General features: G+C 41.6%; 1 protein-coding gene across 1 annotated transcript; it reads left to right on the forward strand.

The window, feature by feature from the left end:
* The first annotated feature begins 47,041 nt into the window (after window positions 1-47,041).
* Window positions 47,042-352,823, forward strand: GALR1 (galanin receptor 1). The gene is made up of 3 exons (XM_063451639.1): window positions 47,042-48,114; window positions 247,569-247,634; window positions 350,778-352,823. Exons 1-3 carry the CDS (start codon window positions 47,440-47,442, stop codon window positions 351,093-351,095), a joined length of 1,059 nt encoding a protein of 352 aa, XP_063307709.1. The 5' UTR covers window positions 47,042-47,439; the 3' UTR covers window positions 351,096-352,823.
* Window positions 352,824-576,716: the final 223,893 nt, after the last annotated feature.

Raw genomic sequence — 576,716 nt, forward strand, 5'->3', positions numbered from 1 at the left:
GGGGTGCAATGGGCCACTTGACTGGATTTGCCCCCCAGGCCTAAGGCTGCCAGCCCTCCCCTGAATATGGCGGCAGCCGCGTGTCCTCCTGGTACCAGCCAAGCATGGCAGGATATTGAGTCTAAGCTGGACAGACTTTTTAATCAATTTTGGAAGCAAATAACAAGCAGGAAGCCCCAACAAGCTCCACCACAGCCCCAACAAGCTCCACCACAGCTAAGCGAAGCAGTCCCCATTAAAATCCACCAACGCAAAAGGCGTCAACGACGGGACCGGAGGCACAAACAGAAATGCAGAGCCTGCCCCACGTCAAGCACTCACCCCCACCTTAAGCCACCACAATCCCGCACCGGACGTGAAGCACCACCGGGACAGATCCGACCACCCGACAACACAAGCTTCCACCACCTCAAGCTGCGAACCCGTCACTCAGCCAGAGACTTGCCTTTGTTGTTCCAGGTATCAGGGACTCCCAGGGTCTGCACCTGGTGCCCAGAAGGGATTGGATGAGCACAAGCAGTAAACAGCAGCCTGCCAAGCATGTCCCACTATAGCCGATCCTCCACACCATGCCTTTGATCACATGAACTGCTCTCTGCACTTTAACTAATCGTAAAGTAGCAAGCGTTTAAACATGTAATTATTTCACCTCCTAAAGAGTTTATTGTCGTAGTTCCTTACATGCCTTTACCTTAACCGTTCATGTATTATGTTATTCACTAGTCTCATCTCATGGGGCGACTCACACTTGATTTATAACTAGTGGTGGAGCTGCTGATATAAATACACAGTTGATAACCTGCAAGCTACACCCTAAACATGACAGCCATCTTTCACAACAATGTACTGCTATATACTCATACCCTGAGTGCAACTAGCCATGATATACGCACGTTCAGCCTAGCATGCTCAAATATAACACACTTCTGTCTAAATAAAAAAATAAAAATAAAAAAATAAAAAATAATGCAGCTTCTAAATTGTATGCTGTCTAGGAGGTGGGAGGGTCTGGGAGGGATGGTCTGCTGCTGATTGGCTGGAATGTGTCTGCTGACTGTGAGGTACAGGGTCAAAGTTTACTCAATGATGACGAATAGGGGGCGGACCGAACATTGCATATGTTCGCCATCCGTGGCGAACGCGAACAAGCTATGTTAGCCGGGAACTATTCACCAGCGAACTGTTCGGGACATCACTAAACTTAACCTCTGCACCATTTCATTATCAACTTCCGCTTTCAAACTAAAATCCAAATCTTTCAGATTTTTCCACAAAATATCTCTAGCATTCCCCAGATTAGCAATCTGTCTTTAAAATTTGACCAAATTAGTAATATTTAAATCTAATTCTTAGACATGTGAGACATCGTTTTATGGGTTCTGTCTAACAGATCAGTTTGATTCTTAAGCATTTCTTTCATTAGATTAACATCTTCATTTCTTTGACATGACTAAATCCTTCCAACAACTGGCTAGAGTCTTTGTTTCAACTACTGTTGCATCCAATGCACTATCAAAAGAGAGCCATGGGGGGCGATTTTCCTTCTTTTAACACTTTTGAGGAGTTTTACAGTTTAGCTAGGGGCTAAGAAAATTACTAGACCATGCAACACATACATTTTTCAATAGTTTTTAACACATTTATTTTCTGTTTCGATGTATTACAAACATAACAATTACTGGTCTTTTTAACCCCTTAAGGACCGGCCTGTTTTTGCGATGTTTGTACGTTAAGGACCAGAGCAGTTTTAACACTTTTGTGGTGTTTGTGTTTAGCTGTAATTTTCCGCTCTCTCATTTACGGTTCCCATACAAGTTATATATTGTTTTTTTCACGACGAGAAGGGCTTTCTTTACATACAATTATTTGTATTATGTCATATATTGTATTAAAAAAAAATTAAAAAATATGGTGAAAAATTAAAAAAAAACATGTTTTTGGACTTTTACTTGAAAAATCTTTTACTTATTTACAAAAGCTAATGAAAAAAACTGCTAAATAGATTAAAAATGTTGTCCCGAGTTTAAAAACACCCAGTGTTTACATGCTTTATTGCTTTTTTTTGCAAGTTATAGGCCTATAAATACAGTTAGGAAATTGCTGTTTCAATATATATATATTTTAAATGTATCAATAGTGACATTGTAACACCGTTATCTGTCATAAATGCCCGAAACACACCTAACATGTACATATTTTTTTAAAGTAGACAACCCAGGGTATTCAAAATGGGGTATGTCCAGTCTTTTTTAGTAGCCACCTAGTCACAAACACTGGCCAAAGTTAGCATTTATATTTGTTTGTGTGTTAAAAATGCAAAAAACGCTAACTTTGGCCAGTGTTTGTGACTAGGTGGCTACTAAAAAAGGCTGAACATACCCCATTTGCAATACCTTGGGTTGTCTTCTTTTGAAAATGGTATGCCATCATGGGGCTAATTCTCATTCCTTGGCTACCATACGCTCTCAAAGGCAACCTAACCAATCTGACAAATTTCAATTAAAAAAAAAAGTTAAATCAAGCCTTATATTTGACCCTGTAACTTTCTATGACACCCTAAATCCTGTACATGGGGGTACTGTTTTACTCGGGAGACTTCGCTGAACACAAATATTAGTGTTTCACAACAGTAAAACATATCACAGCGATGAGATTGTCAGTGAAAGTGAAGTTTTTTGCATTTTTCACACACAAACAGCTCTTTCACTGAGGATATTATTGCTGTGATATATTTTACTGTTCTGATACACTAATATTTGTGTTCAGCGAAGTCTCCTGAGTATAACAGTACCCCACATGTAGACATTTTATAGTGTTTGTGAAAGTTACAGGGTCAAATATAAGGCTTGATTTTACTTTTTTTTTTTTTTATTGAACTTTGTCAGATTGGTTAGGTTGCCTTTGAGAGCGTATGGTAGCCAAGGAATGAGAATTAGCCCCAGGATGTCATACCATTTGCAAAAGAAGACAACCCAAGATATTGCAAATGGGGTATGTTCAGCCTTTTTTAGTAGCCACCTAGTCACAAACACTGGCCAAAGTTAGCATTTATATTTGTTTGTGTGTTAAAAATGCAAAAAACGCTAACTTTGGCCAGTGTTTGTTTCCAGAAAGTTTCCAGAAAGCCCTTTGCCAGTAATGCAACTTTTTAACTTTCCTTTTTAAACACATTGCTTTGCTTAATATCACTTAATCTGTCTAACCATTTCAATACACAATTACCTCAAGTATTTTAAGGATTAACCCTTTTACAGACAGATCTCTGTCACATTTGGCAGCAGTATTTTACTGCCAATCCATAATTAACTAACAGTTAATACAATTTGTTTAACAAAAACAATATACATATGAGCAACTTCTACAGACGTGTACAAAAGACACATACCCTTGAAGTATTTGGCTTTTCACAGATATGCGCATTATCAGATAGAAGAATACTTTTTGGAGTATGTAGTTATTTCTTGAGAAATCCTCCGCAAATGCAAATATTCGATCTGCAAGTCATCATAATTAATGGATAAAAAGGACTCTGCTACTCTTCTCTATTTATTATCTTCAAATTCTTCCTCCAGTACTGGGTATAACAACAACATTCAAACGATTTTCCTCCTCCATAGTAACTCTGGAATGTTTAAACAAAGGATCCTTGGAATGCCATAATGCAGCTTCAGTCCCATATGTTTCTCCTGTTTCAAGATGGGTACTAAAACTTTTTTTTCAGGGAACAATTTGAACTTTTCTTCAGTGATCTTTTTGTAATTTTCTTGTCTTTTTGTAGCAGAATCTTCAGATATTCAGTCAGTAATAATTCAGACTTAAATCCTGCCCATGCTTTCTCCACCATTAAATGTAGGAAATTAGCTTTTCTTGAGATGTTTGTTTGTCACACACCAGTGTTCTAATAATCGAATCAGAGTGTCTTGCAGCAAAAAAATTATATTTATTCAAACATACACACTTTCCGAGAATAACATAAAAGTCTTGGTACACATCTGTGTAGACCAATACGGAGCAATGTTCAAGATGGTATCCATTTTTGATGTTAAAGTGTTGGTAAAAAAAAATCTTAGCTACAATCGTTTTTATAGGTTTAAAATTCAGTTATATAGGGACGTATACATAAGTTGCCTTACTTTAAAATAAGTGGCTATCATAGAAAAAGGATAGTAGCCTAGTACAATTTGAAATCTATGATTAAAGCCATACATTACATTTAGAAGTTACACAAAAGAAGTTCTATATATATGGTTAAATAAAAGAATTCCTTTACAAATGTGAGCCTTGCCAACAGCACGTGTCGTAAATGGGGGATTCATATCAAAACCATTTCATATCTCCAACGGCTCTAGACAAGGATGCCCACTCTCCCCGATACTCTACATCCTAGCGTTAGAACCTCTCACCCAACTAATACGCAATAATCCAAACATACATGGGATTAAGACCAGAGGCCAAGAATATAAACTATCTCTATTTGCCGATGATATTCTATTAACTCTTGAGCAGCCCAAGATATCCTACTATAAACTGAACGTCACAGAAACCCTAGCCCAAGGAATCAATATCCCCAGCTCAGACTTGACGACCCTAAAAGCAAATTTCAATTATGACTGGAGACAGGACCACGTCAAATTCTTAGGAGTCAACTTAACACCAACAACACACACACTCTTCAAAGCAAACTGCACTAAACTGATCACTGAAATCAAAACTCTCCTACAAATTGGAAGGGAAAATACATTTTGTGGACGGGCCGAATAGCCTCAGTTAAAATGGTGATCCTTACGAAAATCCAGTACCTGCTTTGCACGCTCCCACTCACTCTCCCAAAAAAGTACCTGCTAGAATTGCAAAACATATTGAACGATTATGTATGGGACCACAAGAAACCGAGAGTGGCAAGAACCACGATGTACAGGCCGTTCGCCCAAGGCGGAATGTGTCTGCCCGAGGTGGTGGGATACTATAGAGTGGCTCAAATTGCACCACTGTTTGCAATATCACACAGCCATAACCCGGTGGCGTGGGCCAAAATAGAGAAAAACAATGCAAGGGGACTCTCTCTGCCACTTCTGGCATGGCTGCCAAAAACTCACAGACCAAAAAACTCTGAATTACTGCCAACCACCGTGCTAACCCTCTTTATATGGGATAGCTATCTAAAGAAAATGGGTGTGACAGCACTATTGTCCCTAGCACTCCCAATAGAAGAACTATCACAATTCATTCCAGACTTCAACCACAAGCTCTGGCAAATACATGGTGTGACAACTATGTCACAACTACTACAGGGCAACAAACTCAAGAATCTCTCAGACCTCAGAACAGAATTCAAGTTACCCTCCATGGCAACCTTTTCCTACCTGCAAATACAATCTTGGACAAACCTCCAACCAGTACAACAAATAGCACAGACACTGGATCCATATTGGACTAAAATAACGAAAATATGTACGGAGATCAAGCTGGCAACGATACTCAAATCCACGATATATGCTTCTGAACATATACAATCTCGAATGTACCCACCTTCCTTCAAGTAAGCATGGGAACGGGATATAGGAAACCCACTCACAGACGACCAATGGCAAAATATATACCGAGCCCACAAACGACTGACACTCTGCACAAACCACCTAGATCTTTCACGCAAGCTACTTTACAGATGGTATCTAGTCCCCACAAGACTCAAGCACAGTTTCCCCGACACATCTGACACATGCGGGAGATGCCAAACCAACAGAGGATCCCTAATACACATATGGTGGCAATGCCCACTGCTTAAACACTTCTGGTCACAGGTCTCAAACCTAGCGACCCGATGCACGGGTCTGCAACTACCTCTAATACCTGAAACATTTCTACTACTCCTGATCCCACAGGAGCCACACACACACCTCCAGTACATGGTATACCACATTCTCATTGCGGCTCTCACCGTCATAAGCAGGCAGTGGAAGCAAACAACCACCCCAATGATCAGCCAATGCATAGAGGTGATCGAGGACACCAAAATATATGAAACTTTAGCACGAAAGACACGGCAGAGGAGCTCCCACTGGTCCACAGCATGGGACCTGTGGGACAAACACACACCCCACTGAAATGACACACAATGTCACCACAGGCTGGACTGGGAACCTCCACGACAGGAGGAAAAATACACCCAAACACATATTCCGAAATACGTAACCACTACGAAACCCAAACTGCACCCACCCCCTCCCTCCCCTACTCCCCCCCTACTCCCCCCCACAACCCTGCACCACCACTGATGACACAGGCAGCACGCAAGGCCCTGGACCCAGCCCTACAATGCCTTAATTACCAATACCCAAGGTCATGACGAGCAAACGTTACAACCAAATGGTAGCAGAATGGCACCCACGAGATATGTTCTAAGGCCACTGTTTAACCCAAGACCAAATGTGACATGTGTAAAGCTATAGCCCTTAACCACATTATTGTACCTGTAACACCAACATGTGAACATCTTTATTATGAACACTTATCCCTCTTACCTTCTGTACCCCACTTACGCTTGAAAAATAAAAATTGTCAAATAAAAAAAAAAAAGGAAATGTTAGCCTTGGTAAAACACAGGGAGTCTCGCTTGCAAAGCTAGGTCAAAGGTTACTATCAACAGGCCTTCATCGATCATTCTTAATATGAACCATATGTGGTGACCAGGAATAGGGTCTGATATTATATTAATATGATGTGATGTGAGATAGTATATCTCAGAAACCTCAATAAGTATAGCATTTGCAGTATGATCCAAGGAAGTGGACCAGTCCAGCTTAGAAGAGCACTGAATCCTAGGCCACCAAACCAAGGACAAACCCACACAGTTCTGGATAATGAAGGCTCTGTAAAATTAATGCCAGTTGTCTCACTGTTGCAGTACTATCCTCTGTACTTTGGGATTAGGACCATGTAGAGATTGCTGGTCAGGAGTCTGTGTCGACTTAGTGTGCATGACACAAGGCTGAGATGCTCCTTCAGTAAATGGGCCTGCTCCCTTTTCTGGGTGGGCATGCCCAGGGACTTCAGCCCTAAAATCAACTTTACTAAAGCCATTTTGTTTTGAAGGTAGAAAGCCCCTAAAAGCAGCATTCAAATGATATAATCCCATTAAACATTGCTGGCAATAAGAAACAACATAAAACCTTGGGTTGTGGGCGGAAAGTGTAAAAGTTAATGGAAAGGCGTGGACTTTCTTTATAAGACTTTCTACTTAATACTTCTTTTCTTCAGCCCAATAAAGGCAACATAAAAATGATATCCTAATATTAGTATTAAAATATCATTTAAAAGCCCGAAAACAGAAATAAACATGCTGCCAAAAAAATTACCCATGTGAGCACTGCCTTACACAGACTGAGCTGTCAATGCAGAAAAAAATATTGACAAAAGTTCTCACACTGTGAAGTGATCTTATGCAAAAGGTGAGACTTGCCTGTCAAGTACTCTGTTTGGTTGGCTTGCAAGTCAATCAGAGCACTCTACTGACAAGGTTTTTCCCACCTTGAAAGCTTTAATAGTGGTTTTGTTTAGTTATACATTTTTATTTGGCCTTTTTTTGTTTTAAACCACCCATCTAAAACCCTTAGGAGAGTAGACAATGGCATGTTAATCGCCTTCTTGAATTTAAATAGCGCTCTCTTGTAGCCTATGGATGAGCGCTATGAGGATGTGTGTGAGATGTCCCCCACCAATTATTATATTAATAGCCCACCACTTACAGGTGTGAGCTTGAGGGAACTTTAGCAACTAAGGGACTTTCTGGGCAGCAGCTGGCTACTCACTATCCTTAGTGGACACTCCCCTACATCCTTTATACTGACATGGAGTTTATATTGACTCCAAAGACTTATGGGGGTTATATTGACCCCTATAGTCATTGTATTATTTTTATGTTTATTTATGTTTTATTGCTGGCTACAACATGCGGGCCATCTACCACAGAACTTGCACTGATGTTTTTTTTTTTTTCCACTATTTACTCACTGGATGATTAATCAATTGTGGCATGCTGTTCTTTGACAAAAACATTTGTGTCTGCAAGAGCAGAATTAAACATCAAGTAACCAAAGACCTAGGAAGTATGAATTTGCTTCGCACTATTCACAACCCATATGTGGAGAATGTAGAAGGCGCAAATGGTAAGCTGCCAAGGGCTCTGCAAGATCTTAATCCATCTCTGGTTATTGCCAGATTATTATTTAATATTTTTGTGCTGTAGTTTTAGTAGTGTATTAAGGGTCTGATGGATTATCCTGAAACCCATATCCACAATGATGTGGCTAAAGTCATCTTTCCAGATCATTTTTAGACCTGATTAAACATACATATATTTTGTTTCTAACATCACTGAAAAATCACATTTTGCCAGCATGAACAATATCCAATGTGGCCATAATAAATATTTCCAAACTAAAATAAATATACAACCCATAAATTCTATTGGGTTTAAAGCATCACTCTCATAGCTTTACATAAACATTTTACCCAGTCACATCTGTTAAATTATCCCACCGTCAATCACTGATATTTATAGGATACTCTGACTGTACAATCAAGTTATAGGTAATTTTTAATGTTGTTTATAATGAAACAATTTCCTTAGAAGTGACAAATGAGAAGGTGGAGCCTGGAGTTGTGGAAGGGGTTGCAACCGGCCTATTTAAACCACTACTTACCTCCATACCTTGCTGACAGCGCTTGGTCACTTCCGGTTCCGGTCCAGACGGCGGGAATCACTAAACCAAACTCCAGTCCAGCTGGGTTAATCATCCGCCGTGCCAGCAGGATCTCCAAACAGTAAACAGGCCGCACAGACCGGGGTAGCAGGTAGCTATCGTTCGCTGCGGGCACGCAGAGTTTCCACGGCATCACAGCTTCAGGAGCCGTGGGTAACACTTCCGGGTTCAACATACCGGTAATCGTGAGTACGAGCATACGAACGAACTAAACACACAAACAAACGGCAAACACAACACGAAATAGGGGGGGGAATACCAATTACAAGGTTCATACATCCAGACGAATGAACAACTAGGCGACCGAGAATTATGCACGAAACATATAACCGAATGACGTGGACGGCGGGAGCACATATAGACAGTTTAAGTCACGAATGCCATATTTCCGTACTAATCCACACGGATCTAACAAGTCTAACTCACGAACACGGCATTAAAACACACGAATCGCAGTACGGTTAAACCATTCATAAGAAATAATAATGCAATACTGCCACCTACGGACACATTAAACATATAACACGCCATGTATGGAACTGTCATATTTAGAGTGTTAATTATCTGTAACATGTATTAGGGGAATATATAATATATATATAGATCGGGTAACTGCACTGGTACATATTAAAAGATTACGTCACAGGTTATAATTAGGTGTGCGGATACATTCATTGCAGTCTGGTTACAACTGTAGGTAATAAAATAGATATAATCATGGATAGTCTCGTGGGGGAAACGGCAGTAAAAGGGGGGCAGTTAAAGGGTATCTTAATATCAGCATACGGCATACGGGTAAAAGTAGGTATACAGGTAAAAGAAATATTGTATTTTCATATCCTTGCAGGTGGTTTTGTTCTCAATTACAACACACGAGCATCCCAGCACAAGGGATTGCCTGTAAATGCGTACGTTTATTATGGATAACTTAGGTGGCACTTATACTCAAAGCTGCTCTGAGGAGAAACAGCATATTATCATCATAAATAGTCCAAACTGGTAAATGGCATATTGTTACATCTTACCCTCATAGGTTACAGATTCTTCAAGACCAACGTTGGTTATAACAAGTCGACAGAGACATAGACCGCACCTTACATCTTGTCCATAATAGGATTAATAAATAGGATCAAACGCCGAGTTGCGTTACAGGTAATAAACATATATATACATATATATTTGGTAAGGGGAAGGGGTAAGCATATTTCGGGTACTTTACTTTGACTATTTTCATCTTAGGCCAAGCAAACTAGGCATATACAAGTACAACCGTAGCCTAAAGACCGACGCATCAGGTACGTATTAGCCTAAGAATCATACCTACTACACGATATAGGCACTAATACGATAGTTGGGCATAATAAAAAACTGCACCAATTACTACAATAAAACTTCAAATGTGTCACGCAATACTGAGGTATTCACCTTCGATCCAACTCATTGATAGATTCCACGGTACTCAACCCAAAGTACAGAGAGGGCCTCACCAGTCACGCCCAGATTACTTTTTACGTTAAACGAGGCCCACCTTCCTGCCACAACGCTTCGGTGGCACAGACATACGCCAAACGCATAGGTACAGCCCCTATCTTTCCAACGGCAAATAGCAGTACCACACCCACCTTGTTAGCTACTACTACTTACTAATAAGTCACAGGAAACACTTGTGTCATTTATAGGATGTCTCACGCCTCCGACATAGGAGAAGACGTCTCCCCTCCCAGCACGCCAGTTAGGCCAACCACCCCTATGATGGCCCAATCAACAACCGGAGACCTAGATAGCCCTTGTTCATTGAGGTCATGGACAATTCCAAAAAATAGCTGCGGAACTCAGCAGCCACCGTCTTGCGAAATCTGTTCATCCAATTCCCACGCCACCAATTTGTGCCCAAACGAACCAAGTCTTCCAACTACCAGCTACGCAGCTACAGGCACCAGTAGTACTGACCAGTACTGACCATATCCGGCCACGGCCAGGAAAGCTGAACTTTATAGAATTATGATGACAACACCAGAGGCCCCTCAACCAGGATCCAGCTCACAAGACAATGTGAACGAAAGCTTAGCTGGGCTACAAGTCACCATGACATCGATACTGGCGTCCATTAGCAACATCAGCAAGAGAATGGACAGACTGGAAGCACCCGAACCAATTATCGTGGCACCTGACAGCAATATCACACCAGATATGGAACACATAGCAGCACAGGGTAATGGGGCAGGGGCACAATTGGCACAAAATCCCACCACTCACATCATCACTCCAGCACATTTGGTACCTCCTATCATTAGGAAAGATATTTTAGAGGGAAATGATGTCAACCTTATTTCCCTTCTCATAGCGTCTCAAGATGTGGTAGAGAATAAGACCTATAACTATGGGGATCTGTCAGTGGTGATGAAAGCTAGAGACCCCAGACTAAGTAAAAAATTAACCATACCGGAGTTTGTCCTAGCTTTTGGCATATATAGAGACGTAATATGCATCAGTTTTCATCATCGTAGAGAAGAACTGGATTTGTATTTGCACAAATTGGTGGATCTGGGACACAAGTACGGTGGCCATACCTTTTATGAGTACCACAAGTCTTTTTTGGCTAAAGCAGCAGCAGCTTTGATACAACTCAACATAAGAACAGATTGGAGGCATTTAGATACCGAACTTTTCTGCCGTCATTTTGCCAGGCTCATACCACCATCTTGCGTAATCTGTTCATCCAATTCCCACGCCACCAATTTGTGCCCAAACGAACCAAGTCTTCCAACTACCAGCTACGCAGCTACGGGCACCAGTAGTACTGACCAAAAGACATTTAAGGACAAACTAGGTAGGCCAATAGTTTTCCTAGGGAAAGCGCAGATATGTAATAATTTTAATGCAGGCGGTTGCAGCGTCAGCGCTTGCAGATTGTTACATGTCTGCACCATCTGCCACAGAGCCCATGCCAAAACGATGTGTCCTAACCGATTGTTCCCTAAGAAATGACTAACGGAAGTTAATGTAGATACACTGGCCTTTTACCTTAGTTCGCACCCATCCAGGGACCTAGTAAAATTTTTGATCACGGGTTTCACAGAGGGGTTTCACACTGGGTTGGTAGCACTGCCATCAGGCACTATTGAATGCAGGAACCTACAATCTGCCACTACTGATCCAGAAACAGTAGACGGACTGTTTGATGCCGAAGTAGGGACTGTTTTTTTATGTTAGGGCCATTCACAAGGCCACCATTCACTTGTTGGAGAACCAGCCCAATAGGGGTGGCACGTGGCAAATACAACAATAAAGCACGATTAATTATCGATTTGTCAGCCCCTCATTCCAGCACCACACCTAGCCTAAACTCACTTATACCATCGGCCGAGTTTTCATTACAATATGCCACAGTCGATAATGCCATACAGGCCATACTGGAAGCAGGAAGGGCAGCTTGGCTGGGGAAAACTGATATTTCTAAAAGTAGCCCCAAATTGTTTGATATTTTTGCCGAAACACTGTGTTGGCTACTGTTAAATATCTGCTGTTGTCCGGTAGTTATACACTATCTGAACGACTTCCTAACAGTAGAGAAACCAGACGCAATACCACACAGCATCAACAAGACGGTTGCCTTATTCAAGACATTAGGGGTACCCATGGCCGAGAACAAGACAGTGGGCCCCACTACCAAACTAACCTTCCTAGGTATCGATTTAGATTCACCAGCCATGCAAGCTAGCCTGCCAGCAGACAAGGTTCAGAGAATCCGGGGAAGAGGTTGGGGCATTCCTCAATAACGGTATGACGTCAAGAAAGAACCTTCAGTCACTCCTGGGTTCTCTGAACTTCGCTATGAGAGTAATACCACAGGGACGAGCTTTCATATCACGTCTACTCAGGTTGTTACCCGACTTACCCAACGATGACAGCAGGGTTACTCTGGACAGTCAGGCTTGGGCAGATCTGACCATGTGGTACCATTTCCTGTCAGACTGGAATGGCAGAAACATGTTCATACCACCGTTAACATTAGACTCCCCTGTGTTATGGACGGATGCTGCAGGTCAAGCAGGGTCCGCAGCCATCTTCAGAAACAGATGGTTGAGGGACGCTTGGCCTAGCGAAGCATTGAGTTTACCCGCATTCACAAAAACTTCGGCACTATTCGAAATCTACCCCATAGTGGCAGCAGCTAAAGTCTGGGGCCACTTATGGGGAGGAAAAGCTGTCAAGTGCTACACCGACAATATGGCAGCTTGCGAGATTCTGAACAAAGGCAGGTCTTCTTCATTAATCATCATGAGCCTGGTCAGGAGACTCACATGGTTGGCAGCCACACAACATTTCTTCCTGACTTGCATACACGTGCCAGGTCACCATAATACAGCAGCTGACGCATTATCCCATTCAAAATTGCAGGTTTTCAGACAGCTACACCCAACAGCAGTGGATTGGCCAAGCAAGGCACCGCAATTCAGAGACCTCATCCTGGACTAAAAACACTCATGAAGCATGGGAAAACAAGCCTCACTATCACCAAACACCAGACGCACGTACAACCGTGCCTTCATGTTATTGCACAAATTCGTTTCAGAATACTGCATCACAAATCATTATAGTTTAGGTACCATGGTGGCATTCACCTCTTTTTGCCATCTCAACTTGAAACTAGCACACAACACCATAAAACTCTATTTAACCGGCATACAGCATTACGTAAGTAACACATATCCCGGTATAAAAAACTTCCTGTCAGCACACCCCATAAAAAACATGCTAAAAGGCATCCAACGCCTAGAAAACCCTAAACCTACTACACGACTACCAATTGACGCCGAAAAATTCAGGGCCTTATCTGACATGTTAGATACCAAACCCTTTGATAAGCAAACCAATAACACACTCAAAACAGCCATATATCTGGCCTTTTATGGTTTTATGCGTCCCAACGAACTCACATTAAAGAGCACCAATAATAAGGGAAATATGATATGTGTGTCACACTTAAACAAATCAGGTGATCACTACACTTTATCGCTAAAACAGTCAAAAAACAATCAAATGGGACCGCCCCTCGACATTCAGTTCTACCCAACCGGCAATCAGTGGTGCCCCGTACACTTATTCGATATATACATGGCAGGTATGGCTGATCAACCCAAACTAGCCCCTCTCCTCACAATACACAGTCAACCCCTGACTACATCGAAGTTCATCAAATACGTGAGATTACTGTTACTGAATCGGGTACGATCCCGCAGCCTATACAGGCCACTCCTTTCGTATCGGAGCAGCGACATCAGCCTCCAGCCAAAACACACCAGTTCATATTATTAAAAGGCTAGGACGGTGGAAATCTTCGGCATACCATCGTTACATACCTCAACCAGAGAAAGAGTTGAGACTAGCTTTTAAACAGTTGGCAAAATAAGGAAACAATTGATAATAATGCATATGTATAAGTATACGTATTAAAGTGTGGTACTGATAAATTCTCTTTTTGCCCTCTTTATTTACAGGCCAACCCGTACGTCGGTTTCGGCACACCACAACCGACTTAGTATATGAGACTAAGGATTATAGGTATAGGTTCGTAATACGGCCTTCTTCCCTGACCACAAATGAGAAGGCGGAGCCTGGAGTTGTGGGAGGGGTTGCAACCGGTATATTTAAAGCACTACTTACCTCCATACCTTGCTGACAGCGCTTGGTCACTTCCGGTTGCCCCACCCACCACTCCACAAAGGAAATCTATTAAAGGTTGGCCTCTTTATTTACAGGCCAACCCGTACGTTGGTTTCGGCACACCACAACCGACTTAGTATATGAGACTAAGGATTATAGGTATAGGTTCGTAATACGGCCTTCTTCCCTGACCACAATTGAACTTTAAGTTTAAAGAGAGCTCTACTGAAAATAGTGCAGGGGATTAATGTGCCATCAACATTTATGTTTTGCCCTTTTAATTTAAAGATATTTGAAAGCACTTTTTTCTAGTTCTTAACCACTTTAACGACAACTCCAAACTGGATTTTTATTTTAATTAAAATACACTATTTAGTCGATAGTAGATTTTTCATGCATGCATTCATTGGAGGTAGAAAAAGAGCTTGTAAATGCTATGGGGAGCAAAAAGAAAGAGGCAGCAAACCTCCTTGGATGTTTGATTGACAGCCAGGATGGTGTTCAACAGTTTATTATAAAAGTGCTGGTTTTTAATAAAAATTAGTACTTATATAAACTGGGGTAAAAATAGGATAATACTCACCCATAAGGCATTTCAGCAAGATTTTATTAATGATCCAATGATATCACACACATGGAGATTTAAGAGGAAATAGAATGCTAGTACTTTGGTGAAAAGCAGGTACAAAGGTAAAAACTATGTGTCACATAAAGTAGATAAACAGAAAGACTCCTCTTAAATCTTCAAGAACAAAATATAAACACAATATCTACAAAAGAAGAACCAGCAGACATACGGCAATATTGTCTCTGTTGGGACTAGATTGATATATTGTTCCTGCTTGTTGTTTTCCGTCTCTTCCCAATTGTGCTGGACATATGAGAAAATAAACAAACTAATGCAGAACTATATGGCAATATATTTTAATCAAAGCAATGCACTTACAATATTAAAAAAATAGCAGGAATATCACATCTCAGGATGTAAACATAGGATCCTGTTGTCAAGCTGCTGTACAAGACCCAGGAGCCAAATGCAATTTCACCTGAATGCAACACAATAAAACCATACATTAAACAAACATCAACATAATATGAAATATTATAAACACGCCCTATGTGTTTCATCTGTTTCTACAGAATTCCTCGAGGGCATTTCCAACTTTCGTGGTTGTCGATCGCATGATAATCCTTGTTACTTTTAGTTTTAAAGACTTTTTGGTGCCCTCTTGGACAGTCGTTAGCCAATCGGCGGTGCGCAAACACATGCATGTTCAATAGTCATTTGCTTGCGTCTCAAACCTCATTTTGATATGCTTGTATCTGTGTTCCAATATGGAGTCTTGTCATATCCAGTCCACCTTGCATTCCACAGGCCCGGATATGTGTTTCACACTCGATATTACCCGATCAAGTACAAGCAGTTCATAGAATATAAAACAAATAGGAATACCATATATGAGAGAAACATATTAAAAAATAAAAAATATTAAAGGTACAAAAGAAGTCAAGAAACAGACTGTCTAAAAGAGGAGAAAATAGAAAGTGATTTATAAGGATAAAAAAATATAAAATCTTAAAAATATTTCAGTGATATGTAGAAAATGGGAAAAATGTAAATTGATTAAATGCCCCTTATATAAAATCTGAAAACTGTTAAGATTATTTTATTAATCCATTAAAAATCTTAAGGAACTCATGTGAAAAAAAAACCTGTGTGGAAAAAGAAAGAAGAGTAGAAGAGAATAGACCTCTTATTAATCTTGTAAAAATCAAAATTGACATGTAGTCCATCTGGTTGCATCATCTGCAACCTATGTATCCAAAATGCCTCTCCTTATTAATTTAGTAGATAAATTGCCTCCTCTGTCATCTACCATTGCATATTCAATCACAGCAAATGTAAGACTCTCAATTTTAAATTCAGGTCATCAATTACAATGTACTGATGCATAATGTGAGGCAATGTTTTTCTTGATATTAATGTGATCAAAGAATCTCTCCTTGGCGTTTCTACTTGTCCTCTTAACCTATTGAAGTCCACATCCACATATAAGTATATAAACCACATTATTGGAAGAACAGGTTACAAAACTTTTTTTTTTTTAGTTTTCTTCAGTATATGTTTTTTTTTGGTACTCCTGATAGCCATTTAGGATGATGGCCACTGTTTAACCCGATAAAACTGTTAATATCTATAGGTTTTAAAAATGTTTTTTTTTATTTCTTTATTTATTTATATTCAGCCCACTGAAGTGAGAAGCTGCATACTTGATACACATTGACATAAGAAAGCAAATCATAGAGAATAACAGACATTGATGCTTAGTATATAGTGCTGTCTTGCCTTTTCGGTGTCGAGGGATAGGAGCAAGGCTGGTGTGGTGCGATGGTTAACCACCCATATCAAGTCTAGTGTCTGTCTGGTATTGTTGCTTGCCTTGCGGGAGGGGATTAAGCCCACCTTGTCTGGATGGATGAGAGTGGTAATGTAGGGGAGGAGGCAGTTAGTGAGGATTTTGATGAATATTTTCATGTCTACATTCAGTAGTGAGATGGGTCAGTAGTGGCCTGAGTCTGTGTGGGGCTTATCAGGTTTGGGTAGGAGGCAGATGTTTGCTGCTAACATTTTGTCCAGTACCGGGTCGCCCTTTAGAAAGGTGTTGTAGAGGTGTCTTAGATGGGGCGTGAGAGTATCTTGAAATGTTTTGTAATAGAGTATCCATCTGGACCTGGGCTTTTGTTTGGTTTCATGGTGCCTATTGCTCCTGTCACTTCGTCATCAGTGATTTTGGCGGATAGGTGTGCTGATGCCTCGTCTGAGAGTGAAGGTAAGTGTATCTTATCTAGAAAGGAGCGTATTCTATTTTGTAGGTCAGTGCCTAGTTGTCGGTGTTGGGGGGAGTGATCTTGGAGGTCGGCAAAGTACCTTTGGCAAACCTCTGCGATTTTTTTTGTGATGTCAGTGGGTGGTCCCGCGGGTGTATGGATGCTGGTAAATTGTTTGGATTGGGTGTGTTTGCGCAGTCTATGGGCCAAGAGTTTGTCTGCTTTATTGGATTTCTCATAGAACATTTATTTTGTCATTGTAAGGCTTTCGTTGCTTTCACAGCCATAGCCCATTTAAAAGACTGTTGTTGAGTTTGGAGCTGTATAGTGGGGTCCTGTGTGGGGGTCTGTTTGTGTTAGGATTCTAGTTGTCGAATTGTTGCTAGCAGGGTCTCTGTTTGAATCGCTTCTTTTGTTGCGCGGTGGCTATGCTTATTAGGGATCCTCTAATCCCTGCCTTGTGGGCTGCCCATAGGACGGTGTATGATTAGACCGAGTTTTGGTTGGTTGTGAAAAAGTTTGTAAGGCCTGTTTTGATGCGTTGTATTATTTATGGGTCGTGGAGTAAGATGGGGTTTAATCTCCAAGACCAAGGTTGTGATATTTGCGGCAGTTGGAACATTAGGGAATTGTCCCTGTGGTCCGACCACGTGATTTTGCCTATTGTGGATGTGGTGGTGTGGGGAAGGGGATAAGGGGGGGATTGGGAAATGAGGAAGTAATCTATGCGGGAATAAGTGTGGTGCGGGTGTGAGTAAAATGTGTAGTCCCGTGTTGTTGGGTGGTGTAGTCTCCAGACGTCCAGTAGTTCCATCTGAGAAAGGAAGTCTGCCACTAGTTTATCTGTTCTGGAGGGTTGGGATGGCAGCTGGGTTGGGGGTGATGTCCCTGCCTATCTTTTGGTGGGGGAACAGCATGGCGTTAAAGTCTCCACCTATGATTCTTTGGTGTGCTGGGTATAGGCATAGGTGTGCCTGTAGTGTGAGCCAGAATTGCAGGTCTGGGTGAGTGGGAGCATAAAGAAATGTGAATGCAAATTTGGTGGGGCCAATAGTCCTTGCTGTCGTTAGATATCGTCCTTGAGGGTCTTTATGTAGCTTGTGGACCTGAAAAGGACATGTTTTCCTTAGCAGTATCGCTACCCAGTTGTGATTGCCAGTATTGGAGTTAGCTAAGTGGCATGCCTTAAAGTGCCGGCTCAGGAAAGGGAATGGGCGTGAGTCCGAGTAGTGCGTCTCCTGCAGGAATATGTGCGGTTGGCCCAGCGCATTAGTTTCGCGGGGTGGTTAAGCCCCTTGCAATTGATCGAAATACAGGTTAGGCTAGCAGGCATCGTGGTGGGTGTGGGTGGATGGTGTGTTTGGGGAGAGGTAGGGATACCAAACCTGAAAGCAGTGACAGCATGTCTCTAGCACAAGAGAGGGATCCAACAATTCCTCAGGTTTCCGGGTTCTTAGGCCCTGTGTGGGATAGATTGAAGAAATCATGGTATATCAGAACAGTTAACAAAGGGAAAAAACTGCCTGTGCAAGGCTTAGTGGGAGTAGGAATACGAGTATGTCCTGTAGAGGGTTGGTCATAGACTGGTTGTCCTAGTTGTTGTAAGACTAGGTGAAGGTTGGTCCTAGGGTGCTTCCCGCCCCAGGTGTGTGGGTGGTGGTACGTGACCGGTGCACGGCCATGAGTGGGGTGGTGAGGTCTCTCTCTAGTGGTAGTTGCCCTTTGAATTCTGTGGTGTCGAGGGATCCCCTTTTGTCCCCTGTAGGGGGTCGTGACTGTTGTTATGTCAAGGGGTTTTGGACCCTTGCAGGGGTGGGGGTGCGGGGTCGTGCGTTAATTGGAGCGGTGATAGGGATGGCCCTCGGGTGGCATGGGGGCTGCAGTGGAGGCAGTGGACAGTACATATTGATATACCTGTACATTCATAGATACATGCACATGTAATACCATTATATGTTAACTGACTTAGTATAGATGCCACTCTACCTCCCCTCCCTCTCTGTTTTGTTTTAAAAAAAATAAAATATTGATAATGAAAGGGAAAATATAAGATCCTGGTCTGGTGGAAAGATAACCTCATTAATTTGGTGCGTTTCAAAAAGGCATCCCATTCTTCTTGCATTTTCCCCTCCCATCTGTGTCCCCCCCCCCTTCGATGTGATATACGCTCCCCCCCTCAATCCCGGTGACTATGTAGTGAAGCTCGGAGGGCTGCTTGGTGGTATCCAGTTCCTATCAGGGAGTGCCCCCCCAAAGAATAACAATACCATAACTGCAACCCCATGGTGATCTTATAGTATTAAACAGGTTTATAACATGCAATAACTGGGAAAAAGGATATGCGTGAGAGTTCATCGCAATAGTAACTTGAGGTGAGTGGTTGTCCTGCGGAGTAGTGGGCCAGAGAGTTTGTCCCTGAGAGCACATGGAAGTGCCCGGAGTGTGGTGAAGTGCTGTCCAAGTGTTTATTGAACTTTTGCTTTGGTTCCTGGTGTTGCTTGCAGCTGCCTTTTCTTGGAGTGGTTCCGAGGAGGTAAAGCCTTCTCCCACAGGAAAGACAGTGCTGGTCTGGGTCCTGCTGTGACATGTGGAGCTGCGGTGGGAATTTCAGGCAGTAGCAGGCCCAGTGTTGCCGTGAAGGTCGGCATCTTGGTGGTGTCCTGCAGGACGTGAATGGTGTTGGCCTTGCAGACCAGGAGCTTAAATGGGTGTCCCCATCTGTACGCCAGTCCGGATTGGGACAGAAAAATGGTGAGTGGCTAAAGGTTCCAGTGCTTGGCCAGGGTGATAGGTGACAAGTCTTGGAAGAATGTCAGTGAGGCAGTGTCAAATTTTGGCGGGCTTTTCCACATTGCTGCCATGATGGCCTCCTTGATGGAGTAATAGTGCAGGCGTTTCTTGGTACCATTTGGTTGGGGTTGGGAGGTTTCAAGGCTCTATGGGCCCTGTCTACAGTTTCTGAGGTGCTGTATCAGGGAGGAGGGTGAGAAACACTTCTTGCAGTGTAGAGAGGAGCATGTCTCCAGTGACCATCTCTGGCAGGCCTCTAATCCTAATATTATTGCCCCTGGACCGGTACTTGAGGTCTTCCATCCCATTTTCTAGCAAGTCAATGCGGGATTTCAGTGCTGTCAGGGATGGTCTTCATGTGTGGTAACTGTGTCTAGAAGTTAGTCTGCTCACTGCTTCACCATGCCTGTGCACTCTCCCAGGTTGGCAATTTCCTTTTTCAGGCCTTGGAGCTGTTTTTTGAGCTCTGCCGCCATGTGTTGCTTAATGTCTACGACTGCCTCGTGGAGTAGGTGCTGGAGATTGCGCTTTGTCAATGGTGCTGAGGCTGGGGCTGAGGCTTCACTGCATTCAGAGTCAGAGGCCGAATCCTCGGTCCTCTGTGCTGAAGATGGCACCGGGTCACAAGGAGAGCGGAACAGCGAGGCTACCGACGGTGGTAGGTCTTGTTTCTTGCGATTCCCCCCCATGGCGGGGTGTTGTTGTCTTGGTCAATGTGGGTTTGTGTGGGCTAAGGGGGGGTCCGTGCTCGGTTCGTCAGGCTTTGAGTAGCTTTTGTTGTACCTGGGTTGCGGGAGCTAGTGCCTTATGTGGCCATCTTGGTTCCCAGTCACACCTGTGGCTTTTTAAATTGCAATTAGTGTATGTGTATAAATAGTAAATTAGTCTGTTAGCTCTCACTTGGATGCACTGGGCAGGCTAGATACTGAGCCATGGGTAGCAGAAAAGAACTATCAAAAGACCTGAGTAACAAAGTAATGAAACTTTATAAAGATGGAAAATTATATAAAAAGATATCCAAGGCCTTGAAAATGCCAGTCAGTACTGTTCAATCGCTTATTAAGAAGGGGAAACTTAGGGGATCTCTTGATACCAAGACAAGATCAGGTAGACCAAGAAAGATTTGAGCCACAACTTATAGAACAATTGTTTGGGATACAAGGAAAAACCAGACAGAGACAGAACTAGATGCAAAAACACCTTTATTAATAAATAACAAAGAAATAACCAAAAGCAAAGTCCAGGAGGTAAGCAGCGGTCAGTCACCAGAGCGGGTAGTCAGACGAGCCAGAATCAGGAGCACGGAGAGCAGCGGAGTCAGGAACAAGGCCAGAGTCAGGAACCAGGAACAAACAGGAAACACAGGAACAAGGAGACTTCTGGGGAACAGGAAACCACACAAAGGCAAGGAGGTTCTGGGATTTGCTGCTTAAATAGGCTGAACTGATTAGCAGCAGGGTTGATTACTACTCTCAGGTGAGTAACCGTGGCAACATACTGAAGGAGCTGATAGTAATTACAGCTGAAAACTCAGTCACTAAAAAAGGAAGGGTTGCTGTTTAAAACAGCAAAGAAAACCCTGACACAAAGCCACAAGAAAGTCTTGTTACACTATGCCCAACAACACCTTGGACATGCCTCACAGCTTCTGGCACAATGTAATTTAAAATGATGAGACCAAAATAGAGCTTTATTGTCACAACCATAGCGCTATATTTGGAGAGGGGTCAACAAGGCCTATAGGGAAAAGAATACCATCCTATGAATCATGATGGTTCCTCACTGATGGTTTTTTTTTTTGGGGGGGGGGGGGAATGAGCTCTAAAAGCATGGGGAATCTTTAGAATATTGATGGCAAGATGAATGCAGCATTTTATCCGAAAATGCTAGCAGACAAATTACATTCTTCTGCATGAAGGCTGCGCATCGGATGATCTTGGACTTTCCAGCATGACAATGAACCTAAGCACAAGGCTAAGTTGACCCTCCAGTGGTTACAGCAGAAAAAGGTGAATCACAGTCTCCTGACCTTAATATCATTGAGGCACTCTGGGAAGATCTCGAACGTGTGGTTCATGCAGACGACCAAAGACTTTGCGTGACCTGGAGGCATTTTGCCAAGACAAATGGGAAGCTTTACCACCTGTAAGAATTAGATGCCTCATAGACAACTATAACAAAAGACTGCATGCTAAAGGGGGCAATACACAGTCTTAAGAACTAAGGGTATGCAGACTTTTGAACAGGGGTCATTTCATTTTTCTCTTTGTTGCCATGTTTTGTTTTATGATTATGCCATTCTGTTATAACCTACAGTTGAATATGAATCCCATAAGAAATGAAAGAAATGTGTTTTGCCTGCTCACTCATGGTTTCTTTAAAAATGGTACATATCTTACCAATTCTACAAGGGTATGCAAACTTTTGAGCACAACTCTATGTTATTATCAATTAAACTAATAGTTTTTGTGTCACTTAATAAAACTGTTAGCATCCAAACTGTTGTTGGGGTCATAAGGACGTTTTTTGTAGCCTGTATCATCATTTAACAACCTATAAGTTTCTTCCAAATAATACGTGGTTGACATTACAACTGTTGGTTAAATTAGTACATTTACTCTTATTGCCTATTCCTTTTATTTAGCCTATTCAAATCTCTAATGACCATCTTGTTAAATGCTTCCAATTGGTTTAATTTCAATGCCGGAATAAAAATAAGACACACACTGACACACAGACACACACTGATACACATGCAGATACACACACATACAGATACACAGATACACACATTGATACCCATGCAAATGTGCACACACACAAACACATACACAGATACACAGACACACAGATACACATATAGACACACATACAGACAAACAGATATACACATGCATACACACAAACAAACAGATATATAGACACACAGATACACACACAGAAACTGACACACATGCAGATACAAACACACATACATTTACAAAGACACAGATACACACACTGAAACACATGCACATGCACACTGACACACAGAATGACAGATATAAACACTGACACACACACAGAAACAGATAGATACACAGATACACAGAGATACACATACAGACACACAAATAGATATATAGACACACAGATACATAAACAGACACACATGCAGATACAAACACTAACACACATACGTGTACATAGACACACAGATACATGCACTGATGTCTATCCACTAACACACATGCAGATACACAGACATGCATGATGACACACAAATACACAGAACAACACACATACAAACACTGACAAATATACACACACACACACACACACACACACACAGAAACACACATACACCAATAGATACACAGACACACACACACACACACACAGATAGATACATAGATATATACAGACACACAGACAGACACACATGCAGATATACACACAGATATATATATACAGATACACACAGACATACATGCAAAATTTGTAAAAAAAAAAAGTTTAGCTTCCCTCGGGTTCAGAGGCTGTCTGAAGATGTTGGGAGTCAGAGCCTCTACCAGTCCATGCCCCCTCTTTTCCCCTCCCGTGTGGTGCTTTGTGTCACTTCCTCCCACTGCTAACAGGATTACAGTGGCCCAGATGTGCTATTAAGGGGCCACAGCGCTGATTGGCCCTTGAAGACACATTGCCATCAGGTGGCCCTTACTGAAAGGGCCCCCTTGCCGTGCCAGCTCTGGTACAGACACTGATTTATACATAATTAAGTGATTTGACTAATTATATGCTGGGGGATCTATCAGCCAATCTGAGTTATATGAATACTGTGTCATGGCGATCACATGAATCAAATGAGAGGGACTGGCAGCAGGGGAACTGCCTTGGTTGTCAGGCAGTCCCCCTAATATTATCTAGCAAGGAGGGTAAGTATGCTGAATGCAGGGAGGACACAGTCATTACATTCTTTTTGTAGGCTGGCATAGCATGCCCTAGCATCAGGAAAGGGTTATTATATATTGTAAGAGTCAGATCATAAACACAATTTTAAGACAAGCTTCCTTCCTAGGCAGGGATAATGGGAAAATAGATATGAGCACACATGAATGGAATACGGTTTAAATTCAAAATGACAAATCAAATCTCAGCTTCTTCTATCATCAAAGTTAAGTATGGTTATTTGAATCTGACATTCATACTGTATCACTCTAGCTGATTGTTAATGGATCACACAACATAGAACAGAAATTAAAACTATTCAAAAATCACAGAAGTATCCTGAAAATATTGTTTTGTATTCTCTGAAATAACTCATGAATACACATGAGTTGTTTTGTAGTTTTGTATGACCTTATTACAAAGGCAATTGTTAATGTTAAATTGATTGTGAAATAAAATATAAATACAAGTTTGAGTACAATTTCACTGGCTAATAGCTGCCAGTATATTACTCTTATAAACATAACAATCTTCCAGCTCAATCTCCAGCATTTGTAAGGATAAATTGATATTCCAATACACGTAAAAGTAAACCTGCATTAATACATCTATAATGTTAAGGACAACATAATTCTACGAAAAATATGTTATTGCTAGCATTCTTGGTAATTATAAGGGCTGGAGGTTTAATTTTATGGTCTCGTCAACTATCTCACTGAAGAGTAAGCTGATTCTCAGGACCTCAAAATTTGAAGGTGGATATTTCATATTTTGATATTTCCTAATTGTGGCTTCTTTTGCTAGTATGTAATGTAATGCATGAATCTCAAATTAAAGGGGAACCCTGAGGTTAAAGGATCACTATAGGGTCAGGAACACAAACATGTATTCCTGACCCTATAATGTTAAAACCACCATCTAGCCCCCCTGGACCCCTCATGCCTCCCTAAATATCACAAAATCTTACTTGTATTCAAGCCTGAAGCTGTAGCTCTGCATGCTGTTTGCCTCAGAATAGCAAGCTGTCTGCTGACATCATCAGAAGTGGTGGCCTTGTCCAATCACAGTGCTTCACCATAGGATTGACTAAGATTGACAAGGAGGCAGATCAGGGGCAGAGCCAGCACAATGCAAACACAGCCCTGGTCAATCAGCATCTCCTCATAGAAATGAATTGAATCAATGAATCTCTATGAGGAAAGTTCAGTGTCTGCATGCAGAGGGAGGAGATTGAATGTTTTAATGCATTTTAGGCAGCAATGACCCAGAAGGATCTCTAACAGCCATCTGAGGAGTGGTCAATGAATTTATCACTAGGCTGTAATGTAAACACTGCATTTTCTCTAAAAAAAAAAATCAGTGTTAACAGCAAGAGGCCTGAAGGTAATGATTCTACTCACCAGAACAAATTCAACAAGCTGTAGTTGTTCTGGTGACTATAGTGTCCCTTTAAATGCAAATCATTGTAGTGGTTGTAGACTTTTGGTGTCTTCTATCTATTTCAATAGGCTTAAAGTAATGGAGAGAGGGAGGAATATTGGATGAATGATATGGAAAAGGGAGAAGGTGCTCATAGGTTTTGACGAATAAGACACCAGAGAAACCCACCCACGAGAAACAAAAACCTAGTTAAGTTAGGCTATGTAGGGGTGGCAAGGCCTCAGCAAAGAGAGACCACCCCATTGCAGGTATTCTAGAGAATCCTACTTCTCTCTATATGATCAAAAGATCAGGAGACTATTATGATATATTTAGTTATTTACTAAAGTGAGAATTCAAGGTGAATTCAAAGTAAATTTAAAATTTAAGGCCGATATAACTGAACTGGAAATCTCTAAGTAAGTTATGCTTTTTGTTCAGCTATTATGGACCGAAATTCATAATTCACTTTGCTTTCATACTTTCGTGAATAACCCTGTGCAAAAGAGATAAACTAAAAGAATATATATTACATGGGCACATTTTGTATCCTCATACTATCATTCTTTCTTTCCACGTTATAACCTAGCATAGTTCTAAATATTCATAGAATTAAAAAATTTCTTATCCCCTCATTTCATCCTCCCCACTATATCATGATGCATTTCACTGCAAATAAAATATGATTGTCACCACCTATACATTTTATAAAACTACTGTGATACAGTTATCTATTACATATTTAACCTAATATTGATATTTAATTATTTAAAATTTGCAGGACTAAAACATTCTAAAGTTCTAGAATTAATTTTGTTCATCTATTTTGATGGCTATGTAGTCTTTTACTATACATCATTTTTCGGATTTCAATTATTTACATGATATATTACCTACATATATCCTAAATATACATCAATATAAATTATACCCATGCAACGCCTTTCCATGGGTAAAAGCTGTATTTCGAAAAATTATTGACAGATGTACAAAGATTCATATAAAAACAAGTTAAATTAGATTATGCATCTATTTTGCAAAAACAGATATTCATATTTTATATATTTGAACAGATAGTCTTCACTGGTGCCCTAGGCAAATGTTGATTTTATTGTCATTCAAACCTTGGATTTCTGGAACTTGGAACAGGCAGCAAACAATCAAAAATAATTTATATACACAGTACATTGAAATTGGGATTGCCCACAATAAAAAATAATACGATTTTATTATGCAAATAAGTGCATAAAGTATACTTTCTCTCTAACGCTTAATAAATGAAATATAATTTTTTTCCATCAATAAGCAAGGGGAGTTAGATTTGGACAAATATTAAATTAGCACACACTGACAAATAAAAACAGAATTTTTACTTTCCAAAATATTAAATTTTTGCTAAGATAAGTGGAAAACTAGCTGTACATCTTTCCCATTTACTTCCTGTAGATGGTGTTATAAAAATCGTAAGCCTTACATAAATGAATATCTCTCGACTGAATTTTAATATCAAATCTGCAAGCATGGCACAGACTGTAAACTACATTTAACCTTGCAAATCACAGCTTCCCATTCTCACATAATTTGTAAATATGACTCTCTGCATGCTGGGAAGCGAAAATCTTTCTTCATTCTCTGTATATACAGCCGTAGCTTTTAATGTTTCTGTTATAATCCACTAAAACTATTTTTTAATTTCACTGTCTGTCTTTCACATATCACCACATTTCTGACTTACAGAACCAACCATGTTGTGGTAGGAATGGATTACCAATAATATTGGATGGGAAACTTAATCATTGCAAGATATGTATTACCAGGTATTAGAATATGCCATTCAGGACCAGAATTCAGTTTTCTACCTACAAATGGTTCATTTAAACACAGAGGTGCCAAGTGCACATCTGTCAGACTTAATCAGTTTATGTAGTGTTATATAAGCAGTGAACGCTTCTTTAAAGCAATTCCCAGCTGAACATAGCCATTACGAATGGAGGTTCTCAAATTACCTTTTTTTCTTTAAAAATCTGCATATTGATCAGCAAGGACCTAATCAAATAATGTTTCAAATACTCATTCCTCCAGTCTCAATCTAAAGCCACCATATAAAATTCCTCTCTTGAAGGCAAAGTGAAAAATAACAAATATGTGAACAAAAAACATTTTCTACTTCTTGTTAAGGAGCAGTAGGTCAATACTTAGTAAAATAAATGTTCCCCAGTGAATGAAAAGATTGATTGCCTCACATGCAGTGTTTATTCTGTTTGTTAAGCCGAACGATTCAAGGAGCCTGAGAATAAAAGGGTTAAAGTTGAGTTACAGAGCAATATAACTATGAATATAAACTGAAATAAGTGAAAATCAACAGAGTAGGTTAGAGGTGGGAAATACATTAGTAGTCCTAGAGGCATAAATAACTTCATCCTATCTTGCAAGGTCACAAAATACTTCGCCGATATTCTACTTTTAAGCATATTTCTGAGTTTCTGTAGTAACACAATCAGCAGGGATTCGGCTTTTGAAAATATACTTTACAAATTATTTGCACATTTTGAGTAATTATTTTGTACTCATATTTCTTGGAATTGTTATAAATTAGTGTTCTGAAGGTGATATTTGTTAGTATTATATAACTGGCTATTTGATATACCGTATTTTTCGCTCCATAAGACGCACCTCACCATAAGACGCACCTAGTTTTTAGAGGAAGAAAACCAGAATAAAAAATATTCTGAACAAACTGTCCCATAGTGTTTCTTACTATGGGACAGTTTGTACAGAATATTTTTTTTCTCCCCTGTCCCATAGTGTGTCCCCCTCCCATAGTCTTCTCCTCTCTCCCATAGTCTTCACTCACCCCCTCCCCATAGTCTTCACCCACCCCCTCCCCATAGACTTCATCCACCCCCTCCCCATAGTCTTCATCCACCCCCTCCCCATAGACTTCATCTCCCCCCCTCCCCATAGACTTCATCTCCCCCCCATAGACTTCATCTCCCCCCCCATATACTTCATCTCCCCCCCTCCCCATAGACTTCATCTCCCCCCCTCCCCATAGACTTCATCTCCCCCCTCCCCTTAGACTTCATCTCCCCCCCTCCCCATAGACTTCATCTCCCCCCCTCCCCATAGACTTCATCTCCCCCCCTCCCCATAGACTTCATCCCCCCATAGACTTCATCCCCCCATAGACTTCATCCCCCCATAGACTTCCTCCCCCCATAGACTTCCTCCCCCCATAGACTTCCTCCCCCCCATAGACTTCCTCCCCCATAGACTTCCTCCCCCCCATAGACTTCCTCCCCCCCTCCCCATTGACTTCCTCCCCCCCTCCCCATAGACTTCCTCCCCCCCTCCCCATAGACTTCATCCCCCTCCCCATATTCTTCTCTCCCATACTGTCCCCCTCCCCTTGTCCCATAATTATTTACCTGTCTTGCAGCGTTGGCCGGCAGCACAGGGCGCACCGCAGTAGTGGAACTTGAATTTCATGTTCCGGTTTCCGGCGGGACTGAAAGGAAGTGCGCACTCAGCTTGTGCACACTTCCTTTCAGTCCCGCCAGAAACCGGAACATGAAATTCAAGTTCCACTACCGCGGTGCGCCCTGTGCTGCCGGCCAACGCTGCAAGACAGGTAAGTAAAGCTTCATATTCGCTCCATAAGACGCACAGACATTTCCCCTCACTTTTGAGGGGAAAAAAAGTGCGTCTTATGGAGTGAAAAATACGGTAGTTATATATAGAGTTGCTGTTTGATAGCACCCTCTGAACTTTATTCATTTTATTGTATTTATGCCTGTGCTCTAGTGGTCTAAGCTGTTCAAGGACAAAAATCAATGCATTACCCTTGAAATATAGCAGCCCACACTTAAGGGCTAGGGTTAGGAGAGTTATGATGAGGCAAAATAGTATTAAGAGATTAGGGCTGGGAAAATTAAGTTTAGGGTTAGAGTGTTATTGTAAGGAAGGTTAGGAGCTCTTCCTCATGTAGTGTGGTTGTTGGTGTCATGCTATAACTATGCCATTTCTCTTTTTATCTTCTTCCAGTTTTGATTGACAAGTTATATGTGAGGCAGGGAGATGATGTAACATTGTATCTCAATATTTCACTTGCAACTATATGTCAATGCAGAAATAAAGAAAGATACTTGGCTGAGATGGCATCGCAATGATGCCCAGTCAAACTATACATCTATTTATCATAGTCACTTGGTTGGCACTGGAGAAAGTAGTAAGCATTAATAGGCTGGTTGGGAAGAACTGCTGATTTTTCCTCCACTACCTGTGATCATCATGGCCCATTGAGATTTGCCAAGATTCCCTGATGGCACACTGAGAAACACAAAGCAAATGTTATCGTATGGTCAGTGACATTTTAGCCGCGAGGCAAACAAGGCATTTGCCTTGGGCGGCATTTTCCAAGGGGCGGCAAAAACCACCGCCCCCAAATGCCCAGGGTAAATGTCTTGTTAGCCTTGCGGCTAACTGACATGATGGGCTGGCGGGCAGCGCTGGCGGGCGGCTGGCGAGGGAGCACTTCCTCTGAGCGGTCTGCTCAGCTCCCTCGCGCGCCGCAGAGTGCGGCTGGGAGCCGGAATATGATGTCATATTCCGGCTCCCAGTCTCACTCTGCGGCGCGCGAGGGAGCTGACCAGAGTGCTCAGGGGAAGTGCTCCCTCGCCAGCCGCCCGCCCGCCAGTGCCGCCCGCCAGTCATGTCATGTGTCCTTAAGGGGTTAAAGTACTTTTTTAATTGGACCTAACTTTGCTGCTATCGAATTGTTTGGAGCTATATCCCTGGTGGGGATCATACCACCCAAGCGCTTTGGATTGAGCAAACCGGAACTTGCTCATTAGCATGTGAGTAGGCTTAAATTATTTATTTCTGCATACACTTCTTTTTTACGGTGTACACTATTGTAGTTCTGTTTGTTTATCTCCATACATACACAGAGGGAAGAATTTGCATTTACACCTGTATCCTTGAATGGGAATCATACAGGGGTGGGCTGGGACAGGGGGCAGGGATGCAATTGCCTCCCAGGCCGCCCTAAATCATGCTGAAAACGGCTGCTGTCTGTTGGGGAACTGTAAGCTGTGCCGGCCGCTCAGTGCACTGAGCGTCCAACACAGCTCACAGATCCCCAGTGCCAAAGGGGGCCTTGGCTGTAATAAAGCCGACAGAGGCAATATGAGCAGAGCCTCTGTCGAGGGAGAGTACTCAGCCGCACGGACTTCCATGCATGCTGCCTGATATACTGATCAGAGCAGCTCCGTGCAGCTCGTTCCCGGGGGAATTGACGTCATGAGTCAAAGGGCGGCACGAGCCGTGCGGAGCTGCCATGATGAGCAGTACAGGCACCACACTGATTTCATGAGGCTCTACATCAGGCAGGAGAAGTCCTCATTATCAATGTCTAGGATAGGGATGGAGGGAGGGCAATTCGGAGAATACCTCTCCAAAGGAGTGGGTTTAGAGGGGATTAGTTCACTATCTATGGTGCAGGGATTGGGGCAGTATATATGGGGCAGGGATTGGGGCACTATATATGGGGCAGGGATTGGGGCATTATATATGGGGGAGGGATTGGGGCAGTATATATGGAGCAGGGATTGGGGCAGTATATATGGGGGAGGTATTGGGGCAGTATATATGGGGCAGGGATTGGGGCAGTATATATGGGGGAGGGATTGGGGCACTATATATGGGTGATGGATTGGGGCAGTATATACGGAAGAGGGGGATTGGGGCAGTATATATGGGGGAGGGATTGGGGCAGTATATATTAGGAGGGGGATTGGGGCATTATATATGGGGGTTGGGGCAGTATATATGAAGAGGGGGATTGGGGCACTATATATGAGGAGGGGGATTGGGGCACTATATATGGGGGGATTGGGGCACTATATATATGGGGGAGTTGGGGCACTATCTATGGGGAGGGATTGGGGCACTATATATGGGGGACGGATTGGGGCACTATATATGAGGAGGGGGATTGGGGCACTATATATGAAGAGGGGATTGGGGCACTCTCTATGAGGAGGGGAATTGGAGCACTCTCTATGGGGGAATGGGACTTGGGTACTATTTATGGGGAGGTGGACTGGGGGTGGAATGTATACTATTTATGGTGGGTGAGACTGGAGTGAGGAGGAAAATGGAGTACTAGGAGGAGAATGTCGTACTGTCTATGGGGGAGAGGAGGTCAGTAGGTTACTTCTATTGGGGGGCATTGGGTACTACCTGTGGGGAAAGAGGAGGAACATAGGCTATTAACTATGGGGGAAGGGAATGGGCTGCTAACTACAGAGGTCAGCGATTAGGCTTCTACCTATTGGAAATGGGGGAGAGGGGACAGACTACAAACTATGGGGCAGTAATGGGCTACTAGCTATTTTGGAGATGGCAATGGGCTACAGACAATGAGGGATACAAATTCACTTCATTCATGCAGACAGTGCCCACCATACACAAAAACACCTTGATTCACTACATACTTATGCAGCTTTACGCTCCTGACATGCCCCTGCATTCACACACACTCTCCACACACACACACACACACACGTCCCTACATTCAAACACATTGACCTGCTCCATATATATGCACCTGTATCCACACAAACTACATACAAATATGGCCCTACATTTACACACACACACATAAAACTATCAATACAAATATTCCCCTGCATACACACAATTTTAAGTTGTGTACATACCTGAATAAATAAAATGAAAAAAAAAATACTGTGCACAAGCATTTGAGATGGATCATAATGTTTTACACCTGGCTGGCAACTCAACCCCTTCTAATCTGCATTCACACACCAACATTCCCCTGCACTCCACTATCCTGCTCCAGTTACTATAGGGCTGTCAGGGTACCTGAGGTCTCTACCTCTAAGGGAGGTAGAGACTTGGTGGTTTATCCGTCCAGGCGAGCTGTTTCCTCCGTTCCTCGCGGTTCATCCAGCCACTTAAACACCGGCCGCGAGGAATCCACGTCCTTTTCTAGCAGGACGCTCAATACGTGACGTCATGACGCTATCACGAGCGACCTGCCACTCAAGTGTCCGATATCCAATCGGCACTTGTCAGAGGCGTGCTTACCATCCGGAGCCAGGGTATTTAAGCTTACTTCTCTCTTCAGCTCATTGCCCTGTCGTGGTTCTAGCTTGTCTAGTCACTCAGTGCTCTGGTATTCTAGTTTGCTCTATTTGGTTTTGACTCGGCTTGTTGTACTTCCCTGCTTCTCTGTTCTCCCTTGACCCGGCTTGTCTCTCGCTCATCTGTCTTCTCGTTCCCTCGACCTCGGCTTGTCTCTGACTATTCTCTATTACTCTCGGTACGTTAGTCCGGCCATTCTAAGGCCCGGTATACGTACCTTTCCACTCTTTGTACTCTGCGTGTTGGATCCCTGTCCCGATCCTGACATTACGACAGGGCCAATGGATCCTGCAGGTACAAACAGTCAGCTTGGTTCTTCTGATCCCAGGTTTGACGCCATGGAACATAGGATGGACCAGATGGCATTAGCACTACAGGCACTTTTGTCTCGTGCTAGTAACCCACCTGAGGAGACACGTACTCCTTCTATTTCTCCTGCAGTCTCAGGTCTAGAGGTAGCCACTGTAGGTGCTTCTTCCCGTATTACCCCACCAGTACGCTATGGCGGGTCACCGGAGAAGTGCCGTGGTTTTCTGAACCAGATTAGCATCCATTTCGAATTACAACCCCGCTCTTATCCTACAGATAGAGCGAAGGTTGGATTTGTTATTACTTTACTCATTGAGAAAGCTCTGAGATGGGCCAATCCTTTATGGGAGAATGATAATCCACTAGTCTATAATTATAATGCCTTTGTAGCTGCGTTTAGAAGAACTTTTGACCCCCCTGGTAGAAAGGTCAATGCAGCTAGATTACTGTTGCGCCTTAGACAGGACAATCGAACACTTGTGGACTATGCACTAGAGTTCAGGTCCTTGGCGGCAGAAGTTAAGTGGAACGAACAGGCTTATATAGATGTGTTTCTGAATGGGTTATCAGATGTAATTCTTGACGAGGTCGCTACTAGAGAACTCCCTGAGAATTTGGAGGATTTAATTTCTTTTATATCTCGTATTGATGAACGCATAAGAGAGAGGCAGAACACTCGAGATAGGAACCGTAGACCCTCCTTTAAACTAGCGCCTAACTTTCAAAATTCTGAGTTCGAGGACTTACGTATTTCTGAACCTATGCAGATAGGCAGTACTCATCTCACAGAGAGAGAGAGACAGTACAGAAGAAGGGAGGGTTTATGTATGTATTGTGGAGTCAGAGGACATTTACGCCTAAATTGTCCTAATCGTTCGGGAAACGCTCGCACCTAAGTTTCTCTAGAGGACAGGCCTTGGGTGTTTCTACTTTGTCCTCTATTCACAACTACAAAGAGTTCAGGCTTCTGTTACCCGTTTCTTTGAGGTGGGAGAAGGGAGTAGTAAAGACTATGGCACTAATCGATTCTGGAGCTGCTGAGAGCTTTATAGATCAGGGTTTTGTTGCCAAGCATGCTATCCCATCCCAGTTAAAAGAGACACCACTGGCTGTTGAGGCCATCGATGGTAGACCGTTACTTGAGCCTGTTATTTTCCATGAGACCATACCGATTAACTTAACTGTTGGCATCCTACATAAAGAGGATATATCCTTAATGCTCATTTCTTCTCCGTCTATTCCCATAGTCCTGGGGTACTCCTGGTTGAGGAGACACAACCCTATTATTAATTGGGAGTCTGGGGAGATAGTTTCGTGGGGAAAGAATTGTCAAGAAAAATGCTTGCGGAAGGTCTTACCTCTCGGATTAACTAACACATCGACTACCTCTGACAATCCTACAGAGACACAAATTCCGCCTCAGTATCTAGATTTAAAGGCAGTATTTGACAAAAAGAAAGCCGATACCTTACCCCCACACAGGTCCTTTGATTGCAAAATTAACCTACTCCCTGGTACCATGCCTCCCAGAGGTCATGTATACCCATTATCTACTAAAGAGAACTCAGTTCTAGAGGAGTATATTCACGAGAATTTAGACAAGGGATTCATCAGGAGGTCCTCCTCCCCTGCCGGGGCTGGATTTTTTTTTTGTTAAAAAGAAAGATGGTTCTTTGAGACCTTGTATTGATTATCGAGGCTTGAATAAGATAACCATTAAAAATGCCTACCCGATTCCCTTGATCACCGAACTCTTCGATCGTTTGAAGGGCTCTACAATTTTCACCAAGTTAGACCTCAGAGGGGCATATAACTTGGTGAGAATCCAGCAGGGACATGAGTGGATGACGGCATTCAATACTCGATATGGTCACTATGAATATACTGTTATGCCTTTTGGGTTATGCAATGCGCCAGCTGTATTCCAGGATCTGATAAATGAGGTTCTTAGGGAATTTCAGCAAGATTGCGTCATTGTATACCTAGATGATATACTCATTCATTCTAGTGAGATTGAGACTCATCACAAGCAAGTCAGGAGGGTTTTGCACAAGCTTCTCCAGCATGGCTTGTACTGCAAGTTGGAGAAATGTAGCTTTGATCAAACCCAGGTAACCTTTCTCGGCTATGTGATCTCTGGGGAGGGATTTAAGATGGATCCGGATAAGCTCCAATCCATTCTAGAGTGGCCTTTACCCAAAGGTCTTAAAGCCGTACAGAGATTTATTGGTTTTTCTAATTATTATAGGCGCTTTATTAAGGGCTATTCTTCCATTATCGCACCTATCACTAATATGACCAAACAGGGGGCTGATACTAAGAATTGGACTACTGAAGCTCTTCTTGCGTTCAAAACCCTCAAGGAGCTTTTCGCTTCCGCTCCAATTTTAGTTCACCCCGACACTTCTCTGCCTTTTCTACTTGAGGTAGACGCATCAGAGACTGGTTTAGGTGCTGTTCTATCTCAAAGGTTGGGGGTTGATAAACCATTACATCCATGTGGATTTTTCTCTAAAAAATTGACCGGTACTGAAAGCAGATATGACATTGGTGACAGAGAATTACTAGCGGTTATCAAGGCTTTGAAAGAGTGGAGACATTTATTGGAAGGTACATTACATCCTGTTACCATTCTAACTGACCACAAAAATTTGTCTTATATCGGAGAGGCTAAGCGGTTGTCCTCCAGGCAGGCTCGTTGGTCGTTGTTTCTTACCCATTTCAATTACGTTCTGACTTACAGACCTGGGTCAAAGAATTCTAAAGCCGATGCGCTATCTCGCCAATATGAGCCCTCTGCTTCAGTTGAACCACTTATGTCCTCCATTGTACCCAAATGCAATATTATTGCTAATACCAGTCTCAAAATTCATTCTCCGCTACTTGACCAGATCTTGAAGTCACAACATCTAGCTCCCGGAAACACTCCTGAGGGAAGAAACTTTGTTCCTCCTGAACTTCAACTGGAGCTCTTACAATGTTTTCACGAAAGTAAAATAGCTGGTCATCCTGGTATTCGCAAGACATACTCTTTGATATCCAAGGATTTCTGGTGGTCTTCACTGCGAAAAGATATTGAGGAGTTCGTCGCAGCTTGTGAAACTTGTGCCAAGACTAAACTACCTCATGCATCTCCATGTGGCCTGTTACACCCCTTGGACATTCCTGAGAAACCTTGGTCCTGTTTGTCCATAGACTTTATCGTTGATTTGCCTGCTTCCAAGAGACAGACTGTTATTCTCACGGTGGTGGATAGATTTACTAAGATGGCCCATTTCGTGCCATTACCTAAACTTCCGACTTCTCCTGAATTGGCGGAGATTTTTGCAAGAGAGGTTTTTCGCCTACATGGGATTCCTTCGGAGATTGTCTCTGATAGAGGCTCTCAATTTGTCTCACGTTTCTGGAGATCCTTTTGTTCTCAAATGGGCATCAAATTGAACTTCTCCTCGGCCTATCACCCTCAGTCTAAAGGAGCTGCTGAACGTACCAATCAAAAGATCGAACAGTATCTGCGTTGCTTTGTTTCCGAACACCAGGACGATTGGGTCGGTCTGATTCCTTGGGCGGAGTTCGCACACAATAACCTTGTTTGCGATTCAACTCGCTCTAGCCCTTTCTTCATGAACTATGGCTTTCATCCTTCGATTTTTCCTTCGGTTTCCTCTTCTCAGGGGATACCGTCGGTTGATGATCATGTCGCCAACCTGAAGAAATTATGGGATCAGACTCGGCAAATTCTGTTACATAGTTCCTCGTTGTTCAAGAAACACGCTGACAAGCATAGAAGAGCGGCTCCTGTTTTTGTTCCTGGGGATAGGGTATGGTTAAGTACTAAGAACATTCGACTAAAAGTTCCATCTATGAAATTTGCTCCTCGCTACATAGGTCCTTACAGGGTTCTCACTCGTATCAATCCGGTTGCGTATCGCCTTGCTCTGCCACCTGCCTTACGCATTCCTAACTCTTTTCATGTCTCCTTGTTGAAACCTCTTATTTGCAACAAATTCTCCTCTAAGGTCTCCTCGCCTCGTCCTGTTCAGGTGGAGGGTCAGGAGGAGTACGAGGTCAGCTCCATCGTTGATTCCAGAATTTCAAGGGGAAAATTGCAATATCTGGTCAACTGGAGGGGATATGGTCCTGAGGAGAGGAGTTGGGTACCTCAGGAGGACGTTCATGCCTCTCGCCTTCGCAGAGCATTTCACCTCCGCTTCCCATCTCGCCCCGGTTCCTTCCGCCCGGTGGGCGTATCTGAGAGGGGGGGTACTGTCAGGGTACCTGAGGTCTCTACCTCTAAGGGAGGTAGAGACTTGGTGGTTTATCCGTCCAGGCGAGCTGTTTCCTCCGTTCCTCGCGGTTCATCCAGCCACTTAAACACCGGCCGCGAGGAATCCACGTCCTTTTCTAGCAGGACGCTCAATACGTGACGTCATGACGCTATCACGAGCGACCTGCCACTCAAGTGTCCGATATCCAATCGGCACTTGTCAGAGGCGTGCTTACCATCCGGAGCCAGGGTATTTAAGCTTACTTCTCTCTTCAGCTCATTGCCCTGTCGTGGTTCTAGCTTGTCTAGTCACTCAGTGCTCTGGTATTCTAGTTTGCTCTATTTGGTTTTGACTCGGCTTGTTGTACTTCCCTGCTTCTCTGTTCTCCCTTGACCCGGCTTGTCTCTCGCTCATCTGTCTTCTCGTTCCCTCGACCTCGGCTTGTCTCTGACTATTCTCTATTACTCTCGGTACGTTAGTCCGGCCATTCTAAGGCCCGGTATACGTACCTTTCCACTCTTTGTACTCTGCGTGTTGGATCCCTGTCCCGATCCTGACAAGGGCAGGTACAATGACTTATGGGGCTGGCATAGATTTTTTTTTCAGGGCTGCAGTGTATCCCCAGTCCGGCCCTGGCTGTCTCTGCCTGCTTGCCTGCCACGGAGGCAGAGGCAGGATCTCTTGGCTGTCGCTTGGCTGTGGAGTCAGAGGGAGGGGGTATGGAACGGCCGCTCACTGACAGGGAGTGAGAGCTGATGCATTCCAGGAGTAGTAGTCCCTGCTAGGGGCTCACTCACGCTCCTGGGGGGTGGGAGAACCCATCTTTAGCTCAGCAGGAAACTACAACTCCCAGTCTACCAGTCCTTGCACAGACAATCTTCTTGGAGGTTGGAGGCAGAGGATAGGCACTAGGCAGCACCAGCGGAGTGAGGGAGAGACTTGGTGTGACTGGCTGCATTATAAAACCAGGAAAAGGTGGACATGGATGGTGAGCTGATTCGATGGTGCAATGGGCCACTTGACTGGATTTTCCCCCCAGGCCTAAGGCTGCCAGCCCTCCCCTGGGATCATACCACTTCAAGCGCTATCAGATGAGCCAGGTTTTATGGCTCCATTACACGTGAGTGCCCTTTTTATAGTTTGTACCTACCCTTGCTTCATAGCTCTGCATACTTCACCATATACGATTTTTATTTGTTTTTGTTTTAATGAGGATACCCCCTACCACACCTACAACTTGAAGAATTGCCTCTGCACTTGATCCATAGGCGGGGATTATTCCGCCCAGGCGCATACACTGGAGCTTTATTGAAGCTCCAGGAAAGTGTGAGTGCACATCTTTTATTTTATTTATCACCACTACAGTTTTAAATACTACACTATTATTCCTTCTCTGATTCTCTTCACATATACTTAGTCAAGGATTACTGAAGTGCTGCATCTACCCCCTTGTTTTTATCCAATTTTCTGATCGGAAAAGAGAGACTCCGTATTGGTGTTCCAGCTGCTTTTGGACTATTATCACTTTGCTTCTGCACTGAATTAACTTTTGTGTGATTGTGTACATTATACTTACTGTCTGTCTGTGTTTGTGCATATGTAGGTGGCTGTAAATAACTCTGAGTGTGTCAAGAGGTGTGCTAAGGTGTAGGGTTTGGGAGGAGCAAGAGGTGGATTTTTTTTTTTTTTTTTTAATGAAGGAGGTGTCCAAATAATTGTACGGTTCAACCCCAAAGTGTTTATTCTCCCTAGTAATGCCCTTGAATGTATTGATTTTTTTTTTAGCTCTAATCTGTCTACAATAGTAAAACATTGCAGCCACACTTTGCCTTTTTACCACTCAAGGGTTTATTCATTAAACAGTGACGTCTGGTGAATTTTTAAAAATATATTTAAATAAATAATAGTCTTTCCTAACTTGTCTAAGCAATAGATTTTAATTTTCATCATTTAGGAATTTTAATTTAAATATTATAAAGTGGTTGTTTATCCATAAAACTGTTTTAGAGAATATGTCATTATTAGGTTAAACAACCACAGTGCTATTATAAAGAAGAACATTCTACTACTTAAACTAAAAAAAAGAAAAAAGTATCATTAATCATTTAAAAGCTAACAATGGAGGTATATGTTCTAAACTTTATTGATACAATATTAATATTCAATTAAGGTTATAATTATTATTATTACAACATATTAATTACACTGTACAGCGAGCTCTAACAATCTCTGGGCAGAGTTCTCTTTTGGAAAGATTATAGTTCACTTGGGTGTATACAGTATACATTGTATATTAATATGTATTTACATTCTTGATAATACGGAGCTTTTGAATCCTTAATAAAAAATTGTGTTTTGTTTTGACATAGAACATATTTGTGGCTGGCTTCTTACCTGTAAAGTAAATATACTGAATAAATATGGAGTATGTTTTTTGTTTTGTCAGATAGTTACATAATAGAAAAAGCAGTGCATTTATAAAGTATTCAAATCCTTTATTTTTTTTTCTTCACTTTATTATGTTGCAGCTTTATGCTATAACTGTTTAAATTATTTCATTTTCACATCACTCCACATTACCCCAAAATTACAAAGCAATTGCAAATATATTACACAGAAAAAAAAAAAAGAAATATCACATTGACATAAGCAGTTAGAAAAAGGCTTGAGTCCTACAGGAATGCCTGGGAATGGTGTTCCTGTACTTTTTCTCCAGCAAGAACATTGTTCCTGTTGAGGAAAAAGTGGCAGCACCAGCTCAGACAGGGCCCTCTGTACCTTAATAGGATGGTGGGTAGATCACAATCAAATCTCTTTCACACCAGCCCAGAAAACTTTAATGTTGTGGCGGGTGGAGGGTGGTAGCCGTATTGCAATTGCAGCACTACCTGGCAAGTAGATGGCAGTTCCTCTGTGAGACTGAACTGATTTCATTTTACTTTCTCCTGGGTCACAGACAGCAGCATGGATGAGAGACAGAGAGGAGGAGGCTCAGCTCTGCACACAAAATGGAAAAAGTAAGTCATCTAGGCCGCTGTTGGTGATTGAAGATGGGTCACTATTTGTAAAGGTCAGTGTGTGGGGGTATTGGTCAGTATGTGTGTTTGTATGGGTCTGTCTATACTTATTTTTACGAGACAGACTGTGCATTAGTGTGTGTTTGTATGGATCAGTCTGTGTTTGTATGAATGGTCCAGTGTGTGTGTGTGTATATATTTCAGTAGGTGTGAGTATGTAATTGTGCATAAGTGAGTGTATGTGTTAAGGGGTGCAGGCATTCTTAAAACATTCCTTTAAGTTATATATAAAGTTAACTGGTGTGATTTCCTGAAAACATGGCCCTGTATTCAACGTGTGGGGGGAAAGTATGAGAAAAGGGACAGTAATGGTAGTATAATATGTACAAAAGGACAGATTTTGAGGTAAATTTCTGTAGTGAAGAACACCAAGGAATTAAGTATGGAAGGAAGGACACCACTGGAGGAAGTTCATTAGAAGGGAATAATGGATTACATGATGATATGAGAGTTTTATTGCTGTGTAACTCTGTTATGTTCATATCCACTAAACATTAAACTAAGGGACCACTATAGGTTCAGTAATAAAAAAAACATGTATTCCTGACTCTATAGTGTTAAAAGCACTATTTGGGTGAACGCTATCCCCTTTCTCCTCTAAGATAGGATAAAAATGCACCTTTATTAAAGCGACACGCTGGTCTGCCATTACCAGTTTCCCTCCCCCCCCCCCCCCCCCGATCTGCCTCCTTGGCTGAGATGGGAAAGAATTGGGCTGGATGAGATTGTCAATTCTGATAATCTCAGTCAAGGAGGCAGGATGGAGGCTGGGGGCGCAGCCAAATTCTGCACCAGTCAATCAGCATCTATCATAGAGAAGCTGTTGGGTCTTTGACAGGTAGGGCCCAGAAGGCAACCCGGGCCCCACGTGGAGCGGTGAAACTGCCGCAGGTGCATCTGCACCGGGGCCCATCAGGTGGCCCAAGCATTTAGGGCCACCCAATGAGCCCTATATCTTCAGGTGCCCGGTCAGCGCTGTAATAGCGCAACCATGCCCCTTTGAAAAAAAAAATGCGGCTGCACCGCAAATGCTGCTGGGAGGAAGTGATGGACAGTCACTTCCTCCTAGCTTACTGCGCGCGGGGGGAGAGACAGACGAGCAGAGGAGAGGAGAGCAGAGGGATCCGCTCCCATCATCCCCAGCCACCCTCCTGCAACTTAAAGGTAAGGAATAGGAGGGTGGCTGAAAAATGAGGTGTATGTCTGTATGTGTGTGTATATATATATATATATATATATATATACATATATATATATATATATATATATATATATGTCAGTATGTATTTATGTATGTCTGTGTTTATGTCAGTATGTGTGTATCTATCTATGCCTGTCAGTATGTATGCATATATCTATCAGTATGTGTGTGTATATCAGTATGTATGTCTGTATGTATATCAGTATGTATGTGTATGTATGCCATTATGTATGTATGCCAGTTTATATGTATGTCTGTATGTGTGTGTGTGTGTGTGTGTGTATCTGTATCTCCTTATGCGTGTGTGTGTGTCTGTTTCAGTATGTGTGTATCTTTTTGTGTGTGTGTCTGTGTCCTTTTGTGTCTGTGTGTGTGTTTTCCTTTGGACGGGATTTGGAGGTAGGGCTTGGAGGTGGGCACCCGGGGCCCAGACCTTGAGCTGTGTTAGGGGCCCCAAAATTTCTGATGGCGGCCCTGGGAAGAGGTGTCCACCTCTCACATACTACTGGTTAAACAGTGATTAGCCCTGTGCCTAGAGTATGTGGAGTTTACACATGGGTTCAGCTGGAGCTTCCAGCGGGTTGCGGCGCAGTGTGGGGAGCCACGGCACCGTGTCCACGTGCCACAGGGATACCGGCCGCCTGTCCTTGCGGTCGAACACGTCAGAGTCTTCAGCGTTTAGTGAGAGGGAACTGCTGCAGCTGTGGATGGAGACGCGGCGAGGAACCCACAGGTAAGCGTGGTCATGACAGATGCATTGAATCAATGCATCTTTATGAAATGGCTTACCTGAGGTGGGAGTCCGGTAGGCAGAGATTTATGCTCACCCTTGCAGATAAACACAATCCAAGGTGATAAGGTTAGAAACCACCAGGACTGTGAATCTGTGCACGGGGGCTGTGCATGAAAGGTGTTTCTAATACGCTGTACAGACAAGGGCAAATCCAGAAGAGTAGTGAAACATGGTTCCAAAAAGTCAGGGAAGGCAGCAAAGAGGCAATAACGGATAATCCAAAATGAAAGGGTCACAAGCCAAGTCAGTCTTAGTAAACAGGATACAAGAAATAGGATACAACGAACTGACACTGCCCTCAGGAGTAATGATCAATCTGCCTCAGGTGGAGCCACTGGTAAGGTCCAGCCCCCTGGTGCTGGAAACAAGGAAAGGTTCAACTTTAAGCTGAAACATGAGCTGAAGTGTGGTTCAGAGGCAAGACAGCATGTTCAGGACACACGAGGGCCACAGTTCAAATTCCCTGTTGGGCACTTCTGGGGCAACTGCATCTGGATATCACGGTGAGAACCATGACACTTTATAAGGAACTTTCAGCATCTTTATGCAGATTGTAGAGAAAATGAACATCAGTGGCGTGAGTGACTTACAGTAATGTAAACACTGTATTTTTTCTGAAAGACAGTGTTTAGATGAAAATGCTTGCAGAGACTGATTCTACTCACCAGAACAACTACATGAAGCTGAAGTTGATCTCGTGACTATAGTGTCCATTTATCGAGCAATGAAAATTCCCACTAAATATTAGCAAATGACAGAAAGAAATGCAAAATTAGGGCTAAAATATTGAAGCTGTGCCTACAGGCAAATTGGAAAATGTAACAGGAACATATTAGACTGGTCTCCAGCTTGGGATCCAGACCTATTCAACTGCATTGTGTGTCCTTTCTCTACTGGCACCAGAGACCACCATGATCCTTCAGGGTAAATATTTGTCCAAACACGCAGTTATCACCTATTCTAGCTGCACTCAAAATCAATTCCTCTGAGAGCTCCTGACATCATCTTTACAAAGACACTTTTGGCTCACAGGCCCACGTGATTGAGCTTTCATCATGCACCCAAATAAAAACAACACTCCTGTTGGGTGGGCAGAATACCCAACATACTTTAATCACCACAACAGCTAGTCTTTACACATCATTCAACGTATGGCGAGACATACGAATGACCAATGCAAATATGTGCAAATTGCATAGCTTGAACATTCTCACAACAATGGTAATGGAGAAGGACTTCAATGGCAGTGACATTTTCAGAAGACATTCCTGTTATAAATAATTTCTCTAAATCAGTTGTGTTTGATTTCATTTCAATTTGCTACAATTAAGAGTACATTTGACATTAATTTGCATAATATAATATATACATCTATATTGGATTCTGGATCTGCTCCACGTCTGAATACTTATGTTAATGTGATATGTTGATATTTCAGTGTTTTCTTTTAAATAAATTTACCATATTTTCAAAATTCAAAAAAAAAAGTTTTTGGTTCATAATTGAGTGTACAAAAAAAATGTAAATAGTTGTATTATAAGGCTGCAACAGCAAAAATGTGACAAAAATTAAGAGGTTTGAATAATTTCTGAATGAACTTTACATAGCATTTCTATAATAACTTGTTTTCCATCACTGGATCAATGATTTTGATATGTTGAATATGTGGTGAAAATATACAGACAGAGACAGCTAGTTCGTGTTGTGCTGTCCAAGCACAGGCTGCATCAGGAGACACCAGGAAACAAATTCTGGATGGCCAGACAGGACCCTGATATTGAGACTGCTTCACCGAAATCAGGACTGTTGGTAAGCTGGTGCTATGATGTTTATACACTAAACAGTTTATTGTAGAGAACTGAGAACATTTTTGGTTTACTATGATGCTGCACACAGCTGTTTGTAAGGGGTGTTGCAAGAAAGCCCAGGCACAAGGCCGGTGCAAGGAATTCTGCCACCCTGGGAAAAGATCTATTTTTCAGCACTAAACTCCAAAAGGAAACATTCCACAGATGTCCTTTTACATTTAGTAGATATACCCCAATAGAAAATATGATTTTTTCTGCATGTCCTCCAATCAGAGGCGTCTCATGTGGGGTCGCAGTTGTGCACATGCACATTCAATCACAGCTTTACTATGTTTCCCATTGCACTCTGGTACAGCACGTCTGCCTCTTTTGTTAGCGCTGTGGTGCTAAAGAAAGTGAAAGATAACCTTTACATAGTTACATAGTTACATAGCTGAAAAGAGACTTGCACCCATCAAGTTCAGCCTTCCTCACATATGTTTTTGCTATTGATCCAAAAGAAGGCAAAAAACCCAGGCTGAAGTGCTTCCAATTTTGCAACAAACTAGGAAAAATTCCTTCTTGACCCCAAAATAGCAGTCAGATGTTTCCTTGGATCAAGCAGCTATTACCCCACTAATTAGAAATGATATGTTATGTTTTTGCAAGTATTTATCCATATATAACCTTACTAGCTGTGTGACAGAGAGGGAGGTATTTTTTACCCCGATTATAAACGGTCTGATTTCTATTGAAATCACCGCTTTTATAAACTGAAAATGACAAACTCCAGACATATAAAGCACTTCAGCAAGCTGAAATACTGGATGTGTGTGGAGTTTTCTTCTCTAGTAGCAAACTGTCTTATGCATACACACACCCACAAAGAACTGCCTTATACATATAAACACACACTGCATAATAAATACATACATACATACATACATACATACACACAGGTGCACTGCCAATTACATACACACATAGAAAGTGCCTTATACATACATGCACACAAGCTGCCTAATACACACACAGAAACCTCCCAATACATACATAAACCAAAACATAAAAACTGTCTCATACTCGCAAACTCTTTCTAATACATATACAAACTGCCTTATACTCACATACACTGCCTAATACATACACACACAAACTGCTTTATATACACATACTCACAAACTGCATAATTAGTACATTAAAATATGATTATTACAAACATGTAATGCATACAACAACAGACTCATACTGTCTCATACTCACACTGCCTAACACATACACTCGCACACTGCCTAATACATACACACACAGACACACAAACTGCTTTATAGATACATACAGGTGTACAGATTTTTCTTTTTCAATCTACTTATCCAAGGGACTAAAATGGATCCATACACAAAAACAACGACTCATACATTAACACATTGACCTGTACAGAAGCATACACACTGCACACTGGCACTCACTAACACTGACCCATACACACACTGCATATTAACACTGACCCATACACAAACACACTGCACATTAACAATATACACTGACACATACACAAACACACTGGCACACACTGACCCATACACAAAAAACTACATATTCTCTGACACCCACACACGGTACAGATTACCTGCAGCAGCCTGTCCCATGCTCACTCTGCCCTTTATAGTGTGTTGGCTACCAGGTATGGCGTCACACCAAATCTTGGTGGCCATGAGTTTAGAGCAGTGGTTCCCAACCCAATCCTCAAGTACCCCCTAACAGTCCAGGATTTAGGGATTACCTAGTTGTGTTTAGGGATTTTTAGAAAAGAAAAAAAAAACACTTTAGAAACAACAGGGTAATCCCTAAATGCTGGACTGGTAGGGGGAACTTGAGGAATAGGTTGGGAACCACTGGTCTAGAGCACTGTGAGTAGCAGTTGGATCCTGACGCTCTTCACACACCCCAGTGAGCTGCAACAAGGCCCAGTTACAGCATCCTGTTATGCCTGTCAGAGTTAAACTCCCTGCTTGGCACAAACTTCCCCGATGCAGCTCTAAAAGAAGAAAAAAAAAAGTATGACTATCTCTGTATCACAAAAAACGCTGTATACTATTTTGTAGCTCATTTTTTTGTTTTTATATATATATTTAAGAAACATTTAGACAGCATTCACAATCTAACGCAATCTGCTGTGCACGTCTTCAAGACTGCCAATAGTATATTATTTTGAAACTTGCCTAATTCCACTGTTTAGTAACTAAATCCACTTCATGTCAATTTTTGTAAATAAATCTTGTGCGTTATACCTTAATACATTATTTACCTACACACATAATGCCTGTTTAATGGATTAACTCTTTTCATGCCATCGCACAATTTTGTTGTTTTGTTTAGTTGGTAAATCCTTATCCTGTCGCCATAGAAATAAAATCACTGTTTAGTGGATAACCCTTTTTTGTGTCAACATATAGTCATTGTGCAATATTTATGTAATTAACCATTCTCATGTAGCCATCCTGACGTACTTTAGCATTAAGTGAATAAACCCTTTCAACGACGTGAGAGAATCAGACTGGAATTGGAGGAGGAAAACAAGGAATATTTGCTGAAAACTATTTCCTCACTAATTTGCCAAAGTTAGGGAGGAATGGGGGGCATTGATTAACTGGGATGCAAGATATCAGAAATGACCAAGAATTTAAATATTTATCTGTTTATTCCATATAGCTTTTTAATAGAATGTCAATCTGTTCATTGTATCTGTCAAATGATCAGAAACCAGTGTAGCAGAATATTATTATTATTGGTATTTATATAAGTGGACGAGGACCCTTCTCAAAGGAGCTTAAAACTATCTGTCTTTATCCATGTACCTATACTGACTGAGCTTACTACAGGTGGCTACAGGTGTATTTTGACACAAATAAGGACGAGTTAGATCTAATGCAGTGTTTAAACTGGAGGAGAGAGGTGGGGAGTGAGAGACTGAGCACATACTGAACAGGCTGAGCAACAATACAGAGCTTCTGCAGCCCTGACAGCCAGAGTAGAGAGGTGGGGAGGGAGAGGCAGAGCACATAGACGAGCAGGCAGAGCAATCAGGATACAGCTGCTTCAGCACCGACATGATCCAGAGTAGAGAGGTGGGGAGTTCGTCTGCAGAGCACATAGATGATCCGCAAGCACAGAGTGGCAGCAGCAGCGCCCCCTCCACCTCCTTCTGTTCCAGCTCTCACTCACTGACACAACTAACTTCTTGTCTGTGCGCTGAGCTTTAGCTTCCTCTCTCCACCTGTTGGACCTGCAGCACACAGGACGCTTTCTGTACCTCCTTTGGCTATACACCAGGCACCGGTACAATAAGTCGTTACATTGTAGCAAGTTGCTCATTTAAAAAAAAAAAAAAAAAAAATACCTTCTGAAGTTCTCTGAAGCTCAAGCACCAGACCTTGAGGATGGATCAGGCTCTGGAGTTCAGTAACCACAGTGAGCTGTCACTGGAGCTGAATGGCTCCTCGGGGAACACCACTCTAGTTAAACCCCTCCTGGGCATTGGGGTAGATAATATCATTGTCCTGGTCATTTTCGGCATCATATTCGCCCTAGGGGTCTTGGGCAACTCATTGGTCATCACTGTGCTGGCTAGGAACAAGCCGGGGAAGTCCCGCAGCACCACCAACATCTTCATCCTCAACCTCAGCATCGCTGACCTGGCTTACCTGCTCTTCTGCATCCCCTTCCAGTCCACAGTCTATGTCTTGCCAACCTGGGTGCTGGGGGCATTCATCTGCAAGTTCATTCACTACTTCTTTACTCTGTCCATGCTGGTCAGCATCTTCACCCTCTCTGCCATGTCTGTAGACCGGTATGTGGCCATAGTGCATTCCAGGAGGTCCTCCTCCATCCGTGTCTCCAGGAATGCCCTCCTAGGAGTTATCCTCATATGGATCCTCTCCATAGCCATGGCCTCTCCTGTTGCCTACAATCAACGTATCATCCATAGGAGCAACAACCAGACCTTCTGCTGGGAGTACTGGCCAAACCTCAGACAGAAGAGGATATACGTAGTATGTACCTTTGTCTTTGGCTATCTAATCCCTTTGCTGCTCATCTCTTTCTGCTATGCTAAGGTAATAATATTAATAATAGTATATATTACAGTCATTCATATACCTGTGTATTGATTCTTTTAAAAATATTGTGTGTAAATACCAATTTAAAATTCCCACTGGTTTTCTTCATGGTTGAGAACTGAGTTAAATAGCAGCCTCCGAAATCTTGGCACCAAAATTGTATGTTCTTTGAACTAATATAAGGATGAATAAGTTTAGGAACTGTGAGTATGGCATGATTAACTTTACAAAAACACTTACATGTCGTTTGAGTGCAACCAGTCGCTAAAAAGACTGAATTATTTTTTTAATATAATTTCTTGTTTGTTTGTTTGTTTGTTTTGGGGGGTTTTTTTGTTATCAGAGTACAGTACATACATTGTAATATAGATACATGGTCAAAACTATCAAATAAATGTATATTCATTTCTACATTACATATTGTGCTTTAAGCCTTGGATCAAAGCTATATGTCACATTGAAAAAAAGGGAAGGGCAAACAAAAGAAATATGATAACACCATTAAACAATAATAAGCAAATCTGTTAATCTAAAATTGAGATTTTGAAGTATTGTTAAGTTAAAATGAGAGACAAATATTTTAATGCTTCCTAAGGTTCTAATAAGAAAGCTAATATAGGGGCCAGTCAAATTGGTTCACCTAATCTCTATGTTAGCACTGGTGGATGAGAATATGAGCTTATAAAGCAAATTACAAGTGTTAATGCCTCTATTATGCATTTCCTAGATTCCTTAAAACTAACCCCTAAATCAGAGAACACATGGCATCGCTTGGTTGCTATGTAGGTACAGTAGCAGAATGTCCAATGTACAGAACACAGTAAGATAGCCCAGCTACAGGGCATCACTTCTTGGATACATTCCCTTTATGTCTCCAGTGGACACCTTTATCTATTATATCTTCCAATTAACTTCATGGCAAACAAGTGCTGTAGACACAGCACAGTGAATCAATACTAAGCAAAAAATAAATACAAATAGAATACTGAGGCAGATTTCTAGTAGAACAGCTTACAACTTGCAGAAGGTGTAATAACTATTGCAAATATTTTTGCCAAATGCTAGAATCTTAAAATAATCATACCAAACAAAGGATCATTGCATTGTATGTTGCAGTTCTTAAGCTCTACTAAATTGCAGGATAGGCATATTTCACTGGTTTCCATGGTGAATGGTCCACTTTTAAAACTGTACAAAAATACAAAACAACAGACGTTTTCATGAAAAATGATATCAGAAAATTATATCTATTAGTATGATAAGTATTAATATGATCATGATCATAGCAGTCTATTCATGGAGCTCCAACACCACTCATAGCGGTGTATAGTTTGAAGACAGTGTATATACATTAGTGAGAGGCTGAAATGCACTAAAAGCAAATGTGATGCTCTTTGCCTTCAACAGAATACATCATTGGTTACTTCAATATACTTACCTACAAATAATTCCCAGTAAAACTGTGCGACAATGGAAAATGCATCTTACTGGGTGTCATTTATATAAAACTCTTATAGTCTTACAGTGACAAATGTCAAGTGGTCACTAATCCAATGACGTACTGAGAATGAAGCTATTCTCTTTTACGCTCATGAAGTAATGCTTTCAGCACGTCTTATTAGTTTTCTAAATTAAGCTTTATAGAGTTATTTCTACGCAATAAAGAGTATTATCAGATCTGGCTTTTTTTATATTAAATAAGGTGTCTGCATGCTAAACAGTGAATAACTTGGGAATCGACTTGCAAAATTAAAGTTAAAACTGTAGTGATTCAGGGTTATTCATTCAACTTAGAAAATAGACTAACCCAAACAAAGAAAGTTTGCATGGAACTGCAACCACTTTAACCCCTGTTGGCATGTAGATCCAAAAAAATCCATTCCTGTTATCAAGCACACAAGATATTAGGTGGTCCATGTAATTTGCAACTGCCACACTTTTGCATTATCTTGGTGGGCTATATTTGTTATGCATTTTTTCAATAAAGAATAGATTATATTTTAACTTTTATGCTACAAGAACCTTATTTCGTTATACTACTCATCTGTGAGTTGGCTTTATCCTCTTTGCTTTATTCACTAAACTACAAATTACCATGAATTGAGATCCAAATTACAAAAATTAGACTAAAATAGCCAAGCTGTGATTATAACTGAGTTGGAGAATTCTTTTAAATCTGTTATTTTAGCCTTAATTGTGCCATTCAAATTTAATTTGCTACTGTTCAAAGTTTAATGAATAACCCTGTATATAAAAAAATAAAAATAAATGCTGCAATAGAGATTTTGTTCTAGTTTGGCAATTTTAGTTTAAATATTTATCAGTATGGTTGTAAGCTCACCCAACTCACTGTTAAGTGACTAGATTAATATGGTCAGAATCAATCATTAGATTCGTCTTTCCATTTAATGTCAAATTAATATGCGCAGCATTAAATTTTATTTGTAAAAAAACAACTACATACTATTGAGAAATAAGAACATATAGATAAGAACATTAAGGAATGACCATTATAACGCTCATGACCAGAGTGTTAAATAGTCTAAGCACAAATATTGCTGTAATTTTTGAAGCTTTGACTAAGATACTTAATTATCAGACTTTGGTTAACAGTGTACTAAGGGGTAAACATTCAATATTTTACAAATTCTTATCATGTCACACAGAAAACATGCAAAAATGATATAATTTTGCTCAAAAAGAAAATTGTGTTTCTATGAGATGAGCAATTACATAGTAAACACAATAATATATATTGTTTGTCTTCCAGAATATTATACTGGTTATTCGAATGTAAGTACGATGTAACCTCAGCTTTCTCATTTGCAAATGAACCTTTGTAATGTGTTTAAAATCATAATTTTACTGGATTATTTCTATGTTGTAATATCAGCTGTAAATATCCTTTATTAATTAAAGTATGTTTTCATCGTAACTAACTGTTTTATACTATAGTTTTTATAGTATATAGCTTCATTATTATTACTTAGCTAAAATGCTCAATTGGATTGGTCAAGATACACTGTTTTGCTAGTATTATGTTGATGGCTTCAATGAACTAGTGCTACTTTATCAATTTTACTTTTTCAGTCAATGAATGACAGTGAATCAATTAGTGAATCAGACATTTAGACTCATTATTAGTGATATACCTGGCATTATTGATCATAGCAGTAAATCAACAGTAGACTAAAATTATATCTACAGAGAAAAGTGGATTGAAAACAACAACTGTGTATGTAACACAGCAACCCAAAAAATGTTTTTGCCTCCAAAGTGTGATACATGACAGAAGAGTGACCCATATTATTCATAATGTCTGACAATTGGGAATTCAACATTTACAGGGACACTATAGGAACTTAGAGCACTTCAGCTTATTGAAGTGGTCTGGGTACAGTGTCCCTGTCCCTCTTAGTCCTTTTTGAGAAACTGCAATGATTACATTGCAGGACTAAGACTGCCTCTAGTGGCTGTCAATTAGACAGCCACTACAGGCACTTCCTGATGGTTAAGCGACTTTTGGTCGCCTAACTGATGATGGACGTCCTCACACTCGGCATTAGTAAAATCTCCATAGTAAAGTACTGAAGCAATGCTTTCCAATGAGGAGGGCTTAATGCGCTTGTGGCAACTTTGTATTGCTTACAATATAGAATCCTTTTAATGTAAAGTGGGACCTTTACTTTTGTGGAAATTATATAATTGAATAAACACTGAAAATCTTATATAAATTGTGCTAACCTACTTTTTGTCATGTGCAGGTACAGTCAGTGCATAGATTGCAAAAGGGGAGGGGTAAAAAGAAACATTGTTACATTTCTCCCCTTTTTGCATGATTTCTCTAAGCTGACTGCTAGATGTAAAAAAAAAAAAAAGTACTACAATGATTGACGAGGAGCTGAGATGAAGATGACCAGTTGCAGAATAAAGAAGTGTGGATTACTAAACTTAGTAAATCCCTCCCCAATTATATATTTGTTAAACTAGGTGATAAGTAAATATTATATTAAAAGCATAGGAAGTGACAACTCCCCTTTGAACGCTATTCTCTATATAAGATCCACTAATTTCCTAAGCAGCTTCATGCAAATTATATTTATATTTTCTGGTTATCAACATTCTGATTATCTCAATGTGGATCAAACATGGGCCACCAAACATATGCCTGTACAATAGGTAACAGATTGTTTTTCTAATGGTCACTGGTCAGTACCCTAGCAGGATATCACAATGAATAACCAAATGCTTGCCTGACTGCTACAAAATATATGTGCGTATGTGATTTTACTCTAATTAAATAAGGAAAGATGTAGTATTATGAGCCAGGCTCTGGAATCTGGGGATTTTTAATTATTTTTTCTTTCTCATTGAATAGAACAGAACTGACTCTTACAGAGATATTAAATTAAACTTATTGAGAGTTGAAACATTAAGTCTTTCTACACTTGTTGAATTGTTCAGTAAATCATCTTTGGAGAGATGTAAAGTACTCTTATTGCTTACTGAGTTCAATTATGCAATTTCACCTACATAGCGTGCAAACTATTTATTTTAGTTTCTGTTCAGCAATATGTTCTATTTATTGACCTAATAGTACAATACATTTTTTCTCAATTTCTCTGCAGTTACTAAATTCATTTATATAAATGAATTCTATTTAAAAACTTCCAGAATCTTTATTTTATTTCATAATATACATAAAAATATATAAATGATAGATGTAATCAAGCTGCATGCAGTTTGTTCGCAGAAGCCAGATATTTTCCTATTGTATCTGAGCCTCTTATCCCATCACCCTCAAATCAGAAATGAAGACATATATTAAAAAAAAAATGTTTTAAGGGGCACTATGGGCAACCAGACAACTTCATCTCATTGAAGTGGTCTGAGTGCAGTGAGCCTGTCCCCTTAAACCTGGAATGTAAAACATTGTAGATTCAGAGAAACTGCAAAGTTTACATTGCTAGATTAAGACTGCCTCTAGTGGCTGTCTTCCAGATAGCCTCTTGAGGTGCTAACTGCTGTTTGCTGAGTTTAACTCTGAGAAACGACGCTGGTCATTCTCATGCATTGCATGAGGACATCCGGCATTTTGCATGCGCATTAGGGTCCTGTTGCGATGATGTCTGAGGAGGCAGGGAAGGAGCCAATGACGATGGAGACTCAGCGATGGAATCAGATACTTTTTAAAGGGTTTTAAACCCTTTCATTGCAATGGGGAGGCGGGTGGGCAGAGTTACACTATAGCGTTAGGACTACAGCTTTGTATTCCTAACACTATAGTGTTCATTTCATAATAGAAACATTACTATATAACTTCAACATTTTGTATTTAATATTTCTTAGAACGCATTAGTTAAATAATAATAATTAACTCTAATGAAATAGAAAAAGGAAAGTGCACACATTATCATTTTATCTCTGCTATTCATGTAAGAAAATGGATTTTATTGTATACTGAAATAACCCTTGGGCAAAATTTAATACCAGTGATTAAATAACTGTGATTTAGGAATAAATGTGCTTTTTGTAAATGTTGTATACACATGATCAGTAAAATATTCAAGTTTTGGCATGATGTACCCAAGACCATGCCATCTGACTTAAAGAGAAAGCTGTTGTTTCATCTGGCAGTTATTTTTATATGTTGAATTTTATATAGAAAATGACACAAGTTATAGAAAAGTAAAGCGTGTTTATCAGAACCATATTACAATGGAACGAAAAAATGGTTTGTCACCTGGTGACAATAGTTTCAATATTTAACTGTACAGAGCACAACCATTTTTATCTTGATTATGCATGGTCAATAATTGTTATATACACACCGGTTATAGATACAACAAAACAAAAGATAAAGTGATCAGCGCAAAGTAATAAGATATGTGTGTATAAAATCTATTTCACCCACACTAGTAATATATCTGAGTTAAGTGGTGGAGAATACAAAATAAATAGATATACCCTAGATTAGTGAAGTCCCGAACTGTTCGCTGGCGAATAGTTCCTGGCGAACATCGCTTGTTCGCGTTCGCCACAGATGGCGAACACATGCGCTGTTCGGTCCTCCCCCTATTCGCCATCATTGAGTAAACTTTGACCCTGGCCTTTACCTCACAGTCAGCAGACACATTCCAGCCATTCAGCAGCAGACCCTCCCTCCCAGACCCTCCCACCTCCTGGACAGCATCCATTTTACATTCATTGTGAAGCTGCATTCTTAGTGAGAGTAGGGACAGTGTAGCTGCTGCTGATTTGATAGGGAAATTGATAGCTAGGCTAGTGTATTCAGTGTCCACTACAGTCCTGAAGGACTCATCTGATCTCTGCTGTAAGGACAGCACCCCAAAAAGCCCTTTTTAGGGCTAGAACATAAGTCTGCTTTTTTTTTCTGTTTAATGTAATTGCAGTTGCCTGCCTGCCAGCCTGACTGTAATAGATTGATTAGCAGTTAGTTGTCTGCCAGCGTGTGTGTCAGGCTCACAGCGTATACTGTTGCCCACTTGCCCAGTGCCACCACTCACTCACTGGTGTCCCAATAGCTTGCATTTAACAAAAAACAAAACTTTTTTGACTGTAATATAATAGCAATCAGTTTCCTTCACTAGTGTGCGTTTCAGGGCCTGCCCAGTGCCACCACTCACTCTGCAGAGGAGTTGGTGACACCGCCACGAATTGCAGGCAGGCCTGCTGCCACCTCCTCTACTCCTCCTACTCCATCCTCTTCCATAACCTCCTCGGCTGAGTCCTATTCTGCTGCTTCTTGCTCCACATCAACGGCACCCCCCAGCTCCCCAGGTACTGTTCCACATCCTGGATACGGCATACGGGAGTGCAGTGAGCCTGTCCCCTTAAACCTGGAATGTAAAACATTGTAGATTCAGAGAAACTGCAAAGTTTACATTGCTAGATTAAGACTGCCTCTAGTGGCTGTCTTCCAGATAGCCTCTTGAGGTGCTAACTGCTGTTTGCTGAGTTTAACTCTGAGAAACGACGCTGGTCATTCTCATGCATTGCATGAGGACATCCGGCATTTTGCATGCGCATTAGGGTCCTGTTGCGATGATGTCTGAGGAGGCAGGGAAGGAGCCAATGACGATGGAGACTCAGCGATGGAATCAGATACTTTTTAAAGGGTTTTAAACCCTTTCATTGCAATGGGGAGGCGGGTGGGCAGAGTTACACTATAGCGTTAGGACTACAGCTTTGTATTCCTAACACTATAGTGTTCATTTCATAATAGAAACATTACTATATAACTTCAACATTTTGTATTTAATATTTCTTAGAACGCATTAGTTAAATAATAATAATTAACTCTAATGAAATAGAAAAAGGAAAGTGCACACATTATCATTTTATCTCTGCTATTCATGTAAGAAAATGGATTTTATTGTATACTGAAATAACCCTTGGGCAAAATTTAATACCAGTGATTAAATAACTGTGATTTAGGAATAAATGTGCTTTTTGTAAATGTTGTATACACATGATCAGTAAAATATTCAAGTTTTGGCATGATGTACCCAAGACCATGCCATCTGACTTAAAGAGAAAGCTGTTGTTTCATCTGGCAGTTATTTTTATATGTTGAATTTTATATAGAAAATGACACAAGTTATAGAAAAGTAAAGCGTGTTTATCAGAACCATATTACAATGGAACGAAAAAATGGTTTGTCACCTGGTGACAATAGTTTCAATATTTAACTGTACAGAGCACAACCATTTTTATCTTGATTATGCATGGTCAATAATTGTTATATACACACCGGTTATAGATACAACAAAACAAAAGATAAAGTGATCAGCGCAAAGTAATAAGATATGTGTGTATAAAATCTATTTCACCCACACTAGTAATATATCTGAGTTAAGTGGTGGAGAATACAAAATAAATAGATATACCCTAGATTAGTGAAGTCCCGAACTGTTCGCTGGCGAATAGTTCCTGGCGAACATCGCTTGTTCGCGTTCGCCACAGATGGCGAACACATGCGCTGTTCGGTCCTCCCCCTATTCGCCATCATTGAGTAAACTTTGACCCTGGCCTTTACCTCACAGTCAGCAGACACATTCCAGCCATTCAGCAGCAGACCCTCCCTCCCAGACCCTCCCACCTCCTGGACAGCATCCATTTTACATTCATTGTGAAGCTGCATTCTTAGTGAGAGTAGGGACAGTGTAGCTGCTGCTGATTTGATAGGGAAATTGATAGCTAGGCTAGTGTATTCAGTGTCCACTACAGTCCTGAAGGACTCATCTGATCTCTGCTGTAAGGACAGCACCCCAAAAAGCCCTTTTTAGGGCTAGAACATAAGTCTGCTTTTTTTTTCTGTTTAATGTAATTGCAGTTGCCTGCCTGCCAGCCTGACTGTAATAGATTGATTAGCAGTTAGTTGTCTGCCAGCGTGTGTGTCAGGCTCACAGCGTATACTGTTGCCCACTTGCCCAGTGCCACCACTCACTCACTGGTGTCCCAATAGCTTGCATTTAACAAAAAACAAAACTTTTTTGACTGTAATATAATAGCAATCAGTTTCCTTCACTAGTGTGCGTTTCAGGGCCTGCCCAGTGCCACCACTCACTCTGCAGAGGAGTTGGTGACACCGCCACGAATTGCAGGCAGGCCTGCTGCCACCTCCTCTACTCCTCCTACTCCATCCTCTTCCATAACCTCCTCGGCTGAGTCCTATTCTGCTGCTTCTTGCTCCACATCAACGGCACCCCCCAGCTCCCCAGGTACTGTTCCACATCCTGGATACGGCAGTGTCATGCCGTCTTGGGATTGACTTGCCTGAAAGCAGAGAGTCACACCGAACAAGCACTCCTGTCTGCCCTGAATGCACAGGTGGACTCTGCACCAACTGGAGATCGGCAAAGTGGTTTGTGACAACGGAAGAAATTTGTTGGCGGCATTGCATTTGGGCAAGTTGACACATGTGCCGTGCATGGCACATGTGTGTAATCTGATCGTACAACGCTTTATGCATAAGTACCCAGGCTTACAGGACATCCTTAAGCAGGCCAGGAAGGTGTGTGGCCATTTCAGGCATTCCTACACGGCCATGGCGCACTTTTCCAATATCCAGCGGCAAAACAACATGCCAGTGAGGCGCTTGATTTGCGACAGCCCGACACGTTGGAATTCAACACTCCTAATGTTCGACCGCAAGCTCCAACAAGAAAAAGCCGTTGGAGCTGGGAATTTTTTTGCCACGTTACTGGACGTTCATGCACAATGCCTGTAGGCTCATGCATCAGGTTGAGGAGGTGACAAACCTAGTCAGTCGCACCGAAGGCCCCATCAGCGACATCATACCATTTGTTTTCTTCCTGGAGCGTGCCCTGCGAAGAGTGCTTGATCAGGCCATGAAGAGGAAGAGTTGTGGTCACCATCACCACCAGAAACAGCCTTAACAGCATCGCTTGCTGGACCTGTGGCAACGCTGGAAGAGGATGTGAGGAAGAGGAGTCAGAGGAGGAATGTGGCTTTGACGAGGAGGAGGAAGACCAACCACAACAGGCATCCCAGGGTGCTCGTTGTCACCTATCTGGTACCTGTGGTGTTGTACGTGGCTGGGGGGAAGAACATACCTTCAGAGAGATCACTGAGGACGAGAAACAGGACATAAGTAGCTCGGCATCCAACCTTGTGCAAATGGGGTCTTTCATGCTGTCGTGCCTGTTGAGGGACCCTCGTATAAAAAGGCTGAAGGAGAACGACCTGTACTGGGTGTCCACGCTACTAGACCCCTGGTATAAGCAGAAAGTGCCGGAAATGTTTCCGAATTACGGCAAGTCGGAAAGGATGCAGCAGTTCAAAAATCAATTCAAAAGTATCCTTTACACAGCGTATAAGGGTGATGTCACAGCACAACGGGAATCTAACAGGGGAAGAGGTGAAAGTAATCCTCCTCCTCCCACGACCACGCTGGCAAGGACAGGACGCTTTACAGACGTGTTGTTGTTGGAGGACATGCAGAGCTTTTTAAGTCCTACGCATCACACAGCTCTTCGGGGTCCACCCTCAGAGAACAACCCGACCAACAGGTAGCAGACTACCTCACCTTAACTGAAGATATCGACACTCTGAGGAGCGATGAACCCCTTGACTACTGGGTGTGCAGGCTTGACCTGTGGCCTGAGCTATCCCAATTTGCGATAGAACTTCTGGCCTGCCCTGCTTCAAGTGTTCTGTCAGAAAGGACCTTCAGTGCAGCAGGAGGTATTGTCACTGAGAAGAGAAGTAGCCTAGGTCAAAAAAGTCTAAATTACCTCACCTTTATTAAGATGAATGAGGGATGGATCCCGAAGGGACTGACAGTGGGCGATACATTCGACTAAAAAAGGCCTTATGATGGGGACTACTTAACACACCACTCCTATCTGGTGGCACATTAGATTGCATGCGCAGTGCCCCAAATTTGAAGTAGGAGGACCGACCAAGCATGTTTTTCCATCTCCCGCTTCCTAAAATCGATGCCTTATATACACGTCCCCTGATAGGGGACGTAACAGGGATTAAACTGATAAGAATAGTACTACTTAACACACCACTCCTATCTGGTGGCACATTAGATTGCACGCGCAGTGCCCCAAATTTTAAGTAGGAGGACCGACCAAGCATCTTTTTCCATCTCCCGCTTCCTAAAATCGATGCCTTATATACACGTCCCCTGATAGGGGACGTAACAGGGATTAAACTGATAAGAATAGTACTACTTAACACACCACTCCTATCTAGTGGCACATTAGATTGCACGTGCAGTGCCCCAAATTTGAAGTAGGAGGACCAACCAAGCATGTTTTTCCATCTCCCGCTTCCTAAAATCGATGCCTTATATACACGTCCCCTGATAGGGGACGTAACAGGGATTAAACTGATAAGAATAGTACTACTTAACACACCACTCCTATCTAGTGGCACATTAGATTGCACGCGCAGTGCCCCAAATTTGAAGTAGGAGGACCAACCAAGCATGTTTTTCCATTTCCCGCTTCCTAAAATCGATACCTTATATACACGTCCCCTGATAGGGGATGTAACAGGGATTAAACTGATAGGAATAGTACTACTTAACACACCTTATAATAATGCAGAGAGAGACAACGCAGAGAGAGGAGTCTGAAGAAGAGGAGTCAGAGGAGGAAGGTGGCTTTGAGGAGGTGGAAGACCAAACACAGCAGGCATCCCAGGGGGTTTGTTGTCACCTTTCAGGGACCCTTGGTGTTGTACGTGGCTGAGTGGAGGAAGAGACCTTCAATGACATCAGTGAGGACAAGAAACGGGACATGGCTAGCTTGGTATCCAACCTTGTGCAAATGGGGAGTTTGCGGTTGTGCAAATGGACTGTTTGCAGTTGTTTGCGGTGCGTTAAACGGGGAGTTTGGTCTGTCACTGTGAAGCAGGCATACCCCTTACACTACCTGATCGATACAACATCATACCTGATGTTTTAAAGCAGGTTATTCCAAACAATTTAGGAATGTTAAGTGATTTATGCCCTTTATGGATTAAAACCAGACTCTGCATCAACTATGTAATTTTCCATGGGAGTTTTGCCATGGATCCCCCTCCGGCATGCCACAGTCCAGGTGTTAGTCCCCTTGAAACAACTTTTCCATCACTATTGTGGCCAGAAAGAGTCCCTGTGGGTTTTAAAATTCGCCTGCCCATTGAAGTCTATGGAGGTTCGCCCGGTTCGCCCGTTCGCGAACATTTGCGGAAGTTTGCATTCGCCGTTCGCGAACCGAAAATTTTATGTTCGCGACATCACTACCTTAGATGGATTCTTGTAATGATGTTCTTATACACAAAAGGAAGAAGAAAAGAGAAAAACTCATAGGGCAACACAATGATTCATATAATTGATATCCAATGAGTATCCTCATGAATTTACACTCACATTTTATTGAGCCTGTTGGGATAACTGGAAAGAGTATCAGCTTAGGAGTGTAATGGATGAATTTCAATCCAGATAGGGTTGATCTTGTTTCTCAGAGGGAAATGATATAGAGAAAATCAACTCCAGTTATAATAATATCAATAACATTTATTCAAGATATAATAAAAGTTTACCATCTTTGAATTCACGTGGCATTTTTCATATTGTATTTAAATATCAGAAACTTTATGGTTCATTTGTAATAGTAAGCATGCGTATTATACGATGGACCTCTTACCATGCAGTCAGTTCACAAATTAGCACATCCAAAAGGATCCATTGAGAAATGTCCTCCTGCATGGCTGCCACAATGACTAGGTGAATGAGGGTTAAGGAGATATATGGAGGGACTGGGGGGTTAATGAGACGCATGGAGGGGCTGGGAGTTAAATAGACACATAGGAGTTAAGGAAGGACTGGAACGGTTAAGAATACACATGGAAGGGCTGGGGGTTAATAAGACACATGGGGGTTAAGGAGGGTCTTGGGGTTAATGAGACACACGGAGGGGCTGGAGGATTAAAGAGACATATGAAGGGTGTAGGGGTTTAAGGAGTGTCTCCAGGGGTTAATAAGACACAATGAGACACATTTGGGCTTAAGGGGGGCTTGGAAGGTAAGGAGACATATGGAGGGGCTTGAAAGGTTATTGAGACACATGTTGGTGTTGGGGCATTATGGAGACACATGGAGGGGTTGGGGGTTTAAGAAGACCACATCTGGTGGTTAAGGAGACATGTGGGGGGGGCTGATGGGTTAAGGAGACACATTAAGGGCCTAGTGGGGGTTGAGGGGACACATAGAGGGGCCTGGCGAGGTAAATGAGACACATGGAGGTGCACAGAGAGGGATGGGTATGGAGAGAGGTACACAGAAGGCTGGGGAGAGAGGAACACAAAGGGCTGTGGGGATTAACACACAGAGGGTTGGGGGGTAAGAGGTGCGCAGAAGGGCTGGTGGACAAAGAGACACATAGAGGACTGGGGGTAAAAGAGAGACACAAAAATGGGCTAGGGGGAAATATATCAACAAAGGTGTTGCAGGTAAGAGAAAGAGGGGCTGGGAAGAAAAAGAGACACACAAAGGGGCTTGGGGAATAGACACACAGAAGGGCTGATGGGAGGAAGAGACCCACTAATGTGCTAGGGGGAGACGAGGCTGAGGAAGGGGAAAAAGAGACAAACAAAGGAGTTGGGGGAGAAAGAGTCACATAAAGGGTCTGGGAGAAGAAAGAAACACACAAAGTTGGAAAAGTTAGTTTTTTGAGGGGAGGGGATGCAAGCAGCTGGTCTTGCCTTGGGGTAAAGTAGTCTTGCATCAGCCCTGTCCACCTGCAATATGGACATTAAACAAACACTGGCCCTGATAGGGAAATACTAATCACCTTGATCAGTTCCAATGACATTTGTAATCTGTAGTCTATATCCCTTAAAATATTACCAGGTTAGGCCATAAGGGTTGTGTGATGAAGTGTCCATAGGGACTGAAATGCATTTGCATACCTTGTGGGGTCCTTTTCTTTTTACTCCCTGTGTTTTAGCTGAGCTGTATTTTTATTGAATATTGAATAAAGATTACAAGGTCTTTTGGAATCAATCCAGGTGCTTAGACTTTGACTTTCGAGATCAGCATTTGTTACATTTCATTTTGAATGATTATTAGAAATGTCTTTTAATGGATCCACAACATTTTATCAGTTTCTGGCAAACACTGCAATAACGAAGAGAGAATTACAGGAAGCTGTAAAACATGAGATTAATCAATGGTTTAGCTAAATCAGGCAATACATGGTGATATAAATTGTTACGAAAATCTTAAAAACCTAATGTTAAATGTCTTTAGACTAGTGACATCAATTATAATATGATACTGCACAATAACACTTAACTATAGCAATAGAACATATTTGTTATAAACTAACACATTTGTTAGTGTTCCCTATTTAGTTTTTCATAACATTTTATTTTGCCAGTCATTATTGGACTACACTGCAGTATGGCAAACACCTTAGAAGCAAATTAAAGAATATTTAAATACAATCCCATACTCTCTAATATACAGATGTTTAATTTCTTATAACTTGTTTTTATTTGTTTACATGTTATTCAAATAATGTATTAATCCACTTCTCTTGTTCCTTAGCCCTTTAATGCTAGTGCACTAACTAGTCTTAAAAGCCATTACAGTGGCATAGAACACCATACTGATCTGCAGTACCCCACGGCCGGTATACAACTCAGCAGCAAATCCGACCCTCGCATACCATGTGATCATGATGACTTTTCGATCACATGGCTGAATTGACAGAGCCATCTTTAGGGTTGCTGCCCCAAGCCCAGTTTCCCTGGATGTTTAAAGCAGCTGCCCCTAAGGCCCGCTGCCCGCAAAAATGTATTTTAGGATGGCAAATCCTAAAAGAAATGGTTGTAGGCAGCAGGCCCACACAGTAAGGGGGCCCATTGGATGGTCACTTAGTGCCACTCGGTGGGAATTTGTCAGAAGGGGCATGGTCGGGCACTTTGGCCCTATATCAGTGCGACCGGGCTTCCATCTTATCGGTGGCAGTGGGAGGAAGTGACAGCCGATCACTTCCTTCCAGAGAGACTGGAGCCATGCGGGAGGGGTGGGGAGAGGGCAGTGAGCAGGAGGCCAAGTCTGGAACGTCAGAGCCTAACTCCCAACTGCCTCAATCGGTACACTGAACCCCAAGGAAGACACCCTCTTGTACCCAGAAGGTAGAAAACTGGATGGTGGCTGTAAAAGTTGCATGTGTGTCTGCGTGTTATTGTGTCTGTCAGTGTGCGTGTATGTGTCAGTATGTCAGTCAGTGTATGTGTCTGTGTGTGTGCGTGACTGTATGTCCGTCAGTATATGTGTCTGTGTATCTGTATGTGTATGTGTGTCAATGTGTATATATGTGTTTTCATTGTGTGTATCTGTATTTTGTCATTGTGTGTATCTGTATGTTGTCAGTGTGTGTATCTGTATGTTGTCAATTTGTGTATCTGTGTGTGTATGTGTCAGTGTGTATATCTGTATACAGGAGGATTCTGGATACAGGAGGATCTGTTTCCTGTACCTGGCCAGATTGACAGGAAGTGCTCACTGAGAGAGCACTTCCTGTCAGTCTGGCCAGGTACATGAAACTGAAGCTCCCGTATCACAGTCCTCGCAGCTCGGCCACGCTACACAGGGAGGTAGGAGACACACCGGGGAGGGGGACCAAGGGAGGGAAAAGAGGGGCACTAAGGGACACTAGGGGGGGAAGAGAGGAACATTAAGGGAGTTAACTAAGGTACAGTGGAGGGAAGGGAAAAGGAACACTGGGGTAGGGGGCTACCACTAAAAGAGAAGGAAGAGGAACATTGTAGGCAATGGGGGGCACTAAGAGACGGGTAAGGGGGGCACTAAGGGACATGGAGGGCAGAGTGGCACACAGGGGGGCCTGAATGGGGAGAAAGACACACAGATGGACATGAGGAGGTGGAAAGACACACAGATAGGGATGGGGATGTAAGAGATACATAGAAGGGCCTGGAAGTGGAAAAACAAAAAGGCTGGGATGAAAAAGACATAGAGGGTCTATAGAAGAAGAAAAAGAGACACAGAGATGTTAAGGGGAGACAAATGGGCTGGGGGGAAAAGAGAAACACACAAAGGAGCTGGGAAGAGTAAAAGACACACAGGGTCTGGGAGAGAAGGAGACACACAATGGGGAAAAATAAGGTATAGGGGATAAAGAAGTAACACATTTAAAAGAGGGTGTAAGAAACAAAAGGGGGTTAAGAGGCACACATGTGAAAATGCTTTATTGAGGGGGTGCGCCAAAATCATCTTCGTCTGTGAACCCAAAAATCCTTGCACCGGCCTTGGTGTCAGGGCCTGTTTTGTCTGTATCTGTGTCAGTCTGTGTATCTGCATCTGCATGTGTTTCAGTGTGTGTGTGTGTATCGGTGTATGTGTGTGTGTGTGTGTGTGTATCACAGTGTGTGTGGCAGTGTATGTGTATATTTCCATACACCCCTGCATTCAAACTTCAACACTACATACAAAACACACCTCTGGGTTAAACACCAAAACGATATATAAATACACCCCTGCATTCAAAAACCAAACACTACACATAAATGCATGCATACATTCAAATGCCAACACAACATACAAACACACCCCTACATTCACACAAGCATGTGCCATACATGCTTACATTCAAACACACAAACACTGCTCAGTGCTATATGCAAGCATGGGTAAAGTGGAGAGCCCCAGCTTTCAAAGTATTGGTGAAGTTTCACGACAGATGGGGATCGACCTTTTGGCCACCCTTGCAATAGGAAGGCCAAAATAAATTATTACACCAGGGCTCTCTCTACTTTAGTTCATTCACTGCGTTGGGGTAGAGGTTATGATTGCATGCCAAGGAGTGGGGGTGTAAAGGATCCTGCTATCCGTGCAGCACTGATCCCTGTAGCGATTCCCGAAATCCAAGCTGAATAGAGTGAAGTAGTGATTAAAGCTCCCAATCCCCCAAACATGAGTCGAGACTTCATGAAGGGGTAAAACGATCTGTTTATTGATGGCCAAACTCAGCCCTTTTATGATGGCCTTCCAGCAAGGGAACTCCCACAGGGGACCTTGTGGAAAACTGTGACAAAATATACAGCACCAATCAGTGTACAGTACAATTATTAAACACACCCACAGTAACAGTGTAACCCCTCCTCTCTATCCTGGAGATAATTAACTTAAGTGGTTGCAAAGAACCTAATTATCTCCAGGAAGAGATAAACATGTGCTTTTTATATTTTACAAAACTGTATTAAAATCTATAACTTAGATTTAACCGAACATATTCCCCCTATTCCACATACCCCCAGATAGCTTGGATCTGAGCGCATATTATAGGCGAATAGCGCTCAGATCCCACGAACACAGTTCTCAATAACGTCGAGTAAAGTTTAAGTTCACCAGTTGTCCGTGCAAATGTACCCGAAAAGAGTTCCATAATTTCCTCTACCTGGGGTCGGTCTGCTTCGTCTGTTATGCAAATCCCGAAAGCATATGGTTCGTGCCTAACTAAACGAATGTCATGGATGGTGGTGAGCTTCAGCGGTGTTCGTCGAAATAAGTGTCCGAAAATAGTTCCAGAGCGTCGACGACAAACTACCGCTGAGTATTTGGCGATTTAAAATGGCCGCAGCCACGTGTTCGGCAAACGAACGCCGGCCACCCAGGCATTTGACAATTAAGCTGCGGTTAACCGCAGCTTCTGGGTGGCTAACAAGCAGCACACTCCGCAGACCGGGTGGTCGGCCCTTCGGCAGTTTGTTCGTCGGTACGAAGAGCCTTAGTCCAGCTGTAATGGAAGTTAAACTGCACAAACCCACATAGGAATGTAACAGGGGAAATGTACAATCCAAGCAAGTAAGGCGAACGATGTGATCCAGAGACAGAGGGCTCTGTCCCAAGTGCCTTAAGACCCCATAACTTAACAGGCCAGCATCCCTGGGTAAGAGGCTAGCAATCCGGCTCCTCCAAGGGACAGGGGGGCAGGGCAGTTTGTCACATGCAAACCCAGTGACAAAAGCCATTTTGTCACACCAGGGCTCTCTCTACTTTAGTTAATTCACTGCGTTGGGGTAGAGGTTATGATTGCATGCCAAGGAGTGGGGGAAGCAGGGGTCCAGGAGGCCCAAGGAAATATTTGCCAAATTAAAGACGGCTCTGCGCAATAGCAGTCCAAAGCACTGCTTGCAGGGGTACTGCACGGGTTGTTAAATAATAAATATTTTGATTCTACGTGTATACTTGTAAATCAAGTCAGCTTAGGTTTATAAAGGCCTGAGATAAACAAGATGTAATATGTTGGGTGAGGGACATATTAACAGTGCAGGTTAGAAGATGGTGGTTAGAAAGAGGGAAAGGTGTGTTAGAGAAGTTAGAGACAGGGCAAAGGTTGTAAAAAAAAAAAAAATCAAGGTCAATGGCATTGTTGGTTATGTGTGTAGATTTCTCAATTAATCTGTCCAATAATTACTGTTAAATATATTAATCAATAAATGTGAAATACATTGTATATGTGAAAATGTATATGTACATACCATTTAGATATAATATATTTTAGAAAATGCCATCCTGCAAAATGTATTAATATATAGGGTAAACCCCAATAAAACCTGTACATGTGGGTGGTCTACATGTGAGACATTAATGAACACAAATATGTTATTTTATTGCAGTTAAGGTATATATATATATATTTAAATTTGACATGTATAATAATGTAATCTTTTTACATAATTAAGTGATTTATTAACTACAGCTTTAGAAACCTGCAACCCAGGCAGAAACGCCAGATAATTTAATTTACATGCCTTATATTTAACCCTGGACACGAGAGATACTGTTGTACTCGTGAGACATCACTGAACATTGATACAAGTGTGTTTTAGAGCAGTAAAATGAAAAATGCAGCAACAAAAAAAAATATGAACACTTACTTTTGTGACTAAGTGGCTACTAAAAAAGACTGGACGTACCCCATTTTGAATACCCTGGGTTGTCTACTTTTGCAAATGGTATGTCATGATGGGGTTCATTTTCATTCATGGGCTGCCATACGGTCTCAAATGCAACATAGACACAACAAACCAAACTGGCAAATTTTTATGTGTGTAAACTAAACAGGGGAAGGCCCTATCTTTCCAAAACCCCATAAAACCTATGCATGTGGGGTGGTGTACATGTGAGACATCACTGAACACAAATATGTCATTTTATTGCAGTTAAAGCATGTAAGCAGTATTATGACATTCACAGTTAAAATGCCATGCAAAACTAATAAAAACAACAACATTTCTGATTTTTTTTCACACCTTTTTAGATTTTTTTATTCATATTAAATTATGTTTCCTATATAAATATTTGATGTGAAATGCAAGCCCTGTTTCTCAGGAACAAAACAACATATAATACATATGGGTGCACTTAATATGAAATAGATACATTTTGGTTGAACAGACATAGCTCAAATAGTACAAGTGCCTCCGTTCTTATGGGGTCAGCCAACCATTTAAAAAAATAAATTATTTTATGTTTATTAAACATGATTTTGTTGAAATAAAATATACTAATCATATGCTGATGTATTAAGTTGATATATTAGAGAGTGTTTTATTTGTAGTTTTAAATGAGAAGTCAGTCTGCTTTACTTGCTTGTTACAAGTGAACTGTAGGGAATATATTGCACAAAATAAGGCTATATGTATTGTCTCTTTAAAATAATAATATTATGCTATATCAGTTTCATTTAAATGTTTTACTGACTGAAAATGCTTTTGAGCTCATTTGCTCTGTAAGATACAGCCTTTACTACACCTTATAAAAGCTCTGTATTCCTGCTGGCTTTTAATACGTAATTCTAATCAGCTTTACCTGTGCACACCATCTGCTCCTTTAGTACTTTCTTACTCATTATAGATTAATAAGTCACCACTTGGCTGTCTGCCACACCTGTGTCTATAAGCCTCCCTTCATTTGTCAGCTGCCCTTACCCCAATCCCATCGCAGGCATGTACTTCTGGCAACCTCATTTCCACATCCATATTTCTTGTCTTCTATTACTTCTCTTCTATTACTATGTTTCTATGAGGGTAGTGGATGCATGGAATAGCCTTCCAGCTGAAGTGGTAGAGGTTAACACAGTAAAGGAGTTTAAGCATGCGTGGGATAGGCATAAGGCTATCCTAACTACAGGGAGTGCAGAATTATTAGGCAAATGAGTATTTTGACCACATCATCCTCTTTATGCATGTTGTCTTACTCCAAGCTGTATAGGCTCGAAAGCCTACTACCAATTAAGCATATTAGGTGATGTGCATCTCTGTAATGAGAAGGGGTGTGGTCTAATGACATCAACACCCTATATCAGGTGTGCATAATTATTAGGCAACTTCCTTTCCTTTGGCAAAATGGGTCAAAAGAAGGACTTGACAGGCTCAGAAAAGTCAAAAATAGTGAGATAACTTGCAGAGGGATGCAGCACTCTTAAAATTGCAAAGCTTCTGAAGCGTGATCATCGAACAATCAAGCGTTTCATTCAAAATAGTCAACAGGGTCGCAAGAAGCGTGTGGAGAAACCAAGGCGCAAAATAACTGCCCATGAACTGAGAAAAGTCAAGCGTGCAGCTGCCAAGATGCCACTTGCCACCAGTTTGGCCATATTTCAGAGCTGCAACATCACTGGAGTGCCCAAAAGCACAAGGTGTGCAATACTCAGAGACATGGCCAAGGTAAGAAAGGCTGAAAGACGACCACCACTGAACAAGACACACAAGCTGAAACGTCAAGACTGGGCCAAGAAATATCTCAAGACTGATTTTTCTAAGGTTTTATGGACTGATGAAATGAGAGTGAGTCTTGATGGGCCAGATGGATGGGCCCGTGGCTGGATTGGTAAAGGGCAGAGAGCTCCAGTCCGACTCAGACGCCAGCAAGGTGGAGGTGGAGTACTGGTTTGGGCTGGTATCATCAAAGATGAGCTTGTGGGGCCTTTTCGGGTTGAGGATGGAGTCAAGCTCAACTCCCAGTCCTACTGCCAGTTTCTGGAAGACACCTTCTTCAAGCAGTGGTACAGGAAGAAGTCTGCATCCTTCAAGAAAAACACGATTTTCATGCAGGACAATGCTCCATCACACGCGTCCAAGTACTCCACAGCGTGGCTGGCAAGAAAGGGTATAAAAGAAGAAAATCTAATGACATGGCCTCCTTGTTCACCTGATCTGAACCCCATTGAGAACCTGTGGTCCATCATCAAATGTAAGATTTACAAGGAGGGAAAACAGTACACCTCTCTGAACAGTGTCTGGGAGGCTGTGGTTGGTGCTGCCCGCAATGTTGATGGTGAACAGATCAAAACACTGACAGAATCCATGGATGGCAGGCTTTTGAGTGTCCTTGCAAAGAAAGGTGGCTATATTGGTCACTGATTTGTTTTTGTTATGTTTTTGAATGTCAGAAATGTATATTTGTGAATGTTGAGATGTTATATTGGTTTCACTGGTAAAAATAAATAATTGAAATGGGTATATATTTGTTTTTTGTTAAGTTGCCTAATAATTATGCACAGTAATAGTCACCTGCACACACAGATATCCCCCTAAAATAGCTATAACTAAAAACAAACTAAAAACTACTTCCAAAAATATTCAGCTTTGATATTAATGAGTTTTTTTGGGTTCATTGAGAACATGGTTGTTGTTCAATAATAAAATTAATCCTCAAAAATACAACTTGCCTAATAATTCTGCACTCCCTGTATAAGACAAGGCCATAGACTAATGAAAGTATTTAGAAAATTGGGCAGACTAGATGGGCCGAATGGTTCTTATTTGCCGTCACATTCTATGTTTCTATGTTTCTATGTTTGTCCTTACTTTATGCTTGTCTGCATTTTTCTGTCTGTCCCTCATTTGCACTCTTTTGCAGTCAGAAGTTATAGTTGTCTAGATTTGCACTTCCATTCCTGAAAGTGAGCATGAGTCACCCATGGTTATCTACTGGAGAATGTTTGTTTGTTTGTTCAGATCTTCATCTATCTGCTCCCTTGTATAGTGAAAGTCCTTTGTGAAGGAGAACTTTGAGAACATTTCATTTGACTGAACAATTTTTTCCTGAAAATAGAAACATTTTTGCGATATCAAAATTTCAGCCATATGTCGGTTTATATCAAGCGGTTGCTTTGAGTAATTAAAACATAAAAATTAATAAAACACTAATATCTTCGTGACCCATCCACTACCTGTTAATATCTTGGGCTGAAGATTGAAACATCTGGGGCTTGAGTCCCCAAAGGTCCCCCTCCCCAGCAACACCTTTGAGTCTATTTATCACACAACCATATTGTATAAACTCTAAACATAGCCAAAAAAATTTATTTAAAAATTGCAAACTTGCAACCCAACATTATATAAAAATAAACCTATATGCAAAGCAGGCAGGACAATTTGGTCCTCCATGTAGTCTAATGTTTCCAAGCAGCTACTGATCTGTTTGGGAGCTGTTCTAGCAGAAGGAAATGGCAATGCAAAACGTGGGAATAATGGTAATGAAATAGAATCCCCAATGGGAGCAGCCTGAGGCTATAGCAGGATTCTCTTCTCACCATTGTGATTCATTAGTCAACTATGAGTGTAACTAATGTGTCACGTACTTTATGTACAAAAAGGTCAGATCCTGAGATTTAGTAAGTAATTATCAAAAGCACAATATTTACAATGCATCAGAGAGATAATAAATGTAAACAAAGCAGTGCAAACTAATTAGTAGAAATGGTTATTTTTACATCTGCTCATGTTTACTGAAAATACCTGCATAAGGTATTGAGTGAAGTCGGCTTGATTGACATTTGAGGATAAATAAATTGCTTTTCATTTGCAAGTACTCCTCTTTCTCTGGCTTGAATGAATTACTGCAGGTAGTGAAAAATAGTAATTTCCATATTTCATAATTAAGTGTAGATAATCTTTTACAAAATTACATTTGACGTTTACAGAAGATGCCAAGTGAGGCAAAAGCTTCACTTCTCTTATAATAAATGTAAACTGATCTCCAACTTATCAATTTTTGACAGGCAATGCAGAATACTATTCAAATGTTAATCTCTTTAATGTACTTTTTCATGAATTATGTCAAAGTTTATTAAAGGAACACTTTAGTGTTAGGAATACAAGGCTGTATTCCTAACACTATTGTGTCCCTCTGCCTCCACGACCCCTCCCACACACATCAATCAATGGGTTAAAAACCCTTTAATCACTTACTGCTGGCTCCATCTCCACCTCCTCTGACATTAGTGCGGGGGGAACCTAATGTGCATGTGTGGCGAGCTCCGCTTGCGCATTAGACCATTGACCATTAGACCATTGAATTATTGCTTTCCTATTGCAATTTGCAAAGGATGTCCTCTTGTAAAGCGTGAGCAAACCCAGCATCATTTCATGGACTTCAATGATGTGAAATTGTAGGAAGTGCCTCTAGTGACTGTCTGGTAGACAGCCTCTAGAAGCAGTGTTAACCCTGCAATGGAAACATTGCAGTTTCTCTAAAACTGCAATGTTTTAGCGGCAGAGTTAAATGGACAGGGACATCAATAAGATTAAGTGGTTTGCATGCCAACAGATCAAGCAAAGGTGACCAATAAAAGGGACAAAAGGAGCAATAAAAGAATTAGGGTGAGGATACTTGTATACACATTGACTTTAGCTAATAAGGGAGACAAATCTGCAGTAATCCTGTGTGTTACCCCTTGCTCTGTTTGTGTTGGAGTGGGAGATTGCCTTGGTCATTGGTTCTAGTTTAAGACTAGGTTTAGCTTTCATTTTCTAAGGATATAGAAATATAAAAGCCTAATCTAAGGCTTTGCAAGTGAATCTGTATTTGGATATTGTAGTATATGAAGATAGGCATAAGGAGTATTTGGATTAATTAAACAGTAATCAATTATACAAATTGCATATAACTGGCTAATATTGTATGGAACACCAATCCACAGTAGGTGAGTAATGCTCTTATATTGGGTATGTAATACATGAGCCCTTTCTTTTATATCAGGTATATGCTCACTCCATAGAATCTCTCGGGGTGGATCCATCTCATATATTCGTCCAGTGGTGGAAACTATATATCACTTTGGTTTTCTCATCAATTGTAGATTTTAGGTTTTAGGCAACTTTCTGCTGTACCTGGCTAGCTACTGCTAGCAACTTTTAGTTGAAGATAGAAGATTGGCAGGCATTTTGTCATTGATCCTAGTGTGAGACTCGATTTGTAATATACATTTAGTGGATGTTTGGAGGAAAGAGAGTTAAAGCAAAGATTATAGCCTTGTCTCTAACAGCCCTGCTCTAAACAGAAAGGGCGGAAGGTAGGTGCAAGGTAGTACGGTCAGGTGGTGGTGCCGGCTCCACCTAGGGCTTGTACCCAATTTAATTTATTAGACTGAAGAACAAAAATTGTCTCCAACTAGGGAGATCTAAGAATGCTGGCAGTGGTAAAGAATAAACACAATAGGAATGATACACAAGTAAATCTATAACTTGCTTATAGTAGGTATCTATATGAGGGAACAGTTGGAACCAAAGTTCCAATATATTTGCAAGTGCCCTTTAATCACCAAACTATTTACATACAACATAGATTAAAAATGTGAAACTAAAGGGAACACAGTAACACCCCCTATGATGGCTAAGGAAAGAGTTGGCAGTGTTGTATCTGCCTTCAGATAGCCCTCAGTGGGTTAAAGTAAGCAAAATTTCCTCAGAACCTAGGGGGATAGAGAGGGGAAGGGAACTGAAGATTGCTACGTTTGGATGTTGTTACAAATTAATCCTTGTAATGGAGAGAAAACAGCCTTTTCATCTGTACTCAGATAAGCCACAACGGGCAAATTAAACAGCTGGCCGTTTATCTCCTGTATAGTTAGAGAAAACATCCATAGTTCGGTACAATCTTATCCCTTAGTAACACCCAGAGGTATTTCAACTCTATTGTGGATCATATCAGCATTCACTGAAGTCCTATCTACGATCTCCAATGCTAGTCCCTAGTCTCCTGTAACACCTTTGTGGGTGTTCTAAACTAAGACTCACTCTAAGAGATATGATAATCTCCTCTGTTCCCCATTAACATAACCAACTAAAACAAACAAAAAAAGGAAATGGGTCTAAGTGCCCATTTCATGCAGCATAGTGTCCCAAGTGAAAAATTAAGTGAAACAAATCAAAAACCCGATGCGCGTTTTGGTGTATTAAAACACCTTCGTCAGGGGATAAAATTTGCCTTCTAAAAAAACGGGACTTTTAAACATGTAATAGCCAATCAAATGTGTGGTCTCCCAATCTTCATCCATGACGAGTGGGATAACCCTACGTCACTAGTGACGTGCCAACCTAAGTAACAAAAGGGGCGAGGACATCAGCCGAGTTTACACACTGACATCATCTCATTGATAGATCCAAATTATTGTACTGCCCCATGTCGGGCTCGTGCTCCCTTCACACAGTGCCGAAACACACGTCTGGTCTTTGATTTGTTTCACTTAATTTTTCACATGGTGAAATTGATATTTAGACCCGACATATCTCTGAATGCCCGAAAAGCTTGTACGATATTTGGGAGTGACACTTCTGGGTTCGTAACAAAGAACGTCTGCATAGGCGGTGACCTTGTGATGTGTATTCCCTGTTACTACACCTGTTATGTCTGGGTTTTGTCTGATGGTCGTCAAAAAGGGTTAGAGGGGAAGGATAAAGAGCAGCAGGGACAACGGGCATCCCTTCCGGGTACATTGGGAAATGGTGAATTCCATCCTCGGGCCCCATTGACCACCACATGTGTGGTGGGTTGAGTGTAGAGGGCTCCGATTCACTCTCTCATGTGAGGTCCAAGCCCCAGGTGGGCCAATGTTCGAAACATATATTCCCAGCAAACCCTGTTGAAGGCCTTCTCCGCGTCCATGGATAGCAGGAGAAGGCCCCTGTTTCCCCCCATCCTCCCGTACATTAATGTGAGAGCACGGATGGTATTGTCTCTAGCTTTGCACCACATCACGAATAGTCAGGATGTTGGGATGTACCATGGAGGGTATTTGAGATTGTAGTCTTATGGCTAGAATTTTAGCCAGACGTTTGAGATCACAATTAATGAGAAATATAGGCCTATAGTTCCCACAGTGCTCCCGATCCTTGCCCTCTTTCGGTAGTGTGGTGATATGAGCTGTCAATGACTGCCTGGCAAAACTATGGCCCTCTATGATGGAGTAATACATGGCCAGTAGCGGGCGATAGAGGATGTCCGTATAGCATTGTAGTATCGGAGGGGCAGGTCATCTAAGCCTGGGATTTTGGCGGGTTTCATGTTTTTTATTGCTAATGCCAGTTCCTCCAGGGCGATTGGTTTGTCCAACTGCTCTGCCGTTTCCCTATCAAAAGATGGCAGTCTATGTGCTGCCAGGTACTTGTAAATCGAATCTTGGAGATTTCGTTTTTTCTCTGCTGTATCTGGTTGGGGTAAAGAATAGAGGTCAGAATAGTCGGATCTTAGTTGGGTGTCTGTTTTATCCCTAATGTGGTCAATATTTGTGGCCTGTCTCCATTTAGCCAGCATTTGGGCTTATACTTACCACTTTTGTTCCCATGCAAGGAGAAGAATGCCCTGTGTCTCAGTGCATCCGTCCGGGTCGTAGGGGCAGGAGAGGGGAAAAACAAAGAGAGCGAGGGAGAGGAAGAAGATCAGTGGGTTGTAGAGAGAGGGCTAGAGTGTGTATAAAGCCCAGGAGAGTTGTCACCTCTGAGGGCGATGTGTAGGTATGAGGGTCGGGTAGCCGTAAATCCCGTCTCCACCAGTGGTTTAGGAGTCACGCGCACCAAGGTAAGGACACTCAGTCCTGTGGGGCAGTCGAAGGAGTCCAAGAGTCTCTGAGTGGACAGGGTTCAGGGAACCAGGGTTCGCTCCCAAATAGATTGTCACGTAACCAATATAGTCCCACGAAACTCTGTGCAGTCAAAACATCGAAACTCATGACGTCAGTATTTTAGCTTAGTATGTAACTCCGTCCGTGAAAAACATGACCTTTAGGCCCAAAAGAGTGCAAGTTAAGTAACCATTAACTGTAGTTGTAACAAATAATAACTAAAACTAAACTAAAAAAATGATTTCCAGCCCTGCCCGCCCGCCCGCCCGGAATTAGCATAGTGTGAGAATGATCCTCTGCCCCATCCATATCGAGTGTGTGGGAGGTCGCCATGTGTCCCTGCCGTCCCATAATGTGCTGTCCCATGTCACCTCCCGAGCATGTCCCCCAAGGCTAATGATAACCATGGGGAGGCGTATATTTACGTCAGAGCCTGTGTCCTTCGGGAGCAGAGACCCCCTTTGCGGACCACGGGAGAGAGACTATGCTATATGAGGGAGAGTAGGGGGGGGGGGGGGGGCTTTCTAAGATTTTCAAACGTATAATGGAATAGAATAAAATAAAATAACATACGTGGAATAAAATAGGATATGTGGGAGGGGACCACTGTCTCCCATTATCTCCTGTCCTTCCCATCCCTTCCCTCCCCTCCCCTATCCTCGCCCCTACCCCTCCCCCCATCCCCACAAGAGTAATTCCCCCAAGCCCATCCCCCTCCCTTCCACTCTGAACTGTCCCCATGTCTGATTGTCAAGGCGATTTCATGTCTCAAATGTCCCGTCACCAAGTGTGCATGCATATCTGTAAACATTGAACATAACATTTTGTGATTGTGTGCCAAGGCTACCCCCCACCTCGAAACCCCACATATTGTATACCTTCATAAACCCCTTTTTAAACTCTACTGCTCCATATGAGTAAAGTCATGAGCATATCATAAGTGAATGTGAGATTCTGCTGATGGTCCCGTATAGGTGGATACTTGCTGTTCAGGTGAGTCATTATTATTCTGCACGCGTCATTATGTGCAGAGCATCTGCTCCCAGAAGTCCGGCTTATGGGTAATATATGCAGTTCGGTAGGTGCCTGTATGGTTGGGTCATCTCCTCCAGAGTCAGCGAAAGTCCCAGTGTCCCCAGACCAGTGGCATTTGCAGTGGGTGGATCCCGAGTGCTGGTGTTCCTTCGTATAGGCATGTAGGGGAGGGCAGAGTCCCATTCCCATTGCTAGTGATGGGTAGGCTGGTCGGTAGTGTGAGTCCTTGAGCTGTTAGGTAGGTTCCCCAGCGGGCCGGAGAGCCTGCATGCGAGATTTCTGCAACCGTGGAGGCTGGGGGCCTGATGTTTGTGGTCCAGGATTGAAGGTATAAAAGGCAAGGGGTTCGGCCACAGTCATGGTTTCTGTGACAGTTGCAGTTCCATAGTAAGTGTCACTAAGTCCTCCTCACCTTTGACCATGAAGAGGCCTTTAGCTGTGAGGACCTGCATGCCGCTAGGGAAGTACCAGCAGTACCTGATTTTGTTGGCCTGGAGCTGCCTGGTGAGAGGCCGTATGGCCCTGCAGTATGCCTGCGTGGCTGGGGATAGATCCGGGTACAGTTGAATTTCCTTCCCTTCCAATAGAACTCTTTCGGTATCTCTCGCTATGCATAGTATGTCTTCTTTTAGTTGAAAGGTTTCCAGACAGCATATAACATCTCGCGGGGGTCCCTCTGGCAGCCCCTTGGGCTTCAAGGCCCTGTGTGCGTGGACAAATCCCATTGGAGTCTGAGTATGCCTGACCAGCAATTTGTTAAAAAGTTCCAGTAAGGTGATCTGAATCAGGGTTACCCAGTCCAGATCTTCCAGTATGCCCCTTATCCGAATGTTCTGCCTCCGTCCTCTATTCAAGGTCTTCCAAGTGTAACGCCATTTGCTGCAGTACATTTGTATGAAGGCACTGTACGTCCGTGTTAGCAGTCTGCGCCACAAACATGTGGTCGCAGTCCGCCTCTAGTTGGGACACCTTTTGGTGCAGGCCGTGGATGTCTTCCCTCATTACATGTTGGAGGGCAGAGTCCCATTCCCATTGCTAGTGATGGGTAGGCTGGTTGGTAGTTTGAGTCCTTGAGCTGTTAGGTAGGTTCCCCAGCGGGCCGGAGAGCCTGCATGCGAGATTTCTGCAACCGCGGAGGCTTGGGGCCTGCTGTTTGTGGTCCAGGATTGAAGGTATAAAAGGCAAGGGGGTTCGGCCACAGTCATGGTTTCGGTGACAGTTGCAGTTCCATAGTAAGTGTCACTAAGTCCTCCTCACCTTTGACCATGAAGAGGCCTTTAGCTGTGAGGACCTGCATGCCGCTAGGGAAGCACAGGCAGTACCTGATTTTGTTGGCCTGGAGCTGCCTGGTACGTCCGTATTAGCAGTTTGCGCCACCAACATGTGGTCGCAGTCCGCCTCTAGTTGGGACACCTTTTGGTGTAGGCCGTGGATGTCTTCCCTCAACGCATGTAGCTCTGCGGTTATGGAGATGCGCAGATCGGAATTCGCCTCTTTGAGGTCTGCCTTGGTAGGCAGGTCCCTCAGTAGGGTCACCCAGTCCGGCTGGGACATCTGGGATGTTGTGGCTGGCGAGTCTTCCAGAGCCCTATCCCCTTTCTGTGATGATGGGTGCGAGAGGCTTGAGGCTGTGGAGCCAGCGTTATAAGGTATTGCCACAACGATGAGGCCGGGGTCCCCTTAGGGGTGTCGGTGGTCTTTTGGGCATGCGTTACCCTGTGGTTTTTCCCCATGCTTGTGGTTAATGAGTGGTTTTGATGAGGTTAAGTGTGAAGCCAGCGGGGAACACATGGATTATTCTGCCATCTTCTCAGACCTTCAAGCCACACCCCTTTTTCTTGTTATTTAATGGCTTCTTGCATGCTCTTGCTGTAAAATGTTGTACAAAAGAGGAAATTGAGAATGGAAAATTAGAAGTGATGCAATGGAACAAAACGTTTGTGGTCTGGCTGGCTAGAGAAGAACGTAAAAGGACATAAAACTGTATTCCTGACACTACAGCGTCCCTCTGCCTCCCCCTCTCTCACCCCCAGTAAATAAAAGGTTAAAAACCCTTTTTACACTTTTGCCGATAACCCTCAAATCTGGGTCGGGTTCTTACTCCACCAATGACAGCCGGGGAAACCTAATGCGCATGCACAGTGAGCATCAAATGTGCATTAGGCCTTCCCCATTGACTCTATGCTTTACTATGGGAATTTTAACAAGTAAAATGTTTTATAGTAAAATACAACATTGGAGTAAGGCATGACATGCGAATACAATGCACATTTTTTATATAAAATAACGTAAAGACTATTTTGAAACTTAGGTAGTTGTAAGGTGAGGGGGGGATAATAGTGGCGTAAGTGTGTGCACATTTTTAACTGTGAACACACTCAGTAATATCAGGCTGAGCCTAGATGCGGAGTTACTGCGATGCAGTTTAACCTGTGCTTAGATTGGGGCTGCGCTGCAGTAGATTACTGCCGTACATCGACTGCTTAAACATTCTTGTCTGCATGAGAGGCAATGCAGGAGATTCAACTAAAAGAAACAACAGACCTGAAGATTGGTAATTAAAATAAGTAAATCAGTAAATAAACAAACTATTTAACATGCCAGCTGTACAAGGATTATGAGCTGTAAGTGCCGCGGGGTCCATGCACAGCTTCCTGTTAATGCATATAGGATAATTGCGTACAAAGAATAAGTAAACTATGCCTGGAGCCTTAAGGTTACAGATTACAGGTATCATGAGGTTGGTCATTAAAGCTTACTAATAAACAGTAGATACACGCTTGGGGTTACAATTTCATATAAGAAACAAGCGTAATTCATAATTCATAATTCCACTATGAAGTATGAAATTAAACATACTAAGCTAGCTGGCATTTGGTTTAGAGAGAGTTATGTATGTAACAAAGTGTGAAGTCTGCCCACTTAAGATTTATAGTTTTTCTAGCAGCAGCTTACTAGTGTGAGGCCATACGGCCCTGTAATTGTCCCCATCCCAGGTTCGTGTTGTGTGGAGTGTAGAGCCGCTTTGTCTGGTTCGGGTGTGGGTTTGTGTGTGCAACCGCTGCCAAGTCATAACGGTTGGAGGTAAGTTATGTTTTGCGGCCCCTGTTGGATGATGAGTGCGTGGGAAGGCCGCCAGCGGTATTTGAGGTCATGTTGGCGGAGGAGTGTGGTAAGTGGTTGGAGGGATCGCCGCCACACCAGGGTGTCACTCGAAAGGTCGGCAAAGAAACTCAGCGCCATATTTTCAAATTGGAGGGGCGTTTTCCACGCAGAGCTGCAAGGACTGCTGTTTTGTCCTGTCTTTATGTCCCTTGTGGCTGTAGTTGGCGCCCTCGGTGGTTTGGGGATCCTGAAGAGGCAGTCGGGGTTGATGCTTTTGGCTTGTGTGGGTGGCAGTGTAGCCATGAGCAGGCGTTTAATGACCAGCGGCAACTCTGCCTCGGTTATCGCCTCAGAGTTCCCTCTAACCTTCAGGTTATTTTGCTGTCTGGCGTCTTCATGTTCCGCAAGGCGGTGCTCATGTTTCCATTGCCGCAGTTGCAGGTCGCTTATGGCCTGTCTAAGTTCCCCAATGTCTTGGGTGTTGGTTACAGATGTGCTTTCCAGAGTGCTCATGCGTGCTGTCAGCCGCTTTAGGTCGCCCCGTAGTGCTGTGATGTCCCTTTGTATATTTTTTGGAGATCCGCGAGTAGTTTTTTTAGGACCGATGTGGTCACCGGTGCGGAGTCCGGGTTGGATTTGTTCAGCTGTGGTGACAGTACTGGGGAGGGAGTCAGTAAGTACTCTTCTCCGGAATGGTCATTGGAGAAATCGGAGCAGCCTCCATGGAGTGACGCCATACTGGGCCCGCTTGCGCCACGTGCCTGTCTCCATATGTCCCCGATTGTTAGTCCAGAGGTGGGTTTTTTTTCAGGAGTTGTTTTCTTTGTTTTACATCCCATGTTATCAAGGATGTACAGGGGGTCTGTGCGGTGAATTTGGTATGTGTCGATTGGGTATTCCTCCAGTTTTTCTCGATTGTAGCTCGGAGCTCCAGGTTAGTGCGGCCGCTTGCCTTGGCGGTCTACTATGGGAATTTTAAAGATGTCTTTTCATGAAGTCAAACTCCATGAAACTGCAGGAGATGCCTCTCGTGACTGTCTAGTAGAAATTATAGCAGACAGACACTAGAGGCAGTCTTAGCCCTGCTATGGAGACATTGCAGTTTCTTTAAAACTGTAATGTTTTGAGATGCAAAATTAAGGGGAAAGGGACATTGCTCCCAGTGAGACGAAGTGTTCTGGATACATTGGGGAAGCTGACATTGTGTACTGTGCAAATGCTGCTGCGGCTTGTATTTTTCACACAGTCCAATATTCTCCTGTCACCATGGGGCAGTGTGGCATGCCTTCTTTCTGCAAGACTCACTACATCATCTTCTTTCTCAGGCCAAGGCTGCATACCAGGAGCTTCTTCCAGCTAATCAGAAGGGACAGGAAGGAGAGGAGTGGGCAAAAGAATCCTGAGGAGAGAAGAATCAGTTTGTGCTTAGTGAGAGAGAGGAGATGAGTGTTATGGGGCTTGTAAGGTGGACAGATACACTGGGTTGAGAAATGGAAGAAAGAGAAATTGACATAGTAAATGTGTAACCTTAAAATGTGTCCTGCAAATGTCCCTCCAGCACTTCCTCCACCTGATACAAGGCACTTGGGAGGTAAGATTGTTTTGGTGTTTTATATCTCAAAGATTCTGTAATTAGGCCATCGTAATTATCAGCACCAGGCCCGGGAGATTGTTAACATAGCACTGAATACATTCATTAGCAATGTTTAGCCTAGCATTCAATCATTCAAAAGTAGTACATTGAAGAGTGAAAGTGTAATTTCTTACATTATATATCAAGTTCTAATAGTTTCTCAAGCACTCTATATTTAGTATTCATTTCGACTAACGCCTGCACAATTTTAATAGCTAGTTTAAAAAAATGCTTATTCGCTTGGATGCATCATTTGCAACTATCTCTTTTAGCTTGCTCTCACATACATGCTATGGGTTCTGACCTCTTCTGTATAGAAAATACTGCCCTCCATTTATGCATTTTCAGGTTTAAAATATCTGTCTGTACTTTATTTGTTTTGCATTTTTAAATAAATGTATACATGTTGTCATGTACAGCACTTAGGTGCTAAATGTAGCATTGTTTTTCATGTGATACTGCAAGAATTTAACATTTGTAACCCAGCCAGTGCTTTAGACTTGTGATTTTATTTATTTTATCACACACGTCACGGTGCCTCAAGGACTGGAAATATGACATCTCTGATCTATTAGGCTGGATCAAGGGTAACAGCATGCTCACTTCAAGGTTATACAGACTGGTATGTGCATTAGAGGTCTATGTTTCAGAAGACATTATGAAGGTTAATTAAAAAGTAATTTTCTTCATTCCTGTGACTAGATGGGCCGAATGGTTCTTATCTGCCATCACATTCTATGTTTCTATGTTTCTATGTTTCTATAATTACTATTGTGTTTAAATCTAGAAAAGATTTCTAGGTCTGGTTTAAAAAACTAATGATCCAAAATATTGCATTTATTTTCTTGGAAACACTAACCATATCTCTATTAATAGCATGTAATAATAAATCAATGCGTAAAACATTCATAGATACTTATTATTTGTTGTATCACACTATATTGCTGTATTTCTTCCTTCTTTTTTGTCTGTTTCCATATGTACTGGTATACACCATACATAAGGAGGATTGAGTGTACAGTTGGTATAAGTTTAGTTTCTCACTTAATAATGCTCCATTTTCATGTTTTAGTCTTAGGACTGTTTTGTTTGAGCTATTGAAACATTATGCAGGGTTTTTATTTTTTTATTGTGTGGACAGCTTCTTGTGAAAATTATTTTAAATTAATTCAAACAGTATTCTGTTTCTAGAGGGCAAGTGTTTACTAGGAGGATAATAATAACATAAACTAAATGTATGCACAGTGAGATTGTTAAACCAATTTGTCCCAAAAGTTTGTACGGGACACCTGACACTGTCCATGTGATGGTTCAGCTTGGCCGAATGTAATCCACGGAAAACTCTTCAGGGAACATTGAGACGTAAAAAAAAGTGGGGAAAGGCATCTATTAGTGTGCTGCAATGCAAAAATGGTTACAATATCAGCCATTTGTGCTATTCCAATTCTGCCAGCCTGCCATAATTACATTATTATAACTCTATAAAAAAACATTTTTGAGAGTTAACTTACAATGATGACGGATTGTTTTTCCTTTTGCAATCTTAATTTATTGAAAATGGGGAGCAGTTGCAGCAGGAGACATTTTAACCCCTTAACGCCGTTACGGCATTTTATGCCCAGTCGCTAATTTTATAAGTTTAGTAAATTTGCCCCCAGCTGTCTCAAAGCCTAGAGCTTCGGTACCTCAGATGTTGTGGACTACATCCCCCATAATGCTCTTAAACCCATAATGCTGGCAAAGCATCATGGGAGGTGTAGTCCAAAATACCTAGAGTACCGAAGGTTGCCTATGCCTGGCCTAGAGTTATATGGGGGTCTTAATGACAACCATAGGCTCTTATTTATTCATATTACTTTTTTAATGTGGCTGCTGGCTAGCAAGTGCTGGCTTGCCACCACATAACCCCTGGGCAAATAATACTTACTTAACTAGCAGGCAAATAGTACTTATTTTGTTTCCTTGCATGATGGCAGTCCTGAATTTTATTAAAACCGGTGCTTTGTGAATCCATCCAATACTTTGTATAGGATTAGGATGCAAAAACACAGATTTTAATCTGGACACCGATTTTAATCTGGACACCAAATACATTAAAGCAATTGCTGCAGATTCACTCATGGAGACCAAATTCTACTGTATGTGGCTTTAGTAAATGTGAGAATTGCAATTGCGGTCAGAATTCAGTAATTTTAACAGAATTTTGTCCATCAAAACCTGTTTTTTTAGTGAATAACCCTGTATATTCTGGACCAGACCCTCATACAACATAGCTTATGGAATTAGCAAGATAATTAACACAGGATGATTCATTGTCTGAAACAAGGCCTCGGTTTTTCTGAGTCAGACCACATAATAATATAAAATAAGGGCATACAAATTAAACATCCACAGTGTTTGGTAAGTGCAAAGAGCCCATCTCCTCAAATTGAGAGTCGCTAAAGGCACCTCATATATTGGTCCGTGCACAAATGAGAGATACATCATTTAAGATGGTTTGAAAAAATTACATCAGAAGAAAAAAATATCTGCCACATGCAGGAACCACAGATACAGATGGAAAATGAATGGCTGCTTTGCAAGACGGTTCTCTGCAGTTAACAAATGAGTGAAACCTTTGCTTACCATTTTATTATATGATTCAGTCTTCAACTGCAAGTATTGTCAGAATTTTCCAGTAATCTAAAACAAGTATACATCATACTTAAAGCAGCACTGTCATGGCCGAATCCCGTTTTTTTTTTAACCCCCCTCCAGACTCCACTACATCTAACTGACCCCCTAGTTAACCCCAAATGGCCCTAAGCCCCCCATATTACCTTGTTTTTAATCTATATTTTCTGCCCCGACCTATATTCAGTGCGCCGCCATCTTTGTGTGGGTAGGTTACAGTACCTGTGGGACACGTCATCTGCCCACACTAAATAGCGCTGTGAAATTCCCGCACACGCCCAGTTAAACACTTGGGCATGCGAACGGGAATTTCATCTATTCATTCATTCATCAGAAAGATGAATGAATAGAAATATCATACGAACAAACAAACACTGAATATCAGTGTTAGTTTGTTCGTTCAGTTTATTACAAGGTGGGAGCTACCGGCGTGCAGCTCCCTCCTTGTAAAATGTAAAGATAGAAGCGGCAGGGAGCAGTGCTCCCCGCCACTTCCTAAGCCCCCCAGGTCCCCCCTCACTCTATTGGGGTCAATATGACCCGCATAATAGCATAAGGGAGATTAAAATCTCCCAAATGCCCCTACTCGCTATACCGCGCATGTCTACTAAACAGTTAAACAAAACAAAACCCTAGTACCCCCCTTCCCCGGCCCCCACCCCTGAGCGGTGGGTGGTGGCCCTATTGTCCTCCCCCCTGGCCCCGACCCCTGAGCGGTGGGTGGGGGCCATAAATTAGAATAAGGGTGGGAGACCTATTGACCTCCCCCCGGCCCCCACCCCTGCGCGGCGGGTGGAAGTACTTTCTTTACACGTAGTTAGTTATTTTATTCCCCCCTTACTATCTTTAGGGTGAGGGGGTTAGGTAGGGGATTCGTTTTTTTGTTATTTAGGGCACCCACCTGCCCGCAGGGGTGGGGGCCGGGGGGTACTAGGTTTTTTTTGTTTGTTTTTTTAACAGTGAGCACCCACTGACTGCTCACTGTTTACTAGACATGCCCCTACTCGCGATATAGTGAGTAGAGGCAGTATTTACTAATACTAAGTAATCTTTAATTATTATTAGTAAATGTGGCTGAAAGACCAATTTAGGTCTTTCAGCCTTTTGGTACATGGCTCCCTAATACTGTGGGAATTAGGGAGTTATCTACTAAGCGGCTGAAAGATGCAGCCGCGGCAGGAATAGGATCGAAGTTTCATTCATTAGAATGCAATTCCGATCCAAATAAAGTTCCGAATTGCATCATAACACGAATGGAGAAACTGTTCTCATTCTGTTAGGACGCAATTCGGCGGTTTTGCTGGCATTCTGTCTAATATTGGAAGCTAAGAATTGTGGGAAAATTTCTCTGACCACCGGAAATGAAGCACACTTTGCTCCTCCGCTGGTCAGAGATGGCCAGGCGTAGGAAACTACCATAAGACAAATAGTCCTTACTTTGCCTTATGTTTTAAAGAAAACTAGAGCAGATAGGAAGAAATGGAGAACAGATCCTGAGAGAGGGAGAGAGGATGAATCAATTAAAGAAAGGTAAGTTCGGCATGAGAATGCCGCTTTAAGGTACATATGGCAAAGTAGATCTAGAGTTTATAGAATGAGTCATGACAAATACAATAAAAAATACATCTACATATAAATATACATATATATATATATATATATATATATATATATATGTATACATACATATACGCATATGTGTATACTGTATGTATTTCATACAAAAACATAAATATAATAACATTTCTAGAATGTTTTAGAAAAGTAACTATACAAATAACTCAAAATACCTAATTAAACGCAGACCTAAAACACTCAAGTCCAACATACCATATGCAACTTCCGTCAGAAAACGTCATAAAACCAGTTTCAAACTTCTTAATATGGGTCTTCAATAAAGTGTGTTTGAGGCAAAATGGCTTTTGATTACAATCCATGGTAATTCACGTTGCTAAACCAAACCAAGCTTTGCAAACACATTACAAGTCTATAAGTATCTTATTAGGTGTTCTGATAAAATTCAGTTACCTTTCTGCTGCTGAATACATGGTAATTGCCATTGCACAATTTTACCAAATAAAGATGGAAACGCCATTTTATTGCATGTGATGAGTGGAAAGAAAGATGTTCAGAAGACCCGTGACATTCTCCATATCCCGACTCTTGTGATGGGTGAGAAAATGTCCTCTAGTGTCCTCCCAGACCCTCCCACCTCCTAGACAGCATACAATTTAGATTAATTCTGAAGCTGCATTCTTTTTTTTTTGTATTATTATACATTATCCTCCATAGCCAGTAACCTGTGTTTATTATACATTAACCCCCATAGCCAGTAACCTGTGTTTATTATACATTATCCTCCCATAGCCCGTAACCTGTGTTTATTATACATTATCCTCCCATAGCCAGTAACCTGTGTTTATTATACATTATCCTCCCCATAGCCAGAAACCTGTGTTTATTATACATTATCCCTCCATAGCCAGTAACCTGTGTTTATTATACATTATACCCCCATAGCCAGTAACCTGTGTTTGTTATACATTATCCCCCCCATAGCCAGTAACCTGTGTTTATTATACATTATCCTCCCCATAGCCAGTAGCCTGTGTTTATTATACATTATCCCCCCCCCATAGCCAGTAACCCGTGTTTATTATACATTATCCCCCCATAGCCAGTAACCTGTGTTTATTATACATTATCCCTCCATAGCCAGTAACCTGTGTTTATTATACATTATCCCCCCATAGCCAGTAACCTGTGTTTATTATACATTATCGCTCCCATAGCCAGTAACCTGTGTTTATTATACATTACCCCTCCCATAGCCAGTAACCTGTGTTTATTATACATTATCCCCCATAGCCAGTAACCTGAGTTTATTATACATTATCCCTCCCATAGCCAATAACCTGTGTTTATTATACATTATACCCTCATAGCCAGTAACCTGTGTTTATTATACATTATCCCTCCCATAGCCAGTAACTTGTGTTTATTATACATTACCCCCGCCATAGCCAGTACCCTGTGTTTATTATACATTATCCCTCCCATAGCCAGTAACTTGTGTTTATTATACATTACCCCCGCCATAGCCAGTACCCTGTGTTTATTATACATTATCCTCCCATAGCCAGTAACCTGTGTTTATTATACATTATCCCTCCCATAGCCAGTAACCTGTGTTTATTATACATCACCTCCCCATAGCCAGTAACCTGTGTTTATTATACATTATCCCCCCATAGCCAGTAACCTGTGCTTATTATACATTATCCTCCCATAGCCAGTAACCTGTGTTTATTATACATTATCCCCCATAGTCATTTATCGTTGGACCTAGGCAGCATGATGTCTTAGGCCGGCCCAGAGAGTGAGTGAGTGAATAATATAATTTATATGTTCAGAAACATATTAGTTATATATGTAAATCGGGTTCATGCAAAGAGGGTGAAAAGGTATTAAAGAAAAACACACTTATTGCATCAAATTTACAAAGCCAAACTTTTAAAAGCTTTCCTCATTTCTTTCTCGGGATGAGGAATATATCAGTTGTAGACTGAGGATTTCCATCTGCCCAATCTTTAAATAATATGCACTGGAGTGTCAGTGTTGAAGGAGACCGAAGCTGCCCCTAATCTAAATAAAAGACCCGAGACATGGATACAACCCAATCTTAGGAGTAGTGTTCTGATGCAGAAGATGAATTTAGCCGTAGTCAGAGGGATTCAGTGAGAGTAGTGGTGAAATATGTGTGGCATGACTGAGTGTGGGTAAGTAAGAGTCAAGTATTTTAACTGGGCACTAATTCTAGGTGGGATAAAGCGGTATAGCGGATGGATGAGTAGTTTGGTTCGATTTAGAGGTTTGAAGAGAAATTATATAGTGATCATGATTTTTAGCGATATCCAATATTTTTAAGGTGGTCTCAAACAAACATAAAATGCTATATAAAATTTGTGGGAATATCGAATAGTCATGTACAGTATATCAGAGAGGTCTCAGAATATCAAACCATCGATCGGTAACCTGGATGAAGTAGGAGGTCTATCTTCTTTATTAAATACGCGGTAATATGCTTTTAATGGGATAGGACGTTAGGAAATGTGCGTGATTGGGATAAGTGGTTGTGGCTGTATTTACCTTATCCTGGGACCGACCTGGCTCCTAAGCTTGAGCCGCGCGTGGCTGGATCACTCCTGCCTCCACACAAGCCGCATGCGGCTTGATCTCCTCTTCTCACTTATCCGCGTGCACTGATCGGTCACGTGGCCCACCTGGCACTAGGAGCACGGCTCGAGTCACAAGCTCGCTCTTAAAGGGGCAGTGTGAGCCAAAAGTTGATTCAGGCTCCCATTGGCCCACGTCATTCCAGCACCCCCACACACAAACGTTTTGGGGGTGTAGGCATGACGTGGGCCAATCAAATGTTAAAGGATATTTAATCTTCCCTAGCCCTATCCACTTTGTCCTATCATGGTTTCTGTGTCAGTACCCTTTAGTGCGTTCCTTGATCTATTTTGTTTATTTTGGTATTGACCATGGCTTTGTTCTTGACTCTGAATTTATCTTTAACCCTTTCCTGTCTTGTTTTCCCGTGTGACTGATTACCATCTACCTGACTCTGGCTTGTTCTCGTTTTCGTAGTCTCTCTGTTACCATGACCTTGTCTCGTTTCTGATTACGCTTTATCTCTGTCTGACGTTTAGTCTGGCCATTCTAAGTCCAGGTAATAAGTTATATCCTAGTCTTGTCCCTTGCTATCCTAAACTTTGCGTGTTGGGGTATTACATCATGACATTATGATAGGACCATGGGCCCTGCAGGTTTAGGACAGCAAATGGCCTCCTATGAGGCTATGAGGCAAGATTTTAAGAACAGGATCACCGCATGGACCAGATTGCCCAGGCCCATCAGACACTTTTGTCCAGAAATGGCCCCTGAGACACTGGTATGCGTACCATCTCAACCCATACCTCCCATTCCAGAGGCATCTATCCTGACTAGAGATGTCCCGAATAGTTCGCTGGCGAATAGTTCCTTCGCCCCGGATGGCGAACATATGCGATGTTCGGTCTGCCCCCTATTCATCATCATTGAGTAAACTTTGACCCTGTACCTCACAGTCAGCAGACACATTCCAGCCAATCAGCAGCAGACCCTCCCACCTCCTGGACAGCATCCATTTTAGATTCATTCGGAAGCTGCATTCTTTTTTTTTATTATTATTTTTTTTTTTTTTAGACAGAAGTGTGTTATATTTGAGCATGCTAGGCTGAATGTGCGTATATCATGGCTAGTTGCACTGAGGGTATGAGTATATAGCAGTACATTGTTGTGAAAGAAGGGTGTCATGTTTAACCCCTTAAGGACACATGACATGTGTGACATGTCATGATTCCCTTTTATTCCAGAAGTTTGGTCCTTAAGGGGTTAAGGTGTAGCTTGCACGTTATCAACTGTATATTTATATCAGCAGCTCCACCACTAGTTATAAATCAAGTGTGAGTCGCCCCATAAGATGAGACTAGTGAATAACATAATACACGAACTGTTAAGGTGAAGGCATGTAAGGAACTATGACAATAAACTCTTTAGGAGGTGAAATAATGACATGTTTAAACGCTTGCTACTTTACGATTAGTTAATGTGCAGAGAGCAGTTCATGTGATCAATGGCATGGTGTGGAGGATCGGCTATAGTGGGACATGCTTGGCAGGCTGCTGTTTACTGCTTGTGCTCATCCGATCCCTTCTGGGCGCCAGGTGCAGACCCTGGGAGTCCCTGATACCTGGAACAACAAAGGCAAGTCTCTGGCTGAGTGCCGGGTTCGCGGCTTGAGGTGGTGGAAGCTTGTTTTGTCGGGTGGTCGGATCTGTCCCGGTGGTGCTTCACGTCCGGTGCAGGATTGTGGTGGCTTAAGGTGGAGGCGAGTGCTTGACGTGGGGCAGGCTCTGCATTTCTGTTTGTCTTCGACGCCTTTTGCGTTGGTGGATTTTAATGGGGACTGCTTCGCTTCTCTGTGGTGGAGCTTGTTGGGGCTGTGGTGGAGATTGTTGGGGCTTCCTGCTTGTTATTTGCTTCCAAAATTGATTTTAAAGAGTCTGTCCAGATTAGACTCAATATCCTGCCATGCTTTGCTGGTTCCAGGAGGACACGCGGCTGCCACCATATTGGGAGAGTCGCAAATGAGTATGTCAGCCACAGAGGCGGCTGTGCTCTGTGCGTCCATTAACTCCAGACAGCCTCTCAGGGGTGGACCGGGATAACCCCCCAAGGGTCCGAGGGGGGGGTAACGGAGCTCCTGCCGGGAAGTAGCTGCTCCTGGGCATCCCAGGATCGGGAGATCGGCCGCCTCTCCCGCCCGGTGAGCACCAGGCCACACTTGCCACGCGGAGGTAAGTAAGACTCTGTCAAGTTGCTGACCACTATTAAGCATGTCGGGTCGGTCAGGTAGGAGCAACATTGCTGGGTCATCCCCTTCTGGGGTGAAATTTGCTTGTTGATAGCTGCTTAAAGTGAGATATCGAGGGAGCTCACACGAAGCGCGTCTTTCCTCCATGACAGCTAGGCCCCGCCCCCCGGAAGCTGCATTCTTAGTGAGAGGAGGGACAGTGTAGCTGCTGCTGATTTAATAGGGAAATTGATAGCTAGGCTAGTGTATTCAGTGTCCACTACAGTCCTGAAGGACTCATCTGATCTCTGCTGTAAGGACAGCACCCCAAAAAGTAATTTTTAGGGCTAGAACATTTTTTTTTTCTGTGTAATCTAATTGCAGTGGCCTGCCTGCCTGCCAGCGTGTGTGTCAGGCTCACAGCGTATACTGTGCCCACTTTCCCAGTGCCACCACTCATATCTGGTGTCACAATAGCTTGCATTTAAAAAAAAACAAAAACTTTTTTGACTGTAATATAATAGCAGTCAGTTTCCTTCACAAGTGTGCGTTTCAGGGCCTGCCAGGGCACAGTGTCACACCAGTGCAACTCATATCTGGTGTAACAGTAATGTACATTTCAAAAAAAAATATGGGGGGCTTGTTGTCACCTTTCGGGGACCCTTGGTGTTGTACGTGGCTGGGTGGAGGAAGAGACCTTCAATTACATCAGTGAGGACAAGGAACGGGACATGGCTAGCTTGGTATCCAACCTTGTGCATATGGGGAGTTTGTGGTTGTGCAAATGAACTGTTTGCAGTTGTTTGTGGTGCGTTAAACGGGAAGTTTGGTCTGTCACTGTGCGGGCGTAACCCTTACACTGAAGTAAACAATTCTGTTGTACCTAATGTACCACACAGGGGAGAGGGAGACGGACTAGCACTAAGCTGCTCTGAAACTGGTTAGAATAGGGATTCACTAAAAACCTATGAAGAACGTAGGAAAAAACCTCTCTGAAAGAGTGTAAATACCAGGAGCTGGCTAAGTGACTAATGGCTAAAGCACTAATAAATAAAAGAATAAAGCTGATGCTATACCTTTAACCCCTTAAGGACACATGACATGTGTGACATATCATGATTCCCTTTTATTCCAGAAGTTTGGTCCTTAAGGGGTTTAATCTTCAATAAGCGAAATATCCCTTTAAATGTGGGATAAATGTGCAAACTGAAAAGTGCAAAAAAAATGTTACATAGAGAGTAAATATACTTGTATAAAAACTCAAAACCAAAATGAAGAATAAAAATAAAAATAAAAGTAAAAATAAAAATGAGTAATGAAGAAGAAAGATGAAAAAAATATAAATAAATATAAATAAAAAGTAAAAATGTAAATAATGGATGAATATGGAAACCAAATTCTCAGCTGGATGTCCAGAAAATATGTATGAAACTAGTATCTATATCCCAATAAAATGAGGGGTAAATGATACGTGTTCCAAATAATATACTTTGTATGATAAAAGATAAAAGTAACAAATGGTAAGCAATACAGTATGAGGAACTGTAAGCTTAGGCAATAAATACAATGTATCGCTGGTAAACTGAAGCACAAAACTGGATCACTTCATTCAAAAAATGCCAGTTTATTTCATACTTTAAAATAACTTTAAAAAGTTAAATATAATAAAAATACAGGTCACAATAGATTCAAGGATGCATTACCAGACTGATGCACTAAAAAATAACAGCAAGGACCTTCGGATTGTTGCAGATGGATGTGGATTGTGATGATCCGATTTACAGCTGCGAGCACGTCCCGAGCAGGAGCCTCACTTCAGGGGACGTGCAGAGCAGATGCCTCCGGTTGCAGTTATTACCAAACAGGTCCTGCGTATGGAGATTGAACTGCTGATGTTGCTGCTGGTGAATGCGTCTGATCAGACGCATTCACCAGCAGCAACATCAGCAGTTCAATCAGACGCATCAGACTTTTTGCGGTTGTTTGTGGTGCGTTAAACAGGGAGTTTGGTCTGTCACTGTGAAGCAGGCGTAACCCTTACACTACCTGATCGATACAACATCATACCTGATGTTTTAAAGCACGTTATTCCAAACAATTTAGGAATGTTAGGTGATTTATGCCCTTTATGGATTAAAACCAGACTCTGCATCAACTATGTAATTTTTCATGGGAGTTTTGTCATGGATCCCCCTCCGGCATGCCGCAGTCGAGGTGTTAGTGCCCTTGAAACAACTTTTCCATCAATATTGAGGCCAGAAAGAGTCCCTGTGGGTTTTAAAAACCTGCCTATTAAAGTCTATGGCGGTTCGCCCGGTTCGCCCGTTCGCGAACTTTTGCGGAAGTTCGCGTTTGCCGTTCGCGAATGGAAAATGTTATGTTCGCGACATCACTATTGTGGAGTCATGTTGACACACAAATAAACAGTTTGACCCACTTCCTTTCTGATCGAATAAATGCATAGGCTAACTTTTGTTTTCATTGCAAAAAAAATTACAAAATAAAGTAGCCCATAAAGCACAAATGTTCTTTCTATTTGCTCCAATGCTCATGCTTGTCTAGGAGACACAATATGTTTTCTAATCAGTGGTGCTTCTCCTCTCACACTGTACCAAAGCCTTTTTAGGTAAAACATTGTAGCTGCATTCTAATAGATGGGGATGAAGGAGGGAGGACTGTTAGCACACTATGTGTCGGAGAGCAACATTATAAATTTACCCCCATGTTTCCTGGGGCACACATCTCCTACAGAAGTCCAATACTAAAGGTAATAAATCAGGTGATAGGTTTATCAGGAATCTTGCAGCATATACATTCTGTATACTAGAGGACAGTGCCTTCATGGGTTGCCAATAAACAAAATGAAAGTTTGAGTATCCAGGAAAACAATGGACAAACGTATGGCCAAATTGTTCTTTGATAAATTGTTTTGCATAGAATTCAGACATTTTCGAAGTTAAAGGAACACTATAGTCATCAAAACAATTTGAGCTTAATAAAGCAGTTTTGTGCTGCCTCTGAAGTTTCACTGCTCAATTCACTGCCATTTAGGAGTTACATCACTTTTGTTTCTGTTTTTTCAGCCCTAGCCACAACTCCTCTGGCTGTATCTGACACAGCCTGCATGAAAACAAAATGGTTTCACTTTTAATCAGATGTAACTTGTACATTCTGTGTAAATTTAACTTTATTTATATACAGGAGGATTCTGCTGGGTCTAGCAAGCTTTTAACAGAGCAGGAGATAGGAATTCTAGATTGAACAGACTGTGCAAAAAAGCAAGTGTAAACATTAGATGACTCTTTACTGGAAGTGTTTAGGCAGGCTGTGTAACTCACATGCAGGAAGATGTGACTAGGGCTGCATAAACTAAGTGATTCCTAAATGGCAGAGAATTGTGCAGTGAGATTGCAGGGGCATTACATATACACCAAAACTACTTCATTAAGCTAAAGTTGTTTTGGTCACTGTAGTGTCCCTTTAATGCTTATTTACTATTATTCTATCATTCCTCAAATTGTTCAAAATCAATTTAGGGCTAACCACTGAATGTTTTTTCCTGAATTAGTTTTAGTAAATACAGAAATAGCTATATCCAATGACATTTTCAAATATGAAATGTATAAAACGTCAAGTATAAAATCAGTGCAGGGAAATGTGGGTGTCATTTTCTAAATACAGGTCAATATATCATGTTCGAATACAGAGAGGAAGAAACACAAATCATGTAACCTATTATTACCTTAGACTTAAAGCTTAAATAAAAAAAATCAACTGATAGGCATCCCTGGTGAGTGATCTGACAGCTGTTATCGTATAAAGCTAGCTGTATAATCAAATGAAGTAGGCAAGTGTACCACTGCTGAGTGTTCTGATCTCATTGGAAGCTCTGCAGGTTTAGCAATATATCATACAAAATGAAAAGAGATTAACAAATTCTCACCACATATTTCACAGTTCTGAACCTGCTGTACTCTAGTGGATATTGAAGTATGAAATCTGTTTCTTCTATCAATACATTTTAATCACATAGGTTCTCGAAATGAGAATATTAGATTTTATAAAGTGTACATTTAACAGGTGTGTAAGTTTTTGTTTATCTTTCACTGGTCAAGTGAGGATTATATATCAGAGTTTTATTCCATAAGGATTCGCCCAACGCTATAATAGAATGTCAGTTGATGGACGGATAAAATGAATCCTATCAGATAAACTCTCAAATAAGTCTTGAGTTGATTATATCTCACATTTTAAATGAGCATTACTAAAAAAATGCTACAAGCCGTATACTGTGGAGAATAGTAGACAGTATATTTTGTCTTGGAAGAATTTATTGGGTGACTACATAGTAAATCCTAGTGCTAGGAAAACTGCTTTGTTTTCCTAGCACTATAGTTTCCCTTTAAGATCCCACGTGTCATGCCAATTTGGGGGCATATATACTATATATATATATATATATATATATATATATATATATACAGTGAGCTTATAGAGATATACTGTGCAACATGTAGATAAGTAGGAATGCACAAAAATGGAATGATGGTTCTTAAAGTGCAAATAAAATAAAAAATACAACCTTTCAGTATAACAGCGTATTTAGTAGTATTTATAAGAAATAAATGAACCGCACATAGTGTGATAAAAGTGTATATATAAAGACACGCAAGGAAAATGAGGAAAACTTACAAAATGTAAGTGGATATCAGGCACATCATCCCAATTTGGAGAAAAGCTTCAGAGCAATATGGAAGGAGATCTTCTAAGGCACTTAATAATGGAAAGAGAACCAGATAATAGTGCAGATATCGCTTGGTACAAAAAAGAGCTATTACAATTGCACTTACAAAAATCCAGTTAAAAACAGCATATATCCACTAGCAAGTGGAACATAGGTATACAGCACTGTAAGTCCCAAACTGTCAGTCCGACGTGTTTCATCCGCAGGACTTCGTCAGGGATGTGATGCAAGTTTTCCTCATTTTCCTTGCGTGTCTTTATATATACGCTTTTATCACACTATGTTTGGTTCATTTATTTCTTATAGATATTGCTAAATACGCTGTTATACTGAAAGGTTGTATTTTTTATCTTATTTGCACTTTAAGTACCATCATTCCATTTTTGTGCATTCCTACTTATCTACATGTTTCACGGTTTTTGTTTGGTGTTTTAGAGGGCATACTGTTTAGTAGGTTTGCCTCTATATGTGCTCTTAGTGGCTGTTGTTCTCTTGTCTTATAGAGATATAGCCTAATATTTAATTAAGTGACAACCACAATTCTTGTGCACCCTTCAAAACAAACACAAATCCATATAACCCTCAACAATTGTGAAATAGAGCGCTCATATACATACAGTCAGTTCTATATTGTACTTGTATATGCTATTGTATGTATTGTCACTTATATTGTACATGCTATATTATGATGACCTTATATATTTTTTGTTGCTAAAAGTGATATTCCACATGAAGATATTAATTGAAGATAAATATAGCTTTTCAGTGTACACTATATGTATAGAAGAGCTCCACTTCATGATTGTTTAGGATTTAGTAACTATTTCCTTGATGGCTATTAGCGCTGCAAGTGAGCAAATTGTATTGATTTTTAAAACTCAGCCTGGATTGGAAGGATCCGGATCCAGATATTAACAGTCCAAGTCTGGATTTCAGCTGTCCAGCAGTGATTTGGACCAAACTCAGACTTCTTCGGAGCCAGTTAGTAAAATTTGGACATTGTTAAAAATTGTCAATAATGTTGTGATTTTGCATTCTGAATGATACAGTACAGTATCAAATGGTTTTGCAACATTCAGTAGAGGCTATTCAGAGTTTAGTGAATCACCCTGTTAACTCTGTGAACACACAACCAAGAACTTGGTTAAGATTTACAGTTTCCATGCCGATGGTCTAACAATGGAATTGAAGGCTAGTTTTGATATTGATGACGAGGACGAAGATAAAGACAGTTGAAATTTCTTAAGAAAACAGGCACGCACTCAAGGCAACTCGGAATGCTGTAAATAGCATAACCAGAGTAAACTAAACCATTGGAAAACACAATCAAATGTAATAAAATGGGTTACTCACAAAAGCATCTATAATATATAATATAGAAACATAATCTCTGCAGTTGACACATCAAGATGATTCATCATGCTTCCATTTCTCAAGGAAAGGTGAATCTCCTCTACTTTCTAAGCAACAATAAAAAGTCCTTTATTTTTATGTTACGCCACTGTGTGAGAATGTTGTGTGATTGTGTGTTGTTTGTATTGTGTGTAGTTTGTAAGCAAAACAGGGATTTTGTTATGATGCAAATGTATGTGATTCCAAATCTATTTTTCTTCTTCCTGGTTTTCAAATTATATACATTTCCACTATCTTGTTCCTGTATGTACTATTGTAAAGTTCTGTGGAATATGTTAGTGCTATTTACATGATGCTACTACGATTAAGAATGACAATAGTAAATTGACAAACACTTAAATTATGCATACATAGTCTTTTGGTAAAAAATTATATTTTGGGCATGGTTATTTTCTGCTAAAAGTGTTCTTAAAACATGAATGCTCTCTGCTTGCAAAAAAAAAGATGTGTTTTATATGTGTTCTATATTCTCTGCTCAGTGCATCTGGTAATGGTTAATATTTTTAATATTGAGTAATTCACTCATATAAATGCTCACGATCCTCTACATATGTATAAAGTGCTATACGTTTCCTAGAAAGGTCTTATTTACTAGATTAGGTCTGTGATTGGAGCTCATGTATGTATGCAAGAGCTAGGATTGGGTGAAATGCATATGTATTGTACAAGGCATCAACTATATATAATAACACTTGTTTGAGTAATGGAAGCTAATGTTCCGCATTTTATGCCGTTGCCTCATCACATCTTTGATCACATCCTTTGAATCATCTTTACATTGTTTGGATAGCATTTACGTATTTTAAGAACATGGCTTGGCAAAGACACGGCCAGGCCTATCTTTCATAAGCATCTGATGAATTTAACAATGGTTTAACAAAGTAATGTTGCTGAAAAGTATTTGATTCACTTTAGCATTAGAATGAAAGTGGAATGGAATTAATTGTCAGGGTATTTATATTGGCAGACATTTTGTGCTATGATAGAAATTAAAATGTATATTGTCAGTCACTCTGAACAGAGTAGACTCCATTTTGTTATTTTAACAAAAGGCACAAGATTTCTATCCTTTCTGTAAAACTAACCACTTTGCCAGAAGCTAAGGAATGCTTTGTATAAACAAACCAAGTGATACAATGAGTCTAACAGAGAAGGGAGACGGAATACTCTTCTTAATGTTAGCTTCACACAAGAAAGCCAGACACCAGTGACCAGATAAGACTTAGTAATTAATTTTACTTTCTAAATTTTACAAGATTCCCATTGTAGTGAAAGGTGAGACTAAGTTTATGAACTGTCATATTAGAAATTACAGCAGGAATTGGAGACACATAGTCTGAAGAAAATTCAAGGAAACTCTTTGAAATGACAGAAAACTTAAGTTATAGACAACTATAAAGATAAGGTAAATGACGTCAAAATAGCCACCAGGAAAAGTTAACTCTTTCCTGGATAGGAATGTTTAGTGGGACGAGACTGCCCTCTATAGACCAAATACTTAAATTGCTATCTGGAAGGTAACCACCTCCAATTTTTCTATTGGTCTATCACCTAGTGACGAACAGATAATTTTTCCCTTTAAAATTTAAGACAAAGGGAAGAGAGAGGAATGCAGAGAATGCAGAGAAAGCAAAGGGTATGCAAAGGAGGCAGTCAGGATCGCAGGCTAAGAAAGAAAAGCAGAGTCAGAGCAAGAAATCCAAACAAGTTCCTGAGACTACCTACTAATCTGATGAAAATATCTACTCAACTGGTAAATATACTGGTTTTATTTAATTAATCTAAGTTAATTAAAATGTTCTAATAGCATGATATATGACTGGATAAATCACGGTCAGATTTCGATATTTAGAAATCTTAGTTAACTAAGAAGTACATGGTTATAACCATTCTATTCTGCAGATAGCAAGGAATAATAATATGTATTAATGTGACATATCACATGTTAGCATATCGTGATATTTATCCAGGTGTATTGATTTGCTCTAAAATAAGATAAAATATCTGTTTAGGCAAATTAAGATTCTGCTTATAGAACATAGTAGACTACTCTTATTGGATGGTTCCAGGAAATGACTAATGAACTGGTTTAAATGTTATTTTATTTAAAATCACATGAGAATAGGTCTTAATTACTTAGGAGGTCTAGTCAGCATTGAAAGGGTTATTCTAACTGCTAGCTAAAGTTTTTATGGCTATTCGCTGGAAGCTTTCACTGTCGTTTCTCTGTGAAGCCCATCATAAATCTTCTTGACAATGAAGACTGTGTTAGCCATTGGGAGATGTTTCTACATTACCATATTGTATTGCATACCATGTTATACTGAATATTCATTGATTATTGTCACGCATGTTACTTATTATTTTTTAAATTGTCACAATAAATTGTATCTATTTTTATGACAAATTGTGATTTTATTTATATGGAATACATTTCACTTACACGATAACGATCTTTGGGATCTGAGAATTGAAATAGTGGGCAATTCACAACTGTTTACTATTATTATCCCATAAATATCCCCACATAATATTAATTTTGCAGAGGAAAAAGAGTGTAATGCAACTGAAAAAAAAACCATTTGCAATAATATATAAACCACATAAGCAGCAGTTATCAAGTCACCATGTATGAATCACCTATTCCCCTCCCCCACATGCAGATTTCGTAAACATACTCGGATGGAGTGTAATATGAGTCAGTGTTTTATTTATGTATGTGTTTATTTTGCTTTACATATCACTTTACATCATGATTTAACTGCAAAATCTGTAATGTGGCAATTTGGCAGCAGAATTTTTTAAAGGATTTTTAGTCAGAAATTGAGATCTGGCCACCTTCTCCAGTTCAATTATTTTTCCAGCATGGTTGTTTTGCATACAATTTTCAATCACCTTGTAAATTCGCCAAAATACCAGTTTAGTGCACAGTTCTTCTAACATTTATTTATTTTTTCTCAAATTTTATTGTGTTTAGAGATGTCGCGAACATAAAATATTCCGTTCGCAGACGACGAATGCGAATTTCCGCAAATGTTCGCGAACGGGCGAACCGGGCGAACCGCCATAGACTTCAATAGGCAGGCGAATTTTAAAACCCACAGGGACTCTTTCTGGCCACAATAGTGATGGAAAAGTTGTTTCAAGGGGACTAACACCTGGACTGCGGCATGCCGGAGGGGGATCCATGGCAAAACTCCCATGGAAAATTACATAGTTGATGCAGAGTCTGGTTTTAATCCATAAAGGGCATAAATCACCTAACATTCCTAAATTGTTTGGAATAACGTGCTTTAAAACATCAGGTATGATGTTGTATCGATCAGGTAGTGTAAGGGTTACGCTTGCTTCACAGTGACAGACCAAACTCCCCGTTTAATGCACCGCAAACAACCGCAAACAGTCCATTTGCACAACCGCAAACTCCCCATTTGCACAAGTTTGGATACCAAGCTAGCCATGTCCCGTTCCTTGTCCTCACTGATGTAATTGAAGTTCTCTTCCTCCACCTAGCAATGTACAACACCAAGGTTCCCCGAAAGGTGACAACAAGCCCCCTGGGACGCCTGCTGTGTTTGGTCTTCCACCTCCTCAAAGCCACCTTCCTCCTCTAACTCCTCTTCTTCAGACTCCTCTCTCTGCGTTGCCTCTCTCTGCGTTATTATAAGGTGTGTTAAGTAGTACTATTCCTATCAGTTTAATCCCTGTTACGTCCCCTATCAGGGGACGTGTATATGGCATCGATTTTAGGAACCGGGAGATGGAAAAAGATGCTTGGTCGGTCCTCCTACTTCAAATTTGGGGCACTGCGCGTGTAATCTAATGTGCCACCAGATAGGAGTGGTGTGTTAAGTAGTACTATTCCTATCAGTTTAATCCCTGTTACGTCCCCCTCATCAGGCCTTTTTTAGTCTAATGTATCGCCCACTGTCAGTCACTTTGGGATCCATCCCTCATTCATCTTAATAAAGGTGAGGTAATCTAGACTTTTTTGACCTAGGCGACTTCTCTTCTCAGTGACAATACCTCCTGCTGCACTGAAGGTCCTCTCTGACAGGACACTTGAAGCGGGGCAGGCCAGAAGTTCTATCGCAAATTGGGATAGCTCAGGCCACAGGTCAAGCCTGCACACCCAGTAGTCAAGGGGTTCATCGCTCCTCAGAGTGTCGATATCTGCAGTTAAGGCGATGTAGTCTGCTATCTGTCGGTCGAGTCGTTCACTGAGGGTGGACCCCGAAGGGCTGTGGCGATGCGTAGGACATAAAAAGCTCCGCATGTCCTCCATCAACAACACGTCTGTAAAGCGCCCTGTCCTTGCCGGTGGTCGCGGGAGGAGGAGGATTACTTTCACATCTTCCCCTGTTAGATTCCCATTGTGCTGTGACATCACCCTTATACGCTGTGTAAAGCATACTTTTACATTTATTTTGGAACTGCTGCATCCTTTCCGACTTGCCGTAATTCGGTAACATTTCAGGCACTTTCTGCTTATACCAGGGGTCTAGTAGCGTGGACACCCAGCACAGGTCGTTCTCCTTCAGCCTTTTTATACGAGGGTCCCTCAACAGGCACGACAGCATGAAAGACCCCATTTGCACAAGGTTGGATGCCGAGTTACTCAGTTCCCGTTCCTCGTCCTCAGTGATCTCACTGAAGGTATGTGCTTCCCCCCAGCCACGTACAACAACGCAGGTACCTGATAGGTGACAATGAGCACTGGGATGCCTGTTGTGGTTGGTCTTCCTCCTACTCCTCAAAGCCACATTCCTCCTCTGACTCCTCTTCCTCACAATCCTCTTCCAGCGTTGCCGCAGGTCCAGCAAGCGATGCTGATAAGGCTGTTTCTGGTGGTGATGGTGACCACAACTCTTCCTCTTCCTCTTCACGCTCATCTACGGCCTGATCCAGCACTCTTCGCAGGGCACGCTCCAGGAAGAAAACAAATGGTATTATGTCGCTGATGGTGCCTTCGGTGCGACTTACTAGGTTTGTCACCTCCTCAAAAGGACGCATGAGACTACAGGCATTGCGCATGAGCGTCCAGTAACGTGGCAAAAAAATTCCCAGCTCCGCAGAGGCTGTCCTAGCACCACGGTCATACAAATAGTCGTTTACGGCTTTTTCTTGATGGAGCAGGCGGTCGAACATTAGGAGTGTTGAATTCCAACTTGTCGGGCTGTCGCAAATCAAGCGCCTCACTGGCATGTTGTTTCGCTGCTGGATATCTGAAAAGTGCGCCATGGCCGTGTAGGAATGCCTGAAATGGCCACACACCTTCCTGGCCTGCTTCAGGACGTCCTGTAAGCCTGGGTACTTATGCACAAAGCGTTGTAGGATCAGATTACACACATGTGCCATGCACGGCCAGTGCCGGCCTTAGGGCTTTAGGCGCCCTGTGCGAAAAATCTTCACCGCGCCCCTTCCTGGTCATAAAAAGTTTTTAGAATAGTGCAAATTTGCAACTTTCCCATGGAAAGCACTGGATTGGCTAAAGTTGGCAAAGAGGTGGGGCCAAATGCAGTTTTGGCCAATCTGTACCTCCTCATAGAGATGCATTGACTCAATGCATCTCTATTAGAAAAGGTCAGCGTCTCCATGCAGAGCATGGAGACACTAAACGGCAGTGCTGCCTACTGTGCAGCACTGCCCCAGGAAGCACCTCCAGTGGCCACTTGGAGGTGTCCCTAGGGGGCAATGTAAATGGCAGTGTTTGCATGAAAATGCCTGAAGTAAATGATTATACTCACCAGAACAACTACATTAAAGCTGTAGTTGTTCTGCTGACTATAGTGTCCCATTAACCCCTTAAGGACACATGACATGTCTGACACGTCATGATTCCCTTTTATTCCAGAAGTTTGGTCCTTAAGGGGTTAAAGGAACTGGCCGTTTATTGTTTCTAACAATTTAGTAGATGTACCCCCAAAGGAAAATATGTGCATGCAATTCTTTGTGCATGTTTTCTTTGTGGATGTGTGAAATCTGTTTGCAATAGCTGCAGATCTAAATTGATTTACCCTGCTTTGGGGCACTTCCCAAAGCAGGGCAATGTAGGTGCTGGTGCTAGTTTGTAGGTTCTTGTTCAAAACACCTTAGACTTGCAATATGTAGTTCTTTTGTAAAAGCAGACATGTGCATTGAGCATCTGCCCATTAAAAAAAAAAAAAATACACACACACTACATTAACCTGGACATTCACTGACAGTATGCACACTCTCTGATACACATTGACCTTCACATACAAGAATATTGCACAAACTAACCCATATTAGGCTTCTCCCTCTTCCATAAACTTCACCTCTCTCCCTCTACCAAACCTCTTTTTTTTCTTTCCCACACTCCTAGAAAGGTTTATCCTTCTAACCCCACTTGTCCATTTTTCTATCTTACTCCACCTCCTGTCCCTTTGGTCTTACCATGCTGTGCCTGCTGTCTGTCCCTGCCTTCACAGCAGACTTCTCCCTGCTTCCCACACTGCTTGTTCTGTGTGAGGAGGGGGCGGGGCTAAGGTGTCACACTGAGTACAGGGAGTGGAAGTGCTGCTCGGTCAGCATTGAATGAGTGAGTGTGGGTCCCTACTGCCTGCCTGCTTACCATGAAGTAAGTACTGCTTAGTTAAATTCTGTGGGCTGGCTGGGGAGATCTGATCTCCCCAGCCAGCCCATGAAAGCTGCAGACATTGAATTGTGTCGGCTGCCAGGGCGCCCCTGTTGCCATGGTGCCCTGTGCGACCGCACAGCTCGCACACCCCTAAGGCCGGCCCTGTGCACGGCACATGTGTCAACTTGCCAAAATTCAATGCCGCCAACAAATTTCTTCTGTTGTCACAAACCACTTTGCCGATCTCCAGTTGGTGAGGAGTCAGCCACTGATCCACCTGTGAGTTCAGGGCGGACAGGAGTGCTGGTCCGGTGTGACTCTCTGCTTTCAGGCAAGTCAACCCCAAGACGGCGTGACATTGCCGTATCCGGGATGTGGAATAGTACCTGGGGAACTCGGGGGGTGCCGTTGATGTGGAGCAAGAAGCAGCAGAAGAGGACTCAGCCGAGGAGGTTATGGAAGAGGATGGAGTAGGAGGAGTAGAGGAGGTGGCAGCAGGCCTGCCTGCAAGTCGTGGCAGTGTCACCAACTCCTCTGCAGAGCCACGCATTCCATGCTTGGCAGCCGTCAGCAGGTTTACCCAATGCGCAGTCTAGGTGATATACCTGCCCTGACCATGCTTTGCAGACCAGGTATCAGTGGTCAGATGGACCCTTGCCCCAACACTGTGTGCCAGACATGCCATTACTTCCTTTTGCACAATCGAGTACAGGTTGGGGATTGCCTTTTTTGCAAAGAAATTTCAGCCGGGTACCTTCCACTGCGGTGTCCCAATAGCTACAAATTTTTGGAACGCCTCAGACTCCACCAGCTTGTATGGTAAAAGCTGGTGGGCTAATAGTTCAGACAAGCCAGCTGTCAGACGCTGGGCATGGGGGTGACTTTCTGACATTGGCTTCTTACGCTCAAACATGTCCTTGACAGACACCTGACTGTGGGCAGATGAGCGGGAACTGCTCAAGGCGAGAGACGGAGTGGCGGATGGTTGAGAGGGGGCAAGGAGGACAGCAGTGGTTGACGTTGCTGAAGATGCTGGACCAGGAGGAGGATGGCGGCTTTGAGTTTGTGTGCTGCTTGTACTCATGTGTTGATCCCATAGGCGTTTGTGATGTGCGATCATGTGCCTTCCCAAAGCAGTTGTACCTAGCTGGGTGTTGGACTTCCCACGACTCAGTTTCTTTTGGCACAGGTTGCAAATGGCATCGCTGATGTCAGAGGCAGACACACACAAAAAAAGCCACACTGCTGAGCTCTGCAATGACGGCATTCTGGCATAAGTTGATTGGCGTGCTGTCTGGCTGACCCCGGGTGCCGATGCATGCTGTCTGACTGTGCCACTAACTCCTTGCGACGACCTCCCCCTGCTTCCAACTCGTCTCCTCCTCCTCTCTGTCTCCCTATCTGAACCCTCCCCCTGTTTTTCTTCTCTTCTAGCGGGCACCCACGTGACATCCATGGATGCATCGTCATCATCAACTGCTTCACTTGTATCTGACAACTCAGCAAAGGAAGCAGCAGCGGGTACAACATCATCATCATCACACCGTACGTCCATGTGTGCCTGCCTGAGACATATCCCTGTTATCTACATCCTCTGGCAATAATGATTGCGCATCACTCATTTCTTCCAACTGATGTGTAAATAACTCCTCTGACAGATCAAGTGAAGCGGCTGTGGTGCTAGTGTTGGTGGTGGCGGCAGGCGGGTGAATGGTAACTTGAGAGGTGCCCGAAGCTAAGCTGGAGGAGGATGGTGCGTCAAGGTTCCGAGCGGAAGCTGTAGAAGATTGGGTGTCCTGTGTTAGCCAGTCAACTATGTCCTCAGAACATTTCGAGTTCAGGGTAGGTGGCCTCTGAACACTGGGCATTATTCTAGGGCCAAAGGGAATCACAGCACCACGACCACGACGGCCCCTGCGGGGTGGCCTGCCTCTGCCTGTCATTTTTTTTTGATTAGTGGTACTATGCGTGCAAGCTACTGTGACAACAGATATGAGTGGCATTGTGCACTGGCAGAAGTTGGCAGAGTAGACGCTGTAGGCCTGACACACACGCTTGCAGACAACTAACTGCTATTCAATCTATTACAGTCAAAATCTTTTTTTTTTTTTTTAAATGTACACTTCTGTTACACCAGATATGAGTTGCACTGGTGTGACACTGTGCCCTGGCAGGCCCTGAAACGCACAAGTGTGAAGGAAACTGACTGCTATTATTTCACAGTCAAAAAAGTTTTTTTTTTTAAATGTACACTACTGTTACACCAGATATGAGTTGCACTGGTGTGACACTGTGCCCTGGCAGGCCCTGAAACGCACACGTGTGAAGGAAACTGACTGCTATTATTTCACAGTCAAATTTCTAGTTTTTTTTTTTTATGTACACTACTGTTACACCAGATATGAGTTGTACTGGTGTGACACTGTGCCCTGGCAGGCCCTGAAACGCACACGTGTGAAGGAAACTGACTGCTATTATTTCACAGTCAAAAAAGTGTTGTTTTTTTAAATGTACACTACTGTTACACCAGATATGAGTTGCACTGGTGTGACACTGTGCCCTGGCAGGCCTTGAAACGCACACGTGTGAAGGAAACTGACTGCTATTATATTACAGTCAAAAAAGTTTTTGTTTTTTTTAAATGCAAGCTATTGTGACACCAGATATGAGTGGGCCTGTGAGCCTGACACACACGCCTGACGTACACTGTGAGCCTGACACACACGCTGGCAGGCAGGCAGGCAGGCAACTGCAATTAGATTACACAGAAAAAAAAGCAGACTGATGTTCTAGCCCTAAAAAGGGCTTTTTGGGGTGCTGTCCTTACAGCAGAGATCAGATGAGTCCTTCAGGACTGTAGTGGACACTGAATACACTAGCCTAGCTATCGATTTCCCTATTAAATCAGCAGCAGCTACACTGTCCCTCCTCTCACTAAGAATGCAGCTTCCGAATGAATCTAAAATGGATGCTGTCCAGGAGGTGGGAGGGTCTGGGAGGGAGGGTCTGCTTCTGATTGGCTGGAATGTGTCTGCTGACTGTGAGGTACAGGGTCAAAGTTTACTCAATGATGACGAATAGGGGGCGGACCGAACATCGCATATGTTCGCCCACCGTGGCGAACGCGAACAAGCTATGTTGTCCGGGAACTATTCGCAGGCGAACTATTCGGGACATCTCTAATTGTGGTTTTTTTTCTTCTCTTTTCACTTGACAGAGAAAAGATGGTACATAACTCATACATAAAAAAATACTTAACAGTAAGTCATTATCAGTTTTCATTCTCAATCTGAGTCATGTCAACATTGACATACATTTGTACACAAAGGTACACAAAGGTCCTGTAATATTCACAGGGCCTTTACATTTAAGACAATATCAGTCAATCAATCCATTGTCGAGCAGGGGTAATCACAGGAGTTATTATATGCACAGTTTAATCTATAATCTTTTCTGAGGTTTTCAAAGTTATAGGGCTTATTATTCTACTATAATTCTAATTTAATTAGCCACTCCTCCCATATTTTCATTGTTTTAGAGCAGTAGCCTTGAGATTTACTGATGTTTTTCTCCATTTTAATTTGGAATAGTAATTGTTTAAGAACATTTGGGCAACTGAAATTTTTTTCAGTTGCGCGCAATTGTAATCTTTACCGCCAAAAAAAAAATGTATACTCAGAAAATGTTATTATCTATCTATGACCAGTTTAGATGCAAAAGCACTATTTCTGGAGTAAAATTCTAATCTAAATTAGTATGAGTTTTTATAAAAAAGAAAGATTTTTTTTTCCAAGTATTGACTATTTTACCACAACTCCACCATATGTGAATATATGTTCTATTGACCTTATTGCATCTCCAATATATTGATGGATAATCAGGATAAATTTTTGTCAATATTATTGGTACTTAGTACCACCTATGTGATAACTTAAATTATATTTCTGCCCAGTTTATACAATGCGTTACTTTTTTAACCTTTAACCATGTTTCACACCAATCCTTCATATTTATAATATAATTAAGATCTCTTTGCAAAATTTGAAAGACTGGAAACGTTTGTAGTTTTTCCATTGAGATCAACAGGCCCACATCTGTAGAAACCACTTTAGTTATTGGATCATATTTTAGAATATTGAAGAGTTTGTCTTTTATTTTAGATTTTTTCTCTTAATAAATTGGCCTTTATATAGTTTTTTATTCTTAGATAATTGAATATTTCTGATCCTGGAAGTTGATATTTTTGTGCTATCTATGGAAATGGTTTGACCCTACCTGCCATTATTATTTGATCTATTTTTATAATGCCCCTCCGTCTCCGCTCCTTCAAATTGATGTCCATAATATAATGTTCCAATGAGGCTAGATAAATATGTTCAGGAATGTGGTTTAATATACCACATTTGGTTTTTAATCTTATCCAAAATTCCGTAAGGTGATCCAAAGTAGTATTACAGTTTCTAACAAATTAGAAAATATTTGAATTTCAAGGTAGCCAGAGTAAAAAGTTCAAGTCGATTAAATGGCAGGATTTGCTCTCAATTTGATACCATGCTTTTTCTTGTTTACTTAGTTGGGTGTTATATATATATGGTATATCATACTAGCCGAAAAATAGTTTAATAAGAGGAAATTTAACTCCTCCATTAGTAGTGTTTTGAGCTAAAACATTTTAAGTTAGCCTTGTTTTTTTCCCCTTTCATATGAAATTTGTAAAGCTCTTCTGAATTAATCTTAACCACCAATCTGAAAATTTTAAAGGAATCATTCTAAACATATATTGCTCTTGGGGGAGAATATATGAGTTTATTATGTTGATTCTTCCCAGCCAGGATGTTTCTATGTTTCTCCAATTTTTTAACATATGATTGGTGTAGAAGTGACAAAAAATAAATTTCTCTAGTTTTATTTAAGCTCTTTGTTAATTTAATACCCAAGTAGGGCATTTCTTTTTTCATCCAAGTAAAATTATATTTGGATTTGATAGATTCTTTTCATCAATTATCCAGATTTAGATCAATAATTATAGTTTTATCTATGTTAGTTTTATAATTTGAAACTTGACCATGTTCTTTAATTTCTTTCATAAGATGGTCTAATAAAGTAGTAGGATCCAATATTATCAAAAAATCATCATCATACGTATTAATTTTTTATTATTATCCTCTGCAACTATACCCTTTAATATTCTTATTGTTTCTTATACTATTAGAGGAATATCAATCAACATGATATAAAGGAGTGGAGACAGGGGGCATCCCTGTCTAGTTCCGTTACTAAGTTTTTTGAGCATAGGTTACGTCCTACTACCCTAGCTGAGGGAATTGTGTATAAAGTCATAATGGTATTGATATATCCAGCCCTGGATCCCATAATGTTGTAATGATTGAGTCATAAATTCCCAACTGATCCTGTCGAACGCTTTCTCAGGATCGATCGACAAGGTCAGCAGGGGAAGTTTTTTTCTTGTTACTGAATCAATTACATCAATTGTGCTCCTTGGATTATATGAAGAGCTTCTTCCTGGTACAAAACCAATTTTGTCTGGATGTATTATTGTATCCATTATATTTTTTAGTCTATTAGCTAAAACTGCAAAAAATATTTTAGTGTCTCTGTTTATTAATGAAATTGGCCCATAGCTTTCTACTGCCGCTGGATTTTTTCCTTGTTTAATAAGAATTGGCAGTAGATTAACTTGGAGCATTTCCGCAGGGAAAGTTCCTTGCCACACAATTTTATTAAAATTCTTAGCAAGCTGTTCTACTAATTGATCTTTAAATACTTTATAGAACAAATTACTAAGACCGTCTGGGCCTGGTCTATTAGCTTTCTCCATTTTGTTTATCTCATTTTCGATTGCTAATGTAGACATGGGATGATTCAATTAGTTTCTTTGGGACTCAGATATTCAATTTAAATTAGCTCTTGTTAAATAGCGCTCTATATTATGCTTATCATTTGACTCTTTGATATTTTATAAAGAACTATAGTACTCTCTGAAACAATATCCTATTCTTTCTGGGGTTAGAGCTATCTAGTCTTTTCATATTATTTTTGTAATTCAATTAAGTTGTTGTTTGTTTTTAATTGTTCATAAAGTATTTTATCTGCTTTGTTCCTTTGCTATAATATTTTAATTTAAGTTTTTCCATATTTATGGTCATTTTCTCAATTAATCTTTGATTTATAAGTTTTAGGATCTCCGCCAGTTCCAGGTGATTTAATTCATCTGATTTATTCATATTAGCTATTTGATTGCATTTTATATATAATTGGGCTAAACGTTTCCCTCTTTTTAAAAAAAGTTGAATATTCAGTTTTAGCAAATGCCCTCTCAATACTGATTTAAACGCGCACCAATTATTTGTAAGAGATGTTTCCTTTGGGTCGTTTTCTAGAAAGTAATATTGAATTATTTCTTTAATCAGTTCAATATTTGAACTGTTATTTAATAGATAATCATTTATATGCCATGTAGAGTTTTTCCTATTTCCTGCTATATCTTTATAGATTTCAGATGAGAAAATCATGGTCTGACCAAGTATTATTTTTTAATCTAAATTTTGCTTATATTTTCTATTAATTGCGCATTTCCTAAAAGCATGTCTACCTGGAATGAGATAGGTGTACTTTCCAAAAATGAGTATAATCTTTTTCATTGGGATGCAACACTCGCCATCTGTCAAATAAATCATTGTCATTTAATATATTTGATAGTGATCTAGCTTGTTTATATATTCGTTTATCCATTTAAAAAACTATTAAAATCCCCTGCTATAATGATACAACCAGATTTTATTTTATCTATACCAAAGATTTTATTCAAAGCTGGAATTGGTTTTATATTAGTTAAGTATAGATTGACCAACGTATACTTCATCTTGTCTACTTTACATATTAAAACAATATATCTTCCCTCTTGATCTATAATGTGATGCTCAATTTCAACTAACAATTAATTTGAAAATATTATAGCGACACCCCTCTTCTTTGTATCTCTATGAGAAGCGCAAATTATCTTAGGAAAGTTTTTACCTCCAAAATTGACTTTGTCACTTTGTCTCCAATGAGTTTCTTGTAACAATGCTACTTTTATTTGTTCTTTTATCATAAAATCATAAACCATCAACCTCTTTGTAACAGAACTCCTTGTACTCCGACTGAGTACCCTCCGTTGATGGACACTTCCTAGCTTGCGCAGAGGACCACAAGCACCGCACCGGACACCACAACCACCGCAGACTCTGCAACCGCCGTAGCTTGACTGGAGTCTCGCCGTCTTCCTTCCACCCTGGATCAGCTTCTGTCCTCCAGGACCGTGTGGGAAAAACCTCTTCCTTCCACCCTGTATGAACCTCCAGCATCCAGGACTGTGTGGGAAAGACCTCTCCTCCAAGGAGAGCGCATCAGGAACAATCTCTTAAAAGAGCTAAGTGATTCAAGCTCAGGGGAGTATGCAGAGCATAGCAATCCCCAGTGTGATTATACCAGCTCCCTTCAATAACGAGACAAGACTACGTTTTGAGGGATCAAGAAGAACTGCCCATATGGTCATTACATTAACATTGCTGTGAAAACTCAATAAAATTACAAACCGTCAAATCATAGCAGGTAACATACAGTGACTTATTATAACATAATTACATATTCATAAATCGGTGGGGAAGACCATAATTAAGACAAAATGTCTCTCCTGCATGCAGAATAAGCGATATGCAAATCTACCCAAATATGCAAATTACCAGTCTTGCTATTCAGGTAGTGCATATTACTGTTGCTACCAACAGAGGGCACTACACAAGCTCCATAGCCAAATCCATCTAGTTGGCAGCAATCCTCAACAGTACAGGAGAGCAGGCAATACATTTCACAGTACCCACACACACTATAAACAATTACATTACACACACCCTGCACCTATAATGGGTACAGGGTGACTAAAACATAAGAGAAATAAAGCAACCTACATAAATAGTCTGTCTGAAGGTAGAAGAGGGGCTTTAAAGCCAAATACATCAAAGAGTCCTAGTCACAGGGGAGGAGGCTGGCAAGTAGGTCTCTCCAGGACCAAGTGGCAAAGGGCACTTTGTCACAGTCTTATATTGTGTATTCATGCCCTGCACGTTGACTGAACACATCTTCAACATCTCCCTGCGTCCCACCCCAGTGATTTCCTCTCGGCTATGGATTGACTCTTACACACATGACTCAAAAACATTTAGCTACAAAATGACATAAAATTGGTGTGAGCTTCCAACTACATAGATGGATTCACTCCTTTGTGTTATTTTCATTAAAACACAGTTCCTGCAATCACTACTAGAACACATGGAAGGGAATATTCTCTCCCTGTCTGACACAATATCACTTTAATTATCTGCTGCGAACTGCTAAACATAGAGGGGGTTTTTAGTCCCTGCGCAGAAATATGTAAAAAAGGTCAGAAAAAGGAGATAAAAGGAAACAAAAGAAAACCCCTTATTGGGGAACATGTTTTTCATACTCTTCCCCCCCCCCACCTTTTCCCGATCCCCATATTATAATTATTTACCATTCCTCTCCCCCCAAACCTCCCCATCTAAGGAAGAGGGATAGGGGGGAAGTAGGGGATCATCAGGGGAAAAAGAGAAGCGATTGAAGAAAAAAAAGGGGGAGAAGAGAGAGACTAGAGGGAGAAGAAAGGAAAAAAAACCTACATCCCTTTGCTTTAATTCCATACATTTCTCAAAATCTTGCTTTCTTGTATACGTTCTTTATTACTATATCCCTTGTTTATACTTACTTATGACTTCTAAGTTTTATTTTATCCAGAGTGCCTAATGTTTCTCTGTCTGTATGCTTATTTTATATATGTGTCTCATCCGCTGCGGATTTTATCCACTATATCTTTGTGAGTTTATTACATAACTAATTGTGTCAAATGAATCTAGATGATCTGTTAAACTTTGTTTTTTATAAATGTGCCTTCACTTATTTATACATTCTATTTGACTTTTAGTGAAAAAAAGCCTACAACCCATTGCTGTAATTCAAAAAATGTTTCAATATCTCAATTTCTCATATATGTTCTTTATTGCTATATCCCTTGTTTAAACTTACTCATGGCTTATCTTAAGTTTTATTTTATCAAACATGCCTAATGTTTCTATATCTATATGCTTATTTTATATATGTGTCTCATCCGCTTTAGATTTTTATCCACTATATATTTGTGAGTTTATTACATAGCTTATTGTGTCAAATGAATCTAGATCATCTGTTAAATTTGTTTGTCTCTGTTAGCGTGCAGCCTTACAGGTCTGCTGTGTTTGCCATTCTCACTCTCATCTGCCAGCCCGCTCATACCAGGAGGCACTCGAAAGCTCCATCGGACAGGGTTTGTGGTCCCTTTCTCCCAGTGTGAGCACGCTCGTATACGCGCTTACGTCATTACGCTGTCCAACTGACATTTTATGTTTTATATAGCATAAATAGCTAAACCAAAGAAAAAAACCTCCACTATGCAGCAATGTCAAATATTTACTTACTACTTGTGTGTGCCCAGGCACTTTCTTTTATAAGTGGTCAATCAATTTTTTTTTTTTTACATAGTGTCCACTGTGTGACTTTCCTTGCCTTCAGTACCATCTCCAGAAAGCTCCTCAGAAGTTCTTCAGCTGATCGCTCTCAGTTTTCGAGAGCTATTAGATGTTCCTGCTTTAGGAACTTCTAGCTCTTGGTAGATAGTAGTGGAGGCAGGTAGATCCCAAGTAAGAAGTCATACCCTATCAAAAACAAATTGACTCCTTATGATGGGTGCGGTGCACCAGAGCACCCATGACACGATAACCTCTACAGCAATTTGCAGTAATCATGGTGCCTAGAAAGTTCCTGAAATAGCTCTTCCCTCACTGATATGGCTTGTCTGCAGTGTCTATATGTGTAAAAAATATACAACATAAAATGCTTAGAAATGTGTAAATAAATACAAATAATTTCTGCAGGCTGCACATGACATTAGCATTCACAATAATGAGGTGATTATGCTTGTTTTCCATGGTGGTACCCCTGACTAGTTGGTGACAGCTGTTTCCGTTAGGGATCATTATGAAATTGGTTGATTATGCTTCATAGATATGAGAGCATGTGATATGAGAACTTTTACCACTCTCTTTTCCAGACACTAGTCCTTAATAGCATTAAAATGATATTTTTTTAACTATCAATTCCATATTTCGTTGCAAGAATAGGCTTTCTGTGCAAAACGTTTAGGGTGTAGTTGAATGCCATTGATCTAAACCCTAGCACAATCAATCATGTCATAGTAATAATAATACATTTGTTTATGAAAAAGTAGAGATTGTAGCCATATTAGTCCAGTGATGTACATGTAAAACACAGATATAATTTGTATCTTGTAATACCTTTTTTATTGGACTAACAGGATTTTTTTAATGACAAGCTTTCAGGAGAACCTCCCTTTCTCAAGTCTGAAGCATTTCTGAGCAAGACGACACATAGAATTCAAAGTTGTGATACAGGGGTTAAAGCAACATGGGTGCAGATAAGAAACAGGTTTGATAGAAAATAGACAACATTCTTGCAGAGGGTCATAAATATCTTTCTGAAGATCAGAGTGAGGGGGGAGAGGGAGAAAAAAAACAAGCAGACAGTGCAGAAGATGGTACGCTTTATACATACACACACACACACAAATATATATATATATATATATATATATATATATATATATGTATATGCAAACGCATAAACACATGAACACATATATATACACATAAGCACATATACATACATGCACATGAACTGATATACTCAAATATAAATGCACAGTCACATATATAAGCATTCATGCATAAGAATATGGGAAAGCATAGGTCTACACATAGTACTTTGTATATTGATAGAATAAACATATTGGAATGCTTTTTAAAGTGTTGATACATATGACAGAACAGTAAGATAATGTGGGGGAGTCTTCATGTAAAGTGTTGTTAGTGGGACAGGAAACCTGAATCAATATTTAGTCCTCTATTCTTGCTGTTAAACAATTTGATCATTCTGGTTTTCAAAAGCTTTTCTTTATTGGGTATTTTTTTAAACCCCCTTTCAGTACTTTTATTTTTAGGTCCTTAATTCAGTGGCCAGGCTGGGTAAAGTGGTGTCCTACAGGAGTCCAGTACAATCCTTCTTTTTGGTGTTTAATGGAGTGTCTGTGCATATTCATTGTGCCATTTAATTGTTGTGTGGTTTCCCCAAAATAGCATCCTAGGTGGCATTTGGTGCATTGAATCATGTATACCACATTGCTGGATGTGCAGGAGTTTGATACTTTAATGCTGTAGGTTTTATTGTTGTGTGTGGCTGTGTTGTCTGTGCATATGTGCTGACACAGTTTGCAGCGAGGTTTTTTGCGTTGACTGGTCCCGTTTTCTTTTTTCTTCCCATCAGTGGGCAGCTTCCTGTTGATTAATTTTTGTTGGAGGTTTGGTGGTTGTCTGAAGGCCAAAATGGGTGTTTCAGAGAAAATGTTTTTTAGAGTCTCATCTTCTGTTAACATTGGTTGTAGGTCTTTGATGATTTTCTGTATTTCCTCAAGAGCTGGGTTATAGGTGACCACAAGTGGCACTCGTGTAGATATTTTCTATCTGCACTGTAGCAGGCACATGCGTGGAGTTTTTACAGCAGAGTTGATTTGTTTGGTAATAGTTTTGGGTTTGTAGCCTTTCTGTCTCATAGACAGGGAGAGTACATTTAGATGGGAATTACGGTCATTAGGATCAGGGCATATGCGATGGTACCTAGTGGCTTGACTGTAGATGATGCCCTCTTTAGTATGGGAGGGGTGGAAGCTAGAGCTGTGAAGGTAACTGCACCTGTTTGTGGGTTTTCTGTAAACCGAGGTGTGGATTGTGGCATTGTTACATGTCACAGTAGTGTCCAGAAAATGGTTTGTAGGTAAACCTCATTGTTAAAACTGAAATAGTTATGTGTGAGGATGAATAGTGCCAGTTCTGTGATAATTTGGGGCTGTATTTTTGGTTGGCGGCACAAGAGAGGAAATGGAATCAAGCATTGCCCTCTGTATGTGGAATGATGCTGTACATAGATTCCACATCCATGGTTACAAGGACGGTGTTAGCAAGGAGATTGGTAATTTGGCTGAGTTTGTTGAGGAAGTCGGTTGTGTCTTTTATGAAGCTGTTAGTGTTTGTGACTAGAGGTTTTAGGGTATTTTCTACCAGTCCTGAGATCTGTTCTGTGAGAGTTCCCATTCCTGTAATTATGGGTCTTCCAGGATTGCCTGCTTTGTGGATTTTGGGAAGCATATAGAAAGACCCCATGTAGGGACTAGTTGGTATGAGTGATTGCAGTTCTAGATGCAAATTCTCACGGAAGGATTTAATGAGCTATTGTAATGTTTATTCCTTGGTGGGGTCTTCATTTAGTTTTCTATAGTATTTGTCATCTGACAATTGCCTGTCCCCCTCTTTTATGTAGTCCTGGGTGTTCATTATCACTACTGCTCCACCCTTGTCTGCTGGTTTGATGGTGATAGTATGATTATTTTTCAAGTCATTTATAGCCGTTTGTTCCTGTACTGAGAGATTGTGAAACATTTTCTTTTGGTTTTGCTTGGTTGTCAAGGATACTGTTCTTAGATGGTAACTTTCAATGTAACTGTTCAGTTTGGTATTTCGTCCTGGTGCTGGAGAGAAAGTAGTGTTCTTTTTCCTGTTGTAATCCAGTGTGGTTTCAGTGCTCTCTTTGTCATGGAAGTATTCCTTAAGTCGCATCCTTCTAAAACATTCTTCCACCTCAGAGTAGAGCCCAATGTCATCAAGTTTTGTGCTAGGGTAAAATGATAATCCTTTGGAGAGAACTGATGCTTCTGAGTCAGATAGTTTATAATCCGAAATGTTAACAATACCAGATTTCTCTTGCCATTTCTCTTTCTCTGCCAGATGTTTGTGATAATCCTGCTGGAGTCTGATTAGTTTATAATTTTTCTTCTTAAAAAGGTCCTGTTGTTGCTTTTTGTAAAAAATAGTGTAGATCATGTTCTAGTTGTTTAGCAACATATGTATTATTCTCATGTAGATTTTGGAGTAGGTATTGTTTTTTGTTATATGCTATATTTCTTGTTGTAAAGCTAGTAGATGAGATGGTTCCTTAGTTTCTCACTAATGCGTTTACACAGGTTTTCAGCATACTGCGATTTGTGCGTAGTAGCAAGTGGATTTTTGATTTTTAGGCCTTTGGGGATCAGCTGTCTTTTCTTGCAGATGGATAGAAAGTGTATGTCGCTGTTGAGCTGTACTTCTTTTGTGGTCATCTTGTAGATTTGCTTTTTTAGCTGTATGCGGTATCTTCCATAGTGTTCAAGTAGAGATTGTAGCCATATTAGTCCAATAGAAAATGTATGTATTGATATCTCTGGATACTTTGAATGTAAATTTGTTGTAAGAAAAAAAAAAAATAATTATATAAAACTGCTTTTATAGTATTTAAGTGTTACATTTTTTGTGGATTTTATTTTATTTTCTCTAATAACTGCATTGTTTATTCTTTGTTCTATTTTATTATTTCTATTATTGATGATGCAAAAATTATCCTTGCTTTCATCTTGGAAAAAGAGACAATGGTTTAGCTCATTTCCCTTCTGTAATACATCACATGAATTTTCTTCTGGCCCTTACCCTAAGCCCAGTTATTAAATTCGGTAGTGAAGGAGAGTTATTTTTTTTATCTATGATCTTGATTAATTTTTTTGTATTTGGACATCTATTTATGTTCCATGCAGGTTTGATAACAATGTGTAATTTGCATAAATGACTGCACATTACTTTAGGATTTAAATTTTTTTGTATAGCAGACACAAATTTGGATATGTAAAGTACTGATCCACTTTGGGCTTCATATAGGGGCCATTTTATATAAATTTTATGGAACAAAGGTTTTATTAAAGGCTTACTCTAAGCACCATAACAACAGAACTTTGCAATATTGCAAATTTGATGATGTAGGAAGACTAGGTGTCGCTATAGTGGGGGTGGGGGGCAGAGGTGGCCATGACCCCCCTATATTATACTGTGCACTCCTGTGTGCCCCTATGTGCCCCAATTGAAATGTAATATTTTTGGACCTCCTGGACAGTGGTGTACTGACAGGGGGGAAGGGGGGGGAGGCATATCACCCCAGGTGCCACTTGTTAGGGGGGTTCGCATATGAAAATATATGGTAATTTAACATTATATATATGTATATATATATATATATATATATATATATATATATATATAATGCCAAACTACCAGAGTATTGCAGTATGCAATAATACCTTTTTTTATTGGATTAACATAATGTATCAAAGACAAGCTTTCGAGAGTTTCCTCTCTTCCTCAGGTCTGAAGCAATATTAATCAATCTGCTTCAGACCTGAGGAAGAGAGGAAACTCTTGAAAGCTTATCTTTGATATATTATGCTAGTCCAATAAAAAAGGCATCATTGCATACTGCAATAATCTGATATTTTGGCATCTTGTCTACTGGACTAATACGGCTAATCCAATCTACAATATATATAGATATTTATAAAAAATAGTGGAGCACTATATATTTAGTGTCAGAAACATTCCATGCCTATATATATATATATATATATATATATATATATATATATATATATATATATATATATATATATATAAACACTTAGCTCAATGTTCTCTTTTGAGCAACTTCAATCATGCGTATATCCCTTTAAACAAAGACATAAAGTGCAAATGTGTAAAAGCTTATAAAACAGCTTAAAGTGCATGAATTGCCAATTTAACACTCACAATTTCCAGAGCTATATGACCTAGCTCTGGTATGTATTGCTTGTTTGTCCGTTTTGGGCGAACACTCCCCTTGTTGGTGCAGTAGTTATGGTGGTAACTATTATTTTCCTTCCTTTTCCTCTGATTATCTCTATTTTGGGCGACCACTCCCCTCGTTAATGTGGTAGTTATGGTGGTGCTATTTGTAACATATATACTTGAAAAATATTTTTAAAAATGTGTTTTAAAAAAAAAATATTTTAAGGGGGGTGCTAAACACAGGGTCCGTCCCGAGTGCCAAGTGCTCTAGTTACGCTGCTACTCCTGGCAAACTGCTGCGATGGAGTCATTATTTAATTCACCTATTCATTTGGGCTGTTTGTGGATTCGACATTGCATGAGTAAATGCCTTCACAATGTAAAATCAGTGCTACCTCATTACGCCATATCCACTGCTGAATGCTTCCTCGCAGCCCTGAATTTGTCATTAGCCCATATAAATAGGTATAGCAAGGGAGTGCTAGCAATGCAACATTAACATGGACGGTGGTGCCTGTTCGTTCAGGGCTATTACTTCAGCTGCTGTTCAGCCAAGGACATCAGACTCAGTGTTCATAAGTACTGCAGAGCGAACAGATGAGAAGAGGAGGGACATATATACATACTCTAGTGACAACATTTTACAGGACATAAAAAGTTTAGACATTTGAAGCCCATTGTCAAAATATATAAAGTTTATACATTTGCTGCCCATTGTCAGGATATATTAAGCTTATACATTTGATGTCCATTTTCAAGATTTATAAAGTTTATACCTTTGATATCCATTGACACGATATACCAAGTTTATGCATGCACTGCTCATTTGCATGATATACAAGGTTTATATATTTACTGCTCCTTGGCATGATATAAAAGCTTTATGCATCTAAGCTTTATACATTAACTGTTAATTACTTACTGTTAGTTATCACCAAGAGTATCCATGTATTGCTCATTTGCATGATATACAAGGTTTATGCCACTATCATCTCTCACCTTGACTACTGCAATCCACTTCTCACTGGTCTTACGCATCCCCAGCTCACCCTGTTACAGAAAATAAAGCGGCGGCAAGCCTTCTGTCAATCTTTACACTGGCTTCCCCCAAGATATAGGGCTCAATTTAAAATTCTACTGATTACTTACAAATGGCTGCTCCTACCAACCTATCCTCATTGATACACAATTAGAGTTGAAACCAGAATTATTCAACTGCAATTGAAAATCAGATTTATTGCCAAAATGTACAGACTTTCGTTTGTTGTCAATGAACAAATCAAAAGTAATTGAAGTAGCTCTACACAAGAAATGCTTCAAGTGGTTTCCCCAAATGCAACTGAAAATGCAACTTGTAATCAATTCTCCAGTCTCAAAATTATTCAACACCCTGAATAGAATCCCTCACAAATATGCAAATAGGTGATGTCTCAAGAACACCTAATGCAACTAATCGAGGGTAGTGGCACCAGGTGGTTGATCTAGAACACATGAAATACCTGAACTGGAGTTTATTGAGTGTCACTTTTCACTGCATATTTGAAATAAGTCAAAAGAATGGTTCACAAAGTTTAGAGAAGAGATCACCGCCCTTCACAAACAAGGAAAAGGATACAAACAGATAGCGAAGCAACTGAATGTTCATAGAAACAGCGTTGGAAGCATAGTTTGCAAGTTCAAAGGAACAGTGGTTACACTACCTGGATGGGTTAGAAAAGGAAGCTATCAATGGCTGCAACCAGATTTCTGAGAAGGCATGTTGTGAAAAACCTTTGAGTCACTGCAATTGGCCTGCAGCAAAACTTGGTGGCAACAGGCACAGAAGTTTCAGTGAGCACAGTAAGGCGTGCACTAAACACAGAAGGTGTACACCACTACTGACCCAAATGCACAAGAAAAGTATGCTCCGATATGCTCAAAATTATATAAATAAGCCACAGAAGTTTTGGGATTATCTTCTGTGGAGTGATAAAACAAAACTAGAACTTTTTGGCCCAATGGATCAGTGGTATGTCTGGAGGAAGAAGAATGGAGCATATGCTGAAAAGTACACTGCCTACAATTAAGGATGTTGGTGGTTCAGTGATGCTCTGGAGCGGCTTTCCATACTCTGGCACTGAAAAACTGCACCATGTGGAAGGGAAGATGGATTCACTGAAGTATCATGAAATCCTATTCATTGGATCTTCCAACAAGACAATGATCCCAACATAGATAGATAGAGATTTGTATAATGATATAATGTTTTATAATTACCCCTCAAATTTATTTGAAGGACATAACAAAAAGGCAAATTTGAGTAGCACTTTGTAATTTATAATTGCCCCTCAACTTTTGTCCCTGCTCCCCCATGTCCCCCGCCGTAAATATGAATACTGGAGATGACACTGCCTGTCTATATATACATTAACTCACTCCACCCCGGAGTGAGAAATTTAGAGCATAAAACTGTGAACTGATCTAGATTTTATAGACTTGTGCACAGCAGAAAATTGTGGTTCATCCAAATCAATGGATCCAAAAAAAAATTTATTTGTCTAAATAAAATTTTGCCCATGAGATAGTTTTGGGAAAAATTACTTGGATGAACCAAAATGGCACATAAAATTAGTCTATTAATATACTGCATTACGTTAAAAAGTAAGCTTTTTCTCCATTTCCTCCCCTTCTGGATGGAACTCTGATTCATGTCTATTGCAAATTGTTTTTGTTTTGTAATTCATCCATATGGCAATTGAGATTTGCAGAATTCAGATGAATCGCCAATCACCCATAATTCGTATTAATCAAGATTGGATGCAAAAGTCTAATGTTAACTGATAGCAGCTGTGGTATGAATGATGTCAGTTTATACAGCAGCTTCACTGCATAAACTTATGTAGAGCATGTGTTCAAACACACTAAAACATGTGATCAGACCACAAAGAGAATTTCCTGATTGGTAGAGTCCCTTCCTTGTGACGTAGGCTGTAAGCTTCTGATTTTTGCTGTGCATATCCAATAACATTAGGAACATTTAAAGATAAACATTGTTTGTACTATTTTGTGGATTGAGGAAGTTGGCATCCTCAATCCGGTATAACAATAATTATACCGGATTGAGGAAGCCAACAGACAGTGAAACGCGTTTATGCATGATACAAGGACTTTACATTGGTATTTTATATTGAATTAATCTTGTTTTAAATATTATAATAAAGCATTTTTTTAACAACATTATTTGAGTTCCTGCACTTCTAAAAGAAGGTGGTGTGGTCTTTAACCACACAAAGCCCATGTACTGAGCCAGGATTTAGGCTCCACACTACCACATACTTAATTTCCTGCTTAAAGCAATATTACACTATTTTTTACCTAGTTACTCTATCCTGAGATACACCATTGAGAAAATGAATCTATTTAACCCCTTAAGGACACATGACATGTGACATGTCATGATTCCCTTTTATTCCAGAAGTTTGGTACTTAAGGGGTTAAAGAACGGACACAAGGGCGGGGCCTGACAGCCAAGATGGCCGGACACGCTCTCTGAGAGCTCTGACAACAATGGGCACAAAAACAACTATAACGACCACCATGCACAAGCTAGCGATACCATTCACCCACAAAACGACACGGGATCATGCGGGGAATAGGAAGTCACCTGTCACGCACCGACACACAGAGAGTGCAACCAGGCCGGCCACGAGGCCTAAACTGAAGCTGAGCCTGAGGCCTGGGGGAAGCGGCCGACCCCCCGGCACGGGACCCGCTAGAAAACGTACATCGGAAGCTGCCCTGCAACCCCCCCTTCCTCTGGACTGGTGGGGAATATCCCAGTCCACATCGGGGGTGAACACCCCTGCAAAGCGACTCATGCCAGCTACCAACCCAGCCAACAAACGGGAAGACAGGGGCCCAAACAAAATGGCGGCAAAACATAGTCTCATCAAACCGCCCAAGCAGACCCTGGAATTCTTCGATAGGCTGGGTGCCTTCATATGGTCAACGCTCCACATCAAAGGTCCACACTACAGCCTGGTGACACGAAGGGCGGAAGCATGGATCCGCCCATCCACCCGGCGCCTCCTGAACCGGTACCCACCCCGGGCACCCAGGGGGGCCTCTAGACGGGGCCTACTGCAGAGCGCCAGAAAGAAGGACTCGACGACTTACACTCACATGTATCAGTGGGAGAAAATAGTGTTCGCCCGACTCCAGTGCTGCTCAGCAATGCCAGACATCTCTGGTAAAAGCAGCATAACGCTGGGCCCACGAACCCGAGCCAACGGCCACAAAACTCACTGGAGCGGAACTCACCGTCTTATCATTACAAGACGCGGTCGGAGATCCCATCGAGATCGGTCAAGCAACGGAACTTGGCGCAGCCGCAGCAGCGACCGCACTGGCGTCCGGGATTCAACTGTCGGGCCTCCAGGAAAGGCATCGGATGAACCAGATGGGTGGTGCCAGAGAAGGACTATGATCTCACAAGGAGACAGCTCATGGCCCTCCCCACAAGAACTAAATTGCGGACTATCACCCCATACAGTATTACATTTATTTACCACCGTAGAAAGCCATGTAAGAACGTTCCACGGGTAATCACTGCTAAGATTGCGCTTTATTCTGGTTTTGTCTACCAAACTTTTAAGCCTAGCCTGCAAACCTAAAACTAGAACTGCCTATTTAGTATGCCATACATTTTTTTTTTACTGTGATGCCAACCAAACTGACTTAACTCTTAAAGCCCTAAAGTGTTGCTAGCACTACTATTAATTACCTACATTCATGGCATAGCTCATAGATTTGTTATTGCGCTGACCTCACTGAAATTTATGCTCAAAATATGTTTGAATCTTAATGTTTCAGTTTGGTTACAACAAAATGTTATGTAGTTCTAGATGTTAGTATTACTAGTTATGCAAAATGAGGTTCATCAACCATAATAATTTATCCCCCCCCACCTGAATTAATTTTATCAGGGCCAACCCCCCTACGCATACCGCCATAGCCAGGTGTAATACTAAATAACACGATGTACGCCTCCTCCTTGAGGAAGTAGCCACTCGAAATTTATATATACGAAAGTACTGCCCTGGATGTACCACACACATTAATTGTACTACTGTATAAACTATGCCACATCCACACAAGGGCTTACTCTATATCTTACTTAACACCAGCTTAACTAGGTATTTACTATGGATGACAGTTTACTGTAGCTAATCTGAGCATGTACTTCCAGCTACTGGTTTAATCCTCTATCACTCAAAAAAAAAACACAAAATGTGCAATGTATTACAAGCCATGCCAATGTTAACAAATGTTTATTGTTCTGATGGCACCAGCTGTTATGGCTGTGCGAATCTGTCTGTTACCTCACGCACGACCTAAATAAAGAATTTATAAAAAAAAAAGAACGGACACAAGAGAGGGGAAAGGTCACCAAAATGGACCTAAAGGCTATATACACCAAAGCTACATTGTTTAGCTCTGGACTATGTGAATGTTTCATATTAGATTTTGTGTTTTAACATATATATTAAGGTTTTACACTATTTTGCACAAATTTATTTTTAAAGGTATACGTGCTGGTACATCACAGAAGGTTGTCTATGCCAGTTAAGTTATCAATTTTTGATATATTGCACTCATTACATTGCACATTGGTTGCACTTTGGAAGCATATAGCACTCTGCAGTTTTACAATTAGTTTTCACTTTTTTTGTGTGTTTTTGGAGGTTTGAACATTCAGTGTAGTAGCTGCTATGTTTTTGAAAATATATTTTTTCAATAAAAGTTTTTAACATACACTCATTTTTATATTTTGTAATACATTTTAATGTAATATCTGTGTAACACATTTAAAAATAGGGTGCAATTGTTAAATCATTGTTATCCTTTAAAGGACCGTGGTGCCAGGAGGTCCTGGGTTATGTCTAAGCTGAAGGTTGTTAGACTATTTACATACAGTTTAACCATAAACTTGTAAATATAGTGTCATTCTACTCTGCCTAGCAACTTTTGTCAATGTCCGAGGCTTCAGTCAGGAAGCCTTAAACTGAATGCAGTGCAGAGCGGAGGGGCACTATCTTTGCAATTTTGGGGTTAAATGGTTTAACCCCTTGAGGTAAAACGGCACTCAAGATCTCCTGTTCCCATAACAACTTCATTGAGATGATGTTATAGTGCCCACAGTGTCCTTTTAAGCTTTGATTATCTATTGTGTCCATCATGATAACATTTATTTTCCTTTATGATTTAATATATTATAATATATGTTATTATTGTCGATATTTTCAAGGATAAAGGAGTCTTAATAATGTTATTGAAATAGTAAACTAATTAACTGATGGGCCATTGACAGATGCCGCTACTGAAGTGGCAAGAACAGCTGTAATTCTTTCTTCTTTGCATTGTAATATCACAAATCCATGCAAATTGATAGAGCACAATATTCTATGTGGAAATCACTGTCTTAATCTCTGTAATTGTAGCTTTTATGGATTACTGTCTGCTATGTACTGGAACAAAAAAATGCTGCCAAGCTGAAAAGATAATTGTGGAATAAGTGGAATGCCTTGATATCATAATAGAGGATCCATGTATTGTAATTCTAAAAAAGATAGTTTGCAATGTACTTACTTGTCTTGCTAAGTCTTTTTTGCTATCGTTGACTGTATAATTATCTGTTCTCATGAGGTCATGATAAAAAGTTATAAATAATGTTTACCTGCTAAAAGACTTTGCCCTCTGAGAAACACTTATATAAAGGAAAATGACCAGTTGGTGCATTAACAAAATGCAGGGGTTAATTACAATACAGTATAACGTTTTAGATTTAATAGGCTTTCCACATGATCTATCTACACACATTCCCATAGACTTTAATGGTGTCTTATGTACATAAATCATTTGAAAAGGTTTTCTAACAGAATTGAGCAATTTGGAAAGCTTACTAAATGGAGGCCCTAACTGGAGAAATTGGCACAAAAAGAAAGGAGAACTATGGCTGTAATACTCAAGTAAAGCATGTAGATACTTTCATACAAAGTACTGAGCAAAATGGACCATGGGTTTGCAAGCTAAATGAGATTATTGGGAATGAGACAAATGGTTTCCTTAAATCTGCTTGTCAAATGCTGGAAAAAGCCACAACAATGTGCCAGTGACTTCTCATGGTGGGATACTGTACTAAGATGTTAAAATGGTTATTCCAAGTACAATGACCACTTCTTTGATATGGTGCTTGGAGTATGAATGTGCAGTGTTTCAGCTACAGAGAAAATGCATTATGCTGCCAGTGGTGTAACTCTACCTCTGGCAGTGCCATTAGCCAGTCTAATGTTAATTCTCAGGATGCTGGGGACCTACCGAGTTCTCCCCTCAGTAGGTCCTCAGTAACCATTCAAAGCAGAGACTAGGTGAATTGATTGGTCGGACCTGTTTTTTTTTTTTTTTTTTACAAAACAAGACACTGCAAAGTGTAGAATGCACAAATTTCATTAACTTAGTAATTTCAAATGTTATTTTTTAACTTATTTACATTATTAGACTTATGTTTTAAAGTGCCATATGAGGGGGAGGGGTAGCACTAAAACCACAATTTCATCTCAATAAAGAGGTCTGGGTGCATTGACACTGTAGTTTTAACCTTGCAATGTAAAACATAGCATTTGTTTAAAATACAGGGCTAAATACACCTGTGTGAAACTTGGTCTTGGAAACAAATCCTGATGATAGCAGCTTTTAGTTGAAGTAGCAAGGCATTTGGCCACACGTGCCTATTTCCAATCCTATAATGTAAATTAAATCGACTTGGATGCTGACATCCACAAAGAAGCAACAGGAGGCTGCAGCAGAAAAGTCTCTGCACTGGAGACAAGGTGAGTGAACTTTATTTCACTTACATGTCACTGAGCTATGGTGGTGCTCACAGTGCAGTATGGGAAAACCATATTGTTATTTTTGTGACTATCGGTTCCCTTTAAAAATACATTAGTGCAGCACTTAATGTCTAGGTCCACCTTTCTGACAGAAAGTATTATTTTCGAAATGTTAGCCACAATTGTTTAAAAATTGTTTCACCTTGTGGTACTGCATTTTATATTGTTTTTCTTTTCTTACATTAATAAAAACTAAACCTGATTTTTCTTGTATTAAATGGTACAGTAACTCTGGATATGTCTGGATAATGCAGTCTATTGCATTCACGTTTTTGTGGACAGCATCAGCATCAGCATTTTAATTTTATTTAATTTTACAGATAAATTCAGATGAAAGACTTTCACAGAGGGAGAATTTGATTTTTGTCCAAAATACCTTAATGTTATCTTGGCACATTTAATGAAAGTAATACTGAACAAGAGAGTTCTGATTCCCTTGTTCAACACATCTACATCATTTCATCTGTGCATGGTGTTGACATCTAAGCAACTAAGCTGCATTGCTATTAACCATAGTATATCCTGGTTAGTACAATTATATTGGATTAGTTTAGTCTGAAAACTTATTTATTGGACTCTGAATTAAATAAATTAAATTTCAAAAGTTTTGCATAACACTGAATATAGAAATATGTACAGTATAAATGTTTAGAAGAAACTGGCAATTTTTCAGCTTCTCTCTTCCTCTCATCATAGAGATTCCTCTAGCACCTTGAATGTAATTGTGTAATTTTTTTATATAAAACACAGAGTGTGTATATATGAAGTTTTTTTTTAGGAAACCCTATGGATTCACTTGATCTCTTTATGTACTCAGCTTTCCTACCAGTAACACATTGTTAGTGCTCATAACAAATTAATGGTTTACATTAATTGAAAACAGCTTAGAATCTACATTTATTAGGGAGATCAGATGGTATTGCTTACATTCTTGAGGGTCCTTATACTTTTTTAAGATCGGTAATATATTAGCATATAAAAAATTTTTTGGCCCGGAACCCTTTTCCACACTCTCATTATAAGCATTTACTAGATGTTCCGATAATATATCCCTAGAAACCTTATACGATCTATTAGTCAAACCATCTGGGCCAGGGGTTTTAAAATGTTCTAATTTTTCAATGACCTGTTTAGATTCTGCTGTAGTAAGAAGAACAATCATGATGTTGTTTTGTTCCTGTGTTATTTTAGGAAATTGTATGTCCTTTAAATATTTGAATATTTGATGTCCCTCAAGTTGTTTTGGTACATTATATAGCTCTTTATAATAGGTTTGGAATTTTTTGGCTATAGTTTCTGGGTTTTTGTATATTGTCTGATCTTTTTTGATACATGTTATCCTGTTTTTCCCTATTTTCCTTTTAAGCTTATTCGTTAACCATTTCATTTTTTTGTTATCATGGTAAAAATTTATTTTCATTTTCTCTAAATTTTTATTAATTTGTTCCATTTCTATTTCGTTATATTTATCTTTAAGATCATTTCATTGTTTTATCGTTTCACTAGTTAAATGTTATTTTTTTATTTTTAGAGAACTTATAATATTCTATATATAGGTCTTCACTCGAGACTCCCTTTTCTTTTTGAATTTTACTTTTAAGTTTGATAAAATATCCTCTTACTACAGCTTTAAAAGCACACCAGATCATTGCATAAGACATTCCTTCTGTTTTATTTTCTTTGAAATACAGTTCTATTAAGTTTCTAATATATTTTTGATCTTCCATTCTGGAAAGGATATTATCATCCAGGCGCCAAGTATTAAATGTTTATATATATATATATATATATATATATATATATATATTTTTTTTTTTATATCTTAAAAATTATAGCCATGGTCCACCCATGGATTCTCCTTTATTATAATTCTCTGGATTTGTTTACTAAACTATTCTCTCCCAAAACCAGATCAATTCTAGATAACGAATGGTGTACTCTAGAAGGATATGTAAATGAATTTCTTTTTACATGGTAGACTCGCCATATATCCAACAAGTTATTTTCTTTCATAATATTTCTTAGAATGCCAGATTGTTTCGTTAATGGGGTACTTATTTTTCTATTATCTTTAGTTTTTTTTTTATATAATAACGTATCCGGGACACAATTAAAGTCCCCTGTAATAGCTAATATTCCTATTTTAACTTTTTCTACTCTATCCATTATCTTTTTTATATACTTTGTTGATGATATATTTGGCAGATAGAGGTTTACAAAAGTGTATTTTACAGAGTCTGTCTTGCAAACTAGGATTTGATATCTTCCTTTGTTATCTACCTCGGTGTATATTATCTCTTTATTAAGCCATTTTGAGAAGATAATAGCAACTGCCTATATAACTTCTTCAGACATATCATATCTCCATCTAATTTTCCCTTCCCTTTTCCAAAGAGTCTCTTGTATCATGGCTATATCTATCTGTTCCTTTCTGAGTAATTCATATAGAAGTTTCCTTTTAAATGGAGTATTCAAACCTTGTATGTTCATAGAGATGCCCTTCAGAATTATATCCTTCTCATTTACTCCTTATCCCATTCTCAGCTTTCCTCACGGGATCAACACAAAAAACGTCTACACAACACAAACGTTCCCCTTAAAAAATGGAAAACCACATATAATCTCACTTACAAAAGGAGGGGCCTCCATCCCCCTGTTAATGTATTCCTTGATGTAATTCCCCATAATGTCAAGAGTTGAGATCTTCTAAGTAATCTCCAAGCAGTAGTATTTTAAGAGGTTGACCTTAGCCAGCGACTTCCATAATAAATATTCATTTATCCCTTGTTGCCACTTTTGGCCATTAAAACATATATAAGAACTGTAGCAAAGGATATAGAGGTTTAGACATTGAATGCCAACCACAAGAGGAGCATAAAGAAAGGGCTTACCACTTAAATTAAATTATAATTTCCCTTTAAAATAAACACACCCATTTTGATAAAAAAAATATAATTTATCTAACACTATTATATATCACCCTTATAACTGTGTGCTTATTATCTTTTGTTTATAAATAACTTTCTCTCTTATCTCACCCCCTTTCAACTTCATCCACCTAAAAAGTGTTTTTTTCCCCTTTTTTTCTCTTTCCTTTCCATATCTAACATAAACTAAAAGTGCTATATATTTTGTGGTCACTCTTTTTTTTGTGTAAATTTGTGCCCTTTTCATTTCCCTTTATATATTTCCATTTTTCCTTTCTCTTTTTCTCTCTTTATTTTCCTTTCTTTATATCTGTGCTGCTCACACTCTATATTGTGTGATTCACTTACATTCACACGTCTATTCACCATATACATTATTCCCAATCTATATTTATATATGTTTACAAAAAAAGTGTTTCTTCCCCGTCCTCTTGTTACACTTATTTCTGTGACTTGCTCTACAGAATCTGTTGGCGCTATATAAATGGCAATAATAATAATAGTATGTTACTTTTAGTGTCCTGTGCAAACAAAAAAAAAGGTATTTTTTTCTCTTCCCTTTCCCATCTCTTCATGTTCCTCTAAATGGCACCCTTTTAGCATTTTAATCTTTTTATTTTATTTGTTCTTTTGTCCATTCCTCCAATTCCCTTGCCTCATCGAACATTCTCCTTTTGTCTTTCCAGAATACTGTTATCGTTCTGTTAGGCCCCCAGTGGTATTTTATATTATGTTGTTTAAGTGGCATCAGGGCTGGGGCAAATTTTTTTCTCTGCATTCTTTTAACCCCTTAAGGACACATGACATGTGTGACATGTCATGATTCCCTTTTATTCCAGAAGTTTGGTCCTTAAGGGGTTAAATGATGAGAGGTCTTGATATAATGTGATTTTTTTAAATCTTTCTTCTATTATCTTCTTAGTTCTATTTGCTTGGATGATTTGCTGTTTTGTTTGTAAAGAGTATAAGGAGACCACCATATCCTCCGGGCATGAATCTAGGATATTTTGCGGTTTTCTCACCATGTATTTTCAATCGCCATCTTGATTTTGTAGGTAGATATTTAGTGCTGCCAAAAAATCCAATAAAAATGATTTTATCTTCTCATGGGTAATGTCCTTAGGTATATTTTTTTTAGTCTGATATTTTTTATTCTTTGTCTGTCCTCAATTTGATTTAATCTGTGTTCTAAATTATTGATATCCATTTGCATTCTTTCTTGCTCCTCAATTGCTGCTTTATACTGAAATTCTATTTTTTTATATTTTTCTTCTATTTTATTAGTTTCATACCAATCTATTCTATTTGTTGTTTTAATTGACATGTACTACTACTTATTTCCTTTTTAAATGTTTCTGTTTAATTTTCCAGATTTATTTTAATAAATTCTTGTAAATTAGATGATGAGTTTCTTCTCTCCTCCATAAGAGATTCTTCAAAAAGTGAATTATCAACATATTTTGAGAAGAGAAAAAGACAGACATTTGTTTATCTTGTTTGCTATCCTTTTTAGTTATTTTCTTTGTAGTAGCCATTTTCACTACTTAGTTCACCAATCCCTCACTTGTTTTTCCTATTTCCTTTCTCTTTTCCTTTTTCCTTTTGTATTCCCTTTTTACTTCACCTTTCTAGTTCATATAAACTATTGTAATTCCAATCTTAGGCTTTTGCAGTTGTCATCATCCTTAGGGTTTTGTTTTAACTTAGGTATAGATTTTTTATTTATCACAATTTTATAATTAAATTTGCAACTGCCTTTTCCTTTAGGTTTTCCACATATATAATTAAGCAAATGTTGAACCGTTCACTTTCTCTCTGTTTATATACAGATTATTTATATACTCTGTTTATATACAGATGAAGTTTGTGAGTATTATATGTTTTCAAATTACTAATATATCTCTGTATTCTTTGTAGAATCCCATAATTTTTTTTACTCATATGGATTTTTTGATTATACTTGCTTTTGGTGTTTTCCATTCATTTTACAACACAGGATGGTTTCCAGCTTATTTTTCTGGATATATATTTTCTGTCCCTCTGCTTTAGAGACTTTTCAAGTGGAGACCTACAACCTGCGATCTCCTGTTATCCTGCAGCAAGAGTTCTTGTTATGAACTTATATCTTTCGACTCCTCAAACACCTCTGCTCGGACGCCACTACCTCGTGGCTGCTTTTCCTCTGCTGGTCCATCAACCCCCTAAACCCCGCCTCCTGGTGCGTGACCACGTCACATCATCACATCCTCCCCCTTGGCTAGGGACATATTATACTTGAAAATCACTTTCAATTCCCTGAATTCTTACTGAATAACTCTGTAAAAATCTTGGGTTGTCCTCTGACCTTTTTTTTATACTTTCCTGGCTTCACCTTGATTGACCATATTTATCAAATGACTCATGTGAGTACAGACTGTGAAGAATGGATTGTTATTGTTTAATTTATACAAATACATTTTAGCAGTATGGTAGCATATATTGCAGACTCATGATCTTGTAAAAGGCTAAAACAATATAAAGGTTTAAGTTAGGACAAAGCCATATGTAGCCTTTCAATCAAAGGGTAAATAAGACACCTTTATAATCATTCTTAAAACTTTGCTGGAGCTAACGACAGACAGTGCTAACTAAAGCATCTACTGACTACAGCTGTACAGTACATGACATCATATAGCAAGGAACAAGTCAAGAGCCACTGTAACCTTTTTGGGGAAAAGCAAATTGTATAGAATCAGTTCAAGGATAGCTGGCAATTAACGGTTATCATCTAGAGCAGGGGTTACCAACCAAATCCTCAAGTTCCCCAATACCAGTCCAGGATTTAGGGATTACCCTGGTATGTCTAAAGTGTTTTTTTTTTCTTTCTAAAAACACCTTAGACACCACTAGGTGATCCCTAAATCCTGGACTGGTAGGGGCTACTTGAGGACTGGGTTGGGAACCATTGATCTAGAATAATCAACTATTTCTAAAATAAACTTGCAACAGGATCTTGGTCTTCTAAACACTATAAGCTAGGAATAATCAGGGTGAGAAGTCTGTTGGTAAAGTATATCATACCTGAAGGGAGCAAGAGTGTCCTATGTTGAAGGACATGCAAACTGACATCCTGGGGACTCGTCCGGGAAATTAATGCGTGGGGCCAGAAAACCAGCACAGACCAGCTCCTTGTTATGGTTTATATGATCACAAACTCCAGTAAAATCAAATATGACAGAAACTATTTAGAACCGTATTGTAAACATACTGATGCTGTGCTAATCAATGTGTGACATCACCACAACCTGATCAACCCTCCACTCACCCTGTTTTCCAACTCTAGTAAAAGTTAGTGTCTCCTAGTAATCCTCCGCAGTGGGCACACTGACCGTGACACTCCAATTGGTGGTAATGTCCCTTTAAAATCCACCAGTTTATATTTATTTCACTTCATATGGTATATTTACTTTAGATCACATCAGTTTACATTTGATTCACTTTTATTTAGTATATTAACTTTACATTGCATCATTTTATATTTGATTCACTTTTATTTAGCATATTAACTTAAATTCCAGTAATAACAATAAACTTTAGCAAAGTTAGCTTGTTTTGTTTATGGGGGGAAAAAAGGAAACTTGACACTAATTAACACAATGAATTTAAAGCTTAGCATTATAATTTAGTCTTCATGAATCATTCTGAACATATGGGATCTGGTTAATCCTGTAATATTTTGTTTGTCAAATACAAGTAAAAAGACAAAAATAAGCTTTTTTTAACTGGTTTCCAGGATAAAGTGTAGAGTTATAATTAAAAAGCTGTATGAAATAATTGTGCACAAGTCTTTTTCAAAGACTGTTACCATTTCTATGAGTTCGTAGAACATGTCTCCTGCTAGTTTTCAGCTCCTCTATGGTAGAAAATAAGTTAATAAAAACAAAAAGAAAACAACATAATACATTTTTCTCTTTTGTGAAAAGCACAAACTATGAAATAAAATCTGAATTACCAAATAAATGCCATAAATATCCTAATATTTAAAGTAAAACCTTCAAAACCCATATATTTCCTTCTTTGGCTAATTAGACCATATGCAACATGTCTATACCTTGTTGATGTAATATAATAAAATAAAGGTTTAGTGCAACATCCGACAACTCTGAAACGGCTGTATAACATAAATATTAAACAATGAAAAATAAATAAAATACATAATATCCCTCTTTGAGGGTTCACAATACCCTCATATGCTCAATGCATGCACCAGCACTAAAAATTTGTAAAAATTCAAAATTATTATTGATGTCACAATATGATGGAGTCCTACTGTTTAGGGGAATAGTTCACTTATTCACTTATCACTTCTTAATATCCATGAGAGTTTGGTAGATTTAAACAGGGATCCTTTCAGGGTTGGTGGCCAGTAATCTGTTACAAAGCCCCAACATGCACTGGAGCCTGCAAAGGGTACTGTAACACTATGTGATCAGATTTGGAACCATATTACATTGCAGATCTATGACCTCATGGGCCCCTTACAAGTACAGCTTCCCCCCATGGACTACCACTCCAGGAGTAAGTTGTGCCCATTCACTTTCTCACAGCACTCAAAGCCGCACATGAGGAAGGAACAGTATAGCACAGCCCACTTAGCAGAGTTTCCAGCTGATGCCATATCTGATGCCAGATCTATGCTCGGCCACTCTATGCACAAAAATGTATGCATAGAGGAGGATGGCTTGAATTACTTAAATTTGAATATCTGTCAGTGTGACAGGGCAGTGTTTCTATGTGTCTATTACTGTGTGCATATCAGTGTGGGTGTGCTTTTATGTTTGTCTGCGCATGGCTGTCAGCATGTGGGTATGTTTTTCAGTGTGTGTGTCTGCCTGGCAGTGGTCTGGCAGTATCTGTGTTTGTATGTGTTTGACATTAAATGTGGGTGTGTGTTTTTGTATGTCTATCTGGCAGTTTGTCTATAGGTTTGTGTACCTGTGTGTATGTCTGTAATGTCTATGGGTGTGAGTGTGTTTCTATGTGTTAGGGAACATATTAGAATCAGAGTGTGGGATGGTGGGGGCCAAGCCACTCCTTTTATAACGAGCTCCAACTGTTGAATTATGGCAGCCCTGGCTGTACCCCTGTACCCCTGGCTGGATACCTCTGCCAAGGACCGCTTCCTAACTGGAACAGGGGACAAACTGCAGCACTTTTGCCCACAGTCACCATGACTTTACTGGGGTCCTGGATCCACTCCCTTCTGGAGCCGAATGGGGAACTCGCTCTATCCACCCCCAGGCACTGGACGACAGTCTTGGAAACTCTAGTCCTTACAAGGACTTTCGCCATTGAATCTTCCACACTGGAACAGTGATTAGTGATTAGCCCTTTCCCCTTCCAGTAACCAGACAAAACATAGTTCTGGGAGTACAAGCTGGAATGTTTTAATCTGGCTGGATGGCCTGCTTTTATACAATATCAGACACAGTTAAGCACGTCCCTGACACTCCCACACAAACAGGATAATTCCTCTCCTGTGCCTTCGCGATAATTGATTCAGGAACTGAACTAACTCAATTATCTCCAGGCACAGAAAAACATACAATATTACAAAATACCTTTAAACACATAAAAAACCCACAAAAGTTGCATCACCTCATAGCCCCGATCCGGGTGACCAACATATTCAAAAATCACCCAGACTGGTTCAGGAGTTCGGGATTTTCATGGAAGTCATAATTTTGACCGACCGTGCACAGGGTCCTATGCCCAAAATAATTCTTTGAAATCAGTGCCAATGGTCGGTCAAGTTCGGTAGTCTTTTATAGGCTTCCCTGCAGGGCCCATAGTCTGTGGGCAGGAGGCTGGCAAGCAGGCATCTCCAGGAGCTTGTGGCAAACTCACATGGGAAGGGGAGTTTGTCACAGTTACTATGACCCTTTTTTTTTCTTTATTATAACCTATCGGTCACTTTTGAAGTTGTCCAACCCTTATTTAATTAACCCTTTAAGGATGGAGGCAATTCTACAAATTCTGATCAAACTAAAATGTAAACAAAGCCTAGAATTTGAGCTATATGTTTAAAATGTATCTCTTAAATATAAAGTGCACCCACATGAATTATATATTATTTTGTTCAGGACTTTTATTTTGCATCAAATATTTTGATATGAAACTGTGAATGTCATAATACTTTTAGCTTTTACTTCAGTAAAACACACATATTTGTATTCAGCAATGTTTTATGGGGTTTTGGAATGTTACAGGGTCAAATGTAGAACTTTCTGCTTTTCAGTTTTTACACAATACTATTTGCCAGATCAACTTGCTGGGCCTCATTACATCTATCGCAATATGTGTTGATGCTGATGCCACATGTAATTTTTGTACATAAAAGTGCCCTCTTCTAAAAGCAGAAGTAGTAGTGGTTACATTAACCCTTTGATCTAGAAAATACAAGAAACCTTCAGCATGAATTATTTTAATCGACTGCTCCATTTCTAAATGTAACACATTGTAATATTTTTTTTAGGAAATCTAGCTTTGAAGTTCAGTTCAACTAACATTACATTATACATTTATTAAATTTTTTTAGCACCCTATATGTTCCACAGCTACTTTAACCCCTTAAGACCGGAGGGCGTACTATTACGCCCTATTCCAAGCGGCTCTAAACGTCGCAGGGCGTAATAGTACGCCCTCCGTTTTTTTTTACTTACCTGGTCGCCGGCGATCCCACACCGGTGATCGCGGTTGGGAGGACTCCCAGGGAGCCCCCCGCGGCACATCCGTCCTCCTTCAGCCCCCCGGCCATGTGAGGGTGAGGTCCTTGTGAGGACCTCACAATCACATGGCCGGGTTAGCTGCCTGGTGAATTGCCAGCAGGGGGACTAAAAGTGTAAAAAATAAATAAATATATATATATATATATATATACTTAGATCATATATATATATATATACATATATATATTATATATATATGATCTAAGTATATATATATATATATATATATATATATATATATATACACATGTACATTCACAAACATACACTGTCTAGGTGTATTTTACTATTAATATATATATATATATATACAAAAAATGGAATGGTCCATGCACTCTTGCTCAAAAGATAAATAGTATAAATGTTACTTGCCGGGTGCCACTTCCCATGGGGTTGTAGATAGAATCAAACCAGGAATAATTGGGTTGCACTCACGGTCTTAGATAAAAAGTTATAAATTTATTCCATGAATTGATGCAAAATCGACGTTTCGGTCCTCTCAGGGACCTTCCTCAGGATCAAATGACATACCCTTAAGGGGTTAAAGGAGCATTACATGGTTAATAATAGAGGGGTGAGTAGCCACTTTGTTATTAACCATCACAAAATCATTTGTTTTAACTTATTTATTACATCATGTATTTATTTATAGATTAATTCCTTAATGCAGTCCCCCTCTGACAAATCAGCAACCCTCCGCAGACAGGCAAAGGATCTGCCTGCCTGGAATCCATTGTTAATGCCTCAAAATAGTATATGTAAATATAATAGTGTCCCTTTAAGTTCCAATAAGAATATAAAAACCAGGCTATACACCAAATTCTCAACAGACTGTGTGTGTGTGTGTGTGTGTGTGTGTGTATGTATATATATATATATATATATATATATATATATATACAAAAAATGGAATGGTCCATGCACTCTTGCTCAAAAGATAAATAGTATAAATGTTACTTGCCGGGTGCCACTTCCCATGGGGTTGTAGATAGAATCAAACCAGGAATAATTGGGTTGCACTCACGGTCTTGGATAAAAAGTTATAAATTTATTCCATGAATTGATGCAAAATCGACGTTTCGGTCCTCTCAGGGACCTTCCTCAGGATATGTCATTTGATCCTGAGGAAGGTCCCTGAGAGGACCGAAACGTCGATTTTGCATCAATTCATGGAATAAATTTATAACTTTTTATCTAAGACCGTGAGTGCAACCCAATTATTCCTGGTTTGATTTTATATATATATATATATATATATATATATATATATATATATATATATATATATTAATATCAAATTAAACGTAGACTGATACTGGTTAAATATATATTTAATTATTGTTATATATATATTTATATATAATATACAAATTTTTTAAATACGTTAATAAATAACTTAAAAAATATTAAAAAATGTATGTTATTTGTGTTATTTCGTTCTAACTGTAGTGTGATATTAATATATATATATATATTTATATCAAAATACACGTAGAACGAAATAATATATATATCTATATACATAAATATATACGTATATATCACTATATATATACCTATATATAAATACAAATATTTGTAAAAAATGATATATATATATATATATATATATATACATATACGTATGAAATGGAAAACATTTTGCAAAGATATGGCCAACATATTCAGAGATAACTTCGTTTCATCGATGATGTTTTGATTATATGGACAGGAGGGCAACCAAGATTACACCAGATGGTTGAAGGCCTGAATAATCTTGTATCACCAATAAAATTCACATACCAGTTGAACGATCAACAAATTGATTTTTTGGATCTACGGATCTATGTTACCAAGAATAAACTGGGATACACTCTCTTCTCAAAACCTACTGATCGCAATACGATCTTACATGCCACTAGTTTCCACCCTCAGAGTTTGAAAAACTCATTACCTGTGGCACAGTTTGCCAGGGTAATACGCAATAACTCAGACCCAAAGAATGCGGAGACACAGTTATTGAATATGTCCGAGAAGTTCATGGAAAGAGGGTACTCTAAATACTCCATACAGACAGCACTGTCTAAAGTAAATGAGCCAAGGACGACCAGACCATTGAGTATGGGGATAGGTGATAGATTTATCTTCCCTCAGACGTTGCATACTCAATCCCAGGACATGGCATCGGTGATACGAGCCAACTGGGAAACTTTGATGAAAGATTCCTCTCTTCCTATCCAATTCAAGCAACCCCCGGTGATGAGTTATAAAAGGGGTAAAAATTTGAGAGACTTTCTGGTACATACAGATCAATTTTCTCATACACAGGAACAGATATCCAATAAAAATGTAGGATGTGTACGGTGTCTAAACTGCATGGCCTGTAACAATATGATTCCAGGGAAAGTATTCCCACACCCGAGAACCGGGAAAACATATAAAATTCGTCATAGGATTACGTGTACCACAACTCATGTGGTGTATCGGATCATATGTCCATGCGGTTTAAATTACATTGGAAAGACGTCTAATGATCTTAGAGAACGGATGAGAGGACATCGATCAGCTATTCGATTAGCAATACTGAGTGGATCAGCCACTACTCCGGTTGCCAGACACTTTCTAGAAGCAGGACATACTTTACCATCACTCCGCTTTATGGGCATTGACCACGTACCACTATCTCCTCGGGGGGGCAATCGGGACATTCAGCTCCTCAAAAGAGAAGCGTATTGGATTTATACATTGGGGACTTTATCCCCGCATGGACTCAATGAAAAAAAAACGCTATACCGTTTCATCCCGAGACGGTGAATGTTATATTTGCTTTGGTTACATTGTATACTCTGACCTGTTTTATTATATTACATGTGTCGCTATTTGATGCTGCCTGCATTCTTCGTATTATGAATTTTTGCAAATCGAAGTAAGAGGATTTTTTCTCCATATTCTACACAAGTTATGATCTCATGTACATTATTATTTTTGTCTATATAGCTTGCTACACTTACTGTGTTAACATTCTTTTTGGTGAGCTATTGGTTCTCCGATATGAGAGGTAGAGGCACTTGGGGTCCGCATGCACACATTTTACTTTTACTTTTATTTTTTATTTTTATTTTTTACTTTCGTTAGTATATATTTTTCCTTTCAGTTAGGATTCCAGCGGACTCAGGTCTCTCTACCTGCCTCTGTCTTCCTGGGCACTGGCCTTGGCTTGTAAATAGTTCTGTATATATGTATGTATTGTTTTTTTAGGCTCTATTACGTACTTATAGATACCTTCACGGTGATTTATTACTTAAGCTCATCTATTGAGCAACACTCACTTTCCAATCTCCTCCTGCAGGGGTTAATAGTATCACACTCTGTTGAGTGCACTCTTTCGGGAATATATGGAGTGGCTGGAGCTGTTGCACCGAGGCACTGAACAAGACCGGTTAAATTGAGTGCGGGGCACTTGGATCCTATATATACATATATATATATATATATATATATACACACATATATATATATATATATATATATATATATATATATATATATATTAATTCTACATATATATTTATGTAATATTTTACATAATTAGGTATCTTAATTAATTACAATTAGCGGGACCTGGCTGACAACCCATGCCGAAAGTATAGGGAATTTAATTTGCTAGCACTATATTTAACCTTATAACTTTCCAAGACACCATAAAACTTGTACATGGGGGGTACTGTTTTACTCGGGAGACATCGCTGAACACAATTATTAGTGTTTCAAAACAGTAAAATGTATTACAACGATGATATCGCCAGTAAAAGTGAAGTTTTTTTGCATTTTTCACGCACAAACAGCACTTACACGGACGATATTATTGCTGGGATACGTTTTACTGTTTTGAAACACAAATATTTGTGTTCAGCAAAGTCTCCCGAGTACAACAGTACCCCTTATGTACAGGTTTTATGGTGTTTTTAAAAGTTACAGCGTCAAATATAAGGCTTCATTTTTTCACATTAAAATTCGCCAGATTGGTTACGTTGCCTTTGAGACCCTATGGTAGCCCAAGAATGAAAATTACCCCTATGATGGGATACCATTTGCAATAGTAGACAACCCAAGGTATTGCTAATGGGGTATGTCCAGTCTTTTTTAGTAGCCACTTAGTCACAAACACTGGTCAAAATTGGCGTTTTTTGCATTTTTCACACACAAACAAATACTAACGCTAACTTTGGCCAGTGTTTGTGACCAAATGGCTACTAAAAAGACTGGACATACCCCATTTGCAATACCTTGGGTTGTCTACTATTCCAAATGGTATGCCATTATGGGTGTAAATTTAATTCCTGGGCTACTATACAGTCTCAAAGGCAACGTAACCAATCTGGCGAATTTCAATTTCAAATGTAACGTGCTATATTTGACCCTGTAACTTCCCAAAACACCATAAAACTTGTACATAGGGGGTACTGTTTTTCACGTGAGACTTTGCTGAATACAAATATGTGTATTTTATTGCAGTAAAAGCAAACAGTAGTATGACATTGACAGTTAAAATGTCATGTAGAACAAAAAAATAACAACATTTCATATTTTCTCCCATTTTTTCATATTAAATTATGTTTCATAGCTAAATATTTGATATTAAATGAAAGCCCTGTTTCCCCTGAATAAAATGATATATAATAAGGGGGTGCATTTAATATGAAAGAGGTGAATTACGGTTGGACATACATATAGCGCAAATGCCAGGTTTTGTTTACGCTTTGTTTTGTTCACATCGTGTACATTTGGCTCAGTCCTTAAGGGGTTAATTGGAGCCAGTATTATTATTGGTATGTTATTATTTATATAGCACCAACAAATTCCACAGCGCTTCTCAAGGTGGACGAACAAACATGTAGTTGTAACCAGACAAGTTGGACATACAGGAACCGAGGGGTTGAGGGCCCTGCTCAATGAGCTTACATGCTAGAGGGAGTGGAGTAAAATGACACAAAAGGAAAGGATAGTATTAGACTAATGACAGTTGCATGAGAGAGGAATCAGTCAGGAACTATTAACAGTTAAATTGATACTCTTTTATGAAGAAGTGGATTTTTTATTATTTTTTTGAAGGAGTGGAGACTGGGTGAGCATCTAACGGAGAAGGGAGGTTTTACAGGAACGGTGCAGCCCTCAAGAAGTCTTGAAGGCAAGCAGAGGTTGTAGAACAGACAGAAGATAGACGTAAGTCTTCAGCAGAGCGTAAGGGCCTAAACGGGACATTCTTATGTATTAGGGAGGATAGATAGGTGGGAGCAGCATTATGTAAAGATTTGAAAGCAAGAACCCGAATTTTAAATTAAGCCCTATATCTTACAGGAAGCCAATGTAGGGACTGACAGAAGGGTGAGGCGTGAGAGGTGCGGGCAGACAGGAAGATGAGCCTCGCTGCCGCATTCATTATGGACTGTAACGGCGCATGTTGGGAGCAAGTAAGACCACAGAGAAGCAGATTACAGTAGTCAAGGCAAGAAAGGACAGTGGAATTGACCAGCACCTTAGTCGCATCTGGCGTTAAGTAGGGTCGGATGCGCCCAATGTTTTTGAGATGGAAGCGGCTGGATTTGGAGATAGACTGAACATGAGGCGTGAAGGAGAGGTCAGAGTCAAAGAGAACACCTGGGCAGCGAGCCTCTGTGGTGGAGCTGATGTTAGTACCCTTGACTTGGAGGAAGACAAACACAGGAGTAGAAACACTTGAGGGAGGAAATGCCAGAATTTCAGTTTTGGTCAAGTTGAGTTTAAGGAAGTGGGCAGCCATCTAGTTAGAAATAGCAGAAAGGCAGTCAAAGACACTAGTCAAGAGAGATGGGGGGGAGGACAGATAGATTTGTGTGTCATCCTCATAGAAATGATATTGGAAGCCAAAGGAACTAATGAGTTTACCAAGGGAGGCAGTATAGATGGAGAACCGTTAGGGACCAAGGACTAAACCTTGGGGGACACCAACAGAGAGGAGTTGGGGAGAAGAAGCAGAGCCAGAGAAAGAAATACTGAAAGAGCTGTGGGAGAGGTAGGAGGAGCACCAGGAGAGAGCAATATCTTGTACACTGAAATTGCGGAGGATGAGAAGCTGTTGATGATCAACAGTCTCAGAAAGGTCAAGGAGAATTAGGATAGAGTAGTGACCATGAGATTTTGCAGCTTGTACATCATTGGATACTTTGGTCAGTGCCGTTTCCACAAAGTGCTTAGCGCGGAAACCAGACTGAAGTGAGTCTAGCAGAGAGTTGGACTCGAGGAAGTCTGTCAATCTGGCATACACCACTCTTTCAAGGATCTTGGATGCAAATGGCAGTAGCGAGATAGGACGGTAGTTAGACGGTAAGTTAGGGTTAAGGTTGGACTTCTTCAGAATTGAGTTACACTTGCATGTCCAGAGGAGATAGAGAGATTGAGAATTTTAGTGAGAGGTAGAGAAAGAGAAGAAGACAGAGTACAGATGAGATGTGAGGGAATTGGATCTAGGGAGAAGGTGGTGGGAGGATTGGAGCAGAGCAGAAACCTCTTTCACTGTAGAGGGCGCAAATGAACATAGAACAGCAGAGGGAGTGAGGTTAGGGGAGTATTGTAAGGGGAAGAAGAAAGATAAGAGATCTCTTCCCTGAATGTAGAGATCTTGTCAGTGAAGCGAGTTGCAAAGTCTGCGGTGGCCAAGTTAGTAGGTGGATGAGGAACAATAGGGCGAAGAAGAGATTAAAATGTGTGAAATAGTCGATTGGGTTCGCGGGAGAGTGTGGTTATAAGGATATTGAAGTAATTTACTTTTGCAGAGGAAAGAGCCAAGCTGTATGAGCACAGCATACATTTATAGTGGAGAAAGTCAGACTCACATTGACACTTTCTCCAATTTCTCCAACAACTTTCAGCAGTTCTGGAGCATTTTTGGAGATATCAAGTCAGCCTTGTTGGGTTGTTGTTGGGGGGGCGCTTGCTGCGTTTATATGTAGGAAGTGCCATGATGTCTAATTGAGAAGAGAGGGTGGAATTGTAGAAGGAGGTTGCAGAGCTAGGACAGAGTTTGGAGATTAATGGAGAAATACTTTAGGTCAAGACATTGGAGGTTTCTGTGAGATTGATGTTCAAACGGTGGTGTCAAAAGTCAGCAGATGGTGGTCAGATAGAGGAAAAGTAATATTGGAAAGATTAGAGGTGGTACAGAGATCAGCCTCTTCTCATGACATGGCAGGTAGGGGAATGTCTACTAAATACGAGAGTCATGTTGATCACCATAGGTCTTTTTATTTTATTTTTTTAATGTGGTCACTGGCTAGCAAGCACTGGCCAGCTGCTACCTGATTAATTTTAGTGCCTATAGAAGAAAATAGTAAAGTCTAAACCACAAAACAAATGAAATGGCTTATCCTTTGAATGTTCTGTTTGTTTTGTGATTCTACAATTAGCCAATTTGGTATCTTGGATGAATCAGCGATTGTCTGAAATTCTGATGAATCCCAATTTCTCTAAAACTAAATGCACACGTTTACTGATGATCAAATTTGAGATAAGAAGGTGTAACGGATCGACGGGCACCTCCATTGAAGGATGCTCCTAGCGCTTCCTGAGGACTCCAAGCACTGCAGCAGACACCACAACCACCGAACCGGAGAAGTATCCGAATGCTCTCAAGCATATGAATGCTGTAAACAGCTAAACAGGAAAAGCATACAATCAGCTTACACTCCTGGCAATCAGCATACAATCCAATTCCCCCAAAAACGAGACGACACTTCGTTTTGAGGTCAAGCAGAACTGACTGTACTGGCACATACAGCCTCTTTTATTCACAATCCACAAACATAGTACTGCCCACAGGGTTTTGAAATACAACCAATCAATCCGTACAATACACACAGACACTCCCACACAAAATCCTCCCCTCTGCCTGTGATATGATTACTGAACACAATAGGTAATATAATTATCACAGGCAGAGAAATACAGTTTTTACAAAATATGAATAACTACCAAAATATACATGTCATTCACATACATTTTCAGAATCAGCATGCTTGAAATATACACATACTCAAAAATCAGGGCAATCGGTTCAGGGGTTAAAAAGTTAAGGGAAAGTCCTATTTGACCAAATGAAGCATGGCTTTTCTGCCCAAAACCAGTTCCACAGAGTCTTCTATCCTGGAGATAATTGGGAAGTAATCCAATTATCTCCAAGGACAGAGACAAAACTCCATTAGCCACATGGTAGCAACATATAATAAAATACAATATGCCCAAATACTGTATTTAAAGAGCTAAATCTCCCAGGGGCTCTAGTCAGCAGGCAGGAGGCGGGCAAACAGGCTTCTCCAATGCCCAGTGGCGAGGTTGGTTTCGCCACAGAAGGAATTTTACTTCTTGACACCCAACTGGAAATTACCTTTTTATGATCCTTTGGATGAGCAGCAGAAACAGGTATGGGTATGACTATGGATATGGGAATAAAATCTTTTAACTTAATTAACTGTGTGAATATGTTACAAACATCTTCATTCAGATAGGGCCATTTGTTAGTGTAGATAAAAATGAATTTGTTGCCTTCTTCCATCTCACACTGTAATACCATTTACTTTCACCTAGTATGTACTTTTTCTTTTGAAATATTTCCTCATCCAGAATCAATGTGACTTCTATTTATAAATGCCATCTGTGTTTTTGGTATTATTAAAACCATCTTCCTTATCAAAACAATTCTACAATACAGTTTGTAAAATTCTTGGATCAGTTTCTGTGAATCTTTCATCAGTTACATTGTTATTTCATTACAATGTTTACTGATATCAACTTTTTGTTTGAATTTCAAATAAACATAGGTCATTGTGAAATGTTTAATTGTTTTGCATACCCAGATACAGATGGGTTACTTTTCTAGCTCAATATCATGTGGCACACATTTAGATTTAACTTGAAATCACAAAATTCCGGACTGAGTATAGTATGGATTTTCTATTCTCTACTCTCCACCTCCTTCATACATTTCCTATCTTATATATGCTATTAAAGTTTATTTGAACTGTTTTACAGATGTATTTAATAATGATAGTGGTTGTAACTACATAGAGTATAATAATAATAATAATAATAAAAAAATCATAATTTTGGTTATTACGTACACATTTGCTATGTGTTTTGCATGCCGTTGTCTGCATATGTGTGTGTGTGCATGTATCTGTATACAGGATGCATGTGCTTGTAGGAACATAATGTTTAGAGGGATGATTGAGGGGAAATGTAACATGTTCTGTAATTGTCCAGAGCTGCACTATAATCTTTTTTGCCAATAAGAACAATATCTGAGACTGCCCCTGTATCACTGAATAACAAATGATGGGATAAAATAAATACATTTTAAATCTGTTTCCCCCTATCTTTTTTATATACATACACACTATATTTTTCTCTATGTTTGTGACTTTAAATTTAATCTTGTGTTGCTGAAAATGAAATGTACTTTTCAGCAACCAAGCCGATTTGAAAAATTTGCGTACAATATGTTTTACCAGGAATGGCGTAATATTTATATATTTCAGGTTTCTCACATCTCAAAATATCTAGTATAATCTGGTAGGGAGAGGTGCAGGAATAACTAAAAATAACAGAATGGCACTTGAAGCATGTACATTAAAAACACTTTTTCTAGTTTGTCTTTATGATACATGGCAAAAGGGCATTATCATAATCTATTCTAGATAGTATTGTTTGGCGATGAAGAAAACAGCAGTGAGGAAATCTAGACATTTAACTGCTGGTCCAATTATATTTACATTTCTGATAGATGCAGATACACATTTGTTTGAAAATGCAGTTTTCAGTACGTTATACTTGAAAACAATGATGCTACATTATAACTGAGACAAATACTATTTTCTGTGTTCATTGGTACTCTGCACAGTTTGTTAAATGATTGTTACATTTTACATTCAAATCAAATCTAATAATTTTAATATCTCAATGGGTACTTTTACAATTTAATTTTGTTGTAGGTGTGTTTTCTCATAACATTTTACCAAAATGTATTCAAATGTCTACAGGGGTTAAGTTTTAAATTATAATTTTATGATGAACTAAAAATGTAATTTACAAAATGTAGGCAAAATAACTTTTTTTAGGCATGTTTTTGTCCATAATTTTGCAAAAATAATTTAAAAATTACTGATGTCTTTACTACTGGATTTGGTTAGGAAGGAGTGTTACAACCAGCATGGGTAGGATATTAATATTCAAATAAAACCACAATACACATAAATGTAAACATTTAAACAAATATTTGCAAGTATTTTGTGTTACAAGAACACAAATGAATAACATGATTAATGAATAACACAAATCCAAAACAAACATGGAAACAATGGGTAACAAGGCAATGGGCAGTGTGGAGGAGCCTACTTGCCAGCCTCCTGCCTAAGGACTATGGACCCTGCCAGATACACTGCAAAATACACTTTAAAAGGCTCTGTTCGTGTGATTTGGGATTATATTGTTCGTGAATCGAACAACCGCACACAACCTGTGTGCTTGTTAAGCCCAATTGACATCTTTTAACGAGTTCCACCGCACTATTCTAATTATTCGTCTGGGTGGTTGCAATTCATATGAACAACCATGAGGTGGCGGACATCTTGTCCGCATGAACACAGGCAGTGGTGTTTGGTCGTCGAGTTAATGGAACTGAAATCGGACACTGAAACTCCTGAAATGGACTTCCATCATCGCCTGTGTTCAGTTCAATACAACTTAGAAGGGCACTATTTGGTGGAATCCTTCCCACGAACAAAGTAAATAAGTTTGGTAGTTTGTTAATTTTTAACCCCTGGAACCCCTGAACGGATCTGGGTGATTTTTGGATATGTTGGTCACCCAGATCGGGGCTATCAGGGGATGTGAGGATTATGGGGCTTTATGTGTTTTGGAGGTACTTTTGGGGTGTCTGAAAAATGTGTGTTTTCTGTGCCTGAAGATAATGAGTTTGTACAGTTCCTGACTCAATTATCTCTCATGTACATGGGAGAGATTACCCTGTGATTCTGTTTAGGAAACCCCTTGCACAGGCTATTGTATAAAATGCTGTGTGTGGCCCTGAATAAAACAGATTACTTCCCAGCATTAAGCCTCAGCTCATGTGTGGGGGGGATTGCTATACTGCTCTTTGAATTACTATACCTGCTTGGAGGAGAGGTCTTCTCATTGGGAGCTGGATCCAGGTGTTGGACCAAGGTGGGAAGGAATGGCGAGACCCCAGCCTAGCTGCGGTGGTTAGGGGGGGGCTTCAATGCTGATGGTGCCTGGGCGGTACTTATGGTACTTGGAGATTATTGGAAACCGCGATCTGCAGAGGTACCCAATCGGCTCTGGCCTTCGGCCTTCAGGATACAAGGGAGCAGGGCCTCTGGGACTGTGGCCTTCAGGATACAGGGAGCAAGGCCTCAGAGAAGGAAAGGTTCAGGTGATACAGAAAGGGACTTTGCTCAAGGAGCAAACCAGAGTAACAAAGTAGTATCAGAGAAAATATGTCAGAACTTTAGAGGAGCTATCATGCAGATTTCATGAGGGGAAATATCAAATAAAACTGTAGTTGGCAGAAATTGAGGTTTTATAGTTACCCTTACAAGGCAGATACAGTTTCTCTAATGGCACAGTGTCACTATTATTTATTTATTTTATTATTTATTTATAAAATATTTTCCCAGGAAGGATACATTGAGTTTCTCTAGTTTTCAAGTATGTCCTGGGTTCACAAAACATTGCATCTATACAATAGGGTACAATAAAATACAAAAAAAATATTAATACACAATATATACAAAGTTTAACATAGAACAGGTAGGAAATATATAATCAACCATAACACGCGCATTCTGTTTTGAGATATGTATAGAGGTATCTCTTAAAGGATTTAAGGCCTGTGGAAGATTTGAAAGTGTGCGGGAGGTCGTTCCATATTTGAGGTGCTCTGTGGGAAAAGTGCCCTGTGGGCTGCTTTCTTTTTGTATTTCGGTAGACTAAATAAAGTGCTGGTACTGGATCGGAGGCTATAGGATGTGGGAACGAGCTCAGGTAGGGTGGGAGCTTCCCAGAAAAGCTCTAAAACACAAGGCTGGAAAGATGAAGGGTGCGCCTGGTTTCCAGTGACAGCCAGTTTCGTTCTTTTAGCATGTCACAATGGTGGGTCATGTAATTGAATTATAGCACAAAGCGGCAGAATGAATTATACAATGTATTGAGTTTATTAAGGTGGGTTTACATCCCCATAATCAATTATTTACATCGGCATTTGCTGTACAATCTTTTCCTTTACTGTAGGGCTTAGGCAGGATTTGTTTCTGTACAGGGCACCTAGTTTTGAATAAAGTTTAGAGTCAAGTTTTGCTATGTGGAGACCAAAAGATAGATTGGGGTCTAACAACATACCCAAGTATTTGAAAGAGTGGACTGCGGTCAGTGTGCTATTTGATTTTGTTTTCATGGATAGATGGGAACAACACACGTGACTAGGAGAGGGAAGGAGTCGCGGTCAGAAATGGACACATATTGCGATAGATCCGATACATATGATCAAAACCATGTTAGAGGACAATCAACAATACCTGAGGTTTTTAGTTTGTGCAGTAGAATGTTGTGGTCTATTGTGTCAAAAGCCTTTGCAAAATCAAGGAAAATGGTTCCAGTTAGGTCTCCTTGTTCAATGACCATTTGAATGTCATTGCAAGTTTTTAAGAGGGCAGTTGTAGTGGAGTGATTCGGGTGAAAACCTGATTGATCATCGGTCACATAGTTAGATTGTTGGTAATACTCACATAGTTGCATATGGACACATTGTTCTAACATTTTTGACAATACTGGGAGCAATGATATTGGGCGATAGTTAGAAACCAAAGTAGTGTCACAACTTTTATGGATAGGCACTACTCTTGCAGTCTTCCAGAGTTTTGGTATGTATCCAAACACCAAGGATTTGTTAATTAGAGTTGTGACAGGTTTAGAAATTGCCAGCACACTGAGCTTCAACAGCATTGCTGGGATTTGATCAGGTCCAGACTGTTTTTTCATTTTTAGATTATTAAGCTGTTTCTTAATGACACGAATAGGTACAGGTCTAAAATTGAACTTGTCTATATTGGGTCTTTGCAAATTTAGCAGGGCCTGATCCACAGGATGTGTGTCATTTTAATAGCTTGGCAATCAGGGTGGTGGAGCATCCGACAAAATAATTGTTAAAGGCATTTGCTACATCTAAGGGAAGCTGCAGGGTTTGGTTGTCCACTTTGACAGTGGAGGGATGGGAGTGGGTTGGGGGAATTTCTAAGTTATTTATGACTTTAGAAAAGTTTCTAGGATTTGATATGTTATTGGGGAGAAACAAGTTAGCAATTGGTCTGACTGAGATACTGACATGTGTGATCCTTTAAACAGTAGCAGAGATATTTGTTCACTGAGGACTGTATTAGAGAACACTAAGAGAAGAGCAGAATTAGAGATAGTGTTGTTCAGAAGGAACACTGTAACAGAGATAATCTTTTCTTTAAAGACTGGAGAGCTATATTTATATGTAAGGGACAAGTCAAGAATACTAATCTCAGTAAGAATGTTTGTGTTTCACAATTGGCACTCTCTTTCTGAGACGTCACCTCAAGAAACATAGAAACATAGAATGTGACGGCAGATAAGAACCATTCAGCCCATCTAGTCTGCCCAATTTTCTAAATACTTTCATTAGTCCCTGGCATTATCTTATAGTTAGGATAGCCTTATGCCTATCCCACGCATGCTTAAACTCCTTTACTGTGTTAACCTCTACCACTTCAGCTGGAAGGCTATTCCATGCATCCACTACCCTCTCAGTAAAGTAATACTTCCTGATATTATTTTTAAACCTTTGTCCTTCTAATTTTAGACTATGTCCTCTGGTTGTGGTAGTTTTTCTTCTTTTAAATATAGTCTCCTCCTTTACTGTGTTGATTCCCTTTATGTATTTAAATGTTTCTATCATATCCCCCCTGTCTCGTCTTTCCACCAAGCTATACATGTTAAGATCCTTTAACCTTTCCTGGTAAGTTTTATCCTGCAATCCATGAACCAGTTTAGTAGCCCTTCTTTGAACTCTCTCTAAGGTATCAATATCCTTCTGAAGATATGGTCTCCAGTACTGTGTACAGTACTCCAAGTGAGGTCTCACCAGTGTTCTGTACAATGGCATGAGCACTTCCCTCTTTCTACTGCTAATACCTCTCCCTATACAACCAAGCATTCTGCTAGCATTTCCTGCTGCTCTATTACATTGTCTGCCTACCTTTAAGTCCTCATAAATAATCACCCCTAAATCCCTTTCCTCAGATGTTGAGGTTAGGACTCTATCAAATATTCTGTACTCTGCCCTTGGGTTTTTACGTCCAAGATGCATTATCTTGCACTTATCCACATTAAATGTCAGTTGCCACAACTCTGACCACTTTTCTAGTTTACCTAAATCATTTGCCATTTGGCTTATCCCTCCTGGAACATCAACCCTGTTACATATCTAAGTATCATCAGCAAAAAGACACACCTTTTAATCAAGACCTTCTGCAATATTACTAATAAAAATATTAAAGAGAAAGGGTCCAAGTACAGATTCCTGGGGTACCCCACTGGTGACAAGCCCAAGCTTTGAATATACTCCATTGACTACAACCCTCTGTTCCAGAACAGACATGACCCTAGAGGTTATGTAGAGGAGGCAAAGATACCCATTTTGCATCCAGTCCAGGTGCTGCTTTTGGCAAAATAAGTAGGAATTCTCCATACTAAAGCAGAATCAGCAATGCAAACAAAAATGCATATTCAGGAACAGGTAACTTGTTTTTCTTTGGTTTTTACTATATATTGGGGCTGATGTGTACTGTAGTCATTGCAGCCGCCCAGTGATGGGAGTGAGCACAGGACTTATCTTTCTGCTTTTGTATCCATTTTTTGTATCACTCAGCCTTGTTACAATGCAGCCGCCCATCCCATGTGTTCCCTATTAAGGGTTAATAATATATAGGGGTGTATATAAAAAATACCCCTTTCTGTCACACTAGAGATTTTTGCCAGAGGCTCAAGGAAGCAAGGTGAATGTCTATATTGGGTCTTTGCAAAAAAAGTTAGGACCCAGCTAGGGGGGTCTGCCTTGACGTTGGCAGGTGGGCTCATCTTCTCATTGGAGGTAAATAAAAAACCTCCATTTGTTTAAAAATACATAGGGATTAAGGAGAGAGTGCAGGTAACTTGTTTTTCTTAGGTAAGGATTTATTGTCAGAAGGAACAGGTATAACCTAGTGACAGACAGTACCCATTATGGTTTTAGTCTCAGGTAACATCTTTGCCATGATAGGTAGGAATTCTGCATACAACAGCTGAATCAGGAATGCAAGGACAGGAAATATAATATCTTCAGGAAGAGGCGAGGTTTCATCGTCAGAAGGGACAGGTTTTATGTCAGAAATAGGTAGCATAGAGGTGTCACATATACTCAGTTTGGTCTAAGTCTCAGGTAATACTTTTGACATGATAGCAATTTCTCATGCCACAGCTGAATCAGGAATGCATGGGCAGAAAGTACAATATCTTCATTAATAACTGGATAAGTGTAGAATGTTGCACAGGTACTTTGTTAGCTGACTGCAGAATATCCATGTCAGGAACATAGAACACATTTTGGAGAGGTGAATCAGTCATAGGTAGGGTATCAACTTCAAGTAGCACCTGAGTAATCTCATGGAGTACGAACTGTGTCCTTGTTTCAAGGACAGGCACATTCTCTGATACACACAGCAGGCGCCTCAACATGTCCTTGGGCTCTGGTGTAGAAGGGAAAGTGGATTGTTGCAAAACAGGATCCATTTATACTGCTTCCAATGTGGACAATGCTACAGAAGCGAGTGTCATCTCTGAACATGGCATCATGGGTAATGCTTATGTGATAGACGATTCTCTTGGTATTGACACAAGGGATGATTCGGAGAGAGGAGTCACCTCTGCCTCTGACACTACAAATGCTGCTTGTAAAGTCTCTTCCATGGCAGGTAGCTGAGGCAAAAAGTCAGAGACCACTTCTGAAGTAATTTTCTTAGGAGAGTGCAAGTCCATGTAATTTTGGAATGAGCAGACTGAGACTTCCAAGACCCTTTCTGCTGTTTGGATCTTGGAAGAGGAGTGATTGTAGTTTTCACAAAAGCTGAAATTTTCACTCTAAGCAGCAGAGACACAAAGAAACATAGAATGTGACGGCAGATTAGAACCATTCGGGCCCATGTAGTCTGCCCAATTTTCTAAATACTTTCATTAGACCCTGATCTTCTCTTATATATATATGCCTTATGCCTATCCTATGCATGCTTAAACTCTCTCACTGTGTTAATCTCTACTACTTCAGCTGGAAGGTTATCCCATACATCAATTACAGTCTCAGTAAAGACTGATATTATTTTTAACCTTTGAGAAAATACTTTGCAAATGAGAGATGGTTGTTCTGGAATGCATTATAAACAGCATGCAGTAAACTGAAGTTCATCTGGAATTTTTGACTGTGAAGCAGGGAACAATTCTCCTTTACATTGAAAGTCAGCTGGAAAAGAATATTTTGAAGTAACCGTTTCCTTTAAGGAATTTGTCACTGGAGCCTTATTTGAAAAATTGTTCTGTGGCCTTTTAGACTATACAGCAGTCTGGATATTCAATTCTGCATAATCCTCTGAATCAGAAAGCCACCAGGTCATCATCTAACTAATTACTGAGCACCATAAATATAGATGTGATCCCTTTTGGTGTCACCAGGTTATATGCAGTCTTGCCAATCAACAAAGTATGCAGGTTGATTGTATGAGTTGCAGGTTTCTTATCTTAGTCAGGAGGATTAAAAAGCCAGTCCTCCAATTCAGATAAATATGAGTCAGAGTCCTGAGGACCTGATGTAAACTCTGCAGTGTGGGTATTCTGAAGTTTGAGGTTGTGGGAGTATTTTCCTAACAGCACTCAAGAGTAAAACTGTCAAATCTGAAACAGAACAGATGATATCAGAGGGAGACTGAGTAAACTCAGAATTTACTGCAGAACCAGTAGCCTGGGCATGGCCAGATTTGCATGTCATGTACCTGTAGGCACAAAATTCTAAGGCTTTGGTAGAAATAGTAGAAATAGCTTGTGCGATTTAATTATTCACACCACCACCTCCCTTCCCATTACCACTAGTCAATCAAGTCTAGAGTAATGTATAGTGTTGTGACAGTTTCCACAACTACTGATGCAAATCCAACCACATATTTATCAACCACAAGTTCAAGTGTTGGGGCTAATATAGTGCTCTGAAGCAAACTTTGGCATTACATTACTTTGCATCTCAAACGAGTGAATTGCAATTCACTAAAAGTTGTACTGCAAGAAAGTGAGTAAGTGGAGAGTGAAGGGTCATATCACTAGTGTTGGTATAAGCAGGGCCGGATTAACATAGGGGCTGATGGAGCTGCAGCTCCAGGCCCAGGCCCATTTTAAAAAAAAATAAAAAAAAAAAAAAAATTTTTTTTTTTTTACACACTACTCTTAGGTTTGCCACCTGACTGGTATTTTACTGGCACAGCCGGTATTTGAGGCTGCCTGGCCATGCCGGTATTGCAGTAGTACCAGCAATACAAATGCAGGTATTTTTCCTCAGAATAAAAGGAGATTACTCTGCAATACTAGCACCGGCCAGTAGGGGTCACAGTGTGTGGAGAGAGGCAGGGATAGGAAGTTACAGCATATCCCTCCCTGCCTCTCTCTACTACTCACTGATCCGTGGGGGAGCAGCAACACAGCACATAGTCCAGACAGCCGCTCTACAGCTCAGGTAAGTGAGGGATGGGGGGAAAGGCAGCAGGGACACATGGGGACACATGTGGAAACTGAGACACTAGGGGACACAGACACTAGGGGACATATGGGAACACTGAGACACTAGGGGACACTGAGACACTAGGGTACTCATGGGGACACAGACACATGGGGACACAGACACTAGGAGACCTGGAAACACAGACACTTGGGGACACTGGAAAACATGGGGACACTGAGACACTAGGGGACACTGGGGCACATGGGGATGCTGAGATACATGGGGACACTGTGAGACATAGGGACATTGGGAGACAATGAGACATTGGGACACGGAGACACTATGTCCCCATTTCTCCCAGTGTCCCATGTCCCCCATCCAGTGTCGCTAGTGTCTCAGTGTCCCCAAGTCTCCCAGTGTCCCATGTCTCTCAGTGTGCCTAGTGTCCCCATGTGTCCCAGTGTCCCTGTATGTCCCAGTGTCCCCAAGTGTCTGTCTCCCAGCCAGTGTCCCCTAGTCTCCCAGTGTCCCCTAGTCTCCCAGTGTCCGTGTTCCCATGTCTCTGTGTCCCTAGTTTCTTAGTGTCCCCAAATGTTTCAGTGTCCCCATGTCTCCCAGTGTATGTGTCCCTAGTGTCTCAGTATCCCCATTTCTCCCAATTTCCCTAAATGACTCAGTGTCCCCATGTCTTCCAGTGTCCCCATGTCTCTTTGTCCCCATGTCTCTGTGTCCCCGGATCTCTCAGTGTGCCCATGTCTCTGTGTCCCCGGGTCTCTCAGTGTCCCCATGTCTCACTGTGTCCCCAGTATTCTAGTGACATGGGGGGACACTGAGACATTGGGACACTGGGAGAAATGGGGACACTGAGACACTGGGAGACTAGGGGACTGGGCGACATGGGGACACTGACACTGTGATGCATAGGGACACTGAGACACTGGGTGACTTGCCAGACTGAGACACTGGGAGAAATCCATCTATACAGCAGAATCAAACTGTGAGTAGTTTGTTGGTGATTTTACAGACGTTTCTCTGATGTCACTCCTTGTGATTATACAAATGATTAAGGCTGGTATTTTTTTCCAAGAAAGGTGGCAACCCTAACTACTCTTCACATACTCTTGCTTAAAGGAGCACTATAGGGTCAGGAACGCAATCCTGTATTTCTGACCCTATTATGTTAAAACCACCACCCTGGCCCCTTCTTGCCTCCCTAAGTATAGTAAAATATAACTTGTATTCAAGTCTGCAGCTGCTGGCTCTGCCTCTGAACTGACTGTCTGCTGACATCATCAGAAGTGGTGGTCTGAGCAAATTACAATACTTCCCCATAGGATTGGCTAAGACTGTCAACTAGGCAGATCAGGGGCAGAGCCAGCACAAGTCCAACATAGCCCTGGCCAATCAGAATCTCCTCATAAAGATAAATTGAATCAATGCATCTCTATGAGGAAAGTTCAGTGTCTGCATGCAGAGGGTGGAGACACTGAATGGCAGTGCTGCACACTAGGCAGTACTGCCCCAGGAAGCACCTCTAGCAGCCATCTAATGAGTGGCCAGTGGAGTTATTTTCTCTGAATAGACAGTGTTGACTGCAAAAGGCCTGAATGGAATGATTCTACTTACCAGAACAAATACAATAAGCTGTAGTTGTTCTGGTGACTATAGTGTCCCTTTAAGTTTGGAAGCTTAAGAGGGATGTATGGGAACAAAACTTGTGTGGACTGGCTGACAATAAAATTAGTTTAGGTAATGCAGACGCTGGTCTCTCTAACACTGTGGCATGTCCCCTTTCTTATACACTCACTACATACACCTTTTCTCTGTCTCAGACTGTATACCAGGAACTTCTGCCTGCTAGTAAGAAAGTAAGGAGACAAGTGGACCAGCAAGTGCTAGGGGATAGTCCTTAGAAAGCATGGAGTGAGCGCATCATTAGACACATTTATGTCAAGCTCAGGGTGCTGCCAGCATAGAATGCCCTTAGTTGGACAGCCTGCAGGATTGGCGTCAGCTTGACATGCATTCATGTCAGGCGGTCCTTCAAATTCTTTGGACAGACATGCCCCCTTTTTGGACAAGTTCTCCCCTTTTGGCAGGTCTGGTCACGTGATTCGCACCAGTGGCCCACCCTTTTACCCCACCCATTGACTTCCTGCTTCACTGGACACTGCTGTTAGGGGGTATGGATTTACTTGAAAGATGAAAGCATAAATTAGAGAGAGATTAGCATAGAGTATGTGTTTTCTTATAGCTGAATCCTATGAGTTTCCCTCCAGCACCATCTCCATCAGATACATGACGCTTGGGAGGTATGACTGTTTTAGTGTTTTTGGTCGATAAGATTCCGTAATTAGGCCCATCATAATTGTCAGCACCAGGCCCACTGGGCTCTTAATCCGGCCCTGGGTATAAGCAAACATCTCTAATGACACCCCAAATGTGTGTTACTGAGGTATCAAGCAGAAAGAAAAAGTACTCAGACAGGCAGCAATTCCAGCGTGCTCTATCTGATTCTGCGCAACCAACTATCAACATCAGTACCTCCTCCACTACTACTAGGCAAAGCCGAGGTGATAACAACAAAAAAACACAAAATTCAGAGCTCATAAAATACTGGTAAAGTTCAATCAGGCCGCTCATTTATCAAATCTGTTGTCTCTTTGTCCAGTGAGAAATGAAGTGTGGCATCAAAAGAGGTGTAGCGCCAAAGTGTCCTTAAAATGTGTATGAAACAACAAAGAAGAGATAATGGAAAATAATACTGCAGTACGTTTGGATATATTGATATTAAATGAGGTAGATAAAGTATGCACTCACACTTTTTTTAAGGAGCTTAAATCTAGCTCCAATCTAAATGCCTGGGCAGAAGGATCCCCGCTTATGGATATAGCATGATGTAGTTCCAATAGACTTTCCAGGGGATCATGCTCTGCTTCTGTACATCACAGTACATGTTGGGATTCGTGGTTCCCTCAATGAACTGTAGCTCCCCAGTGCCGGCAGCACTCATGCAAGCCCAGACCATGACACTTCCACCACCATGATTGACTGTAGGCAAGACACACTTGTGCCCTGTGTGGCGAAACGCGTTTTGGCTATTTTTATATATATTTTTTACTGTATTAATAAAGGAATATTGGCTTTTTTACCTTTTATTTGCCATATACCTTTTATTTTATTTTATTCATTTATTTTTAATCTGGTTACACGTCACTTTGGAGCCGACCATCGTTTAAAGAATCCTAGGTGGGGATTGTACCACCCACGCCATCATATTGAGCAGTATATCCTGCTCATGCAAATGTGAGTACACCCTTTACTTCTCAGACTTATTTATAATTATACAGTGAGCACTATATTTGGTCTCTATCTTTTTTTCATATCGAGAAATTATCCACACCTATATCCCGACAGTGGGGGGTCAACGCCACTGAATGCCAACTACACTTGAGCGAGTACACGCTCTTGAATAGGTGAGTGTAATACCTCCCGAATACACACTTTATTTTATCTACTCAATCACAGTTTACACTATTGGAGTTTCCTCTATCCTTTCATTTACATGTCCGTCATTGAGACAAGATCCCCTCAGCTATAGAAGACCCAGCCTCTCATTGATATCACCATCAAGTCTCTACTATCCTACTGGAACCTACAAGAATTTTACCATATATTGGGACTTTTATACACATATCTATTTTTATTCTCTGTTTGCCTATTTATTAAATGTGAGTACATATATATTTTTATCTACTTATTGTTATACTTTCTGTATAGCGCGACCTATTATTGTATTTTTGCTAAGACACACTTGTCACCTGATTGCCACCATACATGCTTGACACCATCTGAACCAAATAAGTTTATCTTGGTCTCATCGGTCCACAAGACATGGTTCCAGTAATCCATGTTCTTAGTCTGCATTTCTTCAACAAACTGTTTGCGGGCTTTCTTGTGCATCATACTGCTGTATGGTCTTGTCCACCATGCTGCAGCTCAGCTTCAGGGTCTTGGCAATCTTTTTACAGCCAAGGCCATCTTTATGTAGAGTAACAATTCTTTTTTTCAGATCCTCAGAGAGTTCTTTGCCATGAGGTGCCATGTTGAACTTCCAGTGACCAGTATGAGAGAGTGTGAGAGCAATAATACCAATAAAACACACCTGCTCCCCATTCACACATGAGACTTTGTAACACTAACAAATCGCATTGCGCCCTATTTGAACATTTCCACTTAGGGGTGTACTCAATTTTGTTGCTAAGAGTTTAGACTTTAATGGCGTGGTGTGTGGAGTTATTTTGAGGGCACAGCAAATTTACACTGTTATACAGGCTGTATACTACTTTACATTGTAGCAGACGGTCATTTCTTTAGTGTTGTCACATGAAAAGATATAATAAAATATTTACAAAAATGTTAGGGGTTTACTCACTTTTGTGAGATACTGTATATTAGGTAGTCGTTTTCCACAAAATCAACTTCCAGATCAACTGGGTTTTAAGGCAGTCTCTCACCTTTGCAGTTGTATTAGTAGCCCTTTCTGGAACACCTGTTTGTTTTCTTTCTAGGCAAAGGAAGGGTAATATCCAAAGAGCCAAAAAAATCCTATTTAAGCTCCATTTGATTCTGATGGTGACAAGTTCCTATTTAGATCTTCTGAAATCAGTAGTTCACACTATCTAATACAAGATGGACTAATGAACATTAAGATTTAACTCCATATTCAGGTAACAAGAAAACAAGTGATTGTATTAATGCTGCTCTCTAAATGGTATGTATTAAATGGTGCTGGAATTTTAAAACAAGTAAAAAGTAGTCACTTCTATAAAAGCCTACAAGAAATTGAATAATTTCTACTGCTTACCTTGCACATGTTAAAATAGGAAAACTAAATTAAATAAACTATATGTAATCAATAGGAATAGGACATTCAGCAATGCTTAAAATCTCACAACACATGCCCTGCCCTAGTAGAAGATCATCAAATAATCTCCCTATTTTATCAACACTCCTTGCCTGTGAGGTGGAGGTTGATAAATATATTTTAAGCTGATAGGTTTCCAAACTCTAACTCAATGATTGCAGGACCAGGGGAAGCCAGCCTCATGCTCCATTTTGCTTTATGACCAAAGGGTCCTCATGGCAATATACTGAAGCACTCCAACCCCGTTCGATAATCTAAGGAATTCCTTTTGGTAGACAAGGGTTCCCAGAGCTGGATATCAACTCCCTTAGGCACCACTACCTAAGTAAGGGTTCTCACCTGCTTCCCTTTTAATAGTATTTTGAGAGAGTTAGGTGACAGGAAGAGATACATTTTCTCTACTCAACTTCAGAGAGGCTGAGTTAATAGCAACAATCTAAATAGTAACACTTTCATTAGTGTAGGATAGAACCCGAATAGTACTTCTAAAAAAAAAATCTTAAGATGATAAAGATACAGAATAATGAAACATGTCTTAGGGAAATATTATGCTCTCTGAGATACGGATACATGGGATATGGGATATCCTATGTCATGATATTAACCTGAACCCCTCTAGTACATCTTTACTTATGGAGATCCCTAATTTCAGGGTCTTTCCTGATTCTTGCTAGGGATTCTTTTATTTATTTATTGGGAGCTCAGCATTTGATTTTGTTCCTTTCTCCCATAGTTTTTTTATGGGAGTAACAGTAGTATAGGCCGATTAAAAGGGCTATAATAATAATGCTTTATCCAAGCATGTTAACCATTACAGCCCACTGTAGTGATTATGATGGCAGAAGTATCACCCTGGCTCCATTCGCCATTAATGGGGCAAACCGATTTGCATATTATTGCAAAAGCTCAATGCCATCAGATGACCACTCTTCAAAGTCAATGAATATCCCTCTATGCACAGACATATGCACAGAATTGACATTAGTCAGCATGGGAATCCTGTGAGGGCTCACGGTAAATGTTACACATGCAGATTTTAGGCACCATAACCACTTCAAATCACTGACCTGGTCATTGTGTTTGGAGCAAACCCTTAATCTTTGACTATTCTATTTTTATTCTATTTTTATTCTATTTTTACTGTATATATATATATATATATATATATATATATATATATATATATATACGTTCTCTTCTTATCATGGGCAATATGATGAAATATGTTTCATCTACTAAAACAATTCTTTAGCATTAAGAAAAAATGAAACATGATTTCACCAATTTAGGAAATGCACATTTCAGTTTTTTAATGAATGCAGTTGTAAAATTCCATTCCTGGAGTATCTAATTTGCTATTGAGATAGTTAAAGTTGACATGCTGTCTTATTTTGGTGAAAATTACATGCCCTGCCATGGCAATGGGTGTCTGCTTGCTGCAACAATGTGTCAAACTCAGCTACTTGATAGTGAACAAGATAATCTCTTGAAATTAATATTGGCAGATTAAGACATTCTGAAAGCGTGAAACATTGGACTGAAACATTATCTCCCTTATTATAGAGATCATGATTTATTTTTATTAGTAATAAACAAATGTGCATACTATGCATGTTGGATTAGGAATAAGGTAAACATAAAATTAACAACATTAAATATTTTTAATTTGTATATTAAAAGAAGGATTAATTTTTCCACTTTGTAATACATTTAAGTCAATCACTAATAAGGATTCATTGTATCTTCAAACAGTAGATAAATATATCAAAATAATGTAATTCAAATACTGGAAAGTTTGCTTAATAATATATATTTACTGAATGAAAAGGGAAACAAAACAAGAGACAGCCTGTGTTGTTCAGAATGAGCAAAAAGATATGGGACAGATTCAAAGATGACAATTCATTGTGCCCATGTACTAGTATGGTTTAATTGGTTTAGCTCTACAAAAGAACTTCCATCTCCCATAGCTCTTCAATTATGTTTATCCACAGATCAACTGGTCTGGAATAAGCCTTAAATCAGATGTTTTTTGCTATTATTGATAAAGAATGGTGAGGGGCATTTTGTAAGAAGAGGTGGAGACTAAAGTAGGTACATGTCAGCACCACAATAGGTGGGAAAAGGGTGTCTACTAGTGTGCTGCAATACAAACATGGCTACACTATTGTCTAGTCCAGGGCTCCTCAAACTCTAGCCCCCCCAGATGTTGCTGAACTACAGCTCCCATGATTCTCTGGCTATCTATGTAATTCAAAGAATCATGGGAGTTGTAGTTCAGCAACATCTAGGGGGCCGGAGTTTGAGGACCCCTGGTCTAGTCTAACGACACAACATCAGACATTTTTGCAATGCCAATTCTGAGTTGTCAACATGTCATTATTATAATATTAAAAAAAAATAAAAAATAAGTGAAAGAGTTGTATAACCCCTTAACGACCGCTGACGGTTCAGGACCGTCAGCGGTAAAACGTGCGTTTGGACCGCTGACGGTCCTGAACCGTCATAACGGTTTTGGGCTACTTACCTGATCGCCGTCGGTCCCACGGCGGCGATCAGTGCTCCACCCGGTCCAGGGGGGTTGCCTGTCTGCCCAGGCAGTCCCCCTTCGGCAGATCAGGACCCCACGGCCATGTGATCACTCGATCACATGACCGCAATAGGTGTCCATGTGTCTGCCTGCAGGGGGACTGTCTGTGCTGACAGGCAGTCTCCCTGCAAAATAAAGTGTAAAAAAAAAAATCTGTGTAAAAAAAAAAATCTGTGTATATATATGCTATATATACATGTATTATATCTATATATACCTATATATAATATATGTATATATATCATATATATAATGTCACACTAAGTGTATTTTTATATTTATATATACGTATATAATTATAAAAATACACTTATATTTAAATTACACACGAATATATACAATATATATAATAACTATATATATGGTATATATATATTATTATAAAATACAAATAATATGTTAATAAAAATAAATAACAAAAAATAAAAATAATTTTTAATAATTAAAAAAAAATTATATATATATATTCAGTTTTATTCTAACAGTATTTTGATATTGATATATATATATTTATATCAAAATATACTTAGAATGTAATGATATATATATCTATGTATAAATAAATAAATAAAAATAATACGAAATATACATATGTCCACATACATAATTACATAAATAATTTCATAAATATACACGTAGACGTCAAATATATAAATATGTATATATATTAAAATTCTACGTGCATATTTATGTAATATTTTTACCTAATTAAGTAATTTTAATGATTGCAATTTGAGGGACCTGCCTGCCAACCCAGGCCAAAAGTCCAGATAATTTAATTTGCTAGCACTGTGTTTAACCCTGTAACTTTCTATGACACCCTAAATCCTGTACATGGGGGTACTGTTTTACTCGGGAGACTTCGCTGAACACAAATATTAGTGTTTCAAAACAGTAAAACATATCACAGCGATGATATTGTCAGTGAAAGTGAAGTTTTTTGCATTTTTCACACACAAACAGCTCTTTCACTGAGGATATTATTGCTGTGATATATTTTACTGTTCTGATACACTAATATTTGTGTTCAGCGAAGTCTCCTGAGTATAACAGTACCCCACATGTAGAGGTTTTATAGTGTTTGTGAAAGTTACAGGGTCAAATATAAGGCTTGATTTTACTTTTTTTTTTTTATTGAAATTTGTCAGATTGGTTAGGTTGCCTTTGAGAGCGTATGGTAGCCAAGGAATGAGAATTAGCCCCATGATGGCATACCATTTGCGAAAGAAGACAACCCAAGGTATTGCAAATGGGGTATGTTCAGCTTTTTTTAGTAGCCACTTAGTCACAAACACCGGCCAAAGTTAGCGTTTTTTGCATTTTTAACACACAAACAAATATAAATGCTAACTTTGGCCAGTGTTTGTGACTAGGTGGCTACTAAAAAAAACTGGACATACCCCATTTTGAATACCCTGGGTTGTCTACTTTAAAAAATATGTACATGTTAGGTGTGTTTCGGGGATTTATGACAGATAACGGTGTAACAATGTCACTATTGATACATTTAAAATATATATATATTGAAACAGCAATTTCCTACTTGTATTTATAGGCCTATAACTTGCAAAAAAAAGCAATAAAGCATGTAAACACTGGGTGTTTTTAAACTCGGGACAAAATTTTGAATCTATTTAGCAGTTTTTTTCATTAGCTTTTGTAGATAAGTAAAAGATTTTTCAAGTAAAAGTCCAAAAACATGTTTTTTTTTTTATTTTTCACCATATTTTATTATTTTTTTTAAATACAATATATGACATAATATATATACTGGTATGTAAAGAAAGCCCTTCTTGTCGTGAAAAAAACAGTATATAACTTGTATGGGAACCGTAAATGAGAGAGCGGAAAATTACAGCTAAACACAAACACCACAAAAGTGTTAAAACTGCTCTGGTCCTTAACGTACAAACATCGCAAAAACAGGCCGGTCCTGAAGGGGTTAATGATGGTTTTTCATTTTTCAATCCTGTATCCTGCATGATGAGACATTTTAAGTTGAAAAAAGTGTATTTAAAAAAAACAAATGAACAAAAAAAGAAAATTACTCCTCACCTCTTCCACCCTGACAGATACAAAGTTTCTCCCACATAGTCAGTATGTAGTGTAAGTGACCTTCCTTTAGTTTGAAAACAAACAAACAAACAAAAAAATTAAGTGCAATTGCTGAAGCAGCATTTAATTAAAAATAATTAGATAATTAAAAAATGAACAAAAAGGCTGAAACAAATGACTGAGCTATCAACAGCCCACTCACATCTTCCTTTTCCTTTTTCAAACCGCTCTCTTTTACAAAAAAATAAATAATAATAATTGAAGTGGGTTTACCATACATGGCAGAGATTTACCATGCCTGCTACCTCCGCAGATGTAGTTGGCAGAAGCTGATTATAGAGTGCTGTTTTTTTCCCCCTACCCTGAAGGACAATGTGTGTTAAAGCTTTGTTTTTGCCATGGTGGAAGGAGTGAGTGGGAACTTGCAATGCCCACTCCTTTTTTCTTGAGAAAATGAAATCCCTCAGTGTGGAAAAAACAGTGCCTTATCAGCTTTTCAGTACCAATTTGTACTTGAAAGTGAATCTGCCACTGCGATTTTTTTTTTTTTTAAAGAAAAATCTTTTGAAAAAGAATAGCCATACCTTGACCTTCAGATATGATGGTGTGATTATTACAAAATTACCTCAAAGTATAAACATGTTTCATCTGCCACAGAATCTTGCCCAAATTAAAGTATTTGTAGCAAAGATTCATTGTGTTATAAAGTCATTGCATTGCAAGGTTTGCTTTCAGAATATAAATATATTTTAAATGGATTAAACTACTTTGAGTTAATTCACAGAGAATACAGATCTGTAGTTTGAAGATAATCTTTGAATTTCAACACAAAAAATCTTTGTACGTGTGTCAATCTTATATTTGCTTCTAGAGAAATTGGAAGCATTCAAATGTTCACATTTCAAGATATGAATTTAAATAGTTAAGGAATCTGATGGTTTTCAATTTAACTTCCAAATCACCAGTTTTTCTCAGCTTGATAAGATTTTTTTGGGGGGAGAGTGGGGTGGGGGGGGTGGGGGGGGGTTAATATGAATGTGATTTTTTTTAACTCCTTAATGGCCAAGGATCTTTTAAGATGTAGTCCATTAGTGACCAAAGCCTATTTAGCTACCGCCATCTAGAAGTGTCAATCTCCCCAGCCGTCATCAGTGATGGCTGCAAGGAATTGGCTTTATCTATGGAGGTCTTGTGGGATCCCCTAAAGACCTTAAAGGAACACTATAGTCACCCAAACAACGTTAGCTTAATGAAGCTGTTTTGGTGTATAGATCATGCCCCTGCAGTCTCACTGCTCAATTATCTGCCATTTAGGAGTTAAATCACTTTGTTTATGAACCCTAGTCACACCTCCCTGCACATGACTTGCACTGCCTTCCTAAACACTTCATGTAAAGAGTCATCTAAAGTGTATCCTTCCTTTATTGCAAGTTCTGTTTAATTTAGATTTTTCTTATCCCTGCTATGTTAATATCTTATATACAATATACCAGTATGTACACAAAACCCAGTGCAGATAATAAATGAATTGGGTAATACCACCGTATGTACAAATATAGCAGGATAGTACCTAAAACATAAAATACAACATAGTGTAAACTGTATAAAAAATATAAAATAGTAGTAAGACACTGGACTTCCACTTACATTTCCCAGAGCCATACCAGGCTCTGTATAGCAGGCTCAGGGGTGCCAATACTGGCTAACGATCCCAATTTCAATGATGTAAGGTGGACTTGGAATAGGTTAAAAAACAATTTATTGGAAATATAATGTATAAAAAAGTAAATAATAACTTTAAAGGGTGCTATGGTGGTGGAACCCAGCATAAAACACAATATGGTAACAAAGCCAGAGATCCACTCACCCCTATGGTAAGTCACCCGCAAGTCAATATTAAATAACAAACAAAGATAAAACGTATGTCAGCAGACGCGTTTCGGCGATCAGCCTTCTTCAAGTGCTGTTTTCCAAGTCCTCTCATCCTTCTTTTAAATGCTCCCTCTTCCTCACTCATCTGTATGTGATCTTTTGATTGCTGGCACGTCACTTCTGGTTTTCGTGAGTGATGTCACTTCCGTTTTCTATGCGCTGGAACGCATGTTGGAATGCAATCCCTTGAATGTAAATCTGACCATTCGTAATATAGCAGATAAGTCCGCTTATACCTCAGTCTCTCCAGAGCCAGAGTGACTGAAGTAGTCCATTCACAATAAGAAAAAGTGAAGACAATATCTAAACAATGTTAAATCCAAGCGATCTCATTTAGAAAGAGGGAAGTTAAAAAACAAAACAAAAAGTTCCTCAGCAAAATAAAAACATATGATAAAAGAGATATAAACATATTATTCAAAAGAGGAATTTCTCAATATTAAAACATAAATCCATTGTAGCTATGTCTCTCAATATAAAATTAAATATGCAAATTTAAAATAGACAAATAAAAGACTATGTCATTAAGTGCATATACCTAGGAGTCCAAAGAGATGGTATTAAGGGAGAGATAGGCAATTATTGGAGAAAATATTTTTAATAAAAACAAATATTCCCATTAAAAAACATATAATCATTATAAAAAATGAACAAATTCCAAATCAAGATTCAATCCATTAGGAGATAAAGTGTTAACATCGAAAATCCATTTACGCTCTACCTTATCCAGCTCTTTTGTATTATCGTCCCCTCTCCAATTTTTGTGTCTTTTAAAAATAACCAAATATGACAACAATGTTGAATCACCCCTGTGCTTCTCAACAAAATGTGCGGAAACATTGTGTTTTAAAGTTTAGTTTGTATGTGATTAAAGTTCAATTTACAGAGTAAGAGATACAATTGTTTAAGGTTAATTACATCTGATTGAAAGTGAAACCCTTTTTTTCATGCAGGCTCTGTCAATCAGAGTCAAGGGAGGTGTGACAAGGGCTGCATAAACAGAAACAAAGTGATTTAACTCCTAAATGGCAGTGAATTGAGCAGTGAAACCTGAGAAGCATGATCTATACACTAAAACTGCCTCATTAAGCTAAAGTTATTTAGGTGACTATAGTGTTCCTTTAAGGCTGTACTCTTGTGCATGTGCAGAGTGACAAAGCATTGCACATTGCACTGTTCCCGCACAACTGCAATGTTTTCACTTGAAGAGATAAAGCTACAGGGACATGGTACCCAGACCACTTTTCTGAGATAAAGTGGTCTAAGTGCATAAAGTCCCTTTCAAATTAGCTCACTCACTGCTGTTGCATACATTTGATAAGGAAGTATTTCTGGAATGAGGGGGCGTGGCTAAAGAGGCAAGTTTATGGTGCAGTATTTCATTTTTTGTGCAAACTAAAATAATTAGAGCCAGCACCATAATATAGTATATTAATAAGGCTAAATTCTATTAAGGTCCTCTGTTTATTTATTAATTATTTTCTAAAATATTTTATTGATTAAAATACAACAGATGGACATGAATGGTGTTGGGGTGAAATTACTGAATATTCTAATATATATTAACATACAAAAGATGAAACTGAAACCTCAGTAATAAACAAATATAACTGTATTAACTGTAAAAGAAAAAACACTTAATAACCCCCCCCCCCCCCATAAAATGACAATCAAAGTAGATAAAGTGGAGGTCTTCCTCAAAGGATTTGTAAGAGCCCTATGCTGTGAATTCAGCGAGTGAACAAAGGGACCTTTCATTTAAAAAACAAAAATACATCAAATACTACAACCTGCATCTAAGTTACTATCTATATAGAACCAATTACATTTGTCTTCCCTAGCCATTTCACTAGCACAGTGCATAGATATCAGCTATAAATATCTTATAAGCTATATGCTACCTTAAATTACAAACCTAATTAGATGACATGCTTCAAATGATGAGTTGTTTACTTGCGTTTTCAGAGATGCTCAAGAGTGTTTCACTGAATTATTGCTGTATGTAGAATATAACATCCCTATTTAACAAACTGCTATAAACAGAAAAGAACATAACACAGAAATATGATTCATGGTATCATTTAATAAAATATCACATGTCATATTTTGAGTAATTTCATTTTAATGAGAATATGTTAATTGTGCTGCACAAATGCAACCAATGCACAAAAGCATTTTTAATAATACTTTTTATAATACTTTTTAACCCCTTCAATACCAAGCACTTTAAGATTGAAAACATGTTAGCATAATATGTATTTGAAAAACGAAATTAATGGCTACCAAAAACATAACACAACACTTTTGTGTATGTATTGCTTTGCAAACAAATGTACAAATTAACGCTATCTAAATGTACACATTTTTTTTAATATTCTCTAATTTGTTCATCCCCGGGGGATGATATGACCCATTGAAACTTCCAGTACTGTTTGAAAGCAGGGGGTTTGTATACATTTTCAACATATTTACAGGCATTATATCCATTATTAAGGACGTCTGGCAGAGAAATTATTTTCTCTACAGGCTGGTAATCATAACTACTAATATATAATCCTGTTAAAAGGAGGCTTGCTATAGTGATTATATTGCCAGTCAAGCAGTTTGCTAATGATTTGACTTCTTATCTGAGGTCTAATGGGCGCTAGGAGCTACTGTTAGCTTTCCTGAGCTAAACCCTGCAGTGCAGGGCTAACTCAGTAGCTGCACCTCTGGGATTAGCTCACAGTTGAGACTTTCTGGCCGAGACTGGGCAGGGAGAGTCACCTGATGGGTGCCAGCTAAAAAGCTAAACTGATAGCAAACCTTCTGATTACTTACATAGAGGGTAGGCTCCAGGATACACCAGGATACACCTGGCACCATAATCACTGCTGTAATGGTTATGGAGCTTGAAATGTTCATTTAATAAATATGTTTTCCTCCTTGAAAAAACTTTTTGCACAAATATACTTACCAATGAGTAGTTTACTTGACTCGTCTATATTGTAAGCTAATTCAAGCAGTGTCCTCGTCATGTTAACATTTGTAATAGCTTGTCTCATTTACTGTTATTTACCTATATAAAATTGTGCTGCAAAATATGTTGGCGCTATATAAATGCCAACAAACAAAATAATAGTCTTTGTTTTTACACTGCATCTTTAATTTCATAATGTGAGCATGAGTTTTTCTTATGTCACTCTACTGGCATTTGGGCTCACATTTTATAGTGTCTGAGAATTATTTAACAGCGTGTTAAACATCCAGCTGTGAAAATATAAATAGCGCACACAAACATATTTAGTCCAAAGTGACTTGCAGCAGTTTAGACTCCTGCTTCACTCTCTCCCTTACCCAGTCATTTTTCCCAAGCCTCTCTTAACAATATTTTTTCTTCTTCATAGTATTTCTCTTTCCAGCTGTCTCCTCCAAACCTCTCTGTACCACTCTGTTTTCAGCAGTATTACACCTAGTAAAATTTCTCTTTTTACCTTTCATAAACCTGTCTCAGCATCAACCCTTTAACTAGAGGAAGGATGCAAAATATTTACTTCTAGAAAATGAATATTCTCACCTGTACTATATTTTGTTAGAGTGTGCTTAGAAAACCAATAAGCCGTTAATGAGAAGCAGTCTGACAGACAAGCAGTAATAAAGGTAGGAAGTCTATATACTTATATTGATGCTGGCACTGCAGGGATATATTGTGATTATTAGATTAGTCCACATGGTGTAATCTCTAATAATATAGGTGTGAATTAGCCACATTGCTTGTGTTATCTATAACAAATCACTATTCATCTTAAATTTCTATATGTTACTACAAGATCTCATATACAGTGCCTTGCAAAAGTATCCACCCCACTTGGCATTTATTTGTTGCCCCACAACCTGGAATTAACATGGATTGTTTGAGGATTTGCATCATTTAATTTACAGAACATGCCCACAACTTTGAAGATGTTTTTTTTTTGTTTTGTTTTTTATTATGAAGCAAACAACAACTAGGACAAATAACAGAAAAAGTCAATGTGCATAATTTTCACCCCCCCTAAAGTCAATACTTTGTAGAGCCACGTGTTATGGCAATCACAGCTCCAAGTCGCATTGGATAAGTCTCTATGAGCTTGCCACATCTTACCACTGGGATTTTTGCCCATTCCTCCTTGCAAAACTGCTCCAGCTCCTTCAAGCTGGATGATTTGTGCTTATGAACAGCAATCTTTAAGTCTGACCACAGATTTTCTATTGGATTTAGGTCTTGGCTTTGACTAGGCCATTCCAACACATTTACATGTTTCCCCTTAAGCCACTCAAATGTTGCTTTAGCAGTGTGTTTGAGGTCATTGTCCTGCTGGAAGGTAAACCTCTGTCCTAGCATCAAATCACGCACAGAGTGGTACAGGTTTTGCTCAAGAATATCCCTGTATTTAGCACCATCCATCTTTCCCTCAATTCTGACCAGTTTTCCAGTCCTGTCTACTGAAACACATCCCCACAACATGATGCTGCCACCACCATGTTTCACTGTGGGGATGGTGTTCTTTGGGTGATGTGATGTGTTGGGTTTGCGCCAGATAGCGTTTTCTTTGATGATTGAAAAGTTAAATTTTAGTCTCCTCAGACCAGAGCACCTTCTTTCATACACTTCGGAAATCTCCCACATGCCTTTTCACAAACTCAAAACATGCCATTTTGTTTTTTTCTGAAAGTAATGGCTTTCTTCTGGCCACTCTGCCATAAAGCCCAACTCTATGGAGCGTACGGCTTATTGTCGTCCTATGTACAGATACTCCAGTCTCTGCTGTGGAACTCTGCAGCTCCTCCAGGGTTACCATAGGTCTCTATGCTGCCTCTCTGATTAATGCCCTCCTTGCCCGGTCCGTGAGTTTTGGTGGGTGGCCGTCTCTTGGCCGTTGTGCCTTGTTCTTTCCATTTGGTTATGATAGATTTGATGGTGCTCCTGGAGATCATCAAAGATCATCAAAGATTTGTACTTCTCAACAACATTGTCCCTTACTTGTTTGGAGAGTTCCTTGGTTTTCATTGCAGTGTTTGGTTAGTGGTGCCTCTTGCTTAGGTGTTGCAGCCTCTGGGGCCTTAGATTGCACACAGGTGGACATAATTTCACAAATGATGTGACTTCTGAAGGTAATCGATTGCACCAGAGCTTTTTATGGGCTTCATAACAAAGAGGGTGAATACATGCCAATTTTCTGTTTTCTATTTCTAAAAAATAGTTTTATGTATATATTTTTCTCATTTCACTTCACCAACTTAGACTATTGTATTCTGAGCCATCACATAAAATTCAGATTAATAAAACATTGAACTTAAGGCTGTAATGTAACAAAATAGGTAGAAAGTAAAGAGGGTGAATACTTTTGCAAGGCACTGTAAAACATAATATTGGGTTTGGTCTAAAAGGTTTCTCAGACAGGGTATGGTTTTTTAAAGGAACTCTCCAAACACCATAACCATTACAGTGCAAGCATTTAAGAATTTAAAATACACTGCTCAAAAAAATAAAGGGAACACTTAAACAACACAATGTAACTCCAAGTCAATCACACTTCTGTGAAATCAAACTGTCCACTTAGGAAGCAACACTGAGTGACAATCAATTTCACATGCTGTTGTGCAAATGGTATAGAAAACAGGTGGAAATTATAGGGAATTAGCAAGACACCCCCAGAAAGGAGCGGTTCCGCAGGTGGTTCTGCACTTCTAAGTTCCTATGCTTCCTGGCTGATGTTTTGGTCACTTTTGAATGCTGGCGGTGCTTTCACTCTAGTGGTAGCATGAGACGCGTCTACAACCCACACAAGTGGCTCAGGTAGTGCAGCTCATCCAGGATGGATCATCAACGCGAGCTGTGGCAAGAAAGTTTGCTGTGTCTGTCAGTTTAGTGTCCAGAGCATTGAGGTGCTACCAGGAGACAGGCCAGTAGTTTAGTTTAGGAGATGTGGAGAAGGCCATAGGAGGGCAACAACCTAGCAGCAGGACCGTTACCTCCGCCTTTGTGCAATGAGGAAGAGGAGGAGCACTGCCAGAGCCCTGCAAAATGACCTCCAGCAGGCCACAAATGTGCATGTGTCTGCTCAAACGGTCTGGTATGAAGGCCCGACGTCCACAGGTGGGGGTTGTGCTTACAGCCCAACACCATGCAGGACGTTTGGCATTTGCCAGAGAACACCAAGATTGGAAAATTCGCCCTGTGCTCTTCACAGATGAAAGCAGGCTCAGACCCCTTGTGTCCTCCTAATGCAAGACAATGCTAGACCTCATGTGGCTGGAGTGTGTTCCTACAAGACGAAGGCATTGATGCTATGGACTGGCCTGCCAGTTCCCCAGACCTGAACGTCACGTTGCACCCACAGAATGTCCAGGAGTTGGCAGATGCTTTAGTCCAGGTCTGGGAGGAGATCCCTCAGGAGACCATCCGCCACCTCATCAGGAGCATGCACAGGTGTTGTAGGGAGGTCATACAGGCATGTGGAGGCCACACACACTACTGAGCCTCATTTTTACTTGTTTTAAGGACATTACATCAAAGTTGGATCAGCCTGTAGTGTGTTTTTAATTGTTCCTTTAAAATATTTTTAAAACTATTAAACCATTTGAAAAGTTTATCCCAAAAAATGAAAACATTTGAAAAGCTTACCAAAGATTGTTACATTGAGGTCTAAATTGGAATACCAAATTTAGATTAAAAAGGTGAAAAACTAAATTTCTCTTACTCAGCTATTGTCATTTATAGCTACTATTTTAAGATTAGGATTTAGTTCACCAAAATGCAGAGTGGAGTGAGTAATATTGTTATAAAGTATATTGCAAGCATTACTTACCACATATCTTTTTTTATTCATGGGTTGTATGGGACAACAGTAACGACCAATCTTCTACTCTAGTTATCCAGGAAATCACACCCTGTGCTGTAATAACTGTGGCACTGTGGTAGTTTTTGGATGCAGAGCTTTGAGATATATTAAAATAAAGTATGCCACTTTAGACAGAAGCTTGTCACTTGAAAAGCTTGGTTTGTGGCTGCTAACAGCAATTCTACTATAGTGGCTGTATCAGGAATAGCTATTATGGTGCTTAACAGCTTAAAACAGACTCAAAGTTTTAGAGTTTGCTAGAACATTGTTATTATGTTATATTATTAATACACAGCTATTAAAGAGTGCCCATCAATGTATTGATTTAGGTTATGGAATTTTTTCAGTATGATAATGTGTACAAACTGTAAACATGACAATATGGACAATAACAAGTTCAGATATTGTGCCTTATATTTAATTTAGTCTGATCATAGTCTATTAAAAACTTTGTGATGTGCCTCGTTTCTATGTGAGGCATGCTTTGAATATAAACTTTTTCAATTTGTACTTCAGCTTTGATTTGTTGCATTATGTGAAGGCAAATACTGAAATTCTTGTATGATGAGTGGAAGGGAGAGAGACACAAATATGGAATCAGAAGCCAAAACTGAGAACAGAAGTAGGACATAATGTTTTAGTATGAGAAAAAAAAAAAAAACAGATGTAACAAGGCACATCCTTCTAGTGGAGTTTCCAAAATCACATTATGTTAACTGTGTAAATACAAGCTAAAGGATGGACACAGGGTTATGTCTCCAAATAAAACATTTAGCTTGGGCTAACCTTGAGATATTTTGCCTTCTTAGAAGGCACAATTCATCACTGGAGTCCTTTAAAGGTAAATAAACCTACACCAATGAGTATTGGTAAACTACCAAATAACTCAATAGTTACATTTTACATTTACATTTTTGCGGAGTCAGTTGTCAATTCATTTTTATTTCTATATCTGTGTTTAAAACCTATCTGCCAGGATCCTCTGGAATCTTCCACACATAGCTATATTCTCCTTTAAGACCTGCCCACTGTCGCCTAAGTCTTATATTACCTATCATACTACTCAAATCATGAAATTATATTGCCTATCGGCTGTCTCCTGTAGATGATAGATTTAAAATGTCAATAAATGCACTGTGCCACAAAAACAAACATTCGTTTTAATTGAATAAATATAGAACATGAATACAAAAGACATCCATTGGTTCTTAATACAATATTATTCCCCATCGTCAAACAATGTAAAAACATAATAAAGAAGACTCTTTAAAAACCTATGCTAATTGAATGCGTTATAAGACTTAAAGAGTCGATTCGTTGCAAATAGAGATGTCGCGAACATAAAATTTTCCGTTCGCGAACGGCGAACGCGAATTTCCGCAAGTGTTCGCGAATGGGCGAACCGGGCGAACCGCCATAGACTTCAATAGGCAGGCGAATTTTAAAACCCACAGGGACTCTTTCTGGCCACAATAGTGATGGAAAAGTTGTTTCAAGGGGACTAACACCTGGACTGTGGCATGCCGGAGGGGGATCTATGGCAAACTCCCATGGAAAATTACATAGTTGATGCAGAGTCTGGTTTTAATCCATAAAGGGCATAAATCACCTAACATTCCTAAATTGTTTGGAATAACGTGCTTTCAAACACCAGGCATGATGTTGTATCGATCAGGTAGTGTAAGGGTTACGCCCGCTTCACAGTGACAGACCAAACCCGTTTTTTTTTTTTTTTTTCAATGTATATGTTTTATTGGATTTTACAAATAATAACAGATTTACAGACAGGGGGAAAATAATACAGTACAATACAATAACAAAAGATAAAATGTACAGGGTTAGGAGGTTTAAACATAGTATTACAATGCTTGAGGTAAAAGTTTAGACAGCGACAGATACAACATTACACTACATCGTGGTTTGGTGTCTACTTGGTACTCTGCTGTGTCTTACACGGACACTCTTCGGTGGACATTTACAAGGAGGCAACAACTTATTGTGTTACAAGATGCGTGAGTGTAAGCGGCTATTTGTCAAATGTTGTACACAATAACAATCAAGAACACTTTTAACCTCTTAAGGCAGGTACCCCAGGGGAGTAGAGTGAAGACAAGAGTACAGTGGAACACAAAAGGGGGGAGGATAGGGGAGTGGATGTGGTGACCAGCATGCTACCCCAAACAGTAAGATATCAGTACGATTACAATTCTTAGAAGGCCGTTTCTCTGAATGTCTCCCAATCTTGCCATTTGACTAGGAATTTGGCCAGTCCTCCCTGTTTTGCCCATTCTTTTTCGTGGTAGTATGTGGTGTCAGTTCTGCGAAGAACCTCTGTTACCGTGGGGCAGGTGGGACTTTTCCAGTGGGTTGCTATGCTGATTTTGGCAGCTAAGAGTATATTAATTACCGCATCCCTTGCAGGCAAATTTTGCAAGTCATCAATAATGTGAACCAAGTAGCTTTTGGGTGATAATGGGATCTTAATTTTGCAGAGTGAGTGGATGGCGTTTTGTATGTCACGCCAGAAAACACGTATGTCTTCACAGTTCCAGAATATATGTTCTAGGGACCCTTCCGCCTTATTACATCTCCAGCACAAAGGGGAGGAGTCAGGATATATTTTGTGAAGTCTGCTCGGGACCAGGTACCACCTCATCAGTATTTTTGCGTATGCTTCCCAAAGCGTGGCACAGTGCGATGACTTTTGAGTACACGAAATAACATATTCCCATTCATCTATAGTGGGGGCTATACCTAAAGCTTCCTCCCATTTAAGCATGTAGGGCAATTTTGCAAGCTTGTTGATGTTGTGTTGCATTGAGTAACATAGGGAGAGAAACTTGCAAGATTGACGAGACATTGTTGCATTGAAGCATTTCCTCCCTAGACTGCCAAATGCCAATGGGTTGATATGTGTGATCGAATTGGAGTGAAGTATGTTTTTCAGTCGGATATATAAAAATATATCTCTTGGTGGTAAGCTATATTTCGCCTGCAGTGTTGGAAACGGGTGTAGCCCATTCCTATCAAATAATTTGTAAACATGGGATATACCTAGTGACATCCACCTGTGAGTTGGGAGATCAGGTGAGATACTGGAGAGGGCTGATAGAGGTGCCAGATACAGTGACTCCTCCTTAGACCACAGTGATGTGCTCCACTTTTGCCAAGAGTTTAATAGGAATCGGGTTGTTGGGAGCATGGAGGGAGTGGACGGGGGGATGGAGGCCCACAAGGCATTTGGGAGGGATGTTAAGTTTCCGCAGGCGGATTCAAGATTCACCCATACCGGAGTCGTCGTACCCAACAGGAGGTTTAGGCCTTGCGCCAACAGTGTTGCTCTGTAGTAATGTGCAATGTTTGGCACACTGAGCCCGCCTTGTCGGAGTGGACGCCAAAGCGACCGAAAGGCTACTCTCGGAGGCTTTCGTTTCCAAATGTGGGCATTAATTGCTGCTTGGAACCGTTTGATAAGAGAAGCAGGCAAAGCTATGGGCAGTGTTCTGAACAAATAGAGTATGTGTGGGAGAATCATCATCTTTACTGAGTTGATCCTGCCTATCCAGGAAGTATACAGTTTTTCCCACCCTGCCATTTGTTTAGTGATTTTGGTGAGAACCGCTATATGGTTTTCTTTTATTGTCTGTGATCTAGAGTGAGTTAGTTTTATCCCTAGATAGGAAAGGGCCTTCGTTTTCCAGTCAAAGGGGTATTTATCTGTCAGATCCTGTGTCACTTGTCTGCTAACGCCTATAGGGAGGATCTGTGTTTTACCAACATTGTTTTTGTAGTACGATATGGAGCCGTAGGTAGATAAAGTACTTAAGAGTCGTGGAATAGATTCAGTCGGTTTGGCAAGGAAAAGCACAATATCGTCCGCAAAGAGAGCCAGTTTTTTCTCTCCTGTTGGAGTAACAAGGCCGGGTAAACTCCTATCCTGTTTTATTATTTTAATCAATGGCTCTAGGCACAGGATGAATATCAGCGGAGACAGGGGACACCCCTGCCTTGTTCCGTTAGATATTCGAAAATTTCTAGATGTGAAGCCAGAATTAAATACTTTAGCGGATGGTGCTGAGTAAAGGGCCAGAACACTGGTCTGAAAGGCTTGTGAAAAGCCGAATGTCGACAGTGTTGCGGTCATATAGTCCCAGTTCAGACGATCGAACGCCTTTTCTGCGTCCAGCGCCATTAAGACGCCCTGTACTTTATGCTTATTGGCCCAATCAATCAGATCCATACAATACCTAGTATTGTCGCCTACTTGTCGCCCGGGAACAAATCCTGCTTGTTCCTCCGAAATTAGGCTATGCAAGAGGGGTTTAAGTCTATTGGCAATCAGTTTAGCGTACAATTTAACATCAGCGTTAAGTAGGGAGATAGGACGTAGATTGCTGCAGATTGTTGGTGATTTGTTAGGTTTAGGCAGGGTGATGATGTAAGCTTCTAACATTTCGCCAGGAAATTTTCCTAGCAATCTAATTTTATTAAATAGTTTAGTGATATGCGGTGTTAGGGATGACGACAATTTGATATAGTAATAATTGGAGAGGCCATCAGGTCCTGGGGCTTTATATTTGGGTAGGGAACGTATCGCCTGTGCTACTTCTTCCTCAGTGAAAGGTGCGTCTAGTAGTTCATTTTGATGTTCTGTTGTTTGTGGCAGCGTGATTTGGGATAGAAAGTGTGATATCTCAGTAGAGTTCGGTATGTGCGTGGTCCCGTTAGCGGCTAGGTTATATAGGTCTTCATAGTAATGGGACAATTCCTCCACAATACCGTTAGGGTTGTAAATTCTGGTGTTGTCTTTGGATAGGATATATGGGATTTTTGTCTGCAAGTATCTGACCTTTAATTGATTGGCTAGGAGTTTCCCTGCCCTATTACCCTGAACGTAGTATGATTGGCGGGTTTTAAGTAGGCGTTTGGTGTATACCTGGGCCTGGAGGTTATGAATTTCCTCTTGCAGTTTAGCAATTTGTTTGGAGATAGATTTAGAGGGAGATTTTTTATTGGAGGTTTCCAGTGTCAGAAGGTTTTGACGGAGTGTGGCGTCTCTGGAAATGATGCGTTTTTTGGCCATAGATCCTATTTTTATGAATTCCCCTCTGATAACCGCCTTGTGTGCAAGCCACTGAGTTTCAACTGAAGTGTCTTCAGTAGAGTTGAGGGAAAAGTAAGTATCGAGGGTTGTGGAAATCTGTCGACTATACTTGGGGTCGTCAAGGGTGGCCTCATTTAAGCGCCATTTCCCTCTCCCTCTTGGGGGGTATGGTACCTCAAGTGTGATCAATATTGGAGCATGGTCTGACCACGTTCTAAGACCGATGGTGTGATCTAACAGGTGGGGAAGTGTAGATTTGTCAATAAAACACATATCAATGCGCGTATACGTCAAATGGACGGGTGAAAAGTATGTGTAATCCTGAGCTGTGGGATATAAATTTCTCCATGTATCGTATAGGTCGTGTGTATGAATGAGTTGAGAGAGTAATTTGCTGTTGTGTGCGGAGGATTTGATGGGAGACTTGTTGTGTGTGCGTTTGATGTCCAGGGAGGGATCTAGGGTGCAGTTACAGTCGCCGCACACGATTAAGTGACCTTGTTTGATGGATGAAATTTTTTTGAATGCCTTGCCTAGAAACGAAATTTGGGCCTCATTGGGGGCGTAAAGGGATGTTACTGTCACCATTATTCCATTTAATTCTCCTACCAATATTAGTAACCTGCCTTCTTTGTCAGTATATTGTTTGTGTAATGTGAATACCCAGTCCGTGTGGAATAATATTGCAACTCCTTTAGATTTTGTTCGCGAGTGAGCAAAATAAGCTGTATGGTACTTCGGGGAACGAAGTTGGGGAGGGTTTTTGCTCGAAAAGTGAGTCTCTTGTACACATACAATAGCCGCCTTTGAGTTATGCATTTCCTGTAATAATTGTTTTCTCTTATAAGGGCTATTGAGGCCTTTGGCATTTATGGAGAGGATTGTCATTGAGTTATGGGCCATAATGAGTTGGGAACAATAATGCTATGGGGCGAGCTATCCTGGTGGAAGGTGTAGTGCGAGCTCTTGGTACCTGGAGCCATGAGAGTTTTGGGTCTTTCTGAAACTTTGAAGCCATGCAGACAGATCGAGTGGTCACGGGGGGACGGCAGGTAGTACGTCTTTCCTGCAATGGGTTTTCCTGGGAACCATCTGGGTGGGAAACAAAAGGGGGATGGGGGAGGGGAAACACAGAAGAGAAAATATACCAGTAACGAAAGTATTTACATACATAACCCTTGGTAAGGTTAACAAACGTAGTCATTCTCAGGGTAAAACTGTAGTACCCAGGAGTGACTCGACGAGGGGCTTTGAGGCTCCTCCCGACCTATGGATTGTATCCTTAAATTGGTATAGTACTAACAATAACCACATATGTGAGTTCTGAAGAACCATAACTTACATAATACACAATACACAATACACAACACCCGCTCTCAAAGAGCACTTGATTGGGGCTTAAGCAACATTTGGGTATGAACATAACTGGGAGTGCATGGGGTATGTTGGAGTATCGTCTTGCGTAAACACAAGTGGTATGGGTTTAGTGGACGAGTTGTCAGAGGTTCGTTAAATCCTCAAAATAGCATTGAGATACATTTTTCAGATATTATGCGAGTTGGAAATGTATGACAACGTGCACCCGGGAGTAGTGAGGTTGCGCACTAAGTAACTAAGATGCAGGCCATCTTAGCGGTAATAAAGGAGAGATTGGAAGCGTGAGTTAAATAACGCTGAGTGGGCACCACGTGGCGTGGGCAAGGCCCATGAGGCGTACCTGAAAGTGGGCCTATTTCAAACATAGTGATCAGTTATGGCAAAGACATATATATAGTGCACATATCGGCAAAATAATAACGCTAAGGTAAACCTCAGAATAACATAACCTGCAAGTAGGTAGATATGTTAAAACGTTCAAGGGGCTTTGGCTGGAGATTTGGCCATTTGCCACTCTGCCTGGAATCTCTTAGGTGGCGCAATCTCAGCGGGTTCTGGTCCTTTGGGCGATCCAGTCCATAGACCCCAGGATGTAATCAGCTTCATACCTTCCTTCGGATCATTCGCCACATAGTTCCGACCTTGTCGCCATATAACCAGTTTTGTGGGATAACCCCATTTGTAGATTACGTTGTTGTTTCGTAAAGTCTTAGTGATCGTGATGAACTCCTTCCTCTTCGCCATCGTGGCCGCCGATAGATCTGCGTACAGAGCAACGTGTTGGTGAGGTTCTGGCAAAGTTGAGAGTTTCCTCGCCGCCAGTAGTAGCGTTTCTTTATGCGCATAGTAGTGGAACCTGACGATAACATCCTTTGGGATATCGGTTGACAAGCGAGCCGGGCGCGGTAGTCTATGCATTCGGTCGTAGGCCCATGCTGAATCGGGCAGGCTCGGGACTAGAGACTTGCACAGGGAAAGAATGTAAGCAGGCATAGCATCGCTGGAAACATCATCCGGTATGCCTCTAAAACGCACATTTTGTCTTCTAGACCTGTCTTCTATGTCCGCCATTTTGGTTTTCAGCATTGCGTTTTCTTCCGAAAGTACCTGGAGTTTGTCCGCTATGTCATTGTGGGCCGCACATAATTCATCCGTTTTGTTTTCCAGGTTATTCGTTCTTTCGCCTAAGTTGGAGATTTCTTTGTGCAGTTCACCGGTTATGCGATGAAAGTCGGCTGTTATTGTCGCCCGGAGTTCCTGCAGCATTTTGTGGAGGCCACGCTCCGTAACCGGGCCCTCTGAGTACTTGGTAGTGTGTGTTTCGTAGTCAGACTGGCCATCCGACAGGTTAAGCGCATCGTCGCCATCTTGGGTTTCTTTGCGTCTTTCAGATCTTTTCGTTCTGGCCGTTTCAGAAAGTTTTAGTTGTTTAGTCGAGGGCATGGTGTGCCTGTGCATTCGCTGCGGCAGGGCAGGTGAGTTTTATCAGGTTTTATCGGCAAATGCTGTGAATAAAGTTGCTTTTAGGTCGGGATGTTGGCGGAGCTCCTAAGCCATGCGACCGCTCTCACCGGAAGTCAGACACGCCCCCCAGACCAAACCCGTTTAACGCACCGCAAACAACCGCAAACAGTCCATTTGCACAACCGCAAACTCCCCATTTACACAAGGTTGGATACCAAACTAGCCATGTCCCGTTCCTTGTCCTCACTGATGTAATTGAAGGTGAAACAGTGAAAACATTTTTTTGTTTTTAAATGCACGCTATTGTGACACCAGATATGAGTGGCACTGTGCACTGGCAGAGCTTGGCAGAGTACACGCTGTAGGCCTGACACACAGACGCTTGCAGACAACTAACTGCTATTCAATCTATTACAGTGAAAAAAACATTTTTTTGTTTTTAAATGCAAGCTATTGTGACACCAGATATGAGTGGTGGCACTGGGCAAGTGGGCACAGTATACGCTGTGAGCCTGACACAGACGCTGGCAGGCAGGCAACTGCAATTAGATTACACAGGGAAAAAAAAAGCAGACTGATGTTCTAGCCTTAAAAAGGGCTTTTTGGGGTGCTGTCCTTACAGCAGAGATCAGATGAGTCCTTCAGGACTGTAGTGGACACTGAATACACTAGCCTAGCTATCGATTTCCCTATTAAATCAGCAGCAGCTACAATGTCCCTCCTCTCACTAAGAATGCAGCTTCCGAATGAATCTAAAATGGATGCTGTCCAGGAGGTGGGAGGGAGGGTCTGCTGCTGATTGGCTGGAATGTGTCTGCTGACTGTGAGGTACAGGGTCAAAGTTTACTCAATGATGACGAAAAGGGGGCGGACCGAACATCGCATATGTTTGCCCGCCGTGGCGAACGCGAACAAGCTATGTTCGCCAGGAACTATTCGCCAGCGAACTATTCGGGACATCTCTAGTTGCAAATATATATTATGCTTTTGTTTGATAGTGTATTCTAGACAACTGAGGAATCAATTAAGAACTGGATAGAGGTGGATTTATGAACATTTGATTATAATTATTGGCATGTCTCAAAAGAACGCTGTAGCGTTAGGAATACATGTCTGTATTCCTAACGCTAAAGCCCTGATGCCCCATGTTATTTAGGTCACCCTGTATGTAAGAAAAAACAAAACATGTAAAAATAAACCAACAAATTACCTTTTCTCCAGTGCTGATCTCCCTCGGCAGTGCAGCAACATCCTGGCGTGCCTCAGGGATAACAGGCCAATCCAATGCTCCTCACTGCGAAACGCCCAAGATTCTGCCATAGAGAATCATTGAACACAATGGCTTACTGTGATGGCACTGCACATGTGTGCATGACGTCACTGTTAGTTATGGTACGAGGACCGAGAAGTATGGTCTGACTCTCATACCCAGAGGGCTTGAAGGCGTGGCTTAAAGTTGTGCTTCCAAGTCCTCTAATTAGTGAACTAATTTGTTTTGGGGTGTAGGAGAGGGGGGGGCAGGACCGCAGATATTATACCAACTTTAATAAAATGAAGTTAAGTGCCCAAAATATTCTTTTAACAATAATGTTTGTCTTTTGTTACAGATAATTAATATTTTGGAAAGTCTAAGGTTCTTCACACAATCTCACAAGCACACATATACACGCACACACATTACAAGCAAAGGTAATACATTACATACATTTGCAATTGGTATTCACCTTCCTTTAACTATTATTGCCTATAATTAGAGCTTGTTATGCATTTAAATAAGAGCCATTAGAGACACATTACGAATTCCTATATGGAATTGTGTAGCTGTAATAGTTTTGCAATTTAAATATTTTAAATGTAATATTTGTACTTCATTTCCTAAGATTAAACTTCTTGTGGTTATTATATAACTGAGGGAAATGACTCAATAAATGTTAGATTATCAACAGATTTAATGAATAATGCATAGTGTGGCATGAAAACCTCCATGAATTATAGAGACAGGATTTACACAGGTTGGTATTAACCTCAATTATTAAAATTTTAAAGGGAAAAGCTTTGTCTCATTCAGAATAATAGTTCTGAAATGTATTAAATAGCCTGCATTTTATTGTTTCTAAGCCTTTTGTGCTGAAATAGAAATAGGAATGTATTAAGGAAATAGGTACTTTTGAACAAGTAATTATGTTTATACAAATTGTACAAAATAACATGCAATTCTGTGCTTTTTCGTACATATTCCTTGTTTTTGTATAAAATAGAATTATTTAGCATGTAATATTAATAATGTATTAGCAGTATTAGTAAATGTGTGTGTAAAGTCAGAATTGTATGCCGACATTATTATTCCACTCTTACATGTTATATGCACATTTATTTGCTCTTAAATTATGTCTTCACTTATTTTATGTGTGTTTTCACGTCTTCAGTCATAGCTAATATATGGGTCTTTAAATGGACTACTCATGTGTAGCCCCTTCTTGACTGTACTCTGAATTTTTCATTTAGGTTCTTAAAGGATCTGTTACTTTTCCATTAATACAATTTAATACATATAATATATTTAATATAATGTGAGTGGAAATGTATTAAGCTCTGTATGTTTTTGTTTTGCCTTTCTTTTCTATATAATTTGATTAAAAGGACATTGTATGCACTATACCCACTTCATCTCATTAAAGTGGTTGTAGTAAATAATGGTGCTGTCCTGTCAGGATTACTAATTGATCGAGCACGTAGAATTGTATCACACCTAGGACTAAAAGGTAACACCTAACCGGGCCTTAAAACGGCCGCACTTAAAATACAGGGAAGTCAAACAAAGCCAAAGTCAAATAACCAGAAATAAACGCTCAGGAACACACTCTCGGACAACCACTAAGGGAAACCACAACAGGGAAATGAGGAAAAGTAAAATTGCGTTTAAATAAGCTGTTTACAAATATGATTGGCCGAAACCAGTTTATGACCCCAGAACGTGCACGTGCGTCTCCCGTGTTATGTCACAGGCACGCTGACGTCATCATCAACATGGGGCTATAATTTGCCGTGGATCTGCAGTGGTCAGCGTCCATTAACATTTTGCAGGAGTCAGGTACACAGATGCATGGCCGCTGAGTGCAAATACCACAAGGTGAGGAGGAATATGTAACATGTCCTTCCATTTAATGTTAAACTGTTTTTAATAGTTTAGTTCCAAATGAAAGGCACCCCCAGCCTATCCCCTCTATGCTACTTTGGATAATAAAAAAGCATCAGTTTGAGCAGCAATGGCTGGCTGTGCTTTCAGCCTATCACAGTGCCCATTTCTGTAATGAATTGGTATGGCTAGAGGGAAGTTTGTAATTTTGGCCTTAGCCCTACTTTAAGTAGGGACTAGTCTGTGGATGCCAGTGACCCTTATTTAGTGTTAAACTGCTTGAAAATGGTTTAACAGGAACAATGACAGGGAATCCCAAGCACTAACCAATTCAATGAGATTAAATGGTTACTGTGCCTACAATGTCCATTTAATGCAATGACAGCCTAGTTCCAATAAAACTATGGACTCAGTTTCTGAAAATGCACAGACATGACATTTAGTGCAATTCAGTGTATTTTTCCAATTAATCTAGTCTCATCTTGAGCAAACTCACCAAGCAAACTTCCTGGACAAACTCCTGACGTGAGCTCTATTAAATGTAAATATTCCTCACCTGCCGATGTTGATACAATATTTGGGCAAACTGATTTCATGGAAACTATAAGTATATTTTTATTTAAAATGAGAACATTTATTATTCAGAATGGTGTTACTCATCGCCACAATCAACAGTCAACAATATGACTTTTCACTTTTGATTGATGTTTTACAAATCCAATTCCATCAATAGAGTTAGCTAGAATTAATGCATAACCAAATATAGAGAATAGAAATAGCTTAGTGAAGTCTGGACTTCAAATACAGTGGGAAAATCATTATACACCTATCTTTGTCACTTTCCTTTATTAATGGGAGCAAGGTGCTACTATTTTGTTGTCCTTGTTAATATGTCTACTACTAGCTAGCTCTTCGGTAGAATTCTGACTAATGAATTGTGGGTAAATTAGCTTGGCAACTGAAACAAAACCATGCTTCAGCTCTTTCCAAGTTGAATTTCCCAAAAATAAAAACAAATGGAAATAGTGGGACAAGAAGGGATTCATTAAAACAAAATATCTTCCTCTGTATGCTCACATGTAACTATTTTGGCCACATCTGTGGAGTACCACAGTGATTTCTTGATTTTTTGCATTTACTGACAAGTCTAATGCAAATTTCTGTTGCCTTCAGCAGAGCAACTTTGAAAAAAATCCCATTTCTATTAGACACCATTTAAATTGCTACAGCCTGATAATGACTCCTTTATACATATTCTAATTTTAGAAAAGTCTGTTTTTCTAAAGTCTAAAACATTTGTTTTTGTGTCACTGTTCCTATATTAAACCACACTGACTGATGATCACTGGATCCTAAACTTTCACCTACAGTAATATCTGATACCAAATCTCAATTTGTTAACACTAAATCTAGTATGGCCTCTTTATGAGTTGGCTCCTCAACAACTTGTTTTAGAGACAATCCCAGTAGGGAGTTTAGAATATGTGTGCTCCTGGCACAAGCAGCTATTTTGGTTTTCCAATTCACATCAGGAAGATTAAAGTCACCGATGATGTTAACTTCCCCCTTCATTGTCATTTTAGCTATTTCCTCAACTAGTATATTATCTAACTCTTCTATTAGTCCTGCGGGTCTATAAATCACACCTACACGAGTTACTGTGTAATTACCAAATTCTAACGTAACCCAAACAGACTCTGTGTTCGCCTCACTAACTTTTATTAGGCTAGATTTTATGCTATCCTTCACATAACACAAGCAGTTACCGATAAGCAGGTGATTTCTAAAATGGCTGACAGCAAAGTTAGCAACGTGTCTGTTTCCATATCACAAAAACTTCTAGTGGCTGCCACAACAGAGATATATAAGAGAGGATAAATTTTAACACCTGATCTCCATTCTAGATTGTAAAAATTACCACAAAGTGGGTACTCTTTTTAGAAATGTATGCTTACAGGTTATTCTACTGGTAGACTTACGAGACATATCTTCTTTCATTTCTGTAATACAGACAACTAATGAAAATATCAACTGTCCTCATCCTTAATAGCAAATTTGCTTTTGCCATCCTTGGATACTTGCTAGGTTAAAACATAATTATGTTTTTTAATAGAGCTTAGTTTATTTCTGACGCATATTAAAAGCTGGATTTATTGTTTTTTTAAAGCATTTTTAAAAATATATTTTTATGTTGTATTTTTATTGTTTTAATTATGAATTATGTTTAAAAATAAAAAAATAAAAAAAAATTGAATTTCAAAACTAGTAGCTGCAGACTAGATTTCTATAAGAAGGCTACTCTAAGTTTGGACAACATATGTTTTGTTTAAGGTTGACTTTTGCTTTTGTATACATAATTTGTGAGGTAATATCATATTGCATTATATAATTCCAAGTGTTTTGCCTAAGGATGGTCTAGTTATGTAAACATGGATTATGTCTAAAAAAAATATTATTTATAAATTGGCAAAAGATGTATGTCCCTGACATATGGACAGACACGTCTTAATTATGCCCCTTATATCTTAAAGATTATGCTTTTCTCCTTTATTTGTGCACATATCTTGTCTTGTAAGAGGTTCCAATATCTGAGTGCAACCATTTTGTTCTTCTCTGCCCATGATATCTTCTGTGGTATTGATTTTGATGAAAAGTCTGATGGACTGTGGTTAAATTTCTCTATCAATTGAAAAAGAACCATGCTTTAAGCTATGAGCATATACATAAGGAAAAGTGGTCCTTACTTTTGTTTATGTATTTTATGCAAACCTGAGCATTTAGAAAGAAATAAAGAGATTTCAAAGTAAGCTCTGTAGAAGCAGATTAGATATGGTTTATTTTTTATGACAGAGCTACCGGTACCTTAAGTTATTTGATTTAACTATGTTTCAAAAAAATATTCAGTATAGTGTTTTAATTTAAAACTAGAAAGAAAAAGATCTGTCACAAATAATTAATATACAGTTTGTTACTATGAAAACTAAATTGATTAATGCAACCAACATCTACAGGAGTGATACACCTGAGCTATTGAAAATATATAATTATTTTGTATTTAACAAAGGGTTAGATTTAATTATTGTCTTTCATGGTAGTGTTCATCGTTACAATTGCACCCACCTCAGTCTCTCTTCTTCCACTGTTCAATTCTTCCACACACCACTTTGAATAGGTTATTTTGGTACAGGCATCTTATCCATCAGCACCTCCTTCCCCCTGAAATTCTGTTATTCCTCTTGTCTGTCTCTATTCCTTAGTTTGTAAACTAATTTGAACAGGCTTCTTCACCTGTTAATGTTTTATATGTCAACTACTTGTTGTCAATTTCCCCCATTCAATATTTGTTAATGGTTGTGGAATTTATCGGAGCTATATAAATAATACTAAAATTAATCATTATAAAATGTTTGTTTAGATAATAAATGACTTATATGAAGCTGTATTACATCTCATTTAGCATTACAATAAGGACAAATCAATTACTTCTGTTCATCAGCTTCTAATGAAACATTTATCACACATTGCTGATGCCTGATTAATTCAATTTGAAGAATATGAAGAGAGCCAAGACAAAGAAATAGAACATATTGGTAAGGTGCCTTGTGAAGAGTTGTCATGATTTGTGTTTTTCATTGAAAAGAAAAGATGATTCTTGAAAGGCATTTTCTGTCAGCTCCCCATAATTAAATTTAAAAAAGGTTTATTTATTTATTTTAAACTAAATTTATATTGCATGCAAGTAGGGATAAAGAGTGAAGAGGACAGTAGTGGAGGATGATGTAGGAAAACATAAAAAAAATAGAACAGGGGTGAGGGGTAAAACAACTTTTTTTCTGCTTATTATACTTAAGGTCTTGATGTTGCTGGAGATGGCTTAATCTGACACTGACAGATATGAAGATGTGACACCTTGGTCACATCATACCATTAATACTCATGTTCCAGTCTGATACCCATTGTTGACATCACTGTGTTGTGGTCTTCACTGTGAATTCAAAGGAATTATTTGTAGATTTATCAAGAGTACAATATTGCTATATAAAATTCACATCTATTTGTCATGCAAAGTACCAGTTCTTTTGGGAATTACAATACAACGCAAGATCAATTAAATGTATTTAAACAAGATTATTTGTGACAAAGGCAAAATCATTAGCTTCAGTATGTCACCATTCAGACTGCAAAATCCAGACATTTTCACAGTATGTGGATTTTGAAAATCAGGCCCTCCAAGCTGTTGGTGAGGGACTGTCTAATACACAACAAGCATCCAGTATTTGTTTACAAAAAATAATTAAATAGCGACCGGACAACTATTGATGCCTAGTCAGTAGAAAGGCCCCATCCCATGTGCAAGGGCCTTCCTTTGCTCCCACCCATGAGCATCTGTGCAGGCTTATAATCAATTAATGGGGGCTTCACAAGTAACTCTCCACCCCATTTCCTTCATCTGTGGCCAGTGGGTGGGGGCTCTATAAAAAAAACGGACATTTGCAATGGTCATTTGCAAGCTACTTTTTATTCCCTTTATTGGCTGTCTGTATACACTCCCCCCCCCCCCCCCCCGTTACTTTGTGTGTTTTTCCATGGTTATTTCATGGGGTTCCTCTTTGGCCGTTCGGGAGGCTTTATGCGGACTGAATCCATTCGTCTCAGGAACAAGAACCATCCCTGTGCCCCATTAGAACGTGAACACCAACCACTTAAGAGCGAAACCGCAAGGTAAACAATTAATGAGTGCTTCTCCTGGGTGGCTGCCATTTTGTATAACCAAACACGTGGCTGAGAGAATGGCGACCATCTTGTCTCCCAAACGAGGGCAGCGGTACTTTGTTTCGGCTAGGCACTCGCGCGAACACCGGTAAACTGTCAACAGCAGCTCATTCCTGTTTCTGACCACCTACATGAATGGCGTTCAGGAAATATAAACTACCAAACAGGGGGAGCATTCATACCCTGAAAGCGAGAGATTCCCTTGTATGGTTTTCACACAGGAGCCCCACTAATGGAGACCATATTTCCCTGGAGCTATTTTGGGCTAGCGCCTCACGTCTGGCCGGTCAAAACTTTCACTCTCACATGATGGCATTCCCATTCTACCAAACCGATCTGAGTGATTCTTGGATATGTTGGTCACTCAGATCGGGGCTACAGGGGAATGTGCTTTTTGTGGGGTTCTCAGGCATGGTTGGGGAACTTTTGGGGTACAGGATATTTTGTGGATTGTTTGTGCCTGGTAGATAATTAAATTAGAGGCATTTACTTAGGCAATTATCTCTCAGACACAAGGGATCTTGTGATTGAAACCCTGCATTTTCTGCATGTGAAACCCCTGGCATGGGACTGGGGATAAAAGCCATGTATTTGACAATAAAATTCACTTATACCCCCAGAGCTGAGTGTCGTCCAGTTGCTGGGGAGTTAGTAGATGCTTGGATTGTTTTACTTGTTCCTGTGTGCATTTTGGAGTAACCAGCGGAGAAGAGTCCCTGCTAGGACTAGGGTTTCGCTACAGAATCTAAATAAAAAATGAATACAATATTATAACAGGGAAGGAAGAGATAGCATAATAGGCTATGCTAAGTACTTAGTCCTGTTCCGTTTGCACATATATAAACAAAAATCAAAAGAGAAGTAAATTGGACTTCCATGTCTAAAAATAGCCAAAAGTATTTTAAACAGCGATCACTTCCAAAATGACCATTCCCCAGGCAAGTTAACAGATAGCAGGGTCAATACAGATGCCTTCCACACTGCAGTAGACTGTAGGGCTGTAAAAAGATGGTGGCTCAATTGATTATCCCAAATTTTATTTCACAAAACAGAAAACTTAGGTTTAAAAAAAGAGAGAATTTTTCCACTCACATTATTTTGCTGTTGCGTTGCTTTGCTCTCTGCCATGAACATAACAATGCTGAAACTAAATATAACCATGTTTAACTAGGCTCCATTCCCAGACAGTTATTACAGTAACCATGGCCAGCATTTGTGCAGATAACATTAATTTTGCATGTACTTACAATATTTTTCTTAGAGATTCTTCCCTGTTTCTTTCTAATCACCGAAATGCACCTCTCGTTTGTTAAATATTTCCACTTTAGTAATTAACCCTTTGATTGCAAGTTAGCTGAAACCAAAAATATGTCCCCAACCCATCTCAAAAAGTTAACTTACAGAAAGTTGTCCATTAAATATGAGTCATTTAAGAGGTCTCTGTTTAACGTCATTTTGGCAAGATGTCAATTTAAAATATAGCTAAAACACATTCTATCCACACAACCTATATGCAGAAATACCTGTGTCATGTATTACAACTACCAGAAATTATTACAGCAATTCATTAAGTGGACTTATTTTCAACAAAAGCAGATGCTATCACAAATTGCTTCAATTGTTTCTGGTAACATGACTCTATGTGGAAGGAAAATACACAAATGAAGAGCAATTTAGATGTTTATTGTTTGTCACCATAATTTAAAGGGAAACTGTCATTTTCAATATTATGTTTATCCCTATATTTAACTTATATGCATTTTAAAGGTGAACAAAATAAAAGTAAATGTAGAAATCCACACCACATGTTCCTGTAACTGAATGCATCCATTAAAGTTCTCTGCAAAACATTTTTACAAGCTCTTTCCTTTGTACCTGTCAAACATACAAACAAGAGGGAAAGTGAACGGCAGATGGGGGCTTCTAATAATATATGTAACGGATCCACTGGCACCCCGACTGGGTACCTCCGTTGAAAGATGCTCCTAGCGCTTCCAGAGGACTCCAAGCACTCCACCAGACACCATAAGCACCGCAGGCTGCAGCTATCTCCCTTCAGAACGAAGCAGGAACAAGCTCTTACAAGAGCTCAGTGATTATAGCAAGGGAATATGCCTAGCATAGCAATCCCTTGTAGCAGATTCCCCCAATAAGACACAGGACTCAAGTTGAGGGTAAAACAGGAACTCAGGACTGGGACACCCAGTCTGGCTTTTATTACAAACAAGTACATACAGGACACTCCCAGGGGGAGGATGAAATTAACCAATCACAGGGATGTACCTCCCACACATTTCCTCCACTTAGATTAACAGTTAAACCAATTATTACATACAATAAAAATACAGTTTTTACACACACACTGTAACTTTAAAACCATACATCCAATTTCAATAAAAGTTGCATATTCAGACTCAGCATACATCAAACATAAACCCTTCCAAAAATCAGCCAAATCCCTCCAGTGGATCAAAAGTTAGCTGGAAGTCCTTTATGACCGACCGCAAGCACAATTTCCTGCCCAAAACAGTTCCATAGATTTGGGCTGTGCGGTCGGTCAATTTCATGCCGAAAAAACGACTAAGTCCCATTTCGAACGGGACTTAGTCTCTGGAGCTGCAAGTTCCGTATGGGAGAAGGTAAGGGTCAGCGGTGTTCGGCAGAATGTGTAGCCGATTTTAGTTCCACAGAATCTTTAGCATACACCGCTGACCGCATTCGAGGAAACCAAGATGGCCGCCGCCACGTGCAATTAACCGGCAGTAACCTCACAGCCTGGGAGGTAAATTGCCTGCACACTTTAACTTCTGGGTGGTCCGCCTGTGTAATACTTGGTTCAGTAAGCCCTATTTACTGAACCAAGTGGGGGAAAGCCAGGAACAAGTTATTTTACCGGTCTGGGGACATAGTCTTAAAGGGGCATTGTTCACCAAAGTCACAATATGTCCCCAGACGGTTCTTAAAGGGCCAGCAGCAGTACAATAAAATACCATTCACTGTACTTAAAGGGCCAGCAGTCGCACGATAAAATACAATATGCCCCAAATATGTCCAGGGGCCATAGTCGCAGGGCAGGAGGCTAGCAACCAGGCTTCTCCAGTTCACAGTGGCGAAGTTGGTTTCGCCACAATATATAAAAGGAGTATTGACATACAATTGTCCACCCCACAAAAATGTTGGCTATTGTCCACTCTGCCATAATGCCCTTGCCCAGCACGACACTTACCTCCACCGCTTCTTGCTGCCAAACGCTGGAACATGCTGCACCAAAGAAAGCAGAAGCCACACCTAGCCATTCAGCCCTGATCTAACAACCCTGTGCAATCACAAGACTAGAGGCACGCCTGTCCACCAATCATGTGGATTCTTAAAGGGGAATTACCCAGGAAGCAGGTGGGACACCAAAGGAGGTGTGTCTATATTCTCGTATTTAAACTTGCTCATACATGATACCTTTGCCCAGTATTCTGTGCTCCCTGCTATGCTCATTCACTGTATTGTACCTGTACAGATTATCTGATATCTGATCTTTGAAAATATAACCAAAAAAACACACAGCAGTCAGTGCACATGGGAAAATAATAAAAAAAGGCAATAAAAAAAGTAGCATTTTTTTTTTTTAAAGGTAGTGATGCTCTTGGAGAGAATATTATAAATATCTACAGTTCCAACATTGTGTGATACAGAGTTATATTGATGATATTTTGTTTATATGGGAAGGTGAGGAATCTCTCTGTGAACGTTTTAAACGAGAACGAGAGATTCCTGTGAATGAGAGTCTCAATAACTCTAAGTGGAACCTTAATTTCACAAGTTATATCTAACAATATAAAATGTATTTCCTAGATCTGAATTTAAAAAGAGATGTAGTAAGAAATACAATCATAACATCAGGATTTAGGGGGGGGGGGGGGGGAACAGCTGGCAACACTACATTAAGGGCTGGTGCCATGCTCACCATACTTTTGAAGCAATACCCTTAGGAGAGTTTCTCAGTCTACGTAGGAACTGTTCCACGGATTAAATATTCCCCCCACAGGCAGGGGATCTCACATCAACAAATCAAGAGAGGATGGAACTTAGCATTAAAAAGGGAGAGAAAATCTCTATTGAAATCTAGGGTTAAATTGAAAAAATTATTGCAATCGGATTTTTCATGTGACAAGTATATGAAATATACAGGATGTCACCGTTTTCTGGGTGGTCTTCTTGGGTGGTCTCTCCTCTGAACAGTAGCTTCGGGTAACTCAATCACTCAGTATTTATATCTTTTTTCTTTGGATATTGTGTTATTTTACACACGATACTATTTTGTACATATGATATTGGAACTACCTTAGCATACACGAGGACTGATGTTACAGTGTAATGCCATGTGTATTTATTGCTATTGCTTTTCTGTCAATAAACATGTTTTTTTTTTATTTGTGGAGTGTTTGGATTTACCCATGTGTGTGGACCACTGTGTTTTTTTCTGGTTATATTTTTGAATATTTGGGAAGAGTCCAGCACTAAGGAGTTAATTCTTAATCCTATTAGTCCTGATTCAGCCTCTCAGTTATATTTATTGTTTTTGGAGTTGCGTCAAGCCTTTTTGAGTGAGGGATCCCACCTCACCAAATTTTTGTTTTTGTTTAATATCTGTTCTTTGGCTTGTTTCCATTTATTGACCTGTGCTGCCTGACCTGACCCATTGCCTGCCTGACAATGCTTCATACAAATACACATTAACACACAGCCAGGTACACAAACAGATACACAAACAGACACACATGCAGATACAGACACACAGATACACACTGACACACATACAGATACAAACACTGAAATACATACAGATACATATGTGCAGCCATGCAGATACAGAGACACACACTGACACATATTTAGATACACAGACACACAGATACACACACTGACAGACATGCAAATACACACTAAGACATAAACAAATGCAGGCACACACTAACACACATACAAATACACAAACACATACATTAACACACATACAAATACAAATATCCACACACATACAGATACACAGATGCAGTAATACACATAGAAACATGCAGATGCAAACACACACTGACAAATGCCGATATAGACAAACATATACACACAATGAAACTCCTACTGATACAAACACTGACACACAAACAGATACACAAACACACAGATGCACATAAGCACACATATATCACATACAGACACAGAGATAACACATACATACACAAATACACATACAGACACACAAATTACACATGCATGTACACAGATAACACATACACACAGATAACATATACATACAAAGATCACATTACTTGTTTTAGCCACCCCCCTGTTTCCTTACTTTTTTGGTGCAGGAGGGGGGCTTCCGTAGGGTCCAGGGGCAGATGGCTTTGTGTAATGGGAGTCGGGTCAAGGCTCTCCATTCCTTCTGTCTTGGAGCTCCGTCTCCCTCCTCACTGGTCGTCTCCCCCGTGCGTCTCTTTGGTAAGCTGGGAGGAAGTGACATGTACTCACTTCCTTCAAGCACTGCACCATGGCATTACACAAACTAAGGCACCTGGTCATGCTGCTTAAGGCCCGCGGCACCTGATCAGGCCCCCAATCATAGATGCCCATTGAGTGCACCTTTTCATTTTTGTAAACAGCCCTGTAGTGGAATGGGCTTTGCCACAGCACCTCTATTTGTACTAGGGGCTGTCCATACCCTTTTGTTTCTTTTTTTGTTTCCTGGGATTGTAACTGTTCGTTACTTGTGGAAACAAGTAACAAGCTATTATTTTGTATCGTTCATCTGGTTGTTTGGTAAGAACCCCTTTTCAGCTATTTTCACTATATGGTTCAACAAACAAACTAAGTACTGAACAACCAGGATACCCATGAGAGGAGCGTGGTGCCAATTGACCTCCCTAACCTGGTTCACACTCTCTCAATTACCAAAATAAATGTAGAAAGAAAATCCAGGCACTCCAAGGTATTCAACCAATTAGGCAATTGTATTGGACCCAAGCACCAAACAACGTTTCGACCCCTTAGGGCCTTTGTCAAGCTACTGAGACACTCAACTTGTATACAATACATAGGTATATACAACAATTGATAAGTGAAAAAACATGTGAAGTGTTACAATTAATTAATTACATAATCACTCAATAATCATGAAAACAGTGTTAAAATATAATTATCTCTCTAATCAGGATCTTACATATTAGGAGTGTCTCACTATGCAATGGAACTCAACCACCATTGCATAGTGAGACACCCCTAATATTTGGACTATCTCAATTGCCAACACACGAACCAACTGGGTGATCCCCTGAGTGGTCGCTGTCCGTTATGTGAACACGTGGCGGCGGCCATCTTAGAATATGAATTACACCAGTGGTGTTTGGTCATTGAGTGTCTGGAACCCAAATCGGACACTCAATGGCACGAACCCCGCAGAGACTTCCATCCCCGTGTAAGTTCATGTAAACTCTGGGGAACAGAGCGGTATTCGGTTAAAGGAATCACACGAATTAGATGAGTTGAACGAACCAAGGCATTTTCATGTATTTCAGTCCTCTTGAATGGATACCGACCGCACAGCCCAAACACATGGAACTATTTTCGGCTTACGCCTTGTGTGCGGTCGGTAAAACTAAGACCTCCATAAAACTGTCGAACCCCTGAACCGATCTGGATGATTTTTCAGTATGTTGCTCCCCCAGATCGGGGCTATCAGGGGATGTCTTAATTGTGGGAGTATGATATGTTTTTGGGGTACTTCTGGAAATGTATGAAAATTGGAGCGATCACTTCCAGGTTGCCACAAATGGCGCCCGGCAGTGTAGGCAAGATGCTCTGCCTGTACTGAGTGCCTCGCAGGGTCTAGGCACTCAGTTAAAATAAAATAAATAAAAAATGTTTTAAAAATTAAAAAAATTAAGCCCTACCCTACCTCCCTCTCCCTCCCCATGTACCATTCCCCCACCGATGATCGGTCTTCTTCTTAGGGGGTCTTCTTCCTCCTCTCCAATTTAGGACCCCCAGGGGCCATGTGACCGCTCTCGGTCACATGGTCGCAATAGGTGTCCACAGTGCTGCCTGCAGGGGGACTGCCTGAACTGAACTGGTGAAAAGTAAAAAAAAGTAAAAAAATAAAATAAAGTTTATAATTCAACAAATATATGAATGATATATATATATATATATATATATATATATATATATATATATAAACATATATAATATATATATATATATATATATATATATAATGTCATACTAACTGTATTTTTTGTATTAATATATACATATATTAATGTAAAAAAACACAGAGTAAAATTACACAAGTATATTTATAATATATTAATACAGAAAAAGAGTGCGCTGTGTCTTTAAGACAAAAAATGTGTAATATTCCTTTAAAAACACTCTGGTGCTTATATCAATTCACAACCTCTGTCATATAAAGTGTGTTGATATTACATACACTGGTGTCAGTACAAAAAAGTGCGAAGGTGCAAATGCCACTAATATACCAGTGCTATAGTGAAAATAAAAGAGAAATAGAATAAATAAAGTAAACGGAGCACTTAAAATGTCCAGCTGTATATACCTTAGATCTTGTTGCTCCGAATTATATGTACATATATATGAAAAACAAAAGAAATTACATAGTGTAATACAGTACTACAAATATAATATGGAGACAGTATATATAATTGCACTCACAAGTGGAGAGCAGATGAGTCTGCTCTAACTGTATCCGCTTTTTATATGCTTTAAGCCAAGGATCACAAGACGGCAGCAGGTCGAAAAAAACTTTCAGCAAATCTTCATAATTTAAAATTCACCAAAGTGGTGTCACTTAGCTCCCTTAGTCCTTCTATGGAATGTAGTCCGTTCGGTATGGCTGCCGGCTAGCACAATATTGGGAAAAGCATTTACCATGTTAACATTGGGTATTTTTAAATTCAGGACAAAATTTTGAAACTATTAAGCATGGGTGTTTTTTTGCAGTTGTAGATGTGTAACAGATTTTGGGGGTCAAAGTTAGAAAAAGTGAATTTTTAACAAAAAATTCATAATATTTTATAATTATTTTTATAGTAAATTATACTATATGACGAAAATAATGGTATCTTTAGAAAGATCATTTAATTTTGAGAAGAATGGTTTATAATATGTGTGGGTACAGTAAATGAGTAAGAGGAAAATTACAGCTAAACACAAACACCGCAGAAATGTAAAAAGAGCCCTGGACCTTAACGGGAAGAAAATATAAAAACAGTCTGGTTACTAAGTGGTTATTAGCCCCAAGTAATCTTACCACCTTTTAGAATTCACTTTAAAGCCCCCACCTAAAGCCCATGGTTGGAGGCATATGGGGAACCTACTCTAGGTTCCTGACCCATTATTTCCACTAGCTGTGGCAAACATCTGTGAGCTGAAGTTGCCTACCCCTACATTACACCATATTCATTGGGTTATGTTTTTTTCTTCATTGGGTTATGGAGATTCTTTGATTCATTTTCATCATTTTGGGTTTAGTATCATTAATGCAGGAAAAAATAATCTGTTTTAAGAAAGAAAACTCTAATTCTAAACCTATATTACACATATTTTTCAATTCAAAAAGTTCAAGAAGATACATTTTAAAAAAAAGTTAATAAAATAAAAAAATGGGACACAGCTTAGAATATAAACAATTATAAAACATGTCAATAATAATTTAATCAACTTCAGGAATCATTAAATGCAGCATTTAAAGTGCCCTATTGAAAGATTGAAGCAGGGTTGATCTAAGGCTTTTTGCTACATGAGTCCAAGGTTGAAATACTGATCCAAAAGCATCTAAAACATTCGATTGTCTGCCCCCAGTTGACAATTCCCCATTAGCTGCCCCCCAAATTGCAAGGTTATTCATTCAAGTGATGCAAAGTGAATTTCACATTTTAGGCCAAAGTAGCAAAACTGAAAACACAGCTGGCTAAGAGAATATTTCCAGTTCGGCTGTTATTCATTCTGTTATCCAACAGAATTATTCAAGGCAAATCCTTGGTAGGATTTATACAGTGTACATATTTCTAAAGTGGAAAATGTGGCTATAAAAACAGACCATGTGTTTGTGCAAATTGACCAATGAAAAAAAATGGAAATTAATATAATGTGTAAACCTAGGAGAACACTGGACGCATTTTCCATCTATTGCAGATGCTTTATAAACACTGGCTGTTTTAACCTTGAATTTGAAATTCACTTTGAATTCTCACTTTATTGATATCTTCCTCTATTTATATCACACCTTCCATGAAGATACCCCTTTTTTGCCACAAACTTTTTTTTGATACCCCTTTTTTTGCCATAACTATAAAGTTATCTCTTTAATTATTCCTCTAATTCAAGCATGTCAAACTCGCGGCCCACAGGCCGCATGCTGTCATGCCTTAACTATGGTATCCTCTTACTTCCTGGTTCCACGGAGCCTAGCCACACCCCTTTATGACACGGTCTGCCTATTTAATCTGACTGCACCAGCTGATCTAGGCTGGATTATTGAACTACGTTCCGTACTCACGAACCGGCTACAACTTCGTTGTGAAAACCTCTGTTACCAGACCGGACTGAAAGACTCTGCAAGTTCCCTTCACCTCTCCTCATCCACAACTAAAAACTTAACACTCTCCATCCAGGATAAACGCCTCTGAGGAGATCTCGGGAGCCAGTGTTCTATGTGCCGGAAGCTAAGTAAAACCTCTGTGATAAGCATTGCATCTCAAGCTGTTATTTCCTGTCTCCAAAATCCTTCGATAATACAAAACCGTTACAGCTAACTTCAACTCATACTTTATCTCAGTTAGCTGCATCTGTCTTGCTTCGGTTAAAGTCTATGGAACAGCTATTGTGACTGCTTATCACCTAAACCGTTGATTCTACTAAGAGACTCTTTATTGATTCAGTGTCTGCAATTTACTATCGTTTACTCCTTAAAGCTACAGTGCCTGTAATTGTGGACTTCAGTTATCATTTACTACTTAAAGCTACAGTGCCTGTAATTGTGGACTTCAGTTATCATTTACTACTTAAAGCTACAGTGCCTGTAATTGTGGACTTCAGTTATCATTTACTACTTAAAACAACAGTACCTGTAAATTGGGATTAAAGTCATTACCTTTTACTTTTTATAATAAATATTCAAACTATACGAAATCTGCAGTTGTGTTCCTTCATAACAAATGTTTAGACGTGACACATGCGGCCCACAATGAACATCTTTGTGGCACAGCGAGATGCGAGTACAGGCTTAGTGTTAAAGCAGATTAGGCACCTGATTTCTCCACTGCTAAAATTTACCCAGCCGAGGTAGGAGAGGTCACTGGAGGAGCTCAGTCTTCCTGCTCCTCACTGCTCCCTCGTGCATCACTAAATTGGGCGTGAGGGAGCAGAGAGCAGCAGGAAGGAGATCTCCAGACAGAAGATCCCCACTGGACCCTAGGAAGAAATACAAAGATGTGAGTGTGTGCAAGAATATGTAAATGTGTGCGTGTGTGTGTGTTTGTGTGTGTGTCTGTCAGTTAGTGAGTGTGTGTCTGTCAGTGTGTGTGTGTGTGTGTGTGTGTGTGTCTGTCTGTGTGTGTCAGTGACTGAGTGGGTGTGTCTTCATGTGGGTCAGTGAGTGTGTGTGTGTCTGTCTGTGAGTATGTATGTGTCTGTCTGTGTGTGTCAAGGAGTGTGTGTGTGTGTATGTCTGTGTGTGTCAGTGAGTGAGTGTGTGTCTGTCAGTGAGTGTGTGTGTCTGTCAGTGAGTATGTGTGTGTCTGCCTGTGTGTGTCATTGAGTGAGTGTCTGTATGTGTGTGTGTGTGTGTGTCTGTCTTTGTGTGTCAGTGAGTATCTCTGTGTGTCTGTGTGTGTGTCAGTTAGTCTGTGTGTCTGTGTGTCTGTCAGTGAGTGTGTGTGGGTCGGTCAGTGTTGCGATGGCTGTGGCTGGACAGTGGAGGACCTGGAGGTGCACAGAGGCACGCAACGCCACGTCACATTCCAACGTGACGTTGATGTGCTCCACCTTCACAGGGTTACAGAAATAGCGGAAGGATCCGCTTTGGCATAGGGTGCCGACAGCACCATTTGGAGTATACTAGACGCCAGACTCCAGAGTCTCATACTGGCAGCCGCAATGTAATAGAGGGGGTGCTGAGATTTAGTAGAAGGGGATACTGGGGTTTTTTATACTGTACTTTTCAAAATAAACCTACATTTCTATGAAAATGTAAGGGTTCTTTTTGCAGCCCACATAAACTTAAAACTTGTTTATTTGGCCCATGCTAGACTTTGAGTTTGACATGCTTGCTCTAATTGCTTTAAATTTTCTTTTAATGCTGCCTGGGTGCAATAAATCCACCAAAACCCAGGTCCAGGTCTGAGTAGAAACAGACTTTAAAAAAAAAATCAATATTAGTCAATAAAAGTCAATATTATAATTACTTAGTATTGTCTTGATCCAAATCAGATAATTGTGAATTACTTATTATATGTTGAGTGAAGTAACCAACCACAACTAAAAGAATTATAAAAATGAAGATGTGCAATAAAAATTATAAGAATAATGATTGTTCCTTTTTTTCTTAATTGCGCTTTGAGCAGCAAAAAGGAATATTAAATTTATAATTTACCTTGATAGTGAACAAAATAATTATGAACAAAAATCAGTTGCAAGGAATAAAATGTTAAAGCTTGCTGTAATTTCATTTTATTTTAAAGACTTTATTTGTTGAGATGACATTATACAGACAGTCAGCAAGTTACAAAGTGTCATCAGAACATTGAGTCATCTCTTTAGAACATTGAGTCACCTACTGTTCTTGGGTATTTTCCTGACAATATTGTATGGCTGATTGACCAAGTCGAAAACAGTCACTTAGGGCATGCATTGCAATGAGTACTTAATATTGCATGCAATCAATAAAGGAAATCTGAAATAGATATTCAGTATTCATTGAATGTGAAACTTTAAAAAAACTAATTGCAGCTAATGACTCTGCTGATTGGTTGAAGATACACAGATCCTGTCAACGTAAATCAATAATTGACCGGTTAAGAGTTAGGCATGGGAGAAATCAACATATTCTGGAAGATGTAAGTCACATGTATTTGAAACAATTGTTGTAGCAAAATATAGAAAATATATTTTGTTCAAGAATGGAAGGAAAGGTTACTTGGTAAATGCAGAAGGAATTAAATAGCATAGCATTTATTCTCTAAAGGAATGAGTCATTATCAGACTGGAGCAATTTAAATGGAGTCCAAGAGAAATGGAATTATTTAAAAGTTGAATGGCTGAAGGCAACAGAAAATTGCATTAGGCTTGTCAGTAAAAACAAAAAAGAAACCACTGTGGTACTCCGCAGATGTGGCCAAAATAGTAAAAAAACAAAAAAGTTAGCATTTAGTAATTATAAAAAAAACAGAGTAAGGAAGACAGAATGATCCATAAGATTAGGCAGTACGAGACTAAGCAAGTTATAAGAGCTTTCAAATAACACACAGAAGAGAAAATAGCACAGTCAGTAAAAAAGGGGGAATTTTTTTAGATACATAAATGAGAAAAGGAAAGTAAAACAAGGATTAGTTAGATTAAAAACAAAAGAAGGAAGGTATGTAGAAGAAGATAAAGGTCTAGCTGAATGCCTCAATGAATATTTTTGTTAAGTATTTACAGATGAAAATGAACAAAAGGGGCAAAAAGGACAAATGAGTCATCTGTTACATGTGAGTTTACAGAGGAAGAGGTTCTATTTCAACTGTCAAAAGTAAAGACAAACAAGTCAATGGGACTTGATGGAATACACCCAACATTATTAAAAGAGCTTAGTGGTGTACTAGCAAAACCATTAACAGATTTATTTAACCAATCATTTTTAACAGGAGTAGTCCCAGAAGATTGGAAGTTAGCGAATGTTGTGCCCATTCACAAGAAAGGTAGTAGGGAGGAGTCGGGCAACTATAGGCCAGTAAGCCTTACTTCAGTAGTGGGTAAAGTAATGGAAACCATGTTAAAAGATAGGATTGTTGAACATCTAAAAACACATGGGTTTCAAAATCAGAGACAACATGGGTTTACTTCAGGGAGATCATGCCAAACTAATCTTATTGATTTTTTTGATTGGGTAACTAAAATAATAGATCAGGGTGGTGCAGTAGACATTTCTTACCTAGATTATAGTAAGGCTTTTGACACTGTTGCACATAGAAGGCTTATCAATAAACTGCAATCTTTAAGTTTGGATTCCAATATTGTTGAATGGGTAAGGCAGTGGCTGAGTGACAGGCAACAGAGTCAATGGAGTATATTCAAAGCATGGGCTTGTCACCAGTGGGGTACCTCAGGGATCAGTACTTGGACCCATTCTCTTTGATATTTTTATTAGTGAAATTGCAGAAGGTCTTGATGGTAAGGTATGTCTTTTTGCTGATGATACTTAGATATGTAACAGGGTTGGTGTTCCAGGAGGGATAAGCCAAATGGCAAATGATTTAGGTAATCTAGAAAAAATGGTCAGAGTTGTGGCAACTGACATTTAATGTGGATAAAATAATGCATCTTGGACGTAAAAACCCAAGGACAGAGTACAGAATATTTGATAGAGTCCTTACCTCAACATCTGAGGAAAGGGATCTAGGGGTGATTATTTCTGATGACTTAAAGGTAGGCAGACAATGTAATAGAGCAGCAGGAAATGCTAGGGTTGTATAGTGAGAGGTATTAGCAGTAGAAAGAGGGAAGTGCTCATGCCATTTTACAGAACACTGGTGAGACCTCACTTGAAGTATTGTACGCAGTACTGGAGACTGTATCTCCAGAAGGATATTGATATTTTAGAGAGAGTTCAGAGAAGGGATACTGGTTCATGGATTGCAGGATAAAAAAAACTTACAAGGAAAGGTTAAAAGACCTTAACATATATAACTTGGAGGAAAGACGAGGCAGAGTGGATATGAAAGAAACATTTAAATACTTAAAGGTAATCAACACAGTTAAGGAGGAGACTATATTTAAAAGAAGAAAAACTACCACAACAAGAGGACATAGTCTTAAATTAGAGGGGCCAAGGTTTGAAAATAATATCAAAAAGTATTACTTTACTGAGAGGGTAGTGGATGCATGGAATAACCTTCCCACTGAAGTGGTAGAGGTTAACACAGTAAAGGAGTTTAAGCATGCGTGGGATAGGCATAATGTTATCCTAACTATAAGATAAGGCCAGGGACTAATGAAAGTGTTTAGAAAATTGGGCAGACAAAATGGGCCGAATGGTTCTTATCTGCTTTCACATTCTATGCTTCTATGTAAGTAAATCTTATTGTAGGAAGTGTGGGGTTGTTTAATAGTAAGCTGATCATTAAACTTGAGAGCGATTATGTATGGCCAAATAACTTTGTCTAAAAATAACATTTAGTTAGTCTGATAGTCATTCATTAGGTGGTTGGTCTTCTCGTCCATACAAAATATTTGTCAGGACTCATGGGAGACCCAACACACAGGGTGTAAAAGAAAACGTATCCCGGACCTTAGAGTGGCCGGGCTTTACGTTTGACAGAAAGAGAATGGTCAAGACCAAGCCGGGTTCAAGGAATATAGAAATCATGAAAACAAGTATACTAGCTGAGTCAGGGAACCAGATAATAGAGTAGTCGAGATATGAGAGCCGAGTCAAGATCAGGAGAATGGAGAGTAGTCAGATAGCCGAGGTCAAGATACCAAAAAGGAACAATCAGGAAAGAAGCGCTATTGGGAACCAAACAATAAGCACTACAAGGCAAAGTCCTATGTATGAACCAGCCTTTTATAGGTTGGCTTTTTAAATTGAAAGCCACGCCCCCCCAAAATGTTCAGATTCTGACATTTTGGCATACTGTGACGTCACCGTTGGCATGACGTCGGCTGCATCATAAAAGGGGGTGGAGTCCCATCGGTCAGCATGGGAACTGCTGGAGTGGAGTCTGGGAGCAGGAATGTCGTCCAAGCGGTGAGTGAGCATGACAATATTTAGGTGTGAAGATCAATCACTTTACAAATACTGGTATTGTTATGTGTTTGGTTAAAAAAGTGGAAAAAGTAACTGATGGGGGATGGGAGAGGAGAAGCAGTAAAATAAATAAATATGTATATATATGGGAAATGTGATGGGACCTGCCTAAGTGCAGATGGGAGATACCACAAAGGGTAGTTGAGATTGACGGGGCTAAGATCCTGTGGGACTTCAAGATCCAGACAGACAAGCAATTGCTTGTAGATAAGGAACGGAAGACTGCAGTCATGGTGGATGTGGCCAGTGACTATAACATCAGGTAGAAGGAACATGAGAAGTTTGATAAATACCAAGGACAGAAAGAACTAGAAAGGATGGGGAAAGTGAAGGCAGTAGTAGTCCCAGTTGTGATAGGAGCACTCAGGGCTGTGACTCCCAAGTGAGGGAGTGGCTTCAACAGATTCCAGGTGGGACATCTGAGATTGCTGTCCAGAAGTGTGCAGTACTAGGAACTGCTTAGATACTGCGCAGAACCCTCAAACTCCCAGGCCTCTGGTATAGGACCATAGGTGGAGTAATAAAACAAACCCCCTGGAGGGGTGATAAAATTAATTAATTATAATTTTATATATATACAGGGAGTGCAGAATTATTAGGCAAGTTGTATTTTTGAGGATTAATTTTATTATTGAACAACAACCATGTTCTCAATGAACCCAAAAAACTCATTAATATCAAAGCTGAATATTTTTGGAAGTAGTTTTTAGTTTGTTTTTAGTTATAGCTATTTTAGGGGGATATCTGTGTGTGCAGGTGACTATTACTGTGCATAATTATTAGGCAACTTAACAAAAAACAAATATATACCCATTTCAATTATTTATTTTTACCAGTGTAACCAATATAACATCTCAACATTCACAAATATACATTTCTGACATTCAGAAACATAACAAAAACAAATCAGTGACCAATATAGCCACCTTTCTTTGCAAGGACACTCAAAAGCCTGCCATCCATGGATTCTGTCAGTGTTTTGATCTGTTCACCATCAACATTGCGTGCAGCAGCAACCACAGCCTGCCAGACACTGTTCAGAGAGGTGTACTGTTTTCCCTCCTTGTAAATCTAACATTTGATGATGGACCACAGGTTCTCAATGGGGTTCAGATCAGGTGAACAAGGAGGCCATGTCATTAGATTTTCTTCTTTTATACCCTTTCTTGCCAGCCACGCTGTGGAGTACTTGGACGCGTGTGATGGACCATTGTCCTGCATGAAAATCATGTTTTTCTTGAAGGATGCAGACTTCTTCCTGTACCACTGCTTGAAGAAGGTGTCTTCCAGAAACTGGGAGTTGAGCTTGACTCCATCCTCAACCCGAAAAGGCCCCACAAGCTCATCTTTGATGATACCAGCCCAAACCAGTACTCCACCTCCACCTTGCTGGCGTCTGAGTCGGACTGGAGCTCTCTGCCCTTTATCAATCCATCCATCTGGCCCATCAAGACTCACTCTCATTTCATCAGTCCATAAAACCTTAGAAAAATCAGTCTTGAGATATTTCTTGGCCTAGTCTTGACGTTTCAGCTTGTGTGTCTTGTTCATTGGTGGTCGTCTTTCAGCCTTTCTTACCTTGGCCATGTCTCTGAGTATTGCACACCTTGTGCTTTCGGGCACTCCAGTGATGTTGCAGCTCTGAAATATGGCCAAACTGGTGGCAAGTGGCATCTTGGCAGCTGCACGCTTGACTTTTCTCAGTTCATGGGCAGTTATTTTGCGCCTTGGTTTCTCCACACGCTTCTTGCGACCCTGTTGACTATTTTGAATGAAACGCTTGATTGTTCGATGATCACGCTTCAGAAGCTTTGCAATTTTAAGAGTGCTGCATCCCTCTGCAAGATATCTCACTATTTTTTACTTTTCTGAGCCTGTCAAGTCCTTCTTTTGACCCATTTTGCCAAAGGAAAGGAGGTTGCCTAATAATTATGCACACCTGATATAGGGTGTTGATGTCATTAGACCACACCCCTTCTCATTACAGAGATGCACATCACCTAATATGCTTAATTGGGAGTAGGCTTTCAAGCCTATACAGCTTGGAGTAAGACAACATGCATAAAGAGGATGATGTGGTCAAAATACTCATTTGCCTAATAATTCTGCACGCAGTGTATATATATATATATATATAGAAGGTTGGGCCTGTTGTTGTGGGAGGGGCATGGTTTCCCTGATATAGTTTGTTTTAAGCAATCAAATATGTTTGAATGTCTATCTGTTCCTGTCCCAATCTGAGATGATTAAATTGCGTATACGCAGAAGTAAATTCGCACTGACACACGGAAATCAGGTTAAAAGAACTTCGAGAAAATTTAATGGCATCTGGTTAAAAAGCGGGCTTGCAGACCCTTATAAGAGCAAAATTACATCATCATTGAATATCAAGATAACAACAAATAAACATCATTAATTGGGTTAAGTGTTAAGTGGCTATGTCAATGTCCACCCATCAATATTATTAATTGGTTCAAGTACTAAGTGGCTGGCTAAGTGTCCTCCCACCGAGAGGTGGCGTCATCTTGGACACGGGTGTGGACACGATGGTTCAGGCGCCATCTTGCTTAGCACAAGGCTTTACTCGATGGGAGGGGGGCTTTAGGCGCCATTTTGAGTAGTTAGTGATGTTATATTCGAGGTTAGGTTCAAGGCTTTTTAGAGAATGGACATTTCATTAGAGCAGTTTCTCATGAGCTAGCTATAGTATACTTTGTTTCATATTACAGGAACTTGATGATTCCGGTGTTAGTCATATCCTTCTAGAAAATACATACAATACATTCTCTTTCTAATATTCTAAATGCTGTTAGGAAAATCTGTCATATAATGCAGTTAAATGGAGTTAATGAGAAATTTTAATAAAGGTTTTAATAATTCCATAACAGTATATATATATATATATATATATATATATATATATAGAAGGCTGGGCCTGTTGTTGTGGGAGGGGCATGGTTTCCCTACTTAAGGATCACCAGACTCCTCCTGATTACCATTGTTGGTCTTTCGATTTGCATACCTGGACTTCCGGCTGCAGCAGATCGCCATTTTTCTTACCTTTCCTCGTTGATACCTTACCTGCTCTTAGAGTGTCTGCCCATTCCTGGTTCAAGTTTTTCAGCTGTCCAAGGCTTCCGGGATATTTCCTCTCTCCTCCGGACGCTGCTGCTAACTGTTTTAAAGCTGCAGTAACAGTGAGTTGGTTGACTTTCGCATCCCTTTCACAGGTGCACAGGGTCATCATGGGCCAACTCTATTCTCATACTTACCTCTATTTCATATGCCTTTCGTGTAGTCTTCTGTTAACTTCCATATGAACTTACGGTTCGGTAGTTTGTTTAATTATTCTACTGCTTGTCGGTTCACATACATTGGCTTTCGTGTGGTTGCGCTCATCCATTCGGCCTTTAGTCTGTACGCACAAATGTTACTTACGATTCGTACGACATGTCTGTTATAGTGTTCGGTTATACTGGAGCATTCGGTTGTTATGCGGCTCTTTGCTCCTCTTTGGGGCTGTTCGTATAATTACAGCCGAATGCCCTATTATAGTAATAGGTATTCATTGAGTCCTTGTGGACATTCATATAATTGTATGTATATGCTTGATAGGCTGCTGGCCCCTAGAGGTCATAGGGCAGTACTGTATGTGTTTTATATATATAAAGTAAGTATATGACCTTGGCACTCATATATATATTTATATAAAGTACGTGACCTTGGGACTCATATATATATTCAAATCCACAAGAAATAGCTGCACTCATGTGACTTTAAATAGTGGTAAAAAGATAATACTTTTTTTTTAAAACATTTTAAAAAATTATCGCTGTTTCAGTCCTCCACTGGGAACATTCATCTGGAGAGAATAACAGTGACAATAGTACATAGGTGATATATATACTCCACAATAAATTAAAACAAATGTGCTTACCCCAAACAGATGATCATGAGTGCCACAAGAATGCAGAGGGCCCAGAGCCTGAGGGGGTGGATCTCTGCATGTGTTCCAACTAGTTGTCTAGGCAATCATTGAGGCGCACCGGTCAATGTAGGTCTGGACCATGCCAGCCGATGACTCCCACCATGCTCGGTCTTGCCCCTGAGACCGATACTGGCAGGGAGATGAATATTGTGCTGTGAGGGGAGAAGGAGGAAATATGGTTGTAAGTAACCATACAAAATTAAAACCAGAAAGCAAAGGCTAAGTGAGAAAAACAGGTTGAGACAGTAGCTCAGAAGAAAGGAGTGGAACAAATCATAGAAATATAAGGTGCCAAAGATAAATCTAGTGGATAAGGTATCCATATGTGATATAGTTTTTAGAGAAATGTATCTCTTGCTCAATTATCATTCAATGATTATTTGATACAAAAATAGCTTATGGTGTTAATACACCAAGGTAAGAAACTGAGTTAGAAACGAAAAGATAAACTGTTATGCACAAGAATTAAGATACTAAAGTTAACAATATAGGATCCAAAAGACAAAGGGACAAATACTGTTTTGCAACTGTTGCAGAAAAAGCAGCAGCTGGAGAGACCAGTAACAGGACATAAACCATGGGTCGTCAACCTGGTCCCTACCGCCCACTAGTGGGCATTTCAGGATTCCAGGTGGGCGGTAGGGATTTCCTCATTTTGAGAGATTGAGCGGGAGGGCGGGTGTGAGTCGGCGGTACCCCTGCAAGCGGGTACCGCCATCACCATTTGTGGCCCCGGCCCGCGCGGCAAACCGCCGGGGCTGCCGTCCAAGGGGTCCATTGGGTGGCCCATGCTGTCAGGGCCACCTGATGGATGTGGATTGTAAGGGGGCCCGGTCAGTGCTGGGCGCTTTAACAGCCCGACCGGGTCCCCTGTGATTACATCACAGAGCTGGGAGGAAGTGACTGCACATCACTCCTCCCAGCTAACACACAGACCGCGCGGGAGGAAGGAGGAGGGAGTCAGAGTGGAAACTCTGACTCCCATCCACCTGAGCCACTACTGGACCACAGGGAATGTCACCCTCCTGCACCTAAAAGGTAGGAAACAGGATAGTGACTAAAATATTTTGTGTGTGTTTGTTTGTGTGTATGTGTCTTTGTATGTATGTCTTGTGTGTGTGTCTTTGTATGTATGTGTGTGTGTCTTTGTATGTATGTATGTATGTCTTGTTTGTGTCTGTCTGTATGTATGTGTCTGTATGTGTGTGCTTGCATTTTGTATGTATGTGTGTCTTATGTATGTGTGTTTGTATGTTTGCCTTGTGTGTGTGTGTGTCTGTCTGTATATATGTGTGTATATATGTGTGTCTTGTCTTTGTATGTATGTGTTGTGTGTGTATGTGTCTTTGTATGTATGTGTATCTTATGTATGTGTCTTTGTATGTTTGTGTGTCTTGTGTCTGTCTGTATGTGTGAATGTGTGTATGTGTCTTTGTATGTATGTCTTATGTGTGTGTCTTTGTATGTGTGTGTCTGTATGTGTGTGTCTGTATGTATGTGTCTGTATGTATGTGTCTGTATGTATGTGTCTGTGTGTCTGTATGTATGTGTCTGTGTGCGTGTGTGTGTCTGTATGTATGTGTGCCTGTCTGTATGTATGTGTCTGTATGTGTGTATGTGTGCCTGTTTGTGTGTCTGTATGTATGTATGTGTGCCTGTCTGTTTGTATGTATGTGTCTTTGTATGTGTGTCTTGTGTGTGTGTATCTGTATGTGTGTCATGTGTCTGTATGTATGTATGTGTGCCTGTCTGTTATAGTGGGCTATAGTAAGTAATAGTAAGTGGGCTACCTAGCTCAGCCTTCCTACTGGGCATTGCTATAAGGAAGTTAAAAAATAGAAAAAAGGGAAAAAAGTGGGGAGGGGAATTGAGGAGGGAGAGGAGATGATCTGACGCATAGATGAGAAATCATATTATGCGCAAACAGAGAAGTCGTCTGAATATCACCGAAAGAGGAGACCTTTGTTTGTTCCTTACGAAAATCGAACCAGATATCACATTTTTAGTTTTGCAGCATTAACCTCAAGGATCTCATTAATCACTAGTAAAGGTAATTTCAATTTACTTTATTGTTTTCTCATTAAACTTTATACAGTTAAAAACATTATAAACATGCATTACGTAGAAATAAAAAGATAAATGTACGTACATTTATTTATTTTAAAACCCTCCTTTCTAAAAAATATTCTGCATTTGCGCGAAAACTGGTGGGCGGTAAGGACATTTTTCCATCAAGAAAGATGCATTAGTGGGCGGTAGGTAGAAAAAGGTTGACTACACACTGGCATAAACAGATAAAAGATTGTGGAAAAATTCCCTGGTGGACACTTACATATCTACATCTTTTGAAAAAACAAAAAACCATAAAAAAAACCAACAAAGAAAAGTAAAAAACTGAAAAAATAAAAAATTCTAAAAGAATAAAAAAAGTAAATGAATATGAATAAGTAGAAATGAAAATAAATTTTAAAAAATGAATGAAAAAATATATGTTATTGGAAAAACTAGGTGAGAAGATGGAGTTATTGCTTCTCTCGTTGTATTAAGGCTCTTATCCAAGGCCTTCTGAAGAATATGATCCTTATAACCTCTCTCTTTAAATTGTGCACATTTCTGAAATCTGTTTTGTGTATGAGGGTCTGAATAATCATTCTAATCATTCTCATAAACTGTGAGAGGGATAGGGATGATTTTTGATGCTTTGGATGGAAACTCTCAATATGTAGGAGAGTGTTCCTGTCTGTCATTTTAGAGAATAGTCTTTATGCTAGTTTGTCAAATGTCAAACATATGTGGAGATCCAGGAAATCAACTTCTTCTGAGCTTGCATGCATAGTTAATTGTATTGGTGTGGAGCTTGAGTTCATTGTGTTGATCATAGCATTGGCAGATTCTGTCACCACTTTCCAGATGATGAGGACATCATCGATGAAGCGGTGATAGAAATTTATGTTATGCGCATATGGTTGTAAAATATATGCAATTTCAAAAGTATGCATGTAGCCATTGGCATTCATAGTTGCCATCACCACTCCAATCGATGTGCCTAAAGTTTGTTGGTAGCAGCTGTGGCACAAAGGGCTTGCACTCCTGGTAAACATTATAGTGCCCAGTATGGTCCAGACAAAGTACACAAAAATCCACAAGTAATGACCGTAATCCTGGGACTATATATATACATACACAAAGGGTCTTGCACATTAACTAAACATGGAAAACATGTGCTTTTATATTAAGACAACATTCCAGGGTATTCAATATAAAAAGCTTTTTTTATTGGTATTCCAAAAATTACATGCAAAAAGTCAGAGGTCGACGTTTCAGTTCTATGCAAGAACTTGTTCATCAAGAACTATGTCCTGAATTCTACCTTTTTGGAACTTGGCAGAAAAAGAATGTACAAGTGTGCTATTTAATAATGTTATAATGGGTTAAACTGTTTAATATGCAATGCAAAAATAGGCTTATGAGCCCACAAATATGTACTGAAAACATGATAATACGCATAGTTCGATTAGAAGTAATTTTGGCTGTCTTTTTTAAATTGTGTTACCATAGTAATCCATTACACACATAACTATGACAAAAAGCAGTTTAACTTGATGTGGCTCATGAAAGCTTAATGCAACAGAACACATGTGAATATTATCATTATCTGACACTTATGCTTTCATTGTACTACAGTAATCATTGACTGTTTAAGGCCTTAACCCCTTAAGGACACATGACATGTGTGACATGTCATGATTCCCTTTTATTCCAGAAGTTTGGTCCTTAAGGGGTTAAAGAGACAGGTGAAATAGGTTCAACAAGGTTAATGTGCATACATAAATAATACATTGTTTTGTATCTGCATGCACAAGGAGAATACTATATACACTAGAGAGCCATAGGACAGTGACCCCAGTGATTTGAAGATCCTGCTTTAAATGTCCATCACTACTTCTCTTGCTATTTTTTTGGGGGGAGAATGAATGTAAGGGAGGCTGTATCACTATAAATACTTTATCTCAATGAGGCGTTTATACTGTCTAGAGTCCCCTGGTGCCATTACTCCATTCATCATAAAACCATTTTTATTGCTAAATAAAAGTCGCCACCATCCCATCCCCTCTGTTCTGCTTTGGCTAATAAAGAAGCATTAGTCTGAGTAGCAATGGGTGGATGTAATTGGAGGATAGTGTAGGCTGCCTGTTGCTTGCATGTATTGGTATGGCTAGAAAGAAGTGTGTAATCTCTGCCCTTACCTATTTAGTGTTAAACTGCTTGAAAATGGTTTAGCAGTTACAGTGACAGGGGACTCCAACCACTTTAACCAGTTCAAGGAGATGAAATGGTTATAGTGCATACATTGTCAATTCAAGGATCACTCCAGACGTTTTAACAACTTTTGCTTGCTGAAAAGCTTTACGTGTGAAAAGTGTGTCCTATTTTTTCATTTTGGGAACTTATACTGATTAAAACCCCTGGCTACTTCCTGGTTTGGTTAACGTTTATGCACTGGACTCATGAGGCAGCAATTGCACAGAGCACCCGCCTTGCAAAGAGCTGCATCAGGACGTCTGTGTTTCAACAGTCACATAAGCTCTGGGTGTGGTTAAAAGAGGAGGGCTTGTAAAGGCAGCAGACAAAAGATCTGCGGTATTTTTAAAGCTGTTTTTTGGATATAACTCCAATGAAAAAATATATAATTAATTGCATGCAAGTTTTATATATATATATATATATATATATATATATATATATATATAGTCTCATTTAATTGGTTATAGTGTTTGGAGTCCCTTGGCATAGTCTTTGTTAAAGCACTTTCAAACAGTTTACACTAAATAACGGTCCCTGGCTCATGTTGGGTGTTTGTCTAGGAATGTTGCTTGGTGAGTTTACAGATGAGACAATATATTTTGGAAAAATACACTGAATCACACTAAATGTCATGTCTGTGTAATTTTCAGTGTATTTTAACAACAGTTATATTGAAACAAGGGTGTAACTACACTAAAGGGGCATACACAATAAATAAAAATCACTCTTTAGTAAATGTGCCCCAAACGAAAACTTGCATGCAATTAATCACACATATATATATATATGTATATGTATGTATATAGTCGTCACTGTTCTTTGCAGTTTTGGTCTTTGTAGGGTTGTGCTTTCTGCTTTCTCTCATATTTAAGCTGTGGATATAGATAATTTACACTCACACAATGTAAACATAGTAAATGCATTGCAGCCTTTCGCAGTCCTGCCTGAGATTGTATTATCTTTGCCAAAAAAAAAAATCCATTAATCTAATTTTTTTTTAATGTTTATTTTACATTTAATTATAATGTTACCTTAGACTGGCTGTTGATTTAAAGACATTTGAGCAAGATTAAATTAATTAAAAAAATGTTGATAGTTATCCTATTGTTACAGACAATATGTGGTTACAAATCTTTAATTCATATCACAGCTGATTTTATCTCAGCTTCCAGATTCACTACATTTAGAAAACTACTTAAGTATAAGGTTGTTCTCTCTCTCTATCTATCACATTGATTCAGCCAAATCACATAGTTCCAAACAAATAAACAAAAAACACCTCATTTCCAGTAGTACAATTTTCGTCCATGTAGCTGCTAGGCTCAACCAAATATCATCCATGCAAAGTACACCTCTGATGCATTGAGGAATGGACTCCACAAGACCTCTGAACATCATTGAATCTGGCACCTAGATATTAGCAGCAGATCATTTAAGCCTTGCAAGTTGTGAGGTGGGGCCTCCATGGATCATATTTTTTGTTCCAGCACATTCCACTGATGCTTAATTGGATTGAGATCTGATGAATTTGGAGGCCAAGGCAACACCTTGAAATTTTTTTCATGTTGTCAAACCATTCCTTAACAAATTTTGCAGTGTGGAAGTGTGACGCCACTGACATCAGGGAACACCAATGTCATGGGGTGTCCGTGGTCTGCAAATATCTCTAGGTAGGTGGTGCATGTCAAAGTAAAATTCACATGAATGCTAGCACCCACGTTTTCCACGTTTTCTATAACACTGTCTCCACTGGCCTGCTTTATTCCCATCCTGCTTTCATCTTTTCCCCAGGTAAACAATGTATTAAAAGAAGATGTGGCTCACTAGACAAGGAAACCATCTTTCATTTCTCCGTGGTCCAGTTCTGACACTCACGTCCCTGCTTTTGGAGCTGGACAGATGTCATCATGGGCACTATGACAGGTCTGCGGCGACATAGCCCCATATGCAGAAAAATGTGATACATTATATTATTATTATATTATTTATAGAGCGCCGTCAAATTCTGCAGCGCTTTACAATGGGTGGACGAACAGACATGTAGTTGTAACCAGACAAGTTGGACACACAGGAACAGAGGGGTTGAGGGCCCTGCTCAATGAGCTTACATGCTAGCGGGAGTGGGGTAAAATGACACAAAAGGTAAGGATAGTATTAGACTAGTGACAGTTGCAGAAGAGGAATCCGTTGGGAGCTATTAAGAGTTTAATTGATACACTTTTATGAAGAAGTAGGTTTTTAATGATTTTTTTAAGGAGTGGAGACTGGGTGAGCATCTAACGGAGGAGGGAAGTGAGTTCCACAGGAACGGTGCAGCCCTCGAGAAGTCTTGAAGGCGAGCATCAGAGGTGGGAGTACGGACAGAAGATAGACGTAAGTCTTCAGCAGATCGTAAGGGCCTAGACGGGACATACTTGTGTATAAGGGAGGATAGATAGGTAGGAGCAGCATTATGTAGACATTTGAAAGCAAGAACCAGAATTTTAAATTGAGCTCTATATTTTATAGGAAGCCAATGTAGGGACTGACAGAAGGGTGAGGCATGGGAGGTGCGGGCGGACAGGAAGATGAGCCTTGCCGCCGCATTCATTATGGACTGTAACGGCGCAAGTTGGGAGCACGTAAGACCACTGAGAAGCGGATTACAGTAGTCAAGGCGAGAAAGTACAGTGGAATGGACCAACACCTTAGTCGCATCTGGCGTTAAGTAGGGGCAGACGCGCAATGTTTTTGAGATGGAAATTACAGGATTTGGCGATAGAGTGAACATGAGGCTTGAAGGAGAGGTTGGAGTCAAAGAGAACACCTAGACAACGAGCCTGCGTGGTGGAGCTGATGGTAGCACCATTGACTTGGAAGGAGACAGACACAGGAGTAACAACACTTGAGGGAGGAAAGACCAGAATTTCAGTTTTGGTCAAGTTTAGTTTAAGGAAGTGGGTAGCCATCCAGTTAGAAACAGCAGAGACGCAGTCAGAGACACTAGTCAAGAGGGACGGGGAGAGATCAGGAGAGGACAGGTAGATTTGCGTGTCATCTGCATAGAAATGATATTGGAAGCCAAAGGAGCTAATGAGTTTACCAAGGGAGGCAGTATAGATGGAGAACAGTGGGGGACCAAGGACTGAACCTTGAGGGACACCAACAGAGAGGAGTTGGAGAGAAGAAGCAGAGCCAGAGAAATAAACACTGAAAGAGCGCTGGGAGAGGTAGGAGGAGCACCAGGAGAGAGCAATATCTTATAGACCGATATTGCTAAGGATGAGAAGAAGCTGTTGATGATCAACAGTGTCAAAAGCCGCAGACAGGTCAAGGAGAATTAGGATAGAGTAGTGACCACGAGATTTTGCAGCGAGTAGATCATTGGATACTTTGGTCAGTGCCGTTTCCACAGAGTGCTTAGCGCGGAAACCAGACTGAAGTGGGTCTAGCAGAGAGTTTGATTCGAGGAAGTCTGTCAATCTTGCATACACAATTCTTTCAAGGATCTTGGATGCAAAAGGCAGTAGCGAGATAGGACTATAGTTGGATGGGGAGTTAGGGTCAAGATTGGGCTTCTTTAGAATTGGGGTTACAGTTGCATGTTTGAAGGGTGATGGAAATATACCAGAGGAGAGAGAGAGATTGCGAATTTTAGTGAGAGATGGAGAAAGAGAAGAAGACAGAGTACGGATGAGATGCAAGGGAATTGGATCTAGGGAGCAGGTGGTGGGGCGGGAGGACTGGAGCAGTGCATTGTGTATTCTAACACCATATCATGACCAGCATTAAGTTTTTTTTTAGCAATTTGAGCTACAGTAGTTTTACTGTGTGATCAGACCAGACACACTCTGACAGCGGTCCACTGGTTGTCCTTCCGGTTCACTTTCTTTTCTTGCACCACTTTTGGTAGGTACAAACCACTGCATAATGGTAAGATCCCACAAGCACTCCTGTTTTTGGAGATGCTCTGACCCAGTCGTCTATCCATCACTATTTGGTCCTTCACTCAGATCTTTTCACTCGCCAATTTTTACTGCTTCCAACATAGGAAATTTAAAAAACTGATTGTAAACTTGCTGCCTAATATATTCCACCCCTTGACAGATATAATTAATTGGAATGCAACATTTGGCTGATTGTGGACTGCAGAGGTTGTGGACTTCATCTCCTGTCCCTGATATAATGAATGTTTTTCACTTCACGTCAGTGGTTTTAATGTTGTGGTTGATTAGTGTTTTTCCATTTTAACTATTTTGACATTACATTTTTAATTTACTTTGAATCCACTTCAAATTCTCACTTTAATAAATAAATCTGATAGATTGATCATGAGCAAAATACATATGCATAGCTGTTAATATAGAGATTGCTATTAAAAGAGTAGACAGAGTTATTTCTGGTATTGATTACAGGAGTACATATATAGTTTTAGATATATTGACCCGTCATGAAAAGTCAGAGAAAATCTAAATTAGAGATTAAAGCTGAAATGTTCACAGGACAAGGTGTATTCTGAATTGGATAAATATAAATTAAAACTCAACACGATTTTCCTCAAGTTCCTGACAATACAGTGGAAAATACTTTTGGTATAACAAATTGTAAAGTGAAATATCCTTGGCGATGACCCAAACATTATCTTACTGGTACAACGAAAGATATATCTTCCTTACAGCCCAGGGGACAAATGAAGGAGGCAAGGTCAATTACCACAGTAGTTGGGACGCACTTAAAAGTACTGACAGTTCAGCAAAGAAATAGTTTCCTTTTTTTCCGGACTATCATGCATGTCAAAGTAAATACACCTTAAAATACACAATAAAATAACTCAATAATTTGTTGAAAATCTCTTGTAGAGTAGCAATCACTATTTCCGGTAGCTGAGTTTTTCTTTACACATAATTAAAATAAATTTTTTCAGGGTTTGTTTTTGTATTCTCTGCAGCTCTCCCTAATTGTAAATCATCCCAAAAAATAAAATAAAAATCTCAATATAAAAAATCCTTCTATGTGTAATATGTATCAATATTGCAGGAACACACATGAAAGGCAGTACCCAATGAATATACAGAGTCAGGGCAAATCAATGCCTGTGCCTACTTCCATAGGGCATGGGAGTGTTCTGCCTATGTACAGCCATTTATTCACTTTCTGGTGGTCATAACTGCCAATTAAACCTCCCTCTCTTCTATAAATGAGGGTAACATTACTCTCTCTTTGCCGCAGTCAATTTCTTTTCTTTTCCTTTCTTTTCCTTTACAGTACAACACTGGGCTAAGGTACTTGACTCGTATGAGTGCAAGCTGATTGTGGAAATTTCCTCTGAAGTAAGAGAGTTATATCTGCTTTGTTAGCATTCCCCTTTCCTCCTTCTTCAGCTTAGAGCAAAGTTTTATCATGCCATGCATGATAGACTGGAAAAAAACTACTTTATTGCTGACCTGTCAGAACATTCATGTCTATCCTCTCTACTGTGGTGATTGAACGTGCCTCCTTCATTTATCCCCTAGGCTAAAAGGAAGATATATGTTTTGTTGGACCAGTAGAGTAGGTGGCTGATGGTAACTAGGATATAGAGCAAGGACATCGGAATGTAGTGAGACTAGATAAGTGTGGACGGATAATAACAAAAAGAGACAAATGATGATCAGGACAAAAGGAGTTCAAGTACTAGAAGGCCAAAATAGGAGATGTATATAACAGCTACAAGTGCCTAGGATACCACATCCACATGGCAATTATGAAGAAGAGGCAAGGAGGATAGCATCATCCAAGTACCTCCAGAGACTCAGATAGGTCCTGACGTCTCAGCTCAATGGCAAGAACAAGATCCATGCCATTAACACATATGGTCTACCAGTCATCAAGTACCCAGCTGATATCTGGCCAAGAAAAGAGCTGGTCACCATTGATGTTAACACCCTAAACCGCAGAATATGAATGGAGGATTCAATCCAAAATCCAGCATCTAGAGACTGTGCAGCAGCAGGAAGGAGGTCATGGCCTGATAAGTGCCAAGGCCACAGTCCTGGATAAACACAGAGCATTACAACATCCTACCAGTAGCCCACAAGTATATCTCAAACAATATACAGAATATTAATAATATAAAAAGCAATGGTACTTAGCTTATAAAGATGTATGACAGCCTCCCTAGGTCGCTACCCAAACAAGCAACCTATATCATATATAGTGTTGACCAGAAACAAAGAAGATTCGGGATATGGCTATATAAATCTACAGAGAAAACATAAAACAAAACATAGTGTGATATTGTTATAACACACAATATTTCATGCACAGCAATCTTTGCACTCACAGGATGTAAACGATAAAAGCGCTCTTAGGATGCCTCTCCCGATGTGATGGGGGGCTAGCCGGTATTTCTGATCACCTCTGGATCCTTGTTTCACCATCCACAGGTCAGGGTTCAGTAGTAGTAGTTTTTTTTATTCAAATAAAAAGTGTAGTCACCATTTCAGCATAGGATATAAGTAACAAAAAAGTAACGCACAGTACCCTCACTCACTCACACACACACACTGAACCCCTGAAATTCACAGCAGCCTCACTCACACACACACACTGCACCCCTGACACTCACAGCACACACACACACACACACTGCACCCCTGACACTCCCAGCACCCTCACTTACACACACACACACACACACACTGCACCCCTGACACTCACAGCATCCTCACTCACACACAAACACACTGCACCCCTAACACTCACAGCACCCTCACTTACACAAGAAGGGAGGGGGGATACAATCACTCACACAAACACACTGCACCCCTGACACTCACAGCACTCTCATTTACACACACACACTGCACCCCTGACACTGACCGCACCCTAACTCTCACACACACACACACACACACACACACACTGCACCCCTAAACCTCACAGCACCCTCACACACACACACACACACACACTGCACACCTGACACACACACACTCATTATTATTATAATTACTTTTTTTTTCCGTTCTTTTTTTCTTCATATGTGAATAACTTCTACAAAGTCAAGAGGATAAATATCTAAGATTTACATGCATAAAATGATTATATAAGTTGAGTATATTGTAATGATTCTATGATTGTGTATGGTCGTGCTGGTTCGTCATTTTAGTGTGTCATAGAAGCAAAATTCTATAAGTTTATTTGGTCTTGATGAACAGATTTTTATATTCTGTGTGTATCTCTCTCTCTCTCTTTCTCTCTCTCTCTCTCTCTCTCTCTCTATATATATATATATATATATATATATATATATTTATTTATTGAGATATATATATATACACATGTATCTTTTATGTTTGTATATTGCCCTTTTATTCTATAAAATCTTAATAAAGATGAAATTAAATGAAAAAAAAAATGGTATTCAGTTTCTCTACTGATGGAAAATCATCTAGCTAGTATATCACTGTGTTCAGTTACTTACATACAAGACAACTACCAGTATTAAAAAGTTGTAGATTTCACCCTACCTAAGAACACAATAGGTCTGCCCAGTTTGTCTTTAAGTTCAACTCTGTTGGAACTGGAAGTAGCATAACATTTAGAGGGTGAGCTGGGTTCAATAAAACATAAATCGGTGGAGTAGGAGTTGGAATTGAGCCAAAGCTGCCGTCGATTTGGCCTAAAAAGATTAGCGATAGTTATAGAATGTATAACCACCATACTTGTGCCCCAGGTTCAACATTTTATGTAAAATAGAGATCTAGGTCCTCCATATAATGTTGGGACATGTAGTTTTGAGAAGTCGGTTGTAACAGGATTAGTGATGTACCGAACTGTTCGCCGGCGCATAGTTCCCGGCGAACATAGCGTGTTCGCGTTCGCCACGGCGGGCAAACACATGCGCGGTTCGATCCGCCCCCTATTCGTCATCATTGAGTAAACTTTGACCCTGTGCCTCATGGTCAGCAGACACATTCCAGCAAATTAGCAGCAGATCCTCCCTTCCAGACCCTCCCACCTCCTGTACAGCATCCATTTTAGATTCAGTCTGAAGTTGCATTCTTAGATAGAGGAGGGAAACTGTAGCTGCTGCACATTTGATAGGGAAATGGATAGCTAGGCTAGGGTATTCAGTGTCCACTACAGTCCTGAAGGACTCATCTGATCTCTGCTGTAAGGACAGCACCCCAAAAAGCCCTTTTTAGGGCTAGAACATCAGTCTGCGTTTTCTTTCCTTTTTTTTTCTGTGTAATGTAATTGCAGTTGCCTGCCTGCCAGCTTCTGTGTCAGGCTCACAGTGGATACTGTACCCACTTGCCCAGTGCCACCACTCATATCTGGTGTCACAATAGCTTAAGCTTGCATTTGAAAAGAAAAAAAAAAATTTCACTGTAATAGATTGAATAGCAGTTAGTTGTCTGCAAGTGTCTGGGTGTCAGGCCTTCAGCGTGTACTCTGCCAACCTCTGCAAGTGCACTTTGCCACTCATATCTGGTGTCACTATAGCGTGCCTTTAAAAAGCAAAAAAGTTTTTCACTGTAAGCTAATAGCAGTCAGTGAACTTCAAGTGGGTGTCAGGCCTTTAGCGTTTACTCTGACAACCTCTGCAAGTGCACTTTGCCACTGATATCTGGTGTCACTATAGCGTGCCTTTAAAAAGCAAAAAAAAATTCACTGTAAGCTAATAGCAGTCAGTGTCCTTCAAGCGGGTGTCAGGCCTTCAGCGTGTACTCTGCCAACCTCTGCAAGTGCACTTTGCCACTCATATCTGTTGTCACAATAGCGTGCCTTTAAAAAGAAAAAAAGTTTTTCACTGTAAGCTCATAGCAGTCAGTGTCCTTTAAGTGGGTGTCAGGCCTTCAGCGTTTACTCTGCCAACCTCTGCAAGTGCACTTTGCCACTCATATCTGGTGTCACTATAGCGTGCATTTAAAAATAAAAAAAGTTTTTCACTGTTATAGATTGAATAGCAGTTAGTTGTCTTCAAGCGGGTGTCAGGCCTACAGCGTGTACTCTGCCAACCTCTGCCAGTGCACATTGCCACTCATATCTGGTCTCACAGTAGCTTGCACGCATAGTACCACTAATCAAAAAAAAAAATGACAGGCAGAGGCAGGCCACCCCGCAGGGGCCATCGTGGTCGCGGTGCTGTGATTCCCTTTGGCCCTAGAATAATGCCCAGTTTTCAGAGGCCACGTACCCTGAACTTGAAAAGTTCTGAGGACATAGTTGACTGGCTAACACAGGACACCCAATCTTCTACAGCTTCCGCTCGGAACCTTGACGCACCATCCTTCTCCAGCTTAGCTTCGGGCACCTCTCAAGATACCACTCACCCGCCTGCCGCCACCACCAACACTAGCACCACAGCCGCTTCACTTGGTATGTCAGAGGAGTTATTTACACATCCGTTTGAAGAAATAAGTGATGCGCAACCATTATTGCCAGAGTATGTAGATAACAGGGATATGTCTCAGGCAGACAGCATTACACACATGGACGTACGGTGTGATGATGATGATGTTGTACCTGCTGCTGCTTCCTTTGCTGAGTTTTCAGATACATGTGAAGTGGTTGATGATGACGATGCGTCCATGGATGTCACGTGGGTGCTCGCTCGGCAAGAAGAAGAACAGGGCGAAAGTTCAGATGGGGAGACAGAGAGGAGGAGGAGAGTAGACAAGTTGGAAGCAGGGGGAGGACGTCGCAAGGAGCTAGTGGCACAGTCAGACAGCATGCATCGGCACCCGGTGTCAGCCCGACAGCATGCCAATCAACGCATGCTGTGTCCACCACCAGAATGCCGTCATTGCAGAGCTCAGCAGTGTGGCATTTTTTTTGTGTGTCTGCCTCTGACAACAGCGATGCCATTTGCAACCTGTGCCAAAAGAAACTGAGTCGTGGGAAGTCCAACACCCACCTAGGTACAACTGCTTTGCGTAGGCACATGATCGCACATCACAAACGCCTATGGGATCAACACATGAGCAGCACACAAACTCAAAGCCGCCATCCTCCTCCTGGTCCAGCATCTTCAGCCACGTCAACCACTGCTGTCCTCCTTGCCCCCTCTCAACCATCCGCCACTTGGTCTCTCGCCTTGAGCAGTTCCCGCTCATCTGCCCACAGTCAGGTGTCTGTCAAGGACATGTTTGAGCGTAAGAAGCCAATGTCAGAAAGTCACCCCCTTGCCCAGCGTCTGACAGCTGGCTTGTCTGAACTATTAGCTCGCCAGCTTTTACCATACAAGCTGGTGGAGTCTCATGCGTTCAAAAAATTTGTGGCTATTAGGATACCGCAGTTGAAGGTACCCAGACAAAATTTCTTTGCACAAAAGGCAATCCCCAACCTGTACTCGATTGTGCAAAAGGAAGTAATGGCATATCTGGCACACAGTGTTGGGGCAAGGGTCCATCTGACCACTGATACCTGGTCTGCAAAGCATGGTCAGGGCAGGTATATCACCTACACTGCGCATTGGGTAAACCTGCTGAAGGCTGCCAAGTATGGAATGCGTGGCTCTGCAGAGGAGTTGGTGACACTGCCACGACTTGCAGGCAGGCCTGCTGCCACCTCCTCTACTCCTCCTCCTCCATCCACTTCCATAACCTCCTCGGCTGAGTCCTCTTCTGCTGCTGCGTCTTGCTCCACATCAACGGCACCCCCCCAGCTCCCCAGGTACTATTCCACATCCCGGATACGGCAGTGTCACGCCGTCTTGGGTTTGACTTGCTTGAAAGCAGAGAGTCACACCGGACAAGCACTCCTGTCCGCCCTGAATGCACAGGTGGAAAAGTGGCTGACTCCGCAGCAACTGGATATCGGCAAAGTGGTTTGTGACAACGGAACAAATTTGTTGGCGGCATTGAAGTTGGGCAAGTTGACACATGTGCCGTGCATGTGTCGTACCCTGAGAAATTGAGCTTTAGGTATAGATTTTATCAAATTCATCGGGTGCGCACTGTTGTAGTGTAGTATGGTGTTCCTATCTGTAGGTTTAGAGTAGAGGCTATAGACCATTCTATGGTTCTCCACGGATAGTTCTACATCCAAAAATGTTACCTTTTCTGTGTTTACATTAGCTGTCATCCGTATCGGTGTCGGGAGTTGGTTAATATGTTCCACCATTTCTTGAGCTTGTGTTGTGGTACCACGCCAAATTATCAGGATGACATCTATGAAGCGAAAATATTTGATGATATTTTGTTTGAATGGTTCTAATATATGTTCTGTCTCAAAGATGTACATATATGAATTGGCGTACATAGGTGCCATAGCCGCACCCATTGACGTCCCTGATACTTGCATATACCATTGCTCTTCAAAGCGGAAGTGGTTGTTTGTCAGTGCTACCTCCAATAATTCCAGGGTATATTTAATCGGGGGGCCTGCATATTTTGATGAAGCACATAAGACTTGTCTCATAGCCTCTATACCACCATCATGAGGGATGATGGTATAGAGGCTGCTGACGTCCATCGTGATAAGTACAGGTGAATCTTCCTCTATGTATAGGTGTTGGAGCATTGCTAGTAGTGAAGGAGTATCTCTAATACACGTATATAGATCCTGGACTGTATCTTTAAACATAGCATCCAACCATTTCTCTATAGGTTGTAGAACGCCTCCTATCGCTGACACTATAGGACGTCCCGGGGGGATCTGTACGACTCTTATGTATCTTGGGAATTGTATACATAATCGGTGTCCTCGGATGTTTTTGTATCAGATATAGGTACAGATTTTGGTCTATATAGTTAGCTCTGAGTCCCATATTGAGGATTTCTTCAACCCTTGCTTGTACTTCTCTAGTAGGGTCATCCCTAAGTGGTTTATAGGTGTTCTCATCCCGTAGTTGTCTTCTTACTTCTGTTGCATACTTTTCGTAATCCATAACGACTATACCCCCGCCTTTATCAGTGGGGCGTATTACAATAGATGAGTCTCTGGCCAGATTTTCTAGAAGATGTCTTTGTTCTTTGTTCAAATTATTTCTTATATGGCAAGGCTGTTTCATTTCCTCCATTGATTCTATTTGTACCGTGGACAGGAATGTTTTGATATTAGCTTTAGAATTTGGTGGGTCAAAACTCGATTTAGGTTTAAATTGTATCTTAGCTTCTTTCTGGTAGCAGTTTCCTGATTGCTGTATTTGCGATTTATTAAAGTAATCCTTGAGACGTATATTTCTTCCAAATTTAAACAGTTCTACGTTCCATTCGACTATATTTGGTCTAGCTGTGGGTACAAATGAGAGTCCTAATTTAAGGATCTCTATTTCTTTTTCGTCCAAATTACATTGAGAGAGGTTAAAGACTGGTACTACTTTCTCAGTGGTGGTTTTCGACGGGCTGCATATCTTCCCTTTGTGGCCTCTTCTTGTCCTGTGCCATTTGCGCCTCTGCCTCTGCTTCTCGTCATAGTGCCCATATGTGTTGTTTCTAAAAAAGTTTCATCACTTTGTTGTTCCACATCGGATGCCGACTCCGCCGATGTGACATCAATTGTGTGGTGCTTAGGGCGTACAATTTTCTTTCGTGGTCTTCTTGGTCTCCTCTGATGTTCCCCACTTAGGCACTTATAGACGCGATGCTCCACGTAGTCCTGTTGGACGTACTCAAATTTTTGCTTCTTAACCCCTTAAGGACCAAACTTCTGGAATAAAAGGGAATCATGACATGTCACACATGTTATGTGTCCTTAAGGGGTTAAATCTGATAAGGTCGTTCCTATATTTCAATAATTCCTCCTTTAATTTGTCCAGCAATTTTATGCCATCTGGTGTTGCTAATAATACTGCATGTTCCGTTTCAACTTCCGTTATTTTGCGTGTGATATTTTCAAACTCCGTTTTCACGTCTTGGATTATAATCAGCATAAGGTCTAAGAATGCTTTGTTTAGAACTGAAATCCAATCTCGGCACACCTTAGCTTTCATCCTCCCTATCGTGGGAATATTCATGATACGAAACCCTCGGGGGATCCTTTTAGCTTTATAGTAGTCCGAGAGGAATAGTCCGTGTAAGTCTAAATCAATCATTTTTCTCTGTAGCTTTAAGAGTTGGAAGTATATATCTTTACTGGTTTTATTATATGGCAAATCGGTGCTAGATTGCACCCAAAGTATGGCTTGTGCCTCCTCCTGAATGAAAGTGGAGGGTTTCAGCTTGTTCAGCATAGCCCCCCGCTTGCAATAATAATTCATCTGTTAGATCCATAGTAAGCGCTTACTGATTAAATGTCAGTTTGTTGCTCCTGCTTCAAATTTGGCAGGTAAATATGTTTTTACACTGTAGGTGCAAAGGATTGGAGTATGGCACTATACTCCCAAAATACAAAGTCCTGTTTTCTCCTTGCACACACACTTCAATGTGACTTTTTGCCTGGTGCTGTTAAGCCAATGCCGTAATATACACAAATATAGAGAACAAGAGGCAAGCACTCACGGTCTTTTGGTTTCCTTAAAACGATATTCCTTTTATTTCATTATTTAAAACTTGATCGACGTTTCAGCCATCGTGCATGGCTTTCATCAGGATCTTTTACAGCTCAAAATATGCATTACAAAATAACACGTTTATATAGCAAAACAAATTATACAATTAATGATTAAAACACTCACCACCTGAAGGCTGTACCGCTTCCACAGCGTTCTATCGCCATCTCTGCGCATGCGTCAATCTGCCGCTACCCGGAAGTAGCGTATTGACGTCACCGTTGTCATGGTTACCCGGTATATTTACCCGGTTCCATAGCAACCCAGCGAGTCATATACTCGCTCTCTATATTGATCGCTCAGCCCTGGGGATCTAGCTCCGTTGCAAGTCAAACAAAAAGCTTAAATTTGAACATATATTGTAGTTAGAGGGTTCTGATTGTTCCACTTAACATTATTTAACATAAATTACATTACTGTCTATAATCATATCCGTGTGCACAGTCGAGAGTGACTCAAAATCATGTGAATTAATGTAATTGATTAATGTGCTATTTACTTGATATCAGCAATGTCTCGTAAGATACTCCATGAGTGAACGTGTTCAACGTGTGATTGCACCAGGGCAATGCTCTTTATTTTTTCATTAGAAGAAAGGGTGAGTGCCAAGCCATCTATGTATATATATTCACACTCTACTTTCCCAACACAAGACATCAACGAATTTGCTCGGACTCTGTAATTTAAGCGTTCTGCCTGCAGGATGTTGCTGGCATGCAAAGCTACGAGCGAGCTCCTACAGACAAACACTGCTAAAACACAGAGGGGCAAAACTACTATATATTCTGTGTGAAGGCATTTACTCTGTTTTATGTTTGTACAATATAAAAAAAAATTACAAAATAAGGTTTTTTTTTCTATTGCACATTCCTGCTTCCCGAATTTTACTTCTAAACTGATTATACACATGGGAAAATAGGAAGTCTTGAGAAGAATGGAAATGACAAGGATGTAGAAACATACAGTGGAATATAACGCTTGTTATACAAATGTTATCACAACATTTTAAGGAGGAGCCATGATGATACATTTTTAAGATATGCAACTGTAATGTGGTTAAGGATTAAAAAAGCAGATAGAGAGAGGAGGGTGATGGAAGCAAACTGGTATGATCATGCCAGTCTATTTAAAAAGTCACGCATCATTTCCTAAGACTGTATATTTCACTCAGAGAAAAAGATGAAAACAAAATACATTTAATGTGAAACAAATTGGGCAGTAAAAGGTTTTACAACCTGTCTGGTAGAATATAATAAATAAGCTGTGAATACGAACCAAATACCGTACTCAATGTAACAATGAAAGAATGTTAGAATTGGGCACACTTTCAAGAAGCCTAATGATGATTGAAAACTAGACTGTGTAAGAATTAGATTAGATCTTTCCTTTCCTAGTGCAATATAAAACCTAGTAAAATGTCCTCCTGAAAAGTCAGCTATAAAAACAATTCTGGGAAATTGTTGTATAATGAATGCACAATGAAGCACAATGAGAGAAGCAGAGAGGCATAGTATATTGACATAGTATGTATAGTACATTGGTGTTTACATATATTTCAATAGGAACTCCATGAAAAATAAGCACCAGAGCTAAAAAGACTTTTCATTAGAAACTATACAATGGAAAGTTAAATAATTTTTAGATTCTTTTTTTTTTTTTTGTGTGCTTGCAGTAAATCAAGATTTTGGAGTTATAGCATAATTATACCCTTTTCTCCCCAACACATATACTCCAGTGGCATACTTTACTCTAGTGCTGCTTTTTTTCCTTTGCAGGGAATCACATTTACAATTCAAAATTTAGAATAGCCCTTTGTATTTCTGCAGAAGAGCTGTAAATTATCGCCATTCCACAGACCATTTGGTTGATTTAAAAGTAGTCAAACCAGTTTAGAACAGTTTCCACTAGTGATGAAGGGGAGGTGGAAAATCCTGAAAAGGAGCTTCTGTGGACCCTCCTGTGCTAAGCCATGCAATGTAGGGTTAGCTCATTGGCAGACAGCATAAGCTGATTGGGCTTGTGTCTGACAGAGTGCTTCTAACTGTCCATTCATTTTAATGGAGGTGGGGAGTGGTGCTCATTCTTAAAGGGTCTGTATAGGGACAACTTTAGCTTAATTAAGCAGTTTTAGTATGTAGATCATGCTTCTGCAGTCTAACAGCTTGATTTTCTGCCAATCACTTTGTTCATGCAGCCATAGTCACACCTCCCTGCATGTGATACAGGCGTGCTTAACACTTCCTGTAAAGAGTCATCCAATATTCACACTTTCTTTATTGCAAACTCTGTTTAATTTAGAATTCTTAGCCCCTGTTCTGTTATTGGATTTGCTAGACCCTGCAGAAGCCTTCTGTGATTCAAGTTTAATTTACAGAGCAGGAGATACCAACTTTTATAGTAAGCAACGTCTGATTGAAAATGTAACCATTTTTTTCATGCAGACTGTGTTAGACGTTGTGACTAGGGCTGAATAAACAGAAACAAAAGTGATTTAACACCTAAATTGCAAATAATTGAACAGTGAACATTCAGAGGCATGATCTATACAAAAAACTTATTTTAGCTAGAGTTTTTTTGGTCACTATAGTGTCTCTTTAATCTGTCTTGCACATTTCAAAGTGAAGAACAAGGGCACTTTATCATAACCAAAACACTCTCTCACATCTAGACTATCACATTGCATCCAGCATACTTGACAGATAGTGTAAAGCATCCCTCCAGCATATTTTCATTTGTTCTGCATCTTTGTGATTTAAACATCTCAATAAGTCTTTATTTACATCTTCTTCTGCCCAGTTTCTGTGTTCTTGTGCCTATTGTGATATTTTATTTTTATTGTCCAGTCTAAGATATGGCTTGTTCTTTGCACTCTGACTAGAAGGCTAGCATCCTGGAGTCACCTCTTCACTGTTGACACTGGTGTTTTGCTGGTACAATTTAATTAAGTTGCCAGATGAGGACCTTTGAGGCATCTGCTTCTCAAAGTAGACACTCTACTGTATGTTTCCTCTTGCTCAGTTGTCCTCTGGAGCCTCCCACTTCTCTTTGTATTCTGGTTAGCTCCAGTTTGCACTGGTTTGTTTAGTGAGTAGTACACTGTGGCAATGTCTCAAATGTATTAGCCTTTATTTCTCACAACAATAATAGACTGTGGAGTTTTGTGAAGAAAATCAACTTTGTTTTGGCATTTTCTTCTATGTTTGTGACTTTCTGCAACATTTCGTTGATTTTGGATTTATTGGTTCGGCAGTTTTAAAACTACCGAACACCGACCACCCTCCTGGCTCATTACCTTCAAAGAGAACCGTCTATTAAGCGCTCTCTGGGCAGCCGCCGTTCGTATAGCCGAATGCCACGTGGAACAGAAAATGGCGGCAATCTTGTTTGCACGAAAGGAGGCAGCGGGACTTGGTCGTCGAGTGTCTGGAGCTAAAATTGGACACTCGACTTCCCGAACCACCGCAAAAACATACGAACGCCTGCCTCCTTTTGTTGCCGAACAGCCAGGAGAGCGCCATTCGATAGTTTGCTTCACACGAACAAGGGGAGCAATCGCTCCTATGAGCTAGGAGGATTCATTTGTGACTTTATTCGTTTTTATGCCATTTTCTGAATTGACCGACTGCACATGCTGAATTTGTGGAACTGTTTTGGGCAGGAGCCTCGTGTGTGGTTGGTAAATTATGACTTCCATACTTTTTGAGAACCCCTGAACCGATCCGGGTGAAATTTGAATATGTTGGTAACCCAGATCAAGGCTATCACGGGATATGTAATTTGTGGGGATACCTGTTGTAGAAAGGGGTGTTCTAAGTTTTGGGGAAATTGTGTGCCCTCTGCCTGGAGATAATTGGGTTATTCCTTAACTTTCTCAGAATCTCCCAGGCAGAGGGAGGGAGTGTGTTACTGTAAACCTGTACTCTGATTTGTTATTTCCTTTGTTTACTGTGGGAGGCCCTCTTACAGGAGGATTCCCATAAAAGCCAGTGTGGCATCAATAAAACATTATTCCTGTTACACCCTTCATGAAGTCTAGGCTCATGCTTGGGGAATATTTTACTTGCTGGGGAGAATCGTCTCGGAAGCTGCATTAATCTACACTATTCCTCTACACCCTAACTGCAGTTATAATCACTTATGCTCAGCTATTGGGAAAGGAATAGAAGACCGCAGTACCATAACCACTGAAGGTCTTAACAAGTTTAATAAGAAAATTGTTCATAAGAAAGTTGTTTCTCACCATCTTTAGCCTGTAATCAAACCCACAATTGCTGATGCTCCAGATAATCAATTTGTCTAATAAAATTCAGTTTTATAACTCAGTAGCTAAGTTTTCAGCTATGCTAACAAATGATAAACTTGGATTAGCAAACAGAATGTGCCATTGGAACATAGGACAGAGGGTCGCTGATAATAGGCCTCTGTATATCTATGTAGATCTTCTATTCAAAAAAAGCCATTTTCAGCTACAATAGTCAAAACATTAACCATATCTATGTCAATCTATCAATTTTATGTCAATTTAAAGGACAACATTCTGTTTTCCTTTAAAAAAAAACTAGAACATTTTGGACTCACACACATATATGTATATTCCATTTTGTGAGACTTGAAATTTCTTTTTAGTGAATAAGTGAGTGTGCTGGATTTTGTACGTTGTATTAATTAGGCCCAGCAGCACCCTTACAAGTATGCCCATTCAGGTGAGTGCCGCCCTCTGTGTTTATTATATAAAAAGGGAGGTTCTCCCGAAAGCTTGTCATTACTAAATTCTGTTAGTCCAATAAAAAAAGGTATTACAATATACACAATTTTTTTTTTTTAGTCAATCAATTTTTATTGAATCATGCAAAGATATGGGTACAGAATGAAGGGGGGGGGGGTAAAAAAAATGTTCATACAGGCTGGGAACATGATAACAAATTGTCACAGCATTTGCAAGCAAAGAGTGTTACTGGTAATTATGTTATGCATTTTACAGAACAAGCACTGTGTTGCAGAAAAGAACGGTAGATAGGTAGATCCAGAACAAGTTAACTACAAAAATGGGTTTTCGTTCAAATAGTATTTTGTGGGAGATTGTCCAGTGCTACTGGAATATTATTGGACTGAATCATAGCAAAGGAGTCATTTTAAAGGTTGTCTCATAGCATACAGGTGACCTTAAATTGTAGGACCAGGGGCTACCACTGAGTAGACATGTGTATTGATATTGTCCTTATTGAGGACATGCGAGTTGCGTACTGAGCACAGCAAGGCTAACAGTTACTCTAGTGTTGAGAGGGTGGCCACAAGTTGGCATACTAAGATGCCAGGCAGTATATCGTGTCTTTCGCAGTGTGACCCATACGGTCAGTGGCTAGGAATTTCAGCGGGTAAGTGAGGCATGTCTGTGGGTACGTCATGAATGGGCATACCAGAGATCAATCCGAATCAGGTGATACATATGGGTGTCGGTATGTAGTCGTCAGTAGATTGAATTATGGTCGAGCTTCAGCTAGTCTGTCCGTCTGAGACATTCATGTGGGCAGAAGGGGGGGTAGGGAGAGGGGGGGGGGAGGGGGGAGGGAAAGAGCGGGAGGGGAGGGGGGAAGAGAGAGGGAAGAGTCCGAGGCCTCAGCCCGCGCCCCTGCCACCGTGAGGTACCACAGCCAGGGCGCCCAGGTACGCGTGCATTTCTCCTGCCTGTCCTGTAGCGTAGCCGTGAGGGATTCCATGGTGTAAATGTCTCCCACTTTGTCTAACCACTGCTGGAGCGTGGGCGCATCCCGTCTCTTCCATTTTGTGGGGATCAAAGAGGTGGCAGCTGTCAGCAAATGTTTAAGCAGTGACTTTTTATAGGTGGAGGTTGGTATGTCTGTGTGATGTAGGAGCATGGACAGGGATTGGAACGGTAAGGAAGTGTCCGTGATTTGTCGGATGGTATCCCTAATCGTTGTCCAAAAGGGAACGATACCGGGGCAGGACCACCAGATATGGAGGAAGGAGCCATCTGCAGATCCGCATCGCCAGCAGTCTCCAGACGTCTCAGCGTCCATTCGGTGCAAGGTGTCAGGAGTTCGATACCAGCGGGTTAAGATTTTAAAGTTTGTCTCCTGGTATCTGGAGCAATATACACAATTTATCTGTTTTTTACATCTGCATCGCTGGACTAATACGACTACAATCTCTACTTAAAAATATGCATTATATTATAATAAATATTATAAATTCATGCACAAATACATACAGTACATTCCCAAACTGGCGAGTTGAAGTCATATCTCAGCTGTTTGCATAATACAGGACACACATGGGCAGGGCCGCCATCACGGGGTGACAACCGTCACGGGCCCAGCGGTCCTGGGGGAACCGGACTGCTTCGGCAGTCCAGGGCCCCACAATTACTCTCTGCACCTATATATAGCGATGATCGCTATATATAGGTGCAGCCACGGGCCCCCCCAGCTCCCTATACTTGCAGAGGGGGCCCAGCGGACTGCAGCTGTACTTTACAGCATTTCCTGCTCTCTAACTCCCGCGAGACGTGCGGCCGTTAGAGCGTTGCCATGGGTTACCATGGCAACGCTCTGCGCGGCGCGCACACCACATCTCGCGGCAGTGAGAGCGGGAAATGCTGTAAAGTACAGCTGCAGTCCGCTGGGCCCCCTCTGCAAGTATAGGGAGCCGGATGGGCCCCACAATGGCACCGGACCGGACCACCAGGAATCAAAGAATCATCCCCCCTCCCTGGACCAGGTAAGAAACAGGGAGGGGGGAATAACAGAATACATTTACATTATTACATTTACATGCATACACTACTAAACACACACACTTACTGCATCCACTGCACTAACACACACACTGCATCCACTGCACTAACACACACTGCATCCACTGCACTAACACACGCACACTGCATCCATTACACTAACACACACTGCATTCATTACACTAACACAGACTCTGCATCCACTGCACTAACACACACACTTAATTCACTACACTCACACACTGCATTCATTACACTGACACACACTCTGCATTCACTACACTGACACACACTGCATTCACCGCACTAACACAAGCTGCACTCACTGCACTCACTGCACTGACACATACACTGCATCCACTACACTAACACACACACTGCATCCACTACAATAATACACACACTGCATTACTTACACTGACACACACTCTGCATTCACTACACTGACACACACACTGCATCCACAACACTAACACACACCCTGCATCCACAACACTAACACACACTGCATTCATTACACTAACACACACTGCATACACAACACTAACACACACACTGCATTCATTACACTGACACACACTCTGCATTCACTACACTGACACACACACTGCATTCATTACACTGACACACACTCTGCATTCACTACACTGACACACACTCTGCATTCACTACACTGACACACACTCTGCATTCACTACACTGACACACACTCTGCATCCACTACACTGACACACACACTGCCTCCACTGCACTGACACACACTCTGCATTCATTACACTGACACACAGACTGCATTCATTGCACTAACACACACTCTGCATTCATTACACTGACACACAGTCTGCATTCATTGCACTGACACACGCTCTGCATTCATTACACTGACACACACACTGCATTCATTACACTAACACACACACTGCATTCATTGGGGGCGGGGGGAGGCCAGCCGGGCAGGGGAAGTGGGGCCAGACCTCGTGCTTTGTCAGGGGCCCCAATATTTCTGGTGGCGGCCCTGCACACGGGAGCTGGCCAGATGAATCACACTAAATACATAGCTATCTTACTGCCCATTCAATCTATCATCCCATCAGGATATGTGGGCAGGGCAGGAAACTGCAATGTGGGTAGGTAGGTGCTTTCTTTTCAAGTGAAAGTTCCCAAAGTGTATGGCAAACAAAGTCACCTGGGCTGCCTCAGGCTTGCACTGACCCTGTTTGGGACCTGATGCCCATAATTCTATCATAGGCGCTATAGGGCCATAATATTGCAGGTGTGGGCCCTATTGGACCACTCTGCCCAGCTCCATAACAATAGATCAAGCATATTTTATTCTTCAGACATAAACAGCAGATAAGCAGTATATTAAAATGTATTTTACTTCACTATAGGAAAGAATTCAATGACAATTGTTTTGGGTGCTCTGACATAACAAGTATTTCTATTGTTATCTCTTCTTGTGCTCTGACCTTGTCAAGGCATGTTTCACATCTGAAGCTTAGGGTTTTATCTGTTCTTTATTTATAAAAATAATATGATATCTTAAAACATAAGACGCAATCACCATAAATATTATTATTATAAACACTTTAAGCGCTCCACCTGTCAAAATAAGGGTGAGACTTGGCAGATCCATCATTATGACACAAAAATATACTAGTAGCTTCTGTTATGAAATGTCTTCTATTCACCCATCATTTTGTATTATGCTTATTTATTAACCAGTTCTCCCAGTTTAGTGTGCAAATCAGAAAACATATAGGCTATGTATATTTTTCATACATACTGGTAAATAGTTTTAGTATGTTGTATCAGCATAATTCACTATTGATATGTAATATGCTTAACCTAAAGCATTTAATGCAGTTAAAAAGATGCATGTACGTGGTTTCAATCACATCATGGATTAATTTTTTGTATCCTTGAATTGTTTTTTTTTTTTTTTTTTACACTGTAGGGCTATGATATTTGTAATTGAACAAGGGCTTTATTCATTACAACAAAATAAAAAAGAACACTGAGAACGGGCAAAACTTTTGAGAAACTCAGTAGCCTGAAATCCTGCTCAGGTCTCAAAAATGTTTTTGCTCACTTGTGCTATTACAAAGAGAAACATTTGCATATCCGACTGATGCCACCCATAAGAGCAGAACAGAACCAAACACTGTCAGGTTCTTCTCATCTAGGAATGCTGGGAATGCTGTCTCTTGAAATTTCAATTCTGGATTGCTCTTATAAATGGGATCAGTCTGATCTGCAAATGGTACAGGTTCACTCTGTAATGGCACAAGTGAGCACAAACTATTTTGAGAACAAAGTAATATAAATGAAATTATATTAAAAAAAGGAAAGATCTGATAGTTATAAACTTACATGAAGGTGATACCCTTATAATAAAATGTGAAATATATTTATAAAATCTATATAATTCAGGAAAGGGTAGTGTACCAAAAGGGGGAGCTGGGATGGATAACAAATGTAGAGGTACAAGTAAAACATCCAGATAAAGGAAAATATTGAGTATGAAAAATAAAAAAGCTTTATTAATGAAAAATTTTAAAATTGCCCGATGGCAAATACCATGTGAGCTGTGTACAAACAAAATGTGAAAAACATCAAATAAAAGGGTTGAAAAGAAAAGAATCCCTAATAAGTCAGTAATAGGAAAATGACCACATGGGGAACGTGATACCAAATAGGTCAATTTTCCTATTCAAGGATCAAATTAAATCGTATCACAAATATCATGACGAGTATAAATATATGCACACATCTATGCCAAGTATTATACTCAATAGACAATGTAACCGGGAATAGCAAATAAATTACTAGGATCGATATAAGCCGATATTATGGCATTTAAACACAGTGATTCACAGCCCATAGCGATGCTTGCTGCCTATAACTATTACACACGTGTAGAAAAAAAAAATATGTAAAGATATATAAAGTGGTAGCAATTGCAAGGGGTAAGTTGCAAATTCGGCCAAGTCCTATTGTGGAATCCAACTCCCATTAGTGGCAGGAATAGGTCTACAGATGAAACTTCCTGCCAAATGTTGTAACGCCTGGGACTGGAATAGTCTCGAGAGCGGAGGGAGGGTAATTAAGGTAGTAGGTATTAAATCTTACCCTTAAACGGTCTATATATAGATCGTCTATTGTTCACATAGGTGTCAATATTAAGGCGTATAGTACAATAATACAGTAGGCAGACACATATAATAAGGCTCACTCTCTCTGGTGAACCACGGATCCGACTAGATCTAGACTTGGAATAAAACTCCAATTACTGCCAGGCCTAGATATATAGCTGTGGTTTGCTACCTATGTGGAAGTGCCTGTGGCTAAAATAGTGCCGAGAGCAGAGGGACGGTAATGGCACTGTGAATATAGAGTCTGTTGGCTGTAAATAAAAAGCCTTTGTACATGGAATAGTGCTTGAGGTGCCCTCGAAGGCACGGGGGTGGGAGTGTAGCATGGCAAATTTTTCCAGTGCAGATTTACCTCTACTTGTACGATGGCTTTTTTTTTTTTTACAGCCAATAGACTCTATATTCACAGTGCCATTACCCTCCCTCCGGTCTCTCGGCAGAGATTCAGACAATTCAGCAAAGTTGGATAATGACCCAATGCATACTGTGAAAGCAACCCAGAAGTGTTTAAGACAAAGAAGTGGAATATTTTGCAGTGGCCGATTCAACCACCTGATCTCAACCTGACCGAGCATGTAATTTACTTGCTGAAGACAAAACGTAAGGCAGAAAAACCCATGAACAAACAACAACTGAAGACAGTTGCAGTACAGGCCTGGCAAATCATCACCAAGGAGAAAACCCAAAAACCCACTGTTTGATGATGTTCATGCTTTCCAGACATTAAGCAGTCATTGCCTTAAAAAATTCTGGACAAAGTATTACAAATTTACATTTTATTCCTGATTCTGTTCATTTGTCCAATTACATTTGAGCCCCTGAAATAAGGGGACTGTGTTTGAAAATGTTTGCAATTACTAAACGTTTCATACAATATTTGTTCAACCTCTTGAATTAAATCAGAAAGTCAGTACTTCAATTGCATCTTGTTTATTTTGTTTAAAATCCATTGTGGTGGCGTACGGAGCCAAAATTATGAAAATTGTGTCAGTGTCCGAACATTCTCAGACTTAACTGTATATGCCTGAGGGATCCCACTAAATGTAGGATGAGTTCTATTTTTTTACACATATATTATTTCAAAATATATATTTCCTTTAAAAACTTGATGAAATTAATATTATATTAAAATAATGTTTTGAGATGACAGTCTATTGTAGATAGCTGTGGATCATGTGTGCCCTAAATAAATAATTGCAACTGTTTTCCTTTCATTACAATTTTTTATGGTTGCAGAGTGCAAACTGTATCCTTCTGCCACTAGAAGGCAGTAAAATAAATGTTCTTGGTGCCCTCACCTGTGCACCTTCAGCTTGTTTTACTATTTTCAAACAAACCTACATCTTCTCAAATTGAGGTCAATCCAATATGTCCACCTGCTCAGCACTCTGCATTTGCTATGCTTCCACAAACAGAGCAACTTTGTATAACAGGTTCTCTATCCCTATTAGTGTTCTAATCATTGGAATGGTGATATTAGCAGTGAAAGGGCAGTTATTTTGTGAAAAATGTAAAAATAAATATGAACTCTAATTGTTGACCACGGTTTGTGACAAAGCGGCAAATAAAACTGACTTGACGTACCCCATTTTTAGACCCTTGGTTATCTACATTTGCAAAAGGTATGCAATGATGGGGGTAATTTTCATACCTGGGTGCCACATGTTCTCAAAGGCAAGATATCCAATCTGGCAAATTTCGATATTTCAACACTGAAATGGGCAAGTCATATATTTGGTTCTGTAATTTAAAAAAAAAAGCATAAAAAACATAAAACCTGTACATGGTGGGTACTATTGCACTTGTGAGACATCGCTGAACACAAATATGAGTGTCTTGAGCAGTACAATCTTTAATGCTAATAATATCAATGGTAAAAAATATATATATTTTTTTGAAAAATGAAAAAAACAAATATGAACGCTAACTTTGGCCAGGGTTTGTGATTTAGTGACTACTGAAAAAGACCGGATATACTCCGTTTTGAATACCCTGGGTTGTCTACTTTTGCAAATAGTATGCCATGATTGGGTTAATTTTCGTTCCTGGGCTGCCATATGGCATCAAAGGCAACATAGGCCCAGCAAAAAAAATCTGGAAAATTTTAATGTGTAAAAACTGAAATGGCAAGCTCTTAATTTTATCCCTGTATCCTGTGGGACATCATAGCCCACAAATATGTGTGTTTTATTGCAGTAACAGCTAACAGTATTGTGGCATTCACAGTTAAAATACCAAGCTGAACTTAACTACATTTCTTATTTCTCAAACATTTTTAGATTTTATTCATATTACCGTATTTTTCGCTCCATAAGACGCACTTTTTTTCCCCTCAAAAGTGAGGGGAAATGTCTGTGCGTCTTATGGAGCGAATATGAAGTTTTACTTACCTGTCTTGTAGCGTTTCTCGGCAGCACAGGGCGCACCGCGGTACTGGAACTTGAATTTCATGTTCCGGTTTCCGGCGGGACTGAAAGGAAGTGCGCACTCAGCTCAGTGTGCGCACTTCCTTTCAGTCCCGCCGGAAACCGGAACATGAAATTCAAGTTCCAGGACCGCGGTGCGCCCTGTGCTGCCGAGAAACGCTACAAGACAGGTAAGTAATTATGGGACAAGGGGAGGGGGACAGTATGGGAGAGAAGAGAGACTATGGGATGGGGAGGGGAGGGGGGATGAAGACTATGGGATGGGGAGGGGAGGGGGGATGAAGACTATGGGATGGGGAGGGGAGGGGGGATGAAGACTATGGGATGGGGAGGGGAGGGGGGATGAAGACTATGGGATGGGGAGGGGAGGGGGGATGAAGACTATGGGGAGGGGAGGGGGGATGAAGACTATGGGGAGGGGAGGGGGGATGAAGACTATGGGATGGGGAGGGGAGGGGGGATGAAGACTATGGGATGGGGAGGGGAGGGGGGATGAAGACTATGGGATGGGGAGGGGAGGGGGGATGAAGACTATGGGATGGGGAGGGGAGGGGGGATGAAGACTATGGGATGGGGAGGGGAGGGGGGATGAAGACTATGGGGAGGGGAGGGGGGATGAAGACTATGGGGAGGGGAGGGGGGATGAAGACTATGGGGAGGGGAGGGGAGGGGGGATGAAGACTATGGGGAGGGGAGGGGGGATGAAGACTATGGGGAGGGGGGATGAAGACTATGGGGAGGGGAGGGGGGATGAAGACTATGGGGAGGGGAGGGGGGATGAAGACTATGGGGAGGGGAGGGGGGATGAAGACTATGGGGAGGGGAGGGGAGGGGGGACGAAGACTATGGGGAGGGGAGGGGAGGGGAGGGGGGATGAAGACTATGGGGAGGGGAGGGGAGGGGGGATGAAGACTGGGGAGGGGAGGGGAGGGGGGATGAAGACTATGGGGAGGGGAGGGGAGGGGAGGGGGGATGAAGACTATGGGGAGGGGAGGGGAGGGGAGGGGGGATGAAGACTATGGGGAGGGGAGGGGAGGGGAGGGGGGATGAAGACTATGGGGAGGGGAGGGGAGGGGGGATGAAGACTATGGGGAGGGGAGGAGAGGGGGGATGAAGACTGAGGGGAGGAGAGGGGGGATGAAGACTATGGGGAGGGGAGGAGAGGGGGGATGAAGACTATGGGGAGGGGAGGAGAGGGGGGATGAAGACTATGGGGAGGGGAGGAGGGGGGGATGAAGACTATGGGGAGGGGAGGAGGGGGGGATGAAGACTATGGAGAGGGGAGGGGAGGGGGGGATGAAGACTATGGGGAGGGGAGGGGGATGAAGACTATGGGGAGGGGAGGGGGATGAAGACTATGGGAGGGGGGACACTATGGGACAGGGGAGAAAAAAAATATTCTGAACAAACTGTCCCATAGTAAGAAACACTAATGGACAGTTTGTTCAGAATATATTGTTTTCTGGGTTTCTTCCTCTAAAAACTAGGCGCGTCTTATGGTGAGGTGCGTCTTATGGAGCGAAAAATACGGTAAATTGTAGATTATGCTAACGTAGTGTACAGATAAACTTAATTTTAATAATGACAGGAGGCTAGTATTTTGCACGACTTTCTTTACTCATGCCTCCAGTAGAGATGTCGCGAACATCAAATTTTCCGTTCGCGAACGGCGAACGCGAATTTCCGCAAATGTTCGTGAACGGGTGAACCGGGCAAACCGCCATAGACTTCAATAGGCAGGCGAATCTGGTTTTAATCCATAAAGGGCATAAATCACCTAACATTCCTAACTTGTTTGAAATAACGTGCTTTAAAACATCAGGTATGATGTTGTATCGATCAGGTAGTGTAAGGGTTACGCCCGCTTCACAGTGACAGACCAAACTCCCCATTTAAAGCACCGCAAACAACCGCAAACAGTCCATTTGCACAACCGCAAACTCCCCATTTGCACAAGGAGTTTAACTAGTGGTCTGTAGAGGGGGTCACCCTCCTATCGACAGGGGTGAACGGTCATTAATGTTGGGACGGAGCCCGGTAATGGTCGGGACGAAGCCCGGTAATGATCGGGACGAAGCCCGGTAATGGTCGGGACATAAGCCCGGTAATGGGAGGTATCAAAGACCTCAGTACGCTTTTGTAAGGGGGTCACCCTTGTGTATGAAATTTTGTGGAAGTTTTGCCACTGTGAATTGTGTGGATCACCCCAGTTGTACCATGAGGTGCCGCATACAATAAAGCGTACTTTGTTATAAGCCCCTGATTGGGCGTGGTAGTCACCCCTTTGTAAAATTGTCACTAGGACAAATGCCAGATTTTTATTGTATACTTTTTTTTTGTTTGTTTGTTTGTTTGTTTATTTGTTTATTTGTTTTGTGGGTAGGTCTTCAGTGTTTCCACCTGTGTGGGCCAATCATCATTGCCCTCTGTGAGTGTTCACCCAATTGAGTAGTGCAGCCTGAGCCTGGTGAGAGTTGTCCTGTGAATGGTAATACCTTGCACCTGTTAATTTGATACAATACAGTCCCAATGTTAAGCTTCCTGCAGTGGCTCCCTAACACAGGGCTGCAAGGGTTAACTGCACTGTGAAATGTAAGCTGTACAATCCTTTTTACTTTGAAAAATCTGTAAAATCTTGTGTCAGTTCATGTGAATCACGGACTGGCGAAATTAAGATGGGCGCCGTTCGCGCGTAAATTTTGCCGCGCGGTCCGCGATCGCGGCCCGACGGACCTGGTTGGCACCCCCCTGTGCCTCCCTCCCACCCCCCAGCACCCTGGAACTCTTAATCAAGCCTGCTGGTCTCGCTCGATCGCGGTAAAATGCCGCAAATCGCGAGGGGCAATCAGGCAAGGCAGGCTGACAGGAACAGTACCCTGAAGGGGAAACCCAGGGCAAAATGAAGATATATCATACAGTCCAGGGAGAGGAGGAAATTGAGGGGAAGCAGGGATGGATAGAAGGGACAGGTTAAAGTCCCAGACAGGAGAAGTTAAAGAAACAATGACAGGATAATTTAAAGGGAGAAAACAAGCTAAAATTGCACTATAGAAAGAAAACCAGTTGAGAGCATAATACTCTGACCTGTGCCTTGGCTGGAAGCAGCAAAGAAAGAGGAAGTCATGTGACGATCAGGGCTTTATATATGAATATGTGGCTTGTTATGATTGGTTAAAAAGTTTAATGATTGACTTGTGCTGCTGGAGGCATGAGTAAAGAAAGTCATGCAAAATAGGAAGCCTCCTGTCATGTAATAAAATTATGTTTCATATTTAAATATTGGATTGAATATGTGGAGTGAAAGCCCTATATTTCTCAAACAAAATGATGTATACTAAGTGTGGGTGCACTTAATAGGAAAGAGGTAAATTATGGTTGGACAGACTTATATTCAAATTCAAGGTTTTGTTTACATTTTGTTTTGAACAGAATATGAACACTTGCATCTGTCCATAAGGGGTTAAAATATGTATATTTTCTATTGGAGTATTCCTGTAGAAAATATTCCCCCACATGTTCTATATTTATGCATTTATGTGTACAACCATCTTTGTAGGCTTTGTGTGGCTGTTTGAAGGGGCATACCACTTGAATAAAACCTAACAATTCATTGTAGGATTAGTTATGCCTTTCATAGATTTCTCTGTAAAGAAAATACATTTTTCCTTTATTGCTAAACATGTCTTAGTGACAGATTGTGTGAACTCTTTACTGACACCTGGAGGAAATCCATGTTGTGGGGAATTTGGAGGCCCTGGTAACACCTTGAAATCTTTGTCACATTCCTCAAACCATTCATGAACATTTTTTGCAGTGTGACAGGGTGCATCACCCTGCAGAAAGGAGCCACTTACATCAGTGAGCACCTTAACCCCTTAAGGACACATGACGTGTGACATGTCATGATTCCCTTTTATTCCAGAAGTTTGGTCCTTAAGGGGTTAAAGGGGTGTACATGGTATGCAACAATGTGTAGGTTTGTGGTACGTTTCAAAGTATGTTTAAAAGAGTAGAGTAGAGAATAGAATCCCAAATAATAATAGTAATTTACCCATTAAACACACATTTTTATCTGTTGAGACTGGGACTTTACACCAGGTTATATACAGTATTTTTATTAGACAAATACACGAAAATTCAAATCAGCTAATACACAGCATTTATATTTGTACATATGTAGAAGAGGAGTACGATTTCACTCTCTGAAGGAGGCATGTTTTGTGCTAAAAGCACAGGAGCCAATAAATCAGTTCCATGAATTTTAAACTAAATATACTTTTAATCACCTTCTGATCAGGTATTGAACACAGGTGTAGACTTTAGTAAACTGCAAATGCTCTATTTCACTGGAAATAGACCCTGCTCTGTCTCAGGGCTGTAATATACAGGCAGACCTCCATAAAGCACATCCATTAGTTCTCATATTCACCTCTGTCCTTTAGGACTGTATTTTATAGGCTGACTTCACATGAAATAAAGACCTTAGACATGGTGTAGGCCTCTCATCTGTTCTCAGGGTTGTAGTATACAGACAGACTTTCCATGAAGTATAGCCGTTAGCCACACTTTCTTTTAAATCCAGCTCCAATACTGGACATATACAACTTACCTAGATGCTCACCAAAACCTCCTAAATGTGACCCACTTGTTCTAAGAAAGCCTCCATGCTTATACTAGCCAACAATCTAAACTACTGGTTTACTTACCTGAGGAGTGAAACCAATCTAAATAGCTGGGATAGAGGCAGATGAACTGTTGCAGGCCTGAATTCGACCAGCAAATTGGGATTTTACAAACTAACAGCCTAATCTGTTAAAACTAGAGACTTCCTTGTGCATCCATTGAGCCATTATCATTTCATCGGGGAGAGAGTTTAGGTCAGACCCTAGTCACTGAAAAGGGTACACCCAAAGACACACCTTACTGGGTCTTCAGGTATTAGAGGCATGAACCCTAGTTGGGATTGCATAAATTGTTTCCTGATGAACATACATTAAAATCTAGGCCTGCTAAAGCAGGCTCATTCCTAACTGCTGTGAAGGACAGGAAAAAAGATTGCCTGACAGGCAGGGCCAGTGCAAGGATTTTTGCCGCCCTAGGCAAAAGTAAAGTTTGCCGCCCTCCCCCCATGTGACATCACAATGCCCCACCCATATGATCTGCCATATGAACTAATGCCAGTGCTGCACACAGTGTGTGTTTACATTAAAAAGCCTGCAGGGGAAAGGCTATAGACACCGGAACCACTTCATTAAGCTGCAGTGGTTCTGGGGACTATAGTGTCCCTTTAATGTGAGGTAAATTAGAGATTAGTGTCACTAATAATATACTAGATTGCCTACTTACAACCAGGTGAGGATGTTGATGGGCTCTGGCTGCAGTTTGGCTCCACTGGTCTGGTATAGAACTGGATCTCAGGAGGCTGTTTGTAACTGTGGTCACAAAATTCAATGTTCTTGGAGAACGGGAAGCAGATCCATTTTTTTGGGCCCTTTACACAGCTTAAGGTCTGGGCCCCAGGGCCTGACGGTGAGTATGCCCATAAGGCCCACCTATAAGTCCACCTATATGTTCCACCCAGGAGTTCACTCACAGGGAGTGGAGTGTGTAGGGGATGTGTTATGTGTTATTGTAGAGGATCTAATGTGTGTGCTTATGAAATGTAGTGTATAGGGATACCAGTTTGTGTAGGTGATGCAGTGTGTTTGTGTGTAGTGGAAGCAGTGTGTGTTTGTGTATAAGGGATGTATTGTGTGTTTCTGGTTGTGTGTGTAAGGGATGCATTGTGTAAATCTGTGTTTGTATGCATAAGGGATGCAAGGTGTGTGCATTGAGTGTGTGTAAGAAATTCATTGTGTTTCTGTGTGTATGTAAGAGAAGCAGTGTGTGTGTTTGCATGTGAATGTAAGGGATGCATTGTGTGTTTCTGTGTATGTGTGCAAAGGATGCATTGTCTTTGTGTGTAAGGGTTGCATCTCTGTGTGTAAGGGAAGCATGTTGTGTTTCTGTGTGTGTAGGGATGCATTGTGTGTTTCTGTATATGTATAGGGATGCATTGTGTGTGCGCGTAGTGTGAAAGAGCTCCCTGTCCTTCCCCCTGTCCTATAGAGCTCTCCCTTCTGTCCCTTAGAGCTCTGCCCTGTCCCTTAGTGGTCTCTCCGATCCCCCCACCCTTCCCTAATGGTCTCTTCTCACACCCACCCTCCCTCCGTGTGCTCTTCTCACACAGGGAGAGTGTGTACTTTCTATCAGTCCGGTCGGGACCGCAGACCGGAGAGGAGCTTGGCCATGATACAGGAAAGGGAGGTGAGGAGAGAGGCAGTGCGGCAGCACCATTTAAAGGGCCTGCTGCCTAGTTTGCCTTATAGGAAGCGCTGGCCCTGCTGACAGGGAGTGGGCAGTACTATATATACTAATTGCATTGTTCTTTTTCCTGTCCTTTCTGCTGTGAGGTAAGGAGCTAACCCATAAGTCAATGCTGCAATGACTTAACAAGGACATTTGGTATAGCACCAAAATACATCCTGAGACATTTGTGTTTCAGAATTATTATTGTTTTTTTTCCTACTGTAAGTATAACTATACTGTAAGACTGTACAAAACATTGGATGCAGTTATTCACAGGGTTATTTTACCATATGGTGTTACATATGCAATTCTGATTTTTACATTTTCCTTGTGGGAAAGCAGTTCATTTCTGTATGCTAAAACCAAGTGTAGATAAATAAAGTCCAGTGAGATTTATAAATGCTTGATATGTTTTCTTCTTTCACTGTTCTTGAAATAGCAATATCTGGATTTATGATCATAAGTGGAGATTAATTTTAGATCTTAAAGGCCATGGGTGATTTGTAAAAATGTTTCCTTGTTTTATGTTCCCTGTTTCTTTCAATTAGACAATCCCGATCTAAATATCAAGGTTAATTAACAGACCCCTATCCTCTATGAGCAAACATTCGGGGCAACTATGAACACAGTTTATCAAAATCTTGGAATGAAAAAAATAATAAATAAGCACATATGTTAATTTGTTGTGGATGCATGTTGATGCAAATAATAGGACACTATACACTGATCAGCCACAACATTAAAACTATTGACAGGTGACGTGAATCAGATTGATTCTATAGTTACAATGGCACATGTCAAGGCATGTGATATATTAGGCAGCATGTCACCAGTCAGTTCTTGAATCTTCTTCTTATTATTATTATGTTATTATTTAAATAGCGCCAACAAATTCCGTAGCGCTTTTCAGTGGGTGGATGAACAGACATGCAGTTGCAACCAGACACGTTGGACACACAGGAACAGAGGGGCTGAAGGCCCTGCTCAATGAGCTTACATGCTAGAGGAAGTGGGGTAAAGTGACACAAAAGGTAAGGATAGTATTAGACTAATGACAGTTGCAAGAGAGGAATCAGTCTGGAGCTATCAGGATTCAAGAAAACTTCCAAGCGAAAAGATCTGAGTGTCTTCAACAAGGGCCAAATAATGATTCCTAAATGACTGTGTTAAAAAAATCTCCAAAATAGCAAGTGTTGTGGGATGTTCCCAGCATGCTGTGGTTAGTACTTACCAAAAGTGGTGCAAGGAAGGACAACCAGTGAACCGGCCCAAGGCTGATTGGGCACATGGGGAGCAAAGACTAGCCTATCTGTTCCAATCATAGAGAAGAGCTAATGTAGCTCAAAGTACTGGCAAGTTTATTTTTGGCAATGATAGAAAGGTGTCAGAAAAGTTCATCGTTTTTTCAACTTATGGGGCTGCGTAGCTGCAGATTAGTCAGAGTGCCCATGTTCATGATGAGCATAATGAGCATCAGAACTGGACCATAGAGCAATGGAAGAAGGTTGCCTGGTCCGATGAATCATGTTTTCTTTTAAGTTGGCTGCAGGATGCACTATGGGAAGAAGGCAAGCCGTCGGAGGCAGTGTTATGCTCTGGTCAATATGCTGCTGGGAAACCTTGGGTCCTGGCGTTCATGTGGATGTTACTTTGAAACATACCAGCTATCTAGACATTCTTGCAGACCATGTACACACCTTCATGGCAATGGTGTTGCCTGATGACACTGGCCTCTTTCAGCAGGATTATGCACACTACCACATTGCAAAACATTGTTCAGAAATGTGTTCCATTCCCAGATTTCAATTGAGCATCTGTGATATGTTCTAAAGCACATCCCACACATCACATCATGCAGGACTTAAAGTAGGTTCCATTGTCTTGGTCCCAGATACCACAGGACACGCTAAGATGATTAGTGTAATTCAAATAGTGATCTCTATTCATTAACCCCTTAAGGACCAAACTTCTGGAATAAAAGGGAATCATGACATGTCACACATGCCATGTGTCCTTAAGGGGTTAAAGAGACATTCTAGTCATCAAAACAACTTTAGCTTAATGAAGCAGTTTTGGTGTATAGAACATGCCCCTGCAGTTTCACTGCTCAGTTCTCTGCCATTTAGGAGTTGAATCACTATCTATATGTTCGGTCTCATGTCTCTCGTCTTTCTCTTGGCAATGCCCCATAGATTCTTTATGGGGTTCAGGTCAGGTAGTTTGCTGGCCAATCAAGGACAGTAATCCCATGGTCATTGAACCAGGCTTTGGTGCTTTTGGCAGTGTGGGCAGGTGCCAAGTCCTGCTGGAAAATTAAGTCAGCATCCCCATAAAGCTCGCCTGTGGAAGGAAGCATGAAGTGCTCCAAAATCTCCTGGTAGACATCTGCATTGACCCTGGACTTAATTAAGCACAGTGGACCAACACCAGTAGATGACATGGCTCCTCAAATCAACACAGACTGTGGAAACTTCACACTGGACTTCAAGCATCTTGCAGTGTGTGCCTCTAAATTCTTCCTCCAGACTCTGGGTCCTTGGTTTCCAAATGAGATGCAAACGTTTCTCTCATCAGAATAGAGGACTTTGGACCACTGAGCAACAGACCAGGTCTGTTTTTCTTTAACCCAGGTAAGACGCTTCTGACGTGGTTCGTTGTTCAGGAGCGGCTTGACAAGAGGAATATGACATCTGAAGTCCATGTCCAGGATTTCTCTGTGTGTGGTGGCTCTTGATGCACTGATTCCAGCCTCAGTCTACTCCTTGTGAAAGTCTCTATCACTTTTGAACGGCCTTTTCCTGACAATCCTCTCTCCAGGCTGCGGTCATCCCTGCTGCTTGTGCACCTTTTTCTTCCATACTTTTCCCTTCCACATAACTTTCTATTAATGTGCTTTGAAACAGCACTTTGGGAACATCCAACTTCCTTCTCAATTACCTTTTGAGGCTTTCCCTCCTTATGGAGGGTGTCAATGATGGTTTTCTGCACAACTGTCAGGTCAGCAGTCTTCCCCATGATTGGGATTCCTACTAAACCAGACTGAGAGACCATTTAAAGGCTCAGAAATCCTTTGCAGGTGTTATGGCTTACTTAGCTGAGTAGAGTGGGACACTGTGAACCTAGAATATTGCACCTTTTCACAATATTCTAATTTACTGAGATTGTGGATTTGGGGTTTTCATGAGCTGTAAACCATAATCATGGCACTTATGACAAATCATGGTTTGACCTATCTTGCGTTGCATGTAATGCGTCTATCTCATATATTAGTTTCCCCTTTAACGTTGCATTACTGAAATAAATTAACTATTGCATGATATTCTAATTTTTTTAAGTATCACCTGTGTATATATATATATATATATATCAAGTCATATTATTTTATGTTTCCATCGCCCTGCATTGTCCAGTAAGAATCCAAATCCATTATCTTGGTGTCTGTGAATCATTAAATCTGTCTACACCACTAAAGAGGTGTCATTTTAAATGTATTATGCTGCTTTTCAATATTAGGGAAGCCACTATTAAATTACTAATAATTCACCTTCTGCCTTCTCTGTTAAACTTGAATGTTTCCATGATGTTATTTGTTGTTCTCTTAATTATTCCAATGTTCTTTCTCTAGTCTACTTATCTTTATCAACTTAAAGCACATTTAATTTGTTTTATTTGTATCTCCTTATTGGATTCATTCCTTTGATGATTATTATCATTAACGGTTAACTTTGATTAATTTGCTGTCTAGCATGGACTGAAAATACACTATTCTCTACTAATCATAGTTGCTACAAATCTTAAACTGTCTGTTTATTATCTCAAAGTATCTTTCTAATGATGGATGAATGAATGAGAGAGCTTGTGGTATTCAATTTGGGGGAGAAAAAGCATTCTCTCTGCACTTCAGATAAGAATCTCTTGTTTTATGTAATAAATAATAATTATTTTCCATCTTTTGTGTCCGCTATCTGCACCTTGTTTCTATCCTCAGGTCAGCTTGCAAATGAGTACAGACATATTATGCAGCCTCTTTGGCTAGGGCTATGATAGGGAACAGCTAGATTGTGAGACTATTTTACCAATCAATAGTTGTTAAAAGTTATATATTTGTCTGTTACAAGGCAAAAAAAAAAAATCCTCTTTTTTGGAACTGTGTGTGTGTTACTAAAAAAAAATAATTATGCCTAGCCTGTGATCAATGTGTGAGACTAGATTATCAATATACAATTCTTAAAAATTATTTTTTAAAGTTTAAATGTTTGGAGAAAGAAACTCCTGTTTAGTTTTATTTTGTTTTAGTCCAGTCTATGCTGTGAAAGCACCATACACTGTTTCTTAAAGTCAAATATAATACAATTAAATGTAAGTCCTCCTTGCAGAAATCCTGTTTACCTCTGTTTTGTAACACAAACACATATTTTTGTTGAATAAAGTTGTGTTACTTAACACAATACTTCTTATTCATATAACTTAACTAATGTAGTCTAATAAGAAAAAGTAACCCACCATCATCAATGTAATGCACTGTTCCTAAGCCGAAATTGAGGTGCTAGGCGAAAGGGACCTTTTCCCCAATCTACTATTAGCACCAGTGCAATGGCTACTGAGAGTTGGAACACCTCGGTCGTGAGTATTACTGACCCCTCTGCCAACACTGCCCCCACCACCATTGATGCCACCACTTTTACTAATACTTAGCCTCAGGAAAGTAAGATTACCAGCATGATGCCCTTTACACCCACCTACGAGGTAATTGTTGTTGTTTTTTTCATTCTTTCCATTCTGCATCACCTACTGCAGGAGTGCCCAAAAGGTAGATCCAAAAGGCACTCTACATGTTTTTAGAGTGCCTCTAGAATGTCAGCACATCATGGAAGCTGTTTTAAAACATCTGGGGATCTAGCTATTGGGCACCCCTGACCTACTGCCTCTTGTCTATGATTGACAAGTCCATCTGTATCTGCTGTAGAGTTGTCTCAACTAATAGAGATAGTCGAGACATCAGCTGCACCTGTTAACAATGGCACAAGCAGCTTACACACTGTCAATGTTATTGTCAACTACACTACTACTACCCATTGCAATGCCACCAACATCAACATTCCACATTTCCATTTAGTGCTAGTGTATAGGCAATTGTTGTGACAGCTTCATTGACACTTCAGCAGTTTAAACTACATACTAGAATATAGCTTGGCCTCTATTTAATAAGCTTTCAAAATTAATTTACACTTGTAATGCCTAAAAAAAAGTCAACAGTGATAACCGAATTGTTATGGGGTCAGTTTTATTGTTGTAATTTTAATTATGGTGTAAGCATTTTCTGATTAAAACTACGTTTGGTAAGCTAAAAATTTGTTTTTTTCTTTTTAGGTCCTCAATCACTTGCATAAAAAATTAAGAAATATGTCAAAAAAATCAGAGGCTTCAAAGAAAAAGGTATCTCTTTTGTAAAATTGTTTTCTAATTCTGATTGCATTTATCACAGGTAATGACATTTGTTATTATGATGTTCATAAACAACTGCTAATAAATTGACATTAAAAGCTGTTATTAAATCCCTTAACATACACTGATCAGCCACAACATTAATACCACTGACATTTAGAGTTCATAACATTGATTTTATTGTTAAGGGGTGGGATATATTAGGCAGTGAACAGTCAGTTCTTGAATTCATGTGTTAGAAGTTAGAAGTTTTAAAAATGGGCAAGCAAAAAGTGACTTTGGGTTACTTTGATAAGGGCCAAATAGTGGTGGCTAGATAACGGGGTCAGAACAATTCCAAAAAAAAAGTTTTGTGGGGTGTTCTTCTTGGTATGCAGTGCTTAGTACCTACCAAAAGTGGTGCAAGTAAGGGCAATCTGTGAACTGGCGGCAGGGTCATGGATGTCAAAGGCTCACTGATGCATTGGAGAGTGAAGGCTAGCCATTCTGCTCCAATCGTACAGAAGAGCTAATGTACCTCAAATTACTGAAAAACTTAATGCTGTTCATGATAGAAAGGTGTCAGAACACACAGTGCATCATAGTTTGCTGCATATGGGGCTTTGTGGCCGTAGACTAGTCAGAGTGCCATTGATGTGTCCTGTACACCACTGAAAATGTTTCCAATGGGGAGAACTGGACCATGGAGCAACATTGCCTCGTCTGATGAATCATAATTTTTTTTAGATCAGGTGGAAGGCCAGTTGCGTGTGTGCTGTTTACCTATAGAAGAGAAGGATACACTATGGGATCAAGGCATTCATATGGATGTTATTTTGGCATGTATCACCTACCTAGAGATTGTTGCAGACCACATATTTTCTGATGTCAGTGGCCTCTTGCAGCAGGATAATTTACAAAAATTGTTAATCAATGGTGTTGCCCTGGCCTCCAAATTCTTCATATCTCAACCTGATTGAGCATCTGTGGCATGTGCTTGAACAAAATATTTTTTTGCATGACTTAAAGAATCTGCTGCTAATGTCTTGGTTTCAGATACCACAGGACATGTTCATAGGCAGAGCTGTTTTGGCAGCATGCGCGGGACCTGCACATGTTAGACAGATGGTATTAATGTTGTCAAGGATTAGTGTACTTCTGTCATATGGTAAATATTACATCTCATATCTAATATTTATAGAGACATTAATAGAGCTAATAGCATGGTAACAGTGTTGGGAAGTTCTCATCCTCGCCTTTGGAAGTATTGAACTGGTAAAACAAGCCTTATATGTTACATTTTTTCAATCACAATACTGCCAAAGTACAATTCTCAGCTTTTTACCATTGAAAACTTAGCGAATTAAATCCTTCAAAAGTCTCGAAAAGGACTTGCAAACATGTTTGTAACAAATAACAAATCCACCCAAAATAATATGTTAGCACATGAGCAGAATGAACACTGTGAATACCTCCTCTGACTTGTCGACCTTCTCCCATCAGCAACTCTAGAGATGTAGGACTAAAGAGCCCAAAATGTGGTTTTCACCCCCAAAGCTGCTCCATAAAATGCCTGTGAAGATCACTATATCACTACTAAAAGAGAGAAGTGCCCCTAAAACTAACAAAACACCCCTCTATTAGTTATGTAGTGAGAAAGAGTCTAATTGAATTACTGGCTATGCAACAAGTTCATAGATATCCTGGAAAGCATAAGCATAAAATGTTTCATGGGTTGAGAGGAAGGAATGTAATATAGAGAAGCAGGGATATGTCATAACATATCCCCACAACTCTGTCAAAGTAAGGCCATTACGTTTTGCTTTGGGGCCATTACGCCATTACGTTTTGCCCCGGTAATTTTAAAACCTAGTAATGCCCCTGACTTGAGCTACGGTGTCTCAGTGCCACACACACTGACAAAAACACACACACACACATGCACATATACACACTCTACAAAACATTTAAAAATACATACACACAAACACACTGATGCACAGAGACACAAAATGACAAACACACACTGACAGATACAGAAACACTGTGATAGTCTGTGTCTGACTTTTATATGGGACTGAGTGAATATCTATCTGAGTGCATCTGTCACTGTGTGTCAGTATCTGTATGTATATACATGGGCGTCCGCAGGAATTTTTTCAGGGGGTGGCATAATTGTAATCTCATCCATGCTTGGTCCTCTTTTGCAGGGCTGGACTGGGCATACCAATCTGCTCTGGAATAAAAATGTATGCCAGCCCCATAATTCATTGTGTGTGTTTATATATATATGGTGTGTTTATTCCTCATTTTTGGGTCCTCTACCAGAGGGCTGGGAGTTTGAGGGTTCTGCACAGTATCTTAGCTGTTCCTAGAACTGCACTCTTCCTGACAGCAATCTCAGCTGTCCCACCTGGAATCTGTTGAAGCCACTCCCCCAACTTGGAAGCAACAGCCCCGTGTGCTCCTATAACAACTGGGACTACTAATGCCTTTACTTTCCACCTTTCTAGTTCTTCTTTCAGTCCTTGGTATTTCGCCAACTGATGTTATAGTCACTGGGTATTGCCACATCCACCGTGACTGCAGTTTTCTGTTCCTTGTCTTGACCGGTAGGGCATATGTGTTGATGGCTTTGATCTTGTTCTTGAGCTGGTGTCAGGGTACCTGAGGTCTCTACCTCCGAAAGAGGTAGAGACTTAGCAGTTTATCCTTCCGGCAGGGCTGCTTCCTCCATCCCTCGCGGCTCTCCTAGTCACTCACACGCCGGCCGCGAGGGATCCGTCCCCTTTTATAACGTCACGCACAGTGCTCGACGTCATGACGTCAGTCCGGACCGACCTGTCACTCAATTGACTGGAAGCCAGTCAGGACTCATCGGAGGCGGGTCTAATCACTGATCCAGGGTATTTAACTCTGTTTCTCCCATTCACTCATTGCCCTGTCGTGGTTCTAGTCCGCCTAGTCACACAGTGCTCTTGTATTCTCTTGCCTTTTGGTTCTGACCCGGCTTTGTTATTACTTACCTGTCTTTCTGTTATCCTTGACCCGGCTTGTCTCTCGCTTACCTGTCTTCTCGTTCCCTCGACCTCGGCTTGTCCCTGACCATTCTATACGTAGTATTACGTTAAGTCCGGCCATTCTAAGGTCCGGTATACGTATCAGCTACTCTTTGTACTCTGTGTGTTGGATCCCTGACCCGATCCTGACATTACGACAGGGCCATGGATCCTGCAGGTACAAATTGTCAGCTTGGTTCTCCTGATCCTAGGTTTGACGCCATGGAGCATAGGATGGATCAGATGGCACTAGCACTACAGGCGTTACTTTCAGGTCCTATTAATCCACCTGAGGAGATGCGTAATACCTCTGTTCCTCCTGTGGGTTCAGGGCTAGAGGTAGCTACTGTAGGTGCTTCTTCCCGAGTTACCCCACCTGTACGTTATGCTGGTTCTCCGGAGAGGTGTCGTGGCTTTTTGAACCAGATCAGTATTCATTTCGAGCTACAGCCCCGTTCCTACCCTACTGATAGGGCAAAAGTGGGATTTATTATAACCTTACTCATTGAGAGGGCTCTGAGATGGGCTAATCCGTTGTGGGAGAATGATAATCCATTAGTCTATAACTATAATGCCTTTGTAGCTGCTTTTAAAAGAACTTTTGACCCCCCTGGCAGGAAGGTCAATGCAGCTAGATTACTGTTGCGCCTTAGACAAGACAACCGAACACTTGTGGATTACGCACTAGAGTTCAGGTCTTTGGCGGCAGAGGTGAAGTGGAATGAACAGGCCTATATAGACGTATTTTTAAATGGATTATCCGATGTAATACTTGACGAGGTAGCGACAAGAGAGCTTCCCGAGAACTTGGAGGACTTAATTTCCTTTATCTCTCGCATTGACGAACGTCTAAGAGAGAGGCAGAACACTCGAGATAGAACCGGTAGATCTTCCTTTAGACTAGCTCCATCATTTCAAAGTCCTGAAACCAAAACTCCACAGTTTCCAGAACCTATGCAGTTAGGCCTTACTCGCCTGTCAGAGGAGGAGAGACAGTACAGGAGAAGGGAGGGACTGTGTATGTATTGTGGAGTCAGAGGGCACTTACGTTTGAACTGTCCCAGTCGTCCGGGAAACGCTCGCACCTAAGTTTCTCTAGAGGACAGACCTTGGGTGTTTCGATTTTGTCCTCTACTCATAACTACAAAGAACATAGACTCCTATTACCCGTCTCTTTAACTTGGGAGAGGGGAACTTTAGAGACTATGGCATTGATAGACTCCGGAGCTGCTGAGAGCTTTATCGATCAAGTTTTTCTCACCAAACACGCTATCCCATCCCAGTTAAGAAAGACACCCTTGGCTGTTGAAGCCATTGATGGTAGACCTTTAGTTGAGCCTGTGATTTTCCGGGAGACCACACCTCTTAACTTAACTACTGGTATTCTACACAAGGAGGAGATATCTCTACTACTCATTTCATCTCCTTCTGTTCCCATAGTCCTGGGATACTCCTGGCTTAAGAGACATAACCCCGTTATAGATTGGAGATCAGGGGAAATAGTTTTGTGGGGTCAGGATTGTCAAGAGAGTTGTTTAAAGAAAGTGTCACCTCTCTGTAGTGTTAACACACTTAATAACTCTACCGGCGCTACTAAATTACAGATACCGTCCTTGTATCTAGATTTAAAGGCGGTATTTGACAAAGGAAAGGCTGATACCTTACCACCACATAGGCCTTTTGATTGCAAAATTAATTTACTTCCTGGTACTATGCCTCCCAGGGGGGAGGCATAGAGGAGTCTTAGAGGAGTATATTCATGAAAACCTAGACAAAGGGTTCATTATGAGATCCTCCTCTCCTGCTGGGGCTGGATTTTTTTTTGTTAAAAAGAAGGATGGTTCTTTAAGACCCTGCATTGACTACCGAGGCCTGAACAAGATAACCATTAGAAATGCCTATCCGATTCCCTTGATCACCGAGCTTTTTGATCGATTAAAGGGTCCTAAGATTTTCACTAAGTTAGACCTTAGAGGTGCTTATAACTTGGTGAGAATTCAGCAGGGACACGAGTGGATGACTGCGTTCAATACTCGATATGGGCACTATGAGTATACTGTAATGCCTTTTGGTCTCTGTAATGCCCCGGCGGTATTTCAGGATCTAATTAATGAAGTCCTTAGGGAGTTTCAACATGACTGTGTTATTGTATACCTCGATGATATACTTATACATTCCAGGGATATTGAGACTCACCACGGACAGGTCAGAAGGGTTTTACACAAACTTCTTCAGCATGGCTTGTACTGCAAATTAGAGAAATGCAGCTTTGACCAATCCCAAACTACCTTTCTTGGTTACGTGATTTCTGGAGAGGGGTTTGAAATGGATCCGGAGAAGCTTCAATCCATTTTAGATTGGCCTTTACCTAAGGGTCTCAAGGCTGTTCAGAGATTTATTGGTTTCTCCAATTACTACAGACGTTTCATTAAGGGATACTCCTCTATCATTGCTCCCATCACCAATATGACCAGACAAGGGGCTGATACTAAGAATTGGTCTACTGAAGCACTTCTGGCTTTTAAGACTCTCAAGGAGCTGTTTGCTTCCGCACCAAATTTAGTTCACCCTGATACTACTCTGCCTTTCCTACTCGAAGTTGACGCTTCTGAGACAGGTATAGGTGCCATTCTGTCCCAAAGGTTGGGTGTGGATAAACCATTACATCCATGTGGGTACTTTTCCAAAAAATTATCAGGTACTGAGAGCAGATATGACATTGGTGACAGGGAACTCCTAGCGGTTATCATGGCCTTAAAGGAGTGGAGACATTTATTGGAGGGGACTTTGCATCCTGTTACTATTTTGACAGATCATAAAAACTTATCCTATATTGGGGAGGCTAAACGATTATCATCGAGACAGGCTCGTTGGTCTATATTCCTCACTCACTTCAACTACATACTCACATATAGGCCTGGTTCTAAGAATTCTAAAGCTGATGCCTTGTCTCGCCAATATGAACCTTCTGCCATATCTGAGACGGTTTTGTCCTCTATAGTACCCAAGTGTAACATTATCGCTAATACTACTCTCAAAATCCATTCCCCGCTTCTTGATCAGATCAGGAGCTTGCAGCATCTGGCACCTAGACTGACTCCTGCGTCTAGACACTTCGTTCCTCCTGAACTCCAACTGGAGCTCTTACAGTGTCTTCACGAGAGTAAGGTGGCTGGTCATCCGGGCGTCCGCAAAACATATTCCTTGATCTCTAAGGATTTCTGGTGGCCTTCGTTACGGAGGGATATTAAGGATTTTATCGGAGCCTGTGAGGTCTGTACTAAGACTAAACTACCACATTCGCTTCCTTGTGGCCTTCTACATCCTCTGGAAGTTCCAGAGAAACCTTGGTCCTGTGTGGCGATGGACTTTATTGTGGATTTGCCTGTTTCGAAAAGGCACACGGTTATCCTCACGGTGGTTGATAGGTTTACCAAGATGGCACATTTCGTACCTTTACCTAAACTTCCGACTTCTCCTGAATTGGCGGAGATATTTGCTAAAGAAATTTTTCACCTGCATGGGATACCTTCTGAAATTACTTCTGATAGAGGCTCCCAATTTGTCTCACGTTTCTGGAGATCATTCTGTTCTCAATTAGGCATCAAATTGAATTTTTCTTCCGCCTATCATCCTCAGACTAACGGAGCTGCCGAACGTACCAACCAAAAAATTGAGCAATATTTACGTTGTTTTGTCTCCGAACACCAGGACGATTGGGTCGGTTTGATTCCTTGGGCGGAGTTTGCGCACAACAATCTCGTTTGTGACTCTACTCATTCAAGCCCCTTCTTCATGAACTATGGCTTTCATCCATCTATTCTTCCCTCGGTTTCTCCTTCCCAAGGAGTACCGTCGGTTGATGTCCATGTTGCCAATCTGAGGAAGTTGTGGGATCAGACTCGACAAATTCTTCTACACAATTCCATGCTGGTTAAGAGACACGCTGATAAACGTAGAAGGGCGGCTCCGAATTTTGTTCCAGGCGATAGTGTTTGGTTAAGTACTAGGAATATTCGGCTTAAAGTTCCTTCCTTGAAATTCGCTTCTCGATATATTGGCCCCTACAGGATCTTGACTCGAATTAACCCAGTGGTGTATCGTCTAGCTCTCCCAGCTGCCTTACGCATCCCGAACTCCTTTCACGTTTCATTGCTGAAACCTCTAGTCTGTAACAGATTCTCCTCCACGATCGCCCCTCCTCACTCTGTTCAGGTGGAGGGTCAGGAGGAGTATGAGGTTAACTCCATCATCGATTCTCGTATCTCCCGGGGGAGAGTGCAATATTTGGTTGACTGGAAGGGTTATGGTCCTGAGGAGAGGAGTTGGGTACCACAAGAGGATGTTCATGCTCCTCGCCTTCGCAGGGCGTATCACTCCCGCTTTCCATCTCGCCCTGGTTCCTTCCGCCCAGTGGGCGTATCTGAGAGGGGGTGTACTGTCAGGGTACCTGAGGTCTCTACCTCCGAAAGAGGTTGAGACTTAGCAGTTTATCCTTCCGGCAGGGCTGCTTCCTCCATCCCTCGCGGCTCTCCTAGTCACTCACACGCCGGCCGCGAGGGATCCGTCCCCTTTTATAACGTCACGCACAGTGCTCGACGTCATGACGTCAGTCCGGACCGACCTGTCACTCAATTGACTGGAAGCCAGTCAGGACTCATCGGAGGCGGGTCTAATCACTGATCCAGGGTATTTAACTCTGTTTCTCCCATTCACTCATTGCCCTGTCGTGGTTCTAGTCCGCCTAGTCACACAGTGCTCTTGTACTCTCTTGCCTTTTGGTTCTGACCCGGCTTTGTTATTACTTACCTGTCTTTCTGTTATCCTTGACCCGGCTTGTCTCTCGCTTACCTGTCTTCTCGTTCCCTCGACCTCGGCTTGTCCCTGACCATTCTATACGTAGTATTACGTTAAGTCCGGCCATTCTAAGGTCCGGTATACGTATCAGCTACTCTTTGTACTCTGCGTGTTGGATCCCTGACCCGATCCTGACAGCTGGGACTTCTCTGACTATTTGGAGGTACTTGGATGTTGCTATTCTCATTGCCTCTTCCTCATGGTTGCCATGCGTTTGTGAAACCCCCAGGTACTTGTAGCTGACCTCTACATCTTCTATTCTGGAACTTCAACTCCTTCTGTCCTGATCATTTCCCCTCTTTTTGCCTGCACTTCTCTAGTCCCAACGACAGTCCGATGTGGTAGCTTTAACCTGTATCTTTATCCACTCTTCTTGATGATCTGGATAAGGGGGTTGAGGCCTATGCAGAACAGCATTGGGGATATCGCATCTCCTTGGTATATGCCACATTTGATGTTCACTTGAGTTATTGTCCTGGAATTGGCTTCTAGAGTTGTTTTCCACTTGACCATCGAGTTCTTGATGAAGGCTCGTATTGTCTTGATGACCTTGTAGAGAGCCAAGAATTTCAGTATCCATGTGTGTGGCATTGTGTCATAGGCTTTCTTGTAGTCAATCCAGGCAGTGCACAGATTGGTCTGTCTGGTCTTAGAATCCTTTGTGACTGCTTGGTCTAGCAGTAGTTGGTGTTTTGTTTCCAATCCCCTTCTCAGTATTGCTCATATATTGATTCATATGCCCTCGGATCTTGGAGGCTACAATGCCTGACACGAGTTTCCATGTTGTGAGGAGGCAGGTTATTGGTCGGTAGTTGGATGGTGTTGTTCCCTTGTGAGGGTCCTTCATGATCAGTATTGTTCTGCCTTGTGTTAGCCAGTCAGGGTCAGATATTCTTCCAGTACTGTTCAGTCTCAGCTCTGGGTGGGTCTTGCGAGGAGATGTGGTGGTTACCCTGTAGCTGTGCATACACCTTGGATGCAGGGCCGGATTAAGAGCACAGTGGGCCTGGTGATGGGCCTAATTGCGGAATCTTATCGACCAAAAACACTAAAACAGTCATACCCCCCAAGCGTCATGTATCTGATGGAGATGATGCTGGAGGGAAACTCATAGGATGCAGCTATAAGAAAACACATACTCTATGCTAATCTCTCTAATTTATGCTTTTTCAAGTAAATCCACAACCCCTAACAGCAGTGAAGCAGGAAGCCAATGGGCGGGGTAAAAGGGTGGGCCACTGGTGCGAATCACGTGACCAGACCTGCCAAAAGGGGAGAACATGCCCAAAAAGGGGACATGTCTGTCCAAAGAATTTGAAGGACAGCCTGGCATGAATGCATGTCAGGCTGCCCGCCAATCCTGCAGGCTGTCCGATTAACGGCATACTATGCAGGCAGCACCCTGAGCTTGACATAAATGCGTCTAATTATGCGCTCACTCCATGCTTTCTAAGGACTGTCCCCTAGCACTCGCTGGTCCACTTGTCTCCTTACCTTCTTACTAGCAGGCAGAAGTTCCTGGTAGATAGTCGGAGACAGAGAAAATGTGTATGTAGTGAGTGTAGAAGAAAGGGGACATGCCACAGTGTTAGAGAGACCAACGTCTGCATTACCTAAACTAATTTTATTGTCAGCCAGTCCACACAAGTTTTGTTCACATACATCCCTCTTAAGCTTCCAAACTTAAAGGGACACTATAGTCACCAGAACAACTACAGCTTATTGTATTTGTTCTGGTAAGTAGAATCATTCCATTTAGGCCTTTTGCAGTAAACACTGTCTTTGCAGAGAAAATAACCCCACTGGCCACTCCTTAGATGGCTGCTAGAGGTGCTTCCTGGGGAAGTACTGCCTAGTGTCTTCACCCTCTGCATGCAGACACTGAACTTTCAGTGTCTCCACCCTCTGCATGCAGACACTGAACTTTCCTCAAAGAGATGCATTGATTCAATTTATCTTTATGAGGAGATGCTGATTGGCTAGGGCTATGTTGGACTTGTGCTGCCTCTGCCCCTGATTTGCCTATTTGACAGCCTCAGCCAATCCTTTGGGGAAGTATTGTAATTTGCTCAGACCACCACTTCTGATGATGTCAGCAGACAGTCAGTTCGGAGGCAGAGCCAGCAGCTGCAGACTTGAATACTAGTTATATTTTACTATACTTAGAGAGGCAAGAAGGGGCCAGGTGGTTTTAACATAATAGGGTCAAAAATACATTATTGTGTTCCTGACCCTATAATGCTCCTTTAAGCAAGAGTATGTGCAGAGTAGTTAGGATTGCCAGCCTTTCTTGGAAAAAAATACCAGTCTTAATCATTTGTATAATCACAAGGAGTGACATCAGAGAAAATTCTGTAAAATCACCTACAATCTACTCACAGTTTGATTCTGCTGTATAGATGGATTGCTCCCAGTGTCTCAGTCTCGCAAGTCACCCAGTGTCTCAGTGTCCCTATGTATTACAGTGTCCGTGTCCCCATGTCGCCCAGTCCCCTAGTCTCTCAGTGTCCCAATGTCCCAATGTCTCAGTGTGTCCCCATGTCACTAGGATACTGGGGACACAGTGAGACATGGGGACACTGAGAGACCCGGGGACACTGAGAGACCGGTGGACACAGAGACATGGGGACACTGGGAGACATGGGGACACTGAGACATTTAGGGAAACTGGGAGAAATGGGGACACTGAGACACTAGGGACACAGACACTGGGAGACTTGGGGACACTGAAACATTTGTGGACACTAAGACACTAGGGACACAGAGACATGGGAACACAGACACTGGAAGACTAGGGGTCACTGGGGACACTGGTTGGGAAACAGACACTTGGGGACACTGGGAGACAGGGGGGCAGTTGTGGACATAGACATGGGGACACTGGGACATATAGGGACACTGGGAGACATGGGGACACTAGGCACACTGAGACACTAGGAACACAGACACTGGGAGACACTGAGACACTAGCAACACTGGATGTGGGACACTGGGAGAAATGGAGACATAGTGTCTCCATGTCCCAATGTCTCAGTGTCTACCAATGTCCCTATGCCTCACAGCGTCCCCATGTGTATCAGCATCCCCATGTGTCCCAGTGTCCCCTAGTGTCTCAGTGTCCCCATGTTTTCCAGTGTCTCAGTGTTTCCAGGTCTCCCAGTGTCTGTGTCCCCATGTGTCCTAGTGTCTCAGTGTCCCCTAGTGTCTGTGTCCCCATGTGTCCCCATGTGTCCCCTAGTGTCTGTGTCCCCTAGTGTCTCAGTGTCCCCATATGTCCTCTAGTGTCTCAGTGTCCCCTAGTGTCTCAGTGTCCACATGTGTCCCCTAGTGTCTCAGTGTCCACATGTGTCCCCTAGTGTCTGTGTCCCCATGTGTCCCTGTAACTTCCTTTCCCTGCCTCTCTCCACACACAGTGACCCCTACTGGCCGGTGCTGGTATTGCAGAGTAATCTCCATTTATTCTGAGAAAAATACCTGCATTTGTATTGCTGGTATTACTGCAATGCCGGCACGGCCCAGCAGCCTCAAATATTGGCTGTGCCAGTAAAATACCAGTCAGGTGGCAAACCTAAGAGTAGTGTGTAAAAAAAATAAAATCATTTTTTTCTCTTTAAATGGGCCTATTCCATAGGCCTGGGCCTGGAGCTGCAGCTCCATCAGCCCCTATGTTAATCCGGCCCTACTTGGATGGTTCTTTGGTAAAGAGGGCATTGATTCTTTTAGCTTCTGCTTGTCTGGTGTATCTGCTCAGTCTGGTTGCCAGTGCTGTCACAGTCTTTGCTTAGCTGTTTCCAGCGCCTCTGGTATGGGCATATGCTTGTACTTCCACAGCAGCCAGGATCTATCTTTGATTTTTCCACCTCTGTTAAGTTGATCCAGCATACTAACTTCCTTATGTGTTGTCTTTATCTTGACTTCCAGTTGTAGTCTCCATGGTGGGCATTGCTTCTCTTTGAGCCTGATCTTGTAGTCAAGTAGCTAGAGGAGAACTAATGCTGTGGCCTGAGCCTGTTGGTCTCTGTGGTGGTGCAGGTCTGGATTGTGGACAATTCTTCATTAACTGCAGCTAGCATGCTGTCTGGTGGTAGCTTTCCAGAGATCTTCAGTAGTTTTGTCCGCTGGTACACAACTGCTAGTTTTTCTTGGATAATTTCCCTTATATCTGTTGTCATGCCATCTTGGGGTATGGATTCAGATTGGCAATTCTCTGGTGCAGGTAAGAATGTGGGTATGGGAATTTCTTCCTACTTATGGTGCTTTATTGATTTATTCTGAAGTCCATTTAATTCCAGTTGTGACACTGGATTTCTCTTGAAGATGTTCAAACGTTGTGTAACCAGCTGTTTTGGTGTTAGGGTAGATGATGGTCTCTTGTTCATCCATAGCTCCCACAGACGTTTCATGTAGCCTCTCTAATTGGGTCTGCTGTTGTAGTGGCATTCAAGCAGGTCTAGGTTCTTACTCCATGTCCAGAAATGATTTGGTTCAGTAGCCCACTTGTCATCAGATTGCCCTGAATCCCTAACATCTGACGTTGACCTTGTTAATCCGGGTGACCTGTGGTTTCCCAGCTCAAATTCAAAGACATTACCACTATGCTATCCAGTCGATATATTTCTATCCAATATATATATACAGGTGATACTCGAAAAATTCGAATATCGTGCAAAAGTTTATTTATTTCAGTAATGCAACGTAAAAGGGGAAACTAATATACAGCTCATGAAAACCCCAAATCCACAATCTCAGTAAATTAGAATATTGTGAAAAGGTGCAATATTCTAGGTTCACAGTGTCCCACTCTAATCAGCTAAGTAAGCCATAACACCTGCAAAGGGTTTCTGAGCCTTTAAATGGTCTCTCAGTCTGGTCCAGTGGTCCAGTAGGAATCACAATAATGGGGAAGACTGCTGACCTGACAGTTGTGCAGAAAACCATCATTGACACCCTCCATAAGGAGGGAAAGCCTCAAAAGGTAATTGAGAAGGAAGTTGGATGTTCCCAAAGTGCTGTCCCAAAAGCACATTAATAGAAAGTTATGTGGAAGGGAAAAGTGTGGAAGAAAAAGGTGCACAAGCAGCAGGGATGACCACAGCCTGGAGATGATTGTCAGGAAAAGGCCATTCAAATGTGTTGGGGACTATCAGAAAGAGTGGACTGAGGCTGGAGTCAGTGCATCAAGAGCCACAGATGGATCCTGGACAGGGGCTTCAGATGTCGTATTCCTCTTGTCAAGCCACTCCTGAACAACAAACAACGTCAGAAGCATCTTACCTGGGCTAAAGAAAAAGATAATGATAAGAGCAACTTTTGCATCTCATTTGGAAACCAAGGACCCAGAGTCTGGAGGAAGAATGGAGAGGCACACACTGCATGATGCTTGAAGTCCAATGTGAAGTTTCCACAGTCTGTGTTGATTTGGGGAGCCATGTCATCTGCTGATGTTGGTCCACTGTGCTTCATTAAGTCCAGGGTCAACGCAGCCTTCGACCAGGAGATTTTGGAGCACTTCATGCTTCCTTCCGCAGACAAGCTTTATGTGGATGCTGACTTCATTTTCCAGCAGGCACCTGCCCACACTGCCAAAAGCATCAAAGCGTTGTTCAATGACCGTGTGCTTGATGGGCAGTAAATTCGCCTGACCTGATCCCCATAAAGAATCTATGGGGCATTGCCAAGAGAAATATGAGAGAGATGAGACTGAACAATGCAGAAGAGCTGAAGGCTGCTATTGAAGCATCCTGGTCTTTAATAACACCTCAGCAATGCCAAAGGCTGATAGCGTCTATGCCAAGCCGCATTGAGGCAGTAATTGCTGCAAAAGGGGCCCAAACCAAGTACTGAGTCCATATGCATGCTTATACTTTTCAGAGGTCCGATATTGTTCTATGTTCACTCCTTGTTTTATTGAGTGCATGTAATATTCTTATTTACTGAGATTGTGGATTTGGGGTTTTCATGAGCTGTAAGCCATAATCATCACACTTATAACAAATCACGGCTTGAACTATCTTGCTTTGCATGTAATGCGTCTATCTCATATACTTGTCTCCCCCTTTTAAGTTGCATTACATATATATATATATATAAAATTAGAAAAAAAAATAGTTCAGCACTCCAACTTACTGGTGTTATATGCCTGGTGCTTGTCAGCATTCATAGATCCACAATGTGGTATAGATAGCACTCCAGGGACTTCCAAGATATAAAATAAAACTTAATTTGTATTGCTCAAATACAGCAGATCAACGTTTCAGTTTGGTATTCAAACTTTCATCAGGATATAATATGTGAGTATATGTGTGTGTCTATATATTTATGTATACATGTGTGTGTGTGTGTGTGTGTATGTATATATTACTGGTATGTGGTTACTACAGACAAAATAATTGGTATACAAACAAAAACTTACTACAGACAAGTTTACTTTTACACACAAATGCTCTCTACAGACAAGCTCACTGACACAAACATGATCACTACAGACAAGCTTACTGACACACCCATGCTCACTTCAGAAAAGTTAACCAACACACACACGCTCACTGACAGACAAGATCACTGTCACATATACACATGCTTACCACAGCCATACTCACTGACACACACGTGCTCAGTACAAAAAAGCTAGCTGACACACAAACTCGCTTACACATAAGCTCACTGACACACACACACAAGCTCACTACATACAACCTTGCTGACACACAAATGCTCACTGAAAGCTCAATGACACACACATGCTCACTACAGACATGCTCACTGACACACACATGGTCACTACAAGCACACTGACACACACATGCTCACTACAGACAACCTCGCTTACACACACATGCTCACTGACACACACATGCTCATTACAGACAAACACACTGACACACACATGCTCACTACAGACAAACTCACTGACACACACAAGCTGACTGACACACATACACATGTTAACGACAGACAACCTTGCTGACACAAACATGCTCACTGAAAGCTCACTGACACATACATGCTCACTACAGACATGCTCACTGACACACACGGTCACTACAAGCTCACTGACACACACATACACACACAAGCTCACTGACACACTTGCACATGCTCACTACAGACAACCTTGCTGACACCTACATGCTCACTGCAAGCTCACTGACACACACACATGCTCATTACAAACACACTGACACACACATGCTCACTACAGACAAACTCACTGACACACACAAGCTCACAACAGACAAGCTCACTGACATACACAAGCTCACTGACACACATATGCATGCTCACTACAGACAACCTCACTGACACACACTTACACGCACACACAAGTTCACTACAGACAAGCTCACTGACACACACGTGCTCACTGAAAGCTCACTGACACACACAGGCTCACTACAGACAAACATACTGACACACACATGCTCACTACAAACTCACTGACACACAAACACAAGTTCACTACAGACAAGCTCACTGACACACACACATGCTTACTACAAACTCACTGACACACACAAGCTCGCTGACAGACAAGCTCACTGACACACACATGTTCACTGCAAGCTCACTGACACACACTTGCTCACTACAGACAAGCTCACTGACACACACATGTTCACTGCAAGCTCACTGACACACACATGCTCACTACAGACAAGCTCACTGACACATATGTGGTCACTACAAGCTCAATGACACACACATACACATACAAGCTCACTTACTAGCAGGCACACACACACACAATCACTCTCATGAGCTGAAGCAAACCTGTCACAGAAGGCTGTGGGAGACAAGGAGCACTGGGAGGTGGTCTCCGTGTTCTGTCCTCTTCCTTAGTCAGCAGTGAGAGTGCAGGAGGCTGAGCTTGGGAGAGGGTGGTGTGTGCATGCTGAAGGTGGGGACTGAATGCGGGGTGGGTAGCATAGAGGCACAAAAATAGTGGGGATTTGAAAGGGAGCCTCACAGTGCTCCCTATGCCCCCCTGGCAGCCTGAGTGCCCCCCCCCCCCCCCCCCCAGTACCTCTCTCCTTCTTTCCCTTGGACTGAGCTGTCACAGTCTAGGGAAAATTGCTGTGGGGAGGGGGAATGTTGAAACATCCGGGGGGAGGGGCAAGTGCCCCATCTCACCCCGCCATTCGGATGCCCATGTATATATATCTGGCACTATATACTTGTTTTTTCTGTGAGTGTGTGTATGTGTGAGTATATCTAATATATATATATATATATATATATATATATATATATATATATATATATATATGTGTGCATGTCTGTGAATGTGTATCTGTGAGTGTGTGACTCTCTTTGTCAGAGAGGTTACATGTGTGGGTGAAACAATTTGTCATATGTATGGGGGCGACGTATGGTCTTGTCATAGACATTGTGTTTATGGTTGTGTGTTATTTGACTGGATTTATGGGGAGTGTCTGGGGTTATATGCCTGGTGCTTGTCAGCATTCATAGATTCACAATGTGGTATAGATAGCACTCCAGGGACTTCCAAGATATAAAATAAAACTTATTTTGTATTGCTCAAATACAGCAGATCAACGTTTCAGTTTGGTATTCAAACTTTCATCAGGATATAATATGTGAGTATATGTGTGTGTCTATATATGTATGTATACGTGTGTGTGTGTGTGTGTGTGTGTGTGTGTGTGTATGTATATATTACTGGTATGTGGTTACTACAGACAAAATCATTGGTATACAAACAAAAACTTACTACAGACAAGTTTACTTTTACACACAAATGCTCTCTACAGACAAGCTCACTGACACAAACATGATCACTACAGACAAGCTTACTGACACACCCATGCTCACTTCAGAAAAGTTAACCAACACACACACGCTCACTGACAGACAAGATCACTGTCACATATACACATGCTTACCACAGCCATACTCACTGACACACACATGCTCAGTACAAAAAAGCTAGCTGACACACAAACTCGCTTACACATAAGCTCACTGACACACACACACAAGCTCACTACATACAACCTTGCTGACACACAAATGCTCACTGAAAGCTCAATGACACACACATGCTCACTACAGACATGCTCACTGACACACACATGGTCACTACAAGCACACTGACACACACACACACACAAGCTCACTGACACACACATGCTCACTACAGACAACCTCGCTTACACACACATGCTCACTGACACACACATGCTCATTACAGACAAACACACTGACACACACATGCTCAATACAGACAAACTCACTGACACACACAAGCTGACTGACACACATACACATGTTTACGACAGACAACCTTACTGACACAAACATGCTCCCTGAAAGCTCACTGACACATACATGCTCACTACAGACATGCTCACTGACACACACATGGTCACTACAAGCTCACTGACACACACATACACACACAAGCTCACGGACACACTTGCACATGCTCACTACAGACAACCTTGCTGACACCCACATGCTCACTGCATGCTCACTGACACACACATGCTCATTACAAACACACTGACACACACATGCTCACTATAGACAAACTCACTGACACACACAAGCTCACAACAGACAAGCTCACTGACATACACAAGCTCACTGACACACATATGCATGCTCACTAAAGACAACCTCACTGACACACACTTACACGCACACACAAGTTCACTACAGACAAGCTCACTGACACACACATGCTCACTGAAAGCTCACTGACACACACATACTCACTACAGACAAACATACTGACACACACATGCTCACTACAAACTCACTGACACACAAACACAAGTTCACTACAGACAAGCTCACTGACACACACACATGCTTACTACAAACTCACTGACACACACAAGCTCACTGACATTCAAGCTCACTGACACACACATGTTCACTGCAAGCTCACTGACACACACTTGCTCACTACAGACAAGCTCACTGACACACACATGTTCACTGCAAGCTCACTGACACACACATGCTCACTACAGACAAGCTCACTGACACATATGTGGTCACTACAAGCTCAATGACACACACATATACATACAAGCTCACTTACTAGCAGGCACACACACACACACAATCACTGTCATGAGCTGAAGCAAACCTGTCACATAAGGCTGTGGGAGACAAGGAGCACTGGGAGGTGGTCTCCGTGTTCTGTCCTCTTCCTTAGTCAGCAGTGAGAGTGCAGGAGGCTGAGCTTGGGAGAGGGTGGTGTGTGCATGCTGAAGGTGGGGCCTGCATGCGGGGTGGGTAGCGTAGAGGCACAAAAATAGTGGGGATTTGAAAGGGAGCCTCACAGTGCTCCCTATTCCCCCTGGCAGCCTGAGTGCCCCCCCCCCAGTACCTCTCTCCTTCTTTCCCTTGGACTGAGCTGTCACAGTCTAGGGAAAATTGCTGTGGGGAGGGGGAATGGTGAAACATCCAGGGGGGGGGGGGCAAGTGCCCCATCTCACCCCGCCATTCGGATGCCCATGTATATATATCTGGCACTATATACTTGTTTTTTTCTGTGAGTGTGTGTATGTGTGAGTATATCTAATATATATATATGTGTGCATGTCTGTGAATGTGTATCTGTGAGTGTGTGACTCTCTTTGTCAGAGAGGTTACATGTGTGGGTGAAACAATTTGTCATATGTATGGGGGCTACGTATGGTCTTGTCATAGGCATTGTGTTTATGGTTGTGTGTTATTTGACTGGATTTATGGGGAGTGTCTGGTGTTATATGCCTAGTGCTTGTCAGCATTCATAGATCCACAATGTGGTATAGATAGCACTCCAGGGACTTCCAAGATATAAAATAAAACTTAATTTGTATTGCTCAAATACAGCAAATCAACGTTTCAGTTTGGTATTCAAACTTTCATCAGGATATAATATGTGAGTATATGTGTGTGTCTATATATTTATGTATACATGTGTGTGTGTGTGTGTGTGTATGTATATATTACTGGTATGTGGTTACTACAGACAAAATCATTGGTATACAAACAAAAACTTACTACAGACAAGTTTACTTTTACACACAAATGCTCTCTACAGACAAGCTCACTGACACAAACATGATCACTACAGACAAGCTTACTGACACACCCATGCTCACTTCAGAAAAGTTAACCAACACACACACGCTCACTGACAGACAAGATCACTGTCACATATACACATGCTTACCACAGCCATACTCACTGACACACACGTGCTCAGTACAAAAAAAGCTAGCTGACACACAAACTCGCTTACACATAAGCTCACTGACACACACACACAAGCTCACTACATACAACCTTGCTGACACACAAATGCTCACTGAAAGCTCAATGACACACACATGCTCACTACAGACATGCTCACTGACACACACATGGTCACTACAAGCACACTGACACACACATACACACACAAGCTCACTGACACACACATGCTCACTACAGACAACCTCGCTTACACACACATGCTCACTGACACACACATGCTCATTACAGACAAACACACTGACACACACATGCTCACTACAGACAAACTCACTGACACACACAAGCTCACAACAGACAAGCTCACTGACATACACAAGCTCACTGACACACATATGCATGCTCACTACAGACAACCTCACTGACACACAATTTGTCATATGTATGGGGGCTACGTATGGTCTTGTCATAGCCATTGTGTTTATTGTTGTGTGTTATTTGACTGGATTTATGGGGAGTGTCTCTGTGTATGAGAGTGATTGCCTTTAAGAGGTGACTGTATTAATGATCCCGACTGAATGTGTGAGAGGGTAACTATGTGTGTGAGACTGGCTGTATTTCTTTGCCTCCTCACACAATGGAAGTGCTTTATATATTTAAGAAAAAGACAAAAAAAGAAAAAATATAATTTTTTATTGTTGCCTTGTCATGCTTGCCTTTTGGTCCAGTGGGCTAAACAGGTGGTTTGCACCTTTAGTGGGTGGCAACTCTTAAATGCCATGAGAAACAGACTAAAACTTTTCCTCTGCCCAGCCTCATATCTTGTAGTGTAACATCAGCATGTGATGATATAAGTAAGGATATGACACTATCACATCCCAAAATACTGGTATTTTTGATGTGGCTAGATAAAGAGAATGACAAATTACAAAGAGCTGGGCTCTTCTATGAAGTAACTATAATGACGAAAGGAAACCCTAATACGAGAGAGAGAATGTAGAGAGAAATTAAAACAGGGGTAAGCAAAATAGCCCCCAGTTTTTGTATACATTTAATACACAAACACATTAGTCCCTCTAGTGTTCTATTTTTTGGTCAGGATTCCACTGCATGTTTAACTGCATGTTTTATATTAGCTGTGCCACAATTCTGCTTTTCTTATATCCAATGGCCTTCTACACAGAACTTATAATTGCTAAATTAAATAGATATAAAATATTGCCATGTATTATGGATTTTTCTTTATTATTCTTTTGGCACATGCAGCGTAAAGTCAATACTTTTGTATTCCCTGTTATTATCTGCAAATGCAAAATTATGTTTCATCAGATTTATGAACACGTTTTTGCTGCAATATTCTTCCTGTGGACCATCAAGCTCAACTGTAGTCAAAACAAAATGCTTCTCTCATCCACTGTCTGGATTTCTTATGTTATTTTTTCTTTGATTTAAACAGGCAGAAAGTCACACAATTATTGTGGTCTATTTACTAAACATCACATTTAGCTGATTTAATTTTCACAATTTGTTTACATTTGTATATTAAAGGGATCCTATTGTGCCAGGAAAACAAACCCATTTTACTGGCATGATAGGCTGTTGGAGTGCCCACCCTCAACAGCGGATTTGTGTCAAAAACTCAAATTAGGCTGCTCCTTGGTATTTAAGGAATTGACCCCATTAGATAATTTCAGTATCTGTACATTTTTGATGAGTGTTGGCAGGTCAATAAACCCTACTTTTAGTTTCCAGTGTCCACATTTCATCTCTGTCTAACGTCTTGTTGTACATGAAACGCTTTTATGTTTGTATGTATTATTTGTATAATGTTTGATTTGGTCATTACATAAATATACATTAGGAACGTATTACTGTTTAGATGAGTATTTAATTTGCCACATTTTTGTTCTTGAACACATGTGCAAGAAAATGAAAACCTAACAAATATGTAGTATCAAGGTCTCAAAAATAAGTTAGACCACCTAATGCCTTCAGAACAGCTCAAAGCCTACTTTAAAAGGGTTAGTCACTTGTCAAGATTGTCTGATCCCCAACACACAGAACCCAATTAACCATATCCAGAACATCAGAAAACCCTAAAATGCATGGGTGTCTGCAGTGCCCCCCCTCCCTCCTCCCCCCCTCCCCCCATGGATTTTTCAGCTTCTACTGCTATTTCTTGGTTTCCGTGTGAAAATATACTGCAATACCGGCGCCGGCCAGTAGGTGGCGCTGTGAATGGAGAAAGGCAGGAAGCTACAGCTTATCCCTGCTTCTCTCTCCTGACTGAATCCGCAGGAGTGCATGCAGCCAGCAACCCCTAGCATGCAGAGGCAGACTACAGATCAGGTAAAAACAAAGAGAACGTTACCTGCGCTCTGGCCTAAATCCCCATGTGCGTTTAAACAAAATGGAGGCTCTTTAGTTGTATTCCAATGGCCATTTGAATATATAAGCTCACCAGCCACGTCAAGGCAAGCCTCAATAGGTGAGTCCTACACTAGCCATTAGATATGCTGATATCAGCCAAGAATCTCCAGTGAGACAGGAAGGGGTATTTTAAAAACCCTTTATAGGGCTTCTACACACACAATAAACTTTGCTGGTATCAGACAAAGTGAGACAGAAAGGGGTGTTTTATAAACCCATTAACATTTAACCCTTTATAGGGCTTCTACACATTCAATAAACTCTGCTGGTATCAGACAAAGTTTAAACGTCTCTAATGAGACATGAAGGGGTGTTTTATAAACCCCTACATACTTTACCCTGAATAGGGCTATAACATATACAAATCACCTTGCTGGTATCAGCTAAAAGGCAAATTTCTCTGATGAGACAGGAAGGGGTGCTGCCCCTACATACTTATAAAGTCTTAATAAGACAACGTGGGGAGGCTGGCAGCAATGTAACATAGCTGAGTGATACAAAATTCATATACAAAACACAAAGATAAAGCACCGCGCTTACAGCAGCAGTAGCTTAGTATCCAACAGCTTAAAATACATAGTAAAAACAAAGAGAACGTTACCTGCGCTCTGGCCTAAATCCCCATGTGCGTTTAAACAAAATGGAGGCTCTTTAGTTGTATTCCAATGGCCATTTGAATATATAAGCTCACCAGCCACGTCAAGGCAAGCCTCAATAGGGGAGTCCTATACTAGCCATTAGATATGCTGATATCAGCCAAGAATCTCCAGTGAGACAGGAAGGGGTATTTTAAAAACCCTTTAACATGTAACCCTTTATAGGGCTTCTACACACACAATAAACTTTGCTGGTATCAGACAAAGTGAGACAGAAAGGGGTGTTTTATAAACCCATTAACATTTAACCCTTTATAGGGCTTCTACACATTCAATAAACTCTGCTGGTATCAGACAAAGTTTAAACGTCTCTAATGAGACATGAAGGGGTGTTTTATAAACCCCTACATACTTTACCCTGAATAGGGCTATAACATATACAAATCACCTTGCTGGTATCAGCTAAAAGGCAAATTTCTCTGATGAGACAGGAAGGGGTGCTGCCCCTACATACTTATAAAGTCTTAATAAGACAACGTGGGGAGGCTGGCAGCAATGTAACATAGCTGAGTGATACAAAATTCATATACAAAACACAAAGATAAAGCACCGCGCTTACAGCAGCAGTAGCTTAGTATCCAACAGCTTAAAATACATAGTAAAAACAAAGAGAACGTTACCTGCGCTCTGGCCTAAATCCCCATGTGCGTTTAAACAAAATGGAGGCTCTTTAGTTGTATTCCAATGGCCATTTGAATATATAAGCTCACCAGCCACGTCAAGGCAAGCCTCAATAGGTGAGTCCTACACTAGCCATTAGATATGCTGATATCAGCCAAGAATCTCCAGTGAGACAGGAAGGGGTATTTTAAAAACCCTTTAACATGTAACCCTTTATAGGGCTTCTACACACACAATAAACTTTGCTGGTATCAGACAAAGTGAGACAGAAAGGGGTGTTTTATAAACCCATTAACATTTAACCCTTTATAGGGCTTCTACACATTCAATAAACTCTGCTGGTATCAGACAAAGTTCAAACGTCTCTAATGAGACATGAAGGGGTGTTTTATAAACCCCTACATACTTTACCCTGAATAGGGCTATAACATATACAAATCACCTTGCTGGTATCAGCTAAAAGGCAAATTTCTCTGATGAGACAGGAAGGGGTGCTGCCCCTACATACTTATAAAGTCTTAATAAGACAACGTGGGGAGGCTGGCAGCAATGTAACATAGCTGAGTGATACAAAATTCATATACAAAACACAAAGATAAAGCACCGCGCTTACAGCAGCAGTAGCTTAGTATCCAACAGCTTAAAATACATAGTAAAAACAAAGAGAACGTTACCTGCGCTCTGGCCTAAATCCCCATGTGCGTTTAAACAAAATGGAGGCTCTTTAGTTGTATTCCAATGGCCATTTGAATATATAAGCTCACCAGCCACGTCAAGGCAAGCCTCAATAGGTGAGTCCTACACTAGCCATTAGATATGCTGATATCAGCCAAGAATCTCCAGTGAGACAGGAAGGGGTATTTTAAAAACCCTTTAACATGTAACCCTTTATAGGGCTTCTACACACACAATAAACTTTGCTGGTATCAGACAAAGTGAGACAGAAAGGGGTGTTTTATAAACCCATTAACATTTAACCCTTTATAGGGCTTCTACACATTCAATAAACTCTGCTGGTATCAGACAAAGTTTAAACGTCTCTAATGAGACATGAAGGGGTGTTTTATAAACCCCTACATACTTACCCTGAATAGGGCTATAACATATACAAATCACCTTGCTGGTACAGATCAGGTAAGTAAGGGATGGGGGGGGGCAGACTACAGATCAGGTAAGTGAGGGGGGGTCAGTCTACAGATCAGGTAAGTTAGGGATGGGGGGAGACAGCATAGAGGAAGGTAAAGTAGAAGGAGCAGAAATGAGCAGAAAGGTTCTGCAAGGGGCAGGAGGGGTCAGCAAGCAATAGAAAGGGGCAGCAAGAATCAGGAAGGGGTAGGAGAGGTTTCCAAGGAGCAGGAGGGTAAAGTAGAAGGAGCAGAAATGAGCAGGAAGGGGTAGCAAGGAGCAGGAGGGTCAGCAAGGGGCAAGAGGGGTCAGCAAGGAGTAGGAAGAGGCAGCAAGAAGGGGTACGGATGGTCTGCAAGGAGTAGGAAGGGTCTGCAAGAAACAAGAGGGGTCAGCAAGGAGTAGGAAGATGCAGCAAGGAGCAGGAAGGGTCTGCAAGGAGCAGGAGGGGGTCAGCAAGGAGTAGGAAGGGTCTGCAAGGAGCAAGAGGGGTCAGCAAGGAGTAGGAAGAGGCAGCAAGAAGCATGGAGGGTCTGCATGGAGCAGGAAGGGGCAGTAAGGAGAAAGAAGGGGCAGCAAGGAGCAGGAAAGGGCAGAAAGAATCAGAAGGAGCACAAAGGTAAAGTAGGAGAAGGAACAGAAAGGGTCAGCAAGGGGCTGCAAGAAGCTGGAAGGGACAGAAAGGAGAAGGAAGGGGCAGCAAGGAGAAGGAAGGGTCTGCAAGGAGCAGGAAGGGTCTGCAAGGAGCATAAATGGTTCAGAAAGAGAAAGGAGCAGAAGGGGGCAAAATAAGCAGAAAGTAGCAGAAAGGTAAAGGAGCAGAAGTAGCCTCAGAAGAAAATGAAGACTCCTTGTATCATAGCATTTTCATTCAGATGAAGTTGTTATGGTGACCAGAATGTTCCTTTAATGTGATTAACCCCTTAAGAACACATGACGTGTGTGACACGTCATGAGTCCCTTTCATTCAAGATGTTTGGTCCTTAAGGGGTTAAAGGAATACTATAGTGTCAGGAAAACAAACATGTATTCCTGACACCATAGTTGTGAAAATGCTATTCACCCTGGTTATATGTGATGATGACTATGCCCCTCCCCTTTCATGACACTGTCAAAAAGGGGCCAAACATGGATGTCATTACACTTATGCCACCCCTCCCCCCCCCTGGAAAAATTCCTGCGGACCCCCATGCTAAAATGTATTACCGGATCTTAGAGTGTATGGATTTAACATAAAAACTAGAATAAATAGGACGAGCTGAGGTCAGGATAACAGAGAGAAAGTAAACAATGAGACAAGACAAGCTCAAGGACAATAGAAGTCAGAATAGTCAAGGTAGAAGTTAAAAGTAAAAAAACACAGGGAAATGAAGGAATCAATAGAAAATACGCACTCTCTCATTTACCAAAAATGGAAACTATGACATGGAAACCATGACATAGAAACCATGTACGGCTCTGATTAACAGTGGCCGTCATCCGTTTGCAAGGTAGCCTGCTGCGACACCCTTTTCTGAAAAGGCAGTGTTTACTACTGTCTAAAAGCCTGAATGGACTGCTTATACTCACCAGAACACATACAATAAGCTGTAGTTGTTCTGGTGACTATAGTGTCCTTTTAAATTTCTGCACATACTAGAAGCTGTGGTAAATACATGCCCACGCTTAATTAAAATATATATTTTTTAATAATGACAGACGCTAACACCCACTCATTTCCATTATGTAGTAACCATAAACACTGGACCTGTATTTTACAACTGTATTATTTTGTACTTGCAGTTACATGTAGTTATTAATAACAGTGTTTTGGTTGGCAAATATTTTAATTGTTTAAGGCAAATGGCTAGTCTGCTCAAGCATTTCTAAACTTTTTCTAAAGCTAATGTTGTTTATTGTTGGAGATTATTAAATGGTCAGGCAAAAATCCTGTTGTCCTTAAGTTACTAAATATTTCTGCTTGAGGGAGAATATAATTTAAATGTGAATCATGAAAAGATTTTATTACATCAGATTTTACTAATTGATTTATGTTGTTAATCCTCACCTTTCTTCAGTTCATTAATGACAAGTCCTCAACATTCTTTTTAATTACGCAGACATTGACAAATCTAGGAATATTATTTTTAAGATCGATTGTCTTTTTAAACTTAAACTATAAAGGCAATTGTTGTTCAAGAATCAAACAACCCTTTATTTTTAACCAAAGCATGTTTTTGCTTTTGTGGAAGGATCTTTACCTTCTACCACTTCTGTCTCTATTTTATACAAGGCATCATTCCTAAACATTATATTGTTCATCTTATTTATGATATAAAACACTTGCCCCACAATAATGATTTATTATTGGAAAGCCCAGGCCGCCATCTTTTAGAAAGAATATGTGAAGTAATGCATTGCATTTCACCTTTACAAGTGAAATTTCTAAAACTCCTTTGTTTTAAATCTAATGAGCAGGTTGGAAAATGTAAAGGTAACATCCTAAATATCCATTTTGGCAAATTATAAGCCTTAATGCTATTGATTCGCCCACATCATGACATTTCTTTATTACCCCATTCCTTTTCATTTTATTCATTGCCTTAAAATGTACCTTGAAATTTTTTTCAACATTTGAAGGAATTATAATGTCTAGCTACATATATTCTTTACAACTCCAATCAACATTTGAAGTAATTATAATGTTTAACTACATATATTCTTTACAACTACAATCAAATTCAAACTTTGTCTTTATATTTTGTTTTATGGATTCCTCTGTATTAAAGAATTGCGCTACTGTTTTACATTATTCCATTTGTAATTTGATATATAGCTGAAGGCTTTGATTTCTTAATACTGCAGTTGAGGATTTTTCTAGTTCTGGTACAAAGATAAACACATAATTTGCATAGAGACAAATTTTGGTTTCAAAGTTAGGAATTGGTTAGTCTTTTATCTCTGCATAACTCCCTTTATTGCAAATGTTTGATTATTAATATATTCAGAATGGGGGATAACAGACAGCCTTGTATTTTAATTGCCACCTGAATTTAAACACCTTTAATTCTTTCACACTTATGCGAAGGAATGAATTTCAAGTATTTACAAAAGAACTACAAAAAAATATATATCCGTTACAGATGGTTTTTCCTTGTCAAGATACTTTTCAGATACAAAGGTCAAAGTATCACCATAAACTGAGGAAGGCCAGGAATTTCTGTATTTAATAAATTCGCAAGGATCTCAAACTCCAAAATCCCCAATGAAACTTTGCAGGAGCAGGGAATCCCTCTAATCTATGTTCGGGGACATTTCCACGAACATAGAAAGACACACCAGAGCAGGGAATCCATCTTATCTATGTTCATATATAAGGGAAACATAGACCTGCACTAATGTGCATGCGCCTCACTTTCCGACCAATTCGTTTTACAACCAGGTCGTAAGAACGGAACCCGGTCAGTAAGTGAGGAGCATTTGTACCTGAAAGAGATCTGGGGAAATTTTTTTAAAAGTTTGCAAAGGGAAAATGGCCATACGTGGTGACACAACTTTTGTATTAGATAAAAAATTAGATATCATTAAAGAAGGTTCCAGTTCCAGGGAGGTTTACGCTATTGAAAGTTTAGGAAAATTAAATTCCAATTTCCTTTAGACTAATGGCTTATACCAATTGTTCCCAAACCTTTCCGGTTCAAGGGGCTCTTAATATTTCAATATTTTTCCAAGCGCCCCAACTCAAAACAAAATTTCTAGGTTGTATATATGTGCTGTGGCATATACTGGGCCCCTGTTCAGCAGAAATGTTTCCCCTGTTCAGCAGAAATGTTTCCCGCTTCGGATACCGAACCTAATCTTGAGAGGAGCACTGGTATATTATTTAAAGAAACAAACCAGGCACAATAACCACTACATGATTATATTTTAATTTAAGAAACTCTAATTTTTAATGGTCTTTTCCAGTTCTGATTAATTTTTTTTAAAATGTATTTCTTCTAATTTCACTTGATCTTCATATGATAATTTGATTTTAATATTAGAGGATAGCCTGTAGAATTCTATATAAAGATCAGCTAAAAGGGCCCCCTTTAATCTTTTGATCTTACTTTTTAGTTTTATTTGGTGCCCCTTAGAACTGATTTGAAAGCACACCAAACTGTAGCATGAAATATCTTTCAATATATTCTCTTGAAAGTATGAATGTTTTACTATTTTGTGGAACATTTGGCTTTTTGCAATCTTTAAATATATCAAATCTCCATTTATTAACACTAAATCTATTATGGCCTCTTTACGAGTTGAAGTGTCAACTCGTAAAGAGGCCATAATAGATTTAGTGTTAACAAATGGAGATTTGGTATCAGATATTACTGTAGGTGAAAGTTTAGAATTCAGTGATCATCAGTCGGTGTGGTTTAATATAAGTCAAACCACACAAACGTTTTAGACTTTAGATGAACAGAGTTTTCTACAATTCGAATAGGTAAAGGAGTCATTATCAGACTGGAGCAATTTAAATGGAGTCCAAGAGAAATTACATTATTTAAAAGTTGCAATGCTGAAGGCAACAGAAAATTGCATTAGGCTTGTCAGTAGTGATGTCGCGAACATAAAATTTTCGCCATAGACTTCAATGGGCAGGCGAATTTTAAAACCCACAGGGACTCTTTCTGGCCACAATAGTGATGGAAAAGTTATTTCAAGGGGACTAACACCTGGACTGTGGCATGCCGGAGGGGGATCCATGGCAAAACTCCCATGGAAAATTACACAGTTGATGCAGAGTCTGGTTTTAATCCATAAAGGGCATAATTCACCTAACATTCCTAAATAACAATGGATATGGATTGACACCTGACATATGACATATTGACACCTTGACATATGGATTGACACCTGTCCTCAGAGGCCCTGATACACACTGACACAGAGCAGAATAGGGACTGTTCCACCTACATAGGGTCACTTGGCAGATATGGATTGACACCTGTCCTCAGAGACCCTGATACACACTGACACAGAGCAGAATAGGGACTGTTCCCCCTACATAGGGTCACTTGGCAGATATGGATTGACACCTATCCTAATGATCCCTGATACACACTGACACAGAGCAGAATAGGAACTGTTCCCCCAACATAGGGTCATTTGGCAGGTATAGATTGACACCTGTCCTCAGAGACCCTGATACACACTGACACAGCAGAATAGGGACTGTTCCCCCTTCATAGGGTCACTTGGCAGATATGGATTGACACCTGTCCTCAGAGACCATGATACACACTGACACAGAGCAGAATAGGGACTGTTGCCCATACATAGGGTCACTTGGCAGATATGGATTGACACCTGTCCTCAGAGACCCTGATACACACTGACACAGAGCAGAATAGGGACTGTTCCCCCTACATGGGGTCACTTGGCAGATATGGATTGACACCTGTCCTCAGGGACCCTGATACACACTGACACAGAGCAGAATAGGGACTGTTCCTCCTACATAGGGTCACCATTTTTAGCCCAAGGCAGCTCATCTCATCAGGCCTTTTTAAGTCGAATGTATCGCCCACTGTCAGTCCCTTCGGGATCCATCCCTCATTCATCTTAATAAAGGTGAGGTAATCTAGACTTTTTTGACCTAGGCGACTTCTCTTCACAGTGACAATACTTGCACTGAAGGTTCTTTCTGACAGGACACTTGAAGCGGGGCAGGCCAGAAGTTCAGCTCAGGCCACAGGTCAAGCCTGCACACCCAGTAGTCAAGGGGTTCATCGCTCCTCAGAGTGTCGATATCTGCAGTTAAGGCAAGGTAGTCTGCTACCTGTTGGTCGAGTCGTTCTCTGAGGGTGGATCCCAAAGGGCTGTGGCGATGCGTAGGACTTAAAAAGCTCTGCATGTCCTCCATCAACAACACGTCTTTAAAGCGTCCTGTCCTTGCCGGAGTGGTCGTGGGAGGAGGAGGATTACTTTCACCTCTTCCCCTGTTAGATTCCCGTTGTGCTGTGACATCACCCTTATACGCTGTGTAAAGCATACTTTTTAATTTAATTTGCAAATGCTGCATCCTTTCCGACTTGTTGTAATTTGGTAACATTTCAGCCACTTTCTGCTTATACCGGGGGTCTAGTAGCGTGGACACCCAGTACAGGTCGTTCTCCTTCAACCTTTTTATACGAGGGTCCCTCAACAGGCACGACAGCATGAAAGACCCCATTTGCACAAGTTTGGATGCCGAACTACTTATTTCCCGTTCCTCCTCCTCAATTAGTCAATGAAGGTATGTTCTTCCCCCCAGCCACGTACAACACCACGGGTACCAGATAGGTGACAACGAGCACCCTGGGATGCCTGTTGTGGTTGGTCTTCCTCCTCCTCCTCAAAGCCACATTCCTCATCTGACTCCTCTTCCTCACAATCCTCTTCCAGCGTTGCAGCAGGTCCAGCAAGCGATGCTGATAAGGCTGTTTCTGGTGGTGATGGTGACCACAAATCTTCCTCTTCCTCTTCACGCTCATCTATGGATTGATCCAGCACTCTTCGCAGGGCACGCTCCAGGAAGAAAACAAATGGTATGATGTTGCTGATGGTGCCTTCGGTGCGACTGACTAGGTTTGTCACCTCCTCAAAAGGATACATGAGCCTACAGGCATTGCGCATGAGCGTCCAGTAACATGGCATACAAATAGTCATTAACGGCTTTTTCTTGTTGGAGCAGGCGGTCGAACATTAGGAGTGTTGAATTCCAACGTGTCGGCCGGCTGTCGCAAATCAAGCGCGTCACTGGCATGTTGTTTCGCCGCTGAATATCTGAAAAGTGCGCCATGGCCGTGTAGGAACGCCTGAAATGGCCACACACCTTCCAGGCCTGCTTCAGGATGTCCTGTGAGCCTGGGTACTTATGCACAAAGCATTGTACGATCAGATTACACACATGTGCCATGCACGGCACATGTGTCAACTTGCCAAATTCAATGCCGCCAACAAATTTCTTCCATTGTTACAAACCACTTTGCCGATCTCCAGTTGGTGCGGAGTCAGCCACTGATCCACCTGTGCGTTCAGGGCGGACAGGAGTGCTGGTCCGGTGAGACTCTCTGCTTTCAGGCAAGTCAACCCCAAGACGGCGTGACACTGCCATATCCGGGATGTGGAATAGTACCTGGGGAACTGGGGGGGGGGTGCCGTTGATGTGGAGCAAGACGCAGCAGAAGAGGTCTCAGCCGAGGAGGTTATGGAAGAGGATAGAGTAGGAGGAGTAGAGGAGGTGGCAGCAGGCCTGCCTGCAAGTCGTGGCGGTGTCACCAACTCCTCTGCAGAGCCACGCATTCCATGCTTGGCAGCCGTCAGCAGGTTTACCCAATGCGCAGTGTAGGTGATATACCTGCCCTGACCATGCTTTGCAGACCAGGTATCAGTGGTCAGATGGACCCTTGCCCCAACACTGTGTGCCAGACATGCCATTACTTCCTTTTGCACAATCGAGTACAGGTTGGGGATTGCCTTTTGTGCAAAGAAATTTCGTCCGGGTACCTTCCACTGCGGTGTCCCAATAGCTACAAATTTTTGGAACGCCTCAGACTCCACCAGCTTGTATGGTAAAAGCTGGCGGGCTAAGAGTTCAGACAAGCCAGCTGTCAGATGCTGGGCAAGGTGGTGACTTTGTGACATTGGCTTCTTACTCTCAAACATGTCCTTAACATGTCCTGTGGGCAGATGAGCAGGAACTGCTCAAGGCGAGAGACGGAGTGGCGGATGGTTGAGAGGGGGCAAGGAGGACAGCAGTGGTTGACGTGGCTGAAGATGCTGGACCAGGAGGAGGATGGCGGCATTGAGTTTGTGTGCTGCTTGTACTCATGTGTTGATCCCATAGGCGTTTGTGATGTGCGATCATGTGCCTACGCAAAGCAGTTGTACCTAGGTGGGTGTTGGACTTCCCACGACTCAGTTTCTTTTGGCACAGGTTGCAAATAGCATCGCTGTTGTCAGAGGCAGACACACAAAAAAAATGCCACACTGCTGAGCTCTGCAATGACGGCATTCTGGTGGTGGACACAGCATGCGTTGATTGGCGTGATGTCGGGCTGACCCCGGGTGCCGATGCATGCTGTCTGACTGTGCCACTAGCTCCTTGCGACGACCTCCCCCTGCTTTCAACTCGTCTCCTCCTCCTCTCTGTCTCCCCATCTGAACTTTTGCCCTGTTCTTCTTGCCGTGCGGGCACCCACGTGACATCCATGGATGCATCGTCATTATCAACCGCTTCAATTGTATCTGAGAACTCAGCAAAGGAAGCAGCAGCGGGTACAACATCATCATCATCACACCGTACGTCCATGTGTGTAATGCTACCTGATTGAGACATATCCCTGTTACCTACATCCTCTGGCAATAATGGTGGCGCATCACTCATTTCTTCAAACGGAGGTGTAAATAACTCCTCTGACATACCAAGTGAAGCGGCTGTGGTGCTAGTGTTGGTGGTGGCGGCAGGCGGGTGAGTGGTATCTTGAGAGGTGCCCGAAGCTAAGCTGGAGGAGGATGTTGCGTCAAGGTTCCGAGCGGAAGCTGTAGAAGATTGGGTGTCCTGTGTTAGCCAGTCAACTATGTCCTCAGAACTTTTTAAGTTCAGGGTACATGGCCTCTTAAAATTGGGCATTATTCTAGGGCAAAAGGGAATCACAGCACCACGACCACGACGGCCCCTGCGGGGTGGCCTGCCTCTGCCTGTCATTTTTTTTGTGTAGGCCTGACACACCCGTTTGAAGACAACTAACTGCTATTCAATCTATAACAGTGAAAAAAGTTTTTTGGCTTTAAATGCACGATATTGTGACACCAGATATGAGTGGCAATGTGCACTGGGAGAGGTTGGCAGAGTACACGCTGCAGGCCTGACACACCCGCTTGAAGACAACTAACTGCTATTCAATCTATAACAGTGAAAAAAGTTTTGGGGTTTTAAATGCACGCTATTGTGACACCAGATATGAGTGGCAATGTGCACTGGCAGAGGTTGGCAGAGTACACGCTGTAGGCCTGACACACCCGCTTGAAGACAAGTAACTGCTATTCAATCTATAACAGTGAAAAAAGTTTTTTGGTTTTAAATGCACGCTATTGTGACACCAGATATGAGTGGCAATGTGCACTGGCAGAGGTTGGCAGAGTACACGCTGTAGGCCCGACACACCCGCTTGAAGACAAGTAACTGCTATTCAATCTATAACAGTGAAAACAAGTTTTTGGGTTTTAAATGCACGCTATTGTGACACCAGATATGAGTGGCAATGTGCACTGGCAGAGGTTGGCAGAGTACACGCTGTAGGCCTGACACACCCGCTTGAAGACAACTAACTGCTATTCAATCTATAACAGTGTAAAAAGTTTTTTAGTTTTCAATGCACACTATTGTGACACCAGATATTAGTGGCAATGTGCACTTGCAGAGGTTTGCAGAGTACACGCTGTAGGCCTGACATACCCGCTTGAAGACAACTAACTGCTATTCAATCTATAACAGTGAAAAAAGTTTTGGGGTTTTAAATGCACGCTATTGTGACACCAGATATGAGTGGCAATGTGCACTTGCAGAGGTTGGCAGAGTACATGCTGTAGGCCTGACACCAGCTTGACGACAACTAACTGCTATTCAATCTATAACAGTGGAAACGTTTTTTTGGTTTTAAATGCACGCTATTGTGACACCAGATATGAGTGGCAATATGCACTGGCAGAGGTTGGCAGAGTACACGCTGTAGGCCTGACATCCGCTTGAAGACAACCAACTGCTATACAATCTATAACAGTGGAAAAAGTTTTTTGGTTTTAAATGCACGCTATTTTGACACCAGATCTGAGTGGCAATGTGCACTGGCAGAAGTTGGCAGAGTACACGCTGTTGGCCTGACACACAGACGCTTGCAGACAACTAACTGCTATTCAATCTATTACAGTGAAAAAAAGTTTTGGGGTTTTTAAATGCACGCTATTGTGCCACCAGATATGAGTGGCACTGTGCACTGGCAGAGTACACGCTGTTAGCCTGACACACAGATGCTTGCAGACAACTAACTGCTATTTAATCTATAACAGTGAAAAAAAATTTTGTTTTTAAATGCACGCTATTGTGACACCAGATATGAGTGGCAATGTGCACTGGCAGAGGTTGGCAGAGTACACGCTGTTGGCCTGACACACAGACACTTGCAGACAACTAACTGCTATTCAATCTATTACAGTGAAAAAAAGTTTTGGGGTTTTTAAATGCACGCTATTGTGCCACCAGATATGAGTTGCACTGTGCACTGGCAGAGTACACGCTGTTGGCCTGACACACAGACGCTTGCAGACAACTAACTGCTATTCAATCTATAACAGTGAAAACATTTTTTGGGTTTTAAATGCACGCTATTGTGACACCAGATATGAGTGGCAATGTGCACTGGCAGAGGTTGGCAGAGTACACGCTGTTGGCCTGACACACAGACACTTGCAGACAACTAACTGCTATTCAATCTGTTACAGTGAAAAAAAAGTTTTGGGGTTTTTAAATGCACGCTATTGTGCCACAGTATCCACTGTGAGCCTGACACAGAAGCTGGCAGGCAGGCAGGCAGGCAATTAGATTACACACAAAAAAAAAGCAGACTGATGTTCTAGCCCTAAAAAGGGCTTTTTGGGGTGCTGTCCTTACAGCAGAGATCAGCTGAGTCCTTCAGGACTGTAGTGGACACTGAATACACTAGCCTAGCTATACATTTCCCTATCAAATGAGCAGCAGCTACACTTTCCCTCCTCTATCTAAGAATGCAGCTTCAGAATGAATCTAAAATGGATGCTGTACAGGAGGTGGGAGGGTCTGGAAGGGAGGGCCTGCTGCTGATTGGCTGGTATGTGTCTGCTGACTGTGAGGCACAGGGTCAAAGTTTAGTAAATGATGACGAATAGGGGGCGGATCGAACCGCGCATGTGTTTGCCCGCCATGGCGAACGCGAACACGCTATGTTCGCCAGGATCTATTCACCAGCGAACAGTTCGGTACATCACTACTTGTCAGTAAAAGCAAAAAATCCAAGAAACCACTGTGGTACTCCGCAGCTGTGGCCAAAATAGTAACAAAAACAAAAAGTTAGCATTTAGTAATTGTAAAAAAAACCAGAGTGAGGAAGATAGAATGATCTATAAGATTAGGCAGAAAGAGGCTAAGCAAATTATAAGAGCTTCCAACTCACACACAGAAGAGATAATAGCACAGTCAGTAAAAAAGTGGACAAAACATTTTTTAGATACATAAATTAGAAAAGGAAAGTTAAACAAGGATTAGTTAGATTAGAAACAAAAGAAGGAAGGTATGTAGAAGAGGATAAAAGTCTAGCTGACTGCCTCAATTAATATTTTTGTTCAGTATTTAGAGATGAAAGTGAAGGAAGGGGGCCTCAGTTAGGAAAAAGGACAAATTAGTAATTTGTTACATGTGAGTTTACAGAGGAAGAGGTTCTATTTCAACTGTCAAAAGTAAAGACAAATAAGTGAATTGGATCTGATGGAATACACCCAAAGTTATTAAACGAGCTTAGTGGTGAACTAGCAAAGCCATTAACAGATTTATTTCACCAATCATTGTTAACAGGAGTAGTCCCAGAAGATTGGAAGTTAGCGAATGTTGTGCCCATTCGGGCAACTAGAGGCCAGTAAGCCTTACTTCAGTAGTGGGGAAAGTAATGGAAACCATGTTAAAGGGTAGGATTGTTGAACATCTAAAAACACATGGATTTCAAGATCAGAGACAACATGGATTTACTTCAGGGAGATAATGCTAAACTAATCCTATTGATTTTTTTGATTGGGTAACAAAAATAATAGATCAGGGTGGTGCAGTAGACCATGCTTACCTATATTTTTGTAAGGCTTTTGACACTGTTGCACATAGAAGGCTTATCAATAAACTGCAATCTTTAAGTTTGGATTCCAAGATTGTTGAATGGGTAAGGCGGTGGCTGAGTGACAGGCAACCGAGGGTTGTACCTGGACCCATTCTCTTTAATATTTTTCTTAGTGATATTGCAGAAGATCTTGATGGTCAGAGATCTTAATGGTCAGAGTTGTGGCAACCGATATTTAATGTGGATAAGTGCAAGATAATGCATCTTGGACGTAAAAACCCAAGGGCAGAGTACAGAATATTTGATAGAGTCCTAGCCACGACATCTGAGGAAAGGGATTTAGGGTTGATTATTTCTGATGACTTAAAGGTAGGTAGATAATGTAATAGAGCAGCAGGAAATGCTAGCAGAATGTTTGGTTGTATAGGGAGAGGTATTAGCAGTAGAAAGAGGGAAATGCTCATGCCATTGTACAGAACACTGGTGAGACCTCACTTGGAGTATTGTACGCAGTACTGGAGACCGTATCTCCAGAAGGATATTGACACTTTAGAGAGAGTTCAGAGAAGGGCTACTAAACTGGTTCATGAATTGCAGGATAAAACTTACAAGGAAAGGTTAAAGGAACTTAACATGTATAGCTTGGAGGAAAGACGAGACGGGGATATGATAGAAACATTTAAATACATTAAGGGAATTAACACAGTAAAGGAGGAGACTATATTTAAAAGAAGAATAACTACCACAACAAGAGGACATAGTCTTAAATTAGAGGGGCAAAGATTTAAAAATAATATCAGGTAGTATTACTTTACTGAGAGGGCAATGGATGCATGGAATAGCCGTCCAGCTGAAGTGGTAGAGGTTAACACAGTAAAGGAGTTTAAACATGCGTTGGATATCCATAAGGCTATCCTAACTATAAGATAAGGCCAGTGACTAATGAAAGTATTTAAAAATTGGGCAGACTAAATGGGCCGAATGGTTCTTATCTGCCATCACATTCTATGTTTCTATGTTTACTATTTTTAGGATGTTTGGACTGCACATTATGAATTGTAAAAATTGTTACACTAATATGATATTATGAATTCTTAAAGAGAGACTTTACTTTCTTTAAAGTGCTTCAGGAAATCCATTGCATGCCACCTGTGGTTTACTTTATAAAAGTGCCGATTTCATGACTAATTGGCATTTTTATGAATTCCTTTTGCAATTCTAGCTGCCAAGTAATACTGACTACAAAGGAGGAACAAATCAAGCATTAACAAGGAGATTCTCCCTGCATTCTCCCTAATTGCAAGGTTAAGAGTTTTCATTTATGTTGTGATCAATCTTGATTTCTCACTAATGTAAGCATAGACATATTTAGTTTCAAAGTAGTCAAGATGAATGTAACAATTTTACCTTATAAATTTTGAGTGTAATTTGAAGATGACTGTTTTAACATAGCATAACTTGACAGTGAACGGTATTTCTGATTGCCTAAGGAAATGTTTTTTTTTAAATGTTTACTTTTGATGCACTACTTTTCCATGTTGTCTGATATTGTATGTGTGTATGTTTAGATGGAGGTATTGCACACATGTAAGACACCTTTTTTTATTTTATTTGTTAGGGGCTTTCAAAAAAAATCCTAATATTTAATATAATTTTTTGTATAAAACAGGATTTTTGTTATGCAATTGTAATGTTAAAGGGATTTTCCAGTGCCAGAAAAATAAACCCGCTTTCCTGGCACTGTAGAATCCTGGAGTGCCCCCCCGCCCTCCCTACCCCAATCCCGCATCACTGAAGTGGTTAATACCCCTTAAATCACTCACCTGAATCCAGAGCCGATGTCCCTCGGCACTGGGTCAAGCTCTGCCCATGGTCTGCCGGCAGCGGAGACCTAATGCGCTTGTGCGGCAATGATCATGCGCATGCATTAGACCTCCCGTAGGAAAGCATTATTCAATGCTTTCCTATGGGGATTCTGGCAATGTTGGAGGTCCTCATGCATAGCGTGAGAACGTCCATTGTCTTTTATACGACCAAAAGTCATCTAAGAAGACAGATGTTCCTCTAGAGGAGGACTTAACCATGCAAGGTAATTATTGCAGTTTATAAAAACTGCAATAATTACACTTGCAGGGTTAAGAGTGATGGAAGTTGGCACCCAGACCACTTCAATGAGCTGAAGTGGTCTGGGTGCCTACAGTGTCCCTGACATCCAGTTCCATCAAATGACACACAATTTAATTAACGTTGGCTTGTAAAGTGTTGGTAAGAATTTTATGAAAATATAATAGATAAAATAATGTATATATAAAATAGATCTTGCATCCTAGGTCTTGAAAAATGAAATAAAAAATAAATCTTAGCAATGAAAGGGTTAATAAGTCATCTCTACTTTTTAGTGTGGATAATTACCTCTTATCAAAGAAAATAATTTTTATAATTGTGTGTTACGTGCAATTAAAAAGACTGCCATTTACTTCATATTATTTACTGTGCAGCGGGGAAGGTTTAATTACATTAATTCATTGCAATAATAAGAATTATAGAATAGATAAATTATGTGTATGTAGCGCTGAGGTCAATTTATTTTCTGACTCATATTAAATCACACAGTTTTAAATTCAGTCTAGCAGTGAACTACTTTATAAGCCCATTCACATCTACATCATTTTAATATAAGATACACAAAATTACATGCTATGTGTAATAGTCTAAATTAGTATGACTAATCAATTATAAAACTTCCAAAATCTGCTCAAAATGGTAATCAGTAGAATCTACAGATATGTGCATAGGCGTGCGCAGCCTATTGCATTAGGGTGTGCACCCTAAAGCACAAACACACACGCCGCGTATATATGTATACAGGGAGTGCAGAATTATTAGGCAAGTTGTATTTTTGAGGATTAATTTTATTATTGAACAACAACCATGTTCTCAATGAACCCAAAAAACTAATTAACCCCTTAACGCCGTTACGGCGTTCTATGCCGTCGCGGCTTTAAAGGGCTTTAAAGCCGTTGCGGCGGCATAGAACGCCGTAACGGCTTGCAGCACCAGGAGCAGAGGTGTACTCACCTCCGCCGCGATCCTCTTCTGGGGGGCTGTCTGAGAGCCCAGGCAGCCCCCCTCCGGCAAATGAGGCCCCCGGGGGCCATGTGATCGCTCTCAAAGAGCGATCACATGGCCCCCTATAGCTGGCTATGGATCTGCCAGCAGGGGGACTGTTTAAAATATTAGACAGTCCCCCTGCTGGTAGGTAGTGTAAAAAAATAAATATAAAAATGTTATAAAATAAATTAAATGCCTTTTTATATATATATAATATGTATATATATTATATATATAATATATATACATATTATATATATGTAACGTCATACGTAATGTATTTTAATATTAATATTAGTATATATATTAATATTAAAATACACTTAGAATGACGTTACATATATATAATATGTATATATATTATATATATAATAGATCTACATATATATATTATATATATATATACGCATAATTACAATAATAAATAAATAAAATAATTAAATAAATAAATAAAATATTGAAACAAAATATTAAATAAATTATATATTCATATGTAATTTCATTCTAACTGTATTTTGTTATTAATATATATATATATTGGAAACAGAATACACTTAGAATGACATTCTATATATATCTATCTATATATAAAATACAAATAACCGCAAATATATATAGAGAGATAAATACATATAATTGCATAAAAGATTACATTAGTATACACGTAGAATTTATATACCTATAAATGCATATATATTCAAATTCTACGTGTATATTTAAGTAATTTTTTAACATAATTATGTCATTTGATTAATTAAAATTTGATTGACATGCCTGACAACACAGGGAGAAAGTGCAGAGAATTTAATTCGCATGCACTATATTAGACCCTGTAACTCTCCAAGACACCATAAAACCTGTACATAGGGGGTACTGTTTTACTCGGGAGACTTCGCTGAACTCAAATATTAGTGTTTAAAACTGGTAAATTGTATTACAATGATGATATTTTAAGTAAAAGTGACGTTTTTTGCATTTTTTACAAACAAACGGCACTTTTATGGACTATATTATTGTTGTAATATGTTTTACTGTTTTAAAACACTAATATTTGTGTTTAGTGAAATCTCCCGAGAATAACAGTACCCCACATGTACAGGTTTTATGGTGTTTTGGAAAGTTAGAGAGTCACATATAAGGCTTGCATTTCATTTTTTTGACATTGAAATTTGCCAGATTAGTTATGTTGCCTTTGAGACCGTATGGTAGCCCAGGAATAAGAATTACCCCCATGATGGCATACCATTTGCAAAAGTAGACAACCCAAGGTATTGCAAATGGGGTATGTCCAGTCATTTTTAGTAGCCACTTAGTCACAAACACTGGCCAAATATTAGTTTTTTGCTTTTTTCACACAAAAACAAATATGAACGCTAACTTTGGCCAGTGTTTGTGACTAAGTGGCTACTAAAAAAAACTAAACATACCCCACGTTCAATACCTTGGGTTGTCTACTTTTTCAAATGGTATGCCATTATGGGGGTAATTCTCATTCCTGGGCTACCACACCGTCTCAAAGGTAACATTACTAATCTGGCAAATTTCAATTTGAAAATGGAACGTTCTATATTTGACCCTGTAACTTTCCAAAACACCATAAAACCTGTTAATGGGGGGTACTGTTGTACTCGTGAGACATCGCTGATTACAAATATGTGCATTTTGTTGCCGTAAAACCTAACAGTATTATGACATTTACAGCTAAAATGTGAGGCGGAACTACAAATTTAAAAAAAAAAATCAAATTTCTCACAGTTTTTTTTTTATTTTATTCATAACAAATTGTTTCAAATACAAATATTTTATATGAAATGAAAGCCCTGTTTCTCCTGAACAAAATGATATATAATAAGTGTGGGTGCATTTAATATGAAAGAGGGGAACTACGGGTGAACAGACATATAGCGCAAATTCCAGTTTTTGTTTACGTTTTGTTTTGATCAGAACGTGTACTATTGACTCCGTCCTGAAGGGGTTAATATCAAAGCTGAATATTTTTGGAAGTAGTTTTTAGTTTGTTTTTAGTTTTAGCTATTTTAGGGGGATATCTGTGTGTGCAGGTGACTATTACTGTGCATAATTATTAGGCAACTTAACAAAAAACAAATATATACCCATTTCAATTATTTATTTTTACCAGTGAAACCAATATAACATCTCAACATTCACAAATATACATTTCTGACATTCAAAAACAAAACAAAAACAAATCAGTGACCAATATAGCCACCTTTCTTTGCAAGGACACTCAAAAGCCTGCCATCCATGGATTCTGACAGTGTTTTGATCTGTTCACCATCAACATTGCGTGCAGAAGCAACCACAGCCTCCCAGACACTGTTCAGAGAGGTGTACTGTTTTCCCTCCTTGTAAATCTCACATTTGATGATGGACCACAGGTTCTCAATGGGGTTCAGATCAGGTGAACAAGGAGGCCATGTCATTAGATTATATTCTTTTATACCCTTTCTTGCCAGCCACGCTGTGGAGTACTTGGACGCGTGTGATGGAGCATTGTCCTGCATGAAAATCATGTTTTTCTTGAAGGATGCAGACTTCTTCCTGTACCACTGCTTGAAGAAGGTGTCTTCCAGAAACTGGCAGTAGGACTGGGAGTTGAGCTTGACTCCATCCTCAACCCGAAAAGGCCCCACAAGCTCATCTTTGATGATACCAGCCCAAACCAGTACTCCACCTCCATCTTGCTGGCGTCTGAGTCGGACTGGAGCTCTCTGCCCTTTACCAATCCAGCCACGGGCCCATCCATCTGGCCCATCAAGACTCACTCTCATTTCATCAGTCCATAAAACCTTAGAAAAATCAGTCTTGAGATATTTCTTGGCCCAGTCTTGACGTTTCAGCTTGTGTGTCTTGTTCAGTGGTGGTCGTCTTTCAGCCTTTCTTACCTTGGCCATGTCTCTGAGTATTGCACACCTTGTGCTTTTGGGCACTCCAGTGATGTTGCAGCTCTGAAATATGGCCAAACTGGTGGCAAGTGGCATCTTGGCAGCTGCACGCTTGACTTTTCTCAGTTCATGGGCAGTTATTTTGCGCCTTGGTTTTTCCACACGCTTCTTGCGACCCTGTTGACTATTTTGAATGAAACGCTTGATTGTTCGATGATCACGCTTCAGAAGCTTTGCAATTTTAAGAGTGCTGCATCCCTCTGCAAGATATCTCACAATTTTTTGACTTTTCTGAGCCTGTCAAGTCCTTCTTTTGACCCATTTTGCCAAAGGAAAGGAAGTTGCCTAATAATTATGCACACCTGATATAGGGTGTCGATGTCATTAGACCACACCCCTTCTCATTACAGAGATGCACATCACCTAATATGCTTAATTGGTAGTAGGCTTTCGAGCCTATACAGCTTGGAGTAAGACAACATGCATAAAGAGGATGATGTGGTCAAAATACTCATTTGCCTAATAATTCTGCACTCCCTGTATACATATACACACACATACACTGCTGTGTGTGTGTGTGAGGGTGCTGTTAGTGTGTGTGTGTTAGTGTGTGTGCTGCCATGCCTGATCCCTGGTGGTCCTAGTGTGACCTTGCGAGAGGAACCCAGCGGAACTGCTGGCTAGAGCTACCCGGTTCCTCTCCTGCCTGTGGGCCGGTGAGCAGGGCTGGACTGGGACAAAAAGTCAGCCCAGACAGAGCAGCCCACTAGGAAGGGTGGGCCAGAAATGTGGCGCGTTATATCAGCCACCAAGACAAGCACCCCCCGCCCTCTCAATTGTTATGTTAGTGTGATACACCACCAGAGCATTCAGTGCTGTCTGATGGAAAAAAAGTCCAAGTGACTTGTCTCTGATGTCCCCAGTAGTGGGTACTGGAGAACACAAGTGGAAAAGGATTGTTAAAGTGTGTTTTGCACGTGTGGGAATGCTCCCTGCGGTGTTATATATGTTTGGATGTTTTTTATGTGATTGCATGTGTGTAGAGGAGACCGGTTATGCTGTAGAGTGTAAAGGGGTCTGTTTGTGGTGTATAATATGTAGCTGGGGCCTGTAGTGTATAGGTGTGTTTTTGGGCTGTATATTATATGCGTGTATGTGTTTGTGTGTGTGTTTATAGGGCCTTTAGAGTGTGTGTGCCTAGTGGTGTGTTGCATTTGCATGTAAGGACTGTATTTCATGTATCTAGGAATTGCAGGGGGTGCCATTGTGTGTATGCGTATAGGTGTTGTGCACATGTGTGTATTGGTGTGGTAATAATAGGGGGTGTAGTGTGTGTTTTGGGGAGTTGTGTGTGCATAGGGGCACAGTGGGTGCACAGGAGGTGTATATCGGCATAGTATGAATGCAGTGGTAGGGTGTTTATAGGGGTATAGAGTGTGTAGTGCTTTTGTGTGTGTATGCAGTGTAATACGTGTGTTTATAGGGAGTATAGAGTGTGTATAGTGATTGAGTGCAGTGTAAAGGGTGTATAGAGTTTGTGTAAGTGCAGAGGGTGTAGTGTGTATATAGGGGGTATAGTGTGTATAGGTGCAGGGGGTGTATATAAGGTGTATAGTGTTTGTAAGTGCAGTGTGTATATAGGGTGTATGTATAGGGGGTATAGTGTGTAGGTGCAGGGGGTGTAGTGTGTATGCATAGGGGGTATGGAGTGTAGGTGCAGGGGGTGTAGTGTGTATGCATAGGGGGTATAGTGTGTAGGTGCAGGGGTTGTAGTGTGTATGCAAAGGGGGTATAGTGTGTAGGTGCAGGGGGTGTAGTGTGTATGTATAGGGTTATAGTGTGTAGGTGTAGGGGGTGTACTGTGTATGTATAGGGGGTGTAGTGTGTAGGTGCAGGGGTTGTAGTCTGTATGTATAGGGGGTATAGTGTGTAGGTGCAGGGGGTGTAGTGTGTATGTATAGGGGGTATAGTGTGTAGGTGCAGGGGGTGTAGTGTGGATGTATGGGGGTATAGTTTGTAGGTGCAGGGGGTGTAGTGGGTATAGTGTGTAGGTGCAGGGGGTGTATATAAGGTGTATAGTGTTTGTAAGTGCAGTGTGTATATAGGGTGTAGTGAGTAAGTGGTGGGGTATAGTTTATGTAATACAATATAGTTTATGTAATATAATTATATAATTCATTTTAATTGTTTCATAATTTAAATAAAAAAAAAAAAAACTACACATTTACTCCCCTTTCCCCTTATTACCTTCATTTGCAGAGGGGGGGGGAGAGGGAGCAAGCTGCTGATCATCCCTGGTGATCCAGTGGGCTAGTGATGTGGTCTGTACCTCCGCAGGGTACAGACCATGCCTTACTCTCGCGATCTCCGATATTTTCAGAGCGTTGCCCTGACTACGGCAACGCTCTGAAAATATCGGAGATCGCGAGACGGCTGCCCTGCGTGCAGCCTGGAGGCGCTTTGCTCCGTATCCAAAACGGAACGGAGCACTTCAGAGCCTCTGTCCGGGCTAATCTGTTGTGCTTGAGCCGGCAGGGGAGATATTTTGATCTTCCCTGCCGGCCTCGATCCATGCGCGGCGCACGGGGATTACGGCACACCCCGTGCGCACGCCTATGGATATGTGTTTCCTACTGTTCTCTGTTTGAAAGCTCTGTGTGTTGTTAAATCACACTGGTTTATATTTTCCACTTTAGGTATCCCTATTTCACCTGATAAAACCTCAGGCCCCACTACCAGATCAATATTTTTGATTATCACCTTTGACATGGTGGCACAATGGACCGCTTCCTGCGGGTTGGTTCATGTACTCCTTGAGATCTTTAGTTTTTACTTAATTTTGCTATGCTAATCATCGGGCGTTCATTTCTAGGCTTCTTTGTCTCCTCCTCGGCTTGTCCGATGGTGCCACCGTTTTCCTCGCCCCCCTGGCTGGAGCATATATATATATATATATATATATACTACAGCACCCCTCACACTGCACACTAAACATATTATGCTCCAGATACACGCTAGACACCTTACTCAACTCTGAATCATCTAATCTAAACACACACACACACACATACACACACTAGATCCCTATATACAATCTAAATCGTCTACATACACACACACACACACACACACACTCATGATCTCCAGTACACACTCTGGGTCCTTTACACACTAGATCCCCTACACACACACTGCACCACCTACACACACACTACATTCCTGACATACAAGCTCTGGGTCCCCTATGCACACACTACATTCCTTGAAAGCAAACACACACTACATTAAAAATTAGACACACACGTATTATATACACACATATTATATGTATATGTGTGTGTATATATACCTGACGAAAGCTTGAGGGGATCAAGCTGAAACGTTGATTTTCGCAGTTTTTTAGTATAAGGTAATAAAAGTTAATTTTTATACAAGCCCTTGGAGTGCTATCTTGGATATAGTTTCTATTTTTTGGCTGACAAGCACCGTGCACATAAGATTTCACATAGGAGGAGTGCAAGATTACTTTTGTTTTGTGACCTGCGGGTCGAAACGTCGATTTTCTGCACGATTTTCCTCACGGAATAAATTGCTTCAAACAAGTCCTCTGGAGTGCTCTCTTTTCTTCTTGGATATACATACACGCTGTGTAGCACCGAGGCTTTTTTCTGCGGTTTTATTTAAAGGTAGAGTGCCAGACTTTGAACATTTTATATATATATATATATATATATATATATATATATATACACATAGATACACAAACACGTATTATGTGTGTGTGTGTACATATATATGTATGTGTATATATATATATATATATATATATATATATATACACACACACACACACACTCAAACATATTATATTATATATATATATATATATATATATATATATATATATTATTTGAAAATAATAAAAAAGCTACCTTTGGCCAGCGTTTGTGACTAAGTGGCAACTACAAAAGACTGGAAATACCCCATTTGGAATATCCTGGGTTGTCTACATTTCAAAATGGTATGCCATGATGGGGTTATTTCACATTCCTGGGCTACCATATGGTCTCAAAAGGCAACACAGACCCAGCAAATCAATCTGGCAAACTAAATTGGGCAAGCCCTATATTGACCCTGTACCTTTTCAAAACACCATAAAACCTTTACATGGGGGTTATTGTTATATTCGGGAGACTTCGCTGAACACAAATATGAGTGTTTAAAACATTAAAACTTATCATGACGATGGAATCACTAGTAAAGGTGCAGTTTTTGTGTAAAAAAAAGGCAAAAAACAAATATGAACGCTAACTTTGGCAAGCGTTCGTGGCTAAGTGGCAACTACAAAAGACTGGACATACCCCATTTTGAATACAGTGGGTTGTCTACTTTTACAAATGGTATGCCATGATAATTTTCATTCCTGGGCTGCTATACGTTCTCAAAGGCTACATAGGTGCAACAAACCAATCTGGCAGATTTCAATGTGCAAACATGGAAAATGGGAAATCCCTACATTTGACCCCTTTAAGCAGGGCCGGTGCATCCTTTAGGCGACTTAGGCACTAGCCCAGGTAGGCACCAGATATGAGTGACTGACAGGAGGGAAGCGCACAGCGCTTCCTCCTGCCGGTCACTCAATGTAGCATTGCCGGGCGGCCCAGACCTCGGTACATGAACTTCTGTTTCCAGTACCCGGCCACCTCAGTGAGCGCTACCCTTTATTCCGCTGGCGGCCAGGTACAGGAAACAGAAGTTCCAGTACCGCGGTCTTCGCCGCCAAGCCACGCTACAAAGGTAGGAGGCACAAAAGGGAGGTAGGACCACCAAGGGAGGGAAGAAGAGGGGAAGGATCACTGAGGGAAGGATGACTCTCTCTTTTACACTACACACATACACAATGTATCCCCATACACACACACACACACAGAAACATACAATGCATCCCTACTCACACACAGGCACACCGAAAAACACAATGCATCCTTTACACGCACACACACACTGATTCTCTTACACACACAGAAACAAAATGCATCTCTTACACACACTCAATGCACCCTTTACAGACACACACTGCATTAAATTAAATACACAGAAACACACCTTGCATCCCTTACACACACACACACACACACACACACACACACATAAAAAAACACTGCATTCCCTATACACACTCTACATCCCTTACACAAGTTGGTATCCCTGCACACTACATTCCAAACGAACACACACACATTACATCCTCTACAATAACACATTACACATCCCCTACACACATACACTCCACTCCCTATGAGAGAACTCATGGGTGGGCCATGTAGGTGGATTTATGGGTGGGCCTTGTAGGAATACGCATGAAGCTGCTTCCTGTTCGTTAATTGTTGTGAGCACTGTTACACACAGTCTCCAGAGAGCCTCTTCTACACCAGACCTGTGGAGCCAGACTGCAGCCTGTGCCCATCATTATCCTCTTGTCCTCATATGGTGGTAAGTAGGGAATCCAATATATTTTTAGTGGCACTAATCTCTAATTTACCTCACATTAAAGGGCCACTATAGTCACCAGAAGCACTACAGCTTAATGTAGTGTTCTGGTGTCTATAGCCTGTGCCTGCAATCTTTTTTAATGTAAACACACTGCCTTTTCAGATAAAAGACACTTCGTGCAAAACTGGCATTGTCCCATATGGCAGAGCATATGGGCGGGGCATTGTGATGTCACATGGTGGGCAGGACATATCGTGGGTTCAGCAATTTTTATTTTGCCTAGGGTGGCAAAAATCCTTGCACTGGTCCTGTCTGTAAGTTTGCAAAATAAACATAAAACATGTACATTGGGGGCACTGTTGTACTTGGGAGATGTTGCTGAACACGTATTGGGGTGTTCTTTGTCAGTAACACATAACTTAGATTCCATGCCTAAAGTACAATGTAAGAGAAAAATAACACGAAAAAATTATTACCCAAAAGTTTGAAAAAGACTGGTGGTAGAATTAGTGCATAAAAAGTGTTAAAATACCACCATTTGAAATACCCTAGGGTGTCTACTTTTCAAAAATATATGTTTTGATGGAGGTAAATTACAATGGCCAGCTTCAAAAATGTCCAAATAGGACATTGGTGCATGATGACCATCTGTGAAAATTCTAAGTTAGAAAACTGGAATGCACACCCTCCAAATAAGGTATTTTAGCCCCCATAGAACCCGAAACACCTATACATGGGGGGTATTACTGTACTCAGGGGATGTTGCTGAACACATATTGGGTTGTTCTTTGGCAGTAGCCCTTAAAGTTCTCCATACATGTATTCTTAAATTGCTATGTGTGTCAAAAAAATCACCAATTATTTGTATTATTTTATATTTGGATTGGTTGTACAATTGTTGCATGAAAAGAGTCAAATACCTCAAGTTTAATACCTTAGGTTGTCTTCTTTAAAAAAAAATTATATATACATGTGAAGGGTTATTCAGATTCCTGAGTTTGAAAAAAAATGTTTTGGAAATAGCAAAGTGTTACTTGTACTTATAGCCCTATAAATTTCCCAAAAAAGCTAAGGACATGTTAACATTGGGCATTTCTAAACTCAGGCCAAAATTTAGAAAATATGTAGCATGGGTGTTTTTCGGCGGTTGTAGATGCGTAACAGGTTTTGGGGGTCAAAGTTAGAAAAAGTGTGTTTTTTTACATGTTTTCATCATATTTTATAATTTCTTTTATAGTAAATTACATGATATAATGAAAATAGTGGTATCTTTTGAAAGACCATTTAATGACGAGAAAAATGTTATACAATATGTGTGGGTACAGTAAATGAGTAAGAGGAAAATTACAGCTAAACACAAACACAGCAGAAATGTAAAAAGATCCCTGGTCTTTAACAATAAGAAAATTGAAAAACGGTCTTGTCACTAAGGGGTTAATGTATCAGAACCTCATACAAATATCCATAAGGACTGATTGCAAAATGTCTAATATTAAATAATAATGAATAATACATAATAAATAATGTTCCTCGTAAAGTCATGGTCCCAATCCCATAGAAATTTCATTTTCATTGATAGGTTTCTCAAAACTTTGCCATATGTACCATTACACAAGCTTCCCACTTTTTATATTTTACTTTTTAAAATATTTATTCTAGGGAGTTGTTTCAGTTACACGGCATTCCAGAGGAAATAATATCTGATAGAAGAACTCTGTTTCTCTCCAGGCTTTTGATGCAGTTCTGCTCAGAGATGGGTACTTTGTATTTCGCCTTTGCTTACTACTCCCAGTCAAATGGAACTTTTGAGTATGCTAACCAATCCCTTGAGCAGTATCTCCTTTGTGTTGGATCCCTTTAGCATGATAATTTGGTTGATCTTTGGACTTAGTTTGCTTATTACAACCATACGATGAATCATCTGGGTACAGACCTTTTAAAGTCATTTATGGTCAGCAACCATAAATCCTCCAGCAGCATTCTCTTCTAAGGGAAGGCCTGTCCTAGATAGGCATCTGGCAGACCTCTGAAAAACTTGTGAGCAGGTTCAATGCCACCTGGAGTTTAAAGCCAGACATAAACTTCACACTGATAGGTAACTCCGTGGAGCCCCGGTAGGACAGGTTATCCACAATACTTGTCTCTAGGTACAATCTTTCAAACTGACCCCTTAATACATAGGACCTTATATGTTCTCATACATGTTAACCCATTGTACCATGCCCTTCTTTCTAGACTCTGCATTATCTAATGTATTCCTTCCCTCTCTGCATTATGTAACCGGTACATCATTTTCATTTGCCTCCATCTCCAGTCCAAGTAAATGGCCAAGAGGAATATGATATAAATTCTATAATTGATTTTTGAGTCTCTAGGGGTAGGTTACATAATCTAATCCATTAAAAAGGATAATGCTGCATGTTGGGCTTGGTAATATTGTGACAGAAAATGCATTTAGCTTTTATTTTTAGTATAATATACTGCACAGTTTTTTTCATTTATTTTTAATTACCGTATTTATCGGCGTATAACACGCACCGGCGTATAACACGCACCTCATTTTTAGAAAGAAATTCCAGGAAATTTCCCCCCCTCCCATAGTATCCCCCCCCCTCATCCCATAGTATTTCCCCCATATCCCATAGTGTTCCCCCCTCATCCCATAGTGTCCCCCCCTTTCCATAGTATTCCCCCCCTCCCATAGTATTCTCCCCCCTCCCCTCCCATAGTATTCTCCCCCTCCCCTCCCATAGTATTCTCCCCCTCCCCTGCCATAGTATTCTCCCCCCCTCCCCTCCCATAGTATTCTCCCCCCCTCCCCTCCCATAGTATTCTCCCCCCCTCCCCTCCCATAGTATTCTCCCCCCCTCCTCTCCCATAGTATTCTCCCCCTCCCCTCCCATAGTATTCTCCCCCCCTCCCATAGTATTCTCCCCCTCCCCTCCCATAGTATTCCCCCCTCCCATAGTATTCTCCCCCCCTCCCCTCCCATAGTATTCTCCCCCCTCCCCTCCCATAGTATTCTCCCCCCTCCCCTCCCATAGTATTCTCCCCCCCTCCCCTCGTATTCTCCCCCCTCCCATAGTATTTTCCCCTTCCCCTCCCATAGTATTCTCCCCTCCCCTCCCATAGTATTCTCCCCCCCTCCCATAGTGTACTTCCCCCCCTCCCCTCCCCACCCATAGTGTACTTCCCCCCCCCCTCCCCTCCCATAGTGTACTCCCCCCCCTCCCCTCCCATAGTGTACTTCCCCCCCCTCCCCCTCCCCTCCCATAGTGTACTTCCCCTCCCATAATTACTTACCTGTCCTGAAGCGTGGGCTGGCTTCACAGCTTGCACCGCGGTACAGGAACTTTAATTTCATGTTCCGGTTTCCGGCGGGACTGAAAGGAAGTGTGCACACTATTGTGCACACTTCCTTTCAGTCCCGCCGGAAACCGGAACATGAAATTAAAGTTCCTGTACCGCGGTGCAAGCTGTGAAGCCGGCCCACGCTTCAGGACAGGTAAGTAATTATGGGATATCGGCGTATAACACGCACCCACGATTTTCCCCCTATTTTCAGGGGGAAAAAGTGCGTGTTATACGCCGATAAATAAGGTATTTGATGCATATAAGCAATCATGTTGGCCTTATTTTACTCTTTATGTTGTGAAACATTTATACGTACTTCCCGCTAAGCCATAAGCAATACATTTTTCAAAAGATTATTCACAAAAGAAAAATATTGCCTAGAGGATTTGCTATTATGAGTCTTATGTACCTAAAGAAGACTTAAAATTAAACCTTTTGACACAACCGCAAGACATATTGTTCAAATAAAAATACCAGCAGATTAAATTACTTTAAATTACAAAACAGAGTATGCAGGAAACATTCTTTACAATCTATTAACTAAAACCCAGAAATTCCTTCCTTAAAAATAATAAAAAAACAATTGAACAATTGTTCCAATGTCAGAAAAAAAGCATGTACTACCTAACAATACTTTGATGGCAGCCAATTCATATATATGTGCATTTTTACTATCTTATCCTGCTCACCAACCCTCCCCCCACCCCCCCATTGGACCGTTGGGGGTTATCCCGGTTCGCTCTGGACTGACCTACACTGAACCTCCTATTGCAAAGGCTGGTTCCCATTAACTGCCTTGACAAAACACTTCAAAAGACGGCAGATGGGCCTACTGCAGGGGAGCATAATGTGCCACTACAAAGTAGAAAAGAGCTTGAGTCTAACATGAGTTCCATGTCAAAGCTGGAGGCGATATTTGCAGGTTTTTGGGCCAGACTGGAAGAGTGAACAGCGACCTCACTATCTCAACCTCTGAGTGAATCCCATCACGATGCTCTGATCCCTCTCCTGGAAGGTTGGTATGGCCTGAAGGCACATCACCTACCTAATTGGAGGGATATGGTCTATGAGAACACCCAGGTCTGTGGTGGGGAGCTTGTGGCCCTTGGCTAGCCCAGGGACTGGAGAGGAGCACTGACTTGGTACTGCAAAGCTGATCTTTCCGGTGGACTTTCTACATACCTGACAGATCTGCCGAGCATTGGAGTAGGCTGATTACCGAGCAGGGCACAACAACAGCATTCTTAAATACGCAAAGCTCCATACTGATGAGTAACACCCCCTGTGACACCTACAACCACAGGGATCAGGTACACATGCATGATACATGAGCGATGTCCCACCTCTTGTACTTATCAAGCCTTGCATGAGAAATGGCTCACTGTCACCCAGTGGAGTTCCTGTGCACTTGAAACAGCCTTATGTCTTGTATTATTCTGTTTTATTTAGACCAACTACCCCTAACACTTTCATTTTGATTCATACCCTCATGGCAACATAGTTATTCACAGTGGTCATTAGATAGCAAGGTGAGGACAGGTTCTAGCTTAATACCTACCACCTAGAATCCAAATATTCCTTATATTGCACAGTAGCTATTTTGTCTTTGCCATCCTTCTGCTAATTACTTTTCTTATTCTAACATATAATGTGTTATTTTAGCTGCTAATCAGCTCGAGTGATTTATCACTTAGAGTTCTATCTGTGTTCTGAGCATCTTACTTGTAGCAAATATTTTAGTTTAGACACATATGCCTAACTTGACGTCACTATATGATTAAAATGTGCACCACTGTCACCATGTCATTCACTTGTTTTGATATGTATCATGCTTACTTGCACTCACCATTGTGGCATTGCAAGCTTGCCTGTATTTTCAATGCACAGCAAAAATAAAGTTACAAAAAAAAGACAGGTGAAATTAATAACATTGTTTACAACAGGGGTGCCCAAAAGGTAGATCCCCAGATGTTATAAAACTACAACTTCCATGTTGCCTTTAGAATGGCAAAGCATCATGGAAGCTGTAGTTCTGCAACATCTGGGGATCTGCCTGGATTACATTGTTAAATGGCACATGCCATTGTGCAGCATGTATTAGTCAGCAAGTGAACAGTCAGTACTTGAATTTCATGTGTTATGCTCTAGGCCAGTGATGGCGAACATTTTTGAGCCCGAGTGCCCAAACCGCAATGCATGCCAACTTTTTTTTCCTTAAAGTGCCAACATGGCAATTAAATTGCCAACATTGCCAACATGGCAATTAAATACTAAGGTTTAAGTACAGTTGTCCGAACTAATGAACAACTTTTGTTTTAACAGAGGAACACAACAGAGTTCAATGATACAAATTTTTAATAATGATATAAATAGATAAAATGAAGCTTATATTTATTAGTATCTCCAATACATACACACAGACTGCTGAAAACATTCACACACCGACTGCTTAATACATACACACACCAACTGCTTAATACATACACACACAGACTGCTAAATACACATACACAGACCGCTAAATACACAGTCCACTGAATACTCACACTGCTGAATACACACACTGCTGAATACACACACTGCTGAATACTCACATTGCTGAATACTCACATTGCTGAATACACACACACACAGACTGCTGAATACACATACAGACAGACTGCTGAGTACACACATACAGACTGCTGAGTACACACACGCAGACTGCTGAGTACACACAAACACACACATAGACTGCTGAATGCACACAAACAGACACGCAGACTGCTGAATACACACACACGCAGACTGTTGAATACATACACGCAGACTGCTGAAAACATACACACACAGTCCGCTGAATACACACACACACTGCTGAATACACACTGCTGTGTACACACAGACTGCTGCATTGAGGGGTGCAGTGTATGTGTTTGTGTGTAAGAATGTGGAGTGCTGTGTGTGAGGGGTGCGGTGTGTCTATGGGATGCTGTTTGCGTGTATAAGGGATGGTGTGTGTGTGTGAGGGGTGCTGTGTGTGTGCGGGGGAGGGGTGCTGTGTGTGTGGGGGAGGGGTGCTGTGTGCAGGGGACGGATGCTGTGTGTGTGGGGGTAGGGGTGCTGTGTGCAGGGGGTAGGGGTGCTGTGTGTGGGGGGTAGGGGTGCTGTGTGCAGGGGGTAAGGGTACTGTGTGTGGGGGGGTAGGAGTGTTGTGTGTGGGGGGAGATAGGGGTGCAATGCTGTGGGGGTGGGGGTAAAGAGACATTAAAAAAAAAAATATATATTAAATCTGTGTCTCCCCCTCCCTTCCTCTTACCTTTGGTGAAGGAGGGGGGTCACAGCAAGCCCTGGTGGTCCGGTCGTGGTAAGTATGGCTCTGCCAAGCAGCTCTCTTGTTCTCCTGCCCGATGCTGTGTGGAGTGTTGTCATGGTAACGCGCGGAAACGCTCCACACAGATTGCTTGCAGGATGACTGGAGAACTGCTTCCTCGATACCCTCCACCTGCCTCCAGACACGGATGCAGAGTAGGCGCTTGCCGATTCGGGCAGGCAGGTGCCTACTCTGCATTGCTGCAGACAGACAGCGGCCCCCTCCCCTGGTGACCTATGGCCATGTGCCCACAGAGAGGGCCCGGCGTGCCACCTGTGGCACGGTTGCCATAGGTTCGCCATCACTGCTCTAGGCAGTGTTCTGCAGGGAAACATTGGGCCCTGGCATTGATGTGAATGTTTCGTTGACATGTACCACCTAACAATAAATCCAATCCATAGAGACCCCACCTCACAACTTGCAGGACTTAAAGGATCTGCTGCTAATATACCAGATGCCACAGGATATGTTCAGAAGTCTTGTGGAGTCCATGCCTCAACTTGATCAGTGTGTATGATGCATTACAAATTGGGATTCACGCAATGCATATTGTGTCCCTTTAAGCAGTGTAAGTAACAGAAGTTACCTATTAAGAAGAACTTAGAAATGCATAAAGGTAGAAATCTACAGTGAGGACTCTTAAAGAAAAAATGACAATTTCCACAATGTTCCTTCAATAAGAAAAGCGATTAAAGTGAAGTTTAGAACTTATTTTTCAATTCAAGATTACTCTACTTGGAAGTTCATTCACTTTGTTATGACATCAATCATCATTGATAGGCGATGATGTATAGTTCTGATTAATGATGTTTAACCCCTTAACGACGAGTGACGGACGAGGTCCGTCACTCAGGGGAATGCGTTAATGACGAGTGACGGACCTCGTCCGTCACCGTTAAAATTAACCCCAGATCGCCGCAATCGCGGCGATCGTGAGGTTAATGGTGCTCCGGTCTGCCTCTGCATTAGAGGCAGACCGGGAGCACCGGATCGGGCTGCCCCAGTACATGTGCCCGCTCTGACAGCATGTCTGAGCGGGCACATGTGCTCTCTATACTCACCTCCGCCTCCTTGCACTTCCTGGTTCTGTGTGAAGTGCAGGGAGACGGATCTTCAGTAATCCTGCCCCCTGGTGGAAAAAAAAATAGTAAAATTAAAATCCCACCCCCCTTTACCCTCCCTTTACCCATTTTAATAAAAAATTAACCCCTTCCCTGCCAATTGATCACTGACTACAGTGATCAATTGGCAGGGATTACATTTTACTAAGATCTGATTTTTTTTTTAAACCCCTGAAGGTTAATTCTTTTTTTTTTAACCCTCAGGGGTTCAATTTATTTTATTAATTAATTTAAATATTTTAAAATTATAAATTTAGCTAGCTGGGGAGGGTGGAAGTTAGTGGGGAATTGGGGGATTTAGTATTACGCTAACTAGGGGTTAACGTTAAAAAAAGTTTAAAAATAAGCTTTAAAAAGTTACAAAATTAAGTTAAAAAAAAGTTTTAATAACGTTTAAGTAAAAAATTTAAAAAAATAAACCCTTTACCCAGTCCAAATAAAAATTAACCCCTTCCCTGCCAGTCGATCACTGCCTACAGTGATCAAAATACAGATCACAGTATTATACTGTTCTAATTTTTTTTTTAACCCCTGACGATTAACTTTTATTTATTTTTTAACCCTCAGGGGTTAAATTTATTTAATTAACTAATTTAAATATTGTATAATTAAATATTTTGCTAGCTGGGGTGGGTGGGAGTTATGGGAAAATGGGGAATTTACTGTTAGTGCTGCTTACTGCTAGTTAGGGGTTAACGTAAAAAAAAAAGCTTAGAAAAATGTTAAATCTGTAAAAAAAAGTTTTACGAAAGTTTAGGAAACTTTAAAAAAATGAATAATCAAAACAAAAGTTGAAAAAATAGTTTTAAAAAGTAAAAAAAGTTTTAAAAAGTAAAAAAAATACATTTAATAACGCTCATTACCACTACACCTGGTACAAGCTAGCGGAAAAATGATCCCACGCTAAGGTTCAAAATATGCCTTTTGAAATACCCTGGGATGTCTTCTTTAAGAAATGGTATGGCTTTATGGGGTATTTGGTTTATATAGCCTGGTAAAATACTCTAAAATGGGACATGGGCACAGCGTAAAAATTTAAAGTTTGAAAAAAATGGAATGGCTGTGTCCCAAATGTGCCCCTCCGATGTCCACATATACCTGGCAAAGGTACATACGGGGGTATTTTTGTACTCAGCAGACATAGCTGAGCAACATATGAAGTATTATACAGTGGTAGTACACATAAGGTTTGCAAACTATACTGTGCAAACTCACTTTGTGTGTCAAAAAGGCAGAAAAAACGCTTATTACCACTACACCTGGTACAAGCTAGCGGAAAAATGATCCCACGCTAAGGTTCAAAATATGCCTTTTGAAATACCCTGGGATGTCTTCTTTAAGAAATGGTATGGCTTTATGGGGTATTTGGATTATATAGCCTGGTAAAATACTCTAAAATGGGACATGGGCACAGCGTAAAAATTCAAAATGTGATAAAGAATGGAATGGCTGTGTCCGAAATGTGCCCCTCCGATGTCCACATATACCTGGCAAAGGTACATACTGGGGTATTTTTGTACTCAGCAGACATAGCTGAGCAAAATATGAAGTATTATACAGTGGTAGTACACATATGGTTTGCAAAATATACTGTGCAAACTCACTTTGTGTGTCAAAAAGGCAGAAAAAAACGCTTATAACCACTACACCTGGTACACGCTAGCGGAAAAATGATCCCACGCTAAGGTTCAAAATATGCCTTTTGAAATACCCTGGGGTGTCTTCTTTAAAAAATGGTAGGCCTTTGTGGGGTAGTTTGAATTTAAAACCTGCAAAGATGCTTGGAAATTGCACATAGGCCCAGCGTCAAAATTCAAAGTTCGGTCAAAACTGATATGGCTTGGTCTCCTATATGGCACTGTAGCTTCACAAAATAGTGCCATAGACATACAATGGGGGTGTCCTTTTACTCAGAAGACTTAGCTGAGCATAATTTGGGGGGTTTGAACTTAGTGGCACACATGAAATATACAAAATGCCCAGCAAAAATGCAATCTGTATGTAAAAAATGCACAAAATTATTTTTTACCACATACTTTGGCATGTAATGGTAAAAAAATGGGGGCATGTTAAGGCACAATATGCACCTTATGAGATACCCTGGAGTGTCTACTTTTACAAATGGTAGGCCTTTGTGGGTTTTTTTTGAACAGTCAAACTACTATAATACCCCAAATGGAAGCATAGGCTCATTAAATCCGTCTCTCAAAATTCTACTGTGAATACTGAAAAGGACAGGTCTCCTATATGGCACTGTAGCTTCACGAAATAGTGCCAAAGACATACAATGGGGGTACCGTTGTACTCAGCAGAAGTAACTGAACACATAATAAAACTTTGTACAGGAATAGCACACACCAACTTTACAAAATACACATGAGAAGTTCTTTGTTATAAGTTTGTGTGCGAAAACCCCCAAAAAACACAATTTTACTCCAATATTTAGCAGGGGTTGGCGGTAAAATGGCTACGTAGAAAGTGTCAAAACAACCTTAGGTAAATAGCCTGTGGTGTCTACTTTATATAAATATATATTTTACTCCTTGTGCTTTGTGACCTGTAACTACCAAAAAAAACTTAAAATCCCAGACACATTATATATTCTGTAATTCAGAACAACTAAATGAATTTATTTTTAATTACTTTCCTTAACCTGCACTAATTATGTACACATTATTATTGCAAAAACTGTAATAAAAACACACAAAAAATAATTTTTTTGCATATTTCTGTATTTTTTTTATAATAAATAAGCATTTATATATATATGTGTTACATCAAATTAAAGCCCTTTCTGTCCTTTAAAAAACGGTATATAATATGTGTCGGTGCAATAAATTAGTAAAATGCAAATTGCAGTTGAACGCAAATAGCAAAAAATGCAAAAAATGCCGTCATTAAGTGAAAGACAAGCTTCTGAAGCTCTGTCCTTAAGGGGTTAATAAATATAATTCTCTGACAGATGTAAGTTTTTCAAGATACTTTTTTTCCTCCCAACAATTTTAATAAATGTTTTGAACATTTTTAAGAACTAATGGATGGTTTTAGTGATAAGGCTTTTTGTAGAACAACATGTATTTAAAATATTACATTACATTCCGCTTAACAAAGTTCTACATCAGGTCAAAGAATCCCTTAAAATAACAATGGTATATTTGCAATTACATCTCAATCTTCTTTCATATCTTTATACTACTAACTTCAATGAAGCTGGCAACTGCCTTTAATAACCACACGTACTTTCAAAAATGTACATCTCACAGCAGTGAAATATTGTTTTGTGCTATTTTTCAGGACTGAGTGAAGAAAGGACATGTAACATCTGTGTTCTATAAATGTTCAACAATGTTCTTGAAGCTTTTTTCCCTGTATATTTTTCACATAATTTGGCAGCATCTGAGCTATTTTTGGTCCAGTGTTAGTTTTTCTTTTTTGAACTTAACAAAAGTATGTCACCATTTCTATATTTTTAGAGGTTTCTGTATTGAGAAATGTTCATATTATATTTGCCATATTATATGGTCAAAACATTTTGCAAATGTTTGTTTAAATGATAGTCATTGTTTAAAGCATTTAATACCTCTACTACCATGCTCTTTTTTTTTAGAAAACTATATATTTTATATACACATAAATATTTATTTGAAACATGGGATGCATAGGAAGCACATACAGGTGGGATTACACAGCAAATCCAGGTATAAAGTTAAATTATGTATATTTACACAAATTTAACTTTTTACCTTTATCACCACGTAAATATAATATTTGTGGGATAAAAAGTTTCAGAGACAATACCATAAGCTTACCTATGTTAAAATATTTGAGGCAGGATTTGTTACAAGCCAAAATACAATTTTTGTCACATTCAATAAGCATTTCTTTGCACTTTCTCATGGCAGGTGATGTAATTGAATAACAAGAGAATAACTTTCTCTTAACATTAACTCGCATATGAGTTTCCCTTAAAAGGAGCGCAATGAGCTCAGGAAAAAGAAAGCAATTAAGAGTCAAAGAAGAAAGTCTCCAAGGTGGAGATTTTTTTCACTATCTTGCTTTGAGTTAATTGGCAGGGAATTCAACCTTAATAATTTTCTACATTTTACATTTTCAGCATTTAATGACAAGCCCAGTAAGTATCATATCAGAATGGTGCATGTAGCAAAACTGTAAATTACATGTTCTCTATTACACTAGGAACAACATTGACACAATTGCCCTGAAAAAAAAATCTAGTCATGTTCCAATAATACACATGCCACACTATCTGCTATTTACTGATAATTGTATGCTATGTATCTGATTTTTTCCCCTAAAATATTGGATTGTTTATATATTTCTGTTGTAAGTATTTTTGGTGCAGTATTTATATATGAACAGCATAGATTCCGAAATGTGCCCCTTGCTAGAGATAAGAATATACCAAATGGATACTAAAAATAAGTTAAGCCCATGGCTTCAATTTTAATTTTTTTTAAAATCCTTTTTTAAGTTTTGACATGATATTCCCAGGTGGCATTATTTTTTAATGTGTATAATAATTTATTTTTCTATACTCAACATACGTTGTTAGGCTTTGCTTCTAAATTATTATTACCACCTTATATATAGCAACAACATATGCTGTGGCACATTACAATTATACATTAGGGTATAAAACAACATGTTTTGACATCCAAAGTAGTGTTGATAGAGATAAGAGGTGAAGAGGGTCCTGCTCAAATGAGCTCACAATCTTAGAGGCAGGGAAAGAGGATGAAAAAGTGGGGAGGATAGGTTGATGAAGAGGATATGATGCCCGTATTTAGTTAATTGTGTGAATGCAGAGTTGAAGAAGAGGAAGGACTGAATGGACTGTGAAAGCTTAGGTTATGTGTGGAGATTGGAATGGTTCTTTTGATGAGTGCAGTTATCCAGGAAGATGGTAATATGTCCTGAAAACATATGTTTTTAGTGATTTCTTAACCCCTTAAGGACACATGACATGTGTGACATGTCATTATTCCCTTTTATTCCAGAAGTTTGGTCCTTAAGGGGTTAAAGGACTGGTGGCTAGGAGAAATGGATATAGAATTCCATAGAAAAGGTGCAACCCTTGAAAAAGCCCTGTAGACAAGAATCTGCAGAAGTTGATCAAACAGAAGAGAAAATAATTTGAAGAGCAAAAGGGATGAGAAGTTGTATATTTGTAGATCAGAGAACAAATGTAATGGGTGGTTAGTGCTGTAAGGACTTTGTATCAAAAATGAAAAAACTATAACCAGTAACCAAAGTACATTCTTGATTAAAGGTGGGTGGTGACTTGGGTCAGTGTTACTGTTTAAATCCAACTCAAGGGGTCCTCCTTCTTTAGCCAAATGGGTAATTCTTCCATTAAAAAGACAATACTTTTCATGCATAAAGTCTTGATAATGTGTTCTTTTAGCAAGAAATGCTTAGGCTGGCATTATCTATATGGTTGGATTATACTGTTTGTGATGGATTTTTTAACCATGGATTAATAAAGCTGGATTTTGTTTTAAGGACACAACAGTTTAAAAATTTGCCTTTGGTAGTCAAAATATCCTGTATACAAGGACTTTGTATATTAACATCAGTAGTTTTAATAAAATTCTGAATGCTACTGAAGGCCAGTGGTGTGAGAGGAGCATTGGGTGAGGAAGATAAGCCTGGCATCATCATTCATAACAGATTAGAGTGGGGCTATATGAGTATAAGTATTATTGTAACTCGCCAATGTGTAGCGAGATGCAATAATCAAGGTGTGAAAAGATGTGCTTGGGAACATGTGCCTTAGAAACATCTTGTGTAAGATAGGGGGAAATATATGCAATGTTTTTCTTACTAGTTCTTTGTTCTTCTGTGAGAACACAGGATTGATGGATCATGTCAATTGCATGTGCCATAAGTCCACAATGATTCTCTATGTGAAGATTGTTCCACAGAGTCTGTCTCAGCTCCGTGTTAGACGTTTGTTTAGATAATTTCTCCAACTTCATAACAAAGTGGCTAATAATCTTAATTTAAAAAGAAACACATTAACGTAAAAATAATTGTATTAATTTTTTAACATTCAAGTGTTTCCTCTAGTCACTTATGTGCTGTAGCAGAGCTCCCTATACCCCGACTGAGTACCTCCGCCAAGGATCACTTCCAAACTGGAACCTGGGCAAACCTCAGTGCTTCTGCCCCAGTTGTTCTGGCTTGACTGGGGTCCTCCTGGAGCCTGTCCATCCTGGAATAGGATAGGAGACTAGCTCTATTCCCTCCCAGGGACTGGATGACACACAGTCCTGGGAGCTATAGTCCTTACAAGGAGTTTCCACGCTGAATCCTGCACAAGCTGGAACAAGACGCTGAGCAGTGAATAGCCATTTTTTTCTCCAGGTAGCTGGAAGACACACAGTTTGGGGAGTACAACTGATTTTAATGAGTCACACTCTGCCTTTTATGCACAGACCCAACAGAGTGTCTCCAAACAATACAATACAAGCCCCGCCCAGTTGTCTCTGTGCCTGGGAGATAATTGATTTAAAGATCAGTAAGTTGGGTCAAAGCCAAGCTACTGATCTGGATGGCCGCATGTTGCACGAGCTCCATGCTGACAAACAAATCAAAACAAGATTAACAAGGTTAACATGGGTTTTTAAACTCCCAAAGCCTGCATATTAAACTTGAAGCTGACCCTCACAATATGGGGCGGAAAAACAAAAATCTCAGACCCGATAAGCTGAGAATGGACATGAATATCGGTGACTTATTGCGACAGGCCTAGAGAGCGGTGGACCCTAAAATGGCTGACATCTCACGCGATGACACTGAAATCTCAGATGACGTTTCCCTAGGAGAAGGACACAAGCCGGAGCGGAGGGCTAATAAGCCTACCACCTCTCCCTCAGCCTCGGCCCCAATGATGACGGTGATCATGAAAGATCTGCTCACAGATCTCCAGCATACCATCCAGGCCAACATGGCCCAGCTCCAAAGAGACCTGCACGGCCTAATGAGCCACATGGGTGCTTGGGAGAGCGACACTCACCAAAATAACCAGCAAACAGCCCAACTACAATGGGTAGTGCAAGACCTGCAACTCCAACAAGCGGAGGACCAGAGGCGCAGACTAAATCTCAAGATAAGAGGTATATCGGAAGAGACTCCAAAGGCAGAGCTACCACATCTTATACGTCGACTCCTCACAGAACTACTAGCCCCCCAAGCAAGCGTAACTGGTGGGACTGGAGTGGTTATTCCGCCTGCAAAAAACAGCAAAAGCATCAGCCTCAGCACAGAGAGACCTCTTAGTGCAATTCCAAAGCAGCAAGGATAGAGCAGTTGTCATGACCTCAGTCTGGAACCACTCACCATACACCTTCAAGGGTATGCCACTCTCGTTCTACGCGGACTTGACCGGGAACACAATGGCATGGCGAAGATCACTCCAGACCTTCAAGTCTCTCCTCAGGTCTAAAGCATCGTGTACAGATGGAAAATGCAGCGCATGTTGGAGATTCAACACAGCACCGCAACATATTTTGTATGGGATCTCCAGGAAGCAAAGGATCTTCTACCAACACTGGGACTGTCAATGGACGCTCTGGTCATAGTACGACCATGCACTACCACCTCCCTGACCCATACATGGAATCCAGCGTCAGTGCTTCCGTTTGTACCCTGTGGGGCAACACCAGACGCCTATGTGGCTGCCACCATTTGAACAAATCCTGAGTGCCTGCAGAGACAGGCTTATACTTACCCAACACAAACGTTTCATTTACTTTTCTTTTAATGTTATAAGTTTATTGTCACTCTTACGTGAGACTGTTTTTATACAATTTATAAGTTAGGACTTAGGCACAGAGAGCAGGGCACAACAACCGCATTCTTAAATACGCAAAGCTCCATACTGATGAGTAACACCCCCTGTGACACCTACAACCACAGGGATCAGGTACACACGCATGATACATGAGCAATGTCCCACTTCTCGTACTTATCGAGCCTTAAATGAGAAATTGCCCACTGTCACCCAGTTGAGCTCCTGTGCACTTGAAACAGCCTTATGTCTTATGCCTGTTTTATTTAGACCTATTACCACTAACGCTTTCATTTTGATTCATACCCTCATTGCAACATAGTTATTCACAGTGGTCATTAGATAGCAAGGTCTTTATAAGAGAGGGCAGGTTCTAGCTTAATACCTACCACCTAGAATCCAAATATTCCTGATATTGCACAGTAGCTATTTTGTCTTTGCCATCCTTCCGCTAATAACTTTTCTTATTCTAACATGTAAGAACTGTGCAAAACCCTGACTAATATTATGAAGGGGCATGGAAGGTGGTGGTGGGAGCTTTACCCGATGCTGGATTCCATGTAAGGTGATTTACACCTCAATGGGACATTTTACACAGAAAAGTTATCCTCCCAAAAAGGGAAGAGTAACTCTTTAAAAACCAATATCTGTCAGTTTCTACATTGAAAACATTATTTTTTTAATTGAAAATAGAGTAACATTTATTTAAATTTGCCAGAACATAGTAGTATCTATATATATATTTTTTTTCATTTTTAGTTGATCCTCTATCAGGGCCTGGTCAAGGCACTGTGTTGTGACATCATAAACTGCAACTGACCCCACCATAGAGTTTCTGGAGAGGGTCAATGTATCTGGAGCAGGCCCTCCACTATTCCACCAACAAGAGGAAATTTTAAGTAGCTGGTAGTCACATGACTGGACAAAGTAGACATCCATATTACCAACCAGTGTCTATCAATAGCACTAATTATCACCCTAGCAATCCTTGGTACTCAAGCACATTCGGATCTCCTAATGTGACCGACATATGTCAGATATGTTAAAAAGATAAACAAGCAAAAAAGGCGCTAAAAGTATAAAATTTTTGAACAATGAAAACAACTTTACAATTAAAGCAGCACCTGAAAGTGTACAAGCTCGTAAACACCCTAAACAATCAAAATACAAAAAAGGTGTGCTGTAAAATATTTCCTTCACAGTATTACACTATGTTTTTTTCCTTTATGCTTTTTTTATATGTACCATATGCTTTAAACACATTTGGAATACCAAAGGATATTATTTCTTGTAAGTTATCTATTTGGCAACAATTTTTTCACAATATTCACTCGCAATTTTTCACATATTGTGTATTATATTAAGTGTGTCTACATGCTGTGTATGCACTTTTCTGCACTGGACACCTTTGATGCACTTGTTTGCACTTTATATTTTTAAAGGTACACCATTTTTGTATTTTGATATGTCAAATATCGGTACCTGAAGTATCTGTATGTCCCCTGACTCGCGGCAGCATAAATGCAAGCAGGAAAAATAAATTATTACCGAGTTTGAAATACAACGAGTACATAGCGACCCCACAAACCCACAACCATCACAATCACAGTGGTCCATAGTTATTCCTGCGTGATCAGGAGTGGGTCTGGTTCGGCTGGAATTAGGATCCACAGAGTGAGGGGAGTAAGTTTCCGCACGAGTGTATTTGAGGTGTGTGCAAAGTAATCATCCATATTACCAACCAGTGTCTATTAATATAACTGATTATCGCTTTAGCAACCATGGGTACACAAGCACCTTCTGATCTCCGAATGTGACCTACATGTATCAGACATAGGTAAAAAAAAAGTATCTGTATGTCCCCTAGCCTGCGGCAATAAAGTGCAAGCAGGCAAAGTCAACAATTACCGAGCTTGAAAAGAAACAAGTACTTGGTGACCCCATAAAACCCACATTAAGGGGGATCCTGGAGTGTGGTAATATTATATCCTTGATTCCATACCTATATAAACATAGTGAGCTCCCATCGCATGGTTAAAATGGATGGAATTAATAACAAATACTACTTGGATAAAATAAGAGTTAAAATAAATAAAAAATGAAGCAACCATAACTACTATTTACAATATATACAGTGTAATAGGATGGTACTGTCAAGACAATTTAATCAGAGATAAATGATGTATATGAGAAATCCATTGGTGACTATGTACTCGGTGTCATTGAGGCCCATTGGTGACAATGTTTTCAGTTTATATATCCAGAAGCTCTCTCTTTGGAGAAGCTTCTTGTCAAGGTCACCCTTTCTAGGGCCAAGTGACACTTTTTCGATGCCACAGAAGCAAAGTCCATCTGGTGATGTTCGTGGATCCTGAGTTTGAAGGCACGAATAGTTTTTCTCACGTACAATTTATTACACAAGCAAGTCAGTAGCTATACTAATCCAACTGATTAACTGATGTGTGTTTGTATGTATTTTAAAAAGCTCCTTTTTATTGTGATACCAGCCTTGTGAGACTTTGTACAATACTTATTTTGAGATAGGAGGTTTACCGTACAATGTGTTTATTGTAGTGTATTGTATTTATTTTCTCTTTTAATACTGAACTGCAGAATCTCAGAGGACATTTACTTCGCTACTGGTTAATTACTTAATATTTATATTTAGCAATACTACTATCTATATCTCTAGGAAGCATTACACGTTCCTTTGTGGTGAACCTGCATGCTCTGTTTTGTTTTGTCTTTCTATAATATGAACATAGACAATTCTATGGCAATAGAGTTAAGCTTTAATCATTAATATCAACAGTATGCTGACGTATTCCATTAAAAAATGTTCAAACACATAACATTGTGAAAATCTGAGCATGTGGGGATTAATGAACTATATATATATATATATATGGACTATATACTTTTTTTTAGACTTGAGTACATTTGGACAAAACAAAAGTATTTTGTCCATACTGAATTTCATCTATTGATGCATTGGTTTTCAGACAAAATTTGGACATTATTTTCGGACTAATGGAAAGTCAAGCAAGGTTATTTACCAAAGTCCATATGGCTCTGAACTGAATGGGGCCAAACCATTCACTGTCATACAGGGTCTATTGTACTGTAAAATCTGGACATTATTCACCACTCAACAATTTCTGAATTTTGCAGATATGGCTCCAAATGAGCCTGAATGGAAACCGAATGGCAGACGGACTGAACAAATTTTAAACAAGCCCCGGGAGTAAAACCCATCTACGTGTGTTTCATTCCCACCCCCAGCCCCTCCATGTGTCTCATCTCATTCTCCCCCCAGCTCTTTCCTTTTAGACTGCAGTCCGCTCGGCCATGCTACTTGCAGTGATCGACAAGTAGGAGGGAAGCGCTGTGCACTTCCCTCCTGACATTCAACTTGCAACCAAGCGCACAGGGCAGGTGTCGCCGTACACTGGCCCAGAATATGTCAGCACACTGGTCGCAGGAGTCAATAGATTCTCTGTAGTGAGCCCAATCGCAGCTGTGACCACTATAGTAATGCTACTCATCCGAACGAATAAACGAGTGGCGTGTGGAAGAATGTGGTTTGGTGTAGATTAATTTGACGCACTCCCGTGTCCCTCCTCTTTCTGTTAAGCAAAGGGCCAAACGCGTCATGCATATGAAGTAAATTAATGGAGCATGGAAGAATATTGTTTGGTGCAAATTAATTAATTGGTTTAGTCAACTTCCCATTTTGAATGTGGATGAAAGTACTAAAGAAACAATTTTCGTCCGAAAACCAATTTGGCAGAAAACGGATGTCCAAGTCTAGAATTTTTTCACAAAGCTTGCTTCAAGAATTGTTTCAAACCTTTCGGTTGCTCTGCAAAGCATAGACCTCTGGCCTTTTGGTATGAATAATTGGACCTCCTGTTATATATTCAGAATGCTGAGGGTATTCCCTGCAAAAGGAATCTATACATGAACAGTGCACCTTAAGCTGTTTGTGGTAATAGGGAAAATAAGTTATTCTAAGTCTCTGCTGGGTTTTGTGAGGGATCATTGGCATGGAGAAATTATGACAATTCCACAAAAATATCTTTATACTAGGCAAATAATAAGAAATAGACATATTTTTCTAAATTAATTTACACACTGATCAGCCACAACATTAAAACCTACTGCCTAATATCGTGATGATCCTTCTCTTGCTGCCAAAGCAGCTCTGATGCAACAAGGCGTGGACTCCACAAGACCTCTGAATCTGTCGTATTTTCTGGCACCTAGACATTAGCAGCAGATCCTTTATGTCCAGCGAGTTGCGAGGAGGGGCCTCCATTGATCAGATTAGTTGTTCTAGTACATCCCACAGATGCTCAATAGGATTGAGATATGGGGTATTTGGAGGACAAGGCAACACCTTTAACTCTTTGAGATGTTCTTGAAATCATTCCTGAACAATGTTTTGCAGTGTGGCAGGGTGCATTATCCTGCTGAAAGAGACCTCTGACGTCAGGGAACACCATTGTCAGGACGGGGTATACGTAGTCTGTAACAATCACTAGATAGGTGGTATGCGTCAGAGTTAACATGCAAATTAATGCCAGGTCTCAAGATTTCCCAACAGAACATTGCCCAGAGCATATGAATGCCTCAGCAGGACTGCCATCTTCCCATTGTGCATCCTGCTGCCATCTCTTCCCAAGGTAAATGACGCACTAGGCCATCCATCTAAAATAAAATGGCATTCATTAGACCAGGCAACCTTCTTCCATTGCTCCATGGTCCAGTTCTGATGCTTACGTCCTCATTAAAGTTGCTTTTGGCAGTGTACAGGGGTCATCATGTGTACTTTGGGGCTACACCTCCCCATATGCAGCAAACTGTGATTCACTGTGTGTTCATCTAGCCATCACTGTTTGGTCCAATGTTACTTTAGATCTTTTTTTCTTGCCCATTTTTCCTGCTTCCAACATATGAAATTCAAGAACTGACTGTTCATATGCTACCTAATATACTCCACCCCTTAAAAGGTGCCATAGTAATGATAAAATGTTATTCATGTTACCTGTTAGTGGTTTTAGTGTTGTGGCTGATCAGTATATTTAGTAAGTACCTGTTTGTAGTTTCTCTAACTGTCTGCAGATAGGTTGTTAGCTAAAAGCAGCTCTCTCATTGATTTTGGGGCTGAGACTGTGACTATACATTTGATAAGCCTCTATGGCATAAAGTTGTGTTGGTGGAGTGTACCTTTAATACTGCAAGCTTCTTGGATGATTAAATAATGCAATTTGCTGTTCAACTGTTGGTAAATTAAGGTCAATTTAGACATTAGTAGTAGCCTTGTAGTCTTCTACATCTATTGATCGCTCAATCCCTGAAGCTATAATTTGATTCCCACCACCACAGCTATGTTGTAAGTATCCATTCCTTATTATTTACTGTATGAATCCCAATGCTACTAGCTTTCTATCTGAAACCAAGAAATATTTAGTAATTTAAACACTGGAACTCACCATATGTGAAATAACTGAGTTTTAGCATTCCATGTACAAATATAGGTCGAATTTAATACATTCAATTGGGATTGCTGTATCACATCAAAAACATATATGACAGTTTATCATTTGTCTTGTTGTTCTATTCCAGTATATCTTAGAAAAGAAAATCTCTCGCCAGGCAATTGACTGTGTCTGTTCAGGGAACTTTAGTTTTAAGCTAGTTGTAACATTTTTAATTTAATGCTCTGTTGCAATGAACCATAACCGCTGGGGTTATTCACTTAGCTTAAGTTATCTCCAAATTGATCTGAATGGGTAGTTGACTGGCCTTTAAAGTGAGTGCAGTAGCAGAAGAATTTCTTTGGAATGAATTACTAGACAATAAATTAATGCGCTTTTCCCCTGCATATTCATCTGTCAGCTGTGCACGTAGTTAACCACTTAAGGACCGAGGCAATTTCAAAAGTTCTGATCAAAACGAAATCAAAACAAACCACAGAGTTCGACTATTTGCTCAATCATAATTTACCTCTTTCATATTAAGTGCACCCAGGGCCAGCGCTTCCTATAAGGCGAACTAGGCAGCCGCCTGCGCCCCCATCGCCGGCCCTTTAAATGCTGCAGCCGCCTGAGCGCTCTATAGAGAGCCTCAGGCGGCTGCAGCACTGCCTCTCTCCTCACCTCCCCTTCCCTGTAGCGTGACCAAGCTCCTCTCCGGTCTCCAGTGTGCACTTCCTGTCAGTCCGGCTGGGTACAGGAAACAGTCACTCCTGTACCGTGGACCAGAAAGAAGCTCGGCCACACTACAGGGAAGGGGAGGAGAAAAGAGGGAGGGGGGAGGGAGGGAGGGGAAGAAAGGGGGGTAAGAAGAAGGGTATGGAGAGGGAGTAAGAAGAAAACGGGGAGGGGAGAGTAAGAAGAAGAGGGGGGGGAGAAGAAGAGGGAGGGGGAGTAAGAAGAATAAGTGAGAGTAAGAAGAAAACGGGGGGAGTAAGAAGAAAACAGGGGGAAATAGGAAGAAGAGGGGAGGGAGGGAGTAAGAAGAGGGGGCGAGGGGGAGCAAGAAGAAAACAGGGGGAGGGGGAGTAAGAAGATGGGGAGGGGGAGTAAAAATTAGAGGGGAGTAAGAAGAGGAGTGGGGAGAGGGAGTAAGAAGAGCGGGGTGTAAGAAGAAGAAGGGAGGGTGGAGTAAGAAGAAGAGGGGAAGGGGGAGTAACGAAGGGGGGAGGGGAGTAATAAAAAGAGGAGGAGGGGCAGTAAGAAGAAGAGGGGGTGAGGAGGAGTAAGAAGAAGAGGGGAGGGGGGAGTAAGAAGAACACAGGGAGTGGGGAGTAAGAAGAAGACAGGGAGGAGGGTGGGGGAGTAAGAAGAACACAGGGAGGGGGGGTGAGGAGAACACAGGGAGGGGGGAGTGAGAATAACACAGGGAGGGGGAGTGAGAAGAACACAGTGAGAGGGGGTGAGGAGAAGGGGAGGTGAGGAAGACACAGGGAGGGTGGAGGTGAGAAGAACACGGGGGGGGGAGTGAGATGAACATGGGAGAAGGGGAGGTGAGGAGAACACAGGGAGGATGAGAAGAACACAGGGAGGGTGGGTGGGTGTGAGAAGAGACCGCTAGGGGAGGGTGGGGGTGAGGAGAGACCACTAAGGGGCAGTAGAGTGCTCTAAGGGACAGAAGGGAGAGCTCTTTAGAACAGGGGGCAGGTTAAATTGTGTCTATGTATGTATATTGTATTTATTGTGTAAGTTGCCACTTTACCACTATACCATACCATGTCACCGACTCATTGCAGCCAAGGACACACACTAATACACGCATATTTATACACACAAACACACATACAGATACACTAACAATTTAGGTTCAGTTTGAACCACTGTACTTATATGCACTAATTTTGAAAGCAAAATAACATAAATTTACTCAGAAATGTATATTATGATGTGAACAAAAGCATGAGTGAATTTAACATGCTGTCACGATGGGTCCTTTTTGGGATAATATGTTTACACTTCTAAATTAAACTTTTCACATCAGCTGATTAAATTTTCTAAGTTATTAATTTAAAAAGTGCTCAGTATACATACTATGTTTGCCAGATCACATTTTAAACACAAGATGTAATGTTGACTTAAGGGGAAACTCTGGACCCCATCTTAGCATATATTAATTTATTTTTCATTATTTACATTCTCTTTGTTTCAGATAATTTATCATTTATATTCAATTTCCATTAAATAAATTATTCAAAATCTACTCAAAACCTCAACTATAACTACAATATCAAAACATTAACTATATCACTGTAAACGATGGAAACATTTGTGTATATACTTGTAAATACATTGTAATATATGACTTAGTAATATATGACACCCATTATGGTAAAATGGTATAACATAATTATTAACCCATTACTATTAACTTCTGAAATAAAATTATCAATCTCTTGTGTATTACTCCTGTAAATACATTTTTTTTAAAAACTGAACACTCGTTTAATTTGCTAGTCACAAACTTCAAAAAAAGTTAACACATTTCTTCCCAAACCTAATCTTTTGATCATAATTGAATGCATTTGTTATTAACTGAAGTGTAGGATCCCTCTGATGAGCTAAAGTGGTGGGTCATGCTTATGCCATTCAATACATAACCAACTTTTACCTAATGCTTAATATCCATGAAACCTTATATTTATATTAGCCAATTAGTGTCTATTGTATTAAGTGCAAGCATTGACTATAAAACATGTAGATTTTGTTAAAATGTGTAATTATTATAGAATTAAAAAAAACTTGAAAAAAGTTTGCTCATCATACTTTTTGTTAGTAGTAGAGGTGATTATTCCAGCATCTAAAAAACAGATATACTGGTCTTTTCATGTTCTAAAGTCGCTATATTTTCTAAAGAATGGATGTTGAAATCAACATAAAAACATTTAGTGGGTCGCAGTTTGGTTAAAAAAACAGAGAAGTTTGATGTGAATTACCTGAATCATTCAAACTGACAAATTAAATGCAGGTTTAAATAAAAGGATATATTCAATGAAGGGCATTTGACATTGATAAAGATCTTTCAAATACAAATGTATGTACCACTAGTTCATGCACCTTTGCAGCTTGCCTTTATTTTTTCACTATTTGGCATATGCCTGACCCAGCTTTAAGTAAAATGGTGTAAGGTTAGCATCACAGAGTTGAGCGGATATCAGAACTGAGGATTTTGGTGTTTTTGGGGAGGTGTTTTTGGGGGGTGGGAGGGGGACTGCAGTGGCTCTTTACAACAGTGTTGAGCTAAGACACGTTTTGAATGTTTGCCATGTCAAACTTTGACATGAATGTTAAAGGAACACTATAGGGTCAGGAACACAAACATGTATTCTTGACCCTATAGTGTTAAAACCACCAACTAGCCCCACTGGGCCCCTCATGCCTCCCTAAATATAGCAAAATATTGCTGTATTCAAGCCTGAAGCTGTAGCTCTGCATGCTGTTTGCCTCAGACCAGCAAGCAGTCTGCTGACATCAGCAGAAGTGGTAGCCTGATCCAATCACAGTGCTTCTTCATAGGATTGGCTGAGACTGTCAAGGAGGAAGATCAGGGGCAGAGCCAGCACAACTCAAACACAGCCCTGGCCAATCAGCATCTCCTCATAGAGATGAATTGAATCAATTAATCTCTATGAGGAAAGTTCAGTGTCTGTATGCAGAGGGAGGAGAAACTGAGTGTTTGGATACATTTAGGTAGCCATGACCCAGGAATAGTGATGTTGCGAACATAACATTTTCGGTTCGCGAACCGCGAACGCGAATTTCCGCAAATGTTCCCGAACCGGGTGAACCGGGCGAACCGGGCGAACCGCCATAGACTTCAATAGGCAGGCGAATTTTAAAACCCACAGGGACTCTTTCTGGCCACAATAGTGATTGAAGGGGGGAGACCTACTCTCCTCCCCCCCCAGGCCCCCACCCCTGTGTGGCGGGTGGGGGCCATAATGATAATGAGGGGGGGACCTACTGTCCTCCAGCCCCGGGCCCCCACCCCTTGGCAATGGGTGGGGGCCATAAAGATAATGAGGGGGGGACCTACTGTCCTCCCCCTCTCTGGCCCCCACCCCTGGGCGGCGGGTGGGGGCCATAATGATAATGAGGGGGGGACCTACTGTCCTCCCCCCCTGGTCCCCACCCCTGGGCGGCGGGTGGGGGCCATAAAGATAATAAGGGGGGGACCTACTGTCCTCCCCCTCTCCGGCCCCCACCCCTGGGCGGCAGGTGGGGGCCATAATGATAATGGGGGGGACCTACTGTCCTCCCCCCCGGCCCCCACCCCTGGGCGGCGGGTGGGGGCCATAAAGATAATGAGGGGGGACCTACTGTACTCCCCCTCTCCGGCCCCCACCACTGTGCGGCGGGTGGGGGCCCTAAAAAAACAATAAGGGGGGGACCTACTGTCCCCTCCAGCCCCCACCCCTGAGCGGTGGGTGGGGGCCCTAAAAAAAACAATAAGGGGGACCTACTGTCCCCCCTGGCCCCCACCCCTGAGCGTTGGGTGGGGGCCCTAAATACTAATAAGGGGGGGACCTAATGTCCTCCCCCCTGGCCCTCACCCCTGAGCAGCGGGTGGGGGCCCTAAATACAAATGGGGGGGACCCTAGTCACCCCCTCCCCCCCAAAAAAATGATCCCCCTACCTACCCCCCTCACCCTAAAAATAATGAGGGGGGACCTTTAACTAAGAACCTGTAAAAAAAAATTAGAAAAAAACTAACCATTTGATGTTTTCTTTCTTCTAAAATCATCTTTTTTCAGCCCCAAAAAAGGCCAAATAAAAAACCATAATAACCGACGCAATAAAAAAAAATTAAAAAAAATCCATCTTCACCCATGGAGGGCTCCACGCAGACTGAGCTCTGCAGGGCGGGGGAAGGCTTATAAAGCCTTGCCATGCCCTGCAATTAGGCTTTTTTTTTTTAAGAGGGGGAGGGGGTGACTAGGGACCCCCCGCATTTGTATTTAGGGCCCCCACCCGCCGCTCAGTAGGTCCCCCCCTTATTGTTTTTTTTAGGGCCCCCACCCACCACTCAGGTGTGGGGTCCGGGGGGGGGGACAGTAGGTCCCCCCCTTATTTTTTTTTTAGGGCCCCCACCCACCACTCAGGGGTGGGGGCCGGGGGGGGCAGTAGTTCCCCCATTGTGATTTATGGCCCCCACCCACCGCGCAGGGGTGGGGGCCAGGGGGGAGGACATTAGGTCCCGCCCCTTATTAGTATTTAGGGTCCCCACCCACCGCTCAGGGGTGGAGGCCGGGGGGGACAGTAGTTCCCCCATTGTGATTTATGGCCCCCACCCACCGCACAGGGGTGGGGGCCAGGGGGGAGGACATTAGGTCCCCCCTTATTAGTATTTAGGGCCCCACCCACCGCTCAGGGGTGGGGGCCGGGGGGGACAGTAGGTGGGGGCCAGGGGGGACAGTAAGTCCCCCTTATTGTTTTTTTTTTAGGGCCCCCACCCACCGCTCAGGGGTGGGGGCCGGGGGGGGACAGTAGGTCCCCCCCTTATTGTTTTTTTTAGGGCCCCCACCCACCGCTCAGGAGTGGGGGCCGGTGGGGGACACTAGGTCCCCCCCTTATTGTATTTTTTAGGGCCCCCACCCACCGCTCAGGGGTGGGGGCCGCGGGGGGGACAATAGGTCCCTCCTCATTGTGATTTATGGCCCCCACCCACCGCGGAGGGGTGGGGGCCGGGGGGGAGGACAGTAGGTCCCCCCCTCATTATTTTTATGGCCCCCACCCACCGCGCAGGGGTGGGGGTGGGGGGGAGGACAGTAGGTCCCCCCCCTCATTATTTTTATGGCCCCCACCCAATGCTCACGGGTGGGGGCGGGGGGAGGACAATAGGTCCCCCCCCATTTTGATTTATGACCCCCACCCACCGCGCAGGGGTGGGGGCCGGGGGGAGGACAGTAGGTCCCCCCCCTTAGTGTTTACTCAATGATGACAAATAGGGGGTGGATCGAACATTGCATGTGTTCGCCCGCGGTGGCGAACGCGAACATGCTATGTTCACCAGGAACTATTCGCCAGCGAATAGTTCGGGACATCACTACCCAGGAAGTATCTCTAACAGCTATCTGAGGAGTGGCCAGTGAAGTAATCTCTAGGCTGTAATGTAAACACTGCATTTTCTCTGAAAAGACAGTGTTTACAGCAAAAAGCCTGACGGTAATGCTTCTACTCACCAGAACAAATTCAATAAGCTGCAGTTGTTCTGGTGACTATAGTGTCCATTTAAAATAGCAAACAAAAGGTTGCATTCCAGTCCTTCCAGCTAAGAAAACTAAAATGACTGGAATGGCCAAAAACAATGCCAACTGGACAATTACATGATTGTAAAAAACATTGACAAAAATAGATTTCTGACGTGACTTTAGTAGGGTCAAAGATTTGGGCTTTTCTGGTGACAAAATAGATTTTTGCTCTGTACTAGATAGGAGTGTACACTAGTAAAGTGGACACCGTGTGTGCAGAGGTTGAACTACTGAAAAGAGGGCCCTGGTGCAGGAAATGTTTTTGACCCCAGGTTGGTGTTCAAAATGTAGCTGCTAAACTGACATACAATTCCTACAATGCTTTGCCAGCTGTGGATCTATCATTTGTCCATCCCTACAGGGTTGTGAATGTTTCTATATTTGTGTATAATGCTGATGCTCGAAAGGTGTGTAGAGTTGATTTTTGAATTCAGGGTTGTGTTTGTCTGTCATGTTGGTTTATAAATGCAGGAACTTGTTTGTCTGTAGTATTTAAATGCCTGATTGAGTTTGTGTGTAAAGTTTGAGTTTGTGTTGAGCGTTTGAGTGTTTGTGATTCAGTGTAAAGGTTACTGCAGTGTTAATGTCTGATATTGTGTAGAGTGTTGATGTTTGAAAGCAGGAGTTTGATTGTAGTATTAATGTCTGAATGCAGGGACATTGGTATGTTTGTATATAGTGTTGATGCTTGAATGCAGGGATGTTTTTATATACAGTGTTGATATTTGAATGCAGGTGTGTGTTTGTATGAGAATACATGCCTGAATGCAAACACCAACATTATAAACAAATATGTTGCCACACACATACAGATGCACATTGCCACCAGTGCAGCCAGGAAGGACCCCAAATATATCTTGCAGTGACCACAGACCCCGGTGACCCTCTGGGCCTGGTACGGTCGCACTGTCTGCACCTTTTAGTTTTACGCTTATGTGTATGGCTACATGTATATGTCCATATATTTACAAAAGTGTTAGCTCTAAGAACTATGAATACAATTGAAATACAGTTAGAACAATGAGAGGGATTTGTTTTCCCAGTGTTCTGTCTAAATGCTTTCTCAGCTGACAGTTATAGTAGATTGACAACCGACTTGCAATATTGTAAAGAAATATAAGTTTTTCTATTCTATTCATTGTTTCATTAACAGTACTATATATATTTCATTTGGATGTTATTGTATTATTATTTTGATATGAAATTGAATGAGTCTCTACACATGATGATTATTTTTCTGTAGTAGACACAAACATGAAGTTTTGATACAATGAAAATAATTACATTTGTTCTTAACCATCAATATCAATCATGGTAACAAGACACTAAAAAGGAGGAAAATACTCTGGAGAACAATGTCTCACTGACTCAGAATTCTTATAAATGAAAAACCTGTGTTTCTGTGTGTATCTCAGGCGAAACCGAGTCATAGGTTAGAGTCACAATGTACCAGTCATTGCAATGCTATATTCAGTATTATCTTATTTATCAAGTGCTAAAGCTAAAAGTAAAACAAAGAACTATAACATTTTAGAATAAGGTTCCTTGGACAAAGGTTTATCTGAGGTATTATGTGCTGCTGGAAATATCTGTATTATTTTTGTATGTTTGTCTTTGTGTCTGTAATACCATAGGACAAGCTATAAAAAAAAATGTGTTTTAATTTTTTTTTCTTAGTAAACATACATTATATTCTGTTTCATTTATTTTAATGCTTCTGGGGTCCTTGCCTATGAATTAAAGGTGACCAATAAATCAGTAGCCATGAAAAAAAACTTTTAGCCAGTTCATCTTCTATCTGGGAGATGAAAATAGACCCAATCTGTTATTGAAATTTGATAAAGAAACTATGTTGTGTTAACATTTAAAGCAGATTAGATTAGCAGCCATATATAATAATGTCAGAAATTTTTTTCATATTCCTACACCCATGCCACTAATTTATTTGAGATTTGCACCCTCATCATCCTCAATCAACAGTAGAGTTGACTGTCAGCTACAGGCTGATACAGATCCCACTATCAGGATTAGTGGCAGATTTTAAAATGTGGACATTGCATCCACACAAATACAGGTATACAAACATACACATATGCACACAGTGACAAGTACCTACTCATATTTAGGCATACCACTTCTGTAATAAGACTTACAATAATGCCCTGTTTTCTTCCTGACTAATCAATTAAATGCCTCTTTTCCCTTTTATGTGTAGCCAGTGGCCCTAGCAATTTTTCCAACAACTTTGAGGCTTAGAGTGAGAGTAACACCTCAGCCCCCACTGCCAGACAGACATAAATTCCCTTTCTTCTCTGAGGGAGCATTAATAAATAGGATTATTACCAAAGTAATCACACTGTTAAGCTCTTTTATGTTATTTGCATAAGTATTACTGGTGGCTGATTAGCCCCTATATATTTTACATTTTGTTTCCTTCTTTTTGCAAGTTACCCTCTACCAAAAAAAATATTTTACCTATTGGTATCCATCATATATCATTTCAGCATATTGAAATATTTTACAAGTTTTTTTGCAATTAAAAATTAGAATTTAAAAGTTTTTGAGTGCAGATTCCTTCTTTATTATTTTGTATTAATTTGTCATTACGATATGCATAAAGTATGTTTTAGTAACCATTATATATTTACAAATATGCATGTATACTTGTTCACTAGTTTCTTTTTATGTATTTTGTATAGTCTTGTTTTCTTTGGGCACTTTCATTAAGCACACAATGCCATTAGATGGGATTTTTTGTTTTTTTGTATATTGCATCATTAAAGGGACACTCCTAGCACCCAGACCACTTCTGCCCATTGGAGTCATCTGGGTGCCAACTCCCATCACCTTTAATCCGACAAGTTTAATTATTGCAGTTTTTATAAACTGCAATAATTACCTTGCAGGATTAAGTCCTCCTCTAGTGGCTGTCTCCAGCATCGCCGAAATCCCCAAAGGAAAGCATGGTATAATATTTTCCTATGGGGAGGTCTAATGTGCGTGCGTGGCCATTGCCGCGCATGCGCATTAGGTCTCCCCGGCCAGCTGACATAAGCGGGGGTGGAGCGTGGGCAGAGCCTAAACCCAGTGCTGAGGGACATCTGCGCTGGATTCAGATAAGTCACTGAAGGGGTTTTAACCCCTTTAGCAACATGGGATGGGTGGTGGGAGTGCGGGAAACGGATATGTTTTCCTGACACTGGAGAGTCCCTTTAACTTTGATCTCCAGCAACTTTAATACAAGATTTATTTATGATGTATTGATTCAAATACAAATTTACAACATTAAGCCTTGAGCTCAAACTCCCACTACTCCTGAGAGGCAGCAATGACTATAGTACACATAAGTCCCAATACATTCAATAAACCCCCCTAAAAAGTTGCTTGGGCACTCTCCCAAATCCCAGTGCAAATTTTATTGAATGGAAGTTTTTTTTAGTATCACTCCAATAGCCATTCAAGTGTGAGCTCCCTGCCCCACGTCAAGGCAAAACCTTTTACATAATTCCTACACTAACAATTCAATGTGTTGCTTTCTCCTAAAAGGGTAAAATCTCTCATGAGACAGAGAGGGGTGTCTTTCAATGTGAGTATTTTGGAAGGCCAATAAGTTGTGAGTTGCAATACTCAGCTTGGGAAATTATAGAAACATTAAAATACATAAAGGGAATCAACACAGTAAAGGAGAAGACTATATTTAAAAGAAGAAAAACTACCACAACAAGAGGACATAGTCTTAAATTAGAGGGGCAAAGGTTTAAAAATAATATCAGGAAGTATTACTTTACTGAGAGGGTACTGGATGCATGGAATAGCCTCCCAGCTGAAGTGGTAGAGGTTAACACCGCAAAGGAGTTTAAGCATGCGTGGGATATGCATAAGGCTACCCTAACTATAAGATAAGGTCAGGGACTAATGAAAGTATTTTTACCCCTTTAGCAACATGGGATGGGTGGTGGGAGTGCGGGAAACGGATATGTTTTCCTGACACTGGAGAGTCCCTTTAACTTTGATCTCCAGCAACTTTAATACAAGATTTATTTATGATGTATTGATTCAAATACAAATTTACAACATTAAGCCTTGAGCTCAAACTCCCACTACTCCTGAGAGGCAGCAATGACTATAGTACACATAAGTCCCAATACATTCAATAAACCCCCCTAAAAAGTTGCTTGGGCACTCTCCCAAATCCCAGTGCAAATTTTATTGAATGGAAGTTTTTTTTAGTATCACTCCAATAGCCATTCAAGTGTGAGCTCCCTGCCCCACGTCAAGGCAAAACCTTTTACATAATTCCTACACTAACAATTCAATGTGTTGCTTTCTCCTAAAAGGGTAAAATCTCTCATGAGACAGAGAGGGGTGTCTTTCAATGTGAGTATTTTGGAAGGCCAATAAGTTGTGAGTTGCAATACTCAGCTTGGGAAATTATAGAAACATTAAAATACATAAAGGGAATCAACACAGTAAAGGAGAAGACTATATTTAAAAGAAGAAAAACTACCACAACAAGAGGACATAGTCTTAAATTAGAGGGGCAAAGGTTTAAAAATAATATCAGGAAGTATTACTTTACTGAGAGGGTACTGGATGCATGGAATAGCCTCCCAGCTGAAGTGGTAGAGGTTAACACCGCAAAGGAGTTTAAGCATGCGTGGGATATGCATAAGGCTACCCTAACTATAAGATAAGGTCAGGGACTAATGAAAGTATTTTAAAAAATTGGGCAGACTAGATGGGCCAAATGGTTCATATCTGCCGTCACATTCTATGTTTCTATGTTTGCTGATAACAGTTCTGCAGTTTCCAATCTCTCTCCTGAGTTTTGAATCTGATGTCTATCCCTTTGTAATTTACTACTGAACTAAAATGCATAGTAACATCAATACTAAACTAGTTGAAATTACTTTGCTTTAAAAGAACACTTTGGATAACAAAATTGCTTTAGTGCATTTAACCTTAGTCAGTTGCTTAGCTCACAGTTGTCTCTCATTGGTTTGAGCCAAGTACATAAACTATATACTTCTAATCAGGAAGATATTTTCTGAATATGGTGTGGTTAAAAAAGGGGTATGCTGCAGAATGCTGAAAAACATTTTTAAGAAAACTTGAGAAATCTTGATATAGAAAATAAACACAACATTGACACCAAAACCAGTTAAGTTGTGCTTGTGCCCAGAGTATGCCATCATGATTTTAAGATGCAGGAAGGGACAAGGCACTTGGACTATGCACAGAGTGCTTCACCTACACTCACTGCATAGTCTTCTTTTAGGATTTTAGCAGACAGGCTGTTAGCCCCACCCACCTTTATGAGCAGATCCTCCACTTTCACAGGTTGCATCACAGGTTGGATCACCCCTCTGTGCAGCTTGAACTCTTGCCTTCCCATCTTGGTTCTATACATACATATATACTTACATACTTATATATATATATATATATATATATATATATATATATATATATATTTTTTTTTTTTATTTTTTTTTCATAAAAAGACCATATTATTTTCCTTAACATACTTTTTATTAAAATATAAGGAATTATTGATATGGCTATCTAGTAAAAGTATATATATGAGCAACATTTTCAACTAGTCCATTAACAAATAAAAACAGTCTCCCAGTGTTTCCTTGGTTACAAATTATCAAGATAATGTACTAAGAGGTAAACTCTGGAATTAGGCATAGAAATATAATGGAATAAAACAGATGTTATAAGAATGATAATTATGTAGAATTAATGTAAGGTACATTGCAATAGATTTGCTAAGTGGGGCTTTTTCACAAATAGGAAATAAACAAACTTGCTTTCTAAAGTCAGTTTATACTAACACAAACTTTACTTTTTTTTAATTCTTTATTTTGTTAGTGCATATGGTTGGAACACAAAGGCTTGTGGTACCCCAACGGCATTCCACTTGCTGCTTTAAAAGACAATAGATACAGTGGGGAATGTTTTTTCACCATTAACATACAATGATGTATATTCATGCCATATCACAAAAATTATTTGCTTATAACTTAGAAAACAATATGTACAGTTTGTTTAAAAAGGACATATTGATTATAATGATTATTTCAAATTACTTATGTGTTTAGATTTTCCAGCACTATAACAATAACTAAATTATGTATTATTTAAATTCATTCATTCAGCACTCCATACACACCCTTTAATTATATGGCCCATTGAAACTTACTTTACTGTTTGGAAGCAGCCGATGAGCAGACAAATTCCTCAAACATGCAAGCAAAATATCAGAGACCAGTGACTCCTGACAGAGAAAATTATTCCTTGACATATTGGTAATCATTCCTGGAGATTAAATGAGAGTTTATACGATGCTCTATGGACTAAATTTTGTTCTATAAAACCATCCTGGAGTTTGGAAATATGCCTTCATATGTCAGTTGCAATTGGTAAGAGAAAAAAATTATGACCAGTCCATGTATACATCAACCTCTAGTTTCCTAGTTGCTTGAATAAATAGGGTACAGGATTTGTCAGGTTGTGAAAAGTAACTTAAATAAAGTATTGTCTGTCATATTATGCCACCACAATTATCTCTAAAGTATAATACTGCACTGCACATTAAAGAGACCCATAAGTAATGAACTGGGGAAAAATGTCAGACAAACATATTGGTTTGACGTCAAATGTGGTCATGTACAATGTTTCTCCCATGTACATAATGAAGGTACTTTTTGTTTGAAACCAAAATCAGACAAGCTTGTTCAAATCTGAATGAGAATTATATTGTTTATGCAATATCTACAATAAAACATGAAATTGTTATGGAGTTATTTCTAATAAATATATATCAATATATTCACTACTAAAATTGTGTATCAATGTTTTGTTTTCCTCGGTTTGCTTTGGGAGATGGAATATAGTCCATAAAGCCTCACTTACCTACATTTGCAATCCAGGTCATTACCAGGTTGCAGAAAAATAAATATTTCTGCCAGGAACCACATTCCACCCATTTCATATCGAAAATGTGGTGAAAATGACAACCTCTCCCCTGTTTGAAATATTAAAGGAAACTTCAAATATCATACCATTCCAATATATATTTTTACATTCTAGTAAGCTATATTGCTAGTAATGTCATCTAATTATTTACAAATACCAACAAGCAGGGTATTTTACCTTTTTTCCTATTCTTGTCACAAGAATATTGTAGTTTTGCTTTTATACAAATATTTAGACCCTGTGTGAAATATTACAAGATAAGAGATGCAGCATATTTTCTTAAAGTAGTGGCGGGTGAGGTTTTAAGATGGTTGTGTGCTAAACTCCTCGCCCAAAATGTGACTCTGTAGCCAAAATCTTATCACCACTTAACATTATGCACTCAGCTCCTAATTGGAGTTTCTATACAATTAAGTTTATTTTTTATTTATTTATAAGTACATGTATATAGAGTTACATACATTTCGAGAGATCAAGACAATCAATGTGTTAACATGCCCTATTGTCCCGAAAGTGCGGAAGTTCAAAGAGGTTCACATCGTATAAGATACAAGTCCATATAGTAGATCACATTTGTGTCACAGTAGATGACCCAATATTACGTGAGCAGGGCTAACATGCATGTGCAATTTGGGCACAAAATTATGTAACTTGTCAGCTTGCCTATGAAATTGAGTACATTTGGTCCTGCGGTAGAGATGTTTGAGGGGTGACATTAATGTTCTTCATTGCTCATTTGTGCTGGCATGCCTCGATAACTCCATATATGGTCATGAACTTTATTTTTGCTTTTTCAGACAAAGTAAAATGAGCAGTGGGAGTGGGATCAGAGTAGGTACAGAAAGAAAATCTGGGAGTGTGGGGAGAGGTTTAATTTATTTTTCTAGATAAATTATATTTATTTTAAATTTCGAGTGCTCCTTCAAGAAGTTCAAAGATGTACATACAAAGCCATCCTTATATATTTGTGGAAGCCATTTGTGTTGTAGGAACCTTCTTCAGAAAGTGCTCATTAACAGTGTTGGTCATGCATAAACATTATTTGGTTTGCAGAAATTATCACATACTAATGGGTAAATCAAAATGATAGGTGCTTGCTGTGAGGGCCCTGTCCACCACTCTTAATTGTAGCAGTAATACAGACACTTCTCTATCCTCACTGCTCCTTTATAAACCCAAATCACTATAACCTGTAATTGGCTGTGCTGAAAATGGTCATCTGAATTCATGCGTGCACACTACAATATTCTGGTATATACAGATAATAACTCAGCAACATTTCTTGCAGTTTTGGTGTATAGAACATGCCCCTGCAGCCTCACTGCTCAATCCTCTGCCATTTAGGAGTTAAATCCCTTTGTTTATGAACCCTAGTCACACCTCACTGCATGTGACTTGCACAGCCTTCCATAAACACTTCCTGTAAAGAGAGCCCCATTTAGGCTTTCTTTATTGCAAGTTCTGTTTAATTAAGTTTTTTTTATCCCCTGCTATTAATAGCTTGCTAGACCCTGCAAGAGCCTCCTTTATGTGATTAAAGTTCAATTTAGAGATTGAGATATAATTATTTAATGTAAATTACATCTGTTTGAAAGTGAAACCATTTTTTTCTTCATGCAGGCTCTGTCAATCATCAGCCAGGGGAGGTGTGGCTAGGGCTGCATAAACAGAAACAAAGTGTTTTAACTCCTAAATTACAGTGAATTGAGCAGTGAAATTGCAGAGGAATGATCTATACACTAAAACTGCTTTATTTAGCTAAAGTAATTTAGGTAACTATAGTGTTCCTTTAATGCTCATTTAAAAATATTTCTAAGCACTGCAAATTTGATCTACAGAGATAGTTATTTAATGATGATTTTTTGACATTAAATATTTAATGGCATTACTGAAATATTACCATTAATAATACATTTTCAGGAAAAAAATAAAGGAATAAGTTATCTCAACTCTTGCCACATATGTGTAGACTCAAGCCCAGGAATTATGAGAATAGTTGCAGGAGATTCAGAAGCAGGGCCCTGGCGGACGCCTTAAGGTGCCCAAGCAGGGGGGGGGGCGCAAAAATCAGCCAGCTAGGGATTCGGATATTTATACAGACGCCCACAGCCTACCTTGCCCTGCTCTCCTGGCTGCTGGCTCCCTCCACAGACTGTCGTGTCCCGGAGGAGGTGAAGTCCGTGCTGTGCTGCCCGGGCCCGCCCCCTCCTGATGATGTCAGGAGGGCCGCAACTTTCACCTCCCGGTGGGTCAGAAAAAATTGGGCGCCCCCTTGTGGGGATCTATGCATATGTACAGAGGGTAAAGCGTAACCTTTAATGAATGCTGTATAACAGCATTCATTAAAGGTTACGCTTTACCCTCTGTACATATGCATAGATCCCCACAAGGGGGCGCCCAATTTTTTCTGACCCACCAGGTCTGCTTCTCTAATTTTTCATACAATTGTGTAAGGGTTACCCCCTATTCTGGCCGCCCCCGGACACACATGAGGTCTTTTCCCCTTGCTGGGAATCGAACTCATTTCTTTCTTACCAACTTTCACCTCCCCCAGAGTCCCCTGCGGTCCGATGCTGGCAGGGATGGGCTCCCCCTGCTGGCTGGCTCCAATATGGCGGCGCCCATACAGTGGAGCCCGACCAGAACACAAGTGAGAGGGAGTGAGTCAGTCAGTGACAACACTGAGGTAAGGGGAGGGAGACAGGGAGGAAAGGCAGGCAGACAGGCCCAGTGGATACATGCTAAGGAGAAATAATAGAAAATAGATATACTTGTAAGTCAGCTAGAAACAAGCAAAACTAGTAAAGATAAACATGTAGGCATGCTGACATGACAAGATAATACTCAGGAGTAAAGGGCCACCAAGCAGTATATATTCTGGGCACAGTGTATGCACCCTGTTTGTTATGTTCCATGGAGGGGGTAGACATGTGGCAGGTTGTGGTGGAGTGTAAGCAGGGTCAGTGACTTTTGGCCAAGGCAACAGCTTGTGTAAGCTCACTGAGCAACTGACTCCGTGAGTGTTGCCTTATCACCCTATGCCTGTAGCGGACAGGCTGGGTTCCACTCTGTACTTGAGAGGATTTGTGCCATCCATGGTGCCATGTCATGCGGCATCATTGCAGCCGCCGGTGGTAGCGGGAACCATTTCTCCAAGTCCATGGGCCCTCCTCACCCGTATATCGGGATCCCAGGTGATGGTGTGTGGACTGCGGGCGGGTATATGGCCCTTCTTGGCTCCCCGCCTTGGAGGAGGGCGCCAAACCAGTGCTTTGTGTATATGCTGTGTCTTGGGAGTGTGTCTATCTGGCCTCCAGGCTCCTCCAGAAACGCTGACATATTGCTTCATACGCTAGGTGGAAAGTAGCTTCCCAGCTTCGGATGGTTTCTGTGGCGTCCGCCATTTTGGAGAGACCACGTTGCAGGTCCCTTAAGAGTAGTCCGAGGATGAGGGTTTGGCCGCCTGTATGCATGTATGTCTCTGTATCTATGTCTCTGTATGTATATGTCTGTATGTATGTGTCTACATGCCTTTACGTCTTTGTATGTATGTTTCTGTATGCCTGTATGCCTCTGCATGCCTGCATGTCTCTGTATCCCTGTATGTCTCTGTATGTGTGCATGTCTCTGCTTGTATGTCTCTGTGTGACTGTGTCTGTATGTCTCTGTGTGACTGTTTGTGTATTATCTGCCTGTGTGTCTATATGTCTCTGCCTCCATATCTATGTCTACATGGCTTGGAAGAAAATACACACAAAGGGATCTGGAGGGGAGGGACACACAAAACGGACTCAGGGGAGAAATGGCCACATAGAGGGAGGAGAAAAAAACAAAGAAAGGGTCTGGGGGTAAGAGACACAAAAAGGGGCTGGGTGTAAGTAAGAGACATACAAAGGAGGTTGTAAGACACACTAAAGAGGGAATAAAATACATTAAAGCACAAAAGGGGTAATACATTCAAAAGAGGGGATATGAAACACTAAAGAGGGTAAGAAAGTAAGACACACAGGTGAAGATGCACTTTTTTTGCAAGGGGGGGAGGTCTCAAAATGGATCTTCGCCTATATAGCTAAAACTCCTTGCACCGGCCCTGTTCAGAAGCAGTGTTTAGAATTTGCCTCAAAATAAATCAATTAACCAGTTATTTATATTCAGTTTACATGTGTACTATAGTTTAATGTCTGTACTTAAGAACACATGGATATACATTAAACGGATAGTAGACGTTGGTGGGTCATTTCTAAAGGGCAATAACAAGTAACTGCTGATAGTCATGTCTTCAGATTCCAACCCATCCACATGCAGAGAACAAATAAAACACAAGAGGTCCTCAGAATCCTTATATCACTGGAAGAATCATGAGATTTATTATTTTTAAAAGTAAAAAAATGTCTTAGGGATAACCAATAGTTGGGAGGATGCATCTCACCACAATGCCCCTTAATTCCAAGGACCACCTAGCAAGCAGCAAAGCCTATGTGAATCATTATTTCTCTTTTCTGACATGTGTACTGTTGAGTAAAGTATTTATATCAAGGTTGAAACCTTGCAAATAGCAGTATGATTGTAGTTGAACAGTGCTCTCATCCAGAGGCGTAACTCAAAGCCAAGCAATAAGATTGTTTGGTGACAGGATCCAGTGCAACTGGAAGGAGTCGGAGAGTTGATTTAAGAACTCTCTCGATCAACTAGGGTCACTCACAATCAACTAAGCGATTAGATGAAGGAGCTCGGTATACCAAAACATGTGAGTTTCTCTCCGGATCGAGGAAGATTGCAGGTATATAGTCATCAGCAACTAGGGAAGGTCTATGGATCTCTAGAAGTTAAAGGAACCATCGTTGAGATCACCACAACAGAGTGATCAGTAGCAGAGAATTCCCCTGAAGGCAAAGGTGGAGGAAATGAGACCAGAGTCTAATTTTGTAGAAAGGCGTTCCCTGCTAGGGCATCTTCATGCAGACTTCAGCTGAAGAGTTATCGGAGATGAGTGTTTAAGCAAGAGGCAAACAAGTTGATATTCAATGCACACCAATGATGAGTGATCCTGAGAAAGAAGGATAGATGCAGATGCCAGTCTCTGACATCTCTGAGGTCTTGTAAGTTCCAATCACTGCAGTATTGGACAGTCCTGGAATTTTTTTTTATTGAGTAAAAGACAATAATGTTAGAAATCATGAGCAAGTACCACCAAGGTCCTAGACCTCATTCCTACCAGATGATTATGTAGCAGGCAGCTGATCCACATGGTCCATCTTTAGCAGGATTGAACGAGCTGTCAGAGGGGAAAAGCTTCAAATGGCAAACAATCCCACCAACAACTCTAGGCAGTTGATGTGTAGGAAGGATTTATCTAACGACCAACTTCCAATGTTCCCACAGTTTGCGCCTCAACCATGTAAACTGGCGTCAGACTCTATGATGACTTCTGTTGCTGAAAATTACAATTGGACAGCCACCACATCAACTCTTCCTTGGCCTCCACATCCAATGTTATCTATTAATGTAACAAGGCTGTAAAAATGGATTAGATTGACAAAAGCAGGAGTCTGAACATGTGAGCTAGATATCAGAGGGGGAGTCATTCTTTGCATTCACCTGATTTCCCTTTTGATGGACTTGACAGATTTAACATTTGTTGAGAGGTACCAGAAATCTCAGAAATTCTTGGTATGGAAAAGTTCCAGAATGGATTTCTGCCAATTTATAAGGAAACCTAAATTCAGGGAAGATCCATGGATTGTGAAAGGAGGAAATAGATAATCAAATAGACACCTCCAGGAAAAATCTGTAATCGAGTGTGATTGGGTTCATAAGGTATGCGTCTTTGAGTTTTAGCTTGACCATGCAATGGCTGTAAAAGGCTGCGAAGACAATGAATGCTTTCCATCTAGAAATTGGGCTATTAAAGAGAAGCATTCAGGGGCTTCAAGTTGAACACAGAGCCAACTTCACTGCACTTTTTATGAACTAGGAAGAGGTTGCTCACACAACCTGGGGCGTCCCAAGAGACTTAGGGACTTGTTGAACAGATCTTTTCTTCCACAACTTGGATATCTCATACATTATTAGGACCTCATCTTGTTGGGGAACCACACATCTTTGAGGAGGAGACACTTAAAGAGGACAAGAAATCAGTTCCAAGTGAACTGTCTATAACACCCATACATAGGAGGTTATCAACTGCCACATATGAACAAGGCAAGCCATTCTTCCCCCCACACCTGGATGGGAAGCAAAGGGTAGTTAGAATATATACCGTAAGGTTGCTTCCCATGAAAAGCACCATGGGTGCCTTGAGAAGTCCATGTTCTTCCATGAGAGGGGAAGAATAGTGCTATCGTGAAGTCAGAGGAATTGACACAGTTGAATAAGGAGTCTCGGTTCTAATAACAGGTATCTCAAGATCTACAGCCAGACAGATGCCTCCTTGCTCTTCCAGCTCAACTGTAAACCTTAGGTGTAAACACCCATTTTATGGAACTTTGAGCCTTATCCAAGGCCAAAAGCTCCTAAATTTTGGATAGAAGAGTCTAAAAATAAAACATGACCAGTTATGACTCTATTTTTAGTATGATTGCCTTCCTATGCTCTGTGGCTAAAGTCGTGTTGGCATTAGCCAACATACAGACAAGTCTCTCCAGCCAACCTATTGCAACATCAAATTCAAACTCTTGCACTCCAGATTTAGCAGCCTCCAGGAGTTTGTACAGCTTAGCTATCAGCCCCATATAATCCAAGCAGTTGTTTTGGCATCTTTTAAGGAGAACTCGAGACCCTTGCTCGGCTTTAACCCATTTTATCGAGAAATTGGCTAATCTGGGTGTCATCCCCAGGGGTCTTGCAAACTTGGTCCACTCACAGTTTATTGCATTTTTTTTTTTAGATTAGGATTTGCAAATGTGCAACGCTAGGTATTTAGCAAAATGTTGCAGCAGTTCCCATTCTGCGGAAATCAGGTGGCATAAACCTTTGAGACCAAATAGGGGAATACCCGGAGGTTCCACCAGATGACCACTCCCATCACCCTTAGCTAGAGAGCAGACAGGATTCAGTAACTCTGCACATCCTACATAAGAAGTAAAAACCGGTAACTGCAACACTCACATAAGGGAAGGAAAAAAAAAGGAACCATCCGCCTGCCACCAATGGGATGCCGCTCTGAAGCAGGGGGGAACCTCCTACAAGGTAGTATAATTTACTAGCAATTTGGGCTTTGCAAGACTCTGAGCACACGGACGTGCCAATTCCATCAAAAATATTGCCTAAATACACCACAGAAGCCCATGGTAGAGGTAAAGGAGGGAGCAGTGATTGGAAGGCTCCAGAGGAAAAGGTAGAGAGACAACGGGCCAACATGAGCCGGGGCTCACTTTGTTTGGCTGCTCAGCTCAGGAAAGGTAAGGAGGGGGCACTACCACAAAGGCAAAAAAAAAGTTGAGAGCAAAACAGTAAGGGAAAGCACACATAAAATTGTCCTGCAGCCTACAAGTAGGGTAGTAAACAAATAATGCACCAACTGACACAAATTCTTTAAACTGATCTATAGTAAACAGTAATGAGAACAGAGATACTTAGTTGGTCTTAGGGAGCAGCAAAGAAAAAACGGTTACTGGGAGTGGGATGTTACATTATAGAATAGGCCCTGTTATGATTGGTTTATGTGTTGCTAAGCATGTTGGTTAAATCTTTAATTGTTTTTTTTTCTTGTATTTTTCTTTGCTGCTTAGGGAATAAAGGAAATAGAATAGCATAATAGGAGCCTCCATGTCTTAATATAATTAGAAGTTTTCTTGTATATTTTAGTAATTTCCTGTATGTGTAAACAGGGCTGCCATCAGAAATTGTGGGGCCCCTGACACAGCTCAAGGGCCCCCTGCGACCCGGTATGTACCCACTGAATGTGGGGCCCGGACGACTTGAGCAGTCCGGGCCCCCCAGGACCGCCGGGCCCATGACAACCGTTGCGGTTGTCATGCCCTGATGGCGGCCCTGTGTGTAAACACTATGCCCTTGGAAGCATTTTTGTTAGACAGACCCTATTGGTGAGATTCACCACTGTTTCAAGCATTCTCCATTAGGAGATTATAATTTTATATGGTTTTACAGGATTCCCTGAGCATTAGAAATTACTTTGTAACTTTTTACAGAATTATATTTCAGAATATTTTTCATAGTATTTCAGAATTTCTTTTGATTTTAGCATAATGTGTTGCTGTTTGTTGAGATCTCAAAGCCTTCCTCATCTTGATAGCAAAGTGTATAAACTTAGTTTCAAGTGGAAAGCCCTGTAACGTGGATATATAGTATCGGCAAATAAGCCAAGTTACATAACAAACAGAAAATAACATAATTACTTTTAATAAAAAAAATATTTTATACATGATTGTAGGAGCATGAAAACAGACAGGCATTCTATTTAATGTGTTCATTATAATGTTTCTATTTGGCTGCTACTGGGTACAAGTGAAGGAAGCAAAGCATAATTTGAGCCATCTGTTTGGAATAATATCATTATTATGACTACTAGCTGATACATTTCTGTTGTCACTTCAATGTTGTGAATAAATCATCCCTTCTGATATTGCAACTGTGACTGTTTTGTTTCAAATGGGATCACATTTTATTATACATACATGTCCTTTTGTTTACATACAGGACTCCTATAGTCAAGAATCTTTGTGCATAATTATCTATACATCATTTGTGTAATATATATATTTATTGATGACCACATGCATATGTTAATAAGTGAATGTAAATTACTCATATGCTTCACTATTAAAAAGAATCTGTTGGAGAATTTGTCATAAATAATGATACTTGCAATGTATTCAGAACATTTTTTGGATTTGCGTGTTACACACGAATCAAATATTAACAAAGAAATAGAATAATAACACAAAACAAGGAATGAACCCTAAATTAATGCAACTAGCATCTGAATAGACCTTCATTTATGCATAAATTATATTTTAGATTTTTTTGCAAATGAAATACTACATCTTTTACAAAACATATATTTCAAAATTGCTATGAAAGTATAATCAATAAAAAAGATGCATTAGGGATATACTATATAATTTGGGCTGTCAGATACAATGTGAGACCATATTTAGTAGGCACTCGATGTCTTTTACAAATTATATTTCTATGCCTTTCTAAAAATTCAAATATATTTATTTAATAAAGTGGTTTAAAAAGTCATTTGCAATATGCTTTTTCTACTCTATTAAGTACTAAAATTATATTCTGTCCCTAATTGATTGTTCATTTCAGTATTGTGTGTGTCTCCATCAAAAGACTCAACAAAAGCAGATCCTTTGTATTCATGGCTAACGGTTATAGTGCCTTATTATTTCTTGAGAAAAAAAATATATAATCCACATGTGGCTTCTAGCTCAACGACCAAAATTAATGATCAGGAAAGAAACTTACATTTCCCTCTTGAAATATAATTGTAATGTAATGAAATAGATATTCCAACACTTTTTAGTTATACGTACATTTTAAATTGATTTTATACTTAGAAGTCATTAAGTCTTAGCTAATATACTAATGCTTTAATAAACACATTTTAAATGAATTAACAAGTTTGATATAGTGTGTCTATATACATTTACAATTCATGATCAACATAATAAACAGAAGAAAATCTCATGTTCAAGAAAAGCCCTGATTACCTCAGAAAAACAAAAACAAAAAAAGATGTGAGCATCTAAAACACTTTTATGGGACACTGTAGTCAAGAAAACAACTACAGCTTAACCCCTTCAGGACGGGTGACGGACGAGGTCCGTCATCCAGGGAATACCCTTAACGACGGGTGACGGACCTCGTCTGTCACGCGGTAAAATTAACCCCAGATCGCCGCGGCGATCGTGGGGTTAATGGTGCTCCCGGTCTGCTCTGTATTAGAAGCAGACCGGGAGCACCGGGTCAGGCTGCCCCAGCACATGTACCCGCTCTGACAGCATGTCAGAGCGAGCACATGTGCTGTGTATACTTACCTTCCGCCTCCCTGCACTTCCGGGTTCACTGTGAAGTGCAGGGAGACGGATCAGTGCTGATCCTGCCCCTTAGTGTAAAAAAAAAAAAGTAAATTTAAAATCCCCCCCCCCTTTACCCTTTTTAATAAAAAATTAACCCCTTCCCTGCCAATTGATCACTGACTATGACTGACTATCACTGACAGTGATCAATTGGCAGGGATTACATTTTAATATGATCTGATTTTTTTTTTTTTAACCCCTGAGGGTTATTTTTTTTTTAACCCTCAGGGGTTAAATTTATTTTATTAATTAATTTAAATATTTTAAAATTATAACTTTTGCTAGCTGGGGAGGGTGGAAGTTAGTGGGGAATTGGGGGATTTAGTGTTAGGCTAACTAGGGGTTAACGTTAAAAAAAGTTTTAAAATAAGCTTTAAAAAGTTACAAAATTAAGTTAAAAAAAAGTTTTAATAACGTTTAAGTAAAAAATTTAAAAAAATAAACCCTTTACTCAGTCCAAATAAAAATTAACCCCTTCCCTGCCAGTCGATCACTGCCTACAGTGATCAAAATACAGATTACAGTATTATACTGTGATCTAATTTTTTTTAACCCCTGACGATTAACTTTTATTTATTTTTTAACCCTCAGGGGTTAAATTTATTTAATTAACTCATTTAAATATTGTATAATTAAATATTTTGCTAGCTGGGGTGGGTGGGAGTTATGGGAAAATGGGGAATTTACTGTTAGTGCTGCTTACTGCTAGTTAGGGGTTAACGGTAAAAAAAAAAGCTTAGAAAAATGTTAAATCTGTAAAAAAAAGTTTTACGAAAGTTTAAGAAACTTTAAAAAAATTAATAAGCATAACAAAAGTTTAAAAAATAGTTTTAAAAAGTAAAAAAAGTTTTAAAAAGTTAAAAAAATACAATACAACACGAGCTCCTGCCTGACGGGCCGAATTTGGGTCAAAATCAACGGCTACACGGACCGCAGACTCACCGGGTTGTGCTACCCATGCTGGGAATGCACCACGGAACCGAAGGACACCCCTCTGAAACCCGTCGGGGCCGGGAAAACGAAACGCCGAGTGCGGCCTACTAAAGTTGGAGCCGGGGAGAGACGGCCGCTCACCCCGACGCCAGACACACCAAGCGTCTCTACAGGTCTCCTACCCCCCCCCCCCCTCTGGACCGGTGGGGGTTATCCCGGTCCCCACTGGGAGAACAGACTGTGGCATTAATCATCACCCATCTGTCTAAACACAGCGAGCGACACGAGGCACTCTAACCTCACAAAATGGCGGAGGCCATACCACAGTCACGGCACACTCCCACACAGGCATGTGAGCTGTCCCCATACACTCTTGAAGCCAGACTGGACGCTTTATTCCAGGTATTTTGGGACAAACTGCAGACCCGTGCCACTGCCGACCAACCCAGCCGGTGTGCAGAGCGGGAAGCGGGTGATTCCCCTCCGGGCAACACACTCCGCATAACGCCTCATCGCACCAGTGACCGCCCGCCCGGGCTGATAGCCAACAGAGGCCTGGCCTCGAGACATCGACCACACAGGGAGAAGAACGCACGCCGCAGGCGGCGGTTGTCACCGCGATTCTCTACCTGCCCCTTAAGGGGCCGGGACCGGGCCGCACTCAGGTACCGTGTCCGTGGACAGAAGGTGTCGGCTACCACAACATCCTGGGGCTGGAGGATAGTCCCCCGCACCCGTTGCTCTCCGGTTGTACCCGATGACCACTATCTGCAGCTAACAATCCGTCAAACTGCTCACTCTCCCAAGCTGAAAACACCCCGAGGCTCAGTCTCTCTGCAACAGCCAAGCAAGCGGAAAGCCGCCCGTCATGACCGCGGTCCCCTACAACCCCCCATGCAACCACAACAGGGGACAGACCTGACCCGCATGAACACCGGGGACGATAGAACAACGGCACTTGCCCATCTGCAGATCCGGAACGGGAAGAAAGCCATGAAACGGCACACCGCGGCAGATAATCAATGGGACTCCCATACACATGTATCGCCCCTGCCGCTGTTGGGGATCGGATGACTGGGCGCCTGAAACCTCACCCAGAGCTTCTGGTACCTCACTCATGACACAGAGCGAAGGGATTTGCCAGATAAGAGACTCCCCATTTTTCTTTTTATTTATTTTTCTTTCTGAGGACATTCTAGCTCAGCTTTGTTCGGCCCGTTGCCTATAATTTTTGACCCAACAGGTCTCGCAATTTGATGCGCCTGGGCCTGTACCCAGTGGTATCCTGTTTCTACTGCCTGCATGACTTCATGTTTAGCTAGCCTGCCTACACACAGCCACAAATGTTTAGCACTTTTCAGCCCGATGTCAATAGCCCACATAGCCTCACGAAAAGTCTGAGGATTATTCTCAGTGGCTCTAATACGTGAATATAACACATTTTGGATCAGCAGTCTGTAAACATCACACGCATACTACTACTACTAGCTCATACACCCACACTAGCTTGTATCTGTGTCTAGCATGTTGTAACCACTGTACCTAAATACACACTGTTATATAGCATAGCAAATTGTTCCTAGCTTGATTAGCATGTTTAATATATTACAAAAATGAGACAGAAAACAAGGAATTTAGCTACCGAATACGTTTCCTATTGTAACATATGCACTAATTCCTTTTATTCTTGTTGAAATGCTGTACTGCAAATCACATTGTCTCAATAAAAGAAAGATTTACAAAAAGTTAAAAAATACATTTAATAACGCTCATTACCACTACACCTGGTACAAGCTAGCGGAAAAATGATCCCACGCTAAGGTTCAAAATATGCCTTTTGAAATACCATGGGATGTCTTCTTTAAGAAATGGTATGGCTCTATGGGGTATTTGGATTATATAGCCTGGTAAAAAATACTCTAAAATGGGACATGGGCACAGCGTAAAAATGTAAAGTTTGAAAAAAAATGGAATGACTATGTCCCAAATGTGCCCCTCTGATGTCCACATATACCTGGCAGAGGTACATACGGGGGTATTTTTGTACTCAGCTGACATAGCTGAGCAACATATGAAGTATTATACAGTCGTAGCACACATAAGGTTTGCAAAATATACTGTGCAAACTCACTTTGTGTGTCAAAAAGGCAGAAAAAACGCTTATTACCACTACACCTGGTACAAGCTAGCGGAAAAATGATCCCACGCTAAGGTTCAAAATATGTCTTTTGAAATACCCTGGGGTGTCTACTTTAAGAAATGGTAGGCCTTTGTGGGGTAGTTTGAATTTAAAACCTGCGAAGATGCTTGGAAATTGCACATAGGCCCAGCGTCAAAATCCAAAGTTCTGTAAAAACTGATATGGCTTGGTCTCCAATATGGCACTGTAGCTTCACAAAATAGTGCCAAAGACATTCATTGGGGATGTCTTTTTACTCAGAAGACTTAGCTGAGCATAATTTGGAGGTTTTGAACTTAGTGGCACATATGAAATATACAAAATGCCCAGCAAAAATGCAATCCGTATGTAAAAAATGCACAAAATTATTTTTTACCACATACTTTGGCATGTAATGGTAAAAAAATGGGGGCATGTTAAGGCACAATATGCACCTTATGAGATACCCTGGAGTGTCTACTTTTACAAATGGTAGGCCTTTGTGGGTTTTTTTTGAACAGTCAAACTGTTATAATACCCCAAATGGAAGCATAGGCTCATTAAATCCGTCTCTCAAAATTCTACTGTGAATACTGAAAAGGACAGGTCTCCTGTATGGCACTGTAGCTTCACAAAATAGTGCCATGGACATACAATGGGGGTGTCCTTTTACTCAGAAGACTTAGCTGAGCATAATTTGGGGGGTTTGAACTTAGTGGCACATATGAAATATACAAAATGCCCAGCAAAAATGCAATCCGTATGTAAAAAATGCACAAAATTATTTTTTACCACATACTTTGGCATGTAATGGTAAAAAAATGGGGGCATGTTAAGGCACAATATGCACCTTATGAGATACCCTGGAGTGTCTACTTTTACAAATGGTAGGCCTTTGTGGGTTTTTTTTGAACAGTCAAACTGTTATAATACCCCAAATGGAAGCATAGGCTCATTAAATCCGTCTCTCAAAATTCTACTGTGAATACTGACAAGGACAGGTCTCCTATATGGCACTGTAGCTTCACAAAATAGTGCCAAAGACATACAATGGGGGTACCGTTGTACTCAGCAGAAGTAACTGAACACATAATAAAACTTTGTACAGGAATAGCACACACCAACTTTACAAAATACACATGAGAAGTTCTTTGTTATAAGTTTGTGTGCGAAAACCCCCCAAAAACACAATTTTACTCCAATATTTAGCAGAGGTTGGCGGTAAAATGGCTACGTAGAAAGTGTCAAAACAACCTTAGGTAAATAGCCTGTGGTGTCTACTTTATATAAAAATATACTTTTGTGTGGCAATTTTGTTTTCTTTTATGGCTATTAAGCTTACAAGACAAACATACCAAATTCTAAAATCGCTCCACATTAAAAGTTTATTTTACTCCTTGTGCTTTGTGACCTGTAACTACCAAAAAAAACTTAAAATCCCAGACACATTATATATTCTGTAAATCAGAACAGCGAAATGAATTTATTTGTAATTACTTTCCTTAACCTGCACTAATTGTGCACACATTATTATTGCAAAAACTGATAAAAAAATCAAGATTTTTCATTTTTTTTGCATTTTTCTGTATTTTTTTATAATAAATAAGCATTTATGTAAATATATGTTACATCAAATTAAAGCCCTTTCTGTCCTTTAAAAAACGGTATATAATATGCGTCGGTGCAATAAATTAGTAAAATGCAAATTGCAGTTGAACGCAAACAGCAAAAAAATGCAAAAAATGCTTGTGTCATTAAGTGAAAGACAAGCTTCTGAAGCTCTGTCCTTAAGGGGTTAATGTCCCTGCAGGCTTTGTAATGTAAACATTGCCTTTTCAGAGCATTGGATTGCCTGAGATCATCAAATGTGATGATCTCAACCAGGGAGGCGGAGCACGGATAGGACCAGCAGCAAGGATAACCGTGCAGCACTTGGAAATAAGGTGAGTTCATTAATAGAAGCAAAAGGGGATGAGGACCTAAAATGTTTTTTACACCTATAGTGCAGTAATAGTGTTCCTTGAAGTACTTCAACTGAAACTTGCCCTTTGGCACTGTCAGGTACATCTCAGCTGAATGTTAACTAATAAGGGTGTTTTAATGTTCAAATTTATTAATATATGTTTTATCCCATTTTTAGCTGAGATGAGATGTAAAGTCTTCGGTGTTTGTCTGACTTTTTTTAATGGAATTTAGGCTGTGGTCGTAGTGAGTGAGTCTTACATTTTCATCATGCCCAAGGTTTCATGGTAAATATAATTAAGGGCTGTCTGCATCTTTTAGCCCATGTTCTCATATAATAGCGTGTAATTTAACTGGGGATTGCTCTTATTTCCATTGTCAAATGTGCTTCATTTTGCCCTCAGCTGGCGTTTCAAAGGTAAAAACAACATGTAATTTAATAGGTTACATAACAAACTTAAGAATAATAAAGTATTAACTTTAAAGAAGGGCAAAAGCATATCTTTTCTCTCCAAATAACAAATGCTTTTAAACACTAAATTGTGCAGTTACTAGGAGTTGGTACTTTAGAGAAAATAGAATGGACAAATATCCCATTAACACAATTAAGGATAATAGAATATTTATAATTAAAATGGGAAAAACACAGATACTCCACTCCCTAAATAACAAATGTTTTGAAATGTGCAATTGTATGACCTCCAGGGAACTAATAGAAAGAGAGGAATTACATCAAAGCATATCTTGAAAAAATGGTTCTCGAGTATCTTCAACATAATTACAAAATTGACATGTCATTTTTATTAATAAGATGTTGTAGAGGCAAATAAGACTTTATAAAACAATACAATCCGAAGGTAGACCTTACCTACACCAATGTAGCACATATAAAATGCTCTTTTTATAACTAGATTTTTTTTTTTTTTTATAAAGTTAGTCTGATATGTTTTTTTTTCTACAAAAAAGCATCTTCAGGGTTCTATTGTTAAACAAGCCAATTGCAGACCTAATATATGTAACTATGGACCATTCTCCCCCAATGTGATACAGAGATACACTCAGGAATTTAAACATGTAAAAAAGGAAATATCACTGTGGAGGTTATTCGTTTTAGTCAGATCAGTTTTAGTGGGCTGCCCTGGGTTTAAAAATACTGATTACTGTTACAGCTGAAGAAAAATAGAATTAATCCTCCTTCCCTGACCTTGTCTTTAGATTTTGTAAAAGCATTTGAGTGTGTCAATTTGGGATTTCAAGAAGAAACTGTAAATGCATATGGATTTCGCTGCTTTACAAATCTTGCTATCATGGATATTTATATGATTTCCAGGGCATGAATCGGCAAATCCCCAAAGAAGTTTTCAATTTTTAAGAGAATTGGTGTGGTTTATCCACTGAAAACCCTGCCATATATTGTACTTTAAGAAATAGTAGCCATTAAAATATGATCTGAGATTAAATATTTGTATTATTATATTGATGATAAAGACATTATTCTGACCAGAGCCACTGCTCTCATTTAAAGTAGTTTATGATCAGTTTTAAAATTATAAATTAAAATGTTGTTATGTTTTATAACATTTTATTATACCTGCAATCACCCTTTAGGACTGACTATTTATAGATAGCTCCAAAAATCTGATCAGAAATAAATTGCTGAATAAAAGAGTTTAAGAAAATCAAATATATTGAAACATCATTCAGCAAGTTGTAACACTTGAATAACATTGAAGACATTACCTATTATTGAAAAAGCATTATATCAATCAGTTGGCCCCAATCAACTCTTTTGGTTCTATAAAAAATGTTTACACATGCAGATAATTAAACTAAAAAAGATTGCATATGTGACATCTTTGCAATGTTTAGAAGGATCTGGGCACCATATTTGTATTATTATAATGAAATGTTTGTATTTTAATCTAACATGGGTAAATAAAGTGTTATGGGTATTTACAGTGCATACATAATATATTTTGTTTACGAATGTGTGCGTGAATGAGTGTATCTATTTTCAGATGGGATACATGTGCTTGATTATGTATCTAATAAACGTCAGTGGTTTCAAATGAAACAAGATTTGAGCCATTTCATTTGTTTTGTGACTAGCTGTTTTCTAAATGTAACCTGGAAAAGGGTAATGGAATGTTGAAAAAGCTGATTTAAAAAAAAAAAAATAATTATTGCCATACTTTAATAAGCACATTTCCACATAATTTTGGGTAATCCAATCAAACCGCAAAATAGCTGTGGCAAATTGAAATTCACCCCTGGAGACTACAGGGAGTGCAGAATTATTAGGCAAATTAGTATTTTGACCACATCATCCTCTTTATGCATGTTGTCTTACTCCAAGCTGTATAGGCTCGAAAGCCTACTACCAATTAAGCATATAAGGTGATGTGCATCTCTGTAATGAGAAGGGGTGTGGTCTAATGACATCAACACCCTATATCAGGTGTGCATAATTATTAGGCAACTTCCTTTCCTTTGGCAAAATGGGTCAAAAGAAGGACTTGACAGGCTCAGAAAAGTCAAAAATAGTGAGATATCTTGCAGAGGGATGCAGCACTCTTAAAATTGCAAAGCTTCTGAAGCGTGATCATCGAACAATCAAGCGTTTCATTCAAAATAGTCAACAGGGTCGCAAGAAGCGTGTGGAAAAACCAAGGCGCAAAATAACTGCCCACGAACTGAGAAAAATCAAGCGTGCAGCTGCCAAGATGCCACTTGCCACCAGTTTGGCCATATTTCAGAGCTGCAACATCACTGGAGTGCCCAAAAGCACAAGGTGTGCAATACTCAGAGACATGGCCAAGGTAAGAGAGGCTGAAAGACGACCACCACTGAACAAGACACACAAGCTGAAACGTCAAGACTGGGCCAAGAAATATCTCAAGACTGATTTTTCTAAGGTTTTATGGACTGATGAAATGAGAGTGAGTCTTGATGGGCCAGATGGATGGGCCCGTGGCTGGAATGGTAAAGGGCAGAGAGCTCCAGTCCGACTCAGACGCCAGCAAGGTGGAGGTGGAGTACTGGTTTGGGCTGGTATCATCAAAGATGAGCTTGTGGGGCCTTTTCAGGTTGAGGATGGAGACAAGCTCAACTCCCAGTCCTACTGCCAGTTTCTGGAAGACACCTTCTTCAAGCAGTGGTACAGGAAGAAGTCTGCATCCTTCAAGAAAAACATGATTTTCATGCAGGACAATGCTCCATCACACGCGTCCAAGTACTCCACAGCATGGCTGGCAAGAAAGGGTATAAAAGAAGAAAATCTAATGACATGGCCTCCTTGTTCACCTGATCTGAACCCCATTGAGAACCTGTGGTCCATCATCAAATGTGAGATTTACAAGGAGGGAAAACAGTACACCTCTTTGAACAGTGTCTGGGAGGCTGTGGTTGCTTCTGCACGCAATGTTGATGGTGAACAGATCAAAACACTGACAGAATCCATGGATGGCAGGCTTTTGAGTGTCCTTGCAAAGAAAGGTGGCTATATTGGTCACTGATTTGTTTTTGTTTTGTTTTTGAATGTCAGAAATGTATATTTGTGAATGTTGAGATGTTATATTGGTTTCACTGGTAAAAATAAATAATTGAAATGGGTATATATTTGTTTTTTGTTAAGTTGCCTAATAATTACCGTATATACTCGAGTATAAGCCGACCCGAATATAAGCCGAGGCCCCTAATTTTACCCCAAAAAACTGGGAAAACTTATTGACTCGAGTATAAGACTAGGGTGGAAAATGCAGCAGCTACTGGTAAATTTCTAAATAAAATTAGATCCTAAAAAAATTATATTAATTTAATATTTATTTACAGTGTGTGTATATAATGAATGCAGTGTGTGTGTGTATGAATGCAGTGTGTATTTGAATGCTGTGTGTGTATGCAGTGTGTGTATGAATGCAGTGTGTATATAATGAATGGAGTGCAGTGTGTATATGAGTGCAGTGTGTGTGTATGAGTGCAGTGTGTATGCAGTGTGTGTATGTGTGTATGTATGAATGCAGTGTGTATGCAGTGTGTGTATATGAGTGCAGTGTGTGTATAATGAATGCAGTGCAGTGTGTGTATGAGTGCAGTGTGTATGCAGTGTGTATATAATGAATGCAGTGCAGTGTGTGTATATGAGTGCAGTGTGTGAGTGCAGTGTGTATATAATGAATGCAGTGCGTATGTATGAGTGCAGTGTGTATATAATGAATGCAGTGCGTATGTATGAGTGCAGTGTGTATGTATGAGTGCAGTGTGTATGTATGAGTGAATGCAGTGTGTGTATGGATGCAGTGTGTATATAATGAATGCAGTGCAGTGTGTGTATATGAGTGCAGTGTGTGAGTGCAGTGTGTATATAATGAATGCAGTGCGTATGTATGAGTGCAGTGTGTATGTATGAGTGAATGCAGTGTGTGTATGAATGCAGTGTGTGTATGAATGCAGTGTGTATATAATGAATGGAGTGCAGTGTGTATATGAGTGCAGTGTGTGTGTGTATGAGTGCAGGGTGTATGCAGTGTGTGTATGTGTGTATGTATGAATGCAGTGTGTATGCAGTGTGTGTATGAATGCAGGGTGTATGCAGTGTGTGTATGAATGCAGTGTGTATGCAGTGTGTGTATGAGTGTGTGTATGAATGCAGTGTGTGTGAGTGCAGTGTGTGTGTGTGTGTGAGTGCAGAGCATTGGTGGGGGTGGGCATTTTATTAATAATTATTGTAATATATATTTTTTTATGTTATTATTTTTTTATTATTATTATTTTTTTTATTATTATTATTTTTTTTATTTATTTTTTCGTCCCCCCTCCCTGCTTGTTAGCTGGCCAGGGAGGGGGGCTCTCACTCCCTGGTGGTCCAGTGGATGGGCTGTAGGAGGGGGCTGTCAGGAAGCTGTAACTTACCTTCACCGCAGCTCCTGTCAGCTCCCTTCTCTCTCCTCCGTCCGTGCAGCTCCCAGGACAGCTTCCTCTGCAACTCTCGCGGCCGCGCGGAGCGTTGCCACGGTAACCCGTGGCAACGCTCTGACCCCGCGGCTCTCGCGAGAGTTGCAGAGGGAGCTGACCTGGGAGCTGCACGGACGGAGGAGAGAGAAGGGAGCTGACAGGAGCTGCGGTGAAGGTAAGTTACAGCTTCCTGACAGCCCCCGGTCCTTGTCTGTATTATGGCAATGAAAATTGCCATAATACAGACAACTGACTCGAGTATAAGACGAGTGAGTGTTTTTCAGCACAAAAAATGTGCTGAAAAACTCGTCTTATACTCGAGTATATACGGTATGCACAGTAATAGTCGCCTGCACACACAGATATCCCCCTAAAATAGCTAAAACTAAAAACAAACTAAAAACTACTTCCAAAAATATTCAGCTTTGATATTAATGAGTTTTTTGGGTTCATTGAGAACATGGTTGTTGTTCAATAATAAAATTAATCCTCAAAAATACAACTTGCCTAATAATTCTGCACTCCCTGTATATTATGACTTGCAGTGCTGAGTAACTTTTAAGGCTTGACTAGTTGCATATGACTACACATTTTAGGAGCTGTTCCAAATAATTATTTCTGAAATCATCACCTGAACAAAATTTGGATAGACAAAAATCCCATATGAAAGAAATACTGTTCTTCCGAATCAAATTATTTTCCAAATGAACCATTTTTTTTAACGTGCACATGACGAGTATCTATGAGTAGTGTGAATGCATGTTTGTATTTGTTTGAGCCAGCATGTGTACAAATCAGGACTTGTTTTGTGTGTAGAGCAAGTGTGTGAATGTAGTAATGTACTCGTGTTTAGTATCTGCATGATTAGTGTCTGTATTTGTATGTAGCAATTCTGTATGTGAATGTAAGGTGTATTCTTGTGTAGCTTAGATGTGTGTCATGTTTATATTGCTTATGTTATTTATCATATTTTATTTTTTATGAATCATATTATTTTTTGATAGACACAGTATACATATTGTTTTTTGTATGCTTTTACAATAGGATATTTGTACAACAGCATTCTTATTGGACAGTTATTAATTGAGAAACATCACTTTCTTACTTTCTTCTTATACTAAATAGTGATGTTCCTATTAAACTAATTGTAACACTTTACAAACATGACTTCAAAACAATATATTATTTATTGATATAGAAAATAAAATGTTGAAAAAAAAACAGGTTTCCAAAAAGCATTCAATGACCTACATATTTTATTGTATTCTGCATGGCATTTTATTGTATATTGTTTCACATTATATCAGCCTTATGTAATGTTATCATATTGTTTTTTTTTTCTGTTTCGCATATAGACAGCACAGACAGTTCTCGTGGTGGTTGTTGTGTTTGGAATATCTTGGCTTCCCCACCATGTGATCCATCTGTGGGCAGAATTTGGAAGTTTCCCTCTTACTCAAGCCTCGTTTGTCTTTAGAATTACAGCGCACTGTCTTGCCTACAGCAACTCTTCGGTTAATCCTATCATCTATGCTTTTCTATCTGAAAATTTTCGAAAAGCCTACAAGCAAGTATTTAAATGCCAGATTGGTTGTGACTCCATGCAGAGTGATGCTAAAGAAATAAAAAGCAAAATGGAAACACCACCATCCACGAACTGTACTCATGTCTGAACATGCATGCAATCATCACAATGTTACATTTTGTTCGTGCAGTTGCAAGATTCAAAAGCACAATGTCTATTTGGCACAACCTGCAATTTAGTTGTCTAGTTTTTATGTAGCTGGTGTCTGCTTCAGTTAGCATTGTACATGTTCTGAGCTACTATAACTATATAGTTAGGTAAGGAAACCATGCAGTACTTTGACAAAAAGACATACAATAGGGACGCCTCAATTACTTTTTAAAATGTATGATACAATATTTTTTATTTCTAAAGAGAAATATCGCAAAGTACTACTTGATTGTTTCCATATTGTGTATTTAATGCCAAATTGTCATTACGTGATTTAATGTGATGTTATGTTTGTTTAAAAAAAGTTAATGCTGCTGTAAAATATTGATATGTAGCTAAATAGTAGACCTCTTCACATCAAAAAAAAATTGGTTTATCCAAATTGATTTGTATCAATATTATTTTTAGGTCAGAAAGACAGAATTTCACCCATGTTGCTTTTAATTTTGGACAAATTGTGTCCAAACAAAATAATTCAGATGAGTGGACAATGCAACAAAAAAAATCCATGGGGGTCAGCATGACCCCCATATTAGTATAAGGGAGGTATAATACCTTCCTTATGCTCCCATCTGCTATGCTGCTGGTGGGGGCATGTATGCTAAAAAGTGAGTGGCCAGCTGTTCACTGTAATTGTGCACTGTGAGTGCAGCTGCTCAATGTAATTAGAAACTAGTGACTAGGCAACTGCTGAAGAAGTGACTCATCCTTGTTTGTGGTCTGTAAAATATTGGGGAAGGAACTGGCACAAGTTCCCGCAAAGCCCTTACCAGTGGATATTGTATAAGAGTGTACAATTCAATAATGTGACATGTCCACACCCTACCCCTACCAATTCACAGCAAGTGGAGGTTCTATAATAGCTAATAGCTAATTTCAAAATAACCAGGGGGTACATTCCACTATGACCACAGCCCCCACCCATAGGCGGCAGGTAGGGGCTCTAAAATGTAATGGGGGCGGACATTAAACTGTCTCTTCAGATAAGTGGAGTCTATTTAAAATCAAGAAGAGGGATGGACAAGGCTTTGTGCAGCCCTCTACTTCCCTGCACATTGGCTTTGGGTGGGGGTTATTAAAACAAACAGGAGGTGGACATGCTCAACCCTCCACCCATGGGCTTCAGGTGGGGGTATTAATAACATAAGGGAGTGTAGACATGTTTTGTGTTTTTGGAGATTTGGATTTCACGTGAATAGCCAATCGCCCAAAATTTGGACAAATTGCGATGCAAAGGTCTAGTAAATAGAATGGAACTGTTTAAAAAAAAAAAAAAAAAGAACTATTTGTGCCAAGGAGAAAATTAAGGAATTAAGTATTTATATTATTTACTTTTATCAGTGGACATGAAATGCTTTAAACACAATGATTCATTGATGTTGAAGTAAGAGGTTCAGAAGCTATTCTATATGTCTGACATTGGGGTTTTCGAAAGTCTGCTGTATGTTTCTATGACCACTTGTAATGTGGGTCATAATTCAGTTATGATAAGGTTTTTTAAAATCAAGTTATGGGAAAAAAATATACACACACACAAACACATATTGATCTAGAAATATATATATTAATGTATATACAGAATTAAAACGCATACCATTTGTTAAATATTCCGCATAAGAATTAAAAAACAGGGACACAATTTAAAATATTGTGAAATTTTATATTAAATGTACCTGTGCTTGTACAATGCATTAAAGATGTTTAAATTTACTACACCTGTATAAATGTATTTTTAGCACAGTTTTACTATTCAAAACTGTGCTAATACTTTCACATAAAAATATAAATTCTGCACAAAACTGTAGTCATTATTTTTCATATTTTGTTGCATCCAGGCAAAAATGCTAATTCTAAGGTCTCCTAACAAAATACATGGTCGACCACTCTCACAGAAAATTTAAATAACTTATTTTGTTATTTTAGTTCAACTGCATTCTGCATACACAACAACACAGAAGTCGTGTAAGTCATGCAATACTTAATGACAGCCTTCCTTTTAAAAAAAAAAAAAAAAATACCTTATCATTTTCTCCGATAACGATACAGCATAACCCTGAACTCCTGCCAAGCCTTTTTCCATTTTGCATTTCATTGTCATATTGCCTTTCTTACAGTTACAAGAGGTATTTTTCCCATGAATATTTCATACATGTGTGCAACGGTTGATGTTACAGTGCACAAGTTATTACTTGGCCAGAGTATAATCCCAGAGCTTTACCACTGGAGGTAGGAATGTTAGTTTTTAAATATAAGGTTAAAATGTTTTGTAAATTACATGGATATCTTCCATATTGTCATGTAACTAGTTTAATAAAAGAAATACAAAAATGTTAATTTTTCTTTAGAGTTTACTACATGAATTCATGTTATTTCTGTTGAAAATATAATCACAAATGTTACAATTACTGTGAATTATAATGTTAGATTATAATTTCGGATTTCCTGAGTCCTCATGTATGTTAGTAAAGACAGGAGGCAAGTATTATGCATTGACTTTCTTTACAATGGCAGCAATTCAACTGTTAAGGAACAGGTTTAAATGCATGATAATGAAATGAGGTATGACCATACATGAATGGATCTTGGTAACCAGTCATAGTCCAGCACAGCTGACATAAACTGCCATCAATCCAATCCTCTGGCGAGCTGTGAAATAAGAAAAAAAAAAAAGTCAGTAACAACTGAAGGAAGAAACATTAGTATAACTGGAATGGACAACATGCAAACAAAAAAACACATCTATATTAAACAGCATAGAGAAAGACAGAAAACATTTAATATTCTCTGTTAATATTTGTAGAGATAATACTTGACTTCTGTCTTTAATAAAATCCATATCCTCCTACATGCAGACTAGGGAAAATCTAAAATCCTATGTCGACAGGAGGCTTCTATTATGCAAGTGAAAAGCTATTTCAAAAGATCACATACATACAATAATATTAATACATGAAAATCAGGAGGAAAATAAAACATCTTAACGGTTCAATCTGAAGACCGATCTGCAACCTCAAGAATGACAAAAAAGGATACTCCTGCTTGATATACTTTTGTGGACATTGTATTAGTAGAATGAGTGCAAAATTTAGTAATATCAATGCCAGCAAGGGACATTGTATGACGGATCCATCTATATAATTTTGGCATGAAAACTGGTAAGTAGTGCTTACAATAGGAAAAGAGTAATTGTGGTTTATCTGAATATCCAAAGGAAGATGTTTTAGATTCATAACATTGAAGCAGGAGGATCTGGGATATATACAGACGTGTTATGCGTTTTAGTATGCCTAAAAAAAACTTGAAACTGCACTTCATGAGGTGTAAATTGTTGAGCGGAAATATCTAAAGCACAAAGCACATACACTTTTGAAATACATTGAACAAAGTAGTGCAGTTAGTTTAAAAGAAAAAAGTGTAAGTTATAAAGAGGCAATATTACTCCCAGAATTAAGCATTTAAAGGAAATAAATTAACATCCCATGTTCCACTTTGCTTGGGTCCAGGTGGTCTACAAATATGAATACCATGTGTTTATTAAAGACTAAAAAGATGTTCCCTTCATACAGATTATCAATGGGAATGTAACCTTCCTGTAAGTCTTTTCCAATAAAAAAAAAAAAAAAATCATGTTCCAAAAACCTAAGAAACAAAAACTGATTCCCGGCACCCATGTATCAAAAACAATTTGTCTCTAGTGGTGTTAGAAAATGTAAGCTGAAATGTATCATCAGAAAATGGTGAGAGAGAACAAAAAGATCATGACAAATAGGGGATAAGGCATAATTTAAGTCTTGTAACCAGTCACCAGCTAAAAAACAGTGGAAGATGTCGATTGAGATGCAACTCAGAAAGATTAATCTAAAAGGGAACCCAAAGCAGACTGAGCCAATACAAAAATCTGGGAATCATGTTTCAAATTGATGTAATCCTCCAGAAATCTGGAATTCCAATCTGCAGTATTGTTAGACAATCTCAGGAGATATTCCACCTTGAGGTCAATGTAGTGATCTAGGCAAACTTGACAAAAAAACTTTGGCAAGATCTATGATGTTTTCTACTGGGTCCATTCCAGGGGATTAATTTATTGAACTGCTGAAAAGTTGTCCATCTTCAAAAGATTACAACAGTTCACACTGTCTCTCAGAAAAATCTTCAATGCGAAGAAGACTGCTAGAGGCTCCAGACAGTTTATGTGAAGACCAGATTCCTCTAATGACCATTTCCCTTCCATGGACAATAAATAACAATGACCTCCAAAATCAAGATGAGTTGTATCGGTTTGATGATAAAATTGGAAAGGAAACCAAAAATCCCCTTCTTGTTCTAGGTTTGAACATGATTGAGATACCCAAGAAGTTCTACTCTGGCCTCGAGATTCAGGGGAATTTCATCAGAGTAACCTAAACCACTAACCTAAACCACTTCACAGATGTTCAGTTGGAGCTGAAAAAAGGCCTGAATCTAGGAGGCCAAAAGACCAGCTAGATACAAGCTAATGCATTAAAAAATATCCTTCTGTAAGAGAAATCTGATGTTCTTCCTGATGGTCTTCACTTCTTGATTCCATAAACTGAGGGTTACGAATATGGAGTCAACTGCAAAACCTAGAAATTCTATAGCTTGAGTAGGTTTGAGAACTGTCTTTTGGCAATTGACAATAAGGCCCACATTTTATAAAAAGGGCAATGTCCAGGACATGTACGTGAATTTAAAAGAATTGTTGGAACATGATAAGTATATCAATTAAATAAATAATTACCCGCACTCTTCTGCTTAGAAGATTGCAGTTTTCAGCAATGTGGTAAAATGCCATGTGGCTTTAGAAAAACTGAAACAAAGGCCAATAATTTCCAACTTTTTACCTTTTCAAAAAAATTGGAGATAGCGTCAATGCAAAACATGAGTAGGAGTTAAATATATGTGTTTTAGATTAATCTTTATCATTCAATCATGGGAAGAAGATGTTCAAGGAGAAAGTTAATTGCCTCCATTTTGTTTTAAACACTTCGAGCAATGAAGACTGTGCTGTACCTACAAAAGGAAATACATTATTGATCAATTTACTTTTTAAAATCCTCAGCAAATAATAGCCCAGGAGATGCAATGTCCTGTTTAGATGCAGAGAGCTCAGACAACTGGACTTGCATTTTCATGGCGATGGATTTGCATCTCTCATTATAGGTAGCTGGAGGCATATAACTCTTTGAGTCTAACCCACAGAGTGCCAATATCAGCATACTTTCAGTCTTAAAAACATTCGTAGAAATGTCAAACATTTTTGTGAGAGCACCTAGGACATTGAGCAATTTGTCCTGGCATAATTAAAACAGTGATTCAATCCTTTAGGAGGATCTTTAACTCGTTTATAAAGAAACTGAACCAATTTCGGGTCCACTACAGGAATAAAACAAATTTTATTTGGTATGCATGACTTTGTGCATTCATCTCTTAATTTGTTTCTAGTCAGTATATCTAATGGTTTCTTTAACCATGTTTTGATGTATTTGGAAACATAGGGCATCGGAGTCCACTAAGGGAATCTGGAATGTTTTATTTGATCTGGATTGAATAGAGACTTACCCTTAATATTCAACACATTACTGTCTTTACTTTCAAATTAGTGTTGAAGTCAGCAAAATAACTGACCTTTTCTGTAGAGTCAGACAAAGAAAAATAATCTACTTCCTCAGAGGATGAATTGCCAAAAGTCAAACAGAAGGATTTTGATTTGCTTTTTCATGCTCTTGTATTTTCTCCTCACGGGCAAATGGTCATTTGGGTGTTAATTCACACATTAAACTTTATCACACATCAATTTTGTGTGAAGAATACTTAAACACATACTTTTCTTGTTCCTTACTAAAAAGTTACTGCCTGGAGTGTTTTTCTAAAGGTACTGGGACCATCAAGGGGTTTCTGTTTGTGCCTGGCCTTCCCAGAATGAGAGATAAATGTAGCTCTTCAGCAAATCAAAAAAAAATCTAAAGGAGTGACAGATCCAGGAAGGAATCGAGTTGGAATTGGCTAAGGTTGATGTCGTATATCTAGAAAAATACTCCTACATAGAGAACATGGCATTAAAAAAAAAAAAAAAAAAAAAAAAGACTCCTGCATAGAGGACACCGTTTGATTTATAGAGGCATCAAAGCTACTTTTCAAATAGTCCTCTAACATTAGATGCTAAAAGTACAGCAGAGTCCATCAATGTTTTTTTATTTATTTATCTTTACACAATGAGAAAAAAGAAATTAAACTAGTCAAGAAAATATATGTTCACCCAATATAGCTATGGAAATCAAATACAATAATTATTATGACAAACATATAGTTAATGGAAAATTGGAGCTAAAAATCTGTTTGCAACTTTTAAAACCAGCGAATTGCAAGATATCTGACTGAATGGGAAGTGAAAATCCTGTCAGAGAAAGCTGGAAGGCTTGTGGGTGAAAAAAAAAAAAAAACCTGCCAGATCAGAATCTCATAAGTGCAAGATTAATGTGGCGGTTTGTGATATGTAGATAAAACACAGTATAATGATGTAAGGGGAAAGAATGGGTAGGAATGAAACTGTCTGGTGACACCATCAAGAAGCAGACAAAGTAAAATAGAGAGGCATTTTGTTTAGTAGTACCTATCTGGACTTGGATCCACAAAGAAAGAAGATTTGATTGTAGCTTATTTAGGATGGACTGTACTATGATTGGTTAATCTTTATTCATTGTTTTTACCTCGTCATGCATTTAAACCTGATATTCAATAGTTTCATTGCTGCTGTTATAAAATGTTAAAGTAATAAAAAAATACAAGTAAATACATAATAGGAGCCTCATGTTCTGTAATGTTCCATTATCATTTATATCTAAATCAATATGTTGTTTCTGAACATTGTGCATGTCCCCTGTTAATGTCAATGATGTTTTATGGCTGAAAATGGCATTTCAGAGACAAGTTTACAACAAACCGAATCTGCTTTCTCACATCTCATATACAGTAATTTACACTATAGGCAATAGGATGCTAACAACATCAACAGCACATTATTTGACATTTCAAAATTTCAATTTTCTTTAATCACAAGGTATTGGGATTTTTATTTGTGGTCACTACTCAGTAGATGAAATCCACAAGAAGAATGTCATAGGGACTTCTATATATACACATCAATTAGTAACCTTGACACGGGTCTCAAGATGTGTGTGGAAGCAGCAGAGACAGCCATTGTAACCAGCATTGTGCAAGCTAGTGGCAAAGCCAGTGTAAGTGTACCTGTAGTGGATGGATCCCATGATCTCCTTTGCTGCCACCTTTACGAGACTATCACAATCAGATGACATTTTCTGTTACTTATAGCTGAACTAAGACAGGACAATCTATATATTATAACGTCACACACAGATATCCACACGTTCAGTAAAATACTTCCTGTATGTATTTTACAAACCCTTTTCTAACGAGTAATTATTGTAAAAATGTTGTCATTGTGCCTTTAGTGAAAATATACATTAATCTTGATGATTTAATCATGTGGACTGCAAAGACCACTGCATTACCAAATATTATTTTATAATAAGAGAATTAACTAGAATATACAGTTGCAAGAAAAAGTATGTGAACCCTTTGGAATTATATGGATTTCTGCACAAATTGGTCATAAAATGTGATCTGATCATCATCTAAGTCACAACAATAGACAATCACAGTCTGCTTAAACTAATAACACACAAAGAATGAAATGTTGCCATGTTTATATTGAACAGACCATGTAAACATTCACAGTGCAGGTGGAAAAAGTATGTGAACCCCTAGACTAATGGCATCTCCAAGAGCTAATTGGAGTGAGATGTTAGCCAACTGGAGTCCAATCAATGCGATGAGATTGGAGGTGTTGGTTACAGCTGCCCTGCCCTATAAAAAACGCACTTCAGTTCTGGGTTTGCTTTTCACAAGAAGCATTGCCTGGTGTGAATGATGCCTCGCACAAAAGAGCTCTCAGAAGACCTACGATTAAGAATTGTTGACTTGCATAAAGCTGGAAAGGTTTATAAAAGCATCTTTTTTTGATGTTCATCAGTCCACGGTAAGACAAATTGTCTATGAATGGAGAAAGTTAAGCACTGCTGCTACTCTCCCTAGGCGTGACCGTCCTGTAAAGATGACTGCAAGAGCACAGCGTAGACTGCTCAATGAGGTAAAGAAGAATCATAGAGTGTCAGCTAAAGACTTACAAAAGTCACTGGCAAATGCTAACATCCCTGTTAGCGAATCTACAATACCTAAAACACTAAACAAGAATGGATTTCATGGGAGGATACCACAGAGGAAGCCACTGCTGTCCAAACAAAACATTGCTGCACGTTTACAGTTTGCACAAGAGCACCTGGATGTTCCACGGCAGTACTGGCAAAATAGTCTGTGGACAAATGAAACCAATGTTGAGTTGTTTGGAAGAAACACACAACACTATGTGTGGCAAAAAAGAGGCACATCACACCAACATCAAAACCTCATCCCAACTGTGAAGTATGGTGGTGGGGTCATCATGGTTTGGGGCTGCTTTGCTGCATTAGGGCCTGGACGGATTGCTATCATCGAAGGAAAAATTAATTACCAAGTTTATCAAGACATTTTGCAGGAAAACTTAAGGCCATCTGTCTACCAGCTGAAGCTCAACAGAAGATGGGTGTTGCAACAGGACAATGACCCAAAGCATACCCAACAACAGAATGGCTTGAACAGAAGAAAATACGCCTTCTGAAGTGGCCCAGTCAGAGTCCTGACCTCAACCCGAATGAGATGCTGTGGCATGACCTCAATTTAACTCTAGCACATCAAGCTCACCCACTATCTCTAATGATGTTCTCCACATTGCAGAACATTGTTGGAGAGTGTTTAGCACCACAACTGACTTCCTATGTTACAAATACATGTAATCTCACAGCTAGTGATTTTGCAAGTCACTTTACTGAGAAGATCAGCCAAACTAGGAATTCAATCTCCCCTCTTTACTCCTCCCCTCCACTACTCGGCTTCCATTCTGTGCTTTCTTCCACTTTTAATTCCTTCCCCCTCCCCCCCCCCCCCCATCTCTGACCTAGAGGTCTCTAAACTTCTTCTTTCCTCATGTCGCACCACATGCAATCTTGATCTCCTTGCACTTTGTCCAATATATTTCCCTTAGTCTGTCCCAATCCCTAATGTATATTTCCAACCTCTTTGTCTACTGGCCTCACCCCTCTGTCAGTCCCTGCATTGGCTTCCTGTAAGATATAGGGCTCAATACACAATTCTGGTTCTTTCTTTCAAATCTCTGCACAATGCTACTCCCACCTACCTATCCTCCCTGTTACACTGATACAAGTATGTCCCGTTTAGACCCCTACGTTCTGCCAACGACCTACGTCTCTCCTCTGTTCATGCTCCCATCTCTGATGCTCGCCTTCAAGACTTCTCTAGGACTGCACCAGGCCTGTGGAACTCCCTTCCCTTTTCCGTTAGATGCTCACCCAGTCTCTACTCCTTCAAAAAATATCATTAAAAACCCCTTTCCTCCACACCAACGGTACACGACAAGACTCCCCACTATCCCCGCTCCTTTTCACACTCACACTGGAGCCCCAGTTACAGGCAATCAGGACTGAACAACAAATACAGGGAGTTGAGATACCACACAAATCGCAACAGAGGCCTTCACGTACTTAGGGATTCAACTCATGTTGTGAATCCAAATAATGATCTTTGTTATATTCAGAGGAAGTCCAAATTGTTGTTACAAGTGCACTTGGAGAAGCGAGAATTAGACACCAGACACCTGTTGGTATTCAAAATAAGCCTCTGACGTTTTATTCATCAGCTGGGTTTTATACATTAAAAAGTAAGTGCTTACGTGCAAATACTCTTAGAACAGTAATCGCAAGGGAGTACAGATAAGACATAGGGATGAGCATCATGTACACATAACAAATAAGTTTCAAGGTAAGAGAGAACAAAAAGATTAGAGTAGAGACATCTTAGGTGGGGGCTCTCTGCTCCCGGAACTTAGACATATATGGTCTTAAGTGTTGTTCAAGCATCAAGCATTTCCTAATTCCAAGTTAGCCAATTTTAATATAGGATATCATTATATGACACCTATAAGCTTGAGCCTTGGAATCAAGATAAATTCTATCACACTCACAGCAGACCCCACACAACTATACCACCAGAATTACACGCCACTGTTGAGCACAATTATAGAGGATCTAGAAAAGTAGACGGATAAACCCATCTACTGGCTAGGCCGATTACACACCATAAAAATAAATGTCCTGCCCAGATGGTTGTTTCTCTTCCAAGCCCTACCAGTAAGAGTCACCAGGGGAGACCTCACCAACATACAAAAGGCCATAGACACATTTATTTGGCAGAAAAAACACCCAAGACTATCCCGCAGCCTATTATACATCCCCAACAATAGGGGTGGATTGGGCTTACCGGTCACTGTTCTCACTGTGATAACCAGATGGCCAAACTTGGTCACGAGTGTTTCTATCCCAATTCGACAGACTGGCTTGTCTGCAGCACTGGGGGCTGGACTGCGTCTATTGCTGTACTTCACCTGAGACAGATCAGTAATCAGCTGGGTATATAAGCACTGCCTCGACCTGGGAACCTTATCAAGTCTTTGATCCTGTTGTGTGTGTTCAATTCCTGTCTCTTGAACGTTTACTCCATATTCACCCCAGCTTCTGTCTTCATTTAACTTGATCTCTGGCATCCCTTTACTTTGGCTATCCCCTAACTATCCTGCTGTTTGTGTCCTTGTTGGTACTGCATTGGAATCACATTTCCTGCACAGCCCCCCATGCACAGATTCACAGTCCAGGTGGCTTCTTATCTGGTCACCTTGGACTGTGTCTATCTGCAAGGGTGAGCAAACATATCTGCACTACAGACTCCCATCTCAGGTAAGAACCCTGACACTACCCAACCTACACAAGTACTACTTAGTGGCGCAATTGATCCAAATTGTCCACTGACCTCCCCCCCCCCCTAGATAAAAGTCAATAGGTAGAAATAGAGTCATTACTAACAGGGGCAGACATCCCCCAATTCTACATTTCCCAAACAACATCAAACTTTCCTACGGACTACCTGTCCAGCTATACTAATCTCAATCCAAATATGGGACCAGACAGCACCAAAATACGCATTAGGGGGCTTCCTATCGCCAATGACCCTGGTACTCAGAGACAGACAAGTCCCTCCAGGAATAAGAGCAAAAGACTTTAGGGGACTGGAACACACAGGACTGCAACAATTTATACACCTCTATGTGGATATTGACATTGTCACATATGAACACCTACAAATATTAGCACCGTTAACACAAGATTACTTCCGCTACAAGGTCAGGGACCTTGTTAGCACCAAGGAGGTCAGATAAGCAGCATAGACACCAATGACTTTCTTTGAAAACCAATGTTTCGAAGAAACCTCACAAACCAAGTGGATCATTCTCTTATACCAGCATTTCTGCACGAAAGCAGGGGAGGGGGGACAATTAAAGCACACTGACTTATGGTAAGCCGACCTGGGGGAGGAATTGAAGGGGACCAATTGGTGAGACATATGGGAAGCAGGCGCGCAAACATCCATATGTGTCACGATACAGGAGCAATCCTATAAGACATTGTTTAGATAGTACATGACATCTATCAAACAGTGTCACATGAAACTGAGCACTACAGACTCATGTTGGCGTTTATGTGGACAGAGAGGGAGCTATATCCACATGTGGTGGCAGTGCCCCATGGTTGGGGAATTCTGACAGAGGGTGGTGGACCTGAGCTCAAACATCATCCAAAGGCGGATGACCCAAGACCCCTGGGCATGCCTGCTATCCAAACCAACCGATGGTCTCCATAGACACGAACAGAAGCTGCTCAACATAATCTACCTGGAAGCACACAGAGCCCTAGCTCAACACTGGGCAATACAGACTATTGACAATTTTTTTACAAATTGGGACCTGCAATTGGAAGGAATTGCAATCTCTGTTGGCTTCACTAAATTTTACTATAAGAAATATTCCGCAAGGTAGAGCCTTTATTTCAAGACTCCTCTGCCTTCTTCCAAAATTGTCCAATGACTTTTGCTGTATTTCCCTGGATTCCCCGGGTATGGCTAACCTACTAATGTGGCGTAACGTCTTGTTACAGTGGAATGGGAGAAGTATGTTTCTACTATGTTTCACTGTCTATCCATTATCCTGTCATTTGGACAGATGCTGCAGCATCCACAGGTTTTGCCGCCATATTTGGCAACAAATGGCTCTGGAGTGGTTGGTCAGAGGAGGTACAGGTTATCAAAAGGTTCTCACGCACCTCAGCCTTATTCGAGGTATAGGAAACAACAAAGTGGAAACCACATTCAATAAGCATACAATATATAATATACAACCTGGAAATATAACCAGAGTAGAAATATTCTATGTAAGAATATGGTGGAATCTAAAATTATAAAAAATACAAATCATAGCATAACACCGTAATATCTTAGTGAAATTGTGATGTTGGTAATAAACTCACAAACAAAAGGTGAAAATCAGGCCTCTCACCCCCTTGGGGTATATAAAGTATAAAACTTGATAGTAGATCCAAATATATGAGATCCAAATAGGTGTATGTCTTCAAAGAAATGGATAAAGAAAACCATACCTGGTGAAGTATGTAGGAAATCTACAAAATAAATTTATTGATTGCACTTACAATTATTATTATTATTATTATTCGAGGTATACCCTTTTGTAGCAGCAGCCGTAGTGTGGGGTCAGTCATGGGCAGGTAGCTCGGTACGCTGCTACTCCGACAACCTAGCTACCTGCCACATTATAAACAAGGGGCTTTCCTCCTGAGATTCATGAGGAGCCTGACCTGGTTGGCAGCCTGTAAATCAATTTTATTTGGAATGTTGTCATGTTCCCAGGGTTTTCAATACTGCAGCTGACAAATTGTCTTGCTTTAACTTCCAGGTCTTCAGAGACACGGCCTCACCAACAGTCACTGCAGCCCCATCATTTCAGGAACTAGTCATGGATTAGAAGAGTTATCAAGGCATAGTCTTATCTTGTCTAGCTTGACCCTTTCGGATAACACACGGCTGTCTTACAATAGAGCTTTCTCACTGTATAATTTTTTTTATGTTAGAACATAACCTTGTTCAGTTTTTTAATATCTCAACTCTGGTAGCTTTCGCATCCTTTTGCCAGCTCAGACTCAAATTATCACACAACACTATTAAGTTGTATTTAACCTGCATTCAGCACCACATGTATACGTTATTTCCTGACAACCCTAGTTTTTTGTCTTCATACCCCATTAAGAGCATACTAAAAGGCATACACAAAGCCAGTAACACTCCTAAGGTTACCCATACACAAACAGATATTTAAGGATATGTCCGACTTATTAGATACAACCCCTTTCCAACATGCCACAAATTCAGTAATCAAAACAGCCATCTACTTTGCCTATTATGGCTTTCTTAGGTCATGCAAATTTACTATACATTGTAACAGAAATTCACGAGACTGCCTTAAGTGTTCTTATCCAATCAAACAGCAAGATTACTATGTCTTATCCTTACCCATTACAAAAACAAGCCAGCTTGGTAATGTAGTTCAAATAACTTATTATCCTACTCTAAATAAATGGTGCCCGGTTTAGGTTCTGGATACATATGTCCAAACATTACCACCCCAGTCAGATATCCCTCTCCTGGTCTTCCACAAGGCCATCCTGACCACAACTAAGTTTATGCAGTACGTGTGAGTATTAGTGACTAGACTAGGTTTGAATGCCAGTAATTTTTCTGGACAGCCTTTTTCTGGAAGCCTCTACGGCTTCTAGTCATAATATTCCAGTACATGTCATCAAGTCTTTGGGGCTTTGGAAGTAATCTGCTTTTTCTCTGTACATACCTCAATCTGTGCTACAAATGAGGTCAGCTTTTGTTAAACTGTCACCTTGAGGTATATTCCTTGTATTATGTTTCATGTATTGAATAAATATTTTTTGGCAAGACACTATTTTTGCCCACTTTATTACCGGCCTACTGCATACGTCCGTTTCGGCACACTTCAACTGACTTGTTCATATTTACATGGTACATCAAAACACTGTACACACTAACATTACAAAAATTGCACCGAACAAAAATGTGAAGGCTTTGCCTGGAGTTGTGTGAGGGGCATGTGGAACCTACATAAGGGACTCCCCCCTTACCTGCATCACCGTGGAAACCTGACGCTCAGCATGCCCCACTCGCCACTCCCTTAAAGGGACACCCAGACCACTTCTGCTCATCCCACTACTCTTAACCCTGCAAGTATAATTATTGCAGTTTTTTTATAAACTGCAATAATTACCTTGCAGGGTTAACTCCACCTCTAGTGGCTGTCTAATAACTGATTGTTTTCCTGGCACTGGAGATTCCCTTTAACTATTTTTCTCAAATAGAGTGGGCCCACTTTATTACCGGCCCACCGCATTCGTCAGTTTTGGCACACTTCAACCAACTTGTTCATATATACATGGTACATCAAAACACTGTACACACTAACATTAGAATAACATTACAATAATTGCACCAAACACAAAATATATATATATATATATATATATATATATATATATATATATATATATATATATATATACACACACACACATACACATATTTTGTTTCACTTTTTTTTTTATTATTTGTATGTATGGATATATATTTCCGGGCCATATCCATGGCAGCACAACAATGTGTAGCTCCTCCTATCCCTAATTAGACAGGAACTCATAATTAAAAGAAGGTTATACAAGTCCCTTCCACTCGTTCCTCCCTCAGTCTGTCCTATCCCTAGGACATATTTGGTCGTTTCGGACTAAGAGAATTTAGTTTTTGGCTTACCTAAGGGCAGATACCCTCAGCATCATGGGAGTTCAGCCTCTCTCCCTTGGGAAGTCTTCAGTACACGGCCCTCCGCAAAGGTGACCCCCTGAAGAAACTCCTTTAATGACCAGGGGTTATAACTTGCAGTGACTCATGGGATAACAAGATTACAACCTGGCCAATGAATTGCAATGGAGGATTAGAGGATTGCAAACATACATACACCAGTGTGTGTGTGTGTGTGTGTGTGTGTATATATATATATATAAAAAAAAAAAAAATAATAATCTTGCACTCCACCTGATCCGTAGTCCAATGCCCGGTGCTTGTCAGCCAAAATACAACGGAAGATTCAAAGATAGCACTCCAGGGACTTGATAAAATGTAACTTTTATTTTACTCACTAAAACATCAAAGGTGTCAACGTTTCAGCTTGATCCCCTCAAGCTTTCGTCAGGACATACTGTGCAGACAAATAAACCCACATATATACCATACAGATAACGATAACTCACCACACTTGTGAAGCCTCTGACTCCATGGTCATCACCATGGTGACATATATCAACAATAATAAAAGTGCAACCATACACATAGATCGTGCAATTAAAAAATATTCAATTAGACTATTTTACGCTAGGGGAATCAATTACTTAAACATTAGTCACACTGGCAGCATTGAATAGTAACTACTGCAATGAATATCCTTCATAATGTATAAACTGGACTCATAGAAAGCAGGGCTGAAAACCAACAGGAATACTAGAGACTCTGAGAAAGTTCAGACAAAACTAATCGAAAAACATTCAATTAAACTATTTTACGCTAGGGGAATCAATTACTTAAACATTAGTCACACTGGCAGCATTGAATAGTAACTACTGCAATGAATATCCTTCATAATGTATAAACTGGACTCATAGAAAGCAGGGCTGAAAACCAACAGGAATACTAGAGACTCTGAGAAAGTTCAGACAAAACTAATCGAAAAACATATTTAAACATCATTATAAGGGCATATGTCCCACTGGAATTCACTCCACAGAAGATTGCTAGGATAGGGGTAGATCGCCTAACTGATTCCAAAATAGACTTCACAATTAAACTCACTGGAGATTGGCCAGTTACTAGATAATAATAACTACTAATGATCTCAAAATTGATCACAATGGCCACATAGAACGGTAACTGATGCACTATATTCGATTTCTTAGTATATACAACGGACTCCAACAAAGCCAATACGAGATAACAAGATAATCTAACAAAAGGGTGACACACCAATGCATGAGCACCTGTATCACCAGAGTTAACAAAATCAAAGTTGTTTAAGATAGGGGTGGATCACCTAAGTGGTTCCAAATAGACTACCCAATTAAACTAATACTGACTAGTGTAGTTACTAGAAATAAACTAGATACTCCTAATATGAAATACTAAACAGAGCTGCAACTGTCTCATATAGTAAAAACCCATACATTTCAAACCTCTGTATCATCATCATAATGAGTTACAATTCTGAAGCACATGGAAACTATTAAGATTTTTCAAAGTAATGAAGGTCCTGTGCCAGTGCCACTATGGACAAAAGGGAGGATTGCCTATCCCCCAGGGTGGGCATCCACATCCCGCCCCATATTCGTGACATATTCCAGGATCAACATAGTTATGAGAGAAAACATGGTTATGAGAGAAACATAGGTATGTATGCCTATCCCACAGGGTGGGCATCACATACCCCATCTCCAAAAAAGATTAATTGGATAGCACAGAAAATGAAAAATTATAAAAATGCAGTCAAGGTATATTTCTCATTCAGACCCTCAGGGTATACTGTTCTCAGAGTTCTGATCCAATATAGTTCACGTTGTAGTAACATTTTCTTGCGGTCCCCTCCCCTCCTGGGTGGAGGTACATGGTCGATTGCCATGAGTTTCAGAGTCGGTAGAGTGTGGCCTCTCTCCAAGAAATGTTTGGCCACCGGTAAGTCTGATTTCTGATCCCTATACGCCACTCGTATGTTGGATCTATGATTGCGAATACGTTCGCGCAAGGGCAGGTCCGTCTTGCCAATATAAGTAAGTCCACAGGGACAAGTAAGCCTGTATATTACATAATCAGTGGTGCAGGTTAGCCGATGCCTAATGATGTACTTTTTTCCTGTATGAGGATGAGCAAAGAATTTTCCCGATAACATGTGTCCGCAAGTGACACAACCTAAGCACTTATAACAGCCCAGATTTATAGAGCCTTGTTTCTGCTCGTAACAGTGTATAGGATCTGTCTTAACTAACAAGTCTTTCAGATTTCGATTTCTCCTATAACACATCATAGGTGATTGGCGAAATGGTTCTGGTAAAGAAGTGTCGTTCCTCAAAATTCTCCAATTTCTATCAATCATCCGTTTGAATTTTGGAGATGCTGTAGTGTAAGTGGTTGGAAAAACCAGTCTCCTTGTTGATACAGTGTTTGACTCGACTTGTGTTGAGTAGCACCTATCTAAGGCTTTATGGAGTGTCTGTTCACTGTAACCCCGTTGGTGAAACTTATCCCACATTAGTTTCAATTGTTCCTCCGCTTTACTGGGATCTGAGTTGTTCCTCATCACCCTCAAAAATTGTGAATATGGTAAGGATTGTTTGAGGGCATTGGGATGGAAACTATTCGCCTGAAGTAAAGTGTTGCGGTCCGTAGTCTTGGAGTAGAGTGTATATGCCAACTTGGTACCTTCTCTAATGATCCGTACATCCAGAAAATCCACTGAAAGCGGGTCTGCTGTCATAGTGAGTTCTACATTCGGTGTACAAGAATTGATATATTGGACCATAGATTCTGCAGTGCTGTTGTCTCCCTTGATGATCATGAAAATGTCATCGATGTAGCGACCGTATAGTAAAATAATATCTTTAAATGGCTCCAATATATATTGAGTTTCAAATTCAAACATGAATCCATTCGCATACATTGGAGCCATGGCCGCTCCCATAGATGTTCCTGCTGACTGCCTGAACCAATCAAATTCAAAACGAAAATAGTTCTGAGTCAGAACCAATTCCAGAATTTGCATAACGTATTCGATTGGGGGGCCCCTGTATTTGTCTGAAGATGAAAGAATCCGTTCCATGGCTTGGACTCCCCCTGAGTGGGGTATGATAGTGTATAAGCTCTTCACATCACACGTAACTAGTGATGTCAGCCCAACTGGTAAGGAAATCTTGGAAATCATATCAATGAAACTTGGAGTATCCTTGATGTATGTTGAAAGGTTTTGAATCGTTTCCTTAAATAGGAAATCCAGCCATTTAGCCAGTGGTTCTAGGATACCTCCCACCGCCGACACAATTGGTCTCCCAGGAGGGTCCTGAAGGTTCTTATGCACCTTGGGGAGTGTATAGATTACTGGGGTCCTCGGGTTTGGTTGAGGCGCCATTCTACTGAAGGGTCTGGAACAGAATTTTATCGATCAGGACCTCTGGGAATTTTTACATCAACCAAACCCGAGGACCCCAATAATCTATACACTCCCCAAGGTGCATAAGAACCTTCAGGACCCTCCTGGGAGACCAATTGTGTCGGCGGTGGGAGGTATCCTAGAACCACTGGCTAAATGGCTGGATTTCCTATTTAAGGAAACGATTCAAAACCTTTCAACATACATCAAGGATACTCCAAGTTTCATTGATATGATTTCCAAGATTTCCTTACCAGTTGGGCTGACATCACTAGTTACGTGTGATGTGAAGAGCTTATACACTATCATACCCCACTCAGGGGGAGTCCAAGCCATGGAACGGATTCTTTCATCTTCAGACAAATACAGGGGCCCCCCAATCGAATACGTTATGCAAATTCTGGAATTGGTTCTGACTCAGAACTATTTTCGTTTTGAATTTGATTGGTTCAGGCAGTCAGCAGGAACATCTATGGGAGCGGCCATGGCTCCAATGTATGCGAATGGATTCATGTTTGAATTTGAAACTCAATATATATTGGAGCCATTTAAAGATATTATTTTACTATACGGTCGCTACATCGATGACATGTTCATGATCATCAAGGGAGACAACAGCACTGCAGAATCTATGGTCCAATATATCAATTCTTGTACACCGAATGTAGAACTCACTATGACAGCAGACCCGCTTTCAGTGGATTTTCTGGATGTACGGATCATTAGAGAAGGTACCAAGTTGGCATATACACTCTACTCCAAGACTACGGACCGCAACACTTTACTTCAGGCGAATAGTTTCCATCCCAATGCCCTCAAACAATCCTTACCATATTCACAATTTTTGAGGGTGATGAGGAACAACTCAGATCCCAGTAAAGCGGAGGAACAATTGAAACTAATGTGGGATAAGTTTCACCAACGGGGTTACAGTGAACAGACACTCCATAAAGCCTTAGATAGGTGCTACTCAACACAAGTCGAGTCAAACACTGTATCAACAAGGAGACTGGTTTTTCCAACCACTTACACTACAGCATCTCCAAAATTCAAACGGATGATTGATAGAAATTGGAGAATTTTGAGGAACGACACTTCTTTACCAGAACCATTTCGCCAATCACCTATGATGTGTTATAGGAGAAATCGAAATCTGAAAGACTTGTTAGTTAAGACAGATCCTATACACTGTTACGAGCAGAAACAAGGCTCTATAAATCTGGGCTGTTATAAGTGCTTAGGTTGTGTCACTTGCGGACACATGTTATCGGGAAAATTCTTTGCTCATCCTCATACAGGAAAAAAGTACATCATTAGGCATCGGCTAACCTGCACCACTGATTATGTAATATACAGGCTTACTTGTCCCTGTGGACTTACTTATATTGGCAAGACGGACCTGCCCTTGCGCGAACGTATTCGCAATCATAGATCCAACATACGAGTGGCGTATAGGGATCAGAAATCAGACTTACCGGTGGCCAAACATTTCTTGGAGAGAGGCCACACTCTACCGACTCTGAAACTCATGGCAATCGACCATGTACCTCCACCCAGGAGGGGAGGGGACCGCAAGAAAATGTTACTACAACGTGAACTATATTGGATCAGAACTCTGAGAACAGTATACCCTGAGGGTCTGAATGAGAAATATACCTTGACTGCATTTTTATAATTTTTCATTTTCTGTGCTATCCAATTAATCTTTTTTGGAGATGGGGTATGTGATGCCCACCCTGTGGGATAGGCATACATACCTATGTTTCTCTCATAACCATGTTTTCTCTCATAACTATGTTGATCCTGGAATATGTCACGAATATGGGGCGGGATGTGGATGCCCACCCTGGGGGATAGGCAATCCTCCCTTTTGTCCATAGTGGCACTGGCACAGGACCTTCATTACTTTGAAAAATCTTAATAGTTTCCATGTGCTTCAGAATTGTAACTCATTATGATGATGATACAGAGGTTTGAAATGTATGGGTTTTTACTATATGAGACAGTTGCAGCTCTGTTTAGTATTTCATATTAGGAGTATCTAGTTTATTTCTAGTAACTACACTAGTCAGTATTAGTTTAATTGGGTAGTCTATTTGGAACCACTTAGGTGATCCACCCCTATCTTAAACAACTTTGATTTTGTTAACTCTGGTGATACAGGTGCTCATGCATTGGTGTGTCACCCTTTTGTTAGATTATCTTGTTATCTCGTATTGGCTTTGTTGGAGTCCGTTGTATATACTAAGAAATCGAATATAGTGCATCAGTTACCGTTCTATGTGGCCATTGTGATCAATTTTGAGATCATTAGTAGTTATTATTATCTAGTAACTGGCCAATCTCCAGTGAGTTTAATTGTGAAGTCTATTTTGGAATCAGTTAGGCGATCTACCCCTATCCTAGCAATCTTCTGTGGAGTGAATTCCAGTGGGACATATGCCCTTATAATGATGTTTAAATATGTTTTTCGATTAGTTTTGTCTGAACTTTCTCAGAGTCTCTAGTATTCCTGTTGGTTTTCAGCCCTGCTTTCTATGAGTCCAGTTTATACATTATGAAGGATATTCATTGCAGTAGTTACTATTCAATGCTGCCAGTGTGACTAATGTTTAAGTAATTGATTCCCCTAGCGTAAAATAGTTTAATTGAATGTTTTTCGATTAGTTTTGTCTGAACTTTCTCAGAGTCTCTAGTATTCCTGTTGGTTTTCAGCCCTGCTTTCTATGAGTCCAGTTTATACATTATGAAGGATATTCATTGCAGTAGTTACTATTCAATGCTGCCAGTGTGACTAATGTTTAAGTAATTGATTCCCCTAGCGTAAAATAGTCTAATTGAATATTTTTTAATTGCACGATCTATGTGTATGGTTGCACTTTTATTATTGTTGATATATGTCACCATGGTGATGACCATGGAGTCAGAGGCTTCACAAGTGTGGTGAGTTATCGTTATCTGTATGGTATATATGTGGGTTTATTTGTCTGCACAGTATGTCCTGACGAAAGCTTGAGGGGATCAAGCTGAAACGTTGACACCTTTGATGTTTTAGTGAGTAAAATAAAAGTTACATTTTATCAAGTCCCTGGAGTGCTATCTTTGAATCTTCCGTTATATATATATATATATATATATATATATATATATATATATATATATATATATATATATATAGCAAAATACAGTTGGAATGAAATTACACATATATAATTTTATATATCAACATTTTATTATAATTATTTTTAATTGTTGGATAATATCAATATGATGGATTCCATTACACCAATAATTTTGAATGTATTGTTTATGACCAATGTTTTTCTTTTTATTTGCTTTCTATGATGTACCATGATAATGTTAAGCTGCCTTAGGGTGATGGGATTTTCTTTTTGACACACTCACTTTGATTACTTCACACAACAGTTGCATTTAGTATTATTTGGCACACTTTCATTCACTCACACCTCTCCCACACCCATAGGCGTGCGCACGGGGTGTGCCAGGTGTGCCTGGGCACACCCTAATCCCCGCGGCACGCCTATGTATTGAGACCGGCAGGGGAGATCTCGGGATCTCCCCTGTCGGCTCATGCAGAGCCGGCAATATCCGAGCGCCGGCTCTGCTCTAAGCCTCCCTCCCCACCGACCCACAGGCAGGGAGGGAGGCAGGAGAGGACCCGGGGAGCTCTTGCCAGCAGCTCCGCCGGGTCCTCTCGCGGGATTCTGAGCGTTGCCGCGGTTACCGCACACATCACCCTTACACATACACACTAACAGCACCCTTACACACACATCACCCTTACACACACACACACACACACACTAACAGCACCCTCACATATACACACTAACAGCACCCTTACACACACATCACCCTTACACACACACACAAACACACACACTAACAGCACACTCACATATACACACAGCACCCTTACACACACATACAGCGCCCTTACACACACATACAGCGCCCTTACACACACAGCGCCCTCACACACACATCACCCTCACATATACACACTAAAAGCACCCTTACACACGCATACAGCGCCCTTACACACACACACACAGCGCCCTCACACACACAGCGCCTTCACACACACACAGCGCCCTCACACACACACACAGCGCTCCTTAAACACACAGCACCCTTACACACACAGCGTCTACACACACACACACACACACAGCAGTATATATATATATATATATATATATATATATATATGCGACGTGTGTTTTTGTGCTTTAGGGTGCACACCCTTATACAATAGGCTGCGCACACCTATGCCCACACCTTTTAGGCAGATAGAGACATCTCTTAGGAAACAGTTATACTATAGACGAGTCCTCCATTTGTTATATATTTCTTTTAGTTCATCAGGGTTTGCAAACACTTCTAGCATTGTAACTATTGTATACACATTACCTAGTTACTGAGCTCCATGGAGGTCGGTGTCCCATGTCCTGCATGAGCACTTCCAGGTTGGGTCACATGGAGGGTCATCATGAAGATTGGTAAGTGACTATATATTGTGTCTTTGCACAGTGTACTAATTGATCTTGAGAAAGACCCACTTGGGGTCGAAATGTTAATCGGGACTTTGTGCATGTTTTCTTGAAGTGATTAAAAATTAAAACACAGTGATTGAAAAAGCTGTGGAGTACACCCTATTTTTTGAATATGTGTGTATATATATATATATATATATATATATATATATATATATATATATATATATATATATATACAAATTCGAAATCTGGCACTCTACCTTGCTTGTTTTTCTCTTCAAAAAAATGCCTTGGTGCTGCAGAGCGTTGTTATATAGAAAATGAAGAATCAGAGCACTCCAAAGGGCTTAGTGAAAAAATACTTTATCTGTGTGGAAAGATCGACGTTTCGACCCGCAGGTCTTTATCAAGATAACATAACATGCAAACAAGTGTTCTTAAATAACAATGGTAATTAACAAGAAATTACTTACCCCAGTGCGACCGTGGTGCCCCATCACCATGTGTAGCCGTTGTGTAATGATTAAGCTGTGGCCAGTGGCGTGCGTGGCCCAGTGATGACGTAAGCGGTGTGTGTCCAATGAGAATAGTGAAAAGGTATCATGTGTGTGTGGTGACTATCATTACGGGCGCATGCGTGAACACGTATGGCGCGGAGAGACGCGCCGTGATGACGTAGATTATATGTGCCCAATAAAGAATACGAAGAGAGCGTTGTGTATCTATGACAACCACCTACTTCGTGCGCATGCGTAGATCAATAAACCAAAAGCAATTAAAATCAAGGAAGACATTTTAACAAATATTAATAAGAAAACGCATAGATGCAGAAGTTATTGAATAATCTAAGTTTAAACTGCATATCCATGTCTAATGGTTAACGTGGCATATATGCCGCTACTAGAGGTTATGAAATAGCGTTTTGTAGTAATGGGAACCAGTATGGCGTGTGCCTGCATAAAGAGATGAGTGAAACTCAGAGGGGTCTAGAGAAGTGTGATGTGTATGTACAAGAGGAGGGATTAAGGAGGTATGATCCAAGGTGGATCAAAGATGTGTACGAGTGGTGATAAATCTGGGGAATGTGATAATAGTGAAAGTGGTGAGAATCTTAAAGGTACAGGAAGGGGGAAAGGACGATGTGTGGAGAATAAATGTATATAGGGACCTAACAAGTGTAAAGCCTAAGAACGTAAGCAGTGTGAGTGAAAGAGAAATCCCATTGGGTGATCCCGGAGAGGGTGAAAAAATATATATAGTGTGCCCCGTGATGGTGGATGTATATACATATGTACAGCGTGTGAAGGACTCAGGCCCATGGGTGTGAACCATCTGTAAAGATGCATAGTATAACAAGCGGGTATAGGCTATGGATCAATGTATAGCGCTATGTATATAATGAGGATGAATATGAGGATACAAAAAAATGGTAAAGCGAACAGTAATAAACAATAGAGATTATTCTTTCTTATTTTTCCTATGGCTAGATAGGAGAGACAGTATTTAGCGATTGTCTTAGGCTTTACACTTGTTAGGTCCCTATATACATTTATTCTCCACACATCGTCCTTTCCCCCTTCCTGTACCTTTAAGATTCTCACCACTTTCACTATTATCACATTCCCCAGATTTATCACCACTCGTACACATCTTTGATCCACCTTGGATCATACCTCCTTAATCCCTCCTCTTGTACATACACATCACACTTCTCTAGACCCCTCTGAGTTTCACTCATCTCTTTATGCAGGCACACGCTATACTGGTTCCCATTACTACAAAACGCTATTTCATAACCTCTAGTAGCGGCATATATGCCACGTTAACCATTAGACATGGATATGCAGTTTAAACTTAGATTATTCAATAACTTCTGCATCTATGCGTTTTCTTATTAATATTTGTTAAAATGTCTTCCTTGATTTTAATTGCTTTTGGTTTATTGATCTACGCATGCGCACGAAGTAGGTGGTTGTCATAGATACACAACGCTCTCTTCGTATTCTTTATTGGGCACATATAATCTACGTCATCACGGCGCGTCTCTCCGCGCCATACGTGTTCACGCATGCGCCCGTAATGATAGTCACCACACACACATGATACCTTTTCACTATTCTCATTGGACACACACCGCTTACGTCATCACTGGGCCACGCACGCCACTGGCCACAGCTTAATCATTACACAACGGCTACACATGGTGATGGGGCACCACGGTCGCACTGGGGTAAGTAATTTCTTGTTAATTACCATTGTTATTTAAGAACACTTGTATGCATGTTATGTTATCTTGATAAAGACCTGCGGGTCGAAACGTCGATCTTTCCACACAGATAAAGTATTTTTTCACTAAGCCCTTTGGAGTGCTCTGATTCTTCATTTTCTATATATATATATATATATATATATATATATATATATTTATTTTTAAGTGCAATTACGGTTTTCAGTGTGTTTTTCAAGATTACAACCTGGCCAATGAATTGCAATGGAGGATTAGAGGATTGCAAACATACATACACCAGTGTGTGTGTGTGTATGTATATGTATGTATATGTATGTATATGTATATATGTATATGTATATATGTATATATATATATATATATATATATATATATATATATATATATATATATATATATATATATATATATATAGAAAAAAGAGAGGAATACTACGGAGTGGATCAAATCCAAACCTGGATTCCTAAGGGGTTACTGAGATATCACGGGGCATGAACCCCAAATTTGGTACAGAGAAAAAGACTGGAGTGAAATAGTGGCACCAATAGAGATGACACAGTTGGGCGACTATTCCACAGATTGATATCTCAAAATTTCAGTTAAAAATAATCATGGGATATACCCTTTAATTAGCCGCTTACGGACAAAACATACATACAGTGAAATAATGGTGAAAACACTCGTGTAAACTAAAGGTGAATTAAAACCTGGGTGGATGCAATTTGGATAGTCCCCTGTAGTAGTGAGGGTGGTAGAGACAAAATATATAACTGAGAAAAAGTATTAATATATATAATACGGTATATAGTATAGTCTATATTTGGTCTACTTGGCACCCAAAACTAGCATGTATAGAGGACTTGGTACAAATCCCGGCTGTTGAACGTGTCAGTTCCTTTCTATAGACTCTAAATTAATTTAGAATAGTGAGAGACAAAATACACACAATCTCTATATCGTGAATGGTCCGTCCGAATAACGGTTGATTAAATAGAGTCTATAGTAGGTTTAGGAAGGTTGTACACTAGAGAGTGTCATTCGAAATGTACAGTATCGTGGTAGTACATACGAAACTGTTCAGTCAGTAGGGGCAGAAGTCAGTATCCATTAATCTATACCCAATTTTAGTGGATAGCAGATAGGGTCGTTTTCACCAGGTGTTGCCAGGTAAATAATGTCTCTGAGTCATAGTCTAGTAGTCTGCATAGAGTAGGGGTAACATCAACCCGACTAGTCTTTATGGTTGATTTGGTCAGGATGTAGTTTATTGTACCCTGCTAGGCAGCTGATGGTACAAGAAATATCTGTGAAACTTGTGCGTGGCGCACCTGTATAGGGAGTCTCCCCAGGAGGTCAACACACAATACCGGATATAAGTGTGTGGATCAACTGGTCCAGTTGCTGTATATATTTAGTAAAGCTTAGATAGAACTGTTACTCTAAGGTAGCCTGCCTTTATATAACACAGGTGACTGAGAGTGTAGATCAGCCGGTCTGGTTCCTAAGTGCACTTATTAGAGCTTAGTTTAGCTGTAAAATCAAGGTAGCCCTCCGTTCTCTAGTGCAGGAGGGTAGTCCAGCTAGCCACAATGGTATCACACTTAGATCTGACTCCTGAGAATATTAAGTAGGTAAACTGCTGCTTCACGGCAGCCTAGCGTAATGTCTGTCCCATAAGCTACCTAGCTGACTCAAAGGATTCAAACTGAATGATAGACTTCCCCCAAATCAAGTAGAGCCTAATGCATCCCCCAGTATTAAAATAAAGTACGGCAACAAACGCTCGACGCGCGTTTCGGCGTGCTCACACGCCTTTGTCAAGAGCTACTGGCACAGCTGAGGAGAGGTGAATATAAACCGAGGGACGTCCCGCCCCTCTCGCTAAGTCTTCCAATCAGCTCGATTGCGGACTAGCCGGGGGCGGGGTTAGACCTCGAAGCACCTCCTCAATACTCATAGGTTCATTGGTTGTAAGGTCACGTGTCTACAGCGCTTCGGTCGCCATGGTGACGTGACTCACATCATGGTGTGCGCGCGCAATGTCTAATAGCTGCACACAGTCCTTAGTTTGGAACTCCAGTGCCGAAATTCAGTCTCCATTAGACGTTACATTTTTAAAGTGGCTATACTGACTAGCAGTAGTTATATAGATTGGTCCACTTATTTAGTTGGAAGGTCTGAACTGGCATTATATCGGTATAGATAAGGGAGTTAGATCGCTATATCAATACCCAGAAAGATTATTATATCGGATAAGGGAGTTAGATCGCTATATCAATACCCAGAAAGGTTCATCTAGGGCTTCCCTGTAGAGAATCATTCACTGTAGTGGGTCACTGATTCATATAGGTATAACTTTGAACTGCTGCTCAACATTATTATTATGTCCTATGAGTAGTATCAAACTCAAGATGCTTTTTCATTTATTTAGTTCTATCAATAAATTACATGTTTTAACTAGTATGGTACATTGTTGACCCAAATGTCCTATTGCATTAGTTCAGTATTAAAGGTCATGTACATAATTCACCTACATGTTCTATATGTTCTATATTCATCATCTTTGTGTATTAGACCTGTGCCAGGTGTAGGGTATATACAGTGCTAAATTATTATAATAAATAAATCAAAAAAATTATAATTGTAGAATGACAATATATACAGGTGGCAACGTATTCACAATGGAATAATGCCATATATTTTGTTATTGGTGTTTGGGTGAGATTTTTGGTGTTTTATATTTTTTTATTTTTACATATTTTTATACATATATATATACTTTATTAGAGTATGGATTTCTAATTATTTTTTATATATTTTTTATTATTAATTAATTTTTATTTTTTGTCTTTATTTTTTATTCTGTCTTTTTTGTTTTATTTTTTGTATTTTTTGTATTTTTTGTATATTTATTTTGTATATATGTACATATGTTGCTAGGTCAGAGAGGTGAGTCACGATTGCGAATGGATCGCATACTGATGGTTATATGTAGGGGGAGAAAGAAAAACCTTCATTTAGGCCTTTTGGACTTAAGGTCTTGAGTTTATATATCCACCTACACTCCTTTTGACGTAACAGTTTGTCAAAGTCACCTCGTCTCTGATCTCGTTTCACCCATTCCAGACCACAGAACCTAATCTCACTCGAGACACCCTCATGGAAATTCTTCAGGTGTCTGGAGATTGGGGTTTCCATGCGGTTTTTTGGGGACCTCACGTGCTCTTTGATCCTTTCCTTAAACGGTCTAGAGGTTTTACCCACATACATCATGTTGCAGCTACAGACCAGAAGGTACACCACACCAGCTGTGTTGCAATTGAAGAAATGGGTAATCTCAAAAACCTGTTGTCCATCACTGTCTTGGACTCTCTTTGAGTCGCGTAGGATATATTTGCACGCGACACATCTGCCGCAACCGAAAGACCCGCATGGGGGGTTACGTCCAAGCCATGTTGTTTTACTTTGTTTTATTGAGAAATGACTCGGTACCAGCATGTCGCGGAGATTTCTACCTCTACGGGCTGTGATGGTTGCTTTGGGGCTAAGGACGTCTTTCAAGTGGACGTCTTTCAACAGGATGGGCCAAAATTTCTCGATAGATTTTCTCACTGTGTTCCATCCTGTGTCAAAAGTTCCAATCATGCGGATGAGTTTATTGGATGGTGCTTGTTTCGATTGATCCAGGATAAGGTCATCTCTATCCATTTCTAGGGCTCGTCTATATGCCTTTTTCAGACATTTGTTAGGGTAGCCTTTTTCTCGGAATTGTTGCCTTAGTAAGGCTGCTTTTATTTTGAAGTCTGATAGGTCTGTACAATTTCTGCGTACTCTTAGGTATTGTCCGACTGGTATACCCTGCTTCAAGGGTCTAGGGTGGCAGCTGTCCCATCTCAAGAGTGCATTAGATGCAGTTGGCTTCTTATAGAGGGTTGTTTTCAGAGAGCCATTTAGGTTAATGGAGATGGTTATATCCAGGAAATTCAGTGATTGACCCCCAAATTCTGCTGTAAATTTTAAATTCTCTTCGTTGATGTTCAGAAGAGAGACGAACTCTTTGAATTCATCTTCCATGCCTAGCCAGACAATGAAGATGTCGTCTATATACCTGAGCCATGTATGTATTTTGGGTATGTATGTCTGAAGGGTACTCAATTTTGTGAGTTGTGACTCCCACCAGCCTAGGTGGAGATTGGCGTAGGAGGGTGCACACGCCGTGCCCATCGCTGTCCCCCTTATTTGATGAAAGAATTTGTTGTGAAACAAAAAATAATTATGGGACAGGATATAGCCTAATAATCTCAATACAAATTTAGTATGTAGGGTATGGGTTGGGCCTCTTTGGTCTAGAAAGTATTCAGTGTGCTCAATACCCCGTTCGTGGGGGATTGAGGAGTATAGCGCCTCAACATCAAGGCTACACAGACTTGCTGAACTTGGTAATTGTAGATTCGAGAACAGTGACAGTGCCTGTTTTGTGTCCCTAATATACGAGGGAAGCCGTTCCACAAAAGGTCTCAGTATTTTCTCGATGTACAGGCTCCCATTCTGAGTTAAATTATCCACACCGGAGACGATGGGACGGCCCGGTGGGAATTGTGTGTCTTTATGGATTTTAGGCAGGCAGTAGAAGGTTGCTATCCTGGGACAACGATTCAGAATGAATGCGTACTCGTCCCCGGATAGCAACCCCCCACTGCGGCCCTCATCCAGTATCTCCTTGTATTTAGATAAGAAGAGATTAGTGGGGTCAGTTTTCAGCAACATATATGTGTCATCATTCCCTAATACTCTCTGTACCATGTTCTCATAGTCGGATGTATTCATGACCACCACGTTGCCCCCCTTGTCGGCTGGTTTAATAACTAGCTGGTCATTCTCTTTCAGTGACTTCAAAGCTGTTTGTTCAGTTCTGGAGAGATTGTCGTTAGGGAAACATTCAAAATTGTTACTATCGATACCCTCGATTTCACTCTTAACTGCTTCTAGGAACAGATCTAAGTTCCTAAAGCTAGAGAAATTTGGAGTGAATCGGCTCTTGGGTTTTAATTTAGTGTAGTCGGTATGCAAATGAACATCATTTTCGTCCAAAAGAGATACTAGTGTATTCACCAAAACTAGATCTTTATGGGACAGACCGTAGGCTCCCGCTTTTTTCTCTTCATTGATTGTATGGTATTTGTGTAAAGCCAGTTTTCGTACGAATAAATGGAGGTCCTTGATCCAAGTAAATCTGTCGAAAACGGGCGTTGGTACAAAGGACAAACCCCTCTCCAGAACCCTGATATGATGTGCATTTAGCTCATATGTAGATAGATTTATCACATGTTGTTTTAATATCGGGGTTGGTGGGGTCTTACTATTTCTAGTTAGTAACGTCTCCTGCGTGTTCTCCCTCTCCCCCTTCCCCCTCCTCCCCTGTTCGGGTTCCTGGATTGATAGCGTGTTTGGTAGTTGGGGATGTCTTCTTGTTGACCCAACTCTAAAAAATTAACGCCTTTCTTAAGGATACCCCGGGGATTGTTGGGGTTGGCGGTTGAGGTGGTTTGTTGTGGATCTACAGGTGTCTGTTGTGCATTAGAATCTGTGTCTGAGGAATCGTAATCTGACGTCAGATTATTCTCAGAGTTGGTTCTCAGACGTCGATATAGCAAAATACAGTTGGAATGAAATTACACATATATAATTTTATATATCAACATTTTATTATAATTATTTTTAATTGTTGGATAATATCAATATGATGGATTCCATTACACCAATAATTTTGAATGTATTGTTTATGACCAATGTTTTTCTTGTTATTTGCTTTCTATGATGTGATATGAAGACAGAAACATATATACATACTTGAAAGCAGTGTGTAAAAAGTTTGAATCTCCCGCTATGGCATCCTGGATCACCTTTCTATCTATCATTTCTAAGTGCATTATTACATTTGTATTTAAAATGGAAAAATCATGTTTTTCAAGGATGTCCTATGTTTGCTTTTTATTGCACAGGCTCTAGCAGAAAAAAAAATGTTTGGTCACCAGTGTCAATCTTACAGAATGTTCTTATTAAAAGAACATTTCACTAGTCCACTCCATAACCTGTATTAATCAAATATGTATGTTATCTTACATTCCAACTGGATATATTTATAAAAATGTAATTCAATGTTTTCATACATTATTCATGTGTTTGTGGTTATTTCCTTATTTTGGACAAAAATAAGCTATATTTTGTAGCAAGGAATTCATCTTATTTCTTAATGATTTACATTGTATTTCACACAGTTATTTATTTGGCTAATGTCTTGAAAATTTACATATTTACCATTTGATATATGGCAGGACTAGGAAAAGAGACTCGTTCATTTTACCTACAAAGTTGTGTTCATTGCCTATCTGCATAAAGGCAAACGAGATTCATATAAAATATCTACTGGTATCAAATATGTATTCCAAGTAAGGATTTATATTGGAATAAGGTGTCAAATCATAATTTTTATAAAACTAATAACAATTGTATGTAAGACTGCCATTGCAAGTTATATCTGGTTTACTGCAAACAAAAATAAAATAACACCATGCCTTGAAAAAACATCTTTGACAATTGTGTATTACCTTCCACTACACACCATAGTATCTCCTATTTATACACATTATATATATATATATATATATATATATATTTCCAAATAATGGATATATAACATTACAATATGTTAGAACAGATAACATGTGTTTACGTTAATAAATAGTAGCTCAAGGACTGACGTAAAAGCTATTAGCTAGCTAGTGTATTGGGAGCTTTTATGGGACTATCCGGACTTGTTCTAAAAATAAAAAAGGCTCTCTGCACTTAGGATGAATTTGCAAATGTAACTGCAAATTGAAATTGGCTTATGTCTCTTTTCAACTTTGCTAAATGTGTTACCATGTTAACCCACAGATTAGTGAATCACCACGGTAATATACTTATATAGCTATGAAAAATATACTGCACTATTGTAAGAATGCATTTAAAAAGTATTTGTAATGAAGCATCAATGTTGATATATTTGTATTAAATGTTTTGAAATTAAGAATCCCAAACACATTAGTTACAATATTGTGAAATCATTTTATATTTATTTTATGTTTGTTTGTTTGTTTTAACATATTTTGTGGTTCGGCATGTGTATGAATCCTAGGGAGATTTTTTTTCTAGGTTTCTGGATGAAAAGAAACAAAGTAGATAATCAGAGTTATTTTAATACATTATTTCTGACATCTAAAAATGATAACTCAATAATGCAATCACATAGCGTAACCTTGCATTTGCTTAAATACACATGAAATGGGGGGCGGGGCCTGAACCGCATGGCGGATGGACTTGTTGTGGGAGAGCTCCTGCTTCAGCCTTAATATGGTCTCACATCACACAGAAATGCCCTTTCCTGAACCCCACTGACCTGGGCGGCAGAGCGGGGTCCTCCGGTGTGCTCCATAGAGGAGACAACCCTGGGATTCCGGCAAGGCCTTGCACACTCGGAAGTTGGGGGAGGTGGCCAACCTCCTGAACCACAAGATGAGGCTTCAAATCTGTGGGCTAATGCTACCCTGCTACCCCCAACCCTTTGGATTGTCAACCAGCGGAAACCCGCATGCTGCATCGGATGAACGCCTAATTCTCTTCAGTGACATCAATGTCTATATAGCAGGGAAACAGGCCTATGTGCACAATGCTTTTGGGGAGTCTGGGGCCTGGTGGCATTACAGCTAATCCATTCAGTCATAAAATTTATCATGTACATCTTGTAAATTTCTTCTTGTTTTACATGTCTAGCTAGCCTACCACTTTACCTACATGCATACTTGCCTATTAATTATACAATTGTGCATGTTTTCTCATGTGTCCAAATGTTCTATATATATATATATATATATATTTGATTAGCTTGTGGACTGCCGTTAGGGCACCTCAAGCAAAGTACACTTGTACACTTTTGCACTGCAAAAATATAAAGTCAAAATTAAATAAAAAATACACATGAAATAAAGTATTTAGGACTGTGGTGAAGACACATACAATGCTTGAAAATCTAGCTGCACATCAAAGAAAAATAATATAGTAGCCACTGCAGATAGCATGTTTATACGGCTGTGTAGATTATATAAATGCCCTGAGCAATCAAAACAATATTTGCATTAAAGACATCCAAAAGTCTCCCAAAGAACAGAATATCCAACACTATTCAACCATTACATTATAATTTTCTACACTACTGTCTCTTAAGATGCAACAGGTGCAGAGGAAGACTCCATCTCGGCTTACGGATTTAAATTTAAAAAAACAAAATGCAAATAAACTAAACAATATTCATTAAACATTGACCTCTAATAAGGAAAGCCATACGTTAATGGAAATATAAATCATAGTTTGCGTAAGTGAGTTGAAATTTGTCATAGACACTGACAAAAGAGAAATACTTCACACCAATGGACTGGAATAAAAACAAGAACCAAACACAGAAAAATTAGCAAATAAATCTCCCATTTTACAAGTGACATCTATCAGTCTCCTGTTTATAATTTTTGGTCAGGTATTAGTGTCCATGTTTACTACAAAACATGTCAAATAGCTCTCAGAACGTAAACGTCATCACCATTAGGTGGTGTATGCAGAAATTCTTTCTTGTGCAAAATTATTTCCTGATCCAAAAATGTGTTCGTACTGAATGTAAACCTGAAATTGCTTCTCAATAATTTTTCTAAAGTGCAGTCTCTCTCTCATGGTTTTTACCACTATGTTACATTATTACTACATGATAATGTAGTATTACTAGTCACACAACAGTATTACAGTATGTCAACCATTCAGACAGGGAAACCTCTCTGCTAATGCCCGTTTTGGTCTGTCATAAAGTCTATAGAAAGCAATAGGGGGCAACAGCACAGACAAGGGTACACACAAAGAAAAATAGGTCATGTCAAACTAACCTAGTTGCATTCTACAAATAAGTAAGTAGAAGATCAGGATGTGGCAGTGGATGCGATCTACTTGGATTTTGCCAAGGCATTTGATACAGACAGCGAAAACTGATCTGTGCCCCCCCCCCCCCCCCCGCTTACTCTGCGCGGGCTGGGGCCGCAACACATTGCGGGCGGGCACCTGGTCGCAGGGCTGCGACCCGTGCAACCGCGGTATGTACGCCAGTGCATGCATAAACACATACACTTAAAGGACCACTACAGACACCCAGATCAAATCAGCTCAATGAAGTGGTCTGGGTGCCAGGTCTCTCTAGTTTTAACCCTGCAGCTGAAAACAGCAGTTTCAGAGAAACTGCTATGTTTCACTGAGGGTTAATCCATCTCTAGTGGCTGTCTCATTGACAGCCGCTAGAGGATTTTCTGCGATTCTCACTGTGAAAATCACAGTGAGAAGACGCTGAACGTCCATAGGAAAGCATTGAGTAATTTTTTGTTTGAATGCGCGCGTGGCTCTTGCCACGCATGTGCATTCGGAGCTGAGAGGCGGATCGGGACGGAGAGATCCCCAGCGCCAAGGGAGCCCGGCGCTGGAGAAAGGTAAGTGCTTTAGACACACACACACTCTCATGAACAGACGCACACATTTACTGACAGACACACACTCAGTGACAGACGCACACAAACATACTCAGTAACAGACACACACACTAACACTAACACACTCTAAAACTAACACACTCACTAACACAATCACTCACACTAACACTCACTAACACAATCACTCACACTAACACTCACTAACACACTCACTAACACACACTCACTCACTCACACTCACTCACTAACACACTCACTCACTAACACACACACAAACTAACACAAACTAACACTAACACACTCACTAACACACACTAACACACTCACTAACACTAACACACTCACTAACACACTCACTAACACACTCACTAACACAATCACTCACACACTCACTAACACAATCACTCACACTAACACACTCACTAACACACTCACACTAACACACTCACACTAACACACTCACATTACCACTAACACACTCACACTAACACACTCACACTAACACACTCACACTAACACACTCACACTAACACACTCACACTAACACGAACACACTCACTAACACTCTCTCTCACTAACACACACTAACACAAACTAACACTAACACACTCACTAACACACTCACTAACACTAACACACTCACTAACACTAACATACTCACATTAACACACTCACTAACACACACACACTCACTAACACTCACACACTCACTAACACACTCACATTAACACACTCACTAACACTAACACACTCACTAACACTAACACACTCACTAACACACTCACTAACACACTCACATTAACACACTCACTAACACACTCACTAACACTAACACACTCACTAACACTAACACACTCACTAACACACTCTCTCACTAACACACACACACACTAACACAAACTAACACTAACACACTCACTAACACTAACACACTCACATTAACACACTCACTAACACACACACACTCACTCACTAACACACTCACATTAACACACTCACTAACACTAACACACTCACTAACACTAACACACTCACTAACACACTCACTCACACTCTCACTAACACACTCACTAACACTAACACACTCACTAACACTAACACACTCACATTAACACACTCACTAACACTCACTAACACTCTCACTAACACACTCACTCACTACCACTCTCACTAACACACTCACTAACACTAACACACACACACACTCACTAACACACTCACTAACACTAACACACTCACTAACACACACTCACTAACACACTCACTAAACACACACACACACGTTTTTTCTGTTTTTTTTTTTAATTTAATCCCCCCAGCCTCCTTACCTGTGTGAGAGCTGGGGGGATTCCCTGGGGTCCAGTGGTGTTGCTGGTCACCCGGCTGGCGGGCGTGCGAGGGAGCACTGTCCCCTGGGTGCTCCCACTTCAGCTCCCTCGCGCGCCGCGTACTGATACCGGAGCCGGAAGATGACGTCATCTTCCGGCTCCGGTTTCAGTGCGGTGCGCGAGGGAGCTGAAGAGGGAGCACCCAGGGGACAGTGCTCCCTCGCGCGCCCGCCAGCCGGGTGACAGCAGGGCCAGCCTCAGGGGGCCCGGAGGTGGCCGGCTCTTGGGCCCCCCAGCAGAAGAGGCTGGCCCTGTGGGTACATACCGGGTCGCAGGGGCGGCCGGGCCCCCTGGTGGGCCGGGCCCGGTCGCAGCCGCGACCCCTGCGACCCTGGTATGTACGCCACTGGATACAGATCCTCACAATTGGTTAGTGTTCAGTCTACAAGAAGTTGGTCTAGTTCAGGGGTCAGTAAATAATGGCACAAGTGACATTTCACGGCACTCAAGTCTGCCAGAGCCATACAGATTTTGGCCTATCAGGAATCCCAGTGTGACCAGATATATGTGAGTGCAACCCAAGAGGTGATTGCAGTTAGATGAGGGATAATCCTCAGTTTACTAATTGCTGCATCTCAGACCACTTCCTCCCAGCTCTTGTGAATGGGAATCCACACAACAGTAGAGCAACACACAGCAGTTCCTGCCCTTGAAATGTACAGGGCCAGCCTGGTGCCCATATGACCCCAGGGAAGCAACCCACACTGCTAGATATACATAGAGCTGCAATAGAAGTCTCCCAATCATATAAATAATACAAACAGCCCACACACACAGTCCCCACAAACACATTACCACTAAGCCACATACATGCACACAAGCAAACTCTCACATGCAATAACAAAAGCAGCCAACACATACACACACCACCAAATGCACAATTTGACATATCATCCAGACAAACAATTTCACAAGCAGCACCCACACACAGCCCACACTCATATGTATTGTATACAATACCACAAACTACATATGAAAATAAACAATATAACAGACCACATACACACACATACAATGGTACAAAGCAACTGCAGCACCGATAAATAACACAAGCACAATATGGCAACATACACACCTCAATTAAACAAAAAATAGGACTGGCACACCAAGGGACTTTACGATCATGTTTTAGCAAAGCACTACTAAAAAAGGTGCATAATCCTGGTCTAGATGAACATTCTTGTTCTTGGGTAAAACATTATCACATAGTAGTTTGGCTCCATTTTAAATCATAATGATAACAGAAATCTTCCAAATGGCCCTGATTAAAAGTTTACATACAATTGAATGTTTGGCCTTGTTACAGTCACACAAGGTGACACAGATAGGTTAAAATGGCAATTAAAAGTAAATTTCCCACACCTGAGTACTTTTCAATCACATATTAAGAAGTGGAAAATTTGTGGGTCGCTTGATAGCAAGCCAGAGTTAGGTAGACCAAGAAAGATTTTAGCCACAACTGCCAGAAGCATTGTTCAGGATACAAAGAAAAACCCACAGGTACCCTCTGGAGAAATACTTGCTGCTTTGGGAAAAGACAGTGTGGTTGCTTCAGTGACCACAATACAATGATACTTGAATAAAAATTACCTGCATTGTTGAGTTGCCAGAAAGAAGCCTTTACTGAGCCAATGCCACAAAAAGAAAACAGTTACACCTTCACATGCCTCACAGCTTCTGGCACACTGTAATTTGGAGTGACAAGGCCAAATTGACCTTCCAGTGGTTACCGCAGAATTATGTGATTGTTCTGGAGAGGCAATCACAGTCTCCTGACCTTAATATCATCAAACCACTCTGGGGAGATTTCAAACATGCGGTTCATGGAAGACGACCAAATACTTTGCATGACCTGGAGGCATTTTGCCAAGACGAATGGGACCTGCGAGAAGTGGGGCCTCAAAGACAACTATTACAAAATATTACATGCTGTCATTGATGCTAAAGCACGGCGAACGCGAACTTCCGCAAATGTGAGCGAACCGGCGAACCCGGCGAACCGCCATAGACGTCAATGAGCAGGCGAATTTTAAAACCCACAGGGACTCTTTCTGGCCACAATAGTGATGGAAACGTTGTTTCAAGGGGACTAACACCTGGACTGTGGCATGCCGGAGGGGGATCCATGGCAAAACTCCCATGGAAAATTACACAGTTGATGCAGAGTCTGGTTTTAATCCATAAAGGGCATAAATCACCTAACATTCCTAAATCACAATGGATATGGATTGACACCTGACATATGACATATTGACACCTTGACATATGGATTGACATCTGTCCTCAGAGACCATGATACACACTGACACAGAGCAGAATAGGGACTATTCCCCCTACATAGGGTCCCTTGGCAGATATGGATTGACACCTGTCCTCAAGGATCCTGATACACACTGACACAGAGCAGAATAGGGACTGTTCCTCCTACATAGGGTCACTTGGCAGATATGGATTGACACCTGTCCTCAGGGACCCTGATACACACTGACACAGAGCAGAATAGGGAATATTCACTAAATGCCAAACATTGTTATACAGGGGAATATTCAGTAAATAAGGATAAGGGGGGGGGGACCTACTGTCCTCCCGCCCGCCCCCACCCGTGAGCGGTGGGTGGGGGCCATAAAAATAATGAGGGGTGGGGACCTACTGTATGATGTTGTATCGATCAGGTAGTGTAAGGGTTACGCCCGCTTCACAGTGACAGACCAAACTCCCCGTTTAACGCACCGCAAACAACTGGAAACAGTCCATTTGCACAACCGCAAACTCCCCATTTGCCCAAGGTTGGATACCAAGCTAGCCATGTCCCGTTCCCTGTCCTCACTGATGTCATTGAAGGTCTCTTCCTCCACCCAGCCACGTACAACACCAAGGGTCCCCGAAAGGTGACAACAAGCCCCCTGGGATGCCTGCTGTGTTTGGTCTTCAACCTCCTCAAAGTCACCTTCCTCCTCTGACTCCTCTTATTCAGACTCCTCTCTCTGCGTTGCCTCTCTCTGCGTTATTATAAGGTGTGTTAAGTAGTACTATTCTTATCAGTTTAATCCCTGTTACGAGTAGAGGACTACTTCCTTGTTTTGCCAAACCCCTTCAAAGATGGAAAAAGCGGTATGAGTGGAAGAAATGAGGAAATGTGGTCAGGGGGTGGTGCCAGCCCCACCAAGGGCTTGTACCCAGGTATGCTAATAAACTGAAAAAAGAAAAAATCTCCCAAGAAGGAGATCTAAAACTGGCATAGGAAAAGGTTAGACAACTATAATAAAGTGATACCTACAAATCCTAGTGAGCATAGGTGTATGATAGAGGGAGGAAGGGAAAGCAGAGTAATGCTTCCTAATACCGTGGTTAGTACCCTTTGTTAAAGTAAATTGAGTAATGGACAAAAGTCTTTATTGTATCATTTATAAATAACAAAGGGATACTATACTCATTCCCCTATAGTGGCTAATTGTGTAATAATGGTAATGCTATTACCGACTATATAATATTGCTAGGGGCAAGGAAATTCCCTCTAAATAGATGGGTATAAGCAGAGAGTATGGAGACCGGAGTGATGCTGTCATAAAAAAGTGTCAATAAGGTGATATAAAGTTAAATGTATAACAGACACACAGACACCCTTTCTCTTAGCTAGTTTCCAGAAATGCTGGATAGGTAGAAGGGCTATAAAGACTCAGAGAGGTCTAAGAAGAATCCTCTAAACTAGCCATAATCTCCTTAAACACCTTCAAGGGTGTTCTAAGCTAAAGCTCAATCTAAACGTTTAGATGACTGCCTGATTTCCCATCACAGATGCTGGCTAGGAATAACACTGTGCACGACAAAGAGTGGGTCTAAGTGCCCATAGTGCAGTAAAGTGTCCCTAGTGAAGTGAAAAAGAGAATAACGAACTGGCACCCAAGAGAATAACGAGCTGGTGCCCTTTCAGGGGACGTGTATATGGCATCGATTTTAGGAACCGGGAGATGGAAAAAGATGCTTGGTCGGTCCTCCTACTTTAAATTTGGGGCACTGCGCGTGCAATCTAATGTGCCACCAGATAGGAGTGGTGTATTAAGTAGTACTATTCCTATCAGTTTAATCCCTGTTATGTGCCTTTTTTTTTGGTTTGGTTTTTGAAGCCACAGTGCAGCACCAGAGCCCCGAAAAATTAGGCATGTACACATGCCTGAAAAATTATGTATTGTTGCAGCCGCTGCAGCGTAGCAGCGGCCAGAAAAATTGATGTTTGTTTCCGAGGCAGAAAGTGCCCTAAAACATTGCGGCTTGAACCCTAGTTGGTGGCGGATAAGTCACGCAAGTCAACTGTCATTCAGAGCTAAAATACAGCAGCGTGTGGACCTTTTTTAGCCCAAGGCAGCTCATCTCATCAGGCCTTTTTTAGTCGAATGTATCGCCCACTGTCAGTCCCTTGGGGATCCATCCCTCATTCATCTTAATAAAGGTGAGGTAATCTAGACTTTTTTGACCTAGGCGACTTCTCTTCTCAGTGACAATACCTCCTGCTGCACTGAAGGTCCTTTCTGACTGGACACTTGAAGCGGGGCAGGCCAGGAGTTCTATTGCAAATTGGGATAGCTCAGGCCAAAGGTCAAGCCTGCACACCCAGTCAAGGGGTTCATCGCTCCTCAGAGTGTCGATATCTGCAGTTAAGGCGAGGTAGTCTTGTACCTGTTGGTCGAGTCATTCTCTGAGGGTGGATCCCGAAGGGCTGTGGTGATGCGTAGGACTTAAAAAGCTCCGCATGTCCTCCATCAACAACACGTCTTTAAAGCGTCCTGTCCTTGCCGGCGTGGCCGTGGGAGGAGGAGGATCACTTTCACCTCTTCCCCTGTTAGATTCCCGTTGTGCTGTGACATCACCCTTATACGCTGTGTAACGCATTCTTTTTAATTTAGTTTGCAAATGCTGCATCCTTTCCGACTTGTTGTAATTTGGTAACATTTCAGCCACTTTCTGCTTATACCGGGGGTCTAGTAGTGTGGACACCCAGTACAGGTCGTTCTCCTTCAGCCTTTTTATACGAGGGTCCCTCAACAGGCAGGACAGCATGAAAGACCCCATTTGCACAAGGTTGGATGCCGAGCTACTCATTTCCCGTACCTCCTCCTCAGTGATCTCAATGAAGGTATGTTCTTCCCCCCAGCCACGTACAAAACCACGGGTACCAGATAGGTGACAATGAGCACCCTGGTCTTCCTCCTCCTCCTCAAATCCACATTCCTCCTCTGACTCCTCTTCCTCACAATCCTCTTCCAGCGTTGCCGCAGGTCCAGCAAGCGATGCTGATAAGGCTGTTTCTGGTGGTGATGGTGACCACAACTCTTCCTCTTCCTCTTCACGCTCATCTACGGCCTGATCCAGCACTCTTCGCAGGGCACGCTCCAGGAAGAAAACAAATGGTATGATGTCGTTGATGGTGCCTTCGGTGCGACTGACTAGGTTTGTCACCTCCTCAAAAGGACGCATGAGCCTACAGCCATTGCGCATGAGCATCCAGTAACGTGGCAAAAAAATTCCCAGCTCCCCAGAGGCTGTCCTAGCACCGCGGTCATACAAATATTCATTAACAGCTTTTTCTTGTTGGAGCAGGCGGTCGAACATTAGGAGTATTGAATTCCAATGTGTCGGGCTGTCGCAAATCAAGTGCCTCACTGGCATGTTGTTTCGCCGCTGGATATCTGCAAAGTGCGCCATGGCCATGTAGGAACGCCTGAAATGGACACACACCTTCCTGGCCTGCTTCAGGACATCCTGTAAGCCTGTGTACTTATGCACAAAGCGTTGTACGATCAGATTACACACATGTGCATGCCGCCAACAAATTTGTTCCGTTGTCACAAACCACTTTGCCGATCTCCAGTTGCTGCGGAGTCAGCCACTTTTCCACCTGTGTGTTCAGGGTGGACAGGAGTGCTTGTCCGGTGTGACTCTCTGCTTTCAAGCAAGTCAAACCCAAGACGGCATGACACTGCCGTATCCTCAATGGGGAATAGTACCTGGGGAGCTGGGGGGGTGCCGTTGATGTGGAGCAAGACGCAGCAGCAGAAGAGGACTCAGCCGAGGAGGTTATGGAAGAGGATGGAGTAAGAGGAGTTGCGGTGTCACCAACTCCTCTGCAGAGCCACGCATTTCATGCTTGGCACCGTCAGCAGGTTTACCCAATGCGCAGTGTAGGTGATATACCTGCCCTGACCATGCTTTGCAGATCAGGTATCAGTGGTCAGATGGACCCTTGCCCCAACACTGTGTGCCAGACATGCCATTACTTCCTTTTGCACAATCGAGTACAGGTTGGGGATTGCCTTTTGTGAAATGAAATTTCGTCCGGGTACCTTCCAATGCGGTGTCCCAATAGCCACAAATTTTTTTGAACGCCTCAGACTCCACCAGCTTGTATGGTAAAAGCTGGCGGGCTAATAAGTCAGACAAGCCAGCTATCAGACGGCGGGCAAGGGGGTGACTTTCTGACATTGGCTTCTTACGCTCAAACATGTCCTTGACAGACACCTGACTGTGGGCAGATGAGCGGGAACTGCTCAAGGCGAGAGACGGAGTGGCGGATGGTTGAGAGGGGGCAAGGAGGACAACAGTGGTTGACGTAGCTGAAGATGCTGGACTAGGAGGAGGATAGCGGCTTTGAGTTTGTGTGCTGCTTGTACTCATGTGTTGATCCCATAGGCGTTTGTGATTTGCGATCATGTGCCTATGCAAAGCAGTTGTACCTAGGTGGGTGTTGGACTTCCCACGACTCAGTTTCTTTTGGCACAGGTTGCAAATGGCATCGCTGTTGTCAGAGGCAGACACACAAAAAAAATTCCACACTGCTGAGCTCTGCAATGACGGCATTCTGGTGGTGGACACAGCATGCGTTGATTGGCGTGCTGTCGGGCTGACCCCGGGTGCCGATGCATGCTGTCTGACTGTGCCACTAGCTCCTTGCGACGACCTCCCCCTGCTTCTAACTCGTCTCCTCCTCCTCTCTGTCTCCCCATCTGAACTTTCGCCCTGTTCTTCTTCTTGCTGAGCGGGCACCCACGTGACATCCATGGACGCATCGTCATCATCAACCACTTCACTTGTATCTGACAACTCAGCAAAGGAAGCAGCAGCGGGTACAACATCATTATCATCACACCATACGTCCATGTGTGTAATGCTGCCTGACTGAGACATATCCCTGTTATCTACATCCTCTGGCAATAATGGTTGCGCATCACTCATTTCTTCAAACGGATGTCTAAATAACTCCTCTGACATACCAAGTGAAGCGGCTGTGGTGCCCGAAGCTAAGTTGGAGGAGGTACGTGCATCAAGGTTCCGAGCGGAAGTTGTAGAAGATTGGGTGTCCTGTGTTAGCCAGTCAACTATGTCCTCAGAACTTTTCAAGTTCAGGGTACGTGGCCTCTGAAAACTGGGCATTATTCTAGGGCCAAAGGGAATCACAGCACCACGACCACGATGGCCCCTGCAGGTTGGCCTGCCTCTGCCTGTAATTTTTTTTGTATTAGTGGTACTATGCGTGCAAGCTACTGTGAGACCCGATATGAGTGGCAATGTGCACTGGCAGAGGTTGGCAGAGTACACGCTGTAGGCCTGACACCCGCTTGAAGTACACTGACTGCTATTAGCTTACAGTGAAAAAAGTTTTTTGTTTTTAAATGCACGCTATTGTGACACCAGATATGAGTGCCAATGTGCACTGGCAGAGGTTGGCAGAGTACACGCTGAAGGCCTGACACCCGCTTTAAGGACACTGACTGCTATTAGCTTACAGTGAAAAACTTTTTTTTATTTTTAAAGGCATGCTATAGTGACACTAGATATGAGTGGCAAAGTGCACTTGCAGGGGTTGGCAGAGTAAACGCTGAAGGCCTGACACCCGCTTTAAGGACACTGACTGCTATTAGCTTACAGTGAAAAACTTTTTCTTTTTAAAGGCACGCTATTGTCACACCAGATATGAGTGGCAAAGTGGACTGGCAGAGGTTGGCAGAGTACACGCTGAAGGCCTGACACCCAGACCTTTGCAGACAACTAACTGCTATTCAATCTATTACAGTGAAAAAATATGTTTTGTTTTTAAATGCAAGCTTAAGCTATTGTGAAACCAGATATGAGTGGTGGCACTAGGCAAGTGGGCACAGTATCCACTGTGAGCCTGACACAGAAGCTGGCAGGCAGGCAACTGCAATTACATTACACAAAAAAAAAGCAGACTGATGTTCTAGCCCTAAAAAGGGCTTTTTGGGGTGCTGTCCTTACAGCAGAGATCAGATGAGTCCTTCAGGACTGTAGTGGACACTGAATACCCTAGCCTAGCTATCAATTTCCCTATTAGCAGCTACACTTTCCCTCCTCTATCTAAGAATGCAGCTTCAGAATGAATCTAAAATGGATGCTGTACAGGAGGTGGGAGGGTCTGGAAGGGAGGGTCTGCTGCTAATTTGTTGGAATGTGTCTGCTGACCGTGAGGCACAGGGTCAAAGTTTACTCAATGATGACGAATAGGGGGCGGATCGAACCTCGCATGTGTTCGCCCGCCGTGGCGAACGCGAACATGCTATGTTCGCCAGGAACTATTCGCCAGCGAACCGTTCGGTGCATCACTAGATGCGACGCATACGCATCAACGTCATTATGAGGATTCATGTAATTTCTATCTCCCCTTATGTTTTGGGCAGTGGTTTTAAAGCTAAAGCGCTCACACTATAAATATAGTGCTTTATGTTTTAGTCAGTGCCCTGTTGTGGTTCCTTATTTGCCCCATAGTGCATTCAGTATTATCTGTGTATATATTTTTTTCTTACTACTCTGATTTCTGTTATACTTGACTTGGCTATTGTCTCATATTCTCCTGTCCTTTGGTTCCCTTGATTTTTGGCTATTTCACGACTTTTCTTTCTCAGTCACGTTAAACACTCTAAGGTCTGGTAATAAATTCTATTTATTTAGATAGGGTTACATTTTGCGTGTTGGGGTTTATACTGTGACAGTTATCAAGTAGTTCTAGGTTCTCACTTGCATTTTTTCCTTGTAGCCCACGTGTCGTCAGATGGCCTATGTTATATGTGTTGTTAACCTTGTTAATCCAGAAGACATCCAACCGGGGATGACTGTTTTGGTTCAGGGCACTTTCATATTATTGAGGTAGGCAGATATATATATCATTCAGTATCTTGCCCAGGGAAACCTACTGGTGAGATGTCTGAGCAGGATCTGAGTCTGCCAATTCTAAGGCAGTGACATTACCACACATACATACATAACTGCTAAATGATATGCTACTAATTGTGATGTGAAATTAATAATGGGTTTCTAATTCATAATGTGTGTGTGTGTATATATTGATATCTATATCTATATCCATTTACACACACACATAATGTATTCAAAGTCCATAATTAATTTCACATCACAATGAGCAACATATCATTTAGCAGTTTTTTTAGAGAAGAATCACTGCATTTAGATTGAATAAACTATTAAATTAAAAATAATTCCTCTGATCATATAACTAGAATTAATCCATAAATTAGATACTGTACATATATTACAATATTAATGACGAATTTCCATTTAATGAGCCTTATCTTAAGTTACAGAACTTTTAGTTGTAGAAGGATATAAGTCACAAATGCATCATACATTTCAAAATTAACTTTAAAGCTTTGAGAGCTTTGAATATTCCTCTGAAATGTTAACAATATTTGATGCAAAAATCAAGTGATTAGAAAGTATAAAGAAAATATCATCAGTGTAATCTGCCATTTCAAAGATATTGCTACATTAGCTTTGACCTGTGATAGTCAGAGTTTGCCTTATGAAATGTTTAATAGGCTACAAGGTAACAAATAATGACATGTAATGTGGGAATTTAAGCGAGTAGCAATATAAGTCCAACTGGTTCTTCTATATAACAACAACCTTGACCCCTTAAGGACCAAACTTCTGGAATAAAAGGGAATCATGACCTTAAGGGGTTAAACTACACATTGTTAAAAACATAGAATGTGACCGCAGATAAGAACTATTCAGCCCATCTAGTCTGCCCAAATTTTCTAAATACTTTCATTAGTCAGAAAAAAAGAGAGGGAATAGGAGGTGGAAAAATCCACCACCAATGCCCTAAAAGGGTTACATGAGGTATAAGGGGCTTAAACCCCAGGTACAATAATCAGAATAAGAGAAAGCGTTTTACTAGGTGTTAGTCCTCACTTGTTCTACACAACATTCCGGTGTTAATTATTTTCCAATAAAGGTTTTTTTACCCTATCTATGTGATGCTTTACTTAGGAGGTGTTGCCTAGTGGATTTGAGTTCCCACCTGCTATATGCTAGTGGACCCTCTACTCCACTTTCTCTTTTTCTGATTACTTTCATTAGTCCTTGGCCTTATCTTAAGTCTAGGATAGCCTTATGCCTATCCCACACATGCTTGAACTCCCTCACTTTGATAACCTCCACATTTCAGCTGGAAGGCTTTCTATGTAAAGTAATACTTCTTGATATTCTTTTTAAACCTTTGCCCCTCTAATTTAAGACTATGTCCTCTTGTTGTGGTGGTTTTTCTTCTTTTAAATATAGTCTCCTCCTTTACTTTGTTGATTCCCTTTAAGTATTTAAATCTTTCTATCATATCCCCCGTCTCGTCTTTCCTCCAAGCTATACATGTTAAGATCCTTTAAGCTTTCTTGGTAAGTTTTATCCTGCAATCCAGGAACCAGTTTATTAGCCCTTCTCTGAACTCTTTCTGAAATATCAATATCATTCTGAAAATACGGACTCCAGTACTGCATACAATACTCGAAGTGAGGTCTCACCAGTGTTCTGTTCAATGGCATGAGCACTTCCCTCTTTCTACTGCTAATACCTCTTCCTATACAACCAAGCATTCTGTAATAGCATTTCCTGCTGCTCTATTACATTGTTTGCCTACCTTTAAGTCATCTGAAATAACTACCCCTAAATCCCTATCCTCAGTTGTTGAGGTTAGGACTATATCAAATATGCTATTGTTGGGTTTTTACGTCCAAGATGCATTATCTTGCACTTATCCACATTAAATTTCAGCTGCCATGGCTCTGACAATTTTTCTAGTTTACCTAAATCATTTGCCATTTGGCTTATCCCTCCTGGAATATCAACCCTGTTACATATCTAAGTATCATCAGCAAAAAGACATACCTTACCATGAAGACCTTCTGCAATATGACTAATAAAAAAAATGAGAGAGAATGGATCCAAGTACAGATCCCTGAGGTACCCCACTGGTAACAAGACCATGCTTCAAATATACTCCATTGACTACAACGCTCTCTTGCCTGTCACTCAGCCACTTCCTTACCCATTCAACAATATTGGAATCCAAACTTAAAGATTGCAGTTTATTGATAAGCCTTCTGTGTGCAACAGTGTCAAAAGTCTTACTGAAATCTAGGTAAGCAACGTCTATTGCACCACTCCGTTCTATTATTTTAGTTACCCAATCAAAAAAAAAAATCAATAAGATTAGTTTGGCATGATCGCCCTGAAGTAAACCCATTTTTTTCTGATCCTGAAATCCATGTGGTTTTAGATGTTCAACAATCCTATCCTTTAACATGGTTTCCATTACTTTCCCCACTACTGAAGTGAGGCTTACTGGCCTATAGTTGCCCGACTCCTCCCTACTACCTTTTTTTTTTTTTAATCCTCTTCTACGTACCTTCCTTCCTTTGTTTTTAATCTAACTAATCCTTGTTTTACTTTTCTTTTCTCATTTATTCATCTAAATAAATGTTTTGTCCCCTTTTTTTTTACTGACTGCACTATTTTCTCTTCTGTGTGTGATTTGGAAGCTCTTATAACTTGCTTAGCCTCTTTCTGCCTAATCTTAGAGATCTGTATATCGTCCTCACTCTGTTTTTTTTTTAATAACTACTAAATGCTAACATTTAGTTTTTTACTATGTTGGCCACTTCTGCTGAGAACCACAGTTATTTCTTAAATTTCTTGCTTTTACTGACAAGCTTAATGCAATTTTATGTTGCCTTCAGCAGTGCAACTTTTAAATAATCCCATTCCTCTTGGACTCCATTTAAATTGCTCCAGTCTGATAATGACTCCTTTACACATATTTTAGTTTTAGAAAAGTCTGTTTTTCTTTTTTTTTGTAATTTGTATTTTATTGTTTTTTCCAATCAAATGGGATGGGGGAGGGTACAGAAGGGAAGAGGGGGGGGGGAGGGGGATGATACAACTCAATACAATGGTTTATACCTTTATCATAACATATACATAGTTCGTACATACTGAGGAGTTGAGAACTTCGGTGCTACATTGTACACATTCTACACATTCTACCTGCAGGAGCCTGTCTACCCATCCATCGCAACCTGCTGGTATCCCCCTGCCTTTCTTTGTCTCACTTCTATTCTCTTGGGAAGTACTCCACTCTCTCTACAAAAAGTTCGCCTATTTGTTTGTTTTGGTGAGTGCAGCGCACTGGTTCAGTGCTTCTGCGTGTAGGTGTCTTGTGTCTCGTCTTAGGCTACGTCTAACGTAGTACTCCCCTGTTTGGATGAGCTAACCCCTCTCCATTTGCGCCATTGTTCCCATGTCCCTTGGGCATGACGTGATTGGGGAGGTAGTTTACCAAACTGTGTTTCGTAGGACATCTGTTTGTCTAATTCTTGGACGATGTGTAGAATCAAAGGGGCTGCGGTAGATTTCCATGATCTAGCTATTAGTTTTTGTGCAGTCAGTAGTATGTGGTATATCAGCTTCTTTGACGTGGGGGGTATAGTGTCAGGGAAATCTAGTAACAAGCAAGTTGCGGGTTCAAAGTCGATGACTACGGTCGTGACCTCTGCTATAAGTTTATGAACTTCTTTCCAGAACCTAGCTAACCGTGGGCATCTCCACCAGATGTGCAAGACCGTGCCTTGTTCTCGGTCACATCGCCAACATGATTGGGTTGTGGTCGGGTATATTTTATGTAATCGTGTCGGAACCATGTACCACCTGTATAATGTTTTCTGGTGCTGTTCTAATAGTGGGGCGGATTTAATCAATTTCCTCACCGACGAGGTGATGTGACGCCATCTGCTTTCAGGGATGTTTAGATTTAGGTCCGATTCCCATTGTTTAGCTTGGGTCGAACTATGGAAGGGTTGATATTGTTGTAGGAGTTTGTAACATTCTGAAAGTGGTTTAAACTTAGTTGGGAGTTTTCCCGCAATACCAATTTTTTCCCATATGGAGAGGATAGTTGGTCCTTGTGTGTGTCTTATTTGGGGTCTTTCTTTGGGTTGCTTGTTGAGGAAGGATTGAAGTTGTACATAAGAGTAATGTGATGTGTTCGGGATATTATAATCTGCGCTTAGTGTAGTGAAATCAATCAATTTGCCCTTTTTGCATATCTGCGATAGGTGGGTGACCCCTTTAGCAATCCATGGTTTGGCATGAAATGTCGGTATGCAGTATGTTATGGCTTCTAGGGGAGTTGCCAAGGAGAGGGGTTGCCCAGTGTCGAGTTTTGTTCTGTGCAAATCCCAAGTGTGGAGTGCAAGGGCCAGTTGTGTAGGTATGTCTGGTGTTTTAGGTCTAGATTTTTTGTTCAGCCAAAGTAAGTTGGAGATTTGAAAGGGTTCTATTGAGTCTGATTCCATTTGCACCCATTGAGGTTGAGTCTCCTTATTAATGTGGGTCAGCAGGGAGGTGAGTACTGCTGCTTGGTGGTATGATTTGACATGGGGGAATGCCATCCCACCCTGTTTAATCGGGGCCATCAATACCTTTTGGGAGATTCTAGCTCGGCCTTTTCCCCAAATGAATTGCGTTAGTTTAGCTTGTATGTCCTTGAAATATACTTGTGGCGCTCGCATGGGGAGGTTCCTAAAGACATATTGCAGTTTGGGTAGGATAGTCATTTTTATCGCTGTTATGCGGTCCGACCATGTCAGAAAGAGTCTGTCCCAGCCCCTGAGCACTTCTGTGCATTCCCTCCACACCCTGTTATAATTAGAGGGGAACATATCTGCTGTGTTTTTAGTAAATGTAAGGCCTAGGTATTTTATGTTGTTCTTTCTCCATTCAAATTGGTATTGTTTGCGTAGATTGGAGATCGTTTGTGTGTCTAGGCGAAGACCCATCGCCTGTGTCTTGGTGGTATTAAGGGAGTAGTAGGACATTTCTCCATAGTCTTTAATGATTTGCATGATATGTGGTAGGGAACTTTCTGGTCTGGAGACGTATAGCAGAATGTCGTCCGCGAATGCCCCTATACGTATTTGGCGATCATGCCAATCAACACCTGTGATCTTCGGATGGGTTCTAATTGCTGTAAGCAAGGGTTCTAAGGCCAATACATAGAGTAAGGGGGACAACGGGCATCCCTGGCGTGTGCCGTTTGTGATTTGGAACGGTTGCGACATAAATCCCGCTTGGAGTACTTGGGCCGCGGGGTGGGAGTAGAGTGCGAATATTTGTTTGATGAATTGGGGTGGGAGACCGTATCTTTCTAGTACCTGTCGGAGAAATGGCCACCTCAGACGGTCGAATGCCTTTTCTGCGTCTAACGCTAATAGCAGGCCGCCTGGGCCTGACCTCCTCATTCTCTCTAGAGTAAGGGATAATTTTCGGGTGTTGTCCAGTCCTTGTCTACCCAGCACAAACCCAGTCTGGTCGTCATGTATGAGTGATGGTAAGATTGGTCCTAGTCTGGAGGCCAGTATCTTTGCGTAAATTTTGGCATCCGTGTTTAGAAGTGAGATGGGTCTAAAATTTTTGCATTGATCTGGGGTTTTACCTGGTTTGGGTAGGGTAACTATTGTTGCTAGTAGCATTTCCGGGGGGAGCTCGCCAGTATTCGTCGTGGTCTGGAATATCTTTACTAGCCACGGACCTAGTATCCCTGCAAATTTTTTATAGTACGCATTAGATAGGCCATCTGCCCCCGGGGATTTCCCTGTTGGGAGTTGGTTTATGGTGCGCAGCACTTCATCTAGGGTGATAGGTTTGACAAGGGCGTCAAGTTGGTGTTGTGTAATAGTGGGGAGGGGGAGATGGGTCAGGTATTCGTTAATGGTCTTTACATCCCGGGCAATGATTCCCGGTTGGTCTTTCAGGTTGTAAAGCCCCGCATAATAATTTGCGAATTCTTGGGTGATATCCGGTGGGTTCAAAATCTTTTTATTATTTGGGCCTAGAAGGTGTGCTATCTTAGAGGCCGTTATTCTGTCTCTTAGTCTGTTAGCTAGATATTTGGTGGCCTTTCCGCTGTGGTGGTAGGATGTTGCCTTCATTTTGTGGAGGAAATATGCTGTCTTTTCTGCTTGTAGGTCCATAAGTTGGTCGGACAAGGTTTGGATTTTTGTCGCCAGGGTTGGGGAGGGGGATTGTTTGTTTAGTGAGTTGAGGATTGCCAATTGTTTCTGACAATCTATTAGTGTATTTTGCCTGTGTTTCTTAAGGTAAGATGCGCGTCTAATAAATAAGCCCCGTGTGCCGACCACACCGTCGTATCTAAAACATCATTGGTCGCATTAGTGCGGAAAAATTCAGTGAGGTCTGCCCTCATCTGGTCTACGAATGGTTGGTCATGCAACAAAGATTCATTCAGTCTCCACTGACCCCTACCCTTAAATTGGAAGGAATCGTGCAATTTCAAATAGATTGGGCTGTGATCGGACCAAGTTATGTCCCCAATGGTACAGGCAGAAACCTGTGCTAGGGTGGGTTGATCAACATAGAAGGTGTCTATACGGGTATACGTGTTATGCACCGTCGAGTGGAAAGAGTAGTCTCTCTCGTTGGGGTGTAGTACTCTCCAGCTATCATACAGGTTATGCCTCGCCAATAGTTTCCCTAGAGTTTTACCTGCGGCCAGCATGGTTTTTTTTCTCACCTCCTTGTGGAGGGCCGAAGTGTCTACTTCAGGAGATGTAAAAAAATTAAAGTCCCCACTCAATACCAGACCTCCCTGTTTGTGTTTGTCTATTTCTATAAGGAGCTGTTTAAGGTAGCGTTCCGCTCCCGTGTTAGGGAAGTAAACGGACACAAGGGTATATTGTACGTTGTTGAAAAGGCCTACTAGTATAATGTATCTACCCTGGGGATCAATGGAGCAAGTTTGTTCTTGGAATGCCACATCTTTGTGTATTAGTATGGAGGTACCTTTCGATTTGTTTTCTGAAAGGGCGTGATATTGGTTCGGGAATAGCCTAGTGAAGATTTCAGGGGTTTTTTGTTTTTTAAAATGTGTCTCCTGTATACAGGCAATATCTATCGATTGGTCTTTCAGTTCTTGTAACAATAATCTACGTTTGCCTGGGGAGTTAAGCCCCTTAACATTGTATGTCAACACTTTCATACTAGGCTGATAATAGGGTGGTGGACGCTGAGTTTAGTCCCTGTAGGTCACTTATTGGGTGTAATTGTTTAACGTCTAGGAGTTTCGGCACATGCAGATGAGTTCTTATCTCGGTACATGAGAAAGGTATTTGATTTTTTGGAAGGTTTGTGGGATTTGGGGGGGGACAGGGAAAGTAGGGGTTAACCTGTGGGTCTCGTACCCAAATCGGCTCCCAGGAGAGGTGCCGTAACTCGTCGCCTGGTGGGCAGGCGCGAGGTGTGGGGGGGGTGGTGGTAACACTGACTATTGTGTAGTGTCAATCACCGTAAAACCTTGAGCATTTGCAACTCAACTATGGTACAACCAATAAACATGTCATGGTTCACAACTGTACTACTAGTAAAACTTGAGACATTAATTTGCAGTGCTTATTTTCATAGTTATGTATTTATACTAATTGGGCAGTGCCGGAGTCTAGCCAGCGAAGTCGCTGCTTTCAATAAAGTTAGTAGTGTCCATAAGAATGTCTCTGGTGGGTTCTCATTGTCCCTGGAACTGGGCGAATGTGGCGGCCCATAGAGAGCTAACTGGAACAGTCATTAGTTTAACATGTGTAGTGTGTGGTTCATAGTTACGTGTCGATGAGCAGGAACGATGAACTCAGCGAGTCGCCCATTCCGGTGACATCCGCGAAACAGTAGTCGCATGGGTTGGGGCCGTTGCCGGGATTGGAAGACCCCAGTCTTTCAATCTCTGGAGTCCTTGCGTTGCGTTGTTAATGGCGTGTATTCCATCTTGATAAGAGATCAGTAGTTTGGCCGGGTATCCCCAACGGTAGATTATGCTTTGTTCTCTCAAGATAGAGGTTATACCCGACATAGATTTTCTGAAGTGCAGGGTGTCCGCCGATAGGTCCGCGAAGATTTTAATGGTCCCATATTTTCCCGGTAAGTCTGCATTTCTGCTGGCCTTTATAATCCTCTCCTTTGCATGGAAAAAGTGAATCCTCGCAATCACATCTCTCGCCGCTGTCGGTGGAAGGTGTTTCGGCCTGCGTAGTCTGTGGGCCCTGTCAATGATGAGTTGGTCTGGGTGAATTTCGGGCGTGAGTTCGTGGAACATGTCTAGGAGGTAATCGTTCAGGTTAGCGTTTTGTACTGTCTCTGGGATTCCCCGGAACCTAAGGTTGTTCCTCCTAGATCTGTCCTCCATATCTGCTATTTTCAGTCTCTGCGTTTCCAGAGTTTCCTCCATTTCTTGGAGTTTGTCTGCTAGGCTGTTGTGTGCTCCAGCGTATTCGTCCATCTTGGTTTCAATTTGAGATGTGCGGTTACCAATTTCTTGTATATCTTTGCGGAGTTCAGTTGCCAGGGACTGAATCTGCTTTTGTATGTTATGTTGTAAGGATTCTGAGAATTCTGCCATGAGTGCACGAATTCCCTCCATCGTGATAAGTTGTTCTTCTGGCTCCCGAGTTGGGGACGCTTGTGGTGAGAGGGAGTGTTCCCGCTTGCTGTGTCCGCCGCCATCTTGCGCAGGCTCCAGTTCTTCTCTGAGCTTGGAGGCCGCATTCTTTGCCAGGAAAAATGAGGCACGTTCTGTCTTCCCTGACTTGGTTTTCTGGCGCTGGGACATTGTGGGATCTGTCTCCTAGCTGTTTAGGTTGGTTTTGCTCTGTGTACCGCTTATTTTCTGCTCGTTTTCGGTTTCACCGCCGGGAGCTACTCTAACATGCGGCTGCTCAGCTCCGGCGTCAGGCCACGCCCCCAAGTCTGTTTTTCTAAAGTCTAAAACTTTTGTTTTTGTGTGGTGGGACTCAGTCACTGTTCTTATATTAAACCACACTGACTGATGATCATTGGATCCTGAACTTTCACCTACAGTTTTATCTGATACCAAATCTCCGTTTGTTCACACTAAATCTAGTATGGCCTCTTTACGAGTCAGCTCCTAAACAATTTGTTTTAGAGACAATGTTCACCTCACTAACTTTTATGCTATCTTTCACATACAGGGTTACCCCTTCCCCTTTCTTGTCTTCACTACTTTCCAAAAAAAATTACAAAAATGGTGCAGTGTTCAGAGTGAACAATTGAATAAATATATTTATCTATACTATATAATGTTTGTTTAAATATTAGTAAAACTGTATCAAAGAGAAAAACATAGTGCAGAGAAATTAAAACACACAAAACAACCATATCCTATAAAAGAGGGAACTCACATGTACCAGAGCCAATTATAACACTTGACTCAGGTAGTAAACACAACAGGACTCTTAAGACATTCATGGCATTGGGACTTGTTCTTAAATCCTCGCTATACTGCGCTTTAAATCCATTAGGGTGTATTGACATGTCCCAATATTTTGGTGTGAGCAGGGTTAAGTCCATGCTCACACTAGGAGTCCCACTGGCCTTACACTGACAAATGAGTAGCATGCAGTGCTCACACTGAGCGGTACATATGTTTTTTTTTTTTTTAAACAGGTATTTAAGTGCCTAATGCTGCAATGTTTAATGAACCTGGTTAAATCAGTGCTTACACCAGGAGACCCATTTATCATTTTATCTGTCAGCTGGGGCCATTTTAAGTGGTCTCAGACTGACCAATGCGATGTATTAAGTGCTGAAAGTCAGCTCTGCATACAGCCCTTTTAATCTATTGAGGACACCATGGCTGAGCTATATCTCTCAACTGTGGTGATTTTAAGATTACAAATTGTTGAAGGGAGACCCTCCAGGATGAGTGAACCCTGACGGGATCTCTCTGCATGTTCCCGAGCAGACTTTGATCAGTGATGGGCTTTGCCTGTTGCCTAGCACTGATCGCAGTCTAATTGGCTGGGAAAGCATGCTTTATTCACTATTATAGGCAAATATTCATGTAACACTGAAAAAAGCCAGTAGATGGTGGCAACATATTGCTTTCTACTAATTTAACTAGTAAATCCAATCTGCTAATATCAATACTAATAATATCAGATGATTTCCTTATGGTTGGGAGTATGGTTAGGGTTAGAGTTGATGTAGAGTAGTGTTAGACATAGAGTTATGGTAGGGTTAGGTAAGTGTTAATGCTGAATTTGGGTTAATGTTGCTTTAGGGTTAGGGATACTGCAGGATTAAGGGTAAGGTTAGTGTAGGTATATGACTAGTGTTACCGGTAGGGGGTATGTTTATTTTCCAATTTTTTACAATTTTAACATTTTATTTACACTTAATGTTGTGTTAGGTACACTGCCTGCCCCCCAAAAAAGCCACCACCTGAATTTAACTAAGCAAATAGGTAAGAGCCTTCTATTGGATAGTTACTTCATGAGCGATTAGCTCTCAGCTGGCAACAAGTTATTTAACCCCAAATGATGCAATGAGTATCTTCTCATTTTTTTAAACAACTATGTCGAAAGATACAACCAGTGGTCATGGAAAAGATGTTAGTCTGTTTGAGAAGGGTCAAATCATTGGCATGCGTCAAGCAGAGAAAACATCTACGGAGATTGCAGAAACTACGGCCAACTCACGCTTGCAGGACTTCTCGTGGGCGGCTCCCTTCCTATGGAATAGCCTGCTTCCGCCATCAGACTCTCCCCTAGTCTTGCATTGATACCGGAGAAACTGACGGAAGCCAAGCACAGAGAGATGGACACAGGTTTCTTCAGGAAGGAAGAGATTCTTTATTGGATCACCGATCGGGACTCAGAGGGACTAGCGTCACCAAAATACAGCAAAGTCTGAGTACTGAATACATAGAGTACATTCCTTATATAGCACTGTAGCTCCTCCCACAATTAACTACACCCACACATACCCTTAACCTATTTAATGAATAGAGTCTAAACTCATCCATCCGGTCTAACCACGTGGCTCATCTGATACAAAGGAGAGGGACTCGTAATTCCAGTTCTTACATTCCTGCACCTGGTCAGTACAGTGATGACAGTATCTTAGCTACGTGTTATTAACTAACTGATACTACAAACACATATACATACATATGCCTTGTGGCAATCTTAGCCTGCTAAACTTGTATTTTACTGGAATTACATCACATTCCCCCCTTTGATGCCTCTGATATTTCACAATTACTTGAGGCATCACTTAACCTTGGTTTGCATATACCTCAGGTTACCATGAACCAGACCAGACTTATCTTATGATGTGAATCTTTTAACACTCATCTTCCTGCATTGGTTCTCCTTGATCTAGAGCCTTATACTTATATATCGCCATTATCTGTGCAGCAGCCTTCCTCTCTGCTATACTTCCTATCAGGCTTTGCACAGACCTAACTACTAAGGGTATAAGACACGGTAGGAGTAGACACAACAGTAAAATCAGTAGGACTCCACCTACCACTGCCTTAAGCCCTCCAAACCACTCATACCAGCTACCAAACCAACTACTTGGATTGTACCCTTTCCATACCTGAGTAGGCACATGCACTAGTTTAACCATATGGCTAGTAAGCTCAGCTATTGCTTGCCCTTCGTCATCTATTTGAAGACAGCAATTACTTAGGTTAAACTTCCCACATACACCTCCCTCTACTGCCAAAAGGTAATCCAAGGCTAATCTATTTTGGTAGACTGCTGTCCTCATCCTGGTGTTATGCTTCGCTAGAAGATTGAGTGCTTGTGAGGTCTCATTAGTAATAATCTCAACCACCGCCTGTAATCTTATAATACGGTTGAGCATATAAATTGGGGTTCTATAACCAAAGGTACCATCTTCTGCCCACGTGGCTGGCCCATAGTAATCTATAATACGCTGGGGAGGCCATTCATTATCTTCCCAGGTGCCTATCTCTAAGGGTCCCCTTTTCTTCCTATGATTCACATCATACACTTTAACACCTAAAGTCTCACCTGTTTCAATCGGTAACAAGAAGAAGGATGGTTTGAGCATACCCAACACACATGCCCCTTCCCAGTCCTGTGGCAGCTCCGAATAGGCTTTCTTACCACAGATCCAGTACAAATTTGCTGGGGCTCTCCAAGTAGATGTGATGGATAGATCAAACCACACATCCTTTAAATTGGCATATCTAGCAAACGGGTTAGATGGTTCTGAGACATTTGAAGCCGACCACCAAGTTGTATTCTTTGTATCATCATCATAAGCTTTTTGCCCTAGACAAGTTAATTCTCCTACAGAAGTATTATACATTATTCCTTTCCTTGCTATGCAAACATAACCTATGATGGAGGTCTTTAATCTCCACTCAGATTTACCTCTAACACTCATATGATAATCGGCTTGTGTAGATATTAATTGTTGAACTGCCTCAGAACCGGACATTACCTCCTTTGCTTCCTAAGGCCATTGGTCTCCCATGTTAGTACCTCCACACACATAGCAGTTGGTAACATTAAGACTACCGGCAATACTTTCAGCTAGGTCAATGAACAGGTTTTTAGCGTTATGGGGGATCTTATTATCTATACTCATCTCTTCGTAAAAGGAATGGTATACTTGATGAGTCTGGGAGGATACCGTATCAGTCTCTATCCCTATAAATAATATTGTCCCAGGGTCTAAACCCGTCCCGTATATTTGAAACCCAAATAAATTTCCATACTTATCTAAGAACTTGTCGGGGTTATTTATAAGAATATGGACTGGATTGCATTCCATAGACTTACAATAAGGGCTAGTCGGCAACTTAGTCACTATCATGTCTTTATCTACTGTCTGTCCCCAAGTCGCCCACCCCACACAAGACCAATATGGACAAAAGTTATAGTCTTTATTTGGGCATCTAGGACTCACATATTTATTTTTACTACTGGGACAAATATATTTATCATTAGACCCATACGTCCTCTCCCATCTAAGATCCCCACATACATTCCACGGCTTTCTACCACTCGATATCGCTTTACACGCATCAAATAGCAGAACACCCGAAGAATGTACGGATTCTAACATCGTCTTATTAATTAGGGTCCCCTGAGGATCTCCATTCCTGAGAGTCAACCAAATTGTACGAGGTTGATACTCTGGACTGAAGCACTTAGGTTCTCCTACTCCTAAATGGCACACACTATAGTCTATATTTAGGTATCTACATCTTGATACCTCTCCTTTACATTCGTATTGTGAATGCCAAATTAGGGTTTGGGAAATATGGTTACCTGTTCTCGTAGTCTTAATGCATACCTCACAGCTAGGAGTGTCGGTACCTCTACCTTCCTGAATATAAAAACACATATAAATAAACACTATCAAAAGCACATCTTTCGCCGTCATCCTCAGTCTTCGTCAGTGCGATGGCGCCTCAGCTTCCAGGATGTGAGGGGCTGCAGGGAATGGAGTTCTGCTCATCTTCACAGGTGTCCCTTCGAGACTTTCCTGGCTTATACACTATGTGTTGGTAAGCGGACAGGCTTTATTATGGCCTTCTCACTCACACCTGTAACAATAAAATTTGTAATCCACAATAATTCCTCGTTACTCCGACTGAGTAGTGCGTTTTAACCGGATCTTGCAGGGATTCTCTGGATCTGCTGTAACTTGCCAAGAATCGACTGCTGCTGGTTTAACCCTGGAGTGATGTATCCACGGAGTCACTTCTGCTACTTTTATTGCTGTAGGGGTAGACAAAAGAACAACATAAGGACCTCTCCACTTGGGCCCTAACGGTACATTATTCCACTCTTTAATCCACACTTGGTCTCCTGGATGATAACTATGAACAGGGGGATAAATATTCACAGGTAATCTATCTTGTACCCATTTCTGTACCTCCTCCATAGTCTTACCCAACTCTACAACCTGCTGCCGGGTAATTCCTTCTCCCAACTGACTCAAGTCCCCCCTTAAGTTACCAAGTACGGGAGGTGGTCGCCCATACATGATTTCAAAAGGAGAGAGGCCCATCCTTCTGGTAGGGGTACTGCGGATTCGCAATAAAGCTATGGGTAAGAGAACGTTCCACTTAAGTTGGGTTTCCTGACACATTTTAGCCAACTGGTTCTTTATAGTTCTATTCATTCTCTCTACCTTACCAGAACTCTGGGGTCTATATGCAGTATGAAGCCTCCACTTTATACCAAGCATATGAGTCAGTTGTTGTAGGCACTGATGAACAAAAGCTGGACCATTGTCCGATCCTATAGAACAGGGTAGTCCATATCGGGGTATTATTTCTCGTAGCAGGAATCTCACAACTTCTCCTGCTTTCTCTGTACGAGTAGGACATGCTTCTACCCAGCCTGAATAGGTGCACACAATTACCAGCAGGTAACGATGTCCACCCGATTTAGGCATCACTGTAAAGTCTATTTGTAGATCGGACATGGGGAGTCCCCCCATAAACTGAACTCCTGGTGGCTTTACTGGTCCTTGTCTTGCATTATTCTTAGCACACGTTACACATCTGCGTACAATGGCCTGAGTCAAGTTGGACAATCTTGGTATGTAGAAATGTTTTCTAAGAGATTCTTCAGTACTGTCTCTCCCAGAATGTGTCCCGTTGTGATAATTTTGGACAATTTCTACCGCTAGCGATGCTGGTATAACTATTCTTCCATCTTCTAGCTGATACCACTTGTTCTCCAGATACTTTCCGGGTTCAGTCTTTAACCACTCCTCTTCTTGAGCTGTATAAACTGGAGTCCATTGGGACAGTGGAGTTGGTATAAGAGCAGCTATATCCCCCACATACTCCTGTCTTCCTGATTCAGCAGCACGCTTAGCTGCACTATCTGCCATCCGATTTCCCTTGGTTACATCACCATCTCCTCTCAGATGCGCTCGACAATGTATGATACCGACTTCTTTCGGCTCCCACACTGCTTCCAATAGTTGTAGGATTTCAGCTGCGTACTTGATTTCTTTGCCTTCTGAATTCAGTAGTCCTCTTTCTTTATACAAAGCTCCGTGGGCATGAGTGGTTAAAAACGCATACTTAGAGTCCGTATAGATATTTACTCTTAAACCTTCAGCCAATTGTAACGCTCGTGTTAGTGCTATTAATTCTGCCTTTTGTGCTGATGTTCCTTTCGCCAGTGGCCGAGCTTCTATCACCTTGTCTATTGTTGTCACTGCATATCCTGCATAGCGGATCCCTTCTTTCACATAACTACTGCCGTCGGTGTAATATTGAACATCGGGGTTCTGGATGGGAAAATCACGAAGATCTGGTCTACTTGAGAATACTTCATCCATTACTTCCAAACAATCATGTTGACTTTCAGTAGGTTGTGGCAAAAGGGTAGCTGGATTTAAGGTGTTTACAGTCTCTAAATGCACTCTTGGGTTTTCACACAACATTGCTTGATACTTGGTCATACGGCTGTTACTAAACCAATGATTTCCTTTGTAATCCAACAACGTCTGTACTGCATGTGGGACTCGTACATAAAGTTCTTGACCCAGAGTGAGTTTATCGGCTTCAGCTACTAGCAGGGCGGCTGCAGCTACGGCTCTTAGACAAGGTGGAAGTCCGCTGGCCACTGCATCCAGTTGCTTAGACATGTAGGCAACAGGTCTTTGCCATGATCCCAAGTACTGTGTCAATACTCCCACAGCCATTCTTCTTTGCTCGTGTACATATAAGTAGAATGGTCGTGTGTGATCAGGTAGACCTAATGCTGGGGCACTCATCAAAGCCTTCTTCACATCTTCAAATGCCGTTTGCTGTTCTTGGGTCCATAAGAAGGGGTCGTGCTCTGTACCTTTGATAGCTGCGTACAGAGGTTTTGCTAGTATCGCATAGCTGGGAATCCATATCCTACAGAAGCCTGCTGCCCCCAAGAATTCTCGCACTTGTCTTCTATTCTTGGGTATTGGTATTTGGCAGACAGCTTCTTTTCTCTCTGGCCCCATAATTCTTTGACCTTCAGAGATATGGAATCCTAGATACTTGACAGTTGGCAAACACAACTGAGCCTTCTTTCTAGACACCTTGTATCCTGCCTTCCAGAGAATGTGTAGTAGATCGTGCGTTGCTTGCTGACAGATTTCTTTTGTAACTGCTGCTATCAACAAGTCATCTACATATTGTAACAATACACACTCTCCTGGGATGGACTCGAAATCCAATAGATCTTGACTTAGGGCTGAACCAAATAGGGTAGGTGAATTTTTAAACCCTTGGGGCAGTCTTGTCCAAGTCATTTGGCGTTTTGAGCCCGTTACAGCGTTCTCCCATTGGAAAGCAAAAATACATTGACTTTCTGCGGCAATTCGGAGGCAAAAGAAGGCATCTTTGAGGTCTAAAACTGTGAAGTAAGTAGCCCCGCCCGGAATTAAAGCAAGCAGGTTATATGGATTGGGTACAACTGGATGTATACTAACAACCGCATCATTGACTGCTCTTAAGTCCTGTACAGGTCGATACTCATCTGTACCGGGCTTTTGAACAGGCAGCAATGGGGTGTTCCAGGGGGAAGTACAGAATTTTAGGATACCATACCGTATGAACTTATCCAGATAGGATTGGATGTTCTTCTTAGCCTTCTGCGGAATGTGATATTGTCTTAGGCTCACTGGATAAACCCCATGTTTCAGTTCAATTTTTATTGGTGGAATATTGCGGGCCAGTCCTGGTGGGTTGTTCTCTGCCCAAACTCCTGGTATGTTAAACAATGTCTCATCACTCCTAGGGTTTTGGCTAGTCAACACTGTATAAAGTCGCCACTCTTCTTCCTTTGGTACGGATAAAGTCATAATACCTGAAGGTCCATTAAACTTTAAAGATGTTGTTCCATCTGGTAGGAACGTAATCTGCGCTTGTAATTTGGATAGCATATCACGTCCCAGCAATTGGACTGGACATTCAGGCATATAAAGGAATTGGTGTTTTACTACGTGGCCTCCCAATGTACAGAGTCGACTTTTAAGAACCGGTCTTTCAGCACTTCTTCCAGTTGCTCCTATCACAGTAATAGTCCTTCCAGATGGAGGAGCAACTAGATTAGTCACCACTGAATGTTCAGCACCAGTGTCGATCATGAACGCACTCCTTTTCCCCCCTATTGATACATCGACCATAGGCTCCGCTCGACCAAGGGGGATGGAGCCCGGTCGGTATCAATAGTCCTCCATGACCGTGTCAGCCAATCCTACAAAGTCCCTACCTTCTCTATCGCGAGACCTTTGCGCTGCTGGAATATACCTGTCTTCCCTAACACTTCCTCTGTTCCCATTACTCCCTCTATAACCATTACTCCCTCCGGGACCTCCTCTACCTCTCGCTCTGCCTCTAAAGTTTCCGTAGCCTGCCCTGGGTTGGTCTCTCTCGTACTGCTCTCTTTGCGGACATTCGTTCCTCCAATGCCCTTCTTCCTTGCAATACGCACACTGATCCCTACTCAAAGGCTCCCTACTCCATCTATTATTGCCTCTATCTGGGCCCCGTTTATCTAGGCCTGCGATCGCTACCGCTAGCATATCAGCCTTTTTACGCATCTTGCGCTCTTCCTCTTTCTTACTTTCTGTATCCCTGTTCATATAGACCTTATTTGCTACCTCCATTAGTTGGGTGATGGACATACCTGCAAACCCTTCTAACTTTTGTAGCTTGCGCTTAATATCTCCGTATGCTTGGCTGACAAAGGCGGAGTTAACCATTCGGGAATTGTCTGCGTCTTCCGGATTAAAGGGGGTATACAAGCGGTATGCCTCCAATAATCGGTCATAAAAGACACTGGGCGCTTCATCGCTTTTCTGGATCACCTCAACTGTCTTCGACATGTTAATGGCTTTCTTTCCTCCGGCTTTCATGCCAGCAATTATAGCGTCTCTATAGGCTCTGAGTTGAACCATATCAGCACCATTTACGTTCCAATCGGGATCGGTGTTGGGATAGTGTGTCGCGGCCCATGCTGCTGGATTGGCTTGGTTCAAAGCACGGGCTCTATCCTCTAATGCTTTAATGGCTGCTTGATTTATTCTTGTCCTTTCCTCATTGTTAAATAAAGTCATTAATAACTGCTGGCAATCAGCCCATGTCGGATTATGTGTCTGTACTATTGAGGTGAACAGATCAGTCATGGCTTGTGGTTTCTCAGTATACGAGGAATTATGGGTCTTCCAGTTTAAAAGGTCGGTAGTGGTGAAAGGGACATATACGAAGACAGGGTCAGCGTGTGCCATTTGACCTGCGGCATCGATATAAGCTGACCCGGGATTTAAGCGAAGAGGCATCTGATAGTGCTTTAATTGTTGGGCACCAGTCAACTGTCGGGTTTGGATGGGGCTACGTAGAGAGGCGTCAGTCATGGGTTCCGGTCGGGGAGAGATAGGGTATGGGGATGTGGGAGGTCGGTTTTGGGAAAAGGTCGTAAATAAAACACTTCGAGCCGAGCTAGATGAAGCTTGACCGGAAGTCTGAAGTGGCGCCAAATCAGGATATTCGTTTCTAATGGGGGTGGGTTCTGGTTCCGGAAGGGGAGATTTAGTACGAGGGGGTCGGATCCTGTACTGGAGGAGGAAGCGGAAGTGGATGAGGGTAATGAGGGAAGGGTTACAGGACTTCCTGTATTTGCGTCACTTCCTCTTACCGGAAAGTAAGGGGGCGGCAAAGGGATCTCGGACTCAGGGGGCGTGTCCAAAATGGGCCTAACACCAGCCCTAGTGGACGAACAAGTCCTAGCTACCATGAGGCGACACTGTTCCTCGTGGCATGTCCGGAGCCATTTTGGCGAGTCATTTACGGCCTGTCTCCAACAATCAATATAAGGAAACTGGCCGTAAAGTTCAGGCCTACCTGATACAGCCACGTGTAAGCGCTGTACCAGAGTTGGATCCAAACTGCCACGTGGCGGCCATGCCGCAACCAAAGTAGGCCACTCCCTAGTGCACAAAGTGACCAAACGTACAGGAGACATCTTTACCCCAAAATCACAAACTTTGAATCCCTTTTTAAAATTCTTAACCATACATCCTAAGGGATCCGGAATCGTTGACTGCGACGCACCCATATTTAACAGTGGAACGTCGTTGACAACGATTACTATACACGCGTACTATTCAACAGTCACACCCGTTTCCTCTGGCAACAGCACCACGTGGTACGGTTACCAAGTGAAACGTACACAATAACAATAAACACTCAGGGAATTCCCGTACACACACAGCTGCTACACCAGTCACTATATAATCAATATTATGCCCTTTGGCGTAACTACACAGTCACCCACGCTATAATTCTCTATATACGAATTACCCGTCTATAACACACCCCAGTAACATCGTCTTTTACAAATAGCGGTTACAGTACGGTTAGCATAGGTCAAAGCACAAGTTAAGGTCACAATACAATTATTAGTGGTTATGGTGTTAAACATGCAATGGACGACAATGATTAGTACTTATTATATAATGTCAGTAAATATACAGGGTTATGGTACCGTGCACTATAATACAGCAACACACTATTAACACTCTCGCTAGACGGCTGAGCTCGCGCTATCTAACAAGATATACACTTTACTAAAACAATCGTTAACACATTTACAATTCCCAACTAAACTATTGGCCAGTACCTTGAATGGACTACCTAAAACTATATACACCCGTTTTGGTTAGCCACACTGCCCAATCACCACATATACATAGCGAGCTAGAGATCCGAATTTACACAGGCGCCTCTTAGTCGCACTATACAACGAGCTAGAGATCCGAATTTACACAGGCGCCTCTTAGTCGTACTATCAAAAGTCTAGTGGGTTCCAAATTTACACGCCTTCCCACTTAGCCCAGATAGGATGAGAACTAGCGAACCGAATTTACACAGGCGCCGCTTAGTCTCCCGGTCCCTCCGACCTAGCGAACGTAATATACACCCTAGAACGCTAGTCTAGACAAGACACCGGTGTCCGGCTAGGGCTATCTTACACCAGGACCCCGCCTGACTAACCAAATCAAACGGTCTGACTAAAGAGCGTTCGATCGAGCGGTGCGCCTTCGCTCCTTCCCTCCGACAGAGGGGGCAGATACAGATTCAAAAACCCCTTTGGGCCTACCGCACAATCGGTATACCCCTAGCGGGTCCTGCCGTCTAAAACAGCAGTTATCTTACCTCCTCGTTCCTGAACCTGAGTTCACACTCATCGACGGGGACACCCCAGCACTTCTCACGTAGAGGCCGATGATCTCCTGGACAACAGACCAGTGGCGCCGAGACGAAGGGAGGTCCACGCAGAAGTTCAGGGGTGCAGCCGTAGAGAACGTGGGCAAAGATAGACCGTCTCACGCCTCTGCCTCTCAGCTACCGTTAAACGATGAGCTTCCCGGCCAATGCACCAAATGATACCGGAGAAACTGACGGAAGCCAAGCACAGAGAGATGGACACAGGTTTCTTCAGGAAGGAAGAGATTCTTTATTGGATCACCGATCGGGACTCAGAGGGACTAGCGTCACCAAAATACAGCAAAGTCTGAGTACTGAATACATAGAGTACATTCCTTATATAGCACTGTAGCTCCTCCCACAATTAACTACACCCACACATACCCTTAACCTATTTAATGAATAGAGTCTAAACTCATCCATCCGGTCTAACCACGTGGCTCATCTGATACAAAGGAGAGGGACTCGTAATTCCAGTTCTTACATTCCTGCACCTGGTCAGTACAGTGATGACAGTATCTTAGCTACGTGTTATTAACTAACTGATACTACAAACACATATACATACATATGCCTTGTGGCAATCTTAGCCTGCTAAACTTGTATTTTACTGGAATTACATCACAGCATATTTTAAGAAGTGCCTTAAAACCCATCTCTTTAGGAAAGCTTATGGCCTCCAAGACTAACCCCTACCTCACATACCTGTCTCTTGCCCTCTCCTAAAGGGCAGCCCACCTTATTTGACTGCAAATTCCTGTCCTAATGTGTTTTACACCCCACCTCCTATAAAATGTAAGCTTGATTGAGTAGGGTCCTCTTCAGCCTATTGTTCCCATAAGTTTATTTATAATTGTCCTATTTATAGTTAAATCCCCCTATTGTAAAGCGCTACGGAATCTGTTGGCGCTATATAAATGGCAATAATAATAATAATAATAATAATAATAATAATAACTACTATAATTGGGTTAAGAACTATCCAATGCATTATTAAAAACTGGAAGGATAGTGGGGATTTACCCTGTTCCAGAGTGATGGGTGCATCAGGGTAAGAAGAAAGGCAGATGAAGTGATGCACCCATCATGCCTAGTGCCTACTGTACAAGCCTGTGGGGGCAGTGCTATGATCTGGGGTTGCTGCAGTTGGTCAGGTGTAGCTTTTAGCAACATTATGTGTCCAAAGAATGAGGTCAGCTGACTACCTGAATATACTGAATGACCAGGTTATTGCATCAATGGATTTTTTTCTTCACTGATGGCATTGGGCTCAAATTGTGAAAGAGTGGTTCAGGGAGCATGAGACATCATTTTCACACATGGGTTGGCCACCACAAAGTCCAGATCTTAACCCCATTGAGAATCTTTGGGATGTGCTGGAGACGGCTTTGCGCAGTGGTTTGACTCTTCCATCATCAATACAAGATCTTGGTGAAAAATTAATGCAACAGTGGATGGAAATATATCTTGTGACATTGTAGAAGCTTATTGAAACAATGCCACAGCGAATGCATGCTGTAATCAAAGCTAAAGGTGCTACAACAAAATATTAGAGTGTGTGCCCTTTTTTTTTTTGGTGGCAAAAAATTAGAATAACGTGCAAAAGTTCATTTATTTCAGTAATGCAACGTCAAAAGGGGAAACTAATATATGAGATAGACGCATAACATGCAAAGCAAGATAGTTCAAGCCGTGGTTTGCCATAAGTGCGATGATTATGGCTTATAGCTCATGAAAACCCCAAATCCACAATCTTAGTACGCCACTGGTCATATCATATGCGTAGAATTTCTCCTTATTTTCGGTTCAGTGTTTTAGTGTTCACTGTTAGAATAGTGTAATTTTAATTTTGCTAGCAATTTGAATGTAGGCCCCTCTTGATCTTGAGGCCCTAGGCTGAAGCCTAGTTAGCCTATAGGAAAATTCGGCCCTGCATGCATATGGACTCGGTACTTGGTTTGGGCCCCTTTTGCAGCAATTACTGCCTTAATGCGGCGTGGCATGGAAGCTATCAGCCCGTGGCACTGCTGAGGTGTTATGGAAGACCAGGATGCTTCAATAGCGGCCTTCAGCTCTTCTGCATTGTTCGGTCTCATGTCTCTCATCTTTCTCTTGGCAATGCCCCATAGATTCTCTATGGGGTTCAGGTCAGGCGAGTTTGCTGGCCAATCAAGCACAGTAATCCCACGGTCATTGAACCAGGCTTTGGTGCTTTTGGCAGTGTGGGTAGGTGCTGAAAAATTAAGTCAGCATCCCCATAAAGCTCGTCTACAGAAGGGAGCATGAAGTGCTCCAAAATCTCCTGGTTGACGGCTGCGTTGACCCTGGACTTAATGAGGCACTGTGGACTAACACCAGCATATGACATAGCTCCCCAAATCAACACAGACTGTGGAAACTTCACACTGGACTTCAAGCATCTTGCAGTGTGTGCCTCTCCATTCTTCCTCCAGACTCTGGTTCCTTGGTTTCCAAATGAGATGCAAAAGTTGCTCTGATCAGAAAAGAGGACTTTGGACTACTGAGCAATAGACCAAGTCTGTTTTTTCTTTAGCTTCTGACGTTGTTTGTTGTTCAGGAGCGGCGTGACAAGAGGAATACGACATCCTAATCCCATGTCCAGGATCCGTCTGTGTGTGGTGGCTCTTAATGCACTGACTCCAGCCTCAGTCCACTCCTTGTGAAAGTCCCCAACACTTTTGAATAGCCTTTTCCTGACAATCCTCTCCAGGCTGCGGTCATCCCTGCTGCTTGTGCACCTTTTTCTTGCACACTTTTCCCTTCCACATAACTTTCTATTAATGTGCTTTGATACAGCACCTTGAGAACATCCAACTTCCTTCACAATTACCTTTTGAGGCTTTCCCTCCTTATGGAGGGTGTCAATGATGGTTTTCTGCACAACTGTCAGGTCAGCAGTCTTCCCCATGATTGTGAATCCTACTGAACCAGACTGAGAGTCCATTTAAAGGCTGAGAAACCCTTGTTGTGGCTTACTTAGCTGATTAGAGTGGGACACTGTGAGCCTAGAATATTGCACCTTTTCACAATATGCTAATTTACTGAGATTGTGGATTTGGGGTTTTCATGAACTGTAAGCCATAATCATCACACTTATGACAAATCACGGCTTGAACTATCTTGCTTTGCATTTAATGCGTCTATCTCATATATTGGTTTCCCCTTTTACGTTGCATTACTGAAATAAATACAATTTTGCATGATATTCTAATTTTTTGAGTATCACCTGTAAACTGGATATTAAAATAAAGATCATTATCCCCTTTAAAATCAATGTATAATATGTATACAGGCACTTAATTGGAGACCCTTAAATTATGAAGGAGAAACTACTTTTTCTTATGAGAGTGAAATCGTTGACAATCTTGTGCAATTGATAGAGCTTAAGCAAGCTTTAATTTCAATTTAAATAAATTATTCATGATCCATCAGTCAAAAGAAAGGAAAACTGCATACATCAAGGGCAGATGAGAACAACATGGTTGTCCCTGGATCATTTGACCCAACACAAGTGAAAAAAAATATTATAAATATAAATGAAGTAAGTGGCAACAATGGTAGTTTAATTATAAAAGGTACACCCCAGACGTCTAAAGCACTCCAGCTTGCAGATTTCAATAAAAATTGGCACTTTTAACTTAATACCTCCCTGGCTGTCAAACAACCTGTCCTGCTATTTCCTAGTTGCTTAGTTTAGTGGAGCTAAAAAGAGTCAGGCAATTTCCCAGAACACCTGCATTGCAAACAGCTGCATAGGACAGTTTGTGATTGGACAGCCACAATATGTCTGTGCTAAGTCAGAAGTGGAGGGCTTGCAAAAGTTTCAGAAAATATATTTGCAGCTTATGCAATACATTATTCTGATGAAAAATTGTATAATTTAATGAGAGAATTTTTACAAGATAGTTATATCTACTAAATAATGATTCATATTTTATTTTAAATTTGTATTTGGGCAGTGGAGTAACCATTTAACCGTTAACACTCAATTGGCATAAGGAAAGGAAAATTGAAAAAAATGACGGTACAGCTTTAATTTTTACACCAGTATATTTGGATTCGGAAAGTGTAGGCACTACTTCACACCATATAAAACCTGAGTTTTTTTTTTTTTTTTTTTTTTTTATTCTATTTTTTTTTTTTAATTCTTTAATTTTGCTCACTCTTTATGCATGCAATAAATACTGTAAGCAGTTGATGATAAAACATAGGTAGACTACATGTAAGATTCATTATACATCATAGGCAAAAGACATGCTAAATGAGAATTTTATATTTTATGAACAAGAGAGATATAGATTATAATTTAACTAGAAGGTCTTCCCGGGCTGGAGTATGGAACACTTGAGATATTTGAGAGTGGTTCAATGCCCTTAGGAAGAAGCACTCCCTTATATTTAGTTGCACAGCACTATCACACAGACATGATTTGGCATAAGGGGGGAAGTGTGGTGGGGGAAGGGGGGTATTTGATCATGTGCTTTGTGGGGTGTTAGAGGGCTTTATAACTGTTAAGACTTCAGGTCAGCTAAAACATCGAGCTGTATACATATTGGTCTAGCAGAGATGCAGTAACAGTATAGCTCATTAAAGAAAAGAACATAAATGTCATAAATTTATAAAAACGTAGGAACCATAAGTAATAATGGTGATTTCAATAGTGGACCACTGGGCAAGAGGTTGCGGGCACATGGTGTACCCATGAGGGAGCCGTTCAGGTTTCTGCATGGGTCGTTGCTGAGGCTCGGGCTGAGCACGATGTGAACTCTCCGATCTTCATGAGGTCCAGGTGGGATAGATTTGGTGTTGTAATGGAAGGTGAACTAAGCAGTCCCAGCTTGTTCAGGAGGGTCTCCAGCTCCTCATAGGTTTTTGCCCTATGGGTAGTCCCTTGGTGGGTAAACGAGAGTGAACGTGTAGTCCCCCACTAGTATTGGACCATTCCTACGTTTATAGTGTATAGTGCAGGAGAGGTTTCAGTGACTTGCGCCATGCAAGAGAGTTCCTTGTGATATCCGGGAAGAATTGTAGAGTAGTACCTTCAAAGTGGATCGGTGTCTTATCTCTGACTGCCGCAAGAAAGAGGGTTTTGTCTTGAAGCGACTGGAACCTGATTATGAGGTCTGAGGCTGCTGTGGTTTCGGTATATGGAACATGCCGTCCAACTTAACAAACTTGGCCTGCTTGGGCTGTAGTACCATTACAAGTAGCCGTCAGATGAAGTGTGGTAGATCATTCAGGCCCACAGCTTCAGGTTTGCCTCAGATCTTCACATTAAAGCATCTCCGCATGTTCTCCATAGCCTCAACTTTTTCAGAGGTGATGAGCTTTTCTTGTAGTAGCACTTCTAGTTTCCTCTCCACTGAGGTAAGACTGGCTTCAGTATTGGTGGTGGTGGTTTCCAGCTGGGTGAGTTTGGTGTTTGCGTCCTTGAGTGAGGCTATGTCAGTGGCTATATTTGCCTAAAGTTCGGCCAGCATGGATTTCAGGAGGGCAGCTGTCACTGGGGTGCCGTTCCTTACACTGTGTCTGTTGGGGCCCCTGCGCCTGTGTCTGGGAAGAAGTCGTAGGAGGAGAAGGGAAGACAAAAATAACACATCCTAGATCTGAATTAATTAAATATTCTTCTGAAATACTTTGTTCTTTACATAGTTGAATGTGCTGACAACAAAATCACACAAAAATTAAAAAATGGAAATCAAATTTTTAACCCACGGAGGTCTGGATTTGGAGTCACACTCAAAATTAAAGTGGAAAAACACACTACAGGCTGATCCAACTTTGATGTAATGTCCTTAAAACAAGTCAAAATGAGCTTCAGTAGTGTGTGTGGCCTCCACGTGGCTGTATGACCTCCCTACAATGCCTGTGCATGCTCCTGATGAGGTGGCGGATGGTTTCCTGAGTGATCTCCCCTCAGACCTGGACTAGAGCATCTGCCAACTCCTGGACAGTCTGTGATGCAACGTGACGTTAGTGGATGGAGCGAGACATGATGTCCCAGATGTGCTCAATTGGATTCAGGTCTGGGGAACGGGCGGGCCAGTCCATAGCATCAATGCCTTCATCTTGCAGGAACTGCTGACACACTCCAGCCACATTAGGTCTAGCATTGTCTTGCATTAGGAGGAACCTAGAGCCAACCGCACCAGCATATGGTCTCACAAGAGGTCTGAGGATCTCATCTCGGTACCTAATGGCAGTCAGGCTACCTCTGGTGAGCACATGAAGGGCTGTGCGGCCCCCCAAAGAAATGCCACCTCACACCATTACTGACCCACTGCCAAACCAGTCATGCTGGAGGATGTTGCAGGCAGCAGAACATTCCCAACAGCGTCTCTAGACTCTGTCACGTCTGTCACACGTGCTCAGTGTGAACCTGCTTTCATCTGTGAAGAGCACAGGGATCCAGTGGTGAATTTTCCAATCTTGGTGTTCTCTGGCAAATGCCAAACGTCCTGCATGGTGTTGGGCTGTAAGCACAACCCCCACCTGTGGACGTTAGGCCCTCATACCACCCTCATGGAATCTGTTTCTGACTGTTTGAGCAGACACATGGACATTTGTGGCCTGCTGGAGGCCATTTTGCAGGGCTCTGGCAGTGCTCCTCCTGTTCCTCCTTGCACAAAGGCGGAGGTAGCAGTCCTGCTGCTGTGTTGTTGCCCTCCTACAGCCTCCTCCACCTCTCCTGATGTACTGGCCTGTCTCCTGGTAGCGCCTCCATGCTCTGGACACTACGCTGACAGACACAGCAAACCTTCTTGCCACAGCTGACATTGATGTGCCATCCTGGATGAGTTGCACTACCTGAGCCACTTGTGTGGGTTTTAGACTGTCTCCTGCTACCACTAGAGTGAAAGCACCGCCAGCATTCAAAAGTGAGCAAAACATCAGCCAGGAAGCATAGGAACTGAGAAGTGGTCTGTGGTCACCACCTGCAGAACCACTCCTTTATTGGGGGTGTCTTGCTAATTGCCTATAATTTCCACCTGTTGTCTATCCCATTTACACAACAGCATGTGAAATTGATTGTCACTCAGTGTTGCTTCCTAAGTGGACAGTTTGATTTCACAGAAGTGTGATTGACTTGGAGTTAAATTGTGTTGTTTAAGTGTTCCCTTATTTTTTTTGAGCAGTGTATATATATATATAAAGGAAAATTTGCTTCATACTTTACGTAATTTTCTTTTTCTGATCATTATTCATGGCAGCATTTACTCATGGGTTAACTCCTCCCCTCACAGCAGAAAGGACAGGAAATAGAACTCTGAAACTGGTATAAATAGATCCTCCCCCTTCCCATCAGGCAGTCTAAGTAACTAGCATCACATCTTATAGTATATGGGTGGGAACGTAATGCTGCCATGAATAATGATCAGAAAAAGAAAATTACGGTAAGTATGAAGCAAATTTTCCTTTTTTCCTGACATTATTCATGGCAGCATTTACTCATGGGGAATACCCAAGCAGTATATATAGAGGGAGGGACAGAGTTCAAAAACAGCCAATAGCTATAAAACCATTATTGAGCTGCATAAATCTTAGAAGAATTTAAAAAAGCCAAACGAGACTTCAATAGGACATTGTCATACATTCTGCTCAGACAAGTAAATTAACCTAGAGGCTGAAAGATCAGCAACCTCCTGGCATTCAATATCTGAAATATCCTGAATAATGATAGAGTCAGAATGGAATTAAGGCCATGATAGCCTAAGTTAGATAAGGATAATGCCATTTTGATATAAAATTAAAAACCAAATTGATGACCTCATCAGATCAGAACCTTGACAAAGGCATAACAGAATGTTGGATGAGAACAGACACACCATGCTATTCAACACGGGGAGAATTACACTGAGAATCCAATTACTTCCTAGATGTAATTATTAAGGACGGTTCACACTGCTTCCTCTTGCCTTGTGAACTACTTACCTGTGGATACAGGAAACAAATCAATACCTGCCTGTCAGAAAGAGGCAGAGCCTAGTAGAGAAATAAGTGTTATTAAAACACTGCAATAACGAATATATATATATATATATATATATATATATATATATATAGCAAAAATCAGGCTCACAACAATACCTCACACCATGGATGAATTGATACAGTAATGATCAGTCACAGGAGAGGTATAAACCAATGACATTACTAGGCAAAGGCAAGAAGAATCATATACAGATTAGTTAAGGATCAATCACGTCAGTACCTACATTCAAAGAAACATATTGTAAATAGTACAGATTATGCCAAACAGTATAATCAAATTTATTAGAGACAGTTGTGTAACATAAGTAGGAGATATGTAATTGGCAGGATACTGATGAGAAGGTGGTAACCAGAGGCACATGATCCATTGTGGCAACCGACACATAATAAGCAGGATAGTAGAAGATATTCAGTTATCCTTATGAGAATAAACAACCGCTTACTTACTCTTACCTTATCTTCATATAGTGATGAAATACTAGTGGCAGAGCCTATGGCGATAATAAGCAGTTTGTATTATCTGTAAGATATCAACACCAATACAAGTATATAATCCACAAGTATTAAATCAATGCAATGTTAGGAGTGACCATAACTTATACCGATCTAGGTACAGAGACCATGTAAAAACATATCAGTCAAATGTTTGTCATCAACAAGCTGCATTACATTATATTATGTAGGATGAATCAACTACTTAAAGCCATACATTGGTTGCAAATTCCACATATAAGGACCCCTAGAAGAATCCCCATGAATATCAGAAGAGAGGACCGTAATGGAGTTACCTGTTAAGGGGTTACCTCTCTTGTTCTGGTCGCAGGTGAATTTTACCTGAAATAGTAAACCTGGTAGAATGGCCCATTGGACTAGAAAGACCTCCCAGTGTCAATTAAAATACTTGCAATACAAAGTATCAAAAACTTACCTGGATCATATGAGCCGAAAAGAATACCTTTAATTGCAGAAAGGCAATTATAATATTCCCCTTCACAACAGGGGAATCTTCTCAGAAATTTCTGAACATTAATTCCTTACGAACCAAATGCATGCCACCCCTGAAATATCCTAAAGGGATTGCCAAACTCTCAGGTCCCCAAGGGATAAAAGAGAATACTGCATAAAAAAATTAGTACATTCTCCAAATTATAAAGATTATGTTTTAAGGAAATGTACTCAGTTCTAAAGAATATGTTAAACCAATTCCAGAGAATTGAGTAAAAAACTGAATAAAAAGCACAAACCAGACCAGAAGTAGTGAATTCTTCAGAGTAGAAGTTTGCGGAAAAATAAAATGATACTAAAGTTAAGACCAGGAGAGAAACAAGCCAATATGAACAGCTTTTAAATCAGGTAATGGCTTCAGAGTTACCTACTTAAGAGAACGATTAATAGCCCGATTTGTGCTCCTGCAACCAGCATGATCTACTAAGCTATGCATCAGTAACAGCATACATTTGAAGGTTAACCTCCCAAGCGGTATTCCCGAGCGTGACTCGGGGTTAATTTTCGCTGCCAGAAGCGGTAACCCCGAGTCACGCTCGGGGTAGATAAGATGTACTTACCTCCGCCGCGATCCGCTTCGGGAGGACTGCCTCACAGCCCAGGCAGCCCTCCCACGGCAAATCAGGCCCCCGGGGGCCATGTGATCGCTCTCAAAGAGCGATCACATGGCCCTCTATAGCTGGCTGTGGATCTGCCAGCAGGGGGACTGTTTGAAATATCAGACAGTCCCCCTGCTGGTGGGAAGTATAAAAAAATAAATAAAAGACAAGTGTAAAAATAAATTAAATATATTTTTATATATATATATAATATGTATATATATTATATAATAATATATATACATATTATATATATGTAACGTCATACAAAGTGTATTTTAATATTAATATAAGTATATATATTAATATTAAAATACACTTAGAATGACGTTACATATATATAATATGTATATATATTATATATATAATAGATGTACATATATATATATATTATATATAAATACGTATAATTAAAATAATAAATAAATAAAATAATAAAATAAATAAATAAAATATTGAAACAAAATTTAATATAAATTATATATGCATATGTAATTTCATTCTAACTGTATTTTGTTATTAATATATATATATCGGTAACAAAATACACTTAGAATGACATTCTATATATATCTATATATATATAAAATACAAATAACCGCAAATATATATATAGAGATAAATACATATAATTACATAAAAAATTACATTAGTATAGACGTAGAATTTAAATACCTATAAATGCATATATATTAAAATTCTACATGTATATTTAAATAATCTTTTAACGTAATTATGTGATTTGATTAATTAAAATTTGATTGACATGCCTGACATGGAGGCGGAACTGGGCGGGTAATTCAAATGCAAAAAAATGGTACCGCTTTTGGTACAAAATTCCTGACATAATCATACCGCCAGGGAGGTTAAACACTGTCACCAAAATTGAAAGAAAAAAAAAACATTCCCTATCTTGATAAGAGAGGAAAGGATATCTGGCAATAGAAAAACTTTTGAGAAATGGTCTCATGTATAAATACATAGGAGTGCACACAAAAAGGCCTTAAATTTGTTAAACAGTACCATGCTCCATTTTGGAAATGCAGGTCTCCTTCTCTCCTGGGGGAGGCACTCAGACAGGTTCAGAAACACCTGCAATCCATCTGAAGTGGTAAAATGTGTTAATTGCTTATCCTGAAACACCTGTGGTAGAAGGAATCTAATACAAAGCCAAAAAGCAGCATGTTTCCTTATCTACTTCATTAAAAAACTGAAATAGAAAATCCACAGTAGGCACTAGTTACTTACCCAGTACAACAGTGCATTTGCTAGAATTGGGCTGTATTACATTTCAGCGCAAAACAGACCTTAGATCATTTGTATATATTAAATCTACCAAGGCTGTGAATAAATTGGGGTTAAATAATAATACCAACCTGCATCAGATTATATGAATCACATACATTATGCACATATATATCAGTTACATATACTGAGTCTGTTTAAACAGTAATCATACATAGCCTACCTTTTCTATATACAGTGACAATGTGCCTGCACCCATATTAAGATTATATGAGAGCGATACATTGAGGCTGTGTTCTCAACAGAACTTCATGCACATATTATACCACTCACATATACTGAGGTTGTGACTAATAACCCACACATAGAACCATTATTAGAGTGGACTCATAGAGGATGTGTCTTATATAATTCACATATATTGTGTTTCCACTAATATATCAAGCATATAGTGAACAGATCCACTGAAGCAATGTCCACACCAACTTACATATAGAGCATGGAGAGGACATATACTGAGGCTCTGTTTTCAGAGCAAATGAACACACTGAGGCAGATACTTGCGATCAACTCATACATAGACAATATAGTGGATATATATACTGAGGCTGTGTCCTCATAGTAACTCATACACAGAGCCTATAGTGGGTACATATACTGAGGCTGTGTCCTCACAGTAACTCATCCATATGGCCTATAGTAGATAAATATACTGAGGCAGTGTCCTCATAGTAATTCATACACAGAGCATATAGTGCATACATAAACTGAGGCTGTGTCTCCATAGTAACTCATATATATCCTATAGTGGATACCAATACTGAGGCTGTGTCCTCACAGTAACTCACACATAGAGCATATAGTGTATACATAAACTGAGGCAGCGTCCTCATTGTAACTCATACATAGAGCCTATAATGGATACATATACTGAGGCTGTCCCCATAGAAACTCACACAGAGCATATAGTGGATACATATACTGAGGCTGTGTCTCAATAGAAACTCCTATATATATATATATATCATATAGAGGATACTTATACTGAGGCGGTGTACTCACAGTAACTCTTATATAGACCATATAGCGAATACATATACTGAGGCAGTATCCTAGTAACCCAAACATGTAGCATATACTGGACACACTGTTCATACGTTAGAGCATAAAGTGAAAACATACCGATGCTGTACCACCACCAGATTATGTATGGATACTGAGGCCCCGTGGTCTCATATGCAGTATATACTTCCACTTTCTGGAAAAGCCTGCTTATTTGCGATAATGCACAGATAACAGCAATCAATGTCACATATCTTGATAGAAACAAGTGTGTGTGGACTTGGAGTTAGGTTTTTAAAACCGATCATATACATGTGTGTACTTCAATCAGTCACCAAGGAAAGTTCTCTTACCTTGGATATTTCTCTGTCTTCAGGACTGTGAAATTCCAGCAGACTTTATACAGCCAGGATATCCATTATCAGCACTCTTTTTTCACAATGCCTCATTGCATTATCAGCACTCTTTTGCACAATGCCTCCTTGCATTATCAGCACTCTTTTGCACAATGCCTCCTTGCATTATCAGCACTCTTTTGCACAATGCCTCCTTGCATTATCAGCACTCTTTTGCACAATGCCTTCTTGCATTATCAGCACTCTTTTGCACCAAGCATCCTTTCATGTATAAACTTACCTAAATGCTCACCACACAAACCTCCTAAATGTGACCTATTTGTTAGAAGTAAGCAGCTGGGAGGGACTGAAAGAACAGAGACCCAGGTGCCTATACTAGTTTTAATCTAAATTACTAATGCACTTACCTGAACAGCTGCAGGCCTGTGTTTCAGCGGCAAAATGGGGATTTGATCAACTGACAGCCTAAACTGTTTAAACTATAGGCTTCCATCTGTACCCCATATGCCGTCCATCATCACCAGTGGGAGGAGGTTTAACCAACCCCATACAAGGTGGAACACATAGAAAAGGAATACCCAGGTAGTCACCTTATGGAAGTGCTGTTTACTGGGTCTTCAAGGATAAAGGCTTAGACTCGGCTGGGCCTCATGTATGCAGTGGACAGCTGTCATCCCCTCAGAGAGAGAGAGATAGACCAGACTCCTGATTGCTGAAGGAGGTACCCAGGCTGGCAACTCTTATAGATGTGCTGTTTGCTGGGTCTTCAGGGGTAAAGGCTTAGACTCAGCTGGGCCTCATGTTTGCAGTGGACCGCTGTCATCACTTCAGAGAGAGAGAGAGATAGGTCAGACCCCTGGTTTCTGAAGTAGGTACCCAGGCTGGCAATTCTTACAGATGTGCTGTTTGCTGGGTCTTCAGGGATAAGAGGCTGAACCCTGGCCTGGCTTCATGTAGGCAGTATATCACATTCATCCCTTGAGTGGGTACCCAAGCTGGCCTGTTGCCAGGTCTTCAGAGATAAGAGGCTGAACCCAGGCCTGGTTTCCTGTAGGCAGTATATTACATTCATCCCCTGACGGGGTGTGACGAAACCAATCTCGCCACATTGTATTGGAGGAGCCTGGTTGCCCGCCTGCTGCCTTTGGACTATGGCCCTGGGAGATTGGGCCCTTTACAAACAGTATTCGGCCCTAACAGAGTGCATGTCACTCATTCTGGCCCTTTAAATACAGTGGGGCCATTCGGTACTTGCCCTGTGTGAGCAGTGATACCCCCCAGATAGCTATGCCATGGAGCCTATTCATATAATGAAAGACTATGGGAAAGACTTTGGCTCCATGGCAATTAAACTGTATTTGTGTGGTCTGCGTGCCATTCACCTAATAATGTGCACGCAGACCTGAGCTATCTGGGGATATGTTAAATGTCTGTGTTCACTGTATAAAATATGACTTTATGTATTTTAAAGAGTTTTATGTTGTTTTGCAACCATGTGGTTAATGGAGTCTGCCTCTAGTCCTGGATAATTAGATTTCTTCTCCAATTATCTCCAGGGCAGAAGGGAGGAAGCCAGGATGCATTGTGGGGATGTTTTACTTTTACTGTTTGAGCCAGGGGAATAAAAGATACTTTTATTAACTTTTGAACCCCTGGTCTGATTCATGCCATTTTTTAATATGTTGTTCCCCTGAATTGATTGATTGTGGATATGTATTTTTATGTGAATGTGATGTATGGTTTTAAAGTTATGAAAGTTGTGTAAAAGTATATTTTGAACTGTACACATAATGGGATTAAGTGTCACACTAAGGGGAGGGGATGTGTGGGAGGTAACATCTATGTTATTGGTTATTTTATGCCTCCCCCTGGGTGTGGCCTGTATGTGTACTCATGTAATAAAAACCAGGCTGGGTGCCCAGCACCTCAGACCACTGCTTGACCTTCAACACGGAGCCTTGTCTCGTTCTTGGGGGGATTCACTGTATGCTGTTGGAGATTTGACTGCTAGGAGTGTAAGCTGATGTCTGCTTTTCCTATTCATCTGCTAGCAGCTATTTGTGAGGTTCCAAGCTGGAGTGCTACCTTATTCACCTATATCCAGTTCGTGAGTTCTGATGTTCTGCAGTAGCTGTGCCTTTCTGAGAAAAGGGGATTATCGCCTAAACGGATTTTAACCCCTCATATGCTGAAACGGTCCGTTACAATTGGTGGCAAGCGGCGGGATCGTTCCTACAGCCAGAAGGACAGCTACAGAACACCATTTCTTTGGATTTACAATTTGAGGACAACGCATGTCTGAGTACAGCGACCCTGACAGCACCAGGATGGAACCAGCAGTGGAGTACAATAAGGGTGACATGGATGACCGGGATGCAATAAGGAAAGGCATCTGGTACCAGGCCCTGGATAATGTACAATACCAGCGGGGTGAGAGTCTCCCCAGTGAAGAGCAGCGGTTGCAGAAGCAAGTGGCCCTGCGGATGCCCTTCCTGGGAGAGCAGCCCCTGGAGGAATGGGTGAAGGAACTAGAGCACCGGGTATGGCAGGAGCTATGGCTGGAAGATGCCTACCAGGCGCTCTGGTGGTATATGGCACAGTATATACCCTGGACAGCCGAACATGACAAGCCAGAGGGAGAGGAGTTTGATGGTCCTGGCTTGTTATGGGAGTCCTTTGCAGAGCCTGGCTTCGGGAGCCCTGCGCAAACCAGACTGCAGGACATTTTCTATGAGAGGGAGGCTAGGCATGAGTGGGATGACCCCCATGAGGTAGAGCAAGACCTGGCTCACCTAGCAACCCTGGAGTGGGAACTGGAGCAAAACTACCAAGATCTCTTCCACTTCATTGGGAAGGCTCAGCAGGACAGTAAGGTGACAGACCCAGATCCAGACCCCTTCCGCTGGGAAGATATTGTAGAGATTTACTGGGAAGAACCCCAGGTGGCCGGTAGAGATGGGACCGAGGTCTCTCCACCGGTCCTGCAGGGAATTGGGAGCCCAGTCTCCATTCCCCAGCGGCAGGCTGAGTTACAGGGGGCAGAGGTAGTTGGTCCTACCCCCCAGCAGCAGAGTGATATGCCGGGAAGGCAGTGTGAAGTGCAGGGAGAGGAGAGCAGCGTCCTCCCTCCCCAGCAGCAGGCTGAGTTACAGGGGGCAGAGGTAGTTGGTCCTACCCCCCAGCAGCAGAGTGATATGCCGGGAAGGCAGTGTGAAGTGCAGGGAGAGGAGAGCAGCGTCCTCCCTCCCCAGCGGCAGGCTGAGTTACAGGGGGCAGAGGTAGTTGGTCCTACCCCCCAGCAGCAGCGTGATTTTTTGGAAATAGAGAGCACAGTCTCCTTTCCCCAGCGGCAGAGTGTCCAGCAGGGAATAGAGAGCCCAGTCTCCTTTCCCCAGCAGCAGGACACTGTATTGGGAGAAGAGACAGTCGGTCTCCCTCCACAGATGATGGAAGTATGTATGGGAGAGGAGCTTGCTACCACCTCTCCCCAGCGGCGGATCATTGATATGCAGGGAATAGAGAGCCCAGTCTCCTTTCCCCAGCGGCAGAGTGTCCAGCAGGGAATAGAGAGCCCAGTCTCCTTTCCCCAGCAGCAGGACACTGTATTGGGAGGAGAGACAGTCGGTCTCCCTCCACAAAGGTGGAAAGTATGTATGGGAGAGGAGCTTGCTACCACCTCTCCCCAGCGGCGGATCCGTAATGTGCAGGGAATAGAGAGCCCAGTCTCCTTTCCCCAGCGGCAGAGTGTTCTAGTGGGAGAGGAGCCTGTTACCCCCTCTCCCCAGCGGCAGCTTAATATACCAGGGGGAGACTGTAAACCCCCCACCGGTGCAGATGGGACCGTGGTCTCTGCACTCACCACACAGGGGGTAGGGACGGTCGGTCCTACCCCCCCATGACAGAGCTGTGTATCCAAGGGGGAGACAACCGGTCTCCCCACTCAGCAGCAGAGCTATGCAACTAAGGGGGAGACAGTCCGTCTCCAGCAACCAGGCTCCAACCAGACTACTCCGGTGGTAGTGCTGGCACCAGGACAGAGTACCGCTGGTCTCTGCCCACTCAGCAACCCACCAAGGCAGCCTACCAGTCCCCTACACAGCCGTGGTGAGGCACCTGGACATGGACAAACTTCTCCTCTACCCAGGTGTAGTAACTATTTATTGTGGGTGGGCTGTACTGTTTTTTTTGCTTTATGGGTGGGTTGCTGGACTAACAAGGGCACTGACCGGCAGGAGGTCAGGTACCCTGTTAGTCTTTTTGGAAAGGGGGAGAGATGTGACGAAACCAATCTCGCCACATTGTATTGGAGGAGCCTGGTTGCCCGCCTGCTGCCTTTGGACTATGGCCCTGGGAGATTGGGCCCTTTACAAACAGTATTCGGCCCTAACAGAGTGCATGTCACTCATTCTGGCCCTTTAAATACAGTGGGGCCATTCGGTACTTGCCCTGTGTGAGCAGTGATACCCCCCAGATAGCTATGCCATGGAGCCTATTCATATAATGAAAGACTATGGGAAAGACTTTGGCTCCATGGCAATTAAACTGTATTTGTGTGGTCTGCGTGCCATTCACCTAATAATGTGCACGCAGACCTGAGCTATCTGGGGATATGTTAAATGTCTGTGTTCACTGTATAAAATATGACTTTATGTATTTTAAAGAGTTTTATGTTGTTTTGCAACCATGTGGTTAATGGAGTCTGCCTCTAGTCCTGGATAATTAGATTTCTTCTCCAATTATCTCCAGGGCAGAAGGGAGGAAGCCAGGATGCATTGTGGGGATGTTTTACTTTTACTGTTTGAGCCAGGGGAATAAAAGATACTTTTATTAACTTTTGAACCCCTGGTCTGATTCATGCCATTTTTTAATATGTTGTTCCCCTGAATGGATTGATTGTGGATATGTATTTTTATGTGAATGTGATGTATGGTTTTAAAGTTATGAAAGTTGTGTAAAAGTATATTTTGAACTGTACACATAATGGGATTAAGTGTCACACTAAGGGGAGGGGATGTGTGGGAGGTAACATCTATGTTATTGGTTATTTTATGCCTCCCCCTGGGTGTGGCCTGTATGTGTACTCATGTAATAAAAACCAGGCTGGGTGCCCAGCACCTCAGACCACTGCTTGACCTTCAACACGGAGCCTTGTCTCGTTCTTGGGGGGATTCACTGTATGCTGTTGGAGATTTGACTGCTAGGAGTGTAAGCTGATGTCTGCTTTTCCTATTCATCTGCTAGCAGCTATTTGTGAGGTTCCAAGCTGGAGTGCTACCTTATTCACCTATATCCAGTTCGTGAGTTCTGATGTTCTGCAGTAGCTGTGCCTTTCTGAGAAAAGGGGATTATCGCCTAAACGGATTTTAACCCCTCATATGCTGAAACGGTCCGTTACACGGGGTACCCAAGCTGGCCTGTTGCTGGGTCTTCAGGGATAAGAGGCTGAACCCTGGCATGCAGTGGACCATTTTCATCCCTTAAGGGAGAGGTTGGGTCCGACCCCCGGTCACTAAAGGGGGTATCCAGGTTTGCAGTATTAACAATAGTGTGTTGCTGGGTCTTCAGGGCTTAGAGGCTGAACCCCGGCATGGCTACAAAAATATTGCCGGGTGAGCATAAAATAAAATTCCGAGGCCTGCATAAGCAGACTCCTTCCAAACTGCTGTGAAGGACAGGAAAAAAGACTGCCTGATGGGAAGGGGGAGGATCTATTTATACCAGTTTCAGAGTTCTATTTCCTGTCCTTTCTGCTGTGAGGGGAGGAGCTAACCCATGAGTAAATGCTGCCATGAATAATGTCAGGAAAATATATATATAGACATCACTGTAGAAAAGCTTGCACTCACAATCTTCTCAATTAAAAAAGTAATCCTTTTTTAAATAAGTTAAAAGTACAGATCAATGTTTCAGTCCTCGTCCCGGGACTTTCATCAGGATCAAGGATGATGAAAGTCCTGGACGGGGACTGAAACGTTGGTCTGTACTTTTAACTTATTTCAATAAAATATGACCTTTTTAATTGAGAAGACTGTGAGTGCAAGCTTTTCACAGTGATGTCTATATTTGGTTACCCTTGCTGAATGCACCTGGCACTTTCGTTTTCCTATAGTCTGAGTGCAAGGAATATCCAGAACAATTATATATGTATATATATATGTATGCACATATACTTGGATGTGTCTCTTGCTTTTCATCCTAAGCACTTGCTATGGCTTTGTTAAAACAGGAATACACAGAGAATCTGACCATTACTACACATACTGGTTGTGTGAGTCATAGATAATAGCTTCCTATTAGATTTTCTTTTTTTGTGAGAGGTGAGTGTTTGCCACAACAACACATTAAAAATGTATGTTTGTTAAGAATATTTTTAAGGACTTTGGAGTGTACTGTTTTAAAGAACATTTTTAAGGACTTTGGAGTGTACTGTTCTTTAACCTTACTTAATATGTTTTGTTCATTATGGATTATTATGTGAAGAAAGTCTGTCTCACTTTATTTATATTAGGACCATGATCCAGATACTTATATGTGTTTGTCTAAGTAGAACAGAAGTGAGATAAAACATTTTTTCGAGATGAGAATTTGCACAGCTTTAATTAATAAATGGCACATTTCTAATTACTGTTGTATTAAACTGTGAATATAGCATTAATCTCACACAGCCTTATTCTCAATTGAATTGTTTTGTTTTAATGTTGTATTAAATGTACATTTATTGAAGCCACATTAATGCAGTGTATGAATAATTACACACACTGTAAAGGTCACACTGCTAACCCAATTCCATATAAAGAATAATGGCATTAATTTAATAATTTTTCATAAGCTTTTCAAAATACTTAATATTTTAGGATACATTTAAAATTATGTAAGATTTTGAGTGATATATTGATATTTTTGATATACTGATATATATTTTTTTTTACTTGTGATCTATTTGTGTTGTAATCAATCTAATATATAGACTTTCCCTGGCTTGTTCTTACTGTGTTTAAACTATTACCAAGGTCTACCTACACTGAACAAAATTATAAATGCAACACTTTGGTTTTTGCCCCCATAATTCATGAGCTTAACTGAAATATCTAAGACTTTTTCTATGTACACAAAAGGCCTTTTTCTCTCAATTATTGTTACCAAATCTGTCTAAATCTGTGTTAGTAAGCAATTCTCCTTTGCCGAGATAATCCATCCACCTCACAGGTGTGGCATATCAAGATGCTGATTAGACAGCTTGATTATTGCACAGGTGTGTCTTAGGCTGGCCACAATAAAAGGCCACTCTAAAATGTGCAGTTTTATCACACAGCACAATGCCACAGATGTTGCAAGTTATGAGGGAGTTTGCAACTGGCATGCTGACTGCAGGAATGTCCACCAGAGCTGTTGCCCATGAATTGAATGTTTATTTCTCTACCATATGTGGCAGTACATCAAACTGGCCTCACAACTGCAGACCACGTGTAACCACACTGCCCAGGTAACCACATCCAGCATCTTCACCTCCAAGATTGTCTGAGACCAGCCACCCAGACAGCTACTGTAGCAATCAGTTTGCATAACCAAAGAATTTCTGCACAAACTGTCATAAACCGTCTCAGGGAGCTCATATGCCTGCTCGTTGTCCTCATCAGGGTCTCAACCTGACTTCAGTTCATTATCATAACCGACTTGAGTGGGCAAGAGGTGTTCTCTTCACGGATGAATCCTGGTTTTCACTGTACAGGGCAACTGGCAGACAGCATGTATGGCGTTGTGTAGGTGAGCGGTTTGCTAATGTCAATGTTGTGGATCGGCATATACGACCGTGTGTTCCAGGTCCTGCCAATATCCAGCAACTTCTCACAGCCATTGAAGAGAAGTGGACCAACATTCCACAGGCCACAATCAACCACCTGATGAACTCTATGTGAGATACTGACTGGTTACGGACCCCTCCCCTCCCCAGGGTCCCTCTGGACCTCCCCAATACAGTAAACCTGCACATTTTTACAGTGGCCTTTTATTGTGGCCAGCCTAAGGCACACCTGTGCAATAATCATGTTGTCTAATCAGCATCTTGATATGCCACACCTGTGAGGTGGATTGATTATCTCGGCAAAGGAGAAGTGCTCATTAACACAGATTTACACAGATTTGCGAACAAATTTTAAGAGAAATAGGCCTTTTGTGTACCTAGAAAAGTCTTAGATCTTTGAGTTCAGCTCACGAAAAATGGAGGCAAAAACAAGTGTTGCGTTTATAATTTTTTTCAGTGTAGATACAACATAGTTCTCTTCTAAACTATTGTAGCATTGTGTAGCACATCATACTATTAATCTATTTTTGTTACAAAATTACAAGTTGATTGTGTTGAAGGCTACAACACCAATAGAAGTGCTTTAAAGGGACACTATAGTCACCAGAGCAACTACAGCTTAATGTAGTTGTTCTGGTAAGTATAATCATTACATGCATTTTCATGCAAACACTGCCTTTTCAGAGAAAAGGCAGTATTTACATTGCCCCTAGGGACACTTCCAAGTGGCCACTCCTCAGATGGCCACTGGAGGTGCTTCCTTCCTCAGTGCAGTAGGCAGCACTGCCGTTCAGCTCCTCCACTCTCTGCATGGGGACGCTGAATTCTCCACATAGAGATTCATTGATTCAATGCATCTCTATGAGGAGGTGCTGATTGGCCAAAACTTAGTTTATTGACCCAATGGGAAAGCATTGGATTGGCTAAAAACCGTCAATTCTGATGATGTCATCAAGGAGGCAGATCGGGGTGGGGCCAGCGCCGGCGGACCCACACGTCGCTAGAAATAAAGTGAGTTTTAATTGCTTTTAAGGGGACTAAGCGGTGGGGAGGTGGGTGGGGGGGGGGGGGGTGGACAAGCCACCAAAATAGTGGGTCTAGCCCTATAGAGTCAGGAATACATGTTTGTGTTGTTTGTGTTCCTGACCCTATAGAGTTCCTTTAACACTACTTTTTGAATTTAGTTTATTGATCCACTGGCTTTTCCCCTTTGTATCTACACTTATACATTTAATCACTTTTATTTTATTTATTTTTTTCAATTTAGTTGTGTTGTGTTTTTCTTTAGTGTTTTGTCTTTTCAAAAAAACAAACAAATAAAGTAATTTGTGTTATGGCTACCTCTACTTATGATATGGCTACTAATGAATTATTCACACACACACACACACACACACACGCACAGATGCCAGAGTACTGTACACAACATGTTGTGCAAACTTCTGGGAATCCTGTTTACATTTACGCGGTAACACAATAATATATGAGGGGATGATATAAGGCACGTAACGCATTTGGAGGCAAAGTGACTACATATGGGGTGAATAAAAATTGGGTCAATGTGAAAACATATGGAAGAAATATACCTACGAGGCAAGGCAACTTCTCATGTGGAACTTATATATATGGCAGTGTGACACATGGGGCAAACTGACACTACAGGGAAAGTGACTATTTGGTGGTCATAAGGTAATGAATAATTATTTAAGGAATTATGTAATATGTAAGCATATGTGAGAAAAATGTGTTACATGAAGAGGTCACTTAGAACTACAGAAAGCTGCAGAATGTTTATTATTAAAAAGAAAATGCATGTAGTGGTCATGGTGCCTAGACTGCCCAGTTATTTAGTTAATATATGAAACATGATAGTAATGTAGTGAATATTCCATTTACATGTTTTTAATAAGCACTAACACTAATATAGGAGTATACCTTATTATGCAATGTTAATGCTGTTGTCCTTGAGTAGGAGACATGGCTGGTGGGCATATCCTGCGTCTTTAATAATAAAACATAAAAAATACAGATATATAATTCATAGCTTAACTTCTGAAGATGTATAATATAGCTAGCCTGTTTAAAGTTAATTAAAACTCTTCTTCTGTAAATACAAAACAGACATGCACTCCCCAAATTCTTCAAACACAGTTGATTGCCTCACAATAAAGGAATAATTTCACCTCCCTAAGCCAGAGTAAATATGGTTGAACTGACATTTCCTGACATATGGGAAAAAAATTAGATACTGAGGAAATGAAAAATGTCTCAATAGGTTTCTTCTTACAGGGGATCAGAGCAACAGTTAGTGTATTACATGGAATCCATAACACTTGGTAGTTGGGCTGCATCATAAAAGTGTTTTCTAATTAAGTTTCCTTCCATTCAAAAACACCATTAGAAACAGATGTATGTTTCCATAAGTATCTTCACGTGGATAAATAATAAGCTTGCAAATGGTTAAAAAAAAAAAAAAAAAATATATATATATATATAATTTATCCGAATTGATTTATCTAAAAATACATTTTGGTTTGGACAAAAAGAATGTAGTCCATATGGCGATTCAGTTAGTCCTACTTTCATCCATTAAAGTTTTTTTTTTTTTTTTTGGACAAATTAAATTAAAGGGACACTCCAGGCATCCAGACCCCTTCTGCCCATTGGAGTGGTCTGGGTGCCAACTCCCACTTCTCTTAACCCTGCAAGTGTAATTATTGCAGTTTTTTAACAGCAATAATTACATTGCAGGGTTAACTCCACCTCTAGTGGCTGTCTGCTAGAGGGCACTTCCTGGTTTCTAGCACAGGAAACCTGTGCTAGAGCGTCGCTGGACGTCCTCACGCTGTGTGAGAACCTCCAGCATCACTCATTTCCCCATAGGAAAGCATTGAAAAGCATTTTCAATGCTTTCCTATGGGGAGCTCTAATGCGCATGTGCGGCATTGACGCACATTAGGTCTCCCTGGCCGGTGGGCGGGATCAGTCACACCCACCGGCCGACGCAATCAGAGGGAGGAGTGGCGCGGAGGAAGAAGCAGCAAAGTGGGACATCGTCGCTGCCTCAGGTAAGTCACTGAGGGGGTTTTCACCCCTTCAGCAACCGGGGATTGGGGGGTGGGAGAGAGAGGGGACCTGCAGTGCCAGGAAACTGATTGTTTTCCTGGCACTGGAGTTTCCCTTTAAATGTGTTCTCATACTTTTCTTAATTTTAATCTTTCAGCGGTTTAGCAGATTTCTCAGTAATTTAGTACCATTATGTGGGATTGCCGCATTTAAGGATATCAAACTAAATAACTATCTACTAAACAGCTGACTAATTTGGTATCCTTAAACATAAAAATAGACGGAGACCCTTATATCAAGGGGATCCTACGAAGTAGCTCATTATACACAAAGATGCCCAAAATCTAGTGGTAGTACTAGAATAAGGGAGAGACAATAACCAGGCCAAATAAGGGGAGGGATGGGTAACCAGGTATTAGAGGGAGGGGAGATGAGTAAGAGCAACAAATCTCAAACAGCCCCCAACAGCCCCCACATTGTAGGTATATACGGAGTATACAGCAAAAAAAAAACTCCTGCCCATTAAAATTAACCCCTTCCTCCACAATAGCTAAATAGGGTATAGTAGGTAAGGTATAGTAAGGAAGCCGAATACTTGAGGGGGGAGATGAGTGAGAGCAATAAATCTCAAAAATACCCCAAAAGCCCCTACATAATCGGTATATACAAAGTAAACAGGAAAAAACTCCTGCCCATAGCAATGAACCCCTACCTCCACAATAGCTAAATAGGATATAATAAGGTGCTGCAGGGAACATAAATCCTCTTCTCACACTAAAAGGGAAACTGGCCCTGAAGAGTAGTCCTGTCCCTAGGAGAGCAGTACTAAATCTGCAGACACTCCTAAGTTACCCCACACTCCATATTTTACCCCACAAAATATATATATATATATATATATATATATATATATATATATATATATATATATATATATATATATATATGTATATACATGTTGTCTTGTTACTCTGAGGAAAGTCCTGAATAGGGACTGAAACGTTGGTCTCTGATTTTAACTTGAACTAAATAAAGTATTGGAATTTTAAAGACAGGTGAGCAGCTATCCTTTGACACACTATATATATTTGTATTTTTTTTTAAATATATCAATAGTGACATTGTAACACTATTATCTGTCATAAATCTCCGAATCACACCTCACATGTATTTTTAAAGTTGACAACCCAGGGTTAAATACAGTGCTAGAAAATTAAATTCTCTGGACTTTTGGCCTGGGTTTTCAGGCAGGTCCCTCAAATTGCAATCAATAAAATTACTTAATTATGTAAAAATATTACATAAATATGCACATAGAATTTAAATATATATATACATATATATATATATATAGTACTATCAAAATACAGCTAGAATAAAATTACATATACATTTTTTGAAAAATGTTTTATTATGTTTGCATTTTTAAAAGAGTTATTATATATATAGATATATATATATATATATATATATATATACACACACACACACACGTGTGTAATTTAATTATAAGTTTATTTTAATATTAATATATGTATTAAAAATATATATATATATATATATATATATATATATATATATACACACACACATTTTTTTTATTTATTTTAACAGAAGAAGGGAGACTGCCTTTCAGTTTAGGCAGTCCCCCCGCAGGCAGCATTATAGACGCCTATTGCGGCACATGGCCCGCGGGTGCCTAATTTGCTGAGCTGGGACTATCTGGGATGTCAGGCAGTCCCCCCAAACCGGGAGCAACATCGATCGCCAGCGGGGGAACCGCGGCGATCGGGTAAGTAATAAGGGCGGCTCATATTTGCCTTAAGGACCATTTTTTGTCGGACGTACCTAGTACGTCCACAGTCCTTAAGGGGTTGAGGTGATCAGCATCTTTGGTTTGGAGGCAGTACTGCAGATTTCAGATAGTTGTAACAGGGTCATTCTGGATAATTGCAAATAATAGGAATGTTTGTATTATCCAGGTTGCTTGTGTCGGTTTCAGTCGGTAGATTTAAAACAAAATAAGGTATTAAAGTCCAGTTTGGAATAAAGCAGGTTGATAGGATAAATCAGGATGGGTTCAATGCAATTCAGAGTAGAGCAGGTTTTCTCAGTAGGAGCCAGGATCAGAAGTCTAGTAAGGATCAGACCATCAACTTCAATCAATGTAAAGTACATTTGTTTAGCAGGGTGGGGCCTCTTATAGCAGGCCGGCCTCCCCCCGCAATGAATGCAGTGTGTGTTAGTGTAATAATTGCAGTGTGTGTGTCAGTGTAATAATTGCAGTGTGTGTGTCAGTGTAATGAATGCAGTGTGTGTGTCAGTGTAGTGAATGCAGTGTGTGTTTTTTTCAGTGTAGTGGATGCAGTGTGTGTGTCAGTGTAGTGAATGCAGTGTGTGTTTTTGTCAGTGTAGTGGATGCAGTGTGTGTGTCAGTGTAGTGAATGCAGAGTGTGTGTCAGTGTAATGAATGCAGTGTGTGTGTGTGTCAGTGTAATGAATGCAGTGTGTGTGTCAGTGTAGTGAATGCAGTGTGTGTTTTTGTCAGTGTAGTGGATGCAGTGTGTGTGTTAGTGTTGTGGATGCAGTGTGTGTGTTAGTGTTGTGGATGCAGTGTGTGTGTTAGTGTTGTGGATGCAGTGTGTGTGTTAGTGCAGTGGGTGCAGTGTGTGTGTTAGTGTTGTGGATGCAGTGTGTGTGTTAGTGTTGTGGATGCAGTGTGTGTGTTAGTGCAGTGGATGCAGGGTGTGTGTTAGTGCAGTGGATGCAGTGTGTGTGTTAGTGTTGTGGATGCAGTGTACGTGTTAGTGCTGTGGATGCAGTGTGTGTTAGTGCAGTGGATGCAGTGTGTGTGTTAGTGCAGTGGATGCAGTGTGTGTGTTAGTGTTGTGGATGCAGTGTGTGTGTTAGTGTTGTGGATGCAGTGTGTGTTAGTGTTGTGGATTCAGTATGTGTGTGTGCAGTGGATGCAGTGTGTGTTAGTGCAGTGGATGCAGTGTGTGTGTTAGTGTTGTGGATGCAGTGTGTGTGTTAGTGCAGTGGATGCAGTGTGTGCGTTAGTGTTGTGGATGCAGTGTCTGTGTTAGTGCAGTGGATGCAGTGTGTGTGTTAGTGCCGTGGATGCAGTGTGTGTTAGTGTTGTGGATGCAGTGTGTGTAAGTGCAGTGGATGCAGTGTGTGTTAGTGCAGTGGATGCAGTGTATGTGTTAGTGTTGTTGATGCAGTGTGTGTTAGTGTTGTGGATGCAGTGTGTGTTAGTGTTGTGGATGCAGTGTGTGTGTTAGTGCAGTGAATGCAGTGTGTGTGTTAGTGTTGTGGATGCAGTGTGTGTGTTAGTGCAGTGGATGCAGTGTGTGTTAGTGCAGTGGATGCAGTGTGCGTGTTAGTGTTGTGGATGCCGTGTGTGTGTAAGTGCAGTGGATGCAGTGTGTGTGTTAGTGTTGTGGATGCAGTGTGTGTTAGTGCAGTGGATGCAGTGTATGTGTTAGTGTTGTGGATGCAGTGTATGTGTTAGTGTTGTGGATGCAGTGTGTGTTAGTGCAGTGGATGCAGTGTATGTGTTAGTGTTGTGGATGCAGTGTGTGTGTTAGTGTTGTGGATGCAGTGTATGTGTTAGTGTTGTGGATGCAGTGTGTGTGTTAGTGCAGTGGATGCAGTGTGTGTGTTAGTGTTGTGGATGCAGTGTGTGTGTAAGTGCAGTGGATGCAGTGTGTGTGTAAGTGCAGTGGATGCAGTGTGTGTGTTAGTGTTGTGGATGCAGTGTGTGTGTTAGTGCAGTGGATGCAATGTATGTGTTAGTGTTGTGGATGCAGTGTATGTGTTAGTGTTGTGAATGCAGAGTGTGTGTTAGTGTTGTGGATGCAGTGTATGTGTTAGTGTTGTGGATGCAGAGTGTGTGTTAGTGTTGTGGATGCAGTGTATGTGTTAGTGTTGTGGATGCAGTGTATGTGTTAGTGTTGTGGATGCAGAGTGTGTGTTAGTGTTGTGGATGCAGTGTGTGTGTTAGTGTTGTGGATGCAGTGTGTGTGTTAGTGCAGTGAATGCAGTGTGTGCGTTAGTGTTGTGGATGCAGTGTCTGTGTTAGTGCAGTGGATGCAGTGTGTGTGTTAGTGCCGTGGATGCAGTGTGTGTTAGTGTTGTGGATGCAGTGTGTGTGTGTGTGCAGTGGATGCAGTGTGTGTGTTAGTGCAGTGGATGCAGTGTGTGTGTTAGTGTTGTGGATGCAGTGTGTGTGTTAGTGTTGTGGATGCAGTGTGTGTGTTAGTGCAGTGGATGCAGTGTGTGCGTTAGTGTTGTGGATGCAGTGTCTGTGTTAGTGCAGTGGATGCAGTGTGTGTGTTAGTGCCGTGGATGCAGTGTGTGTTAGTGTTGTGGATGCAGTGTGTGTGTAAGTGCAGTGGATGCAGTGTGTGTTAGTGCAGTGGATGCAGTGTATGTGTTAGTGTTGTTGATGCAGTGTGTGTTAGTGTTGTGGATGCAGTGTGTGTTAGTGTTGTGGATGCAGTGTGTGTGTTAGTGCAGTGAATGCAGTGTGTGTGTTAGTGTTGTGGATGCAGTGTGTGTGTTAGTGCAGTGGATGCAGTGTGTGTTAGTGCAGTGGATGCAGTGTGTGTGTGTTAGTGTTGTGGATGCCGTGTGTGTTAGTGCAGTGGATGCAGTGTCTGTGTTAGTGTTGTGGATGCAGTGTATGTGTTAGTGTTGTGGATGCAGTGTGTGTTAGTGCAGTGGATGCAGTGTATGTGTTAGTGTTGTGGATGCAGTGTATGTGTTAGTGTTGTGGATGCAGTGTGTGTGTTAGTGTTGTGGATGCAGTGTATGTGTTAGTGTTGTGGATGCAGTGTATGTGTTAGTGCAGTGGATGCAGTGTGTGTGTTAGTGTTGTTGATGCAGTGTGTGTGTAAGTGCAGTGGATGCAGTGTGTGTGTTAGTGTTGTGGATGCAGTGTGTGTGTTAGTGCAGTGGATGCAATGTATGTGTTAGTGTTGTGGATGCAGTGTATGTGTTAGTGTTGTGAATGCAGAGTGTGTGTTAGTGTTGTGGATGCAGTGTATGTGTTAGTGTTGTGGATGCAGAGTGTGTGTTAGTGTTGTGGATGCAGTGTATGTGTTAGTGTTGTGGATGCAGTGTATGTGTTAGTGTTGTGGATGCAGAGTGTGTGTTAGTGTTGTGGATGCAGAGTGTGTGTTAGTGTTGTGGATGCAGTGTATGTGTTAGTGTTGTGGATGCAGAGTGTGTGTTAGTGTTGTGGATGCAGTGTAAGTGTTAGTGTTGTGGATGCATGTAAATGTAATTAAAGTTATTCCCCCCTCCCTGTTTCTTACCTGGTTCAGGGAGGGGGGAAGATTATTTGATCCCTGGTGGTCCGGTCCAGTGCCATTGTGGGGCCCCCCGCAGAGAGGGCCCAGCGAGCTGCAGCTTTACTTTCCAGCACTCCCGCGAGACGTGGTGTGCGCGGCGCGCGGAGCTATGCCATGGTAACCCATGGCAACGCTCTAACGGCCGCACATCTCGCGGGAGTTAGAGCGAGGAAATGCTGGAAAGTAAAGCTGCAGCTCGCTGGGCCCCCTCTGCGGATACAGGGAGCGGGGGGCCCGCGGCTGCACCTATATATAGCGATCATCGCTATATATAGGTGCAGAGAGTAATTGTGGGGCCCTGGACTGCCAAAGCAGTCCGGGCCCCCCAGGACCGCCGGGCCCGTGACAACCGTTATGGTTGTCACCCCCTGATGGCGGCCCTGCCAAGTGATATGATATAAAGGTAAATAACTTGTATGCGCTGATCACCTTATCTTTATCTTTATGTATCACACCTGAAGTGTACTTGAGTGACAATACACTTGGGTGTTTCTTCCAGCAGCACTCAGTTTATATTCTTAGCGCCACTCATTTCTTCTCACCTTTTTTACAAACTCAAATCAATCTCTGTGCTGAGCAGTATCATGCCCAGAACCCTGCATCATTTACTGCCAGGAAAGCAGCAGAGTACTCCGCCAGCATCCCTTAATTAAAAAAAATTCTGGGCACTCTAATAGGAATCATAAAGAAGCCTATTATTTGCTTGTATTTGACAAGGAATACTATCTGTTGTGCCGCCATTTTTTTTCCCACAAACTATGCAGAGATGCAGGTATGAGACATAGCTGTGGTTTAGCCATTTTAATAATAGTAGTGAGTGCCTACAAAGAAGTAGTCACCAGTATGACATGTTTGTATTTTATGATTTTTTTAACTGTGGATTTCAAGGCTTACTTTTTGAGTGCTGACCACGTTAAGTTTTATGTTATTCACCAGTATGACAGTTTGAAATTTGCCCCCTAATTCCCCACTGAAATAAGAGGTGTGAAAGCCTGCATGTCACCCCCCCACCCAAAAAACAAACAAAAAAAAACATCTGTATAGCTGAGTCCCTAATGAAGTTCAAAGGTAGATTGGCTTTCGATAATATTATCTAAAAGGGCTAGATATGGTGTTGAGCTGTATAAAAGAGCTGTGCAAAAATGAGAGTGGGCATATAACATATATTATGCAAAAGGTATGTATATGTATATATCTTTTGCATATATAAGGGAAAGTACAGCCATCAAGATCCCCCAGGTTGCCCAGAAATGATAGGGGCATGTTGGAAAATTATATGGGACCTTAAGAACACCTTATTAATTAAAGGGTATCACCTGTACATTTTATATCAGTATTCCACTAAAAAATGCTCCACTGTTTTGAAACTGTGGCCTATGGCACATTAAGAAAAACTCACACTGATTTCTCTGGCACAAAAGAGACTGAAAAAGGGACAATCAAGAAGAACTTCTGGCAGTGAGGTAGAAGGACAAGAAGGAAGTGTACATACTGACCACTATCAGTATAGTTGCAGGGTCACAATCCATGGCAAAGGGGAAACCAAGCATGCTGCATTTATCATTAAACAAGCACAATGGGGGGAAATGGACCTGTTAGATCAGTTAATGCAGCTGTACCTGATCAGGAGGAAAACATAGGCGTGGTATAAAAAAGTGGGCATTTTTTTTATGCAGATGGAAAACGACAATGACTATATCCTCTTACATAAGGCAAATGCTGAACTGAAATGCGCGTTCCTAACATTTCAGCATATTTAAGAGCTGCTGACAGAGTGCAGGTCCATATGTAAATTTGGTAAGTGAAAAGATAGGGGCAGCTCATTTTGCTTCAGGATTCTGCCAAAAGTCCCACAGTAAAGATTCAGGGTCTTTTATCAGATGGGCATAATAACAACCAAGCTTCTACTGCCCTGACTGCCCATCTCAGCCAAGCATTTGCAGCTCCAGTTAAAACAGCGTACAGTGGTATTTAAACTCCCCACATGTAGGATATTCCTTTGACTGCACTGAAAATATCGTCAGAAGAATATCCTACATGTGGGGAGTTTAAATACCACTGTATGCTGTTTTAACTCAAGCTGGCTATAGCTCCTATAAATGTAAGTTGGCATTTCTTAACCTCAGTGTTGTCTGTGGCCATACTCCTTTAAGTTACTGCACCATTGGTATCCTCTGTGTGTTTTCTTCTTTCATATATGCTGATGAGGATTTGACCCAAGACGTCTTGAGAATTTCTGAAGAATATACCTGTGGATTAGAGATTTTAATTTGCCTAGTTCCCTGGTATTGTTTTTCTATTATTTATTTTATTTATTCACTTTGTTCTTGGCGCACCCTGTACTTGTTGTTTTCTGTTTTTCCAGTCCTTTGAAGAGTGTGTGTGTGTGTGAGATATAGAATTATTAAAAAACCTGTATTGAATTTTTGTACTATCTCCATTTTAACTTCATTTCATGACAGATTCTCCATTTTAACTACATTACATGACAGAATTTCCTAACAGCATTTAGTATAATGAATAGAGACTGTATTTTCTAGAAGGACATGACTAACACCGGACTTATAGAGTTCCTGTAACATGTAACAAAGTATAGCCAAGGCCATGAGAGAGCTACTCTAATGAAATGTTCTTTCATAAAAAAGAACCCTGAACCTAATCATGAGTCTGACATCACTAACTACCCAAAATGACGCCCAAGCCCCCCTTCCCACCGAGTAAGCCTCGTGCTGGGTAAGATGGCGCTTGAGCCATCTGTCCACACCCGTGTCCAAAATAACGCCACCTCCCGGTGGGAGGACACCTAGCTAACCACTTAGTTCTTGAGCCAATTAATAATATTGATGGGTGGACATTGACATAACCACTTAACACTTAATCCAATTAATGATGTTTATTTACTGATTTCTTGATATTCAATGAAGATGTAATTTTGCTCTTATAAGGGTCTGCGAGCCCGCTTTTAATCAGATGCCATTAAATTATCTCGAAGTGCTTTTAACCTGAACTCCGTGTGTCAGTGTGAACTTACTTCTGCGTATACGCAATTTAATCATCTCAGATTTGGACAGGAACAGATAGACATTTAAACATATTTGTTTATTTCTAAATTAATCTACATCAATTTGGCGCCCAACGTGGGGCACCGGGCTATGGCCTCTGGCCGGTAAGCCGTCCTAAGGAAGACGCTGTTGGACGGAGGAATCCTGGGGGAAGGATAAGAGACTGATCACCTCTGAATACACGGTAGAGACTACTGCAGAGCCTATCCGGTATGTTCCAGCCCCTTTGATTGACCCGTCCAAGTGTCTGTGACTGATACCGGGAGGACATCAAAGACAGGTAATATCTTGCCCGGTGTCTTGTTGTTACCCACTTGTTTACCTGCATTTAGTCTATCTGTTGCCTGGGTGTGTTTGTATTGGTCTGTCTTTAGCTTAAGTGCCCGGGTAGAGTGTTTATCTGTGTACCCCTTTTGGGATAAAGGGGGGTGGACCTGTGGCAGTTTGCCTGGGGGTCCTCTGTTTGTCTGTTTACCCCTTTTGGGATAAAGGGGGGTGGACCTGTGGGTGTTTGCCTGGGGGTCCTCTGTTGCCTGTTTACTCCTTTTAGGAGCCACGTGGCTGTGGCTGTAGGGAAAAAGGGGGGTGGACCTGTGGAAGTTTTCCTGGGGGTCTTCTTTGCCTGTTTACCTCTTTTAGGTGCTGGATAGCTGCAGCAGTAAGGAAAAAGAGGAGGGGGGAATCTGTGGAGGGGTGTAGACTCATTGCTTCCTGGGGATTCCCCATGGTGTCACTTTGATAGCCTAGCTAGCCTCATTGTGCACATAGCTCTGCTTGCAGAGAGGTGGTACCCTCCAGCTTCGAGCGCTGAGGCTGGTGGCATTCCAATTTTATTTGTGGTGCGTGGATTCGGGCAGGCATTGCTGTCTCCATCACCACGGGGTAGTGGGACTTACGGGTGGGTCCGTAGGGGCGCTACGGGGGTGAGGATAGTGGTGGTCACGAGTATCGGACCGCTGTAACGAGGGAGGCATATGGATTTCGGGCCGGTGTTAGCTGTTATCCTTGGCCGCTGGTAGTGAGACTTGAGGAAGTCATTCTCCGAGCGGGGACACTACGAGGTTGAGGGAGGTGGCTTTGGTCACATGAGTAAAGGAAAGGGATTACTGTTGAATTTATTTGAACTGTGATGCATGCACTGTATTTCAATTGAATTGTTGTCTTAATTGGGAGTCATTCAAACTCCTGTGTCTGTCTCTACTTTCACTTTACTTTTACTTTTTTTTACTCTACTTCCTGTGTTATTTACACTTTCCACTCCTATTTCTCTTGTGAGAGAAGTGATTGGTCACACACTTCTCACCTCGCTCCAATCCGTGGCTACCTTGGGTAGGCGGAAATTAGTGACTAGTCTACGTTTTGGGAAGACGCACTTGGGGGGACCCACCCTTCCGAGTGGCAGTCGAGCATTGTAGACACTCTGTTTCATCTTCCTTTCCCTATATCTGGGACGCCTTTTATAGGGGTATATGGGACAGGGATTGGGTAAGCCCGGTAAGGGCTGGTTAGCGTGTGATCTAGTTGAAGATAGAGAGGGTGAAGAGATGGTTAAGGGAGTTGAAAAGATTGCTAAAGTGTGTAAAATTGCTGTGCCTTCATGTGGTAGATTGCAGCCAGAAAGCTGGCGTAGATTACTGACAGAGAAGAAAGGCAAGCTTACAGATAATGATTTATTACGTACTGCAGAAGCATGGTATAGAGTAGCAAAGGCTATTCAGCAGGAAGGTTGGGTTGAGGAAGAAATAGATCACAAAGGTGTGAAATTGTATGTATATCATAATAATTGTTTTTCTGGGGCATTCCCTCAGCCAGCGCCCCAAAATGGCACCCAGGGGATGTCCATTCCCAAGGTTCAGTCAGCTATAAGTGACAGCCAGCTGACCATGTTCCCCACTCCCAATCCTCCCAACACCCATCCCGTCATTTCCCCTGTTTGTCCGGTCCTGAATTCTGATGGATCATTATTTTCCCCATCATCATCCCTAACATTCCCATCATCCTCAGCCATCCCTGCACTACTTTCTCTGCCTAATCCTAATATTTCATCCACCATTCCTTCCCTGCGCTCTCTCTCCGTCAATAATCCTTCCCTCCCACTTGCATCCACCCAGCTCTCTAACCCCGCCTCACCTGCTACTGTCAATCCCACTACACCCACTCCGGTCCCTCCTACTACTCCTGCCTCTGCTAATCTCTCTCCGTTCTCTCTCCTTCCCACTCCTCCCACAGCCCAAGTTCCCACCCCTTCAGCTTCATTTCCGTACCCCGGATGTCCCACCTCCTTCCCTAATCCCTGCCCAACTAACCTGCCCTCTCCAGGTTCCACCTCAGCCCCTGCCCAGATGGCCTGGCCATACCCCTTCCCTTATCACATGGCCCTGCCCTATCCAAACCAAGCCTACTTCCTTCCCCAAGCCACTCCCCAGACCCCGGTCACGCCAAAATCCGGCACAGTCTACCCCGGATGTGCCCACATCCAACATGGCCGCCACTACTTCCCTTAACCCTAACGCAGCTTCCTTTCACGCCTCCAATATGGCGGCCCCCAGTCATCCAGCACCCCTAATGCCGGTACTTCCCGGTGACTACTCACCCCAAGCTCATAATCCACTGGCCACCCCAGCATCTGGGATTCCCTCATTTCCCCCGGTTCTGAAACCTCAAATGGCCCCATTACTAAGGGGGGTCCAGGTCACAGACGAAGATGAGTATGAGGAGGGATCCCAGGGCTCACAGGATGCCACGGGGCCCCCGCCCCGCCGTTCCCTCGATGATCCTTTCGGACACACGGGCCGGGGGGATCGGGCCCCTCCTAAATATGTAGCTTTTAATCCAACTCAGGCTAGTGCCCTGATGAAATCACTCCCTGACCCAGAAAAGCAACCTATGCCTTTTTACCGAGGGATAGTTCAAATCCAAAAGACTTATTCCGCTGCATGGCGTGATTTGTTGAGCATTTGTGCTATTAAAGCCGGAGATGCATACTGGCCCAGCATAGCCCGCCACCTCAGCACAGATTTGCTTATAAGTGACATTGATTACCCCTCCGGAGTAACTTTTTGCAACCAACTAAAAGAGTGGGCTAAGGACAAACTTGCTGATCAGGCTGCTGGCCTTACTGATATTGTACAGGAAAAGGGAGAATCAGTGGAAAAGTTTCATGCAAGACTGTTTCAACTGTTTACAGATTTGGGATTTGATCTGACAGACAAGATCCATTCTCAAATGCTGTCTGGTGCATTTGTCCAAGGTATTAAAGACTCCATACGCAAGGGAATCATTGCTGCACGCCCTGAATATAAGGTAGTCCCTCTGGATACCTTACTCTTAGTTGCTAGGGGTCTGGAATCTGCCCAGACTCCTAGGAGGCCCAATTCAGCTCCTCTCATGGTGTCCCGCACCGGACCTGTCCCTAAAGGCACCAAACCCGAGGATGGATATTGCTTCAATTGCAAAGCTAAAGGACATTTCAAAAATGATTTCCCTGAACCCAAGAAGATGTCCAAGCCTGCCCCTGGCCCCAAGGCCACAAAAACAGTTCCAATAGTTGAGGAACCTGATGAATAGGAAATTGGCAAGCCTGTGTCATTAACCCCTGTCATGGCAGTGTCTTCAGGGGATAAGGGGGGGCCACTTGCCACTGTGACTCTACCAATTGAAGGACAACCTACTACATTTCTTGTTGACACAGGTGCAGCCCGAAGTGTTCTACGAGAACAAGACCTGCCAGACCCATCATTTCTGTCAAATATTGATGTCTCTTGTGTAGGAGTGGATGGCCAACCAAGACACAATCCCTTAACAACTCCATTACGAGTTGGCAACTACCCTAGCTTGCTTGCTCGTTTTGTGGTATCCTCCACATGCCCAATTAACCTGTTAGGCGCTGATGTCCTCTCACGCCTGCAGGCATCTATCATCTTCACTCCAGATGGACAAGTAGAACTATCTACCCCTCTATCTGTATCAGACACCTCAGCCTTGTGCTCCCTGCCTTTGATGCTCCATTTAGAGGAACCCCATGGGGAGGCAAAAGAACTGAGGTCCAATTTCCCTGACTCCCTGAAGACACAAGTACCTGCAAAGCTGTGGTCCTCAGGTCCAGAGGACATAGGACACCTAAAGGTCCCTCCTGTGGTGGTAAAACTCATTCCAGGAGTAAAACTACCAAGGAAACCACAGTATCCTTTAAAACCAGCCCAAGCTGCAGCTATTTCAATTCAAATCAAAGCACTCTTGGAGAAGGGTGCTCTCGTGAAATGTGAATCAAAATGCAACACCCCATTATTTCCTGTGAAGAAGAAGACTTCAAAAGGTGAACCAGAGAAATACAGAATGGTCCAGGATCTCCGTGCAGTGAATGAAGCCACAGTCCTGGACACCCCTATTGTGCCAAACCCACACACTCTGCTCTCTGGGGTCCCACCTTCTGCAAAATACTTCACAGTCATTGATCTGGCCAATGCCTTCTTCAGTGTACCACTGGATCCAATTTGCCAATACCTGTTTGCCTTCACACATGAAAAGCACATGGACTGTCATGCCCCAAGGGGCACAAAACTCTCCAAGTCAATTTGCAAAGGCCATGTGCTCAATCCTTGATCCATGGCAAGCAGACCATCCAAAAGTTGTCCTGCTCCAGTATGTGGATGATTTGCTGCTCTGTGGAGATGACATACCCACAACAGAAGAATGTTCAATTAATCTCCTTTCCTATCTAGCAGACCAAGGATGCAAAGCTTCACTCCTCAAGCTTCAATTCTGTCAACCCACTGTCATCTTCCTTGGCCATTGTCTATCCCAAGGTACTAGACATCTCACCCGTGACCGAGTTAAAGCAGTACTGGAAATCCCACCTCCAAGGACTTCAAAATCTCTACATGCCTTCTTAGGCCTCATTTCCTACTGCCGAGCATGGATCCCAGAAGCCTCTCTGCTCATGCAACCACTCTATGATGCACTCAAGTCAGACCCATTCTGCCTGACCAATGAAGCACTGGATAATTTCAATACACTAAAACGTGCCATTGCATCTGCTCCTGCTCTAGGCCTACCAGACTATACCAAACCCTTCAAGTTATTTGTCTCTGAAAGACAAGGCCATGCCACAGGAGTCCTTACTCAAACAAATGAATTAAGAGGCCGTCAAAGGCCTATTGGATTTTTCTCCTGCCAGCTGGATATTGTGGCCAGAGGGACCCCTTCTTGCCTTCGGGCCGTTTTTGCAGCAAGAGAACTTATTGAAAAAACTGCAGACCTGGTCCTTGGCCACCCTCTAGTTGTCTTGGCCCCTCATGACATTTCTGCCATCATTAACCAAGTACAACTCAAGCATGTGTCTCCTGCAAGGCACCTACGTCTTCAATGTCATCTCCTGTTACCTGACAACATTACCATACAAAGATGTCAAGTTCTAAATCCGTCCACTCTCCTCCCACTGCCTGAGGGGGGTATCCACAATGGGTTCATCATGGATGAAACCTACATCTACCTTCTTACTGGTACCATCAAGAAAATGCATCCTGATTTCATGGTGGACAAACACCTCTCTGCGAGGGAGCAGGATATGCCTTCTGTACCATGTGGTACAAACCAAACATCAGTCCTGAACCTTGCTATGAAGATTAACTCTATCATTGGGTGGAGGTGAAACTCACTGCACAAGACTTTTACTGTGACTCTGAAGGCAACAGCATGGTCTTGATTCAACTACCTTCAGAACTCAAATACTTGTACCGTCATTGGGATACTGCCATTCCACATGTCCCTGTCACCAAGTTGAAAACAAAATCATGAAATGATCTTGGGCTCATGGCAAAATTATGGGCCACCATGGATGAATCACAGCTACAGGAAAACGGCATTGTCAAATACCCAACAACTGACCATCTTGAAGCATGGCCACGCCACTTCCTGGAAAATGAATTTCAAGATCTGATCATAGTGAATGATTATGACCCAGAGACACCTCATGACTGTTTTGAACAAATGAAAATGGAGACAATACATCTACCAACTGTACATGAGAATCCATTAATCCTGATCTTACTCTGTTTGTGGACGGTTCAAGGTATGCTGATGAAGAAGGAAAATACCACACAGGATATGCCGTAACCACAACAGATGAAGTTATCAAATCATCATCTTTACCACCAGCAATGTCTGCACAAGAAGCTGAATTACAAGCCCTAACTTCAGCATGCAAGATCTCCGAAGGAAAACGTGCCAACATCTACACAGATTCAAGATACGCTCTGGGTGTGGCACATGACTTCGGACTAATTTGGAAAACAAGAGGATTTCTTACCACTGCCGGTACACCAGTCAAACACAGCTCTGCAATCAAGGAACTAATGGACGCCCTCCTACTCCCTGAAGAAGTGGCCATCTTGAAAGTGAAGGCACATGGGAAGTTGGATACACTTAGCTGATCAGGCTGCTAAGCAAGCAGCAAGAAATTTGCAGGAAGTGGATGAAGAAGTGTCCGGACACGAAGAAATTCCAATTTTCACTTTGCAGACTCTTCCTACTGACTTAAGAATCCTACGGGAACAGCAAGCAACAACTGCACCCGAAGAAATACAGAAATGGAAGAAGAAAGGAGCGGTCCTGAAGGATGGTGTATACTACAACAACCTTAGATTCTGTCTTCCTAAGAATTTATATCCAGCAGTTGTCCAATGGGCACATGGACCTGCACATCTGTCAAAAGACTTAATGACTGCCCTCATACAGAAGTATTATGAAGCACCTGGAATCACAACATTGATCAACAACTTCTGTAGGGCCTGTGTCATTTGCGCAAAATGCAACCCAGGAAAACCAACCAAAGTGCCCTTGAAACACCTGGCTAAGCCTACGTACCCATTCCAGAGAATTCAGATTGATCATATACAAATGCCCAAGAGTGGGCCTCATGAATATGCACTAGTAATAGTGGACATGTTTTCAGGCTGGCCTGAAGCCTACCCAGTAACCAATATCACTGCAAAAACAACAGCAAGACATCTACTTACAGACATTGTATGTAGATTTGGACTTCCAGAAGTTATTGAAAGTGACCAGGGCCCAGCCTTTACAGCAACAGTGACTAAAGAAATTTGGAATGCTCTGGGAGTGACCCTAGCTTTTCACACCCCTTACCACCCACAAAGTAGTGGCAAAGTGGAACGCATGAATGGCACCCTAAAAGCCAGAATGTTAAAAATGTCACAGGAAACAAAGATGCCCTGGCCAGAAATCTTGTCAATAGCTTTATTCAGCGTTAGGCACACACCTAGAGGGAAGCACTCACTATCCCCATATGAGATTCTATTTGGGACTGCACCCAGACTAGGTTGTTATTATCCGCAACAGTTGCAGCTTCAAACTGATGTTTTAGTAGACTATGTAACTGAACTTGCAAGTGCCTTGAACAAAATACATGCCCAAGTTTTCTCTTCAATTCCAGATCCCGATTTTGACACAGGTACCCACAACCTGCTTCCCGGAGATTGGGTTCTGGTCAAGAAATTTGTGCGGAAACATACCCTGGAACCAAGATTTGACGGACCATTCCAAGTTCTCCTGATCACCTCAACCTCCGTCAAATTGGCCGGCAGGCCACATTGGATCCACGCTTCCCATTGCAAGAAGACTCCTGCCCCAGAGGAAGCAGATCCTGCACAACCATGTGCCTCTGGTACATCATCTCCTTAATTAGCTTAATTAAGGCCCAACAAGTAGCAATTACTAAAGATGCCAGTGGGTATACCTTCTGGTACAATTCTTCATGTACCCGTGTGGCTACTTACACTTTTGATTACTGTGACATTGTGGACTGCCCATTCCCTATGTCACAAATTCAAAATATCTACAGAGATATCCCACATATCTACAGAAATATCTACAGAGATATCCCACATCCCACATGTGTAGTTGACAAACAATGGGGGCATAACTGTAACCATTGGGGGGCTGCAGGGTGGAATGCTGGGCCTGCCTGGGGTTACAAACCCAAAAGTGCCTTATCTAAGGTGGATGACCATGGTAGATCCCTCCTACAAAGAATGACCCTAAGGAAGCCTGGAGGCTTTCACACCCATGAAATTAATCCTAAATATTGAGCACCCCAGCCCAACAGATGCAGACCAGTATGTAATGGGAATGTATTGGAAGAAAGGTTCCTATAACAAATTAGGGCACTTCTACCTAAAAGATATGTGCCACTCCCCAGAGTGGCAAGGGGCCACCCATATGGTCTCAAATCCATTAAAACCACACATCCAGTCCTTTAAAGACATGATGGCCATTGCTAACCCCACCTTTGAAGATACTATGGCCGCTGAAACAGGTTTTAATGATGTTAATTTATGGTTAGAATGGATGAAATATAATGCCAACAAACATAACAGAACTGCATGCTATGTGTGTGGGGGTGCCCGGCCTCACCTCGGCACCGTACCTTTAACCTTACCAGTAGATATAGAAGAATGTGTTTTGAGTCTTTTTGCCTACCATTACAACTATAATAGGTCCCTCTGCAAAGCATGGACAGTGGAGTACCCTCTCCTAGCCAAGGATGTCAAACCCCCAGAAGGTGTTACAGTTTATAAAGGTAACTACACCTGCTATGCTAATTATGATGGAATTGGTAAATTCTTGGGTAACTTCTCCAAAGGGTATTGTGCCACTTACAGAACTGTCCCTATGCACCTGTTACAATTCCATACCAGGTCATTGGGGGATATTTACTGGTTGTGTGGGGATTTAAAGCTAAGATCCAGGACGGACAAGGAATGGTGGGGGGAGTGTACTCTGGCTAAAGCCATCATGCCTATACATATTATCTCTGACACACACCCTGACATACACGAGTCCATACACACACCAGCCAAGGTTAAGCGTGAAGCCCCAGTAAGAGGCAGTTTTGACACTCACATTTACATTGATGCCATTGGGGTGCCTAGGGGGGTGCCTAATGAATTTAAAGCAAGAGATGAAGTGGCTGCGGGGTTTGAATCACTTTTTACCATAGTTACTGCAAACAAGAATTTAAATTGGATAAATTACATTTACTACAACCAACAACGTTTTGTTAACTACACCAGGGATGCCCTCCAGGGTTTAGCCGAACAGCTGCAGGCTACATCTCAAATGTCCTTCCAGAATAGAATGGCCTTAGACATGATTCTAGCTGAAAAAGGGGGTGTATGTAAAATATTGCCCGACACCATGACCTGTTGTACTTACATCCCAGAAAACACAGGTCCTAATGGTAAAGTCACTTTGGCCATAGAGAAATTAAATGAGCTCTCTGAAGAGTTAAAAAGGAATTCTGGGATAAAAGATCCCTGGGAAAGATGGTTTGGTTGGATGACAGGATGGCAAAAAGCTTTAATGCATATTGGTATGGCAATACTAATTTCTCTTTTTATTTTTGCTCTTCTCGTTTGTTGTGTCCTCCCTTGTCTGAGAAAATTCCTACAGAAGACTGTAGACCAAGCAACACCAAACTTTGCACATCTGACAGTTGATGACCAAGATTTCCAAGATCTCAACTCACCCTGTATACCGCTGCAAACTATCCCTTTCACTGATAAAGTGCAAGAGTTTTAGGTAGGGAACCAGCTTAGGGATAGCGTCCGTCTCTATGGAACTGACTGCCGTGTGGAGAAGTGGTGGACTAGCCACCATGGGCCACCAGCGGAGTGAAGAGATTTCCTGACCGTATTGACGGATGTGCTGCAGCCTGTTAGGGAAAGGAAGGGACAGAATTGCACTTTGCAATAACACCTAGCTAGCGGTCACTGGGTTTCTGTGCCTTTGGGCTAACACGTCTTCTGGTATTAATAAATAAAGTTTATCTTTTTTAGAATCTAACATTTCATAGGGGGGACTGATGTAGAATTATTAAAAAACCTGTATTGAATTTTTGTACTAACTCCATTTTAACTTCATTTCATGACAGATTCTCCATTTTAACTACATTACATGACAGAATTTCCTAACAGCATTTAGTATAATGAATAGAGACTGTATTTTCTAGAAGGACATGACTAACACCGGACTTATAGAGTTCCTGTAACATGTAACAAAGTATAGCCAAGGCCATGAGAGAGCTACTCTAATGAAATGTTCTTTCATAAAAAAGAACCCTGAACCTAATCACGAGTCTCACATCACTAACTACCCAAAATGACGCCCAAGCCCCCCTTCCCACCGAGTAAGTCTCGTGCTGGATAAGATGGCGCTTGAGCCATCTGTCCACACCCGTGTCCAAAATAACGCCACCTCCCGGTGGGAGGACACCTAGCTAACCACTTAGTTCTTGAGCCAATTAATAATATTGATGGGTGGACATTGACATAACCACTTAACACTTAATCCAATTAATGATGTTTATTTCTGATTTCTTGATATTCAATGATGATGTAATTTTGCTCTTATAAGGGTCTGCGAGCCCGCTTTTAATCAGATGCCATTACATTTTCTCGAAGTGCTTTTAACCTGAACTCCGTGTGTCAGTGTGAACTTACTTCTGCGTATACGCAATTTAATCATCTCAGATTTGGACAGGAACAGATAGACATTTAAACATATTTGTTTATTTCTAAATTAATCTACATCATGTGTGTGTCAGTGAGTGAGTGTGTGTGTGTGTCTGTTAGTGAGTGAGTGTTTACTGAGTGTGTGTGTGTCTGTTAGTGAGTGTGTGTGTCTGTTAGTGAGTGTGTGTATGTCAGGGAGTGTGTTACCATGTGTGTGTCTGTTAGTGAGAGCGTATGCATGTTTGTTAGTGAATGTGTGTGTCTGCTAGTGACTGTCTGTGTCTGTTAGTGAGTGTATATGTCTGTTAGCTAGTGTATGCATGTCTGTCAGTGAATGTGTGTGTGTATTTAGAAGGCGGGGTGGGGATAAGGGGGGGTGACAGGGGGTGGCGTGGTGGAAGACGGGGGGGCGCCTGAGTTTTGTCTGCGGTAAAAGGGAAGCCGGGGGGCCCCCCACCGGACCACCAGGAATGGAATCTCCCCCCTCCCTGGACAAAGGTAAGCAGGGAGGGGGGGAGAAACAATTTAAATACGTTTTTTTTTTTTTAATTATGTTAAAATGCCCCTTCCTCCCCCTCCCCCCAGATTGCACATTTATACACACACTATATACACTGACACAACACACACACACACTACATACACTGGCACAACACACACACATACACTACATACACACTGACACAACACACACAAATACACTACATACACACTGACACAACACACACACACACACACACTACATGCACTGACACAACACACACACTACATACACTAACATAACACACACACACTAACACAACACACACTGCATGCACTTACACAACACAAACACACCCACAGTACATACACTGACACAACACACACCCACACTACATACACTGACACAACACACACACACACACACCACATACACACTGACACAACACACACACACACACACTATATGCACTGACACAACACACACACTACATACACTAACACAACACACACACACTAACACAACACACTGCATACACTGACACAGCACACACACTGCATGCACTGACACAGCACACACACTACATACACTAACATAACACACACACTAACACAACACACACTGCATACACTGACACAACACACACACACACTACATACACTGCATACACTGACACTACACACACACACACACACACTACATACACTGACACAACACTACATACACTGACACAACACACACACACACACACTACATACACACTGACACAGCACACACACACACACACACACACACACTACATGAACTGACACAACACACACACTACATACACTAACACAACACACACACTAACACAACACACACTGCATACACTGACACAACACACACACACACACACACTACATACACTGACACAACACACACACTTCATACATTGACACAACACACACACACACTACATACACTAACACAACACACACACACACACACACTACATACACTAACACAACACACACACTACATACACTAACACAACACACACTACATACATTGACAACACACACACACTGCATACACTGACACAACACACACTGCATACACTAACACAACACACACACTGCATACACTGACACAACACACACTGCATACACTAACACAACACACACTCACCATACACTAACACAACACACACTCTGCATACACTGACACAACACACACTACATCCACTACTCAAACACACTCTGCGTTCACTATACACACTGCATCCGATACACAAACACACATTTTGCATTCACTGCACAAACAGTATCTAATACACACAAACACTTCATCCATTATACACATTCTAATTCACTTCCACTATACACACCACATTCAGTCCCGCATCATTGTCAGCGGACTAGGTAGGGCGTGGGCGGGCCCGGGGGGAGGGGGCGGGGGGGCCCACACCTTGTGCTTTGTCAGGGGCCCCAACATTTCTGATGGCAGCCCTGATTGACCTTAACATAAAAGTCTAATTTTATTATTTTTCATGTCAAGATTCAAACTGCATTGAATTTTATGATACTTGTTATCAAAACTGTAATTTCATTGATGGCCTTGACATCATTTCATTTATAGATCCAAAGAGCTATTTATCAAACGTTGACATTTCCAAGGATCACTGTTCAACATGCGTATAAATTTTAAGGTTTAAAGTTCAAAGAAAATATATATTTTAAAATCCAGATGTGTTTTAATGTAACAAGTTGAACATTAGAATGCCTCACGTGCTCAAAATGCTAGCATGCATTATTATCTTCCTTAGAACTTATACATTTAGTTCTTTATGCTTTTCTTTTTCTTTTTTTTTTGCTAAATTAAATGAATATGGCAGACATCTAAAGAAAATATGACATTTTAAAATAAAAAAATAACTACCTTGTTTTCGGTTAGTACCCAGATTCACACATTTTAAAACCTGAATTTATAAGCTGGGAAAATACCAGCACCACTCTATTTTAGTCCCCTCAGTAAATGTGATATTTAATCACCAGGGATGTGCATCTCCCAGTAAAGACCATTACTGAGACTGAGGATCAAGCCAGCAACTATAGCAACCTTAGCTGGGCTAGCCTCTAGAATGGCATGTCCTCCCAGGTAAGTATTGTTTCCTCTGCCTCCATCTTCCAGGCAGGTATGAACCTCTCTACCTGTTCTGCTTCTCAAAGCAGGGATTGACCACTCTGCCTATTCTCTGTCTCCTAAGGAGATATCCAACCCTCTGCCTGCCCTAGGTCTCTCAGGCAGGTTTTGACCCATCTGCCTGCTTCTAACTAATTTCTTTACAAAGGCATGTGTAGCTCTTTTTTGATATGTTCATAGGGCCAGAGAATAGTGCAGCCAGCAAGCAGGTCAAAAAACTATGCAACTAGATTCCCTGAACAAACCAGACAGGTCACAAACCCAATAGCTAAGTAAATGTGCTATAATGCAGGCCCTAGAGCAGGGGTTCTCAACCCAGTCCAAGGACCCCCTACCAGTCCATGATTTAGGGATTACCTGGGTGTGTCTAAGGTGTTTAGAAAAAGAAAAAAAACACCTTAGACTTTTTTTTTTCTTTTTCTAAACACCTTAGACACATCCAGGTAATCCCTAAATCCTGGACTGGTAGGATGTCCGTGAGGACTGGGTTGAGAACCCCTGCCCTAGAGCTTTATGTCAAGGTAAGGAATGTATTTGCACCAACTATCTCCTCCAATACCATTGTGAGAAGAAGAGATTGCATTTGCATTGGGGTAACTTGGGGATGGAGAAGGAGCCAGAAAGGACTGGATCTCAGGATATGACGGGCAGTTTGTGTTAGCCTGCTACTATAGCTTGTAAAGGGTTTCATAGAACTTAGCAAATTAATTTGCCATCACGGTTATTTCACACAAAAAAATGACAAAATTCTGTTTTGACAATTTGCAAATTTTAGATTTATCAAAGATAAACGCCGCCAGTATTCATTCATTCCGAAAATCAGTAATATTGACATAAGGACAAATATAAAGCACAGGAATCAGACATTTGTCAATGACAGCATGGCAACCAAACAAACAAAATGCATCCGGTAAGATGCACATTCGCAAATTATCATTCACCTTCCTGGGTGAAAATCTACAAAATAAAAACATGTAGATTGTAGATTTTCAGCTGTATCCTTTATATATTGTTGGATCTATATTGTGTTTAAAGGGATACTATCTGGGATATCCCTGGAAAAAGCAGTTACCACAATTGTAGCGGCACCCCGATAGAGTGAGGGGTTTTCCCCGCCAAGAGATGTCCTTTCTCCTCTGTTGTGAGAGGGAGGCTGTAGAGTAGAGCAGAGACAGCTCCCTTAATGGAAGCGAATTAGGGATAACAACACACGAAAAGGACTTGGTAATTGTTATAGACAACAAACTATGCAACAATGTGCAATGTCAATCAGCAGTGGACAAGGCCAGTAAGGTATTGTCATGCATGAAAAAGGGCATTCATTCTCGGGACGAGAATATCATTTTGCCTCTTTATAAATCACTGGTAAGACCACATATTGAATATGCTGTGCAATTTTGGGCACCTGTTCTAAAGAAGGATATTATGGCACTAGAAAAAGTGCAGAGGCGGGCTACAAAATTAATAAAAGGAATGGAACATATCAGCTATGAAGAAAGGTTAACAAATTTAAACCTAGTTAGTTTATAAAAACGTCGCCTGAGAGGGGATATGATAACATTATACAAATATATTCAGGGCCAATACAAACCATTGTGTGGAAATCTATTCACAAACCGGACTTTACATAGGACACGAGGCCATGCGTTTAGACTGGAAGAAAGAAGATTTTGTCTAAGGCAAAGGAAAGGTTTTTTTTACTGTAAGAACAATAAGGATGTGGAATTATCTGCCTGAAGAAGTGGTTTTATCAGAGTTCATACAGATGTTCAAACAGCTACTAGATGCATACATGCAAAAACAGAATATTCAAGGATATAATCTTTCAATGTAGGGTAACAACTGCTTGATCCAAGGATAAATCTGACTGCCATTCTGGGGTCAAGAAGGATTTTTTTTCCTAGCTAGTTGCAAAATTGTTCTTCAAACTGGGTTGTTTTGCCTTCTTTTGGATCAACAGCAAAAAACAAATGTGAGGAAGGCTAAACTTGATGGACGCAAGTCTCTTTTCAGCTATGTAACTATGTAACTATATAACTAGAAGACCTAGTGATTATAGTACTCCAAAGAGCAATCCCAGGAGCAGGGATTGCAGCAGGTTTTGCTTTTCCCTTCAAGCACAAGACAAGGCTCTGTGTTGAGGGTAAATCGGGAAGTATTTGACACATTTTTAGAAATACCCCAAAAACATAAGAGACCCCCATAAAATATTTCCTGATAGCCCCGAACTCAGGGAACAACATACTTAAAAATCACCCAGATCGGTTCAGGGGTTCAAAAGTTAGCTTGAGGTAACACAACACACACTCTGCATACACTGACACAACACACACTACATCCACTACTCAAACACACTCTGCGTTCACTATACACACTGCATCCGATACACAAACACACATTTTGCATTCACTGCACAAACAGTATCTAATACACACAAACACTTCATCCATTATACACATTCTAATTCACTTCCACTATACACACCACATTCAGTCCCGCATCATTGTCAGCGGACTAGGTAGGGCGTGGGCGGGCCCGGGGGGGCCCATGAGGCTACTGCCCAGAATAGTTCCATAAGTTCAGCTGGGTCGGCCTGTCTATTTCAGGGTTAGGAAAATACATTAAAATAATGAAAGGACTGTTTGTGTATTTGATTCTCCAGTGTCTCTTGTTCGTGGGCTTCAATGTACCAAACACCGCTGTGTTCATATGAAAAGGAAACGAAATTGCTGGAGGTCTGGAAGTCCCAGTGGTGTTCATGCGAGCGAGTGCCCGAAAACCGTTCCATGCACTCAACGACAAAACACCGCTGGCCGTTCGACAGTTTAAGATGGCCACCGCCATGTGTTCGTGCATACGTTTGATGACCACCCAGCCGTTCGTCAATTAAGCTGCGGTTAACCACAGCTTCTGGGAGGTTATCGAGCAGCACACTCCACTTGCGGGTGGTCAGTCGTTCGGTAATTAGTTTGGTTATTCAAACACAATCATACTGTGCATAGGATAAGTTAAATTCACTGAACAGACCAACGAACAGATAATGAGAAATATAAAATCCAGGGACAGAGAGGTCTGTCACAACAATCAATTTTTAATAAGCGTTTTTTCACTATACTATGAACCTTTTTTTGCATTTTTATTTATTTATTTTTTAGTTATTTTTAGGATCATGCCTTTATTTTTTTTTCCAAATAATTAGAAGAAAGAAAACTTTTGATGGTAAGTATATATTTTTTTCCAACACCCACTAATTGGCAGTGGCTATTTGGAGACACTTGGTCCTCCCACATGAGTAATGGATGAGCCCCCATTCAATGACCACAGATGAGGGTACAGGGAGAGACTATATCACCACTGATATTTTACACTGCCTCTTCTAGTAACAAGGAAGTCAGTGTTTTAAACCTCTAGCAGACATACCCACACCTGCCATGTATACGTTATATGGGGATCTTATAGACCCCCTTATGATTTTTATTTATTCCTTTATTTTAACTTTTTTGAATGTGGTGACAGGCTAGCAAGCACTGCCCAGCTGCCACATAATTAACCCCTGCACCACCAAGGCTGTTTAACATTTTCTCACTGGAAGCAAGCGCTGCCTGCAGGTAATTGGTCTTATTTTTTTTAATCTAGGCTTGGATTTGAAGCCTCTGAGTCTAGATTAGCAGCAATTTGTAAATCTAGATGTAAGATTTAAGCCATCAGTCTGGCTGAAATCCCAATCAAATTCAGGTAAAATTTGTACAAACTAGTTTTGACGCATTTGATACAGAGCCATTCAGACGTTAGTGAATAACTCTGTATGTGTTTAGAATTGAAAATTACCTTGGGTGTAATAGAATAAATTACACTTTAATTTGCATAGAATAAACTAGAGTGGTCAGGCTAGTGCTTAACACAGATAAATGAAATGTCTGCAAGGAGACAGAGTAGATGATAGACAGACCAAGTTCTAGGGTAACATAGATACACAGAATCGATGGTCAGTATAACAGAGAGCAAGAATGGTTAAACAAGCCAAGGTCAGAAAACAATAAATCCAATACACAGTATAAACACACTCTCAGGCAACAAGAATCATGACAGGGCCGGGAAACAAGGACAACCAGGAAGTATATATAGCCTATACTGGTTGTGATTGGTTACAGAGGTCCATGATGTCACAAATGTCTATACATCTTTGAAAAGAGCCATATAGACTGACATTATAAAAGGAGACAAATGAAAGGATTGCATGCCATATATGATGTCATAATGAGGCACCAGGAAGCTAGGGATGAGTGGATGTGGATCAGAACCCCCCGACAACATCCACCTCTGCCAGTTGGGATTCTTTGAGGGATCATGTGTCTCTTGTGATGGGTTTTGATCCTCTTACAGTTAAAGGAAAATACATTTAAAGTCATTATATATATATATATATATATATATATATATATATATATATATATATATATAAAGTGCTGAGAGCTAGTTTAAGAAAAATAACCAAGGAATTTACAGTAGGAACTCTGCAAGCAGGAATCCTGCAACCAAAGATGCCAGGGTGAAACCCACAAGTTAGACCCTTAGGGCAAGGAATTATAATAAGGGAACCCATAGTTAATAACATGAAATGGAAAATGAAACAATTAGCAACGTAAATAAAATGCTCAAAGAGGAACCCATATGGAAAAATATGGCCTCAGTTCTGCACTCAGTGTAAAATTCCTCCAAAGTGTAGATAGAGGGGGGCGGGGCCGGGCCGCCGAGCTGAGCGGCAGCCATCCATGCCGGCTCCGGCTCTGGGTTGCTAAAACAAGCCAACACACACTAATATAAGGCACCAAAAGCCCACCTGGAGCAGGGAAGAGGCACGGGAGCAAAACGCAGGGACACCTGCTAAGCCATCGCCGCGCAACCCGCTTACCCGGAGCAAATTGAGCCCATGAGACCTACACGCACACGGCAACGGCTGGAGCCACGAGACTAGAAGGCTGAGGGAGAGAGGGGAACCGGACCCGGCCCCGCTCCCCCCCCTTGGGCCGGCGGGGGTGATCCCGGCCCACGAGCCAAATCTCCGGAGACTGGAGGCAGAAGGGCCACATATCGGGGAGCCCATCCCCACGCCAAGATGGCCGCCGAAAGCGCAAGCCGCAGGGAGGCATGCGGGGTCGCCTGGGCCCTCGGTGTGACGGATCCCACGGATGGACCCCCCCAGGCGGCAGATGGGACGGCGCGGAGCCGGCCCTTATCCCAGGATTTGGTGGTGGTCCAGGGAAGGATGCCCCCAACTTTGCGAGCCCTGTGTTGCCGGGGCGAGCTGGATCCCCGGCGGACCGGTGACCGGGGAGGCGAGCACCGGCGACAAGTGTGAGACCGGAGAAGGGTGAGGCACCAAGGGGCTGGAGCTCCGACGGGGAACTGTGGGAGTTGGGGAGGTGCAGGGGACAAGGGGCCGAGGACTTTTCAGGGGTGGGAGTCTGCCGGACTACCGACATCCCTGAGTGCCCACAGCACTGCAGTGTTCCCGGTTGCACGGCCGGAGCAGGCCTGGAGGAGAAAAGAAGGGGACAGATGCACCGGGGGTGCTAGGGAGACCTTGCACCGACCGACCAACCAGACAAATGGGGGCACACTTGGCATCAGCATACCAGAGGCCACAGTAGAGAGCAGCCTGCACAGCTACAACCAATCTTGCCAGACACTGCTCAGCCACCTCCAGCGGAGAGGCTCACCTAATGCCGCTATACAGCTCCACTTGGCCTGAGCACTGTCCCAAGCAAAGGATAAACAAAACAACGAAGGACAGACAAGGCTAAGGGGACTGTTCCAAGATACTCCGTTCGTGAAACCGTTCTTTCTGCAATTTTAGTTTTTAGTTTTTACTTGCTTTGATTATTCGGCACTAGTTGGTTGTTATCAAGTTAGCTCAAAATGCGACAGGAATTCATAGTATATGCTATTATACCCAAAGGGGTCAAACTATAGATGCTGTTTATAGTTGCGTATATAATTGCTGCCAGCTACATGCCAAGATATGAAGTAGCATCTCATTACTCACCTGACAACCATATACCTTTATTATATATTGAGCCGGGCTATTACGATACGTTCCACATGGGGCCAACCTTGCCACTTCTCGTAAATGTGGGAGCCCTTATGCAATATATCTATAGTTTGTTTGCTTACTTGTGCATATCCTCCTGAAAATCCTGCATAAGAAGGATTCTTTTTTATTGTGCTAGTTAGCAAGTACATCTCCAGGCACTGTTAAACAGCCTGCAAAATGAGTTAACAAGCCGATTGAATGCCTTTGATGTACCGAATCTTGATAATCAATGTATATTCAGTTTTTTGTATTACTCGTTTGCTTTGACAAATATGCCTCTGCGCAGGCACCCTTATGTTACTTTTACTGATTCATACAATGCCTGCCCACGCTCTATGGCGACTCTAATAAACATATTTAAAACAAAGTGTAGATAGATAGAGCCTCTTGGCCAAATAACTTACTCTGATTAGGCTGACTTCTTTTTATAAGGCATAAAAGGCTGGCTACCCTTAACTGGACTAGTTCAAAAACACTATAATCTGCATAAAAATATCTAATGTACACCTGTCTAGGCCCGGGAGCCAGTGACATACCAGTTTGTAAAATGATAAAATAAATGCAACTATATACAGTCAAGCATAATGTGATAGATAGTATAGGCGATCATAAGCAGCACCAGGATCAACATCCTTTAAGAACTCTGGAAGGAAAATCATGATATGTTGTTTCAGGTAACATGGAGGCATTGCATAATTGTAGAGGATATTTTAGCCACAGGGGTGATGGCTTGTTCCATGGGTACATTCCACCAGAAAATAAGTTATTTTATTGTAGTAACCAACTTGCCGATGCCATTTGTCATCTGTATTAAGAACCGTTTGGGGAAACCAAATCAGAAGACACTGTAAGCATTTTTGAGAGAGATTAGGTAATTCTAGAATATTCCCTTCGCTTAGCCAGGATGGCAAGAGATAAGGCAGTAAATAACTGTATTCTCGTGAATTGGTCAGGCAGATCAGAGTGGGATTGTGCTGCTCTTGTTATATTCTAGGACAATGGACAATGACATCCTTCGGTCTGGAGGTGGGTAAATGCTTTGGATAAGACAAACAATGATCTTGGTCCAGATGTAGATCTTTGAGTTCAATGGAAGGCAGCAGCATGTGGAATTATATGTCACAATGTCATAAAGAATGTCATTGCACACCGACTCCTCAATACCTCGTAGTCGAAGGTTATTCCAACTCATGAAAGTCCTCCTGGTATGTAATCTTCAGTTCAGAAGTAGTAACTCATGCCTCCAAGGCCTCATGCACATCAACCATGGAGTTGTGTGCCACAAACAACTCCTTTATCTTGTTTCCGAGATGGTCTGCATGGTCTCCCAGAAATGCAAGCTCTTTTCGATTGTATATGTCCTGCAACAAGGCTTGAAGCTTGTTAAGAAATATTTGGACAGTAACCTCTATCAAGGATGGTTGCGTTATGGCTAAGATTGTAATAATATTGCTATAATCGCTGCAATAGAAGTAGGTGACACAGGCTAGGAGTTGCTATTAGTGATGTCGCAAACATAAAATTTTCCGTTCGCGAACGGCGAACGCGAACATCCGCAAATGTTCGCAAACGGGCGAACCGGGCAAACCGCAATAGACTTCAATAGGCAGGCAAATTTTAAAACCCACAGGGACTCTTTCTGGCCACAATAGTGATGGAAAAGTTGTTACAAGGGGACTAACACCTGGACTGTGGCATGCCGGAGTGGGATCCATGGCAAAACTCCCATGGAAAATTACATAGTTGATGCAGAGTCTGGTTTTAATCCATAAAGGGCATAAATCACCTAACATTCCTAAATTGTTTGGAATAACGTGCTTTAAATCATCAGGTATGATGTTGTATCGATCAGGTAGTGTAAGGGTTACGTCCGCTTCACAGTGACAGACCAAACTCCCCATTTAACGCACCGCAAACAACCGCAAACAGTCCATTTGCACAACCGCAAACTCCCCATTTGCACAAGGTTGGATACCAAGCTAGCCATGTCCCATCCTTGTCCTCACTGATGTCATTGAAGGTTTTTTTCCTCTACCCAGCCACGTACAACACCAAGGGTCCCCGAAAGGTGACAACAAGCCCCCTGTTTTTTTTTTTTTTTTAAATGTACACTACTGTTACACCAGATATGAGTTGCACTGGTATGACACTGTGCCCTGGCAGGCCCTGAAACGCACACGGGTGAAGGAAACTGACTGCTATTATTTCACAGTCAAATTTCTAGTTTTTTTTTTTTAATGTACACTACTGTTACACCAGATATGAGTTGCATTGGTGTGACACTGTGCCCAGGCAGGCCCTGAAACGCACACGTGTGAAGGAAACTGACTGCTATTATCTTAATATGAAAAAAAAAAAATATGTTTTTTTTAAATGCAAGCTATTGTGACACCAGATATAATTGGTGGCATTGGGACCACCTTAAAAATATTGGATATCGCTAAAAATCATGATCACTATATACTTTCTCTACAAACCTCTAAAACGAACCAAACTACTCATCCATCCGCTATACCACTTTATCCCACCTAGAACTAGTGCCCAGTTAAAATACTTGACCCTTACTTACCCACACACATTTCACCACTACTCTCACTGAATCCCTCTGACTACGGCTAAATTCATCTTCTACATCAGAACACTACTCCTAAGATTGGGTTGTATCCATGTCTCGGGTCTTTCAATTAGAATAGGGGCAGCTTCGGTCTCCTTCAACACTGACACTCCAGTGCATATTATTAAAAGATTGGGCAGATGGAAATCCTCAGTCTTCAACCGATATATTCCTCATCCCGAGAAAGAAATGAGGAAAGCTTTTAAAAGTTTGGCTTTGTAAATTTGATGCAATAAGTGTGTTTTTCTTTAATACCTTTTCACCCTCTTTGCATGAACCCGATTTACATATATAACTAATATGTTTCTGAACATATAAATTATATTATTCACTCACTCACTCTCTGGGCCGGCCTAAGACATCATGCTGCCTAGGTCCAACGATAAATGACTATGGGGGATAATGTATAATAAACACAGGTTACTGGCTATGGGGGGGGGGGGGGATAATGTATAATAAACACATGTTACTGGCTATGGGAGGGATAATGTATAATAAACACAGGTTACTGGCTATGGGGGGATAATCTATAATAAACACAGGTTACTGGCTATGGAGGGATAATGTATAATAAACACAGGTTACTGGCTATGGGAGGATAATGTATAATAAACACAGGTTACTGGCTATGGGGGGATAATGTATAATAAACACAGGTTACTGGCTATGGGAGGATAATGTATAATAAACACAGGTTACTGGCTATGGGGGAATAATGTATAATAAACAGAGGTTACTGGCTATGGGAGGGATAATGTATAATAAACACAGGTTACTGGCTATGGGAGGATAATGTATAATAAACACAGGTTACTGGCTATGGGAGGATAATGTATAATAAACACAGGTTACTGGCTATGGGAGGATAATGTATAATAAACACAGGTTACTGGCTATGGGGGGGATAATGTATAATAAACACATGTTACTGGCTATGGGAGGGATAATGTATAATAAACACAGGTTACCGGCTATGGGAAGATAATGTATAATAAACACAGGTTACTCGCTATGGGGGAATAATGTATAATAAACACAGGTTACTGGCTATGGGGGGATAATGTATAATAAACACATGTTACTGGCTATGGGAGGGATAATGTATAATAAACACAGGTTACCGGCTATGGGAGGATAATGTATAATAAACACAGGTTACTGGCTATGGGAGGGATAATGTATAATAAACACAGGTTACTGGCTATGGGGGGTAATCTATAATAAACACAGGTTACTGGCTATGGGGGGGATAATCTATAATAAACACAGGTTACTGGCTATGGAGGATAATGTATAATAAACACAAACACAAAAAAAATGAATGCAGCTTCAGAATTAATCTAAATTGTATGCTGTCTAGGAGGTGGGAGGGTCTGGGAGGGAGGGTCTGCTGCTGATTGGCTGGAATGTGTCTGCTGAATGTGAGGTACAGGGTCAAAGTTTACTCAATGATGACGAATAGGGGGCGGACCGAACATTGCATATGTTCGCCATCCGTGGCGAATGCGAACACGCTATGTTCGCCAGGAACTATTCGCCAGCGAACCGTTCGGGACATCACTAGTTGCTATGTTTTGCCTGATGTCCTTGGAGTGGTGCAGCCACATTCAGGCTCCCTCCACGCTCCCTTTCACCATTTTAAGCCACTGGATCACGTCTGGGTGACTCCAATATAGCTCAACTTTGAAAAAGTTATCATGTAGTGGATGTCATTTATTCAAGAGTCTTGAGCAGGAGCTCCATGTCATGCACATACCCTCAGTGTCTACTTCTATAATTTTGTATTTGATGAAATTTTTTTTTTTTTTTTTAAATCTGCTACCAGTTCATTCACAATTTTCAGTAAATAGCAGTCACAAACTGTTGCTACTAATAACAGCTGGCTGCTTGTAATTGCTACAAATTACAGGTTATCCGGTTTGCAACCTTGTAACCTAAATTTTTCTAGCCCATTATAATAGCAGTGCTGATACAGAAACCAACCTCTCAAATCAGCGACTTGCTGGTAAAGCATAGAGACACACAGTTCAGCATGCCTACGTCACCCTATGTGGCAAGTAGCCACAGGCAAATAACTAGCTAGTAAAAAGTAGACATAGTGTTGTAACAAGACTTTTGTTTCAATAGAAATATACAGATTAACTGTTGTTCATCTTTTTCCAACAACCCAGAGGCTGGTTTTAAGATATTTTGGGTTAGTAGCAGCCGGTAATGAATAGTAGAGTTGTAAACCAATCCGAAACCAGTGACTGAGTATGTGTATGGGCTCTCATAGCGATTTATGGGCGCCATTAGCCACTACTTAGCGACTGGTATGCACCTTTCTCACACCGTTTTGTGAATGGTAGCTAGTAATAGTTTTGTGATTGTGGAGCAAAGGGTAGACTGAAAATAGCCACTGACACTCAACATATCAGTGGCACACAGTTTGAGGCTTCCTCATTGAAAACTTTGCTAATCACCGGAAACCAGGAGTGTTCATTTCAAGTCTAGTATTAAAAAAGAGATATGAAACCATTAGTAGGAATGTGGTAACATTATGAATATACATTTGCAGAGGATATTCGATGGAGGATGGTGGCACAAGCCTGCAAATATTATTACTAATGAGGAAGATAATCTTTTATAGCAAATTGGAAAGCAGCATGTCTGGTTTTAATCATTGTCATGAAGGAAAACTTTGGGCCTGAATTTCAAAGCATTTAACTGGAAAAAAGCACAGAGACAGGAGATAAAAATTCATAAGGGGAATGGAGTAATTTTGTTTTTTTAGACCAAGGCTAGACAAATTGTATTTATTTGTGCAAATGATCAATTTGAGCAGAGGATATTCTAACAACAGCAAAGGTTAAGGTTATTCAGGGCAACATATAAGGCCATAAATTCCCTGCCAAGACAGGTTGTGCGATCAAATTAAACCAAAGAATTTGAATGTAAGCTAGATTTATGTAATTACATTTGTTATAACAGGTTATAGTAGGTGTAAATGGCTTTTTTTTAAATACGGCTTTGCATTTCAGATATCAGGATTATTTTCCTCTCTTTGAAATATACCTGAAAGTTCCACTTAGTTTCATTTTTTACTCTATGTACATATGTACGTATTGATTTATTTATCCATCCACTGTTCCTGTGAATGGATAACAGTAACAGGTAAATAAATATGAAAGCCTGAGGTTGAATCATTTTTATCCCAAATTACTGTTTGTTTGTTTGTTTTTTCATTATTATTATTTTGAGTAGCTGCAGTACATGATTTTATTTTTACCAGATTTATAGATATCTTGTTTAAAACTGGAAAATTATATATTTGAAAGTCTTATTTTCTAAACAAGAGCACATAAAATAGTTAAGTACATTTAACAGATGCTAAATGTTATTTTATAAGGGTGTTTTTGAGACTAATGTGTCCATGTTACCAGAATAAGTGTATTAATACCATTTCAAATTATCAGTGTTTTTCACAGCCGCATTGTATTTTCATTAAACATGAAAAATAGGTCTTTTGCAGTGTTTTTTTTTTCCTTTATGACACTGGTTGTGTCTGACATGCAGTGTTGTTTTTTTTCTTTATGACACTGGTTGTTTCTGACATACAAATTAAGTTTCAGTGCACACATAAAAATACACTTCTCTTATCAGGCTTATTGTCTGCACCTTCACTATTATTAGGGTGGGAGGGAGGTAGAGACATTTACTTATGATGAAGTGGCCAGGTGGTGGGACAATATCATGTCCGCCTTAATTAATTAGAGCACCACTCAACAACCATGGATGGGGGTTGGAGGATAATTAGAGCTGGACCAGCTGCTCATGGGAGGGGGCAAAAGGAAGCATTTATTGTTTTACTATGCCCTGTCCTAAACATGCTTGGTGGCAGGAGGAGACATAGGGAAGCCCCCCCCTTTATTTAATTGCAGATGCCCAACCACTGGCTGCTACTAGCGCTGTCAGTGGGCAAATAATACTTCAAATTATCATTCACAATCGCAAAATGACGTGCTGAAGAGTTGGCATGTGTAGGAGGGGTGTAGCTGATGCAGTGGGGTGGAGCAATGTGATGGCGAATCCGCGATGGTGATGTTGATGCTGTGAGCAGTCAGGAGCGAGATAGCGTGGAAGAAAAAAGTCACAGATGAAGTGAGGCAGCGACCAACGGCAATCGGAAGTTTGTTATACACAGTGCAGTACAAGAAAAGCGACAAAGAATATCTAGAAGCAGAGTCTGAAGAGGTCTAAAAGGGAGGAAAATGATTTGGGAAATAAATATGTGCGTGTATATATACATATATATATATATATATATATATATATATATATATATATATATAAATAAAAAGAAAAAAAAAGAGGGGGGGGTTGATTTGGTGCCTCAACTGAATGAACCTACGCTTCTCAAACTTATGACATGGGAGGTGCCTAGAAGCAAGAACAGTTGGTTCACAAATTAACTACATAAAAAACTTGAAATATGTCACAGAGACAGAAAAATAAAGATGCAAAGGCTGAAAGAGCAATTTTTTTTGGCATGGACCACGGGAAGACCACAGTCCTCCTTTTGTCACCCCCGGCTTCTCCTGGTTCATCTTCGGAAGAGAACTCTAACAGCAAGTGCCATGCGCCACATGTTGGCCGAGCTCACAGATTCTATTCAAACAAATGTGAACACTCAATTACAATCCATCGCAGTGGACCTTCGCAAAGATATTTAAGATATAGGTCAACGTACGTCCCAAATTGAAGGCAAAATGGACGTGTTTGCAGAGGCGCATAACAGATTGGCAGATAAGTGCCAGAAATTCAATGATATCTTGGAAAATTACAAACTGAAATTGGCGGATATTGAAGACAGGTCTAGGAGAAATAACATACGAATATGTGGGATACTGGAGACGGTTACAGCTCCAGACCTTAAAAATGATCTGATGGACATGTTTCAAGTCCTCACCCCTGCAACACATCCTGATCAATTACTAATAGATAGAGCACACAGATTTCGATGCCCAAAACATCTGCCACCAACGGTTGCAAGCGAGGCTATAGTCAGAGTTCATTTTTTTCATGCAAAGGAATGATTAGTACAAGCCTGCCGGCAGGGCCGCCACCAGAAATTTTGGGGCCCCTAACTCAGCTCAGGGTATGTGCCCCCTGGGGCCCGCCTCCAAATACTGCCCACTGGGTCCACACACAGACACAAACTCACACACTGATACAAAAGGACACAGATACATACTAACAGACACACATACTGAAACAGACATACACGCATACAGTCATACATACTGACACACACATACTGAGACATACACAGTCATACATAGTGACAGACAGACACATACTAACATACATACAGACACACATGCAAGAGGACATAAAGACACATACATACATACAGACACCGACATACATACATACAGACACTGACATCCATACACACACATTCATACATACAGACACTGACATCCATACACACATACATTCATAATGGCATACAGACATACACAGACATACATTCATAATGGCATACAGACATACATACATGCATACAGACTGACATACATGCATATATACAGACATACTGACAGACATACATGCATACAGACATCCATACACACATACACACAGACCTACGTTCATAATGATATGCAGATATACATTCATACTGACATACAGACATACATATATACATACATAGACATACATACAGACAGACATACATGCATACATGTATGCATACAGACATACACAAACATACATAGACAGACATACATACGTAGACATACATGCATGCAGTCAGACAGACATGGACATACACACATCTCGTCCTCCTCCTATACTACTTTACTATACCTGGTGCCCATGAAGGCACCATTCCTTTCCTATTTAGGTATACACCAGATTGGGAAATAGTATATAGGTTATTGTACCTTCACGATAGTGAGGTTGGGCAGCAGGATACCCTGTTATCCATATTAGCACGGAATTAATGCTCTATGGGGAAACCTGTTTTCAGTCTAACACCTGACTTGCTACATTACATATTGCCTTTTGATATTTTAACCTCTCCATTGCCTACTATTATAAGTCCGCTCTATTTACCTACAAGAGCTTTTGCAACATTCTGTGGCATTCGAATCTATTGTAGCATTTGTTGCCTTTGACACACGTGCTCAATTAGTATCGCCCTATATTGTTGCCGGTGACTATTTGTCTCTCATTTAGTAGCAATTTATTGTTTATTGCTCTCTAACAGAGTCGTACTTTATTATACCGTCACTAAGGGCGGCTATATGCCTATGTAGGTGGACTGTGGTGTCATTGAGGTATTCTTTAGGCAGTATCACTTTAGTAGCATTACTTATTCCCTTTTTACATCTCAGTTTTTCCCTCTGCCCACGATCACATGTTCGCTCCACTGACCTATTAGAGACTTGGAATACTGTGTGGCATTTGGATTAACTGTGGCGTTTGCTGCCACTGACATACGAGTCCATGTAATATCGCTTTAACTGTTGCCGATTATTATTTGTATCTCTGCTGCTTTACAGGAACTAGTATATTCGTTTACTGTTCTCCACCAGAGCTGTACTGTGTCATATCGGCATCTAGTGCGATTACATACCTCTGTAGGTGGACGGTGTTGCCACTGTGGTATCTTTTAGACAGCAACGCTTTATTGTTATACCCTTCAGGGGTCTTTATTCATAATTTTCACTTAGATGTGTCTCACCTCACTCCCCCCTTCCCGCTTATATGGTTAAAGTTTTCGTTCTCTTTATTTATTTATTTGTTCATTCAATTGCTTATTTATTGTATTTATCTTTCTAATAAAGTCTAATATTTTAACTGGGTTTTCCTCTACATCCCGCATATGTTTATATGCGTTTTAGGACAGATTCCTCTCCTGTTCTCCCTTACACACAGACATACATGCATAGACATACATGCATACAGACATACATACAGACAGACATACATACATAAACATACACACAGACATACATACAGACATACACACAGACATGCATGCATACAGACATACATACATACATAGACATACATGCATACAGACATACATACATACATACATAGACACACGGGCATGCATGCATGCATGCAGACAGACAGACATACACAGGCAGACAGACAGACATACATACACATACATGCATCCAGACACACAGACATACATGCATACAGACAGACATACACACATACAGACAGACATAGACATACATACAGACATGCATGCATCCAGACAGACACACATACATACAGACATACATAGACATACGGACAGACATACATGCATGCAGACAGACATACATGCATGCAGACAGACATACATACACAGACAGACATACATACACAGACAGACATACATACACATACATGCTTCCAGACACACAGACATACATGAATACAGGCAGACATACACGCATACAGACAGACATACACGCATACAGACAGACATACACGCATACAGACATAGACGTACAGACAGACATGCATGCATCCAGACAGACATACATACATAGACATACATGCATACAGACATACACAGACAGACATACATACACATACATGCATACAGACACACAGACATACAGACAGACAGGCATGCAGACATCAGACATACATACATACATAGACATACATGCATACAGACATACACATACAGACATACACACATACATACATACACATACATACATACAGACATACATACATAGACATACATGCATGCATACAGACAGACATACACAGACAGACATACACAGACAGGCAGACATACATGCATACAGACACACACATGCATACAGACACACACACACAGACATACATACATACATACATACATACATACATACACAGCTAGTTTTCCAGCCACCCTCCTGTCTCTTACCTTTTCTTTGCAGGAGGGTGGCTGGGGATGATGGGAGTCGGCGCGGCTCCCTCTTCACTGCCTAGCTCTCCCTCTTTACGGCTGGCGCACGCTCCCCCCGCGCGGAGTGAGCTGGGAGGAAGTAACCACTTCCTCCCAGCAGCACTTGCGGCTGCTTTTTTTTTTTTTTTTAAAGGGGCCCGGTCGCGCTATACAACGGCCTCAGCGCTGACCGGGCCCCTGAAGGAGGGGGCTCATCGGGTGGCCCTAAGTGTGTGGGCCACCCGATGGGCCCCACATGTGGGGCCCGGGCGGCCGGGATCCTCAGGGCCGCCGGGCCCGTGACAACTGTTATGGTTGTCACCCCCTGATGGCGGCCCTGCCTGCCGGACAAAGGGCATGCCAGAGATATACAAACATATCAAAATTTTCTCTGATCTCTCCGCTGCAACATTGCAATTTCATAAGAACTTGGCGCCAGTCACAACTACGCTCAGACATCTTAATATTAATTATCGATGGGGATACCCTGCTAAACTTCTCATTCACCATAGAGATGCCATGCATACAATCTCCTCATTGGAGCTGGGACTAGCCAAGTTGAAGTCCTTTGTGACCAAATGAAGCATGGCTTTTCTGCCCAAAACCACAGAGTCTTCTATCCTGTGGATAATTGAGAAGTAATCCAATTATCTGCAAGGACAGAGGCAAAACTCCATTATGCAAATGGCAGTAAAAAGACAGTAAAATACAATAAAATACACAAGGTTACATTTATTACATAAAATACAGACATTCTACCTGTCCCCAGATAGCTTAGATCTGAGCGCACATTATTACCGGATGGCGCTCAGATCACATACATACAGTTCAATCGCCATTGAGCCAAAGTCTTTCATACAGTCTTTCAGTATACGGTTGGGCTCCATGGCATAGCTATCTGGGGTAGCATGGCTTTAACAGTCCGCAGAAAGGCACAAACCAGCCTTTCTACAGGGAAAAAGAACAGGGGCCATAGTCTAAAGGCAAGAGGTGGGCAAGCAGCCCCCTCCAAGGACACGTGGCAAGGTCGGTTTGCCACAGATGGATTCCCAAATTCCTACTATAAAAAGTATGCAAAGGAATTAGCCCCTCATTTATTGAAAATATATTATGAAGCCACGGCTACGGGGTCTTTACCATCCAAAATATTACTAGCTACATTAGTTACTATTTCAGTACCCGATAAGTCTCCAGAAATGTGTAGGAATTACCGTCCCATATCTTTATTGAACACGGCCACAAAAAAATGTATGCAAAGATTTTAGCAAATAGATTAAGTAGCATTTTTCCATCCCTTATCAATGATGATTAAACAGGGTTTGTCCAGGGAAGACAGGGACCAGATAATACCAGAAAGCTTTAATTGATTCTAGTGTATCTGAGGGACCAGTGGGGGCGGTCTGCTTTTGGCACTAGATGCAGAAAAGGCTTTTGACCGCCTTAGCTGGTCCTTCCTAAGACAAATATTACAGGCCTATGGGCTTCCCCTTTAGTTGATTACACACATTTTTGCTTTATATTCCTGTCCATCTGCACAAGTCATGCAAGTAGGGTTCTTGTCCAGCCCCTTTACTATCACCAATGGGACAAGACAGGAATGTCTGCTATCCCATTTACTGTATGTCCTCGCTTTGGAGCCTCTACTATGTGCCATTAGACAACATTCATCTATTCATGGTATAACATTGAAAGGTACACAATATAACATCAGCGCATTTGCAGATGATATTTTGCCATAAAAACACATACTTTGGGATTGGGGCTATTCCCCTTGGTGATGACTACTTTGCAACTCACATATAACTTTGAATCGAGGAAGGACAATATAAAATATGTAGGCTTATTATTCACAAAGAAAGTCACTGATCTTTATATGGGCAATTAGTTTAGAGTTTAGAGGGAATGCCAAACCATATTGAAAAAAATTGGGCTCCCTTTTTCTGACATGGATAGAAAGAATAGTGGCAATAAAAATGTCAATACTTCCAAAGTTACAATATATCTTTGATACCTTGCCATTAAATATACCACAATCTTATTTCAAAAAAGTTCAAAAGGAAATCACCAATTTCATTTGGGCTGGTGGAAACCTCGGGTGTCATTGAAACTTCTAAGGGCGCCGATTAAGGCAGGTGGATTGGCAGTTAAGTAGTAATAATCAAATCTCCTGGGCAACCCCTCTAAAGGCTCTAAGGTATTGTATCCCCACATTTCATACCATGGCATGAAAATGGTCTCACACATCTCTTCCATCTCTACACTGGGACAAAACTTTTCTTATGATTGAATATAAAATCCCCCTGACTTCCCAATTTTCCCATCATCAACTGCAATACTTCTTACACACTAACACAAGCCAACCACATCTACTATAATCAGAAGCCACTGCTCTTACAGTATTGGAAAGTATATGTATTAATAGACGGCCACCTATAGTATGTAAGTGTCAGGATACTAGTTGATCCAGCATGCAGAATTGTATCACACCTGGGACTAAAGGTAATGGCTTACCGGGCCTTAGAATTAGCTGAGGGGTATACCCCCCAAAATGCATTTTAACAAAATTAATGCTTCCTTTAGTCAGTAACAATACCTCTTCAAAGTGCTTATAAATACCTTTTTTAAATGTCCCATTTCTAGCCCCGAAACTGTGTTGATTCAAAGATAAAGGATATCGCACTCTTACAGTGAAAACCAGGTGCATCAAAGACCAGGTTGGCAAAACCCAATTTAGCAGATATTAGTAGAAATAGGTCCAAACACTCAAGGTTTCTTCAAAAAAGAATATTTATTGAAAACTGAATGTGCAATGTTTAGGCCTACACAGAGGCATTTGTCAAACATTCTGTTTTTAATAAATCTGCCTTTTTGAAGAAATCTTGAGTGCCTGGAACTACTTTCTATTAACATCTACTAAATTTTTAGCCCCAGCATGCGTTCCACACCTCTGTATCAAGCATACAATTTCACCCCGATTTCAGAAATAAAATAGCAAGTTAATATAATGTTATGTTCTAAATAATACTTATAAGGACAACTGTCACCTCAAAAACGAATTTTACTATAATAATCCTTTCATCAAGATTTCAATGAATTATATGCAGAAAAGTAATTTTTTGTATATTTTCCACTTGAATTTTCCATTCGCATTCTCGCTATTAGTGAAAACTGAGCCCTGGCGAGTGAATTTAGCATGATTGTTTTCTAAGTCCAATGTAGTGCAGCTGCAGGGAACAGGGCATCGGATACCGGCTCCTCTCCTAGTCTGCTGCTCCCATATTATGTTACAAATCATTTCTCTCATTTGAAACTGCTGCTGTGAGGAGCTGGAATACGGTTACACACTTCTTGTGCAATCCAGTCCAGCCTCTCTTGACCAAGCAGAATTTAACCCTCACAGTTCTTAGAGGACAGCAGTATGGCTTCTGCACTGCCTGGGACAAACTTGGGAATGAGATAAGAAGCAGATCAGCTCAGGAAAATGTAATCATAAGAAGTAAGATATACCCCTATGTAAGTTAAAAAGGGGTGGGGAACCGATATTGGAATATATATTTTTATGGGTCTGTACAGCCAAAGGAGTTTAATACACACCTATTATATGTGCATATGAACATACCTCTATAGATCCACAGGCTTGCACACGTGTATTTTAATTACACACACAAACATATACCCATGAAAATTGCACCCATCCAATAGATCATGAAAAGTACACTCGTGCATTGAGACATGCACATCCACATGCACACAGACCTTCCATACACATGCTCACATGCACTGACTCGTCTCACATATCAATGCTGACACCCTTTTTTGTGCATGCTTTTTTTTTGTGAGTAACTTAAAAGCCTAGCTAGTTCATCAGAAGTTGAACTTTTGAGCCTGAGTATGTGATAAAATACTTTAGCATTATACATGCACCTTGGGTCAGACAGTGTTTGAAAACCAATAGTTAGTCTCTATAGGAGATCTGTCAAACATAGCAAACAAATTTGGCTAGTGGGAGGGCTCTTAGACCATGGTCCCTTTAATAGTGTATTGGACTGGGCCACTGTCACAGCATTGGATTCACCCCACGGCCTGCTGGGAGGAAATAAGCTCAGCTCACTTCCTCCCAGCTTGTTGATACACGTGCGGGCAGGCAAAAACAACACAAACGCACAGGAGTAAGAGGTAAGCCTGAAACCTCAGTCTCCCATCAGCCTCGACCATCAAGCTCCCACTAAACCCCAGGGAAGCCAATGAAATGGGAGGGTAGCAAAAACTATGTTCACTGTTATTTATATGTCTTTTCTGTGTTTATCAGTGTTTATCATATGTTTGTGTCAATGTGTACATGTAGCTGTGTGTGTGTATCTGAGTGTGTGCATATCTGTGTCCATGTGTGTGTCAACGTGTGTATCTGTATATGTGTTATTATCCAAGCATTCAAACACCAACACTACACACAAAATACAATGTTTATTGTTGTAAGAAAGTAATACATTACATGTATGGCATTAGTTGCCATAACTTTGTTCCACCTTTTTTTTTCCTTGTTTGCTTATCTGTATGTGCATAAATGTTATGCATTTGGCTCCACATTCTTATTTTAGTGGACAATTTGGTCCTTTGAGTTTAACACCCTGTTCCATAGCCTTCTCTGCTTCTGTGCAGGGAGAAAAGCAGGGATGACCACAGAGACTAGCAATTGGTTTTCAAACACTGGCCAACTAAAGGTGCATGTATATGGCTAAGGAATCATTTCTTATTCTAAAGGTAGAGATGGGTTTTCTCATTTCTTTTCCATTAACTTAATTTAAAAAAAACAAAAGAAAAACAGTTTTCTGTTAAAAGTTGATGAAAGGATTAAAAATGATTTTAAAAAAAATGTTTTAGGTGTCAGTTGTCATTTTCTTTTGTTAATAGATACGTTAACTTACAGGTGATACTCGAAAAATTAGAACATCGTGCAAAAGTTCATTAATTTCAGTAATGCAACGTAAAAGGGGAAACTAATATATGAGATAGACGCATTCCATGCAAAGCAAGATAGTTCAAGCCGTGATTTGTCATAAAGCTTACAGCTCATGAGTATCACCTGTATAGCAGTATATTAGTGGTGGGAGAGAGGTTAACCGAGCTGCAGTGGGCTGTACTGGCAGCAGTGGAGAGATTGGAGCTGTAGTGCGGGCGTTAGGGGTTGTGGGGAAAGTAGAGGGCAGAAGAACTTTTAATTTATAAAAAACTAAATACAGTTAATTTATCCCCCCCCTTGCTGAGGCTTACCTTAGGCTATAGAGGAGGGGATGCTGATCCCTCGTGGTTCAGTGGGAGTTCCAGCATGACTGCATCCAGCAGGTGCAGACAACTCCTACTGGTGACCCATGGCAATGCTCTGATACTATATAAGGAGCAGAGAACTTGTCCTATAATATCCACAATTTAGCCACAATGTCACTGTCGGGTGTCTTTGCAAATTATGCAAATTCTCCAGATGGCGACAGTGCCACTTTAAAAGTAGGACATGCTACAAAAATAGATCTCACAATTCAGAAGTATAGTTTTCATATGTTTTTAAAGGATTTCTTTCCATATAAAACAATATAAAATAAAATGGTAAAATGACAATAGTGCACCAAAGAGTGGCATAGACTAATAAATTAACTATATGAGAATGAAACCACTAAACATCCAAGCATTCACAAATATATAAATACAAGAAGAAAGAGACAGATATTGATAGATAGAAGAGGAAATAAAATGGTGAAGAGTGCATTATATGAAGATAATGCAATCAAGGGGTTCTGGAAACATCATAATCATAAAGGACAAAAGGTCAAGTAGAGTATGAATGTCTCCAGAAGCCCAATAAGTCGTTATCCCCTCCCCTAATACTCATTTCCATATTATATACCTTTTTATATTGTCAAATTACTAGGCTAGGTTTTGAGATAGTATTTCTTTAAGATTAGGATAGCAGGGGGACATATATGTTCTGACTTTCCCAAGACTGATGGGAGTTACATTCACTCCACTTCAGAATTCAATTTGCAGCTGTCACCTTCTTAGTTCAGTCCTCTCCCAATAATGATATAGTGGGAAAGGAGCTGAAGAGATAAACAATGGTAATATTTCCCGCACACCTCTCTCGACATACATGTCCTTGTGCTGCCCTAAGATTTAATGACCTCTTATGCTAGTCCAGTCCTAACCATTATCCTTACTCTAACTCTAATTTAGTAAACAGGATATGTAAAATGAAAGGCACAAAATACTGACATGCGTATTAGGGGAATACATCAGCATCTTGGATTTCTGGAGCCTTCAACTAATAATCATTGGTTCTGTGGTACTTGATCTCTCCAGATTACTTATATGCATATTATAGTTTATCTGTCTGTATTTTCTGTAATTAAATTTTGGATAGATAGATTTTTTTTTTCTGTTTATCGATCGGTATGTTTTTTAAGTGTCATAGCTCACTAGTGCCATCTTTTGTCTGCTTAGTGCTCGTTATAATTGCATCCAAGTTAGATTGTTTGGAAAGAAAATTATTTTATACTGTGTATTATTTACATTGTCATGCAATGTTCTGGGCATCTAAAACAAACTGGAATGTTTATTTAAGTGTGTTCTAAATAAGGCAGGCAATTATTTGAATAGAAAGTAATAGAGTGATAAAGATCTAAGGATGATTGATGGAAACATTCAAAGCAAACAGGAAAAGATTGTCTGCACATCTTATTTGTGACATCAATCAATTTCTTTCCGTGTCTGTTACTTTGTAATATCCGGGTCTGGTATTCTGATAGTCAATGTCACCTGGTTCTCTCTGTGGATGTGGTATCAGTAATTTGCTAAGTTCCACTGCACTAGTCTATATACTGAAAAAAAAAAAACAATATAATGATTCTAAAACAATAAACATTAATCAGATTTTAAAGGGACTCCACTGCCCCCCCCCTTTTTTTTTACTAAAACACTGTTTAGTAGATATTCCCCTAATAAAAACATGCATACATAAAATTATGCACTTTTTCATTGGTGTAAATCTACAAAAAACAGCAGCTTTTGTAAGTCTTACAAAAGCTGCAGATCTCTTGTCTGAACCCTTCACAAACCCTCCCCTTCTAACCCAGCCCAGATTATCAGTGGCTGTCCCATCACAGATGTCCCACTGCAGCTCAGTGAAAAGTCTTTACAGGGTAAGTGCGTCCCACTGCAGCTCAGTGAAAAGTCTTTACAGGGTAAGTGCTCTGAGCAATTGCTGCCTCTTGAGATTAGCTCCACTGAGCTAAACAACAAGTAAGTAATAAGACTGACTGTCTGACAGCCAGAGGGGTTTAACACGGTTAATAGAACACTGTAGCATTAAGGATACAAATGTATATTCCTAACTCTGTAGTGGCCTTCTAACTAATTAGATCACTGTTTGAGAGTAAATGGACACTATACGCACCCAGACCATCTCATTGAAATGATCTGGGTGCAGTGTCCCTGTCCTCCTTAGTCCTACAATATTTACACTGCAGTACTAATGCTGCCTCTATTGGATGTCTACCTGACAACCACTAGAGGCACTTCCTGGAGTTTAACAGAGTTTGATTCTGTGAACTGGCGCTGTACATCCTCACGTGAGGACATCCAACATCTGGAAGAAAAAACATAGGAAGGAATTAAGGCTAATTCATGCCTGGTGCTCGCAGCACGTGTGCATTAGGTCCTCTCACCTGATGAAGTTGGAGGAGGCGGACCTGATGAAGTTGGAGGAGGCGGACTCCGGAGGACTCCGGAGATGGTATAGAGTTAGTGAATGAAAGGTGTTTTTTTTAACCCTTTATGTGCCGGAAGAGATGTGCAAGGGAGTGGGGGACCACAAGGTACTATAGTGTTAGGAATACAACTTTGTCCTCTGTGTGTCTACAGTGTACCTTCAATTTATAAAAGCACAATTTCCATAAAAATCTGCACTTTTTGTAAAATTAAAAAAAACAGGACACACTCTTCTTAAATACTGCACTTTAGAACAAGAGTTCTAGGTTGACTAATGTCATTCTATGGTTAGTCAATACATTGTTAAACACAGATCTGCACACCAGTCAAGCTATAAGACTTGCTTTTCCCACATAAATCTCAAATTTTCAGTGATGTTACTACTGCAAGGGATCTGGGTAGGCATATGCAAATTAGTTCAACAAAAAAAATAGATTTTTGCCTCATGCCATTTTAAACATTTCTTGGTGTTTATGTTTGCTGTATACAACAGCTTTCAATAACACATCTCAGGAAGAGAAACAAAGCCAGTGGACAGCTAATGCAACTGATCAGCATGAGGTTGGTTACTGCCTTGCTATTGAGGCTTGGTATTGTGGAGCAAAATCCAGGAAAGTTATGGTGGGTAAAAATTGTGATCAATTTTCAAATAAGTATGATATTTTAGTCCTGGAAAGTCCGTGAGTGCAAGCTACCATCCTAATACTTTTGTATGTATTGACCCTGGCTCACAGTACCCAGCACTGGATTTACTTATATAACCTGAGTGGAAGGATCTATTGCAGGGGTTTCCAATTAATTGTTCCCGTGAAACCCTTTGCCATAATGTACCAACATCGTGGAACACCCAAATAAACCTTTTAATTAGCAGAGTGTCTTTTGTAGCAAATTTTGTTATTTGCTATACATACATTAATTTCTACAGATATAAAATAGATTGTAGCACTTATGAGAAAGTGTGCTTTTGTGTGTAAAGTTGGTGTTTGTATATAATTTTTCAATTTTAATACAGGATTGCAGGGCTGTCTATAATATTAATAGGACCCCAGGCAAAGCATTTTCTTGGACCCCCTGGATCTTGCTCCCCCCCACACACAAACACACACAATCCCGCCATCACGCCTTTCACCCCAACACAGTGGAACGATTCAAGACATACTTAGACAGACATATACACTGACAGATATACTGACACATACACACAGACATTACAACACATATATTCACTGACCGACATACTGAGACATTCACAGATACATACTGACAGACATACACTGACACACAAATATATACTGACTGACATATTGCCACACATTCAGACATACTAACACACAGACACATATAGACATACTGACACACACAGACGTACACTGACAGACATACAGATACTGACAGACACATACACTGACAGACTCTGACAGACAGACATGCACACACACAAAATGTACACTTTTGTACATTTCCTACCTTGCCTGGCTCAGCCCCGCTCCTCTCTGCCTGTCTCCCACTCCTCTCTGCCTGTCTCCCACTTGCCTGTCTCCCACTCCTCTCTGCTGTCTCCCACTCCGGTCTCTGTGGGAGGAAGTGACAGCTGCAAGTCACTTCCTCCCATAGAGAACAGAGAGCCGCGCGCAGCCCAGCCGGCTACAGGAAAGCAAGAGGCCCGGTCGCGCTGTTAAAGGGCCAGAGCACGGGACTCGGCCCCTGCTTACAAATGCCCACCGGGTGGCCCTTAGTGAATGGACCACCCGGTGGACCTCCTTAATGTGCTGTGGGCCCAAGCAAGGGGAGGGGAGAATAGTTAAGGGCAGCGGGGAGTACCTGGGCCCGGGGCAGCTGCCCCGTTTGCCCCGTTTTAAAGAGGGCCCTGCAGGGGTGTGTTTGTATGTGATGTTTGAATTTGAATGCAGGGCTGTGTTTGGATTGTATGTTCAGTAAGAGCAAACATGTGCCAGTACAGTAAGAATAAATGGGAAGATAGCATGACATGTCATATACTGCTAAACTAGGCCTCATCTTGTGTTTTTAGTGAATTAACTTTGGGAACAGGGAAGTACGTCATCACAGCAACAACGCATCTATGTAGATATATCCACCTAGTCTGCTTAGAATCATCGTGGATGCAGGGGACAGCAGTAATCTGAAACACCAAAAACTAGTATTATGCCTTCTGGGGTAAGTCATAGGCAACAACTTAGATAATTATGGCGGCGAGAAACAAAAGAATGTCACAGGGAGGCATCATAGCCTAAATAGATAGCCTCAAGACTCCAAGACCATTTAAGCTAAGGCCCTTGCAAAATACAAAAACAATACAGAAATAATGAAACAATACAGAAATAATGATAGATTAAAGTAAGCAGGCCAGCTGAACTCGCCTCTGGTTAAAACAGTATGCCGCTATTGTCTTGCTTAGTGTCTAATTCCTGCGTGTGGGTAAGTGACCTTGTGAAGCTTCCGTGGTTACATTCCAGAGAAAAGGGGTTTCAACATGCATGAGACACTATAAGTGTATTAACTGCACCATGTATATTATATGACATGTGATACAGTCTAGGTTTTCACTTGTACAGTTGTGACCACGGCTAAAAGTGCCTCCGTACTGCTGCTGTCTGCATATGGAAGCTAAGGGACATTAGAAAGCCAGAATATAGTGAGCAGAAAAAAAGAGGCATAAAAAACATAAAAACAGATCACATATAAGAGGGTCCGTTTTAAATTAGGTTTTCTGGCGACTTTCTGGAATTTAAGAGGCCTAGACATTATGCAGCGGGCCTGTCCCTATCATAGTCACCAGTCAGCCGATTCCCAAGTTCGGGAAGAGCCAGTAGGGTGCTGTTGCGTGGTAAAGGGTCGAGGTTCCCCCTCCTCTGGCCCGTGGAGGAGCTTTCCGTCCGCGTCTCCCGCCGGCAATCAAACTCAATGCTTCCCTGTCAGCATCGCGGCAGGCCCAGTGGGTTCTTATGTGCAGGATTGCACTTTGACGGTCGAGGATTGTTGGGGCTGCTGAGGGGCAAGTGGTTCGGCCGCGCCGACGGGTCCTGCTCTGGAGTGTGGGAGCGCGAACTCTGGCTCCCAAGAAACGCGGCTCTGTTTCCAGCCATGCTATACTTCGCCTCCGATTTTGCCGGGGAACCACTCTGGAGGTATGGGGGGGTTCCCGCCCAGTAGGCGCTGGGTTGCTGGGCGGATCCATGCTGCCATCTCTCTCATCGCCATTCTGTAGGACTGCCTCCGGGCTTTCAGCTTTGTCCAGAGGCTGTCGCAAAGCTGGTCGTAAAACTCCTGCGTGTGCTTGGGAGGTTTGATAAGTGTGCGCAGTGTTGTGGATCTTGTCTGTGCCGCCATCTTGATCGGACCTTGGTCCCGATTTGCTTTAGGTATGGTCGCTTGGTCGGGCTGTGATGCAGGGGTATTCATCCCCCTGCGAGGACCGGGATATCTCCCGCCGGTCCAGAGGGGTAGGTAGCAGGGCTGCGGGGGGTTCTCGTTTGTGAGCGTGTCCCGTGTCGTGAGGTCGTCCGCTTCCTCCGGACCTCAGGCTTCGCTCCATTTCAGGCCGCGTGGCCGGCGATGATTTTTCCGCCACGTATCGGTGCCGGGCCGGTATCATTCTGTGTTTCGCATTCTGCTGAGTCGGTCCCTGGACACTGTATGCTGCTAGCGTTAGTAGGTCGCTCGGTACTAGTGTAGTTTTGCTCGTTATTGCAGGAGCTCATGAGATGTGCCACTGGCCATCTTGGCTGCCAGGCCTCGCCGTAGTGTTGGCTTTTAAATGTGGACGTACATTTGTGTGTAGTATTAGTGATTGTATATAAATTTTGAGTTTGCATTCAGGGGTGTTTTTGTATGTAATGTTTGTGTTTGCAGGGATGTGTTTGCATGTTGTGTTAGTGTTTGGTTGCTGGGATGTATGCCCAAACACTGCTACATACATACTTATACAGATATACATGCACATTAACACACAGATACACATATAAACACATTGACACATACACACACATTCATATACACAGTGACACACCTTGACACACACACACACAGATACACACTGACAAATACACACTGATAGTGATGTACCGAACTGTCCGCTGGCGAACAGTTCCTGGCGAAATTAGCGTGTTCGCGTTCGCCGCGGCGGGCGGACACATGCGCAGTTCGATCCGCCCCCTATTCGTCATCATTGGGCAAACTTTGACCCTGTGCCTCTCGGTCAGCAGACGCATTCCAGCCAATCAGCAGCACTCCCTCCCTTCCACACCCTCCAACCTCCCTCCCAGCATCCATTTTCGATTCATTCGGAAGATGCATGCTTAGTGAGAGGAGGGAAAGTTTAGCTAGGGCTAGGGTATTCAGTGTCCACTACAATCCTGAAGGACTCATCTGATCTCTGCTGTAAGGACAGCACCCCAAAAAGCCCTTTTTAGGGCTATAACATCAGGCTGCTTTTTTTTTTTTTTTTTTCTGTGTAATGTAATTGCAGGTGCCTGCCTGCCAGCTTCTGTGTGAGGTTCACATTGGATACTGTGCCTATTTGCCCAGTGCCACCACTCATATCTGTTTTAACAATAGGTTAAGCTTTACATTTAAAATAAATATTTTTTTTTCACTGTAATAGAAGAGCAGTTGCCTGCCTGCCAGCTTCTGTGTGAGGTTCACATTGGATACTGTGCCTATTTGCCCAGTGCCACCACTCATATCTGTTTTAACAATAGGTTAAGCTTTACATTTAAAATAAATATTTTTTTTCACTGTAATAGAAGAGCAGTTGCCTGCCTGCCTACTTCTGTGTGAGGTTCACATTGGATACTGTGCCTATTTGCCCAGTGCCACCACTCATATCTGTTTTAACAATAGGTTAAGCTTTACATTTAAAATAAATATTTTTTTTTCACTGTAATAGAAGAGCAGTTAGTTGTCTGCAAGCGTCTGTGTTTCAGGCCTACTTCAGCGTCTGCTCTGCAGACCTGTTCCAGCGTGCTTTGACAGTTGCCAATCATATTTGGTGTCTCTATAGCATGCTTTTAAAACCAAAATTTGTTTTTCACTGTTATAGATTGAATAGCAGTTACTTGTCTTCAAGTGGGTGTCTCAGGCCTACAGTGTGTGCTCTGCAGAACTGTTCCAGTGCACATTGCCAATCATATCTGGTGTCTCTATAGCGTGCTTTTAAAACCAAAATTTGTTTTTCACTGTTATAGATTGAATAGCAGTTACTTGTCTTCAAGCGGCTCTGTCAGTCCTTCCTTCAGCGTGTGCTCTGCAGAACTGTTCCAGTGCACATTGCCAATCATATCTGGTCTCACAGTAGCTTGCACGCATAGTACCACTAATCCCAAAAAAAATGACAGGCAGAGGCAGGCCACCCCGCAGGGGCCGTCGTGGTCGTGGTGCTGTGATTCCCTTTTGCCCTAGAATAATGCCCAGTTTTCAGAAGCCACTTACCCTGAACTTGAAAAGTTCTGAGGACTTAGTTGACTGGCTAACACAGGACACCCAATCTTGTACAGCCTCCGCTCGGAACCTTGACGCACCATCCTCCTCCAGCTTAGCTTCAGGCACCTCTCAAGATAGCACTCACCCGCCTGCCGCCACCACCAAAACTAGCACCACAGCCGCTTTACTTGGTATGTCAGAGGAGTTATTCACACACCTGTTTGAAGAAATGAGTGATGCGCAACCATTATTGCTAGAGGATGTAGATAACAGGGATATGTCTCAGGCAGGCAGCATTAAACACATGGAGGTACGGTGTGATGATGATGATGTTGTACCCGCTGCTGCTTCCTTTTCTGAGTTGTCAGATACAAGCGAAGCGGTTGATGATGACGATGCGTCCATGGATGTCACGTGGGTGCCCGCTCGGCAAGAAGAAGAACAGGGCGAAAGTTCAGATGGGGAGACAGAGAGGAGGAGGAGGAGACCAGTTGGAAGCAGGGGGGGGTCGCCGCAAGGAGCTAGTGGCACAGTCAGACAGCATGCATCGGCACCCGGGGTCAGCCCGACAGCACGCCAATCAACGCATGCTGTGTCCACCACCAGAATGCTGTCATTGCAGAGCTCAGCAGTGTGGCATTTTTTTGTGTGTCTGCCTCGGACAACAGCGATGCCATTTGCAACCTGTGCCAAAGGAAACTGAGTCGTGGGAGGTCCAACACCCACCTAGGTACAACTGCTTTGCGTAGGCACATGATCTCACATCACAAACGCCTATGGGATCAACACATGAGTACAAGCAGCACGCCTACTCTAAGCCGCCATCCTCCTCCTGGTCCAGCATCTTCAGCCACGTCAACCACTGCTGTCCTTCTTGCCCCCTCTCAACCATCCGCCACTCCGTCTCCCGCCTTGAGCAGTTCCCGCTCATCTGCCCACAGTCATGTGTCTGTCAAGGACATGTTTGAGCGTAAGAAGCCAATGTCACCAAGTCACCCCCTTGCCCAGCGTCTGAGAGCTGGCTTGTCCGAACTATTAGCCCGCCAGCTTTTACCATACAATCTGGTTGAGTCTGAGGCGTTCAAAAAATTTGTAGCTATTGGGACACCGCAGTGGAAGGTACCCGGACGGAATTTCTTTTCACAAAAGGCAATCCCCAACTTGTACTCGATTGTGCAAAAGGAAGTCATGGCATGTCTGGCACACAGTGTTGGGGCAAGGGTCCATCTGACCACTGATACCTGGTCTGCAAAGCATGGTCAGGGCAGGTATATCACCTACACTGCGCATTGGGTAAACCTGCTGACGGCTGACAAGCAAGGAATGCGTGGCATTGCAGAGAAGTTGGTGACACCGCCACGAATTGCAGGCAGACCTGCTGCCACCTCCTCTACTCCTCCTACTCCATCCTCTTCCATAACCTCCTCGGCTGAGTCCTCTTGTGCCGCTGCTTCTTGCTCCACATCAACGGCACCCCCCCAGCTCCCCAGGTACTATTCCACATCCCGGATACGGCAGTGTCACGCCGTCTTGGGTTTGACTTGCTTGAAAGCAGAGAGTCACACCGGACAAGCCCTCCTGTCCGCCCTGAACGCACAGGTGGAAAAGTGGCTGACTCCGCAGCAACTGGATATCGGCAAAGTGGTGTGTGACAACGGAAAAAATTTGATAGCGGCATTGAAGTTGGGCAAGCTGACACATGTGCCGTGCATGGCACATGTGTGTAATCTGATCGTACAACGCTTTGTGCATAAGTACACAGGCTTACAGGACGTCCTGAAGCAGGCCAGGAAGGTGTGTGGCCATTTCAGGCGTTCCTACACGGCCATGGCTCACTTTGCCGATATCCAGCGGCGAAACAACATGCCAGTGAGGCGCTTGATTTGCGACAGCCCTGCACGTTGGAATTCAACACTCTAATGTTCGACCGCCTGCTCCAACAAGAAAACGCTCATGCGCAATGCCTGTAGGCTCATGCGTCCTTTTGAGGAGGTGACAAACCTAGTCAGTCGCACCGAAGGCACCATCAGCGACATCATACCATTTGTTTTCTTCATGGAGCGTGCCCTGCGAAGAGTGCTGGATCAGGCTGTAGATGAGCGTGAAGAGGAAGAGGAAGAGTTGTGGTCACCATCACCACCAGAAACAGCCTTATCAGCATCGCTTGCTGGACCTGCGGCAACGCTGGAAGAGGATTGTGAGGAAGAGGAGTCAGAGGAGGATTGTAACTTTGAGGAGGAGGAGGAGGAGCAAGACCAAACACAACAGGCATCCCAGGGTGCTCGTTGTCACCTATCTGGTACCCGTGGTGTTGTACGTGGCTGGGGGGAAGAACATACCTTCAATGACATCAGTGAGGAGGAGGAACGGGAAATGAGTAGCTCGGCATCCAACCTTGTGCAAATGGGGTCTTTCATGCTGTCCTGCCTGTTGAGGGACCCTCGTATAAAAAGGCTGAAGGAGAACGACCTGTACTGGGTGTCCACGCTACTAGACCCCCGGTATAAGCAGAAAGTGGCGGAAATGTTACCCAATTACAACAAGTCGGAAAGGATGCAGCATTTGCTAAATAAATTAAAAAGTATGCTTTACACAGCGTATAAGGGTGATGTCACAGCACAACGGGAATCTAACAGGGGGAGAGGTGGAAGTCATCCTCCTCCTCCTCCTCCCACGACCACGCCGGCAAGGACAGGACGCTTTAAAGACGTGTTGTTGATGGAGGACATGCGGACCTTTTTAAGTCCTATGCATCGCCACAGCCCTTCGGGATCCACCCTCAGAGAGCGACTCAACCGACAGGTAGCAGACTACCTCGCCTTAACTGCAGATATCGACACTCTGAGGAGCGATGAACCCCTTGACTACTGGGTGTGCAGGCTTGACCTGTGGCCTGAGCTATCCCAATTTGCGATAGAACTTCTGGCCTGCCCCGCTTCAAGTGTCCTGTCAGAAAGGACCTTCAGTGCAGCAGGAGGTATTGTCACTGAGAAGAGAAGTCGCCTAGGTCAAAAAAGTCTAGATTACCTCACCTTTATTAAGATGAATGAGGGATGGATCCCGAAGGGACTGACACTGGGCGATACATTCGCTTAAAAAAGGCCTGATGAGATGAGCTGCCTTGGGCTAAAAATGGTCCACACGCTGCTGTATTTTAGCTCTGAATGACGTTTGACTTGCGTGACTTATCCGCCACCAACTAGGGTTCAAGCCGCCATGTTTTAGGGCACTTTCTGCCTGTGAAACAAACATCAATTTTTCTGCTAAAGCAGCGGCTGCAACAATACCAAATTTTTCAGGCATGTGTACATGCCTAATTTTTAGGCCCACTGGTGCAGCACTGTGGCTTCAAAAACCAAACCAAAAATTAAAATCCTCCAAGATGGCACCAATATACCAGTGGTCTAAGCATCTTCCCACCTTGGCCTATAAAGGGGAGGTGATTCGACAATTAAAAATCTCTGCCATTTACACGTCCACTGATAGGAGACGCGGAAGGTATTAAACTGATATGAACAATACTCCACTCCTATCAGTAGGTCCGTCCCATTGTGATTTATGCCCCCCACCCACCGCGCAGGGATGGGGGCCGGGAGGGAGGAAAGTAGGCCCCCCCATTGTGATTTATGCCCCCCACCCACCGCGCAGGGGTGGGGGCCGAGGGGGGGAGGACAGTAGGTCACCCCATTGTGATTTATGGCCCCCACCCACCGCGCAGGGTTTGGGGAGGACAGTAGCTCCCCCCAGTGTGTATCAGGGGCTTTGAGGACAGGTGTCAATCCATACCTGCCAAGTGACCCTATGTAGGGGGAACAGTCTCTATTCTGCTCTGTGTCAGTGTGTATCATGGTCTCTGTGGACGGGGAACAGTCTCTATTCTGCTCTGTGTCAGTGTGTATCATGGTCTCTGTGGACAGGGAACAGTCCCTATTCTGCTCTGTGTCAGTGTGTATCATGGTCTCTGTGGACGGGGAACAGTCTCTATTCTGCTCTGTGTCAGTGTGTATCATGGACTCTGTGGACAGGGAACAGTCCCTATTCTGCTCTGTGTCAGTGTGTATCAGGGGTTTTGAGGACAGGTGTCAATCCATATCTGCCAAGTGACCCTATATAGTGGTAACAGTCCCTATTCTGCTCTGTGTCAGTGTGTATCATGGTCTCTGTGGACAGGGAACAGTCTCTATTCTGCTCTGTGTCAGTGTGTATCAGGGGTTTTGAGGACAGGTGTCAATCCATATCTGCCAAGTGACCCTATGTAGGGGGAACAGTCCCTATTCTGCTCTGTGTCAGTGTGTATCAGGGGCTTTGAGGACAGGTGTCAATCCATACCTGCCAAGTGACTCTATGTAGGGGGGACAGTCTCTATTCTGCTCTGTGTCAGTGTGTATCATGGTCTCTGTGGACGGTGAACAGTCTCTATTCTGCTCTGTGTCAGTGTGTATCATGGTCTCTGTGGACAGGGAACAGTCTCTATTCTGCTCTGTGTCACTGTGTATCAGGGGTTTTAAGGACAGGTGTCAATCCATATCTGCCAAGTGACCCTATGTAGGGGGAACAGTCCCTATTCTGCTCTGTGTCAGTGTGTATCAGGGGTTTTGAGGACAGGTGTCAATCCATATCTGCCAAGTGACCCTATGTAGGGGGAACAGTCCCTATTCTGCTCTGTGTCAGTGTGTATCAGGGGTTTTGAGGACAGGTGTCAATCCATATCTGCCAAGTGACCCTATGTAGGGGGAACAGTCTCTATTCTGCTCTGTGTCAGTGTGTATCAGGGCTGGGCTTTGAGGACAGGTGTCAATGTTAGGTGATTTCTGCCCTTTATGGATTAAAACCAGACTCTGCATCAACTATGTAATTTTCCATGGGAGTTTTGCCATGGATCCCACTCCGGCATGCCACAGTCCAGGTGTTAGTCCCCTTGAAACAACTTTTCCATCACTATTGTGGCCAGAAAGAGTCCCTGTTGTTTTTAAAATTCGCCTGCCCATTGAAGTCAATGGCGGTTCGCGCGGTTCGCCGGTTCGCGAACATTTGCGTAAGTTCGCGTTCGCCGTTCGCAAACCGAAAATTTCAGGTTCCCGACAACACTACACACTGACATACAGATACACACACTGTTGCTTACACACTGACATACAGATACACACACTGTTGCCCACACACTGAATACACATACTGACATACATAAATACATACATGTTAAAATGTTTGTATTTGCAGCCATCCTCCTGTTAGCTTACCTTGGTGTTCATGAGGGGGGCTTGCTTGGAGGTCTGGTCCTGTTTGAAGCTGAGGGTAGTGAGCATGCAGCAGCAGCTCACTCCAGCCTTTCGTCTGCCGCCATGCTGAGTGCTCCTGCCTCCAGCCTGCTCATCCCTCACTCCATTCCTGTGACAGGCTGTCACTTCCTCCCAGTTAGCCAATAGTGCAGGGGCCCAGTCGGGTGCCACGGCTCTTTTAGAGCACAACCAGGGCCCTGCACCTGTTCAGCGATAATACCCATCAGGTGATCCTAAGTGGTGGTACCCCAATTTTGTTTTCGCGCGACACTAATTGAGAAATACTGATCTTTTTGAATATATATATATATACATATATATATATACATATATATATATATATATATATATATATTCAAAAAGATCAGTATTTCTCAATATATATATATATATATATATATATATATATATATATATATATATATATATATATATATATATATATATTCAAAAAGATCAGTATTTCTCAATTAGTGTTGCGCGAAAACAAAATTGGGGTACCACCACTTAGGATCACCTGATGGGTATTATCGCTGAACAGGTGCAGGGCCCTGGTTGTGCTCTAAAAGAGCCGTGGTACCCGCAGTATTGGCTAACTGGGAGGAAGTGACAGCCTGTCACAGGAATGGAGTGAGGGATGAGCAGCCTGGAGGCAGGAGCACTCAGCATGGAGGCAGAGGAGAGGCTGGAGTGAGCTGCTGCTGCATGCTCACTACCCTCAGCTTCAAACAGGACCAGACCTCCAAGCAAGCCCCCCTCATGAACACCAAGGTAAGCTAACAGGAGGATGGCTGCAAATACAAACATTTTAACATGTATGTATTTATGTATGTCAGTATGTGTATTCAGTGTGTGGGCAACAGTGTATATATATATATATATATATACATATATATATATATATATATATATAATAAATACACAAGATCCAGCGCACTCTCCTATCTACTAAACAGCAACTTCAATGTTGACAGATATTAGTTTGTAAAAGTTTTTTTTAAAAACACCTAATCTAGCCTTGTACTGCAGAGAGCCTCAGATGGAATTTTTTCCCAAGTAAGTGGTTAATCTCATAAGAGCAGACATTAGACTGTGAGAGTAGGACCTGCCAAAGATGGGGTACATTGACGTTGTGGCAGGCTTATGCAATGTATGATCATATAATGTAACTAAATCCCCATTTTTTTGCCTAGATTAGGTGTTTTTAAAAAAAACTTTTACAAACTAATATCTGTCAACATTGAAGTTGCTGTTTAGTAGATAGGAGAGTGCGCTGGATCTTGTGTATTTATTGTATAATATGGCCCCCAGCAGCACCCCATTTAAGCATGTTTAGGTGAGTGCAACCACCCCCCCATGTTTCCTATATATATTTGGGAGTCTAGCCAACTCCTTGGTTCTGCACCCCTCCCTGTTACAGGTGCCTCATCTCAGGTCCCTATTTAGCCTTGTACTGCAGAGAGCCTCAGATGGAATTTTTTCCCAAGTAAGTGGTTAATCTCATAAGAGCAGACATTAGACTGTGAGAGTAGGACCTGCCAAAGATGGGGTACATTGACGTTGTGGCAGGCTTATGCAATGTATGATCATATAATGTAACTAAATCCCCATTTTTTTGCCTAGATTAGGTGTTTTTAAAAAAAACTTTTACAAACTAATATCTGTCAACATTGAAGTTGCTGTTTAGTAGATAGGAGAGTGCGCTGGATCTTGTGTATTTATTGTATAATATGGCCCCCAGCAGCACCCCATTTAAGCATGTTTAGGTGAGTGCAACCACCCCCCCATGTTTCCTATATATATTTGGGAGTCTAGCCAACTCCTTGGTTCTGCACCCCTCCCTGTTACAGGTGCCTCATCTCAGGTCCCTATTTAGCCTTGTACTGCAGAGAGCCTCAGATGGAATTTTTTCCCAAGTAAGTGGTTAATCTCATAAGAGCAGACATTAGACTGTGAGAGTAGGACCTGCCAAAGATGGGGTACATTGACGTTGTGGCAGGCTTATGCAATGTATGATCATATAATGTAACTAAATCCCCATTTTTTTGCCTAGATTAGGTGTTTTTAAAAAAAACTTTTACAAACTAATATCTGTCAACATTGAAGTTGCTGTTTAGTAGATAGGAGAGTGCGCTGGATCTTGTGTATTTATTGTATAATATGGCCCCCAGCAGCACCCCATTTAAGCATGTTTAGGTGAGTGCAACCACCCCCCCATGTTTCCTATATATATTTGGGAGTCTAGCCAACTCCTTGGTTCTGCACCCCTCCCTGTTACAGGTGCCTCATCTCAGGTCCCTATTTAGCCTTGTACTGCAGAGAGCCTCAGATGGAATTTTTTCCCAAGTAAGTGGTTAATCTCATAAGAGCAGACATTAGACTGTGAGAGTAGGACCTGCCAAAGATGGGGTACATTGACGTTGTGGCAGGCTTATGCAATGTATGATCATATAATGTAACTAAATCCCCATTTTTTTGCCTAGATTAGGTGTTTTTAAAAAAAACTTTTACAAACTAATATCTGTCAACATTGAAGTTGCTGTTTAGTAGATAGGAGAGTGCGCTGGATCTTGTGTATTTATTGTATAATATGGCCCCCAGCAGCACCCCATTTAAGCATGTTTAGGTGAGTGCAACCACCCCCCCATGTTTTATATATATAAAACAATCAGATGTTACGCCATGGTATTGACATTTGGATGTTTCTGGAAAGACATAGTTGCAGAATTAATATAACCATTAACTGTCAGATAATTTAAAAAAAAAAATCAATAAAGAAATGTACTTTTAAAATCAATCTGACACAATTTCAAAAGAATGAAGTTCCTTACATATTAAACTAAGCACAACATTCAAAATCTATGCAACAAACACTAGATGAATTGCAATTATAGTGATCTGAAAAATCATGAACTCTGAAAATGCCACATAAACAAATAACAGAACAAATTACATTGATCATACATTGCATAAACCTGCCACGACAGCAATGTACTCCATTCTTGGCAAGTCCTACTATAGCAACCTATTACCTGCTCTTTAATCCACTTAGGAAAGGCTTCCTCTCCTGGGCCCCTGAATGAGGTACCTGTGACAGGGAGGGGTGCACAGTATATGATCAAACATGGCAATAGCTTGTCAAAACACCAACGTACCCCATTCTTGACAGATCTGACTTTAACCAATGCACCCCTCCCTCCCTGTCATAGGTGCTAGAATAGGATCTGTCAAGAATGGGGTACATAGGCGTTGTGGTGAGCTTAACTAAAACCCATTATTTTTTCCTTGGTGAGGTGTTTTTAAATAAAACTATTGCAATCTGTGAGCCTTGAAATTGCTATTTAGTGAGCGCATTGGATCTTGTATGTTGTAATATTTAGATTATATATTTTGCAATACACTGATTGCACAATTTGATCCATTTTAGTGCTTTGGAATAAAGTTTACTAAATCTATTGCTGCGATAGGCAACCTTCCAAAATGCTCTTACAGCACAACATCTGGAGTGCCAAAGTTTGAATATCCCTGAACTATTGGATGGACTAAATTTGTCCAAACTGAAATGCCACATGGATAAAACCTGCATTGCCTCAAACAAAATGTTTTTCAGACAAACCGATTTCAGTGATCCATTACCCTCCCCCCCCCCCCCTATATAAGTATAATAAAAAAAAATGGTTACATATGTGAAATACAAGACCTCAATACAAGAACATTGAAAGATAATGTACATTTTCTGAAGAAATCCAATAGCTATTGGGTTTTCAGATTAATGGTTAAGGACAAAAAACACGTTCTCAACCCCAGAATAGCTGGAATTCTCCTTGGATCAAGAAGCTATTCCCCACATACTAAAATGATACCCCTAAATTACTATTATGAGTTGTTATTTGCTTGAGCCTTCATGATGTGTATGGTTGGTCAGACTGATGCCTCCTCCTGGTTGATGTTAAAATTTAGCATTAAGGTCTTTTTTCAGGATATATACAATGTTTAATATGGTTTACCTAATTTTACTAGGTAACAGTTATTTTGCTTTGTGGTGAGATTCTGCAATATCCCACTTTTATAACATTGACCAGTTTTAACCTAGCCATTGACTATCTTTACAGACTACGATTGCTACAACTACTATAGCAACTGTTGATATTGCTCTGCTTTGAGGTATCTGTAGCTGAGCTGCAATGCGGAGACTGAATATCTCCACTGGAATCCTCTGGAGCTGGAAGGGAAGCATTGTTTAATGAATATAGCCCATTCCCCCAGTAACTTGACGACACACAGTTCTGGGAGTCAACTGGTTTTTATTAGCCCCCACAAAGCTTTTTATGCACAGTCCCATAGTATGGGGTATCTAAAGCAATTTTACATGGGTTCCCTCTCTACTTCCATCCTCCCCTCCCTCAAGAGTCTCTGGGTCTGAGAGATAATTGATTTGGGAATTTTGATAACTCAATTATCTCTCAGTTACAGGAAATACATAAAATATTATAAAAAAAAACACCCAAAAAAACATAATAAAACATTACAGGAACCCCACAATTCTTATATTCCCGAATAGCCTGTATCTGAGTGCACAACATATGAGTGCTCAGATTGGTTCTGTTGAACGGGATCACTATTCTGGGAGAAAGTTTTGACCGGCCGGCCACGAGGAGATGCCCCATAAGAGTTCCAGAGATTCCAGGGCAGCAGCCAAATTTTCGTTCGGGAGTTCCTGCACGAACACATATGAACGCTCCCTCCTGCTCTTAGGTAGCGAATGCTCCCCCCAGTCGGTAGATCCCATCTCCCAAACGTGGTTAGTATAGTTGGTCGGGAAAGTATACATGCAGCAGTACCATCCTGACTGGGGTTCACGAGAACGTGTAGCTGAAATGAGTTCCACGCACTCGATGACCAAGTACCGCTGCCTGTATGCAGAAAATTACCGCCATGCCCTGGACCACGTGCCTGGTTATATGAAAAGTGGCCACCCATTGAAAGCACTTGAGTTAATCCTTTAATTGTGGTTAACAGCCAGGGGTGTTCGGTGCTCTAAGTCAATAATGAGGGGGACCACACACGTTCTGTTCGGTTCCCAAACAGGGGAATACGGTATTGTTCAGGAAAATGAAATATGGGTTCAGGCAAGCTCAGGGACTGATACCAGGTCCACCACAGTATCATACTGCAGCTGCAGAAGCAACACATTGAGTTATTGTTTTTATATCCCAGAATGTATGCTTCTTTAATGGCTCTCCTTCTCCAGCTGGTGCTTTTGCCAGGTTCAGGTACCACTGCTTGTGGCATATTATTAGAACCTGCATTATTCCTGGCTATTTGAATTTTTGGAATCAAACCTATTTTCAGTTTGCAGCACTTATACTTATTTGTATTTAATTCTGGTTCCCAAGCCACCATTAGCAGCTTTCCCTGGGTGCCCCTGGTTCGGCACTTTCCCTTTTTTCGGCACTTTCCCTTGGTGGCCGTTCACATGAAGAAACCCATGAATTGTCCTCAGCTGTACTTAGCCGCAACTGTTATGGAACTAAATTCGTCATAAGGACTTTGTGGGTTCCCAGTCACCTCAGCGGGACTTAGCTGCGAATGTTATGGAACTGTTTTCAGCATGAGGTGACCGTGCGGTTCCTGGAAAACTTGGTCCAGGGATTTGAACGACTTTGCAACCTGCCAGGAGAGTGCTTTTTGGAGCGAGGGTGCCTGAGACTAAGGGGCACAAACCAGTGGCGTACATACCACGGTCGCAGGGGACACGGCCAGTGGTGTATCCTGGTTTTGTGCCGCCCTGCGACCGGGTATGTATGCCAGTGTGGCCAGCCTCTTGTTCCAGGGGGCCCAGGAGCTGGCCACCTCAGGACCCCCTGAGGCTGGCCCTGGTGTCACCAGGTGGCCGGTCATGTGAGCGCGCGAGGGAGCACTCTCCCCTGAGCGCTCTCTGCCCAGCTCCCTCACGCACTGCACTGATGCAGGAGCTGGAATATGACGGAATATGGGCATATAGCGCTCAGGGGAGAGTGCTCCCTAGCGCCCGCAGGAACGGCCCCACTGGACCCCAGGGAATCCCCTCAGCACTCCCAAAGGTAGGGAGGCTGGGGGATTAAATGTAAAAAAAAAAAAAAAATATGAGTGTGTGTGTGTGTGTTAGTTTTTGTGTCAGTGTGTGTGTGTGTGTGTGTCTACTAGTGAGCGTCAGTGAGTGTGTTAGTTTTTGTGTGTGTGTGTTATTGTGTGTTAGTTTGTGTGTCTGTTATTGAGTGTGTGTGTGTTAGTTTGTGTGTCAGCGACTGTGTGTGTGTCAGTGAGTGTGTGTGTGTGTGTCAGTGAGTGTGTGTGTGTCAGTGAGTGTGTGTGTGTCAGTGAGTGTGTTACTGTGTCTGTTACTGAGTGTGTTTGTGTGTGTCTGTTACCAAGTGTGTTAGTTTGTGTGTGTGTATGTTAGTGAGTCTGTTTGGTGTCTGTTAGTGAGTGTGTGTTTGTCAGTGAGAGTGTATGTTTTGTAAGTGAGTGTGTATGTGTGTCTGTCACTGAGTGTGTCTGTCAGTAAATGTGTGTGTCTGTTAGCTAGTGTGCGTCTGTTCGTGAGAGTGTGTGTGTGTGTTTAAAACCCCTTCAGCACTTCAATAAGACAGCCACTAGAGGCTGGATTAACCCTCAGTGAAACATAGCAGTTTCTCTCAAACTGCTATGTTTTCAGCTGCAGGGTAAAAACTAGAGGGACCTGGCATCCAGACCACTTCTTAGAGCTGATGTGATCTGGGTGTCTGTAGTGGTCCTTTAAGTGTATCTGCATGCACTGGCGTACATACCGCGCTCACAGGGGTTGGAGCCCTGCGACCAGGTACCCGCCGCCATGAGCTGCGGTCCCAGTCCGCACAGAGTAAGCGCCGGGGGGGCCCATACAAAGACCTTGTTCGTGCCTTGTTGCTATCCTGTTTGGGAACCGAACAGACCAGGGAATACCCAGGAGCTTGTTAACACCTATGAACACCTTGGAACGGTTCTCACCGCAGTGTTCTAATTGTTCATCTGGTTGGCCGCAATTCCTAAGGACAACCACGAGGTGGCGGCCATCTTGTCCGCATGAACGCAGGCAGCAGTGTTTGGGCATGGAACTAAAATCAGACACAGAAATTCCCGAACACCGCTAGACTTCAATCATCGCCTGCATTCAGTTCTATACAATTTAGAAGGACACTGTTCAGTGAAATCGTTCGTCTGAATAAGGGGAACAAGCTCCAGGGTAAGAACAGTGATTATGTTCGGTAGTTTGTTCGTTTCCCAAACTAACGAACTAGACCGACCATAAGCCCTGATTCTCTGGAACTGTTTTGGGCATGAGACCATGCATGCGGTCGGTCAAATAAATGACTTCCAGAAAATTCCTGAACCCCTAAACTGATCTTTGGTTGACTGATTTTTGGATAAGTTGGTCACCCAAATCAGGGTTATCAGTGGATGTAACTGTGGGGGTTTTGTATGTTTTTTTTTTTTTTAAATTCTTTATTTATAACAAGGTGAAACACCAACTTCACAATACACAGTGTAAAACATCACAGTGGTATAGTCTTTAGTGCGATCCAGCGTAAGCCTTGAGCCAATTATTCAAAACAGATCGTGTGTTATTCTTGGTATCATTGATACATTAGGCACAGTGGTCTTGAAGTGTCCGTGTATGAGCGCGGTGTCTCTCCAATTTTCCAATAACATAAAATTTAAAGAGAACAAGAATGGCTGCGGTACAAGATATATCTCTCCGGTACACATTTATATAAGATCCCATCTCTGTCAGGTGCACATTACACAGGGCCTCTATACAACCCGGTCCGAAGGGATACTAAATGATATAATTGCGCATGACTAAGAATAGTACTGGGTGATACCGATCTCTATCCAGTAGGACCAAAATCCAGCCACGGTAGAGATAGAATTAGCAGTGAGAGCCATTTAAGGAATAAAAAGTAGAGAAGAGAAAGGACAGAGGACAATACAAACAAGAAAACCGGGGGTGAGGATAAGTTTGGAAAGATCGTCAAGGGGGAGGGTGGGGGGGGGGGAAAGGAGGTGGGGGGGGGTAGGGGGAGATGTAGTCACTCAAGATAGGAGCAGTCACCCGACCTCAGTACCAGCCGATAGAGTCTTACCCTCCTCTAGAAGCACAGGAGGGGGATCCCAAATCATTCTCATTTAAGGGAACCTGATACGTAAGCATCCGGTTCCCCCATAGGTGTTGGAAGAAATGAGAGCGATGGTCCGGGTCCCCCTTCCTTGTTACCTAATCACCCGCGCCACTGTCTATCCACGGTGCCCACACTCTATCAAACCTCGCCGTCGTGCCTCTGACCTTAGCTGTGAGTTTATCCATAAGGAACGTATCCTTAATCTTTTGTATTACCTTAAGGAGAGGGGGGGGGGAAGGTTGAAGCCATGCCTGGGCCATTGTCCGCCTTGCCGCCAGGTTTACATTATTCAGCAATTTCAGTTCCGTCCTGGTCCAGTCCTCAAGAGGTCTGGCCAGAAGGAAGACCCATGGGTCCAGGTCTATCTCCCTACCGAAGATATCCTTCAGTAAGTTCGCCACTTCCTTCCAGAGTGGCGTGATCCGAGGGCATTCCCACCACATGTGTAGGTAAGTCCCCTTATGACCGCAGCCTCTCCAGCATAAATCAGTGGATATTCTGTTCATCCTGCACAACTGCACCGGGGTGGTGTACCACCTAAACATGGTCTTATATGCTTGTTCCTGTATTGAGACACAAATAGACGAGACTGCGGCAGCTTCCCATATCTCCTGCCAATCCACCCCTTCTAACTCTTCACCATGGTCCGCCTCCCATTGGGCTATGTACGTAAGGTCCCCCCATTCCGACGTGGAGGAGCTCATTTGTGCATATAAAGCTGTTATAAGGCTCCTCGGGAACTGTGCCCTAAGGCACATAGCCTCGAAGAAGGTAAGCGGTTGCAACGCACTAGATTTATTGTTCGGGGCCTGTGCAAAGTTCCTGAGTTGTACAAAGCGAAAGAAGTCAGAAGGGCGAAGATCTGCCCTGGCCATTAAATCCTCAAACTGAAGCAGTGACCCACCTTCATAGAGTTGGCAAAGGCGTTGGACACCTGTTCCCTCTATTCCTATGAAGTCCCTGGCGTATAGTCCAGGGGGGAAAGCTTTATTTCTGAGGTAAGGGGTCAATGGGGATGTCCGAGAGGACAACCCGTATTTGACCGATGCAATGTCCCATATCTTCATCGAATTTGCTATGGCCGGGCATTCAATTTGTGTTGTCGGTCTATGTTCACGGGGAACCCACATAAGGAATTGTGGCTTATCAGGTCCCATTAGGGATGACTCAAGGTCAACCCATCTCCTTTCATCTGGAGGGGTGTGCCAATACGCTATCTGCGCGAGTTGGGCCGCCAAGTAATAAAAATAGAAATTTGGCAATCCTAGGCCCCCCCTAGATTTTGTTCTATAGAGGATATTACGGGAAACCCTATGCTTCCTGTTTTGCCAGATAAATTTCCCTGTGGCTTGTTGAAGCGGGCCCAAGTCAGACTTGGTGAGTCGAACTGGGAGAGCCTGGAACAGGAATAAAATTCTGGGGAGGATATTAATTTTTACCGAGTGGATTCTGCCAATCCATGAGATTGGTTTATCCTGCCATCGTTCCATATCCGAGATAAGAGTGCGAATCATGGGAGTGTAATTCTGCTGAAATAGCTGGGCGGGGTCTGCCGTCAGGTGTATCCCCAGGTATTTAATGTGATGCCTTTCAATACGAATATTGTGGTCATTTCCTATTCGAGCGATATCAGACTCACTCATACTTATAGGTAAGGCGCATGACTTAGGCAGATTCACCTTATATCCAGCTATCTCACCGTATGTCTCTAGGACCCCTGCCAGCGCGTCCATTGACTCCGTCGGTTCCGTCAAAGTCAGCAGAACATCGTCGGCGAACGCAGACACAACATATCTCTGGTCCCCCACCGAGATACCGTGAATTTCATCAGTGCATCTCACCTGTTGTAATAGAGGTTCCAGTGACAAAGCAAAGAGCAGGGGCGACAAGGGGCAACCCTGTCTAGTCCCGTTGCCCAAGGCAAACGGTATAGCCTTGGAGCCCGCTATACGGACCCGAGCCCGGACATCCGTATATAATGCCCGAATTGCAGTAATAAACGTAGGCGGGAGGCCAGAGTGTTGTAGGACCTCGAATAGGTATGGCCACTTAACCCTATCGAAAGCCTTCTCTGCGTCAAGTGACAGGACCAATGTGGGGATTTTCCTCTGTGCTTGCCGCCAGAGAAGGTCAATGTTACGTCGAGTGTTTTCGTATAGCTGTCTACCAGGGATGAAACCCACCTGGTCTGGATGGATCAGTCGATTTAAATAGGGGTTCAGGCGGGTCGCTAAAATCTTGGCTAGAATTTTAGAGTCGTGGTTTATCAATGAGATCGGTCTATAATTCTCCGGGAGTGAGTCGTCCCTGCCCGGCTTTGGTATCAGGATTACGTCGGCCAGCGACATGTCTCTGTCCGGAACACCCCCATTCATCAAATCGTTAAACAACGTCTCAAGATGCGGTACCAGTTCCTCTCGGAACAACTTGTAATAACCACCCTCAAAGCCATCCGGGCCTGGGGCTTTATTGCCCTTCAAGGATGAAATTGCCGCGTCTATTTCGTCGGCCGTGATTTGAGCCCCCAAGGAAAGTACATCGCCGCCCTCTAGTTTTGGTAAGGCCAATCGATCAAGGAAAGCTCTTGCTTCCCCGATCTCACGCTGTTGTCGTTCCCCGTCTACTACTCCAGAATGGTTATATAAGTCGGAGTAATATGCTGTGAATACCGACGCGATATCCGTGGGATCCGTACAACGCTTACCAGCAGCGTCTTTGATGCTCGTGATATGAAAGTGACCCTGTCTCGGGCGGAGGGACCTAGCTAACAACGTGTCCATTTTGTTAGACTTTTCGTAGAATGTCCTCTTAGTCCAAACCACTGCCCTGGCTGTGTCGTCCAAGAGTAACTCTCGCACTGACATTCGCACTTTCTGTACGTCCGCCAATGTGATAGCTGACGGGGCTGACTTATGTTTCTCTTCCGCACAACCCAGGGCCTCTAGAAGGGAGGACAGTAGTTGCAATTTACGTTTCTTTTTTACCGTCGCTTCTCTGATAAAAATACCCCTGATAACCGCTTTGTGGGCGGCCCAGACCGTAGCTGGTCGGAGGTCCGGGGTTGCGTTCCGGAGAAAATAATCGGATAATTCTTGACGGACCGTTTCCACCACGGCCGGGTCCTGTAAAAGCGAAGTATTCAGCTTCCAGGACCACGGAGACGCAACGCATAATTTATCCATAGTTAGTGAAATGTCTGCATGGTCTGACCAGGATATAGAACCGATCGTGGAAACAGAAGCTTTGGACGCCGCATGCGAATTAACTAAAAATAAATCTATCCTAGAATAAGAATCATGGGGCGTGGAATAGAACGTAAAATCACGGTCGTCTGGATGGTGAGCTCTCCATATGTCTATGAGGCCTGTACGCTGTATAAATGTGCGGAGTATCTTGTCCTGACTCCCTCTACCGTGAGATCTCGGTAGCCCACTGCAACGGCTCCGGTCAGCTGCCGGGCACGGGGTGGCGTTAAGGTCTCCGCCCACAACGATCATGCCGTGCGGTAGGCTGTTGATCATTTGAGCCATGGCGTCCCAGAATTCGGCCGATGGAACATTAGGGGCATAAATATTGAGGAAGTGGATCGTGTGGGAGTGTAAGCTCCCGGAGAGCAGCAAATAGCGTCCCTCCGGATCGGCTGTAACAGTCCCTATCCGAAAGGGGCATCTATGATGAATTAGTATAGCTACTCCGTTCCTCTTGTTTAGAGCTCTCGCCTCATGTACAACGCGGAACGTGTGGTCCCTTAACATTAGTTTTGCTGGCTTAGGTATATGCGTTTCTTGTAGAAAAGCAATATCAGGGTTCAGGCGTTTAAGTTCCCTAAACATAAGGCGCCTTTTACTCGGGGCATTAAGGCCTTTGACATTCAGGGATAACAGTTTCAATGGCATTGCAATAAAGGAGGGAGTCGGCTTGTCACATAAGTTGGATCCTCTACGGATCCATCTCGAGCTTGCAATGTGGGTATCACAACATCTCCCCCCACCGGGGTCCGAGCAGGGAATAGGGGTAGGAAAGTGTAACGGGGATGACAAGAGGTGAGAGGACAGTGAAGGTAGGAATAGAAAGAGTAAGGAAAAAACATAAAAAACAACAATAGCCTGGACTTACCTATTGCCAGGACCAAATGGGAAATATGTCCAGGCGTTTCCAGGGAACCAAAACGGCCCCAGAACTGCCTCAACATAGACCAACCACGAATAGCACCCCCAGGGTGCCAAACTATCCCCAATTGGAGATAAAAAACTGTTGTAAATAAAAACATAAATAAAAACCGAGATAGAGGGGGAGACCCGTTTGCCGTCCCCAGGTGACTTTCAGATCCTAAAAAGAAGAAGCACATTCAAGACTCCAAAAATCCCGCGAGTGCCAGAGCCGGACACCTATATACCGCTGAACCCGCCCCCACTCCCCCGTCCCGAAACTAATAATACATAGAAACACAACCCGGCTTAAGAGTGGACCTAGCATAAAAATAAACATAACAATAAAAGTAATTGTGGACATAGCGTGAACCAGGTCCCACTGCCCCATCCTGAACCCCCTCTGATAAAAGTCAGAACTTGATGCAAAAGGATAGGGGACAAAAATAACCCGAACACCAGGGATACTGTTACCCGCCGCCCACCGCCCGTGAAGCCCAGGAAGCCCGTCTTGAAAAACAGTGGACCCCCCCGGGTCCAAACCCTTGGGGGGGAGGGGGGGGGGCAGCAAACAGAAACAAAGCAGCAATAATATATCGAGAAGCGTTACCCGCCGCCCGCCGCCCTACTCCGATCCCGCTCCCCAGAAAAACTGTGAATAATTGTATATTGCCCCCGACCCCCCTGGACCAGGCCCAAGAACCTAAAAATCGTAGTACAAAATACAGTAAGCCATACTACACAGTGTCCCCGAGGAAGGGGGAGGGGGGGGGGGGGCAATCGATACATAACATATACATAGCGAGAAGAAGAGGGGAGAAAAAAAACCACATTACCCGCCTCCCCATTCTGATCCCAGTCCCCAGGAAAAACAGTGTTTAAATAACCGTAGGCCTCTGCACCGAGGGACCAGACACAATCCCCAAAATCATGAGGAGAAAAATGGTGGGCAGTCCCGAAAAAAGGTCCACCGGGAGAGGGGTTGCAACGAGTCAGGACATGGGAAACAGGGCGAGGCCCGGGAGCAAAAATAAGCCCTAACCCTCCCCATAATAAGCAAGCCCACCCGCGGGTCAAGGAGCCCGCTAACCCAGATGTGCCTCGTATAAAAACCCAGTATCCAGGGCCTGCCGCCACCAGAAAGGCCAATAATCAAAAGCCCAAAAAGGCATTTCAAGCGGGGCCTAGAGATCACCCGCCCAAACAACCTGATCCCGCCCGCGAGGTCTTACCATCTGGAAATACAGCCCGCCGCTCGGGCATGGCGACAGCGTAGCCCCCTTCCTCATTCATCAGATGTGTACCATTCTCGGGGGAGAGCGACTAGAGCCTCCGCCGCCCCCTTCGAAATCGGGAAGTCATCAGGGGTTTGGATCCCCAGCTCGGACAGGAACTTCCTCGGGTCACCGTCCGGGAACAGAAGCTTCGTGCGGCCATCCTTGAAAGCCATCAGCTGGAAGGGATGACCCCAAGCGTACTTGATGGTGTGGCGCTGTAGGAGTTCCGTGATCGGGCGCCAGTCCCTGCGCCTCTGCAATGTCAGCGGGGTAAGGTCTTGGTAGAGAGTGAGGTTGGCCCCGTTATAGAGGATTTGACGATCTCTGCCATGCCTCATCAAAGCCTCTTTAGTTTGAAATGACAAGAATTTAATTATAACGTCCCTCGGGCGCCGATCTTCCGTTCTTCTGGCCCTGAGGGCCCTATGCGCCCGTTCAATATGCCACAAGTGCTCTGGGATGTCGGGGAGCAGCGGCCTGAAAATCTCCAGAATGACCTCTGCCAGGGACCCTTCCCCTTCTTGTTCGGGTAATCCCCGGAGGCGTATATTATTGCGCCTTGTTCTGTTCCCCAGGTCGTCTATAGCTGCTTCTGCAGTAAGTAGTTGGGAGGTGAGGTGGTTAATTTGAGCGGCTGCAGCGTTATGGGCTATAACCGTGGATTCACCCCGCTGCTCGAGCACCGCCGTCCGTACCCCCAAAGCCTGTATTTCAGCTTTCACCTCTGAGGTGGTACGAACCATCTCAGAGGCAAGGTAGCTACGAACCTCCGACAGTTTCGCCAATATTTGGCTGGTGTCGGAATCCGATGCCACACCGCTTGCTGGGCTCACAGGAGAACGGGGCGTAATCTGGCCTTCTCGTCCGCCATCTTGTGTGCTTAGTCGCACGGCGCGAGAGGCTGCAAACATCTCCGGTACTACAACTCCCGTTTCTACCGCCTTTTTCACCTTAGTTTTCGTCGTTCTCCGGTCCATCACTGCTCCCACGACTAATTCGGTTTGTTCAAGGGTTTATCTCCGCTTTTGTATGCTGTTGGCACCATGGTCGCAGCGGAGCTCTACCCGGACACGTCCAGCTCGCTCGGCTGCAGACCACGCCCTCCGCAAGTCCTTTTTATGCTCACAAAACAGGGCATAAATTAACACAGGGTCGGCTCCAGCAGACTACTGGCGGACATGTCGGCGACGGAATGACCAGAGCGGTTTTGTATGTTTTAAAGGTATTTGGGGTTTTTTATAAAAGTGTGTTTTGTGTCTGGAGATTAGTTCAGTGCTTGACTCAATTATCTCCCAGGTACAGAGGAGGGATTAATTTATTGTGTGTGGGAGTGTCCTGGATCTGAGAGCCAATGTAATTGTGTATTTAGTTCTACTGTAATTTACTCTCAGGTCCAGGGGGGAGTGCCCCTTGCATGGGGACTTGCATAAAAGGCCAGTTGTGGCTACCATTAAACGAGTTCCTGCTTACCTTCAACATAGAGCCTCGTCTCATGTGTGGGGGAAACAGCTGTATCTAGCCTAGGGATTGCTATATCTCCCTGGGATTATAATCACTTGCTCTTGTAAGAGCAGTCTTTTTTGCTCTCTGGATTAGGAGAGGTCTACCCACTGGAAGCTGGATCTTGGTCTTGGGTCCAGGGTGGGTGGAGAACAGTAAGACCCCAACCAAGCTGTAACGCTGAAAGTAGGGACTACAGTGCTGATGGTGTCTAATGTGGTGCTTGTGGTATTTGGTAAGCACTAAGGAAGCAGCGATTGACGGAGGCACCCACTCGGGGTGCAAGGCGATCTGTCACAGCAATTATCTCCCTTTAATCTCTATGTATATTTAAAAAAATGGAGGTCATTTAGTTACTCCAATGGCCACTGGAGGGAATGCCCGCCTGCCAACATCAAGGCAGACCCCCCTAGACGGGTCCTACTCTGACCCTTCACCTTGCTTCCTTGAGCTTCTGGCAAAGATGAGACAGAAAGGGGTATTTTTTTTTTATACACCCCTATTAGAGATGTCCCAAACAGTTTGCTGGCGAATAGTTCCCGGGGAACATAGCTTGTTCGCGTTCGCCACGGAAGGCGAACATATGCGATGTTCGGTCCGCCCCCTATTCATCATCATTGAGTAAACTTTGACCCTGTACCTCACAGTCAGCAGACACATTCCAGCCAATCAGCAGCAGACCCTCCTTCCCAGACCCTCCCACGTCCTAGACAGCATCCGTTTTAGATTCCTTCGGAAGCTGCATTCTTTTTTTTTTTTTTTTTTTTGTATTATTTTTTTTTTTTATCTTTATTTTTTAGACAGAAGTGTGTTATATTTGAGCATGCTAGGCTGAATGTGCGTATATCATGGCTAGTTGCACTGAGGGTATGAGTATATAGCAGTACATTGTTGTGAAAGATGGCTGTCATGTTTAGGGTGTAGCTTGCACGTTATCAACTGTGTATTTATATCAGCAGCTCCACCACTAGTTATAAATCAAGTGTGAGAAGCCCCATGAGATGAGACTAGTTAATAACATAATACATGAACAGTTAAGGTAAAGGCATGTAAGGAACTACGACAATAAACTCTTTAGGATGTGAAATAATGACATGTTTAAACGCTTGCTGCTTTACGATTAGTTAATGTGCAGAGAGCAGTTCATGTGATCAAAGGCAAGGTGTGGAGGATCGGCTATAAGCGTCCACCACCACAAGCCGCGAAACCCGGCACTTAGCCAGAGGACTTGCCTTTGTTGTTCCAGGTATCAGGGACTCCCAGGGTCTGCACCTGGTGCCCAGAAGGGATCGGATGAGCACAAGCAGTAAACAGCAGCCTGCCAAGCATGTCCCACTGCTTGGCAGGCTGCTGTTTACTGCTTGTGCTCATCCGATCCCTTCTGGGCACCAGGTGCAGACCCTGGGAGTCCCTGATACCTGGAACAACAAAGGCAAGTCTCTGGCTGAGTGCCGGGTTCGCGGCTTGAGGTGGTGGAAGCTTTTGTCGGGTGGTTGGATCTGTCCCGGTGGTGCTTCACGTCCGGTGCGGGATTGTGGTGGCTTAAGGTGGAGGTGAGTGCATGACGTGGAGTAGGCTATGCATTTCTGTTTGTGCCTCTGGTCCCGCCTTCGACGCCTTTTGCGTTGGTGGATTTTAATGGGGACTGCTTCGCTTAGCTGTGGTGGAGCTTGTTGGGGCTGTGGTGGAGCTTGTTGGTGCTTCCTGCTTGTTATTTGCTTCCAAAATTGATTAAAGAGTCTGTCCAGCTTAGACTCAATATCCTGCCATGCTTTGCTGGTACCAGGAGGACACGCGGCTGCCACCATATTGGGAGAGTCGCAGATGAGTATGTCAGTCTGGGCGGCTGTGCTCTGTGCGTCCATTAGCTCCAGACAGCCTCTCAGGGGTGGACTGGGATAACCCCCACCAGTCCCAGGGGGGGGGGGGGGTAACGGAGCTCCTGCCGGGAAGTAGCTGCTCCTGGGCATCATAGGATCGGGAGATCGGCCGTCTCTCCCACCCGGTGAGCACCAGGCCACACTTGCCACGCGGAGGTAAGTAAGACTCTGTCGAGTTGCTGACCGCTATTAAGCATGTCGGGTCGGTCAGGTAGGAGCAACATTGCTGGGTCATCCCCATCTGGGGTGAAATTCGCTTGTTGATAGCTGCTTATTGAGGGCGCTCACACGAAGTGCATCTTTCCTCCATGACAGCTAGGCCCCGCCCCCCGGAAGCTGCATTCTTAGTGAGAGGAGGGACAGTGTAGCTGCTGCTGATTTAATAGGGAAATCGATAGCTAGGCTAGTGTATTCAGTGTCCACTACAGTCCTGAAGGACTCATCTGATCTCTGCTGTAAGGACAGCACCCCAAAAAGCCCTTTTAGGGCTAGAACATCAGTTTGCTTTTTTTTCCCTGTGTAATCTAATTGCAGTTGCCTGCCTGTGAGCATGTGTGTCAGGCTCACAGCGTATACCGTGCCCACTTGCCCAGTGCCACCATTCATATCTGGTGTCACAATAGCTTGCATTTAAAAAAAACAAAACACTTTTTTGACTGTAATATAATAGCAGTCAGTTTCCTTCACACGTGTGCATTTCAGGGCCTGCCAGGGCACAGTGTCACACCAGTGCAACTCATATCTGGTGTAACAGTAGTGTACATAAAAAAAAACCTAGAAATTTGACTGTGAAATAATAGCAGTCAGTTTCCTTCACATGTGTGCATTTCAGGGCCTGCCAGGGCACAGTGTCACACGAGTGCAACTCATATCTGGTGTAACAGTAGTGTACATTTAAAAAAAGAAAAAATACAGGGGGCTTGTTGTCACCTTTCGGGGACCCTTGGTGTTGTACGTGGCTGGGTGGAGGAAGAGACCTTCAATGACATCAGTGAGGACAAGGAACGGGACATGGCTAGCTTGGTATCCAACCTTGTGCAAATGGGGAGTTTGCGGTTGTGCAAATGGACTGTTTGCGGTTGTTTGCGGTGCGTTAAACGGGAATTTTGGTCTGTCACTGTGAAGCGGGCGTAACCCTTACACTACCTGATCGATACAACATCATACCTGATGTTTTAAAGCACGTTATTCCAAACAATTTAGGAATGTTAGGTGATTTATGCCCTTTATGGATTAAAACCAGACTCTGCATCAACTATGTAATTTTCCATGGGAGTTTTGCCATGGATCCCCCTCCGGCATGCCACAGTCCCGGTGTTAGTCCCCTTGAAACAACTTTTCCATCACTATTGTGGCCAGAAAGAGCCGCTGTGGGTTTTAAAATTCGCCTGCCTATTGAAGTCTATGGCGGTTCGCCCGTTCGGGAATATTTGCGGAAGTTCATGTTCGCCGTTCGCGTACCGAAAATTTTATGTTCGCGACATCTCTAACCCCTATATATACACTTATTAACCAAGCATTGTAACCTAGCTGTGTGATACAAAAAGTGAATACAAATACATTGTAGTTGCTGCCGCCCAGGAGTGATGGGAGCGAGCACATGACTTTTCTTTTTGTATTTGTATTCACTTTTTGTATCACACAGCTAGGTTACAATGCTGCCACCCATTCCACGTGTTCCCTATTGAGGGTTAATAAGTATATAGGGGTGTATATAAAAAATACCCCTTTCTGTCTCATTAGAGATATATTTGCCAGAAGCTTAAGGAAGCAAGGTGAAGGGTCAGAGTAGGACCTGTCTAGTGGGGTCTGCCTTGACGTTGGCAGACGGGCATTCCCTAAATGACCTCCATTTGTTTAAATATGTATAGGGATTGAGTAGAGAGCGCAGGTAACTTTTTTCTTTGTTTTTTACGATATGGATTGGAGCTGATGTGTACTGTGGTCGTTGCTGCCGCCCAGGCATGATAGGAGTAAGCGCAGGACTTTTCTTTTTGTAATTATCTTCCTTACACAGAAATGTATGGGAGGGGATTGTAAGGCATTGAAGGGGACCCCATGCTCGGGGCTGTTTATAAAAGCAGGCAACTTGGCCATAATAAACCAGTTCCTGTACACCCATCCCTCAGTCTCGACTAGTGTTTGGGTGTACCAGCTAGACAGCAATACACAGCAGGAGAGCTATAAACCTGGATCCAGGGTGGGAAGCAACGGCAAAGCCCCAGCCCACCTGTGGCAACTAGGGGCCTAAGTGATGATGATGTCCCGGCAATAGCTAGGGAGCGTGCTTGGCGGAAGTACCCAGTGGGTACCAGGCGGTCCGCCATAGTGTCATTTGTAAGCATAATAAAACCTGTGATCCTGTATAGCACGGTCCTCTAGGGTAAAAACATGCACAGTCTTTTGTTTTAATAGAAGGTCAGTCACTTTATTTGGAAAATCTATACAGGAGGCAGCATCAGGATGAACACCAAAGAAATAATAATTAGTGATGTCGCAAACATAACATTTTCGGTTTGCGAATGGCGAATGTGAACTTCCGCAAATGTTTGCGAACGGGTGAACCGGGCGAACCGCCATAGACTTAAATAGACAGGCGAATTTTAAAACCCACAGGGACTCTTTCTGTCCACAATAGTGATGGAAAAGTTGTTTCAAGGGGACTAACACCTGGACTGTGGCATGCCGGAGGGGGATCCATGCCAAAACTACCATGGACAATTACATAGTTGATGCAGAGACTGGTTTTAATCCATAAATTCCTAACATTCCTAAATTCTTTGGAATAACGTGCTTTAAAACATCAGGTATGATGTTCTATCGATCAGGTAGTGTAAGGGTTATGCCCGCTTCACAGTGACAGACCAAACTCCCCGTTTAACGCACCGCAAACAACCGCAAACAGTCCATTTGCACAACCGCAAACTCCCCATTTGCACAAGGTTGGATACCAAGCTAGCCATGTCCCGTTCCTTGTCCTCATGATGTCATTGAAGGTCTCTCTTCCTCCACCCAGCCACGTACAACACCAAGAGTCCCCGAAAGGTGACAACAATCCCTCTGGGACGCCTGCTGTGTTTGGTCTTCCACCTCCTCAAAGCCACCTTCCTCCTCTGACTCCTCTTCTTCACACTCCTCTCTCTGTGTTGCGTCTCTCTGCATTATTATAAGGTGTGTGCAATAGTACTATTCCTATCAGTTTAATCCCTGTTACCTCCCCTATCAGGGGACGTGTATAAGGCATCGATTTTAGGAACCGGGAGATGGAAAAAGATGCTTGGTCGGTCCTCCTACTTCAAATTTGGGGCACTGCGTGTGCTATCTAATGTGCCACCAGATAGGAGTGGTGTGTTAAGTAGTACTATTCTTATCAGTTTAATCCCAATGTCACGACTACTAGTGTGGTCCAGCACGCAGAAACTATGTAAACATATACATAGGCAAGAAAAGGAAAATAAAAGGACAGAGCATAAACCGGAACTTAGAATGGACTAATACGCTAGAGACAGAGAATGGTCAATGGGAAAGCCGAGGTCAGGGAAGCCAGAAAATACACAATACCGTTTACACAAGCCAAGTCAGGGAAACCAGAATTCATAATAAACAGGAAAAAGCCAAGATCAGGATGCCAGGAAATCAGATTCACAATGATAAAGCACTCTCAGGAAACCATGACAGGGCAAGGTACTTGGGTGAGCTAGGGATTTAAATATCACGCGGCGGGCTGGCAGCCGCGACACCCTGTTATGTCCCCTTCATCAGGCCTTTTTTAGTCGAATGTATCGCCCACTGTCAGTCCCTTTGGGATCCATTCCTCATTCATCTTAATAAAGGTGAGGTATACTAGACTTTTTTGACCTAGGTGACTTCTCTTCTCAGTGACAATACCTCCTGCTGCACTGAAGGTCCTTTCTGACAGGACACTTGAAGCGGGGCAGGCCAGAAGTTCTATCGCAAATTAGGATAGCTCAGGCCACAGGTCAAGCCTGCACACCCAGTAGTCAAGGGGTTCATCGCTCCTCAGAGTGTCGATATCTGCAATTAAGGCGAGGTAGTCTTCTACCTGTCGGTCGAGTCGTTCTCTGAGGGTGGACCCCGAAGGGCTGTGGTGATGCGTAGTGTCAGGGTATTTATATCGGCAGACATTTTGTGCTATGCTCGAAATACAAAGTGTATATTCTGAAGTCATTATGAACTGACCAGACTTCATTTTGTTATTTTCAAGTTAACAAAAGACACAAAATTTCTATGCTCTCTGTAAAACTAACCACTTGCCAGAGCTAATGGAATGCATAGTATAAACAAACCAAGTGATAAGAGACTGTCTAAATTGCTAATGGAATAGAATAAATTCTAAACCCAGACATAGGTGACAGAGAAGATTAAATAATTAAATTTTACTTTCTATATCTAACAAGATCCCATTGTGAGTGGAAGTTGAAATTAAGTTTAAGAACTGTCATATTAGAAATTACAGCAGAATTTGGAGACACATTGTCTGGACAAAACTTAAAGAAACCGTTTGATCTGACGAGTAAACTTGAGTTATAGCAACTATAAAGATAACGAAAATGACGTCAAAATAGCCACCAGGAAAAGTTAACTCTTTCCTGGATAGGTATGTTTAGTAGGACGAGACTGCCATCTATAGTCCAAATACTAAAATGGTTATCTAGAAGGGAACCACACCCCAGTGTTCCTATTGGGTTATTAGCCACTGACGAACAGAGAATCTGTCCCTTTAAAAGTTAAGACAAAGGGAAGAAAGATGCATTAATCAAAGAATCAAGAATCAAGGCAGATGCAAGGAGGTATGCAGAAAAAAAAAGAAATCAAGAGTCGGAAGCAGGCTAAGAAAGAAAAGGCAGAGAAACATTCCTGGACACTTAGCTACCTGAGAACATCTGTTGAGAATAAATATTTAACTGGTAAATATACTGGCTTAATTTAATTAATTTAAATTAAATAAAATTTTCTAATAGCATGATATATGACTGGATAAATCACGATCAGATTTCGATATTCAGAAATCTTAGTTAATAAGAAATACATTATTAATTTTTTTTTTATTCTGCAGATAAAAAAAAACAATAATTTAGTATTTATGTGACATATCACATGTTAGCATATCGTGATATTTATCCAGCTGTATTGATTTGCTCTAAAATAAGATTAAATATCTGTTTAGGCAAATTAAAAAAAATTCAGCTTATAGAACATGTACATTTCTTCTCATTGGATGGATCCAGGAAATGACTAATGAATTGGTTGAATGTTATTTTATTTAAAATTACATAAGAATAGATCTTAAGAGGGCGTGGCCTGGACGCTGAGAGAAATGGCAGCATAATTTGTGTGCTCCCCGCTGGCTCCGCTTAAATCCTCGCTAAACAACGTGTCGGACCCCAAGATGGGGAGAACCCAAAGAGCATCACAGGCTACCAGATCTGCCGACACCCCGAGAGGGTCTCCGGCCCCGTCGATCCGGCAATACCTCACCACGCCGGCCGATCTCGCCTCACAGGCCTCAAACGACTCCGAGGCCGCGGATCCCGCTCCAGCACCCACCTGGGGAGGAGACCCTGCCCCGCACGGGACACCACTGATGCCTCCGGACTGGATGACGATGCTGAGCAACCTCCCGACCAAAGCAGACCTGAGGGAGGCTAACAAGGCCCTGCAGCGCTCCATCACGGAGGAACTACACGCCATGCGGCAAGACCTGCAAGGCCTCACTCACAGAGTCTCGCAACTGGAGGCAGACTCCGACCACGCACAATCGGTGCAAACGGCGAATTCGGACGCCATACAGACACAAACAACCCAGCTCAAACAGATGGCCCACCATATTGAAGACCTCGATAACAGAGGTAGAAGGCAAAACATCAGAGTCAGGGGGGTCCCCGAAAGCTCGACCGCCCCAGAACCGGTAAAGGAGATCTTAACAGGCCTCTTCAACAACATTCTCGACAGGCCGGAGACCTCACACATAGAGTTCATAAGAGCCCACAGGGCGCTTCGCCCCAAGGGGAACCCAGAAGACCCCCCCAGAGACATTATCTGCTGCCTTGCCAGCTTCCCACTTAAAGAAGAGATCCTCCACAGGGCCAGGGAGATGGACCGTATATCGCTGAATGGAGCCGTGATACAACTCTTTCCAGACCTCTCCCCAGCGACACTGGCCTATCGCAGGGCCATGCGCCCGCTTACGAGGGCCTTGCAAACCAACAAATATCGCTACCGCTGGACATTCCCAACCGGATTACAGATTTTCACACCCACGGGCCCCATCCTGGTGCGAGAAGCAGAGGACCTACCAGAACTGATCCGGGAACTGCAGCTACCTCCGATCCAGATGCTATGGCCGGACCCGCTGGCATTCTATCTACCTGCCACATCGGACCGTTTGCCTCAACAGAGACCTCAGAGACAAAGGCGAGGCCGACAACAGGCGACGCGCCCGTCCGGGGCCACTATGTAGAAAGCCCGGTGCGATGCCCGGGCCCCGCTGGGGTCCAGGGCCCACCCACGCCCTGCTCGTCAGAGATAAGGTAACCCGTTCCGCAGGCACTTAGCCACCCCATGCCGGCCTGCCCGGACAACCACCAAGCACCCCAGAGACCGATCGGGAGCAGGGCGGAGGGACAGGACTATCCGACCCACCAACCCTCCAACTGAGACGTACACAACCGCTACCAGAGACTCTCCATAGCACTTTGGACACTTAAGCAGGCCGCCCAGCCGGGAGGCCGGAGAGGCCCCACGTTAGCAGCCAAAGAAGTGTATCTGTTGCATGGACTGGTGAGGGCCGCAAGGCCGCAAAAGGGGGGGGGGTGGGGGAGGGGGGGGGGGTGGGGGGGGGGGGGGGTGTCTGTGCCCCCGGTCGGGCCATGTCGGGGGCTCCCCACTCCGCTGCGTGACGACCCGCGTAGGAGAGCGCGCGGGGGGGTGCCCACGGCTGGCCTGGGGGGGGCCCGGGCCCCCGGGAAAAGGTAAAACAGGCCATTGCGGCCGACTAACACGAGCTGTTAATGCCTAGGTTGTTGTAGCGGACAGGGAGGGGGGAGGGGGTAGGCCCCACGGGGGCGATGGACACACAATGCTGATTACCCTTTCCCCTCGTTCACGCTTATGTTTATGTTTATTTTTATATTATATTGTGCTGCATACATATGACCTGATGTTTGACCGATAAGTGTTAGGATGCTGAAGGGTTAATGCGGAACCCCCGCCCCCACACACACTATCCCACGAGGGTACTGACAAGCATGAAGGCCACTAGGCCAGGGGACGTGCCCCAAGCAAAATGGGCGGGGGCCTGTGCCCCAACTGGGCTGGATTGGGGGCTCCTCGCCCCGCTGCGTGACGACCAGCGAATGCGAGCGCGCGGGGGGGACGCCCTCGGCCGGGCCGGGGGGGCCCGGGCCCCCGGGAGGGGGGAGGGGGCCTACGGGGCCGACTGGCACGGGCTAACACTGCCGGATAGTGCAGCTAATAGGGATGGGGGGGAGGTGGGCCCCACGGAGGCACCGGGCACTGGCTACAGGGCTGAGACGAGGCCCAAGGTTCACTTTTTCTCTAATTTTGTTTATTGATACTAACCAAATGTTTAGAACGTTTACATTGTTGCAATGTTTGCAGGTTATTTGGTCATCACAGACCTCCCCCACTCACGCTACCTTTTGCCTTATGAGAGATCCGACACGGATGTAGGCTACATGGCCCAGGGCCACGCATTAGAATGCGAGGTACACACAGACTACCTAGACACACTACGAGCCGTTAGGGGCCGACGTAGATAACGAACCCCAAGACTTAGGGGACCGGTACCACGACAACCCGCACACCCACGAGTGCTGCCACGACACTCGCGACCTCCCTCGACCCCTCGGAGGAGGGGGTAATAGACCCCGGGTAGGAGGTCACCACACACCCCTGGTGGGAAGGTGACTAACCCGCCCCGGGCACCCCACATCCTAGACAGCGCCTTAACGGACGCTGGTTCATCACAGACCGACTACTCACCGCTGCTTCACCCCCCCACCCCCCTCTCTTTCTCTCCCCTTCCCCTTCCTTTCCTCTCTCCCCTTCCTCTTCCCAGACACACCCCCGCCAACGGACTATCCCCCCCCCCAGACCGTCACCCTGAGGTCCCCCGGGTAGCCTACCATGGCGCTACGACAAGCGGACCTCACAATTACCACTATTAATGCTAGAGGGTTGAACAAACCTGAGAAACGCTCAAGCGCACTGAGGGACTTCTATAAATCCGGAATAGACGTGGTCTATATCCAGGAAACACACTTCAAGGAAGGGCTCCGACCCAAACTAACGGACCACAGATACACCAGAGGGTACTATAGCGACTTTAAGAATAGCAAATCAAGAGGGGTCGCCATACTACTCCACAAGAGGGTACCATTCCACGAAACGGGAGCCGAAACGGACCCGGAAGGGCGATACCTATTCCTTAAGGGCACCATATCCGAGATAGAGAGAAAACCTCGACCCAAGAGCCTTCACTCAAAGCTCATAGGTCGGTGTTTAAGAAAAATGCCCCAATAGCTCTTCCTAACGGGGAATAACCCACAAATTAAATAGTAGAAAAGTATGGAACCAAAGGTCCCTAGTGGAAGAGTTAGTCAGAAATCCCTAACTTTAATAGTCCTAATAATAAAGACAATAAAAATAGACATTACGTATACCTTTGCAAACATCTATGCCCCTAACCAGAGACACTACAGCTTTCTCAAGCGCACCTTGCGCAAACTGCTAACCTTCACAGAGGGCATACTAATTATGGGAGGGGATCTCAACTTGACGCTAGACCCCAAATGGGATTCGTCCTCCGGGTCCTCAAGGGTCCCGACCCAACACCTGTCACACATCAGGGCCCTACTTCGACGATCGCAGTTGATAGACTGCTGGAGAGCGCACCACCCAGACGAAAGGGACTATACGTTCCTGTCCCACCCCCCACAACACATACTCACGACTGGACTACCTTTTCACGACACACCACCACCTAACTCTGGTGAAGACAACGGAGCTGGGAACAGCAACGTGGTCTGACCACGCACCGGTGACACTCACCATCTCCTCACCTCTATATAGGCCAAGGGCGACCAAGTGGAGGCTGAATGACTACCTGTTATCCATGCCTGACGTCCGGACCGAAACAGAAAAGATACTGACGGATTACTTCATCTCCAACACACCAGACCATACCTCACCCACATACATATGGGAGGCACACAAATGCGTGATAAGGGGACACCTTATACAAAAGGGGTCGTGGATAAAACGACAAAGAGAAGCCCGAATCACGACACTCATACATGACATACAGACGACAGATGACTCGAACAAAAGAGACAATCTCCCCTCACTACAAGCCAAGCTACTTCAGCTACGGAGGGAACTATCCACACTATTAAACGCTAGACACCATAGAGAGGCGGCCAGACAAAAGACGTTCTTTGAGACCAACAGCAATAAAAGCGGAACACTGCTAGCGAGAATGCTGACCAAACGTAGACAGCTGACGTATATTGACAGAATGAAAGATGGTCAAGGGAGAGTGCTTCGCCTTCCTGCCCAAATCCACGAAATCATACGCTCCTACTACGCAGACCTCTACTCCCTGCCGACCCCACAAAACACGCACTCCCGAGCCAACCTTATGTCCCGGATAACTGACTTCCTCCAAAAAAACACACACACACACCTGGAACCAGAGGTAGCGGAAGCACTGGAGGAGCCCATCACGGTAGAGGAGATAGCAGGGGCTGTCAAGACATCCAAACTGGGCAAATGCCCGGGGCCGGATGGTCTCCCACTGCGCTACTACAAATGCTTTGCAAAGATCCTATACGCACCGATGCTATCCTCCTTCAACGCGATTAGGGACGGGCACCATCTGCCTCCACAATCCCTCAGGGCACACATCACACTCATCCCAAAAGAAGGGAAAGATGGAGACTGTTGCCGCAACTACAGACCCATCTCCCTTATAAATAGCGATACGAAACTCCTAGCAAAAATCCTGGCGACCCGCCTTCAGCCGCACGTCCCTACCCTGGTACACCCGGACCAGGTGGGGTTCGTGAGGGGACGGGAAGCCAGGGACAACACGACCAGAGCCCTATCACTAGCCCACGGGGAGCAGGGAGGTGTCGGGGGCCTTCTCCTGCTATCCACAGACGCGGAGAAGGCCTTCGACAGGATCGGATGGCCGTTCCTGTTCCAGGCCCTTTCACACCTGGGCATGGGAACACACATGAGAGGCTGGATAGAGGCGCTCTACAAACAGCCCAAAGCCCAGATACTCGTGAACGGGGCTCTCACAGAGGAGTTTACAATACAGAACGGCACTCGACAGGGATGCCCCCTATCGCCGATCCTCTTCGTTCTAGCATTAGAACCATTCCTACAGGCAATCCGGACCAACCCGGACATCACAGGGGTAACTAAAAATGGGGCACAACACAAGGTCGCGGCGTACGCCGACGACCTCATCTTCTTCGTCTCTAAACCCGAAATATCACTCCCTAACATTGTAAGAGCCTTTAAGGAGTACGGAGAGATCTCTAACATGAGAATTAATTTCGCCAAATCCTACATTCTCAACATCTCCATACCCAAACAACGGGAAACAACCCTCCGCCAGGCCTTCTCATTCCAATGGGCAGACTCTAAAATCAGGTACCTGGGAATATGGCTCACCCGCAACACCATAGACCTTTTTAAGGAAAACTTCGCCCAGATGCTGGCCTTATTTAAGAGAGATACAGGGGAATGGTCCTACCCCCACATCTCCTGGTTTGGACGGGTCCAAGTCGTCAAAATGAATTTCCTCCCACGCCTGCTGTACCTGATGCAGACGATACCTATACACATCCCCAAGACATACTTCACGACTCTAAACAGGACCTTAAGGGAATACGTTTGGAATGGGAAAAAACCTAGGCTAAAATTCTCTCAACTCACTCAGCCAAGGGAGAGGGGGGGTATGGCATTGCCAGACTTCCACCTTTACTACCTGGCGTGCCATCTCCTCAGAATAGTGGAATGGTCCAAAGGCGCCGTCCACAAGCAATGGAAGGCGGTGGAGGAGGCAGACCTGGGGATCCCCATAGAGTTGGCCCCTTGGTTACCCAGAAGGGGGAAAATGGAGGCACCCATATATGTGAGACACACCTTACAAGTATGGTACAGCATAGCCGACAGAGCTAGCCTAACCCCGTACCCGTCACCCTTAATGCCCCTGACACACAATAAGGACTTCCCCCCGGGTCTAGACCCGCTAATCTTTAGGAGCATGATACCTACCCAACTACCTAGACTTCTCCACCTAATCACACCAACAGGCCGAAAGACCCTCTCAGACCTCATAGGCAACCGGCCCCCGACCTTCTCACAGACACTCACACATGCACAAACGACGAGCTATCTCCGGACCCTACCACAGGGCAGGGCCCTACACCGCACCCTGACAGAGTTCGAGCGACTGTGCCTAGACCCGGAGCCACTCTCACACGGGATATCAAAGCTCTACGGCATGTTACAAACCCAGATCCCCACAGAAGCCCCTAGATTTAAGGGTAAATGGGAAACGGCCCTGAACCTGCAGCTGAGCGAGGGGGAATGGGACAAAATTTGCACACTGACACACCACTGTGCGATCTTCAGCAGACACCAAGAGGCCGCGTACAAACTGCTCACACAATGGTACCGCACACCAGACGTACTACACAACATGCACCCAGACCATGACGCGAAATGTTGGCGATGCGGGACTGAAATCGGGACACACCTACACATCTGGTGGTCCTGCGAGAGGCTACAACCTTTCTGGCGAGGGATACACAAACTAATACAGAAATTCTCAGACAACCCCCCCCCCCTACGAACCGGCAGCACTGCTCTTACACCACACCAAGGTGCCCGACAACAGATACAAACGCTCACTGACTATACGGATCTTAAACGTTGCTAAACTTCTCATCCCCCTACACTGGAGGGACACGGTGGCCCCTACCCTCAGGGAATGGTTTGCGAAAATGGAGGACCTCAGGGTGATGGAAGACCTACACCTGACGGCGACGGACAGGGCCCAGAGATACCTAGACACATGGACACACTGGATTCTGACAATGACTGGAGACAAACTCCCAGACTTGCTAGGGGAAAATGGTCAGCACTGAGTCCCCAATTACCTACACACAAGAGCTGGTGACCCAAGAGGCCACCCCCCCCCCCTCCCCCCCCCTCCCCCCCCCCCTCCCCCCCCCTCCCCCCCCTCCTCCCCCCCCCTCCTCCCCCCCTCCCCCCCCTCCCCTCCCCCCCTCCCCCCCCTCCCCCCCCCCTACCTTCCCCACCCAAACGGACAGACTACCGACTGACCGACGGGCGGATGCACGCCCGTCCCTCCCCCCCCACCCTACCCCGCTTGCATGACTAACAGACAAAACGAGACCTCACGCAGGTACGAGCACAGACTACTCCCGGAAGCCCTAGGGAGACTCACTTGGACCCCCGATCGCAAGACAACGAATTGCAAGACGACAGCTAGAGACACAGGTGAATAGTCTGAAGGGTACAGGAGACCCATCAACCCATTGGGTATCTTAGGTCGGTACAACAGAACTGGAAGATCGGGGAGCCTCTAACTCCTAAGCCCACAAGTTACCTCATCTGTCCCACTTTTTGACGGCTCAACCGACGATATGCTTAACTCAAAGATCCCGCACACACAGCCCTACAGGGTATCTGATGGGACCAAAGGGTCCAAATGTTGCTTGCTAAGATTTGCAAGGTATTGACACCGCTACTTGTAACCCCGAACGGGCGACTCATACTTATCAGCAAAAACATAGAAAGCCCCTAAGGGGAAATGAAACTGTAAGTGCAATTGCTCCTACCGAATAATTTTATGGACTCTGTATAACTCATGTGAACCCCACTATGTTCAACCACTTTAAGTATCCCTATTCCTTCTGTACCCTATTTACTGACAATTCATACGAAAACAATAAAAAGAAATTAAACAAAAAGAATAGATCTTAAATGCCTAGAAGAGGTCTAGTCAGCATTGAAAGGGTTATTCTAACTGTCAGCTAAAGCTTTTACTACTTCACGCTGCACTCTAAGCAACTCTGTTCTCTGTGTGAAACTTTCACATTCTTTCTCTGTGAAGACAGTCGTAAATCTTGTCTTGACGGCTAATGTGTAGATTCTAGACTACGTTAACCATTGGGAGATGTTTTTATATTACCATATTGCATTGCATACTCATGTGATAGTGAATTTCCATTGATTACTATCACGCATGTTACTTATTATTATTATTTTAAAATGTCACAATAAATTGTCTATTTTTATAACAAATTGTGATTTTCTTTATATGGAATACATTTCACTTATAATGATAACGTTCTTTGGGATCTGAGAATTAAAACAGTGGGTAATTCTCAACTGTTTACTATTATTATCCCATAAATATCCCCACAGTAGGACTTAAAAAGCTCTGCATGTCCTCCATCAACAACACGTCTGTAAAGCGTCCTGTCCTTGGCGGTGTGGTCGTGGGAGGAGGAGGATTAATTTCACCTCTTCCCCTGTTAGATTCCCGTTGTGCTGTGACATCACCCTTATACGTTGTGTAAAGCATACTTTTTAATTGATTTTGGAACTGCTGCATCCTTTCCGACTTGCCGTAATTCGGTAACATTTCTGGCACTTTCTGCTTATACCGGGGGTCTAGTAGCATGGACACCCAGTACAGGTCGTTCTCGTTCAGCCTTTTTATACAAGGGTCCCTCAACAGGCATGACAGCATGAAAGACCCCATTTGCACAAGGTTGGATGCCGAGCTACTCATGTCCTGTTCCTTGTCCTCAGTGATCTCTCTGAAGGTATGTTTTTCCCCCCAGCCACGTACAACACCACGGGTACCAGATAGGTGACAACGAGCACCCTGGGATCCCTGTTATGGTTGGTCTTCCTCCTCCTCCTCAAAGCTGCAATCCTCCTCTGACTCCTCTTCCTCACAATCCTCTTCCAGCGTTGCCGCAGGTCCAGCAAGCGATGCTGATAAGGCTGTTTCTGGTGGTGATGGTGACCACAACTCTTCCTCTTCATTTTTTTTTTTTAAATGTACACTACTATTACACCAGATATGAGTTGCACTGGTGTGACACTGTGCCCTGGCAGGCCCTGAAATGCACACGCGTGAAGGAAACTGACTGCTATTATATTACAGTCAAAAAAGTTTTTTAGTTTTTTTTTTTTAAATGCAAGCTATTGTGACACCAGTGAGTGAGTGGTGGCACTGGGCAGGCCCTGAAATGCACACTAGTGAAGGAAACTGACTGCTATTATATTACAGTCAAGAAAGTTTTTTTTTTTTTTTTAAATCCAAGCTATTGTGACACCAGTGAGTGAGTGGTGGCACTGGGCAAGTGGGCACAGTATATGCTGTGAGCCTGACACACAGACTGGCAGGCAACTGCAATTACATTACACAGAAAAAAAAAAAGCAGACTGATGTTCTAGCCCTAAAAAGGGCTTTTTGGGGTGCTGTCCTTACAGCAGAGTTCAGATGAGTCCTTCAGGACTGTAGTGGACACTGAATACACTAGCCTAGCTATCAATTTCCCTATCAAATCAGCATCAGCTACACTGTCCCTCCTCTCACTAAGAATGCAGCTTCACAATGAATGTAAAATGGATGCTGTCCAGGAGGTGGGAGGGTCTGGGAGGGAGGGTCTGCTGCTGATTGACTGGAATGTGTCTGCTGACTGTGAGGTACAGGGTCAAAGTTTACTCAATGATGACGAATAGGGGGCAGACCGAACAGTGCATATGTTCGCCATCCGTGGCGAACGCGAACAAGCAATTTTCGCCGGGATCTATTCACCAGCGAACAGTTCAGGACATCACTAATAATAATGTAAAAAGCCCTGCAAACAAAATCCAAAACCCTGGCCTGGACTCAGTTGTATATAAACTGAGGAGTGGAGCACCGGCCCTCCCTACTCTCCAAATGCCCATAACTAAACATTAATTTTATTAAAGACACGGAGGCTCGTATTATACATAACTCTTTATTTCCTCAGCAGCAAAGATAGAGGAATATAAATATTATCAAAATGAAAGAAAAAACTGTATAGGTACACAGGCAACCAATCACATAACAGAGGAAGTGACAATATAAGGCCTGTGTCTCCCACAATCCCCCTCTTTCTTTGCTGCTTCCTCAGACAGCTAAGTATTTTGCTCCTTGTTTCTCATGTTCATTGTGTTATACTGGTATTATTGTTTGTTACTGCCTTTAATTGTGCAGCTGGTTTTCCTGTAATTTTGTACCTGCCTCACGCTGGTGTGCTTGGGCTATCCCCTGACTTGTTGCCCTGGGATTTCCCTCTCGGCTATTTATATTTTTCTGCTCTCTCTGTTCCCTGCGGGTGCCGCGTGGGACCCGGTGCCGGCTCCTAGCCGCGGCTGTTTCATCTGCCGCGGCTGTGTGTTTATTCTCCCTATCCTCTCCTCGATCGCGGGCTGCCCGCATGGGTAGGGTGCACGCACCCCTTCTCCCGCCGGGAGACAGACCGCGATCGATATCCTGCACGTGCGGCGGTCCTTCATGCTGATTGGTCACTCACTCTGCTGCCGTGCGGTCTGGCTTTCGGTCTCTGGGTCCCCTGGGTGCACCAGCGTTCAGGTATTTTTTCTTAGTGCTTTCTGTGGGTTAATCAACCCTTCCACTATTGCTCATTTGAATATTTTTTCTTAGTTATTGTTACTTAAAGACCTGCTACTTTGTCAATATGCAGGATAGGGAGGAAGGGCCAGAAGGCCCCACTGGTGATTTTAACATTGACAATCCTGAGGGTGCTATGGCCTCCCAGGAATTTCAGGCCCGGCTGGATGCCACTATGGCATCTTCCTTGCAAAGGCATTTGCTTCAGCTATGGGTGCTGTATCTTCCTCCTTCTCTCAGTCCCTGCATACCATGCTTATGCCTTCCCTAGCGACCCCTGCCCTCCTGGGTGGGGGGACCCCTTCCTCTGCCCAGACTGTGCCTGGAGCCCGTAAGGTGAAGGCGAAGTCTAAACACGTTGACTCTCATTCCTCGATGCAGGTTTTACCTGCCATGACAGACACACTAGAGGCGGTCACAGAAAGCGCGCATCCCATGCGCAAAAGAGCCCCTGGCCATGCTAAAAAGGCTAGATTATGGAAATGGGCTAGAGCCCTGGACGATGGGTCGGATACCGACCGGAGTGTGGAGAATGAGTCTGACGTTATGGAGTACGACTCCTATGATGAGGGCGAGGCGGGCGAGGATCTACCCCTTATGGGTGTAACCCCCTCTCGATCCTCTGCCACTAGCCAGGGTCATGTACAAGGTCCCACTGGGGATAGTACGGCGCCGTTTGACCCTCAGGGCAACCCCCTGTTCGACCATGACTACCTTTGCCACCCCCGGTCAGCAGAAAGGGTCCCTTCGGACCATATCGCCTGATATGTGGCTAAGCGCATGCGTAACCCACTGTCCAAGGAGGGTTGCAATAAGGTACGCGCCGAATGCCCCAGGCCTTCCCTCCCGGGTTTGGCTTGCAAGACTCCTGACATTGATCCCCAGATTGCCCAGTTCCTGAACAAGTCGGGCTGGAAGCCCAAGAAGGGGCTGGACTACTCCCTTAAGGGATGCCAGGACAAAATCTTGGATACCCTGGGTCCTTTGTCGAAGCTGTACGAGCTTCTGGATGCCGCTAGAGCTGGTGATTACATTCTGGATGTCGATGGGCCATTGGATGGGTCCAACGGGCTATCTGCCTTTTGGGGAACGCGAATACAGCAATGTCCTCAGTGAGACGTAAGGCGATTCTTCTTATGATCGACCATAAATTGGCTGCCATGACGGTGGTGAAACCAGGTCCATCCGACGAGGGGATGTTATTCAGTACTTCCTTTGTCAAAGACCTGGGTTCGTATGTTAAGACCTTTACGGCCATAGACAAAGCCCAGGCGAACATGAAGAGCATGTTCGCACCCAAGGTTTTCGGAGGGGCCGGGGATAGCAGGAACCGTCCACCCGGCCGTGGTTTCAGAGGCTCGTTCCGTGCCGCCAGAGGTTCCTTTTTTCCTTCCAGAGGATTTCAAGATCTGAGGACACCTCCCTTCTTCCCAGCCAGAGGGAGATCTTGGGGCTCCAGATACCCCCGCGGTACCACTTCGGGCAGACATCCTTATGGTGAGTACCCTTTCTTCCCCTCTCGCTCATGTACGGGTGGCGGGAAGGATGGCCTTATTCTGCCAAGGGTGGGCACAGGGCTGGCCTTAGGTGTTCAGGCGCCTGTGCAAGCTAATCTTGTGGCGCCCCCCCCCCCCCCAAACATCCACAAAGAGGAAAACAGTCATTGTAACAAACTGTTTTTTAATTACAGATAATTTGTTGATCAACTCCCACATTTTCTTCCAAGCAGTTGTTTTTCTACTTAGTTTTTGTTTGCTCAGCAATAATTCCATTTTTATTTGAAACCCAAGCTGGGCTCTGACTTGATCCCAAGGAACGTCCCTATCCTTTTTCCATCCTCTAGCAATCACAATTTTGGCTGCTAAGAAAAGATGAATAAGGATGATTTTCAAATCATGCGCCATTGCTGGCCAATTTAGATGGAGTAGGACGGCCTCGGGAGAGAGCCTCAGCTTAAGGTTCAAATCTACAGACACAAACCTTTGCATATTACTCCACAGATTGTTCAATTTGCTGCACTCCCACCAAATATGCTTGAAAGTGCCGGTAACTATACCGCATCTCCAGCATAGATGATTTATTGTGGAATACATTTTATTTAATTTATCTGGTACTAAGTACCATCTATTTAAAACCTTAAAATGCGTTTCTAATAGATTTAACAAGTGGATGTTCTTTGAAACTGCCATCAATGAAGAACCCCAATGCTCAATATTTATGTCTATTTTTAGTTCTTCTTTCCAGGTGGCCATGGCTGTTGGTTTTTTTTCTTTGTTACACATTTTGCTAAGTATCAAAGCTTTTGAGAGTGGTTTGTTTATTTTGTCTGTATTAAAAAAGTATTTATCGCTTTATTCAGATTAGATTTTGATATTACTACGTGTGACGTCACAAAACTTTTGAGTCTTAGAAAATTAAACAACTCATTTGGTGGTAAATTATGTTCCTGTGTTAATTGAACAAAGGTTTTAATTGTGTCTTCTGCAAATAGTTGAGACAGACGCAGCATTCCTGCATGTTTCCATTTTTTAAGATTTATATCTGCGACTTGTTGTTCGACAAATTCCAATTTGAAATGGCTTGGGATTTTATTTTCTATTTTTAATTTTTTATTTTTATTTTAGACCAGCTATTCATTAGATGTGTTAGAATTATGTTGGGGTACCCTTTTTGAGGGCATTTGTTAATGTTCCAAATTTAGCAGTCCAAACTCGAAACTCCTCCTGCAATAAGTTCTGTTTTATACCATCCTTCACTTTTATTTTCTTCTATTTGCATCCTGTAGATATGTAATATTACAGCTGCTCTATAATTATTTAATATTGAGGGATAGGCTATTCCTCCTCTACTTAATTTTTGTGTTAGTGTTAACTGGCTCAATCTTGGTTTTTTACCTTTCCAAACATATTGGGTAAAGCTTTTCTGTATTAATTCCAACCAGTGATTAGAAATATAAAGTGGCAACATTTGAAACATGTAGTTCCATTTTTTGAATAACGTACGAATTGACCACGTTTATTCTTCCCCAGAAAGATATTTCTAAATTTCTTCGATTTTTTTAACCATTTATTAAGGTTTTGTAATAGATCTAGAAAATGTATCTCCATAGTTTTACTTACATCTCTAGTCAATTTGACTCCCAGATAATCCATATTCTTGTCTACCCATAGAAAATTATATCTATCTTTAATCTTATTTATGGTTTGTTTATCCAAATTAATATCCAGAATCGTAGATTTATTTATATTTAATTTATAGTTAGATATTTTACTATAACTATCGATTTCTGTCATTAGATAGCTTAATGAGGTATCAGGATTAGTTATGGTGATTAGAATATCGTCGGCATATAGACTTAATTTCTGTTCTGAATCTACTATTTTATAACCGTTGATATTTTTGTTGTTTCTAATTTTATCAGCTAATGGTTCGATGGAAAGCAAGTATAATAAGGGAGAAAGTGGACACCCCTGTCGTGTACCATTATTCAATTGGAACCATGGAGCAGTAATATTTGGTCCTTTGGTGCGTGCCAAAGGATTTGCATAGAGGGCCATAATGGCTTTCTTAATCCAGCCATCAAGGCCATAGTGTGATAGTACAGCATCTAAATAGGTCCAGTTGACTCTGTCTAATGCTTTCTCAGCATAAATCGACAGAGCCAAAACTGGAACCTTATTTCTTTTAGCATTATCCAAAATATTAATAATTTTCATAATACTAGTATACGAATTTCTACCTGGGACATAGCCTATTTGATCTTGGTGTATCATCAATGGTAAGAGTTTTTTAACTCTAGCAGCCAACACTGAACCATACAATTTAGTGTCAACATCTATTAAGGATATTGGACGGTAATTCTTTACATCAGTAGGGTTTTTGTTTTGTTTTAAAATTGGTAAGATGATAGCTTTTATCATCTCTGTTGGAAGGAAACCTCTTTTAGCAGCACTGTTAAAAGTATCAGTCCATATAGGGGTAGATTAATTCTTTGAATGTTTTATAAAATAAATTGCTGAAACCGTCTGGACCTGGGGTTTTAAACGCTTCCAAATTATTTATAGCCTGCGTTATTTCATCTATGGTTATATCTTTATTTATAGCTGCACTTTGTGATTCTGTTAACTGAAACGTATTAATTTCTTCTAGATATTTTTTTATGTCTTTAACTGTTGTAGTTTGAGGAATATTATATAGCTTGCTATAGAAATCATTGAATTGTTGTCCTATATCTTTGGGAGTTACTGCAGATATTTCCTCATTTATTAGTTTTTCTACCTTGTTTCGGCCCTTTTGTTTTCTAAGTTTTTGTGATAGCAATTTATCTGCTCTGTTGCCTTTAGAATAGTATTTTAATTTTAATCTATCTAAGCTTTTAACCATTCTTTCCATTAGTTTTTGATTAATCTTATCTTTTATAACTGATATTTTCTCAGAATTTTCAACTGTTGGATTTTGTTTATTAATTTGGGTCAATTTCCCTGACTGACTATGAAGATAAGATAAGCTGATATTTTTATCAGTTTGACTTTGAAGCTTAATAAAATGACCTCTTATTACTGCCTTGAAGGCACACCACAAAGTGGGTGGATTAATGTCTTCTGTCTTATTTTCTTTAAAATAATTACTTATGTTTGTTTACATATATTTTTTATTAGTTTCAGAACAGAGCAGACTGTCATTTAAACGCCAACTATATGGCTCTTTTATGTTTTTGCCAATGTCTATTGCACATAATACACCATTATGATCTGTCCAAACTGTTTCCTTTATGTTAACTTTTTGTACTTTGTCAAAAAGTTTAGGATCTATCCAAATCATATCTAGCCTTGAGTAAGAAAAGTGAACTTTAGAAAAGTGTGTATAATCTCTCAAATTTGGATTGTATATTCTCCAAATGTCAAACAAATTGAATTCATCTTTGATGTTTTTTAAAGATTTGGCTTGTTTAACTACCATTTTATTTATTTTAGCACTTTTCATTATTTTTTTATCTAACTGTGGATCAATAACCGCGTTGAAATCTTCGGCCAGTATTAAATTTCCTACTTTTATTTCTACTATTTTTTCTAGAATATATCTTAGATAAGAGGCTGGTGAGTGATTTGGAAGATAAATATTGCAAATGTAAATATTTTAGAATTGATTTTACATATTATTATCAGAAATCTACCCTCTGCATCTTGTATTTGTTGGATAAATTCTACCTCTAATTTTTCTCCAAACATTATGGCTACCCCACAATTTCTTTTGATTTAATTTTAGGCTTGTATAATAAGCGAAAAAAAAATTCCTCCCCATGTTTGTTTGTCTAATAGCCTCCAGTGGGTTTCTTGTAGAAATCTTAAATCTATGTGTTCAGTGACTAAATATCTATATACTAAAGACCTTTTTGTTATTGTATTCATACCTTGGACATTAAGAGTTAACATTCTTATCATTGAAATTTTCCAGAGTTCTCGCCCTCCCTCTCGACATTATAACCCTCCCTACTTTCCTTCCTTGCTGCACATACATACATATAACAAAAAAAACACATATCTAAAATCATAGGAGGATATAGTCTCCTTAAGCACATAGACTGTTTACTCACCAACTGGGGAGTCAGTCTAATTCTGTGTCTAGTTAATAGACACTAAGTAGGTCTGTCCGGATTAGGGTGATACTACATAGTGATGCCTTCTAGTCTAATCTGAGTGGGAGAAAAATAAAAAAATAAAAATAAATAAAATAAAAATAAAAAAAATAAAAATTCTTTTACTTCTATTGCGTCTGGCCTATATACAAAATGGAATGAATAAGTAATCATTTATGTCTATGTCACATTTTACGGGAATCATTATATTATAAACATACTGCAAAGTGACTAATTAATCTAAACGAAGTTAATCTAAATAAACAGAAGTAAAAAATGAGTGAAAAATATTTCCAACAATCTTTTTGCCAGCATAGTTAATCACATTGTGTTCATAGGAATTTATTTTTCTTTCTCTTTCCCTCTTGAACTATGCATTATTTCTTGTAATTATTATTTATAGAAAACATGTATTATAAACTGTTAGTTAGTGCTACCACTACTTGCATAAGTGGACGTCTATCCCAAGCTGTGAATAATTCTTCTACTTCCAACATAAAAAAACACCTTAGTGATTTTCTAACTAACATTCATGTAAATATTTACAATAACTTTTTATCTTCTGTTATATCATCTACTTGTATTATAGATTGTGAGCCACTGAACAGTTATTTAACTCGTAGCTTATGTGAGGTACAGTTAGTGCAAACAAATGTTTTATATTCCATCCCATTAATATTGTGTATATATTTTTCTTTTTTCTTTCCTTCTTCCTTCCCCTTCCCTTTCTCTTTCCCTTTTTGTATATTACATATATCTTAAACTCTAATCAAATGTACATAGAAGTATATATAAATGGCTTTCTGATATATCCTTATTCATAAAATATTACATATAGATATCTATTATTGTTAGCCATCTCAGATTTTGGATGGATTCTTCTATAGGTTAGCATAGATAAAAACCTTTATGATTAGTTTTTTCTGCCTAATATCCATAATGGAAAAAAAAAATCTTTTACTTATACATCTGACCTATATGCAAAAGGGAATGAATAACTAATCTTTTATGTCGATGACACATTTTACGGAAATCATTATAATATAAACATACAGCAAAGTGACTGGTTAGTCTAAATAGAATTAATCTAAATAAATAGGAGTAAAAAAAAAAAATAAGTGAAAAATATTTCCCACAGCCTTTTTGCCAACATAGTTAATCACATTGTGTTCATAAGAATTTCTTTTTCTTTCTCTTTCACTCTTCAGTTATCAGTTATTTCTTGTGATTATTATTTATGGAAAACATATATTGTAAACTATTGGTAAGTGCTACCACTACTTACATAAGTGAACGTCTATCCTAAGCTGTAAATAATTCTTCTACTGCCAACCTAAATAAACACCTTAGTGATTTTCTAACTAACATTCAAGTAAATATTTGTAATAACTTTTTATCTTCTTTTATGTCGTCTACTTATATTATAGATTGTGAACCACTAAACAGTTATTTTACTCGTGATTTATGTGAGGTACAATTAGTGCAAACTAATGTTAATTAAAATAAAAAAAAATATGTGTATCAACTCTTTGACCTTATAGTCCATCCCGTTTATATCGTGTATATATTTTTCTTTTTCTTTTTTCCCCTTTTTTTCCCCTTTTTCCCTCTCTTTTCCTTCCCTCTATTCCAGCAATCTTCTTAATTTCATGTTTGAATTCTTGCCAACCAACTCTTTGCTTCATCGGCATCGGTAAAGGAAAGTCTTTCTTGTTTCCAAATTAATTTCAAAGAAGCCGGAGTGTTTCAATGAAATGTAATATCTTTTTTCTTCAAAAAGTCCGTTAGCGTTGAGAAGGACTTTCTCCAGGTTCTAGTGAAGTAAGATAAGTCTTGTAGAAAGTATATATCTTTGTAGATAGAATTTGATAGGGGATTGGTACGTCTGGCCTTAATCAGATTGTTTTTGGCTGAAAGTGAACAAAAGCTAACTATAACGTCTCTTGGAAGATGATCTGCAATTATATTAGGTTTTCGAATACGGTGGAATTTTTCAATTTGATATTCAGTTGTCTCATGGGAGACTTCTTTAAATAAATTGCATAAGTAATCTTTTAGTTTGTCCGTTGTTATATCTTCAGGTATACCTCTGAGTCTTAGATTACATTTTCTTGATCTATCTTCCAGAGATGCTATTTTCTGTTCCAAAATTGAGGTTTTATTCGTTAAAAACTGCACTGTATTGTTGACTGTGCTTAGTTGATTGTCGAACAGTACAAGTTTATTTTCCAGTGCTTGCACTGATAAGGTGATTCTACTAGTATCTTGTTTAATATCTTCAAGACTTTTGAGCATATCTTGTTTTAAAGTGTTGAATTGCACTTCTAAAAACGGTTTAAGTTGATCTTGTAAAATATATTTTATTGTTTCAGGAGCTAATGAAGTTCCTTGCCCCGTTGGAAAATCAATGTTAATGTTAGGAGTATCCGCTGGAATTGTCTCATTTTCATTTTTACATTCTTGTGTATCTTTAGAGGGAGTCAAGAAAAAATCAGACATCCTTTTTTCTATTGGATGTGCTGACTTATTTTCTTTCCTTTTCTCCGTGGTGGTTTTTCTGGTTGCCATTTTGCTGTTCTCACAATAATTATTGCAGTATTACTTCTCCATTTACTCTTCCCCTTTTCTTTTTTCCTTTTCTTTTCCTTCCTTCCTTCCTTCCTTCCTTCCGTTTGTCCACTAAATTTTACTTTACTTTAGTTAGTTGTTCAGCAAATAACAGCTTATGAAATCAATCCAAATATTATGAAATCCAATCCAGATTACAAGATTTTAGCAGTTGTTATGACATGGTTGATATTGTTGTAACATATCGGTTTGCTGTTTATTTTTCTGCCTTTTTTCTGTTTTCATTTATTCTGTTAGTTTAATTAGGCTTGTGTGTTTACAGCCTTAGTTTGATACTTTCATTGAAAAAAAAAAAAAAAAAACTGAAGTACTGGCAATTTCACTATTTCTAGCTCTCAGTTGCTAGTTTTTTGTTTAGTCAGATGCTAGTCAGCGATATCCTTCGCATGTATCTGTTTCAGCAGCGTTCTTTCTGACCGCCAAACATGCCCGGCGAGACTTCCTCTCCTCCACGCTGCTCCTCTCAATCACCGTTCTTGCGGACACACCCACCTCCTGCACGTGTTACATCATCACGTGCCGCTCCGTTATGTCATCAAATTACAGATAATTTAAGTGCAAGTGCAAACAAGTACAATAATAAATAACTGGATTGACTGGTAACAATAATGTATATTAAATATATTAAATACAGGAAAAAACAGCAAAATGCAATCTTTTTAACATTGTTTTTTAGAGATAATATAATGTGCAAATGCAATAATAACTGGGAACACTGGTAAACAAAATTTATATTTAAAAGAGAGGCCCTTTTAAGTATAGAAACAAAAGAAATGCAAGATTCGCAGCAGCAGTGTACAGATAATATGAATTTCCTAAATGTAGTACGCCAACATTTGCGCCAAATAAAGTATAGATAAATAAATAAGCATTGCAGGTATTCATCAAATGAATAAGACATCCAAACCTTGTATTTCCAGGTATAGATTAAATAACATAACACATGGAAACATAACATTACATGTGTAGAACAACTAAACATAAAAATCACATGCTAACATAGTAGTGAAGATATAGATCAACTATAGATCAGCTTCAATGTCACTGTCGGGGGTCTTTGCACATTTGGCAAATTCCCAGACAGTGACAGTGCCACTTTAATAGTATAATCCACAAAGTCAGTTTATGTATTGTAGAAACAAGAGAAATGTTGTCAGTACACTATATTTAACCATTTTACAACACTAAGCATGTATAGCCTCTCCCTCATTTCTTAAACCCACGTCTTTGTTTGGCCCCCTCTATACAATTTCAAGCACACAATATGCCGCCTTCACCCCCTTCACCAAAACCCTTGGCCACTTCTTCAATAAAACCCCTGCCCCCTTCATCAGACCCTGCCCCCCTTCATCAGATACTGCCTCTATTGATCAGACCCTGTACCCTTCATCAATCCCCAGGCTGCACCCCTTCATTAACCCTTTGCACCCCTTAATCAGACCCTGCCTCCCTTAATTAAACCCCTGCCCCCCTTAATCATACCCTGTCATCCATGCCGAGTCCCCTGCCCCCCTTAATCATACCCAGTGTCACCCATAGCCAGTCCCCTGCCCCCCTTAATTAGACCCAATGTCACCCATAGCCAGTCCCCTGCCCCACTTAATTAGACCCAGTGTCACCCATAGCCAGTCCCCTTCCACCCTTAATTAGACCCAGTGTCACCCATAGCCAGTCCCAGTCCCCTGCCCCCCCTTAATTAGACCCAGTGTCACCCATAGCCAGTCCCAGTCCCCTGCCCCCCTTAATTAGACCCAGGGTCACCCATAACTAGTCCCAGTCCCCTGCCCCCCTTAATTAGACCCAGGGTCACCCTTACCTAGTCCCCTGCCCCCCTTAATTAGACCCAGGGTCACCCATAGCCAGTCCCAGTCCCCTGCCCCCTTACCTAGACCCAAGGTCACCCTTACCTAGTCCCCTGCCCCCCTTAATTAGACCCAGGGTCACCCTTACCTAGTCCCCTGCCCCCTTAATTAGACCCTGCCCCCATTTAATGAAAGATGTTTGGCTTAAAAATAAATAAATAAGAACAGGTACTTACTTTGAAGGCTGCTGCTCCCTCCTTGTCTGCAGAGCACCGGCTGCCGCCCTCACACATTGAGCGGATCCTTCTGCGGCTCTCTGTGAAGGCACAGCACTTAGACGCTGCGCCTGTGCGGCTGCGACCCCAAGCTCCTCCTCCACGCTCCGGAAACTGACCGCGGCTCAGCTCTCACACAATCTCGGGCCGGCCAGTGACAGAGCGACTGCGAGCTGTGTCGGCCGACCGGCGCCCCTGTTGCCATGGCGCCCTGTGCGGCCGCACAGCTCGCACACCCCAAAGGCCGGCCCTGGGTGGGCAGATATAACTTCAGATGCTTGGGTACTGCAATGCGTAAGGGGTTATCACCCGGAGTTCGTTTCTCTGCCTGTCCAATTTTCTATCCCCATGGAGTTATCCCTCCCACCAGATCAGGACAAAATGATTTCAGCGGAAGTAGAGGAGATGTTGTCGAAGGGTGCCATAGAAGAGTTGCCGTTTGCCGCTCTGGGCTTTACGAGCAATCTTTTCCTAGTGCCAAAGAAAGGGGGCGGGGTCCGCCCAGTGATAAATCTCCGTCCTCTCAATGCGTTCCTCCGCTACCAACACTTTCAGATGGAGGGCATACATTGCCTCAGAGAACTTCTTCGGCAATCGGATTGGTTGGCCAAGTTGTATCTGAAGGACGTGTATTTTACGGTTCCCATCGCGGTGGAATACAGAGATTACCTCCACTTTACCTGGCACGGGAGGTGATGGCGCTTTACCTGCCTGCTGTTCGGTCTCTCCTCGGCTCCTTGGTGCTTCACCAAGATCATGAAGCCAGTGGTGACATTCCTCCGTACCCATGTGGTACGCCTGATTATTTACCTGGATGACATTTTAATCATGTCCCAATCCAGGGACCATCTACTGTTACATTTGGATTGGACGATCAACCTACTTCAAAACTTCAACTGGGACAAGTCGGTCCTGATCCCTGCCCAATCAATGGAATTCTTGGGTTTCCAGGTGGATTCCATCCGACAATTCCTATACCTACCGGATTCCAAGATGAAGGCCATCCAAAAAGAGCTTTGACGAGCTCTTCGAGTACCGGATATGTCCATCAGGCAGCTAGCAAGATTTATCGGCCTTCTTGCAGCCTCCATTCAAGCGATATTCCCGGGCCCGCTACATTAATGAGCCCTCCAACGGCTCAAAGGTTCGCACATCCATTCGGGTCGTTCCTACGAATCCCGGATACGACTGGACGAGGAATCCAGGGATGAACTAGTGTGGTTGTTGGCACACATGGAGGCCTGGAACGGAATGGCCATTTTCGGTTCAATCCCGGATGTAGTGATAGAGTCCGATGCCAGCTTACACGGCTGGGGTGCTCGTTGTGGCGATGTTTCCACAGGAGGCAGATGGTCCGAAATAGAGAGGTCCTTACACATCAACTGTCTGTAACTTTTGGCAGGGGCCTTCGCGATTCACAGCCTTACCCCAGGTCGAGCAAACTGCTGCATTCTCCTCAAGATGGACAACGTGTCGGCGGTCCGATATATAAATCACCTAGGGGGAACCAAGTCCAGGATGTTGGCACTGTTGGTGAAAGATTTTTGGCAATTTTGCCTTTACAACAACGTCTCTGTGACAGCGGAACACATTCCAGATCTGGACAATTCGGGAGCGGATTGGAATTCCAGACATTTAAGAGACTCGGGAGATTGGCACTTGCACGTTTCGGTGTTCTTAAGCCTAGACAGACTGTGGGGACAGTTCGAGATGGATCTCTTCGCATGGCGCCTGAACACTCAACTGCCGGAGTTTTACAGTTGGAGACCGGACCCGGCAGCGGTGGCGATGGACGCTTTTCTCCAAGAGTGGCCGTCGGGCCGCCTGTATGCTTTTCCCCCATTCAACATGATTGCTCGCACAATCTCGAAGTTGGTTTGTCACGATTGTTGCCTGACGCTGATGCTGCGTTCTCCTCAAGATGGACAACGTGTCGGCGGTCCGATATATAAATCACCTGGGGGAACCAAGTCCAGGATGTTGGCACTGTTGGTGCAAGATTTTTGGCAATTTTGCCTTTACAACAACGTCTCTGTGACAGCGGAACACATTCCAGATCTGGACAATTCGGGAGCGGATTGGAATTCCAGACATTTAAAAGACTCGGGAGATTGGCACTTGCACGTTTCGGTGTTCTTAAGCCTAGACAGACTGTGGGGACGGTTCGAGATGGATCTCTTCGCATGGCGCCTGAACACTCAACTACCGGAGTTTTACAGTTGGAGACCGGACCCGGCAGCGGTGGCGATGGACGCTTTTCTCCAAGAGTGGCCGTCGGGCCGCCTGTATGCTTTTCCCCCATTCAACATGATTGCTCGCACAATCTCGAAGTTGGTTTGTCACGATTGTTGCCTGATGCTGATCACCCCTCTATGGAGATCCCGACCAGGGTTCCCACGCCTGATGGAGTTGTCGATAGACTACCCCCAGCTGATCCCGAGCTTCCAGGACCTCCTTCTGGATCCGGATGGGAACTCACACGGGCTGGTGTTACTACATCAATTACCTCTGGTAGCGTGGCTCCTTTCAGGGGAACCTGGGTTGTCCCGAACGTTCCGCGAACAACTCTCCTGCTCCTCAAAAACGCCTAGGCTCCAGGTACCGTGCTTCACGGAATTCATGGTCTAGTTGGTGCATGGAACGGGCAATGGATCCCGTATCTGCCCCTCTCCATCTGATCCTGGAGTTCCTCACGCTCCTGTTTGATTCAGGCAAGGCGTACCGCACTATCAACCTTTTCCGCTCAGCTATTTCAGCCGGACATAATGGTTTGGATGGTTCACCTGTCGGCAGGCATCCTTTTGTATGTCGCTGTGAAGGATTTGTATGTATTTACCTGTGTGCCTTCAGTTATGCCTTCTCCCTGCAGTTGAAATTTGTGTAATAAGTTCAGTTCAGTATGATAGGAGTTATGAATTTTTGTATCCTTTTGTGTTTTACTGGTAACATGTTCTCAAAGATCTACATCCCTTATTCATTTCTTTTAGAGCGCCTCACCGGCCTGTTTCGACACCAACTCTGGCACGTTGGGTGCGTTTGCTTTTATCTTCAGCGGGAATAGACACCTCTATCTTTACACCTCATTCTGTGCGAGGTGCTATGGCTTCGAAAGCATCTGCAGTCGGCTGTCGTCTAGAGGACATCATGCGAACAGCGGATTGGTCTCGGGAATCGACCTTCCGTAACTTCTATTTCAGACCAATTGAACACATCGCATCTCAGGTGATGGCACAGCTTTAAACTTGCATAATATGAGCCTCCGTGTCTTTAATAAAATTCCCAGATTTTACTATTAACATGACGTAAAGTCATGATTTTATTAAAGACACGGAGGCGAGTATTATTCCCTCCCACCCTCCCGGTGTGGGGTCTAAGGGTGAGATGTGATTGGACTCTTCAGGTATGTTGCAATTTGTTCTGTTTTATGTGAATTGCGTATACTATTTATACAATTTTATATTAATTATATTTTATATTTTTCAGATTTCAGTTTTTCCCTATGAACAACCGACAGTTTTGCTTGGTAAGTCCACAGTTTGGAGTTTGGTTATTACCATATTTCTCTCCCTTTTTTAGCTTGAAGTAATCGAATTTTTCCCGTTTCCTGTTATGGCCAAGTGGGATATCGTTCATCTTACCTGGTCTTCGGTTTTCGCAAGAAAGAGGGGGATTGTGGAAGACACAGGCCTTATATAGTCACTTCCTCTGTTATGTGATTGGTTGCTTGTGTACCTATACAGTTTTTTCTTTCATTTTGATAATATTTATATTCCTCTATCTTTGCTGCTGAGGAAATAAAGAAAGAGTTATGCATAATATGAGCCTCCGTGTCTTTAATAAAATCATGACTTTACGTCATATTAATAGTAAAATCTGGGAATTTGTGTTGCATACAACACATACAACGCACACTCCCTCTGGGGTTAAATGTCATATGCCTCTCTGAGGAAATATGAACACCCTCAAAAAACAACCCCATTCACTTTATCACAAAAACGTTACTTGAAAATTTATAGCTAGGAAAACTCAGGTCAGACAAAAGCCTGATCTAGATTTATATATTCAGAATACAGTACAATGTCACTAATAATCTAACAAACCTATGACTACAACAAAGATTTTACCTTATGTAATTTATACTAGCACTTAAATTAAGTGAACTCCTTACTTATCAAATCTGGTATGCATACATCTCATTCTATCATTCTTTGTACGCATACATGTCATGTTTTATGCATAAGAGCAGGGCTGTCTTTAATATTGATTGGACCCGGGGCAAGCATTTGCTTGGGCCCCCTGGACCCCGCCATCTTAAAGGGGTTACTGTGCTAGGGTGGTGTGAATGAGACAAAGTTGGGCAGTGAGTGTGACAGACTTGGGGGCATTAAATTGACACGGTGGTGTGGTATGGTTGATGGGTGAGTGTTACAGGGCTGGGGTGAATGTGGCATGGTTCGAGGAGGAAGTGTGACACGATTAGGGATTGATTCATGTGACAGGGTGTGTACAGCATGATTGGGGGGATGAGTGTGACAGAGTTGGAGGGGTTAATGTGATTGGGTGAGTGTGGCAGGGTGAAAGGGGATGAGTGTGACAGAGTGATGGAGGATGAGTGTGAAAGCATGGAAGGGTATTTGTGACAGTGCGAGAGAAGGTGAGTGTGACAGCATTGGGGGAGTTAAAGGATCATTATAGTGTCAGGAAAACAAAGCGGTTTTCCTGACACTATAGTGCCCTGTGGGTGCCCCCTTCAGTTACTTACCTTAATCCAGCGCCGGGCTCCCTCTGCGCTGGTGACCTCTCCTCCCCCGCCGACGTCAGCTCCCATGTCCGACATCAGCGGAGCCAAATGCGTATGCGCGGCAAGTGCCGCGCGCGCATTCAAAGTGTCCATAGGAAAGCATTTCTCAATGCTTTCCTATGGACGCTCTGCGTAATGGAGGCATAATATGCCTCCAGTGTTTCAGATGCGCCGCTAGTGGCTGTCCGGAAGACACCACTAGAGGCTGGATTAACCCCAAATGTAAACATAACAGTTTCTCTGAAACTGCTATGTTTGCATCAGAAGGGTTAAAACCTGGCGTGTCTTGGCCACCATCTTAGATGGCCACGTTTTAGAGAGGCTCCTGGACAAGGGGGGCAATTTTGTCCATAAAGCACCAATTCAATTTAAATGAAGAAATTCTACATATAAATACTAACACCTAATACAATTCCTAACATGGAGAAACTTAAGAAAGTTGAAAAATCCGCACCTGTCACGAAGAAATCGGGAGCAGGAGCTGCTGGGGTGAGTAAGGGTGCCCAGGCTCACTCCCCTGCCTCCAAGCCTGGCTCGCGGCTGGTTTCGCCGCTTAAAATATCGTTGGTGGCGCCGGGGAAATCCCTCCCCACCTCCCTCCCGGTCTCACATGCCAAAACTTATGCCTGTGCGGTCGCGACCCGCTCGCGGCATCCAGAGAGCGGCGGGACCGCGGCCGCACTAGCCGACACCTCTGTGTGCGGCTCAGAGTGCTCCGAGCACTCAGCATGCTCGGAGCACAAAGCTGTGTCTCCCGCGAGCGGCAAGGACCACCCAGCAAGCCGCTCGCGGTCTCAGCATAGAGCAGCACGGTCACTCACTTACAAAAGTGACCGGGCTGCAAGTAAAGGGGGGGATAGTGTGAGGTCTCGCTCCCCATCGGGATCCTCGGCCTCTAGGTTGTCGGTCCCGGAGGGGGGGGGCTCTGCTATCCGACCCCAAACTCTTAAAGGCACAGTAAGGGCTATGGAAAGCCCAGAGGTCCAAGATATGGAATTAGGAGCTGAAATGCTCAAAACCAGTAATTTCTCTGCACTACCACAGAGAAAAAGTCATGATGCCACAACAAAGATGGCTGCCAGACCAGACAGTGTGTATTCCACTCCCAAGATGGCCACTGCCACCTCCAATATGGCTACCACCACGTTTATGGCAGCGACTTACAATCCTAATATGCCACCTGAATTGGCAGATGATCTGCCACCATCAGCAGGCATGATAATACAACTCATTAAAGACTTGAGAGTCGATCTGAAAAACGACTTTAAGAAAGACTTTGACACTTTGTATGGAGCCATGGAGGGCATTAATCAGCGGACGGAGATAATAGAGAATAGATTGCACTCTCAAGAGCAATCTCACCTGGATTTGGTTGAAACTGTAAAAGAGCTTCAGAAGCAAGTACACCAACAGGCGGAAAAATTAGCGGACGCCGAGGATAGAAGTAGGCGTAATAACCTAAGGATCAGGGGGATCCCTGAAAATATAGACTCTCTGGAATTACAAAGTTATTTCCAGGCAATGGTGAAGGCAGCTCTACCAACTGCTAAAAATACGGATCTGCTATTGGACCGCATCCATAGATTGCCTAAACCTGGTAATGCGCCTGCGGCTGCACCCAAAGATGTGATAGTGAGATTTCACTATTACCACATTAAAGAGGAATTTCTGGGTGCAGTACGCACGTCAGGTCTCACGGGGGACTACAGCGGCATGAAGGTCTTCCAAGACTTCTCTGCCCAAACAATGAGGCGACGCAGAGAATTTCAACTTTTTACCGCGGAACTAAGACGAAGAGGGATAAGATATAGATGGGGATTCCCGGTTAAAGTCCTTTTCCGCATGGATGGCAGGAATTTTATAATCACGTCGCCTGAGGAAGGAACGGAACTCATCCAATCCATGAATAGGAGTCAGGTATCGCCTCATAGACTATCGCCATCTACTCCTCTGCAGGCCAGCAAGAGAAGCAAATCGGACACTTCCTGAGTTTCCAGTTCATAGGGCTACAGTCTTCATTTTCCACGGTCGTAAATCTTTCGACACTTCAAGTTCAGATGTTCTTCCTATTTTCACTAAGGATTTTTTTTTTTATTTTTTTATTTTTATATATACACGTTTATCTTCATGATTTTTCTCTATTGATTTTTATGGCTTGGTTCTGAGAAAACTTTATCTCTGCAACAGGCTTTTGGGTTCTGCTCCAGTCTGGAGTTTTAGCGGGATTACTTTGGATTTTGACTTGTTTCTCCTGGTTATGACTGTCCTTAGAGGTTGCACACCAATGACTATTTGACATGAGACTTAACGGTTTATTTCAGAAACCGATTTGACCACTTAAACCTTTCCAAACTTTTACAATCAATATTATTCTATGGTCCCTTGTTTTTTTTTGTATATCATTGCATATTTAATTTTATTATTATTTTTTTTTTTTTTTCCGTGATTTTTGTCCTTTCAAAATGTCATATTTTACAGCTGCCTCTTTGTTTTTTTTTTTTTTTTTTTTTTTATTTATATTTTTTATTTATTTTTTTGTTCATTAATATTGCTCCCCTTGTATCCAGCAGCCTTCTCTCCCCCCAACCTGGGCCTAATACCCTGAGATGGAGAGACTTTTTTTGCTCTCCCTCATGGCCCTTTTTCACTGTTTGTTTATTTCCCCTGATAGGGGTGTATACCCAAGTTTTTTGTACCCCGTTGATATTTTTATTTTTATATTTTCTTTGACCATCCATCCTTTAAAATTTGGTAGAAATGTTTACAGACCACGAATCACAGAAATACCTCATACAAAAATGCATATTATGTGGCATCAGCGACTTGCACAAATTCGTTCATTTATTCCCGTACACACATGTACACATCTTGAGTTTGTTGTGACAGTATTGTTGGATGTTTCTTTATTGGAAGGCGGTTGTTCGGACTCTCACAAAGTTGAATGTTCTTTTACTCTTTATCAAGTATTGCTGTTCCATAAATTATGGTTTTAAAATATATGTCATTTAATGTGAGAGGCCTGAACACCGCCCACAAAAGACGCTTACTATTCAAAGAAGCAAAATCCAACAAATCAGATGTCATCTGTGTACAGGAAACGCATTTCAAAAATGATAGAACACATAAGATTATGTCAAAGCTTTTCCCAGTCCAATATCATAGCACTTATAAATCCAAGTCTAGAGGTACATCAATTTTCTTCCACAAGAATGTAGCATGTTCGACGAACAAAGTAATGACGGATGATGAAGGGAGGTATTTAATATGGATAGGTTCACTTAACACTATTGATTACACCATAGTGAACGTGTATTTTCCCAACACCGGTCAGTTGCAGTTCTTTAGGAAATTGATGGACTTAGTGAATGAGAATGTGAGAGGCAGCTTGGTAATGTGTGGCGATACGAATTTTGTTATGGACGGTGAATTGGATAACGCTAGAGAAGACAATGATCAACAACATAGAGGGGACAGCGACAGATTAGCAAACAAATGTTCCAGATACATGATTGAATGTGGTTTATATGATTCCTGGAGACTGATACATGAGAATGAAAGAGATTTTACGTATTATTCTGTTTCTAAAAATATGTATTCCAGGCTAGACAGGTTTATGGTCCAGAACGCTTTAATTCCGCACATCTTGAAATCTGATATCTTAGACATTAACTGGTCTGACCATGCTCCAATCATAATGCATATTGACGAAATTGCTTCTTCAGCCCCGAATAGATCCTGGAAATTAGGCGATTATTTATTAAACGATGTTGTGAATAGATCATTGACGGAGAAAGCTTTGAGCGATTATTTTTTGGAAAATGCCTCACCCGAGGTTCCTGGCGAGGTGTCTTGGAATGCGCATAAGGCTGTGTTAAGAGGTCATTTTATTTCTAGAGCGTCTCACCTGAAGAAACTTAATAGCAATAATTTAAGAACATTGGAAAAAGAACTGTACAATTTGAACCAGGCCAATAAATGTGGTCCCTCGTCTTCCATATCAGCAATGATAGGAGAAATTAAGGCTAAAATTAACAAAATTAATTTAGATCGTACATCTCTTATGGTGAGACGTCTCAGGAAAACGTTTTACTTAAAAGGCAACAGGGCCTCTACTCTTTTGGCATCCAAACTCCGGCATGTGAATGCACAATCAAAAATAGCGTATTTACTTGATGATCAGGGGCGAAAAGTGTTTCATCCTACTAAAATAAGTGACATGTTTGCAGAGTATTATGGTAAACTTTATAATTTAGAACGCGATTCGAACCTTACCCAGCCTTCTGCAACAACCATTGATAAATTCTTAGACAGAGTGACGTTGCCTCGGTTGTCTCCAGAACACTTGGAGAGTTTAGAATGTGAAATATCAGCAAAAGAGATAGCTGAGGCGATTAAACTTATGCCATCCGGAAAAGCCCCTGGTCCCGATGGATTCACTATTTTATATTATAAAACTTTTCAAGAAATTTTGATTCCCCACATGACCAAATTATTCAATTCCTATAAGTCCGGGGGAACGATGCCAGAGGAGTCCTTGAGCGCACGAATAGTCACCTTACCAAAACCAGGTAAAACTCCTGATAGATGCCACAATTTTAGACCCATTTCTCTAATCAATAATGATTCAAAGATTTATTCTAAAGTTCTCGCAAATAGTTTAACCAAATTAATCCCATTGCTAATAAATAAGGATCAAGTGGGTTTTGTAAAGGATAGACAGGCGCCCGATGGGACTAGAAGATTCATAAACTTGATTCAGCACATCAATATGACCAAAACGCCTTCATTGCTTCTATCTCTAGATGCAGAGAAGGCGTTTGACAGGATACATTGGGGATATTTATGGAGAACGTTAGAAAGATTCAACATACCACTATCCTTTATCACAGCAGTTAAGGCGCTATATTGTGCACCTTCCGCCCATGTCTCGGCTTCCGGTTTTTCGTCTAAAACGTTTTCTCTAACCAATGGGACGAGACAGGGGTGCCCTTTATCCCCAATTCTATTTGTTTTAGCAATAGAACCCCTGGCTGAACTAATTAGAATAACCCCACAAATTGCAGGAATTGTTGTTAAAGAATCCGCTCACAAAATTGGCCTGTTTGCAGACGATATAATTCTGGCTGTCAAAAACCCAAAAGAATCTTTGAGCCACCTCAAAGACATTTTAACTCAATTTGGCGAAATATCGTACTACAAATTAAACGAGTCTAAGTCTCAGGCCCTTCCATTTCATTTAAAAAATTCGGAAACTATTGCCCTTAAGAAATTATATTTATTTGATTGGAGAGCTGACTACATGGAATATCTTGGCATTAATTTATGTAAAAATTTGGTAAATATGCATAATCACAACTTGAGTAAAGCATGGTCGGACCTACAAAAGGAGATGGAGAGATGGGGCGGAATGGAACTTTCATGGCTGGGGAGGGTCGCATCTGTTAAGATGACGATACTTCCAAAAATTCTATATTTTTTTAGGACCATCCCTTTGTCCATCCCATTATCATTTTTTAATAAAGTTCATTCGACAATTATGAAGTTCATCTGGGGGAATAGGCCTGCTCGAGTGAAGCTCACTTCCCTGCAGCACCACAAATCGAATGGCGGTATCGGTGTTCCCGATTTCCGCAAATATTATTTCGCCACTAACGCTGCAGTGGCTGTGAGCTTTGGCAATCAGGTTGATAAACCCAGATGGATGGAAATAGAAGAATCCAGAATTTTACCGGTTAGACTGTCGGAATTACCCTGGTTAAACTCTAAGAAAAGACCTGGAATTACAAAGTTATTTTTATCTACCAAGACTACACTTAAGGCCTGGGATATTGTTTTTAAAAATGATCATTCTCCCAGCCTATATAGAGCAATGCCTATTGAATTATTGAAAGATTATATTCCATCCTTAAAAATAGAACTGTTGAAGGAATGCTCTATAACTAATCTTGACAATTTTTTCCACGGCAATGCTATTCTTTCTTTGGAAAAATTGAAACTTAAGTATGGATTAACGAATGTATGTGAGTTGGAATGTAAGGTAATCATTGACAAATTGAAAGAACAATATAAGGTACCTGAAACGGATAAAAACTATAAAACGCTTGAGATGTCTCCATTAGAGAAAGCTTTTTTATGCAGCCCCACTAGTAAAGGCACGATATCCTTATGCTACTCGTTTTATAACGCCAAGCCCCTAGTTAAATTAAAACACATGTTGTCATGGGAGACGGAGCTGGGTGCCCAGTACGATCTAGAAGAATGGTTCGGTTTTTTTAAAGCTTTAAAAGGTATTTCGTATTGCACCGACCACTTTGAAAATCATTATAAAATTTTATATCGTTGGTACCTAGCCCCGTCTAGATTGCACAACATGAACAATATGTATTCTGACCGGTGTTGGAGGGATTGTGGGGGTGTGGGCAATATGGCCCATATTTGGTGGTTCTGTCCTAAATTAACTAAATATTGGAAATTGATTCACGACCTAATTATTAAAGTGGACAGGACCATTAGCATTTTAACCTCGGAACTAGCCTTATTTAAAAAACTCCCGGAATCCATTAATAGAACAGACAAAATAATCATAGGTCACATTTTGATCGCTGCTACATCCTGTTTACCTAGACATTGGAAGTCCCAAGATGTGCCATCTCTCAGGGAAGTTTTTAATTTGATTCTAGAAAACAAGGCACACGAATTATCACATAGAGCTCATATGCGTGGTTTCCCAATATTAAAATATAATTGGGACAAGTGGGAAGAAAAAATCAAAACAGCATATGGTCTTTGACATATTTGCTATTAAAGTGCATTGATGTAAAAACATATTATTTTTATTTTTGCCATATACACTGTTATGCCTATTGTAATACTGGATGGTTATTCTTTTCCATTTCCAAGTTTCCCTTCCTACCCCCAAATACAATGTTTATATTCCTGTTGTTATACAAATATGTAAAACTTTAATAAAAATTATTTGAAAAGAAGGGTTAAAACCTGAGCTGAAGTGGACATTGAGCTGAAGTGGTCTGGGTGACTATAGTGTCCCTTTAATGTGAGTTTTGTTGAGTGAAAGGGGTGGCATTGTGTGGAGGGTGACATGAGTGTATGTGTGCAGTGTTGAACATGCATGGGTGTATTTGTGTGCAGTGTTGGCATTAAAATACTGGGATGTATGCACTGCCACATGCACAGGTATGCACACACACTCAGAAACACACAGATACACGGGAGCAAAAAAAACACTGACACATAACTACACATGCAAAAGCAAATATACTGACGCACAGGTACACATACACACAGGTATATGAACACACATGTATACATACATACACAGATACAAAGACATACATATACACACTGACACACAAGTACATACAAACATGGACACATAGATACATACAAACACAGGTACACATATACTCTGACACACAGGTAAACATACACTATGACACACATACACAGACACTCTGACACACAGATACACATACACCGACATAGAGATACACATACACTGACACACAGATACACATACACTGACATACAGATACACATACACAGACACACAGATACACAACCACAGACACACAGATACACAAACACAGACACACAGATACACAGACACAGACACACAGATACACAAACAGACACACGGGTACACAAAGACACAAACACAGACACACAGATACACAAACACAAACACACAGATACAGACACACGAGTACACAAACACAGACACACAGGTACACATGTACTCTGACACACAATTACATACAAATACACATACACTCTGACACACAGGTACACATGCACTATGACACACAGATACACATACAATCTGACACACAGGTACACATATACTCTGACACACAAATACATACAAACACAGACACATAGGTACACATACACTGTGACACAAAGACACACACACACACATACACTCTGGCACATGGGTACACAAACACACAGGTACACATACACACACAGATATGCACAATCTCACATACACATGTACATATATAAATAGTAATTTATGTTTTCTTACTTTTGCTGCAGTGCACTGGGGTCCAGGGGGAGCTGGCTGACCTAAGGTGAAGGGTGTCAACCTTCTTTAGAATACCTCGTGTCTGCCACCTCCTCCTCTTCCTCCTCCTTCCCACCGGTCTCTCTATTAGCTGGCCGGGAGGAAGTGACCTGTACTCACTCCTCCCAGCAGGCAATGTGATCCCAGCCATGATCCGCAAGGGAGAGGGGCCCGGCCGCGGGGAAACACATTGTTAGGGGCCCGGCCGCGGCCCTCATGATTAAAGGGCCCGCGGTAAATATAATGATAGGAGTCTGCCCGCGGTTTGTCTGGGAAGGGGTCCGGTGAAAAATTAAAGGGCCCGCGGGGCTCAAGGGGCAGATGCTTTGGGCCCCCCAGGAATAAATGGGCCCGGGGCAGCTGCCCCTTTTGCCCCGCGTTAAAGACGGCCCTGCATAAGAGGATCATATCATTACTATTACATTGCTATTACTAACATTGCCATTTCATCACCATTGCTAATGTGTCTCTTAAAATGCATGCAATGTCACTTTACCTCAATTTTTCTATTGTTCCATTTATAAAATATATGAGATGATTATTAAGTGCATTAAGAATATGTTTTCCTGCTGTTGAAGTATATTAAAGTGTGTGCAACAGTCAAAAAAGACCTTCAGCAAAAGGTCAAGTCTATCTGCTTGTTAATACTCTTGAAAAATTGTTGCTGATTTTGTGCAATCCACAGTGTAACAAATGCCCTAGAAAAATATGTTAAAAGAGAGAATCTCGCACCTGCATGTGCTAAAAGGGCATTAGTTGTATCTCTGGAGTCTAAGAGAAAGTATTTCACTAACTAACTGAAAAAGAAAATCTTTCATGTTTCATAAGTTAAAAGTGTTTCTTGCTCAGAAATAAAACAAGAGTTCAATGATTCTGAATTTCTTTTGCACTGCACTAGCTGTATGGGGTGCAAGAGTGCAGCTATAATCATTCAATGGGTCGCAGGGAAGCAAGGAGCTTAGTTTCCTTTGCTAAGTCATCAAAACCTTATGGCCACAGGAGATCTGTGTTTGTTATGTTGTTAAAAGAACACAAGCAAGATTCAACACAAGCAGGGCATCAAACTTTAAACAAGAAACAAGACCAAACATTAGTTCAGTTCTTGCAACTATCCTGCTTTCAGTGGAACAGTCTATATTTTTGGGGTCCCGTACTACTATGCTAATTTAGTTTACTGGTGTCCCATATCTGGTAACATCTGGGGACTGTCCCCAGACAGCACAATGTACTCGCTGCACGGTCCTGTATGTTGGAAGCTGGATGAGAGGTGACTTGCTTGACACAAGGTTAGAGTTGCCACCTTTCCTTTTTTGGAGAAAAAAAATGGCGAACATGTATATGTTGATGTCTATGGTACGTTTCTGCAAGTGTTTATCTATAGATATTATAGCTAGTTTCCCATATATTTTGAATAGCTCAGTCAATTCTTCTAAATTGTACTTTGACCTCGTTGTTAGCTAATCATTTAAACCCTTCACTATTGAGCACTTTATTGAAACAAATATTAGGGTAATGTTTAAAACAAGGGATATATAGCTAGCATATGTACATGTAGTAAAAACAGCATTTTTCATATATATTTATTTTCTAAGAAATGTGTAGATTAAATTATGTATATGTGTAACGTTTTTATTTTCAATTTATGTAATGAGCCATTCTAAAAATGGGGGGCCAGACAATAAAAAGCATGACAGTACATTAACATACCAGAACCCTGACGGGTGGCAGCGGCACCACTACCGGACGGGTACCTGGCTAAAGCCAAGACACAGGGTGTAGTCTACCGAAAATCCCTGTCTCTTGGCCACCAGGAGACCACTCCATCTCATTGCTTGATCAGTACTACTTATCTCTTACTCTCTATTCTTTCTCTTTACTTTTCTATCCACTCTATCTACTCTCCAAGCACACTAGACTTGTAATCCGGCAGGAGGAGAGGAAGGCTTGAATACAACTAAAATTTGCAGACCACTCAAGGGGACAGGTATACATAAGTGCAAACCTAGCGAAGGATAGATGTCGCCAATGGATACAGTAAATATACCACCACTGTCGCTAAAGGAGACTCTCATTAAGGCGATCAGTCTGCAAAACCTACCCCTCAACAACACTACCATTATACATTGTTTTACCTGCTTGCAAACTCAAAAGAAATATCCTGACTGGCAATGTAGACAAATTGCACAATGTATAAATAATGCCTGTACTAACCACCCAAATTTGCCTTCTGTATCCCATGAGCCGGTATTAAACTGTCACAGAATTACATAAGCCTGTACTACCATAGCATAGCCTGTCCATCAGAGCCAAATTAAATAATAGCGGCACTCTGCCTACAAAGCCTACTCCTCAACAACACTGCCATTGTATATAGTTGCATTTGCTTGAAAACATGATAAAAACCCTGATGACAAAGCAAACAAGTTGCACAATGTATGTATAATGCCTGTATTAACTATCCAAATTTGCTTTCTGTAACACATACACCGATATTGTACTGTCACTGCCTTGCATATGACTACATTATTGTATCACTGCTTGTTCATCAGAACAAAAATAAAGAATAAAAAAAAAAAGCATGACAGTATACAGTGTCATTGATGTTGCGCTATTTCACACAAGATATAAAATATAATATAAATATTGTAGTATACAATAATAAATTATAGTATAAAACCACAAAAAAAAAATTCTGACTGTGATAATATAGCCCTGGCATCTCTGGCACTAAAGTTGTAGCAGTCCAAGCAAGCTTTCGTCTGTAGGTTTCTTTGCCTAACCTGCACCACTAACTACTCAACCCCAAGGTTATGTTTTCTTGGTAGCAGATTCACTTGCAATGCAGGATATACTGTGGTTGTATTTTCTGGCTGTTACAGAGTATACTAACTTGTTAAACTGGCAACACATTTCAATGAATATGGTTCATTAGCATTATTAAAGGGACACTATAGTCACCAGTGCAACTACATTTATTCCTGACCCTTTAGTGTTAACACGACCATCTAGCCCCCCTGGGCCCCTCATGCCTCCATAAATATAGTAAAAATCTTAATGTATTTAAACCAGAAGCTGTAAATCTGCATGCTGTTAGACTCAGAAAAAACAAGCAGTCTGCTGACATGTGATTGCCTGATCCTATCACAGTGCTTTCCCATAGGATTGGCTGAGACTGACGAGGAGGCAGATCAGGGGCAGAGCCAGCATGATTCAAACACAGCCCTGGCCAATAAGCATCTCCTCATAGAGATGAATTGAATCAATAAATCTCTATGAGGAAAGTTCAGTGTCTGCATGCAGTGGGAGGAGATACTGAATCACAGGATGCTCGTGTGGATGCCTCCATCCACTCACAAGCCCCTCTGGTTCACTCTGAGTGACTGCAACTGGAGGTGTTCCTAGCTTTCAATGTAAACACTGTATTTTCTCCCCCATTGTATACTGCACCAGATCTAGTGTCTGTAAAAACATGTTGAACTGCCTTAATTATCTGGATTTTGTTCTTAGGGCATACAATCAAGTGACTATAATTAATATATATTTAGAGTATTAGCATGTTATATATTCACAAAGGCTCTCAGACGTAGTAAAATAGAACTTCTCTTTACTTCAGTACACAGACATAATGACATAACACAAGAGAGACTAACACAACAGAACAAGTGCATAACTTCACTATGCTGCCATCTACTGGAAGGTGGACTGCATAAACCCCAATACATAACAATATATACCAATTTTTTCATACTCACATACAGTAGATGTGACAAAAATAGATAAATAAAATTATGAAGTACTTTGTTTATATGTATTTGTAAGGACCCTGATGACATTACTAGCAGTACAGTTTAGTAAAAATGGCACCACAATGTTAAAAGATGCATTTGAACATAATGCTAGCATGTACTTATACAGTTAAATCATATATTTGTAAAACAAGGGTACTTAAAACTGCTATAGCATCTTTATCTATCTTTGAAATGCTAACAGTGAAATAATTCACTTCTTCCTTCCTCCCTTCCTGACTGTCAGGATTACTGTAGATGCCCACCACGCGCAACTTAAGTAGATATAAAGTAAATACCTCAGACGTATTACCGGGGCCTTAGAATTGCCAGATTTAACGTATAAAGGCAAAAAGTCACAGCCTAACAGGGAACATCTTAAGCTCTTTAAGCCTACTTTGTCCATTTCTCTGTGCCCTGTCGTGGTTTCCAGTGGGTTATCCGAGAGCGCATTCCTTGTATTGACTTCTTGTGTATCTGACCTTGGCTTCCCTTATTGACTATCCAATCTCTGTATTCCTTGACTTTTGGCTTGGCTCCTAACTATTGCTAACTATTCTGATATCTCCATTCCTTGACCTATGGTTTGTTCATCGTTTGCGTTATTTCTTTGTCTTGGCTTTGTCTGTAACACACCCACAAGATAATTAATGGTCTGGCCCTTTACAGTTGCAGCAGCCGGTGTCTATAATGTGAGTGATTGGCGGCATTCCCATCACCACCAGGTGAAGACCTAACATTCCCATCACCACCAGGCGAAGATTAGGTAGGAGTTTGCAACATTCCCCATAGTGAGTGGGAATGCCTCCACAACGATGCGCGGCTTGACACTGACTGTAGGAATATTATGATCCTTTAAAACTTCCTTTACTCTTGCGAAGCAGGGGCGAGTAGACATTTCAAGCACACTTGTAGGCATTAAAAATGCGATCAGTGCTTCAAATACCAGCTGTGTTGGTCCTGGCAACCCTACACCAAGTTTACATGCTCCTTCAGTGGCCATTCACACTTATCCAAACTGCTTCATTGGCAACATCGCTCTGAAAGCTTGAGGGTAAGTGAGACATTATGGAATAAATTAATAATGCCAAATAAATAAAAGTAAAAACATTCATAATTGATTCTGGAAGTAATTAACAAGAGCACCACATTAAGTGAATACTTATTCTGTATAATGAAAAAGCGTGCATAATATTATGCAGGCATCTCAAAACGTAGAAATTTCAAAAAAATTAAATAAAAAGAATAGACAACAGATTATTGTTTTTCTTTGGCACCTAAACTAAACAATTAATCATTATGTCTCAAGTCAGATATTTTCTCTGCTTAGAGAATACAAAAAAAATGAAAACAAGTGCACACATTTTTATCTTTTGGATTTCCCCAGAATGTTCTCATTGCAGCACATACAGTACTTTCTTCAGTTATAAGATAGAACACAAACCTTGATATTTTTGATATCCTACCCCGGTGACACAAAATGCACCTGCTGTAATTAACACAGAATTGTCATGAACCTCTTGGCTATAAATGCACTAACCTAAAAAGAATGTCATGTAGTCCTATCCTTTACATATGTAAATTTGTAGTGTGCAGTCACATGAGCACAGGGACAGACTGACGTTGGCCTGGGCCCCCAGACAAAATTAGCACCTGGGCCCCCAGCAGACCAATATACATGCTGGTGTAGGTGTACCGTGTATTTGATTGTATGTATATGTAAAGTAAATGCTGTAAGTGAATATATGTATGTCTTCGTTTGAAGTGTCAGGATATGTGGATTCAGAGTATATCTGAATTCATGTTTTTGGTTTTATTTGGTATGGTAAACAGGGTCTTATTTGTTTTATGTGTGTTTGTGTGTCAGGATCGGGACAGGGATCCAACACGCAGAGTACAAACAGTAGCCAGATACGTATACCGGACCTTAGAATGGCCGGACTAACGTAAGTAGTACAGTATAGAATGGTCAAAGACAAGCCGAGGTCGAGGGTAACAGAAGACAGGTAAGCGAGAGACAAGCCGAATCAAGGGTAACAGAGATAAGCAGAGTAAGGTAAACAAGCCAGGTCAAAACCAAAAGGGATAATAGAATACACAAGCACTGAGTGACTAGAACAAGCTAGAACCACGACAGGGCAATGAGCTAATGAAAGAAGCTCTGTTAAATACCCTGTTCAGAGCAGTAACCACGCCTCCGAGGCGTCTTGATTGGTCCTGCAGCAATTGACTGACAGGTCGTTCCGGGGGAGTGTCCTGATGACTACTTCCTGCCTAGATGCTGTAAAAGGCAGTCACTCCCTCGCGGCCGGCCTAGCATGACCGGATAGACCGCGGGGAAGGGAGCCATCAGACCGTCTGGATGGAGGAACAGCTAAGTCTCTACCTCTTTCGGAGGTAGAGACCACAGGTACCCTGACAGTACCCCCCCTCTCAGATACGCCCACCGGGCGGATCGAACCGGGATGAGATGGGAAGCGAGAGTGATACGCCCTGCGGAGACGGGGAGCATGAACATCCTCCTGAGGTACCCAACTCCTCTCCTCAGGACCATATCCCTTCCAATCAACCAGATATTGTACTCTCCCCAGGGAGATTCGAGAATCAATAATAGAGTTAACCTCATACTCCTCCTGACCCTCCACCTGAACGGAGCGAGGAGGGGCTATTGTGGAGGAAAATCTGTTACATATGAGTGGTTTCAGCAATGAAATGTGAAACGAGTTCGGGATGCGTAAGGTATTAGGAAGAGCTAAACGATACGCAACAGGATTGATACGGGTCAGCACCCTGTAGGGTCCGATATAACGAGGAGCGAACTTCATGGATGGCACTTTTAAACGGATGTTCCTCGTGCTCAGCCATACCCTATCACCTGGAACAAAGACCGGAGCCGCCCTTCTACGTTTATCAGCGTGTTTCTTAACCAACATAGAGTTGTGCACAAGGATTTGTCGAGTTTGATCCCACAACTTCCTCAAATTGGCAACATGAACATCAACCGACGGCACCCCCTGGGAAGGAGAATCCGAAGGAAGAATAGACGGATGAAAAAGGGAAGAAGGGGCTTGAATGAGTAGAATCGCAAACGAGATTGTTGTGTGCAAACTCCGCCCAAGGAATCAAACCGACCCAATCATCCTGGTGTTCAGAAACAAAGCATCGTAAATATTGTTCAATTTTCTGGTTGGTACGTTCAGCAGCTCCGTTAGACTGAGGATGATAGGCAGAAGAAAAGTTTAATTTAATACCAAGTTGAGAGCAGAAGGACCTCCAAAAGCGGGAAACAAATTGGGAGCCTCTGTCCGATACAATTTGAGAGGGTATCCCATGTAGGCGAAAAATATCTCTGCCAATTCGGGAGAAGACGGAAGTTTAGGCAGGGGAATGAAGTGTGCCATCCTAGTAAACCTGTCAACCACGGTGAGGATAACAGTCTGTCTTTTAGAGATAGGTAGATCGACAATAAAGTCCATGGCCAAACAGGACCATGGTTTTTCTGGAACCTCCAAGGGGTGCAGGAATCCACATGGAAGCGTATGGGGTTGTTTGGTTTTAGTACAAACTTCACATGCAGCGATGAACTCCTCAATATCCCTCCGTAAAGCAGGCCACCAGAAGTCCTTAGAGATCAACGCGTAAGTTTTGCGAATACCAGGATGTCCCGCCATCTTGCTATTATGTAAACACTGTAAAAGTTCCAGTTGAAGAGCAGGAGGAACGAAATGACGACCCGCAGGAGTCTGTTTAGGTGCTAGATGTTGAAACTTAATGATCTCTGCCAGTAATGGAGAATGAATCCTGAGATTCGTATTAGCAATGATATTGCATTTCGGAACTATAGAAGAAAGAACTGGTTCAGGTACAGTAGAAGGTTCATATTGGCGAGATAATGCATCGGCTTTAGAGTTTTTAGAACCAGGTCTGTAAGTCAGTACATAATTGAAGTGAGTCAGGAATAAGGACCAACGAGCTTGTCTAGAGGATAAGCGCTTAGCCTCCCCAATATAGGACAAGTTTTTGTGGTCCGTCAAAATCGTAATAGGGTGTAGGGTCCCCTCCAACAAATGTCTCCACTCCTTTAAGGCTTTAATGACTGCTAACAGTTCCCTTTCCCCGATGTCATATCTGCTCTCAGGCCCAGAAAATTTCTTAGAGAAGAAACCACAAGGGTGTAACGGTTTATCCACCCCTAACCTTTGAGACAGAACAGCCCCAACTGCTGTCTCAGAGGCATCGACCTCAAGCAAGAAAGGCAGAGTCGTATCAGGATGGACTAGAATGGGAGCCGAGGCAAAAAGTTCCTTGAGAGTCTTGAAAGCACCAAGAGCTTCCTTAGACCAGAACTTAGTATCAGCCCCTTGTTTGGTCATATTGGTAATAGGCGCAATGATAGAGGAGTATCCTTTAATGAAGCGCCTATAGTAGTTGGAAAAACCAATAAACCTTTGGATAGCTTTGAGTCCTTTGGGCAAGGGCCAGTCTAAAATAGATTGGAGTTTTACAGGATCCATTTTAAAACCTTCCCCAGAAATCACGTATCCAAGAAAGTCTACCTGAGACTGATCAAAACTGCACTTCTCCAATTTGCAATATAGACCATGTTGCAGCAGCTTGTGTAATACCTTTCTGACCTGTCTATGGTGAGTCTCAATCTCCTTAGAGTGTATTAGTATGTCGTCCAGGTAAACAATAACACAATCATGCTGAAACTCCCTAAGTACCTCATTAATCAAATCTTGAAATACTGCAGGCGCATTGCATAGTCCAAATGGCATAACAGTGTATTCGTAATGGCCATACCGGGTATTGAATGCCGTCATCCACTCGTGACCTTGCTGGATTCTCACCAAATTGTAAGCCCCTCTGAGATCTAACTTGGTGAAGATTTTGGAGCCCTTAAGACGATCAAATAACTCGGTAATCAGTGGGATAGGATAGGCATTTCTGACAGTTATTTTATTCAAGCCTTGGTAATCGATACATGGTCTCAGCGTGCCATCCTTCTTCTTAATGAAAAAGAACCCAGCCCCGGCCGGAGAAGAAGACCTCCTGATGAATCCCTTTTCTAAATTCTCCCGAATATACTCCTCTAGAACCGAGTTTTCCTGAACAGACAAAGGATATACATGGCCCCTCGGAGGCATAGTGCCGGGTAGAAGCTTAATCTTACAGTCAAATGACCTGTGTGGAGGCAAAGAATCGGCATTCTTCTTGTCAAACACTGCCCTTAAGTCTAGGTAAAGGTCTGGTATTTGTCTTTCTGTGGACTGAGTAGGATTCTCCGGTATGTTAATATTAGCTAATGGAGAAACCTTGCACAAACACCGATCCTGGCAGCCCTGGCCCCATGAGAGTATCTCTCCTAACTCCCAATCGATAATAGGGTTATGTTTTTTCAACCATGGGTACCCCAGAACTATGGGAACGGAAGGAGACGAAATGAGCATAAGAGATAAATTCTCCACGTGTAGGATACCAACATTTAAATCAATGGGTATGGTCTCACGAAAGATAACAGGGTCTAGTAGTGGTCTACCATCTATGGCCTCAACGGCCAAAGGTGTCTCCGTTAGCTGGGATGGGAAATTGTTCTTACTAGCAAAGGCTTGGTCGATAAAATTCTCAGCAGCACCGGAATCTATCAATGCCATAGCCCTTACTACTTCCTTCCCCCAAGTTAAGGAAACTGGTAGCAGAAGCCTGTGATCTTTATAATTAGGAGTAGAGGACAAAATAGAAACACCCAAGGCCTGTCCTCTAGAGAGACTTAGGTGCGAACGTTTCCCGGGCGGTTAGAACAGTTCGAGAGTAAATGACCCTTGGCCCCTCAATACATACACAAACCCTCTCTTCTCCTGTGCTGTCTTTCCTCCTCAGAGAGGCGGGTATACCCTATCTGCATAGGTTCAGTAAGCAAAGATATCGTGGAGTCAGGACTTGGAAAAGCGGGAGCTAACCTAAAAGAAGGTCTCTGGTTCCTCTCTCGAGTGTTCTGTCTCTCTCTTAGACGTTCATCTATACGAGAGATGAACGAAATTAAATCCTCTAAATTCTCAGGGAGTTCTCTGGTAGCAACCTCATCAAGGATTACATCAGATAGGCCATTCAAAAATACATCCATATACGCCTGCTCATTCCACTTGATTTCTGCCGCCAGAGACCTGAACTCTAGTGCATAATCCACCAGTGTTCGGTTCTCCTGTCTCAGGCGCAACAGTAATCTGGCTGCATTAACCTTTCTACCTGGAGGGTCAAATGTTCTTCTAAAAGCAGCTACAAATGCGTTATAGTTATAAACTAATGGGTTATCGTTCTCCCATAATGGGTTGGCCCATCTCAGAGCTTTCTCAATGAGTAGGGTGATAATAAATCCTACTTTTGCCCTATCTGTAGGATAAGAGCGAGGTTGCAATTCAAAGTGGATACTAATTTGGTTTAAAAAACCACGACACTTCTCAGGAGCCCCACCATAGCGTACCGGGGGGGTAATGTGAGAAGAAGCACCCACTGTGGCTACCTCTAGACCTGAACCGACAGGAGAAACAGGGGTATTACGTATCTCCTCTGGTGGGTTATTGGCACAAGCTAATAGAGCCTGTAGCGCAAGCGCCATCTGATCCATTCTGTGATCCATGGCTTCAAACCTAGGATCAGGAGCAGCCAGCTTACTGTTTGTACTTGCAGGATCCATTGGCCCTGTCGTAATGTCAGGATCGGGACAGGGATCCAACACGCAGAGTACAAACTGTAGCCAGATACGTATACCGGACCTTAGAATGGCTGGACTAACGTAAGTAGTACAGTATAGAATGGTCAAAGACAAGCCGAGGTCGAGGGTAACAGAAGACAGGTAAGCGAGAGACAAGCCGAATCAAGGGTAACAGAGATAAGCAGAGTAAGGTAAACAAGCCGGGTCAAAACCAAAAGGGATAATAGAATACACAAGCACTGAGTGACTAGAACAAGCTAGAACCACGACAGGGCAATGAGCTAATGAAAGAAGCTCTGTTAAATACCCTGTTCAGAGCAGTAACCACGCCTCCGAGGCGTCTTGATTGGTCCTGCAGCAATTGACTGACAGGTCGTTCCGGGGGAGTGTCCTGATGACTACTTCCTGCCTAGATGCTGTAAAAGGCAGTCACTCCCTCGCGGCCGGCCTAGCATGACCGGATAGACCGCGGGGAAGGGAGCCATCAGACCGTCTGGATGGAGGAACAGCTAAGTCTCTACCTCTTTCGGAGGTAGAGACCACAGGTACCCTGACATTGTGTAGCATGGAAAAATGTATAAGGGAGTATTGTGAATTTTGGCAATGTGTTTGTATGAGGTATGCAGGCCTCCAAATTTTGTGTCTTAAATTACAAACCAAGTGTTTAGTGTTCCTTTAAGGTGTCTCATAACATTTTAGTGTCGGGAATACAAACGTATAAGTTTATAGGACTTCCTTTAAAAGGTAATGTGATGGACCGCCTGCCACCCTGACTGGGTGCCTCCGTCAATCGATGCTCCTAGTGCTCACCGAGGACTCCAAGCACTCCACCGCACACCATAAGCACTGTAGACCCCACAAACCGCCGCAGCTTGGTTGGGGTCTAATCGTCCTCCACCCACCCTGGACCCAAGACCAGGATCCAGCTTCCAGTGGGTGAACCTCTCCTCCAAGAGAGTATAGCTGTAAAGCTCTTATAAGAGCTAGTGATATAGCTTATATTGCAGGTTCCTACAAACACGAGGCGAGGCTCTATGTTGAGGGTAAAGCAGGACTGGTTTAATGGTAGCCACACTGGTCTTTTATGCAAGTCCCAAAGCAAGGTGTACCCCCACATGGACCTTGTTGGGGACAGGGGCATAAACTTATACATCAATGATAACAGTGCAATACAATAAGCCTTCCCCTTAGGAGATAATTGAGTCAAGCACTATACTAAATTCAATTATCTCCAAACACAAAAAACACACATTTTTACAAAACCCCTAAAATACCTTAAAACAGATCAAATCCCCATAAAACGAGGTCCAGTTTGTCACAGGAAAAGGCAGTGTTTACAGCAAAACCCTGCAGGGGCAGGGTATACTCATCAGAACAACTACATAAAGCTGTAGTTGTTCTGGTAACTATAGTGTTTGTAGAATATTGCATATTCTATGTTTCTATTGATTATTTATGGATGTATGGATTGACATCATATGCTTGTGTGTACAAAGGGGTAGGGACTGCAGAGGGTGCCGGGAGGAAAGGGCTGTAGAGAATGCAGGGGGAAAGGGGCTGCAGAGGGGAGAGAATGTAGAGGGGGACGGTGGGTAGTGGTTGTTAACAGTGCTGGCGGGGAATAAAGGCTGTAGTTGGTGCAGATGGTAAAGGAGCTGTTGTGATTGCGGGGGAACTTGGGGGTTGTGGTAATTGCTGGGGCTGATGTGAGTGCAGGAGTACAAATGGTGTTTTTGTAGATGCAGGGGAAATAGAGGCTGCAGTGGGTGCAGAGGAGGGATAGGAGCTCAAGTGGGTGCAGGGAGTAGGGGCTGCAGAAGGAGCAAGGGGATAGTGGCTGCAGAAGGAGCAGGTGGGTTACGTCTGCAGAGGTAGCAGGGGGTAGAGGCTGCAGGGGGAAGGGGCTGCAGGGGGTAGGGACTGCAGAGGGAGCAAGGGGTAGGGGCTGCAGAGGGCGCAAGGGGTTAGGGACTGCAGAGGTAAAGGGGGTATGGGGCTGCAACGGGGTAGGAGCTGCCATGGAAACAGGGGGTAGAGGCTTCGGGGGTTAGGCGCTGCATAAGGAGTACGGGGTTGGGGCTGCAGGGGAGTAGGAACTGCTGAAGGAGAAGGGGTAGGGGCTGCAGAGGGAGCAAGGGGGTATGTGGCTGCAAGGGGGTAGGAGCTGTAGTGGGAGAAGGGGGTATGAGCTTCATGGGGTTAAGGACTGCAGAGTGTGTAGAGGCTACAGAGGGAGCAGGGGAATAAGGACTTCAGAGGGAGCACGGGGTAGGGGCTTCAGAGGGAGCATGGGGGTTGGGCCTGCAGAGGAAGCAGGGGGTAGAGTTTGCTGGGTGAGCATGGGGATAGAAGTTTCAGAATGAGCAGGGGGTTGGAGTTGCAGAGGGAGTTGCAGAGGGAGCAGGGAGTAAAGGAAGCAGGGGGTAGGGGCTGCAGGGGGAGAGCAGAAGGAAGGGGCTGCAGAGGCCTTGGGATGATAGGAGTTGCTATAAAGGTATAGGGGGTTCGAGGGTATAAGAGCTGTGATGGGGCAGTAGTGGGGGAGAATTTAAAATTAAAATATTTTTTATAAATAAAAAGATTTAAAAAAATAAATCCCCCCTCCCCATGTCTTACCTCTCTGGTGGTGCAAAAACTCTCTTCCTTAACGCCCCAGACATGCTGCCTGTAACTCTGCTCACTCATGCACAGCTCACTCTGTACTGTGACTGATGATGACACTTCTTGCAGAGCAAGCCGCACGGAGTTGCCCTGAGCAGTGTTAGACTGAGACAGGCACACTGAGGAGCAGCCTAGGGGGGTCTTTGGGAAGGCCCCCTATCTGTCCCTCAGTGTGCCCTGCATGGGGGAGCAGATTTCTAGCAGTAGGGGCCCGTGGAAGGTTGTGCGGGCCCTTTACTGAGTGCAGGCTGGCTGGGGAACCTGCTGAACTCCCCAGCTCAGCCATTACTGCACAGCAGCAGGGGCCATGACCGATTTGCCCAAGTGCTCAGTCCGCCCCTGCATAAGCACACTATATTTCAAAAGAACTAGTTATGTTACAAGAGAGTGTAGTAATTACTAATTATAATGTCACAATCTGGATGTTTACCAAGCAGCAAAGAAGACCTAGCAACCTTTGGCATGGGGTGAAGTACAAGTACAAAGACTGTCCTTTTTTCCCACTGAATTCACAGATTTCTGAGTGGGTGTTAGATTTTAGATAGAACAGGTATCAAAGAAGCCGCTAAAGTTATGACATCATATTTCTTTGCAACCTCTGAAAGCATAGCCTGTGTAGCATGACTGAACATTTTCAGACTGTGTCAAACTTAAGAAACAAATACTTTAGATTCATAGAAGCATAGAATGTGATGGCAGATAAGAACCATTCGGCCCATCTAGTCTGCCCAATTTTCTAAATACTTTCATTAGTCCCTGGCCTTATCTTATAGTTAGGATAGCCTTATGCCTATCCCACGCATGCTTCATGCATCCACTACCCCCTTAGTAAAGTAATACTTCCTGATATTATTTTTAAACCTCTAATTTAAGACTATGTCCTCTTGTTCTGGTAGTTTTTCTTCTTTTAAATATAGTCTCCTTCTTTATTGTGACTGCTTTACTTGATTCCCTTTATGACTCTCCAGGCAGCTGAATTTACTCACCTGGTTCCAGCGTCGGGAGCCTCGTGAAGCCGCGCCCCCTATTTCGTCAAAATGACGAAATAGGTGGACGCGAGCAGGGAGCGTCATTGCTCCCTTGTGCGCATGCACGGCTTCGCCACACATGCGCACATACTTCAGAGGGCGCGCGGTGTGCGCGGCCATGAGCTGAGCTGACTGACAGCTCAGCTTGCGGTCTTTGCCCGCCCCCCTCCTCTGCTGACAGGCTGGAGAGAGAAGGCGCGCACACAGTGCCTTCTCTCTCCTGCACACGTCAGATGTATTTTAATACATCTGACGTGTACAGGGCCTTTTTAGGGCCCTGCATGATAGGAAGTCCCTCTGGTGGCCGTCTGAGTGACGGCCACTAGAGGTATTCCTAGCAATCAATGAAAACACTGTATTTTCTCTGAAAATACAGTGTTTACATTAGATTGCCTGCAGGGAGCTATAGATCATTAAGCTGTAGTTGTTCAGGTGACTATAGTGTCCCTATATCCCCCCTGTCTCGTCTTTCCTCCAAGCTATACATGTTAAGATACTTTAACCTTTCCTTGTAAGTTTTATCCTGCAATCCATTTTAGTAGCCCTTCTCTGAACTCTCTCTAAAGTATCAATAAGGTCGCTAAACACTCACTGACACACAAACAAGCTCACTAAACACACATACAAGCTAATTGACACACACAAGCTCACTAAACACACACAAAAGCTAACTAAACACAAGCTCACTGACACACACACACACACAAGCTCACTGATAGTGATGTACCGAACTGTCCGCCGGCGAACAGTTCCCGGCGAACTTAGCGTGTTCGCGTTCGCCACGGCGGGCGGACACATGCGCAGTTCGATCCGCCCCCTATTCGTCATCATTGGGCAAACTTTGACCCTGTGCCTCTCGGTCAGCAGACACATTCCAGCCAATCAGCAGCACTCCCTCCCTTCCACACCCTCCAACCTCCCTCCCAGCATCCATTTTCGATTCATTCTGAAGCTGCATGCTTAGTGAGAGGAGGGAAAGTTTAGCTGCTGCTGATTAGATAGGGAAATTGATAGCTAGGCTAGGGTATTCAGTGTCCACTACAATCCTGAAGGACTCATCTGATCTCTGCTGTAAGGACAGCACCCCAAAAAGCCCTTTTTAGGGCTAGAACATCAGGCTGCTTTTTTTTTTTTTCCTGTGTAATGTAATTGCAGGTGCCTGCCTGCCAGCTTCTGTGTGAGGTTCACATTGGATACTGTGCCTACTTGCCCAGTGCCACCACTCATATCTGTTTTAACAATAGGTTAAGCTTTAGATTTAAAAGAAATAATTTTTTTTCACTGTAATAGAAGAGCAGTTGCCTGCCTGCCAGCTTCTGTGTCAGGTTGGATGCCTTGCCCATTTGCACAGTCAGTGCCACCACTCATATCTGTTTTTACAATAGGTTAAGCTTTAGATTTAAAAGAAATACATTTTCACTGTAATAGAAGAGCAGTTAGTTGTCTGCAAGCGTCTGGGTGTCAGGCCTACTTCAGCGTGTGCTCTGCAGACCTGTGCCAGCGTGCTTTGACAGTTGCCACTCATATCTGGTGTCTCTTTAGCGTGCTTTTACAAAGAAAAAAGGTTTCTAGTGTAAGCTAATAGCAGCCAGTCAGTGTCCTTCAAACGGCTCTGTCAGGCCTTCCTTCAGCGTGTGCCCTGCACAACACTGCCAGCGTGCTTTGACAGTTGCCAATCATATCTGGTGTCTCTTTAGCGTGCTTTTACAAAGAAAAAAGGTTTCCAGTGTAAGCTAATAGCAGCCAGTCAGTGTCCTTCAAGCGGCTCTGTCAGGCCTTCCTTCAGCGTGTGCCCTGCACAACCCTGCCAGCGTACTTTGACAGTTGCCACTCATATCTGGTGTCTCTATAGCGTGCTTTTACAACCAAAATTTTGTTTCCACTGTAATAGAAGAGCAGTTGCCTGCCTGCCAGCTTCTGTGTGAGGTTCACAGTGGATACTGTGCCCTCTTGCCCAGTGCCACCACTCATATCTGTTTTTACAATAGCTTAAGCTTTAGATTTAAAAGAAATATTTTTTTTCACTGTAATAGAAGAGCAGTTAGTTGTCTGCAAGCGTCTGGGTGTCAGGCCTACTTCAGCGTGTGCTCTGCAGACCTGTGCCAGCGTGCTTTGACAGTTGCCAATCATATTTGGTGTCTCTTTGGCATGCTTTTACAAAGAAAAAAGGTTTCTAGTGTAAGCTAATAGCAGCCAGTCAGTGTTCTTCAAGCGGCTCTGTCAGTCCTTCCTTCAGCGTGTGCTCTCCAGAACTGTTCCAGTGCACATTGCCAATCATATCTGGTGCCTCTATAGCGTGCTTTTAAAAACAATTTTTTTTTCACTGTTATAGATTGAATAGCAGTTACTTGTCTTCAAGCGGGTGTGTCAGGCCTACAGTGTGTGCTCTGCAGAACTGTTCCAGTGCACATTGCCAATCATATCTGGTGTCTCTATAGCGTGCTTTTAAAAACATTTTTTTTTTTCACTGTTATAGATTGAATAGCACTTACTTGTCTTCAAGTGGGTGTGTCAGGCCTACAGTGTGTGCTCTGCAGAACTGTTCAAGTGCACATTGCCAATCATATCTGGTGTCTCTATAACGTGCTTTTACAAAGAAAAAAGGTTTCTAGTGTAAGCTAATAGCAGCCAGTCAGTGTCCTTCAAGCGGCTCTGTCAGTCCTTCCTTCAGCGTGTGCTCTCCAGAACTGTTCCAGTGCACATTGCCAATCATATCTGGTGTCTCTATAGCGTGCTTTTAAAAACAATTTTTTTTTTCACTGTTATAGATTGAATAGCAGTTACTTGTCTTCAAGCGGGTGGGTCAGGCCTACAGTGTGTGCTCTGCAGAACTGTTCAAGTGCACATTGCCAATCATATCTGGTGTCTCTATAGCGTGCTTTTAAAAGAAAAAAGGTTTCTAGTGTAAGCTAATAGCAGCCAGTCAGTGTCCTTCAAGCGGCTCTGTCAGTCCTTCCTTCAGCGTGTGCTCTCCAGAACTGTTCCAGTGCACATTGTCAATCATTTTTTTTATATAATTTCTTTTTATTTTGGTTTTACATATTCAATGTTCCATTTCACATACAATTAGTAGTATATGTATAAAGGTTTAGCAGTGTACATACAATAAGCTTAGATGTGACAGTAATACAATATTCGTTCAATGTAATACAATGGTGTTGTGGATCATTTCCCATCAGTTGAGGTATAACTAATAGAATAAAACAAATAAAGTCAAAACAAGACAAGACAATTCCCATCAACGTGTGCATATGTGAGAGCTCTTGAAGGAGGGTAAGATTGATCTATCTTTGATCATTTAATCATTTAATTCCCAGTAACATGTCTGTATTCCAAATTTGCTTCAGCCCTTAAGTAAGTCTAGATTACCTTGGATTTTTTAGATAGGAATTCCATGGATCCCAGATTGTGTGATAAGTGTGAGATTTGTCTAGTGCTGATAGTCTCAATTCCTCCATTTTATTAATGTTTTCAATTTTTTGAAACCACTCCCGCCTTGATGGTCTATTATCAGTTTTCCATAGCCCTGCTATCACAAGTTTGGCTGCGGTTAAAAGATAGAGTACTAGAGAGTGTTTGAATTTTTTCAAGGGGATTGGGATGAGGAAGAAAAGGAGTGCTTCTGGGGTGAGTGGTAATGATATGTTGCTTGTTTGATCTGTAATTCTCTGCACCTCTTTCCAGAATCCTTTTATTCTGCTGCAATCCCACCATAAATGTTGGTAGTTGCCCTGAGCCTTCATACATCTCCAGCAAATTGGTGATGTATTTGAATCATATTTGTTGATGTCTACTGGGGTGGTGTACCACTGGGATAGGAATTTATAGTTTATTTCTTGTATCGTTATGCTCGAGTGGGCTTTTATCATTTTCATAAAAATCGCTCTCCAAGTCTTTTCCTCCAATGGGGAGGGAAACCATGTGTTATTTCTTATTGTGTACCATGGGAGTGTACCATTCGTGTTTTCCTGTAGTATTTTGTAGCATATGGATATTGTTTTAGTTTTGGGCGGGTGTGTGCAAAGTTTTTCAAATTTAGTGGCCTCTCTAGGTTGCCAGGGTAGTAGACCTTCTTTGGATAGGAAGTGTGTAATTTGATGATATTGAAACGATTGTGACAGCGTAGGCCGATTTAGTCCGGTAAGGTCAGTCAGTGGTATGAGTTCTTCTGTGGTGACTATATCTTGTAGCGTAACTTCCCTATTTTCAGGTCTAAGTTGAAGTTTAGTTAATAGTGTGTTGTTCCTACCTGGGGGGAATTTGGGATTGTGAGATATTGGGTAGTAGGGAGATGGTGTTGGGGTAAAGTCTTTGTTCGTACGTATGGTTTTCCATATTTGAAGGGTAGTTGTGATGGTCGGCAGGTCTTTTGTTGAGTTCTCTTTGTCTGTGGGTAAAGTCCAGGGAAGTGATCTTAATGGGTTTTGTACTTGTGCTTGTTCTATGTTTACCCATGCCTTCCTAAAATTCCCCTCTCTCGACCATTCCAGAATCCTTCCTAGGTGTATCGCTTTGTGGTATCTTTGTATATTGGGGCATCCTAACTCCCCCCCCCTTCTTTAGGTTTAGTTAGTAAGTTGAAAGCAATTCTCGGACGTTTATGGGCCCATATGAATTTGGTAAGCATAGACTGTACGTTTCGGAAGAAAATTCCCGGGATGTGTATAGGGATGGTGTTCAGGAGATAGAGAATGCGTGGGAGGATATTCATTGAAATAATATTTATCCTTCCCATCCATCTGAAATGTGGTTTGTCCCATCTATTTAGGTCTTTTTGGATTGCTGCTATTAGATCCGGAAAGTTTTCTTTATATAGGGTTTTATGTGAGTTGGTTACTTTGATCCCTAGGTATCTAATGGAGTTATTGGCCCATTGGAAGGGGAATCTTTGTTTTAATTTTTGTTTTAATTTTATTTGATCCAGAGGTGTGGTGATGTTGAGGATCTCGCATTTGTCTGTGTTGATTTTGAAATTGGAGTGTTTGCTATAATCTTCCATAGTTTGAATTAATTTAGGTAGGCTGTGAGTGGGATGTTCTATGGTGAAGAGTAAATCATCTGCAAATGCAGAAACTTTATATTCCTTTTGTTGAACTGAGATGCCTTTAATGTCGGGGTGGTTTCGTACTGCTTGTAGAAGAGGTTCTAATGTCAGGATGAATAATAGCGGGGAAAGCGGGCATCCCTGACGCGTGCCATTGCTTATCGTGAATGGTCTAGAGAGTTGTCCATTCACCTTAAGTCTGGCTGTGGGGACGGAGTATATTGCCTTAATCCATTTTATCCATCTTTGTCCAAATCCCAGCATTTCCAGAGTATTGAACATGAAGGTCCAGTCTACTCTATCGAATGCTTTTTCAGCATCGACTGCTAGGAGTAAGGTTGGATTTTTGGTGTACTTTGTATTATATATTAAGTTTATAATTTTTGAGGTATTATCTTTTGCTTCTCTAGCTGGAACAAAGCCTGCTTGGTCTGGGTGTATGAGGTTTTGTAGGAATGGTTTGAGTCTAGTTGCCAGCATTTTAGTGAATATTTTTATATCCACGTTTATTAGGGATATTGGTCTATAGCTGGTGCATTTCTCTGTGTCTTTCCCTGGTTTGGGTAGGAGCGTGATTGTTGCTTCTAAGGCCTGTCTTGGTATGTGTTCCTTTTGTGGGACAGAGTTAATTGCTTCTAGTAGATGTGGGGTTAATTCTGATTGGAACAATTTATAGTATGAGGCTGAAAACCCGTCAGGGCCTGGACTTTTATTGTGTGGGGTCTGTTTTAAAGCCATTCTAATCTCGTCTATAGTGAATGGCTCTTCCAATGATCTTGTAGCGGCTGCTGGGAGAATTGTGTCGAATTTGGTTTCTAGGTATGTTTTAATGCCCTCTGTATTGTCCTCTTTTTCTTTTAGGTTATATAGAGACGTATAATAATCATGGAAGGTGTCCGCTATTTCTTCTGTGGTATGTGCATAAGTCTCATCTGGGCGTTTGATTTTGGGTATGTATGTGAGCATTTGTTTTTGTTTTAAGGCTTGTGCCAGAAATTTCCCACTTCTGTCTCCTTGGGCGTAGTGGAGTTGTTTTGTCCAGAGTATTGCTTTTTTTGCTTTGTCTTGGAGGAGTGATTTTAGATCTGCTCTAAGGGCTAGAAGTTTGCAATAGGCCTTGTCTGTCATATACATTTTGTGATCTTCTTCTAATTGTGAGATTTGTTTATGTAGGTCGTCAATTTTCTTGTTTTTCTCCCTTTTGAGTTGTGCGCCCCACTTTATCAGTTCCCCTCTAATTACAGCTTTGTGTGCTTCCCATTGTGTGAAAGCGGAAGTGTCGGGAGTTTTGTTTTCATGAAAGTAATGTTTTATCGTCTTTTCTATTGAGTCCTTCACTTTTGCCGTCTGCAATAAGAAGGGGTTTAATTTCCAAGTCCCTTTAGGACGTGGGAGTGATGGGATAGTTATTGTGAGATATATTGGCGAGTGGTCAGACCAGGTCATTGGGCCTATCGAGGTGTCTGATATCAAACCTAAGTCTCTGTGTTCTATTAGGAAAAAGTCTATTCTGTAATATGATTTGTTTGGGATGGAGTAGTGAGTATAATCTTTTGTCGTTGGGTGAAATACCCTCCAGCAATCTGATAGTTGATGGGTTTTGATGATATGTTGCATTTGAAGTCTGGTGGCGTTGAGGTGAGTACTATGAGTCGAAGTGCTATCTCTAATGGCGTCTAGGGATATATTAAAATCTCCTCCTATTATGAGAATGCCCTTTGTATTTTGCTTTATTTTTGCCATTATCTTCCTCAGTGCCCCACATTGATGTTTGTTGGGTAGGTATATTGCAACTAGGGTTATAGGTTCCGTCCCCACTGTGCCTTGCAGGATGATGAATCTACCTGAGTCGTCTGTGATATGTGTTGAGTACGTGAATGGGACTTGTTTCCCTATTAAGATTGCTACGCCTCTTGACTTACTCTGGTTATAGTTATTGTAATACACGTGAGGAAATTGGTGATGTTTGAGTTTCGGGGCGTCTGCACCTCTCAAATGTGTTTCTTCTAGAAATGCTATGTCTGTTTTGTTTTTCGCTAGGTCAGTTAAGACCATCTTTCTCTTCTCCGGCATGTTAAGCCCTATAACGTTAATGGAGCATATTTTCAATGAGCCCATTGTCGAGTGTAGTACAGGTTTCTTGTCTATTTAATATTTGGAATGTCACTATGGGAATCTGGTATTATGTAAATGCGTTGGGTATAGTCGAGTAGCGGAGTATCTGTTTGGGGATGGGTGTGTATGTGCGACACTGCTGGTATATAGGTATACAAATCAAATACAATAACAAATAAACAATATAACAATAACTATTTACAAATTAGTTTCAATGAAGTTGCAAATACGATGTACTACGAAGGGAAGTTCAGGACGAACTTCGAATCCCCTCGTGTGGTTATAGAGATCTACCTTTAGTATGAGCTGTGCGAAAATGAGATGTGTGGCTATGTGTTAGATCTCTAAATAGGAGATGGTACTCTTGCCTGGGTTGGTCTAGCAATAGTAGCTAGCGCAGGTGATGTTTAGATTTATGATGCAGGAGATAATTAGATATTGGTACCGCTCTTGGCCTTTAGGGCCTTGGGTTATGTCCTATATGAGCGTGAGCACTATATTACTGTGTATAGTGCGTCTGTTTCTTCGCTTCCGTTGCTGAGTTGCCTCTCCGGAAGGCGGTCATTTGACGCTTGTCATTATTAACTGGTCTTTGAACAAGTGTAATTTATGTGACTGTTTTAGTTGGGTATCAATGTGACAACTTGTGTTAATGGTAATGTGTCGTGACCCGTTCGGTTGACATTATAAAACATTTCTTCTACGTGCTAACATCATGTCAATTTACCTTTTCTATATACCATATACATGTGTAACAACGGCTATCTATTATATCACGGTGCAATTACAAATGAACTCTTAATTGGATGCTGAGTACTAGTACTATTTCCTTTTACCTATAACATTACTATTCAGCAGTAACTGTGTGTATTTACCCTTCCCATAGCTGAAAATTAAGTGGTTGTGTAAGTTCAATATTGCTTTAGGCAATTTTATGTATTTTTTACTTTAGAAGTTGTGTCCCCTTTTCTTCTTGTCTTTGCTTCAGTTTATTTTCCTAGGAGTCATTGGATTTTTCCTCGATCTTAGGAAAGGTGAGGCTGGAGGGGTCTTCCACGACGTTCTTTTCCGCGTGTCCATAGCTTGTCCGGTCTGTCTTTGGTATTGTGGTTTAGTCTTTTCAGGTTCTGATATGTCATACCAATCCGGTATCTCTATGTTGGGTATGCCTAGGCGTTGGGTAAAAGCTTCTACTTCCGCAGCTGAAGTTAAGGTGGCTTGTACTCCTTGGTGGGAGGCCGTAAGAGCAAAGGGGAAGCCCCATCTGTATTTTATATTGGCCTGTTGTAAGGCTAGTGTTAGTGGTCTTAGCACTCTTCTGCCCCTTAGGGTTAGCCATGCCAGGTCTGGGAGAATCATTATTTTCGCATTATTAAACATTATGTCTGAAGTGTCTCTGGCGTTTCTCATAATGTCTTCTTTTTCAGTGTAGTAATGAACCCTGCATATTATGTCCCTGGGGGAGTCTTGTGGTAGGCCTTTGGGTCTTAGAGCCCTGTGTGCTCTGTCTAAGAGAATTGGAGTGTCTTCTGGCCTCTGCAGAATTTTATTAAACAGAGATTGTAGTATATTATGTAGATTTTCAGGATTCTCCTGGGATTCCGGGATCCCCCTTATCCTAATATTGTTTCTCCTACCTCTATTATCGAGATCTTCTGTATTTCTCATAATGTATAGAGTTCTGGTGTCTCTGTTTTTTTGGTGATGTTCTAGGGTGAGGAGTCTGTCTAATATCTGATCTCTATCTTCCTCCAGGTCCCCCACCCTCGTGTTCACTTGCCTGATGTCTGCAGAAATGGCGGAGATCTGATCTTGCACGGAGGATTCTAGCTTTGCAATCATGTTAGCCAGTTCATCCCTGGAAGGTAGGTGTGCGAGAGTTTTCCTTATGTTCGCCAGTCCGTCTACTATGCTGGATGTCGGAGTGGTCTCCTCTCCTGCTGTGCTGGGATCGGGTGTTTTGCGCGGGCAAGATGGCGTCGCCATGCTGTCAGTTAGGCCTTCTCCGAGCACCTTCACTGTGTCTCGGAAATATTTATCGAGCCCGTTCGAATTTCTTGGTGTGCCCGAGTCCTGGGTGTATAGGGGCTGAGTCTGTTTCCTTTTGTTGCCCATTAATTAGGTATTTCCACTTGTTTTATGCCAGTTTTGTTGCTGCCGACCGGGAGCTCACAGCATTTGCGACCGCTCACATCGGATGTCAGGACACCGCACATTGCCAATCATATCTGGTGTCTCTATAGCGTGCTTTTAAAAACAAATTTTTTTTTTCACTGTTATAGATTGAATAGCAGTTACTTGTCTTCAAGCGGGTGTGTCAGGCCTACAGTGTGTGCTCTGCAGAACTGTTCCAGTGCACATTGCCAATCATATCTGGTGTCTCTATAGCGTGCTTTTACAAATAAAAAAGGTTTCTAGTGTAAGCTAATAGCAGCCAGTCAGTGTCCTTCAAGCGGCTCTGTCAGTCCTTCCTTCAGCGTGTGCTCTCCAGAACTGTTCCAGTGCACATTGCCAATCATATCTGGTGTCTCTATAGCGTGCTTTTAAAAACAAATTTTTTTTTTCACTGTTATAGATTGAATAGCAGTTACTTGTCTTCAAGCGGGTGTGTCAGGCCTACAGTGTGTGCTCTGCAGAACTGTTCAAGTGCACATTGCCAATCATATCTGGTGTCTCTATAGCGTGTTTTTACAAAGAAAAAAGGTTTCTAGTGTAAGCTAATAGCAGCCAGTCAGTGTCCTTCAAGCGGCTCTGTCAGTCCTTCCTTCAGCGTGTGCTCTCCAGAACTGTTCCAGTGCACATTGCCAATCATATCTGGTGTCTCTATAGCGTGCTTTTAAAAACAATTTTTTTTTTCACTGTT

This window comes from Pelobates fuscus, chromosome 4 (genome assembly GCF_036172605.1).
Source record: "Pelobates fuscus isolate aPelFus1 chromosome 4, aPelFus1.pri, whole genome shotgun sequence".
Classification (NCBI taxonomy): domain Eukaryota; kingdom Metazoa; phylum Chordata; class Amphibia; order Anura; family Pelobatidae; genus Pelobates; species Pelobates fuscus.

Excerpts from the sequence above, each read along its gene's own strand:
- GALR1 (XM_063451639.1), top strand. The coding sequence starts at position 47,440 with ATGGATCAGGCTCTGGAGTTCAGTAACCACAGTGAGCTGTCACTGGAG. Across the intron at positions 48,115-247,568 it reads TCTCTTTCTGCTATGCTAAG|GTCCTCAATCACTTGCATAA; the intron begins GTAATAATATTA and ends TTTTCTTTTTAG. Across the intron at positions 247,635-350,777 it reads CAGAGGCTTCAAAGAAAAAG|ACAGCACAGACAGTTCTCGT; the intron begins GTATCTCTTTTG and ends TTTCGCATATAG.